The sequence below is a fragment of the Eptesicus fuscus genome, chromosome 5 (genome assembly GCF_027574615.1).
Source record: "Eptesicus fuscus isolate TK198812 chromosome 5, DD_ASM_mEF_20220401, whole genome shotgun sequence".
Lineage (NCBI taxonomy): Eukaryota > Metazoa > Chordata > Mammalia > Chiroptera > Vespertilionidae > Eptesicus > Eptesicus fuscus.
The window spans coordinates 90,377,869-90,954,584 of NC_072477.1; the positions used below are offsets into that span (position 1 = coordinate 90,377,869).

The following is a 576,716-nucleotide window of genomic DNA, read 5'->3' on the forward strand; positions in this document are numbered from 1 at the left end:
AGAGTGGGCTTTGGCCCTGGACGGTTTGGCTCAGTGGACAGAGCATAGGCCTGAGGACTGAAGGGTCCGGGTTCGATTCTGATCAAGGGCATATGCCTAGGTTGTGGGCTTGATCCCGAGTAGGGGCCGTGCAGGAGGCAGCAAATCAATGATTCTCTCTCATCATTGATGTTTCTCTCTCTCTCTCTCTCCCCTCTCCCTTCCTCTCTGAAATCAATAAAAATATATTTTTTAAAAGTGAGCTTTTTAGACACACCTGGATTAGAAACTTGATCTCACCTATTTCTCCCTTAGCCCCTTAAAGTTTTGGAAAAAGGTAGTGTTGATACCTACATAGCTCACATGATGATGTGAACGCTGAATTAGTTAGTACCTGTAAGCCTCCCGGCCCATAACAGGTATTCAAAAATGTTTGTTTTCTTCCTTCTTCCTTTTTCCAGTCACACTCACACAGCCACTGGACAAAATAGAAACCATTCAGATCCAATATTTGCAGGTCCCATTCTGCAGGTCTCTTTTCACAGTTTGGTCTATTATTTTTCTTATAAAAATTAGGGGTTGTTGTTTCTTCAATTATTTTTTCATAAAAATGAATAAAGGGTATTTTGTAACTTTGTGTTTAACACAGCTAAAATTCAGTACAGCAACCTAAATAAAACTAATTTTTCCTTTTTTAATTGACTTTATTGGGGTGACATTGATTAGTAAAGTTATTTAGATATCATGTGTACAAATCTATAATACATCATCTGTATATTGCATGCGTGTTCACCACCCCAAGTCAAATCTCCCTCACCATCTCCTTCACCATCACCATTTATGCCCCCCTTTATCATCTTCTATCTTTTCCTATCCCCTTTTCCCTGTGTCTATGAGGTGTTTTTTTGTTTGTTTTTGTTGTTCTGCTTAAACTTTCACCTTTTATATCCAGCCCCTTAACCCCCCTCCGCTCTGACAGCTGTCAGTCTGTTCTCTGTATCTGTAAGTCTGTTCTATATTGTTTGTTAGTTTACTTTGTTCATTAGAGTCCACATATAAATGAAATCATATGGTACTTGTCTTTCTCTGACTGGCTTATTTCACTTAGCATAATTCTCTCCAAGGCCATCCACGCTGTTGCAAAAGGTAAGATTTCCTTATTTTTTATGGCCCAGTAGTATTCCATTGTGTAACTCTACCACAGCTTTTTAAAAAAATTATTAATTGATTTTAGAGACAGAGAGGAAGGGGGAGAAAAAGAGAGAGGGAGAGAATGAGGGAGAGAGAAGAGAGAATTTGTTGTTCTACTCCTTTTTAAAAATATATTGTTTTATTGACTTCAGACAGGAAGGGAGAGGGAGAGAGAGAAACATCCATGATAAGAGAGAATCATTGATCAGCTGCCTCCTGCATGCCCCACACTGGGGATCGAGCATGCAACCTGGGCATGTGCCCTGACCTGAAATCAAACCAGGACCCCCTAGTTCATAAGTTAATGCTCAACTACTGAGCCACACCAGATGGGCATGCTCATTTATTTCAATTTATCTTTATTGTTGAAAGTATTATAGATGTCCCCTTTTTTCCCTTCTAATCCACACCTGCCCCCCACCCCAGACCTTCACCAAACTATTATTGTCTGTGTCCATGGGTTATGCATACAGTATATGCATACAAGATCTTTGGTTGATATCTTCCCACCCACCCTCCCCTGCTTTCCCTCTGTGATTCAACAGTCTGTTCCATGCTTCTATGTCCCTAGATCTATTTTGTTCATCAGTTTATTTTGTTACTTAGATTCCACATATGAGTGAGATCATGTGATACTTGTTTTTCTCTGACTGGCTTATTTTGCTTAGCATAACACTCTCCAGGTCCCTCCATGCTGTCTCAAATGGTGAGAGATTCTTCTTTTGTACTGCTGCATAGTCTTCCATGGTGTAAATGTAAGCTTTTTCATCCACTCATCTACTGATGGGCACTTGTGCTGTTTCCAGATCTTAGCTACTGGTATTTTTTAAATGGATTGTTTGTTTTTTTTAGTGTTGAGTTATATGAGTTCTTTATAAATTTTGGATATTAACTCCTTATCAGATGTATCATTGGTGAATATGTTCTCTCGTGAAGTGGATTGTCTTTCTCATTTTGCTGATGGTTTGTATATTCTGAGAGTAAGAGGTATAATAGAATGGGATCAATTCTTTCAGCCCATACAGTACTATTAAATTAATTCACGAAGTTGTTTATTCAGTCAGAAAGTATTAAGAGCTCACCAGGTGTCAGGCACTAATACACTAGGGCATGTGCAACTGCATCTAGGTACTTCTGGATTTGATTTACAATGCAGTATCTGAAACACATTCCTAGTTTTATCTAAAGAGTACTACTCACCACAATTAGTCTTCTTCTTAACTATAACAACAACATATGCTAAGTGCTTATAATACCAAGTGCTTATACCATTTACTCTTCACAACACTCATATAAGGCAGAGATTGTTATAATCCCCATTTTATAAAAAAGGAAAGAGATGTGAAAGAATACTTGACTGTCCACGGCCACCCAGTTGGTAACCAAAAAAAAAAAAAAAAAAAAAAAAACCACCTCTGAAATACAAACCAAGTCTCTGAAGTCTAAATCAGTGCTGTTCAAAGTCTTGTCCTCCATGGGTGGCAGTATCAGCAGCACCTGGGAGCTTGTTAGAAATACACTTGGGAGCTTATCATAATTTCAGGGAGTGTGGCTTAGCCATGTGTTTAACAAGCCCTCTATGCGATCTTACACATGCTAAAGTTTGATAAGCACTTCTCTAAACCACTACACTATACATACTATTCAGCTTCCCTAGTTCACAAATTACTAATGGTGTTGGGTTATATTATTGCTCTCTTGCATTTAAGAATTTTTAGCTTTCATCACAGTTGTCCTTTTGGGTTGGATTCTGTGGGTAGTGAAATCTAACTCTATGCCATATCCTTTAAGCAGCGTGACTATTCATCCTAATTCTCCAGGGATAGTCCCATTAAAGCTGTTGTCTTGCTGCAATTAACTGTAGCCTTTCACTCTCAGAAGTGCCATAGTTTGAACTATAAATCATATGGTGGCCCTACCGATAAGCCACTACTTGCTCTGGCTGCCACTCACTCCAACCTCATATTTTACCATTCACCTGTCACTTCTATGTGCTGGCTACAAAAAAGGTTTTCTTTTAGTTCCTTAAATTTTCAAACTCACTTGTAATGAAAGGGCTTAACATTTCTGTGCCCTCTTCCTGGGAGGCTCTTGCTCTAGGTCTCAGAATGATTTGCTCCTCCTCGGTGGCCTTCCAAAGGTGGAATGATAAAAGCAGTCCACCCTGTGGACAGGTAATTTAGAGAATTTTATAACAGTAGTAAAACTAGCTAAAACACAGTCATCAGCAATTCGAAACAACATTAGTTAAAAAACACTGCTCCCCACCCAAATATATATATATATTATTTGTCCTTTAATAAACATTGTAGTCTACATGGAAGTTGATTCTGAGAGCTCCCAGGTATATAGGTGGCCCTCAGACAAACACTGGCATAAATAATTGCATTTATCCCAAAAGTAAATTACTAAAATAGATTTGGAATAGTTACAGTTTATTTTAGGTAGTTTGTGCCTCCAACCTCTGTGTTACCACATTCCTCAGTTTAAACAATAGATTTAAAATAAATTGTGGTAGAACATTGATTGAAAAGATGAGGAAACAGAACTTGAGTTACTTTAGTTTTGTCATGTTATTTCACTTCTTGGGATTTTTATTTGTATTCAAGATTTAAAACAGGGAATTCCAAGGGAGCCAGAATAGCCTAAATAGTCTTCAAAAAGAACGAAGTTGAAGAATTCACACTTCTCAATTTCAAAAATTACTGCAAAGCTACAGTAATCAAGAAAATGTGGTACTGGCCTAAGGACTGTCACATATGTCATTGAAATAAAGTTGAGAGTCCAGAAATAAATGTTCACATTTACACTCAATTAATTTTTGACAAAAGTGCCAAAACAATCCAATGGGGGAAAGTCTTCAACTCATGGTGCTGGAACAACTGGAAATCCACATTCAAAAGAATAAAGTTGAACCCTCAAATCAACTCAAAATGGACCAAAAACCAAGATGCAAGAACTAAAATTATAAAACTTTTTAAAAAGAACATAGGTGGCCGAAACCAGTTTGGCTCAGTGGATAGAGCATCGGCCTGCAGACTCAAGGGTCCCAGGTTCCATTCCGGTCAAGGGCATGTACCTTGGTTGCAGGCACATCCCCGGTAGGGGGTGTGCAAGAGGCAGCTGATCAATGTTTCTCTCTCATCGATGTTTCTAACTCTCTATCCCTCTCTCTTCCTCTCTGTAAAAAATCAATAAAAAATATTTTTTTTTAAAAGAACATAGGTGTACATTTAGGTTGCTTATATATCTTGGCTATTGTAAATAATACTTCAAAGAACACAGAGAGGCATATATCTTTTCAAACTAGTGTTTAATTAAAATATATAAAAATTAAAATGGAAAATTTATTAAATATAAGTAAATAATAAAAGAACATAGGTGTGAATCTTTATAATTTTGGATTAGGCCATAGTTTCTTAGATATGACACCAATAGCACAAAGAACAAAGGAAAAAAATTGGATTTCATCAAAATTAAAAACTTTTGCCTTGAAAGGACACTATAAAAAAAAATAAAAGACAATAGAATGAGAGAAAATATTTGCAAATTATATACTATACAATAAGGGACTTATATCTAAAATATATACATATTCCTTACAACTCAATTAATAAAAATACAAATAATGCAATTAAAAGTAGACAAAGAAGATATACAAATTGACAGTAAGAAAATGAAAAGATGCTCAACATCATTAGCCATCAGGGAAATGCAAATCAAAATCATAACAAACTACCACTTCACACCCACTAGGATGGATAGAAACAAAATGGCAGATAATTACAGGTGTGGACAAGGAGGTGAAAAAGTTAGAACCCTCATACATTGCTGGTGGAAATGTAAAATGGTGTATCATCCAGTTTGGAAAACATCTGTCAGTTCCTCAAAAGATTTAACATAGAGTTTCCATATGACCTGGCAATTCCACTCTAGGTATACAGCCTCCACAAATACAAACATGTGTTCACATAAAAACTTGTACATTTGTATTCATAATAGATTTAAGTATACATAATAGCAAAACTGGAAACAATCCAAATGCCCACCAACTGATGAGTGGATAAATAAAATATGGTATAACCATACAATGGAATATTATTCAGCAAGAAAAAGAATGAAGTACTGATACATGCTACAATAGAGACGAACATTACAAACATGATGCTAAGTGAAAGATACTGATCACAATTGAGAGCATATTTATGACTGCATTTATTTGAAACATCCAAAATAAGTAAACCTATAGATCCAGAAAGTGGTTTCCCAGGGCTGTGAGGAAGGGAAGTGGTGGTATGGGGAAACAATTGGGGTTATAAAATATTCTAAAATTGTGATAATAATTGCATAACTCTATCTGTATACTAAAAAAAATTGCATTATACAATTTAAACAGGTAAATTATATATAGTATGTTTATCTCAATAAAGCTGTTTCCACCAAAAAAGATTTAAGATAGTGAAACATGGTGCAAACTGCATACTATGTAAGGTATGTTATTTTTCTCCTTTTATAAAAAATACAATGATGTACAACCTGGCTAGTGTGGCTCAGTTGGTTGGAGTGTCGTCCTGCCAGACACCAAAAGGTCGAAGGTTCGATTCCTGGTCTGGGCACATACCCAAGTTGTGGAACGACCAACTGGGGGTGTACGGGAGGCAACCAATAGATGTTTCTCTCTCTCTCTCTCTCTCCCTCTCCCTTTCTTTCAAATCATTTTTTAAAAATATAATGATGTAATTAAAAATACTAATCCATTACTCTTTTACAATGTTTATTTTATTTAAATTAATTTACTGGCATGATAATATATGAAGTTCAATAACTGTTTTCATTATGTTTTTTTCTAGCCATTATATTATTATTTTTAATTTCTTTATTGATTAAGTTATTACATACGTGTGCTCATCCCCCCATTAGCCCCCCCACCCCACCCCCACTCATGCCCTCACCCCCCTGTTGTCTGTGTCCATTGGTTAGGCCTATATTATTATTACTAAAAATAGTTTTTTCTAAAGGGGAGAGGAATGTTAAAAAATTATTTATCCTAGGTGATAAATATTCTAGAAATGCCACTGTAGCTTTTTATTATTATTTAGTTTTGCTCACATATCAGCATCTCAAGAGAAGCATTTCCTAACCACTTTATTTAGAGTAGATACCACTCCATGCCCCCAAATGATATCACTTTCTATCCCTTTACTTGGCTTAACTCTCTTCATAACTTTTATGATTAGCTAATATTTCTTGGTTTATTTTTGTCTCCTTCACTAGAATGTTAGCTCATTAAAGGGTTGTCTGCCTTGCTCACTCCAGTAGCCTCAATGTATAGTACACATTCAACCAATTTGGGGTGAATAAATAAACACTAAAAATTATATCTACTGCTTACATTTCTTCACAAGAAAGATTTAAAAAGTTTTATCTTCGTGCACAATTTCTGTCTTACATTGAGATGAAAACATTGATTCTCACCCTTCTCATCAAGGGTATGTGGACATCATATTCTGATAGATACTTCAAAAATATACGGATAATCAACACCCATTTGTCTAAGAATTTGAAATTTAAAAAAATTATATATTGAATTTTATACCTTTGCATTCATTATCTTCAATGAGGTTTAGGAGCTGTAATCCACTCAACTCTGCAATGTCTCTTTCTTAAAGTTACAAAAATAAAATAATTTTTAAGGTTAATCAGCTTAGATTATCCCAGAATTCATTACTCCAAGCTAGTGATAAAAACCAGCCTCCTTTATTGAACCTAAATATTTCTGGACTTTGTTAAACAGACTTCAAAACACTTACTTTTGAAAACTTGACAAATTTTTATAGAAACTACTTCTTGGAGTCTAGATTTTCTCTTTATTATTGTTGCTTTATCTCCTTTTCAAAATAATAGTTGTATTTTTAAAACAAAGCAGAACTCTGTTATAATATGGCTCAATATTCCAACTGTTTGGGTAGGCCGTAGGTCAAATCCTGTCCTTCCCCAAATGGGACAACCACACATAGTACAAACTTGATCACACTGCCAGCCCATAACCCTTTAGTTAGTCATGAGCTGGGATATGACAGTTAAGAAAAAAGGATATTACCATGTGTATAGTTGTGTTAACATAATATTCCTTCTGGAAAAGGAATATTCCTCCTATTTTTAAAGCACTGTTCCAAAATGTCTTTTTAATAATAAATTTGGTGGACTTGGATGATTGTGTGTAGATTCTCAGCTACTTAACCAAACGAAAGGCTGCATTACACAATGGTTAAGATGTGAAGTTGGAATGCCTATGGTCCAATCTCCAATCTACCATTTACTGGTTGTATCATGTTGTCCAACTAACTTATCCTTACTATATCTCAGTTTTATAACATTTAAGGTGAAGATAATAATAGTACCCACCTCAAGAGGTTGTGATGATTAAATAAATTAATTCATGTGGAATACTTAAAACAATGCTTATTACATAGGGCACTATCAACATGTGCTAGTCTTTGTTTTCAGGCTGAAAGGAAAAAGACATTTAAAATTAAAGTCTTAGTTACCACTAATACATCAATTAAAAATAAAAAGATACAATTTCACACATTTTAATATAAAATTAGTGGGAGGACTTAATTTTAGCTTCAAGCTTCCCATGTGTAATTATATTTTATTTGTGCAGCTAAAGTAATGACTTTCTGAAGTGAAAATTTATACAGAAGCCTAAAAGATGCAAGATTATTTTCTTATACTGTTGCAGCCTAGTAGAAAAAAGGATCCATGGCCCTCCTGCTAAGTTTAGACTAGACGCGTTTCTTAAACAGTCACATATTTCTTCATTAAACTGTTTTTTAATGGCCCTTTTGATGACTGCCAGTTTCCTCCACAATAAAAGAAGTTTTGACCTGTGAATTCATTTTTTTTAAATCTAGTAATAGCTTTGAATACATTAACTGAACATCGTGGACCAAATAAGGAGCCAATTAGTTAAGTTTTCCATCATCTGAATGGAATAAAAATGAATCAACTTCATCACTAAACTTAAAAGGTTGTCTTCATTGGCAAAGAAGTCTAAACATTGTTCTGCTAATTCAAGTTCCTTTTAGAAAGTAAGGAAAGTTGAATTATCTGTGACCTGAAAACAACTGAGTTTCATTTTCCCTTTCCCGCTAGTCAAGTGACTTGGTACCATTGTACAGAAGCACTTCCCATAAAATTACTTTAAGAATTCATTACTTAGAAGGCTGTCTATCAATTATGACCCAGCACAGTATTCATTTTCACAAATAGAGGCTACTTATTTTTCCTTCCTCATTCATGCTTTATTTTCCTTTCTCACTCATCTAGATACTGGGATGATGTGATGAATGCCTCTACTCATCAAGCGACCATCTTTGTTAAATAGGCCTTACAGGTAATCAACTCATCAACTAGTTATAACAAGTAAGAAATGAGAACCATGAGTGAGTCTGGAATCTCAATGCAAACACTCTCCAACCATGTTTGCTTTTTGTAAAAGCACATCCTTTCTCCTCAAGCCCTTAGTTTTTGTAGATAACCGCAAAAAAAAATGTTTTTTTAGAACACGCATCAAACACAGTATCACTATTTTATGCCTTTCCAGATAGTCTGTGAGAGTTACATCAAGCCTAACAGGAAATATGGTTTGTCTCACCATATTGGAAAAGATCCTCATTTTCAGGTGCACTTTATTTGGGGTTTCAAAAGAGAAAGCTAAATATCAGTTTTAACATTAAATATGTCACCACAGCTTTGGGGATTTTCATTTTACAGAACTAAAAACATAATTGGGACTTACTGATAATTCACAACTGAATGTTGTATATAAGCATTTCCTCTCTTGAAAATGTATCTTTAGCTTCAGATGGCCTTTCATGGTCCTAATTATTTCCTAATTATTTGCTTAAATTGTTGTTAAAATATCATAATACTTACAAGCTCTAATTTAAATACTCTAATTTGAAAATATTTCTGCAGCTGTTGCTTTTGTAGAATTCCCTTCTTATTAAAAGTTGAGGAATAATGAAGCTAACGATATAAAGTAAAGATAATAAACAATTTTATGTTTAAAATCAATTGAAACTGGGCAACTAACTAAAGAGAGTACAAAAAAACACCTTACTTTTAATAATCAGGAGTTCTTGTTGTGAATATACATTCTGTCGCATACCTTTCTGTCAAAGTCTCTGAGTTGAGAATGGGCCCCTGCCAAGTCTCTGAAAATCGCTTGTTCAAAAATCTTAATTATAAGAAAGTAAACAAAGAGCGGGTTGAGGTAGTGCAGAGTTCTAATGAGTTAATATAACAGAACTCAAGAAAAGTCAACTCTCTTCAAAGCCAGCAGCTCAGCTCTGACAGTCATCCATCAAACTGAAGGTCTCCTTAATAAATGCCAATTATAGGGCATATATGCACAAACGTGGCTAGCATAAGCCATGGGATCATTTTCTTCTGAGAAAACTAGTGACCAAAAAAACACCCAGGCAGTGCAAGGGACCAGCCCACCCGACAGTGAGGCTTGCTTCTGATCGGAATACTAACTAGCATTATCGCTCTCCCTCTTTTTTCAACTTTGGAAAAGTTCAGAACCACACAGAATTTTGTTTGGGGTTACACAAATTCCTTCACAATTTGTATAGAAGTCTAACATAACTTTTTAAAAGCCATGACATGCCCATAATGTATACAGAGTCTCTGACTTCCGCCGTGAGCGAGGCTTTTTCCTAACTTAATCATACTCAAATTTCACCCCTTTTAAAGATCCTGATTCAAAAATGTTCACTCATTCTCCACAGTCCACAAATTTATACCATCTCTTCCTGTGGTATTTTATGTGCATAAATTAAAAAAGAATGGCCTCCAATGAGGATTAAAAGGTTGAAAAATATCAGAGACTTTCTAAATTTAGTTTCATTTTTCTTATTTTAATTCTCAAAATGTGTGTTAACAGCATATATATATTGATATAGATTTTTTTCCTACATTCTTATAAAATAATCCATTCATGTTAACCTTATTATCTAGAGGAAATGCTGGCTCAACTCAGACAGGAAGTTACCTCATAGGCTTCTTATCATATCACCATGTAACCCTGCATATATGACAAATAAACACATGACGACTCTGGAGAAATAACTAAAATATGCCCTACTGGTACCACTGCTCTTATTGTGGAATTCAATAAGAATTCATACTCAACTTTCAAAAATGTTCCTCTGCTGCCTTTTTTATTATCTACCTAGCCAGGTGCTGAGCCCATCCTCAAGTGGTGTCTGATGACATCAGGGGGAGGGGAGGGAACTTTCTTAGAAAATATGGCCACAGATATTGGCCAAATTTTATACCACAACATTACTTCTTTAATGCGGATTGGTGGGTTTTCAGAAAGAAGGGCTATATTCTTCTATGATGACAGAGATAATTAATAGGGTAAATGAAAACATTCATGTTTGATATTTTTATGCAAATGGATTAGAATAGTCTGCTTTAGCCCCAAGTTGATGTCTTATCTAATTGCCCTACAAAGTGACATCTTCCATCACACATGTGGACCCGTGCTAAATTCATTTATTTCCATCTTGCCTGATATGATGAATGGTCTGAGCTCCATTCAATTATTTAAAATGTGCAAAGAAACAGAAACAATGAGACTGGCAAAGCCCTCTACATTCTTAGGAACAATTTAGGCTAATTAGCATCAACTTCTCCCCCATTCATCATACCCCTTTAGAAATATAAACAAACTGTCAGCTCTAACCTAACAAACAGATCACTGAGCTACTTAACACAAATTATTCTTACATGAAAAGCTCCTTCTCAGGCAATATTCTCCTTTAGGGCATCTGGGAAGCTGAGCTATTAAAATTGAAGACATATGTTCCAGTCAAACTCAACTCCTGGATTGTAATGATCGCTGTTGTGACAGTTTTCAGTCAGCATACTTGCTGCTGGCAACACAGCCCTAAGCCTGAGTAAAACACAAGTCAAATGGAATGATGCAAGCAGAGCCCCAGGTACAGAAGACACCTCTCCACACTACCTACCACGATTTAGTTAGTGGGGCTCACTCATGATCTTCTATTGCAGCTCAAAGTTTGACTGCATTTCATTTAGGGTACTAGGGTGAGGAAGGTAACAAATGTGGTCTGTGACAAGACTGTGAGAATTTCATCCTGTGTTATTTTTAATTACATCCTCTGAGGCTGATGCTACTTAACTTTCAATATTCACTTGAAGCCTTTAAGTCCTGGCCTATCATTTCAGAGAAGCTGGAGAGGGTATGGTTGGAAGGGTCCAGATGGAGAGAAAGGTAGCTTGCGGATAGATTGGGGATGGCCCTCAAAAGGGACAACTTAGAAACTGAACTCCTTCCTTTCAACTAACAGGAATAAAAATGAGTAATTTACACCTTTACATACCAGAACTTTGTAATTAAATCCTTTCCTGAATATTGGACCCAGATACTATTTTCTTCATTTGTTTAAGTGCAGCCACATATGCACCATCAATTCTCATTATTTGCCTGAGTTATGCTCTATAAAGTCACCGTTAACACTGAATTAGCGAATTCTGAACCCATTGCTCCTAGGGGAAATGCAGGGTTAAGTTCCTGCAAGCCTCTGGCCACAACCTTTTCATCAACTGATCAGTATGCAACCTTATTTTACATGGGTTTCTGTTGAAAGACACCTTATTTGATACATATTGTTGACTTATTAGCATTGACCTCACAACCAACAGCACTATGACTGATGCCTGAATAAAGCTTATCAAACACAAGACACATCACAGACTTCTTGTGTTTAGCAACACCAGGCAACACTATGTTTGGGGACCATGTGAAACAGTGAAACTGCCAACCAAGAAAGCACAAAAATGTGAAAAACACGGGACTAAGTAGACCAGGAAAGGGACGCCTGTTTACAGTATGAGAGCTAAATAGGAAGGCAGAACGTCATCTTGCTCAATCTCAGCTGGAAGCATGCACTTCAGATGTTGAGTTTTCACCACTCTGCACATGTCTTCTGCACATGTTTCACTGACCGTGAAAGCACCACAAGTATTGATTTTGAGGTTACAAATAAATGTTGGCAAGTAGGCAAGTTCACAAGTACTAAATCTGCAAGTGAGCATCGACTGTATATACATTCATACATAAATACTCCCCTCAGATTTCCCTCTGAGTTGTTTCTCTAAGTAAGGGAGGGTCATAGTCTGAAAATCAAGCAAAGCCTTCACAAGCTAACTGATAAATTCTGATGGCCACACGTTCTAGTAACATGGTAAATCATAAAACCCTTCCAATATATTCCTACTAGAGGCCCAGTGCACAAAATTTGTGCAGGGGTAGGGTCCCTAGGCCTGGCCGGCTATCAGGGCCCATCTGTGGGGCGACCAGCAGGGTGACCAGGGCCCCCACTTGCACACTCCTTGGCTGGCCTGGCAGTGCCTTCTCGCTGGCCCTGCCCCCCACCACCGCTGCTGCTGGTTGGGGCCTGTGGGCTGGGGCAGCTCCTGCATTGAACGTTTGGCCCCTGATGGTCAGTGCACGTCATAGCGACCAGTCGTTCTGCCGTTTAGTCAATTTGCATATTAGGGTTTTATATAGATAGATTCTTTAGTATACTAGGAATGTGAACACTGATGGCACTATAACTACTGCGATAATAGTGTCAATCCATACCCAACCCACCATGTAATACTGTCTCTACCTTGCTGCAGTATTTGGATTACTACTATTTGTTGTAGTGGGTAGTTGTTGCTAGCATCCATCTCCCTCCACCCCGACCAACCTAGGTCTCAGATTTCCCATCCACACTGTTTAGGCAGGGTTGTCTCTAGAAGTGGGCTATTGGCCTTTAAGCCAATTAGTGCGTGCCATCACTTTAGCTACAGTAATTCCTTTAGGATGGGCACACAACTCAGTCTGGGCTAAAGACACTCCAGGAGGTATTTTCTGAGCACTTCTTGGAAAAATGGTTTCTCTCTGAGAGTCATGGCAGGAACCAGCCTAAGGAGGAAGCAGGCACTACACGAAGCAGAGCAGAGACATGTAAATAAACTGGGTCCTCGGTGATAGTGTTAAGCTACTGGCCAGAGGCTTACATTTATTACACCATATTTTAAAATTATTCCATAACTAATAAATAAATACCCTTCATTGCTTAAGGTAATTTGAGTGAGGTTCTATTTTTCTTGTACTGAAGAGAATTCTGACTTATTTACATGCTAGTTTTTACCTGTCTGTTCCTAACACACACACACACACACACATACACCACACACACGGAAACATTAATTACCTGAATTATCTTTGCTCATCTTTTTATAGACTCTTTCCTTCCTAGAAGCATGACTGATAATAGAATCCATTGATAAATACATTTAATTTAATTAGTAGAATGGAGAATACCTTCCATGGATGGAATCATAAACAGTATACCAGATTAACCATAGGATGGCTAATCAAGGTGGCTGCTATCCACACTGCTGCTCACCCATGAGAACAAAGTTCTTGATATAATTACCTTAAATATAAAGTGGCTCATTTTATATTATACACATTTGCACTACAGAAAACTAAAATATTAATATAACTAATCAATATTCATTTTTAGTTTATCAAGTAAAATTACAAAGGTAACATGACTTGTCTCCTGCACCCCTTAAAGTAAGATAACTTTAAAATACTTTTACTTCAGCATCCCAGCCTCCAGTTTCTCTGGGTTGGGATAATAAGAATAGAGCTGAATGTTACCCAAGCTTCATTTATAAATGTAAAGCAATATCCCAACTTTGTAAAACTTCTGCCTAGTCTTTTTTTCTCTATGGGTGGTTTTAACAGCCATAGTTATTTGTGGATGCAAAACTGTGTCTATAATAAACTGCAACTGCAATTGACCAACCTCAGAAGGTCTGACAAGTGACTAATTACTCCCACAGGTGGCCAACTGCTTTGGCAATTAGCCCATTGTAGGAAAAATTCATAGTGTATAAGAAAGAGGCTTCCTTTTCAAAATATCCATACCTCCTTTTTGGAGAATGAATGCAGGGGAGAGGACTTACAGGAAAAATGGGGGGGGGGGGCGGTGAGATGAAGGCATAAGGGGTAAATGCAAAAATTAATGGTTTCTTCAACAAACAAACCATTTAATCTGATTTTTTTCCTCCCAAGGTGGAGGAATTCCACCTAAACCCCCCCACCCCGACCACCCACCACCCACCACCACCACCACCAAATAAACCTCAGTAATAACCTTAAAGAGAGATCAGGCCATCTAGCTAACCAGTTTTAATAATTCTAAGGTCATCTGCCATAAACAATTTTTTTCTCTTTAGTTTTATATATGTTTCAGAAATGATTGAGTGGATATTCTAGCAATTTTGGAGACTTTATTAACACCTTCTTCATATCACACAGCAAATAACATAAGAGTTGTGTCTACATGTACATTTTTCAATTATTTATTTATAATTATACTAGAAACCTGATGCACGAAGATTCATGCTAGAATGGGCTTTCCTTTCCCTGGATGCTGGCACCACCTTTCCACTCCAGCCCAGCCTCTTTCCACTCAGGCCCTGGAGCTGCCTCTTTCTGCTTCGGCCCCACCTTCCCACGCTGACCAGAGGCCCTGAGAGACTGGGGGTGGGGCAGAATGCCTGCGTCCCGCCCCCATCACTCGGCACCTGTGTATGCAAATTAACCACCATCTTTGTTGGGTTGATTTGCATATCACTCCTGATTGGCTTGTGGCATAGCAGAGGTATGGTCAATTTACATGTTTGTCTATTATTAGGTAAGACTATTGCATGAGCTTCCTACTAAAATGTCTTTATGCTCTAGATAACACTCCTATATCATAGCAATGTGGTCAAGTGTAGAATTAAATTTTAAAGATTTCTTTCCATAACAGACTTCAATCTAGAATTAGGTGTTAAATGCTCATCCTACCCAAAATGATCTACAGATTCAATGCAATTCCTATCAAAATTCCAATGGCCTTTTTTACAGAAGTAGAAAAATAAATCCTAACATTCATATGGGGCCATAACAAAACCACAGTAACCAAAGCAATCTTGAGCAAGAAGATCAAAGCTGGAGGCATCACATCACCTGATTTCAAAATATTTTACAAAGTTATAGTAATAATGACAGTATGGTACTAGCATAAAAATCCTAATACATAAAAAGCCAGGGGCCCTCATGACTGAAACAACCGGATAGACAACCGAACAGCAGGCTGCGTGGGGCGACCAGGCCGGCAGGGGGGTTAGTGAGGGACGACCAAATGACTGAACAGCAGCCTGTGTGGGGCGACCAGGCTGGCAGGGGGGTTAGTGAGGGATGAACAAATGACTGAACAGCAGCCTGCGTGGGGCGACCAGACCAGCAGGGGGGGAAGTTGGGGGTGACCAGGCTGGTGGGGGGGGGGACAGTTGGGGGTGAGCAGGCCAGCAAGGGGGCATTTGGGGGTGACCAGGCTGGTGGGGGGGAAGACAGTTGGGGTTGATCAGGCCAGCAGGTGAGCAGTTGGGGGCAACCAGGCTGGCAGGGGAGACAGTGAGGGGCGACCAGGCTGGCAGAGGGGGGCAGTTGGGAGTGAACAGGCTGGCAGGGGAAGTGGTAAGGGGTGACTAGGCTGGCAGGGGGGCAGTGGGGGGCAACCAGGCCAGCAAGTGGGGGCAGGAAGGGCTAAACAGGCTGGCGGGGGGCATAGTAAGGGGCAACCAGGCCATCAGAGGGGGTAAGTTGGGGGTGGCCAGGCCAGCAGGGGGGACAGTAAGGGGTTACCAGGCCAGCGGTGGGGGCAGGTAGGGGTGACCAGGCCAGTGGAGGGCAGTTAGGGGTGACCAGGCCGGTGGGGGGGCAGTTAGAGGCAACAAGGCTGGCGGGATGGAGGCAGTTGGGGTGACCAGGCCAGAAGGGGGCATAGTAAGGGGCAACCAGGCCAGCGGGGGGGCCAGTTAGGGGCAACCAGGCTGGCGGCGGGGGCCAGTTGGGGATGATCAGGCCAGCAGAGGGGGGCAGTTGAGGGTGACCAGGCCAGCAGGGGGGGCAATAAGGGCTGACAAGGCTGGCGGAGGGGGGGGGAGTTAGGGGTGACCAGGCCAGTGGGATGGGGGCAGTGGAGGTGACCAGGCCGGCGGGGGGGGGGGGGCAGTTGGGGGCGATCAGGCCAGCAGGCAGAGGCTGTTAGGAGTGATCAAGCTGGCGGGGATGGGGGAGAGCAGTTAGGGGCGATCAGGCAGGTGAGCAATTGGCAACCAGCAGTCCCTGATTGTGAAAGGGATGTCTGACTGCTGGTTTAGGCCCTATCCAACTGGCAATCAGACATCCCCTGAGGGGTCCCAGTTTGGAGAGGGTGTAGGCTGGGCTGAGGGGACCCCCACACACACACACCCCATGCACGAATTTCATACACTGGGCCACTAGTCCTATCTAATAAAAGAGTAATATGCAAATTGACCATACCTCCGCTACACCCACAAGCCACGCCCACCAGCCATGCCCACCAGCCAATCAGGAGCAAATATGCAAATAAACCCAACCAAGATGGCTACAGCAACAGAGAGCAGGAGGGAGGCTTGGGTTTCCGTGGCAATGGAGGAAGCCAAGCTTTCTGCCTGCCCTTGCCAGCCCAGGCCTCTACTCAATGCTACAAAGTTTCAATGATAGAAGATAAATAAATCCCAACAAAAATGGCAGCAGCCACATAGCTGGAGAGAGCAGGAGGCTAGGGTTGTCCCCGGAGATGGAGGAAGCCAAGCTTTCCACCTGCCCTGGCTGGCCCAGGCCTCTGCTTAAGGCTACAAAGTTTCAATTATAGAAGATAAATAAATCCCAACAGAAATGGCTGCCGCCACAGAGCAAGCAGAAGTCTTGGCTCCTCTCCAGGCTACAAAGTTTCAATTGTAGAAGATAAATAAATCCCAGATACCAAGGCCTCCGCTTGGGTTGCCGGGGGGCGTGGCCAGCCTGCAAACTACCACAGGCCCCTAGCCCAGGCCACCCCACACCCCAAGGGACACCCTTCAGGGCAAACCAGCCGGCCCCCACCTGTGCACCAGGCCTCTATCCTATCTAATAAAAGAGTAATATGCAGATTGACCATCACTACAACACACAAGATGGCTGCCCCCATGTATCAAAGATCCTGCCCCCATGTGGACACAAGATGGCCAGCAGGGGAGCGCAGTTGGGAGGGACCAGGCCTGCAAGGGAGGGCAGTTAGGGGCAAACCGGCTAGCAGGGGAGCAGTTAGGCTTCAATCAGGCTGTGTGGTTAGGGGGTGATCAAGCTGGTAGGCAGAAGCGGTTAGGGGCAATCAGGAAGGCAGGCAGGCAAGCAGTTGGGAGCCAGCAGTCCTGGATTGTGAGAGGGATGTCCGACTGCCCATTTAGGCCCGATCCTACCGGGATCACACACAAAGGGGAAAAGACAGTCTCTTCACTAAATGGTGTTGAGAAAACTGGATAATCATATGCAAAAAATTTAAACTGGACCCTTATCTCAAACCATATACAAACATCAATTCAAAATGGGTTAAAGACTTAAACATAAAACCTGAAACTAAAGCTACTAGGAGAAAACAGGAAAAAAGCCTCTTGACATTGGTCTGGGCAATGATTTTTGGGGGTAAAACCCAAAAGCAAAGGCAGCAAAAGCAAAAGTAGACAAATAGGGCTGCACCAAACTAAAAAGCTTTTGCACAGCAATGGAAACAATCAACAGAGCGAAGCGACAATCTACAGAATGGAAGAAAATTATTTCAAATCGTCTGATAAAGAGTTAATATGAGGAACTCAACTCAATAGCAAGAAAACAAGTAGCCCAATTTAAAAAACAGACAGAGGACATGAGTAGACATTTCTCAAGAGAAGATAACAGGTATATGAAAAAAAGTACTCAACACTACTAATCATCAGAGAAATGCAAATCAAAACCACAATGAAATACCACCTCACACCTAATATGAATCCACCTAAGTATTCATCATTTGCAACAACAAAGATGAACCTGGAGGACACTATGCTAAGTGAAATAAAGCAGGTATACAAAGACAAATACTGCATGTTCTCATTCATATGTGGAATCTAAAAAAGTTGAACTCTTAGGAGCAGAGAGCAGAATGGTGATTACCAGGGGCGGCAGGGTGGGGGAAACGAGGAATTATTATTGGTCAAAGGGTACAAGGCTTCAGATAGGTAGGATGAACAAGTTCTGGAGACCTAATGCACAGCATGGTAGCTGCTGTCAACAATATTGCACTGTAGACTTGAATTTGCTGAGAGTAGATCTAAATTAGTCTTACATTCACAACAAAAAGGTAACTGTGTGAGGTGATGGACATGGTAATTAGCTTACTGTGTTAACCATTTTACAATGTATACATGTATCAGAACATTACATGGTACATCTTAAAAACATACACTGTAATTTTTATTTGTCAGTTATATTTCATTAGGCTAGAAAAAGAAAACTTAGGCAATTTTTCTGAAGTAGCCACCCTGTGATCAGTCTCTGTCCCCCAGATGCAGGTCTCTTTGAGGACAAGACTCATAGCACTGCAATAAACAGGCACTTTATACACCAGACTAGGAAGAGGTTGGACTTTTCAGGGGGAAAAAAATCGATGGATGGATGGACAGACATAGCTACAGAGAACAAATGATAAAGCATTTGGGGCAAAATATCAACAGCGATGAATCTGGATAAAATATTTTTTTTCTAAATTCTTGCAACTTTTTTGTAAGTTTGAGCTTTTTGCCAAAAACTTTTCTAAAAGACACACACACACATACATACACACACACACACACACACACGCAGGCACACAGGCACAGTTTCTGGAACTAAATACCAAAAAATGTTCACAGTATTTACAACCTGGGAATGGGAATACAGGGATTTGGGGGGTAGGGGTGGGTATAGGATTATTGAGAGGGAGGGGGACTCTTAGCTTTCGTTTTCTATCCTTCTATGCTGTCATAATTTAACATTAGCTACCTGTGCAATAAGATGACGTCTAATTAATTTTAAAGCAGCATTGTGGAGTCATAGAGTGTGGCTGAAAGGCATTGACTGAAATCCCACCAGTGCCCACTTTGCTCAGAGTATGGCCTTGACCAAGAGAAGTAATTTTTTTTAATGTGAAATTCCTTAGATGACCTAAATTTCTATTCCCAGCTCTGTCACAAAGTCACTGGAGAATGTTAGGCAGGTCATTTCACCTCCCTAGGCCTCAAGTTTCTTGTCTATAAAATGAGAGGATGCAACCATGACTCATTTTCAAGTCCATTTTTGTAGCAAAAGAAGTTTGCTTTTCCAGGCTATTATCTCTTTTGACAGAAAGAGTTCTTCTGAATTTTGTCATTCACATGAAGAAAAGATAATCTACCATTTTGGGGGGCCAATGACTGTTACCTAATATCCTCATACAACTTTAAATGGTTTTTATTTATTTTCTTTTTATTGTATCTACATTAGAAGATGGATGTTAGCCAAACCTATTGTAGTAATCATTTTACAATCTATATAAATCAAACCATCATGTTGTGTATCTTAAAAGTGTACAGTGATGTGTGTTAATTATTTCTCAATAAAACTCGGGGGGGGGGGAGAGAAACTAAATTTTTTTAAGTAAATGTTTTTTAAGCCTTTGGAGATGAGCCCACATTGATTTGTAATAATTTGGACTTCCCCACATTTGAACTAAGGGTATGATATTCTTTCCCTGCTCCTTCTTTTCCCTACCTTCCCCTTCAACCATTTCTCTGCGTCTGCTTAAAACCCTCCTGGGGCAAACATCAGGGACTTCTAACCCAGTGGGACTGTTCTCCTGTCACTTTCCCCTTAACGTGTAAGCCTGTGCATTGCTGAAAGGAAATTTAATCCATATGCTTCTGAGTCGTTTACACTTCACACTTCAAAATATTCTGTTGTAATGGTCATTTTTGTCATAAGAATCCTCCTGAGTCTTTTCAAGGCCTTTTATTCTTAGCAGTCTCAGTTTAGCAGTCATAAATGGAATCTGAACTCCAGAAGGATAGTTCTTTATCTTTATTATTCCTCACTTATTTGGTAGACCTTGCCAGGCTTTTTCTACCCTGAGGTAAGAAAGCCTTTGTTCTAAGACACTATTTTATGTTCTTTTTCCTATATAATCAGGATGTTAATAATTACTATTTGCTGGGCATAAACAATGACATGCTCTGTACTAAGAACTTTTCTGTATCTTTAATCTTCAAAATTGGATAAGTATAAATTTTTCCCTACTTTTCAGAACCCAAAGCTCTGAGAGATAATTTGTCTAAAATCACCTAGCTGATAAGAACCAAGGTGAGACTATCTCCAAATACAGCACTGCACTCTTTTCAATTAAATTAAAACCAAACAACCTGTGATGCTTCAACTTCCATAGCTAGAGGCATTGTTAGCAGGCCCTCCTCACCCTGTCTTTCTGGCAAACTTTATTCATCCCAATTCAAATGGCATCTCCTCTGGAAGGTTTCCCTCTTCTTTGCTGTCTTATACATCCTTCTTTGTCACACCACAATGTAATATAATCATATTTTTCATATCCATTTTCCTTTTAGACTATGAGCTTCTTGAGTTCAGGATTATATCTTTTTTCTCTTTGTTTTCCCAGAGCCCAACCCAGAGTAGACACTTAATAGGTATCTATTGAACTGAATATCTCCTAGTTAAGACTGAGGTGCAAATGTCATTCATTTGTTCATTATCTCTTCCAGGCATTGGAGATAAGGCAAGAAAACACAATCAGATCACCTCCTCTACTCAACACCACTCAGGTAGGGGCCCTACTTCTTCACTCCCTATGGAGTGTATCTGTTTATTCTCTTTGGAGCACAGATCAGTGGAGTCTAGTTTGCATTGGAGACACTATAAAACTGCAGGCCAATGACTGGACTATGGCGTCAGCCCACCTGACTTTGAACCTCAGTTTCCACATGAATGAAATGAGGAAAATACCTACCTGTTTGGGTGGTTGCAGAACATGATCTATATTGTAGACATTACATGTAGAATTAGAATAGTGCCTGAAATATAGAGTTCAATAAATATTAGCTATTATTATCATTCTTTGTCTCACCCAGTCCATTGGTTTCTCTTTCACTGCTAACCAACTTAATTAACCTATTATAAACTTAAGAAATTTAGTGAAATGATCTAATATGATTGTTTCACATACTATGAAAGGCTTTTGTGTATTGTGAAGTAATGTATTAATGCTCTCTAAAAAGGCCTACACCAAACACGTCTAGGATGTTGAGAAATTTCATACAAAGCACAATTATTAACTGATCAGATGCTTTCTCACTTTCTCTCAACACAGATATATTTTTCCACCTCTAAAGTTTCTACTACTTAAACTACACTTTTATTTTTATTTATTTCCTTTCTTATTTCTTCTAAGTCTGCTTGTCTAACCCTGTGTGAACACATAAATGTTGATGAGGTCAAAGTCATAAACTCACTCCTCTTGCAAGTAGATTGTTCACTGTTAATGGACGCAGAATATACCCCGAATCTTGGCCAATGCTGCTCATGAAAATCGTTTATCACAAGAGATGTCAATGGGTGAGAAACCAACCTATGCTTTAAAAACTTTCAATATCTGTAAAACATAATAACTAGGCAAATGGAAACTTTTCACATGTAAAGCCATTCATCATAATGTTATTTTTAATTATTAAACATTTTTAAAGTAAATGTTCAATAATAAGAGGATGGTCTAATAAACTTTATAGTTGTGCAATGCAATTTAAATAATGGTTTGCAAAGATTTTTAAGTGACATTACAATATTATAATTTTAAAAAGCAGAATATAGAAATGCTCTTAATTTTGTTAAATTGTGCATTTAAATAAGTTTATACAAACACCCATATCTGTATAAAAAAAGCAAAATTAGAAAATGCACTACAATGTTAACAGTGGTAATATTTGAGTAGTAAAATGAATAATGGGTGATTTTTATTTTCTTTATTATTAATAGTATCAGTTTTTAATTTTATTGACTGTGTTAAATGACTTATGTGAATTCTCTCACATTTCAGTTTCCTCATCTGTAAAATAAGGACAATGAGAATATCTGTTTTGCACGTATAATGTATCAGATGAGCTAACATAAAAATAATTGACAAATTTTAAAAGTAATGTTTAAATGTTAAATTATTAGGAAACAGTATGACTTTATTATATGTATGAATTACAGCAGTTAGGACTGGCAATTTTACTTTGTTTAGAAATGTTAACGAAAATGTATTACATATGTGGTTCTTTTTTCTGGGACTTTGCCCAGTTCCTTAGGATTTCCTGCTCCTTTACCTCTCCTAGCTATGGCATTGTTATCACTGGGAAGGCTGGGGAAATATTAAGAAGGGTGGTAGCTTATTGACAGGAGATAGAAAAGAGATCAAATAAAAAAATTTAGAACTGTATGCCATTTCAGCCACATAATGGACAGGAAAGCCAAACTCTGAAGCACAGGAAAATGAGATCTAGAATCATTCAGGCGCCAAATAAAATAGATAACCAACATCTCAGTGTAAAGGACAGCAAATCAACAATGGCTTTAGGCAGAGGTGGCGTGACTGAAAAGGTGCATGCCAGAAGGGCTCAAAGGGAATTGGGTGTCTAATCATGAATACAAAACAGAAGCCCTCGGGGCGCAGTGGGGCCAAATCACCACAGTGCAAACTGCAGGGCAAATGCCTTTCTTCATGTTTCCCATCTGAGACTGTACTTTATTATTTCATTTTCAATTTTCAGAAAGAAAGAGGAGAGTCGGTGTGGGGATAAGCCAAGGCTATCTATTCCAGAAGGAAGAACCAGATATCCTAAGTTATTAAAATGAAGAAACTGCGTAATCACAAGTGTAACAGATATGGATCATAAAGACATAAAGGTCTATTATTAAAACATTATAGAATTAATAAAGTTCTATTAGTAGAATTCACAAAATTGTAGACTATTATGAAGTTTCATTTCATCAAAATTCAAAACACTCCAAGATGCGAATTAGCTTGCTACTGCTGTCTTACATGTATATGTTAATAATGCTCCATACTAAAACAACAATAAGGTTGTATCACCCAACAGCATTGGAACAGACATTAGTAATTTTCGGTATAGACTTTCAAAGTAAAAAGTGGACAGTATTCCAAGAATTGATTCAGAAATGTACTCTGGAAATATAACAAATGTCCTTAGCTAAATAGCTTCTAAGTTTTTCTATTAAAAAGTAGTTACCAAGCCCTAGCCAGTTTGGCTCACCAGCTAGACCCTTGGCCCATGGACTGAAGGATCCCGGGTTGGATTCCAGTCAAGGGTACTTGATCCCCGGGCTGGTTGGGGCTTGTGTGGGAGGCAACCAATGGATGTTTCTCTCTCACATCAATGTTTCTCTCTGTGTGTCTCTCCTCCTCCCTTCCATTCTCTCTAAAAATCAATGGAAAAATATTCTCGGGTGAGGATTAACAACACCAGCAAAAAAGAGTAGTTACCAAGGTCAATGTTCTTATTTTTATTTATCAAATACCTAGAGTGCTAGGCACTACTACTTCAAGAATTTTGCTCATTCATTCATATAACATCCCTATAATATAAGCATACTATCATCCCCATTTCACTGAGCAAAAAAGGGAAGCAGAGAGGTTAAGGTGATTAATGTGTGCTCAAGAACTCACAGACAATAAGTGAAGTTTCCAGGATTGAAACCAAGCTATTTCTCTCTTATAACCATTATATGCATTTGCACATACTTGCATATTCAACACAAGTGAGGTCTGAGAACCACAGAGAAATGGAAATCCATTGTAGATAAAGTAACAACAGGTCTCAGTTCATTGTGATAATCCAACTTCATATATATTGTCCCATTATAATTAATAATACTAGCCCTTGTCACTCTCAATAGTGTCCAAGTTCAGGCAAAACATACAGAGTGTACCTGTCAGAAAGGCTCTGTTCCACTACCGTGGGAGAGCTTCTTAAGCTTTGTTATCCATAACTTCCCTGGACATAAACAGGGAATGCTAATGTTTGTTCACTTCCTGCTTCTCAAGATGAGACTATGGTGGTATGATCCAGAAGAATATACATAAATGTAAGATATTTTGAATTTTTATAAATGTCTGATAGCTGTATTGGAAACGTCTATAACTGCTGAGCTCCCATCATGTGCAGAGTATGAACAGACATGCTTTAAATGTATTAGTGGACTCATTGCCCATGAGTACATAATGCCTTTTTTATTCGTATACAACAAATATTTGTGATAGAAACAGTGGTGTCAGGATAGAGTACAAACAAATTATTAAATCACTCTTAACCATTATTACTGAACCAGAAACTTACTTGAAAAGAAAGCTTTGTAAATTTTATTATATAATATCCACTTTATGGTTGACTCATTATTTCCACATAAGCAAAAAAAAAAAAACAAAAAAAAAAACGGCAGAATTAAACAATAAACTGTTTTATTTAAGATAGAGTTTAAGAGGCTAGTGCCAGTAGGTAATCCATCAGAAAGAAAAGATATAGATTCATTTTACAAAAGAAAAAGGATATTGAGACTTTGTTGCTATAGCAATGAGTCAAAATTCAGAAAATCACCTACAAAAGTGGGTAAAAGACTTAAATGTAAGTTGTGAAACCATAAAAATCCTAGAAGAAACCATAGGCACCAAAATCTCAGACATCTCTCCTGGCAATATGTTTACCAATACATCTCCTAAGGAAAAGGAAACTAAGGAGAAAATAAACAAATGGGACTACATCAAAATAAAAAGCTTCTGCACAGCAAAAGAAACCATCAACAAAATGAAAAGAGAGCCCACTGTATGGGAGAACCTATTTGGCAATGATACATTCGATAAAGGGTTAATATCCAAAATATATAAGGAACTCATACAACTTAACAAAAGGAAGACAAACAATCCAATTTAAAAATGGACAAAGGACCTAAATAGACACTTCTCCAAAGAGGACATACAGATGGCCAAGAGACACATGAAAAACCGCTCAAAGTCACTGATCATCAGAGAGATGCAAAATTAAGTGACAATGAGGTATCACCTCATATCTCTCAGAATGGCTACCATCAAAAAATCAACAAATGACAAGTGCTGGTGAAGATATAGAGAAAAGGGAACCCTAGTACACTGCTGGTGGGAATGCAAACTGGTGCAACCATTATGGAAAATAGTATGGCGTTTCCTCAAAAAATTAAATATGGAACTGCCATTTCACCCAGTGATCCCACTTCTAGGAATATATCCTAAGAATCTGAGGCACAAATCAGAAAGAATATATGCACCCCTATATTCATAGCAGCACAATTTACAATAGCTAAGATCTGGAAACAGCCTAAGTGCCCATCAGTAAATGAGTGGATAAAAAAAGCTGTGGTACATTTACACCATGGAATACTATGCAGCAGCAGTACAAAAGAAGAATCTCTTACCCTTTGAGACAGCATGGAGGGACCTGGAGAGTATCATGATAAGTGAAATAAGTCAGTCAGAGAAAGATAAGTATCACATGAACACACTCATATGTGGAATCTAAGTAACAAAATAAACTGATCTCTGGAGTGGATCCAGAGACATGGAAGCATGGAATAGAGTGTGGAATCTCAGAGGGAAGTCAGGGGAGGGTGGGAGGTAATCAACCAAAGACCTTGTATGCATATATGCATAACCCATGGACACAGACAATAGAGTGCTGAAGGCCTGGGGCAGCAGGGGGTGCAGAGGAGGGGGGTGGGGAGTGCAGGGATGGGCTGGAGGGTGTGAATGGGGGCAAAAAAGGGACATATGTAATACTTTCAACAATAAAGAATTTAAAAAAAATATACAGAACATCAACAGAGAGTATAAAATATTATTTATATACATACAAAAAACCATATGTATTATATTTTATGCTGATCTATGACAAAATAATGATACTGGCTTATAAATCCTATTTTCTATGACAATGACATCCAAGTATTGACTTATGAGACTCTCTACATAGTTTGTGTATATAGAGTTTATATTTAGTAAATAAAAATTAGTAAGTTTTTTCTGAGAAATATGTCATTACTTTCATCAAGATGAGCTGTTTCTTGTACTGAGTGGGGAAAGGTAAAAAATTTTATACTCTAAGTGGCTCACAGATTAAATAAGGCTAAGAGCCAGTACCAGTTAAATTGATTATGCAATCATAATATGGACACATCTGTGAATTTATTTATTATCAGAAACTTATATAGCACATGATTTTTCATTTAAAGAGAAGCAGAGCCTGCTAATGTGGCTCAGTGGTTAATTCCCAGTCAGGGCACATGCCCAAGTTGAAGACTCTATCCTCAGTAGGGGGCGTGCAGGAGGCAACTGATCAATGATTCTCATCATTGATGTTTCTATCTCTCTCCCTCTCTCCCTTCCCCTCTGAAATCAATAAAAATATATTCTTTTAAAAAGAAAAAGAAAATCACCTACATATAGGGAATTAAAAGGTGTGAGCTTGCTCCTAGCTGGTTTGGCTCAGTGGATAGAGCGTTGGCCTGCGAACTGAAAGGTCCCAGGTTTGATTCCGGTCAAGGGCACATGCCCAGGGTTATGGGCTCGATCCCCAGTGGGGGACTTGCAGGAGGCAGCCGATCCACCATGATTCTCTCTCATCATGGATGTTTCTATCTCTCTCTCCCTCTTCCTTCCTCTCTGAAAACAATAAAATATATATATTTTTAATTACTTTATTGATTAAGGTATCACATATTTGTCATCAACCCCCCCCCATTCCCATCCCAAACCCCACCACACGCATGCCCCCATCCCCCTGTTGTCCGTGATCACTAGTTAGGCTCATATGCAAGCGCTTTATCATAGTGTATGTTTGTATGTTTGTGTGTGTGTGTGTGTGTGTGTGTGTGTGTGTGTGAGTCCCTGTGTATTCTCACTTTTTTATCTGTAAATCTGCAATAATAGAAAGAACATCTAAAATGGATAACAGTATTACATCCTCAGTGTTCAACTTTTTGTTCCTTGTCTCCATCCATTCTACTCCCCATACCCTAATTTAAATGGACATATTGACCATTTCATCATAGTCTATCACTTGCTTTACTCCTTTTTAATTTATCATCTCACTAAATGTACTCATCTCCTTGATTGAAAATAAGAGAAGAAATCTAAATATATACACTGTTATTATTATTTTATTAAATTTGTCGCACTTTGCAGAAGCATAGTTTGGGTCACAGTTTCCTTACCTATAAATTAAGAAGTTTCAATCAGTTGAGCCCTATGAAATTCACAGCTTTGTGTATCATAATGTATCATGTGAATGGGGGGACCTTTATAAATGCTTCAGACTGAGACAGGGATGAAAATATGATGGTGTGAATTATTCTAACTTGCTTTGGGGAAAATTACCATAACAACTAATTCTGCTTCAGTTAAGCAATAAATCTCTGATCAAAAAGAAAAAGAAAGTATCTGAAAATATTAGTGTCAGATTTGAGACATTCCCTAATTTCTTGCTCCAGTGAAATGTGATCTATTTGTCATTAGAATGTGATAAAGAGTGATTATGAAAGTAAGTGATGTCGTACAGTCAGCAGACTCTTGTGCTAGCCTTAGCTCTACTTCTAATTACCTGTCCAACAGCAAGCAAGTCACTTGTTCTTTATAGAGCTAGATTTGGTCTAGTTCCTGAGGCTTTTCTCAGAATGGGAGATAATGGTAGGGATTATACCCTCAGTCCTTCACAACTATTCATATTGCAAAACTGCCATATAGTTGACTGATCCTTTTTTATTGATAAGCAGGGGTCTTTATGAAATAAAATCAAAACAGAAAGTTAATGAATAATATTTTGTCAGTTAGATTTCTTGCAGAGATGTGAACATTATTAATACTGCATGTCTAAAATGAACATAGCTTAACTCCATATCATGAAAGTAAATGATTATATTATTAAAAATACTTTATGAATATTTTTTACAACTTCATAGTATTCCAAGAACCAACACTTCTGACTTTAAGTTGACCTGTGCTTTCTATGAATAATGTTTCAATACTTGTGGAAAAAAACCTATATAATTGCTGTAAAACAATAGCTTGTGAACATTAGTTCAGACTTTCTAACCATGCTCTTGGGAATCCAAGAGCTCATTTCCTGTGAACTTCTATTACTTATGTTTTATGTTAAGAGGTTTGCAAAGGCATTAGTTAGCCAGAAAACTAGTCCCTGGAGAACTTGCTTCATTATTAAAAGCAAAATAAGACACTAAGTAGCAGGAGGAAGGCAACTTTCCCACTTACCAAAATTACCTAATAGTCTTACAGAGAACAGGTGATGATCATCCCATTCTGGAGTATTAAGCACCTCCTCTTGAAACAGAGCATACATAGGCTCTTCTAAGCATGAAGGAATATTCATCTTTTATTTTAAGAACCCCAAACATACCATGTACAAACCCAAGTTATGATAAAGATAAGGAAGGCACCACCTGGTTGGGTTGAAAAGCAGAGGAAAAGAGGGTGATGACATCACTTCTAACCCCCTTCTCTCCAGGCCAGCCCTGTGATTACTCAGGCAGGGTCAACTCCACCCATGCCACCTACCCAGCACCATGATTCAGTTATTTAAAGGACGCACCATATTGTGCTCGATCACTGTCAGTTAAATCTATGGCAATGAAATATTTCACTCCCAAACAGCTGATAATTGTAATTGATAATATTCACAATGGAGCAATAATCTGTTTGAAGCAAGATATATCATACATGTTACATGGTTTTTAGAGACAACTGGAAGAGCCTGGATTCCTATTTTATGCCAAACCTCACTATACAATTCCAGAAAAAGAGGACTGCTCAATTTTTCCAACAATGGTGAGTCGCGGATATAAGGAGGCTTTGGAGCCAGTGCGTGTACTGTATGGTGGAAAGATATCCAGCCTTATCAAGGGAGAGATTAACAGCAATACAATCATAGTAGGAGACTATAATACCCCACTATCACCATTGGACAAATCCTCTAAACAAAAAATCAGCAAAGAAACATAAATCCTATATGACTCACTAGACCAGATGGAATTAATTGACATCTTCAGAACATTTCACCCCAAAGCCACAGAATGTACATTCTTCTCAAGTGAACATGGATCATTTTCAAAGATAGACCATATATTGGGTCACAGGCAAAGTCTCTACAAATTCAAAAAGATAGAAATCATATCAAGCATCTTCTCAGACCACAATAGCATAAAACTGGAAATCAACTATAATAAAAACAATCCAACGAAATCAAACACATGGAGACTAAACAGCATGCTATTAAACAATGACTGGGTTACCAGAGAGATCAAGGAGGAAATAAAAAACATTATGGCAACAAATGACAATGAAAACACAACAATCCAAAATCTACGGGACACAGCGAAAGCAGTCTTGAGAGGAAAGTTCATAGCTCTACAAGCCTACTGCAAAAAACAAGAAACAATGGTAATAAATTACCTAACCCTACAACTCAAAGAGTTAGAAAAAGAGCAACAAGAAAAGCCCAGTGTAAGCAGAAGGAAGGAAATAATAAAGATCAGAGTGGAGATAAACGACAAAGAGACCAAAGAAAAAATACAAAGGATCAACAAAACCAAAAGCTGGTTCTTTGAAAGGATAAACAAGATTGATGAACCTCTAGCCAGGCTCACCAAGAAGCAAAGAGAGAGGACCCAAATAAACAAAATCAGAAATGAAAGAGGAGAAATAACAACAGACCCCGCCGAAATACAAAGAATTATTAAAAAATACTATGAACATCCCTATTCCAACAAACTGGACAACCTGGAGGAAATAAACATATTCCTAGAAAAATATAACCTTCCAATACTCAATCAGGAAGAATCTAAACAGCTTAATAGGCCAGTAACTATGGAAGAAATTGAAGCAATCATCAAAAAGCTTCCGGCAAACAAAAGCCCAGGGCCAGACAGCTTCACAGGAGAGTTTTACCAAACATTCAAGGAAGAACTAAAACCTATCCTCCTCAGACTATTCCAAAAAATTCAAGAGGAAGGAACACTTCCAAGCTCCTATGAAGCCAGCATCACCCTAATACCAAAACCAGATAAAGACAACACAATGAAAGAAAATTACAGGCCAATATCCCTCATGAACATAGATGCCAAAATCCTCAACAAAATTCTAACAAATCGGATCCAGCACGACATCAGAAAGATCATACACCATGACCAAGTAGGATATATCCCAGGAATGCAAGGATGGTACAATATCTGCAAATCAATAAACGTGATACATCACATAAACAAATTGAGAGATAAAAATCACAGAGTCATATCAATTGATGCAGAAAAAGCATTTGACAAAATCCAACACCCTTTCTTGATAAAAACTCTCAACAAGGTGGGAATAGAAGGATCATACCTCAACATAATAAAAGCTATATATGATAAACCCACAGCTAACATCATACTCAATGGGCAAAAACTAAAACCATTTCCCCTAAGAACAGGAACAAGACAAGGATGCCCACTCTCACCATTCCTGTTTCACATAGTACTGGAAGTATTAGCCATTGCAATTAGACAAGAAGAAAAAATAAAAGGCATACAAATTGGAAAAGAAGTAAAGCTGTCCTTATTTGCAGATGACATGATATTGTACATAAAAAATCCGAAAGACTCCATCAAAAAACTAGTAGACTTAATAAATGAATTCAGCAATGTAGCAGGATACAAAATTAATGCCAAGAAATCTATGGCATTTCTATACACCAATAGTGAACTTACAGAAAGAGACTAAAAAAAGCAATCCCATTTACCATCGCACCAAAAAGAATTAAGATACCTAGGAATAAACTTAACTAAGGAGGTAAAAGATCTCTACTCGGAAAACTACAGGACACTGAAAAAAGAGATAGAGGAAGACATATCAGATGGAAGAACATACCATGTTCATGGATTGGTAGAATCAACATCATTAAAATGTCCATACTACCCAAAGCAATCTGCAGATTCAATGCACTCCCCATTAAAATACCAACGGCATATTTCACAGACCTAGAAAGAACTCTCCAAAAATTCATCTGGAATAAAAAAGACCCCGAATAGCCACAGCAATCCTGAGAAAGAAGAATAAAGTAGGAGGGATCTCAATACCAGATTTCAAGCTATATTACAAAGCCACTGTCCTCAAAACAGCCTGTTACTGGCACAAGAACAGACATATAGATCAATGGAAAAGAATAGAGAATCCAGATATCAACCCAAACCACTATGTTCAATTAATATTTGACAAAGGAGGCATGAACATACAATGGAATCAAGACAGTCTCTTCAATAAATGGTGTTGGGAAAGTTGGACAGATACATGCAAAAAAATGAAACTAGACCACAAACTTACACCATACACAAAAATGAACTCAAAATGGATACAGGACTTAAACATAAGACAGGAAACCATAAAAATACTAGAGGAATCCACAGGCAGCAAAATCTCAGACATATGCTAAAATAACTTCTTTACTGATACTGCTCTTAGGGCAATGGAAGCTGAAGAGAAAATAAACAAATGGGACTACATCAAAATAAAAAACTTTTTCACAGCAAAAAAAAACCATCAACAAAACAACAAGAAAGCCCACTGTATGGGAGAACATATTTGCAAATGTTATCACTGATAAAAGTTTAATCTCCAACATATACAGGCAGCTTATACAACTTAATAAAAGGAAGATAAATGATCCAATAAAAAAAATGGGCAACGGACCTAAATAGAATCTTTTCGAAAGAAGACAGAAGGAAGGCCAAGAGACACATGAAAACATGCTCAAAGTCACTAATTATCCAAAAGATGCAAATCAAAATGACAATGTGGTACCATCTCACACCTGTCAGAATGGCTATCATCAACAAATCAACAAAGGACAAGTGTTGGCGAGGATGCAGAGAAAAAGGAACCCTCGTACACTGCTGGTGGGAATGCAGACTTGTTGCAGCCACTGTGGAGAATAGTATGGAGTTTCCTCAAAAAACTGAAAATGGAACTCCCATTTGACCCAGTAATCTCACTCTTAGGAATATATCCTAAGAAACTAGAAACACCAATCAGAAAGGATATATGCACCCCTATGTTCATAGTAGCACAATTTACAATAGCTAAGATTTGAAAACAGCCTAAGTGCCCATCAGCAGATGAGTGGATTAAAAACTGTGGTACATCTACACAATGGAATACTACGCTGTGGTAAAAAAGAAGGAGTTCCTACCATTTGCAACAACATGGATGGAGATGGAGAGCATTATGCTAAGCGAAATAAGCCAGGCAGAGAAAGATAAATATCATATGATCTCACTCATTTGTGTAATATAATGAACGGCATAGACTGATGAACAAGAACAGATTCAGAGACTGAGAAACTTCGATCAGAACATCATACCTTAGGGAAGAATAAACTGGTGAATATAATAGAATCAGGGGCATAGAATGGGAGTGGACTGACAATCTTCAGGGGGAAAGGGGTGTGGGGGTACAGGAAGAGTCTGGACAAAAATCATACACCTATGGATGAGGACAGTGGAGGGGAGGTAAGGGCAGAGGGTGGGGTGGGAACTGGGTGGAGGGGAGCTATGGGGGAAAAAATGAGAAACAATTGTAATAATCTGAATAAAGATTTATTAAATTTAAAAAAACAAAGAATGTTTGGCAGTCAAAAAAAAGAAATGTTAAAAATAATAATAAATAAATAAAAATAATAAAAAAATAAAAGAGAAAAGAAAAAATGTTAGTGTCTTAAAAGATTAAAAAAAAAGTGAAGTAGTGAAGTTCATTCATTTCAGCTGAGTATTTAATGTTCCATGGGGGCTGGTCTAAGACCCCTCTCCACTGCTCTGTCTGCCACATCTCAGCTTTCTGCTAGATAGTCAGCACCGTGTTGAAGCTCCCAGCAATCCACTGCTCCTCTGTGTCAATCACCACAGCCTTGGTTTCAGCCAGGCGGGACCAATCTGCACACTTTATTTTTCTGCCTGCTTTCAGTTGTATTTACACAGCATCTATTTCTGACACAGCTTCTAGGTGGCGGTATTTCTGTATTAGTTTCCAGGGCCAAATGGCCCCTCAACCCAGTTTTCTGGGGATATTTCGGATCCTTGTTTCCTTGTTTCCCTGTCGAGCTCAAGGCTGGGTGCGGCTGCACTGTTAGAAGGGGCCTGGTCTTCAGTATTAAAATGTCTGTTCAGAGTTGGAGGGATGGAACTGTCCCAGAGCTGGCTTCCTGATCATCTCTCCCTATTTTGTTCCCCAGCTTCCACAAAATCTCCTTCCTCTGCATTGCTGCCTCAGTGAGTATTGGTAATTGAAAGATCCTATGCAGTGGGTTTAGCGAGTAAAAGCAAGGAAATTATAAAGACAGAACAACCGTGCCACTGGGTGTCTCTCTCCCCTGGGCACTATGTGGCCTGTGCAGAACTTCAGGCTGCCTTTCTGGGTGCAGCCCCCCATGGCTGTGGGCTTAGATCTAGAGTCCCCCGTTGCCAGCAGCCTTGTGGACACCCTTCCACAGTCTAGCACTACATGTGTTCCCAAGGGATGCAGTGTTGGTGCAACACAATCCTGGCTATGGGCATTTCTCCCTTCAGCCCAGAGCCCCGACCCCACCAGTCTTCCAGCTACCTCTGACCTTTCTGTCCATGGATTGCCTCACTAGCTGTGTTTAATTCACCAATTCCAGGTGGATGTTATTCAATTCAGCTTTCTTCTTTCTGTTCCATAAGAAGGCACAGGACCCAACCGCCTATTCGGCCACCACATTGTCTAGCCCTGGACAAATTTTTTAGGCACCCGTGGCCAGGGAGGTTGGAGTCTCTGTGTTCATGGGTTCACAGCTGAGGCAGCTGGTCCCTGGCCAGTGTGGCTGTAGGGTCCTGGGTGGTGTCCGAGGTCTCCCCGGCTCTTCCCTTCTCACAGCCGCTCTTCCCTTCAAGATGGCATGGTCTCTGCAGCAGAGGCAGCCGCTCCTGGAGACATTTCAGCAGTAGTAGAGGCTGCCCAGCTAGGGGAGCCTGGTCCGCCAGTCCCCAACAGTCCTGCAGAATATAACTGTCCCTCACTCACAAATACAGACACTTCCCAAACATCCACACACTCCCCTTTCACTCTCTCACTCACACTCTCTTCCTCACTGCTGTCCCGTTGGCCACCATCTTAGATCTCCTCGGTAATAGAGCTTTTACTATGCATATGGGAATCATATTCTAGGGAAATAATCAGGGGAAATTAAAACAACCTACATCCCTTGACCTTATGGAACAGAAACTCCTCTATGCATTCTTTATTTTTTGAGTAACTGTATTTTAGATTCTCTTTATTATGGCAGCTTAGATTATACTCTAACACAAGTTTCTTCCACCTTATTAATTGTAAAAAATGGAAACAAAAATATAGGGATAGATGCAAAGAGACAACACCCAATAAGCACCTCTGCCTTGGTGCTTAAAGGGCTAAGATCCCAAGGGAGTCTTAATTCTAGCTCAGTTCTCAGTGTCAAGTCACACTAAGAAAGCTCCATCAAGTAATTCTGAAGGCTTCCACACACACCTCAGACAGGTCAGATTTCAACAGGCCAAAAGAAATTTCAGCAGGAGGCTGAAATCATTCACCATACCCAAATAGTAGCTATGGCCGTCTACTAGTCTCTATTACATGGCGCTTAAAAATACACCTTTATTTCCTACCACACAAACATTTCTACCTTGTCATTTTCTTTAGAAGGATGGACTTGATGTGGAATTAATTAACTATTTCTAGTCTCTTCACTCTTTAATTCCATTCCTCATGATAATAAAATAGTGATAGAGTAGATTACAAAGACTGTGTATACAAACTGGGCGAATACAGACACAAAATATAGTTTATATGTAGGCCCAAACCAATTATATTTTATCATTGAGATTGCCTTCTTTCCTTAGAATCTTTTCTCTAGTTATTTGGAGAATAACATATATAATTATTAGGTCTTATGCTTTGAACTAATAATGCTAAACTTCTCTCTTACATTCATTATATTTTCTACCAGCTTGTATTTTGCTACTAAAGTAAAAGCTATTTATGAGTAAAACATGAACAATACATGTATATATATTTTAATAATCCAGGTAATTAAGCATCAAAAGTGGTAGAGAAAAAGAAAGATTAAACATGGTGATGTAATAAAAACGTTTAGCATGTCTCGACATTCCATTATTCTTCAGACTTTTGTTTGCTTTCCCCTCCCCCCAGTACCATAATAAAACATAGAGTTACAATCAACGTGTGATGACAAATAGTCTCAGGGTTGGGCTTGAATTCTTCTAAATATATTGGCATTTGTAAGCTGGAAAAGATAGAGGTAATCAACCACCCTCAGACAAAAGTAGAATGACTATTTTGGCAAAATGTTCAAACCACATTAAGCCCTAATTTGAAATGATGTTTGAAAGAAAGTAATGCAACTAGGACCAATTTATTTGTACAGCAAATAAAAACCGAACTTACTAGACATATTTAAGAGATGGAAACAATTAAATGCATTTGTTTTCTAAATAGACCAAGTATATTAGAAACTTCGAAGGTAAAAAAAAACCCACAATTTTACTAGACACTATTATTGGTTGCTGTGTAATACTTAAATCATTTTTCTAATGGCCTTCTGAGGTTGTTCTAATAAAACATGCTAGATTGTTTAAATCTGTTTAATTTCACATTATCAATATATCATAGAGTTTCATTCTAATTAGCATATGGAACAACTTAAATAGAATGTCATTTTATTGGAAAGGTGTTATTGTTTTCATTTTGTTTTTCAGAAAATTTATTTTGATGCTTTCTCCTTTGTACTGAAATCAAGTTTCTATGGTATTCTGGGAAAATTATGTTAAGTGATTTCTTTTGGATACATATCTAGACACTATACGCACTTCAACTGAAGGTAACAATTGTTTTGGCTCCAAAAGGATTGAAATAATGACATTTTTATCCAGAATAATATCCTGCCCCAAATGTGGGATGGCCAGATACCAGCATATCATCAAGTCTTTGGCTAATATGTATACCATGACCACTCAATCAAGGAGAGTTTCTTTAAGACCAAGTGTCCTAGACTCTTTGGCGTCTTTTCCCAGGGCCATATCCTGACAAGCCTGGCTAAGAAAGGTGGCTATTCACACACCATAATGAAGCACAGGTCCCAGAGGGCAGCACTTCCAAGGCCCAATGAAGTTGGCCAAGAATTGATGCTACAGAGCATTGAAAACAGGACAGTGTCCTTCTCAGTTTTCCTCCTCCGCATCACTGGTTTATAGAAAAGTGTGAGGAACATATGAATGAATAAACATCAAAAGGAATATTTCTTTCCATTAGGATCACACATCACTAGCAAAAGTATCAAGGCCTTCCCTTGCATGGAAGACACAGGAAGGACTGGTAGGAAAAGGAGAAAACTCACTGATTTTTAAATCTCATTATTGCATAACTCTAAAGTACTCAAAGGTTCTTCTCAGGGTTTATTTACTTTATGTAGAAACACTAGCAATTCAAGTACGCAACATATTCCTAGCGCTAGTTGCTCCTTCTAGAAATTCATTTAGGATTAGAAGATTATATTTGACTTTGATATCATGCCTATTCAATTTGCAGACAAAAGAGTTAAGGAAATTCTGCTGATAACTGCACTCAGCCTCAAGATATTTCAGAGACTAAAATATTGGTGAGACAACTAAAGTATGATTGAAACACCCAGTCTAATGAATTGCTTCATTCTATACCAGTATAAGATTTCATATGTAGCAAGTCTAAAGCATATTTTAATTGGGCTAAAAACTAATTAATGCTTCAGATACTATAATTGTAATTATTCAGTATTTCAACTAAAACACTTAAAGATTCCAAGTATTTCCTCTACTGAAATGTACATTAAGAATTAAAATATATTCCCCTAAGAACAGGAACAAGACAGGGATGTCCACTTTCACCACTCTTATTCAACATAGTACTGGAAGTCCTAGCCACAGCTATCAGACAAGAAGCAGAAATAAAAGGCATCCAAATTGAAAAAGTGGAAGTAAAACTCTGATTATTCACAGATGACACAATATTGTACATAGGAAACCCTAAAGACTCCACAAAAATAGCCACTAGATTTAAAAAATGAATTTGGCAATGTAGCAGTATACAAAATCAACACCCAAAAATTGATGGCTTTTTTATACATTAACTAGAGGCCAGGTGCATGAAATTCGTGCACTGGAGGGGTGTCCCTCAGCCCAGTCTACACCCTCTCCAATCTGGGACCCACCAGGATCCGGCATAAACTGGCAGTCAGACATCCCTCTCACAATCCAAGACTGCTGGCTCCTAACCACTCGCCTGCCTGCCTGCCTGATTGCCCTAACCGCTTCTGCCTGCCAGCCTGATTGCCCCCAAACCGCTCCTCTGCTGGCCTGATTGACACCTAACTGCTCCCCTGCCAGCCCAATCACCTCCAACTGCCCTCCCCTGCCGGCCATCTTGTAGTAGCCATCTTGTGATGATGTGGGGTGGCCATCTTGTGACAACATGGGGGCGGCCATCTTGTGATGACGTGAGGGCGTCGCACAAGGGCACGAGGGCCAACTAGGCTTTTATTAGTATAGATAATGAATCTCAAAAAGAGAAACTAAACAAACAATACCATTTACCATTACAACAACAAAATTAAAATACTTAGGAATAAACTTAACCAAGTAGGCAAAAGACCTATACTCTGAAAACTACAGGATGTTGAAAAAAGAGATAGAAGAAGACATAAACAAATGGAAGAATATACCATGTTCATCGATTACTAGAATCAACATCATTAAAATGTCCATACTACCCAAGGCAATCTACAGATTCAATGCAATCCCTATTAAAATACCAATCGCATATTTCACCGAGTGAGAACAAAGACTCCCAAAATTTATATGAAATCACAAAAGAACACGAATAGCTGCAGCAATTTTGAGGAAGAAAAACAAAGTTGGAGGAATCACAATACTAGATTTCAAGTTATACTACAAAGCCACTGTAATCAAAACAATCTGATACTAGCACAAGAACAGGCATATAGACCAATGAAACAGAACAGAGATCCCAGAAATCGACCCAAGGCATTACACTCAAGTAATTTTTGACAAAGGAGGCAAGAGCATACAATGGAGTCAAAGTAGTCTTTTCAATAAATGGTGTTCGAAAAATTGGACAGATACATACAAAAAATGAACCTAGACCACCAACTTATATTATACACAAGAATAAACCCAAAATGGATAAAAGATTTAAATGTAAGTCATGAAACCACAAATATCCTAGAAAAAAACCATAGGCACAAAATCTCAGACATCTCTCCTACCAATATGTTTACCAATACATCTCCTAAGGAAAAGGAAACTAAGGAGAAAATAAACAAATGGGCCTACATAAAAATAAAAAGCTTCTGCACAGCAAAAGAAACCATCAACAAAATGAAAAGAGAGCCCACTGTGTGGGAGAACATATTTGGCAATGATACATCCGATAAAGGGTTAATATCCAAAATATATAAGGAACTCATACAACTTAACAAAAGGAAGACAAACAATCCAATTTAAAAATGGGCAAAGGACCTAAATAGATACTTCTCCAAAGAGGACATACAGATGGCCAAGAGACATATGAAAAAATGCTCGAAGTCACTGATCATCAGAGAGATGCAAATTAAAATGACAATGAGGTATCACCTCATATCTCTCAGAATGGCTACCATCAACAAATCAACAAATGACAAGTGCTGGTGAAGATGTGGAGAAAAGGGAACCCTAGTATACTGCTGGTGGGAATGCAAACTGGTGCAACCATTATGGAAAATAGTATGGAGTTTCCTCAAAAAATTAAATATGGAACTGCCATTTCACCCAGTGATCCCACTTCTAGGAATATATCCTAAGAATCTGAGGCACAAATCAGAAAGAATATATGCACCCCTATATTCATAGCAGCACAATTTACAATAGCTAAGATCTGGAAACAGCCTAAGTGCCCATCAGTAAATGAGTGGATAAAAAAAGCTGTGGTACATTTACACCATGGAATACTATGCAGCAGCAGTACAAAAGAAGAATCTCTTACCCTTTGAGACAGCATGGAGGGACCTGGAGAGTATCATGATAAGTGAAATAAGTCAGTCAGAGAAAGATAAGTATCACATGAACACACTCATATGTGGAATCTAAGTAACAAAATAAACTGATCTCTGGAGTGGATCCAGAGACATGGAAGCATGGAATAGAGTGTGGAATCTCAGAGGGAAGGAGGGGGAGGGTGGTTGGGTGGGAGGTAATCAACCAAAAACCTTATATGCATATATGCATAACCCATGGACACAGACAACAGTGTGCTGAAGGCCTGGGGAAGGGTGGTGGGGGAGGTTGTGGTGGGGGGCAGGCTGGAAGAGGTCAATGGTGGGGGAAGGGGACACATGTAATACTTTCAATAATAAAGAATTATTTAAAAATAAAATAAAATTTAAAAATAAAATAAAATGAAAAAGAAAAAAAAAAATTAAAATATAAAAATACATAAAATAAAAATACATTTCAACTTATTTATGTAAAATAGAACTTGTCCAAAAGAACAATTCTATAACATACAGAATAAGAAAGTTGAAATTTTTTTTTAAATGAACTCTTTAAAAGACAGTTGAAATTATTGAGCAAGTTAGTTGTAAAACTTACATCAGCCAGGAAACATCAAGTGAGCAAATGTTATATGTAAGACACTGTGTTTCAAGTATCATGGCAAACAACATACAACCTCTCACTTCTATCCACCTCACAGGATGAGCTTGGTACTGAATGTACAGACCTATATCCTAGCCAGAGTAAGCTAATCTTTAAGTAGCCTACTTTTAGTTAGAGTTTTGAGAGTAAAAGAACTGTCTTACCATGCCTATACATTCGTCTCTTGTGCATCTTACAACACACAAGGTACACTCGTCCTAAAGGCTATGTTACATTCTCTAACTTTAGCATTACATTTTTTAAGTCCTTAGACACACTATTGGAAGCCCTTACTAGACAGGCCTTTCCAAACTAACCAGAACATATCCTTTTAATAAAAAATAATAGCTATGTTCTCATTTTCAAAGTTTGCGATTAAAACCTACAGTGAAAGAATCCAGCTGAGAAGAAATTTCCTTTTGGTTCAAAAACAAATGTCATTAAATTTGTCGGAACAATATGAAATGAAGATGTTGTTGTTGGGTCCTTCCCTTATAATGGAAACCAAATAGGCTTGCTGGCTTAGTTAAATCCATAAATTATTCGTCACGTAACATTTCAACAATAATTTTAAACATATAAAAATTAAGGTACAAAAGGAAATCCCACACTCAATGATAATCAAACTAAGCAATTACACATCTTTTTGCATGTGATTTAATTGCCCAGATTTCAAAGAAAACCGCATAATCTTCACATATTGCGCTTACATATTTTAGGCATGGCAGGATAGTGTTTCAAAACATCACTTGTAGTATTGGGTGCCATTCCAACTGCCGTTTCAGATCCTTTGACATGGCAGATTAGTTTGCTAATCTTGGCTTATACTTTTAAAAACAACTTACTACAACTATTCTTGATAGCATTCTACCCTTCTCATAGTTTATAACCTAAAAAATGCACTGTTAAATTGCTTTTTATATTGACAAAGGGCACTGTTACTTATTTTATTTTTCAACATGGAGCTAACAGGTACATGAATCATCCTTTTGAAACTTGGAATGCAGGCACAACAGTGGATGTGAATGGAGACTAAGTAAATAATTCCTCTCATCATCTAGACTTTTTATCAGGGCATCAGCCCAGGAAAAAAGTCACTTGCTTAGCAATAGCCTATTGTCCTAAAAAAAGAAATGGTGAAAAACTTATTCCCAGAGAGCAGTTCATTTACCATAAGATGTGGCTCAGTGAGGTGTTTTGTGTCCTGGAAATGTAACGTTAATTCTCCTGTCAAAGCCTTGGGAGAACAGGCACATCGTAAACATAGTTTTGCATTTTAGAGCTGGCCCTCGTTTTATCTTAGAAAGGGGTTGTTTCTATGTGTCCCACAAATCGGCATTCTTAGATGTGCAGAAATGAGAATAAGTAATTTAATAGTATCTTTGTATGACAGATCTAATATAACATATATCAGAGCACTCTTTCATTCTCCATATGGAATTACACAGGGAAGGAGGGTAGAAAATGAATTCCCAGGAGATGAAATTGAATTTAGCTAAAGTGATACTTCTTTATGAAGAATTTTGAGCTCCTTCAAAGTGTCAAGTCAGCCCAGGCTCAATACTGCCATCTCCTTCTTAAGTGCTGAAATGCAAGAAACAGTATCAGGGAAAAAATACAGAATAACAAAGCAAAAGGAAGTAGCTACTGGACACCTAAAATTCACCAAACACATAATTCCTATGTCAATTTTGAAAGCAAGTCCAATCACTAAGATAGTATATATGCTCTATTAAATTAACAAGTATTTAAACTACAAAATGACTACTATTTTTTGTGCATTCCCCCTTCCCCAATAAAGGTAAAATATACAGCTTACTCATGTTATTATTGATAAAAGTCCAAGCTATTTTTCTTATCTATAATAATAAAAGGATAATATGCTAACTAGACTGGACGTCATTCCAGATGTCCTTCCTGACCAAGCCGGGGCCTAAGGGAACCAGCCCAGGTCCCAGGTGCCTGCGTGCGGCCCAGGGGAAGCCAGCCTGGGTCCTGGGTGCTGGAGGGAAGCCGGTGCCAGCGGCTGGGGGAAGGAAGGCCTACTCTTGCACAAATTTTCGTGCATCAGGCCTCTAGTTTTGAAGATATTTAAGGATTGAGACAACTACCAAGGTAGTCAATAAAGTCAGCCTTAAATTCAGGCAGAGTAATTGGCTGAACCAGGGGTCCTCAAACTTTTTAAACAGGGGGCCAGTTCACTGTCCCTCAGACCGTTGGAGGGCTGTACTATAGTTTAAAAAAAACTATGAACAAATTCCTATGCACACTGCACGTATCTTATTTTGAAGTAAAAAAACAAAACGGCAAAAACATCCGCATGTGGCCCGCGGGCCGTAGTTTGAGGACGCCTGTGACCATATGTTAGGGCTCTTCATTCTTTGACTCTAATGGTTTCCTTACCTAGTATTTGATACCTGAAAATCCATCACTGCAATGTGTGTGTTGTTTTGTGTTTTTTTTTAAACTTAAAGCTTTAAGCTCTATTAAAATGCAAACAGAAGTGAATTTGTAATGTATTGTCAACTACATAGATCTCACTGTGCATTGTTCTATTTTAGGGTGACAGTAAATTCCTGGACAGTGCCAGCTGATGCCTCTCCTCCACTTTATGGACCTTGATAAATAAAATGATTTCCCAGTGTTAGGTCCTTCTTGAGGGTATGATTTAGCAGAGGAGAGGAGACCATTGTGGAAAACAGGGAGCAAGTACCAAAACAGGGAGCTTCTCAGGAATTATTCCAGTGTTACATTTATAGGATTTAAGGGGCAAAACCCCTGTAGCTTTTGACATGCAACACAATCTCAGTTGACGATTGTAAAACTATAGTTAGCTGAAATAAATGCTAAAGAACTGGATTTGTTAAAGCACTAACTTTTTGAGCAATTTATTTTTTTCAAAAGAACAAATATACTAATTTGGAATCCCCTGTTCCCAAACTGGATAGACTACTGTAGCCATTTCCCAGATGCAGAGCAAAGAGGAATGAATAGATTGTGCATCAGCCTGAGAGAATCAGAGGCTGGGGGAGGCACTGTTGCACCATTTGCACTCTCACCCAGTTTAGCAGAACACCTGTTCTCCCTCTGGTATATTGAGATCAGTGAGAGAAGCCTAGGGAGGAACCAGAAAAGTTACCTCCTCGTTAACTGTTGGACAGGTTACTCACTGACAGAACAGCACTGTTGACCTGACTAATACACAAAAGCCCATGTCTTTAGAGGTGGGGTTCAAACTCAAAAGGGCCACTGACCCAAGGGGGGAAAAGAGGATATGCTCACTCTCACACAGTAGTCATAAAGGACCAATGCTCTAACAACATAAGTGGTCGAAGGAGATGCAGTGTTCAGACTTTAGAAATAGAAAATAAGATAGGAACATTTCTGTGAATCTATCAAAGGAATAACACACTTCACATAGGCTACAAAATTATATTAAAGTTTAATCCCAAAATGTAATAACACTAGAGGCCCAGTGCACAAAATTCATGCATGGGGGGTGTCCCTCAACCCGGCCTGTACCCTTTCCAATCTGAGACCCCTTGGGGGATGTCCAACTGCAGTCGGACATCCCTCTCACAATCCGGGTCCACTGGCCCCTAACCACTCGCCTGCCTGCCTGCCTGATTGCCCCTAACTGCTTCTGCCTGCCAGCCTGATCACCCCCTAACTGCTCCCCTGCTAGCCTGATTGACGCCTAACTGCTCCCCTGCTGGCCTGATCGCCCCCAACTGCCCTCCCTTGCCAGCCTGATCGCCCCCAACTGCCCTCCCCTGCCAGCCTGATCACCCACAACTGCCCTCCCCTGCCAGCCTAAACACCCACAACTGTCCTCCCCTGCCAGCCTGATGGCCCCCAACTGCCCTCCCCTGCCGGCCTGATGGCCTCCAACTGCCCTCTCCTGCCAGCTTGATTGCCCACAACTGCCCTCCCCTGCCATGACCCACCTCCTTCACCGGGACCTGCCTCCTCCACGCAAGGTGGTGGAGACGCCAGGACTTGCCTCCTCTGCGCCACGCAGAGCTGTGGGACCCCCAGGCCTCACTGTGCAGAGCAGCCACCGGGCCCCGCCTCTGCTGTGCGTGGCCATCTTGTGGTGGCCATCTTGTGGTGGCCATCTTGTGATGGCGTCACGCAAGGGCATTGCACGAGGGCATGACACCACCTAGGCTTTTATTATATAGGATAATAACATTTTATACCTTCTAAATTCAGTAATTCAAAACTTAAGAAAGTTTTTCTTTAAATAAACTGACTATGAAATAAATCAGACTTAAGAGAAGTTTCACCTTTCTCTAATAACTAGGAATTTTTATATAAAAGTTATTGGAGCAAATTATCTCACCTACCACTTCCAAATTTAACCTGTGTTTTAAGTATTTGTGTTTTAGACCTTTTGATGAGAAAGATATATTTTACATGCATTTAATGTCATTTGAACAAACATGTCTTGGAAACTTATCATAAATGTATTACAGAAAGTAAAAATGACACGTTTTTAAATGAGCAAAGGGGACTTGCTTACTATTTATCAATGCTGCCTTTAGTTCTCTGAGAAAGCATTGTCTATTTTAAGTCCTCTCCGGAGTTCATCCAGAGTTAGAAACAAGAACACCAGGCACAGTGGCCGCAGTGTAGTGCAGAGCACACAGGTGAGGCTGCTGGTGCCACAAGAGGAGCCCAGGTCTGAGGACTTCACCTTGGTCCCCTGAATAAAACAATGCCGCAAGACTACAATGTCTTCCATTCCTCAAGTTTCATTACCAAGCATATTGGCTCAATTATGAGGGGAAAACTAAACTAGTCAAGGGAAAGCATTTAGAGCTGGGCTATTTTATCTGGTGCCCTCTTCTCATTGTTAGTAAATGGCAGCATTCTCATTGGCAAACCCAGCAGTAATAATAAGAGAACTCAATACAGATGTTTCTCCATATATAAACCCACTAGAGGCCCGGTGCATGACATTCGTGCACTGGGGGGTGTCCCTCAGCCCGGTCTGCGCCCTCTCACAGTCCAGGACACCTCAGGGGATGTCCGCCTGCTGGCTGGCCCGATCCCCTAAGCTGGCAGTCAGACATCCCTCTTGCAGTCCAGGGCTCTTGCAGTCCGGGATCCCTTGCTCCTTACCACCTGCCTGCAGCACTCACCACCGCTGCTGTGCCACCAGCCGCTGTGCTCGCCAGCAGTGAGCCCAGCCTCTGGCTGAGCAGTGCTCCCCCTGTGGGAGCGCACTGACCACCAGGGGAAAGCTCCTGCATTGAGCGTCTGCCCCTTGGTAGTCAGTGCGCATCATAGCAACCAGTTGTTCTGCCATTCGGTTTATTTGCATATTAGGGTTTTATTATATAGGATAGAAAAAATTTGATGTGACACCCTGAAGAGTAAAATTGTCCTAACCGGTATAAGTGCTGTCAGCCTCATCCTTCTATTATTCCCTCTTGTAAGGGGAAATTGAAAGAGCTATGTGGGTGTTATAGAACTCAGGTCCCTTGCTAAATGTTATAGAACTCAGGTCCCCCAGGACAGTCTGAAACTAATAAAAGGGCCAAATAAACATTTCTTTGCAAAATGTATCATGGCCAAGGCCTTTTAATCTTCATGACTTCAGGAAATGCTGCAAGGGAGTACTGAGAGTGACCATGCACCTTTTAAAAGTAACTTTTAAACTTTTTAGAACTCCAGACCACTTGTGCTGGGCAAAAAGTTTAATGAACACACTTGCTCCTAGATGCAGCTCATGAAAATTATTATAAAGAGTAGCCCTGATTTTCATGATACCCTATTGGAGTGACCATGTCTTTGGCTATTTGGTCCTTCCTTTTGGCTGATTACATCCTAGGGCATGATCTTTACCCTGCAGTAAATTGAATTAACATGAGCTCAATTCATTTAAAGTTCCTAATCTCACTGACCTATTGGGTAGGAATAAAATTGCCTATAAATGCAAATAAGTAGAGGGAAATGTAAAAACAATAAGAGAGACACATAATTTATAATATGTGGATGCCAGCATGTAATCCATTTTAAATTTAAAAAGTGGCCTGGGCACTCAGTGGATAGAGCATGGGCCTGTGGACTGAAGGGTCCCAGGTTCAATTCCTGTCAAGGGCACGTGCCTCTTTGCAGGTTCAATCCCATCCCTGGTCAGGCAACCAATTGATGTGTCTCTCACATTGATGTTTCTCTCTCTCTCCCCTCCCCTCCTTTCCACTTTCTCTAAAAATCCATGGAAAAATATCCTTAGGTGAGGATTAACCCATAATATAATAATCTATACTAATAAAAGGGTAATATGCTAATTAGACTGGGAGACCTTCCGGACTTCCTTCCGGACAAATCCATGGTGGTGGGGCCAAGGCAGAGGTGAAAATCAGGCCAGCAAGGGAGGGCAGTTGGGGGTGAGCAGGCCAGCAGGGGGGGCAGTTGGGGGTGAGCAGGCCAGAGGCAGGGGGCAGTTGGGGACAAGCAAGCCAGCAGGGGGGAAGATGGGGGCAAGCAGGCCAGCAGGTGATGGCTGGTGGGGGCGAGCAGGCTGGCAGTGGGGGCAGTTGGGGGCGAGCTGGCCAGCAGGGAATGGCAGTTGGGGGTGAGCAGGCCGGCGGGGGGGCAGTTGGAGGGGAAGCAAGCCAGAGGCGGGGGCAGTTGGGGGCAATCAGGCTGGCAGGCAGAGTGGTTAGGGGTGATCAGGCAGGCAGGCAGGTGAGCGGTTAGGAGCCAGCAGTCCCAGATTGCGAGAGGGATGTCCAACTGCCGGTTTAGGGATCGGGCCTAAACCGGCAGTTGGACATCCCCCGAGGGGTTCCAGATTGGAGTGGGTGCAGGCGGGCTGAGGGACACCCCCCCCACCCCGTGCACAAATTTCATGCACCGGGCCTCTAGTGTTGAATAAGAGTGATGAAAGCAGACATCACTGTCTTGTTCATAATCTTAAGGAAAACACTTGTAGTTTTTGCCCATTGAGTATGCTGTTGGCTGTTGGCCTTTATTACATAGAGGTATGTTCCCTCTATTCCCACTTTGCTGAGTTTTTATCATAAATGGAAGCTGGATTTTATCAAATGCTGCTTCTGCACCTATTTATATGATCATGTGGTTTTTAATCCTTCATTTTTTAATGTGGTGCATCACATTTATTATTTGTGGATATTGTACCAACCTTGCATCCCAGAATAAATGCCTGTTGATTATAGTGTTTGATCTTTTTAATGTATTGCTGGATCCTACTTGCTATTATTTTGTTGACGATTTTTGCATCTATAATCATCAGGGATATTGCCTATAATTTTTCTTTCTTTGTATTTTCTTTATCTGGTTTTGAAATTGGGATCATGTTAGCCTCATAAAATGGGCTTAGGAGTCTTCCCTCCTCTTGAAATTATTGAAATAGTTTGAGAAACATAAGTGTTGATTCTTCTTTGAATGTTTGGTAAAATTTGCCTGTATATAGCATTTAGTATAGGACTTTTGTTTGCTAGGAGTTTTTTATTATTACTACATCAATTTTACTCAACACCAAAAAAAAAAAATACAATTGAAAATGGGAAAAGGACTTGAATAGGCACTTCTCTAAAGAGGACATACAGATGGTCAGTAGACATATGAAAAGATGCTCAACATCACTAATCATCAGAGAAATGCACATTGAAACCACAATGAGATATCACCTCACACCTGTCAAAATGGCTATCTAAATAAATCAACAAACTCATGTTGGTGAGGATGTTGAGAAAAGGGAGCCCTCCTGTACTATTGATGGAGAATTCAGATTGGTACAGCCACTGTGGAAAGCAGTATGGAGTTACCTTAAAAAAATTAAAAATGGAATGCCTTTTGACCCAGCAATTCCACTTCTGGGGATATGTTAAAAACAAAACAAAACAAAAAAAAAAACTTGATACACTAAAGCATTATTCATTGTAGCATTATTTAAAATAGCCAAGATTTGGAAGCAGCCCAAGTGTCCATCAGTAGATGAGCAGAAAAAAAAGCTGTGGTACATTTACACAATGGAATACTACTAAGCAATAAAAAAACAAGGAAATCTTACCTTTTTTGACAGCATGAATGGACCTGGAAAACATTATGATAAGTGAAATAAGCCAGTCATAGAAAGACTACTCATATTGGAATCTAATTTCACTCATATTGGAATCTAATGAACAAAATACACTAACAAGCAATATAGAGACTGACTCATAGAGAGCTATCTGACAGCTGTGTGGGGGTGCAGGCGGCGGGGGAGAGGGAGTTGAGTGGGAATGGAGGGATTGAACAAAAAAGAAAAAAGGAGAAAAAACTTGTGGACACAGGCAACAGTGTGGTGAATGCCAGAGGAGAGAGAGATGTTGGGGGAGGGGGAGGAGGGTAAAGGGGGATAAATGGTGATGGGCGGAGATTTGACTTGGGGTGGTGAACACACAATACAGTGTACATACTATGTGCTGTGGAATTGTATACATGAAACCTGTATAATTTTGTTAACCAGTGTCACCCAAATAAATTCAATAAAAAGGGAAATAACCATGTGTCCTATAAACCCTTATGGCCCATATTCATAGATAATGGACAATTATCCTATATAATAAAGAGCTAATAAGCGAATTACACCAGACAGCAAAACGACCTTCCAGAACAACCTTCCAGGAACAACTTTCCAGAAGGGGCAGGGGGCGGGGCCACAGGGCCGAGAGGCAGCTGGGGCCGCAAAGGCCTATTCTTGCACGTATTTTGTGCATCAGGCCTCTAGTTTATATAATATTATGAGTGAGAATAATATTTTAAAAATATAAATTGGTTGTTTTCTAAAGCATTTTAATATCTGAAAAAAATCATCATTTGGAAAAGAAGAGACTTCAAAATTATTGCAAAATGCCCTAAATGACATCTTGGACTAATTTAATCTGGTGGCTGAGAAGAAGGAGGGAAAAGGGAGTCATGCTGAAATGGAGCCAGGCTTAGTGAGTCTGCGTTGGACTAATTGTCCTTCCAACTCCTCAACTGCAGTCAACAACTAAATGAAAACAAATATGTATAACTAACAAGATCAGAAGGTTCAGGTTTACAGAAAGTAATGAATGTGATTTTCTTGTTATAGAGAAATTTTTATAATTAAAAGATACCCCCTCCCCAAAATACTGCAAACCAGCATGCCACCTAATTCTCTTTGGCCCACCAGACACTTCCTCTGACTAGGTTCTCAAAATCTCCCACATAATGAGGTGGTGATGTAAATAGTGAAAACTGGAAAGAAAAATATATCCAACAATAGGAGACAGGTTAAATGCATTGTGGAATACCTTCATTAAAAAGTGGTGTTTACACTCATAATATAAAATGACCGAAATATCCTTATTTAAAAATATAAAATTTTATGAACTGTATCATGAGAAACCTATAAATACATTTATAAACAAACAAACTAAAGACTAGAAAAAATATATCAAAATAACTTTGATTATCACTGACTGGGTAGTACAGTTATTGGTTATTTTAATTTTCTTCATTATGTATTTTTATTTATTTCAAATTCCCCAAATTAACTTGTATTTGTTTTTAAAAAAAGAAAAAAATAATATTCTCTTTAAGGTACCTCCTTCTCCTTTTATTTTTCCTCCATGGGTCACTGGTTTAGGACCTTGAATAATAACAAAATTTTCTAATTCATATCATCTTTGTCCAAGGACATCTGTCAATCTTCCTATAAAGAGAGGATTCAGCTTAAAGAACAGACCTGAGATTAATATTTAGGGTTATACCACAGGGAATAAACACTAAGCAGGTTTTCCCAGTATATTATTATTACCTGTAGCAAAGATAAAAATCTATTCCTGAGTATATGGCTGTGCTATAAAGACTTCTTCCTTAAGCTAGAGGATTTGATTTCCATGATTGAAAATATCAATAAGACCTCTTTGAGGCACTTTTTACATACAGATGTTGTTTTCATGCAAAGATAGGGTAAACTCTGAATGGGATCTAAATACATGGCCATCCAAGAGAAGGAGCTCTGCACTCGGTAATGGTCAGGCCACCAAGGCTCCAGTCCTGGCTATACCACTAAAAATTGGTGTGACCTTGGACAAGTGACCACTTCTTAGAGTGCCGGTTTACACGTGTGTGAAATTAGGGAATTAGACAATTTATTTGTCCATAGAAGGATTCACTTAAAAGAGGGCTGCAAATGCATAAATATGACAGAGTACTTACAGAACGGGGTGATACTTAGGTCAATATGAACAGCTATTAAAAGGTTATCTAAGGGTCTAGAATCTATACTCAACAAGTCCCTGGTATGCCACAAGCTAGCTGCATGTTTTTCTGAAAATCATTTTATTTCCTTAGGCCACTGTAAAACAAGGTGGGTAGACTAGATGATTTCTAAGTTCCATTCTACCTCTAAATTCCATGATTTGGAATTCAAATGAGTCTAGAGAGGGAAAGGGGAAACAAGGTAAAAAGGATTAAAATGAACATAAAATTCTCTGACTTCCTTGTTTTTACACTGGGTTAGATTTTCTTTAATTGTGTTATTTGGTGGAGGGATAAGTGAGGGTAACTCCTGCATTCCAGTTGATGGTAAGATTGCAATTATTTTTTTAAAAACCACACATAACAATTATAATTTGGTTAAGAGGAAGAAAATCATTTATCCAAATGCTAACTATTACTTTGTATATAATAATCACCTCCAGAAGGCATACCCATCTAGCACTTTTTGGCAACTAGAAAGCACTTAATAAATATTTAATTTCTGAGTTATAATTACTATTGTTCTTTCTATTTGAATGAGGATGATTAGGAGTACACAGTCTTCAGTGGAGAATTCTAGTGTTTAGAAATCCCTTCTCTTTGGTGTTTCAAAAGACTACAAGTCTATGAACCCATTAAACATCCATTATGTTTTTATGGTCTAGCATAGTGAGGAGGAGTCTACTGGGATACACACTACTTCAGTTAGTTTGAAGGCTGTCCAAATCTGTGGCAAGATCTCATTGTATTGTGCAAGTGTCAAAAGGAACTCAAGGAACCTAACATTTTAAGTATATATATATATATATATATATATATATATATATATATATATATCATATATATATACTATAAGCAATTATGTTTTTGACCTATAGTCTCACAGATAACATAATTTTTAAAAATATGGGCAAGCCCTGGCTGGGTGGCTCAGTTGGTTGGAGTATCATCCAGTACACTCAATTCCTGGTCAAGTTCAATCCCTGGTTCTGGAGGCAACCAATTGATATTTCTCTCTCTCTCTCTCCTCTCTCTCTCTCCCCTCTCTCCCTGCCTCCCTCCCTCCCTCCCTCCTTCCTTCCTCTTTCTATTTCTCTCCCATCCTCTTTCTCTAAGATCAGTAAACATATCCTCCAGTGAGGATTAGATCCAGAGACATGGAAGCATGGAACAGAATGATGAATCTCAGTGGGCAGAAAGAGATTAACCAAAGAACTTAAATGCATACCCCATGGACACAGACAATAATACTGTGAAGACCTGGGATGGGGGGAGGGGTCAATGTGGGGAAAAAGGGAAGACATCTGTATTTTTCAACAATAAAGATAAGTTTTTAAAATATATTTTTAAAACCTGGGTAATATTTAAAGAAGTGGTTCCAAGGTCTTTCATCACATCCTTTTTTATCCTACACACAACTTAAGTTAAAAAATACTATCTACATTTTCATTTTAGTCATAAGTCAGGGCATCGCTCCACTGTGGCCTAACTGATGGCTTTCCTCCCTGCTATATATATATATATATATATATATATATATATATATATATATATATATTATAATCAGGAGTTCTACAGCTTTGTCATTACTAAGGGCTGGAATGAGCATTAGTTGTACTGACTATCACAAAAGTGGCCGTTAACTAACATTGGATCAATAGGACATCATTATAAAACTATCAATCAAAGCTAGATAGCACTGGTGCTTTCCTGGGGCTACTGAAATAGAATTTGACCAATGTGAATGCCCTTATCATTATATACCTAAATCAAGGGAGAAAACTCATTTGTGGAATTTAATTATACATCTAGTATTTATCCTTCACTCTCTGTTTGTGATGCCTCATTTAACATTGCAACTGTACATTTCACATTACAAGCTACTGAGGCATTGAAAAGAATTTGTACAAGAAAGAATGCACATGTGTACCACATACAATATCTGAAATGCAATACAAAAATAAGAGGCTATTTGTTCCCACATTAATTTCCATGTACAGTTCAATTACAGCAAAAAAAACTTATATGAACAATTCAATCTGATGCAATTTAACAAGCATTTACAAAGTGGCTGCTAGATACAGGGCACAAAGGGACATTCAGGATGTGTTAATCACCTCCCTACCCTCAAGGAGCTTACAAGGACATTTTAGTTTCCTTTATAAAGAAAATCCTAAAAATCAATGGTTCTTTCATTTTTTTCCTTTAATGGAGTTCCCAGAAAGAGGTTCTGCTAGAAGTTAATAAATTATATTTTTGCTATAGGCCTGTATTTGGGAAGAGGACCGTGGAATTAAATCTGGTTTGAAAGAACATAGCCAGGGTTCACAGGAAACTACTGAAACACATGTTTCGGTAACACTAATATTAATGGGATTATGCTTGTCCAGCCTGGTTCTGAGAACACTGGGTTCCACTAAAAACAAAAGAGAAAAGCAAGCAAGTGATAGAGGCAGCACTTGCTATAACAATACAGCCCTAGATTAGGCAGGATAATAATAATAATAACCCTTTTTTGTTCGATTTCCCTTCTGAGAGTTCATTATTGGTGTATAAAAATGCCAGAGATTTCTGGGTATTAATTTTATATCCTGCTATGTTGCCAAATTCATTTATTAAGTCTAGTAGTTTTTTGATGGAGTCTTTAGGGTTTTCTATGTACAGTAATATCATGTTATCTGCAAATAGTGACAGTTTTACTTCCTCCTTTCCAATTTGGGTGCCTTTTATTTCTTCTTGTCTGATCGCAATAGCTAGCACTTCTAGTACTATATAGAACAGGAGTGGTGAGAGTGGGCATCCTTGTCTTGTTCCTGTTCTTATGGGAAATGGTTGTAACTACCCCTTTTTAAATACAAACCAGGTCCAAAGCACATTACAAACATTATCCTATTCACCATGAAGAGTTGGCATTTAAAAAGTATTTTTTTTATTGATTTTGAGAGAGAGAGAGAGAGAGAGAGAGAGAGAGAGAGAGAGAGAGAGAAACATTGCTGTGAGAATGAAACATCCAACAAGGTCCCTCCTGCACACGCCCTACCAGGGGTTGAGCCTACAACCCGGGCATGTGCCCTGACCGTGAACCAAACTGTCAACCTTTCAGTGCCCAAGACAAAGCCCAACAAACTGAGCCACACCGGCCAGGGCAAAAGTGGGCATTTGTACCCTCATTTTACAAATGAAGAAACTGAGGCTCAGATGGCTTAGGAAATTTGCCTGAGGACACACAGCTATGAGAGGCAGAACCAGGATTCTAATCCAAAATGTCTCACTGCAAACACCAGTACTTTCTGCTCATTAGTTGCCTCCCCAGAGAGATACCTCTATGGATACCTATGTGGATACCTACCATTTAGCTAACACAAATTTCTTTGACTTGAACTTTAATGCTGCATTAGGCATTTCCAGCACCCTTTCAGGTCTTACTTCCTCTGTAACTGAATCCTTGTCTTTAACTTGTAGTGATTTTCTTGCCTTTTTTCCCCCTCAAAGGCAAAAGCTGGAAAGAGTGTGTGGCAATTACTGACTGTTGGCACAGAGTCAGAGTGGGTTTCTACTGATTTTTTTTACATGTATAAAACTAAAATCCAATATTTTCATTGATTGAGTGAAAAGTAAAGTTTCAAAAGCATAAAGACCAGTTTTCTCTAGCTGACTGCTACATTCAATTGTCCTGTCTCAAGTAATAAACATTGGCACATGGAAAACTCAAAACTAAAAATCTGGTCAGGAAGCCGGAAGTGGACAAAAACTAATGTAATTTTGTATGCCAGTTTTGAATAGTTGTGGAATTATTTTGGTAAAGATGGGCTAGACTGACACTCAGTAAGGCCCATATCAAGTTGTCATAAGAAGAGGCTATTAACTTTTTTAAGGACTAGGAGAAACCAAATATTTTACTCTCAGCCAAAAAGTAATGAGAATGCAATTCTAAGATAAGAGAACTCAGACTTCAATAAGCAAACTTACCAAAAGAAAAATTATGTTACAATCTATATTTAATTGTTGGAAGATTATTTTCTTGTCTAGTGGGTGCCAAATACAAGCATTCCTATAAAAAAAGAAATGCCCATCCTGTCTCTTCTTACTCTCAGGTCAGTCGTGATTTCTCTTTAAGAAGGACCCATACTACAATGGTTTTAAAATATTATGGTGTTTAAGCCAAAAAATGACTAGCATTATCAGCAACTACTAGAAGCCAGGGGAGGCATGGAACAGATTCTCCCTCAGTGCCTCCAGAAGGAAGAGTCCTGTCAACACATTGTTTTTAGACTTCTAGTCTCTAGAACTGAGACAATAAATATTTGTTGTTTTAAACACCCCCCAAATTATGTTGTTTAGCAAGAATTTTATCTCTTAAAATGAAGCATGAGTTAGATTGAATTACATTATTTTGATGTGTAATACAAAGGAATGCCCCAGTCCAAAGTACACCTACAAGTTGATGTGGTCCATCATTTTACATTTTAAACAGTATTTCATGCTTTTCACAAATGCGCAGTCTAAATGGTGCTGTCCAATACAGTAGCTACTAGCTACATGTGGCTATCTGAATTAATTATAATGAAATAAAATTAAAAATTAATTTCCTCTATCTCACTGGCCATATTTTAAATGTTCAGTAGCCACAGGTGGCTAGTAACTATATAATGGGCAGTACAGACATACAGCACTTCCAACAATGCAAATAGATCTACTGGAAAGTGCAGGTCTAGAAAGATGAGACAGAGTAGAGAATCACTGCTACAACTCAGCTTCTATTTAAAGAAATCCCTGGCTTCTCCTACAACACTGACTTCATAACACTCATAAAATGACAGCTATACTCCACAGTCCCATAAATATCACTTTCTTGGATTGACAATCTAGAGAAACCTAACAACTGATGCTTTATTATGCACAGTGTCAGATCATCCCCTAGTTTGGAGATGCTATCGTCCTGACCTTTCTGTTGGCAAGAGTTATCTGGTGCAGCTCCATTTGTCTGGATTAGAACACAGTTGGGGTGAGGAAATGGAAAACATGATGCTCCCCCTTCAGCAATGACCCAGACTTACCCAGGGTTCCTTTCGGGATTACTCCTAAGTGACTAAGAACCACTTTTTACACCAGCAACAATGCTGAACTTTTAAAAAATCATAGTAAGCCCTCAAGATAATAAAAGGATTTGGTCCTGAATAGAGGAAAGCTATGCATTTCCTCAGTTCCCATAGTCTGTCATTGAGATAGAAACACTGTATTAAATATATTTTAAATGAGTGCTCAAAACAGTCCACCCAGAAGTCAGACAGTCAATATTCCACAGTGTGCCTATAGCTCTCAAAACAAGTTTAGAGACTTTTAATTATATTATTAGGTTTCAAAGTTCTCATAAATTAAGGAATATATTTTTTTTTCTTGCCTGAATTAAAGTCTCCAAATATATTTGCAAATTATTTTAATAACTAGAGGCCCGGTGCACGAATTCATGCATGGGTGGGGTCTAGCCAGCCTGCCCCGATTGGGGCCTACTGGGGCTGGGCCGGCTGGGGGTAGGGGCCACGGGAGGTTGGCTGCCGGCCCTGCCCCCGATTGGGGCCTGGCTGGCTGGGCGGGGGAGGGGGAGCTGTGGGAGGTCAGCAGGCTGGGGGTGGGGGTGGGGCAATTGGGGGCAGGGCTTGCCAGGGGGAGGGTCCACAGGCAGTTGGCTGGCAGGCCCTGCCCCCAAATGGGATGGGGGGGCCGGTCAGAGCCACAGTGCACTTCAAAGCAACCGCTCGTTCCAGCGTTCCAGTCGCTTGGCTTTTATATATATATATGGAGAGATTTTTCTCAAGACCAATGTTTTGGCACTTATCAAAAACTTTTAAAAGACTTTTTTTCTAAATAAGGGCTCAATATCCATAGTATCCTGTAAGAATGACAAAAAATAAAAATTAAGCCGTGTCCTGCTATTAAAGCAGCCTGGATCCAGTTTGTAATAGATTGTCCCCACTAAATGAAAGCAATGGCCCACATGAGTCCAGATATGTCATGCCATAAATCCTTGAGAAGCAGTAAAACACGTTGGCTCTGCATTAACATGAGAACTTTGATAATTTTTAGCTTTTCTACTTATAACAAGTTTATGCAACATGTTATGCTTAAAGCATAAATCTAAAGAAAAACAATATTGTATTAGTACAATTACAAATATAACAGGAACTCTGACCTAAGCAAAAATTAAAGGAAATTCTTTCTTAAAATTCACAAAAGCTTGTGCGTATGGCATGGCTCTTTTGAGAAACACTGGCTCCAAGAGAGACTTGTAGCCAAAGAAGATTTGGTGGTTTCTCACTAAGCCCCTGGCAGTGACCACTTCAGAAAATTAAGTAGTTTATGGAGCACATACTCTCGAGACATTCCCTTGCTTGATTAGATGAGGCAACAATACAATGTGGATGTGAATTCTAAACAGATGGGGAAAATAATCATAGAAAAGGAGCTGCTGGCTTTGGCCAGATTGTAAAAGGGTTCTCCTAATGGGCAAGCAAAATACACCTCATCGACAAAGAGGTTTGAGGAGATCTGGCCCCTAAAAAGAAAGAGCAAAGTTAAATGTCCGACCGCTGGGGAAGAGAAAGAAGGTAATGATAGGAGGGAGGGACAATGCGGGGCTTCTGGGTTGCCAGTAATATTCTATTTCTTGACTGGACTAATGGCTACACAAATTTGTAAACTAGGAATAATTTTCAAGCTCTGTACTTAAAATTTGTGAAATTTTGTATGTATATGTCACACAACTTTTTTTAAACACCCCCTTCCTCAACAAAGAGTCATACAGACTAAGCTCAGAATCTTTGTGGGTTTCTATGAAAAAAGCAACAAAAATGAATTCGTCTAGTGTAACAGTAGGCCAAGTCATTGAGTCAGACACTTTGTTATGGTGACATTTCATCTTACGAGGTCCCTTTGTGAACATCCTGGTGCTGTGAGTCCCAGCTCATTGCTGCATACTAAACAAGATGTTTTATGTTTGGTACTTACCAATGCAGCTGTCGGTCAGCAGACATACCTAGAGGACCTCGTGGGTGCAGAGTATTGTCTGCACTGCCCAGTGTGCGAGAGAAGTATTCTGCCCACAATGAAATAAAAATGACGTGTGGTGTTTTTTTTCCCATAAGCAACTTATCAGAAAGTGTAAAATAGTACAATTCACATGAATCAAGTTTTATATTCTATGTCTCTTCCACAATTCATTCCTTTTTGTCCCTCAGCAAATTCACTCAACACCATTTTTATTGGATCTCCTCCATCACACTTGCAAGTCTTCTCTAAACTTGAATCCTATGGCACCCTCTTCATTGATCCAAACACTAAACTCTCTCTGCAGATAATTTAGTTGAATCAGCAAAACCGTCAAGCTTTTGATTTTGAGGGAGGACGCTACAGCCAGACTATCTGGGATTGAATTATTTAAAACTTTCTTATTGTTTATGTCAAATGTGTGAATATATTAGGCTGAAATATAAGTAAATAAGAAAACCTCTTTTAGTGGCTCTTAAATGCATCCTCATTTGTGCCAGCTGCTTGATTTGTATACATTGCTACATTATAGGATCATGAGTTAAGCCAAAAGAATGGGATGATGTGATATAAGCCATCACAATTGTGTATTCTGCCTCATCAAGGAAGTGGCAATTATCTCTGCTATTCTCAAAAGCAAAGGATACATCATCAAAGGAGCCATAAGGCATCAACCTGTCTTTAAAATTTATAGTGTACTACAATTTTGCATGTCTGTATGTCAGTGAATTAATATTACAAGTGTTCTTTAACTACTGACACTCAATGGACTATGTAGAAAACAATTCAAGTATGTTAAAGGTGGATCATCCATTAAGGACACATTTATCAATATCAATAAAATAATATTCCAATTTAATGTGTTTGTACTTATGTTGCTTGCATTCATTCCTAGATTCTATTTGTCTTCATTTTGCCCAAAAATTTGTTTCTGAAAATATTTGCACATATTCCCTTTGCTTCTCTCTTAAGTGATTATCAACCACTTAGGAAGTTAACAGTCACTTTATTATAGTGACAACAGAACCAAATTAATATTCCACCCCCAAAACGGAATTTATTCAGATGATTTTTTATACTACAGAAACATGATCACATTTTCAGAAAATTACGACAAGGAGAAAGACAGTAGAAGAGATAAAGAAAAATAAAAGAAACTAACAAAGAATAGAAGGGTGTTTTTTTGTTTTGTTTTTTTAATCTTCACCAGAGGATATACCTTTAAAAAAAATGATTTCAGAGAGAGAGGGAGGGAGAGAGGAAGAGAAAGAGTGAGAGAAACATCAATGTGAGAGAGAAATATTGATTAGTTGCCTCCTGTATACTCCCTAACCAGAGATCTAACCTGCCACCTAGGTATGTGCCCTGACCAGGAATGGAACCCCAGACCTTTTGGTGTACGGGATGACACTCCAAACAACTGAGCCACCCAGCCAGGGCCTCCTAGAATTTTTAAGTCATGAGCAAACAAAAGTAGATTATGTACTTTAGTATTCAATAGAGTCATATTCAAAATTCATAAAGCCTTTAAATCTTATTTATTTTTATGTAAACCTCTTTCAAAATAAATAATTCTTAATAACTTTACAATTTCAGAGAAAATGTTAAGGTTTTCATTGCACCAGGTTTTTTAAATTAAATTTCCATAGTAATGTGATTTGCAGTATAACATTCTAGCTGCTGCTGAAAATGACAATATGCTGATACCTATATAGCTCTGCCCTACACACATTTGTCATATATATTTATTGTCCTTAAACAATATCTCTTTTGTCCATTTCACTTAATTGCCTACACATTTCTAATAGCTCCATTTGCTAATTTCTCTTTATTGAAATGTTAAATATTGTTTATGAGGTCCTTAAAAAGCCTTCCCAAAATATTAACTACATATTATAGTCATACTGATTTTCATAAGGGAAAATCAGTGTTTGAAAAGAGAAAAAGTATTTTAAATGTTTACATTATATCCTATGAAACAGTCTTGAACAGAATTTTTTTTGGTAAACCATGTTGCAGTCTTTACCAATGTTCTCTGGTTTGGTATAAATGATATGGTACATTTGCATTCAAATTCATGGAACTTTTCAAATCTGTTTCCCATTTAGCTGGCCAGCCAAAAACAATATTTTCATTTGTAAACAGCTGTTTCATAATCAGCTCTTTTGTACTATGTGGAATTCCATAAAAGATAGAAAATTTTATTTAAAATATAGGAATTGCATTAATCCACTGCAAATCATTGATTAGTTTTTGTATACTACCACACAGTTTAACTTATAAGGAAAGATTTTAAGGAAAATTTAATCTTGTGTCCAAATATAACATTACTTTAAACATGAGGTCATCTAAACATCTGTCTCCAATATATCACTGGGGATTTAAATCAAAAGTCTGCTAAACATGTACAATCATTTTGAAAATAAATAACAGGACAAATTTTGTCTTGATTATGATTATCATGCATTTTAAAAGGAAACATTTATTCTAATAAGAAAAGTCTGAACTAATTTAAACTTTATTGACATTAAGTTAAAATAGTTTCATACAAGAAGAAGATATTTCATTTATTTGCTGCTTAACAATATTTATATTTTAACATTTCAACATTATGCCCTATTCCTTTATTTATTTATATATTTTTAATTGCAAAATATTTAAGGAAAATTTTCAAGACATAAAATGTTTCCACTCAGTAACTGAAAAACTAATAATATTCTTTCTGAACTTTCCTTCCTTTAGGGAAAATATGAATCCTCAACAAGAACTAAAACAGTTCTATCCAGTTAATTTAATCTTGCTTTATGCTTTAAAATAAAGTAAATATGGCTAATTTTCAAAGACAGTTAAGGCAATAACTTCATTCCAAGGCTTTACAATAAGCAAAAAATCAATGTATTTTTAAGAGAATTTAATTAAACTTAAACCCTACACCTTACTGTAGAATTTCATTTGTGTCTAGTAAGTTATAATATTTTAATTCAGCAATAGGATTACTTCAAAAACCAGTTAATATGTAAGATGAATTAGCATTAAAAATAAACCGAAATGCTTAATCTTTAAAACAGTTTCCAAAAGTAAGCAAACATTAGCAGTTGAAAAGCTGGAGAAAAACAAATTAAAACATCACTGAATAATACATTCTAAAAAAACACACCATAGCTTTCCCTAATGTGACAGACATCACCAAAAATCCAGCTGAAAAGGATATTAGTGTCCAGGCTGATAAAATTGTCACAAACTATAACTGTAAAAGGTGGTAGTTATGGGTTTCTGAACAACCTCAGTTCTTTTCTTCTTCCTGCCTATGTTTGGATCAGTTGATAGCATGGGCCATGGGAATTTCAGGTCATGTATTCTGCCTTGGTAAGAGAATCACGCTAAGAACTTTCCGGCACTATGTATGGAACAACTTAAAGGCAAGAAGTGTGTCTTCCTCATCTTGGATGCCCATTGCCTAGAACTGCAGCTGGCACATATCTGCAGGTTGGTAATGAGTGGTCAATGCATAAATGAGTTAATGAAAGGAACGTCTAACTAAAAACCAAGAAATTTTGCCCTGGTTCAGTTTAAACTATCTACTAATAAACTGCCTTAGTTTTCCCACCTATAAAATGAGGCTAATTTTTGACCTCCACCCTCACTGAAGTTTTACGAGAAATGAATAAAAACGTATGTGCAAAATATCTGGAAAACTCCCAGGAGTAAACAAGTGTAATTATTATGATGATTAGCAGCAATACATTGTGGGACAAAAGCAGGTTTACAGTTGTGAGTAGGTGAAATCGAGGTAATTCCTGTAATATTATTTATTAATTATTGCATTATTTTCCATAAGAAAAACTATAAAACTACTTTTGCCCCACTCTGTATATGTAGGTTAAAATTATATATGCATAGAAACTGAATATATATGCATAGAAACTGAATATTTTTAAAAATTATGTTGCAAAAGCTTAAAATTGAATTAACTTGCTCACCAAAATAATGTAACATGTTAAAATATAGACAAATTCACTTTGGAAATAAAGAACTGGGCGCTAAGAAATCCTTTCGGAAATGTTATCTTGTGGTATCATTGTTTTAAACTTTATAAGATTTTGAGAACTTGATAACTAATGTCTTTGTGGATTACCAGGAAGAAACTCAAATGTTCTTATATAGTTAATACAACTGAGTTTATCCCAGATATTAGCTTTCCCATTCCAAAAATTTAATAATATACTGGATGGCTAAAGATGCCTACTCAGCATAAGCAACATAAAAAGCATCTATTCTTATGTTGCCAGTGGTTTTCTCCAAAACTTAAACAAGCACAGATATGATCTAAGTGGGAAATGTTTGAAGTTATACTGATCTATGTGTTAAAATAGCACAGATTTATCTCTATTATTATTTCTGTCAATTAATTAACTCAAAACTTTTTTTAAAAAACACTAAAATGTAAAAAAAAATAATTTGGCTTTGGTATAGTTTCCATTTTTATAACTTTCTCTGCACTTTGGTATCAGCTGGTATCCCTCCCCCCAAAGATGCTGGTTTAGTTGATCTGGGGTGTGGCCCGGGCATCAGGATTTTTAAAGTTACTCAGGTGATTCTGAGATGCCATCAAGGCTGAGAACCACTGCCTTGGAACATTACTGTCTTGGAGGAAAGAATACTAATAATAACAATAAACTGCCCATTTAGGGGTACATACTTGTGCCAAGTAGCTGGCTAAGCACTTCACAACAATTTTATGGGAAAAGATTGCTACTAATTCCTACTTTATGAATAAGGACTTGACAGTTAGAAGGGGTAAGAAACTCTCCCAAGGTCCTGCCGCTGTCCCTGGGCTGAGAGAGAACTGCAGGGCAGTGGGAACTGTGTCACTGACTGTCACCACGGTAGGAGCTATGCCTTAAACCAGATTCTATTTAAGGGAAAGTCAGAGTGCCAGTGAACCAAAGTGATGGCAGAATTACCTTCGGGGATATAAAGACACTAAAGTTAGCCAGATATTAGAAATGCCCATTTTTCTCCTTAGCCTGACTGTCAGAATAAATTGCAAACTTTCTCAAAATAGTAATGTTTGAGGCAAAGAACACTCCCAGGCAGTGTTCTGGTCTAGCTGCATACCTCTCAGTCGTCATGGACACAGGATGGAACAATGAAATCATTATTTGACTATTATTTTTTAGTTGCTAGTCAGCATAGGGTTCTGTCTGCAAACTGTATCTCCGCATTCCCTTTGGATCAGGGGAGCTGTCCCTCCTGGTAGTGACAGAATAACCACAAACAACACGAGCCCTTCTCAGGGGACAGTCATCTTTATCTGTCAATATTAGTCAGTTGAGAAACACAGATGCAGGCAGCTGAAAAAACAGTCCGACTGTTTTAAGTTTACAGGTGGCCTTCTAATGGAAAGTTTTACACACTGAAATTCCTTTTTCAAGTTGAAAACGTTTGGGCAAAAAGGGACAGAATTTGGCAGTATTTTAATGCAATGTGTCTAACCAGCTTGCGAAAACAAAATATCAGATTTTAGCGAAGCTTGGTGAACCAAGCACCAGCCTCTGGCAAGCAGACTCAGCTAACTGTTACCACCCTTCCTATGCTACACATTCCTCACGGTTACAATCAGATCAGCCACACGTACCTGCTATCACAGGGCCTGGTATACACAGCACACTTAAGAAATGTTTTCTGAATGAGTTCATGGACATTGGGGAGAACTAATTCAAAAAATATTTCTGAAAATCAAATTCTGTACACAGTAACATAATAATGTCAGCATGTAAATAATAGGTCAGCAGCTTAAAGCCCAGCTAGAAAGTATTTTGATATGTATGTTTATTTTTGCTCATGCATCTGAGTGTGGGTGTGTGTTGTTTGCTTGGGAGAAACCAGAATGAAAACACCAAAAGGCATTAGACTGACAATTCTATAACCACTAGCAGCAAGGATCAGATACTTGGGGTTCCACGAAAGATACCTGTTGTGCTTTCCGCAACATTTGGGGCAATGAAGCAGACAGGGCCAGTTTATTTGGCTGGTGGCTCAAAACCTTTTTCCTGATTGGCCTATCATAACTTAAACTTTTTGTGGGGAAAGGCACTGCTTGGAGCCTATCCCAAGGAATAAAGTACAATTCATTAAATTGATCAATTTAGCTACTACAATAAAATTTTCCTACAATAAAATCAGGGTTTTAAAAAATCAGATTAGACAGCTATTTACAAAAGTCAGAAGAGTGTGGGGTGCCATGATGGATAGCCCTGGACAGTCCCTGAGGGAGAACATTGAATGTTGGGGTTGAGGGATTGGAAAAAAAAAATACAGAAACTAATGAGAAAAGGAGAGACAGTTAATTATAGGTTTGGCTAATAATTTTGCCTTCAAATCTTGGGAAAAGGGCTGACAGACCCTAGTAAATCTATAAATCAGCAGTTGTCCATCAGGTGGTCTCTCTATCACTGGGTGGGATATTGAAATAGCTAAATTAAGAACAAGGTCTTTATTGCTTGTCTTGGTTAATAATGCTTGATAAAATTTGCTCCAAATAATACCCTGCAATTTTAAGATCCCAAAATTACTATGAATGATGAATATAATTGAATACCTACAAAAATATAAATGCCTTTTTCTTTTAAAGAAAGTAGGTCTTGGGGGAAGGGAGCGCCTCAAGCTATTTGATAGGGTGACCTGTGAGATGTGAATTGAGAATCACTCCTATAGACCCTCTATGAAATATTGAAAAGGAAATTTCCAGAAGCAACCTAGTGACTCTATTTTGGGAATAGAAAGACCACTACATCTGGTGAAAACTAAGATTATATTAATGATATCCAGGTTTGAGAACAAAACAAAACTCTACCACCCCAAATTAGAATTGAGCAAAAATAAGATTAAGTTTCTAGAAGGTAAACACAAAAATACAGTTTACATTATAAATTGTAGAACAGAATTATAGTTAGCATATGCTCACTATATAGTGTGTCACTCGTCTATGAATATATTTTTAAATGTTTGGAATATGCCTAAATACTTCTATGTGTTTCCCTGTTTCCCTCTCCATTAATAACTCTTACTGAGTGCTGGGCACAATTATAAGCATTTTTCATGTATCAACCCAAATGATCCTTCCAACAACCTTATGAAGTACATTGCATTGTATCTCTATTTTATGGATGAAGCATGGAAATTTTAAACTGCCTGCCCAAGGAAACACATCTAGTGAGTGTTAGAGTCAGAATCTGATGCCAGGTAAAGCATCCGAATCCCCTCAGGCCACCACCTCCCTGCATTGCCTCTACTCATTCTATAAGGTAAAGTTCACTATTAAATTTTCCTCTTTGTTGATTGATCTCATTTGTACCTATTTCATTGCTTAGTTCCCATAATTGTACTCAAAAAGTTTGCCATCTATGTAACTATTTTTGGAAAGCTATGTAATTTCCAAAACAAAGATCTGAGAACAAAAATGAGGTAGATCAATGTTTTCATATATAGTATACTAGTAGCCCATTTGTACGAAGATTCGTGCAATAGACCTTCATTCACCTGGCTGCCTGCACCAGTTTTCTGCCGGCACCGGGGACCCAGGCCTTGGCTGTGGCCACCGCCTTCTGCCTTCTTTCAGGGTCGGGGCTTGGCCCCGGGTGGTGGCCTTAGGCTCGGCCGCACCCAACATCCCTGCTAAGGATCGCAGGAGCCGACCCCCAGTGGTTTTCTGCGATCCGTGCAGGCTCCCCGCTGCTGCCCAAGGCCGGGAAAGCCTCCACCTGAGGCTTTCCCACCCTTGGGCTCGGCCGCACCCAGCGTCCCTCCTACCGATCGCAGGAGCCGACCCCCAGTGGTTTCCTGCGATCAGGGCAGGCTCCCTGCTGGTGCTTAAGGGTAATATGCAAGCCTCGGGCTGAGGCTTTCCTGGCCTTGGGCTCCGCCACACCCCAATGTCCCTGCAACGGTTTCCTGGTGGGCGTGGCTTGGTTGGTGGGCGTGGCTTTGGCGTGGCTAAGGTGCGGTCAATTTGCATATTTGTCTATTATAAGGTAAGATATATTTCACACACACACACACATACACACGTGCGTGCGTGCACACATGCGGATGAGTTAAATAGCTCCTTGGGATAGCAGAGTAGGAATTTAGTAGATAAGAAGAGAAAATTAAGATTAGGTTGACCCCACTGAAGAAGTGCCCTGTCATGTGACTACATGTTTCTCTATGTTTCTGCAACACATGTGGAAATGACTCAGCTGTTCCTGAGGGGGTGTGGGGCAAGTAGAGAGATTGACTTAAAAAAACACAACTAACTCAGTGGCCTTTGAACTTGAGAAAAAATACCTACTTCCAAACAGCAAGCAACTTAACCATCAGTCTATACTTCTTATTATCATCCCTAGGAAACCAGGTGTTGAGAAGAAAGAAGGCCACATTCATGTGTAGTCAAGATCCAGGAAGACATGTATTCAGGCTTGCAGAATCAATGGGAATTTAAGTACCTAGAATTAAAGTACCTCCAAGATTGACTTCCACTTAGAGCAATCAGAGCAAAAAAAATAAGACCCTTTGGATTTCCATTTTCTCCCTTTGCAGCTATCCCATATAATAAAAGGGTAATATGCAAATTGACCCTAACAGTGGAACGACTGGGAACAATCGATCATAACATGTACTGACCACCAGGGGGCAGATGCTCAGTGCAGGAGCTGCCCCCTGGTGGTCAGTGCGCTTCCACAGGGGGAGCGCCGCTCAGCCAGAAACTGGCTCATGACTGGCCAGCGCACTGGCGGTGGAGGGAGCCTCTAAGGATGTCCAACTAATGGCTTAGGCCTGCTCCCTGCTAGTTAGACATCCCCCAAGGGCTCCCGGGCTGCCAGAGGAATGTCTGACTGCCAGCTTAGGCCCGATCTCCCAGGGAGTGGGCCTAAGCCACCAGTTGGACATCCCTTGAGGGGCCCCGGACTGCGAGAGGGCGCAGGCAGGGCTGAGGGACCCCACTCCCCACCAAGTGCACAAATTTTCATGCACTGGGCTCTAGTTAAGAATAAAAGGAATAGTAGGCAGTTGTGGTTTCTGGGGTAATGTCTAAATTTGGTGGCAGGTGAGCAGCAATGATTCTCCTCACCACTAATGACATGCATTAGGCATGGAGGGAATTGCACCAGCTCCTTCAGATCATTTAAGAAACAATGTATGCTCTAGTACCTTCATGAAAGGTTTAAAGTTTTTTAAATTAACACTCAAAATTGAGAACCAAAATAAACTGGCATTCATTTAGTCATCTATATATTCATTCAACAAATGTTTATTGAGTACCTATCCTGTGCCAGGTTCTGTTTTAGGCACTGAGGATATAGCAGGGTACCAAACAGACCATGATAGTTATTCTCAGGAAGCTTAATGTTTACTGATAGAAATATGAAGACCATGTCTTAATGTTATTATTGTACATCAAGTTTTTTTGATAATTAATATTATTCATTTTTACATTTAAATAAACATGTCAGTGTCACAGCTCAACCAGAAGGTTGCTGGTTCAATTCCTGGTCAGGGCACATGCCCAGGTTGCAGGTTCAATCGCCAGTGGGGGGGCGTGCAGGAGGCAACTGATGTATGGTGCGCTCTCACATCAATACTTCACTCTCACATTGATGTTTCTCTCTCCTCCTCCTTCTCTCTATCTCAAAATCAATAAAAATGTATTTTTTAAAAGTGTGACTGCCCTCATGTTTATTCAAATAAAGAATACATAAATTCATGTAAACTGCACAAATCATAACCCAAAAACAGACATTTTCCAATGCAGAAATCGTTAATTTGCTTACAACCTACACCTACTAATGACCCCTGCAACCCCCATTTTCTCTGACCTTGAAGCCCCTTTATTACGCAGTTCTTTGGTTCCCACTTCCCTTTCGGTCCTCTTCTGCTGTCTGACTATTCAACCTTCATACATACATCCACTCGTCCATCTGCACACATATGTGCCAGGAACAAATATGTGGAGTGAGAACCTCTGGAATCCATTTACCCTTGTCCCTTAGGACCAGAGTCTCTCTGAGGTTGAAAGAGACCTAAGATGCTTCTACTCATTAAGACTCTCAATGTGCAAAAAAGTAAAGAACTGCCAACCTAAAAGGCTTATCAAAATGTAGTTTATTTTAGGTACCTACATTTTACATATTAATGCATTTAACACACACAATTGCAATGAGAAAAGCAATAACTTTATGTCTAGTTTTATTAGAAATAAATGTCAAAAGTTTAAATTTATGAGGTCCTCTGTGAACGTAAGGCCCCATTCAAATGGCCCTCCTGGTCCTGCTCGCACCCTTTTCCTCTCAGCTTCTAGCACATCCCTCTCATTGCCAAAGAAAAGACACCAGGCTATCTGCACAATCTCATTCCCTACTGCTAGCATCCCCAGAAATCTCCAGGGAAGTAAACCTCACAAGATCACAGGTCCCTAGACTTAGTCTTAACCCTTTGCACTCGCTTGCTTTTTTCTCGATTCCTTTATTCTAATGCTAACCGTGTCGAGTCACACTCGACATCCGACATCCGACATCCGAGTGCAAAAGGTTAAGGGTCCTATATGCCCTGGGGTTCAGGGCTCCTATTAGTGGTATTTCACACTTAGTACAAGTTATAAAAAATAAGATTTCTGTGGCTCCCCCACAAATTAAATAACATGATGTTCTAGGGGGAAATGCACCCTGATTGCAAATCCCTAACCTAAAACTACAGATTCCTGGAACATGACTTACACATTTATGGCATTACATGAAACTATATTTTTTCTCATCCATGGTAACTGCATTTCTTTTATTTTTCTTATATATGTGTCTTATATGTTTTTCCTATACATGGTAACTGTGAGTCTTTTTTTAAAAATTTAGCTTGCTCACAAAAAAACTTGCCATCAATTTCTTACATAAATCATGGAAAGTAACAGACTTCCTTTTTGAATTTACAATATAAAATATTTCTGTATATAGTTATACACAAGAAGCAACTATGCATCTTATATTGGTTATATGTCCTATATTCCATTCTAGAAAGCAAATCATACTGTTTAGCATAGGACCATTTGCATTGAGATATACCTTAGGTCAAAAAATAAAAGTTTTATTTTTAATGCTGCTCTGTGAAACTACCACTTCTACAAGGAATATCCCCTCTACAATTGGCAAAATAAGATACTACAAAAGAGTTCAAAGTACTTGGCTTCTAAACTAGAAGATATTTTCTTTACCTTTGCTACATTTATGGCACATAAGCAAAATAGGTCTCAATAGAAGTGTATTGCTTTGTGGTAAATGCAATTTAAATAAAAACAGATTTATTGAGTGGCTATTATAGTCTAAACACTATGCTAGACCTGGAGATTAAAAATTAAATAAAGATTTGGTCTTTACCTAATGAGGGCTCACTCTTCGCAAGACTTAAAAAACAAGAAATAGATCCAGTATAATCTTTTAAATTAATCACACAAAAAAACTAAAGTAATTGTGAAAAGCATCCATGTAGAGTGAAACATAATACTATGAAGTATGTAAGCATACCAGTGAAAACACTTTTAATACATATAATAATGGATAATGGCTATTTAAATACCTGCTATTGAGTGGGCAGATAATACATTTTTAAACTATGGAATATATAAATCCAGCAAGGGTCACACAGACATTATTACCATTGCTTTTTAAAAATAGTAATAATAACTTGGGTGCTAGTATCTCTACTTTTCTTTCTTTCTTTCCCCTTCTTTGTTTTTCTGTTGACCTTCTAATGTCCAGCATGTGTGCTCAAAAGAACAAGGTATAGGCCAATGCAGATCTCCATGAAAACATGAAGGAAACAGTAGAAAAAAAGACTCTCATTTCTTGATATTCAAGCAGGCAAACATAAAACTATATTGCTCTGTAAAAGAAAGATGCTGATATGTCTTACAATTTTTATATGACATTCCTACTTTCAACTTAATATAAAGTAAATATTTCCTTAGTATAATTAAAATTGCTCAATGAAAAAAAAATACTAAAGAGGCTTAGTATTTCTTATAGTAAGTAGTTTCAATATTCACCTTCTTTATAACTTTCCTAAAATGTCATAGCTGTATAGATTTCTCATTAAAAGAGAAAAAATAATTTGTTTAACTTCATAAACATTTAAAAACTTAAAAAAATACATGGGAAAGTTACTAGTATACTACCATCTTGTGGTTAAAAGTTCATTTACAGGAGCAAGGACTTCTGGTAGTTCTCATTAATTAACTCCACAGTACAGTATGTATTAATCTAAAATTAAAAAAATCATGTTTGAAACTTATGTTCAAGAAAAATATATTTTCATATATCTCACTCACTTTCTTATGTTAAAGTCCAGTGGATTAAAACAAGAAATGACATTATGAGTGGCTACCTCAGAATTGTACACTTAGCACTCTAGGTCCTGCTCACAGAACCTTATAATTTACTATGAGAGTAATATACACTCTAACACTGAAACTTTAGGAAACAAAATTATGTACTCTAGGAGTTTCATTTTCACAAGGTAATCTCCAAGACCTACAAGCAAGCAATATGACATTTTTGCTAAGCTTATTAACAATTTTTCTTTTATTCCAGAACTCTACTTTAATTAAGAAAGCAAGACCACCACAGAGAAAATAAATATTATAGCAACATTGTGTCTTCCATATCTCTTAGATAAATAAACCTATTTTTCCATAAACTAAGAATAATAATTAAATTTAAAAATTAATTTAAAAGTTCAGTCCTCTATATTTTTCAGATGTATAATTCTCTACAATCTATGCAAGGCACCTGTTCCAAATGTTTTACAACAGTGGTATCTAATTAGAAGTTAACACACTTCTCCATCTGTCTGCAGAAAAGCCTTTCCTTTTTAGCATATTGCCAAAATTATAGGAAGACAGCGCCATCTAAAGGTATGTACAAGTACTGAATGGAGTTCTTAGTTTGCCCACTGCGATAAAGGAGCCAAGCAGATGTATTGCCCTAGCCCTGCTCATTCTTGCATCTTTGGAGAAGTACTTGTAATTTAATTTAATTCAAATTGTTTTAATCTATCTCTATAATGATTCTACAAAATAATTATAATAACAACAGCCACAGCCACAATAATAAAAACTAATGTTTCCCATAATTGTATTACTCTGATTTTGGTACACTTGATGACGCATAAATATCGATAACTTTTCCAAAGAAATAGCATTATGGCATGTCTCACCTCTCTCTTTCTCAATATCTTTCCCTCTCCCTCTCCCTCTCCTTCTCCCTCTCCATCTCCCTCTCCCTCTCCCTCTCTCTGTAAAACTTTTAGCCATAATTCTATTTTAGGTGTCATTCAATTCTATTGAAACATATATTTTATTATTCTTTCTCCAGAGTTATATCTTCCTCCTACAATAGTCCATTCTAGTTTTTCCGGACAGTCAACTAAACTCACCCTTGCTATCAGATTCATGCAAACAAAAAGGCTCAAGATACCTATTTAATGCAACCTAAATTCCCTCATTTATCACAGACAGGTTTGTTTGTTCAATCTGCTTTGGGGCTGTTCTCACTCCAGTGAGTCATTCTGGTGTCTAGCTACATACGGGTTCAATTACCAATCACCTGAGAATTGAGACTCAGTTCATTCCTAATCAATTGCCTGTAGGAACTGGAAGAAAAGGGGTCACCCATTGATGCGGACAGACCCCCTACTGGTTAATATGGAGGATTTCATACTTGTGCTATGGCTGATATTTAAAGATCTAGCTAAAGCAAGAAATGGCCTGTTTCACCAAGGGCAAACCCTGTTTGTTCATCAATATTCGGGTCCCAGAGCAGCTACAATATTTAACCCAACCAGAAGGACAAGAGGCCTTATGAAGGTAATACTCTGTATGCGGCTGCCAACCTGATTTCTCATTCTGCACACTATGGGGTAGTGGGTAGCAGCACAAGCTTTGAAAGCAAAGAGAACATAGTTTGAGTCCATGCTCTGTCACTGGCCTTGAGCAAGTTATTTAATTTCTCTGAGCTTCACTTCCCTCATCTTCAAGAAATTATAAATTAATATAAATGATTTAAGCAAAGGAAGGTGCTTTGCACTTAGTAATTATTCAATAAAAGTTAGTACTTAAAATTTATCTTGCAGTTTCCCATTTGTCTTATTAAAATTATTGACTAGATAATTAGGTAGGATCCACCTAACCCAAACAAACAACCAGAGAAATTCATTTGTGACTTCTTAAGACAGCAAAAAGAATGAATGAGAAAGACTCAACTCAAAATAAGGATGAGTGCAACTATATAAAAAGAGAAAATGGTACTTGAGGGTCTAATATCAGTTTTCAAAATTTAGCTCGGAAACAGTTTTGAAAATCATTAGAGTCCACGTGACTCCTGATTCCATGTTATTTTTTTCTGTTAGAAATTGTCTGCAGGGCACAAAGGAGTTGAATATATAGACCCACCAGTATCTGCAAATGGATAAGGAAGCCAGAAAGCAGATGGGCTTGTTCAGGGAGATAACAGAGGGCGTAGGACAGAGAACTTTAGAACCCTGAAGAATGCAATTTTTTTTAATTACAGTTTATGTACAATATTAGATTATTTCAGGTGTAGAACCCATTGATTAGACATTTATATAACTTAGGAAGTCTTTACCTCACCAAAACTATTACCCATCTGATACCATATATAGTTATTACAATAATATTGACTAAATTCCCTATGCTGTACTTTGCATCCCCATGACTATTCTGTAACTGCCAATTTGTACTTAATCTCCTCACCTTTTTCACCCATCCTCCCAAACACTCAACCATCTGACAACTGTCAAAATGTTCTCTGTATTTATGAGTCTGTTTCTGTTTTGCTTGTTCATTTACTTTGTTTCTTAGATTCCACATATAAGTGAAATCATATAGCATTTATCTTTCTCTGTCTGACTTATTTCATTCAGCACAATACCCTCTAAGTCCATCCATGTTGTTGCAGATGGCAAGATTCCATTCTTTTTTGTGGCTGAATCATATTCTGTTGTATTTAAGCACCACTTCTTTTTTTTTTTTTAATCCTCATCTGAGGATATTTTTTCCATTGACTTTTTTTAGAGAGAGTGGAAGGGAGGGAGGAGGGAGAGAGAAAGAGACATCAACATAAGAGAGACACATGGATTAGTTGCCTCCCACTCGAGCCCTGACCGGGGCTGGGGATGGAACCTGCAACTAAGGTACATGCCCTTGACCGAGAATTGAACCTGTGACCCTTAGGTCCAAGGGCCAACACTCTAACCATTGAGCCAAACCAGCCAGAGCCATTTCTTCTTTATTAATTTCTTGATGAACACTTAAGTTGCTTCCATATCTTTGCTATCTATAATAATAAAAGCATAATATGCTAATTAGAGTGGACATCCTTCCAGATGACCTTCCAGACAAAGCTGGGGCTGTGAGGGAAGCCCAGGTCCCCAGTGTCAGAGGGAAGCCGGTGCCAGCAGCGGGGGAAGAGAAGCCTACTCTTGCATGAATTTCGTGCATCGGGCCTCTAGTTGTAAATAATGTTGCAATGAACATATGGGTTCATATGTCTTTTTGATTTAGTATTTTGGGTTTCTTCAGATAAATAGCTAGAAGTGGAATTGCTAAGTCCTTCTTTGTCTTTGTTATAGCCTTTGTCTGGTATAAGTATTGCTACCCAGCATTTTCTTTGTTTGTTTCCCTTTTCATGAAATACCTTTTTATATTGTTTTTACTTTCAGTCAGTGTGTGTCCTTGGACCTGAAATGAATCTCTTATAGACAGCATAAGTAAGACAGCAAGTTGAGTAGGGCGGGGTCTCAGGGAATCATCAGGGTGGGGCTAACAGTGGTAGGTTGATGGAGACTCAGATAAGGCCAGGCCTGTGCCTGCAGAGGGAGGGCTCAGCAAAGAAACAATGACCTCAGCCAGCATGTCTGTCTGGAAGAAAGCTGCCTCTCCAGCCCTCACCCCAAAGCTAGACACTTCAGTTCCTCCTCATATGTCTCTGGTGACTTTGAGCTGCTGCTCCCGTGCTGGAGCTCAGAGCCAGTGAGTTTAAATAAGTCCATGTGTGGGCCCTTTAAGAGGAATGCCTGGGAGTTCAGCAGCCCTCAGTCTCACTCAGCCACCATCTCAGCCTCCTTGGTTTTCACAGCTACAAGTTATGGGGAATTCTCTTCCTTACACTGGAACCCTGGGCTGGGGGGCTCGGTGGGGAATGAGATCCCTGGCTCCTCAGGGGGGCACCTGCACAGCCAAGATAATCCTCCCAATTTTTATCTGCCACATGTGGGTGTGGGACCAGCCCATTAGTCTTCACCCCTCCTACCAGACTCAATGTGGCTTTTTCTTTATATCCTTAGTTGTAGGATTCTGTTCAGCTACATTTCAGGCAATTCTGAATGATGATTGTTCTGTAGTTTAGTTGTAAGTTTGATGTGGTCATGGGAGGAGGTAAGCACAGTGTTTACCTACTTCACCATCTTGAACATCAATTTTTGAGGAAAGGGAAAGGAGACAATAAAAAAGTGATGAGATAGAAAAAGGGGGTAAGAGTCAATAGCAGAGACAACTTTAAAAAGACAAATTGGTCAGAGATGTGAAATTCCACAAACATTAAGTAAAATTAGGAATGAAAACCAGTAGTTAACAGTTTCAGCAGAAAGGTAAAGTCAGATATGCCAATTGCATTGGGTTGAAAACTGAGTGAGAAACTTTCCACAAAGTTTTACATTGAAAGGAAAAGAAACACAGGACCATAGCTTGAGATATGTGATGTGAATATGAGAAACACAATATGAAAAGAAAAATACAATTGAGTTGTGTCCCCCAAAAAGATGTTCAAGTCCTAACCTCTGGTATCTACGAATGTGACCTTATCTGGAAATAGGGTCTCTGCAGAAGTAATCAGGTTAAGATGAGCTAATAGTGGATTACTAGAGTGGGCCCTAATCCGATGAGTGGTGTCCTCATAAGAAGAAGGTAATTAGGATACAGAGACAGAGACAAATAGCGAGAGAAAGCCATATGACAACAGCCAAAGAACAAGAGGATTGTTGGCAACTGCTGCAAGCCAGAGAGGCATGGAACACATTCTCCCTCAGTGCCTCCAGAAGGAACCAGCCCTGCCCATACTTTGATTTCAGACCCGTAGTCTCCAGAACTGTGAGACAATAAAGTTCTCGCATTATAAGCCACCCAGTTTGTGGAACATTGTTCGAACAGCCCTGGTAAACGCATGCAAGGACTACTGATAACAAGCAAAAGATACAGACCTAACTGAATGCTTACAATAAGCATAAAGCATGATCACAATAAAGTATGGAAACAACTGACACAAACACAAAGAAATTTAAAAGGAAAAGACAATTGCTGAGAAAAAATCAAGAGTAATTATAAGAAATCCTGTTTCATTCGTTGCCATGTTAAGATACCACCTACTTTAATCATAATGACATTTGAAAATAATTTGTATATCTCTTTTCATTTCGGGGTCATGGAATGAAAAATGATGCATAAATTTAAAAAAAATTTATCATGGGCCTCTCTCAGAATATGGCAGAGATTTTAGACCTGAAGGTAATTTTTTTTTCACTTTGCTTATTGAACGATTACAATGAAAGAAAATATTGTTGAAAGAAAGCATGTTGCAAGTATCGGTTGTCTGATGAACCCTAAAAATAATATTCTGTAGCTTGTGCTTCTGATATTTATGCATTTATATAGTCAACAAATGTTTCTGAGTACCTACTGTGGTGTACCTAAAACACCAGGTTCTTGTTGCTCTGAGATATCGTAGTCAAGAACAGGGTGGGAGAGTGCAGCAGGGGGTAGGTGAGAAAGGGCTGCTTTAATAAGGTTTTCCTAAAATGTGTAGAAGTTGTTTCATGTCAACTGAATAATGTACCCACTTACTATACTTATATATTTAATATGTCATTCAATTAAGGACAGTAAAATAAGAAATCATTTGAAATGTGGTTATGCAATTCTTATTTTATTTGTTCTTAAGTTCACATTTTTGAGATCTTTCTTTAAAAAAGATAAGACTACATTTTACTTAAAACACATCCCTTAAAGGTATTTTATAATTAATTTGAGCAGTAGAGTTGCTTCCTCCTATGTGGTTGAAATAAGGGGAATTTTTCCTCCCTAATTACCCAGATAATGGGTTCCAGCCTCCCTTTGATGTGTCATAAAGGCTCACCTGTTTCACTACAACCTGCTATTTATTATCAAACAATTGCAGTTTCCCAAATCCCAAATTTCCAAAGGTGCCATTTATCCAAATCACATGTGTGTCCCCTTTGCACCCATTCTAAAAAAGAAATTTCCTTGATCAAAATTTTAACCTTGATTACCCCCCGGTGCATCAGCCCTTTTATTACCTAGTCCAAATTAAAATCTACTAGTATGCATACTGCCTGTTAAGGCATTTCTTTTAACTGCATTTTAACTATCATGGGTTTGGGTAAGAAAAGATAGAAATCTTGTGAAAATGAAGATATATAAGATCAGGAGTTTAAAAAATAAGTTTTAAAATTACCCTATGCCTTTTACAGTGACCTTTTTAGGTTGAAAGCCTGGAATTCTCCCATCAGTACAATGTACATTTCACATGTACTCTCAAGAGCTATTCTCCCAGAAGCCTATCCACGAAGCCCACAGTTCCCTCCCCTCAAACAGGTCTTTCACTTCACTTTCTCGTTTGACCCCTTGAAAGTGATTAAGGAGATAAACTGTACAAAGTACTTGGAGCTGTGTCTAATGCAAAATTGGAAAACTTGCTTGCACAATATAGAGAGAGTGATTGAAGACGCACTGGGGTGTGTACATACAAGATACAGGGAGCGAGGGGAGGCTGGAGAGGAGGAAACAGTAGCCTGTACATTGTGAAAAATAAATCAGTGTCCTGTCAGCACAGTGATCATGTAAATGACATATGGAGGGAGAATGTTCTAGAAAACATTCTGAATGGAACTTACAGACTTCGAGAAATCCCATATAATAAAAGCCTAATATGCTAAGTGTCCAGTTGTCCAGTGACAGTTCAACTGTTCAACCAATCAAAGCATAATATGCTAATGATATGCTAAGGCCTCTCAACCACTTATTATGACATGTACTGACCACCAAGGGGCAGTTGACTGGCCAACCAGTCACTATGACATGCACTGACCACCAGGGGGCAGACAGTCGACTGGTTGACCAGTCGCTATAATGTGCACTGACCACCAGGGGGAAGACGCTCCAACCACTAGGTTAGCTTGCTGCTGGAGTCCAGCCAATCGGGACTGAGCGAGATGGGCCAGACACGCCCTGGAGCCCTCCCACGGCCCCTCCTCGGCTGGCCAACCTCCTGCGTCCCTCCCCACCCCGATTGTGCACTGGTGGGGTCCCTCAGCCTGGCCTGCACCCTCTCGCAATCTGGGATCCCTCGGGGGATGTCGGAGAGCTGGTTTCAGCCCAATCCTACAGGCAACTCCCCTTGGGAGGGCATCAGACGCAGGACTCACCCAGAGGGGCCTCACCCATGCACAAATTCGTGCACCAGGCCTCTAGTATGAGTATAAGATTCTGGGAGGCAAGAGGAGAAGGGTCCTAGAAATGCCACTGTGGAAGGGGACTCAGTGTGGACAGGGCCTGGCATTCCTGCAGGAAGGAGACTGACAACTCCTGGTAAGAGCAGGTGTCTCAGAGGTTTGAGGGGATTTCAGCAAAGACCCTAGGAGACTCTGAAGTTGGGTGCAAAAGCCTTATGACATCTGAATGAGCCTAAAAGGATCCTACATGACATGAGATAAGAACCCCATGAGCTTTGGAAACACATGGAAGAGCCCAAACTGGTCATTAGGGACCATGGGAGGGACTGAGGGGAGCCATGTTCCTGGCTCCAAGGAAGAGTCATGCATAAAAGAAAACCTTCTGGAGCCCTGCTGATGAGCAGACAGTGTAATGGTGTGGGGTCTGAGAGGGGAGGGGGTTTGAGGCTCAGGGACCTTGGAAGCTCTAGTAAATTTGGGTAAATTCAGTCAGTGTTGCTGTCAGGTTTGCTGCCAATCCATTTGGGGTCTTTGTGAGAAACAGAAGAAGGTGTGTGTCCCCCTGCCGAGCAGGTAGATACATCTCTGCTCTGGTTTACACGGATGATGAATCAGAGCATGGGCTGGATTTCAGTTCCCACTTGCTCCAGTGGCCAGAGTCCTTTTGCAGGCAACCATCTATCTGCTCAACTGCACATAGAGGCCCTGGATGGATTGAGAATTTTCTTTTGGCTGAAAGCTAATTTGTGCCCACACACATGAAACTATTTGGACAGAGCAAGATGCTATTTAGCAGGAAGACTATAAGGATTGCATTTGTAGATAAAAGTTCTCCTAAGGGATGCAAACTAATAGGAGATACCAAGATAATAAGGGATAGCATACTTGACTTGATCTCTCCAACTTGTAAAAATGTCTGTCAATAGGAATAATATTCTCCTAGTCCCTCTCCTATCCTGATTTTCTACAGAAACAGTTGCATAGTTATGCAACCATACATAGGCAAGTTAATTAGACCCTCAGTACATTGGTTTCTTCATCCTGGAGCTGAGGTAAGGATTAAAAAATGTTAATACATGTAAAGCTTAGAACTGGGTCTGGCATTTACTATTAACACAATAAATGTTAGCCATTTTTTATTATTTGCACCATTCACATGTTAATGAGAATGTTAAAGCTGGATGGGGCTGCAGAGGCCATCTGGGAAACATTTATGCAGAAAATAGTTTTCTAGCTAAGCCTTGGAAAATGGATAGGATTTCAATAGGTAGAGAAAACAAGGGGAAGACATTTCCAGGCATTGGGAATAAAGGTGGAATATTCAAGTATGGTTAGCAGATATATTTAGCAGAAACCAAATGGAATGTGTAGGAAAGGGGTAGAAAATAAACCCAAAAGCTAAATTGAGGGCACGCAATAAGGCATCCAGAATTCATTCTACTCTCTCTGGTCAGCAATAAAAAATCAAGAAATTTAACTTGAGACCCTCTGCAATCTGACTCCCACCCTGTGGGCTTCTTTTCTCAAAGGTCTTCTAATGCAGTGCTTCTAAAACTTGGAAATAAAAACCAATAACTTGGGGACCTTTCTAAAATGCAGATTCTGATATGGTAGGTCTTAAGTGAGGCCTGAGACCCTACATTTTTTAACAAGTTTTCAGGGGTTACCATGCCCTGATGCTTATCTCAGGACCACACTGGGTACCAGGGTCTAATCCAGCGGCCCCTTCTCATTTTCATCCTTAACCCCTCTACACTGTTAGGCCTTGGTGATCTTCCTGAAACTCTCATCATTGGCTTACGATTCAGATGCTACTACTTGAAGCTGAGAATGCAGACTAGAAGCCTATAAAACTCCAATGCATATTGACTTATCTTGAGCACACCTTTTATCCTATAAAACAAAGTTGCCATTGGTAACAATATCTGGGTATAATAGCTAGATACTCAAGGCCAGTCTTTAGATGCATATTGTCCAAGCAACTGTCAGTACATCAATCTCTTTGGTCTTTTCATTACAAATATTACAAACCGTCTTTTAATAAAACATAAGCTTATATATCATTATAAAAGACACCTACTGCACATCTCATGATGTGTGTAGCTTCTCTGGAAAATAATTTCCCTCAGATCTCATCCCACCCCCACCCCAACCATCCACATGGGCATTGGCTATATTTGATTGGTGCAGAGGAGGGTCCCAGACCAATACTGGGTTATTTTGAGTCTTTCCTCAAGATTTTACACTAGACCTGAAAAATGGAAAACCAGTCTCTTGCTCTCTCTACAGAAATCAAGAGCATGTAAGCTCAGGAGCTATTGGGGAACACCTTGTGCCACATGGATTGGGGAGCAGACAACAGCAGGAAAAAGACTGATGAGAACACCGGAAGCCCAGGGAAATAGCTCCACAGCATGGCACGTGGACAACCTTGCACCTCTCCACACGGACCATGTAGGCAAGGGCTTACACAGTCGCCGTCAGACCCGAGTCTTGGCAGAATGCCCCGGGACTTCTTCTAGCTGGAGGGAGGAGTAGCCTGCTGAGGAGCTGCTGAGGCTGTTTCTCCCATTGTCTTGTGGAAGGCTGCCACAAGGCCATTTCTCATAGATCTCCCTAATTTCAGTTGAGCACAAGAATTTCCACCACCTCACTCCCACTTAGAATAAAGCTACAGACTTCAGTGTAAGTCTATAAAACTGCATGGCTGTGGTTCTGAGGGACCCACTGCTCATACAGCCTATCACCTGGCCAGTTCACTCTGGTGTTATCTGTGGAATAAGGGACACAGGGAACTGACACCATAATGACTTGCTTTTGCTGTCTGTGTAAGTAATTCACTGTCTGGATCCATTTGGGCACGTTTACTCCTCACTGGGCAAATCTACGGAAGCACAGCAAGTCGTCCCAACAGCTGTAGTAATAGTGCGTGTGACCCTATTATTAGCCACCACCTTGCTGCCATTTGACAAAGAGAAAAAGGAAGAGATGGCAAGAATTCATTCACTTTCTCAGTTCCCCTCAGTGGCCCAGCTCCTCATTCCAATCTGTTCCAGGAATGCATCCCAGACCTGAATGCCATGAGGTACGCTGGTATTTCTCTAATAAACCTCCCCAGCTACTTTTTCTTTCCCCTTAAGAAATCCAATCTCAGTGGAACCTTAAGCTTTGCCCAGCTGGTGTGGCTCAGTGGTTGAGTGTTGACTCATGAACCAAGAGGTTGCCAGTTCGATTCCCTCGAACCAGTTCCGCGTTGTGGGTTCAATCCCCAGTGGGGGCATGCAGAAGGCAGCCAATTGATGTTTCTTGCTATCTCTCTTATCCCTCTCCCTTCCTCTCTCTCTAAAATCAATAAAGAACATATTTTTTTTAAATAAGAAATCCAGAATGCATTTTTAGCCTTTACCATCAAAAGATAACATAATACACATACACACACACACACACACACACACACACACACAAAGGTGTTGCATTTGATGACAGTTTCAGTAATCAGAACTCCAGTGCTAGAGATTCACATGCATTTCCTGTATTTTTTTTTTAATTCTAACTCTCTAGTATATTAATTTATTTTTGGCCCTCGACCTAGTATATGTAATATGATTAGCCTACACTTATTAAAGTCCAATAAATATAAAATTTCATGAAAAAAATTTAATTAAAATGTTATTGGCCAAGTAGAAGAAACTGTGACTCTTTTTTTGCTGTGATGAAAGTGTAAATTACTCCCACCATTTATCAATAATTCCATAGCACTAAATGTATAATCAACTATGATATGTTTGATTTATCTTATAAATGTATTAATTTTCATTAATATTAGTTACAATTGTAAGAACATGGTGGAATCACATGTTATACTTGTGCCAAATATTTATCATCCAACAAAACAAATTAAGTAGGATTAGAGTTTGATCTACATTTAACATCCCTTGAGTTTAGCTGTGTCTAATACATAGTATGATCATCTAAGCCAATATACAGATGATTGTGAATAATTAGTCATAATTTAGTACGTTTACCAATTAACCTCACTTTCCTATTTGGCCAGCTGAGTTGTTTTTGTTTTGTTTTGTTTGTTTGTTTTTGGGCAGGATCATGGTCTCTGAATCAAGTGAGTCAGGGGCAGCTGCTAGAGTCTTGAATATTGTGGAATTTGACCAAAATGGTGAATAAGTTGGTGCAAATTCACCATCACTACAGAAAAATAACAAAAAAGCAGACAGTGGAGCCACTGACACCATAAGAATGGACAGGCATAACAGTTACAAATAATAAACTCATGTCCTGATTGCCATATTAATGAAATATCATCTTTATGAAATGTACAGATTGTAAGTGATACATCTGGCTGCTTGTGGTACCTCTGAGGTGCAAGTAGCTCATAACATAATGAAAACTGGTCATAATTTGTAGTGGTTCCTTATAAAAAGTCCAAATTCATTTGAAAATAAATTTTACTAGTGAAAGGTCATTGCTTTAATATGATTTATTAGAGTTACTATAATATAATTTATTAAGAGAATATCTACCTTTATATAAATGTTTTATGGTGATGAATGAATTATAGTAATTATTTTTACATTTATAATAAAATGCACCACAATATGTAAGACTAATTTTCAATCAACTCATAATTTATACTTAAAATATGTTCCTATAACCTAATTTCATGGGTAACTTTCACTAGCCACTCTTAGCAATTATTTCCATGATTAGTATCACAATTTTTTTCTAAATGGTTTTTTGCACACAGCATAACTCTCCATAAATTAATGTGAGCCCAATCTATCAAAGGTGTTTATATGTGTTAACATATGCGTTTAATTTTAATATGCCTATGTAAGGCACGAATAGCCCCAAGCAAGCACAGTATGCAATAAGAAGACCTGTGGAGTCCTGAGGTACACATTTTAATGAGGGAGGTCGGAGTTATGCAAGACCTGAATTAACTCTGTAGAAAGAGGCGACAACTGAGAGCAAACCGAAGTCTGACAGAAACTGTATCGTTTCAACTAAAACAGGCAGCTAGGCAAAAAGGCCTCCTCCGAGCTGCAGGCCTTGCGGCTGCCAACCTTGCTTTTCAGCCTAGGAACCAAGGAGGCGGGGAACCGCCGAGCGGCCGCGCGAGCGCCGGGGCGACTTGACCCCGGGGCACCCGCCCGCTCCCGGCCTCCTTTGCTCTCACTCCGCCGGCTCGGGCGGTCGCGGCAGCGCGGCACTGAGAGGAGGAAGGCAAAACTTGGAGACCTGTCTGAAGGCAGAACTTGGAAACTTGTCTGAGAAACGTTTGGGGACACGCAAAGACAAAACAGCGACCAGCCTCCGGTGGGGCGGCCTTACCTGCGGAACCACCGGCCAGGATCTGCCGAGAAGCCTCCTTCGCGAAGCCGGCCTCGGCCTTGGCTGACATCTCCGCGGGCCGAGGGGAAGGGCGAGCTCGGCGGCCTGAGTGCGGGGCCTCCTGACCGAGAGAGCCCGGGCCGGGCCGGGCCGGTCCTGGGCCGACAGGCGCCGTGTGAGGCGGCTCCGGGCGCAGACTCGCTGCGGGATCGCCGCGGGTCCCGACCTGCCCGCCGCGCTTTCCCAAGGGCTCCTTCCCCGCTGGGCTCCCCGGCTCCACGAGGAACCCTGGAGGAGGAGAGGCTCCCGGATGGGGTTGGGGTGGCCGGCCGCAGCGGGTCGGGTTGGTCTCCTGGTGTGGCGCCCACACGCTTCCCTATCAGGAGCCTCCTGCAGTTCGTGGAGCCGGACGCGCTGCCTCTGATAATGCCAGTGAAGTGACCTGGCCAGGAGTTGCCGCCGCAGAGCTGGGCGACCCTTGCTCCTCCCGGCAAGCCAGGGCACAGTGCAGTTCTAAGTAGGGGACAGGTGGATAAATTCCTTGCAGTTAGTTGTCCTGAAATTGTTAGCAACTAACTCAAAGCAAATCCAGTTTGCAATTATCTTACAATTGAGCTAATGCAGTACTATACCAAAAAAAAAAAAAAAAAAATGGTTTGGGCTTAAGGGAATTTATCTTATACCTCATCAATATGAGCTTTCTTTACTGAAAGATCAAAAAAGAAGAGGCCTTATTACAAATACTTCTCTTCGGTACCCCCAACGGCCAGTGGTTCTCAAAGTATGATCTTAGGACCCCGCAATAGCCACGTAATGTGGGAGTTTGTTAGACAAATTCATGGCTCCACCCGGACCTGCTGCACCAGAATCTCTGGATATAAGACTCAGAAACCTGTGTTTTAGTAACCTGTGTTTTCCAGTGATTGTTATGAACACTAAAGTTTGTGAACTACTGACCTAAATAATCAAAGAACATTAAGGAACTACCAGTTATTCTTCATAACAAGTTTAATTATTCATACTAACCCTGTAGGATACTTGACAAAAAAAAAGAAATACTAAATTACTAAAACCACAACTTGCAAATGCTACGCAGGAGAAAAACAGACTCTAAAATTTTAATGGACTTAAAGGGTATTATGCTCAGTGAAATAAGTTAGTCAGAGAAAGACAAATACCATGTGATTTTACTCATTGGTGAAATTTAAAGAACAAAATAAACAAACAAAATTGAAACACACAGAGAGAGAACTGGTGGTTGCCAGAGTGGACTAGGTGAAAGAGGTGAAGGGACTAGAAGCACAAATTGGTAGTTACAAAACCAATACAAAATAAAATTAAAATAAAAAATAAAATTTTAGAAAAATATCAGGCGGGAGATGATACAAGTAAAAGGAAAACAAGAAACTTTGGTACCCCTATTGTTATATTTCTTAAACACAGTATATAATACTAAATATATTTAGTTTGAACCATATAAAATTGCCATTTCTGAAGGCCAAAACCGTTGAATATCAGTAATATAGTGTGGTTCAATTTCATATAAATGATTTCTAAATAAAGGCACAAAATACAAAAACTTGTTCATACATTGTTTTTCTTTCTTGGGCTGAACTGTTAAAAGCTGTTAATCATGATATCTAACTGTCAAATTTAAAGTGATAAATTGGAAAGACTTGTTGCTTCTGTGGTTACATATGCAAAAATAAAGTTTCTCATATTTGCTTATATTTTTTATTAAAATTACTAAGCTTGAAATGTTTACCAAGAAATTGTTTTCAGATATGTGTCCTTTCTAGATGAAGTAAAGCTTTTGAGCAATATATTAGTCTTTTACTAATTAAATAGGTCTTGAGTGTAATATAGAATCACTTATTCAATAAATATTGAGATCCTCTTATAAGTCCTAAAATCAAAAATTCAGAACTCATAGAAAACATAGTCCTTATGTTCCAATGAGAAAATGAATTTCCCAAGATCACAATGAATTAATAGTACAGCTAGAATTCAATTCCAGGATTCTCTCTTCTAATAGCAATTGGATTGTATATTTAAATATTAACAACAGGCCAAACTACATTCTGTCACACAGAAACCTAAAATAATTAAATTCCGCCAAATTAACTTTACTTATTCATATATAAGTAGGGAATATTTTAAGTTAAAAAAATTTGTCACAACTATTAAACCCCCAGGCACACACTGAATCAAATTATACATTCAATTAATTGGAAGCTTACTAAATTTCAGCACTTTCCTATATGCTGGTAATATAGCAATGTAATAATTAAAATCCCTCATAGACCCCAACCAGCGGTGGTTGACTGTTGACCTATGAACCAGGTGGTCACAGTTCCATTCCTGGTCAGGGCACATGCCCAGGTTTGGATTTCAGGCTCAATCCCCAGTGGGGGGCATGCAGAAGGCAGGCAGTCAATGATTGTCATCATTGATGTTTATCTCTCTTCCTCTCATCCTGTCATCATTGATGTTTATCTCTGAAAAACACAGGTTACTAAAACACAGGTTTCTGAGTCTTATAAAATCAATAAAAAATACATTTTTTAAAAAAATTCCTCATGGAGCATATAATGTAATGGAGGAGATCCAACCACATTGCAATGTAAGTAAAATTTTACCTTCCCTAGATTGTTTCATGAAATATAATAATACTCCCAGGTCAAGATTTAAACTCAGCCTTTTGACATTATCTATTATTTCCATGAGTACCTTAATCTCTGAATTTTATCCTGAGGAGGTAGATGCATGCTTGTGATCTCACTAAGCCCTCAATCTCTCAAGACGGCTATGAATTCATTCAGGAGATCTTCTCAGACATCCTTCCAAATACCCTGTAAGAAAATAGCTACCTCTTTTTAACCTCTGACTAGAACAAACTTTTTAAGTTAAAAAAGCAAGGCTGGGTATCATATAATTTAGATCTACATCTCTAGAATAGTTGAGGAGATAGAGTCTAGGTATAAGAACATTCTAGAGCTTGTAAATCAGCCAGTGCCAATCCAAAGTCAACAAATAACCAATGTGCTAAGAGCTCTGATTATAGGATATAATTTATTTTTAGCCAAATTTGGCCATGGCTAATATTGGAATACTGGGAGGTTTAGCACTGAGGAAAAAATGATAAAATGTACTTGACCTACTATTTCAGTTTCCCTACATTCAATCCAATCTATCACATTACTATTTTATTATTATTACTAGAGGCCTGGTGCACGAAATTCGTGCATGGGGGCGGGGGGTGTCCCTCAGCCCAGCCTGCACCCTCTCCAATCGGACATACCTCTCACAATCCAGGACTGCTGGCTCCCAACTGCTCACCTGCCTGCCTTCCTGATTACCCCTAACCGCTTCTGCCTGCCAGCCTGATCACCCCCTAACCACTCCCATGCCAGCCTGATTGATGTGTAACTGTTCCCCTGCCAGCCTGTTTGCCCCCAACTTCCCTCCTCTGCCGGCCTGGTCACCCCTAACTGCCCTCCCCTGCAGGGTTGGTCGCCTCCAACTGCCCTCCCTTGCAGGCCTAGTGCCTCCCAACTGCCCGCCCCTGCTGGCCATCTTGTGGTGGCCATCTTGTGTCCACATGGGGGCAGAATCTTGGACCACATGGGGGCAGCCATCTTGTGTATTGGAGTGATGGTCAATCTGCATATTACTCTTTTATTAGATAGGATAGAGGCCTGGTGCATGGGTGGGGGCCAGCTGGTTTGCCCTGAAGAGTGTCCCGGATCAGGGTGGGGGTTCCCTTGGGGCATGGGGCGGCCTGAGCGAGGGGCCTGTGGTGGTTTGCAGGCCAGCCATGCCCCCTGGTGACCCAAGTGGAGGCCCTGGTATCTGGAATTTATTTACCTTCTACAATTGAAACTTTGTAGCCTGGAGCGGAGCCAAGCCTCCTGCTCACTCTGTGGCCGGCAGCCATTTCTTTTGGGGTTTGTGTATATCTTCTATAATTGAAACTTTGTAGCCTTAAGCAGAGGCCTGGGCCGGACAGGGTGTGTGGAAAGCTTTGCTTCTTCCATTGCCGGGGGCAACCCTAGCCTCCTGCTCTTTCCAGCTCCGTGGTTGCCGCCATTTCTGTTTGGATTTGTTTACCTTCTATAATTGAAACTTTGTAGCTTTGAGTGGAGGCTTAGGCCAGCAAGGGCAGGCGGAAAGCTTGGCTTCCTCTGTTGCCTGGGAAACCCAAGCCTCCCTCCTGCTCTCTGTTGCTGTAGCCATCTTGGCTGGGTTTATTTGCATACTCGCTCTGATTGGCTGGTGGACATGGCTGGTGGGCGTGGCTTGTGGGTGTAGTGGAGTGATGGTTAATTTGCATATTGCTCTTTTATTAGGTAGGATTTTATATAATAATAATTTTATTTAATATGTAATATCCTGATATTAATGAAAAATGCTGAAGTATAAAATTTATTTTTTATTAAATTTATTGGGGTGAATCCTATATAATAAAAGGCTAATATGCAAATTGACCGAACGGTGGAACAACTGGTCGCTATGGCATGCACTGACCACCAGGGGGCAGATGCTCAATGCAGGAGCTGCCCCCTGGTGGTCAGTGTGCTCCCACAGGGGGAGTGTGGCTCAGCCAGAAGCCCTGAGCAGGCTCATGGCTGGCGAGTGCAGCGGTGGTGGCGGGAGCCTCTCCTGCCTCCATGGCAGTGCTAAGGATGTCCGACTGCCAGCTTAGGCCTGCTCCCCCAAGGGCTCCTGGACTGTGAGAGGGCACAGGCAGGGCTGAGGGACCGCCCGCCTTCCCCCTCCTCCGAGTGCACAAATTTTGTGCACCGGGCCTCTAGTTGGTTAATAAAATTACACAGGTTTCAAGTAAACAATTCTACAATACATCATCTGTATACTGTATTGTGTGTTTACCTCACCAAGTCAAGTCTCTTTCCAGCATCATTTATCCCCCCTTTATCTTATATTATAACCCCACACTCCCTTCCCTCTGGTCAACCTTATATTTTTTAAATTATTGATTTATTTAGGTGATCTTGGTTGAGAACTATATAATTAAATTATTGATTTATCAGTTTGCAGAGTGGCTGAAAATTAAACCTTCAGGAACCTCAATATACTACTGAACTTAAATATCTGACAATTTCTTCAATAAAGTTTTAGTATTGGGCCACTAGATTGGCTATTGTTCAATACCAAAATAATAGGGCTGACACAAGATAGAAATGTATTTTCCCCCTCATGTAATAATGCAATTGTAAGCCACCAATAAGGATCCATCCAGCAGAAGAAGAAAGGTAAAAAGGATAAAGAAAGTCCTGGAAATTACACAAATCTCATTGGTCAGAACATGGCCATTAGGGCTATACCTAGGTTGGGGTAGGTACTATTTTGCTGGGTGGCAATGTATGCAGAAAACATGCTCCCAGGAACAAACTGGAGTTACAACTAAAATACAGAAAAACTTCCTGAATAATCAACAGCAAACTCGTAGAAGCGAACCCTGATACCCAAAGACCAAAAGTGGAGTCTGCATAGAGACTGGTAGGAGGGGCGGAGGCACAAAAGGGCTGACCGGATGCCAACAGACAGCAACTGAAATCCTGGAGAGGTGTCTGAGCTGTGAGGGGTTGCCATTGAGAACTCTGGGATCTAATCCCCAAACTGGGCCCTCCAGCAGAGAGCACCAACACTGAGAAGGGTACCCACATAACATCTGGCTGTGAAAAGCAGCGGGGCGCTGTCTGCCAGGGAGTGACAGCTGAAAATTCAGGCACCCTTTTAAAGGGCCAACACACAAAATTCCCTGTGGAGCCACACACCCTGTGGTTTGGCAGAGGGAGGGTGAAGTGGACTGGAGCTGTGAGAGCAGAAGCCAGGACTGGGGACTCAGGCAATAGAGCTCAGAAGGCAGACATCCCAAGTTTCCTGAGCTGAGTCATTCCCTCACACAACCGAAGACATCTTTCCCATATAGACATCTGCCTTGCCTGGGGAGAAGACAGGCCACTTAAGAGATTAAAAATAACAATTAGCCTCCAGGCAGAAGCAACTGCCCCCAACTGTTGAAAAAAACTATCGTCACACCTAAGGACAATTGCCTGGGGGGCAATTCAAGTCAGAATCTGATCCATCTGAAGGCAGAAGCAGTCTTTGGAGGCTTTGAGTCTTTGCCTGATCTAATTAACTAGAAACAGCCTTAAACACTGTCCTGCATTAGAGATTGAGAGGTGTAGAGGATCTATCTACATACAGTCACAAACCCAGACAGCCAAAATGAGGAAACAAAGAAACAACGCCCAGATGGAAGAAGTAGAGAATTCTCTAGAAGAAGAGATAAATGAAGCAGATATAAGAAATTTATCTGAAACAGAGTTCAGAGTAATGATGGTAAAGATGCTCAACAGCATGAAAAAAGATATAGTAACTATGAAAAAGAATAGTCTGAGATAAAGAATGACATAACAAAAATAAAAAGCACATCCAAAGGAATACACAGCAGATTAGGGGAAGCTAAGGATTGAATCAGTGAATTAAAAGACAGGGTTCACTCAATCAGAGAACCAAAAAGAAAAAAAACAATAAAAAAACAGGACAGCTTAAGGGAACTGTGCAGCAACATGAAATGTAACAATATTAGAATAGCAGGTGTGCCAGAAGAAGCAGAAAGGGAGAAAGAAATAGAGAACGTGTATGAAGAAATAATGGCAGAAAACTTCCCTAACCTGGTAAAGGAAAAAGTCACACAAGTTCAGGAGACACAGAGAACCCCAAGCAAGAAGAAACCAAACAGGACCATGCACAGACACATCATAATTAAAAAGCCAAATTTTAAAGACAAAGAGAGAATCTTAAAGGCAGCAATAGAAAAGAAAACTGTTACCTACAAAGGAGTTCCCATAAGGCTGGCACCTGATTTCTCATCAGAAACTCTACAGGTCAAAAGGGAATCACATGAAGTACTCAAGGTAATGGAAAGCGAGGATCTGAGACCAAGATTACTCTATCCAGCAAGGCTATCATTCAGAATAGACAGTCAAATAAAGAGCTTCCCAGACAAAAAAAAAAAAAGGCTAAAAGAGTACATCACCATCAAGCCAGCATTACAAGATATGCTAAAGGGACTGCTATAATGAGAAGAATCAGAGAGAGAAAACTAGTCATACAGAATTAAAATGGCAATAAATAAGTACCTATCAATAATAACCCTAAATGTAAATGGATTAAATGATCCAATTAAAAGGTGTAGGGCAGCTGAATGTATACAAAAAGATGACCCAACTATATGCTGTCTATAAGAGACCCACCTCAAAACAAAAGATACACAGAGGATGAGAGTGAAGGGATGGGAAAAAATTTTCACTGCAAATGGGAAAGAAAAAAAAAAAGCTGGAGTAGCGATACTCATATCTGACAAAATAGACTTTAAAATGAAGGCCATCACAACAGACAACAAAGGTTACTACATAATACTAAAGGGCTCGATCCAACAAAAGGATATATAACCCTGGTAAACATATGCACCCAGAATAGGAACATCTAAATATATTTTAAAAAACCTCTAGAGGACTTTAATGAAGAGATCAACAACAATACAGTCATAGCAGGAGACTTTAACTCCTCTCTGACTTCACTGGATAGATCTTCCAGAGAAAAACTTAACAAAGAAACAGAGACTCTAAAGAACACACTGGATCAGCTGGATTTAATTGACATTTGTAAAACGTATCAACCCAACACAGCAGAATATACATTCTTCTCAAGTGCACATGCATCATTCACAAAGATAGACCACATGTTAGGACACAAAACAAGTCTCTACAAGTTCAAGAAGACTGCAATCATATCAAGCATCTTCTCAGATCACAGTGGAATGAAATTAGAAATCAACTACAGTAAAAACACCCAAAAACATTCAAACGCATGGAGGCTACATAGAATGTTATTAAACAATGAATGGGTTACCAACGAGATCAAGAAAGAAATCAAAAACTTCCTGGAAACAAATGAAAATGAACACACAACAACCCAAAATCTCTAGTGTAGAGGGCCACCTGGGAAGGCACATGGGCATTTCTTTAATTATCATCAGCTGAACTCAGGGCGATAGGCAGAGCCATGCCCTGGGAACATGCTTCCCCAATGAGGCTGGACATGTTATCAGCTTGGCCTTCATATCAGCCCAGGTGTTGGCAGGGGCGGGTCTAGATATGTAAATCCAGTCACTCACTAGGAATGCTAGGGCTTACTCAAGAATGAAAATAAGCTCCTTTGATCCTAAGTTTTGGTGTTACTTCCTGGTATTGGGGGGTATAAATAAATGTGCTGCGAGGCTCAGGGTCATCGTCTTCCTGCCTCTCCATCAGAGAGGATGGCATCCCACCCAGCTCCCAGCTTTTAAATCTATTTCTGCATCTTGCTCTCTTTCTTTCTTTTATTTCTTGATCCCCAGCTCCTCCACTCAGGAACTGGACTCGTTCCTTTTCCATGCTGGACGTGGAAAAGAGAGAAACACCTCCACACTCTAGGACAAAACAAAAGCAGTTCTGAGAGGGAAATTTATAGCACTACAGACATACCTTAAAAAATAAGAAAAATCAGCAATAAACTATATAACCCTACAACTTAAAGAACTAGAAAGAGAACAACAAGAAAAGCCCAGAGTAAGTAGAAGGAAGGAGATAATAAAGATTAGAGCAGAAATAAATAACATGCAGCCTAAAAAATAATACAAAAATCAATGAAACCAAGAGCTGGTTCTTTAAAAGGATAAACAAAATTGATAAACCATTAGCCAGACTCATCAAGAAACAAAGAGAGAGGACACAAATAAATAAAATCAGGAACAAAAGTGGAGAAGTAACCACCGAACCACAGAAATACCAAGGATTGTAAGAAAATACTATGAACAGCTATATGCAACAAGCTGGGCAATGGGGATGAAATAGACAAATTCCTAGAAAAATATAATCTACCAAAACTGATTCAGAAAGAATCAGAAAAATTCAATAGGCTAATAACAACTGATGAAATAGAAGCAGCAATCAAAAAACTCCCAACAAACAAAAGCCCAGGTCCAGATGGCTTCACAGTGAAGTTTTATAAAACATTCAAAGAAGAACTAACACCTATTCTCCTCAAACAATTTCATAAAATCCAAGAGGAAGGAAACCTTGCAAACTCTTTTTTATGGGGCTAGAAGTACCCTAATCCCAAAACCAGATAAAGACACTACAAAGAAAGAGAAATACAGGCCAGTATCCCTGGTGAACATAGATGCTAAAATCCTCAGTAAAATATTATCAAATTGCATCCAGCAATATAATAAAAATATCATACACCATGATCAAGTGAGATTTATTCCAGGGATGCAAGACTTGTACAATATTCGCAAATCAATGAACATGATACATCACATAAACCAAGTGAAAGACAAAAATCACATCATATATCAATAGATGCAGAGAAAGCATTTGACAAAACCCAACACCCATTTTTGATAAAAACTCTCAGCAAAGTGAGAATAGAGGGAGCATATCTCAACATGATAAAGGCCATATTTGACAAACCTATAGCTAACATCATACTCAATGGACAAAAACTAAAACCATTTCCCCTAAGAACAGGAACAAGATAGGCATTCTCACTTTCATCACTCCTGTTTGACATAGTACTGGAAGTGCTAGCCATAGCGATCACACAAGAAGAAATAAAACGCATTCAAGTTGGAAAAGAAGTAAAACTGTCCTTATTCGCAGATGACATGATACTATACGTAGAAAACCACAAAGACTCCATCAAAAAACTACTAGACCTAATAAATGAGTTCGGCAATGTAGCAGGATACAAAATTAACACTCAGATATCTATGGCTTTTTTTATACACCAATAATGAACTCACAGAAAGAGAAACTAAAAAAAAAAAAATTCCATTTATCATTGCACCAAAAAATGTAAGATACCTAGGAATAAACTAAGGAGGTAAAAGACCTGTACTCAGAAAAACTACAGGACATTGAAAAAAGAGATAGAAGAAGACATAAACAAACGGAAGAACATACCATGTTCATGGATTGGTAGAATCAACATCATTAAAATGTCCATACTACCCAAAGCAATCTATAGATTCAATGCACTCCCTATTAAAATACCAACGGCATATTTCACAGACCTAGAACAAACTCTCCAAAAATTCATATGGAATAAAAAAAGACCCTGAATAGCTGCAGCAATCCTGAGAAAGAAGACCACAGTTGGAGGGATCACAATATTAAGTATCAAGCTATATTACAAAGCCACTGTTCTCAAAACTTCCTGGTACTGGCATAAGAACAGACATATAGACCAAGGGAACAGAACAGAGAACCCAGAAATTGACCAAAGCCATTATGTTCAATTAACATTTTGCACTCGGATGTCGAGTGTGACTCGACACGGTTAGCATCGGTAGCAGCTCGAGAAAAAAGCAAGCGAGTGCAAAGGGTTAATATTTGACAAAGGTGGCAAAAGCATACAATGGAGTCAAGACAGTCTCTTCATTAAATGGAGTTGGGAATATTGGACAGATACATGCAAACAAATGAAACTAGACCACCAACTTACACCATACATAAAAATAAACTCAAAATGGATAAAGGTCTTAAACATAAGACAGGAAATCATAAAAATCTTAGAAGAATCCATAGGCAGCAAAATAGCAGACATATGTCGTAGCAATATTTTTACTGATACAGCTCCTAGGGCAATGGAAACTAAGGAGAAAATAAACAAATGGGACTACATCAAAATAAAAAGCTTCTGCACAGCAAAAGAAACCATCAACAAAACAACAAGAAAGCCCACTGAGAACATATTTGCCAATGTTATCTCCGATAAGGGTTTAATCTCCAAAATTTACAGGGAACTCATACAACTTACCAAAAGGAAGAAAAACAATCCAATCAAAAAATGGGCAAAGGCCTAAATAGACACTTTTCGAAAGAGGACATACAGAAGGCCAAGAGACATATGAAAACATGCTCAAAGTCACTAATCATCGAGAGATGCAAATCAAATCAACAATGAGGTACAATCTCACACCTGTCAGAATGGCTGCCATCAAGAAATCAACGAACAACAAGTGCTGGCGAGGATGTGGAGAAAAAGGAACCCTCGTGCACTGCTAGTGGGAATGCAGACTGGTGCAGCCACAGTGGAAAATAGTATGGAGTTTCCTCAAAAAATTAAAAATGGTTCTCATTTGACCTAGTAATCACACTTCTAGGAACATATCCCAAGAAATCAGAAACACCAATCAGAAAGTATATATGCATTCCTACAACTTTTGTGATATTATACTATGTTAGTACAGTTTTGGTAATATTATTATATTTAAAATATTTTTTCTTGAAATATTAATGTTTATTGCATGTAAGTGGCTAATTATTTTGTAACTGAAAACAAACAAACAAACACACACAAAAAACCAAAAAAACTATGAAAGAAGGGAAAGGAGAAACATAGTGAGAAACAACCAGCAGCATCTGCCACAGTTTGGGGAAAAGTTTAGAAATGAAGAAGTATACTTTAACATGATAGTATTTGCTCATGTTGAATGATTTTGCTCTCCTCAAGTCTAAAGTTATCCTCATCAGTGCCTAACTAGAAAATGCAATATAATCTCATAGTATTCAACATACTATGATTGGAAATCCATTTTAAAATACCATTCACTGAAAGATACATAACTGTTGTAAGCCCAGAGATTCTTTAGTTGTCTAAACACACTATACACACATACCAGGTGTACCGGTTAATAATGTGGATTTTGTAATCAAAGAAAACACTATAATTTCAAGAGAAATATCAAAAGTGCTTTATCAAAGTAATGTCCATTGCTAGCTACACATTTCCCCCATCTTTCAGGTAATTTGTGGATACCATCCCAATAGAACATTTCTTGTATTGAGGCAGACCATGCAGAGACCCAATTTTCCACTTCTTTGTACGTTTTGAAGTGCTGCTCAGAAAGTGTGTGTGCCATTGATAGGAACAAGTGGTAATCTGAAGGAGCAAGGTCTGGTGAATAGGAGAGTGAGTTAATACTTCCCAGACAAGATCTTTTAACGTGTCTTTAACTGGTTTTGAAGTGTGTGATGGTGTGTTATCATGAAGCAAAATTACTTTGCCATGTCTTCTGGCCCATTCTGGTCGTTTCACGATCAAAGTGTGGTTCAAATGGATTATTTGTTGTCAGTAGCGATCAGTATTAACTGTTTCACCTGGTTTTAGAAGCTCATAATACACCAGACCTTCCTGATCCCACCAAACGCAGAGCATTGTCTTTTTTCCAAAGTGATTTGGCCTTGCAGTCAATGTTGATGGTTGACCCATGATTTTGTGCATTTGGGATTCTCAAAATAAATCCACTTTTCATCGCCAGTCACAATTCGATGCAAAAAAGACTTTCTTTTGTGCGTTGAAGCAACATTTTACTGATGACTTTTCGGTTTTCCATTTGTCTTTTGTTCAGTTGATGTGGCACCCATTTTCCTTCCTTTAAAATCTTTCCCATTGCTTGTAAATGATCGGAAATTGTTTGCTGAGCAACCTTTAATCTTTCTGCAAGTTGTTTTTGAGTTTGACACACATCTTCATCCAATAATGCTTGTAATTGTTGGTCTTCAAACTTTTTCAGTTGAACCTGGATGTTCTTTGTCTTTCACATTGAAATCATCACTTTTAACCTGCGTTCACTAGTGTCTTGAGATGGAGCATGTTCACCATAAGTTTCCCGAAGTATATGATAACTTTCAGCAGCACTTTTCTTCAAAATAAAGTAATAAATTAAAACTTCCTGCAAATGCTCTTTTTTTTTTGGCATGAAATTCGACATTTTTAAGCGTAAAAATATCTATGATGTTAACACCTTCAGAAAATTTGACATGAAGTTTTGAAGTTTGCTGTTAACACAACAAAATAGCAAAGATATCAAATCGCATATATATCAACATATGTGTAACTCCATCTATTGAAAAAAATTCACATTATTAACCGGTACACCCGGTAGATACACAAATACAGAATTTGCCTTACAAGGAGTCCTACCCTGTAGAAGAGATTATAACTCTTGAACCATTCAAAAGATCTATTATTGTATTTTATTTTATGCAAAAGTATTTAAAAATGCTTTAAATACTTTGCAAATGAAAGACTCTATGTGCTTTAAAATCTGTGGCTCTGAACATTGAGGATTGAGGTTGGGAACAGCCCTCTCCCACTAGCTCAGGGGGCTGTCCTGTCCAGTAACACCTCTCTGGTGTTGGTGAGAGGAGCCTATAACACTTTTTTTCAATATTTCATTGTGATATGATAGGAACAACACTTGGAGATCATTTATATAGGATGAGCAAAAGTAGGTTTACAGTTACATGAAAAATGTAATAATACAAGAATAAACTGTTTTGAGTACTCACAACTGTAAATCTACTTTTGCCAACCCATGTATGACAGAGTTCTGTTATTGGGACATAGCTGGGAATCTAGGAGTTAAAGCCTCTGAGCACTCAACATGCAGAAATCCATGCACTTTCTTGCCAGGAGCTTCCCAGGCCTTCGCTTAGAACTAATTTTAGACACAATTCTTAAAAGGTTGGAAGAGTGGATATTTAATATCTTGGTTCATAAATTAGAAGGACAAATTAAAAGAGATTAAGGGAGGGGAAATTCAGAGAGATTCTAGAAAAGCAAAGAGCAACCTGCAACCTCCAGGCCACATTCAGCCTACCAAGCAAATTGTAATAATTACACCTTTCATTTAATGTTTACCTTATGCCATGCACTGGACTGTGCATTTTGTAATCTATTATCTTAGTCGCAATATCCCTGTGACATAGACATTCTTATCTTCATCTTACAGATAAAGAAACTCTGGTACAGGGGTTAAGTAACTTGCCTAAAGTCACATTGAGTATGTGATGTATTGTTTGAACCCACGTATGTATAATTTAAGAGGCCCCTTTCTGAATAACTAGCTGCTGTTATTATGATCTAATTTTAATTTCAGCTTTTTATCCATACAGAAAAGAATCAAGATGCAAAATTATTCAGAGCAAAAAAGCTTGTGTCATTCTTGACCTTGATAAAACAATGAATTGATAGCTGGATCAGGAACTTTATATATAGAGAAAAATACTAACTTAAGTGCCCTAAGTGTAAATCATGTGAATTTTCTCTTTATTAAGTCAGGGTTTCTCAACAAAAGCAACATTGATATTTTGGAACAGTTAATTCTTTGTAGTGAGAGGCTGTCCTGTGCAATGCAGGATATTTAGCAGTATCGCTAGCCTCTACCCACTGGCTGCCAATAGTAAGTCACTCCCCAGTTGTTACAATCAAAAAATGTCTCCAGATACTGCCAAATGTCCCCTGCGAGGCAAAATGTCCTTAGTTAAGAATCACTGGTTAAGTAAAAGAACTAATGTAATAATGAAGTCTACTTTAACTTTCTAGAATCATAAAAAGATAGACCTGGAAGAGACTTTAATTATTTCCTTACATGATAGATGAAGAGACTGAGATATGATGAGATCAGGCCCTCACCTAAATTGCCAAGCTACTTAGGAGAAGAGTTGAGTGGGTAAGCCAGACATTTCCTGATTTTAAAACTGGTAATGTAGTACCAATTGATTGATTTCTGGGATACTTCCCATAAATTGGATTGAATACTGTGGTTATAGTACCCAGAGTGATCCTTTTAAAGCATATTTCAGATATTTCTCACCTGTTCTAAGTGGGGGTTCCTGTCATCCTTAAAATGGAATCCAAAGTCCTAGCCATAGCCCAAAAGATCCTACATAACTTGGCTTCTGGCTATCTCTCCAGACTCACTTCCTAACACTCCTTTCACCCTGATCTTGTCACACTGATTTTCTTGGCATTCCTTTGAACACTCCCAATCATGGTTCCTATCTTTGCATTCCAGGAATGTTGTTTTCCTAGACATTTCCATGACTTGTTTCTTCACTTCCTTCAGGCATCTGCACAAATTTTACTTTAACAGGTAGGTTCTATCTGTCTAAAATTACACTTCTCCTCAACCTTTTCACTCTTTATCTAGCCTGATTTACTTATCTTCATTACAATTTTCAACACTTAGACATATTCTGTATTGTTTATTCTTAGTCTTTTCCTCCTTTTGAATACAAAGTCCATGCAAAAGTAACTGAAATACTGCCTGGAACATAGTAGGCACATAATAAATATTAATTCAGTGAATGAATCACAGTCACCCCAGAAAAACACCTCATACCCTTTAAGTAATCACCCTTCATTTACCCTTGGCAACCACTAATATGATCTCTGTCTCAATAAATTTGCCTATTCTGAATATCCTATATAATAAAAGGCTAATATGCAAATTGACCGAACAGCAGAACCACTGGTTGCTATGACACACACTGACCACCAGGAGGCAGACACTCAATACAGGAGTTGCCCCCTAGTGGTCAGTGTGCTCCCACAGGGGGAGCGCCGCTCAGACAGAAGCTAGGCTCATGGCTAGCGAGTGCAGTGGCAGAGGTGGGAGCCTCTCCCGCCTCCATAGCAGCACTAAGGATGTCCGACTGCCAAGGGCTCCTGGACTGCACAGGGCACAGGCCGGGCTGAGGGATCCCCCAAGGGCATGAATTTCATGCACTGGGCCTCTAGTTTCATATATTAATCTACAGCTATACATTTTCCTTTTAGCACTGTTTTTGCTGCATTCTGTAACTTTGACATGTTGTAGTTCCATTTTCTTGTTTCTTAAGATATTGTTATGGGTTGAACTGTGTTCCCCCAAAAAGTTGTGTTTAAGTCCTAACCCCAGGAACCTCAGAGTTTGACCTTAGTGGGGAATAGGGTCTTTACAGAGTAATAAAATCAAAACAAGAGCATTAGGGTGACCTTAATCCAATATGATTGTATCCCTTTTTAAAAAAAAATATTTTATTGATTTTTTTACAGAGAGGAAGGGAGAAGGAGAGAGAGTTAGAAACATTGATGAGAGAGAAACATCCATCAGCTGCCTCCTGCATAGCCCCTACTGAGGATGTGCCCGCAACCAAGGCACATGCCCTTGACTGGAATAGAACCTGGGACACTTCAGTCCCCAGGCAGATGCTCTATCCACTGAGCCAAACCAGCCAGGGCTGATTGTATCCTTTTAAAAGGAGGAAATTTGGACACAGAGGCAGATATCCACAGAAGGAAATCTACATGAAGAGTCACTCAAAATACCTTTGTTTACTGTTGTCTGTAGTATGTTTTAAAATCAGGAAGTATGAGGCCTTAATTTATTCTTCTTTCTCATGATTGTTTTGGCTCTTTGGGATCGTTTGTGTTTCCAAGTGCATTTTAGGATTTCTTTTTTCTTCTATTTCTGCAACACATGCCATTGAGATTTTGATAGGGATTGAGTTGAATCTGTAGATGGCTTTGGGTAATATGAACATTCTAACAATATTGTCTTCCAATTCACAAGCACAGATGTTGTTCCATTTATTTGTATCTTCATTGATTTCTTTTAGCAATGTTTTATAGTTTTCAGTGTACAAGTCTTTTACTTCCTCAGTTAAGTTTATTGCTAAGTATTTTATCCTTTTTGGTGCTATGGTGAGATTTTTTTTTTAAGTATGTTTTTATTGATTTTAGAGAGGAAGGGAGAGGGAGAGAAAGATAGAAACATTGAGAATCATCACACCCCCTAGTGGAGATTGAGCCCACAACCTGGGCATGTGCCCTGACTGGTAATCAAACGCTGACCTCTTGCCTCATGGGTCGACACTAAACTACTGAATCACACCAGCTGGACAAGAGACTGTTTTCTCAATTTCCCTTTCAGATTGCTCATTATTAGTGTACTAAAGGCCTGGTGCACAAAATTCGTGCACTTTGGGGGGGAGGGCCCTCAGCCCAGCCTGCACCCTCTCCAATCTGGGACCCCTCGGGGGATGTCCGACATACCTCTCACAATCCAGGACTACTGGCTCCTAATCACTCACCTGCCTGCCTGCCTGATTGCCCCTAACCACTCCTGCCTGCCAGCCTGATTGACCCCTAACCACTCCCCTGCTGGCATGATTGATGCCTAACCACTCCCCTGCCAGCATGATTGATACCTAACTGCTCCCCTGCTGGCCTGATCGCCCCCAACTGCCCTCCCCTACTGGCCTGATCTCACACCAAGCTGCCCACCTCTGCTGGCCTGATTGCCCCTAACTGCCTCTGCCTCGGCCCCCACCACCATGGCTTTGTCCAGAAGGAAGTCAGACGTCCAGAAGATGGTCGGTCGACCCGGTCTAATTAGCATATTACCCTTTTAGTAGTATAGATAGATTATCTAGGATAGGATTGCTTAAATGGGGGGAAAAGCCTTTTTCATCAGGAGGAGATGCTCTTGGCAGACAAAAATACATAATCCCTATATCGGGACTGATAGCCAGCCATATGCACTATACTGCCAAACTGGTCATTAAAAAATTGAACTGCTTTATTACACCTTACCCCAAACAGCTGTTGCCCTTAAAAACCCTCCTCAGCCCCTACCTTAGGTTCTGCCTTCGCAGTTCACCCAGAGTAGGTTCTGATTGGTCAGTATCCATGCCAGTCAGCATAATAAGCTCCACCTCCTAGGCAGCCATTGGCTCCTCGCAGTTCACCCAGATTTGGTTCTGATTGGTTGGTTTCTATGCCAGTCAGTGTCTCCGGGTCTATCTCCAGGCCTGATCATAGAGGCGGGGCTGATCAGCAGCCGCCCCAGGCTGCTGGCGAGTGGGCTGAACTGCTTACCTCTGGGAGAGAGAGAGAGGTTTGGCTGCTAGCAAGGCCAGGAGAGAGAAGCAGGGTTTGACCACCCTGCTTCTCTTCCTGGCCTCACCGGCAGTCACTGCCACTGCTGATCAGCCCCGACTCTCTCCAAGAGGTCAGCAGTTCATCCCACTCGCCTGCTGCATGCGCAGCCTGGCATTTGGTCCAGGCTGCTGGCAAGTGGGCTGAACTGCTGACCTCTCAGAAAGAGAGAGAGAGAGGCTTGGCTGCTGGCAAGGCCCGGAGAGAAAAGCAGGGTGGGATCACCCTGCTTCTCTCTCCAGGCCTCGCCAGCAGCCACTGCAGTTGCTGATCAGCCCCACCTCTCTCTCTCCAAGAGGTCAGCAGTTCAGCCCACTCGCAGCCTGGTGTTAGGTCGAGCCTCCGGTCATTGTGGATGTTATGACCCTGGCTCTTCATATATAGAGATAATGCTATTCTTTATCCTTTGTGACAGTTTCTGACACAGACATGGCCACTCCTGCTCTCTTTAGGTTCTTGTTTGCATGAAATATCTTTTTCCATCTTTCACTTTTAGCCTATGTTTCCTTAGATCTAAAGTGAGTCTCTTGTAGTTAGATCTTGTTTTCTCATCCACTCAGCCAATTGATGTATTTTAAATGAGGCATTTAATACATTTACATTTAAAGTAATTACTGATAGGAAGGAATTACTATTGCCATTTTGTTAATGTCTTTGTTTCTCATGTAGCTTTTTCCCCCATTCTTTCCTTTGTTGCCATCATTTTTTGTGTTTTATTGATTTTTTTTTATAGTGACAGGTTTTGATTCCTTTCTCATTTCCCATTGTACATATTCTATATATTTTTTCCTTGTGGTTATCATTACAACGACATAAAATATCTTAGAATTTTAACATCATATTTTAACCTGATAACTTAAAATTCAATTACATATAAAAACTCTACTTCTTTACATCTCTGATCTACCCTTTATGTTATTGATGACAGAAATTGCTTCTTTTTCATGTTGCATATACATTACTTTTATGTTTTGTTTAAAAGTCATTTATGCTCCTACATTACAATACTAAGCATTCTATATTTGTCTTTATACTTACCTTTACCAGGGAGGTTTATATTTTCACACTAGAGGCCCAGTGCACGAAATTCGTGCACAGGGGGCAGGGGAGGGTCCCCTTGGCCCAGCCTGCACCCTCTCCAATCTGGGACCCCTCAGGGGATGTCCGACTGCCGGTTTAGGCCCAATCCCAAGGACTACTGACTCCTAACTGCTCACCTGCCTGCCTGCCTGATTGCCCCTAACTGCCGCCCCTCCCCTCCCCCCTGCCAACCTGAATGTCCCCAACTGCGTCCTCCCACTGCCCACTGGCTTGGTCGCCCCCAACTGCTCCCCGCCCCCCTGGCGTAGTCACCCCACACAGTCTGCTGTTCAGTCATTTGGTCGTCCCTCACTAAGCCCCCCCACCCCCTGCCAGCCTGATCGCCCCACGCAGCCTGCTGGTTGTTACTGTTACTGTGATGGTGTCCTGGACAATTTGCATATTCCTCTATTATTAGATAGATGGTTTTGAGGTGCTGCTTATCATCCTATTGTTTCAACTTGAAAGGTTCTCGTCAGCATTTCTTATAGTGTAGGTCTAGTAGTGATAAACTACTTCAGTTTTTAGTTCTCTGGGAAAATCTTAATTTCTTCTTCATGACTGAAGGACAGTTTTGCAGAATATAATATTTTTTATTAACAGGGTTTTTATTTAATTTCAGCATTTTTAATATATCATTCCAGTCCCTTGTAGCCTGCAAGGTTTCAGCTGAGAAATCTGCTGATTATCTCATAGAAGCTCCTTTGTACATGACTTTCTCCTGCTGCTTTCAAGATTCTCTTGTCTGTGACTTTTGATGGTTTGGTTATTTACGTGTCTCATTATAGGTCTGTCTCTACATTTATTCTAGGAAGAGTGTCTGAGTCTCTGGCATTTGTCCATTTCTCTCCTGAAATTTGGTGAGTTTGAGGTAGGTCATTAATTCTTCAAGTAGGCTCTTTGCCTCTCTTTATCTTCCTCTTCTAGGATTCCCATAATGCATACATTGTTCAACATGGTGTTGTCCCATAAGTCTTTTAACCTCTCTTAATTTTTCTTCTTTTTTTCTTTTTGCTTCTCTGCCTTGGTAATTTTGAAAGTCCTATCTTCGAGTTTGATAATTCTTTGTTCTGTCTGTTCAAGTCTGATGTTGAATTTGTCTAGTGAATTTTGTTAATTCCATTATTGTGTTCTTTAGTTTCAGAATTCCTGTTTGGGCATTTTCTATAGTGTCTCTCTCTTTGCTAATGTTCTCATTTGTTTTTGTTAGTTGTCTATCTGTGCTCTCTTTTAATTCATTAAGGATCCATATGATGGTTATTTTGAATTCTTTGTTAATCCATATATCTGTTTCTTTAACTTGGTATCAAAAGATTAATTTGTTCTTTTCAATGGGCCATGTTTCCTTGTTTCTTTGCATGTCTTACCTTGTGTCAGGATTTGAAAAATCAGCCGCCTCTCCCAGGTTTTCTGGTCTGGTTTTATAGGGAGGACTTTCTCTAATCATTCTTTCTAGAGAGTCTGGAAACCTCTTAAGCCTTATTCAGGGAATATGACCTCTTTGGGCTTGTGTATGTAATCTAATAACTCAAGGGGTTTTCCAGTTTCTAGTCAGGATCTCCCATGGCATCTGTCTCAATACTGAGGCCTCGGTGATTGTGTAGTAAACTGTGGTACTGGACCTACACCGAGCTCCTGTCTATGATACTGTGGACTCTGGTGCATATTGATTACCTTTCTTCTCAACAGCTCCCAAACTGGCCACTCATTCCTGGCAGTGCTTAAATTCAGGTAAGATAGAAACCAATTCCTCAGCCAACTCCCAGAGAAATCAGAACACTGGACACACATTTCACTCCTTTCTCTCCTGAGGGAGAAATTGGGAGTTGATGGTTTCTTTCCAAATCACATCAGGCTGGGCAGTAAGACACTTACGAGTGAGTGCTATGAATTTTCCTATTGGGTTTTGATACAGTTGATTTCACACTTGTTTTGGGTGCAGGAACCATTTGACTGGGATCTACTAGGTTTCTCACAAACATAAATGGTCCATTTATTGTTAAATTTGTGTCTTCATAGGAGGAGGGTCTGGAGCTGACTATTCTACCATCATGCTGATGTCACTCCTGATTTGAATCCTTTTAAGTGAGTTTGTTTTATGGTCTGGACCCGTGGTTGGCAAACTGTGGCTTGCGAGCCACATACGGCTCTTTGGCCCCTTGAGTGTGGCTCTTCCACAAAATACCATGGCCTAGGCGAGTCTATTTTGAAGAACTGGCGTAAGAAGAAGTTTAAGTTGAAAAAATTTGGCTCTCAAAAGAAATTTCAATCGTTGTACTGTTGATATTTGGCTCTGTTGACTAATGAGTTTGCCGACCACTGGTCTAGACTATGGTCTGTCTTGGTAAATATTTCATGCAGACCTAAATGTGTATTATGCTGTTAAAAGATGGTGTTCCATAAATATAAACTGGATAAATAGGTTGATAGTGTTGTTCAAATCTTATATACCTTTATTATCTGTCTACTGATTAACTTTATCTGTACATTCAATGCAATTCCCATCAAAACTTCCAATCAAGGAAGTTTTTTTGTGGCTACTGATAAAATGTTCCTAAAGTTTTTATGGAGAGGCAAAATACCCAGAATATCCAATACAATATTGGAGGAGAAAAACAAAGAAGATTAATACTATCCACCTTTAAGACTACTATACAACTATAATAATCAAGACAGTGTGCTATTCGTGATAAAAAAGATAAATAGGTCGACTGAACCGAACAGAAAGCCCAGAAATAGACAAAAAAAAAAAAAAATAGAGACAAGTGATTTTTGACAAAAAAATAAAAGTAATTCAATGGAGAAAGGATAGTCTTTTCAACGGAGGGTGGTGTAACAACTGGACATCCACATACAAAAAATAAATCTAGGTACAGAATGTATACCTTTCATAAAAATTAACCCAAAATGGATCATAGCCGAAACCGGTTTGGCTCAGTGGATAGAGCGTCAGCCTGCGGACTGAAAGGTCCCAGGTTCGATTCCGGTCAAGGGCATGTACCTTGGTTGCGGGCACATCCCCAGTAGGGGTTGTGCAAGAGGCAGCTGATCGATGTTTCTCTATCATCGATGTTTCTAACTCTCTATCCCTCTCTCTTCCTCTGTGTAAAAAATCAATAAAATATATTATTTAAAAAATGGATCATAGATCTAAATGTACAATCCAAAGTTATTAATCTTCTAGAATATAACCAGATGGAAGTCTAGGTGACCTTGGGTTTGGTGATCACTTTTTACTTTATTATTATTATTATTATTATTTTATTGATTAAAGTATTACATATGTCTCCTTTTTCCCCGATTGACACCCCCCCCCCCCGGCCACTCCCACCCCCCAGGACAACCCCCCTACTTTATTATTTTTCAAAAAATACTTTTATTTATTGTTAGAGAGAGAGGGGAAAGGAGAGATAGAGAGAGAGAGAGAGAGAGAGAGAGAGAGAGAGAGATGTGAGAGCAAAACATAGATTGGCCCCTTACCAGGGATGGAGCCTGCAACCTGGGCAAGCGCCCTGATTGGGAATCAAACAGGCAACCTTTCAGTGCACCGGACAATGTCCAACCAACCGAGCCATATGGATGCACAACTGAGTGAGCCACACCAGCCAGGGCAGTGATCACTTTTTAAATGCATCAAAAGTACAACCCATAAAATGAAAAATTAGGAAGTTGGACTTCATTAAAATTAAAATATTCTGCTCTGTTAAATATACTATTAAGAAAATGAGAGTAGCTACAGCCTGGGAGACTATTTGCAACACACATACAAGACAAAGAATATGTATCCAAAATATGCAAAGAAATCTTAAAACTCAGTAATAAGAACACAACACAATTATGGGACAAACAATAAAAAATAGGCAAAATATCTGAACATACACCTCAGTAATGAAGATATACAGATGGCAAATAAACATGAAAAAATGCTCAACAACAAGTCATCAGGGAATTGCAAATTAAAATTATACTCTTTACAATAAAAATCTCTGTGTATTTATGTATGTGTGTGTACATGTGTTGTTGTTTCTGTTTCTGTAGACAACCCTGATTAATATACAAGGGGTTATTAGCTACTTATAGGCATTTTTATCCAAATTTTTTCATATTCCGAACGGATTGAAGTGCTTGGCACATTTTCAGAGGCTGGTGATATTTATGGACTTTAGAGTATTTACCATCTGATCTTCATTTGTTCCCTGTAATGAAAGAGGGGTTAATTTTCTTTTCCCCCTCATCTTTATCCATATTTCTGCAAAAGCCCTACTTGTAGGAGGATTGAAGGCATAGACATCTTTGATAATTAGTTTGAGAAGCAGAAAGTTCTAATTGGGCTCTTTCATTTCTTGTAGACTAGCAACTGTTAGCAGGATGGAGAATACGAAATGCATATTGTGAGTGAAGGTGGTGGTGGAAGAGGGTTGGGAAAAAATGAGCTTTTTTTGTGAAAAGTTCAGAAAAAGAGCAATAAAGAGTTACCTCAGGTAGTTGGAGGAAGGACTAGGGAGAAAAGGCCTAATGTTTGAACTCATTGAATAAAAAAGGCAGAAGGAAAAAACAGGCCACTAAAAGGAAAGAAAAACATGGGTTTTCTCTCTACCCAGATAATAAGCTTTAAAATACTAGGATTAATAATGCACCTTTACCCAAAGAAAAATAGTATAATCAGTTTCTCTAAATTTAACCTATACATTCATTTGAATTTTCTTAATGTTGTGGTCACTATTCCCACTTATTTCTTGTTATTCCTTAGCTAGGAAAAGCAACTTTCCCTCCTTTTTTTTTTTTTTTTTCCTTTTTTAACACATAATTTGAGTTGGTCCTAAACCTTTTTATAAGTCATTGTTCCAGATTGGAGTGCCTTTCCCATGTACTCTGACAAATTATCCCAGTCCTCTTTTGGTTTTATATATTATTACTAGAGGCCCAGTGCATAAAAATTCATGCACTGAAGTGGGGGGGTCCCTCAGCCCGGCCTGCCCCCTCTCACAGTCCAGGAGCCCTCAGGGGCGGGAGGCGATCCGGCGATCAGGGGAAGGAGACACCCCCATCACACCTCTGCTGCTGCCACTGCTAGCAGTGCAAGCCTCGGCTGGCCCTGGTTACCTGAGCCCCTGGCAGCCCTGGGCGGCTGGGCAGCTGCCATCAGAGGCTTGCCTGCACCTCGGGCTGGCCCTGGGCAGCTGGGGGGCTGAAGGGACTGGGGGACTCCGGAGGCAGGCAGGGCTGAGGGTACTGGGTGCCGCCATCTTGTGGCTGTGGGCGCTGCCATCTTTGAGGGTGAGGCAGTCAGTTAGCATATTCCCTCCTTATTGGCTCTGGGCGCCACCATCTTTGTGAGGGCATGATGGTTAATTAGCATATTCCCTCCTTATTAGATAGGATAGTACTTGGTGTCCATAAATACCTAATTCAAACCTTGACTAAATTAAAGAAAAAATGCATTTCAAAGTTTATTCTGTATCAAACCTCTTCAGAACAATATCCATTCGTTACAATATAACAGTTTGTGAATTTTATAACCTATTATGTTCCAACTAATTTACATACATTTTTTCATGTTTTATTTATTCACTCCCATTTTTACACATTCTAAAGTTTAAGTTTCTTTCATTAACTTTAACCACTAATTTGGGAAACTGCCTACACTTCACATTATGCGCATTATCTGTAGAAATTATTATTGCTTATTATCCAACACCCAGATGCCGGAAACAAATCAGTTTCACTAAAAGAGATGTTGACAGGAAGCCAGGAAGGCTGGTCAACAACATTAATTGCTCTAACCACTCACCCTATAGTTGAGGCATTGTTAGTTGAAGCAGCCTCCACCTCTGTTTATCTTGTGTATATTTCTGTTTATCTTGCCTAAGATGTTTTTCCCCAAAGCCTCAATAAAAGGGATGGCAGGGCCAGAGCAGGGAGTAGTTCTCCCACTAGAGTTGGACTACCGCCTGGCCCCCCAATTCGCCAAATTGAATTTCTTCAAGTCTCCTTTCATTTGTGTGCGGCCCTTCTCCAGAACTCGAACCCTGAACCGGAACCCTGGACCACGCGGGACGTGGAAAGGGATTCCTACACCCAGAACCTGGCACTTTGTATGTGCTCAATAAATACTTGATGTCTGAATGAATAAAATAAAATATTTGGCGTCTGAAGGAGTTAACATGACATTTACAAACACAATGCTAATCTGGAGAACAAGAGAACCATATTTGAATTACTAACAGCTAATTAATGATGCCAAGCATTCCTGGTTTCAACACGGAGGTACACGAATTGAAGTCTTTTTTTTAATTTGTTTAATTCTGGAAGGTTCAACATTTTGTCTTAAGGAATCCACATAATGAACGTCAGCATCCAGAGCTCTTTCTAGTACGTGAGTCAAAAAGGTTACACCAACTTTTGGTCGAAACTCTTGGACCGCTTCCGCTCACCCAACTGGAGCCCACTTTGGCCCTTTTCTTCCAACTTTCAACTCGCCACACGCCCCTCTCTCGTCCCGGCGTCGCAATGGCCCTCTCCCCTCACCTCCACCCACAGACAACCACAGGAAACCCCATCGCACCGGCTCCCGTGGAGACCAGGCGACGCTCCCGGAGGCCACAGGACGCGTTTTTAGCCTCGCGGTTGTCCTCCTCTAACCGATGGGGTTTAGTGCAGACAGTACGTCCAACATTTTGCTTTCGCAGATCGCGCCGGTGGCCTGGGCCCGGACCATCGCAGCCCCGGGGGGAGCGGCCCTGGAAGACACTAGGACCGCCTCCTTCGGTCTCCAAACTCCTGGGAGGACTGGCCCTGCCCGCTCCCTCTTCTCCCGGGAGACCCCGCCCCGCGGCACCGGCGCGCGGCACGCGCATGCCCGGTGCGCACCGCCTGCCCCACTGGGAGCGCCTTCGGCTCGGTTCCCCGAGGGGCCCCCGCGCGCTGTGCGCTACCTCCCTCCGCCGCGCCCCGCCGCGCCCCGCCCCGCGGTTTGCGGGTGCGCGCACCTCCTCGCGCGGGAGAGCCCGGCCGGTGAGCCGCGATTGGCTGGCGGGCGGCGGTGTGTGAGGCCCCAGAAACTCTGGGCGAGCGCCCCGAGTCTGCTCGGGGCGGGTACGGTCTCCTCTCAGGTAAACGGGTTTGCGGGGAGGGCGGGGCGCTCGGGGCGGAAGGGTGGGCTTAGAACCGCCCTGCAGACCCCGCCGCGGATCTGCACCCCGGGAATGTCGGCCCCGGGCGGCGGCCGGAGTGAAGGGGCCCCCTGGAAGGTCAGCCTCGTGGGGGTCCGCAGGTCGTCTTTCTGGGTATGATCTCGGCATCTGCACTCATTCCCCGTCAGAAGAGGTAGCATGTTGTCCAAGGGTGCAGGTTCTCGTTATTTCCCTTAAGTGGCAGCGAGTTGGAGGGTGGAGTCCTGGTAGACCCTGTGCCCTTGAGAGTCACTTCATCGTTTTGTGTTTCATTTCTGACACCGGTAACTTTCGGCAAAGAATGCGGTGCTTCTTGAGGTACACCGAGCTGTGCTTTGGAAAAGTACTGTGTGCATGTTTTTTGAATCACAATGTTTCTTGGCCCAAATTTCTCTTAACTGGACGATGACATCACCCAACAGAAGTTGTGAAGGACTTTAAGCTCCATGGATGGAAGGAACCGGATAAACACAGGACAACAGCACGAGTAGACAGGAAAGCAGAAAGGAAAACTTGCCACAAGAACCGACTTTTTGAAAAGCTCGTTTGAACATTTTGTGGAAATTAAATCATCGTAATTTGTAGGCAAAGGTAAACCAAAACCAAGGGCCAAACAAAATTACATTTCAAGGAGGCTTCCCTTTCTTCCCCAGATAATTTTAATATACCATCACAAGGTGTTGGCTTGTCAAAGTTTCTCCTTGGGATCTAGTGTGAAACTAAGGTACATTTTCATTTGGGAATTTTATGCAACAGTATACCAAGAATATTAATGAAAACAAAGCTGACTTCTGCATTAGGTAACAGGAATTAAAGATATCACATTGGTGAGAGATGATGGCAAGTCAGAAAAGTGAATGGGAGATGTACACAAGTGTCCTTCAAATACAGAGTTTATACAATTTTTTTTTGTGTGTAAATTTTTAAAGCAATAGACCTCCAGAAAAGTGCATGAATCGTAAGTGTACAGCTCGCTGAATTTTCACAAAGTATATCCAGTACCTGGATCAAGAAAAAGCATTACTTGCCTCCTGGAAGGCCCACTTTGTGCCCCTTTCCAAAGATAACCATTACCTTGAATTTTTAACACCATCTATGAATTTATTATTTACTTTATGTAAATGGAATCATACAGTATATAGTCCTTTGTGTCTCACTTTGCCCATATTTATTTGTGAGATTTATACAGTTATATAGCGGTAGTTTGTTTTTCTTAGGCTGTATGGTATTCTACCCAGTTGCTATGGGCATTTTTATAAGTATTTTGGTGAACGTAAGTAGACATTAACATGTAATGAATTTTGGAGATTAACACACTGGCTAAATGGCTGTATTATAGGATATGCAGGTATGTATTTTTCAAATTAATTGTGTTAAGGAACACTACTTTTTAGCAATGTTTGAGAATTCTGGCTTCTCCAAAAGCTTACAATCCTTAGTATTATCTTATTTATTTTAGCCATTTTGGTAGGTATAGTGATATCACTTTGGGGTTTTCCCCTGACTTCCCTAATGACTAATAATATTTAACACCTCTTCATATGTTTATTGGCCATTTGGATATCCTTTATTGAAGAGGTCATCACATTTTATGTAAAGAGCCAGAGAGTAAATATAGGCAGTCTTTGTTTTGAAGAGTTTCAGTTAAAGCCTGCCTGTTTCCCTCCCTCCTTTCTTGTTTCATAGTTTTCTAACCCTTGCTATGTGGAAAAATGTTCAGAAACGATTCTTTAATCTTTTCATCGATGGTGGTGAAATCATTAGCTGAGATAGATTGTATTGGAAAAGTATAAATACATAAATAGTATTAAGTAATGTGTGCTGTAGTATTTTAGGGCTAAAATTTAAATCCCTGAACATCCTTTCTTTGCTTTTTACCAGTTTTACCTCAAGACTAATTAGAGACCGATTTGAGACTTCTTTAAATTGTTCTTATTGCTCCTTTCATTTCTCCCATCCCTTGAAAACTGGCGAGGAACAAAAGACAGGTAAGAAGTGAGAAAAGAAAGGAGACATAGCCTTTTTTGATATTGCATAAAAGGCTAGGGAAAGGGTAACTATCCAGACAATTCTGGATAAAAAGTTTTAAAAAGCATAAAGTACTATTAAAATACTTTGAGATGGATATTGTCTTTTGAGCTGTTCCATCTTGGGATGGCTTGATTGAAAAGTATATCTACCGATTGAGTATGTATATTTGTAATATGGGAAATAATAGCCAGTGGATTGGGCCATGAAACTCAGCCGTGGCAGCCCTGCCCAGGATGAAGGTCTCTCGTCCTGAAGTGCCCCATTGGGCCGTCCAGGTCATCTTCTCTTACTCTGGGCTCCCTGCCTTTCACTCTGTACCAAAAGTATCAACAAACTTTCAAAAGTATCACTTTCTTTGAATACTATCTCAGCCTATATTAACATTTTAAGCTAACACTTTCTTTTTTTTTTAGGTGGTTTATAGAAATGAATTTAGGTGTGTATTTAGATATATACTAAAACTAATGAGAAGCTTGCAGGTAATCTCCATCAATGTAATTTTTCTTTTATATGGATAATTGAATTTTTTCACTTTGACTTGATTGTTATACAAACACAGATTTAAGATAAACCACTAGACATTGGCTTCTACCATCAACAACCCACTGCTATCCTTAAGCCTTTCTTAAACAGAAATTCTGGACACAATTGTGCATTTATATATTCATATACATATATGCATACACACATAATTTGACTAGTATATTTGGTAAATACCTCTGCTTTATAATTGCCACACAAAACAATTGTACTTATATGCAATGTTTTTACTGCACTTCTTGAGCCAGAGTTGGAGTTATTACAAATTATTATGGCCCTAGCCAGTTTGGATAGAATGTCGGCCTGCGGACTGAAGGGTCCCAGGTTCGATTCTGGCCAAGGGCACATGTCTGGGTTGCGGGCTCGATCCCCAGGAGGCAGCCGATCAATGATTCTCTCTCATCATTTATGTTTCTATCTCTCTCTCCCTCTTCCTTCCTCTCTGAAATCAATAAAGAAATATATTAAAAAAGAACACACACCCAAAAACAAAAAACAACAACGAATTACTATCGCTGGTTAAAGGGTATGTGCTGAAGAGGGGATTTTCTAACAAGTGAATTTCCCCTGCCCTCTTGGCTTCTGGCTGCATATAGGAACAAAGAGGGTATTTATGTAGTATAAAAGTTGAGTGGTACTAGACCCTGATTGATGCGTCTGTATGAATAAGGATATATCTGGCCGTCCAGTCACTGTCATTAGCTTCCTAGAGTACCTACTCCCTAAACATTGCCTGCATCACAATGGGGAACAAAATTTGCCTTTCCTGATTGCAGTTTCTATTTTTAGATACTTCATATAGGTTTACTTTGTTTAAAGTCTTTCTCTACTATTATCTATTATTTGTTGCTTTTATGCTTTACTTCCAGCAAATAATGTTATTACTAAAACTAGAGGCCCAGTGCATGAAATTCGTGCACGGGGGTGGGGGTGTGTGTGTCCCTCAGCCCGGCCTGCACCTTCTCCAATCTGGGATCCCTCGAAGGATGTCCTACTGCCGGTTTACAGGGATCGGGCCTAAACTGGCAGTTGGACATCCCTCTCGCAATCTGGGACTGCTGGCTCCTAACCGCTCACCTGCCTGCTTGATTGCCCCTAACCACTCTGCCTGCCGGCCTGCTTGCCCCTAACTGTCCCCCGCCGCTGGCCTGCTCGCCCCCAAATGCCCCCCCCCCGCCAGCCTGATCACCCCCAACTGCCCCCCGTGCCAGTGTGCTCACCCCCAGCTGCCCCCTCTGCTGGCCTGCTCGCCTCCTCCTTCCCTCCCCACTGGCCTGCTCGCCCCCAACTGCCCCCCTGCTGGCCTGCTCACTCCAAACTGCCCCCCCTCACTGTCCTGATCACCTCCAATTGACCCCCACTGACGTCCTGCTTGCCCCCAACTGGCCCCCCTGCTGGTCTGCTTATCCCCAATGGCCCCACCCCCCACCAGCCTGACCACCCACAACTGCCCTCCCCTCTTGGCCTCTAACCACCTCTGCCTCGGCCCCGCCACCATGGCTTTGTCCAGAAGAACGTCCAGAAGGTCTCCCAGTCTAATTAGCATATTACCCTCTTATTAGTATAGATGTCCAGATCCCTGTGACTGGGATGGGCAGAGGATAGCTCATTTTCTTCTCACATGCCACCTACAGAGATAGCTTTAGGGTTGATGAGAGAAAAAGAGATAACGAACAACATCAATCAATTCTTATTGCTTGTTAGTACTGTATTATCCTCTCTTCCTTTTTAATTTAATGGATTTTTAAGACTTGAGAGGATAGTGTTGTTTTAGGGCATTCATTGCAAAAGCAGTGGATTATAGTGAATGGGCACTAGGCATAAGGGCAGAATAAGTATGGCTTACTATCTCTTTGTGTTAACCTTTCTTGGACCTGCCTTTCTTTTGTAAAATGAGGCATTTTGGCCAACTGTCTCTAATAATAATCCTTTCCTAAAGACACAATAGGGAAGCACAAAATTTAGAACTTAGAATTTAAATGACCTTGGAGGTCATTCTGGCTACCCTCAGTTTTTTTTATTTTTTTCAGTAAAAACACTGATGCCTTGAGATGTTGTATTTAGTCACAGCTTCCCTAAAATCCGGTTCTCCTAACTTGTATCCCAGTTGCTTTTTCCATTATACTACTTGTGATAGGCAGCCTTCGAAGATAATCCTGGTATTCACATTCTTATGTAATCCTTTCCCCTGAAGGTAGACTGGATCTAGAGGCTCACTTCTAAAAGAATATGGCAAAAATCGTCAGTGTCACTTAAGAGATTAGATTATAAAAGACTGCAACTTCTTTTTCGCTGGCACTCTTGCTTGCTCACTTCGATGAAGCCAGCTATCCTGTTATGAGTTTACCTGGTTAGAGACCCCCCTGTCAAAGACTTGAGGAGGGTTGGCCCTTTGTGAAAATCTCTTCCCTTACAGATTTATGTGTGGGTAATTGATTGACAATTATTGACAATTTACTGTGTGTTAAATTTCCCTGTATAATTGTGAATTCTGTACCCTCTTGTAGTTCTGTTAAATTATTTATTTATTTATTATAATAAATATAATAATGTTATTACTAAAACTAGAGGCCCAGTGCATGAAATTCGTGCATGGGGGTGGGGGAAGTGTGTCTATATATTAGAAGCATATAGCTTTGTAATTGGTCTGTCTTCCAATGAATTGAACCATTTTCCCCAATTAATAAGTACCTTTTTTTAATCTCTAGTAATGCTTTTTGTTTTAAAGTTCAGTCTGATTTTTTAAATAAACTTTCATTTCAAAGTAATTTTAGACATACCAAAATGTTGCAAAAATAGTACAGAAAGTTCCTGTAAACCCTTCACCCTAGTTCTGATGTTAATGCATAATCATAGTACAATGATCAAAACCAAGAAGTTAATATTGTTATAATACTATTCACTAAATTATATGCTTTATCCAGATATCGCTAGTTTTGCCATTAGTGTTCTTTTTCTGTTCTGGGACCCAGTCCAGGTTTCATGTTGTATTTAGTTGTCATGTTTCCTGAGTCTTCTCCAAGCTGTGACCTCTTTCTGATTTTGATATAGCTTTGTCAGCCTTCTTTTGGTTAATGTGTGCATAGAATTGGATTTTTAAAAATCAGCAGGACATCTTTGTTTTACAATTGGAACATTTAATATTTGGATCATTTAATCCATTCCTATTTTGCATTATTCTATTTTTACCCTCTGTTTCTTTGGAAATTATACATTTACTTTTCTTTTAGTGGTTGTTGTAGAGACTTTTGCATCCTGGAATGTATCTTTACAGATCTTGCATTTTCTTTCATGTGTATATGTATCTAAACATATAGTTTTGTATGCTTTTTTATTTTCTTAATATAATAATGATTATGTTTTATTAGTTTATAACTATCCCTTTTTGTTTAATCACTAAAGGCCCGGTGCACAAAATTCATGCACTCGGGGGGGTCCCTCAGCCCAGTCTGTGCCCTCTCGCAGTCCAGGAGCCCTCGGGAGATGTCCGACTGACGGATTAAGGGAGCGGGCCTGAGCCGTCAGTTGGACATCCTTAGCACTGCTGCGGAGGCAGGAGAGGCTCCCGCCACCACCGCTGCGCTTGCCAGCTGTGAGCCTGGCTTCTGACTGAGTGGCACACCCTCTGTGGGAGTGTACTGATCACCAGGGGGCAGCTCCTGCATTGAACATCTGCTCCCTGGTGGTCAGTGCGCGTCATAGCAACTGGTCATTCTGCCATTTGGTCAATTTGCATATTAGCCTTTTATTATATACTAGAGGCCCAATGCATGAAATTTGTGCAAGAGTAGGCCTTCCTTCCCCCAGCTGCTGGCACCGGCTTCCCTCTGGCACCCAGAACCTGGGCTTCCCACCGGCTGCTGGCAGGCACCCAGGACCCGGGCTTCCCTCGCAGCCCTGGTTCCATCTGGAAGGTCATCCAGAAGGATGTCTGGTCTAATTAGCATATTATGCTTTTATTATTATAGAGGATAGTTTATACATGTTTCTGTGTCAATATACACATGCATAGAGTTTATAGTATTTATGTACTATAGTGTGTTTAACCAGGCCCTAATTGGTAGGTGTTTGTGCTATTTATAATTCTTAATATAAACAGCACCACAGTTTATATTCTTGTATGTATATGTTTGTACCCTTTGCTAGAACATAGGTTTCTAGAATTAGAAGGATAAAATCAAAGTTTGTATGTTTATTTATTTAGTTAAAATTGTGGGCCATTCTTTTTATTTTCTACTAGTGGCCCGGTGCATAAAATTTGTGCATGGGCAGGGGTGTTCCCTCAGCCCAGCCTGCACCCTCTCCAATCGGGGGCCCTTGGGGGATGTCTCACTGCCGGTTTAGGCCCGATATCACAGGCAGTCGGACATCCCTCTCGCAATCTGGGACTACTGGGTCCTAACTGCTCACCTGCCTGCCGGCCTGATTGCCCCAACTTCCCTCCCCTGCCGGCCTGATCTAGCCCCCAACTGCTTCCCCTGCCGACCTGGTTGCCCCCAACTGCCCTCCCCTGCTGGCCTGATTGCCCCTAACCCTCTGCTGGCCTGATCTCGCCCCTAACTGCCCACCCCTGCCAGTCTGATCGTCCCTAACTGCCTCTGCCTCAGCCCCCACCACTATGGCTTTGTCTGGAAGGAAGTCAGACGTCCGGAAGATGGCCGATCAACCCGGTCTAATTAGCATATTACCATTTTATTAGTATAGATAGATTATATAGGATAGGATTGCTTAAATCGGGGCGGGGGGGAGCTTTTTTCAGCAGGAGGAGATGCTCTTGGCAGACAAAAATACCTAATCCCTATATCGGGACCGATAACCAGCCATATGCACTATACTGCCAAACTGGTCATTAAAAAATTGAACCCCCCCCAAAAAAATTGAACCGCTTTCTTACACCTTACACCAAACAGCTCTTGCCCTTAAAACCCCTTCTCAGTCCCCACCTTATGTTCTGCCTTCGCAGTTCACCCAGATTAGGTTCTGATTGGTCAGTTTCTATTCCAGTCAGCGTCAAAAGCTCTTCCTTCTAAGCAGCCATTGGCTCCTCCCAGTTCACCGAGATTTGGTTCTGATTAGTCGGTTTCTATGCCAGTCAGCATCAAAAGCCCCACCTCCTAGGTAGCCATTGGCTCCTCTCAGTTCACCCAGATTTGGTTCTGTTTGGTTGGTTTCTATGCCAGTTAGCGTCTCCGGGCCTACCTCCGGGCCTTATCAGAAAGGTGAGGCTGATCAGGCAGGCTGAACTGCTGACCTCTTGGAGAGAGAGAGAGGCAAGGGCTGATCAGTAGTTGCCATGGAGGCTGCAGATCAGACCCTGCTTCTCTCTCTGGGCCTCTCCAGCAGCCACGGCAGCTGCTGATCAGCCCTGCCTCTCTCTCCGAGAGGTCACAGTTCAGCCCACTCACCAGTCCCTGCCTACCCGAGCCTGCTGCATGTGCAGCCTGGTGTTCAGTCATCCCTTTGGTCATTTTGGATGTTATGGACCCTGGCTCTTTATATATATAGATGGCATAGTTATTTAAAATATATATATATATATGTTCATTATGAACTCTTTCAAGCAATATCTATAATAATAAAAGCATAATATGCTAATTAGACTGGACGTCCTTCCAGATGAAGCCGGGGCTGCTAGGGAAGCCCAGGTCCCACGTGCCTGCCTGCGGCTAGAGGGAAGCCCAGGTCTCGGGTGCCTGCCTGAGCTGGAGGGAAGCCCGGGTCCCAGGTGCCAGAGGGAAGCCGGTGCCAGCAGCTGGGGGAAGGAAGGCCTACTCTTGCATGAATTTTGTGCATCAGGCCTCTAGTAAATAAATAAAAAGGTGACAGCAAAACATTATCCTAAGTTCTATAACCCCAACCAAAACAACCATAATTAAACACCAGATGCATAGCATTCTATGTTTTTGATTCAGTATTAAAACAAAACGATATAAAACAAAACAGAAAGGTACCTGTACATTTTTGTAAAATTAAACAACACCAAGAATGGAGAAAAAAAGTCTGAACGTTTCCAGAAAGAAAACAAAAATAGGCTACCTAAATAAAATAATTAAATGAATATACTAGCATCTGCTTTCTTGACCAGCATTATCATCTGGTAGAAGAGTGTTGCAGTTATTTCAAAGCTTTAAAGAATAATCCTTTTTTTTTTTTTAAGATTTTTAAAAATTATTATTTTAGAGAGAGGGAGAAAGAGAAACATCTATGTGAGAGTGAGACAATAATCAGCTGCCTCCTGCATGGTGGGGATTGAACCTGAAACCTGGGCATGTGCCCTGTCTAGGAATCCAACTGGCAACTGTTTGGTACACAGGATGACGCCCAACCAAGAGAGCCACACCTGCCAGGGCTGAACCTTAGGTTATTTAGAAGTGTTTGAGGATTTTCGAGATACCTTTCTGTTACCAATTTCTAGTTTGTTTCTGTTGTAGTAAAAGAACATAATTTGTAAAATTTCAGTCTTTATAAATATGTTGAGGTTTGTTTTATGGACCAGAATAGAGTCATTTCTAGTAAATGTGCCATGTGCACTTGAAAAAATTGTGTATTCTGCCATGTTAGGTTTTCTATAAATGTAGGTCAAATTGATTGATATACTGAGTCTTCTATATCTTTGCTGATTTTTCTGGTTGCTTATTCTCCTGATTGCAGAGAGAGATATAGTGAAGTTTCCAACTATAATTAGGGATTTGTCTGATGATTTTTCATCATATGATTTTGAGACTTGTTAAGTACTTATATATTAGCATTGTTTATGTCTTGTTAGAGAAAAAAACACTTTAATGTACTTCTTTAGTCTTGGTAATATTTTTTGTTTTATTTTGTTTGATATTAATATAACTACATTCTTTTGATTAGTACTTGTATGCTTTTTTTCACTGTGCTCTATTATACTAAACTAGAGGCCCAGTGCACGAAATTCGTACACTGGGAGGGAGGGTCACTTAGCCTAGCCTGCACCCTCTCGCAGTCCGGGACCCCTTGGGGGATGTAGCAGTGTGCCAAATGGCAGGTGGCCAGGGAGGAGCTCAAATTGGGGCTGAGCACCACTCACGCTCATCCCGGTCCACTGTGCCTGCTGCTGTGGAGTTGGGAGAGGATCCCGGCTTTTGGCTGAGTGGCGCTCCCCCTGTGGGAGCGCACTGATCACCAGGGGGCAGCTCCTGCATTAAGCGTCTGCCCCCTGGTGGTCAGTGTGCATCATAGAGACCAGTTGTTCCAATCATTCTGCTGTAAAGGTCGCTTAAGCTCTTATTATATAGGCTAGAGGCCTGGTGCACAAATTTGTGCACCAGTGGGGTCCCTCAGCCTGGCCTGCGGGATCAGGCCGAAACTGGCTCTCTGATATACCTTGAGGGGTCCCAGATTATGAGAGGGTGCAGGCTAGGCTGAGGGACCCCACCAGTGCATGATCAGGGCCAGGGGGTAATGCAACAGGTTGGCCAGCAGGAGAGGGACTGCAGGAGGGCTCCAGGGTGTGTCCAACCCATCACGCTCAGTGCCGATTAGCCGGACCCCAGCAGCAAGCTAACCTACCAGTTGGAGCATCTGCCCCCTGGTGGTCAGTTCACGTCATAGCGAGCAGTTGAGCAGCCTTAGCATATCATTAGCATATTACACTTTGATTGGTTGAATGGCCGACCAGTTGACCAGACACTTAGCATATTAGACTTTTGTTATATAGGATAATACATAATGAAGAAAGGGTAATTTGTAGGATTTTTTTCATTTTGTGTTGATAGCATTCAGAACATGTACACAAGGTGATAGAACGTTTTAGGTTGAAGAAATTTGAGAAATGACAAATGCAAGGAAGGCTCTCTAGCCTCCCTCTTCTCCCTGAAGCACTTCATATATGACCCTCACATGAGAGTTGCCCTCCGTGTACCCAGAGGGAAGGAGCATCCTCATCTCCAAAGACAGAGATAAGGATCCTTAGAGGAACTCAAAAGAAACAGGCCTTGCTATGTTTCCCCCAGTTTACTGCTCTTGGCTCCTATATCCTTTGTCCTATCACGTTTTCCAGGACTTTCCACTTTTCATCAGACATAGTATAAAAAGGCTCAGGCTTACCCATTTCTTGGGTCTTTATTTCCTTGTGAAGGCTCCTTTGTCACATTAAACTTACATTAAATAAATATTTATGCTTTTCTCCTGTTAATCTTTGTTGTCAGTTTAATATTCAGGGTCCAGCCAGGGATTTTAAGAGGATTGAGAAAAAGTTTTCTCTCCCCTATGGTGTGTATTTAATTTATGTATTCATTTATTTTAAATAATGTTTTGATCTTAGGAGGTATGTCTTATAAAGTATGACCTGAGATCATGTAATTTTATGTTAAGGTATAATGATAAAAGTGTTTCTCACATAATTAGAAAACTTTTGCATTATTATTCTACTTGGGTGATATTTGAATGGTTAATTTCTATAGATGCTGTTTGTATTGGAGTGTTGAAATGCTGTTTTGCATTAAGTTTCAACCATATACATGTAACCTGAAATTTTTTCAAATGTTTAAATTCCTTATTTTTAATGAAATATTTTCTGAAGTATGACTTCTTCAAGCAGCATGTCTTGAAACTAATTAGTACTTTAATTATCTTTTAAATTGAATGTAAATTGAAGCCATTTCCTTAATTTATGTCAAATAGCTTATTACCAGCATGGGAGCTGCAGATATTCTGTGATATAGCTTATGATAACCCAAAGTAGAACATTTTATTCAGTGGCATGAGCTGGCACAGTGGGCAAGATTATTCTAATTCATTTGGGTAAGGGAACTGTAGCTTAGGAAGTTCATATACAAAAACTCACTGTCTGAGTTTCTTTGTCATTCTTCCCTGGTAAGGAACTCAATTTAGGGTTTCACTGGCTTAATTTCTATTGTCTTTATTTCATGCAAATGATTAATTTGTCTCCATTTAAATTAAAATCTAAGTTTACACCTTTAAATGCCTATGTTTTTGTTTGTTAACCATCTTAGAATTAAAATCTCATTTAGAACATTTTGCCACATGATTACTTACTAGTGGGTTTGGAAGCACCTGTTTGGTCTATGTGTAATGCACCTTAAATATTAGAAAAATTACTTTCAATAAAATTTTTCAAAATAGTTGATCTTCTAAAATATGTTCTTAATTTTAGGTAGTACTTTATGGAAAACAAAAGACCATATTATTTGCTTATTAGTAGATAAAAATTTAGACTAGTTTTTAACATTGTCACAGTTCATGTTAATGGGATTTTAAAAAGCTGCCATAAAGATGTTCCTTCCAGTGCTATTCATAACAGAAAACTATAATATTGTCATCAATGGAATATTAAACTACTATTAAAGTGGTTCAAAAAATGTTTATGATATAATAGTACAAAAAATCAAGTACTTGTAGTCTTTATATTACACCTATGTATATCTTCCTAATATATAAAGAGCCAGGGTCCATCACAACCTAAATGTCTGGATGGACGACCAAACACCAGGCTAGGGACCAGGCTGGCATGACGCAAGTCAGTTCTGGGTCCTGGCGGCCCATGGCAGGAGTCAGTCCTGGGTCCTGGCCTCCCATGGCAGGAATCACGCCCGTGGCGTGGCAGCAGGAGGGAGCTGTGGGCCCTGGCCACCCGCGGCACGGCAACGGGAGGGAGTTGTGGGAACGGAGCCATGCTGCCATCAGACTGGCCTCTGGGTCCCTCTCCCCACCTGCAGGCTCCAGGGAACCAGAGCCATGCTGCCATTGGACTGGCCTCTTGGTCCCTAACCCTGGCCCGCAGGCTCTGGGAACTGGATCCATGCTGCATTGGGACTGGTCCCTACCCGAGGGGTCTTGGATTGTGAAAGCATGCAGGCTGGGCTGAGAAACCCCCACAAGTGCATGAATTTTCATGCACCAGGCCTCTAGTATATAATAAAAGCCTAGGTGGCATCACGCCCTAATGCGACATCATCACAATATGGCCACTACAAGATGGCTGGCAGGGGAGGGCAGTTGTGGGCAATCAGTTGGGGGTGAACAGGCCAGCAGGGGAGGGCAGTTGGGTGTGATTGGGCCGGCAGGGGAGGTCAGTTGGGTGCGACCAGGCTGGCAGGGGAGGGCATTTGGGGGTGAGATCAGGCCAGCAGGGGAAGGCAGTTGGGGGCGACCAGGCCTGAAGGGGAGGGCAGTTGGGGGCGATCAGGCCAGAAGGGGAGGGCAGTTGGGGGCGATCGGGCTGGCAGGGGAGGGCAGTTGGGGGTGATCAGGCCGGCAGGGGAGGGCATTTGGGGGCGATTGGGCCAGCAGGGGAGGGCAGTTGGGGGCAATTGGGCCAGCAGGGGAGGGCAGTTGGGGATGATCAGGCTGGCAGGGGAGCAGTTAGGTGTCGATCAAGCTGGCATGGGAGCAGTTAGGGGGCGATTGGGGCATCTGGGGAGGGCAATTGCGGGCGATTGGGCTGGCAGGGGAGGGCAGTTGAGGGCGATGGGGCTGGCAGGGGAGCAGGTAAGCATCAATCAGGCCAGCAGGGGAGCGGTTAGGGGGCAAACTGGCTGGCAGGCAGAAGCGGTTAGGGGCAATCAGGCAGGCAGGCAGGCCACAGGGATCGGGCCTAAACTGGCAGTCGGACATCCCCCATGGGGTCCCAAATTGGAGAGGGTGCAGGCCGGGCTGAGGGACAACCCCCCATGCACGAATTTCATGCCCTGGGCCTCTAGTAATATATAAAGCCTAAGCAACCAGCCGACTGGCCAGTAGCTATGACACACAATGAACATTAGGGGGCAGACGCTCCAACTGCTAGCTATGATGCGCACTGACCACCATGGGGCAGATGCTCAACGCAGGAGCTGCCAAGCTGTGGTGACTTGGCAGCTGTGGTTCTCCAGTGGTGCACCCGGAACCAGAGAGGAGGGAGCCCGATTTTGGGGTGTGTCACTCTAAAACTGCCTTGTCGCAATCTGGGACCCCTTGGGGGATGTCAGAGAGCCGGTTTTTGCCCGATCCCCACAGGCCAGGCTGAGGGACCCAACTGGTGCACGAATCCGTGCACCGGTCCTCTAGTATAAATATGTAAAACAAAAATGACAAAGCTACCACACTAAGATTTTAAGAATATTTTATGTTTTGGTAGTGAGTGTAAGAGGTAATCTTTTTCTTCTCTTCTTTCTACTTTTGTTTTAGTGTATTCTGGACTATTTTCCATAGGATATGGTTATTTGGACAGTGCTTAGAATTATCTCTCTCTTTTTTTTCTTTCAATAGTAATGTCTACAAATTCAAGAATTCAGTATTGTTTAATGTTAATATTGGATCAGCTCTAACTTCTAGTGCTTATTGTAGTCAGAGTATAACCAGTGTGTTTGTTTTAAAGGAAATAATAATTTTAAGCCCTTTCTGATCTTCTAAATGAGTTGTCCAAAGATTGGAAAGTAAGTAATTATATAGAAACTAGAGGACCGATGCATGAAATTTGTTCAAGGGCCTTGGCCCTCATAGCCCTGGCTGCTTCGGCTGGCCCTCACAGCCCCTTCCAGCCCTCACAGCCCCTCACAGCCTCTCACAGCCTCGGCCGGCCCTCGCAGCCTCTCGCAGCCTCAGCCGGCCCTTGCAGCCCCTCACAGCCCCTTCCAGCCCTCGCAGCCCCTCACAGCCCCTCACAGCCTTGGGTAGCCCTTGCAAGCCCTCACAGCCTCAGCCAGCCCTCGCAGCCCCTCTCAGCCCAGGCTGCCTTGACTGGCCCTTGCAGCCCAGGCTTCATCCAGAAGGTCATCCGGAAGGATCTCCAGACGGTTGTTTTGCTGTTCGGTATAATTAGCATATTAGCTCTTTATTATATAGGGTATGTTTCCTGTTATTTTTAAAGAGTTAAAAATAGTTACTTTCTAAGATTTGACAATGAAGTGTGTGTGTGTGTGTGTGTGTGTGTGTGTGTGTGTGTGTGTGAGAGAGAGAGAGAGAGAGAGAGAGAGAGAGAGAGAGAGAGGGAGAGAGAGAGAGAGAGAGAGAATGAATATATCCATATTTTTGGAAGAGGGAAGCGGGGGATTGGATGAGCTTAGAGTTAAGCACCACAGGATCACCACTGACATTTGTTGTTATAAGGAACTCCTCTAGGTTAGAATTGGAGTTGGGAAAGTGGCAGTCTCTAAGTTGTGTACTAGGATCAGAAAGGCTGTGTTGCCCTAATAACGCCCAACTTGAGATTTAAAACAACACAAGTTTATTTCTCACCCATACAGAATTTGGTTTACCGATCAGAGTTCCTTCTATCTTCTGATGCCACTGTTTAAAGTATGATTTTCAAGGTTGTTGCAGGAGGGGAAGAGGGCTATAGGATCTCATAGGATACCTGTAAGGTGAGTCTTGAGATTGGCATATTGGTGTGTCACTTCTGTCCACAGTAGTTTTGCTACGACTCTATCACATGACTCAAATATAAAGAAAGTGTAGTTTTCCTGTACATTCAGGAGTAGGAACTGCTGTGGTTGTAAGCCAGCCAGTTTAGGGTTTGGAAGGGGAAAAGGTAGAAGAGTAAATAATGGTTAGATCTTGTTACGAACCAAACTAGAGGCCCAGTGCATGAAATTCGTGCATGGATATAGTCCCTAGCAGCTGCTGGCTGTTGGCCCGGGCCTCTCTTCCCCGGCTGCCAGCTTCCAGCTGGGGCCACCCTTCATTCCATGCCTCCCGTTGGTGGTCAGCGCACGTCATAGCGAGTGATCGAACTCCCAGTCGGTCAAACTCCTGAGGGGACACTTTGCATATTAGGCTTTTATCTATATAGACTAGGGGCCCAGTGCACAAATTTGTGCACCTTGAAAGGAACTGTGGGCTGTGAGGCTGTGGTAGGCATAGGGGTGGGTCTCGGCCCATCTTCCGCACCCCTGCCTGGCCCCTCCTGCCGTGGCCCCTGATCTCCTGTCTGCTTGCAGCCCCGCTCCCGCTGCCACTGCTCCTATGCACTGACGGCACCGGCCCCACTCGCACCCGCTGATGGCATGGAGCGATTGGGGCTGGCGCCAGCAGCGGGTACAAGCATGGCCAGCGCCGTGAGCAGGTACAAGTGGTGGCTGCTGCCCCAATCGCCCCTAAGGAGCAGGGGGATGTGGAGAAGCCCTCAGGGGCGATCGGGGCCGGCAGCCAGTGCTCGCACCCGCTGATGGCGCTGAGTGTCAGAACCGGCGCTGGGCACCAGCAGTGGGTGTGAGCAGTGGCACCCGCTGTGGGTGCGAGCGGCAGCTCCGGCACAAGCAGTGGATGCGAGCAGGGCCGGCGCCGGCAGTAGGTGCGAGCGCTGGGTGGGACCGTGGCGCGGGAGCAAAGAATTTTCAGTAACCATCAGAGGCTTGCCCTGATGACAGCAACCCGCATCCCACCTTGGTCTGGCACCCCCGCTCACCTGCTCCACCATCCCGCCGCAGTCAACGCCCACCATGTCTCGCACACGCCCCCTGGTGATCAGTGCATGTCATAGCAACCTGTTGTTCTGGTTGTTCCGCCGTTTGGTCTCTTCGCATATTAGCCTTTTATTATATAGGATGTTCGTGCCCCCATTCATATGTTGAAACCATAACCCCTGATGTGATATTAGGATGTGGAGCCTTTGGGAGATAATTTGGATGTGATACGATCAGGAGGGTAGAGCCTTATGAATGAGATTAGTGCCCTTGTTTAGAGTCATAAGAGAGCTTGCTTCCCCTCGCTGCTCTCTACCATCTGGGAATTCCATGGGAAGTGGGCCATTTGAACCTAGAAGATGACTCTTACCAGAACTCAGCCAGCTGACATCCTGATCTCAGACTTTCAGGCTCTAGAACTATGAGAAGTAAATTTCTGTTGTTGATAAACCATTCAGTCTGTGGCATTTGTATTAAAGCAGCCCACACTTTCTAAGACAAGTCTCATGTTTCAATACCCCAGTGGAATTGTTGCCCTCCCTTGCCATTACCCTCAGGGCACTTGCAGCTTCGGTTTTTGGTCATTGGTGGGGCAGACACAAATTGTCGTAGGCAACCTGAGGGAGATGGGAGCCACACAAATACTTCTCTAACTTAATCTTTCAGCATGTGTCTGTTTTCCTTCACTCAGGACTATAGTCCTCCTCTCCCTCAAGCTTCCTTCAAGATAGCTGATGCTTACATGGATTTCTTCAAGTTTTTGGTTGGTTCCTTGGGTCTGTGATGCCTCTCTCATTTTTAGTTTTTCTAGGTTGATTTTTGGGGAGAGAACGAGCAATCTTTGAGTTCACTCGCTGTCTTAAGGCTTCCTAATTTCTGAATAATTGGAAGCCTTCCTAATTTTTGAACAAAATTCCTGTAGGAAAATACTCCAACCTTGTCTTAACTGAAAAGGAAACAGTTTTATTTCTTATTTTCCTTTAAACAGAATACATGGTTTATTACTAGGGTCTGGGTGTGATGGTAATTTTAATGAAGCAGGAACTTTGAGTACCTAACAGTTACCAAGGATAGCAGAAAACTTGTGTTGGGTTACCTGTGGGATATGATTCAGTTCAAAAGTTTGCAATAATATATTAAAAAATAGTTTATTAAAGCAAGTACATGACTTCAAATTTTTAGCCTCTCATGGAATTGAAAAGGAAGAAAAATTGAAGACAATTAGATTTGATAAAATAAGCACCCTAAACAAAGAAAAGTTAAGTTGAAAATGTTAGTTTCCAAAATAAGCCAGCATCCTTGTCAAAAATTTTTACAATCAATAAAGAAATTAAAAAAAAATTTTTTTTACATTGGATTGTTCATTTAAAACATACTTTTTTTGTTAAGGTACTGTGTTCAACAGGGACTAGATATATTAATTAGAGTAGTATTAAATCCTTAGACATTATTAAAATACTAGTGGCCCAGTGCACAAAATTCATGCACATTAAAAGGGTATTAATTAGAGGAAATATTTTAATATTAGAGGCCGGGTGCATGAAATTCGTGCAATGGTACGGTCCCTAGGGCTGGCCTGTGATCAGTGCCATCTTCCCCAGCTGCCGGCAGCCGGCTCCACTCCCCACCACCACCCACCCCCGGTTCCCCATTCACCATCGGGCGATCGGAGCCTGCCGGCTTGTGGGGGAGGGAAGGACCAAAAGGTTGGCATCCTGCCTGCTCACCGGCCCTGGCCCCTGCCACTGGTTGCCCTCTGTGTGTGGGGTGACCGGCAGGGTGGGGGCCTTGGCCTGGTGCCACCCGTGTTCGCCGCCACCCACCCCCAGTTCCCCATTTGCCATTGGGTGATCGGAGTCTGCCCACCAGGGGGAGAGACCGAGAGGTTGGCTGTTCCACCCGCTCGCTGGCCCCACCCCCCACTGCCACCCACCCCTGGTTCCCCGTTTGCCAGCGGGTGATTGGAGCCTGCCCGCTGGGGGAAGGGACCAAGAGGTTGGCCGGCAGGCCCCGATCAGGCAATCGGGGCCTGCGGGCTAGGGGAAGCTCCTGTGTTGAGCATATGCCCCCTGGTGGTCAGTGTGTGCCCTACAACTGCTCGTTCCGCCATTCAATCGATTTACATATTACCCTTTTATTATATAGGATTGCTATTTGCCCTTTCTCTATAATAGAAGTGTCAGAGATGAAAGAAAATTAGTAAAATGTATATGATAATCTCCCTCCTATCAGAGTCTGGGGCACACTGCAGGACCTAGAGTCAAGTCCCCACCCGCCACCCTCACGTGCTTCGAAAACGCAGGAGACCCAGACCCGACCGGCCCCACCCCCATCAAGTCCCTCTGGGCGGAGGGCGCAGCCTCAGGTCCCCCAGCCCAGTGCTGGGTGGGGTGGCACAGTCTTAGGTCTCCCATCAAGCCCTGCTGGGTGGGGGGTGCAGCCTCAGGTCCTCCGGCCTGGCGCCGGGGTTGGGGGTCATGGCCTGAGGTCCCCTGTCAAGCACTGCTGGGTGGGGGGCACAGCCTGAGGTCCCCCGTCAAGCCCCTCGGGTGAGATGCATGGCCTGAGGTCCCCTGTCCAGTATTGCTGGGTGGGGGGCACAGCCTGAGGTCCCTCGTCCCGGCCAGGCGCCATGCAGCCTCAGGTCCCTGCTGTTCTGTCGTGACATTATGGCATCCTGGCTAATTTGCATATTCCTCTATTATATAGATAGATTAACTTAAATAGTCTTATTATTCATGTGAATTGACATTACAGACTAGTGGATTAAGTAACATTGATTTTACTTAAATCAACAACATAAAGAGAAATGTACTTAAATTATGTATTGAATTTAAGCAGAGATACAGAAGTAAGAAAAATATTAAGAGGAAAAATCTTTTATGTTACTATTGATTGTTATTCTTTGTGCTGGTGCCTTTTTCTAATGGGCTTTTAAAAATATATATTTTTATTGATTTCAGAGAGGCAGGGAGAGGGAGAGACAGAGAAACATCAATGATGAGAGAGAATCACCCATCAGCTGCCTCCTGCTGTTCTCAAGTGCAGGGAATTAGGGATTAGAATGTTTTTACAATTTTTTAAGAGTTATAGATATTTAAAAGTAGTTTTCAAAGAGCGAAATTTTAATAGTCTTTAAGTCTTTATAACATTAAAATTTTTCAACCAACTTTTTAAATGCAAAAATTTTTATTTATGTCTTTTGTTATTGGGGAAAGGTTTACAACATGTTTAGAAATCCTGCTTATGTTCTTTGTCTATGTCTCCCTAGCTGTTTGTTATTATGACCACAGGAACTTTGAAGAGAATTTTACATTGGCATTTGCTTGCAGGATATTGCTCCATTTTGTTCCATGCTTGTAAACTTGTGTCATGAGTTTTGTGTTTTTTATTCTCTTTAAAGGAATAAGGTGAATACTGAGTTTTTCCTTTGTAGAATGAACTGCCACTATTCTTTTTCCTATGGAAAAATTTGTTAGAAGATAAAGAATTCCTGAGTGTTCAGAAATATTACTGATCAAATGGAAAATGTTTGTTAACATACTGATTAAGAGAAATGTTGTAATTACCTGTTATGAGTGAAAAGCTGGCCTTTTTAAAAGTCAGTTTTTTTAGTTTACTGTAAAAGACTGAAACATAAGCTCTGGAAATGTTGGTTTATTTCTCCACTAGATGGAGCTATATACTAATGTTGTTGTACAGCAAGCACAAGGTCAAGTGCAGTTATCTGATGAGATACCTGCATACCTCATTTTATTACTCTTTACTTTATCCCACTTTGCAGATACTTAGTTTTTAAAAAAAATTATGACTTGTTGAGGCTCAGATGACAGCATTTTTTAGCAATAAAGTATTTTTTAATTAAGGTATGTACATTTTTTTAAGACACAAATGCTATTGCACACTTGATAGACTACAGTACAGTGTAAACATAACTTTCCTATGCACTTGGAAATAAAAAAAAACTTAATGTAACTTACCTTTTGTGGTAGTCTAGAACCAAACCTACAGTATGTCCAAAGTATGTCTGTTTTACTAAGGATAAACTTAAGTAACTTGTATATTCATACAATTAAGTAATTTGTCTATTTGTTGTATAACTATAGGTAAAATAGAATTTTATCCCTTAATTACATAAAACTATTACGTACACTAGTCATCTGTGGGGAATGTGTACAAGGGGTTTTTTATTGGTAGAGTTGCTAAGTTCCTCTTAGTCTGTCCTTATACTTTGTCAGTACCCTCATGGCCAAAAATATTTTTAAATATTCAGTATACTGTTGAAAGTATAATAAATGGCTTCTACTTCACGGTTTACCAGAATAACTAAAGTTCTGCATTTCCTTGGTACTGATTGATGCCTATGATATACTTAATGCCCAGGCTAGTGCACTTATCTCTTGCAGATGCTTCTGCCCCTGCTGGTTCTATTTATTTATATAGTTACCAAAAGTTACTTGTGTTTGTCCCAAGACCTGTCTATACCAGTTATATCTGTGATAATTAATTATATAATTTAATTAAATATATATAAGCTAATGGAAATATATAAAAGGTTTTCTTCCTATGAAAACTTAGGTGAATGTTTTAGAACAATAAATAAAAGGTGAATTGCTGCCCTGGCCGGTGTTGCTAAATGGTTAGATTGCCAGCCTGTGGATTCCCAGTCAAGAGCAGGTACCTGGTTAAAGGTTTGATCCCTGGCCCAGGTCAGGGTGTGTGTAGGAGGCAACCAATCAATGTGTCTCTCTCACATCGATGTTTTTCTCTTTCTCTCCTCCTTCCCTCTCTCTAAATATCAATGGAAAAAATATCCTCATTGAGGATTAGCAACAACAAATGAAAAAGGTGAATTGCTAAAAAAATTACTATCATACATTAGGTAGGCGTGAGAAAGCCGTAGAAAAAAACTAGATTTCTAACTTTTTTGTGGGTCAGAAAATGCTTGGAATTCTGTAAGTTCTGTATAAAATGTGCTTTTATATGACAGTGTGATTACAAATGTACAGGTTTCGCATTTTGATGCTTATAATTGAGAACTGTCTAGAAAAATTTTACATGAAAATGCCAAGTGTCCTAAATTGAGTTATTTTAAAGTTTAAGAATTTACTTAAGTGCTTAGTAGTTTTAACATTTGTTTCTCTCACTATTGTTATTTTGTTCTAGCTTTATATGCTTGTTTTAACTGATATTATTTAGAAGACATCAAAATGAAAAGTATTAAACTAGCAAGACATTGTCTTCCTCTAGATACACAAGACTGGCAATTTTGGTTCAGTAGTGAGTTTTCTGCAGTAGGAGGTTCCCCTTTTCCCTCTATAATATTATGAAGGTAATTTCATTACTAAGCAAAGGTAGAAGTCTTTTTTCTAAATTTATGGAAAGAACACTGCAATAGGATTCAGAAGGTCTAAATTTTATTCCTAGACTCTAGGACCCAAAACAATAAGTATTTGTTAAATAAATAAATTGAATAGCTTTGCTTCTTCTTATTCGTAAGATTATAACCTGGTCAATGAACATCTCTTATAGCCTTATCTATAAAGTGAGATTTTATTCATTCACCATACATTTCTTGAGTGTCATGAGGCAGAAACAACAATGAGATATATAAGCCTCTTTCAATCAGATTGCTTAATTGGGAGAGACAGATAAGTAAATAATTAATATACAATGTGACAAGTGCTCTCATGAAGGTATATAGATAGGGTATGTGGGTAGCCCTTTTCAACCTGCAAATATTGGTCAAATATTTATTTAGTAGGGGTAGGGAGAAATAAATTTTATGATCATAAAATTACACAGAAACAGATTAAAACACTAATTTTCTCTCACTAGTTGAAGGAAACATATTTGAAAAAGATTTTGCAAAATGTTTTTCAGTTTTCTGTAGTTCTTGTTTTCACTTCTGAACCAATTTCTTGGGAAGCATATTTATGACTTCAAAAATAAGATAATATATTCCCAGAAAACTGCCATGGATTGCTTTCTGAATTAGTAGATGTTACTGAAGAATGTGTTTAAATTTCCAGTCAGTTAAAGAATAACATATGGAAACTCTGTGCTATCAGCGAGTGCGAGCAGGGCCAGCACCGTCAGCATATGGGAGCGGTGGTGGCGGGAGCAGGGCTGTGGGCAGACAGGGGACTGGGAGCTACGGCTGGAGGGGCCTGGCAGGGGTGCAGGATGGGCTGAGACCTGCCACTGTGCTTACCACAGCCTCGTGGCCCATAGTTCCTTTCAAGGTGCACGAATTCATGCACTGGGCCCCTAGTCCTATATAAGAAAAGGCTAATCTGCAAATTGACTGAAAGGCAGAATGCCTGGTCGCTATGATGCGCACTGACCACCAGGGGACTGACACTTGAAGCAGGAGCTGCCCCCTGGTGGTCAGTGCACTCCCACAGAGGGAGCGCTGCTCAGCCAGAAGCCAGACTCACACCTGATGAGCACAGTGGTAGTGGCAGGAGCCTCTCCCACCTCTGCGGCAGTGCTAAGGTTGTCTGACTGCCAGCTTAGGCTGTGGGGAGCAGGCCTAAGCCATTAGTCGGACATCCCCTGAGGGCTTCCAGACTGCGAGAGGGTGCAGGCTGGGCTGAGGGGACCCCCGCCCCAGAGTGCACAAATTTCATGCACTGGGCCTCTAGTCAATAATAACCTTAAACGTAAATGGACTAAATGTTCCAATCAAAAGACAGAGTGGCTGAATGAATAAGAAAACATGACACATATATATTCTGTCTACAAGAAACCCACCTCAGAACAAGGGACTCACACAGACTGAAAGTGAAGGGATGGAAACATATTTCTCAGGCAAATGGAAATGAAAATAAAAAAATGCTGTGGTAGCCATACTTACATCTGACAAAATAGACCTCAAAGCAAAGGCCATAACAAGAGGTACGAAAGGCCACTTCATAATACTAATGTGATTGATACAACAAGAGGATAACTCTGGTAAGCATATAGACACCCAATACAGGAGCACACAAATGCATAAAAAATTTTCTGGAAGATATCAAGGGAGAGATTGACAACAATACAATGATAGTAGGGGACTTGAATGCCCCATTGACATCACTGGATGAATCCTCAAAAAAAAAAAAAAATCAGCAAAGAAACAGCAATCCTAAATGACTCAATATGTCAGATAGAGTTAATCGACATCTTCAGAACATTCCACCCCAAAGCTACAGAATATACATTATTTTCAAGTGTACATGGGTCATTCTCAAAGATAGAACCCATATTGGGAGACAGGCAAAGTCTCTTCAAATTCAAGAAGATTAAAGTCTTATCAAGCATCTTCTCAGATCACAATGGCATAATATTAGAAATAAATTACAATAAAAACAATCACAAAAATTCAAACACATGGAGGCTAAATAGCATGTTATTAAACAATGATTGGCTTACCAATGAGATCAAAGAAGAAATAAAAAACATCCTGGAAACAAATGATAATGTAAACACAACAATCCAAAATCTGTGGGACACAATGAAAGCAATCCTGAGAGGGAAGTTCATAGCTCTACAGGCCTACCTCAAAAAATAAGAAAAAATCGTAATAAATTGTCTAACCCTACAACTTAAAGAATTAGAAAGAGAGTAACAAGAAACGCTCAGAGTAATCAGGAAGAAGGAAATAATAGAGATCAGAGTGGAAATAAATGACAAAACAAAACAAAACAATACAAAAGATCAATGAAACAATACAAAAGATCAATGAAACCAAGAGCTGGTTCTTTGAAAGTATAAACAAGATTGATGAACCTCTTGCCTGGCTCACCAAGAAGCAAAGAGGAGCCAAATAAAGTCAGAAATGAAAGAGGCAGAATAACAACAGACCCCACAAAAATACGAAGGATTGTAAAAATATACTATGATCAACTCTATTCCAACAAACTTGTCAACCTAGAAGAAATGGACATATTCCTAGAAAAATGTGACCTTCCAAAACTCAATCAGGAAGAATGAAAAAATCTGAATAGGCTGATAACTATGGAGGAAATTGAAGGAGTAATCAAAAAACTTCTAGCAAACAAAAACCCTGGCCCAGATGGTTTTACAGGGGAGTTTTATCAACCAAAGAATGACTAAAACCTATCCTCAGACTATTCCAAAAAATTCAAGAGGAACATTTCCAAGCTCTTTTTATAAAACCAGCATTACCCTAATCACCAAAACAGAAAAAGAACTACAAAGAAAGAGAATTATAGGCCAATGTCTCTGATAAATATAGATGCTAAAATCCTCAACAAAATCATAGCAAATTGCATCCAGCATTATGCTAGGAAGATCACACACTATGACAAGTGTGATTTATTTTGGGGATGCAAGGATGGTACAATATCTGCAAATCAATAAACATGATACATCACATAAACAAATTGAGAGTGAAAACCATATAATCATATAAATTAATGCAGAAAAAGCATTTGTAAAAATTGACACCCATTCTTTTTTTAAAAATATATATTTTATTGATTTTTTAGAGGAAGAGAAAAAGATAGAGAGTTAGAAACATTGATGAGAGAGAAACATCGATCAGTTGCCTCCTGCACACCTTCCACTGGGGATGTGCCCACAACCAAGGTACATGCCTTTGACTGGAGTCGAACCTGGGACTCTTCAGTCCACAGGCCAGTGCTCTATCCACTGAGCCAAACTGGTTAGGGCTCCAACACCCACTCTTGATAAAAACTCTCAGCAAGGTGGGAATAGAGGGGTCTTACCTCAACGTAATAAAAGCCATATATGACAAACCTACAGCCAACATCATACTCAATGGACAAAGACTAAATGCATTTCCCCTAAAAACAGGAAAAAGACAAAGAAAAGAAGAAATAAAAAGCATCCAAATTGGAAAAGAAGTAAAAGTGTCATTATACACATATGGCATGATGTTGTACATAGAAAACCCTAAAGACTCCATAAAAAAATTACTAGATTTAATATATGAATTTGGCAATGTAGCAGGATAAAAATTAACACCCAGAAATCTATGGCTTTTTTATATACCAAAAATGAACTCATTCAAAGAAAAACAAACAAACAAAAAAAAAAACAATCCCATTTACCATTGCATCAAAAAAAAATTAAGGTACTTAGAAATAAACTAAGGAGGTAAAAGACCTGTACTCAGAAAACTACAGGACACTGAAAAATGAGATTGAGGAAGATACAAACAAATGGAAGAATATATCATGTTCATGGATTGGTAAAATCAGCATCATTAAAATATCCATACTACCCAAAGCAATCTATAGATTTAATGCAATCCCCATTAAAATACTAAAAGCATATTTCACAGACCTAGAGCAAATGCTCCAAAAATTCATCTGGAATAAAAAAGACCCTGAATAGCCACAGCAATCTTGAAAAAGAAAAAAAAAAGTTGGAGGATCACATTACCAGATATCAAGCTATATTACAAAACCACTGTTTTCAAAACTGCCTGGTACAAGCACAAGAACAGACATATAGACCAATGGAACAGAACAGAGAACCCAGAAATCGACCGAAGCCGTTATGCTCAATTAATACTTGACAAAGGAGGCAAGAGACCACAATGGAGTCGAGACAGTCTCTTCAATATATGGTGTTAGGAAAATTAGACAGATACTTGCAAAAAAATGAAACTAGATCACCAATTCACACCATACACAAAAATAAACTCAAAATGGATAAAGGACTTAAATGTAAGATGGGAAACCATAAAAATCTTAGAAGAATCCATAGGCAGCAATATAGCAGACATATGTCATAGTGATATCTTTACCAATACATCTCCTCGGGCAATGGAAACTAAGGAGAAAATAAACACATGGTACTACATCAAATTATAAAGCTTCTGCACAGCAAAAGAAACCATCAACAAAACAACAAGAAAGCCCACTGCATGGGAGAACATATTTGCCTATGTTATGTCCAATAAGGGCCTAATTTCCAAAATTTATAGGGAACACATACATCTTAACAAAAAAGAAGATAAATAATCCAATCAAAAAAAGGGCAAAGGACCTAAATAAACATTTTTTGAAAGAGGACATACAGAAGGCCAAGAGACATATGAAAACATGCTCAAAGTCACTAATCATCCAAGAGATGCTAATCAAAATGACAATTCGATACTATCTCACACCTGTCAGAATGGCTATCATCAACAAATCAACAAACGACAAGTGCTGGGCAGGATATGGAGAAAAAGGAATCCTTGTGCACTGCTGGTGGGAATGCAGACTGGTGCAGCTGCTGTGGAAAACAGTAGGGAGTTTCTTTAAAAATTTAAAACTGGAATTCCCATTTGACCCAGTAATCCCACTTCTAGGAATATACCCCAAGAAACCAAAACCACCAGTGAGAAAGGACATAAACACTCCTATGTTCATAGCAGAACAATTTACAATAGCTAAGATTTGGAAACAGCCTAATTGACCATCAGCAGATGAGTGGATGAAAATAGTGGTACATCTACACAATGGAATACTACGCTGCTGTAAAAAAAGGAATTCTTACCATTTGCCACATCATGGATGGACCTGGAGAGCATTATGCTAAGTGAAATAAGCCATTTGATCTCACTTATGGAATATAATGTACAACATAAACTGATGAACAAACATAGATACAGAGACAGAGAAGCATCGGACAGACTGTCAAACTTCAGAGGGAAGGCAGGTGAGAGAGTTGTGGTGGAGTAAGAGATCAATCAAAGGACTTGTATGCATGCATATAAGCATAACCAATGGACACAGACACTAGAGGGGTGAGGGCTTATGCTCCGTGGTGGCAGTGGCCAGGGAGAGGTCAATGGGGGAAAGAGGAGACATATCCTACCTAATAAAATGGTAATATGTAAATTACCATCACTCCGCTACACCCACGATTGGGCCAGAGGGAGGCGCAGGTGGCGGGACTCGGGGTGGCCGGGGTAGCTGATTGGGCTGGCAGGACATTGAGCTCAGCGTCTGTGCCATGGCTGTGCTGCGGAACAGAAGGGGCCTCTGGGGCAGCGAGCTCACGTCCCGCCGTGCGGACCATCAAAAGCGGGGGAGCTGCGTGCCTGTCTGCTCCTCACCAGGCCTTTCGGAAGCCTCCACCGTGCTGGAAGCTTCTGAAAGGCCTGGTGCACCAGTGGACAGGCACCCAGCTCCACCGCGATCGAAAGCGAAAGTGTGTAGGGGACCCTACACGTGCATGATTCAATCATGCACTGGGCCTCTAGTGTAATACTATATGTAATACTTTAAACAATAAAGAATTAAAAAAAATACAGCCTCGTTACAGTGAATTATTGATTTTTCCTATATTGCTAGTTTCTGTTTGGTAATATTAAGTTTATGAATTTTATTCCTGTATTTATTAATGAAATTCACTTATTTTATTTTTTTATACTATTCTTTGGTATCAATGTTTTTTTTTATCCTCATACAGATTTTGCTGTTAATCTTGTACTCTGAAAATTTTTAAGATAGGAATAGTTCCAAATAATATTAGAATAATAATAATTTCAGAACATGCTACTATCCAGGAATATTTTCAACTTCTGATTAATTTCCTTGAAAGTTACAGGATTATCAAGTTTTCTATAGCTATTAGGTTATTTTTCCTGGGAATTTGTGTATCACATATAAGTTTTCAAATTTATTGTCACAACGATGCTAATAGTATTCTCTTATTATTCTTGATATTGATTATTTGTATACTCTCTCTGTTCTTCTTGATCAGTTTTCACAGAGTTTTCAGTTTATCTTTTCAGAGAACGGTTTTAGGCTTTGTTAATCCTCTCAGTGTTATGTTTATTTCCTATTTAATCAATTTCTGCTCTTTTTCCCCCTCTAAATTCTTTGGGCTTATTTTTCTGTAGTTCTAATTTCTTATGATGGATGCTTAGTTCATTTATATATGTATTTAAGGATATAAACTTGCCTGCAAGTAGTACTTGAGCTGCATTCACAAGTTTTACTTTGTGGAATTTGTTATTGTAGAGTTAAAAATATTGTCTAAATGTCATGGTTTTTTGTATTGAATTACTAGAGGCCCAGCGCACACAAAATCGTGTGCGAGTAGCTCGCTTCCGCTTGCCTCAGCTGGCCACCCCACCCTCCGCTGCTGCTCGTAGCTCTCTGCCACTGGTAGCTTGTGCCCCGCCCTCTGCCACTCATAGCTCTCCACCACTAGTAGCTCGAATTCCACCCTCTGCCGCATGTAGCTCTCCGCTGCTCATAGCTCTCTGCTGCTCGTAGCTCTCCGCTGTGAGTAGCTCGTGTCCTCCCCCACCCTGCCCACAGGGAGAGCTGCTGCTCGTTTGGTCATGACACCGTTATGGCATCACGACCATAGGTCTTTTATGATATAGATTTCTTCATTTGTAAACAAAAGGTAACTTCATTAATTTTTTAATATATGGGAATTTTAATTTCTAAACAAGTAAGGATCTTCTTCTTGTTACCAGTTGCTAACATCACGTTGTGGTTAGAGAAGCTTCTCTATCAACTTTTAACTTGAAATGTGATTCTACTTGCTTTTCATCCCAGAATACAGTCAATATTGTAATATTGCATGTGCTTAGCAAGTATGTGTATTCTGGATATTGGGTAAAGCATTAATTTATGTTTAGATTTGTTAGGTCAAGTTTGTTAATGACATTGTGTAAATATTTTATATTCTGAATTTTTTGTCTTGATCCAAATTGTGGATTTATCTACTTTCATCTCACAGGTCTATGAGTTTCTGCTTTACATATGTAAAGACTATGTTATTATGTTCATATACACTTAGATTTTTTGTATTTTCCTTGTAAATTGAAACTTTCATCATTATGAAATTATGCTCTTTCTACCTTAAATTCTATTTTGCCTCATATTAGTATAACTTAAAGTCTTTTGCTTAATATTTGCATGGTATACAGTCCTTTTTGTTTACCTTTCCTGATCCCTTTCATTTTTGATGTGTCTATTATAAACATGTAGATGGGTTTTTAAAAATCCAGTCTGGCCCTAGCCAGTTTGGCTTAGTGGATTGAGCATTGGCCTGCATAGTGGAGGGTCCCGGGTTTGATTCCAGTCAAGGGCACATGCCTGGGTTGCAGGCTCAATCCCCAGTGGGGGTGTGCAGGAAGCAGCCAATCAATGATTCTCTCTTATCATTGGTGTTTCTATTTCCCTTTCCCTTCTTCTCTGAAGTCAATAAAAATATATTTTAAAAAATAATAAAAATAAAAATCCAGCCTGACAGTTTATTTTTAATTTTACATTTTAATTTATCATGTAAATTGATTTCTTTTTTATTTGTTTATTCCTATGAATTTTTTTATTTTGGTAAAATGTATGTAACAAATTTTTACTACTGTATTTTAACCATTTTAAGTGTACAATTTAGTGGCATTACATATAGTCACATTGTTGGGCATCTTTATCCCTATCCATGTCTATAACTGTTTAATCATTCCAAGCAGAAACTTCGTACTCATAAACAATAACTCCTTTATTCTTTCTTTCACAGTCCCTGGTAAGAAATGTTTGACTTTCATTAGAATTTGACTATTCTAGGTATCTTATGTAAGTGGAATCATAAAATGTTTGTTGTTTTGTATCTGGCTTATTCTACTTGGCTTAATATTTTTAAGGTTCTTCTATGTTGTACCATGTATCAGAATTTTGTTTCTTTTTAAGATTAAGTAATATTTCATTGCATCTACGTATGACATCTTATTTATCTATTTATCTCTTGATGGACAATAGGGTTGTCTCCATTTTTTGCCTGTTATGAGTAATGCTGCCATGAACTTTGGTTTACCGTCCTATGAATTTTAACACATGTAAATATTCATTAGCCACCACTACAATAAGAATACATAGCAATTCTGTCACCTCAGAAAATACCCTGGTGCTCTCCTTTATAATCACTCCTTCCCTTCACCTATTCTCCTTGGGAAGCACTACTCTGTTTTCCATGACTGTAGTCACATAACTCCAACAAGGTTATATAAATGGGATCATTAAGTGTAACTTTTGAAGCTGGCTTTTATTCAGCTTAATGTCTTTGAGATTTACTGAATTTATTGCGTGGATCAAGTTTTTTCTTTTTGTTACTGAGCAGTATGCCATTCACTGTATATATATATATATATATATATATATATATATATATATATGAACAACAGTGTGTTTATTCACATGTTGAAAGACAAAGCAGTTGTTTTGACCTTTTTGCTATAGATTTTTGGGAGGACATGAGTTTTGATTTTTAGGGTAAATACCCAGCAGTAAGCTTGCTAGGTCAGGTGTTCAGTACATGTTTAACTTTGTAAGAATTGGCAAATCATTTCCCCCATTGGCTGTAGCATTTTGTATTTGCACCAGCAATGTGTGAAAACTCTGGTTGCTCTTCATCCACCCTGGATATTGTCAGTATTTTTTATTCAGTCTTTCGCGTGTGAATTGCAGTGTCTCATCATGTTTTAATTAATATTCTCTAATTACTACTTATATTGAGTACAATATACTTGCATATGCCATCTTTATAACCTCTTTGGACAAGTGTTTATTCAAGTCCTTTGATTATAGTTTTTCATTGTTGAGTTTTGACAGTTCTTTATATATTCTGGATACATAATATCACATATGCCTTTGTCAGATACATAACCTGCACATATTTTTCCCTCTCTGTAACTTGTCTTTTAATAATCTTGGCAGTTCTTTTTGACAGAACAAATGTTTTAGATTTTGATAGGTGAATTTATCATTTTTTCCGTTATAGATGGTGTTTTTTGTGTCATTTCTAAGAATTATGCCTAATGAAGATTTTCTTTTTTAAAATTTGTAGATTTGCTATTTTTATTTGCATTTATGACCCATTTCAAAAAAAGTTAATACTTTTTTGAGAAATTTTAGGTTTATAGGATTGGAAGTTATAGAGAATTTTCATATACCCACTTACTCCCCTCCCCCAATTCCCCTATTATTAACATCTTGTATTAGTGTTGTATATTTGTTACAATTGATGAGCCAATATTGATACACTAGAGGCCCGGTGCATGAAATTCGTGCCCGGGGGGGGGCGGTGTCCCTCAGCCCAGCCTGCACCCTCTCCAATGTGGGACCCTGGTAGGATCGGGTCTAAACGGGCAGTCGGACCTCCCTCTCACAATCCAGGACTGCTGGCTCCCAACTGCTCGCCTGCCTGCCTTCCTGATTGCTCCTAACCGCTTCTGCCTGTCAGCCTGATCACCCCCTAACCACTCTGGTGCCAGCCTGATTGATGCCTAACTGCTCCCCTGCCAGCCTGATTGCCCCTAACTGCTCTCCCCTGCAGGCCTGGTCCCCCCCAACTGCTCTCCCCTGCAGGCCTGGGTCCCCCCCAACTGCCCTTCCCTGCAGGCCTGGTCATCCCCAACTTCCCTCCTCTGCCAGCCTGTTCACCCCTAACTGCCCTCCCCTGCAGGCTTGATTGCCCCCAACTTTCCTCCCTTTAAGGCCTGGTCCCTCCCTACTGCCCTCACCTGCTGGCCATCTTGTGGCGGCCATGTTGTGCCCACATGGGGGCAGCCATCTTGTGTGTTGGAGTGACGATCAGTTTGCATATTACTCTTTTATTAGATAGGATAGAGGCCTGGTGCATGGGTGCGGGCCAGCTGGTTTGCCCTGAAGGGTGTCCCGGATCAGGGTGGGGGTTCCTTTGGGGAGTGGGGTGGCCTGGGCGAGGGGCCTGTGGTGGTTTGCAGGCCAGCCACGCCCCATGGTGACCTAAGCGGAGGCCCTGGTATCTGGAATTTATTTATCTTCTATAATTGAAACTTTGTAGCCTTGAGTGGAGGCCAGGGTGTGCGGAAAGCTTGGCTTCCTCCATCGCTGGGGAAACCCAAGCCCTCCTGCTCACTCTATGGCCGCAGCCATTTTTGTTGGTATTTATTTATCTTCTATAATTGAAACTTTGTAGCCTTGAGCAGAGGCCAAGGCAGGCCAGGAAGCATGGCTTCCTCCATCGCCAGGGGCAACCCAAGCCTCCTGCTCTCTCCAGCTCTGTTTTATTTATCTTCTATAATTGAAGCTTTGTAGCCTTGAGTGGAGTCCAGGGCTGGCCAGGGTGTGCCGGAAGCTTGGCTTCCTCCATTGCTGGGGAAACCCAAGCCTCCTGCTCGCTCCGTGGCCGCAGCCATCTTGGTTGGGTTAATTTGCATACTTGCTCCTGATTGGTTGCTGGGTGTGGCTTGTGGGTGTAGCGGAGGTACAGTCAATTTGCATATTCCTCTTTTATTAGATAGGATTATTATTAACTAAAGTTCATTTTCTTTTTTTTTTTAATATATTTTATTGATTTTTTACAGAGAGGAAGGGAGAGGGACAGAAAGCCAGAAACATCGATGAGAGAGAAACATCGATCAGCTGCCTCTTGCACACCCCCCACTGGGGATGTGCCCGCAACCAAGGTACATGCCCTTGACCGGAATCGAACCTGGGACCCTTCAGTCCGCAGGCCGACGCTCTATCCACTGAGCCAAACCGGTTTCGGCTAAAGTTCATTTTCAAATTGGGATTCACTTCTTTGTGTTGTACATTCTGTGGATTTTGGAAAATGTGTGGTGACATGTATTCACCATTACAATATTGTACAGAATAGTTTTACTGCCTTAAAAGTTCCTTGTACTCTACTTAGTATTCATCCCTCCCCTCCACGCTCCCATCCCCACTCCCCCAGCCTCTGGCAACCACCGATTATTTACTATTGCCATAGTTTGGCCTTTTTCAAAACATGATATGGTTGTAATCCCATAGTATATACCCTTTTCATATTGTCTTCTTTCACTTAGAAATATGCATTTAAAGTTCCTCCATGTCTTTTCATGGCTAGATAGAGCATTTTTTTATTGCCAAATAACATTCCATTGTATGGGTGTGCCACAATGTGTTTATCCATTCATCAATTGAAGGGCATCTTGGTTGCATCCAGATTTTGGTAATTATTAATAAAGCTGCTATTAATAATTTCTTATAGATGCTTGTGTGGACATATGTTAACTCATTTGGGTAAATATCAAGGAGTGCGATTGATATCAGGGATTGAGGTTGCTGGGTAATATGGTAAGAGTATGTTTAGTTTTGTAGGAAACTTCCAAACTGTCTTCCCAAGTGGCTGTACCATTTATATTTGCACCAGTAGTGAATAAGTGTTCTTGTTGCTGCACATCATTGCCAGCATTTGGTGTCATCAGTGTTTTGGGTTTCAGCCATTCTAATAGTGTGTAGCAGTATCTCCTTGTTTTAATTCACAATTACCTAATGACTTATGATGTTCAGCATCCCTTCATATACTTACTTGTCATCTGTTTTTCTTCTTGGTGAGGTTTATAATCATATCTTTTGCCCATTTTCAAACTGGATTGTTTGCTTTGTTATTTTTGAGATTTAAAAGTTATTTACATATTTTAAATATTAGTTTTTTGTCAGATGTGTGTTTTGCAAATATTTTATCCAAGTCTGTGGTTTATTATTTTATTCTCTTAACAGTGTCTTTCACAGAACAGAAGTTTTTAATTTTAATGTCCAGTTTACCTATTTTTCTCTCTCATGAATTATGCTTTTGATGTTGTATCTAAAAAGTAATTGCTAAATCCAAGACTGCTTAGATATTCATATATGTAAAGTATTCTAGGAGTTTTATCACTTTGTGTTTTACATTTATGACAGTGATCCATTTTGAGTTATTTTGTGTAAAAGGTGTACAGTTAGTGCCTAGATTTTTTTTTTTTTTTTATTTTTTTGCATGTGGATATCCAGTTGTTCCAGCACTGTATTGAAAACTATCCTTTTTCTATTGAATTGCCTTTGCTCCTCTGTCAAAGATCACTTAACTCTACTTGTGTGGGTTTACTTCTGGGCTCTCTACTCTGTTTCATTGCCCTATTTGTCTATTTATTCACTAATGCCACACTGTCTTAATTATAATAGCTTTTATAGTAAGTCTTGAAGTTGAGTAGTGTCAGTCTTCTGACTTCATTCTTCTTCACTACTAGTATTGTATTGACCTATTCTGGGTCTTTTGTCTCTCCATATAAACTTTAAAACTAATTTATCAGTAGTCACAAAACAGTTTGCTTGGGTTTTGATTAGGATTGCACTGAATCTATACTTTAAGTTGGACACAACTGATATTTTGATAATATTGAATCTTCCTTTGCATGTACATGTAATATCTCATTATTTATTTAGATCTTCAATTTATTTATATCAGAGTTTTTAAATTTTTATCATTATGTATTTTCTAAAAGTTTTATAGATTTGCTTCTTTCATTTAGATATCTGACCCATTTCATTTTACCCACATATGGTGTAAAGTTTAGTTCATGGTTAATATTTTTTGTTTATAAACTGATATTTCAACAATTATTTGTTGGAAAATGAGCCTTTTATCACTGAATTGTTTTTGCACCTTTGTTAGAGATTAAATGGCCATATTTACTTGGGATTATTTCTGGACTCCTTGATTTGTTTCTTTGACTTCGGTGTCTTTTCTTTTGCCAATACTATGCTGTCATGATTACTGTTGCTTTATAGTAAATATTTGGGTAGTGTGCTTTTTCTAAATTTGTTCTTCATTTAAGAATTATTTTAGCAATTTTTGTTCCTTTGAATTTTATTTTTTAGAATCACTTTGTCTATATCTATAAAATATGATTCTGTGATTTTAATTGATGTTGTATTAAATATATTGATTACTTTGTGGGAGAACTGGCATGTTTACTTGTTGAATCTTCCTTCATGAACATGGTATGCCTCCATTTATTTAGATCTTGATATCTTTCATCACTTTTTTTTTTTTTAGCACACAGAATGATTCATGTAGTTACGACTCCAACAAATGATAAACTTGGTTACTTATATTGCAAGTCAGAAGGATTAGCTAACCAGGATGTTGCTTAGGGTGTAGCAGATGGTCTTATCTAAGTAGCTTGAAGAGGAAAATATTTGCTAAAGGTGACAAAGTGTACCTAACCTATTTCCCATATGCACTAGGTTATTGTCAACATAAGGTCTTAGCTTCAGGAAGTTGCCAAATTTAAGGTCAAGGAATAATTCCAAAGCATTTTAATAAATAAAGTACATATCCCTCAGCTGATATTTTCTCTTCAGTTCCTACATACTAAGATGAAATTTGTAGGCATTTCTCTAGATGGCATGCAGTATAGAATTCATGTGAGGAGTTTGTGTATATATTTTTATGAAAGATGTTGTGCAGTATTTGTTGCATGATTATATTGTGTGTGTATGTGCATGTGTGTATGTGTCATATCAGTCATGCATGAGATTGATGGCATTTTCATAACATTCTAATACAAAATGAAATTCAAAATGAAATATGAGTATTTCATATGAAAATACCATCAATCTCGGGAGGTGGCGGTGGCAACCAACAGCCTCTCTGAAAGATTATTTGATGGCTTTTACTACATGGTAAATAATGCTGTATATTCTTTTTTTTATAACAATATTATTTAAACTACTTATTATGGAAAATTATAAGCATTCAAGAATAGAGAAACAGAATAATACACCCCTATGTACTCATTACCCACCTTCAACAGTTATCCTTCAGGGTTCATGTTAGTTAATCTTCTTTCATCTACACCCTCATATTCTGCCTGACCTATGAATCCTACTCATCCACCCCTTTCTCTATGCCCGACTCCCACCCAGCATAATATTTATTAGTGTCATGTTTGATTGCTGTTTTATAATATTTTAGTATTTATGAGAGGGTAAGGTTCATTTTTTGTTTCTCTTAATTTTTTCACAGTATATAAAAGGTTTTTTACATTATTAGTATTGTACAATGTCAACTTATTCATAAAGCGATTTTGTAGTAATTGTGATTATTTATTATAAATCAACACATCATAGAGATAGAATTTTCTTAAAAGAAATAAAATTCTTTTAAAATGAAAGGTCAGTGTTTTAAAAAATGTATTTTATGAAATAGATTTTTAGTGAACATACACTTTTTAGGTCCTAAGAAGCTCTGTAGTGTGATGAACAGAAGAGAGAATACAATACATATCCTATATAATAAAAGCGTAATATGCAAATCGACCGAACAGCAGAATGACAGGTCAGCAGGGGGCGGGGCTGGCGAGCAGGAGGCACCAGGCCTGCCAAGGCACATGCCAGTGGGCAGAGGGAAGGGACAGCGATCGGGAGGGCGGTGGCGACCAACAGCGGCAATCAGGGGATGGGGGCAGGTCCGACCACTTGCTGGCCAGTGCCCGCAGAGTGAGGCCACCAGTGGCGGCAGCAAAGCGATGGGGGATAGCTGGCCGGCGCCCTCCCCTGATTGGCCCACCAGGTTGCCTCCCGCAGAGGGAGGCCAGACTACGGCTTAGGCCCGCTTCCCAGAGGGAGCGGGCCTAAACCGTCAGTCAGACATCCCCTGAGGGCTCCAGCACTGCTAGAGGGCACAGGCCAGGCTGAGGGACCCCCTCCCGAGTGCACGAATTTTCATGCACAGGGCCTCTAGTAATTTATAATTGAAATTGTAATTTTAAATGCAAGAAGAATAAAAGTTTATTGAAGGAAATTTATATATATGTATATGTATACATATTATATACATATGCTTCAAATATCTTTTCTTTATATTGTCATTTTATTTTATTTTTATCTTATTGTTTAAAGTATTACAAATAGTAGTACGTATGTCTTCTTTTTTTCTCCATTGACCTTCCCCCAGTCTCCCCTATCCCCCGGCACATTCCCTTACCCCCCACCCCAGTGTCTTGTGTCCATTGGTTATGCTTATATGCATGCATACAAGTCCTTCAGTTGATCTCTTACCCCCCCAACCCTCCCCAGCCTTCCTGTTGTAGTTTGACAGTCTGTTCGATGTTTCTTTGCCTCTGTATCTATTTTCTGTTCATCAGTTTATAATGCTCTTTATATTCCACAAATGAGTGAGATCATGTGGTATTTATCTTTCACTGACTGGCTTATTTCACTTAGCATAATGCTCTCTAGGTCCATCCATGCTGTTGCAAATGGTAAGAATTCCTTCTTTTTCACAGCAGCGTAGTATTCCATTGTGTAGATGTCCATAGTTTTCTAATCCACTCATCTGCTGATGGGCATTTAGGCTGTTTCCAAATCTTAGCTATTGTAAATTGTGCTGCTATGAAAATAGGGGTGCATATATCTTTTCTGATTGGTGTTTCTAGTTTCTTAAGATATATTCCTAGAAGTGGTATCACTGGGTCAAATGGGAGTTTCATTTTTAGTTTTTTGAGGAAACTCCATACTGTTTCCACAGAGGCTGCACCAGTCTGCATTTCCACCACCACGTTTTTCTCTGCATCCTCTCCAGCACTTGTTGTTTGTTGATTTGTTGATGATAGCCATTCTGACAGGTGTGAGATGGTACCTCATTGTTGTTTTGATTTTCATCTCTCGGATGATTAGTGACTTTGAGCATATTTTCATATGTCTTTTAGCTTTCTGTATGTCCTCTTTCGAAAAATGTCTATTTAGGTCCTTTGCCCATTTTTTTTTTTTATTGGATTGTTTATCTTTCTTTTGTTAAGTTGTATGAGTTCCCTGTAAATGTTGGAGATTAAACCCTTATCGGAGATAACATTGGCAAATATGTTCTCCCATGCAGTGGGCTTTCTTGTTGTTTTGTTGATGGTTTCTTTTGCTGTGCAGAAGATTTTTATTTTGATGTAGTCCCATTTGCTTATTTTCTCCTTAGTTTCCATTGCCCTAGGAGCTGTGTTGGTAAAGATATTGCTACGACAAATGTCTGCTATTTTGGTGCCTATGGCTTCTTCTAAGATATTTATTGTTTCCCATCTTATGTTTAAGTCCTTTATCCATTTTTGAGTTTATTTTTGTGTATGGTGTAAGTTGGTGGTCTAGTTTCATTTTTTTTGCAAGTATCTGTCCAATTTTCCCAGCACCATTTATTTAAGAGACTGTCTTAACTCCATTGCCTCCTTTGTCAAATATTAATTGAGTATAATGGCTTGGGTCGATTTCTGGGTTCTCTGCTCTGTTCCCCTGGTCTATATGTCTGTCTTGTGCCAGTACCAGGCAGTTTTGAGAACCATGGCTTTGTAGTTTAGCTTGATATCTGGTATTGTGATCCCTCCAACATTGTTCTTCTTTCTCAAGATTGCTGCAGCTATTCTGGGTCTTTTTTTATTCCAGATAAATTTTTGGAGAGTTTCTTCTAGGTCTTTGAAGTATGCCATTGGTATTTTAATGGGGATTGCATTGAATTTATAGATTGCTTTGGGTAGCATGGACATTTTAATGATATTGATTCTACCAATTCATGAACATGGTGTATTCTCCCATTTGTTCATGTCTTCTTCTACCTCTTTTTTCAGCATCCTGAAATTTTCTGAGTACAAATCCTTTATCTCCTTGGTTAAATTTATTTGTAGGTATCTTAATTTTTTTGTTGCAATGGTAAATGGGATTGCTTTTTTAGTTTCTCTTTCTGTGAGTTCATTATTGGTGTATAGAAAAGCCATAGAATTTTTTGTATCCTGCTACATTGCCGAAATCATTTATTAATTCTAGTAGTTTTTTGATGGAGTCTTTGGGGTTTTCTATGTACAATATCATATCATCTGCGAATAAGGACAGTTTTACTTCTTTTCCAATTTTGATGCCTTTTATTTTTTCTTCTTGTCTGATTGCAATGGTTAGTACTTCCAGTACTATGTTGAAGAGGAGTGGTGAGAGTGGGCATCCCTGTCTTATTCCTGTTCTTAGGGTAAATGGTTTTAGTTTTTGCCCATTGAGTATGATGTTGGCTGTGGGTTTGTCATATATGGCTTTTATCATTTTGAGGTATGATCCTTCTATTCCCACCTTGCTGATAGTTTTTATGAAGAAAGGGTGTTGGATTTTGTCAAATGATTTTTCTGCATCAATAAATATGATTATATGGTTTTTATCTCTCAGTTTGTTTATGTGGTGTATCACGTTTAATTATTTGCGGATATTGTACCATCCTTGCATCCCAGGAATAAATCTCACTTGATCATGGTGTATGATCTTTCTAATGTAATGCTGGATTCGATTTGCTAGAATTTTGTTGAGAATTTTGGCGTCTATGTTCATGAGGGTTATTGGCCTGTAATTCTCTTTCTTTGTATTGTTTTTATCTGGTTTTGGGATTAGGGTAATGCTGGCTTTGTAGAAAGAGCCTGGAAGTGTTCCTTCCTCTTGAATTTTTTGGAATAGTCTGATGAAGATAGGTTTTATTTTTTCTTTGAATGTTTGCTAAAACTCTGCTGTGAAGCCGTCTAGTCCAGGGCTTTTGTTTGTTGTAAGTTTTTTAAATTATTGCTTCAATTTCCTTCATAGATATCGGCCTATTCATATTTTTTTTTATTCCTGCTGGTTGAGTTCTGGAAGGTCGTATTTTTCTAGGAATATGTCCATTTTCTAGGTTGACCAGTTTGTTCGAATGGAGTTGCTCATAATATTTTTTTACGATTCTTTGTTTTTCTGTGGGCTCTGTTGTTATTTTGCCTCTTTTGTTTCTGATTTTGTTTATTTGGGTCCCCTCTCTTTGCTTCTTGGTGAGCCTGGCTAGAGGTCCATCAATCTTGTTTATCCTTTCAAAGTACCAGCTCTTGGTTTCATTGATCTTTTTTATTGTTGTTTTTTTTTTTGTTTTTTGTTTTTTTTGTCTCTATGTCATTTATTTCCGCTCTGATCTTTATTATTTCCTTCCTTCGATCACACTGGGCTTTTCTTGTTGCTCTCTTTCTAGTCCTTCAAGTCGCAGAGTTAGATGTTTTATTACCAGTTTTTCTTGTTTTTTTTTTGAGGTAGGCCTGTAATGCTATGAACTTCTCTCTCAGGACTGCTTTCACTGTGTCCCAAATATTTTGGATTGTTGTGTTTTCATTGTCATTTGTTTTCAGGATGTTTTTTATTTCTTCTCTGATCTCTTTGGTAACCCACTCATTGTTTAATAGTATGCTATTCAGCCTTCAAGTGTTTGAATTTTTGTGATTGTTTTTATTGTAGTTGATTTCTAATTTTATGCCATTGTGGTCTGAGAAGATGCTTGATATGATTTCAATCTTCTTGAATTTGAAGAGTCTTTACCTGTGTCCCAATATGTGGTCTATGTTTGAAAATGTCCCATGTGTGCTTGAGAAGAACGTATATTCTGTAGTTTTGGGGTGGAATGTTCTAAGGATGTCGATTAAGTCCATCTGATCTAGTGAGTCATTTAGGATTGCTGTTTCTTTGCTAATTTTTTTGTTTAGAGGATTTATCCAGTAATGTTAATAAGGTATTAAAGTCTCCTACTATGATTGCATTGCTGTCTATCTCTCCCCTGATATCTTCCAGAATTTTTTTATATATTTGTGTGCTCCTGCATTGGGTGCATATATGTTTACCAGAGTTATATCCTCTTGTTGTATTGATCCCATTAGCATTATGAAGTGGCCTTCCTTGTCTCTTGTTATGGTCTTCACTTTGAGGTCTGTTTTGTCAGATATAAGTATTGCTACCCCAGCTTTTTTATTTTTTATTTTTTTTCCATTTGCCTGATAGGTATTTTTCCATCCCTTCACTTTCAGTTTGTATGTGTCCCTTGTTCTGAGGTGAGTCTCCTGTAGACAGCATATATATGGGTCATGTTTTCTTATCCATTTTGTTTGGAGCATTTAATCCATTTACATTTAATGTAATTTTTGACTAGTGGACGTGTGCACAAAATTAGTGTACATTAAAAGGGAATTAATTAGAAGAAATATTTTAATATTGCTATTTGCCCATTCTTTATAATAAAAGTGTCAGAGATGGGAGAAAATTAGTAAAATGTATATAAAATCTTCCTCCTGTCAGAGTCTGGGGCATAGTGCGGGACCTAGAGTCAAGTCCCCGCCCACCATCTGAACGCACTTCGAAAACACATGAGACCCAGACCTGGCAGGCCCCAACCCCATTGGGTGAGACCCAGATCAGGCCGGCTCCACCCCCGTCAAGCCCCTCTGGGTAGGGGTGCAGCCTCAGGTCCCCCAGCCCAGCGCTGGTCAGGGGGCTCAGCCTCTGGTCCCCCAGCCCGGCGCCAGGGTGTGGAGTGCGGCCTGAGGTCCCCTGGGCAGGGAACACAGCCTGAGGTTCTCCGGCCTTGCGCTGGGGCAGGGGGCGCAACATGAGGTCTCCCAGCCCAGCACCAGGGCGGGGGGCACGGCCTGAGTTCCCCTGTCAAGCCCAGCCTGAGGTCTCCCATCAAGCCACGCATAGCAGGGGACACGGCCTGAGGTCCCCTGTCAAACCCTGCGGGGTGAGGAGTGTGGCCTGAGGTCTCCCGGCCCGGTGCCAGGGTGGGGGTCGCAGCCTGAGGTCTCTCAGAGCTGGGGCGGGGGGCAAGGCCTGAGGTCCCCCGTCAAGCCCCGCTAGGTGAGGTGCGTGGCCTGAGGTCCCCTTTCAATCCCAGCCCCGCTGCTGCGTCACGTCAGCGCTGAACGGGGATGTACACAGGCATTTTCATGTCCCTATCTGAGGATGCAGGCAGGCAGCTTCACCTCAGTGCTGGGTAGGGATGCACGGAGGCAGTGTGATGTTAGTGCTGGGGGCGGAAGTCCCCCCATCCCCGCCCATAGCCTGGTCGTGACTGGGACACCGTAACGTAGATATTAGCATTTTACCTCTTTATATGTATAGATAGGTACTTGTTTGTAGTCATTTCTGTGCTTTATGCCTGTGTTCTTTCCTTTCTATTTCTTCTTTTTACAGCATTCCCTTTAGCATTTCTTGCATTGCTTGCTTGGAGGTGATAAACTCCCTTAGCATTTGTTTTGTCTGTGAAGCTCCTGATTTCCCCTTCAATTTTGATTGTTAGTCTTGCTGGATAGAGTATTCTTGGATTCAGTCCTTTGCTTTGCAGCACTTTGTATACTTTATTCCATTCCCTTCTAGCTTGGTGTTTTTATGTTGAGAAATCATTTGATAATCTGATGAGGGATCCTTTGTAGGTAACTCTCTGTCTCTCTCTTGCAGCCTTTAAGATTCTCTCTTTGTCATTAACATTTGCTATTGTAATTATGACATGTCTTGTTGTGGGTCTTTTGAGATTCATCTTGCTTGGAACTCTTCTGTGCTTGTGTGACTTTTTTCTTCCCTATATCAGGGAAGTTTTCTGTCATTATTTCTTAAAATAGATTCTCTAATCCTTGCCACTCTTCTTGTCCTTCTGGCAGCCCTATTATACATATGTTACTTTGTTTCATGTTGTCCCAAATCTCCCTTGCGCTCTCTTCCTGCTTTTTAACTTTTTTCTCCAGTTGGTGTTCAGATTGGGCTTGTTTCTCTACCTTAGTTTCTAACTCACTAATTCGGTCCTCTGCTTCTTCTAGTCTACTGTTGAGACCTTCCATAGTGTTTTTGATTGTAGCTATATCACTTTTGATTTCTTCCTGATTTTTGCATAAGTTGTTGATTTTCTCGTCCATGTGGTTTATGAACTGTATGATCATTACGCTGAATTCTTTTTCTGTCATATTGCATGCCACTGTTTCACTTATTTCCTTTCTTGGTGATTCCTCTTTTTCTTTCCTCTGGGATTGTTTTGTTGTCTCCCAATTCTAACTATCACCAGAAGGTCCAAATGCTGAGTTGTGGGGGCCTGAGTCATGTGCAGTGGGAGCTCCGTCATTGAAGAGCTCCGACACTGAGACGTGTGGCTGCTGTGGTTCAGTGGGAGCCAAGCACACTGAGAATCAGAGTCACCAGCACTCAGCTTGGCCTCATGCACACACCTAGAATCAGGGACCCTATATGCACTGCGCTGAAAAAAGTACCTACAGGCGTACGTCGAATATCAGAGTCCCCTACTGCATGCCTGGAATCAGAGACCCCTTGTGCACGCGCCAAGAATCGAGTATTGTAGTTTCTGTCACTTTGTGCAGCCTTGTGCTGTGAATCAGGGTCCCTGTGTGCGCATGCACCGAGAATTAGAGTCACAGGTACTCAGTGTGCGTGCGCTGAGAATCAGGATCCCGTGCGCGCATGGTAAGAAACAGAGTCCCCCATGTGCACACCGAGAGTCAAGTCACTGGTGCTCAGTGCGCCTCTCGCACAGAGAATCAGGATCCCTGGTCTGCTTGAGGGGGCAGGTTGCACAGCCACCCTGTGTAGGAGGGAGACCTACTCCTGCGCCGTGGGAAACAGACTCCCAGTGTCCACACGCCCAGAGTCAAATGTTAAGTCGCATATCCGCCCTTTGGCGGCAGGAAGCCTGCTGGCGTGGCCTGGCAGGTCCCATGCCACTGCAGTGGGCTGTCGGGGTGGGGGGTGGGCTTTGTGACTCACAGTAATCTGTGGCCGGGATGTCTGGAGTCTTGGTGTCCGTGGGTCTGCTGGTCTTTGTCCCAAGTAGTTGTAAGGTCCCGGCTAGTGGCTTGCGTCAGAGACGAGATTGGGTGGTGGTGAGGCTAGGATCCTAGTCGCAAGCAGTCCTGTTCTTCAAGATGGCATCTATATTGTACTTTTAATCTACCTTAATTATAAAACATCTACTTTAGGACCATATTATTTTCAAATACTTTCCATGAATGAAAACATTTATGAAGAATGATTCTTAAGAAATTACAAGCTGTTGTAGTTCCTCAGATAACTAAGAATGAAAACTTGACTTTCTTTATATTGAACTAGAGGCCCGGTGAATAAAATTCGTGCACGGGGTGTGTGTGTGTCCCTCAGCCCAGCCTGCACCCTCTCCAATCTGGGACCCCTCGAGGGATGTCCGACTGCCCATTTAGGCCCGATCCCAGTGGACAGTCGGACATCCCTCTCACAATCCAGGACTGCCAGCTCCCAACCTCTCGCCTGCCTGCCTGATTGCCCCTAACCACTTCTGCCTGCCAACCTGATCACCCCCAAACCCAGTGATGGCGAACCTATGACACGCGTGTCAGCACTGACATGTGTAGCCATTTCTGATGACATGCGGCCGCTGAGGCGGCCGCATGCCGAGGATGAAACATTTGCTTCTCCTGAGGATGAAACATTTGCGAAATAATGTTTTTTCCTCAAAGTGACACACTACCCGAGTTATGCTCAGTTTTTTGGCAAAGTTTGACACACCAAGCTCAAAAGGTTGCCCATCACTGCCCTAACCACTCCCTGCCAGTCTGATCGATGCCTAACTGCTCCCCTTCACACCCAATTGCCGCCAGCTGACCTCCCCTGCTGGCCTGGTCACCCCTAACTGCCTTCCCCTGCCGAACTGGTTGCCCCCAACTGCCCTCCTCTGCAGGCCTGGGTCCCCCACAACTGACCTCCCTTGCAGGCTTGGTCCCTACCAACTGCCTTCTCCTGCTGGCCTGATCGCCCACAACTGCCCTCCCCTGCCGGCCATCTTGTGGCGGCCATCTTGTGTCCACATGGGGGTGGCCATCTTGTGTCCACATGGGGGCGGCCATCTTGTGTGTTGGAGTGATGGTCAATTTGCATATTACTCTTTTTTTAATTTATTTTTTATATATATATTTTATTGATTTTTACAGAGAGGAAGGGAGAGGGATAGAGAGTTAGAAACATTGATGAGAGAGAAACATTGATCAGTTGCCTCCTGCACACACCCCTTACTGGGGATGTGCCCGCAACCAAGGTACATGCCCTTGACTGGAATCGAACCTGGGACCCTTCATTCTGCAGGCCGACACTCTATCCACTGAGCCAAACTGGTCAGGGCGCATATTACTCTTTTATTAGATAGGATAAGAAATTAGAGTTTTAAACCTAACATTTATTTAACTCACAAACATTTTGTTTTTAGTAATTATATTTTATAAACAATTGTTTTTAACATTATATTTTAAAAAGTACAATGCATACTTAGCATGCAGCACTGTCCACTAGGAATGATTAGATATTATAAATTTTGGGAAATTACATAAACATTGCATTAATTACATAATGTATGAATTGCTATCAAATGTTCAAAATGAGAAATATAACTGGTTATTAGAGTATATTGATTCTCATATATATGCTTTTTTTTACTTTTTAAAGAATATATTTTTATTCATTTCAGAGAGTAAGAGAGAGGAAGAGAGAGATAGGAACATCAGTGATGAGAGAAAATCATTGATCGGCTGCCTCCTGCATGCCCCCCCCCCCCCCCCCCACTACTGGGGATCAAGCCAGCAACCTAGGCATGGGCCCTGACTGGGAATTGAACTGTGACTTCTGGTTCATAGGTCAACACTCAACCTCTGAGCCACACCAGGGGGATATATATATATATATATATATATATATATATATATATATATATATATATATGCAAGAGGCCCAGTGCACAAAATTCGTGCATGGGAGGGGGGGTGTCCCTCAGCCCAGCCAGCACCCTCTCCAATCTGGAACCCCTTGAGGGATCGGGCCTAAATGGGCAGTCAGACATCCCTCTCACAATCCAGGACTGCTGGCTCCCAACTGCTCGCCTGCCTGCCTTCCTCATTGCCCCTAACTGCTTCTGCCTGCCAGCCTGATCACCCCCTAACCACTCCACTGCCAGCCTGATTGATGCCTAAGTGCTCCCCTGCCATCCTGTTTGCCCCTAACTGCCATCCCTGCAGGCCCGGTCACCCCCAACTTTCCTCCTCTGCTGGCCTGGTCACCCCTAACTGCCCTCCCCTGCAGGCCTGGTCCCCCACCAACTGCTTTCCACTGCAGGCCTGGGTCCTCCCCATCTGCCCTTCCCTGCAGGCCTGGTCACCTCTCAACTGCCCTCCCTTGCAGGCCGGGTCCCTCCCCTGCTGGCGATCTTGTGGTGGCCATCTTGTGTCCACATGGGGGCAGGATCTTTGACCACATGGGGGCAGCAATATTGTGTGTTGGAGTGATGATCAATCTGCATAGTACTCTTTTATTAGATATGAGATATATATATATATATGACTTTTGATAAAAATTTGTTAGTGTGCATTATAATGTATGAATTAAGACCATGTATGATTATTTTTACTTTATTTTAGAAAGACATTTTCTAATAGCTGTTGTCTGATTGTTTCAAATGGTTGCTCATATCAGGTGTCATTATATATCAATTTAACTTGCTCTAATACTTTTTTACTTTTAATTTGCCAAGAACTTCAGTTGGTTGTCTGGAAATTAAAGCCTTTGCGTGAAAGTGTCATTGCATCAGAACTTGGCACTCACAGGAATCTAAAAAACAGGCTGTTCATTCCCTACAGAGAGTCAGAGTATTCTATAACCTGACTTTGTCTTTATAATTAGGTCTGTGCTACATTAAGTGATTTAGTTTAATTTGGCCTAGGGTAAAATGTTGTAGGACATTTTAGAAAATCCTGTACATGATTAACTCTCTGAAAAGAATACTAGTTTTAAAATTTTACTTTTTAAAAATAGGCCATCTTCATTCTCAAAGTGTTGTTTGTAACTGGCACTGAAACTATTGCAGTATTCCAAATGGTATATTGTTTTGCCCTTGAAGTTTTGAAAGTGTAAAAGCCATGAATTTTAAACACCAAATATTTATTTCATCTTAATTTGATGGGAAGGAATTCATTTTTTAAAATAATTTCTTCATTACTACAGCATATAACACAGGAGAACTATTTGCGAAAAACATAAAATAGTGTTATAATGTAAAAGAACTTACTTTATTATAAACTAGAGGCCTGGTGCATGAAATTCGAACTCAGGGGGGTATCCCTCAGACCAGCCTGCACCCTGTCCAATCTGGGACCCCTCGAGGGATGTCCGACTGTCCGTTTAGGTGGAATCAGGTCTGAACGGGCAGTCGAACATCCCTCTCATAATCCAGGACTGCTGGCTCCCAACTGCTCGCCTGCCTGCCTTCCTGATTGCCCCTAACCACTTCTGCCTGCCAGCCTGATCACCACCTAACCACTCCCCTGCCAACCTGATCGACACCTAACTGCTCCCCTGCAGGCCTTGTCACCCCCAACCCCCCTCCCCTGCTGGCCCAGTCATCCCTAACTGCCCTACCCTGCCAGCCTGGTCTCCCCCAACTGCCCTTCCCTGCAGGCCTGGTCCCCCCACCCCAACTGCCCTCCCCTGCAGGCTTGGTCACCCCCAACTGCCTTCCCTTGCAGGCCTGGTCACCCTCCAACTGCCCTTCCCTGCAGGCCTGGTCGCCCCCAACTGCCCTACCCTGCAGGCCTGGTTGCCCCCAACTGCCTTCCCCTGCAGGCCTGGTCCCCTCCAACTGCCCTTCTATGCAAGCCCAATCACCCCTAACTGCCCTCCCCTGCAGGCCTGATCACCCCCAACTGCCCTTCCTTGCAGAACTTGTCCCTCCCAACTACCCTTCCCTGCAGGCCTGGTCCCCCCCCCCTCCCCAAACTTCCCTCCCCTGCTGGCCTGGGTCCCCCCCAACTGTCATCCCCTGCAGGCCTGGTTGCCCCCAATTGCCCTTCTCTGCTGGCCCAGTCATCCCCAACTGCCCTCCCCTGCAGGCCTGGTCGCCCCCAACTGCCCTCTGCTGACCCAGTCATCCCCAACTGCCCTCCCCTGCAGGCCTGGTCACCCCCAACTGCCCTCCCTTGCAGGCCTGGTCCCTCCCAACTGCCCTCCCCTGCTGGCCTGATCGCCCACAACTGCCCTCCCTTGCTGGCCATCTTGTGGCGGCCATCTTGTGTGTTGGAGTAATGGTCAATTTGCATATTACCTCTTTATTATGTAGGATTTTTAAACTTTAGAATCCTAAGTAGTAAGACTATTGTAAATAACCCCAAATTGAAAAAGAAATGTGATTGTCTTAAGTATTTACTTAATTCTCAGGAAACTCACTAATTTTTAACTTTTTTATTCTGAATATTCTTGCCACTTATTAGTTAGATTTGAACTTTTAACTGTACTTAAAGCAAACAAGCAAGCAAGAAAACAGCCATACAAAGTTTAACTATAAAGGTTAATTAGGAAATAATAATTTTTTTCAGAGTTTCAAGGGAATCATAGATTACTTCCTTTTGTTCATTTTGGATCTCTCAGATGTAATGTGGCTTACTTCACAGTTTCCTGTTCAGTTCCAAAGTTATTAATAAAGATTTAGTTATTAAAAATAACTGCTCATCGTAAAAACAGTGAAATTATACAGATAGATATAAAATGAAATAGAAATATTGCTTCTCTTCATTCTCTCACTTTCTCCTCCTCATCTCTTAGGCTGTTTCTTCATAGTTACTGCTGGTAGTTTCCTATGTATTTTTCTTGATAAAAATACTGTTCAATCATGTACGCACCTGTGAGTATAATTTTACTTTTCCCCGTTTTTTATTTACCCATGTTCCGTGCCTATATTGTTTAGGCTCAAGACATATTTTGGGCAGGAAATTCATTTGTCTTATTCACCATTTTATATCTAACTCCTAGAATAGTTCCTGACCCATAATATATTGGTACTTAACAAATACTTGAAGAAAGAATCTTCCACACAGTGCATATTTCTTTTTTTTCTTTTTTCTTTTATTTTCCTATCTAATAAAGAGGAAATATGTGAATTGACCATCACTCCGTCACAAAGATGGCTGCACTCACAGCTGAGGCCAAGTTCCCATAAGGAGCCTTATCGAGCAATCAGCAGGGACCTGAGGCTACGCCCTTCCCTGCCCAGGTGGGGCTTGACAGGGGACCTCAGGCCGTCCCCCACCTAGCAGGGCTTGACAGGGAACCTCAGACTGCGCCCCCCCACCTGGCAGGGCTTGACAGGGGACCTCAGGCCACGCCCCCCGCCCTGACGTCAGGCTGGGGGACCTCAGGCAGCATCCCCCACCCCAGTGCCAGGCCAGGGGATCTGAGGCCACACCCCCTGCCCGGTGGGGATAGACGGGGGACCTCAAGGTGCGCTTCCCGTCCTGGTGCTGGGCTAGGGGACCTCAGGCTGCTCCCCTAGCCCCAGTGCCAGGCTGGGGGACCTCAGACCACACCCCCCACCTGGCAGGGCTTGACAGGGGTTCTCAGGCCATGCCCCCCGCCCCAGCACCAGGCCAGGGGACCTGAGGCTGCTCCCCCCTGCCTGGCTGGGCTTGACAGGGGACCTCAGGCGGTGCCCCCCACCCAGCGGGGCTTGACGGGGGTCCTCAAGGTGCGACCCCCAGTGCTGGGTTGGGGGAACTCAGGCCACACCCCCTCTTGCTCTCTCTCTTCTTCTGGCACCCCCATAATTCGGATGTTGGTACGCTTGAAGTTGTCCCAGAGGCTCCTTATACTATCTTTATATTTTTGGATTCTTTTTGCTTTTTGCTTTTCTGGTTGGGTGTTTTTTGCTTCTTTGTATTTCAAATCTTTGACTTGATTCTTGCGATCTTCTAGTCTGCTGTTGGATCTCTGTATATTATTTTTTATTTCAGTCAGTGTATGCTTAATTTCTAGTTGGTCCTTTTTCATATCATCGAGGGTCTCACTAAATTTATTGGCCTTTTCTAGAAAATTCTTGAAAAACCTAATAACCGTGGTTTTGAACTCTACATCCAGTAGTTTTCTTTCCTCCATTTCTCTCATTTGTGACCTAATTCTTTGTCTCCGCATTTTGGCTGCTTCCCTGTGTTGATAGAGTGGCTTTGTGTGCTAGGTGTCCTATAGGGCCCAGTGGCTCAGCCTCCCCGGTTACCTGAGGTGGACACTCTTGTTGCATCCCTTTGTGGGCTGTGTGCACAGTCTTGTTGTAATGAAGCCTTGATTGTTGTTGGTATCACTGGGAGGAATTGACCTCCAGGCCAATTGGCTGTGAGGATCAGAACTTCTGTGCTGGAGACACCCTTATGAGGCAAGACTTGCTTCAGTGGGGCTTTGGTGCTCGCTGAGTCTGCCCCCTGAGTGTGTCCCTTACGGATCTGAGGAGTTGTAATCTGGATGGTCCTACTCGGACCTCTGGGTACACTGGCTCTTGGATCTTCAAGGAGGTGCTAATTTAGCCTCTGCCTGAGGCCACCCAGCAGGAGCTACGGAGAGATCTGCAGATTCCTCCTCTTTGTTTGGGTTTTGGAGGTGCCCAGATGATGCCCAGCTGTGAAGCAATGCAAGCTGCTGTGGGGCCTTGGGCCTTCTTTTGGATGTTCTGGGTCTCTTTGACTCAGCTGCAGTTTGTTAGGTAAGTTTAGATTTCAAAGGACGAGGCCATTCATATGCAAAAGCCTCTGTGCACACCTTGGATGGGGCGGAGTCTCAGGGTGGAGCAAACGGCAATGGCTTCCCGTCAGCCCTGCCCTAAGAGGCCCCTGGGTCTCAGTGTCCCCCGGTAATCGCTGCAAGCACCTCTGAGAGAAAGCCACCCTCGAGTTCCGTTCCTGATGCCAGACAGTCCAGTTTTTCCCCGTATGAGTCTGGGTCCCCAGAGTCTCGCCCAGAACTGGAGTTCAGAGCAGTCGGGAGCTTGTGTCTCTCTCCGGATTGAAAAAGCCAGCTGCGTACTCAGTTGCCAGCCCTCTCCACGCGCGCACCTCCGTACCTCTGCACTTTACTTCCGCACCTCCTCTGAGTCTCAAGGTGCTTTTCTCTTTCCTTCTAGTTGTAGAATTTCCACTCAGCCAGCCTTCCTGTGGTTCTGGATGATGTCCGTTTTGTCTTTTAGTTGTAGTTTTGAAGTTGGTGTGCGAGGCAGCAAGTTCAGGTGTTTACCTATGCCGCCATCTTGGTTTCTCCACAGTGCATATTTCTTGCCCTTTTTACTTGTGTTATGGTTTTCCTTTTCATCCTCACCTGAAGATATCTTTTTATTAATTTTAGAGAGAGAGAAACATCAATGTGAGAGAGAAACATTGACCTGTTGCCTCCCATACGCACCCAGACAGGGATCGAACCCTTAATCCCTTGGTGTAAGGGGCGACACTCCAACCGACTGAGCCACCTGGCAAGGGCTACCAGTATTCTATCGATAAACGTTCATTTATGTTAGGTCTGTTTTTCTGCTAGTCATCTGTCCATCCGTCCATCTACCTGTCTACCCAATACACACATACTAAGTAGTATGAAATACAATGAAGTAAACCCCAAACAAATTATTTCCCTGAAGGCAGTAGCATAGATAATGTTATGTTTCTACTTTAATAGGGTAACCAGGCAAAACCTTTTTGAAGAGTTGACTTTTGAGCAGTGTCTAAAATGAGAAAAATGGTCTAGAAATCTAGAAAAAAGGATTCTGGGCAGAGGAGATATAGTAAATATAAACGTTCTGAGGCAAGAACAACTTGGTGAGTTCAGTGAACAGAAAAAAGTACAGTGTGACGAGAGCATGAGTAGTTTCTCTCATGTAAATACTGCTTTAATATATGTTAAATGTTTTACACATTTTTCTAAATACTGTTAGGAGTGGAAGTGAGGGGTCCAATAGTATCTGCAGTTTTAAATTTTGAGAGCTGAGGTGTGGGGCCACTTTCATTCATATTCTTTCTCCCTGAACCTCTTCTTGCTTCCCCTGGCTCTGAGATACTTGGGTTGTCTGGAGCTTGGTAGGGAGGGAGTGGGCTGGGATGTGAGGCACGGTGAGTGAAATTCTGTTGGGGAGAGATGTGACAGGGACTGTGGTTGTTTCAGAGACTTTTGTCTATTAAAGATGAAGATCCAGCAATAGAGCATATTCATATGTTGTACATGTTGAGTTATGTGATAAAATATTTGGCTCTCCTTTGGCCTATTAATGAAATCATTTCAATGCAGAAATTATCAACATTTCTCAATCTAGGAAAACAAAATTTGGGTGTTTTTTTTTATAGTTAGATATGAGGCCATATTACAAGTGATTCCTAATTTGGCACTATTGGATTCAGTTTACACAATATATGATTAAAATAAAGAGGCATTAGAAAAAAATGTCATTAATCAGAGTCAGCCAAAAACCTTTGCTATAATGTGGCTTTCGTGGAGGAAAGTAGGACGGGCAACTCATATTTAAAATAAGTTTTAAAAAATCCTGGGTGTTGTTACATTGGGGAATGAAATCCCTTTTCTGAATGCCTTGATATCAGAAAGGCATTTCATTTTATAAGATAAATGTCAGAATCACCTGTAATTTTTTAGGCAGATTAGAAATTTTAGACTGGTTAAAGAACACAATTTCTTTCACTGGTATTTTACTGCTGAGTAGGCTAGGAGAGACAAGTCATGTTTGCAGAGAGAGGCTTGTTTAAAAATTTGCAATTTACATTTTTTGGTAAGGTGAAGTTATGAAATTTTGGCAGGTATAGTCAGATTCCCATGTACCTATAGAAAGAAGGGAGTATGTAGCTTCCTTAATTATTATTTTTTCTTTCTTCTACATATCAAGACTCACTTCCTTTGAGAATTAAAAACAATTTGGAATGAGGTTAGAAATCTGTGATGGAGAATATTTTAATTTAACAGATGCTAATAATATAGCATGTTCTGTCTATTGATTAAAATTTTTCTTTTTCTTTTTTAACATGGGTAATTTTTTTCAGCACAACTTATAAATAAACTTTAGTGGGAAATCAGTTTTATTTTGCTACTTGAACCTGGTATACATTAATAGTGGTAAGGTAATTAACTTATATTTTGTCTGTGTTTTAATAAGTAGCTTTTTGGTTAAGAAGCCTAATTTATCTGATCTCTAGTATAAAATCACCCCACTAGTTTTAACGTGAATATGTAATTTTTGATCAAAACAACTTATTGATATAAAATCTTTAAGGTGAGTTTAAGAAAACAAATTAGTATTTTATTAGTCTTTTTTTTAAATATATTTTATTGATTTTTATACAGAGAGGAAGGGAGAAGGATAGAGATTTAGAAACATTGATGGGAGAGAAACATCAATCAGCTGCCTCTTGCACACCTCCTACTGGGGATGTGCCCGCAACCAAGGTACATGCCCTCGACCAGAATCAAACCTGGGACCTTTCAGTCCGCAGGCCGATGCTCTATCCACTGAGCCAAACCAGTTAGGGCAGTATTTTATTAGTCTTGATCCTTTGTCCTAAAATGATCGAAGTGTAAAATATGTTGCATATTTACAAAAATCTTTTATTCCTGTTACAGTATGTAGATACATAAGTTGTAATTAACTTGCTTCATTAGAACATCTAATTTTTGCTTGACATTATGCAAATGTATGGTTAAATCTGTTTTTTAAGATTTTTCCAGTTTAATGTTAGAATCCAAATTCATAAAGAGTTGGAAAAATGAGATGTCTGAGCTATAGGATTCACAAGGATTTCATATGAAGCCTATTTAATCAGGATAACACTGTTATTAATATTCATAATGTCAGCTGGAACACAAATGACAGACTATGGGGCCTAAAAATTTTACTTGGTGAATTTATTAAAAGTATCTTAAAAAATTAATGGAATTTAAGTAAAGTTAGTGAATATGAAAATCTTGTGTTAGCACAAAAAAAATCTCTATTAGAACTTTCTTTGTGATAATTTTACATTGATGTCTTTTGACAGATTTCATTGGTACTTAAAGAAGAAAGATGCACGAATGGTCATTTAAGAGGATTTAAACACATTGGCACATTAATTTTTACATGAATAATAAGTACTTTCCAAAAGCAATTAACTTACAGTGTACAGGATATGAATTGAAAAATAAGACTGTGACATCAAGGGCAAAGCAAATGTGCTGTACATTTTAAACTTAGTGGTAGGACTTTTTAATATTTTGATTTATTTTATTTGTATAGTTTGCATATGACTTAGAATATGGTTATATATGGTTATTATAGTGCGTTTGAAAGCATATTAGAAGGGCAATAATACTCTTGTCTTACCCCCAAATATTGGTGGTGTTAAAACATCATTCTCTTCTAGTATCATTTACATTTATTGGAGACTTAAACATTTGCTGTGTTATTGGTAATATTTGAGAATATGTTCAATTTTGCAGAAAGTCTTAGGGTGATTCTGATTTGGATTTAGTGCTTCAAATACATGTGTTAACACAGACTTATTGATTATAGCATAACTTAAATGTATAATAAAAAAACTTCTTGAAGTTTAGTGTGAGAAGTTTAGTTAAGAACCATCTTAGTTGGGTACAAGTAAATTTGTTCTCTATTTTAGCCTAAGAAAGTAAAAAGTTAGGGATGGCTTAAGTAAAACTGAGATGCATTTTATTTTTTATACTACCTGTTATTTATGTTTTTTAATATGCTTATAATGACATTATGCCAGTGTTACAGTTTTTATTTTTGTATTTTAGTTCATTTAAAAAATTAATTTTAGACCATTATGTATAGTCGGAATAATGAATATTTTGTTTAATACTTTCCAGAGATTTTTTGTGTGTGAATTTTAGTATTTATAAAAGCATAGTTTAGTTATTTCCTGTAACAGTCCACTCAGGGTTCACCTATAAGAGCATATAGTCATTGGCCTGGCAGTCCAGATGGGTACTAGAAGTTTCACTTGCAGTCTGTCAAAGTTACAATGAATGATTTAGTTTCACTAGACTTGTAGGTGTAGCCTGGTATGTTTGGGAACTCACATTCAGAGTTTGATTGGAAAAAGCATTAATTACCAGGGCGTGTAGAAATTATCACAATATAATGCATACATTAAAATTTTTGTATAAAGAGTAAAATCAAATTGCTATATTGGCTATTATGATTTTTTCTAGTGGCTTTTTAAAAGTTAGGTTTTGGATGGGGATGCTTTTGTTTTTAGATCTGACATATTCATTTATATGCCCAGCAGAGGGCAGCATTTTACTATGTCAGCATCATGAAAGAATTAGCCCTGCTTAGACTGTCAATGTTTCTTGTAATTACTCCCAGTATATTTGTTGCTTGCTTATGAATTAACTTGCATTTATGGAACTAAATCATTCCAATCATTTAATTACACCTGAGGAGCTGAACTATAATTGCTTGCTTCCAACTAGGATCTGATATGGCTTGAGCAGTATTAATTTGGTGTTTACTTTTCTGAGTGCTAAAAGCATTAAAATGATTGTGCAATGGGATTACATTTTACTAATTGCTGGCATTCATTAACTGGGAAAATGATGAGGAAGAGTGACTGTATATTACAGAGGGATAAAATTATGGTTTTAAATAGTATATTACTAAGCACATTAAGGCCTGTAAGACATGTTTTAAAATACTCCAGAGGTTATTAAAGACTGTATTTTCTACATGTCTTGCTATATGAATCTCTTATTAAAAGACTGCAATTATTATTAACCTTTTTGGGCAATATGTAGGGAAATGGCTTCATTGACTAGAACATATTTCTTTGATATTAATAACTTCCTATATTTTCAGCTAATCCAAAAGTAAATGAGGAACTTAGAAAAAGATTGCCAACTCCAGATCAACATATTTAGAGAAAATTGGAAAAAGAGAAGCTTACTTCAGCTTTATTTGAGGACTTTTTAAAGAATGCAGAGTTCTAGCTGTGAGGTAAATCTAATTTTATTCTCCTTAACAGCATGCACACAAAAACTTGCAGAGCTTTTGTCATGTTTATTATGAAATCAAGTTTAAGAGCAAAATACGAATAATTCCACAAATTAATGATAGTCTTTACGTTTTTTTTTTTTTAAATTGGAAAAGCGTTTTTAAATGACTTTTACAGGTAGAACATATTTTATATGAAAATATATATTGTAAATTCAAATAAAAATTTGAAATTTTTGGTATAAAGTTTATGACAAATAGACTAGAAATTTTATTCTTGTTAAATAGTTGAAGTTATAATTGGAAAAGACTAAATAAATTAAATGATTCTCTAACCAAAGGAGCAAGAATATCTAGAAGCTTAACCTGAACTGTATTTACTAAAATATAAGTGTAAAGGAAAGAACCTGTTTCTGAGAAAAATGATTTAATTTCATCTGTTGAATGCACAGTTAATTGTCCCATTACAAATGTTTTAGAAAATCATTTATCCTGTAAATTCTCTGTTAAACAAAGGTAAGGCTTAAGTGTGTTCTGATATATTGTTTTAAGTTTATTTATCTAGAGATGGCTTTATTTTAGCTTCAAATCCTGGAGCAAAAACCAGAGACATTGCCAGAGCAAACAAGAACAGAAGTACAAATGGAGGACTGGTCAAAAGGTAAGGACTTTTAAGGTATTAATACCAAACCCCAGGTGTTGTGCTAGTTCAAGGCACTGAATGAAGTGTGTTTGTTTTAACCTGTTAGACAGAGGCAGACAAGTACACACACACACATGCACCCCCCCACACAAAGGAGCAGGCACCCATAAAGAGACCCACATACTGCAAAAGGGACACAAAGACTGACACACAAAGACAGGCACATGCAGAGAAAGAGACACACACAGAGGAGGAGCTATTGAGAGAAAAAGAGGGGCCAGGCACAAGGGAGAGAAAGAAAAATAGACACACAAGTCATGAAGACTGAGAGAATAGCTGGGAGAGGGATGCATAAAGAGAGGGACACTCAAAGAAAGAAACACAAGCAGAAAGAGATGCATAACAGTAAGGGAGATCCTATACTCAAGTAGCGAGACACAGAGAAAGACACGTGTATAGATGTACATATGAAGACATAGGCACGCCTGGACTCCGAGCAATCAAAGTAAGAGAAACACAGTGAGAGAGAGATAGAGACATAAAATGAGAGAGAGAGAGAAAAAGAGAGAGAGAGAGAGAGAGAGAGAGAGAGAGAGAGAGAGAGAGAGAGAGAGAGAGAAGACACAGAGAAGACACTGAGATGGATAGAGGCATAGGCATACACACAGATACACCCACAGAGAGAGGGTGTCAGAGGGGGCCAGAGAGAGTCAGAGCAACAAAGATGTGCAGATGGAGACAGAGAAAGACACTCCAAGACAGAGACAGGAGAGAGAGAAAGATGCACACGTATGTACAAGCAGAGGGACAGAACAGTCAGGACCGAAACACAATTTGAAAGACATACTGAGAGATGGCCTATAGGGAGAGATAAAGAGATAAAAAGGGCACATCTGACTATCAATAGAGCCATAAAGAGGGAGGTTTTAAAAAAACGTTAGATTTTTAATTGAAGTCTCTTACAGTAAAATGTTGCAAATCTGGAATCCTTGGGAAATGGACTATTATGACTATAGTATCACATATAATTGAAAGCTTAAATATTATGTCCATCATTTTTATTTTCTTTAACAATTTTGTAATTTAAAAATAGGGTTATTACCAACACAGTACACATCTCTCTCTCTTTTTGGGATTCCACTTCCCCAACAGGGCTCCTTTTTCACCATGTGTCAACTTACCTTTTTCAGAAGGTTAAAGGCCATTTAGGGCGATTGTTCTATCATCGTTTTACTAAATAAGTTAATAGCTACACAGTTATTTTCAGGAATAGAATGGTCTGTGCTTTCTGAGTATCCCTTTTCCTGACTTCTGCATTTGTTTTTGACTTACATACTGTTATAAATTTTCCTCTTGTTTCTGCCTACCATTAGCAACTTTTCTCTTATTTGTGATTTTAGGCTGCTTGTTAAGAGTTTAGAATCCAAATAACTGAATTGTGCATAAAGTCATATCAAATAGGATAGTTAAAGGTTTTCAATATAAAGTTTAAATGTTTTAGTGTATGAACTTTGTGACAATTTTGATCTACTCTTTTTATGTAAGTTTGTGTTAACGACACATAGCTCTGGACCTGGAAACTAATGTTTTATAGCTGTTTTTATTCATTTATGCAAATAAACAAGCAAACAGCCTTCTTTTAAAGAGCTCAAAGCAGTTTTACTCGATTTATGTACAAAATAAGAAAAGAGGAAGTAAATCATGATGCCCCTGTTACTTATGTTTCCCATTCAGAGGTCACATTTCTGTGACAAGTATGTTGTGTAAATTATAGACAAACAAATCTTTAAGCCAAAGGAATTATATTTAATATACCTAAAGAGCTGGACGCTATGGAGGAAATTCCTCTCATAAATGTGGAATGGCCAGAGTGGCTCAGTGGTTGCATCGACCTATGAACCAGGGCACATGCCCAGGTTGCGGGCTCGATCCCCGGTGTGGGGCGTGCAGGAGGCAGACAATCAATGATTCTCTCTCATCATTGATGTTTCTATCTCTCTATCCCACTCCCTTCCTCTCTGAAATCAATAATAATAAATGTGGAACAAGCAGGAAAGATGCAGAGGAATGGAGCTGCTGAAGTTCTAGGATGCTCATGAAAAGGAAGGTTTTAGGGCTAAAGACATGGCTGCATAGTTTGCAGGAAACAGACTACAATAGTTGTGACTAAAACAGTATTAAGAAAATTTGCATTTTTACAGGCATGCTTTTGACATTGGAAATAGGAATTAGACAATTATATATTTTATAAAGGGCCTATTAATGAAACATTATTAAGAAATAAAATTAAACAGGTAAATATAATATATTTTGAGTTTAGTGATAACTGATATATTTAAACCAGTGAAGTCTACATAGTCATTTCTTTGATATCATGGTTCATGGGATTTATCATAAAGCATAGATTACTTCAAAACTCTCCTACACAAATGTTCATAGTGTACTCTCATAAATACTAGTAGTTATTTCATTTAATGTTATTTTACTTATTTTTTTAAATTGAGCTAATTAACAACTTGAATTATGCAAATTTACTTTTGTGTCATTTTACAGATTCATTATGAGAAGTGCTAAAGTGGTTACTCTTTTCCTAGCTTTATTGCAGAAACATTGCTGAATATTTAAGTCAAAGAATGTATGAAATATACAATATTAATAGATATAACTATTTACATTTTTCTTTGTCATTATAGGTAGTTTGGAAAATGTAAAGCTAAGGTTGGTAGGTGGAAGGGGTGATGACATCTACAAAATGTGCCCAGGTTTCTTTAAGTAGTTTAAAAGATCAAACCTGAATGAAAGAAATTTTCAGCTGATGGAAGCAATACGTGAGGGAATAAATGTGTGTTGCCCAGTGAGCATTAGTAACATCTTCCGGCTTCTTAAGAAGTAAATGGTGTTTTACCCTTTCACAAAAACTTTTTTTTTTTTTCCAAGATTCCTTTTTTTTTTTTTTTTTTTGCTTTTTAAGAAAACACACACACACACATCATAATCAAAGTATGTATGTAAAGTCAGCCTTCAGAAAGAATGATTTGTTATGTCATTGGTTAACTCTTTTTAGCATTTACTTATTATTTACTTAACTATATAAGGAAAAAGACATGGTGTCAAAATCTCCTATGAGTAATTAATTGGAAAAGTATAAAAAATTTCTGGATATTTTTTATACTCAATTTTGGTGGTTTTTATTAAATTAGCAGAAACATAATTTAGTTGTTTTGTAATACACAGCAGTCCATTGGAAATAGCTTTCATATTATTTATGAATAAGTGTGTGTCATATCTATACATACCTACACTAATATAGGTAAAAATGAGGTCTGGGTGCCTGTTAAATTTAGAATATTGTAAAACATATTTAAGTTTAGAACCTTTAGGGGTCAGTGTTCCCTAAGAAAGATTAAAAAAGATTACTGTGCCTACTCAAATATTAAGACTGCTCTATTTTAAATATTTCTTACCAATTGATGGTAAGAATCACAGAGCTTGAGGAAGCTTTAGACAAACACCTTTCAATGTTATGGTTTCTTCAATATTATTTTCAGTTTTATTATTTTCGGAAATTATATTTAATGTATATTTATGTACAAAGTGGTTTTTTTTCATTTAGGTTTTATCTCAATTTAAATGTGAATTGTTTTAAAACTATTTTTTGTTAAGCTTAAAAAGTAAGCATGATTCTAAATCATGAAACTCATCTGAAATTTGAGATGAAAAACTACTTCTAGAACTGCTTATATTAATTGAATCTTTACATGTAGTTTATTGGAGGCTAGCAAATATTTTAAAAATCTTTTGCTGAATTTCAGTGAAAAGCAAACGTCCTCTTTATTTTTGAATTGAATTAGCTATTACCTCTTGTAGCCATGATTCTTACGGTTTTTCTAGCAAACCTAGCAAAAGCTAACTTGTAAGTGGTTTATTAGTTTCTAGTCAGAATACTACTTACTTTTGTTTGGCATTTGGAACCTGTGTGCCACCATCAATCTCTCTTATTATTGGTTCATTTATCTTTCTGTCTTTTCACAAAGTATATATTCTTTTTACCTTCTGTCCATCTGTTGTTCTGTAATTGAATTATACCTAAAACTATTGCATGACTTGCAAGCATTTTATAAAAGTAGACATCTATAGAAAAACATCTAGGATGTGTCTTTGATCATTGTAACTAAAATATGATTGTAGAATCTCATATCATTTAAAGAAATTATTTTCTTTTTAAGCAGAGGGGAAAGAAATGGCAAGTTGCATAGATGGACTTCCATTTCTACCAACAAAGTTGTTGGTAGAAAAAAATGATTTCCTAAGCATCGAGAAATTCAAGGTTTCGAAAATACCTAGATAATTAATCATTTTGTGTTAAATAATAGGACTTGAATTGTATTTAATAATTGGCTTTCTAGTAAGTAATGGTGTATTTTCCTTAAATGAGTAATGTAATTTGCTTTTGGTTGTTTTAAAGTAGAAGGTAAATTACCACTGGAGAACCAATGCATTTAATAATTTCACTAAAAAGTTATAGAAGAAAGAACGCAGGTTTGGAGCTAGATAGACCCGTGTTTCAATTTTGTTAATACTTCACTTCTTATGTTAGTTACCTGGACTTGGGTGCAAGTTTCATAATTATTTTGAAGCCTGAGTTTTCTTTTTTATGGAAGAGGAGATAATCCCTTTAGGACTGTTTTTGAAAGTTAGGGATTGTGTATGAAAGTCCTACTACAATACCTGAAACAGGAAATGAGTTTATTTAATATGTATTTTATATACCAGAGTGATTATTTTTAGTAGTGTGGTGGTGATAATGATTTTTTTACAGATGGAAATAAAAAGATTGTTGACATATTTTACAGGGTCTAAATAAATGGTGGTGGTGGTTGTCATTGTATGCCATTCAGTTGTGAAAGTAGGTATATAAAAAATATCTGAAGGTATTAGGAAACAAATAACAATTTGAAATTATTAATTTTATAAGAAACTTCAAAAATGATGTTCATACAATATTATTAGAAACTTGATTTTTTTCAAAGTAGTATAGCTTATATTTAGTATACTTATATTTGATAAAATAGAATATAAAGTCAATAATATTCACTTAGGGTAAACCTAATTTTGTCCGTATTGAAATCCCAGTTGCGATAAAAATCTTCAGACTGTTGGCATCATACAATGTGCTTTTTCCTTTTAGCAAGTATGAATTTAAGAATGCGTTTTTTATTTTTCATATTCCATAGAGTGGTTAAAGAAGACATTTCTGAGGAAAGATTAAATTTATTATTCATCTCCATAGTACCTAACTTAATAGAACGCTGGTAGCTTCTTACACATGACCATCTAGAATTTTTGAGAGAGTGGTTTTAGGATTACTGGCAGCTGGCCCGCAAGGATTGATTTATTTTCAGAGGAAATGCCAAGGCAACTCTTAAGCACGTGATTGAGGATATACTATTCTATTTTAAAAATTACCTGCTTTTAAATAAGTGTTAAAGTAAGTGGGATTCTGGTGTTTTTATTTTTAAGCTTGATATGAATGCTTCTGTTACTACTCTTGGCCTTGGTAGGAAAGAGGAATGAAAACAAAAAATTTTACACGGGCAATTTCGTTTTCTAAAAGGTTATAAAGTTTGTTATGTACTGTATTTTGAAATTCATCTATTTCTGATACAAATAATTCACATTTGTTAATTTATGCCAAAATTATGCATTTTTGCAGTTCTTTAAATAGACTTTACTTGTAGAGCAGTTTTAGGTTCACAGCAAAATTAAGCGAAAAGTACAGCGCTCCCATTATACAGGGTACTCCCTAACCCTACACAACCTCCCCGCTATCAGCATCCGCCCTACAGTGGGACATTTGCTCCATTTGATGAACCTACCCATAAATTCTTAACAATGGAATAGTTTGTGAGATGATAGGAATCTTTGTCTTTTTACTAAATTTAGAGTGTTTTAAATTAGATTAATCTTGTACTCTTGGAATTCTTACTATACCTTTGGTGCTTCATTTTATAAAAATAATAATCACTAAGGAGAATAAGCATGAAAATGGTAAATTTCTTTTTTGAATAGGACCACTTCTCCCCCATTTTGATATATTTATATGATCTTCTCTTTGTACAACTTGTGACTATTTCTTTTATTTACAGAAATCCAATTCTACTTTTATTATCCAAGCTCTTTTAAATTTATTTGTGGCCATGAAAATATGAATGTTTTTTTGAAATAGAAAAACGACTAGAATTATTTAAAGTGTTTGCTTTGTTTTAGATTCTGATAAACCTGCTCATTCATTTCTAGTTATGGCTCTTTCATGCCAGAGCACTTCCTGGAACACATATTTGTAATACAAATCTTAATATATTAAATTTTTAATTTTCTAGAAGTTAGAATTTCAGTCTGTCATATTTAAGATGATCGTTGTGCTCTCCATAGTGACTATATTTGTCACTTTTAGTATGATTACTATAAAGTCCTGAGAGTACATTGGCATTTTGTTGATTTTACAGATCTGAATCAATATACATTGGTGTATAAACCAAATTAATGCCATTTACACAGTTGTCCAGGTTGACTGGCTGTGGAGTAGGACTGATGTGACTACATTTACTGCATTTATTCACTACTTTTGGTTATAAATAAATTTGATAATTGAATAAAACACTTTTGGGGAGTTACCAAATACTCCAATTGTGTGTGTGTGTGTGTGTGTGTGTGTACATGTGCACACATGAGTCAAAACTTGCCGGTAGGACATTTTTAAATTCATTTTGGAGAAGTTTGAGGTAGAATTTTTCTTTGTTTTGTTTTTCATGCTTTTGTTTCTTTTTGAGGAATATGAAAAAGCAAACAGAACAATTCAGACTACATTATTTTGAAATTGGTTGCATAGATTATTTCATAGTCTAAATGAAATATTCTAATCTATAGCTTTTGGGTAAAATTGATAATCCTTTGATAAATGATAAAGCTGTGCTGACGATGTATGGTAAAAAGTAATTATTTTACAAAATTTTATTTTTACTTTAATTTTTATTTTTTAAGTGATTCTAGCCTTCACATATCAAACCTTGTTGGTACTTTAAATTCAGGATGCTAGTAGGTAAAAAGTTAAAAGTAATCAGTTAATATTGATAAAATTATTCTTGTAGAGTTGGTGAATATGTTAGCTTTTGCAAATTTAATATTTTTTAAATTAAAAACTAAATTCACCTCCTTAATCATTTCACTGGCTATTCCTGAGATAATTTGATGTATTCTAAGGCATAATAATATTTATTGATTTTGAGCATTTTTAATATAGAAATATAATCAAAGTTAAGAACAAGATATCCTTATTTCCTTCTTCAATTAATGTCTTATTTTTTTTCTATTTTCCCCCCAGTGTTCAAGAATTTCAGACTAATATTGAATCCTAACAAATTGGGATAGGTAGGGTTTATTCAGCATTAGTTTACTTGAACCAACACATGTTTTGGAGGAAATATGATAGGAAATAGAACAAATACGAAGTTCTTAAGAATTTAGGCTCTTATATAAATTCTAACATTTGGGTATGGAGTATAGAGTATACTCTATCCTTTTCCCAGATTAATGTAAAGAATTTTCAGTTTAAATAAATTTTTATTTTAAGTAGATTAGATGGTTTTTGAATCTTTATTAAAAAAACAGATGGTATAAAAATTTGGAGTCACTGAAACTTTTTACTTAACTGCTTGTAAGAGTTTAAAGTTAAAAAAATAATGATTTCAATTCAACAGATATGATTGTTTCCTTTCAGAAACATTCATTGCCCATATTTTATAATCAACCAGTATGGAGTTTAAGACCAGAACAGGCTGTATTAGTCCAGGTAAGAAGAGTGAAGACAAAACAAAAATATCCATTAAAAAGCCGTCCTTGGTCTCCTGAGGACTTAGTAGAGACCAGCATCAGAGACTTCCTCTGCATTTGTATAGGTCATTTGCTCTCTAAGATGTTCTATATTGCTCCTTTATTACCTTTTTCTTTTTTAAAAGTCTCTGCCCCTCTGTGAAGTCATTTGAAATAAACACATTATTTAAAAATTCAAATTTACTTTTCTCAGGCCTTTTTTTTTTGTCTCAGGTATTTAATGCTTTTCTAAAAAAAGTGAAACTTTAAGAAGGAGGTGATGATGCTATAGCCTGTAACTGACTAATATGACACTAGTATAGTAGACGCACTTGATCAATGAAATGGGAATCTATACCTTTTATGCTTCTGTTTTGTTTTGTGTGTGTTTTTTCTGGAGAAACAAATGGTAAATTTGAATAAAACGTATATCATTTGCATAGAAAGTCAGGTAATGATGCCATATAGAGTATAATGATTTCCTAAAATCTTGTACTTAAAGTAACTGAATTACAATGAGAGATAAACAGAATATTTACCCATCCCTTATGAGCTGCTGCTGATATGTAAATTTATTCTTCTACTTTGCACAAATATACTTTTGAGCTACTGCTTAAACACTTTGATGTTCTTAGTCAAACAGTTTTAATGATGCCTCCAATATTGTGAAAGTGTGACATTTGATGAATGTCTCATATAGTTTTGATATTTGGGCACATGTCAACAAAAAAAATGAACATTGGTTTGTCATGCAACACCTAGATAATTTATAATTTTACTGTTTATATTCATCTTGACATTTTTTATCTGCCAAAGGCAGGTTTCATTTGGAATCTTAATCTGAGATTTATTTGGTGGATCTGGAAATCATAGCTAGGGTTCCCACAGGAAATGGTCCATCTACCAACAGATTAAATGGCAGTCCCGCAGTTGTTAGGGGAGCTCTGCATTTAACACACATGCATACTCATTCAGGCTGCACTGTGGAGAAAAATTAAAGTAGTAACCCAGGTTTAGGAACAATGTAGCTAAAAAGTCCCATATTTGCTGAATGACAAAGGGTTATATAGCAGCATTTCATTTTATTATTCGTGCTTGCATTTCTTGTTTGCTCTGTTGAGTCTGCTGACGAATACTAATAAATGCCTGCAACAATCCAGACGAGAGATGCCTGGCAACAAAGCTATGCGGTGGACCTCCCTGATCTTCTCCAGTTCACAACCTGACCTTTTGAAAAATTGGCTGGGCTAAGCTGCAGAATTTGGGTGTAATGGTTATTGTTAACTCCAGCTTTAGGATTTATTAATTTGTGTGATCAAGACTTACCTATACTTCAAAGTTTCAAAAGACCAAACACAATCATCCATCCATTAGAATTAACATTGTGTTTCAGTGCTTTCCACTTAATATCTGACTGGTGATTCTTCTGTTTTGTTTTCCAAACCTAAAAATACTCCTAAGTAAAATGAAAGGCACATATAAAGAAAACCTTTTTTTCTCTCTTTATACTTGTTATTGAAAAGTTGCCTTCTATAAATGATCTATGAAATTGTTGAATATATGGACAATCAGTATGTATTCATACTTAAAATATATATAATTATGAAATCTATTTTACTTGAAGGTGTAGAAATTTAAGATTTACCTAAGTCATTTACATTTTAATTGCTTTATACAAAGTATTATTATAATAAGAAAAACTGAGCAAGGTTAGGAATATACAGTGAGTAGCCAAATGGTTCATATCACTGGAGGACAAAAAGAATAAAGATAGGATAGTTTTCACAATCATTTCAGACTAAGTAATATTTATAATGGTTTAAATAGGGTAATAAAAGTTTTACAAAGCTTTATTTTATGTGATATGTTCATAAGTTAATTAGGTAGCCTAAGCTTTAGGAGATTATACTATTATACTTTGTTCACAGCCTTCTAGTATAAGAAACGATGTTAGAATTTAAAAGCTGAAACCTTATGATAGAACGTAGTTTTTATACAGAATTCTTACCTTTTTACCCTATAGAATGAACATTGATGTATTCATGACTATTTGAGACTTACGGAAACAAACAAACACTTTAAAAAATTTGGTACAGTTTCACCATTTTAAATAGCTTTCGTATAATAAAATAAGTAACAAAATTTCAGTAATTTCCATGACTATGCAGTGGAGAAGTTGTAACATGATATACGAAGTCATTGAATTGTCTTAAAGATGAAATAACTCATCACCACTTCATTTTGACATGTTTATCTAGATATATAACTATGTATAGGAATGTAAAGGATGTAGTTTATTTTGAATGTCTAACCCTCATATCCAAGTGGTTAAATTATGTCATATTGACAGATTTCACGATTTTTTAGCTTTATAAACATTTATAAAACCTTCAGTATCTTACAGCTACATCCAGCCCTTCCCACATGTTTTTTACTTCCTCTCTCTCTTTACACACACACACACACACACACACACACACACACACATACACACCTTATTAGAACTATATAAGACTCTGTATTTCTGCTCTCCAACATGGTAGCCAATGGCTACATGTAGCTTTGAGTACTTGAAATGTGGGCAGTGAGTATGCAAACTTACAATGGAAGTTATAGTTCTTTTTCTTCTTCTTCTTCTTATGGCTGGTCAAGCCAAAAACAAAACAAAACAAACTAAACAAACAAACAAACAAACAAAAAAACCCTGAGAGAATATACAGAATACACAGTATCTAAGTAGCAAGTTTGCATTTTTTTAAGTCAAAGATCCAAAAGTTACCAAATTTCCTGTGACTCCCAAATTAGAATCTGTGAGTGATAAGCACCTGTGACCTACTAACCATGATTGTTATTACAGCTAATATAACGTGCCATTGTAGTGAGTGCTAAAATTATGTTACAGAACATGCCATTTGCATTTCTTATTTTCTGAAATGGATTGAATTTACAGAATTATACTATTAATTTTATTTGTGTGGAATTGAATTTTCTTTCAGGATCTTTTGTCAAGATTTCTAAAATTTGAGGTCCTATTATTTCTGTAATTAATTTGTTTTATAATCTGATACAAACTTTATTAAACCATTAGTTATTAATTACAAGTGTTAACCACATTAAGTATTTCTATTATGTTTCTCTCATTGAATAAGGTAGCTTTTTATTTTCCAGGTCCATGTCTTCTTATTTTTTTAATAAGAATTTTTCTTATATGTTATTTATTTTTATTATATTTTAATAAGTAAATATTTTTCTTTCAGCAAAACAAATTTTCACAGATAATAATAGCTAATATTTATCGAGTGTGAATTTTGTGCTGACACTTTTCTAAGAGATTATATAATTTAAATAATTTTATTCTCAAAATTTTTTGAAGTGGTTGCTATTATTATGTACTTTTCATTGATAAGAAGTTGGTGAGAGGTTAAGTAATTTGCTGAAAGTCATACAGTTGTGTGGTAGAGCCAACGTTAAAACCCTGAAGCCCATCTTAAGAGCGCATGCACTGATTCTGCTTGGCAGATCTAAATGCACCGGTGTTCTAGTTGGAAGGTCTGCACTTTTCTCTTGTACACACATCTATTAGGTAGGACACTGTGATGTGGAAGAAGTTTCTGATGTCTTTTTCTTTTATGTTTGGGGGAAAAACCATAGATGCAAATATGTGAAAAAACCTCCCTTCCCTCCCCCACAAAAGGAAACATAGTCAGAAATAATTTAGTAGAGGAAATAAGCAGTATCTGTATACACATAAAACTCTAGGAATTGGTAGAAGTTATTGGGAGCCACTAACTGATACTGTTACTCTGATTTTGTTGAAACTAATACTCATTTAGAAAAATCTTTAACTGTTGAGAAAAAGATAACATCTTTTGTTTAAAATGTGGGGTTACTGTAGTAATCCTATTATCACATCAAATTTATACCTACTTAATAGTAAAAAATATTTTATATCATTTTGATCTTACATAATGTGGTGATAGACAATATATAAAAGAAACAATAAACATGAGGTTTTTATTCTTTTAATACTTATGAAATCAGATGCTACAGTATAAGTAATAACCTTTCAGAGGAAAAAAAAAAAGAGTTAAGGAAGTGGTGACCAGTTGTGTTAGCAAGTGTCAGAAAGCACATTAACAAATTACCTCCGTTATAGTTCATTTTAGATACAAATTTCCCTGATAGCACCAACATCTGAAGGAGCAGGATATCTATGTATTTGAATGTACTTGCCCATAGTACCTCTTTGACCCTTTCTTTTTTTGCCAGTGAGCTCTCAAGGTAGCTGCGATGTCGCTGTGCTGAGAAACCCCAGTAGATCCTTAGAGACAATTCTAACTCAACCACCCTGAAGAAACAGCTCAGTAAACAGCATTGACCCCCCAAGGGACCATCAAATCCGTTTACACAGATACCAGTTGTCACAAACTATTTACAAAGCCAGACAGAACAGAATTTCCCAGCCTCTAAGAATCCCTATTTGATTCTAGCCGCCTCCTCACTTCTGTATAGTAGTTGTGAAATAAGTTACCTTTGGCCATGAGTCATGATTTCTTGTGTAGCATCAATTCAGCTGAGTATATTAAACATTGACTAATGTATTATTGTCTGGAGACTTGAACTCAAAGGGGGTTCTAAAGCTTTCGTTCCTAAAATGGGAAATAGTGTAATGCTGTTAATTTTCTGGACTTAGGAATTGAGAATTTAATAACAAGGTTACCATTAAGACAGTTGGCAATACTAGTATCTCTAGAAGTAAAGAGAGAATTTGTTATATTGTGAAAATGATCCATTGGAAACATCATGAAAGTCACTAAAGAGATACAGGATTTTCAAAGCAGCCCGCCTAGGCACATTAAGTATTAAGTATTAAGATTCCAAAAAATATCTTCACTAAATCCGCCCATTTTGACCAAGTGAATATCTCTAGCAAAAGCTGTAAGTGCCATGTGAGGAATATCTAGTAGTAATCTTCCATAACATCATTTTCAAATGGTTACAGGATACTAGTAAGTTTATATGGCAGTGGCAGCATTAGATAGTAATAGCAAAAATTGGGGAATGTATTTGAAGTAATCAAATTCTTACATCCAAATAATACAGTGTGCCCATAGAAGAGCAAATAAATAAAGGGACTGATAGTCGTCATGAAAATATTTCCAGTTGTTTAACTCTAAGGAAAGAAAGACCTCAGAGGCTTATGAATTATGAAGAAGAGATTGATAATTTATTCTCTAAGTCCATTTGGAGAAATAAATTTGAAGAGTAATAGTCTTAATGGTGAAATAATTAACAACAACATTGATTAAACACTGAAGCAAATTACTAAAGGAGGTTATAGAGTTTCCATTTTAAAACGTGTGGGAGAGAAGAATCAATAGTCTTAGCTTTAAGCATTCGTCTGCCTGCATATGAGAGTTTTAATCAAAATGAAAGTGTTCATTTAAACATTTATCTAATTGACTGGTTTGTAAAACAGAGCCATAACTTCACTTTTTGTTGTATTTTATTGATTTATATTTCCATATGTAATGCCTTTTCAGGTGATGGGCGATACCAACAGCTCAACTAAAACTTTTAAAAATATATATTTTTATTAATTTCAGAGAGGAAGGGAGAGGGAGAGAGAGATAAAAACATCAATGATGACAGAGTCATTGATCAGCTGCCTCCTGGATGCCCCACACTGGGGGATGGAGCCTGCAACCTGGACATGTGCCCTGACCTGGAATTGAACCCTTACCGCCTGGTTCATAGGTCAGCACTCAACCACTGAGCCACGCCCGCCGGGCTCAACTAAAACTTGAATAGCTTCATCCCATTATCATCTTACCTTATAATAGACAAATATGCAAATTGACTGCACCTTCGCTACGCCCAAGCCACCCCCACCAGCCACGCCCACCAGGAAACTGTTGCAGGGATGTTGGGGTGTGGCGGAGCCCAAGGCTTTCCCGGCCTTGGGCACCAGCCACCAGCAGGGAGCCTGCACGGATCGCAGGCAACGACCAGGGGGTCGGCTCCTAAGATCCGTAGCAGGGACGCTGGGTGCACCGAGCCCACGGCTGGAAAAGCCTCAGGCAGAGGCTTTCCCGGCCTTGGGCACCAGCGGGGAGCCTGCACGGATCGCAGGAAACCACTGGGGGTCGGCTCCTACGATCCTTAGCAGGGATGTTGGGTGCGTCCGAGCCCAAGGCCACCGCCCGGGGCCAAGCCCCGACCCTGAAAGAAGGCAGAAGGCGGTGGCCACAGCCAAGGCCTGGGTCCCCGGTCCCGGCAGAAAACTGGTGCAGGCAGCCAGGTGAATGAAGGTCTATTGCACGAATCTTCATGCAAACGGGCTACTAGTACCTAATAAAATGGTAATATGCAAATTACCATCACTCCGCTACGCCCACGATTGGGCCGGCTGGAGGCGCGGGGGGCGGGACTCAGGGTGGCCGATTGCGTGGCTGCTGGCACCAGTTTTCCGCCAGCAGCAGTTTTCCTCTGGCCACCCGCCCGATCGGAGCACCTCCTGATCGGAGTTCCTCTTGGGGTGGCCGATCGTGCTGGCAGGAGGCGCTCTGATCGGCGGGGGGCCAGAGGAAAACAGCTGCTGGCGGATAACTGATGCCGGCAGCCAGGTGAAGGAAAAGTCTATTGCACGAAACTTCGTGCAACGGGCTTCTAGTCACTTCATAAAGACCTTTATCCTGGGTTGGAGAGTTCAGGAAAAATAATTGAAGATTGAATTAGAGTCTCTAAGTGCTATTTTTTTCTCTTGGTTGGAGAAGGTACTAACTCAGAAATTGAATTTCAGTTGGGCTTGGAATAAGGTGATGAAAATTTGGCAAGGTGCAACAGGAGAGAGTAGTGTCTTAAAATCTGACTTGAAAAGTCAAAGTGCAACTTACTCTCAAATGTTTCAGAAAAATTATAAATGTGTAGGTAGGCAGATAGATACAGAGAGAACGGATAATAAAGCAAGTATAGGAAAATGTTAACATTTGGGGAATATGGATGAAGGGTATACAGAAATTATTTGTACTATTTTTGCAACTTTTTATAAGGCTAAAATTATTTCCAAAGGAAATGACTGTTACCCACAATCATTTCTTGTTACCTTTCTCATCTCTGTCCTAGCGTGTTTATGCAGTCTGTGAAGTATTTTGTATTTGACTCTGATTTCTCTTCTCAGTTTCTTGCCATTTTCCTGGATGACTTTAGTGTCTTCAGAGTTAAGCTTTTTATTACCCTGAGTCCTTGATTTCCTCCTCTCCAGGTACCTTCACTATCAGTCTATTTCATCAACCCATTCCCAGTTAAATCACATATTGGACTTTGTTTTTACATGTTGCTCATTTTAGAAATTTTCACCTTCTGACTACACCATCTTGTTATATCCATGTAAGAAATGACTGTTTTTTCCCCCTAAATTTATTCCTTTTGTTCTGAGCCTGTTCTTACTGTTCTCTTCTTATTCTTATAGTCTGTTACTTTTTCTTTATTTCTCCAAGCTCAAATCCTTTGGCAGTTCATTAGTTTTCATATTCCTACTTTTTTGTTGTGTGTTTTTTTTGTAACAAATGCCTTTGTGAAATCTTCCCAGAGTTTACAGTTGAGCATCGGTATATTTAGCCATTGTATTTGGTCTCTATATCCCTAGCGGAATCCTTCCTTATCACATTGTATTCAAATTATTAGATCAGTTTGCTTTCTTCAATGTATTATAGAGTCCTTGATGGGGAGGGGTGTGTGTGTCTGTTTCTTACTTGTATTTTTGTATGTTTTTTTTTATTTTTTTTTAAATTTCTTTATTGATTAAGGTGTCACATATTTGTCCTCATCCCCCCATTCCCATCCCACACCCCTCCCCACAGATGCCCCCACCCCCCTGTTGTCCTTAACCATTGGTTAGGCTCGTATGCATGCACACAAGTCCTTTGGTTGATCTATTTTTATTGATTTCAGAGAGGAAGGGAGAGGAAGAGAGAGATAGAAGCATCAGTGATGAGAGGGAATCATTGACTGGCTGCCTCCTGCATGTTGGACCGAGCCCGCAACCCAGGCATGTGCCCTTAACCGGAATCGAACCTGGGACTCTTCGGTCCGCAGGCTGATGCTCTATCCACTGAGCCCAACCGGCTAGGGCTTGTTTTTGTTTTTCTAGTACTTGTCACAGGACATATCACACTATAGGTTTTCCATGAATTATTAAATTAATGAATAAATAGAGGAGTCAAACTTTCTATACAAATGGTTGAATTCTGATATAGAATAATGCAATATGGCAGAGTAGGAAAGCACTGAGAGCATTCAAAGAATTTAAGCAATATTTGCTAAAATAGTAAAAAAAAAAAAAGAAAAAAAAGAAAAAAAAGGCAGACAGAAAGGGAAATTTTATAAATCAGCCTTGTTTTCTCTGAAGTAAAATCCAAGTCTCCATAGAAGAGTATGGATAGTCTGATTTGCAGAGCAGACTCCAAATGTCTTATGAACAGTTATAGTTAGGAATCTAAAATGCTGAGCAAGAGTAGAAACATCAAGAATTAATCAGAGCCAAATCACACAGTACAGGGTTCTTAAAAAATATTAAACACTTAGAATTGAAATCCAGAAGTGGGTTAGGACTTGTTGAGTTCATTTTAATAATAGTAAAAAGGGTTCTATGCAGGAGGGACCAGCAAGGAGTCCTCTTATTGGGAAGCTCCCACCTCTCCTCTGAATTTGGAGGTGATAGCCGTCACAGGTGTAGAGGCAGTGAGTTACCAAGAAATCAACATATCACAAATTTGACATTAGGTAAGCTGAAGTAAAGTTATAATTGTAGTAAGCAAATAGCAAGCATAGATATAAAGGATGGGGTAAACTAAACAGTAGAAAGTTAGGAATAAAAAACTGAAAGGAGAAAGATGCTAAATTAGACATAAAAATACAGAGGCAAAAATATGGGACAATTTGTAGATAAAGTTTGGTACCAAAATCAGGTCAGAGAGTTAAGACTTAAGATTCTGAAGCAGTTGGTATGGTGTTGGCATAAGCAACTGGGAGCGATTTATAGCTGGCACATCCTTTTACTTTTTGATGAATCTTTGTGCCTCATAAACTGGAGCATAGTAAAAGCCCTAATAGTTATTTTTTGATATGTTCCTAGGGACACTTTTTGTTATTTGATATTGCTTGCAGTAACTACTTATAATTTCCTTTCATTTGAATTACAAGATCTCTGTGAGTGTTGAAAAGCATGGTTTGTTAATGATATAGTGGTATTCCTGAGAGCCCATTTATAAAATTCTCGTTTCAGATTTTGGGGGCTACATGCGACCAATACCAGCCTTTTCTAGAAAAACAGCATGATGAACATCTAAAGCCAACCAAATACATGTTTTGAAATGTCAAGAAGCAACAAATTATCTCCAGAAACCTATAATTGTTATATTTTAAACCAAAATAGAATATAGTGTTGAAATTTTATAGATAATCTTATAGTATGTAATTATGATAGTACATTTTCCCAATTCATTCCCTCAAATAAAGTGAAATCAAGAGTAATTTACTAAAATGATTTCTAATCTAGCTTCAAGCCACCAAAAAGACAATGTCCACGACATGGAGTTTATAACTGGCTCTATATATACAGGCAAAACATTTCCTCTTAAAGAAAGAATACTTTGTGAGAAGTACCTTATCTATAAATGCCCCATTTTGTTTTTATTTTAAAACTACTCTCTCTGCCTCAAAAGAATTTTAAATTTGGCTGCTTGCAGATGGCATCACCAAGAAGCAGATGATACTTACCTTCTTTTTACAGTTTTGCTTTTTTTATTTTATTTTTTAATTTCTTTATTGATTAAGGTATCACATATTTGTCCTCATCCCCCCCATCCCCATCCCACACCCCTCCCCACACATGCCCCCACCCCCCTGTTGTCCTTAACCGCTGGTTAGGCTCATATGCTTGCACACACGTCCTTTGGTTGATCTCTCCCCTTTACCCCCACCCTCCCTTACCCTCCCTCTGAGGCCCGACAGTCTGATCCATGCCTCCTTGTTTCTGGGTCTGTTCTTGTTCATCAGTCTATGTTGTTCATTATTTCCTCTAGATGAGTGAGATCATGTGCTATTAGAAATACAATTATAAGAACCGAAAATGAGACAAGCAATAATGGTTATGCTGACAGGCAAATGAATCGGTCTGTAGTGAGTTTCTTTCTGGGCCAACAGTTCTTTTTAGACCCAATTTCAATGTCCAACAGTTCCTTCTGTGTACATGTCAGCACTGACATTACAGTTCTGGATGGTGGACAAATGGTGGTAATGCAGGTCCGACTCTCTCTGGTTTGGTCCTGGGCAACCTGCAGTGATGCACAACTGCTACCTGCTAGTATGGGAAGGCCACGTCAGCGTCTTCCATCTCTGGACTGCTTCTCTTCTGTCTTCATGGCTGGAGTAGTCCTGTCAATTCCTCTCTGTTGCTGGAATCCACATGGTCTCGGAGTTGTTTTCTGAAAATATACAAACATATTCTCTACCAAAAGTTAATAAAGGAATATTTTCTATAAATTTTACTTGGGATCCTATTGCATTTTTTGCCCAAATAATTTTCCTCTGGCTTGTTTTGACAACTTGTGTGTTTTTCATGGGTGTCTTGCTTTTAGCCTTACAATTAATTTTCTAAAGTATTAATTTTCTAGATGTAATTTACTTACAGGATATTTTTCCTTACATGATATTCTTCTACTATACCCTCCTTTTTTGATTTAAATGTTAGGAGGCTTTTGAAAATTTTATAATGTAGTCTTGATGGCTTTTAAATTTTAATTTTTTGCACTATAATATTACTGTTTTAGGTTCATTACATGGTGTACAATTTTATCATGAGATGAAGTACCAATAAAAATTTTAGTTAACACTTTAGGAACACCTTTTTGTCCAGTACAATTAATTTTTCTAGAATATTCGCTTGTTTCAACTAGCCAATTTAAATGTGCCTGAAAACTTGACTACTATTTTACTGTCAAATTTATTACTCTAACAACAATCTTATTTTACCCTGTAAATATTAGTGGAAGGGATTATTTGCCTTCTTGAGTAGGTCCTGAGCATTCCTGGTGGTAGGCTGGATTTAGATATCGTAAACCCACTTCCCCACACCATGGGTACACGACAACTCAAACAATTCTTGTTGGAGTGAGAGGGCAGCTGCTGTTGGCCAAGTCTCTGTCGGTCACCTGGGTACTGATCTGAGCTGGGCATGGGAAGCATGAAGCAGCCATTGGGGCAGGAGACCTCCCTCAGAAGGGGCTAGGGTTCAGGCCCCTGCAATGTTGGGGGGGGTGAGGGTCTGTGCCCCACCTCTGTTGATCCCAAAATTCTCTCCTGATGGCCCCTCTGCGACTGTGCCTGTCTTAGGTTGTTCCTTCCTTGAGGAATCTTACCCGTCTCTGGCTAACCAGCCATCCTCTGGGGCCAAGCAGGGTGACGTGAGGTTCAGTTTTGTCTCCTTGGTAGCCTATGCCCCCCAGTTTTGCTTTTTAATGTTTCTGGTAGATATAATAAAGTTCTACTTACAATCAGTGTTTGTGCCTATTGATCTAATTTACTGGTGAAAAAAATTTTTTTGTGTGCACTTGTGTTTGTGTCATTTTCTTCCCCCCAAAATAAGATATACATTATTCTTTTGAAGTAGCTATCATTTACTAGTTACAGCTTAAAATAATTTTTATGAGATAGCAAGGCATTACAAAACAGATCCTCTAATGTATAACACATATCTGATAAAATGGGAGTTAAAATAATTCTAATATTCATTTTATAATATGATGACGGTTACAAAAATAATAGCTAACACTTATTGATGTTCCAGACACTAGGCGAAGTTTTTTGCATGTATTAACTCAGTTAATCCTCACAACAACTGAGGTAACTTATTATGTTCCCATTTTAAAAACGAGACTGAGGTGTGGGTGTGCTTTCTTGCCCGAAGTTATGCACTTGGCAAAGCTGGAATTCTGATCCAGGCAGTCTGATATTAAGAGTTCCATGCACAATATCACTTCACTATAATCACTAACTTATTGCAACCTAGTTTTCAAAGTTTAGGAAGAAAAAGTAATCTGAAAATAATACCTCTAAATCAATGCTTTTCAAGTTTGATTGCGTGCTGGAGTCATCTGATCACTCCCAGATATTTTGATTTCATTAATATAAGATGGGTCTGGGCTATTGGATTTCTAGAAACTCCTCAGGTTATTCCAACCCGAATCCAATGTTTAAACCACTGTCCTAAATGCTGTCTTACTGTGGGAATGGAAATATCCATGGCAGAATCACACTGTTCATGCTTATGTGATCACAATAGGAGTAAGACTAGTAAGTACATGTTTAAAGCTCTGAGAGCATTTATTTCCACAAAAATATTCATTTGAATGATTTAATATGTAGCTATGGTGTTTCTTATATTATGTGTGTTTTTATTTTAAATAGCCCAAAGTTATATTGAACATGAGACTACAGGGAGAAATAAAAGTACACAGCCAGAGGAACAACTGACGGAGAATTCTAAGGGAAGCAAGCATCAGACATGCAATGAATTAGTTCACGAAGCCACATGTGAGGACACACAACTGCCAGAGCAGAAGTCGAGGAATTTTCCTCATCCAGGTGGTGAGGCACCTCACTGCGTTACTGGGAAACCCAAGTGAGTGCCAGCAGCCTTAGACCCAGAGAGTGAGAGTGGGAGAACTCCTTTCGTCTTCCTCACGTCATTCTCCCTTCCTTCTTTATGGTGTGAGCTGAGTTTGATGTATCGTTAACATATTAAAATTTGGGGAATCTACCAGAGTTTTCTACTGTTTTTCATTACATCAATATGATGTATCTAGATCAGCGATTTTCAACCTTTTTCTTCTCATGGCACACACAAACTAATTACTAAAATTCTGTGACTCACAAAAAAAATGTATTTTTGACAACATGACAAAAAAGGTGTAATTGTGATTCATTCATATTGGACAACTATTGTTGTGTTGGTTGTTGTCATTTTTTTAATTTGACATATTTTAAAAATTCTTGTGGCACACTGATTGAAAATCGCTGGTCTAGATTGCCAAGTGAAAAAGCACAAGATGAGTTTGAATAAAGGCCATGAGGTCTTATTCTTTTTAGTTAAATATTTTCTGTGATCTTTTATTATGGATCTGGAAATAACTGTTGAGTTGATATTAATGGGATTTTCTTTTTAATCAGAGCCCAAACCTACTAGCTCCAGAACAAAATAAGCCCAGAGATGTGGTTTTGGTTACCATTATTTTTTATTTAAATGAATTTGAATGCTTTTAGAAAGGCCTTGTACACTTTCATTTACCTTTATTATTTTACAGTCTGCAGCTTTTACTTATTTACCTTCCCTACCTATCCATGAAGGGATTTGAACTTGTGACATCTGTCACTTTTACCTATCCTATGGGATTAAGGTACTTTCATAATTAGTCATGTATTATGAAAATACTACTATATTAGAAAATTTCAGTGACTGATATATTTTCAGTTCAGACAAAATTTTCTTTTATAAAATATCTATAATAATAAAAGCATAATATGCTAATTAGACTGGACAGATGAAAGACCTTCTAGAAGTCCTTCCTGATGACCTTCCAGACAAAGCTGGGGCTGTAAGGGCCAAGGCAAGCTGCTGTGCCTGCGAGGGCCGAGTCCCTTGAATTTCGTGCATCAGACCTCTTAATATTTTCATAATTTTACTCAGGAAACAGCTATTTCTATTTACTTTAAAATTATTCAGTAGATATATTAGGTGTACCAGTTAATAATGTGGATTTTTCAATAGATGGAGTTACACATATGTTGATATATATGCGATTTGATATGTATGCCATTTTGTTGTATTGACAACAAGCTTCAAAACTTCATGTCAAATTTGCTGAAGGTGTTAACATCATAGATATTTTTACGCTTAAAAATGTCAAATTTTGTGCCAAAAAAGGAGCATTTGTGGGAAGTTTTAATTCATTACTTTATTTTGAAGAAAAAGTTATCATATACTTCGGGAAGCTTATGGTGAACATGCTCCATCTCAAGATACTTGTGAACGCTGGTTTAAATGCTTTAAAAGTGATGATTTCGATGTGAAAGACAAAGAACGTCCAGGTCAACTGAAAAAGTTTGAAGACCAACAATTACAAGTATTATTGGATGAAGATGTGTGTCAAACTCAAAAACAACTTGCAGAAAGATTAAACGTTGCTCAGCAAACAATTTCCGATCATTAACAAGCAATGGGAAAGATTTTAAAGGAAGGAAAATGGGTGCCACATCAACTGAACGAAAGACAAATGGAAAACCGAAAAGTCATCAGTAAAATGTTGCTTCAGCTTTGCAGACGCCGCCACTCCGAAGCCGCCCGTGACCAACCATGGTGAACCCCACCGTGTTCTTCGATGGCGAGCCCTTGGGCCACGTCTCCTTCGAGCTGTTTGCAGACAAAGTTCCAAAGCAGAAAACTTCCGTGCTCTGAGCACTGGGGAGAAAGGATTTGGTTACAAAGGTTCCTGCTTTCACAGAATTATTCCAGGATTTATGTGCCAGGGCGGTGATATCACACGCCATAATGGCACAGGCGGCCAGTCCATCTATGGGGAGAAATTTGAGGATGAGAACTTCATCCTGAAACATACAGGTCCTGGCATCTTGTCCTCAGCAAAAGCTGGACCTAACACAAATAGTTCCGTTTTTTATCTGCACTGCCAAGGCTGAGTGGTTGGATGGCAAGCATGTGGTCTTCGGCCAGGTGAAAGCAGGCATGGATATTGTGACAGCCATGGAGCGCTTTGGGTCCAGGAATGGCAAGACCAGCAAGAAGATCACCACTGCTGACAGTGGACATCTCTAATAAATTTGACTTGTGTTTTATCTTCACCACCAGACCATTCCTTCTGTAGCTCAGGAGAGCACCCCTGCACCCCAGTTTACTTGGAATGTTCTATAATCTTTGTGCTCTTGCCAGTTTATTGGATTCCATAATTTCCTTACCCCTTCCCAGTCTAGCTGGATTGCAGAGTTAAGTTTCTGATTATAAAATAAAAACTAAACAGTTGTCTGTAAAAAAAAAAATGTTGCTTCAATGGCACGAAAGAAAGTCTTTTTTGTATCGAATTGTGACTGGCGATGAAAAGTGGATTTATTTTGAGAATCCCAAATGCACAAAATCATGAGTTGATCCAGGTCAACCATCAACATCAACTGCAAGGCCAAATCGCTTCAGAAAGAAGACAATGCTCTGCGTTTGGTGGGATCAGGAAGGTGTGGTGTATTATGAGCTTCTAAAACCAGGTGAAACCATTAATACTGATTGCTACCGACAACAAATAATCAATTTGAACCACGTTTTGATTATAAGACAACCAGAATGGGCCAGAAGACATGGCAAAGTAATTTTGCTTCATGATGACGCACCATCACACATTTTAAAACCAGTTAAAGACATGTTAAAAGATCTTGCCTGGGAAGTATTAACTAACCTGCTGAATTCACCAGACCTTGCTCCTTCAGATTACCACTTGTTCTGATCAATGGCACACACACTTTCTGAGCAGCACTTCAAAACATATGAAGAAGTGGAAAATTGGGTCTCTGAATGGTTTGCCTCAAAACAAGAAACGTTCTATTGGAACAGTATCCACAAATTACCTGAAAGATGGGGAAATGTGTAGCTAGCGATGGACATTACTTTGAATAAAGCACTTTTGATATTTCTCTTGAAATTATCGTGTTTTCTTTGATTACAAAATCCGCATTATTAACTGGTACACCTAGTATTAATATGTTTGTGCCACTTAGCAATGAGTTATATTCTTACAGAAGTACAGATTAGAGCACATTTTGGGGGAGTAGGGGTGAGTGAAGAGGTGACAAACATTTTATAACCACATGAGAAAAATAAATATTAGAGGTTGGGCTAAAGCCAGAATGTGAGAGATCTAGGACAATTTCAACAGAAGATGCACATGGTAAGTAGAGCTGCACCTACTGTCCTAGGCCTCACTGCTTTCTTTCTTCTGAGACTCTAAGATATACCTCTGCTTACAAATATAATGCCATCAAAAAACTGCCCATTGCTTTTCCCTTCCCTTGCTTTATACTACCTGCTAATAAATTGACATCTTCTCAAATAGCAGGCAAAATGTCAAAAAAAGATGTTTTGCTTACTGTTAAATATTACAGGAAAAAGTTTTCATATTTAATATGTTTTAAATTTAATAATGAAAATATTATACTGTCAACCAAATTGAAAGAAAATTCTGATTACTGTTCTCATTTTCAGGAAAGTGAAAAAAGTATCTAGTCCTGACCAAAAGTACAAATTAAATTAATATTCACAGCCCCTAAAACCTGAATTCTTTAAGTACACAAAACCATGAGTCTCTATAGATGTTACTAAATGCTTTCCACAGATTTACCTCTCTCTGTTGACAGAGTAACATCTCTATGAAATTGATATATTTATTCTTTTCATCCATAGGATTTTCTTAGTGCATAAAAAGAGAAATTTAAAACTAAGTAACTTTATATATTTCTTCTTAAAATTAAATTTGTCCCTCCCCATTTGAAGGGTAAAACTTATAGGTCCTGTATAGTAGAAATTATGTTTATGTTGTTAATAAATAGTTTTCTTTATTACAGCAGTATGGAGCATACAAATAATGATTTGCATTATGAATGTATGATACCTTGTCAAGTTACTTCAGACTTAAATAAAGAGAAGACTATTACATTTCTTCAAACAGAATTGGACATTCTCAGAGCAAGCCATAAAAAGGTACCTTATAGAAAAACCTAGTAATTGTACAGTGTTTTAGCTGTTGACTTTCTAAACTTGCTTTGCTATCCATCACAGTTCAGTTTTACTGTGTATTTTTATCCTTTAACAGTAGCTTTAGGTTGTTGCCATATCATGCCATCAGGGTATGATTGAGTTGAGAGATTGTCTACAAACAGCAATTCTTTGGTTGTCTGCCTTTGCTGGCCTGTGGTATCACTTCCTTTTTCATAAATCTATGATACTTCAAGTAGATACATGAAAAAAAAAGATCAATTCAGGTTTTACTGCAGTAAAACTTTATTTCAGTATTTTGGAGAATGAGGAATTTAATGCACTACTTTTCTGTTTTTTTGGGATATATATATATATAATTATTTTTATATTATATATTTTTTTTTTACAGAGAGGAAGGGAAAGGGATAGAGTTAGAAACATTGATGAGAGAGAAACATCAATCAGCTGCCTCCTGTACACGCCGTACTGGGGATGTGCCCGCACCCAAGGTACATGCCCTTGACCGGAATCGAACCTGGGACCCTTCAGTCCGCAGGCCAATGCTCTGTCCACTGAGCCAAACCAGTTAGGGCAACGGCGACTTTTCTGTTTTTATTAATGTCTTTGCCCTATATTTCACCTCAAAAATATATGTAATTAAACTTTAAAGTACCAGGGTTTGGCAATATCTTAATTTACCTTATCATATACTGCTATATTTTGTCCAATTCAATTTGTTATGTCACGTTTTACCTTTTCTGACTCTGTTTTTAAGTTACATTCCTTTGAACATTAAATAACGTTATTAAATAACTAGAGGCCGGTGCATGAAATTTGTGCACTCGGGGGGGTGGGGCCCCTCAGCTTGGCCTGCACCCTCTCGCAGTCCGGGAGCCCTCAGGGGATGTCCAACTGATGGCTCAGGCCCTCTCCTCCCCCCCCTCCCCCCCGCTTGGGGAGTGGGCCTGAGCCATCAGTTGGACATCCTTAGTGCTGCCACAGAGGTGGGAGAGGCTCCCGCCACCACCGCTGTGCTCGCCAGCTATGAGCCCAACTTCAGGCTGAGCAGCGCTCCCCCTGTGGGAGTGCACTGACCACCTGGGCGCAGCTCCTGCATTGAGCGTCTGTCCCCTGGTGGTCAGTGCGTGTCATAGTGACCGGTCATTCCCAAGTTCAGTCAGTTTGCATATTAGCCTTTTATTATATAGGATGTTCACTTTTGTATGCCTTCTGTTTTTTTTTAACCTCTTCATACTTGTCTGATTTTAATATTTCAATATTTTAGTTGTTGTCCTAATCAAACTGAAGCATGATATTAGGAATGTTGCTCATATGTGATGGAAAACAGCACAAATGACAAAATCTGAGGGAGGAATGTAAAAGAAAAAAACATTTGGAGGGATTCTATATGAGAGCTGTAGATATTTTCTGTACTTTCATTTAGCAGTTATTTATTACATGCCAGTATGAATCAGGTGCCAGTGCCAATCTCCATGGATTATGGTGGGCTAGCATTCTCCAAGGGAGATCAGTTTCAGATACTAAGATTATTATCTAATTAATTTTGTTTCAAAATATTAAAAATACTAAGAAGCTGAAAAGCTGTGCTGTCCATTATTTATTTAGGATAGTCCCTCCCAAGTCTTTGCCTTTAAGACAATGGAATTGATGATTGCTTTTTGCTGTATTTATTTTTAATAATTGTGTTTTCCCTCTTTAATTTTATTTGCCTGAAAACACACACACACACACACACACACACACACACACACACACACACACACAAATAAAATGTATATTATAATGTTTTTATAGTTTTTATGTCATTACAGGTAATTACTTATAAAATACCTTCAAACCTTAAATATTGTGTGTTTTTTTTTTTCTCCCTGGAGTTATGTATTTAGGCAGTTAAATGTAACATATTTATATTAGAAAAAACAGAATTTTACTTTGGGATTAATTATATTTGTGGAAGAAATTTGTCAGATAAGAATCTGTGTTTTTTTCAATATGTTTAAGCTTCAAGAAAAACTATCTAAAGAAGATAAAGAACAGAGAAAACTAAAGCTTAAGTTGGAACTCTATGAGAAAGCAACAGAAGCTCAAATTGCTGAGAAGACAGCAGGTATGGTAGATGAATTGTAACGTATAGCCTTAAGAAATATGCACAAGGTTATTGTATTATGTGGCTTGGTGAATACTAGCATACTAGCTATTTGCCAAAGGAGGGAAGCTCTGTCCTTTTTTTTTTTTGGCTGCTTAGAAAATAGGTGGCTTTAACATCCTGGCTCTGGTATTAGTGAGAGCTTTACCTGTATTCATACTGATTTGGGCATTAAATGCATTGTTAACACCATGTCAATCCAATCACAAAAAGGTTGTTTGTTTTGTTGGAAGGGCCTGAACAAACAAGGGGAAATAATGATTACCAGTGGCTCTACCTTTCAACCAGCAGTTCAGATACCACTTATTGTTTTAGCTCTTTGAGAGGAAATACTTCTCCTTTGTATGAAGATAGTCATATATTCATTGCCAGTGGAAACCTACATTTCATTTAAAAATCTATTTTGTGCAATTAATAAATTTTTATCTGATAATGTGGATGATGATAGAGGTAATGTTTTCTCTGAGATTAAAGTGAAAGGTTGCCAATGTTTAAGATTATAAATGACTCCCTTAAATATATTTTGTAGTCTATCTTTATTTACAGGTCTTTGTGAGGAGAACATTTTTAAATATGTTTGTGGTATATTACAAATATGATCAGATGATTGTCAATAATTATGATCTCTCATCTATATACACATATATACTTCTGTGACTCTATCTCACACTGTTCTAGTGTATTAAGGAAAGAGAAATTTCATAGAATGATAGCAATTAACATGCAGAGGCATTTTAGAGATTTTTAAATATTTTTTGCATCAATTTAGAATGATCTTAAGGAATAATTATTTTGTGACTAATTTGAAGTTATAATCATACTTTATAAGCCACTTAACCTTAGTTGCGTATATGAAAAAATTATGATCAGAAACATTAGCAGATACAGTCTGTCTTTAAAATATTACTGTACAAAGCTGAATTAAATATCACTATGAAAATATAGGCAAAATGACTATAAATAAATACTCCAGCTAAATACCAGATGATTGTTTTTCTGTTAAACTACCATGATTTTTTAGGGTGGGGAAAATAAGGGAGTAATGTATTTTAAGGAAAATTAACAGTATATTAAAAACAAATGATGGGGGGGGGGACAATGGTAAGATATGTACACATATAAAACCTTAATAAAAAAAATGTTGCATATATAAATTCAGAACAATTTGAAAGTTTCTTGGCTGTTTACTAGGAAGATATTACAAGAAGTAATTTGCATAATAATTAACTTTGTATGTGTCTTAGAGAAGATATTTAATAAGATTTAGGCCATTGTGACCAAAAATTATGAATTAATATGTCTGCATAGCTCTTGGAGGGGAAGAGTCATAAAGCAAAATTACTTACTCTTTAAACTTTTGTATAATGTAGCTAATCATATACTTCAAATATTTATTTATTGGTATATATTTAAGGGTTCCCTTTGACTAAATTATGAATCATATATGCATTAAATGGGAAGAATTTGATTGCTTTATGATTCTTATTAATCAAATATTTATCATTAATGATATTTTTTAAGTAAATGTTAAAGTTTAGAAACATGTTTAGTATGTTTTCATAGCCTCCTAAATTGATGAAAATAATAATGCCATATAGTTTCTCTGGACAAAGCAATCTAGTTTTAAAAAAAGATGACCAGTCACTTAGTTTTTAAAGTATAAATTTTTAGAATGTATCTTTACTCTTTAATGTTTCAGTTCTATTTTATTGAAAAAAGGTTAAAGATACTTTACTTGTCACATTAGAGGGAATTATTATTGTAATATGTGAAAATAAAAAATCTGAATTGCTCAAGAAATTCTTTGGTTTGAAGCTACAAGAAATTTATTAACTGACCCTTGGTAGACTCATGAACTTTTTCATATTTTCTCATATATACTGTTGTAAATAGCTTATCTTCTACCTATGAGAGGTCAGAAGGCAAAACAACATAACAAAAACAACTATGTCAGTACCTGAACAGAAAGGGGAGCATTATAAGACTATAGTTACATGTTTTATTAGTGTCATATGAAAGAATAAATAATCAATGGATGTTTGTTTCTATCACTGCTCATTTTCATATTTGAAATAAAAAGTGTGTTTGCTAAAGTATATTACAAATATGCACATACATTTAAGTATTATAATATATTTAAGCAAGATGTAAATATCTTAAAAGTCAAGATATTTCACATTAAAAAAATAAGTGCAGAAACATCCTGAACTACACATTGGAAATTGCAACTGGGACACAAATATAAATATATGTCAATAGGCATTTCAAATAAAATGTTAATAAAATGCAGGTACTCAAGGAAATAGGAGTTTTTCATTTGAATATATAAAGTATAAAGATTTATATATAAAGATATTCACATATGAGTGTTATTACAGCAAGAGAATCAAAATCAATCTAATAAAAAGGGAATGGTTAAATAAATGAAGGGGCATTTATGTGAGACATGCAGTAATTAAAATAATTTCTGAGGAATGTTTGATGAGAAGAGAAAATGTTTATGACAATATTAAGAAAAAGAAGTAGGAGAAGACTGTATTTATCATATAATCAAAAAAATATATATATATATGAACAGGGTGTCCCAAAAAATTGCTAGCTCAATTTTGATAATGGAATGTATTTTAATAAATACTGCCTTTATAATTATTCAAAGTGTGTGCATACATTTTTGGGGACACCCTGTATATACGTGTATATTTTATAAAACAAGAGGCAGCCCTGACCAGTGTGCCTTAGTTGGTTGGGCGTCATTCCACACGTGGAAAGGTTGCCAGTTCAATTCCCAGCTTCAGGGCACATGCCTTGGTTGCAGGCTTGATCCCCGGTAGGGGGCATGCAAGAGGCAGCAGATCTAGTATCACTCTCACTTGATGTTTCTCTCTCCTCTCTTCCTTTCTCTCTCTCTCTCTCTCTCTCTCTCTCTCTCTCTCTCTCTCTCATAAAAAATGAACAAATAAAAAATAAAATCAATAAAAAAGAGGCAAATTTTGGTAGTATTAATGGATGCATTAATGTTTCAATCAACAGGTTTTCTCCAGTGAGCATGGATTAGATTTTGTATTAGAAAGAGTAAATGTTATTTTTAAAAGATGTGATTTTTTTAAAAAGTTACTTGCTTTCTAATCTTAAAATAATTCCTGTGGATAAGTTTAACACATAAAGAAGACATAAAGCAAACTTTTATGAAATTCATATGATGCCTGTGATCAAATTTTGCCATCCTACCCATGCCATTTTTCTTTCGTTTCAGATTTGCCTTTTATTTATCTTTGTGTCTTTATGTGTAACTTACGTACATATTAATCATCTTATCTTCCCAGCTGATTGTATAATTTCTAAGAATAAGAACTTGTATAGTCAGAACTACATAAAACAAAAGGTGCCCAGTTCTGTGTGAGGCAGAATGAAGTAATGGAAAGACCAAAAGCCTTGGAATCAGATTGACCCAAGTTTTGATCACAGCTTTGACTTAATAAGGGTTGACTTTGGAAAAGTTATTATATTCTCTCTGGAATTTATTTTCTTCCATGTAAAATGTGAATACTAACTAATTTCCCAGATTATTTTAAGGATTAGAGAGAATGTATAAAAATACCTAGTATATACTCAGTAAATTATAGCTAATATTAATATTTGATTATTTTTATCTTTATGACATTCTTAAACTTTTGATAATGTAAAAAGTTTTGAAAATATTTTTTTTATTTAGCTTTTAATTATAATTAATGGTTCACTGTTTATTAATGGAAAAGTGAAATAAAAAAATTGGAAATAAAAGATTAGATGATGAGAATAATTACTGTTGAGATATATGTATTTATTAGCACTAGTGCATATTACTTACATGTGAATCTGAAATAAAATAGATGGGATACAGATAATTTGGGATTTAATCTAAGGTGTACCTACGATAAACCTTCATGTAGACTGTTGTAATAGCAGGAAGCCTGTTTCCTTTGCTTCCCTGATGGTTTTTACATGATGTGAATTCTGTCATTCAAATGTGATCTCCTGAGAGTTTGAAACAGTTGTGTCCTTTATGATAAAATCTCAAATGGTTGCCCTAACTGGTTTGGCTCAGTCAATAGAGCATCAGCCTGCGGACTGAAGGGTCCCTGGTTCGATTCTGGCCAAGAGCACATGCCCAGGTTGTGGGTTCGATCCCCAGTACGGGGCGTGCAGGAGGCAGCTGATTGATAATTCTCTCTCATTATTGATGTTTTATCTCTCTCCCTCTCTCTTCCTCTCTGAAATCAATAAAGAAATATATTAAGAAAAAAAAATCTCAAATGGTTGACCCTTTTACCTTCCCCTTCTTTACTGACATCACCATCATCATTGACTGTTTTTATTAGGCACTGTATAGGAACTGTGCTAACTTTTTAAAAATTCAAACAAGAAATATTTATTGAGGGGTCGTTATGTACTAGGCACTGCGTTAGACAATGAATGTACATCAGCAAATGGACAGATGTGTAATTTCAAACATTCTTTTGTGTGCAGTCACTTCTTACTCATAATACAGCATTACAAGTAGGTGCAGTTCAATGCTCACACTTCCGATTCAGACCTTTGTTTTATTATTATTGTTTTTAGCTCTTATCTCGTGTAAGTTACAGCCTTCCTAAACACTACTTTATAGGTTGCTGAGACGTTTAAGTGAGATAATGTTTTTGAATGCTTAACCCATTGAAGGCACTCAATAAGTGGAAATTATGATGATAAGGTGATGATATCACTATCTTATTTTCTCAAGATTTCTTGATCTTAGAGGTGCATATTCAAAGTGTAGCTAATATAAGTAACTGTACCACAGCTATTTATGTACATTTTGTTTATGAAAAAATTGATATGTATTTCTTTTAAAAAATAATATAAAAGTATTTTTATTTTATTTATTCTCTGCAGTTTTTAGTTTTCCTTGATTTTCAGATTTAATTTTATTTGGAAAGTTTGAAAATATGAAAATCATGTTTTTAATTTCTACAAAAAAAGAAAATAAGAGACAAATATATAATAAGTCGGTCTTCTTTACTTAACAAAAGCTGAAATGACAAGCTCGTTTCCTATTTGTTAGCATTGGGCAAAAATGTATTTCATTGTAGCTGTTTAGGACTTTTTACTATGTTTTAACCCATTAAATTATATGTGGATCATATTATTTGAAATTTGTTAGTATATATGACCTTCAAATACTAGAGGATATTTTGGAGAAGCATAGCAGAAACATTAACTCTCTGTTTTTTAGGTAAGCATGTCTTCTCATTTAAATAAAATGATTAAACCACAAACACTTCAAAATTTGCTTTACGTAAATTGAATTTGATAGTGAGAGAGTATTGTGTGGCTTGATTTGCATCCACTCATTTACTTTTAGGACAGTGATGTAGTCACAACTTTTAAAAATTGTTCAATTAAACCTTTCATTTTTTTCTAAACAGTCTCAGGGGGCATTGTCTAATGTTTAATGTCTCTTAATTTTTATTCCTCTATTACATTAACAGTATACAGATGCTGTTTAAATTTTACACAAAAGACTATTTCTTTAAATAGTTTTGATAAATTATTTTGTGATATTTAAAATATTTATGTTTCTTTAAAAGCCTTATTTTTCTTTTTAAATGCTCACATTAGAGTCTCTGCTTTATATGTTAGTTATTTTTCTTTCTTGCATGTCATCCATTAAAGATTAGCTGTGGAAGGTTGGAGCATGGAGAGATTATGAATGACAGAACAACTCCTGTAGAATAATAATCAGTTTTTAGTATTTAATGCTGTTTGACTTTTGCAGACACATTTCTTATTAACCTTTGGTACAAAGATAAATCCAGGTTCCTGATATCTCATGGAGAAGATGAATTTGAGATCCTCTTCCAATTAAACTGAAATAAGGCCAATATTGGGTTTTAGCCAAAAGAACTCCTTAGTTCCTAAGTCTGATGTTTAAAAATCTATCTATCTATCTATCTATCTATCTATCTATCTATCTATCTATCTATCTATCTATGTTACATTTTACATGTAATTCAGTGGTTACATAATTTGTTTAACTTACATTATTGTTTATGCAAGCATTTAATCTGCTTTTAAAAAATAGATTTTCTCTGTGCTCAAATTTAGAGTGATATTTTATAAATAGAAAAATACCGCCAAGCTCTTCTTATTACACAGAATGTAATAGCTTAAGTTTTTCTATCTAGGTTAACATGTAAATGTTAACAGTATAGATAGCTAATCTACCATTATATAAAATATATTCAGATACCCCAACTAATTAACATGGAAAAATAAGTATTGTTGTGTAATAGAAAATATTTACATTGTTCTCTTGTAAAAAATTTGTTTACCTATACCATATCTCAGATGTTGATGATCTAATGATTAAGAAGAACAAAAATTAATTAGTTCTGTATATCAAGAGAATAGAAAATAACATAATATGTACTTCTAAGAAATAACACATTGGAATGTCATTTTTCTGAGTATATAATGGGCATAAGTAAAATGTGGAAACCATTAATCTTACACTTAAATGCCTTAACAATATTAAATTATAATGGACCATTATATATACATTTATATATCTGCATGTTTATTTTGGAAGGAAAAAGGATTTCAAGAATATGACAGTCATTTCAGATAAAAACAAAAAGGCCCATTCTCTTTGAAATACACTTAGTTAGAAATATTGATAGGTAGAGGTTGATTATATTATCCTTGGCTGCAGAATCCCAGGGTATGAATCAGGATTAATTACAATGAGTGCCAGGTCAAATAATACTTGGAAGTAGATTATGGCCAATGTTGTAACCTCTCCCTAGAAGAGTTTGTGTTTTCTGGAGGAAACAAAACAAGCATGGAGGAAACAGAAACCAGTATGCATAACAATAACCATCAATTGGCAATATTTTATTATGTATGGCATACTGGAATTTAGAATGAAAGCATTTTAGAGCATATCAAATAATTAGGGTATTTAAAACAGAAAGTAACAGAAAACTTTCAGATAATATTTTCTTAAGCCTTTTTCTATATATTTAATTAATTCTAAAAAGTTTAGGTAGCAATTATATTTCACAGAATTTTCATATCGGTATCTACTTAAAGTAAATAGTATATATAGAAAGAAATTTAAATATTTCTTAAAATTGTATTTCAAAAGTGTATAAAATAATACTAATTATAATAATTCAGGGATAAGGTTCTTTCACATTAAAATTGTAGTTTTATCTTTATTGTTGAAAGTATTACAGATTGTAGTTCCGAGATGTATTAAATAGCATATTTAAACATAAATAGCATATTTTTAGAAAGTGTTCTTATATAGTCTTTAGTTATATGTACTAAATACTTGTATGTAGTAATTGGGGATTTTGCAAAAAACAAAACAAAAACACGATCTTATAGTTTTTCTACTTAAACATGTTTTGTGTAATTTTCTAATTAATCTTTATCAATTCCTAAACCATTGGTAATTATAGCAGGTCCTTGATAACATTTTGCTACACCATTGATGAGCTGTCACAGGAACGTAACTCTTGTTTATATCAGTTAACTTATGATAAAATTTCTGTTCTTATCCATCATTTTTTCTTGAAGTCACAGAACCTATCAATAATAAGTGAGGACTTATAAATTTATAGCAACTTCACAGAAGAAAAATTTAAAGCATATATTAGGAGCTAAAATGCCAACTTTTAAGGTAGTAGTCATACTTCTAGAAATTTTCCTAGGTGATTAGCTAAAGTTCATACATAAGGATTTATGTTCAAAGATGTTCCTTACAGTGTTGTTTATATAGTGAAATAACTGAGAACAGTGTAAAATCTTATATTAGGAGCATCTTAGTTTAATTAAATATGGTATGTCCAAATGATAAAATTTCATGTACAGTATAAAATAGTTTATATTTTTGAAGAATACTGAAGAATATAGGAACATATCCTGTTTATTTTAAATATATACAGAATGTTACAAACTATGTAAAATATTTCTGTCTCTGCATTTATACAATGAGCCTGTATGACTCTTTAATCAGAAAAGGTTATTTATGAAATAATCATATAAAATATTGAACATTCTAATTCAGTTTTAGAAAAACATAATAGTTTCTTCTTTAAAAGAAGCTCTGAAGTAAAAAGTTGAATCCAGCATTGTAATGCAAAAAAAAAAAATAAAAATGGAAGCATCAAGCTATGTGGAGTAGGTTGGTTAATTTTCTACTGATGTGGGGCATTTACCATCTGTCTTTAAATTTATGTTATCCAATATATACATAGAGAGAGACAATACAACTTTTAAGAAAATTAAAAAACTTGGTGTAATATTTATGGTTCTGGAATATATAGTGGTGGTTTCATAAAACACTATCATATTTGCAAGGAATCCACTTAACATCATGCAAAGGTAGTAATGGTTAGCTGTTCAGTGACATTCTTTCATGTATAGTAAACGTGACATTCTTTCATGTTTAGTAAAGACCTGTCTTTTACAAAGCTATCATCTATGCTATATTTGTTCTTAGAATTTTGGAACACGAATTGTAATTGATGATTATTTTATATGTCTCAAATTCAAATCCTAATGATTTCTTTTCCCCTCTCTTTATGTTCAGCCTTTTCTGTTTACATAACTACTTTGAGGATGTTAACAAACAGATTCTTTTTCCTGGGCAATGTCTATCGTCCAAATTATGTTATTTAGGGGATCATGATCCAATGTTTAAACTAGAATGTTTTCCAATATACTGTCTCTTACTGTATTTTAAAAGTAGTTTGAGAAGTGTACAATATGGGTTTGTCAATAGACTTGGGTTCTACTAAGAAAATATGTACTTTGTCTTGACTCAATAAACTCATACTTAGTATGGTTTAGCTTCTTCATATTTACTTTTGCCCATATTAGAAAACAATTAGCTTACTAAACAAATTTGAGAATTTGGTGCTGGGGGGGAAGGTGATCCTCTCGATGAGTCTTTTTTGAATTTGACTAAGAATTATACAATATTTGATAACCATGTTTAAAAATGGAGATATCCAAATATTATTGTAAACACCAGTGATTTGCTTTACCTACAATATAAGTATTTTACTTGGTTGGCTTACATAGTAGCTAATAATATTTGTTAATGTGATTTAACTGCTGTGAACCTTTACTGAACAAATATTGAAATTTATTCAAGTCAAAGAAAGAGAATCTCTAATGACTTTTGTTAAGGCTTCTATTTAATAGTTAAGGACAAAAGTTTGTATGACATACGAGATGCAATTAACAGTAGATTTTACATTTAATAAAAAGAAAGAAGCATGCGTATTTGCTTTATTCATTCCATCATAATTTGCAGTAGAGCTGTGGGTGTTTAATGAGCAAATTCCAACTAAAATGCTATATTGATTTTCTAGTGAACTTTGTAATAGTCATCCACCTTGGAAAAGCTCAGTGTTTACAATTAAGTTTTCTTTACTAAAAATGTTTGAGAGTTGCATATTGATTCTTTGAAAGTACTGAATTCTAGAAAGAATCATATTTTTCATAATAAAATTTTACATAAAAGCTAATAGATGTTAAAATTATCATTCAATAATACTTTAATTTTGGAAAAATTTCTTAGCATTTATAAAATATCTATGAGTGGAATAGCTGAATCTTATGGTCATAGCTGTATGTTTAATTTTTTAAAAAGAAATTGACAAACTGCTTAGTCTAATCCCCATCTGTGAAAATACTCTCTTACAAACCTTTACTTTCCTTGAAAGCCTTTACTACCATCTGTTATGTCTATCTATGTATCTATCTATCTATCTATCTATCTACCCTCTGACTTTGGTGTTTATTGTTTCCATGCTTGTTTTAATATTTTTACTAATTGTGTCTATCCATAAATAATAGGTGGAGTTGTCTTACTTTACAACTTGCTGTTTTTGCCAAAATTTCATTTTTGAGATTTGCCCATAGTTAATACATTTTAAATGCTGGATAACATTCCATTTTGAATGTAAAGTGAGTTACTTATTCCCTCTCCTGTTGTTGGACATTTGAGTTATTTCTTGTTTTGCTGTTATATAATGCTACGATAAGCATTTTTATACATGTTTCCTTGTGCATATGTGCAAGAATTTCTATAGGATACATACCAAAGAGGAAATTTGACAGATTATAAGCTACAAACATCTTCAACTGTAATAAATATTGTCAAATTCTTCTTAACAATTGCAAAAATATATGTGAGAATTTTCTTTATTTCACAAGCTCACAATATTTGTTATTATTTGACCTTTTAATTTTTTATTTTTTGGGTGTGAAATGGTAACTCAGTTTTACAGTAGCTTTTAAAAATAAATTTTGTCAAGTGATTAATTGATACCAATTTAGGTGAATAAAAGAAAATTATTTTTGTTAAAAGTATGCATTTCTCCTTTATTTTCTCTGATTAATTTTGGATGATATATTTTGGTAGCTCTGGTTGAAGAGGTGTATTTTGCACAGAGGGAACGTGATGAAGCTATTATGTCTCGACTACAAATAGCCAACGAGGAGAGAGATGAAGCAGTTGCACGAGCCAACCATATGGAAATGTCTCTAAAACTGTATGTACACATTTAAATCTATATGACATTAGAGGCATTTATAAAGTGTATGCATTATGTAGTGATTACATATTCAGAAATGTTACTGATTCTTTTGTGTTATGGTTATAAATTCCATATCCCCATAGTCTTTCTCAGACTTCTGGGATGCTGTAGGAGTTTGCATGTCAGGAATAGCAGCTACCACACACACACACACACACACACACACACACACACACACACACACACACACAAAAGAAGAAGAAAAAAAGAAATGCACAACACTGAGTACACTTACTTTCTTGACTTCTTCATAGTTTTGTTGTCGATGTCCTTATTCTTGTCTTCTTTTGTAACTTCTATTTTCTTCCCGCTTTCTTATCTCTTTCTTGATTTCTTTCAGCAATCTGGGTTCTTTCACTGCTCTTACTTAATATGCTTGTTCCTATTCTTAACTGCATTTTATTTCTGTTAGCTGAGTGACACCTAAACTAGAATGGAGCCTGGGAATCTACATTTTTAACAAGCAACCCAGGTAATTCTAATATAGGTGAACAATGGATCACAATTAGAGAAAATAATTGCCCTAGAAATAGTACTTCACCAATGTTAATGTGCATTCTACTCACTTAAAATTCAGGCTCTTGAAGAGCCTGATAGTCTGCCTTTTTTAAAGCTCCCAGCTGATGCAAATGACACTATTATAAAGAGTCACTTTTGGTAGAAAGACCCTACCACATCTAGAAATATGTTACTTGTCAGATAGATGCACAACATAATATAATGTTTTATGATCCATTAATATACTTATTGCAATAATATAATGTTTTATGATCCATTAATATACTTATTGCAATAATATAATGTTTTATGATCCATTAATATACTTATTGTGTGTTTGCTCAACATTGTGCTAGGCTCTGTGGCTCATTAGGGAGAACAAGTCATTAAATAATTAACAGGACAGTATTCAAGTTGTGATTAGGTAATGTGAGTTGTTTTTTGTTTAGATTAATGACTACTTCTTCTTTTTTTTTTGGAAGACTGATAAAGAAAATACAAATAAAGGAACAAAAATATTTAAACACTATTATCTGGAAGAATGGATAGTTGTGAGTCGGTTGGTTTTTTTCTGAGCAGGATGCAAGGGTGGTTTCTTTCCCAGGTTCTTGTCCAGGTGGATTCAAAGAATCAAGCCATGGACAAAAGGTGGCAGATGAGAAGGGTAGAAATTTAATTGGAAACAAGTACAGACTCCCACATAGGGAGGGGCTCCCAAAGGTCCCCCAACCTGCTATGCCTCCCTCCCCCATGGGCTCCCTAATTCCTAAAACTCCCTAAACCTGCCTGTTTTACCCCCTAAGACTCCTTTCAGGTGGTGGTAGAATGGATGCATACATAGGATGTGTGTGGTAAAAATAAAGTCATTCTCTACGTGCTGTTTTATTTGAGAGACATTATAGTATAGAAGTTAGGAGCACAGATTCCAGAATTAGACACCTGTCTTTGAACCTTGGCTCTGTTGCTTCCTAGTTGTACAGCCATGGAAAGATTAGACTCTGGGATTTAGTCTTTTTGTCTACAATATGGATAAGTAGTGCCTGTTTTTATAGAAGTTATGAGGACTGAATTAAAAAGTACCTGGCTTGTAGCAAGGGCTTGATGAGAATTTAGTAGTATTAATTAATTGAAGCGAAACTAGAAATTTTTGAACTTCCTGCCATGTTTTCTCTCAATAAGATATAATTCCCTAAAGAGCCATCTAAGTTTAAGAAAAGAGATTGAAAAACATTCAGGTTCTGGAATTGTCTAATTTTTTCAATTTTTGGAAACATGCAGTGTTTCAATTAAATAATATTTGACTCTCAGCTATGAAATAAATAACCAATTTTAAACTTTTTCTGTTTCTTTATAAATTCTACTTCTAAACTATTTGTAAAAGTTGTATTAGATTCTATAGTCAAAGTGTCCCTTGTTTTTAATCGTAATGTTTAAAAGGATTGAATAATCAACACTGGCACCTTCATCATAAGTAGAATTTTTGTTCAACTTTTTTTTTTTTTAATTCACATTCTTCTAAAATGCCTGGTAGGAAATTTTTCTTCTTTCCCTTGATTTTGTTACCTTTCATGTTAACTCTTTATCTCCTTTGCATGTTGTTTTGTCATGTGTTTGTGGTATATTCATAGTGAACATGTCATTTCTCTTCATCTTGCTCATGTCTAAATTGTCAGGAACTTTTCTTGGTTTTATATGGTACAGGTGAATTTTTCGTGATAAATATTCTACATTATTTGAAACCTATTTGCCTTCTCCTTTAAGCTGCAGTTTCTTGGATCGGTATTGCTTTTTGGCCACCTTTCTATTGAGCAAATGGAATGGGTAGGGAGATTGGAATGACCTCCCCGAGGCTGTTTGCCCCTTCTGTTGTCGATTCTGTTCTCTCCTTATGGGTTTTCGCTTGTTGTCTTGCACTGCACTCAGGATTCCTTTATCTGTGTATACCCTAACTCCTTAGAATATTACTTTGGGACTTTTTTTTTTTTTAAATATATATATTTTATTGATTTTTTTTAGAGAGGAAGGGAGAAGGATAGAGAGTTAGAAACATCGATGAGAGAGAAACATCCATCAGCTGCCTCCTGCACACTCCCCACTGGGGATGTGCCCGCAACCAAGGCACATGCCCTTGACCGGAATCGAACCTGGGACCCTTCAGTACGCAAGCCGACGCTCTATCCACTGAGCCAAACCGGCCAGGGCACTTTGGGACTTTTATTTGTTCTACCAGTGTAGTAGAAAATGGCCAGCCCTGATGATTCTTGCTTCTTCTGTGAGGGTTCTTCAACAGTGCAAGCTTCTACTCGGGAAGGACTTCCTTTACTTTTCTTTTGGCTCTCTACTCAACTCATTGGTCTCTCAGGCTATTTCCAAGCTGTGTGGTATTAGTGAAAAATATTCAGGATTTGGTGAGTTCTCTTTTCTAATACCTGTTATGTATAAAAGGGAAAGTTAGGTAGGTGAACCTGGCCAAAATCATCATTTCTCCACCCTCTATCCTGGGCCTGCTTAAAGAAATTATTACATGATGGCTTACTTCCTTTGCTGTTTTATTTTTACCCATTGTTCATGTGGTTATATAATGGGATACATAGGTTTCTATGGTTATATCTCACTCTTCCCCCTCTACTTGGACTTTTTTTCCCCAATAAATTTTTTTTTAAAGAATACTTTTAGATTTACAGAAAACTTCCAGAGATAGTACAGAGTTCCCACATAACCCTCACCAGTTTCCCTTATTGTTATTTTACCTACTATGGTACAGGTCACGGGGGAGAAAGCAACATCGTTACATAAACTCCATCCTTTATTCAGATCTCACTAATTTTTCTCATATGTCCTTTTGTTTTTTATTGATTTCAGAGAGGAAGGGAGAGGGAGAGAAATATAGACATATCAATAATGAGAGAGAATCATTGATCAGCTGCCTCCTTCATGCCCTCCACTGGGGATCGAGCCCGCAAGCCCAGTATGTGCCCTGACCAGGAATTGAAAGGTGACCTCCTGGTTCATAGGTCAATGCTCAACCACTGAGCCTTGCTGGCCGGACTCTCTTATGTCCTTTTTATGTTCCAGGATCCTATCCAGGATTCCATGTACATTCAGTTGCCATGTCTCCTTTTCTTTCTCTGGTCTGTGACATTTTCTCAGAATTCCTTTGTTTTTGATAATCTTGACAGTTTTCAGTTGTACTGGTCAGCTGTTTTATAAAATGTCTCAATTAGGGTTTTTCTGAAGTTTTTTTTTTCATTATATTGAGGTTTGGGTTTTATAGGACAAAGAGTACAGGAGTGAGGTGCAATTCTCATCAGATTATTTCATGGTTATATATTATCAACATTACTTATAACTATAATGATGCTAATGTTGATCACCTGGTCAAGGTAATGCTTGCCATGTTTCTCCACTATTAAGTTACTCACATTTCTTTTTTATACTTAGCTCTTTGAAGCAAATCCTTTTAAGTGCAATCCATATTCAAGGAAGGAGGAGAAAGGAGGTTAATAGAGTTCTATTTCTCCCAGGACCGTGGTCAGCAAACTGCGGCTCGCGAGCCACATGCAGCTCTTTGGCCCCTTGAGTTTGGCTCTTCCACAAAATACCATGGCCTGGGCGAGTCTATTTTGAAGAAGTGGCATTAGAAGAAGTTTAAGTTTAAAAAATTTGGCTCTCAAAAGAAATTTCAATCGTTGTACTGTTGATATTTGGCTCTGTTGACTAATGAGTTTGCCAACCACTGCCCTAGGAGAATGTCTATATAAATTATTTGTAATTCTCTTCTCCTTCATTAACTTATTTATGTCAGTATGGTATTATTGATATTCCTTTATAACCTAACTAGAGGCCAGGTGCATGAATTTGTGCACCAGTGGGGTCCCTTGGCCTGGCCTGCGGGACTGGGCCAAAACCATCTCTCTGACATCCCCCGAGGGGTCTTGGGTTACGAGAGGGTGCAGGCCAGGCTGAGGGACCACTACTGGTGCACAATTGAGGCCAGGGAGGGATGCGGGAGGTTGGCAAGGCGGGGAGGGACCACAGGAGGGTTCCAGGGCATGTCTGGCCTGTCTCGCTCAGGCCTGATCTACTGGACTCAAGCAGCAAGCTAACCTACCAATAGGAGCATCTGCCCCTGGTGGTCGACTGCTCCCTGGTGGTCAGTGCATGTCATAACAAGTGGTTGAGTGGCCTTAGCATATCATTAGCATATTATGCTTTGATTGGTTGAATGGCTGACTGGCCGACCAGACACTTAGCATATTAGACTTTTATTATATAGGATACTATGTTATTTTTTTATTGATTTTCAGAGAGAGAAAGGGAGAGAAGGAGAAGGGAGAGAAACACACACACACACACACACACACACACACACACACACACAGACATCAATGTAGAGAGAAATATCAATGGTTTGCCTCCCACACACACCCAACCAGCGATCAAACCCACAACCTGGATATGTGCCTGGACTGGTAATCGAACTTTCCCTTTCTGTAGAGGAAGATGCACCAACCAACTGAGTCACACCAGCCAGGGCATGTTATTTGTTTTGTTACTTGGACCATTCGGTCTTTGGCTTCTGGAAACTCTCGATTGGTTTCTGTATCCCTTTGACATATCCTCATCGTTTTCATTTTTGAGTACTTTCATACTTTCTGGCACTTCAAGATGCTTCAGATCTACAAATGTGCCACACCCACCCTGGAATCAGCCACTCCTCAAAGGAACCCTGATTTCTTTTATTGGAAAGTGGTATTAGAAACCAAGATCTGGATGCCAGATGTGCTCATTGTTGCTGGGTGTGACTACTTCTAGGCCCAATCAGAAGAAAGAGCTAAGAAATGTAGGGTGGGGCAAAAGTAGGTTTACAGTTGTGAGTATGCAAAACACAGAGTTTATTCTTGTATTAATATTTATTAATTACTAGAGGCCCAGTGCATGAAATTCGTGAACCGGGGGCTGGAGAGGTTCCTCAGCCTGGCCTGCACCCTCTTCAATTTGGGATCACTGGCTCCTAACCGCTCACCTGCTTGCTTGCCTGATCACCCCTAACCACTCTGCCTGCCTGCCTGATGCTCCTAACTGCTCTCCCCTGCTGGCCAGATCACCCCTAACTGCTCCCCTACCGGCTTGATCGCCCCCTAACTTCTCCCCTGCCCTCCTGATTGCCCCCTAACTGCTCCCTTGCCAGCCTGATCACCCCTAATTGCCTCTGCCTCGGCCCCTGCCACCGTGGCTTTGTCCGGAAGGATATCCAGAAGAACGTACAGAAGACGTCTGGTCTAATTAGCATATTACCCTTTCATTAGTATAGATTGTATTATTTTCCATTTAAACAACTATAATCTTACTTTTGCCCCACCGTGTATATTTTTTATAGTTTTTATTATAATATATTAAAATTAGGATACCTTAAGGCTGAGTCTTTTTTATTTTGTTCTTGTAGCATTCATAATAAGGGAGTAGTGGGTAAAGGAGAAAAGGAGAAAACTCAATCCTAAGCCTATTTTTCAAGTTAATTAATCTATTTAATAAATATTTACCAAATATATACTATGTGTCAGGTTCAGTTCTGTTTGCTCAGTGCATAGCAGTATAGTCCCAGTTTAGGAAGAAGACATTAAGTAAATAATTACATAAATACTTAAAATAATATTAACTAATATGAAGAATTATTGCTTCCTAGGATCAGTGTATACTAATCTCTTAATGAATTATAATCTAGGAGTACATGTGTGTGTGTGGGGGGGGAGGGGCGGTTTTAGGAGAAACCATAAATAAGAAGGAAGAACAACAACAAAGGCTAATACTAGTATATCAGCACAGTTTTAAATGGCACTGTATAGGTTCCTTTCTGCTTAGCTGAAGCCTGTAGGTTCTGAACGTTCAATAGTGCATTTAAATGAAATCCTTCTTAAGATAGAACCAGTTTTTAACTGAGCTTTGCTTTACGGAAGCACCTTTGGAGGAATTGAGTATAGGTTGAAATGATAAATTATTTCACATCTCTTTTTTAATTCCCTATTTTTTGCTTCCTATAATCTTTAAATTCCTTCTGTTGTCTTTTTTCTCTTCTCCTTATCACTTCTGATCACTGTATCTTTAATGTCAAATGTGTTTTGTTTTATTATTCTGCCACTTCTCTGCCTTTCCTTACCCCTTGAATGTTCAGTGCTTTTTTCATTTTTACTTTTATCTAAAAATAGGAAAAAACATGTTTGCATACGTATATTGCAACTTTTGAGATTATGGTATGTTGTGTCAGTCTCTTTGTTATTGTTGGTGTATTCTTTATTAAGAGTGGTACTGTGTAAAATGAGACTGATAAAAAACAATTCAGAATTTCCTTGTTCGTTCTTTTAGCATGTGAGGTCAAAGTTTAGTTTCTTTCCATTGAACAAGGAGAATGACTATAGGTTCAGAAAGGAAAGACATAAAAGACATAATATTGAGTGATTTAGGGATAAATCAAGAAATGTGACATTTCCTGCATGGGTCTTTTCACTTAGAGTGCAAGGTTGTCAGTCAGAATTTGCATGGTATAGGAAATCAATTGAAACTTGAGCCCATGGACATTTACTTCAGCAAAATTCTTACTAATTATCATGTCTATGTCTAGTTAGAATGTTGTAGGCATAATTTAGAGTTTACAGAAGGTTGAGATTCTTGTATGCAATTGTAAACCTCATAATAATGATTTATAATTTATAGTTTCTCAGCTATACTTCATATAACACTATTATTTTAAGTCTTTATTAAACCAGTAAAGCTTTATGTTTTGTACAAGCTGCTAGTAAGCCTTAAACTTCAATAGACATTTTATATAGAAAAGTGAAGCCATATATAGCTGTTATATAGTTTTTTTTCCCCTAGCTGTTTTTTTTTGTCTAATTTTTATGTTTTCTTTTAACTGATAAAGTAAGTTATATACTTATTGTAGGACTGAATTTAACTTTCTGAAACCACTTTTTTTGATGATTAATCTTTAACTAGACATTGAACGATCCAGCTCAAAAAAAAAAAAGTCAAATATACTGAATTGGCACTTAAAGTGTATTAACCTAAAAACCTGGCCTCGTTTTTCAGTCCTCTGTGTCAGGGGTCAGCACCGTAAGGACCTGTGGTGCACGTTCAGCTTCCACCTGATTTTGTAAATGAAATTAGTATATTAGCTGTTTTTGTGTTACAAAGGCAGGTTAGTAGCTGTGACCGAGAACACAAGGCAAAGCCTAAAATGCTATCTCACCCCTTACAGAGAAAGGTTGCTGTCCTTGCTCTATATAATCTAGTGGAGACTAAATTATAATGTAGTTGATCTTTGCTACCTGTGACAAGTATTTCTGAGACTTTTAAATGAATACAGATAGAAAAATGCAAGTATTGGCTTTTTCTCTTTCCAAATTTATGTTTATATTGCACATTACTTTGTTTCTATGTAAACTTTCGAATCCCAAATTATCATTTGTTTATTTTTATTAAAGTTTTATTTTTCTCCAAATGACCATTTATTAATGACTTCAATTTTAAAGTATAATTTAGCAAAGCAAAATTGAGATGTAAGTGCTAAGTGGTTGACTTGGCTCACTCTTGACCTGCATGTCAGACCCAGCATACTTACGAAACATGATTCCAGTTTCTTCATCAGCAAAATGATCAGTCACTAGATATTATGTACTTTTAAGGATAATCACATAAATTAGTTATAGTCTGAATGCTAAATTCATGTGCCAAGGATTTAGTATAAACATTTGATACGAGAACTTAATTTTAAAAATTCTAGTTGTTGGTACAGAATTTTAATATTAGCCTGCATACAATTATCTTAACCATATCCTGTTGAAATATGTTAATTTAGAACATTGAAACCCTCTGGTAAAGTAATAATTTCTCACATTGCAGTGCCTGGAAAAAACTTACAAGTATTACATAGGCATTCCATATACTTTTTGTTATGTTTATTATTTATGATATATATATTAGGTAGCCTACCTATGCTGTTCTTTTCTTCCTGAATATATGTAATTCTTTGAAACAGAAAAGGGAGATTTATAACCTGTGGAACTAATTTTTTTTTTACAAACGTTGCCAGTGGTCTGCTAATCTAAATGTTCGAATGTAGCTTTTTACATTTTAAATTATCAAGTTGAATAAATTGTGAAGTTTAAAATTTTAAGTTGAGTTTTGTTTGACAATTGCCATAATAAACTCTTAGTCTGATTTCATTGAAAAATAACAACATTAAGGTAAATATTTCTCACTACATATGGCTTCCCTTTTATTTTTTTGAAAAATATTTTTATTGATTTCAGAGAGGAAGGTGGAAGGAGAGTGAGATAGAAACATCAATGATGAGAGAGAATCATTGATTGGCTACCTCCTACACACCCCACACTGGGGATGGAGTCCGCAACCCGGGCATGTGCCCTGACCCGGAATCAAACCATGACCTCTAGTTCATAAGCAGACACTCACCACTGAGCCATGCCCACCAGGCTATGGCTTCCTTTTTTAAAATCTTATTTATCCAACCAGTAACTGATGGTTGCATGCCACCATTCTTCAAATGCCTTCACATGTTCATAAATTAGCTGTAAGAATTTTATCTTATACTTTTTCACTAAGCTTTTTAAGTGATTGAAAAATAAGTGGAAGTCTTCACAGTTCTTGTAGAACAAGCTTTTATGAAGCAGTATATTTGGAAACTGTTGATTTATTTTGGGAGAGAAAAGATGAGAATGTTTGCCCTTGTTGAAATGTGGCAAATTCAAGAAGACATTAGTAGTTTAAGAAACAATAAGTTTATATATTTCAAAATTACTTTCCTGTTAACTTATACTGCTTAAGTATGTGTAGAAAATTCTTTATATATTTCTTCCTGTTAAGATGCATTGTTCTAAAATTTATACTTTACATCAAAGTAGCTATTTTATTGAATTATAGAGTTTGGGACAATTTTGTAACAAATTTATTGTGTCTTCTATTATTTTTTCCTAGTATTCTTTTTTTGTGGTAAGTGTTAAATCATAGGAACACAGAAATTGGGTGGCGGGGGGGAGGGGGCGCCCTGAATATCTAAACTTGGATATCTAAACTTTTTAGTACAATTTTAAAATAACTGAGGGCATTTAAAAAATCTACCTCATTTTACTATTACAGATTTTCATTTAATTTACCCAATTTAGTGGTTGCCTAGATCCGTGGTTGGCAAACTGTGGCTCGCGAGCCACATGCGGCTCTTCGGCCCCTTGAGTGTGGCTCTTCCACAAAATACCACGGCCTGGGCGAGTCTATTTTGAAGAAGTGGCGTTAGAAGAAGTTTAAGTTTAAAAAATTTGGCTCTCAAAAGAAATTTCAATTGTTGTACTGTTGATATTTGACTCTGTTGACTAATGAGTTTGCCGACCACGGGACTAGATTATAAATATTTTCTAAGATACATCGTTTAAATTTTTTCCCTTTACTGCATTTCTTCAATTCCCAAAATCAATAGTCACTTCTATAAGCACTGTGACTCTTACAAGACAAAGTGAATTTTTGAGGGGACCCAATTTGCTTTCTTTGTCTCTAATTGAATAATTCTATATTTGTAATGAGAAAGAGAAAATAACATTAGTCTTCTAAAAGTATGGTTCCGTTTTAGTCAGCCTTTCTGAATAGTATATTTGTTTTAATAAATAGGTAGCAGAGGGAGATTGTCAAGTCAAATTTAGAGGTAATTATTTGTCATTGCTTTCGAGGTAACATAGGTCAAATTTATAATAAAAAAAAAAACTCGCCTTGTTTTATTTCTAATCATGTCCAAAAAACAGAGGAATTATAGTTTCAGGTAAGAATTGAAAGTCCAGGAATAAATATAATGATGAGAGTGAGTGCTCCTATCGCTGGGGAACTTTCTTCATCTGAGCACATATGAACAATTGATCCTTGTAGTCATATATAGCAGTAAACATTAATAACTTAACAGTCTGAAGTCAGTGCAGGAGATATGGAGCATTATTGAAAGATGGAGTCGAGCAGGTGGCACTTTAATATGTTCAGTGTCATGGTTGACTCTAAAGACTAGTCGAATGAAATTACTTGAGGTTCTAAAGATTTAAAAAGCGAACTCATTTTGCTGCACTAAGGAAATGCTACTGATCAGGCTTTCTGTGTCCCTTTTTTCTAGGCTAGAAAATATTAACCCTGAAGAAAATGACATGGTAAGCCATTCTCTGAGGAGATTTCTTGATGTCAGTCTTATATCTTAGAGGCTTAAGTTCAATTGAGTGGGTTTCAAGAACTAAGATGTGGGAAAAAGGAGAATTGACACACTAATAATGTACATCTTTGCTGCAATATGAAAATTCAATAACTTCACTCAGTCAATTTACAATTCACATGTGCCTATTAATTAAAACCCTATATTAAATAAAATATATTAAAACTTCATGTCTGACTAACATATAATGGTGTTGGTAGACATTACAGGAATTACTGAACAGAATAAACAATGCAGACACAGGGATGGCTATTGAGAAGAATGGAGCTATAATTGTGGATAGGATCTACAAGACCAAGGCATGTGAAAAGAGAATAACTGCAGAAGAAATGAACGCAGTGATAGAAGAACGCGATGCTGCTTTGTCTCAGGTAACTGCATGTATCTGCAAAAGCATCTACCTACTGTTTCCCCGTCCTTTACCATTAAAAAATGACTTTTCCCACATATTCTTAATTCAACTCAGTTATTCCATATAATTAATATCACAATGGTAGATATATTAAAATAATCACATCTTTTGTTATATCAGTCTTCAAATACATACATCCTCATTTCTGTTAGCTTGTTATAAAAATACTAGAGGCCTGGTGCACAAAATTCGTGCACTGGGGAGGGGGTTGTCCCTCAGCCCAGCCTGTACCCTTTACAATCTGGGACCCCTTGGGGATGTCCCAACTGCCAGTTCGGGCCTAAACTGGTAGTCGGACGTCCCTCTCACAATCCGGGACTGCTGGCTCCTAACCACTTGCCTCATTTTGCTGCACTAAGGAAATGCTACCTGATTGCCCCTAACCCGCTTCTGCCTGCCAGCCTGATTACCCGCTAACTGCTCCCCTGCTGGCCTGATTGACACCTAACTGCTCCCCTGCCAGCCCGATCGCCCCCAACTGCCCTTCCCTGCCAGCCCAATCGCCCCCAACTGTCCTCCTCTGCAGGCCTGGTTTCCCCCAACTGCCCTCCCCTGCAGGCCTGGTCGCCCCCAACTGCCCTCCCCTGCCAGCCATCATGTGACAATGTGGGGGTGGCCATCTTGTGGTGGCCATCTTGTGATGACGTGGGGGCAGCCATCTTGTGATGACATGGGGTGGCCATCTTGTGAGAGCATGAGGGTCAATTTACATGTTACCTCTTTATTATATAGGATAATTATGTTCTTTAATGTAATCACTCAAACATGAAATTGACTTCTTATTTGAGTCGCAGTTTTGTGAGGGCTGAGATTATATCTTTACTAGAGGCCTAATGCATGAATTCTTGCATGGGTGGGGTCCTGCCGGCCCGGCTTCAATTGGGGTGGATTGGGGCCAGGCCTGTCAAGAGGAGGAGACAGCAGAGGTTGGTTGTCTGGCCCTCCCAGATCGGGGCCCAGGCAGGGCCAAGCCGGCTGGGGTGAGGGGCTGCAGGTGATTGGCTGGTGGGCCCTGCCCTGATTGGGTGGGGGGGCCGATTGGAGATGGGGCCGGACATGGGGAGGGGCTGTGGGTGGTGGGCTGGCCAGCCCCTTCCTCAAGTGGGCTGATGGGGGCTGATCAGGGGCCAGCGGCCTGGGGGAGGGTTCATGAGTGGTTGGCTGGCCAGCCCTGCCCCTGATCAGAGTGGGAGGGGCTATTGGGGGCAGAGCTGGCTGGGGGGAGGGGCTGTGGGCCGATTGGGGTGGTGGGGGCCTTGGAAGTGGGGCCTGCTGGGGGAGGGGTTGCAGGTGGTTGATTGGCCAACCCTGCCCCTGATTGGGTTGGGGGGGCCGATCTGGGGTGGGGCCTGGCGGGAGGAGGGGCTGCAGGAGGTTGGCCGGCCGGCCCCGCTCCCTATTGGGGTAGGAGGGAGATCAGGGGCAGGCCAGCCAGGGGGAGGGGCTGTGGGCTAATTGGGGTGGGAGAGTTCAATCGGGCAGGGCCGGCCAGGGGGAGGGGCCGTGGGAAGTTGGCTGCTGGCCCGCCCCACATCAGGCCATTTCGCTGGTTGTAAGAAAAGTAGCATATATATATATAAAGCCAGCGACTGGTTGTTCTGGTCATTATGGCGTTCTGGTTGCTGGCTTTATATATATATAGATTACTCTTTTATTCCCAGTGCCTAATTCAGTGCCTTTTAGTAAATATTGATAAATGAATCAAATTATTCCTGTATTCTTTTCTGAACATCACTTTCACCTTCCTACTCTACCCAAAACCTGATTGCCTCCCTGCGGCTCCTGCTCCTGCTGCAGGCCTGTCAGGCAATGGTGGTATTTCCTCCTGCAGTTATTCCAGTGGTGCGGAGGCTGGTTCCTCTACTCATTCGTGTTTTTAGATCATTGTTTTGTTTTCCTCTCTAAACACCTCCAGCTCTGAAGCTCATGCATCAGATTGTACCACCCATACATACTCCTGTTGAACTCATGTGCATACTCCTATGTCTCTTCATTTCCTAAAAATTTAGGATGTCTTTTACTGTTTCTTCATAATTCTTGTCATAATTCTTGATGATTTAACTTCCTATGTAGATGATTTTTTTAATATCCCAGACTCGCATCTTGAATTTCTCTTCTCCAGTCATCATGTCTTCTGCACTACTTCTGCCATCCCCCCTACGGTCACATCCTATCCCTGGTCATCACCCATCTCCATTGCAAGCCTCCCACTCTCTGACCACCCCTTATATATTTCCAGCTCACTTACTCTGCAACTCTGACTCTAGAAACTTTTCAACTGGCACCTATTCCTATTACCCTACATATTTTCCTATCCCTCAAGCTTCTTATGTCCTCACTTCCCTCTTTATCTAGCTTATATTTCATGGCTCACCATAATTATCACCAACTTGAATATAACATGAGCTTAGTTCTCTTGGCCCTCTCTTCCTTTGTCCTACTCACCCAGCAAAGCTTAAGCCTTAAACGTTTAACTTTCTGCCTGTTCTATGCCTTCAAGGATTTATATGGCAGGACAATATCACATAAATTTGCAAACTGAACTTACCTTAAATTTATGACCACTGTCTTCAAGTAGACCCTGATGTTACCTGACACTCTTCTTGCTTTTTTGTTAGTCCATTCAATCTTCCCTCTAGAGACTATTTTATCTCTTCTTTCTTCTCAGGTATCTCCCTCTCCTTCCAAATGGGAAAAGGACTCCTCTTGTCGCCATTTCACCCACCAGCCTACCTGCATTTGCACTCCTAGCTCTGACTTTTCTTCTTTCTTTCTTTCTTTCTTTTTTTTTTTTTACATGCATCCATTTAAGGAAATCTCTATTTCTGCATTAGTTCACATCTTTTCTTGCCTGCTTAAGGTTATCACCTAACCAACCAGTTGTCCCTTTTCTCTCCTACTTTATACAATATTTTCTATTAGTTCATGTCTATCACTATCTAAAGTGCTCTAGTATCTTCCTTGGATACTTCCATGGTGATGTTTTGGTAAGTCTTGGTCTACTTGAGGTCTGCCCTAGCACTTCTTTCCTTCCAAACTGAGAGCTGTGTATCCACTAGTCCTAGCAGATCCTGTGTTCCAGTGTTTGTCTCCTCAGCATTGTAAAACTGTGGGACACTCCATTGCTCTTTTCCGGGGTTTTAGGACTTAGCTGTAACTTCAAGCCCTATGCAGGTTTGGGATTTTGCAAATTATTTGAAGTGGATACAATTCTCAAATCTCCAATTTTGCCACTTCAGTCCAATATGACTGCCAAAAACTTAGAATTTCTCTCTCCTCCCACAGGAGTCCTCTGTGTGGCCAAAGCCTGCTTTCTCTGCCCTTGCCCATGTCTCAGTCTTTAAAACTCAGCTGGGAAATTACTGCAGATCTTCAAATCACCTCTCTCCAGTTAGCCCCTCCTCAGAGCTTAGTCACTTGGTCATTGTTACAGCAGCAGCCTTCAGATGATTTTTTAATTTATCTGGCTTATTCTTGGTTAGAGCATTGTTCTGCCACAAATTATTTCATCCTATCTAGATGCGGAGATATGACATTTATCTTTAGATTAGAATCAGAAAAGTCCTTAAACTTTTAAGACAGGCAAATGTTTTTACCATTGTTCTCTACCAAGTGTGTTCAATCTAGGATCATTCAATATATTGTTGAAGAGTTAGCCAAAACTAGTTTAATGTGCTTGGAAATAATTATAGTATAAAGTAAAACATTTGATTTTTTTTAATCACTTATTTTTTAATCTTTATTGTTGAAAGTATCATATATATATATCCCCCTGTTTTTTCCTGATTGCCCTCCTCTACCCAGTTCCTGACCTGCCCAAGCCTTCACCACCCTATTGTCTGTGGCCATGGGCAATGCATATATACATATAAGTTCTTTGGTTAATCTATTGCAGCCCCCGCCCCCTTCTCTCTGAGATTCCTCAGTCTGTTCCATGTTTCCATGCCGCTACTTCTATTTTATTCATCAGTTTATTTTGTTCATTAGATTTCACATATGGGTGAGATCATGTTATACTTGTCTTTCTCTGACTGATGTATTTTGCTCAGCATAATAATCTCTAGGCCCCTCCATGCTGTCTGAAAGGGTAAGAGATCCTTCTTTTCTTTTCTTTCTTTCTTTCTTTCTTTCTTTTTTTTTTTATAGCTGCATAGAATTCCGTTGTGTAAATGTACCACAGTTTGTTAATCCACTCATCTACTGATGGGCACTTAGGCTGTTTCCAGATCTTAGCTATTGTAAATAATACTGCTATGAACATAGGGATGTATATATTCTTTCTGGTAGGTGTTTCAGGATAGGATGTTGAAAAAAGAGATAGAGAAAGATATAAACAAGTGGAAGCATATACTGTGTTCATGGATTAGAAGAATTAACATCATTAAAATATCCATACTACCCAAAGCAATGTATAGATTCAATTCAATCCCTAGTAAAATACATATTTCGGCATATTTCACAGATCTGGGACAAATACTCCAAAAGTTTATATGGAACCAAAAAGACCCAGAATAGTTGCAGCAATCTTGAGAAAGAACAAAGTAGGAGGGATCACAATACCGGATATCAAGTTATACTAGCAAAGCCACTGTAACCAAAATAGCCTGGTACTAGAATAAGAGCAGGCATATAGGCCAATGGAAAAGAACAGAGAACCCAGAAATCAACCCAGGTCTTTACACTCAATTAATATTAGCTAGAGATTTTGAGCTTTCAGAAGGAATATCACAGAAATTTAACCTTAATATTAAAATTTATTTAGCACCAGGTATTTTCTAACTATATCTTCTGTATCGTGCCAGGATCACTTTAGTAGTCCCATTCTATGTAGCTACTGGAAATCTTCAAATTCTGTGATAACTTTTTGATTTTGATACATTTACTATATTTTTTCAAATCATGTTAAAATCATTTAGTTACTTGAACTGGCCTTATTAAAATCTTATCTTTTTCAAATTAACCCTTATAGTCTTATTTATTCAAATTCTCTTGTATCTTTTTCTGTTCCATATGGAGACTTGAAAGCCTTAAGATCTTTCATAGGATGAATTAAAATTTTTATAATTAGCACTTGTTTGGTTGAGGAATTGTCTTATTATCTCACATTTGTTTTCTTCTTTATCATTTTTCTTGGCTTACTAAAGCTAGCATATTCTACTTCAAATTTTTGAAATATCTATAATTAGAGGATAAAGCTAGAAACTCCTTCCCCCCCGCCCCCCACTAATTTTTTCTGGGATCTTAAGTTTCATAGGACCCAGAAGCTATCTATTTAATCTACCCACTAAATTGAGGAATTGTATCTGTGACTAATTTTCAATTTAACCAAATATTCATTTCCTCTTAATGTCTAGCCATTAGTACAGGCATTGGTTTCAGAGCATTTGACTGATAAATTATATTGTTTCAAATATATATTCAAACATCTATGTGACCATTAATATCCTAAGTCATACAGGCTAGTCTTAAAGACACAATTGGATCCAGGTCAGACATCAGGATTGGCAATTGATTAGCTTTTAGGGTTGACCTTATTGTGAGCTATAGTACTTCAGATAGCCATTTATGTGATTATGGAGGCTGTGAAGTCCAAAATCTGCAGTGGGCAAGTTGGATACTCAAGAGAGCCAATGCTGTATTTCCATTCTGAGCCTGAAGGGCTGAGAACCAGAAGAGCAGTTGATGTAAGTTCTAGTCAAAGTCTAAAGTCAAGAGTAGATCCAATATCCCAGTTTAAACAATGTCAGAGAGTATAAATTATTTCTTGCTCAGCCATTTATTCTATTTGGGCCTCCAATGGATTGGATGAGACCCACCCACATTGGGGAGAGAAATCTATTTTACTCAAGTCTACTGATTCCATTGTAATCTCATCCAGAAACTTTGTCACAGACACACCCAGAAATGGTGTGTAATCAAATATCTGGGCATCCCCTGGCCCAGTCAGGTTTTCATATAAAATTCGCCATTTCACCATTTCTAGGAGTTCTGACTAACTAGGCTAGTTTTGATTTGCAAGGATATGCATAGATGGGCAAGGCCTAGCAGCAGGAGGCTTTGGACTTCATTGATCCTTGTGGTTGGTGGTATAGTATAGAGTTGTCATTGATTTGACCCCAGCTAGTATCTGGTGCATAGGTGAGGGGCCCAGCCCTTGAGAACTGAATAAATTATGCATGAGAATAAGGTTGGGATATGGACTTTAGCCAAATGGGCCAAGCGAATTGTTAAAAAAAAAAAATGTTTGAAACACTAAAGCAAAGACTTGCAATACAGCAGGAAGGAAGGAAGGAAGTGGTAACTTTGGTGTGTACATGGGTATTTGGAATCTACTCCAGGCATAATGAATAATATGCTCATGGCTTTGAATTAATTTCATTCCCACCAACTGATAAGGATGGGACTTGGATTGTATTTCTAGGCTTGATCATGATCAGTTTGTGAACTACATGAAAGGAGCTTGCAAGGTAAAAACTTTTAGGATCAGAGCAAAGGCAGGCAAGAGCAGAAACTAGCACTATTTTCTTTCCCAGGTTAAACACCTCTGCATCCTTCAGTCTTTTCCTGGGTTTCGTTTTACTTTGTTGTCTTGTAGATGTTAATTTTCCTTCATTGATCTATCAAAGCTGAATTAATGATTATAAATTTCTATTACATGAGCATCATGCAGAGAAACTTCACTCACTGCGATTTTTGGAAATGAGTCATTCTAAATACCAAATTTTACTATAAAACCCTTTTAATTTATGCACTTTTGTTTATTTGTTGTTGACATATTTCTCCAACATTTAAATGCCTTCTTTATATATATATAAAAGTCTAAGTGACTGACCGTCCGTCCATCCAACCAACTGGCTGGTACTTGTGACATGCACTGGCAATCTATTCTAATTAAAGGGTAATATGCTAATTAGACCGGACATCTTCCGGACAAAGCCATGGTGGCAGGGCCAAGGCGGAGGTTGTTAGGGGCAATCAGGCTGGCAGGGGAGAGTAGTTAGGGCAGGGGTCCTCAAACTTTTTAAACAAGAGGCCAGTTCACTGTCCCTCAGACCATTGGAGGGCCGGACTATAGTTTAAAAAAAACTATGAACAAATTCCTATGCACACTGCACATATCTTATTTTGAAGTAAAATAACAAAATGGCAAAAACACCCACTTGTGGCCCGTGGGCTGTAGTTTGAGGATGCCTGAGTTAGGGGAATCAAGCCGGCAGGGGAGAGAAGTTAGAGGGATCAGGCCGGCAGGGGAGAGCAGTTAGGGGGTCAGGCTGGCAGGCCGGTGAGCGGTTAGGAGCTAGCGGTCTCAGGTTGCGAGAGGGATATCCCAGATTCGAGAGGATGCAGGCCAGGCTGAGGGACCCCCGTGCATGAATTTCATGACCCGGGCCTCTACTTTAAAAATAAACATTGACTGGTGCATGCATGATACATACAAAAGTTCCCATCGAATTTCTTAATAGTATTACTCCTTGGGGAATGCCATGTCATAGATTAAAATTGAAAGAAGGTGCAATCATCATGCTACTGAGAAATCTTAATAGTAAATGGGATCTTTGTAATGGTACTAGATTTATTATCAAAAGATTGTGACCTAACATAATCGAAGCTAAAGTATTAACAAGATCTGTGGAAGGAGAGGTTGTTCTGATTGGAAGAATTGATTTGTTCCCTTCTGACACTGGCCTCCTATTTAAATTGATTCGAAGACAGTTTCCCATGATGCCAGCATTTGCGATGACTATTAATAAATCACAAGGACAAACTCTAGACAGAGTAAGAATATTCCTGCTTGAACCCGTTTTCGGACATGGTCAGTTATATGTTGCTTTCTCTTGAGTTTGAAGAGCGCGACATTAAAATTGAAGTTGTAAATACTTCATCACAAGGGAAATTAGTCAAGCACTCTGAAAGTGTTTTTACTCTTAATGTGGTATACAGGAAGATATTAGGGTAAGTTTAATCAATTTATCAGTCATTGTTTTTATCAGTGTTGTTTTTATATCATGTTTTTGTTGTTTTTATATCATGTTTTTGTTGTTTTATGTCATGTCTTTGTTGCTGTTATATCATGTTGTTATTGTTTATTTATTAATCAATTTACATATTATTTTCATATACATTTTACTAATTTTCTTTCATCTTTGACACTTCTGTTATAGAGAAAGGGCGAATAGCAATATTAAAATATTTCTTCTAATTAATTTCCTTTCAGTGTACACGAATCTGTGCAGTGGGCCACGAGTCAAAATATAATTAGCACACATATTTTTGATCATTTAAGTTACTTTGTTTTTGTCAAATGCTATAATGAAAACTCTAGATCCTAAGGTCCTTCAGGTATAGTATTGACAAATATAAAAAGAATGGGAGGAGCAAGGGTTAATCATCATGGAAATTAAAGAAATTCAGCTAAATGTTTCACTAGTTAGGTTCCTTCTTCCCTATAGTGTGCAAGCTATAACAAGTATTAAGCTCCAGTTGCAGCAATAGGAAACATAAACCAAAAACAAGGAAACAGAAATCCAGTCCAGTAATATAATGAAGAAAATTCTATGAAGTCAGCTGAGCAATGTACAGAAAGTACAATTTGTGTGTTGCTTTATGACAAACAAATGGATAAAGGTAATGATGTGATGAAAATTATAAGGTAGCTATAATTGGTAGTTGGGTTGTCATTTTAAATAGGCAGACCTCTTTGTCAATGTGAATGCTTGAAATGGACTTGAAAGAGGAGGAGGATCCAGCCATGCAAAGAACTATGGAAAAGATCAACAATGCCATGAGAGGGAACATGCTTACTGTTTTGAAAGCACTGATAAAAATGTATCAAGCTTAAAGGTGCTTGAAGTGTACTGAGCAAGGAAGATAGTAGCAAGTGATGAAGGAGATGAGGTAGCCAGCAGACAAAACTGTATGGTGGGGAGTACAATTACAACTAAATGCAGAAGATATTGAAGGAGAAAGGCTATTGTAGTTGTCCAAGCAAAATATGAAGCTGACAGTGGCTCTGGGGAGCAAGTGACGATTTACAGAAGTAGGCAGATTTGGGACGTATTTCTATTATGCAGTGGGCGGGCCTTGAAGACAGATTGGATTTGGGCATAAACAAGGGGGAAGAATTAAGGTTGACTCCTATATTTGGGGCTTGAACACTTGTAATATTTGTTTCATATATTGTGATGGCCAAGTGTTGTTGTTTTTTTGGGGGGGGCGGCGATCAACATTTTTGGAGGGAAATTACATTCTTTCTTGGATATGGTATATTTGAGATAATTCTTAAAAATTCAAGTGGAGCCCTAGCCAGTTTGGCTCAGGGGACAGAGCGTCAGCCTGTGGACTGAAGGGTCCTGGGTTCGATTCTGGTCAAGGGCACATGCCTGGGTTGAGGGCACAGTCCCCAGTAGGGGCCTGCAGGAGGCAGCCAATCAATGATTCTCTCTCATCATTGATGTTTCTATCTCTTTCTCCCTCTCCCTTCCTCTCTGAAATCAATAAAAATACATTTTAAAAAAATTCAAGTGGAAATATTGAGCAGGTGCTTGGTTATTGCAGCCATCAACATACAGATAATTACATCTGTGGGAATAGATAAAACTAAGGAAAGATCATTGAGAAAAAAGCTTCTAGGACCAAGTTTTGTGATCTACCAACATTTAGCAGTTGGGCAAAGTGGGAGAGTTCCACCCAGGAGATTGGAAAGGATGGCAAATGAGGTAGGAGGACACTGAAGACAGTGTGGTGGTGTCTTTGAAGGCAAGGACAAAAGGTGTTTGCAAGATGAAAGTGATCAGTTCCCTTGAATGGTGTTGAGAGGTCAAGCAAGGTGAAGATGGAATACAGTTAGTTGGCCATGTGTATCCACTGGTTCCTCACCAGTGGGTTCAACAAACTGGACTGAAAAATATTTGGGGGGTGGGAGGGAAGTTACATTGTTGCTGATGTATATTATGTACTTAGGCCTGTGATGATTGGGTCTGCACGGGCAGTGAGGGAAGGAGGAGGCAGAGAGGCTGGGAGGCAGGGAACCTGATCAGTCCTGACCACTGTCCAGGCCTATGGACCCTACCTGTGCACTAATTTCATGCATTGGGCCTCTAGTTTTATATAAGAGACTTGAGCATCTGAGGACTTTGGTATCTACAGATCTCCTGCAGATTCTTTTAGGTTTGATCACATGGAAGATGTTGAGGGCCTTGACAAGAGTATTGTCTAGGATAGAGGCCACATTGGAGTAACTTGTACAAAGCACATGAATGAAGTCTGAGAAGATAAATATAGTAACATATTTTGAGATCCAGCATTCTATTTAGAACATTTTTGATCTGATTATGAATTTCTCACTTGATGTTCTATATAACCAAAGGTCACTGAAAAAGCAGATTAGAAAGTGTAACATACACTAACAAATCCACTTGAAGAGCAAACCCAAAATCTTGGCCAATGTTGTAACCATCAAAGTTAAACTTCTGATTTAACAAAAGGAAAAGATAACCTAGTTTCTTCTTCTCTTCGTTGTTAGTAGCATTGCTTTACTGTGTATCCCTTATCATTTGCATAGTGCCTACCATACAATAGATGCAAGGTATTAGAAGTTTGACAAAAAGCTCGTACTTGAAAATAAAATAAATCATAACATGTAGAGTTTAATTTTTCAGGAAAAATAGGAAGCATGTTTAACATGCTTTATTATAGTGATTGTAAAATTTGTATTAATATTTTCCTTGTCAATTTGCTTTTCTATCAATTAATTATTTGTCTGTGAATGATTTTCATCTTGCTAAAGATATTGTTGATATTTGATCTATTCTAATAACTTTTCATTTTCTTATTAAAAAAATTTTTACTACTTTTTAAAACAACAGATAAGTTTGTAAAGTACAGATAAACAACAAGATGGGAAAATTTGCTCATAAACTCATGTCCTATAAATAATAATATAAAGATTCTTTGTCTTTTTCTCAATACATGTTATATCATGCATACTACTTCGTAATCTGATTTCTCACTTTGATTTTCTATTTTGTCAGATATTCTTATAATTTATAATGTGGATATATTAAGATTTGTTGAACTTATCTGCTATTTGAGAGGGTGTTTATTTCTATTTTTTTTATAGTTCTGAACATCTTATAGCTACATTTTTATGTATATCCATGTTTATTTCCTTAGGAAATAATCCTAGAACAGAAAAACTGGATCAAAGAATGTAAACATTTTTAAATAAGTAAACTTTTAAATTGCCTTCTTAGATAATTGTAGCATAAAAGCATCCTTATTCTAAAGATAGGACTTTTTAAAGGAAACTGACGTTTTGTAGTAGCATTCCAGAAAACTACTTAATATTTTGTTGTATAAACTGTTATTTGGGCACAAAAATTCAAATTGCTATTTTTTTTTAACACATCTCTGATTTCTCAAGGAAAATTTTCAGTTAACATTATATTGGATTATATTTATCCTAAATTTTATCTTCAAAACAAAAATACATGCAACAAAATAGCTAGTAAACTTATACACCATATTTATACAAAGATTTCAGGAGGAATGCAAAGATATTTGCATATATTGTTCATGGAAGATTATTTGTCCTTAGGCCAAAGTGTCAGGACCATTAACATAAAGCTTGCATTTTCAGCATAGTATATCAAGGCCTTCACTCTTCTTTTGAAAATGATTCTGTAGCTGTGCTTGAACATTTGCATGCAGGTTTGTTTGACTAATTGCTACTTGACTCATCTATCATAATACTAAGCTCTGGGATCTCAAAAGATCAGATTTTCAAACCACTTCCTCGAATTAATTTAAATATTAATGTTGATGTCTTGAAAAGATTCAGGGGAAGGGAGTTTTTATTGTTACTAGTAGTCTGTTTCAATATTATAATCCCTTGGGAAAAAATCCAAAGTTATATATTTACTCACATTAATGTTAATCCTGTTATGGTAAAAAAAATTGTGATCTATAGTAATAAAAGGGTAATATGCTAATCAGACCGGACATCTTCCTGACGTCCTTCTGGACAAAGCCACAGTGGTGGGGGCCAAGGCAGAGGCAGTTAGGGACAATTAGGCCTGCAGGGGAGAGCAGTTTGGGGCATAAGGCCGGCAGGCAGAGGCAGTTAGAGGCGATCAGGCTGGCAGGGGAGGGCAGTTAAGGGGCGATCAGGCTGGCAGGGGAGCAGTTAGGGGCATCAGGCTGGCAGGCAGAGGCAGTTAGGGGCAATCAGGAAGGCAGGCAGGCAAGCTGTTAGGAGCCAGCGGTCCCGGATTACGAGAGGGATGTTTGACTACCGCAGGGATTGGGCCTAAACCGGCAGTTGGACATCCCCCAAGGGGTCTGGATTGGAGAGGGTGCAGGCCAGGCTGAGGAAACCCCCATACATGAATTTCGTGCACCCGACCTCTAGTAATACTATAAGTAGGTTAAATATGTAATCAAATGTGCTTTTAAATTACAACTTTTGGGGGAAGCATCTTCAAGAAATATAATTATAAATTTTAAGTGTGTTACAGATTATCATGAGTATGTCTTTTGGCTTAGTGATCATTATACATTGAGTTTTTCACTGTTAATATGTTTACATTTTATCTGTTCACAATTGTTATTTCAGATAAAATTTACACACAAAAAATATGTAAATATGAAATCAGCAATTTAATGAGTTTTGACAAATACCTATACCCATGTGGCCACATCTTTAGAACATTTTAATAACTAATTCAGAAAGTCTCCCTATTTATTTCCCTTCCCTTCCAATTATCCTGCTTTACCCAAACAATTTTTCTGATGTTTTTAGCCATAGATTTATTCTGCTTTTTCTAGAACTTCATATTAATGGAATCATACAGTAACAGCAAAATATTTGTGATATTCATCCATGTTGTTCTTTGTATAAGTAGTTTGTTCCTTTTGTTGATAAGTAATATTTCATTGTATAATATTACATTTATTATTTATTCTCTTGATGGACATTTGGAGCTGTCCAATTTTTGTCTATTATGATTAAGACTACTGTGAGAATTCTGTCTTTTTGTGGACATACATTTTCATTCTTTCTTAAGTACCTAAAAGTGGAATTGCTGAGTTATACAGTTCGTTAAGTATTTATTTTTAAAATAAATTAACAAATTATTGGTTGAAGTTGCTGTATCATTTTACACTCTCATCAGAGATTTGGGAGTTTTGATTGCTTCATATACTCACCAACAATTGGTGGTGTCATTATTTTTCATTGTAGTGATTTTAATGGGTTTATAATGGTATATTATTGTTGTTTTAATTTGCATATCCCAGTAACTAAAGATGTTGAATATGTTTTAATGTGCTTCTTGGCCAATATGAAGATCTATCTATTCAGGTCTTTTACCTATCTTTTAATTGGGTGATTTAGCCTTTTAGTATTGATTTTTAAAAGTTCTCTTCTGAGGTCTATTGTCAGATATATGTATTTAAGAATATTTTCTCCGTATTTATTTTCTTAATTCTATGTGTTGATGTGCACAAGTTTTTAATTTCAGTGGTCTAATAAATCAATTTTAATGTATTTTGTCTAAGAAATATTTTCTCACCCCATGATTGCAGAGATACTATCCTATGTTTTTTTCTATAAGCTTTATTTAGTTTTTACTTTTAATATGTGATTAACTTTGCGTTAATTATTGTGTATGGTATAAGATCAAGCTTGGTGTTTATTTTCTTAACAGGTTAATATTCAATTCTAGCACTATTTGTTGAAAATGTGGGTTTTTTCCCCCCTTTGAATGGCTTTGGTGACATTTTTTTAAATAACATGATCATATAAGTGTGTGTCTGTTTTTAGATATGTTATTTTATTGTAATGATCCATTTGTCTATCCTTATTCCAATGCTATACTGCATTGGTTGCAGTGAATTCTGCTGTCAATGCCTGAGGTATTGATAGTCCTCCAACTTTGTTGTTTCTTATGGTTGTTTTATTTGTTACTAGAGGCCCAGTGCACGAAATTCATGCACAGAGGGGGTTGTCCCTCAGCCCAGCCTGCACCCTCTCCAATCTGGGACCCCTAGAGGGCAGTCGGACATCCCTCTCACAATCCAGGACTGCTGGCTCCCAACTGCTCACCTGCCTGCCTTCCTGATTGCCCCTAACCGCTTTTGCCTGCCAGCCTGATCACCCCCTAACCACTCCCCTGTCAGCCTGATTGATGCCTAACTGCTCCCCTGCCAGCCTGTTTGCCCCCACCTTTCCTCCTCTGCCGGCCTGGTCACCCCTAACTGCCCTCCCCTGCTGGCTTGATCACCCCCAACTGCCCTCCCTTGCAGGTCTGGTGCCTCCCAACTGCCCTCCCCTGCTGGCCATCTTGTGCCAGCCATCTTGTGTCCACATGGGGGCAGGATCTTTGACCACATGGGGGCAGCCATATTGTGTGTTGGAGTGATGGTCAATCTGCATATTACTCTTTTATTAGATAGGATAGAGGCCTGGTGCAGTGGTGGGGGCCAGCTGGTTTGCCCTGAAAGGGGTCCCAGATCAAGGTGGGGGTTCCCTTGGGGTGTAGGGCAGCCTGAGCAAGGGGCCTGTGGTGGTTTGCAGGCCAGCCACGCCCCCTGGCGACCCAAGCGGAGGCCCTGGTATCTGGAATTTATTTACCTTCTACAATTGAAACTTTGTATCCTGGAGCGGAGCCAAGCCTCCTGCTTGCTCCGTGGCTGGCAGCCATTTTTGTTGGGATTAATTCACCTTCCATGATTGAAACTTTGTAGCCTGGAGTGGAGGCCTAGGCCGGCCAGGGCTGCAGAAGCTTTGCTTCCTCTGTTGCCGGGGACAACCCTGGCCTGCTCTTTCCAGCTCTGTGGCTGCTGCCATTTCTGTTTCGATTTGTTTACCTTCTATAATTGAAACTTTGTAGCTTGAGTGGAGGCTTAGGCCAGGCAAGGGCAGGTGGAAAGCTTGGCTTCCTCTGTTGCCTGGGAAACCTTGCTCTCTGTGGCTGTAGCCATCTTGGTTGGGTTTATTTGCATACTCGCTCTGATTGGCTGGTGGGTGTGGCTGGTGGGTGTAGCGAAGGTATGGTCAATTTGCATATTACTCTATTCTTAGGTAGGATTATTAGGTTGGATAGGTTCTTTGTATTTTCCTATAAATGTTAAAATCAGATTCCCAATTTGCATAAAAAGCCTGTTGGGATATGATTGGATCTCTAGATCAACAGAGTGAAGGGGAATTTACATGTTAATTTTTTGTTTTTCAATCTATGGTATTTCTTACAATGTTCTTAATATTAATAAATGCACCACATGGTTAAGTTGTAAGAATCTTAAAATAGTCTAATTTAATTTGCCTTCATTCTTTAGATATAGTGATATATATTTTAATATTTATTTTGATTCAAATAATAAATTGTCTTTCAAGGAAATTATGAGAAGTAAAAATATACTCTTCTATGTTTATACATTTATCATTTTAGGTACTTTTTATTTCTTCATGTTAGAATGAATTTTAATTTTGTGTTATTTTCCTTAATTTAAATAACATCTTTTAACATTTCTTTCTTCCTTTTTTCCTTCTTTCCTCTCTTTTTGTCATTCCCTTCTCTTTTTCTCTTTTCTAATACACATCTGCTGTTGTTGAGTTCAGTTCTCATTGAGATGAATATAGCTTCATTTCAGCCTCATTTGTTAATGACATATTCACTAGATATAGATGGATATACTGTATAAGCCAGATATAAGATGCCCTAAGTCTTCTGTACTCCAGATATAGTCTTTCTTGCCCCCATTGTATAGTTAATAGCAGTCTAATTTCCTTGGTAGTCAGGATCAGTTATCCCAACCAGTTCAGTGACCTCCTTTTTTACATATTGACTCAGAGGTATGAGAAACCCTAAGCAACCACATGACAGTTTCAACTTCCAGTTCAACAGAATGTTTGTCTCTAGGTGGAAGTTTTTCTCTCCTTGGAGCTAAGACCACTATATTAGCAGGACCTGTTTGTAGAAATGTAAAACAAAAGTTTTGCTAGTGTATCACTATGGGTAATAGTGAATGAAGCCATTCATAGTTCTATCACTCTTTTCCCGGACCCATGAATTCTGTCGATGGATAAAAAGCACCACACATCGTTCTCTGACTTAGAGCATATGTATTGCCATGTAGAACCTTACCCTCGCCTCTCAAGGTACTGCCACCTAATTAGCACTATAACCAAGTCTTCAGAAATTCATTTCACAGTTTTATCAAGCCAGATGCATCAAGATAGTGGGAACATGGAAAGATCAGCAAATTTCATGAGCATGGGCCCATTGTCATGCTTCATTTGCTATGCAGTGAGTTCCTTGATGAGAACAATGCTGTGTGGAATCCCATGGTAGTACAGGTAGTCTGTGAGTCTGTGAATGGTTGTTTTTGCATAAGCATTGCATCTAGGGAAGCAAATCCATATCCAGAGGAATTGTTTATTTCAGTAATAACAGTAAAGAGCTGTTTTAGTAAGAAGGTAGAATAGAATGTTGGGACCCAAGAGTAGAGTTTCACAGTTAAGGATTAAAGAGAACTAAGAATAAGACACTGGTTGTGGGTATTGTTTGAAGATACATTTTATTAGAATAAATGAGTCAAGAAATTGTGAAAAAGTCTTGCTTTGTCTAGAATATTGGCAAGAAATTTTCTTTTTAAAATGTAGGAAAGTAACCTTGCTTGTTAGATCACAGTAGCACAGATGAGAAGCAAGTTATCCAAATCAGTGTTTCTCAAACTATATGGGTGAAGGAACAGTTCTTTAAAAATAGTTTTCCAGTGCTTTATGGGCTGCAGCTTTTATAACATATGAAAATGAATTAACAAAAAATGAAAGGAAAATGTATATAAATATGCAAAAGTCAAGCGTCCATTTTTTTTTAAACTGGGTTCAATAGCCATAAATTTGCTCTGTGACATTCCTCTAATGTTTAATTGCTTCCTCTGCATTTTAGTACTAGCTTCATCACAGTATTACTTTCGGACCAGTGCTAGCTCCTGGACCACACACTCTAAATGCACCAGAGAAACTTGGAAAGTGAAAGGGTTGTTAACGAATGATAGTGGACTGGCAATGACAGCTGGGAACCAGGACAATGCAAGTTCTTATTCCTACCTCTGAAGAAGCAGCATGTGAAAGAGGAGTTATGCTCTTCTAGAAGGGTTCAGAGAAAGTGTCACAGGAAGTGAGGTGGTTTTTCTATTGAGATAATAAATAAAGGGTATTAAGCTTAAGAATATATGAAAGTATATTAGCAATGAAATAGTGCTTCCAACGACCACAGACGGCAAAAGTACAAGTAAGGTAGGTAAGAGAAAGCTAAGCCAGAAGAAAATGAGAGTTTTAGTTGACTCAAAGGAGTTAAATATGATGTAAACTATTTTTCACTGAGATTGCTCTTAAATTCACCTCTGCTGAGTGGTTTAGATGATGTTCCTGGCCTTACATATAAACATCAATAAAAAAACTTGAAGAACATTTTTAAAAATTTGAAAAGTGTAATCGATTGCCTTTATTGAAAAACTAGGTAGGGTCCTGAGACCTGTACCAAGATTCCAAAGCCACAGTAGTCAACAAATCAGCCCACAAGTATTTACTCATTTCCCATGGAGAACACTAGTTATCCTATTTGCATATTCAAGATAATTAGAGTCTTATCTGAAAGAGAATAACTTTTCTATAATATTGAAGTTGTGATACTTTGATTTGTCATACAACTTTTTAGTTTTTCTCCTGTTGTAATCTTAGAAGTTGGAGTGGCTTCTGTTAGGATTTAACAATGTTTGGGCAATACTCATTATACAACAAGAAAATGAAGAACGAGCACTTAAGTAATTGACAGCTCTATTGAGATTACAACATTTATAATAGCAAACAAAGTTTGCACACCAAGAGGAGGCATCTGTGATCCCAGGAATACAATAGCTGAGAAACAGCTTAGTAAACTATTAAACTGTGGCTAGCATCCAGGGAGTACTAACTAATACCATTTCCTGAACTGTGCTTTGTGTTTTTATAATAGTACAAGAAGCATCTCTATCTGTTTGTGCAATAACTGCCAACTTAACATTTAGGTTATACTGTTGTTTGTTTATGGATTTTTAGAAAATCCATTGAAGTTTACTTAAGAACCAACTCATTACAATGGTATTATTTACTGAATTTTGTTTTCCTGAACATTAGCTAACTACAGTGTTCAGCATTCCGAGGTTCTAACTGTACAAAAAGGATCAAAATACCACATCCTAGTAGTGGCATTGCCAGAGAAGCAAAGTAATCATCTTAGAAGTAAATGCCTTGCAGCACTGAAGAGATAATACAAATGAACAAGCTATATCGGACCTTTTTCCTGTGGTAATCTTATAATTATGTTTATTTTAATTATTTCAATTAAAAACATAGTTATACATCTTAATTAATTTTGGTCATTCATATTAATAATTACCAAAATGCAATATGTTTCTGATAGAATTTATATAAAAATTCAAAAAAGTTCTAGAATTTTTATTATTGAAATTAAAGAGGAAGAGTTGTTAATGAACTGCAACATTTAATGAAAATATTAGAATTGTAATCTCAAATCTGTTTGAGATTTTAGATGACCATCTTAAACATCTGGAAACTACCAGCCAAGTATTATTAAATTCTGTACAAACATATTCATAATTATGAATCCATATAGCTAGTAATTACTAATATAGCTAACCAGTCATACATTAGATGTGAGATAGACCAGGTGTACCGGTTAATAATGTGGATTTTGTATCAAAGAAAACAAGATAACTTCAAGAGAAACATCAAAAGTTCTTTATTCAAAGTAATGTCCATCGCTAGCTATACACATTTCCCCCATCATTCAGGAAATTTGTGGATACCGTCCCGATAGAACTTTTCTTGTTTTGAGGCAAACCATTCAGAGACCCAATTTTCCACTTCTTTGTACATTTTCAAGTGCTGCTCAGAAAGTGTGTGTGCCATCGATCGGAACAAGTGGTAATCTGAAGGAGCAAGGTCTGGTGAATACGGCGGGTGGGTTAATACTTCCCAGGCAAGATCTTTTAACGTGTCTTTAACTGGTTTTGAAGTGTGTGATAGTGCATTATCATGAAGCAAAATTACTTTGCCTTGTCTTCTGGCCCATTCTGGTCGTTTCACGATCAAAGCGTGGTTTAAATGGATTATTTGTTGTCGGTAGCGATCAGTATTATTAACGGTTTCACCTGGTTGTAGAATCTCATAATACACCACACCTTCCTGATCCCACCAAACGCAGAACATTGTCTTCTTTACGAAGCGATTTGGCCTTGCAGTCGATGTTGATGGTTGACCTGGATCAACCCATGATTTTGTGCATTTGGGATTCTCAAAATAAATCCACTTTTCATCGCCAGTCACAATTCGATACAAAAAAGTCTTCCTTTCGTGCCATTGAAGCAACATTTTACTGATGACTTTTCCATTTTTCATTTGTCTTTCATTCAGTTGATGTGGCACCCATTTTCCTTCCTTTAAAATATTTCCCATTGCTTGTAAATAATCAGAAATTGTTTGCTGAGCAACGTTTAATCTTTCTGCAAGTTGCTTTTGAGTTTGACATGCATCTTCATCCAATAATGCTTGTAATTGTTGGTCTTCAAACTTTTTTAGTTGACCTGGACATTCTTAGTCTTTCACATCAAAATCATCACTTTTAAAGCGTTTAAACCAGCGTTCACAAGTATCTTGAGATGGAGCATGTTCACCATAAGCTTCCTGAAGTATACGATAACTCTTTCTTCAAAATAAAGTAATGGATTAAAACTTCCCGTAAATGCTCTTTTTCTTTGGCATGAAATTCGACATTTTTAAGCGTAAAAATATCTATGATGTTAACACCTTCAGAAAATTTGACATATGAAGTTTTGAAGCTTGTTGTCAATACAACAAAATAGCGTACATATCAAATCGCATAGATATCAACATATGTATAACTCCATCTATTGAAAAAAAATCCGCATTATTAACCAGTACACCTGGTAATAGCCTTGCCACTTTTTTCTTGTTATACCTAAAGGCTACCCCAGCAGATTGAGATCCTGGGAAGCTGTGGGTAGAAAGGGTGCCTCTTCTCAGTACAGCAAATACTACTGAAATCAAGGGACTGCGTGGCTTTTATTTATGCCCTCCATTATTTTCACAACCTCTTCAGATTACTTCCTTGGAATTACCATCCTACCCTTCCCTTCTTTTACCCCTAGAACAAGGTGTCATAGTACACTGCTAATTAGAATACATGGGCAGAGAATTAGGGTTCTAGGGACGTGAGATGAGAAGGGGGTAGGTTGAACAGACTATTAATAAATTAGTTTTGACTGGCTAACACTTCAGGCAAGTGTTGGTTGCATTTAAAGAGCTAAAATGGAGTGTATATCTGGGGTTTAATGAAATTCTTAATCTCTTTTAGTTCCTTATGTTATTACCAGCTCTAATTAAAATTCAGAAAAGGTGATTTTATAACTCTCTACTTTGTTATCCAGTGACCACATTTGGTAGCTTAGTAGTCTCCAGTTATTAGATGCTAAATAGATAAAGACTATTATTAACTTTTAATGTACTCAAATTTTAGTCATTATTATCGTTTACATATTATAAACCTGGGGAGAAATTTTACTGCTAAGGAAGTATTTAGGAATTTGTATACTTAACCTTATTTCCCATTAAGTGTTGTAGAAAATTATCAACTTTACTGATACTAGAAAAAGATACCTTGAAAGTTATAGGAAATAGGGAGGGGAAAAGTTTCTACTGGGTGTTCAGTTTGAAACAAATGAAAATATCACTCACTCAGTTTCTGTACTGCAGGAACCTTTTCCTGAATAGGAGAAATTGCTTTTGGACCCTTGAAAAACAATAGCGGCTTCTTGCCATGGCTGAGTAATTATTACCAATCTTGCCACACCTCAAAAAGAAATTATGGAAATGGAAAAAATGCAGGGTGGGAGTACACGGAGATGAGCTGGATGACTCCCTGGCATTATTCCTGGAGGCACTCTTGCTGACTCATTAAAGGAGAGTCCAGGCCGAGCTATGGTTTTGCTGCACTAAAGATGAAGAAATTTAAGTCTAGGTATTTGAAGGAGCTGGAATTTGCAGATGATATTAAATGTGAGGGAACTGTCTGCATCTTATGCATCTATTTGGAAGGGGCTTAGGGGGAACACCAGTTATCTCTTTGCTAATTCACCTTCAGTTCTTTCTGAGGGGTACTCTATGCACATGGTGTACATGCATGTGGTTTAGAAGCACTGCCGCTGTGCTAAGAGTTAAGTGAGAAGTTGGAGTTCAGGTCTAACTAGAGTAGAGAGACCTTACTGAGCACCTTGGGCATTCACTTGATTCTTTCTTAGGGTAAGGACTATGCCTGGATGCAGTGCTATTTAGTAGAACATTCTATAATATGGAAATGTCAGCATTGTTCAGTTTAGTAAGCATGCACTGTGGTGTCTGAAATTAGAACGACTGACAAGTATTGGTGAGATGTATATCACTTAAAACAATGATCTATTGCTAATGGGAGTGTAAAATGGTACAACCAGTTTTGAAAACTGCTTGGCAGTTTCTTATACAATGGAAGAATATCTATTCTGACATAGCACTTGCATTTCTAGGTGCTTATCCAAGGAAAACAAAAACATGCATGCTGTGAGACTTTAGAAGAATGTTTATAGGAGATTATTTATACTATCCAGGTACTGAAAACAGTTCTTGTCACTTCATTAACAGTAAAACAGACAAATTATGTTATATTCATGCAATGAAATGTTATTTTGCATGAAAAGAATTACTCATGCACACAGAAACATATATGAATATCTACTATATATGTTGATTGAAAGAAGATGAAGATTACAGATTTAAAGGCATTATTGTTTTTTATGAAGTTAAGGAACCGGTGAAATGATCCATGGCATTACAAAGAGAACAATGATAGTGATAGCTACGGGTGCAAATTGGATGGAAGAGAGAATACCAAGACCATTCTGGTGTGACAGAAATATTCTATATGATGATCAGAGTAATTACCTAAATACATAAATGTGTCAAAAGTCAATCGATTGGCCCTGACCAGTGTGGCTCAGTTGGTTGGAGCGTCATCCCATACACCAAAAGGTGGCGGGTTTGATTCCTGGTCAGGGCACATACCCAGGTTGTGGGTTCAGTCAGACATGTGTGGGAGGGAACAGATTGATGTTTCTCTCTCTCACTTCCTTCTTCTCTGAAATTCAATTTAAAAAAAAAGAAAGAAAAAGAAAATCATCAATTGTACGATCAGAATCTACATTTACTCTATATAAATTTTATCTAAAACTGTTACAGAACAATGGTTTGGCGTATGAGGTATGTTGGGGTGTGTGTGTGTGTTTGTTTTAAGTTCCCCATTTATCTTGATACTTTTTTTTCTCTACTTCCAAGTCTTTCCTCTTGTTTTGGGCCCTATTTTTCCTAACTGGAATCTTGGTGTCTCACTCTTTTTTTTTTTTTTTGTAGTTACGGTCCCACTTGCATCACCACATTGCTGCTGTACCCCAAGCTTTTAAATTTTTATACTTAATGCTTCTTATTTTGGAGTCAATTAAAAAGCATGGCATTAAATAGTCATTGTTTATACTCATATATTTTTTATCTTAGGAAACATAACACTTTGCACATTTTTATATTTTAGAAATTCCTTATTTTCATCTAATTTGTCAGATTTTTATATTATGCTGTATTTATGTTTATAAGTTAGTGATTGTCTAAATACTGTCTAGTGGCATATTCCTTTAATTTTAGCAGGAAATGAGTATGGAAAAAAATAAGATTTCTGAAAATGAAAATAACGTAATTTATTTAATAAACATGCATTAGATAGCTTCAATGAACCAGGTCTTTGGTTTGGCCCTGGGATTGGAAGTGGATGTGAGGGAGAATGCCACGCAGATGGTTACCATGAGAATATGTAGGAGGAAGGTCAGTGAATCAATAGAAGCAAGGAGGACATGGTATTCCTCAGGAGGGCTTCCCAGTGAGAAGGGGTCTGGTGCTGTATAGAAGAATCAGATATATGTAAAAACTTGCACAAAGGCAAGAAAGTTGTAACAAATGTTCATATTTTTGGAACTGTGGATAATTTAGCATAAACTGTGTCTGAAGTAAGGAAAAGTGCAATTGAAAGAGAATCAGAAAATATGTAGTGGTTCTGACCAGTTCATGAAATGCCACTATTATTCTCCATAACTTGTTTTTTAATTCTGCAAGCTATGGAAGAGCCAATGAAGGAATCCAAGAGAGAGCAGGTGGGAGTTGGTGTGATCAGGGTTGTATTTTAGACATAGCTGTCTGGAATATTTATTAGCTCTGAGATGCAACCACAAACTATGTGCACCCACATACACACACACTTTTAAAAAAATCAAATGAATTTAGTATATTACATTATTTTTTAAATTATATACATTTATTGGGGTGACATTGGTTAATAAAATTATATAGGTTTCAAATATACAATTCTGTAGTACATCATCTGTATGTTGCATTGTGTGTTCACCATCCAAAGTCAAATCTCCTTCCATGACCGTGTATTTGACTCCCTTTATGTTCCCCCATCCTACTTCCCTCTGGTAACCACCCTAACTGTTGTCTGTGTCTATGAATTTTTATTTGTTTTTCTTGTTTATTCCTTTTTTGCTTTCTGTTTTCTATCCCACATATGAGTGAAATCATATGCTTCTTGACTTTTTCTGTCTCTTATTTCACTTACCATGATATTCTGAAGATCCATCCATCTTATTGCAAAGTAGAGGTCCAGTGCACGAATTCGTGCATGGGTGGGGTCCCTCAGGCGATCGGGGCTGATCTGGGCCATGGGAGGTTGGCCAGGGGGAGGGGCCCCGGGAGGTTGGCCAGCCAGCTGGGGGGAGGGGCTGTGAGAGGTTGGCCGGCCAGCCAGGGGTGCAGGGGGGTGGGGGGACACGGGAGGTTGGATGGCCAGCCCAATAGGGGCCAATCAGGGCCAGCCAGGTGTGGGGGTGCCATGGGAGGTTCTGATCGGGGCCATAGGGGCTGGCTGGCCGGGCGGAGGGGCTGCGGGAGGTGTGCTGGCCATGGGAGTTTGGCTGTGGGACCACACTGACCACCAGGGGGCAGCTCCTGCATTGAGCATCTGCCCTCTGGTAGTCAGTGAACATCATATCAACCATTCATTCACTTGCTTAAGCTTTTATATATATACACTGAGTGGCCAGATTATTATGATCTCTGAAAGCATAATAATCTGGCCCCTCAGTGTGTGTGTGTGTGTGTATATATATATATATATATATATATATATATATATATATATATATATATTAGAGGCCCGGCCTGGTGCATGAATTCGTGCATGGGTAGGGTCCAGCCAGCCTGGCCGGGGGGGTGGACATGGGCGGTTGGCCTGCCTGCCTGCTGGTCGAACTCCTGGTCGAGGGGACAATTTGCATATTAGCCTTTTATTATATGGGATATACACCGAGTGGCCAGATTATTATGCGTTCAGAGATCATAATAATCTGGCCACTCAGTGTACATGGTAGTATTCATCTTTTCTTGTGGCTGACTAGTATTCCATTGTATATACAGGGTGTTACAAAAATGTATATACACACTTTGAATAATTATAAAAGGCAGTATTTATTAAAATACATTTCATTTTCATTTAACAGCTACCAGCTGTTAAAGTGTATATACATTTTTTGGGACACCCTATATATACAACCTCTTTTTTATCTAATCATTTAGCGAAGGACGCTTTGGTTGTTTCCATGTCTTGGCCACTGTTGAATAATGCAGCAATAATCATAGGGGTGCATATATATCTGCAAATAAATGTGTTCAAGTTTTTTAGGTAGATGTCCAGAAGAGGGGTTGCGGGGCCATATGATGATACTTTTTTGAAGAACCTTCATATGATTTTCTGTATTGGTTTTACAAATTTACATTTCCACCAGCATACATGAGGTTTTTTATCTGCAACCTCTTCAATACTTGTTATTACTTGTCTTGTTAATAATAGCCATTCTAAAAGGTGTGAAGTGGTATCTCTTTGTAGTTTTCATTTGCATTTCCCTAATAGATAGTGAAGTTGAGCTTTTTTTAATACATCTGTTGGCCATTTGTATTGTCTTCTTGGAAAAGTGTATGTTCAGGTCCTCTGTTCAGTTTTGAATTGGATTGTTTGTTTTTGTTGTTAAGTTGTATGAGTTCTTTATATATTTTAGATATTAACTTCTTATCAGGAGTGTTTGCAAGTATCTCCTTCCATTTGTTTGGTTACCTTTTTGTTTTGTTTTTATGGTTTCTTTCGCTGTGCAGAAGTTTTTTAGTTTATTTAGTCCCATTCCTTTATTTTTGCTTTTACTTCCCTTACCTTAAGGTCCAATTCATAAAATCATCTCTACTAAGTAACACAAAGGTCCATAAGTTTACTATCTATGTTTTTTTTTCTATGTATTTTATTGTTTCATTTTGAGTTGATTTTTGTGTATGGTGACAAATAGTAGTCTAGTTTGATTCTTTTTGAAACTGCCCTGGTAATTTTTATTTGCAGCCAGCTTTGAGAACTGCTAGACTAGAGAATAGTTTGGAAGGGTTTGAGACTGAGGGCCTGGCACTTGCCAGTTAGTGATAAACTTAGAGGCCGAATGAAAGGTATGACAGTAGGGATAGAGAATAAAACATGTTGAAGGAATAGAACTTGGTCCAATTTTAGGGTAAAGATAAGCAGGAGTTTAGGATGATTTTCAAATTTAGTAGGAATGATTAAGTAAATGCCATTTATAAACAGGAATACAGTAAAATAATAAATACATATTTAATACCACCTATGTTTTAGGTCCCTTGCTTACTGTTTGTCAATGAACATAGACACTTGACTTTACCTTCTTGGAGTTTACCATTTATACAAAGGGGAAATAGATATTTGGGGATTTTTCATGTGAAAACCTAATCATTTTATTTTTATACAAAGGGTGTGTTTTTGTATATGCATACATAATATATATGTTAATATACTAACATGAGTATATAAATGTGTATACATATATGTACACATATACATGTAGCTTTTATAAGACCTTCATTTAAAAGAAAACACTTCCAATATAATAAAAAAATAGCAACTTCTTGTTTTATAACCCTAAAAAGCGCGTTGTGATTTTAGATTCTAAGTGACCCTTAAGATGTGTAATTAAAAGGTAAGAAATAATTGCCTAAGTTCTTTTTATTATTATTAATTTAACATAGACTCTGTTGGGTATGAATGAACTGAGTTAAAAGGCATTCTGTATATTGGCTAGTCCATATTTCATTTTTATGTCTGTTGACTATTTCCTAGTATCAGATCAATGTACTACTTAAAAGTTATCTGTATCTCTACTTGCTCAAAGTACAAATTTTACAGTTTATTATTAACTGTTTTTGTAGTTCCATTTCTGTTCTACTTGCTATTGTACATATGTGCGTATATTATATATTTTGTTGAGAAACTACATAACACTGCCTAAATTTGAATACTGTTTCTTATTAGTTGCATACTCTCTGCTTCTGCTTCCTTCTGTATAAAATAGGTTCATATCTGACCCATCTCAGAACTAAGACTCACACATAATGAAAGTGAAGGGATGGAAAAAATATTCCCTGCAAATGGAAATGAAAATAAAAGCTGGAGCCCTAGCCAGTTTGGCTCAGTGGATAGAGCATCAGCCCATTGACTGAAGGGTCCTGGGCTCAATTCTGGTCCAGGGCACATACCTTGGTTGCAGGCTCGATCCCTGGCCTTGGTGGGAGCGTATATGGGAGGAAGCAATTGGTGTCTCTTGCACATCAATGTCTCTCCCCTGCTTTTCTAATCTCTCTAAAAATCAATGGAAAAATATCCACTGGTGAGAATTAACAAGTGAAGGGGAGGGGAGAGGAGGGAAGGGGAGGAGGGAAGGGGAGAGGAGGGGAAGGAGAGGAGGGGAAGGAAAGATTTCAGGCCAGAAGGTAATGGCATGAAGTATACAAGTTAATAAAAACCGAGTGACAGAACCCAAGACTACTCTATTCAGCAAGCTATCATTCAAAATCAAAGGTGAAATAAAGAGCCTGCAGACCACAAAAAAAGGTGAAAGGAGTTTATTACCACCAAACCAGCACTGCAAAAAATGCTAATAAGACTGTTGTAAGAAGAAGAAATGGAGGAGAAGAATACAGGCATAAAGAATAAGAATGGCAACAATTAAGTACCTATCAATAATAACCTTAAATGTAAGGACATATATGGCAGACTTATAGCCAACATCATATTCAATGGGCAAGAAATAAAAATGTTTCTCTTAAGATCAGGGATGTTAGCATTCATCACCCTTATTCAACATAGTTCTGGAAGTCCTATCCACAGTGATCAGACAAGAAGCAGAAATAAAGGCATCCAAACTGAAACAGAGGAAGTAAATCTGTCATTATTAGCAGATGACATGATATTGTACATAGAAAGCCCTAAAGACTCGACCAAAACACTACTAGGTTTAATAAATGAATTTGACAATGTAGCAGAATACAATATTAACATCCAGAAATCAATGGAATTTTTATATACCAATAATGAACTCTCAGAAAGAGAAACTAAAAAAAAATAATAAAAAAAAAAAATTCCATTTACCATTGCAACAACAACAAAAATAAGGTACCTAGGAATAAACTTAACCACATAGATAAAAGACCTGTACTCAGTTCTAACTATAGAACATTGAAGAAAGAAATAGAGGAAGATACAAACAAATGGAATCATATATCATGTTCATGGATTAGAAGAATTAACATCATTAACCCTTTGCACTCGCTTGCTTTTTTCTCGATTCCTTTATTCTACTCGGGATTTAATTTTTTAAATACCCCAGATTTTACAAAGCGTGGCAGTAGAATAAAAAACTAGAGTTTCTTTTCATACAAACTTATTTATTTGGATTTTTTTATATTTCAAATTATTGATACATTCAAAGAGTAATTTTAATCTCTGTAATTTTTCATGGTGTGACATTTTTTGAAACATTCAACATACGAGCTGCTACCAATGCTAACCGTGTCAAGTCACACTTGACATCTGAGTGCAAAAGGTTAAAATGTCCATGCTACCTAAAGCAATCAATAGATTCAATGCAGCCCAGCCAGCAATAGCTCAGTGGTTGAGCACTGACCTATGAAGTAGGCAGGAGGTCACGGTCACAGCACATAGCAGTAATTTTGCTGATATATCTCCTAGGGCAAGGGAAACAAAGGAAATAAAAAACAAAAGGGACTGCATCAAACTAAAAAGCTTCTGCACAGCAAAATAAACCATCAAAATGAAAAGGGAACCCTCTCTATGGGAGAACATATTCACCAATGGTACATCTGATAAGGGGTTAATTTCTAAAATATGTAAACAACTTACAACTTAACACCAGGAGGAAACAATCTAATTTAAAAATGGCCAAAGGACCTGAATAGACACTTCTCCAAAGAGGACATACAATACAAATAGTCAATGGACACATAAAATAATGTTCAATATCAATAATCATCAGAGAGGCAAATTAAAAGTAAAATGAGATATCACCTTATACCTGCCAGAATGGCTACCATCAATAAATCAACAAACAAGTGCTGGTGAGGATATGGAGAAAAGGGAACCCTCATTCACTGCTGGTCGAAATTCAGACTGGTGCAACTACTATAGAAAACAGTATGGAGTTTCCTCAAGAAATTAAAAATGGAACTTTCATTTGATCCAGATATTCTACTTCTGGATATATATCCTAAGAATCCCAGAACACCAATCAGAAATAATATATGCACCCCTATGTTCATAGTAGCATTATTTTCAATAACTAAGATATGGAAGTAGCCCAAGTGCCCATCAGTAGATGAACGGATAAAATTTGGTATTTCTACACAGTGGAATACTATGTGGCTGTAAAAAAGAAGGAACTCTTATCTTTTGCAAGAGTGGACCTGGAGAGTATTATGGTAAGAGAAATAAGCCAGTCAGAGAAAGACAAATATCACATGATCTCACTTCTATATGGATTCTAAAAAACAAAATAAACTGATGAACAAATTAGGATCAGAGGCATGAATGCATGGAACAGACTGACAGATCTTAGAGAGGAGAGGGTGTGGGGGGAACTGGAAGAGTTTAACCAAAAAACATATATGCATAACCCATGGAAAGACAATAATGGGGTTGAAAGCCTGGGATGTGTTTGGGGCTGGGTGGACAGGGACAGACCGGGTGGGGGAAATGGGGAACATCTGTAATACTGTCAACAATAAAAATAAATAAAAAATAAAAGTAAAATGGAATAATAGCAAGATCCACGTGAAGATTTGCTGACTTGATGCTTGTAAAGTGCTTAGAGTAAGGTCTAGCACATACTAATTTCTCATTAAGAGTTGATTGATGATATGTGTTAACCTTTATGAAATAGACACAAACCACAATTTTTCAAATGAATAGCTTTTCACGAATATAGCTAACAAACTTAAACAGCATTACAGAAATGCTATTTTAATACCATAGTATCCTAATATATAAAAACCCAGGGTCCGTAATGACCGAAGGCTGGACCAACCCAAAGTCAGTCCTGCAGTCAGTGCTGGGTTGCTGTGGTGACCCAGCACTGACTGCCACCGCTGCAGGCACGGCGACCCAGCAATGACTGCCGAGGGGGCTGTGGATCAGGCCCGGAGAGAGGCCTGGACAGAGAAGCAGGGTCTGATCTGTAGCCTCCGTGGCAGCTGTTGATCAGCCCTTGCCTTTCTCTTTCTCTCTGGGCCAGGCCAGCAGCCATGCCTCTCTTTCTCGCTGGGCCTCCGCAGGGGCTACTGATCAGCCCCGCCTCTCTGATCAGGCCTGGAGATAGGCCTGGAGACGCTGACTGGCATAGAAACCAACCAATCAGAACCAAATCTGGATGAATTGTGAGGAGCCAATGGCTGCCTGAGTGGTGGAGCTTTTGACGCCGACTGGCATAGAAACTGACCATTCAGAACCAAATCTGGGTGAAGTGCGAGGAGCCAATGGCTGCCTAGGAGGCGGAGCCTTTGACGCTGACTGACATAGAAACCGACCAATGAGAACTGAATCTGGTTAAACTGCAAAGGCAGAACCTAAGGTGAGGAGGGGTTTTAAGGGCAACAGCTGTTTGGTGTAAGGTGTAAGAAAGCGGTTCAATTTTTTAATGACCAGTTTGGCAGTATAGTGCATATGACTGGCTATCAGTACAGATATAGGGATTTTGTACTTTTGTCTGCCAAGAGCATCTCCTCCTGCTGGAAAAGCCACCCCCCCCACCCCCCGATTTAAGCAATCCTATCCTATATAATCTATACTAATAAAAGGGTAATATGCTAATTAGATTGGGTCGACCAGCCAGCTTCTGGATGTCCGACTTCCTTCTGGACAAAGCCATGGTGGTGGGGGACGAGGCAGAGAGGGCAGTTGGGGGTGAGATCAGGCCTGCAGGGGAGGGCAGTTAGGAGCAATCAGGCAGCCAGAGGCAGTTAGGGGCAACCAGGCCAGCAGGGGAGGGCAGTTAGGGTGATCAGGCTGGCAGGGGAGGGCATAGGGGTGATCAGGCAGGCAGGGGCAGTTGGGGGCGTGATCAGGCCGGCACGGGAGGGCAGTTAGGGGCAATCAGGCAGGCAGGCAGAGAGGTTAGGAGTAATCATGCAGGCAGGCAAGAGGGGTTAGGGGTGATCAGGCAGGCAGGCAGGTGAGTGGTTAGAAGCCAGATTGTGAGAGGGATGTCTGACTGTGGGATCTGGCCTAAACTGGCAGTTGGACATTTCCCAAAGGGTCTCCAATTGGAGAGGGTGCAGACTGGGCTAAGGGAACCCCCCCCTACTATGCACGAATTTCATGCACCTGGCCACTAGTACTAAATAAATACCTATATACATGTTTATATCCTCTAAAATAATCGTTACTAATCCTTTTGATTTATGATTTAAAATGTTTCTTTAAATTGGTCTTTTTGAATAATTTATATGGTATTTTTGAAATGTTTATATGTAATTAAGGTATATATATATATATATATATATAAAAAACCAGTGACTGTAATGCCATAACGACCAGAATGACCAGTCGCTATGACTCCCACTGCAGCCAGCGAACCGGCCAACCTCCCGCGGCCCCTCCCCCTGGCCAGCCCACCCCTGATGGGCCCCCACCACCCTGATCGGTCTGCAGCCCCTCCCCCCACCCAGCCCCACTCCAGATCAGCCCCCCCACCTTGATCAGGGCAGGGCAAGCGGGCCAACCACCTGTGGCCCCTCCCCCTGGCCCCAATCGACCCCCGCACTCCAAATGGGAGCAGGGCCCCCTGGACAATTGCCCCAGGCCCCTCCCCCAAGCTGGCCTGGCCCTGATCAGGCCCTGATCAGGGGCAGGCCACCGGCCAACCTCCCACCGTCTCCTCCTCCTGTCAGGCCCAGCCCTGACTTGCCGATTGGTGCCAGGCTGGCTGGACCCCACCCATGCATAAATTCGTGCACTGGGCCTCTAGTATATATATAAATATGTAGAAACATATTATTGCCTGGCATATTGCCTCTTGGGTGCTGGTATATGGCCTAATGGATGGATGCTCAATGCATATTTACTGAATAATTCATGTTTTATATGCACACACACACTCACATCATCTGCATCATAAGTGATTTCAGGGACTTATTCTCATAATTATTTTCTTTTTTAATCTTTGATATTTTTAATCCTCTAAGTATTGTATAAACATTCACTTAAACCAAGTTGTTCATATTTTTCCAAGGCCTGTGAAGAGACAAGTTACCTTTTTGACCTTGAAAACTCTTTATTCCAAGTTACTGTAATGTGAGAAAAGCATTCTAGTTATTTTAACCCTAAAATAAAGTAGTTTTTAAATTTTTTTCTAAGTGAAGAGAAATAAAAACGTATTTATATAATCCTAAGTACTTCCAAACATCTGCAGTTTAAAGTACATAATTCACATTGACACCAAAGTTTGTTTCTGTTTTGACTGGAAGAGTCTAGTATTATTTTTTTGTCTGGAAAGTAAAGAGTTGAATAGCATCCAAGTGGGAAAATGTTTGTGATTCAATCAAAATGATCTGTGACTGAAAGCAGATTGTAGAGGAGAAGAAACAGCAGCTGTTAAACACTTAGATAATATTAGAGAACTTGATGTTATAAACTTAAGGCATGTTATCTTTCAGATAGTAAACATAAAGTAAAACAGAATTGTAATGTATTATCTACCTGATATAATTCTTAAGAATTCACGATGAATAAAAGGAAATCCCTGCTGAAAACAGATTTTGTAATAATTATGGGCTGAATTTATTTTATAAAAATTTGCCATGGATTTTTGTTTTTTTTATGTTTAACTAGAGGCCTGGTGCACGAAATTCATACACAGGTGTGGTCCCTAAGCCTGGCCGCAATCGAAGTGCGAGCATCTGGCATGGAAGTGCAGGTCCCAGCTGACCTCTGGGCCCTGGGCAGCACCTGGGCCCTCAGGCCCCCTTGTACCCCCTCTGCCTGAGTCATGGCGCCCGAGTCCCCACACGTAGATGCGGTGAAGGCAGCCAGACGCCACAGGCCGGGGTTGCAGCATGGGCCTCTGGACTGCCCAGCGGCATCACACGGAAGCTGGGCGGGTAGTGCACTCTCTCCCAGCCGGCCTCACAGATCAGCTCCTGTGCGAACCCATGGGGAGCCCGACCGGCCCCTGCAAAAGGCTGCATGGGTGCAGGGCGGGCTCTTCACGGGCACCTGGCCCTGGCATCCCAGGGGAGAGTAGCAGGGGGAGTGAGAGCGAGCTTGCGAACACCCCACATCCTCACTGCACCTCCGTCCTCGTCGCCCCTGCCCCCAGGTAGCCGGTGATAGGTTGCAGTGCATCGCTGATGCCCGCCATGTTCCACTCCACCCCCTGGTGGTCAGTGCACGTCATAGCGAGCAGTCGAACTCCCAGTCTCTAGGTCAAACAACCGCCTGAGGGGACAATTTGCATATTAGGCTTTTACTGTCATGTTGTAAAATTAGTTGTGTTTGTTTACAGAGGCAAATTTAGTATTCTTTTTGTCAGCAAGCTTAGCACAGTCATGAACCGAGATAACTTACTCTGCTACAATTACTTTTTTTTTAAATCTATATTGCCCCACTTATTGACTCCTTCTCATATTATTTTGTTGGAAATCACAGACAAAATATCCTTTTTATATGTGTCTTCTGTTGTATATTCTTAAAAGATATGGACTATTGTTTAAAACATAACCACAATACCATTATCAACCCAAAAATATGAACAATGATTCTTTAATATTATGAAACATCTAATTGGTTTTCAAATTCAAATGAACTATTAAATGTCACATCTTTTTCTCTTTATTTTGAATCTGTATGCAAATAAGAATCATACATTGCAAGTTATTGAATTGACTATTAATACATTGTAGATTCCCCTTATATCTCTTTTTTCTTTTGGAATTTATTTTTTTAAACAAACAATTTTCTTTTAGAGTTTCCTAATTTATTCGTTGTATCTCTATAGTGTTATTTAATGTTTCAGTCTTCTCTCTTCTTCTATAGCTATGGCAATTTAATATAGAAACTTGATCATATCTAAATTAGTTTTTATTAGCAAGACTACTTTACAGGTAGTTTTGTGTTGTTTCATCTGGAAACACATGTTAAGTTGTGAAAGAACTGTTATTAGCAGATCTCAGAGTCTAGATGTCTTTGTATATTAATGATTTCAAAAGTGTGATATTCTAACATTCCCTTTCTCTTTATTACCTAGAATATTTTTATAGTCATCATCTTATCTATTGTTTTATTACCTAGTGGTAAAGTTCATATAGGAAAGAGTGGATAAATTCTTGGCTTAGTATATATTTAGTTTAATTACATTGACAATTCACCCAACAATGATAAATTAGTTTTTTCAATGTTTTATTGTCATTATAAACTCAATAAATTAAGCCTATTTTATGTACCAATATATTGAAGTTACTACCCTTTGTGATGTTCAAATTATCTTATCTTAAGGTACTGGGAGCTTTTCAAGTTAGCTCCTGAGTCCTTTCTGAGTCTCTTTGATAGTTACTCAATTTTGATCGTTAATACAAAACTGCCAAGAACAGATGTTCCTGCATTATATTGTGTATTTCTTGTCTAAGACCTGGAATCAGCCATATATCCATGGAGTTCTTAATTTTAGTCAGAAATGGTACTTGGAACCCACAGTCTAGGTAGTAGCTAGGTAGTAGGGGTACTCATTGCTGCTGGGTTTGCTATTGTTCCTAGCCTTTTTCAATGGACAAAACTAGGAGACACACACACACACACTTTTTAAAGATAAAACTCATTGGATCTTCCTACTGATTCTTCTAATTCAAATTCTCGATTAAAGGAATTTTAATTAACTTATTAATCATTCATCTATGTCTTTTGCCTCTTGTGGTGAGAATCCAGGTTCTCAAGGACACTGTGGCAAGATATAGATAGCATTTACTTAAGTTTAATTTGAGTATTAACATTTTTAAAGTATAAAATATATAAGAAAACTTCTAGGTCAAATTTATGCATTAGAACTGTTAAGAATATTAATATTTAGCAGAATATGAACAGGGAAGATACTATGTTATTTTAATTGTGTCAGTTCAAAAGGAAACTGTTTAAAACTATTATTTATTACTTGATTTAGGGATATCTTCTCAAGCATTTTTCATTCATTAAAGTAGGGGGATCATTAAACATCTGAAAGTGTAGCCCTTTGGGACACTTGCCACTTTGGTCCCTGGGCCTTATCTTCTCTCCTTATACTGCCTGACTCTGGAAACTGAGCCCAAGAACACAATGTGGATAAACGCCCTCAGTGCAAAAATCACTTTATTATTCTTAAGCTTTACCTATCACTTTGCTTACAGTATTTTTAAAAATTGGCCTGGAATTGCCTTCCACCCATCTTTTCAGAAAGAATGAAAGAACATCAAATGAAGAAATAATATAGGGTTGAATAAATCTAAATAAATCTTAAGTATAGTTAAATATAAATCCAAAGTGTATTTGATGAGAGCATTTATGTATGTTTTTATTCAGTTCAAAGTTATTGTTGGCTTACCACAGTTTGATTCCTAGGTCAATGTTGAATTTAAACCTCATAAAGAAATTAAATTAAATTAAACATTTCTCGAGCTAGAGTGAGTGAATTCTTTTTGTGCATCTTGTAGATAGGAAAGAAGTCTCTATCCTTGGACCATTTCTAATTTACATGGGAATACAAAAAATAGGTGGTCAGACAACTTGTAACTATGGTTTCTAACTTTCACCAGATATTTCTACTTTCATTCTTTCCTCCCTCTTTCACCTCTTTCTGCTTCTGAAATCACATACCCCAAATAAGCTCAACTTGGATGGAATCTGTTCCATGAAACATTCCTTTACCCCCATAGCCAAATCTATCTACCCCATCTTTGTAACTTCATAGTTCATATTTAGTCATTTTGTTTCAATACTCAATCATATATATATAAAAGGCTAATATGCAAATAGACCAAATGGTGCAACAACCAAACAACCGAACAACCAGTTGCTATGACGTGCGATGACCACCAGGTGGCACGTGCGGGCATGGTGGGCGTTGGCAGCAGGCAGCAGAGTGCGAAACATGGCAGGCATCAGCCCCGGAGGGATGGTGGAGCAGGTGAGCGGGGGTGCCAGACCAAGGCGGGGTGCCGGTCTCTGTCATTGGGGTGAGCCTCTGGTGGTTACTGAAAATTCTTTGCTCCCGCATGCCGCAGTCCCACCAGGTGCTTGCACCTGCTGCCAGCGCCTGGCGCCGGCCCCAATTGCCCCTCAGGGCTCCTTCACCTTCCCCTGCTCCTGAGGGGCGATCAGGGCCTGCAGCCGCCTTTCGCCTCCACTGCCAGCGCCAGATCCGCTGCTCGCACCCACTGCTGGTGCCGGCCCCACTTGCACCCGCAGCCAGTGCTGGAGCCGCTGCTGGCACCTGCTGCTGGCACCAGCCCTGCTCGCACCCGGTGCTGGCGCTGGCCCCGCTTGCACCTGCAGCTGGCGCTGGAGCTGCCGCTCGCACCCACTGCCAGCGCCTGGCACTGGTCCAGATCGCTCGGCGCCGTCAGCGGGTACGAGCGGCAGCTGCCAGCCCCTATCACCCTTCAGGGCTTCTCCACCTCCCCTTGCTCCTAAGGGGCGATCGGGGCAGCAGCCGCCACTCGCACCTGCTGACAGCGCCGGCTCTGCTCGCACCCACTGCTGGCGCCGGCCCTAATCGGCCCTAATCGCTTCGCGCCGTCAGCGAGTGTGAGCGGGGCTGGCACCATCAGAGTGTGGGAGCAGCAGCGGTGGTGGGAGCGGGGCTGCGGGCAGACAGGGGACCGGGGCCATGGCGGGAGAGGTTGGGTGGGGGTGCGGAGGATGGGCTGAGTGAGACCCGACCCTGTGCCCGCCGCAGCCTCACTGCCCACAGTTCCTTTCAAGGTGCACGAATTCATGCCCTGGGCCCCCAGTGCAGAATAATTTTGTACTAAGATTATTTGAAAATGTAGAGAATAATTGTAGTAGAGAATATTTTCTACTAGATCGTGATGCTTACTGTTATGTCTTACTTATTTTCATGCCTCATGATTTGTGTTTTCACTAAACACATTTGAACTTTGATTGCATTGCAACCAAATATTTTGTTACAGCTAAAAAGGGACAGATACACAGTTTAATTTGTAAGTCATGTGTTCCCTCCACACAAAAGCCAAATGATGTCATGTCACAAAGATTTTACTCATATCTTTTTTTAAAATATGATAGGTCAGTTAAGTTATCACATAACACATGGTGAAATAGACATGGCAATGTGAAAACATCCACCACTTTATATTATATTTGCAGAACTTAGTTTCAGCAAAAACTGTCTACTTCGTTAATACAGATTTTAAACATTTTGATTTTGTGATTATTATTTAATTTAATTTATAAATGTGTTTTGGTTTCATAATTGTATTAATATGCTGAGGCATGTATGTCCCAATTTGTATTTGTATATAAACATATTATATAATTTAAGTCAATATTAAGAGTCTGATATTCTTTTTTTGAAAAGGATTTTTATATTATCTTAGGAAATAATAATTCAGACTGCAGAATATTATAGAGATCAGAGGCAGAAGGAATCAATGTTAGAGTAGTAAGAAATGCCAGTTTGGATTATGACAGCATCTTGATTATAGCATAATAATAATTTTTAATTCATTATGACAACTAGCCATTTGTCAAATAATTTAGAAGTAGCTTTGCCTAGGTCTTGCATCAATATGTATAATTACTTACTGGTTGTTAATTATAAATATCCTAATTTTACAATAGATAAAGAGTGATTTATAACTTTTTCCTGAAAGCTGGATTTAGTACTTTTATTTCTTTAGCCAATTTCCCCATGTATGTTCATATGGTCCTGATTTGAAGCATATCAGTATACATCCTGCACAATTATTGTGTGAAATGTTTGATATATTCAATTTAAGATCTTGTATGCAATGACATGATATTTCAATGATTTTTTAACAAATACTTCTGTTAGCCCATTTATGCTTTTATTCATAATTTCTTTTTTTTTTACTCATATCTCATATGTTTCCAGGGGGTAAGAATGTCATTTCTCATGTTTGTTATCACTGGATTTACTTAAAAATAGGGTGTAGTCAAAATAGAAATTAAGAACACTTGTTTCCTTAACACTTCCAAGTCTTAAAAGCACTCTGTGGTTGTCACCTTTTCCCCCTGCACAATTGTTTCTTTAAATATTTATAAAAATCTGAAAAATCTTAATTTTTTTTTTTTAAATTACTTGATTGATTAAGGTATCACATATTTGTCCTCAACCCCCTCCCCCCGTTCCCTTCCCATTCCCCCCCACACACAAGCCCCCCTCCCCCTGTTGTCCGTGATCATTGGTTAGGCTCATATGCAAGCACCAAGTCCTTTGGTTGATCTATCTCCCTTGTCCCCACCCTCCCCTACTTTCCCTCTGAGGTCTGACAGTCTGATGGATGCTGTTCTTGTTCTTCAGTCTATGTTGTTCATCTTTTCCCCTAGATGAGTGAGCTCATGTGATACTAGGAATACACTTATAGGAACTGAAAATGAGACAAGCAATAATGGTTATGCTGAGAGGCAAATGAATCAGTCTGTAGTGAGTTTCTTTCTGGGCCAACAGTTCTTTTGAGTCCCGGTTTCTATGTCCAACAGTTGTTAATGTGTTCATAACAGCAATGATACTTCAGTTCTGGATGGTGGACAAACGGCGGTATTGCAGGTCCGACCCTCTCCGGTTTGGTCCTGGGCAATCTGCAGTGACGCACATCTGCTGACTGCTAGTATGGCAAGGCATCGTCAGTGTCTTCCATCTCTGGACTGTCTCTCCCCTGACTTCATGGCTGGAGCACTCCTGTCAATTCCCCTCTATCGCAGGAATCCACATGTCTCGGAGCTGTTCTCTGAAAACATACAAACACACTCTCGACCAAAAGTTAATAAAGGAACATTTTCTATGAATTTGATTTGCGATCCTTTTTCATTTTTTTGCCCAAATGATTTTCCTTTGGCTTGTTTTGACACCATGTATGTTTTACCTGGGTGACTTGCTGTTAGCATTACAAATGAAAGTTAATTTTCTAAAGTAAAAATTTTCTAGATGTAATTTATTTGCAGGATATTTTTCCTTACATGATATTCTTCTACTATCCCCCCTTTTTTGGTTTAAATATTGGGTGGCTTTTGGAAATTTTATGCTGTAATCTTGATAGCTTTTAAATTTTACTTTTTTGCACTAAAATGTGACTGCTTTAGGTTCATTATATGTTATGCAATTTTACCATGAGATGAACTACCAATAAAAATTTTAGTTAACACTTTAGTAACAGCTTTTTTGTCCAGTACAATTGATTTTTCTAGAGTATTTGCTTATTTTGGTTGGCCAATTTAAATTAGTCTGAAAACTTGACTACTATTTTACTGTCAAATTTAATATTCTAACAACCATCTTGTTTTACCCTGTAATTATTAGTGGAGAGGATTATTTGCCTTCTTGAGTAGGCCCTGAGCATTCCTGGTGCTAGGCTGGATTTAGATATCCTAGACCCCAGTTCCCCGGATCATGGGTGCAAGACATCTCCATCAAGTCTTGTTGCGGTGAGAGGGCATCTGCTGTCGGCCAAGTCTCTGTTACCTGGGTCCCGATTTGAGCTGGGCATGTGAAGCTGAGCAGCCATGGGGGCAGGAGATTTATTTTTTTATATATTTTTTCTTTTTAAAAGTTAAATAAAAAATTCAAAGCAGAATACCACAGTTTATTTATAATCCAATATGATTTTTAGAAGCATCATTATATTCAGCCAGTAGATATATAATGAAAACCATTTAGTTAATGAAAAAATTTTTTAATGTAGTTTTATCTTAACTTTATAAAAATAATTATGATTTTCTAACTTGTATGGTAATGTTTAGATTAGTAAAAAAACAAACTGAAAGTTGCAGTTGAATAGCAGAGTACTATAAACAGTATTTTATTCATATTCAACATTACTGTTAACTTACTATTCTCTTTGCAAAAGATTCCTTTTCTTTAAGAATACAGTGGCATTAATTCATGTGACTTGATGAAAAAAATACTACAACTCCTTTACTTAATGGGATTCTTCCCCTGTGGCAGTGCAAACGGCTGGAGCAAGAGCTTCATCATCTGAAAGAGCAGAACCAGACTTCAGCAAACAACATGAGACATCTGACTGCTGAAAACAACCAAGAACGTGCTCTGAAGGTAAATCTCTGTTCCTTCTTGCAGGCAAATTAAGGTTGTAAGCCCTTGGTGCCAGCTCTCTGTGCTGCATATATCAGTTGTGTACATTTCAGCAGAAGTGAGCTGTGGTGTTTGCCAACAACCCCTTCTTTAAACACAGATACAGCACCCTTCTGCCGTGGTATTATCTTACCTCATGTATGTGTACATGAAAACAACATATTTTCTGGATTTTGAGTGATATCTATTAATATTTTTTGGTACATGTTCATTCTGTTTCAGATTTTTATAATACATTGTTTCCTTTTGTGGTTAATAAAAAGTGGCCACACTAAGAGAAAAAATTAAATCATGGACTTTTCTTCCCATAATATTTATTACACTAATTTTTTTAATGACTTTAAATATTAGTTACCCACAGAACTGACACCCCTTGAAAGGAATGTAAATATGTTTGGGAATTGAAATAGTAATATAAAATGTTGCTTATTACCAAAAAAGGAAAATATATTCTACTAGAATTTGAGACAAGTGAAGTGAACATTTCATGACAAAAAGTTCTGTTTCTTGTAATATAGATCCAATAATTATGAAAAAGGACATTATTTTAATTCTACTTACAGTATTTTTTTTTCCTTATGACTTTCCATTCTCCCTTTTTAACTTTTCCCCAGTTCCTAGCATAGTGCCTGAGACCTAGTAATGGTTCCTGCCCTCAAGGTGCTAACATTCTCATGAACAGGTTAAAAGTAAAAGCAAAAACATACCCCTGGGAAACATAAAAAAAATCCCTCACTGTTGATACTGTGCAGTAAAAAAAGATGTGCTGTCTGGGAGATTATTTAGTACTTTGTTGTCTTGAATTCATTCGTTGTTTCAGATTACAGAAATTAGCACTGTAACTCACTAAGCCTGAATTATCTATTAAAATCAAGAAAGTATTGGTATTTTGATGTGGAAAATATTTTTAATGTGTCTAAAAAGTATGAGATTTGGTGAAAATCAGACTTTTCCTACAAAATGTATTTAGCTTCATTTTGAAACTCTCAGTGGTGGGTTTTGTTTTTATTATTTAACTAGAGGCCTGGTGCATGAAATTCGTGCACAGGGTTGGGGGTCCCTCAGCCTGACCTGCACCCTCTCTAATCCGGGAGCCCTCAGGGGATGTCCAAACTGGCAGTTGGACATCCCTCTTGCAACCCGGGACCTCTGGTTCCTAACCACTCATCTGCCTGCCTGCCCTAACCATTCTGCCTGCCTGCCTGATCCCCCTAACCGCCCTCCCCTGCCGGCCTGATTGCCCTAACTGCCCTCCCCTGCCAGCCTGATCTCCCTAACTGCCCTCCCCTGCCAACCTGGTCACCCCTAACTGCCCTCCCCTGCCGGCCTGATAGCCCCTATTAACTTTTTTTTTTTTTAATCTTTTCCCCTTCACACACAATTGTATTTGACTTCCTTATTGGCTTCTCCCTCTCACACAATTTTTCTCTCTCCTTTATGTAACACTTTTTCCTACTGACTCATCATTTATAAACTTTTCTTTCTTCCTTATTTCCTACTTCTGTTCCATCATCCTTCTTCCCATATTTCTCCTACCCTCCCTCCCTCCCCACATTCCTTCTTTCCTTTATCTTTACCCCTGCCCTCCCTCTCCTTTTCCTTCCTTCCCACCTTAATTCTTTCTCCACTTCCTCCCTCGGACCTGCTTTGCTCCCTCCCCCATTTCTTCCTTCTTCCCATTCTCCTTTTAAGCTCTACCGGCTCCCCGTTAAAACTTTCTTCCCTCCTTCTTTCTCTCTCATCCTACCTTTCCCATACATTCTTCTCTACTTCCACTGTTTTAATATCTATCCACCTGCCTAATTATTCGCTATCATTTATCTTTTTCTTTTCTGACTCCTACTTTTAAAATCTGTCCCCAGTGCACAAGTATACTGATTTTCATGATAGCTCCTACAGTTCACTCACACGTCCTCTTTCCTTCTTTAACGCTGCTCTCTACTGGCTCCTCCTTTATAAGCTTCTTCCCTCCCTCCCTCCCTTCTTAAAGCTTTCGTCCTGCTCCCATTCCCTGCCTGGGACACCTGGCTCAGTGAGGGTGGCCGAGGCCCACGTATCCGGGCGCTATTGCTGCCGAGAAGCAGGAGCGCCTCCACCCAGAAGGCCTCGGACCGTCCACCACTTCATCCTGGACCCGTGGGCACCTCCCGCCAACGGCCCACACCGGGGGCCACCACCCCTCCTGCATCTGGGTGGGGGTCCCGCCCCATCCCTCGCTGGGCGCACCTGCTTCCCCCGCCCCCGCCCGCGGTCACCACCCCCTCCTGCGTGCAGCCCCGCGTTTCCTTCCCTTTTCCATTTCTGTGTCTTTTTCTTGATCTCTTTCTGTATTTCTGTTTCTCCTCTCAGCATGTCTGCATGCAGGCCTGCCTTCCTCTTCCTCTCCTTTCTTATTCCCTCCTTTGTATCCTATCCTACCCCAGGCCTTGCAGCTGCCTGAGCACAGGGTGGGGATGCAACCTGCTGATCAGGTCATGACATGATGCTGTAACAGATAATTTGCATATTTATCTATTATTAATAGAGATGCACTTTTTCTTCTTTTCTTTAGAATTTATGGGTAGATCAGAACAATAAATGGAAAATAAAAGACTTGTAGATTTCTGTGATTATTAACCCTTTGCACTCGCTTGCTTTTTTCTTGAGCTGCTACCGATGCTAACCTTGTCGAGTCACACTTGACATCCGAGTGCAAAAGGTTAATTAATTATCCCAAGAAATTGATTCTTGTATGAGTAAAATTTTGTATAGTAAATTTTAAATATTTGCAAATTGAGAGTAACATTGTTTTTTTGAAACTTTATTGATATTTTTGGCAAAATTACAGATATCCTTATTTTTCTACACCTTGCCCACCTCCTTCCAGCCCCCGTGCCCCGTTTTCTCTGGCCATAAACAACTGTGTGTGTGTCTATGTGTCAAGTATAATGTTCTTTGACTAGTCCCTTCACCTTCTTTCATCCAGTTCCCCAATACCCCAACACCTTTCTCTCTTCTGACAGCTGTCAGACTGTTCCATGTACCCATGCCTCTGTTTCTATTTTGTTCATCAATTTACTTTGTTCATTATATCCCACATGTAAGTGAGATCAATGTTGGCTATTGTAAATGATGCTGTAATGAACATAGGGGTGCATATATTCTTTTGAATTAGTGTTTCAAGATTCTTAGGCTATATTCCCAAAAGTGAGATCACTGGGTCAAAAGGCAGTTCCATTTTTAATTTTTTAAGGAAGCTCCATACTGTTTTTCACAGTGGCTTCATTCTCACCAACAGTCTGCATTCCCACCAACACTGCAGAAGGGTTCCCTTTAATCCACATCTTCACCAGCACTTGTTTGTTGATTTTTGATGATAGCCATTCTGACAGGTATGAGGTGATATCTCATTGTGGTTTTGATTTGCATCTCTCTGATGGTTAGTGATGTTGATCTTTTTTTCACATGTTTGTTGCCATCTGTATGTCCTCTTTGGAAAGAGTCTATTCGGGTCCTTTGCCCATTTTTTAATTGGATTGTTTGTCTCCCTGGTGTTGAATTGTATAAGTTCTTCATATAATTTGGAAATTAACCCCTTATTATATGTATCATTGGCAAATACTTTCTCCCTTGCAGTGGGTTCCAAAACAGAGAACCCAGAAATAAACCCATGCCTTTATGGTCAATTAATATTTGAGAAAGGAGGCAAGAACATACAATGGAGTAAATAAAGACAGTCTCTTCAATAAATGGTGCTGGGAAAGTTGAACAGGTACATGGAAATAAAAAGAAACTAGACTACCAACTTATACCAATACATAAGAATAAACTCAAAATGGATAAAAGACTTAAATGTAAGTCATGAAACCATGAAAATCCTAGAAGAAAACATAGGCAGTAAAATTTCAGATAATTCTTGTAGGAATATTTTTGCTGATATATATCGTAGAGCAGGGGAAACAAATGGTAAATTAAACAAATGGGACTACATCAAACTAAAAAGCTTCTGCACAGAAAAAGAAAGTTAAATTGTTTTAAAGGCAGGCTCTGTAATCTTGTGTTAATTTATTATCAGCATTAGGGGACAGATTTCATAGCTCTATGTGATCTCACTATTCCCATTTAAAACAGGCCCTAAAATGGAAATTCTAGTTTGTGAAATGCATAATTGCATAGTCTTTACTCTGGCATTTTTTATTGTGTGTTTGTGTTAAACTGAAATAAATGGCAGCTGCTATTAATGGAGAGAAATACATGCACATTTCTAAGAAGTTATTAGAATTAGAAGGCAAGGTGTAGACCAAAAGAAACCTGGAAGTTAAAACGAAACAAAACCAAAACCCTATAAAATAGAAATCCTTGTAAACCATAGACTATATAATTTAAAGTAATATATAAACAAAACTACAGTTTTACTCCTGAGAAATATATTACATTAAAATCTTTTCTAGTGGCTTATTTTTTTTTTTTTTGCAAAAGTCTCAAAATTTTTCTGTTGTGTTTTAGTCCTTCATAACTTTATCCATTAACTAAGCCAACTTAAAATTTTTGTAGAATAAAGATGGAAGAATTCATATTTTAAAAATCATAAATTTAATCTTTTTAAAGCCCCTGTGCTCATTTTAGCTCTTTAAAAAATGTCTTGTATAAAACATTTTTTTTAGTTATTTTATGCCATATTTCCTCCTGTGAAATCTAAAATTTATTACGAAAATTAGGTCATTTATAAGACATCAGCTGTATTCTAAATCAATTTTTAATTTTTTATTTTGTCCTTATTTAGTTTTCTGTTATTGCATTCTGTATCATCAAGTTGCCTATATAAGTTAGGAATAATAAGTTTATTAACAAGCTACCTGATGAATTAATTGTCCGTCTCCTTTCTGAGTAATAATTCTATCTTTTACAATTTACTTACAACTATCATTTCTTTTGTTTGCTAACTTGTTTAACATTCAGATAGTATCCAAATGAGCTTTAGGAAGACTTTTTAAAAAGAGTTATTTTCTCTGGAAGCTTTAAATCTGCCAAAAATACTTCTAGTATTTTATCATAAGTGGTACTATTGTTAATTTCACTAATAAAAGTAAACTTGAAGAGTGAGGGCTAAAAATTCATGTTTTATTTCATTGTGTTACATTGGAATTCCTAAAGGAAACAGTCCTAGAGTTATGTTTAGGAAAAGTCTTAAGTTAATGGTCAAGCCTTACATAGAACTTTCCAGTTGATAATTTTGACAAATACACAATTATACAAGGAAATACTTTTTAATAATCTTACGCTTTTAAATAACAATGTGTTTATTCTAATAACCAGAAAATTATTTCTAAATTTTTTTGTGGTAAAGCATAAAATTGGATTTTTGGTGATCATTTATACATTATTTTTGAAAAGTAGCATGGAATTATACTATTATAGTAGCTAAATTGCTAGCATGACACTGTTTCCCTACTTTTATAATATTTGCAATTTTCCCAAATAACACAATGCTACATATAGAATATGAGACTGAGAGTTAACATGAGAAAACACACACACACACACACACACACACACACACACACACACACACACAAATTATTTTATTTCTTTAAAGTTTGTCCACTTATGTTAAGAAATTGGTTTCTTGAAGAACACAGTTTTGGTCATTTAATGTTTTTAAAATAAATTTAGATTAGCCATAAATACACAGACATCAGACTTAAGAAATTTTTTGTATATGCTAATTTTTCCTCTTTTATTTGTTTACCTTTCTTATCACACATCTTTAACTTCCTACAATTGGACTTCTCCACTGTAATTCCATTGGAACCCATTCTTTCTGAGATTATAAGTGATCTCTGATGATTAAACCTGTGAAACTTACCATTCCTTATCTTACTCAATATCCCAGTAAACCTAACTAGAACATATTTCAATCTTTTTGGGTTCTCCCTCTTGAAATAATTTTTTTGTAGTTCTCTGTTACTATATCCTCATTTTTTCTTGATTGCTGTTCTTTAGCTGTTTTCTCTTTTTCTGTGTATTTATAAAGTATAAATGATCATCTGGGATATGTGGTTAGGCCCTTATTTTTCTTTATTTAAAAAAATCTATTTTTTAGAGGAGTTTTAGGTTCACAGCAAAATTGAGCACAACATGGAGTTCCAACATATCCTTTTGCCCTAATACATGCACATGCCAGTAGCATCCAGCAAAAGGGTGGTACATTTGCTATTATCCATGAACCTACCTCTGTGTAACTCAAAGTCCATATTTACATTAGGGTTCACTCTTAGGGTTGTATATTCTTGACAGATGTAAAGACATGTATCTACGATAGTGGTATAATGCACAAGAGTTTTACTTTGAAAATCTTCTGTGCCCTACCTATTTATTCCTCCCTCCCCCAAGACCTGCCAGCCATTAATCTTTTCACCATCCCCATAGTCCTGCCTTTTCCAGAATGTCATGGTGTTAGAATTAGTAGAGCATGTAGCCTTTTCAGATAGGCTTCTTTCACTTAGGAATATGCAATTAAAGTACCAACATATTTTTTCATGGCATCATAGGTCATTTCTTTTTAGTGCTTAATAATATTCCATTTTCAGGATGTACCATAGGTTATTTATCCACTCACCTACTAAAGGATATCTTGATTGTTTCCAGATTTTAACAATTATGAATAAAGCTGCTGTAGATATCCATGTGTAGGTTTTGTGTGCTCATAAGTTTTTCAACTCATTTGGATAAATGCCAAGGACTGCAATTGCTGCATTGTGTTTAATAATATGTTTAGTTTTATAAAAATTGCCAAACTGTTTTCCAGTGTGGTCATACTATATTTCACTCCCACCAGCAATAAATGAGTTTCTCTTGCTCCATATTCTCGCCAGCATTTGTTTGTTTGTTTGTTTTTATTGTGGGCTTGTCTCTTCAAATTTCATCCATTTCTATATCACTTATTATTTATATCCTAATGACTGCCTTGTATGCCTTCCACTTGGATGTCTTAATGTCTCCTTAACCTTACCAAGTTTGAAACCAAATCCCTAATTTGACTCCCTCACCCTTCTCTTCTCCTTAGGAAGAAGTCAGAACCTGGTCAAACACTATTGACTAAATAATTGAAAATTTATTCCCAATTCTGTTTTTCTTTATTTGCTTTTATTGTAGAAGCTATTGAAGGTTCTCAGCCTTTCTTTTTGCCAATGAGGCATAAGAGGAATTCTAGTAGGAGGGGGAAGAAGTTGGAGTGTCTCTGAAAAGTCTCAGGCACCATTCCTTCCTTCATTTCTCCTGGAGCACTTATGCGCTGCCTGGAACTGCAGCATCTATTTTATAGCCATGAAAAAAAAAAATGCCATCATTGAGCCCCTTAGTGAGTGGACCACTTCGAGAACATTAGCACCTATACCTGACTTATTTTTCTGGTGACAGAAATAGTGCCTATATTTTAAATCACTCTTTATAGTTTTTTATTATGTACTTCCAAATTGATCAATTAATATGTTAAGGGCTCAGACTGTTTTGTCTTCCAGATGGAAAGTATAGTGTCAGTCACTGGTGACTGACTGGGTGCTTAACGTGTTAATATCTGTTAATTAATGGTACTACCATTCTCCCAGACATAAGCTAATACAATTAACATAATCTTCATATCCTTTCAAGCTCTCAGTTATAGTTTGTCAATCCTGCAATAGTGATTTCTTCCCTACTTTTTTCTTAATTATCCTACTTCTATCCTCTGTCAAGTTCATGATCTAGACAGTAATGATACCCTTCTAACTTAACTTTTCTGTCCCCAGTTTCTCACCTCTTTAATCAGTTGTCACACTTCCATTAGCTATCATTACAAAATAGATAACACTTTTCTACTGAAAACACTTCACTAAGTCTTGCTTTTTAAGCAATGTAAGAAAATAGAGATATCCTGAATGACCCTCCTGATAAAAACAATTAATAAGGACAGTATCTATACTAATAAAAGCCTAGGTGGCCCTCACGACCTCACATCATCACAAGATGGCCACCCCCATGTCGTCACAAGATGGCTACCCCCATGTTGTCACAAGATGGCCGCCACAAGATGGCCGGCAGGGGAGGGCAGTTGTGAGTGATCAGGCCGGCAGGGGAGGGCAGTTGGGGGCGAACAGGCTAGCAGGGGAGGGCAGTTTGGGGCGATCAGGCTGGCAGGGGAGCAGATAGGTATCAACCAGGCTGGCAGGGGAGTGGTTAGGCTGGCAGGCAGAAGCAGTTAGGGACAATCAGCAGGCAGGCAGGCAGGCTAGTGGTTAGGAGCCAGCAGTCCCGGATTGTGAGAGGGACATCTGACTGCCGGTTTAGGCCCGAACTGGCAGTTGGACATCCCCTGAGGGGTCCCAGATTGTAGAGGGTGCAGGCTGGGCTGAGGGACCCCCCCCCCCCCCCAGTGCACGAATTTCGTGCACCAGGCCTTTAGTGTATATTTAGATATATATATATATATCTTCACCCAAGGATATTTTTCCATTGATTTTTACAGTGGAAGGGTGGGGGATAGACAGAGAGAAACATCAATTTGAGAGAGACACATCAATTAGTTGCCTCCCTCATGTGCCCTGACTGGAACTGGGGATCAAGCCTACAACTGAGGTACATACCCTTGACAGGTATCAAACCTGGGACCCTTCAGTCTAAGGGCCTAAGCTCTATCCACTGAGCAAAACCGGCTAGGGCAAAATTTATATTTTAAGAATATTTTACAGCAACATTACTCAGAAGGTAAGAAGATCAGGAATTTGAAAAGGCCCTAAACAAAGTGGAAATGGGACACACACACACACACACACACACACACACACACACAGAAAATAAGTGATTGCCTGAAGTGGTCTTTTATCTTGAGTGCATTCGTCAAACCTGGGTAAATTTGAATTCCATTTTAATGGCTTCAAGGGGGAGACAGACGGGAGAGAGAGTCCAGAGCCTGTGTAAGCCGGAGTGTAACGAGGTATGCTCTCCTGAAGCTGGTATCCTAGATAGCCACAGCCTTAATGTCAGGTAGAGTCAAGCCCTTTATACAAAATAAGAGAGCAAGTTAACTTGACTTTCTTGACTGTGGAGGGGGAAGCAGCACTGAGAATATATGATCTGCAGTTCCTTTTCAGGCAGGTTAAGAACCACACAGGTTGCCTGAATTGTTGTTGTCTGTATGATCCTAAAAGCTGAAGATTTCGTTTAAAGTATTCCTACCCTGAAGGGGCCCATAGACAACAGATAAAAGAAAATTACCTTCACCTTAGACCTTTAATCTTCCTATAAAGTTTCAAAGTTCCTGAGCTATCCAAAAAACATGTAAGAGAAAAAGGCACTTCTAATGAACTTCAGCAAACACACAAGGCAGTAGAATCATGTATTTCAACAAATGGAATACAAGTGTTTAAGTAAGATCTTTCAAAAGAGGTGCTTGAGCCCAGCTGGTGGGGCTTAGTGGTTGAGCATTGACTCATGAACCAAGAGGTCACTGGTTCGATTTTCGGTCAGGGCACATGCATGGGTTTCAGGCTCAATCCACAGTAGGGGGCATATAGGAGGCAGCCGATGGATGATTCTCATCATTGATATTTCTATCTCTCCTTCTCCCTTCCTCTCTCTGAAATCAATAAAAACGTATAAAAAAGAAGTGCTTGAGCAAGGAAAATGACTAAAAATGATCAAAGGAATTTGGGTAAAAACTAGATGAAACTTACAGAAATTAAAATAATTAAAATTAAACAGCAAATAGGTTGAACAGCAGATTTCAGAGTTTAAGAAACTGTTAGTGAACTGGAAGATAGAGTTGAACAAGTATGGCAATGGAAGTCAGAGAGACAGAGGAGTAAAAAATATAAAAGGGATACTAAAAGACACGAAAGATAGAGTGAAAATATCTAAAATCTATTTGGAGTTCTAGAGGAGATAATATAGGGAACAGTGAAAAGGCAAAATCCAAAGCAATAATGACTGATAATTTTCCAGAATTATCAAATGATACAAACCTCAGATCTAGGAATACCAAACGAATTCTAAGTATGAAGAAATTGCAGAACATCAGATTTAAAGACAAACTGTTAAAAATAACCATTAGAAAAGACATATTTATAAAGGAATGGCAGTTATATTCACTGACTTATCAATAGTAATAATGAAATAATATCTTAAATACACTGAGAGCAACAAGGGGAATAATTTTTTAAACATACACAAAGAAAGTAACTTCAAGAGGGAGAGTAAAATAATGGTTAGATAGATTTAAAAAATTAGTTGCTTTCTATTTTCTGAAAAATGTAATCTAAATCTAAGGATGAAATTTAGGATTCCACACTAGTTTTAGCTTGGTTTTTCTTTTCTCCTTTTTTTAATCTTTCTTTAGTATTGATAAATCCCAACCATCCCCCACTACTTAGAGCAGTGGTTCTCAACCTTTCTAATGCCGTGACCCTTTAATAGAGTTCCTCATGTTGTGGTGACCCCCAACCATAAAATTATTTTCGTTGCTACTTCATAACTGTAATTTTGCTACTGTTATGAATCGTAATGTAAATATCTGTGTTTTCCCATGGTCTTAGGCGACCCTGCTAGCGGTTCTCAACCTGTGCCTATATTCCATTGGGTGTGGTGGTAGAAAGAACATTGGTGTAGATGTCAGACACCTGTTTTCTTGTCCTTGCTCTGCCATTAACAAACTATATCATCTTTGTCAAATTATTTTATATGTTCAAAATGAGGAGGTTGAAGCTGACGCAAAATGTAAGGACATATATACTCTAATTACATGTTTGTACTCAGGCATTTTAAATTCTATTTAATTTTTTAAGAACAAATGATGGGATTGCTTTTTTAGTCTCTCTTTCTATAAGTTCACTATTGGTGTATAGAAATGCCATAGATTTCTTGGCGTTAATTTTGTATCCTGCTACATTGCCAAATTCATTTATTAAGTCTAATAATTTTTTGATGGAATCTTTAGGGTTTTCTATGTACAGTATCATGTCATCTGCAAATAGGGACAGTTTTACTTCTTCTTTTCCAATTTGGATGCCTTTTATTTCTTCTTCTTGTCTAATTGCAATGACTAGTACTTCCAGTACTATGTCTAACAGGAGTGGTGAGAGTGGGCATCCCTGTCTTATTCCTGTTCTTAGGGGAAATGGTTTTAGTTTTTGCCTATTGAGTATGATGTTGGCTGTGGGTTTGTCATACATGGCTTTTATTTTGTTGAGGTATGATCCTTCTATTCCTACCTTGCTGAGAGTTTTTATCAAGAAAGGGTGTTAGATTTTGTCCAATGCCTTTTCTACATCAATTGATATGACTATGTGATATTTATCTCTCAATTTGTTTATGTGATGTATCACGTTTATTGATTTGTAAATATTGTACCATCCTTGCATCCCCGGGATAAATCCTACTTGGTCATGGTGTATAGATTCAATGCATTCCCCATTAAAATACCAATGGCATATTTCACAGACCTAGAACAAACTTTCCAAAAATTCATCTGGAATAAAAAAAGACCCCAAATAGCTGCTGCAATCCTGAGAAAGAAGAACAAAGTAGGTGGGATCTCAATACCAGAAATCAAGTTGTAATACAAAACCACTGTTCTCAAAACAGCCTGGTACTGGCACAAGAACAGACATATAGATCAATAAAATAGAATAGAGAACCCAGAAATTGACCCAAACCACTATGCTCAATTAATATTTGACAAAGGAAGGCAAGAGCATACAATGGAGTCAAGACAGTCTCTTCAATAAATGGTGTTGGGAAAATTGGACAGATACATGCAAAAAAATGAAACTAGACCACTAACTTACACCATGCAAAAAAATAAACTCAAAATGGATAAAGGACTTAAACATAAGACGGGAAACCATAAAAATACTAGAGGAATCCACAGACAGCAAAATCTCAGACATATGCCGAAGCAATTTCTTCACTGATACCGCTCCTAGGGCAATGGAAACTAAAGAGAAAATAAACAAATGGGACTACATCAAAATAAAAAGCTTTTGCACAGCAAGAGAAACCATCAACAAAACAACAAGAAAGTCCCCATAATGGGAGAACATATTGGCCAGTGTTATCACTGATAAGGGTCTAATCTCCAACATTTACAGGGAACTTATACAACTTAACAAAAGGAAGATAAACAACCCAATAAAAAAATGGGTAATGGACCTAAATAGATATTTTTCGAAAGAAGACAGAAGGAAGGCCAAGAGACATATGAAAACATGCTCAAAGTCACTAATTATCCGAGAGATGCAGATCAAAACGACAATGCAGTACCATCTCACACCTGTCAGAATGGCTATCATCAACAAATCAACAGACTACAAGTGCTGGCGAGGATGCGGAGAAAAAGGAACCCTTGTGCACTGCTGGTGGGAATGCAGACTGGTGCAGCCACTGTGGAGAACAGTATGGAGTTTCCTCAAAAAACTAAAAATGGAACTCCCATTTGACCCAGTGATCTTACTTCTAGGAATATATCCCAAGAAACTAGAAACACCAATCAGAAAGGATATGTGTACCCCTATGTTCATAGCAGCACAATTCACCATAGCTAAGATTTGGAAACAGTCTAAGTGCCCATCAGCAGACAAGTGGATTAAAAAACAGTGGTACATCATTCTACACAATGGAATATTACACTGCAGTAAAAAAGAAGGAATTCCTACCATTTGCAATAGCATGGATGGAACTGGAGAACATTATTCTAAGCAAAATAAGCCAGTCAGAGAAAGAGAAATATCACATGATCTCACTCATTTATGGAATATAATGTACAACATAAACTGATGAACAAAAACAGATTCAGAGACAGAGAAGCATCCATCAGACCGTCAAACCTCAGAGGGAAGGTAGGGGAGGGTGGGGGTAAGGGGGAGACTTGTATGCATGCATATAAGCCTAACCAATGGATACAGACAACTAGGGGGTGAGGGCATGAGTGGGGAGTTGGGGGGGAGGCGGGCAATGGAGGGATAAGGATACATATGTAATACCTTAATCAATAAAGAAATTAAAATAAAAAAAGAACAAATGATGGTAGTGGCTCTCTAAATTAACCAAGTTGGGTGACAATTCTCCCATGGGTTTTTAGTATTTCTATATGACCTATATTATATGGCCAGGGCAAAAGTAGGTTTACAGTTGTTCATATGGAAAATAATACAGTAATCCATACTAATAAAAGGGTAATATGCAAATTGGTGAGGACGCCTGCATGGGGCAACCAGGCCATCGGGGGGGCAGTGAGGAGCGACCAAATGACCGAACAGCAGGCTGTTTAGGGCCACCAGGCAGGCGGGGGGGGCAGTGAGGAGCGACCAAACGACCAAACAGCAGGCTGCGTGGGTGACCGGGGGGGTCAGTGAGGAGCGAACAGGCTGGCAGGGTGTGGCAGTGAGGGGCCGACCAGGCTGGCAGAGGGGGGCAGTGAGGGGCAACCAGGCCACCAGGGTGGGCAGTGAGGGATGACAAAGCTGGCAGGGAGGGCAGTTGGGAGTGACCAGGCCGGCACAGGGGGGCAGTGGGGGGCAACCAGGCTGGCAGAGGGGGGCAGTTGGGGGCAACCAGGCTGGCAGGGGTGGGCAGTTACAGGTGATCAGGCAGGCAGACAGAGGCTGTTAGGGGTGATCAGGTAGGCAGGTCAGTGGTTAGGAGCCAGCAGTCCTGGATTGTGAGAGGAATGTCCCAGATTGGAGAGGGTGCAGGCTGGGCTGAGGGTAGCACAAATTTCATGCACCGGGCCTCTAGTTAATAAATAATAATATAAGAATAAACTCTGTGTTTCTCGTACTCACAACTGTAAACCTTCTTTTGTCCCACCCTGTATATTTAGCATTTCTAACGTTCTTTGTTCTGAACTATGTTCTAAGATATATTTGTTTATCAGCCTTGGAAGATATCGTATCTTTCTCTAAAGCAGAGTATTGCTTACTACTCAATACAATAAAAACAGTATATCCCTCCCAGTCAGGCAGGTTGGCTGCAGCATATTGTGACAGATCAGGCTTCCTTCAGCTTAGAGTTATTTAACTGTGATGCAGCCCCACTGTGTGTGCATATCTACCTGGTCCCCCCTAGTTGTCCCCATGGGAGTTGGGAGACAAAGACAACCTTTACAAGCATGGAGCTTATCTGTTTGTGCTGTGCCTGAATAAACCAAAGTTCTTTGTCTGTGACCCAGAGTGTCTTCTGCCAGTATGCACAACACTGACAGGCTAATTGTTAGCTTGCAAGTAGCATACAAATGTCAGCCCCTTCACAGTTATTTAAAAAACATTTTATTCTTTCTCAATGTTTTCTCTTCCTCAGAATTATAGTCTGGATTTTCAGTTCCTATACTGTGTATCTATCACAAGTACATCTGTATACTCTCTTAACCCTTTGCACTCGCTTGCTTTTTTCTCGATTCCTGCTACCGATGCTAACCGTGTCGAGTCACACTCGACATCCAAGTGCAAAAGGTTAATACATAGATATATAAATCTCTTAATACATTCAAGTATATCAGGTGACCTAAAAATTTTGCATTATTATTATTATTATTATTATTATTATTATTATTTTAGGATCTGAACTGATTGCTCTGTGGGACATTACCAGTCCTGGAACCTACTTTAAATGTTGTTTGATGCATTCTTTTAGTTTCTCCTATGTTGAGTCACCTGTTTCCTGGATCCCATTTTTCTTCTACTTGATTTATGCTTTCATTTTGATAGAGCATATCCTATATAATAAAGAGGTAATATGCAGATTGACCATCATGCCCTCACAAGATGGTTGCCTATGACCAGGCCAGCAGGGGGGTTAGTGAGGGACAACCACACAACTGAACAAGCAGGCTGTGTAGGGCGACCAGGCAGGCAGGGGGGTTAGTGAGGGACGACCAAATGACTGAACAGCAGGCTGCATGGGGTGACCAGGCCAGCAGGGGGGCCGTGAGGGGCAACCAAGCTGGCATGGGGAGCAGTAAGAGGCAACCAGGCCAGTAGGAGGGGGCAGTTAGGGGCGACCAGGCTGGCGAGGGGGTAAAGTTGGGGGTGACCAGGCTGGCAGGGGAGGCAGTTGGGGGTGATTAGGCTGGCAGAGGGGTCAGTTGGGGGCAACCAGGCTGGCAAGGGAGGGCAGTTGGGGGCAACCTGGCCAGCAGCGGGGGGGCGGTTAAGGGCAGCCAGGCTGGCAGGGGAGGCAGTTAGGGACAATCAGGCCAGCATGCAGAGGCAGTGAGGGGTGATCAGGTCGGCGGGGGTGGGGGGAGCAATTAGGGGCGACCAGGCAGGCAGGCAGGTGAGTGATTAGGAGCCAGCCGTCCAGGATTGTGAGAAGGATGTCCCGGATTGGAGAGGGTGCAGGCAGGGCTGAGGGGACCCCCGCCCCCATGCACGAATTTCGTATACCAGGCCTCTAGTTATCTAATAGTTTCCTAAGAAAGGATACATGAGAGTTAAATTTTTAAAGACTGTAAGTTATTTTTTCAGGCTAGTTTCCAGAAGCAGAGTACTTGAATAAACAGTATGGACATTTAAATTCAGATTCCTGACCTTGATTTCAGAATTACTGAAGCAGAATATTTGACAAAAGAACCCAGAAATCTTGCATTTTAATTTTTTATTATTTTAAAAAAATTTTAAAAAGTAAATATCTGTTTTAAAATTTATATGTTCAGCCAAGGCCGGTTTGGCTCAGTGGATAGAGCATCAGCCTGCGGACTGGAAGGTCCCAGGTTCGATTCCGGTCAAGGTCATGTACATTGGTTGCGGGCACATCCCCCGGTGGGGGGTGTGCAGGAGGCAGCTGGTCGATGTCTCTCTCTCATCGATGTTTCTAGCTCTCTATCCCTCTCCCTTCCTCTCTGTGAAAAATCAATAAAATGTATTAAAAAAAATAAAAAATAAATAAATAAAATAAAATTTATATGTTCATTAAAACAACAGTGAGCTACATCACACCTATTGGAATGGCTAGAAACATACACTGAGTGGCCAGATTATTATGATCTCTGAATGCATAATAATCTGGCCACTCAGTATATATATATATATATAGATATATATATATATTAGAGGCCCGGTGCATGAATAAAGGCCTGGTGTATGAATTCGTGCATGGGTGGGGTCCAGCCAGCCTGGCCAGGGGGAGGGGACATGGGCGGTTGGCCAGCCTACCTGCTGGTCGAGGGACAATTTGCATATTAGCCTTTTATTATTTAGGATATACACTGAGTGGCCAGATTATTATGCATTCAGAGATCATAATAATCTGGCCACTCAGCGTATACTCTTAATACCAAATGTTGATGGGATGTAGAGAAACTGAATCTCTCATACTCAGCTGGTGAAATGTAAAGTGATGCAGCCACTCTGTGAAGCAGTTTGCCAGTTTCTTATAAACATGTACTATCATACAATCCAGCTATTGCATTGTTGGGTCTTATCCCAAAGAAAATGTATGTTGACAAAAATCATATACAGATATATTCATAGCAGCTTTTACTTGCAATTGCCCCAAACTAGAAAGAAGCCAGATACCCTTCAGTGGATCAACATACACACAATGAATGATTACTACTCAGCAATGCAAAGGAGCAATTGATTGATATATACAACCTAGATGCTTCACATGGGCACTATGCTGGATGAGAAACATAAATTTCAAAGGGTTGTATCTATATGATTCAATTTATATAAAAGTCCCAAAGTGGTAAAATCATTATGATGGAGAAAAGATCATTGGTTTTTTAGAGTTAGGGTGAAGACCAAGGTATGACAGTTAAAGGGTAACAGGAGGTTTCTTTGTAGTGTGGTAACACTTCTATATTTCAATTTTGTAATTTTAAAATGTCATAGAATTGTATATCAGTAAGGGAGGACAGGAGGGAAAATGTAAAAACAGATGAAATTCAAATAAGGTCAATATCTGACATTGTACCAATGTCAGTTTCCTGGTTTTGACAATATGCTCTGGTACATTTTGATATCATCACTGGGAGAAGTTAAATGAAGGCTACACAGGAACACTTTCTCCAAGTTCTTGTGGGTCTTAATTGTTTCAAAACTAGAGGCCCAGTGCACGAAAATTCGTACACTCAGGGGGGTCCCTCAGCCCAGCCTGTGCCCTCTCGCAGTCCAGGACCCCTCAGGGGATGTCCACCTGCTGGTTTAGGCCCACTCCCTGGGGGATCAGGCCTAAGCTGGCAGTCAGACATCCCTCTGGCAGCCCAGGAGCCCTCGGGAGATATCCATTAATGGGGGGAGTGGGCCTAAGCCGTTAGTCAGATATCCTTAGCACTGCCAAGGAGGCGGGAGAGGTTCCCGCCACCCCGTTGCACTCGCAGCCTTCAGCCTGGCTTGTGGCTGAGCAGAGCTCCCTCTGTGGAAACGCACTGACCACCAGGGGGCAGCTCCTGCATTAAGCATCTGCCCCCTGGTGGTCAGTGCGCATCATAGCGACTGGTTGTTCCTGGTCGTTCTGCTGTTAAGGTCAATTTACACATTACCCTTTTATTATATAGGATAAGAAGTTACTTAAAAAGTATGCATGTTGCCCAGCTGGTGTGGCTCCGTGGTTAAGCATTGACCCATTATCCAAGAGGCCGCTGGTTCAATTCCCAGTCAGGGCACATGCCCAGGTTCCGAGCTTGATCCCCAGTGTGGAGTGTGCAGGAGGCAGCCGGTCAGTGATACTCTCTCATCATTGATGTTTCTATCTCTTTCTTCCTCTCCCTTCCTCTCTGAAATCAATACAAATAATATTTTTAAGATGTTCACCATACCAAGTGAAAATAGTGCTAAGATATGTAAAGAAAACTAATAATGTCCACCTTTCTCCTCCCACAGTTCATAGACCTGCCCAATTAATCTAGACTAGGAATTATAATAGTGGATATCCCTATTTCTCACATAATTTTAGTAAGAATGGATTTTACATTGCACAAAATACTTTGGCATTTACCATGAGACTCTGTTGTCCTTAATAATTTAAAGTCAGAGTTTGATAGTGCCAATATGTAGGTCATCTCTGAGTCTGGTTTTATGATTGCTTTGTCATTTGACAGGTGTTTTGTTTTGTTTTGTTGCTTTTGCTTTTTTCATGTGTCTCAATTTTTTATCGAATGATGGACATTGTGAATAAACCAGTGGTTCTCCTTTTAGGCCCGTAGTGTGAGCATTGAGTTGAACCACGCAGGAGTTGAGCTGGATCTGGGTTTTGTTATAGCTGTGGTTGCTGCCCGTGCATCATAGGTTTCACGTTGTTCTAGTCATAGGTTGCTGTTGCCTTATGCTCAGATGGAAGCCTAGGCGCTGGAGAGTTTTTCTGTGTTCATGCTTCACCCTCAGTTTGCAGTTGACTCTATGTGCTTGAACTTCAGAGGATGCAGATGTTGCATTCTTGCCCTTCTTCCAGCAGGAGAATTCTGTTTTACAGTCTGGTGTTGGAGGACTAGGAGTTCTCTGCCTCAATCTTAAGACAGTCTCTGTGCTTTGGGGTGGGGCTTCTCAGAGTTCTTTCCCTGGCAGCCAGACTCTCACTTGCATCTGTGGCCCGTGTTACATAGGACAGTGTCCTGCCCCTCTCCCACTTACAGGAGCTACCTAATAGTATTGGCGCAGGATCTTGGACCCAGGTCTATACCCTGCTCTTACCCACAGATAGAGGGAGTTCTTGTTTCTCTGGTTCCCAGTGTGGTTTTCTTGTGCCCTGAGGGTTTTGCTGCCCCTGTTCAGCTACACATGGCTTTTGCTGTATTCACAGAAGGGTCTGCCAGGGGGAGGGGAGAGGATTTTTCTCCTTCCATAGCAGCAGCCAGTCCTCTCCGCCATACACGCCGCATGTATGCATCCAGGAGGAAAGCTATCTCTGATCTCCTACCCTGCCCTCGATATTTCTCATGAGCACCTAGTGGAGATGTGTGGGAAAGAGCCTACCAGTAAATGCAAATCTCCATTTCTCCTTGAAGTCTTATCCTTCCTTGAAATTAAGACTGTTTTGTTTTCCTATGAGCTTAGCTCTCTAATGAGCTTGAGAAAAGTTATGACCTTGTGCTTTATTCAGCTTTTCATATTGGTAACATGCAGTTGTTGAGGCTTTTTGCATCCTAGGCATAGGCATTACATCTACTGTTGGATTTTGATAAATGTTGTTTGGTCATATTTAAGTAGTTTATTTCTAGAAATATTTTTTAAGTTTTTATTAATGGGTATAAAAATTTTATTGAGTTCTTGATGTTGAACAATTCCTTTAATAAACTGTTGGGTTTGATTTGTCACTGTTTTCTTGTCACTAATTTTTATTTTTTTTAATTTAAATTATATTTATTATAGAATACCTTCAGATAGCACTTACTGAATGCCAGACACAGTTGTAATGCTTTATATAGATATCAGTATTTAAATCTCAAAGTGACTCTAATAGGTGGCACAATTATTCCTAATTTTATGGGTGATGAAACTGAGGAACATGGGTTAACTAACTTAACGTTGTTATGGACATAATAATTGGTCGGATCTGAACCGACGCAGTCTGTCTCCAGAGTTCACATTCTTAATATAAATGAAATTAACCTAGAGTTTGTTTTTTTGGTACTGTATCAGGATTTGTTGTTGCTATTTTTAATATTTCTCTAATTAAGCTGAGTTTGAATTTTTTTCATATGTTCAGGATGTATGTGTGTGTGTGTGTGTGTGTGTGTGTGTGTGTGAATTTAAATAAATATATATAGTGCTCGCTTCGGCAGCACACATACTAAAATTGGAACAATACAGAGAAGATTAGCATGGCCCCTGCGCAAGGATGACACACAAATTCACATAGCGTTCCATATTTTAAAAAATATGTATATATATACACTCAGTGGCCAGATTATTATGATCTCTGAATGCATAATAATCTGGCCACTCAATGTATATCCTATATAATAAAAGGCTAATATGCAAATTGTCCCCTCGACCACGAGTTCCACCAGCAGGCAGGCCGGCCAACTGCCCATGTCCCCTCCCTCTGGCCAGGCTGGCCGGACCCCACCCATGCATGAATTCATGCACCGGGCCACTCTATATATATTAGAGATCATAATAATCTGGCCACTCAGTGTATATATATTTGTTCATATTTTCCCTCATATTTTTTATTTATTTTTATTTGCTTTTTCTTGGTCCTTTGTTTCTCAATAATTTTTGGCATTTTACAGCTTTATTAATACATATTTATATACCATAAAATTCATTTATTTAAAGTGTACCATTTCAGTATATTTACAGTGTTTTCAACCATCACTACAATCTAATTTTAGAACATTTTCATACCCACCTGAAATATCCTATACACATTCCCCCAACTATCCATCTCTCAATCTCAATCAACCACTAATCTACTTTCTACAGATTTACCTATTCTGAATATTTCATATAAATGAAGTCATACAACATATGGTCCTTCATGGCTATCTCCTTTCACTGGGCATATGGAAATTTCAAGGCTCATTCTTGTTATAACATATATCAGTACTTAATTCCTTTTTATTGATATATAATATGTATGTGTGTGTGTGTGTGTGTGTGTGTGTATATGTATGTATAATCTCCTGTATTCTGTTTATCAGTTCATTAGTTGATGAACATTTAGATTGTTTCTACTTTTTGGCTATTATAAATAATGCTGCTATGAACATTTATGTACAATTTTTTATTTGAACATATGTTTTCATTTCCCTTAGTTTTACATATCTAAGAGTGGAGTTGCTAGTTCATATGGTAACTCTATGTTTAGCATTTTGAAAAATTGACATACTGTTTTCCAAAATGGCTGCACCATTTTACATTCCCACCAGCCATGTATAAAGGTCAAAATTTTCCACATTCTTGCCAACACTGTCTGTTGTTTTTTTTATAGCCAGCCTAGTGGGTGTGAGGTGGTGTCTTACTAAGGTTTTGGTTTGCATTTCCCTAATGACTAATCTTGACCATCTTTTCATGCATTTATTGACCATTTGTGCATCTTCTTTGGAGAAATGTCCATTCAGGTCTTTTTCTCATTTATAAATTGTGTTATTTGTCTTTTCACTCTTAACTTCAAAAATTGCTTTTTATATTCTGTATATAAGTCCCTTATTAGATATAAGATTATCAAATAATTTTCCCATTCTGTCATTGTCTTCACTTTTTTAATGGTGTTCTTTAATGGCATGCTTTTGGTGCTGATCTGAGAAGGCTTTGCCTAACTCAGAGTTACAAAGATTTACATGTATGTTTTCTTCTAGAAGTTTCATGGTTTTAGCTCTAATATTTATATCATAACCAATTTTGTATTAATTGGAGGATATTGTGTAACGCATGGGTCAAAATGCCTTTTTTTTTTTTTTACATTTGGATAACCAAAAACAGTTGTCTCTAGACCATTTGTTGAAAAGACTATTCTTTCCTCATTGAATTGTCTTGATATCCTTCTCAAAAGTCAACTGACTATAAATATAAGACTTTATTTATGGACTCTCAGTTCTATTCCATTGATCTAGTATGTGTATCCTTAAGCAGGTACCACACTATATTGATTACTGTAACTTTGTAGTAGGTATGGCATCAAGACTTATGCATCCTTGTTCTTGTTTTTTATTAATTGAGTTTATTGGGGTTACGTTGGTTAATAAAATTATATAGGTTTAAGGCATACAGTTCTATAGTATATCATCTGTATATTGTATTATGTGTTCACCACCCAGTTATGTCTCTTTCCATCACCATTTATCTCCTCTTTACCCTTTCCTGCCTCCCCCTGCACCCTCTTTTCCTGCAAAGATGATGGGATTATATAATGAGCAGTTTTGATGCTAATGTTACTAGCTTAATAAATGACATAAATTTCTAACTTTAACTATGGTCTTGAAGAGTTTAAATTGAATTGGAATGATCTTATTGAAGTTAGAATCCAGTTTTAAAATCATATATTTGGTGCCTTTTTATAATATGAATTTTTAAAGACCTTTCATTTGTTTCAATATGTGTATCTAGTTTTTCTATTTCTTAACTCAGTTTTGGTGTTCTGTATATTTTGTTAGGAAAGCTTCCTATTTCCTCTAATACAAGATTTCCAAGATACTAGATTTGGTATCACAGGATTGTAGATAATTCTCTTACTATTTAAATCTCTTCTATTTTCTATATAGTACTATTTCATCTATATTATGACATATATTTACTTCCCCTCTTTTTCCTTATTCAGTCTTTACTGGGGTTTAACTATTTTATTGTCTTTTAGTAATAAGTTTTTTATTTTATTTATCCTTCTAACTTATTAAATTTTTCATTCCTGTTTACTTTTTATACTCTTTATTCTCCTTGTTCTAATTTTTACAAGTTAATTAGCTCACCGTAGTCTTTTTTAATAATGAAATTGTAAGGCTACACATTTTACTGTGACTACAATTCCAATTGTGTCTCATAGTTTTGAGGGGAATCAAATGTTCACTTTTTCCCTATATAGTTTGTTTTGATTTTTTTTTTGAACCAGGGTAATTTAAATTTCTATATTTTAAAATGTATTAATGTTTTCTTTCTTGCCAAGTAAATAATCCCATTTGAAAGATTTTGTTGACTAAATAAACAAATTACTATCTCTGTTCACAGAGCATGAGGTTCAATATATAGTCATTGAATTCAGTTCTCACATTATTCAAGTATCCTATATCTAAGCTTCTTGTCATAATTACATTTTTGTAATTTTCTCATTTCTAACAATGTCTTGCTTTATACATTTTTGCTCTAGTCTTTATTATATAGATGTTTATGACTATTATCTCTTTGTGGGCTATTCCTAAACATTCCATCATTATTCCTCTTTGGACTGCTTAAAGCTTCATATCTTTAACTACTTTTTTTGATATATTTATCAGTACTATTATCTGGTTTGTTCGACTGCTATAGCAAAATACCAGACTGGGTGGCTTATAAGCAGCAAAAATTTTCACAGTTTTGGAGATTGGGAAGTCCTAGATCAAGGCATCAGTATAGTGATGTTCTGATAAGGGCCCTCTCCCTGTTTCACAGGCAGCACCTTCTTAATGTGTCCTCAGATGGTGGAAGAGGCTAAAGGATCTCTGTGGGGGCTGTAGGACACTAAAACTATTCCTGAGGCCTCCACTTTCATGACCTAAGCACCCCCCAATGGCCCACCTCCTAATCCCATCATCTTTGCAGGTTAAGATTTTAACATATGAATTTTTGGGTGATACAAACATCCTATCTAATAAAAGGGTAATATGCAAGTTGACCATCACTCCAACACACAAGATGGCCACCACAAGATGGCTGGCAGGAGAGGGCAGTTGTGGGCGATCAGGCCAGCAGGGGAGGGCATTTGGGGGGGACCAGGCCTGCAGGGGAGGGCAGCTGGGGGCGACCAGGCCAGCAGAGGAGGGCAGTTAGGGGGGACCAGGCCAGCAGGGGAGGGCAGTTAGGGGTGACCAGGCCTGCAGGGGAGGGCAGTTGTGGGGGACCAGGCCTGAAGGGAAGGGCAGTTAGGGGGGACCAGGCCAGCATGGGAGGGCAGTTAGGGGTGACCAGGCCTGAAGGGGAGGGCAGTTAGGGGTGACCAGGCCTGAAGGGAAGGGCAGTTGCTGGGGATCGAGCCAGCAGGGGAGGGCAGTTGGGGGTGACCATGCCTGTGGGGGGGGGGCAGGTAGGGGGGACCAGGCCTTCATGGGAGGGCAGTTGGGGGGACCAGGCCCGAAGGGGAGGGCAGTTGGGGGTGACCAGTCCGGCAGCGGAGGGCAGTTAGGGACGACCAGGCTGTCAAGGGAGTGCAGTTAGGGGTGACCGGGCCAGTAGGGGAGGGCAGTTGGGGGCAATCAAGCGATCAGGAGAGCAGTTAGGCATCGATTAGGCTGGCTGGGGAGTGGTTAGGGGGTGATCAGGCTGGCAGGTAGAAGCAGTTAGGGGCAATCAGGCAGGCAGGCGAGCAGTTGGGAGCCAGCAGTCCTGGATTGTGAAAGGGATGTCCGACTGCCTGTTTAGGCCCGATCCTGATGGTGCATGAAATTCCAACTGCCTGTTTAGGCCCGATCCTGATGGTGCATGATGGGATCGGGCCTAAACAGGCAGTCAGAAATCCCTCGAGGGGTCCCAGATTGGAGAGGGTGCAGGCTGGGCTGAGGGACAACCCCCCCTGCCGGTGCACGAATTTCATGCACCGGGCCTCAAGTTCTAATATGTTTCTTAGTGAATATTATCATATGGTGGGAAGTATAGTGGCAGGAAATTAGTTTGAGAAGGGAAGGAATTATACCAGATCTTATACCAGGTTGTAGTTCAATTCATTAAAATGTATGGGAATATTTAGAGGTCAATTTGGGAGAAGAGAAATAAATGGAACAATAGTAATTTCTAACATTTTACTATTAGTCAAAAAAGTAAGTGGTTCACAAAGTAGACTAAGAAGGAATCGTCAGAAAGATAAGAGGAATAACCAAGAGACTGTGTTACCATAGAAGTTAGAATAGAATAAAGTTCCATTAAGGGAGTGGTTCACAGTTTCAAATGCTACAGAGAAGTAAAATAAAATCAAAGTGTCCATTTGATTTGTCAATTAGGAGAGCAGTGGTAGCTTTGTCTTTGCAGTTTTAGTCAAGGGGTTGTGATGGTAGCCTTGAATCTAGTAAACTTCAGAGTAAATGGAAAGTTTTAAAGTAGAAAAATGTAGATTTTAAAAAATACTTTTTTATCGATTTTTAGAGAGAGGGAGAGGGAGAGAGAAACATTGATGTGAAGGCAAACATCGATCAGCTGTTTCCTGCATGCTCCCTATGGACGATCGAGCCCACAACCCAGGCTTGTGCCCCGACCAGGAATCAAACTGGCAACCTTTCAGTGCACAGGACGATGCCCAACCAACTGAGCCACACTGACCAGGGCATGTAGGTTATTGTTTGAGGAGCTTAGTTACGAAGTAATAGTGCAAAGGGTTAGAGTATAATGTGAATGTAACATTGAGGATTACTTATTTTAAAGAATGGAGATTATAGCAAACATTTTCTCAACCATTCTTTTTTAAATTAATTTTATTGGGGTGACATTGGTTAATTATATAGGTTTCAAGTGTACAGTTCTATGATACATCATCTATATATTGCATTATGTGCCCGCCACCCAGAGTCAAATCCTCCATCGACCATTCTCATTTTATAAGAAAGCTGATGTGTGGCCGTCTAACCCAAAGCTATCTAGTGACGACCTCTATGTCCTGGTTCAAAGAAATTGGTAAGTCAGTTAATAATTTAATAGTCTGGATTGGGAAACTAGGAAGGTATGGGCCAGTAAGCTTTGAATGCTGAGCAAAAATAAGGTAGGCTTAGGGCCAGGTAGTGTGCTACAGGCCATGTGCAGTCTGAAATTATGAAGGAGCCAGTAAGGAAATGTTGGAGTCAATGGATTAAAAAACACGAATTTTCAACATGAGAAATGGAGATTCTGCCCTTGTTCCTAACAGCTTTCTGTTCCCATGCCAGACTTCATTTTCTAGACAATAAATTTTTTTCTTGACAGAGTCTTTCTTTACAAGCAAGACTCTCAGTTTGACCAGGTTTATAGTCTCTGCATACCAAATGGGGAATTGCTATGACAGCATTCATTATAGGCTCTCTGAAATGAACAATTAATTACATTGAAGGGTGGCTCTGTAGATTATCGCACCAGGTATAGCCAAATAATCAAAGCCTGTTTAAGTTCAAGTCCATCAAGACACATTAAAAACTGATGAGGTTCAGATGAAACAACTGTGAACTATAACTTCTTAAACGGAAGGAATACTGAATTACTGTGGGAAACTTTTGTAGAGATTATCAGTGGCAAACCACAAATGTAATACTTGTAAATACTTACATTTAATTTCTCTTAACATTAGTTGCTAACATTTTTCTGATTTTTAATTTCATAGTATTATTTTAGGAAGTTGGGTTTTTAGTTTGATACATAATGATAGAAATATAAAGTTACATTACATTCTTTCCTGTCTTATACATTTTTTAATATGCCCAAAAATTAATCAAAATGAATACTTGAACTAAGGCATAAACTTTCAGTAGGAGACTGAATTTTAAGCACACCAGGCAGATATATCTTTCTGTGAGCTGGATTTAGACAGATTCTGGAACCTTTTCTCAAGTCTTTTGTATCACCTTATCTTCGGACCTGGTATCTCCTCTGACTAAAATGCTCTACATAACCTATTGCCCTACTTCCTTTGCCCATATAATACCTGTCTTCAGTTTGACCACAGTCAATAGGACTCTTGTCTGGTGAGGGATTTGGGTGGAAGAATGAAATTGTTTGAATAACAAAATTAGCACTGAATTGAAAAGAAATGGAATATGTGAGCAATTCTCAGTGCTCCCAGGACTTCCTCCCACATCTTTCCCATTTCTGCTCACACCAACAGTACTTTCCCCCTGGCTTTCAGCTCTCATTTCAGTATCTCCTCCCCTTTTTTCCTGACCTGTTGATTTTTGGTATTACAGCCACCAAGATGTAGAAGAGCAGATAGTCATGATACATTGTTGAAAAAGATACTCTGAATACTTTTAAAAGGAATAAAGGCCCACTTGATTGATTGTGGGTAATGAGTATAGGTTATTGATTCTTAACAGAGGCACATATTAGAATCATCAAAAGATGTTTTCAAAATAATAAACCTAAGCCTGACCAAAGCCAACTGAATTAGACTATGTTATACTGAATTTGAAAACTTGCTGACATAGACATGGTATTTGGAAATAAAAGAGGAAAAAATACTTCCCTAACCTTTTATGCCTATGGGTTTTTTGTTTCTGAAAATAACTTGCTTTTTTACTAATTGTGCTTTCTAATTTTAGTTCTGGTTAAATATTTACTTGATTTCTGTGTTGGGCTGGTGTCAGTATTTTGGTGGGTTATCAGTTTTATGTCATTTTAAAAGTGATTTCTTGGTACTTTGGGGGTAAGCTGAATGGGGCTTCAGAGAGAATGCTGGCCAAATGAAATTTTTCTCTTTCATTTTTAACATTTACAGTAACCAAATTCTACACAAGGCTATGGTGATTTGGAGTGATACACTAAATTCTCTCATGAATTGCAGTGTATTAATACTGTGAAAAATCCAGATCATTATTTAAAATACTATGAAACTTAATTTGATGGACTTTAAAAATTTACATGTTATCTCTAAACTAAAAATATATATATTTTAGAAAACAAACTTTAGATTATCAAATTAAATTAATTTAGTTTGACTACTAAGCAAAAATATTTCTGATTTGAGACGTGACAACGGGAAACAGTTAAGTCCTTCATTAGAGATTACATAAAATTCCCAATAAAAGTAACTATGTTTAACAATGTAGTTTTCTGTACCAAGCAATATTCTAGTAGCATTTTTGACACGAGTGTGTGTTTTTCAGACATACAGTTTTTAGTAATGCATCTACAGAACTTTAGCATGTACATTTATTTATTTATTTTAAAGCTAACATTCACAAATTTACATAGTTATACTATGCCCTCTACACCAAAATGACTTTATTGTGTTGTTCAGTGTTGGTTAGTTTTCTGTTATGTTGATGCATTAAAACATATTAAATTTTATCATTAATTCAGCGCCTGGTCTCTCATCAAATCCCCTTAATTACAAATTGACTCCAAGGATTAGACAGCATGGATTTTAATTTTAACTGAAACAAAAATAGGCATCTTGAAAAGTCATTCTTGCCTGGTGACTCATAGGCACATTTTAAAACATGCTATGATTTATTGCTTAATATTTAAAGTTCAGTACAAAAAAAGCATATCACCAATATTTTTATTCTCGTGTATTTATATTAAATATGTATTTTAGAATATATTTCAAAGTCTTGAAAATTCTTTGAGCATTTTCAGAAATAAATAGCAGCCTCAGGAGTTTTACTAACTTGTAACCCTTTCTTTAGAAAATATTAACTTAAAATCTTGCACAACCACAATTATATCTGAATGGTACTTATATTATCTTGTATTTCTATGTCATAATTTCACAGAATTATACTGTGTAGTTTTATATATTTCATAGAAGCATTTCCAATCCAGTATCTTGTTTCCAATATTATTTGTAGTTTAGGACCATTTAGTTAAATCTTTATTTCCTTTTCATCCTTGCTATTTGAAATCCAGAATCATTTTTATGTATTTTACTCTGAAAATATATGAGCAATTCTGTCCTTCTTTCCAAAAGTTCCAATTTTTAAAATTGAATGATATCACATAAATTATTTTTTAAATACTAGAATGACTGTTATTACTAGAATAAGAGGATAGTGAAATTAAGTCATGATCACAGTGACCAAAATGTACATTTGTCCACTATACTTTTGCTCCCTCACATGATGATCAGCTTTTAACTCTGGAGTGCCTCTTCAAAAATTCACTTTTTAATCTAAATAGTTGTTTCAGTCTAACTTTTGCTAGTTATTTATATTGTTTGTTTTTTTAAAATCTAGATCCATATGTTTTTTAGGTAATTTTTAGAAAGACCAAGAAAGAACCAAGAAAGAATTACTAATAAGCCCTAGAAATGCTAAGGCCAACCATTTATTGTTTAATAAATTATGTTCTTAATTACCTTCACTTTTTGAAAGGTTGTAAAATATATGTAATAGTGTTCTTTCCAGTTAAGTAAATATTGTATAATCTCCTATTTTTTGCAAATTAAATTTTTAAATGGCATTCTCTAATGGGCTCTTGTTGCTGTGGTTGTTAAACTGGATTTTTATATGCTGAAAGAAACTTAGCATCCAAACAAACTCAGCTCATCATGTTAGAGGAAAAACTAAATTGCCTAGAAACGGGTTGTTTACGTAATATTAGATGGTAATATAAACCAACAAAAGCAAGGAAATTAACATCAAAGGCTGACACACTGCCCTTTCCTTGCTCCTTTGTGCCTGTAGGTATCGTGGATGTGTTGTAATATCAAAGTACAGTGGACTCAGTTAAGAACTGTCAAACTTAATTCTAAATTTCTTTCCTTTGTTGGCTTATGTCACAACTTAACATTATTATTTTAGCTTTTAATGCCATATAATGTCCTTCACATGTTAGATGAAGCAATGCATGGGTGGATCTGAACAAGATGGAAAAATTTATTTGCTTTTCTCTCATTTACAGTTGATTGCCTCTGATTAGCTAAATATCATGCAGCTCCGATATTAGTTTTTTAGTTTGAAAAAAGGTAATACTAGAGCAAATTATAAAATATCTGAGGAAATTTTTGAAGAACTGTAGATATTAATATAAAAATGTTATTTACTCATAATTTTTATACCTGATGATTAATTAGTTTTTTCATTTTGAAAGGCAAATATCTCTCTTTATAAAAAGAAAACTTAGAGCAATGAGAAACTACTGATTTTTTATTATGAATAATCAAATACACACATGATTTCACAGAGCAGTTCTTATAGGAATTGTACAAAGGAATATATGTGGAGTTCTGAGGGTCGGATTAAACACCCCAAAATAACCTCCACGATTAATTTGGGAACTGGTAGATACTTGGCCATTCTCTAAACAGCACCCGTTTCTTGATGATTATGGTAAAATGTAAAAAATTCATTCACTTTGGTTTTTATATTCACTAGTTAGTTAATGAATCAGTTGTTAATGAATGTTATCCATGCCTTGGTGGGGGTGCTATTATATACAACTATAGGAACTAAATGATTTCAATATTAGAAAGTATATTCCATTTATGAATATGAGTTCCATATCTAGAGCAGTTTGGAAATCATTTTGCTTTTTCCCCCCTGTAAACAATTTCTACCTCTATTTAAGTATCCATTAAGAGAATTGCATATTTTTAAGTTTTGAATTTTTCTAAGTCTAAATCTTTCCTTGAATGGTAACCAAAGTTTTTGACTACTTTTTAAAAAAATTCTTGTTTATTTCTAATTTGTATGTTAAAACTTAGGGGGGTGGTAAGCATCAATGGGGGAATAAAAGGAGACATCTGTAAAACTTGCAACAATAAAAGTAAATTTTAAAAATACTTACAGGAACAAATCAGATACTTTCTGTAGAAGCTCCGTGACAGAATAAACAATCTCATTGTGGATAAACAAAATATTTTGCTCTAGGAAATTAAAGAAAAGGCTAAAAAATACAGTGGAATGGGGGATATAAATTTGGAGCTGGTGGTAATCCTTTCAGAAATTCAACTTTTTATTTTATGCAATTAATACTTAATTGGCCTCATTTAAAAGTAGCGGGAAAAATTACCTATTTTCTGGAGATTTGCAAAACAATACTTTAAGCTCTTACTTATTTTGAGGTGTTGAAAGGTGAAACATTTGACATTTTCTTTCTTGGGCGTTGCTTTAACACACAGAGGGCAGGAAAGAGGCGTTGCCGCTTGGAGGTGAGGGTGTTTGTGGTTGTCCCTGACAGCAGCTCCAGGTTTAAAACACCTGTGTTTACTTTCCAGCTTTTCAGACTCGGCCTGAAAGTGGCCTGAGAATGGCACAAGCCTTCACCATGGCTGGGTTTTTATAATACAGAAAAAGAACCAAACTTTACACTTCAGTTTTCTGTTGCAAGCATGTATTTTTACTTCTTATACATTTTATCTCTTCATAGACTTACATGTGTGCATAAGATTATGCACAATTTTTATAATCTGTGGATTATAATATAACAAATCCATACATATATGTGTGTGTGTGTGTGTGTGTGTGTTTCTTTTTATTCACTAACTAGAAAAAACTGGTGAAAATGTTTTATTGTACAAATGTATTTTAATTCATAATTTAAAGAAGTTTGTAAAAAAAATGAAAGGGAAAATTTAAATACCTTTTTGGAGAAAAATGAACCTGACCTGCCATTTATTATATTATTTTGTTAATTTATTATCCTCTAGTAGGAATTTCTAAATCCTTTTCATATTTATATTTTTTGTTTTATAGAGATTTTTAAAGCATTTTTATAAATCTACAAATGTAATTTTTCCTTAAGGCTAATATATGTAAGTGCGGATATAGGTTGATGTTTCAGTTTACCTATCCTTGCTTAGTAGTCACTGTTTCCAATTTATAGACATGTACTTTTGAAATAATTATTTTCTACATTTCTTATTATTTTATAATATTCAAGTGAAACCTACATACTAATTAAACTTCATTATTGTTAAAATTGAGCTATTCCTCACTATGACACTTTCGTTTAATAAAATTTAGTTTTTTAATTTGTTTTAATTTTTTTGTTTCTTAATTTTTTTGTTTTTCTTAATTTAAGACCTCTTAATTTTTTATTAGAGACAGAAGCCAGTTATCTTATATTCTGTGATGTGTTTCTTTTATAGCCAAATTCTTGACTATAGAGTAAGTCATTTCCGTGAGATTACACTTAATTTCAAGCCTAGTTGATGTGTAAAAGAAATAATTCTCTTTTGATAAGAGATTGGTGTTCTTTATTTCTCCATATAACTGGTTTTTAACACTTTGTGTTTTGAAACCCTTTTGAGAAACCAATGTAAATTTTTAAATTTCTCCCTAGAAGAACACATATACACAGAAATTTGCATATAGTTTCAAGAAGTTTATTCCCCTCCCAAGTCCATCCATGTGCCACAGATTAAGAACCCTTATTCTAGGTTTTATTTTCTTTAGATGTTAATGCTTTAAATAGTTGTTCAGATAGTTGTTAATCTAATATATCACAGAATCAGTACTAATCACAGTTAGTACTAATTACCATTTTAGGTATTGAACAAAAAGCAATCATTGATTTTACCATCTTTAAATATGAAAACTATTTTAACAGTATACTTCATAGTATATGATGGCTACACATATGTCATTGTCCTGAACAATGACACCTCAGTAGACTTGAAATGCAAGCTATAATTATCTCATTTGTCTAGACAGAAGCAATTTACAATATACCTACTATATTATTTTTGAAAATAAATTCAACTAATATCTCTATCCTATCTAATAAAAGAGAAACATGCAAATTGACCCTGTCTCCACTACTCCCACAAGCCACACCCACCAGCCAATCAGGAGCAAGTATGCAAATTAATCCAACCAAGATGGTGGTTAATTTGCATATCCAGGTGCAGAGCAAAGACTAAAGATAGTGTAGAAGGAAGCCAAATGCTGCAGAAGGGAGCAAAGCTGTGGAGAAGCAAGCAAGCGGGGCGGCAGAGAAGGGAGGGAAGCAGGCGGGCCAGCGGAGACCACAGCAGGAAGCCTAATTCTTGCAGGAATCTTCCTGCAACAGGCCTCTAGTATATATATAAAAAGCCAGCGACTGGAACGCCATAACGACCAGAACCATCGGTCGCTATGATGCCTGATTAGGGAGGTGGGGCTGGCTGGCCAACCTCCTGAGGCCCCTCCCATGGCCCCATTTGGGGGTGGGGCCCACTGACCCACCACCCCTCTCCACGGCTGGCCCCATCCCCAATCGCTCCCCCACCCCAATTGGGGGCGGGGCCCACCGGCCAATTACCCATGGCCCCTCCCCCCAGCCAGCCCAGCCCTGATCATGGCCAAGGCTACGAGGGGCTGCGAGGGCCGAGCCCCTGGCACAAATTTCGTGCATCAGGCCTCTAGTGATATATAATAATAATGTATATCACCTGGAAGATAATTAAAACTTGAGAAAAATATATCAGGTTGAAACTTGATGTAGTGCATATTTGCCAAGATATTCCTACGGCTCATTTGTTAAAACATGTGATGACTTATACCAGTAATTGCTTTTGTTGTGATAGTTGTGTGGACTTTGTGTCTGTTCTGGATGTTCCATTTCTCTCCAGCTACACTGAAGCTCCTGGAGGGCAGGGCTGTGGCTCACTGCTCAGTGAGTCTCCAATACCCATAAAACGTGGCCGTAATATGTGTGCCGGTGATGGTGTTGCTGCTTACAGAGGGCTGATATTGTGAGCTGAAGCAGAAATAAGTTTTTGCCTTTTGGGACTATTAAGTTCTTTAAAAAAGATTGCAGCTCTCTCAGGCTTGAGTGTTATTTGCCCTATTTGTATATGTGTGTGTGTGTGTGTTTTAATAAAATTGATTTAAAATTTTTTAAAAAGTAAGTGTTTTCAACATAGGAAATGCAGTAGAATTATTTTAAGTGGCATAGTTGTATCACAACTAAAATAGTTTAATAAGGATTTGTAATATTACTGTATTGTGTATAGTTTAACATAAATCAGAAGAACCATTTTGATCAGATGAAACTACTGAGAAAAAGAATAATTTTGTTTAAAGTCTTCAATTTTCATTCCTTTCTGTGACTGCTGATGAGGAAGTAAGAGGGAAAAAACATTCTCTTAGGTCTGTTAGTCCATTTGTTTCGAGAAACTCTAATTGCTTACCTTAAATCATGAAATGTGATATAGGATTTCTATTGGGTGTGTCAATTTTGTCCTAGTAGTAATTCTCATTAGTGAATAGTATATGTCTCTTAACCTCAGCTTCTGCATAATTCATGTATAGTCACTTTATTGTGTTATATAAGCTTTATAATTCCTTTACAAAAAGTCAATGTATGTGTCTCAATCACACTTTCATCTTCTCTAGTATATCTGTATACACATATGGCAGATTTTCTGAATCTTGAACTGTTAGGTGTTTAAATTTCTTACTTCTCATACTGGTGGCTATTGCTCAGTGTTTAGAGCATCACCCACACACCAGAGTGCCTCGGGTTCCATTCCTAGTCAAGGACATATACTTGGGTTGCAGGTTTATTCCTCAGCCTGGGTGGGGTGGGGTGGGTGCAGGAGGCAACCAATCCATGTATCTCTCTCACATAGATGTTCCTCCTTCCTTCCCTCCCTTCTACTCTCTCTAAAAATCAATGGAAAAAATATCCTCGGGTAAGGATTAAAAAAAAAATAAATAAATTTCATATTTCTCTAAAGCTTATATTTTCACATCCTAGCTAATAAAAGGGCAATATGCAAATTAACTATCACTCCATCACAAAGATAGTGGTGCCCATAGCCACAAGATGGCGGCACCCAGTCCTCTCAGCCCCACTGGAGTCCCCCAGTCCCGGGGGGGATGAGTGGGGGAGCGGGTGGCTGCTGAGAGCGGGCAGCGTGAGTGGCCTGGTGGAATGCTTGCTTCGTCTCCGCAGTGACGAGGCAAGTGTTCCACACCTGTCCGAGGATGGGCCTCTGGGCCACAGAGAGAGCCTCTGGGCCGTGGGCGCAGAGCAGCCAGTTCCCTCAGAGAGCTACTGGTGCATGGATTCATGTGCAGGGCTACTAGTATAATTATAAAGGGGTATGGAAAAACTTTAAGATCCAAAATATGTTCTAAAAATTAAATGAGTTAAGATTGAAATTAAGACACTTGAACCAAGAAGAGAGGAAGCCAAAGATGTGGCTTATAACTATGCAAATGAATAATATTATTTAGAGAATTGTATGTATATTATTTCATGCTTAGTCCTAATGAATGATCAGGAGAATCACTAAGTAATAGTTCCTAAACAATGTAATAGCTTTATTTATTTTTTAATATATTTTTTTATTGATTTCAGAGAGAAAGGGAGAGGGAGAGAGAAATAGAAACATCAATGATAAGAGAGATTCATTGATCAGCTGCCTCCTGCATACCCCCTACTGGGGATGGAGTCGAAACCCAGGCATGTGCCCTTGACTGGAATTGAACCTGAGACCCTTCAGTCTGCAGGCCGACGCTCTACCCACTGAGCAAAACTGGCTAGGGCAACAATGTAATAGCTGTGGAAACATTGTTGGACTGTTTTCCTAGAAAAGATTAAAAATAAAACTTGAATTAATCAGCATTATTGGAAAATCATGTTTTTTGTTTAAAAGAAAGCTATCATTAATCATCTGTAAGCCTTTTTATTCAACCGTTATTGACTATCTTTCTAAAATGTATTAGTACTTTTGATTACCATAGTAAGTTTTGTGAACCTAATGTAATTGTCTCAGATAGGGTTTGTTTGTCTCAATGGTCAGAAAACCATACTCAAAATTGCCAAAGCAAATATAAAACATATTCACACATATAAAAGGTCAAGGATAGGGCTAACTCCCAGAGATTACTTTTTGTTCATTTGTTAACTTTTATTTCAGTCAACTTTATTGAGGTATAATTTAGATACAATAATATACCCATCATAGGTATACAGTTTAATTCATTTTAACAGATGTGTCCCCATAATAAAGACAGCATTTTAATCACCCCACCAAAAGATTGTCCTGCTTTCCAACTGTTCATCCCTCCACCAGGTAACCCCTGATCTGCTTTTTGTTAGTATAAGTTTATAGTGAATGTTAATGGAATCATATAGTATATATTCTTTTCTATCTGGCTTTTTTCAGCACTTTGATTTTGAGGTAAATCCATTTTGTGTGTGGCAGTAGTTCATTTCTTTTTAACTTTAAGAGAGTTTTGTTTAGAACTCAAAAGGTTTTTGTTCTATTTTAGGATTTTATTTGTTTTCCTCTGTGCATTTGCTTAATTTTTAGGTTATATGGAGGTAGAAGTTTTCTAGTTGAAGTCTTGAAGAAAAAACAAATTATCAAAGACAGAAATAATGGATTGGGTCTTGTTAAATTGGATTAAATTACTAGGGGTTATGTGCTTATTTATCTCTGAAATCATTGCTGTGGCCAAATTTAATTACTCTAAATTGGATAAATACTTAAATGTGAGACTCAAAACCATAAAACTCCTAGAAGAAAACAGAGATAGTAAAATCTTAGATGTTTCTTGTAGCAATCTTTTCTCTAATGTATCTCCTAGTACAAGGGAAATAAAATAAAAATATTTTAAAATGGGACCATGTCAATCTAAAAAGCTTTTGCACAGCAAAGGAAACCAACAAAATGAAAAGACAGCCCACTGAAGGGGAGAACATATTCGTCAATGATACATCTGATCAGGGGTTAATATCCAAAATATATAAAGAACTGATACAACTCAACACCAAAACAAACAAACAATCCAATTTAAAAATGGACAAAGGATCTGAATAGACACGTCACCAAAGAGGAAATACAGATGGTCAACTGACATGTGTAAAGATGCTCAACATCACTAATTTTCAGAGAAATGCAAATTAAAGCCACAATGAGATTTCATCTCACACCTGTGAGAATGGCTGTCATCAATAAATCAATAAACAAGTATTGGTGAGGATGTGGAGAAAAGGGAACCTTTGTGCACTGTTGATGGGAATGCAGATTGATGCAATCATTGTAGAAACAGTATGGAGGTTTCTCAAAATATTAAAAATGGAATTGCCTTAGGACTCAGCAGTTCCACTTGTGAGAATATATCTGAAGAAACCTGGAACACTAATTCAAAAGATTATGTGCACCCCTATGTTCATTGCAGCATTATATACAACAGCCAAGATTTGGAAGCAACCCAAGTGCCCATCAGTAGATGAGTGGATAAAAAAGCTGTGGTACATTTACACAGTGGAATACTACTTGTCCATAAAAAAGAAGGAAAATCTCCCCTTTTGGCACAGCGTGGATGGACCTTGAGAGTATTATGCTAAGTGAAAAAAGCCAGTCAGAGGAAGATAAATGCCAAGTGATTGTACTTGAATATAATGAACAAAATAAACTAACAAACCAAATAGAAACAGACTCATAAATGGAGAACAGAGGAGAGTGGAGTTGGGGAGCTAGGTCTAAAAGGTAAAGGGATTAAGCAAAAAAAAAAAAAGGAAAACTCATAGACACAGACAACAGGATACTGATTCTCAGAGGAAAAGGAGTGGTGGTGGCAAATGGAAGAGGGCAAAAAGGGCATAAATGGTAGTGGACAGAGACTTAATTTTGGGTGATGAACACAATACGTATACAGATGATGTATGATAGAATTGTATACTTGAAATCTATGTAATTTTATTAAGCAATATCACCCAGTAAATTCAATTAAAAAAAAAAGAAATGTAGTGATTGCCTTAGGACAATCTAGATCTGTCCCTAAATTTAAAGTGTGAGTGGGGAGGGATGGTGTTATGGTTAATTTTATGTGTCAATTTGGCTAAGTCACAAGGCTTCCAGATATTTGACTGGATGTGTCTGTGAGTGCTTCCAGATGAGATCAACATATGAACCTGTGAATTCAGTAAAGCAGATTGCCCTCTTCAATATGGGTGAGCATCATCCAACCCATTGAGGGTCTGAATGGAACATAAGGCAGAGAAAGAATGAATTAGTTTCTTCTCTATTTGTATGAACTAGGACATTGGTCTTCTCTTGCACTTAGACTGGGATTTACTCTATCAGCTCCCTTATTTCTTAGACCTATGGACTCAGGCTGGGATAACAGTGACTCTCCTGGTTCTCAGGCTTTCAGACTCGGTCTGAACTACACCATCACCTTTCATGGGTCTCCAACTTGCGGATGGTGGATCATAGGACTTCTTAGAACTCTATTTGTTGTGTTTCTCTGAAGAATTCTGAATAACACAAACTCTTTCCAAAAGAAATTTTGGAAAAACAGAAGAACTAAAGAAGAATGAATGATGGTAAAACAAAACAAAAACCTATTTCCAATATAATAATATATGACTAAAAATATGTATTTATGCTGGATATAGTAAAACAGAATTTAGATTCTATTCCTTACTTTTTCAACTCTTAAAGATAATCACAAGTTTAACATATATGTGTGTGTGTGAATACATCGATATATTTATGTAGCTACACATATATTATGGCTAAATCATATGGTCTGCATGGGGTATATCTGTGTGGTTTTTAAACTGGATTCATTTACTCTCTCAATCTAGTTCCTTCTTTATTCTATTTCCATCTATTTATATGGTATATATTCTACATCCTGTTTTCTAAGCCTTGATTTTTTTTATTCTTTAGAATCCTTTATTCACACACACACACAAAAAAAATCTGTCTTTTTAAATATTTTTTGAGAGTAACAGTGATATGTTGTTCCACATATGTATGCATTCATTTATTGATCATTGTATGTATCCTAACCAGGGGTTGAACCCGAAACCTTACTGTATCAAGACGACACTCTAACCAACTGAGCTACCTGGCTAGGGCAAAATCTTTTGTTGTTGTTGTTTTAAATACAAGACTCTAGCTTCTGCTTCTAAATGGGATAGAGTGGTTTACAGTACTCCAGCACTACTTTTGAGAATGACAAATTAAGATCATTTGTTGAAGACAACAGAGAGCTCTTAGAGAAATGAGAGCTAGAGTAGCCAAGACAGTGGAAGAAGTGCTGATTTTTGCAGCCACTTTTACCTGTAGGCATTTGTTAATTATCTATAGGCAAAAATGTTAAAATTCTAGCTTTATACTCATACTAGAGGCCCAGCGCACGAAATTCGTGCCTGGGTACGGTCCCTAGGCCGGGCCTGCCATCAGGGCCATCTTCCCCAGCTGCCCACAGCTGTTCCCTCCCCCCACCCCCACTCACCCCTGGTTCCCTATTCGCCATCTGGTGATTGGTGCCTGATGGCCAGGGGAAGGGACCGAGACATGGTCAGTGCACCTCATAGTGACTGGCCCAGTGGTCGTTCTGGTTGTTCTGCTGTTAGGGTCAATTTGCATATTATATTACATAGGATAGAGGCCTGGTGCACGGGTGGGGGCCCTGCTGGTCTGCCCTGAAGGGGGCTCCAGATTGAAGTGGGGGGTCCCCGCTGGGGGACGGGGCCAGCTGGGGTAAGGGACCACAGGGTTTTCAGGCCAGCCCCATGCCCAATCAGTGTGGGGGTCACCACTGGGGCGTGGGGCCGGCCTGGGTGAAGGGCTGTGAGCAGTTTGCAGGCCGGCCACATCCCCAGCTTTGTCAGGAAGGATGTCTGGAATGATGTCCAGAAGATACCTAGTCTATCCAGTCTAATTAGCATATTACACTTTTATTAGTATAGATAAGATCTCTTCTGGGATACAGAAAAACCAGCATTGGGTGATGATGTTGAAGGGAAGGGGCACCAAGCACACATCTAATAGCATTTTCAGGACATAGGGAGCTATACAGGTTAGGAGATTTAAAACAAACTGAAATTCTCTGATAAGCAGAGTAGACTTTACAACTCCTTTATATGACCCAGAGGCTACAAACTGGCAACTACACTCAACACTTCTTGTTTAAATTAAACAATCAGCCCCCTTTTCCCTCTATAAGGCATAGACAAGGCTGCCACTCTTTAAATAAGTAATATCTTGAATTTCTATCATTATTTTACACACAATGGAAGGCATTGTGTAAATTACAAGGCACACAAAAAGATAAGAGCACATGATCAAAATAAAGAGAAATGTATATTATATAAACCAACTCAAAATTGATCCAAATGTTGGAGTTAGATGGACAAGGACTTTGTAATAGTTATGATAAAATATATAAAAATAGAGAAAACGAATAATCACATTAAGCATTTCACCAGAAAATTGGGACCTCTATAAAAGAATCAAATAAAAATTCTAGAAGCAAAGAACAAGATATATGAACTTACCAACTCATTAAATGGATTTACCAATAGAAAAAAGGATTAGTAAACTAGGTAACAGTTTGACAATAAATTTTAAAATTGAATCATAGGCATAGAAAGGAATTTGTGGGAAGTAAAATATAGCTGAAGAGACAGGTGGGATTTAGACAGCCCAATATATGTGTAGTTGGAATCCCTGAAGGAAATGAATTCAGGGGGACAGAAGCAAAAATTGAAGGATGATAAGCCTGGATTTTACTAAAGCTGATGGTAGACGTTCAAAACACAAATTCATGAAGTTCTAAGAACTCCAAACAGGATAAATAAATGAAAATCACACATAGTCACAATATAGTAAAGTTATTAACTTTAGACATAGAGAGAAAAATCTTAAGAGCAGGCTAAGGGAAAAGGTTGTCAAAGAAAAACAATAAGATTGACTGCCACATTCTCAATAGAAATAATGGAAGCCAGAATAGAATAGAATGCTATCATTAAAGCTCTGGGAAATTTGCCAATGTAGAATTCTATACCCAGATTAATACCCTTCAAAGTGTAAAGTGAAATATAAACATATTCCAGACAAAAACTGAATAATAAGTCACTTGCAGATGTGCATTGGAAAAAATATTAAACAGCGTCCTTCAGGGAAATGAAAAATAATACGACATTAACACAAAAATGTAGGAAGGAATGAAGAGAAACTAGAAGACATAAATATATTGGCAAATATTAACATATTAAATTAAGGTAGTCTATTTGTAGCAATAATAATAATGATGTCTTCTAAGGCTTAAAGTGTATATATAAAAGAACAAAGTTGGAGGGATCACAATATCAGATATCAAGTTGTACTACAAAGTAACAGTAATCAAAAGAGCCTGGTATTGGCATAAAAACTGGGGTAGCATTACTCATGTCTGACAAAATAGACTTCCAAATGAAAGCCATCACAAAAGATAATAAAGGTCACCACATAGATTGATCCAACAAGAGGCTATAACCCTGGTAAACATATATGCACCCATTATAGGAGCACCTAAATATATTTTAAAACTTCTAAAGGACTCTACGAGAGAGATTTACAGTAATACAGTCATAGTAGAGGACTTTAGCACCCCCACTGACTTCACTGACAAAAAATTAACAGGGAAACAGCAACTCTAATTGACACACTGGACCAGATAGATTTAATTGATATTTATAGAATATTTCACCCCAAAGCTGCAGAATATACATTGTTCTCAAGTGCACATGGGTCATTATCAAAGACTAGAGGCCCAATGCATGAAGATTTGTGCAAGAATGTGCCTTCCTTCCCCTGGCTGTGGGCATCACCTTTGCTCCTGCTGGAGCCGCCTTTCTGCCTTCCCATGCTGCCCAGAGGCCCAGAGCTGCTGTGGGGGGGGAGGCAGGGGGGTGCAGAATGCATGCGTCATCACCATGGCGACAACGGAAACATCCCACCCCACCCCTGGCCGCTGCATATGCAAATTAATCCGCCATATTTGTTGGGTTAATTTACATACTCACTCCTGATTGGCTGGTGGGCATTGCAAAGGTACGGTCAATTTGCATCTTTTTCTTTTATTAGTGTAGATAGACCACATGTTAGTATGCAAAACAAGTCTCTACAAGAAGATTGAAATAGTATCAGGCATCTTCTCAGACCACAGTGGAATTAAATTAGAGATGACAGTAAAACCACTCTAGAACATTGAAACACATGGAGGCTAAACAGTATGTTATTAAACAATGAATGGGCTACCAACAAGATCAAGAAAGAAATCAACAACTTGTTGAAAACAAATAAAAATAACACACAACAATCCAAAATCTATGAGACACTGTGAAAGCAGTCCTGAGAGCGAAGTTCATAGCACTACAGGCCTACCTCAAATAACAAGAAAAATTAATAATAAACTATTGAATCCTACAACTTAAAGAATTAGAAAGAGAACAACAAGAAAAACCCAGAGTAGGTAGAAGGAAGGAAATAATAAAGATTAGACCAGAAATACATGAGATAGAGGCTAAAAACAAACAAACAAACAAAAAACAATATATCAATCACACCAACAGCTGGTTCTTTGAAAATATAAACAAGATTGATGAACTATTAGCCAGACTCATCAAGAAACAAAGAGAGAGGACCCAAATAAATAGAATCAGAAACAAAAGTGGTGAAGCAACAACTAACACCACAGAAATACAAAGAATTGTAAGAAAATACTATGAATAACTATATGCCAACTAACTTGACATCCTGCGCAAAATGGACAAATTCCTAAAAAAATACAGTCTTACAAAACTGAATCAGGAAAAATCAGACAGCCTGAATTGGCCAATAACAACTGATGAAATAGAAGCAGTAATAAAAAATAAAAAAAAAAAAAAAAACTCCCAGCAATAAAAAAGTCCTGGCCTGAATGGCTTCTCAGGGGAGTTTTAGCAAACCTTCAAAGACCAACTAACATGTATCCTCCTCAAACTATTTCAAAAAATTCATCACATAAACAAATGCCCATGCTACCTAAAGAAACACTTCCAACTTATTTTTATCATGCCAGCATTATTCTAATTTCAAAACCAGATAAAAACACCACAAAGAGAATTACAGGACAATATCTCTGATGAACATAGATGCTAAAATCCTCAATAAAATATTAGCAAATTGGATCTAACAGTATATTAAAAAGATTACGCACCATGACTAAGTGGGATTTATTCCAGAAATGCAAGGCTGGTACAATATTCACAAATCAATAAACATGATACATCACATAAACAAATTGAAAGATAAAAATCACATGACTATATCAATAGAAACAGAAAAAGCATTCAACAAAATCCAAAACCCATTTTTTTATAAAAACTCTCAGCAAAGTGGGAATAGAAGGAGCATATCTCAACATGATAAAGGCCATATATAACAAACCTACAGCCAACATCATATTCAATGGGCAAAAACTAAAAACTTTTCCCCTAAGAAAAGAAACAAGACAGGGATGTCCACTTTTGCCACTCTTATTCAACATAGTGCTGGAAGTCCTAGCCACAGTGATCACACAAGAAGAAGAAATAAAAGGCATCCAAATTGGAAAGGAGGAAGTAAAACACTCATTATTCTCAGATGACATAATACTGTACATAGAAAACCCTAAAGACTCCACCAAAAAAAACACTAGATTTAATAAATGAAGTTGGCAATGTAGCAGGATACAAAATCAACACCCAAAAATTGATGGCTTTTTTTATACACTAATAATGGATTCCCAGAAAGAGAAATAGAACAAACAATCCCATTTACCATTGCAACAACAACAAAAAAGATACTTAGGAATAAACTTAACCAAGGAGGCAAAAGACCTGTACTCAGAAAACTACAGGATGTTGAAAAAAGAGATAGAAGAAAATATAAAAATGTGGAAGAATACACCGTGTTCATGGATTGGTAGGATCAACATCATTAAAATATTTATACTACCCATGGCAATCCCTATTAAAATACCAACAGCATATTTCACAGAGCTAGAACAAATACTCCAAAATTTATATGGAATAAAAAAGTCCCCAAATAGCTGCAGCAATTTTAAGAAAGAAAAACAAAGTTGGAGGAATCACAATACCGGATTTCAAGTTATACTACAAAGCCACCATAATCAAAATAGCCTGATACTGGCATAAGAACAGGCATGTAGATCAATGGAACAGAACAGAGAACCCAGAAATCAACCCAAGCCATTACATTCAATTAATATTTGACAAAGAAGGCAAGAGCATACAATGGAGTCAAGACAGTCTCTTCGATGAATGGTGTTAGGAAAATTGGACAGATACATGCAAAAAAATGAAACTAATCCACCAACTTATACCATACACAAGAATAAGCTCAAAATGAATAAAAGGCTTAAATGTAAGTCGGGAAACCATAAAAATCCTAGAAAAAAACCATAAGCAACAAAATCTCAGACATTTCTCCTAGTAATATGTTTACAGATACATCACCTAAGGCAAAGGAAATGAAGGAGAAAATAAACAAATGGGACTACATCAAAATAAAAGGCTTCTGCACATCAAAAGAAACCATCAACAAAATGAAAAGGGAGCCCATTGTATGGGAGAACGTATTTGGCAATGATACATCTGCTAAAGGGTTAATATCCAAAATACATAAGGAACTCATACAACTTAACAAAAGGAAGACAAACAATCCAATTAAAAATTGGGCAAAGGACCTAAATAGGCACGTCTCCAAAGTGGACATACAGAAGGCCAAGAGACATGTGAAAAAATGCTCAAAGTCACTAATCATCCTAGAGATGCAAATCAAAACTATAATGAGGTACCTTCTCACACTTGTCAGAGTGGCTACCATCAACAAATGACAAGTACTGGCAAGGATGTGGAGAAAAGGGAACCCTAGTGCTCGTGGGAATGCTGAATGGTGCAACCATTATGGAAAACAGTATGGAGTTTCCTTGTTTTTTAACATTTATATTCATTGAAAATATTTCATAAGCGCTTATATACTTTATGTTGGGAATACAAAAAGGAAAATATATGTGCTATCTTTGGGGAAGGTAAATGTATAAAAATACAGGTAGAATTAAATGAATGCTATTACAGATATCCTACCCAAGGTGAAGTGCAGCATAGAAAAAAGGACAGTCTTTGGGGAGATGTGAAAGACCTGAGGAGAGGAATTTTACGTGTCTGACAATGAGCAAGGTGGGAAAGACATGCTGAACTGTGAGACACACATTATAGTGAAAAAATGCAGGTGTTTCTCCCAGGTTATGCAATCACACAATAAAATTCTTTAATTGAAATTGGTGTGAAAATTAGATATCTCAAGTGTCCCCTGTGGAGAGCAGCTCTGAATACTTTAGTACTGTTCTCAGCTACGTGTAGGTATTTTTAGTTAAAAAAAAAAAGTCGGTTTTAGGGGAATTAAGTACAGCAACCAGTTGTTCACTACAAATGGCCATTATTTTATTTTATTTTTTATTATTTATTTATTATTATTATTTTTTGCAGAGGAGAAAGGATATAAATCTCTTGGCTTATTTTTAAACAGCAATGAGCTTAGGAATCCTGGCCTCAGAATGGGTTTCTCTTCTGCCTGCCCGTTTGGTCACAGAGGCTACAATGAGAGGACAGTCCTCTAGCTTCAGGAGGAGCCGTAGCTGTGCTACTTGGTTTATGAAATGTGGAGGGCTTGTTAGATGGCCACCACAGCCTGTTGGTTTCCACAGAAAAGAGAGAAGCATGATCAGCTGCTTTATCATTTGCATACTTTTCCAAGTCTTACATATTGCAGAGGGCAAGGAGCGCTGCTCTGGGGTCAAGACAGAGGATATTTGCTCTTACTGCTACTGTGCTGAGAAACGTGGTCTTTTCTTCCAGTTGAGAAATCACAGAGTAAATTCTATGGCCTAATTAAGATTTTGAAACTTAAAAGCTAAGGGTTTGTTCCTCTACTTACTCGTTTTGCTAGCATCTATATATCCGGAGATTCCCTGTGAATTACAGAATTTTAAATATTACAAATTCTCATGGGAAGCTGGTTTTATTGAAAAGGATAATCTTTTTTTGTTTATGTGCTTATCTCTCAGTTGTAATTATGTAAATTCGGAAATTCCTATTTTGGGATCCATAATTACATGGAATGTGGTAAGCCAGTTTCCTAGCAAATACTTTTCATATTGGAAAGCATAGTGCCCAGTGGCAACCTAAATAATATTGCTTTAGAAAGTTTTTGTTCATTATGTTTTTATTACAAACTTTTTGCTATAGTGATTTTTTTTTTTACCTGCTATTTAGAGTTTCCATCCCCATGAATTGTCCTGATGCCTAACTGAGGTGTTGAGAACTGATAATCGGTGGGCTTTTCTATTTAATGCTGGAAGAACAAGCTGCTTATGATGACCCAACAGAGACGTGAAGAAGGCTTGTGAAAAGGGTGTATTCATCCAGCTCTAATCCTGTTTTCAGAAAGGCAGTGTCTCTAAGTGTTCCCTAATTAGCTAAGAGATATGGTTGTAGATGCTTGTAGACACCTCTTTTGTAGGACAGAGATGGATGCCTGGCTTATTTAAATCTTTGTTTTACATTTAAGTGAAATTTTAATATGAACATTTAGCAATAAGAAATAGGAACAGTGATTATTTTAAACATATAATGATTGCTGTTTTATCAGTGTGCTCCATTATATTGCTTTTTTAACATCATCATAGAAAGTTTAATATTATGTGTAAGATAGTGTCTACAAAATAAAAGATGGTTTTATTTTTTGTTTTCCTGCTTGCTTGTTTGTTCTGCTGATCTCTTGGTATACATAAAATAATGTTTACTGCTATGAAATAAATTCTTTGGGGTTTGGTAAAATTGCTTCTACTAGTCACCTAGGAAATGTAAGCTAGGGAATAAGACACTGATATTTAGGCATAGCAAGAGGAAATATATTGCTTCAGTGAACTGAATATAAAACATGATCAGTGAAAACACCTGGAAATCAAAAAGAACAGATTTTAGTTATGCTTCTCTTTTTCAAAGAACTTAAGTGCTTAGCTATTATTGTTAGTACTAGAGAAGTAAGTTGGCAGTGACATTTGAAATATGATAAATAAAAGCGTACAGAATGTCTGATTCTACTTTTAGCACTTGTCTGACTCCTTCTCCAGAAATTGCGTAATGGAAACTACCATAGAGTTAATGCGACTCTAATATACAACCTTCCTTGTTGTAATAAATGTATTCTCTATTACTGTGTAATCATGAAGCCATAGTTATTGAAACCGCCAAAGTTATTGAAACAGAGGGATAGGAGCTTTTGCCTTTATCACCTGTATTATTAATTGGAGATAATTACTGCAGAGCAGCTGGCTGTTGGTTTTAGGGAGCACCAATTGTTCTTCTCACCCAGCTGTTGACTAATAAGGATAGTCAACACATCTGTTTCAACAGCTGGTAATTAACAAAAGCCTAATTGCTGCAACTCTTTTAACATCCAATCTGTGAAAAAGAAGGGATGTGGAAGAATATTATTTACTTTGTGCTTTGCGCTTTCTAAGACTGGTTTCTCTTTTTTCTTTCTCCCTCCACTTTTTTTCCCTTACTTTGAACACCACTGCCTTTGTATGGAGCATTGAATGGCAGGAGAACACAATATGGTAATCCAGAGCTTAACTTTTTCAGATCTTTGTTGGTGTTTCTTATTGCAACATTTCTTTGCTAACTTGCAAGATAAAATGGATCAAAAGCATTTTGAGTAGTTCCATACAACAGTTAAAATCCGCAGCAGTGTGCCCTAGGCTGGGTTGCTGTTGTCTGCAGCATCCAAAAGGAAACAGGGAAATCTCTTTTCTTATGCTTTTCACATGCCTAGACACAACTTGCAAGTAATTTCAACATTCATCTACACAACTTTTGTTTAAATTACTATATATATTAAAAGAAATGAAGTCAGGTTTAGAAATTCCTCTTCCTTTGGTTGAAAACTTAACTGTCATCTCTTAAAACTTTGCTTTTTTAACGCTTATATGTCTTTAGAGTATGCAAGAAAACTTTTATTTATGAAATTTTGCTTGATCTGCTTTTCTTTAAAATGTGTTTTTGCCTTTTTTTAAAAAATGCCTTTGATTCAGGTAACTTCAATTATGTCTTACTAATTGTTGTAATAAATGAATAGAAAATTTACTGTCTTAGGCTTGGATATCTGAATAAAAGTTTTACAAATGAGAGAGCTATAAATTAACATTTTTATTTGGATTCTTTCAGCATCCTATTTAATTATGAACTATTTTTAGTAAAATATCTTTCATAAAGCATTGGTGGTAAAACTTTATATTTATGTGTTTATAATTTTAAGTTTTTACTAGTCATATATTAATGTTTACATATTTAAAACACATAATTTTCTGATTGACATAGCTGACTTGTCAGTAGCCCTTTCCATAATCTTTTACACTGTCTTTATAGCCTGTATGTATAAAAATGTTTTAATGAATGAAAAATCTATTTTTATTAATTAAAAATCACATAACTGATTTTCCTGCTAATACATTCATAAAATTTTTCATTAATGTTAAGGTTATTTTGATAGAAAACCATTATTGTACTTATTTAATTTGTATATCTGACAAGCCCTTAGCTAAACAGTTAGTCAAGTTCACTTGATTAAACTCGCTTCACTAACTTTTCAGTTGGCAATATTTCTCTGCAGGCAGTTCTTTAATTGTCGTTAGGTATGTTGAAAGGTATAGGAGAAATTCTACCCAAGTGCTTTGCATGGACTGAATTGCAGATTGCATAATTTTAAAATTTTTTTCTGGCAAGACAAGTTTAGTTCAGCAGGTGTTCAGGTATGAAGTGTATTATAGATGTCGTGAAAAAACATACACGATCCTGAACAAATAAACAAAATACTGCTGACTGAAGTTCTAACTAAATAGAAGGGCACTGGCATGTTTGCAACTCAAGTGGAAAGGAGGGGAATATTGTCATTTTGGGAAATGTTTGCTTCTTGAGTTTAAATAAGAATTTAATTTTCTCTGTGTGCTCATGTTCTTAGGTAGTACCAAAGAAAGCAAGCTTAGTGAAAGGAATGTATTGTGCCATGAGAAAGGAGAATGGACTTTTGGGGGGAACTCACTTTCCCCCTGATGCTTTCTGTGTTTTCTTGCATATAATTTTTTTTCTTGAGGAAATGACCTCATGAACAAGTGGTATGGTAGACAGAAACTCAGTAATTTTATAGGTGTTTTCTGAGGACTTTTTGTAAATACTACATTATTAACCTGTTTTCTAGATGTTAAAACGGCAAATATCACTAAATGATTGGTACGTTATTAGTGAAGCCAGTGAGGTGATCAGTGATTTTGTACATATCAGTATGAATCACTTTGAGAGGTATAGTCAAGAAGTCTCAGAGGCCAAACATCTAACTAACAACAAACTTAAGGTCATGGTAAGCATTTCCTGAGAATAGGGTTCATTCGATGAAAAGATAAAGCTTCCACAGTCTGAATTAATGCACAAAGAACTGGTTCAAAACAAATATGTTAAATTACTTGTGACTGAAAATGTAAATGATATCCAAATATTTTATGACATCATAAAAATAATAAATGCAGAGAGAAGGTTTGAAAGTAAATGACAGTGAATTGGAAGAAAACCTAGAAATTGGAGTAGACGGTATCAACCCTGGAGTTATCGCAGTGGGATGTATGGCATGTTTAAATTTGGGGAAGCAGTGGATTATATGGAAGACTCGGGATTATTTACTGAGCTGTTTGTCTAGAGTTCTGAGTTCAGATTCTGGTTCTGATACTCTTATTTATAACCTGAAAAACTTAGAGGATTTAAGTAAATCATTTCCTAACAAGTGGTTCTTCCACCCTGTTTTATTCCTCCTGATGGGTTCACACTATTAAAGACAGTTATGGAGAATGTTTCAGTTTCTACTTTTCAGCATTTTATCAATTAAAGAATTGAATATCTTCTCCCTTTTAAAAAAGTGATACCATGAAACCTCTATATGTTCAATTAGAATACGTGGCAGTTATTGGAGAGCAGACACATGATAAGCTTGTGACAGAGTCAGTGCTTGCTGCTGTGGTGGTTCTGATCATTAAACTATTTAAAATGGTTTTAATTCTTCATTTATATTGTATTTAGTGTAGAGCAAGAGAGACTGTTGTTTCAAGCCAGGAATCAAAAGAAATATTAATGTTGTCACACAAGTTAATACAAACCTTAAAAGTGATGATATTGGAAATTTATCTCATGATGCTCTTAAAATCTGATCAAAATTCTTATGTAGCCAACCTTTATACATCGATACTTCCATAAAACAGAAAAAAGTATTGTTAGGTTGACTATATCCAAATTTTTACTTGCTTTTCATATATTTGAGTTTTAGCCCCACAGTGGGTTGTTTCAGAGAAGGGCTTGCAAATGGCAATCTGGCCCAGCCAGCATGGCTCAGTGGTTGAGCATTGACCTATGAGCCAGGGGGTCATGGTTCGATTCCAGGTCAGAGCATGTGCCTGGGTTGCAGGCTCAATCCCCAGTGGGGGGTGTGCAGGAGACAGCCAATCAATGAGTCTCTGTCATCATTGATGTTTCTATCTCTCTCTTCCTCTCTGAAATTAAAAAAAAAAAAAAAAAAGGCAATCTGAAACCTTTTTTATTTAAAAAAAAAATTCAGGAAAATTATTAGAATAAATAAGCCCAAATAATGTATCAAATGTAAAAATTCTAAACCTTATATTATAAAGAAAGTTTGGTCTATTTTTGATGGTGTAAATGTGTTAAATTTCATTATAGACATCTCCTTCCTACAGTGTGGTGAAAAGACACTGTAGGGACCCTTCTGCTGATAATCTGCCAGGTCCTGGACAAAAAGTAAATTTCATGCATCACTAGACTCAGAAAGAAATAGAGGAAATCTTCTAAAAGATTTTACTTTAAAAAAAAAAAAAAAGGAGTGGGGAGAGTTGAACCAGGGATACTCCCTTACTATAAAATAAACAAACAGATGGTCCACAATTGCACTAAGGAAAAACACCTATAGAAGTACAGTCAAACCTCATTTCTCGAAAGTCTCTTATCTCAAACTGTTCGGTTTTTGACCAAGTTGTTCACTGGGGGGCGGGGTTGGGGGAGGAACAATGTCTCGGTTGTTGAACAAAACTTTGGTTCATGACCTGCCAACCCTTTCATGCTGATACCTGTATGATCAGTCACAAGTCTCTCAGGCAACATACATAAGAGAGACTGTGAGTGTGAGTTTACCACTAAATCTCACATTGTTTAGATCTCAGGAAATTGTGCTGTGAATATTTTCATGTTTATGTTGCTGCTCATTATTGTTAAAAATGTGCAATAAGTCACCCTGGGTCCTAAAAAGGTTAGTGATAGAAGCAAAGTGAAAAGTTGTGAGAACGATAGAGCTTAGACATGTACTACATATAAGAAAGGTTAAAACAGGGAATCATTTGGGGGTCTGGAATGGAATAATTCAATTTACATTATTTCTAGTGGGGAAAAATGATTCGTGTTTTGTTTTGTTTTGTTTTTAACAAATTGCTTCTCGAATAATCTTCTGGAAAGAATTAAGTTTGAGCACTGAGGTTCCACTGTACTTCGATTTTCAGTTAGGACCCTAATCCTTGGACTAGCAACAAGAGTAAGAAGTTGAACCAGAAACACACCAGCATTAATCTAGGCTTCTTAAACTTTCTTTTTAGAGAGAAAGAAGAAGGAGAAGAGAGAGAGAGAGAGAGAGAGAGAGAGAGAGAGAGAGAGAGAGAAACATCAATGTCAGAGAGAAACATTGACTGGTTTTTCCCCATATGTGTCCTGACCAGAGTTGGAACCTGCAACCTGAGTGAGTATATGCCCTGACCGGGAATTGAACCCACGACCATTTGATGCATGGGTCAACACTCCAACCAACTGAGCCACACTGTCTGGAGCCTTCTTAAACTTTATAAAAGAATTGTCTCCCCTGGTTCCTTGATGAAGTAGACACAAACTCTTTGTAGCGAAAGGCATCCCCAATTTTAGTCCAACAGGATTCTCATAGATGATAATCAGGAAAATACAAACTCGCAACAAAAGATCAATTGAGAACATAAGGAAGAAAACCATCATGAATGAAAGTCAACAGACAGAACAAACCCAGAAGAGCATACGCGCGTGCATGCATACACACTAAAACAATAAAGTTGTCTAAAGAATAGATATTATGAAAAGCTTTAAGGAATATTTAAATAAATAGAATATGAGCCTGGCCAGTGTGGCTCAGTTGGTTGAGCCATGTCCCATGCACTGGGATCTCACTGGTTTGATTCCTGGTCAGGACACATGCCCTGGTTACAGGTGCATGCCCTGGTTACAGGGCATGTGGAAGGCAGCCAATTGATGGTTCTCTCTCATCAATGTTCCTATCTTTCCCTCTTCCTTCTTCTCTCTGAAATCAATAAAAACATATTTTTTTAATAATAGAAGATATATCATAACTTTGTGTAAACAAATGTTTTCTAAGAAATACCAGGCACACCTGAAAAGGAATCACATCAAAATAAAACATTATTTGAAGTGAAACACTCTAGAAGTTAACATCAGTTTACTCACAACTGAAGAAAGAATTAGTGAACTGGAATATATCTGAAAAATTACCCATACTATAACACTGATAGATGAAACAAAGTTAGGAAATTTAGAGTAAGATAGTGCAACAAACATTTAATTGTGGTCCCAAAAGGAGAGAATATAGACAATCTAGTAAAAGTCTTATAAGTACAGAAAATGACTGAGATTTTTCTGAAACTAATGGAAGATTCATCCACAGGATAAAAAAGAGATACACACCTAATCACATCATACTGATCATAATGAAATAAAAGAATTCTTATATCAAAGAGAAAATCAGTAAATATCCAGTCAAGGAAAGAGACAGTTTACCTTTGAATGATCAACATTTAGGCTTTTATAGATATCTTCCGAACAGAGTAATGGAAGTAAAGACACATTATAATAATACTTTCAATGTGCTGAAAGGAAATAACTGGCAATTTAGAGTTAAATACCCAGCATGGATATCCTCTAAAAACGAATCCTATATAATAAAAGCCTAATATGCAAATCAACCGAACAGTAGAATGACCGGTCTCTATGCTCACTGACCACCAGGGGGCAGATGCTCAACGCAGGAGCTGTCTCCAGTCTGCAGGCCGCAGGCGAGCCAAGGCGAGTGCCAGCGGGGGCCCCCCTGATCGCCCCACCGGTTGCCCTGCAGAGGGAGGCGACAGGCGTTGGTTGGGGGCGGGGCCCAATCCCCCTCCCCCATCAGCCCTGATTGCCGGCCAGGCTTAGGGACCCTACCCCTGCATGAATTTCATGCACCGGACCTCTAGTATAAAATAAACATTTTCAGACAACTGAAACTTGAGTAGATTGTCTTCAGCTTTGTATTAAAGAAATTTTTAAGAGCTGTTGTTTAAAATTAGGAACATGATTCTACAAGGAGCCTCCCAACTGGAAGTAATGAAGCATAAAAGATAAGTGACAAATATACATACACATTGTCATAACAAAATAATATTCTTTGAGATTTAAACCTAAATTAAATGAATAAAAATACATGTTTTAAAGTACCAAATAAATAGGGAGGGGACTAAATAGAGTTAAAGGGTTTCAGGTTCCTCTGATTGTCCAGGACTCTTAATATTAGATTTTTTAGTTCAGTTTTATATTTTGTGATGTGTGAGAGAACCACTAAAAGAATGTAAAGTAATATATAACATTAAAAATCAAAGGGGAGGGATGCCCGGACTGGTGTAACTTGATTGGGTGTTGTCCCATGCACCTGGAGGTTACCGGTACAATGTCAGTTAGGGCACCTGCCAGGTTTCAGGCTCAATTCCCAGTAGGGGGCATGCAAAAGGCAGTCAATCCATGTTTCTCTCTCATCAATGTTTCTCTCTCTCCCTCTCCCTTTCTCTCTCTCTCTAAAAAAATTCAATAAAATATGTATTTTAAAAAAAATTAAAGAGAGGGAAATGGGATGACAGTAATATAGTTGATCCAAAAAATAGCAATAAAACATGACTTAAAAAGAAAAAAGTAATGGAACTAGCCCAGCCATTGTGGCTCAGTGCTTGATCATTGACCTATGAACCAGGAATTCACAGTTCTATTCCTAATCAGGGCATATGCCCGGGTTTGGGGTTCAATCCCCAGCAGGAGGCAGCCGATTGATGAATCTCATCATTGATGTATCTATCTCCCTATCCCTTCCTCTCTCTGAAACCAATTAAAAAAACATACTTAAAAAAAAAGTCATGGCACTAGTGGTATAAATAGAAACCACATCCAATTAGATATTTAATACCAAATTTAAGTTTAAGTGATTACATTAAACTTAAAAGGATCAAGTGTTCCAGTTAAAAAATAAAGAATGTTAGACTGGAGTCAGAAAAAGACAAATACCATATGATTTCACTTATATGTGGAATTTAATGAACAAAATGAACAAACTAACAAAACAATATAGAAACAGACTCATAGATATAGAGAACAGACTGACAGCTGTCAGAGGGGTAAGGGGTCGGCGGCTAGGTGAAAAATGTGAAGGGAGTAAGAAAAAAAATGGACACAGACAACAGCAGGGTGATTGCTAGAGGGAAAGGGTGGAGGGAGATAGTGGAAGAAGTCAAAGGAGAGATAAATGGTGGCAGAAGGAGACTTGACTTTGGGTGGGGAGTACATGATGCAGTATACAGATGATGTGTTAATAGAGTTGTACATTTAAAAGTTATATGGTTTTATGAATTAACTAGAGGCCCATTGCACGATATTCGTGCAAGAATAGGCCTTCCTTCCCCTGGCTTCGCTCCTGGCTGCCCAGGAGCCTGCAAGTCCCCACTCCCGGGCCACCCAGGAGCCAGCAAGGCCTTGCTCCTGGCCGGAGCACCACTCCTGTAGCTCCCTCCACACCCCACAACTCCCCCTCCTAGCAGGCATCCCACCCCGCCCTGCCGCTCTGTGCCTGTATATGCAAATTAACCCACCATCTTTGTTGGGTTAATTTGCATACTCATTCCTGATTGGCTGTGGCCGTAGCGGAGGTACAGTCAATTTACATGTTTGTCTATTATTAGGTAAGACTAGAGGACTGGTGCACAACATTCATGCACCGGCGCGGGGGGGGGGGTGTCCCTCAGCCAGGCCTGCACCCTCTCACAGTTCTGGACCCCTCAGGAGATGTCCACCAAGGAGTCCTTAGCACACGGAAGCGGGAGAGGCTCCTGCCACTACCGCTGCACTCACCAGCTGTGAGCCCAGTTTCTGGCTGAGCCGTGCTCCCCCTGTGGAAGTGTACTGACCACCAGGGGGCAGCTCCTGCATTGAGCGTCTGCCCCCTGGTGGTCAGTGCATGTTATAGTGACTGGTCGTTCCTCCTTTTGGTCAATTTGCATATTAGTCTTTTATTATATAGGATGTCACCCTAATAAATTCAGTTTTAAAAAGTGTGAGACTGGGAAAAATACTATGCACTATCCTATATAATAAAAGTCCAGTGACCGTTACGGCATAACGACCAGAACAACCAACAGCCAGACGCCCAGCAGGTAGCTATGACGAGCACTGACCCAGACCTTGCTGTGCACACCCTGACAGCCCCAAATCCCATTCACCCACACCCCAGACCCTGACAGGAGGGAGGAAGGAGCCGGATACCCACACCCCGGACCCTGACAGCAGGTAGTGGGAATTCCTCATGGAATTGACTGTTGGTCTGCTTGCTGTCGGCGCCCTGACAGCACAGGTTCCCATTCACCCACACCGCAGACCCTGACAGGAGGGAGGAAGGAATGTGTCTAAAGACCAACTATTGGCACAAAGTACCTCTGAAGCCGAAAGAAGCCAGTGTTGGCGACAGAACGTATCTGAAAACCAACTATTGGCACAAGGTATCTCTGCAGCCGAAAGAAAGTGGCGTCATCAACAGAATATGTCTGAATACCAAGGATTGGCACAACGTGCCTCTGCCGCCAAAAGAAAGCAGCAGCATCAACAGAATATGTCTGAGGACCAACTGTTGGCACAACGTACCTGGGAAGCCAAAAGAAGTCGGCATCGGTGACAGAATGTATCTGAAGACCAACTATTGGCACAATGTGCCTCTGAAGCCTAAAGAAAGTACCGTCGTCGACAGAATATGTCTAGAGAACAGTCATCAACAAGTACTACCAATACTGGTAGGAACTGCCTTCTCAGCAAAAATGGAGTAAATGAGGATGCAATTATCAAACATAGTTGTGGTGCAATGACTATTACATGTCAGTTTTGCCTATCACTAAATTTCTCTGATGAAAAACCATCTGATGGAAAATTTACTTGATGTTGTAGCAAAGGTAAAGTTTGTCCAAATGATATGCATTTTCCAGAATACCCGGCATATTTTTAAAAATTAATGATAAATGAAGATTCTGACAGTAAAAATTTCATGGAAAATATTCATTCAATAAATAGTTATTTTGCTTTTGCTTCCATGGGTGCAAATATTGCATCGCCATCAGGATATGGACCATACTGTTTTAGAATACCCAGACAAGTTTATCACCATACTGGAACTTTACATCCTTCAGATGGTGTTTCTCGGAAGTTTGTTCAACTCTATATTTTAGATACGGCTGAAGCTACGAGTAAAAGATTAGCAATGCCAGAAAACCAAAGTTTCTCAGAAAGACTCATGATCAACATCAACAACCTCATGCATGAAATAAATGAATTAACAAAATCATACAAGATGCTACATGAGGTAGAAAAGGAAGCCTAATCTGAAGCAGCAGCGAAAGGTATGGCTCCCACAGAAGGAACAATGGTGATTAAATATGATCGTAACAGTGATCCAGGTAGATATAATTATCCCCGTGTAACCTAAGTTGCCATCATATTCAGAAACGAAGATGGAGAAACTCATTTTTAAAGGGACTTGCTCATTCATTGTAAACCAGATCCCAATAATCTGAATGCCACGAAAATGAAACAAATCAGTATCCTGTTTCCTACATTAGATGCAATGAAATATCCTATTCTTTTTCCACATGGTGAAAAGGCTGGGGAATGGATATTGCATTAAGACTCAGAGATGACAGAGTAATCTACAATAATACTAGACAAAATGTGAGGACACGAGTCACACAAATGCAGTATTATGGATTTCATCTCTCTGTCTGGGACACGTTCAATCCTATTTCAAATGCAGGAAAATTAACTCAACAGGTTATTGTCGATTCATATTCAAAAATGGAAGCCAATCAGATAAATTTTATTAAAGCAAACCAATCTAAGTTGAGAGTTGAAAAATATAGTGGTTTGATGGATTATCTCACATCTAGATCTGAAAATGACAATGTGCCAATTGGTAAAATGATAATACTTCTGTTGTCTTTTGAGGGTAGTCCCAGAAATATGCAGCAGTGATATCAGGATGCTATGGCAATTGTAACGAAGTATGGCAAACCTGATTTATTCATAACCATGATGTGCAACCCAAAATGGGCAGATATTACAATGCTGGCAAAAAGTTGGAAAAATATCTGACTTGGTAGCCAGGGTTTTTAATATTAAGCTGAATGCTCTTTTAAATGATATATGTAAATTCGATTTATTTCACAAAGTTACAGCTAAAATTCATGTCATTGAATTTCAGAAACGCCGATTGCCTCACGCTCACATATTATTGATATTAGATAGTGATTCCAAATTATGAACAGAAGATGACATTGACCGTATAGTTAAGGCAGAAATTCCAGATGAAGACCAGTGTCCTCGGCTTTTTCAAATTGTAAAATCAAATATGGTACATGGACCATGTGGAATACAAAATCAAAATAGTCCATGTATGGAAAATGGGAAATGCTCAAAAGGATATCGAAAAGAATTTCAAAATGCGACCATTGGAAATATTGATGGATATCCCAAATATAAACGAAGATCTGGTAGTACCATGTCGATTGGAAATAAAGTTGTCAATAACACTTGGATTGTCCCTTATAACCCATATTTGTGCCTTAAATATAACTGTCATATAAACATTGAAGTCTGCACATCGATTAAGAGTGTCAAATACTTATTTAAATCTATACTAATAATAGACTAGGGCCGTCATGACCAGACAGAGGACAAATCCAGTGGGGAGCTCTGTGCAGGTGCACTGGGCCCACCACCAGGCACGGGAAAGCAGAGTCCGAGTGGGAGTGGCGCAAATGCGTGTGGCCGGGCGGCCTCAGGGGCCATGCAGATGGATGGACTGAGCTGGACAGACAACGCTGGATGGTGCCGGCAGGCTGCGTGGAGGGCCGCCGAGGTACGGAACTGTTAGGGCAGTAGCCCCCAGGGTCAGCGAGAATGGGGTTCCAGGTAGGCCCCAGGTCCTCGGGCGCCACTGGGGGAGTGTGGCTGTCCAGAGTGGGAGAAAAAGCCCTTCTTTCCGGAAGAAGGCGGATGGTTTAAACATGCGTAGAGAAACTGTGGCGGTAATGACATGGCTATGTCGTTCCCCGAGCCGCCTGTCGGTGCCCGACCACAGGCTTCACTGTGGGGTGTAGGCCCGGACATGGCCTTGGCAGCCGGACTCACCCCCAGTATTGCCTCAGCGTCACGACTTCACGACGTCACCCGCAAGTGGCCATCGCTGCTGGTCTGTGGGCCCCGGTGAGCGGCACCGTGCGTGCTCGGGGCAGCACTCTCTGTTTCCGTGGAAAGGACACCGTATGTGATGGTGCTGTTGATTCTTCAAGGTTGCAATGGGGCAGCCTGAACTTGCTTACGATGCGATCTTTTCTCCGTATTTTACTGCACAGTCTTCTCGGGCTCAGGGAACCGACAGCCACTGGAGCGCCAGCTTGGCCATCCCACACAGCCAGACGCCACAGGAAGCACAGAAATGCCAAAGCCCCAATGGAACCCATCGTGAAACAGACCCCAGTTCACATACTGGAGCGGAAACACGAAAACAGTGGCACCTGTTGGACCTCAGCTGGGACTGTGCCCGCGGGTCTGTCAGCAGGGTTCCTGCACCCTGGCCATGGCCCAGGGGCCGAGGAAGCTCTGCAAGTCTTGGTTCTGGAGTTACGGATCTTAGCAAGCAGGCAGGTGCACAAAGGTGGAGTCGAAAATAGCAAGGTTAGACTGTGTGTGAGTGTGTGCATTTATACACATATCTGCCCATTTCCCCCAGTCTTTTTCCGAGCTGTTTGAGAGCATGCTCTACACATGACAGGATGCCCGGATACTGGAGAGGGTACAGGCCGGGCTGAGGGACACCCTCCCCCACCCCCCAACGTGTACGAATTTCGTGCTCCGGGCCACTAGTATGCCTATAAAGAGCACGATCGTGCAAATATCCAAAATTCTGAAAAAAATATTATCGATCATGACGAAGTACAGGACTTCATTGACTCCAGGTATGTGAGAGCTCCTAAGGCTGTTTGGAGACTTTTTGCAATGCGAATGCATGACCAAACTCATGAAATAATAAGATTAGCTATTCATTTTCCAAATGATCAGAATTTGTATTTTCATAGTGATTATTTTGCTGAAGTTATAGATAGGGCTAAAAGGCATAATTCAACTTTGATGGCTTGGTTTTTATTGAATAGAGAAGATTCTGACACACGTAATTATTATTATTGGGAGATTCCACAACATTATTTGTTTAATAATTCTTTGTGGAGAAAACGCCAAAAGGACAGGAATACAGTATTAGGTAGACTGCTCACTGTGAGCTTTAGAGAACCAGAATGATATTACCTTAGACTTTTGCTTCTGCATATAAAAGGTGCGATAAGTTTTGCTGATCTGTGAACTGTAGGAGATGTAATTTATGATACATTTCGTGAAGCTGCTAAACATAGAGGATTATTAATCGACGACCCTATCTGGAAAGATACGATTGATGATGCAATCATCCTTATTATGCCCAAACAACTATGGCAACTTTTTGCATACATATGTGTTTGGATGTCCTTCTGATGCAGACAAATTATGGGATGAGAATAAATCTCACTTTATTGAAGATTTTTGTTGGAAATTACACCGAACAGAAGGAGCCTGTGTGAACTGTGAAATGCATCCCCTTAATGAAATTCAAGAAGTATTCACATTGCATGGAATTAAATGTTCGCTTTTCAAACTTCCAGACTCCTTTATTAATGAATACAACTACATGTGATAAATCACACGAGCGACAACAGGCAGAGGTTTTGATCAATTCTCTGGACGATGAACAGTTTGCAGCCTTTCAGACTATAACTTCCGCCATCAAAGATCAAACTGTACACCCCAAATGCTTTTTCTTGGATGGTCCAGGCAGTAGTGGACAAACATCTTTGTAAAGTTTTAATACATTATATTAGAGGTCATGGTGGTACTGTTTTACCCACAGCATCTACAGGAATTGCTGCAAATTTACTTCTTGGTGGAAGAACCTTTCATTCCCAATATAAATTACCAATTCCATTAAATGAAACTTCAATTTCTAGACTCGATATAAAGAGTGAAGTTGCTAAAACCATTAAAAAGGCCCAACTTCTCATTATTGATGAATGCACCATGGCATCCAGTCATGCTATAAACGCTATGGACAGATTACTAAGAGAAGTTATGAATTTGAATGTTGCATTTGGTGGGAAAGTTCTTCTCAGAGGGGATTTTCGACAATGTCTCAGTGTTGTGCTACATGCTATGCGATCAGCCATAGTACAGACGAGTTTAAAGTACTGTAGTGTTTGGGTATGTTTCAGAAAGTTGTCTCTTAAAACAAATATGAGATCAGAGGATTCTGCTTATAGTGAATGGTTAGTAAAACTTGGAGATGGTAAACTTGATAGCATTTAGGAATGGATGTTATTGAAATCCCCCGTGAAATTATTTGTAATGGATCTATTATTGAAGCTACCTTTGGAAATAGTATATCTACAGATAATATTAAAAATATATCTAAACATGCAATTCTTTGTCCTAAAAATGAGCACGTTCATAAATTAAATGAAGAAATTTTGGATATACTCGATGGAGATTTTCACACCTATTTGAGTGATGATTCTATCAATTCAATAGATGATGCCAAAAAGGAAAATCTTCCCATCGGATTTCTTAATAGTATTGCTCCTTCGGGAATGCCATGTCATAAATTAAAATTGAAAGTAAGTGCAATTATTATGTTCCTGAGAAATCTTAATAGTAAATGGGGTCTTTGTAATGGTACTAGATTTATTATCAAAAGATTGCGACCTAACATAATCGAATCTGAAGTATTAACAGGATCTGCAGAAGGAGAGGTTGTTCTGATTCCAAGAATTGATTTGTCCCTGTCTGACACTGGCCTCCCATTTAAATTAATTTGATGACAGTTTCCTGTGATGCCAGCATTTGCATTGACTATTAATAAATCACAAGGACAAATTCTAGACAGAGTAGGAATATTCCTACCTGAACCCGTTTTCAGACATGGTCAGTTATTTGTTGCTTTCTCTGGAGTTCGAAGAGTGTGTAACATTAAAGTTAAAGTTGTAAATACTTCATCACAAGGGAAATTAGTCCAACACTCTGAAAGTGTTTTTACTCTTATTGTGGTATACTGGGAGATATTAGAATAAGTTTAATCAATTTATCGGTCATTGTTTGTATCAATGTAGTTTTTATATCATGTTTTTGTTGTTTTTATACCATGTCTTTGTTGCTGTTAGATCATGTTGTTATTGTTTACTTATTAATAAATTTATATATTACTTTCATATACATTTTTCTAATTTTTTTAATCTCTGACACTTCTATTATAGAAAAAGGGCAAATAGCGATATTAAAATATTCCTTCTAATTAATTCCCTTTCAGTGTGCACAAATTCATGCACCAGGCCACTAGTTTATAAAAATCATATCTAAACATCAATATATATAAAACCCTAACATGCAAATAGACCGAACGGTGGAACAACTGAACAACCAGTCACTATGACGTGCACTGACCACCAGGGGGCGCACACAGCAGAGCATGGAACATGGCGGGCATCAGCCGTGGTGGGATGGTGGAGCAGGTGAGCAGGAGTGCCAGACCAAGGGCGCCAGTCGCTGTCATCAGGGCGAGCCTCTGGTGGTTACTGAATATTCTTTGTTCCTGCGTGCATGGTCCTGCCCTGTGCTTGCACCTATTGCCAGTGCCAGCCCCGCTCACACCAGCTGCTGGCACTGGAGCCACTGCTCGCACCTGCTGCCGGCACCTGGTGCCAGTCCCGATCGCTCAGCACCATCAGCGGGTGCGAGCAGTGGCTGCCGGCCCCGATTGCCCCTCAGGGCTTCTCTCCCCCTGCTCCTAAGGGGCGATCGGGGCCGGCGCCGTCAGTGTGTGGGAGCAGTGGCAGCAGGAGAGGGGCTGCCAGCAGACAAGGGACCGGGGGCCGCAGCAGGAGGGGCTGAGCAGGGGAACAGAGGATGGGCTGAGACCCGCCCCTTTGCCCACAGTAGCCTTTTGGCCCACAGTTCCTTTCAAGATGCATGAATTCATGCACTGGACCCCTAGTAGGCATATAAAAGTGATGAAAATAAAAAAGATATGTAAAAGTTATGCCATGCAAATACTAATAAAAATAATTTTGTTGAAACTATATTAACCTCAGATTAACTAAAACTAAATAATTTAAAGCTACAGGGTTTTTAAAAATTTTTTTTCTTTGTATATAATAGATGAAAGCACACCTCCCTGGCAAGATGGTTTCCTGTCACAATGCAATGCTACCATGCCGCCACAATTAACGCTTTTTCCTTCCTGTCACTATATGTCCTGAAGAAACTGTTCTAGAACAGTGTGAATTTGTTGCATTACCTTCAGAAGCATGTTCATTTTATTTTTTTATTTTTTATTTTTTTAAATATATTTTATTGATTTTTTACAGAGAGGAAGGGAGAGAGAGATTTAGAAACATCGATGAGAGAGAAATATCGATCAGCTGCTTCCTGCACAACCCCCACTGGGGATGTGCCCACAACCAAGGTACGTGCCCTGACCGGAATCAAACCCGGGACCCTTCAGTCCGCAGGCCGACGCTCTATCCACTGATCCAAACCGGTTTCGGCAGCATGTTCATTTTAGATAGAACAAGTGTATTGAAGATATGGTCAGCATTTCCATTTTTCACTTTTTCAGGTACCTAACAACTTAACCAAAATTTATAAAGACCAACAGAGGTATTCTGGGCTTTATGCAAATCTGTAGTCTCTGATATTCTAGATCCATAGTCTGCAAACTATGGACTCTGGGCCAGTTTTTGTAAATAATGTTTTATTGGCACACAGTTATGCCTATTCACTTACATATGGATGCTTTTATCTACAACAGTTGATAGTTGCAATAGAGACTATAGCTCACAAGTCTAAAATATTTACTATCTGGACTTTAATGACCCTGCTGTAGACTACCACTTGGTTTGAATTTGCACTTTAAGCCTAATCTTCTACCTTATTAACCTGTCACGTGGTACATTACTATTCCTTACTGACATCAGTTTCCACAGTAGCAACACAAAAAGTTCAATGGTGTCTATTACATGGTTTACATATTTGTTCGCTTTGATGCGCCTATATTGTAACTCATCTCATTTTATCCTTGCATAAAAATCCTGTGAGATGGGTATCATCACCCCCATCTGACCAATGAGAAAATTAAGTTCAGAGGTCCTAATTCAGAGTTATAGTTGCAATTGCTGGTAGCCAAACCCAAGTTTGCTTTTACTAGTAATCATTGTGCTGTTTCTTTCTGGCGTACTTCTCTCAACTTTCCCTTTCTCTGTTTTACTCTTCTTACTGCCCATGGATCATTTTCTGCCTATGAATGATTTAATCTCTGTTTCTATTACAAACTGTTTTCTTCCCTTTTTCATGTCACTAAATCACTATACAGTGCATCTGTGACTTTCGAGTCAGGAATGTGCTCATCCCTCTCTGGGAGGCATGAGATGAGGACAAAAACATTCCCTGTACGGAATCACCTTTAAAGACCAATACAATACACTTTGGTAACATACTGTGGTAAACTATCCAAGTCTTTCTGTCAAGGGGAGGGGTATAATTGAAATCTAGTTATTTTCATTCCTCTGATATTAACTTTTAATTTTTTTAGATATCCTTTTGTAAAATATTTAGTTATGTTTCTTTACTAGGTTCTTAACCTCTTTCTGAGGAGACAAATACTAGGATGGTAATAGATATGTTTGAGCAATTGTCTAATTAGGCCTATTTTTTAAAATATTCAATTAGATATCTTAGAGATATGTTTAATGCAGTCTACATATTTACAGTTATGCTATAAAAACAGTTGTGTTAGCCCTAACCGGTTTGGCTCAGTGGATAGAGCATCGGCCTGCAGACTCAAGTGTCCCAGGTTCGATTCTGGTCAAGGGCATGTACCTTGGTTGCAGGCACATCCCCAGTGGGGAGTGTGCAGGAGGCAGCTGATAGATGTTTCTAACTCTCTATCCCTCTCCCTTCCTCTCTGTAAAAAATCAATAAAATATATTTTAAAAAAGCAGTTGTGTTAAGACAACTAACATACATATTAAATTATACCATTGAAATGCCATATCATATAGTAGAATAAGCAGTGGTTTTTGGATACTTGTATTCTAGTTCCCACTTTCCTTTGTAATCAGCTGTGAAACCTTGGACAATTTCCAAATGTTTCTCTAAATAAGTTGTATTAGCAACAATTTTCTCACCTATAAAAATAGGGGACTTTGTTACCTCTAAGATCCTTTTCAGGTCTAAAATTATTTGGTTCTGTGATTTAATTTGTACTGTATGTTTCTTTATTTAGCAGATATCATGCATAAGATCAAATGCTTCTGTTCTCTGATAAAAACAGAGTTCCATTAATGGTCTTGGAGTTACCAAAGGAAGGCTTAACTATATAAAACTATTACCATTAAAAACACATTCAAACCAAACATAACAAGATTTTAAAGTAAGATAAAATTGGTTTCTCAACAAAATCCAAAACAAATAGTGTTCAGTGATATGAACAGTGTAGTCTTTTCTTTGTCTATCTTTCTAAATTACTAGAAAAAACTTGAAGGAAACAGTTTATTTCTAATTCAGCGGCACTACAAATGGATGGCACTGTTTAAGATATGTAGTTTAAGAATAATGAGACATTTAATTATATGACTAACCTAACATTAGTTAACCAACCTTATTTTTCAGTCACTTAAAGTAAATAAGTTCTGGAGATGTGATGTACAGAATGGTAACTAAAGTTAACAGTACAGTATCATATATTTGAAAGTTCCCAAGAGAATAAATCTTAACATCACAAGAAAAAAGAATTATATGTGAGGTAATGAATGTTAACTAAACTTACTGTGGTCATCATTCTTCAATATACACATACATTAAATCTAGCCCTCTGCTCCTGCACTGGAGAGATGAGTCCCAAGACATTTGGCTTTGAAACCACACTCACACGCAGGAGAAACACAGGACTGTAGGGAACAAGGATTCCACTCTTAACTAGCTTGTGCATAGACCCACTTGCCCCAGGACACAGCACAAAAGAACAACAACAGTTCACCAGCTAGAATTGAAGCATCTGCCGGAGGGGCAGGAATCTGTTGGGGTTCCCCCTGGGAATGGTGCACTGGCAGATACCATCTTTGCCAGCTCCCTCTGCCTTGGTGGCATCAGTACAGGTGGGTACCATTTTGTACCCCCATTTTAACCTGCTAACAGAGGCAGGAAAACAGCACTGCCCCTACCCCATGTCACTCATACAACCTGACAGATATGGCTCCAGCCTCCCACACAGCATGCTAGACCCTGCCAGAGCCAATGGCACAAAAAGAGACCGCAGGGGAAGCCCATTGAGCACCAGGACCGGACACCATAGGTCTGAAACAATCAGAGCAAGAGCTTGAGAGACAACCAAGAGCTAGAGCAAGGTTATATGGTAAGATGCATGTCCTACATAGAGCTGTTCCTTCTAGACATGTCAGAGCTATTTAGCATAATACACAGAAACAAACACAGAAAGGCACGCAAAATGAGTAAACAAAGGAACATGTTCCAAATGAAGGAACAGGTAAAACCTAGAAAGAAACCTCAGTGAAACAAAGACAAGTATTTTACCTGATAAAGAGTTCAAAGTAGGGCATAAAAATGCTCACCGAATTAGGAGGAAGAATGGATGAACACATTGAAAACTTCAACAAAGAGAAAATATAAGAAAGTACCAAACAGTACTTGCAGAGATGAAAATGCAATAACTGAACAGAAAAATACACAAGTGGGAATCTATAGCAGACTAGAGGAAACAGAATGGATCAGTGACCTGGAACACATAGAAGTGGAAATTACCCAAACACGGTAGAACAACAAATATTTTTAGGTGAGGATAGCTTAAGGAACCTGTGGGACAACATCAAGCATATAGACATTCCCATTATAGGGATCTCAGAGGCAGAAGACAAAGAGAAAAGGGCAGAAAACTTCTTTGAAGAAATAATTTGAAAACTTGCCTATATTCTAGGGAAGGAAATAAATATCCTTATCCAGGAAGCACAGAGTCCCAAACAAGATGAGCCCAAAGATATCTACATCAAGACACATTATAATTTAAAGTATAAAGTGAAAGATAAAGAATCTCTAGCCCTGCCTGCATGGCTCAGTTATTAAGCGTTGACCTATGAACCAGGAGGTCACGGTTCGATTCCTGGTCTGGGCATATGCCTGGGTTGTAGGCTCAATTCCCAGTAAGAGGCATGCAGGAGGCAGCCGATCAATGATTCTCATCGTTAATGTTTCTATCTCTCTCCCTCTCCCTTCCTCTCTGAAATCAATTAAAAAATTTTTTAAAAAGAATCTTTAAAAGCAGGAATAAAATAACAACTAGTTCCATATAAGGGCAACCTCAAAAGACTGTTAGCTCATTTTTCAGTAGAAACTATGCAAGCCAGAGGGATTGGCATGATATATTCAAAATACAGAAAGGAAAAAACTCCAACTAAGAATACCCAGTAAGGGTATCATTCAGAATTGAAGGAGAAAGTGTCTAAGACAAGCAAAAGCTAAAGGAGTTCATCACCACTAAACTGGCTTTACAAAAAAATGTTCAAGTGGCTTTATTACGCTAAAAAAAGCTATAACTAGAAATGAAGTATATGAAGGAAGGAAATTCTACCATGTAAAGGCAAATACATAGAAAAGGTAGCAGATCAACTATATATAAATACTAGAATGAAGGTAAAAGGACAAAAGTAGTCAAATTAACTATAACTATGATTAGTTAAGGGATACACAAAATAAAAAGATGTAAAATTTGACATCTAAAATGAGGGAGTAGAAATATAGGGTTGATAATAGATACACAAACAGTAACTACCTTATGGTCCAGCGATTTCACTTCTAGATATATACTAGTATATGAGGAAAATGAAAACACTAATTATATATATATATATATATATATATATATATATATACACACACACACACACACACACACCCTTATCCTCATTGCAGCATTACTTACAATAACCAAGATATATATGGGACAACCTAAGTGTCCATCAATAGGTGAATGAGGAAAAACATGTGTTGTACATACACAGTGAAATATTACTCAACCATAAAGGAGTGAAATCTTGCCATTTACAACAAATTGGATGCACTTTGAGAGTATTATGCTAGGTGAAATAAGTCAGAAAGAGAAAGACAAATACCATATGATTTAACTTATACGTGGAATCTATGAGAAAAAAAAACCCCACAAGAAACAAAAACCAATTTTATAGACACAGAGAACAGATGGTTGCCAGGGTACTCAGGGGTAGGCAAAATGGGTGAAAGGAACCAAAAGATACAAACTTCTAGTTATAAGATCAACAAGTCATGAAATGGAACATACAGCAGGGAGTACAGATAATATTTTACCAACTTCGTATGGAGACAAATGGCCAACAGACTTATTGTGACAATTTCATAATGTATATGTCAAATTACTATATTGTACACCTGAAACTAATAGAATATTGTATTTTAGTTATATCTCAATATAAATAAGTAAATAAATAGGTGGCATACTCAAGAGTATCTGGGATATCTCTGCTTGTCCTTTTCCCTGCCAGTGTGGCTGTGACGGTTATAAATTAACCAAGTTCTTGTCAACCCACACATTTGTTTTGTGTTTCAAATTATTGAATAATATTTTTCTTGTCTGTCATGTTCTTGAGAATATAGATTGATTTAAAATAAATATACAGATGTTTATATATATGTATGTGGTTGTATGTATGTGTGTACATACAACCACATACGTATATGTGTGTACATAGTGTGTGTGTGTGTGTCTGTGTGTGTGTAAAGGGAAAATACAATGTATTTGGACCAGACAGGCCTGAATTTGTATTTCAGTTGTATTAGTCACTAGCTGTGTTATATTTACACGTGATTTAATGTCTATGAGTCTCATTTTATCACCGGTAAAATAGGAATGATAGGAATTATCTCATAGTGAGGATAAACTATATAATGTATTTCAAACACTTGGTACAGTGCCCGACCTCCTTTAGTAGGCATTTAACAAGTGGCATTGCTAGTAGTTAAGCATAGATTCTTGAAAGTTATATAAATTTAGGCAACAAGTTTGGCAGTTTATAATCTACAAAACTCTATAAAGTACATATATATTATATATAGACAGTATATCTACACTAATAAAAGAGAAAGATGCAAATTGACCATACCTCCACGATGCCCACCAGCCAATCAGGAGTGAGTATGCAAATTAATCTGACAAAGGTGGCAGCGGCCCCACCCCTCAGCCACTCTGGGCCTATGGAAGTCGGAGAAGTCGGGGGAGACGGAGAAGTCGAGCGCCAGTGCCTGAAGCTGGCTGCAGTTCAGGAAACGAAGAAGCCGCCTGCCCCGTGATCTCAGGCCGCAGCCAGCTGCAGAAGCCACCCACCTCACATCCGCCCCCTCCCCCCACATCCTGGGGGAGACAGAGAAACCGGGTGCCAGTGCCTGAGGCTGGCTGCAGCCCAGGAGATGAAGAAGCCACCTGCCCCGTGATCCCAGGCCACAGCCAGCCGGAGAAGCCGCCCACACTGCATCCCAGGGAAGATGGAGAAGCCGCCTACCTGCGGTCCGGGCGCCAGTGCTTGCAGCACCTGCGGCTGGCTAAGGCCTGGTAGACGGAGAAGCTGCCCACCCCGCAGTCCCGGGTGCCAGTGCTTGCAGCTGCAGCCCAGGCAAAGCCACCTGCCCACCATCCCCTGCGGCTGCAGCCAGCCCGAGTGAAGCTGGCCCGGGTCCCGGGTGTCTATGGCTGACCACAGAGAGGGAAGCCCGGATCCCGGATGCCTGTGGCTGGCTGGAGGAGAGAATCCTGGGTCCTGGGTGCAGGGCCGAGGAAGAGGTAGTTAGGGGCAATCAAGCCAGCAGGGGAGCAGTTAGGGATGATCAGGCTGGCAGGTAGAAGCAGTTAGGTGCAATCAGGCAGGAAGGTGAGCGGTTCGGAGCCAGCAGTTCTGGATTGTGAGAGGGATGTCCAACTGTCGGTTATCCCCCGAGGAGTCCCAGATTGAAGAGGGTGCAGGCTGGGCTGAGGGACACCCCTCCCCGTGCACAAATTTCATGCACTGGGCCACTAGTGTATTATATATGCACATGTACCATAGAAGTCAGTAATTCCACTCCTTGGTATTTATTTAGGAGAAATGAAGGTATATTTCCACAAAATTACCTATATGCAGATGTTTATAGCAGCTTTTTAAATAATTCCAAAAGCTAGAAACAACCCAAATGTCCATCAACTGATGAGTGGATATACAGATTATGTTATATCCATACACTGGAGTACTACTCAGTGATATAAAGGAATGAACTGATACATGTAGTAATATGAACAAATCTCAAAAGCATTAAGTGAAAGAAGTCAAATTCAAAAGGCTATCTACCCTGTGAATCCATTTATCTGACATTCTAGAAAAGGCAAAACTATAGGGATAAAAATCACATATGTGGTTGACAGGGGTTGGTTGTAACATGAGGGCATTGACTATAATGGTGCCCAGGGGAACATTGTATAAGGATAAGTATTATCAGAATGGATTCTTGTATTAATAAGAATAATAGAAGTATAATATAGACCAAAAAAGCAATTGTGAAATATCTAGAGTATCTTTATATAATGTTTAAAGACCTGTAAACAGTGAGATATATTATCAGTAAGTACATAACTATGTATTTGAAAATGATGAACCCAAATTCATGCAAGTGTTTCACTTTAGGGATGGGATGGAATGGAGGGAATGTGACCAGTCAGTGTGATGCATGTGTTGGGATGGAGGAATTTTTTAAGGAGGCAAAATAAGATTTATAATTGTAAAGAATGTCATCAGTATTATAAATAGGAATATTTAGTTGAAAATAAACATATATGTGTACACTATCTCTGGAAGGATATACAACACACAGGTAACTAATAATATCAGGGAGGATTTGTAGTTCTGAGAGTTGGAGATGGCAGAAAGATTTACTTTACATTGTATCTTTTTTATACTTTTTGTATTTTGTTTTTTTACATGTATTTTTATGTGAGTATAAACATAAGTGAATGCATGTAGTTTTTATAAAAATAATTGCCAAAGATTTTGGGAAATATAATGGCACAAAACCAGGGAAAATATCTGATTTGTTAAATTTCTTAATGTTGGTGATATGAAATTTATTTTTGACGTGTACTATTAATGAAATTATGTACTATTAATGAAATTGGAAAATGCAATAGAAACAGCACATTTAAATTAGATTTTTTGTAGTTTTATTTTCTTACATTACATATAACATAAATCCAAGTCAAACTAGCATAAACCCAAAGAAAAAAAGGGTTACTGTACCCAGGAAGTCCAAGAAATGGGTAAGAATTTGTTTGGTCCTTGGGGACCTGGGGGCACAAATGATGTCATCAGGATTATTTTCTCCTTAGGCCTAATGGTAGAGCAATCTGGATCATATCTACCTGAGTTCATCCTATCCCCCAGGACTGAACAAGGTCACTGTGGCATAGGCTAAGGGCATTTCCCTCCCAAAAAGATGTGCTGGCCAGATAAAAACATATCTGATAGAGGAAGGAGGTTGTAAAGCCACAAAGTTTATCATAGCTTTGAAGGCAGTCTCCAGTGCCTCTGCAGAAGATTAGATGTTTGGAATTGATAAATTAAGTTTATTGCTGTGACACACCACCAAATCTTTATAACCAACTAAATGTGGAAAGTGAAATGTTCAATATTACCCAAAACTTAGGAATTTAAATAAAGTTTTCATGATTCTATTTTTACGGCAGAGCTTTCTTAAGCAGAATCTTCATTGTGGCATTTTCCTGCTAGAACATGGGTTTATATTTTTGGGTTGTGTGGGTTGTTTTTTTTTTCCCTAGAAGTACCAGGTAAAAAAACATCAGAATAATCAATTAAGGTAACATTTATTTAGCAAATTGTCTGTTACCTGTCTAATATTGATATTCCTTAAATACATGTAAATTTAATATGATATGTGCTTTTTTGTGTGAATATTTTTTACTTGCCACTGACACAGTGGGTATCTGTGTCTCCCAAGCTACTATTTCAGTCACATTTTGTAATATACTGAAAGTTGACAAAGTTGTTCATTATTGGCATCAAGAATCAGGCACCTATTTTTATTTTAAATGCTTTTTAATAATTGATGAGGATGTTTCATCTATGATTCTAGAATGTGACATAAAACAAGTGCTAATTTAATTTTTTAATTAAATTGATTGGGGTGACATTGGTCAGTAGGATCATACAGGTTTCAGGTGTGGATTTGTATGTTACAAGATCTGTATATTTCACTGTGCGCCCACCACCCAAAGTCAAGTGATCTTCCTTCACCTCATATTAGATCCCTCCACTCCCCATCTCCCTTCCCTGTGGCAGCCACCACTCTGCTGTCTGTGTCTATGAGTTTCAGTCTTCTAGCCCACATACGAGTGAAATCATATGGTTCTTAGCTTTTTCTGCATGACTTATTTCACTTAGCATAATGTTCTCAAGGTCCATCTATGTTGTCACAAATGGCAGTATTTCATATTTTCTTATGGCTGAGTAGTATTCTATTGTATAAGGTTAACTGTTAGAATTTGCTAGCCCAGCTAGAGAAAAATTAATTAATTTAGTGCCTAAATGTATACACAAAGGTACAAACTGCTGCATGTTTTTATAATTCTCCATTATTAAAATAGAAAAGTGGCATTGTTTAGTGATCACTTATATTACACTATGATCTGGATTTCACAATTTGTCTTATGACTTCATCCTTATGTAAGAAAATAATTCCAGTAAATCATATGAGTTCAGCAAAATTAGTGAATTTCTGCCTCTATTGCCATTAGTATAGTTTGTGAGATGTGTGATTATAATTTGCTCTGTATTATCTATCAAGCATCATTTAAAGTGAAAGACATTGTTTTCATGCAAATTAAACTCCAAGTAAACAAAACTGAAACCTGATTTTTCAGTACCGTATTTTAAAAGTTAAGAACATTTTGGCTATGCCTGAAATCCAGTGGGAATGATGATTGGAAGGTGGCAATTCTTTTAAATTTACTAGTTTGAACCCTATAGAAATACTGATTGCAGAACCTTTAGTTTGAATTTTATAGGCAGAGAGGAACAATAGCATTTCTTTTATAAAGTATCTCTAATATTCAGGATTGCTCCCATTCTCCCTTTAAAGACTTTTTTTTTCCTGCAGAAAAGGAACAGAAAAGGTTAAATCATATCTGTAGGAATCAGTCTTGTGTGTGTGTGTGTTTTTAATGTTAAATATCAAAGATGGCTTAACAACATATTTAGAATTTTCTGAGTTTTACTATTAATAAAGTTAAAAGAAAATCTAGTCTGATCGGGCAGTGGAGCCACATTAAATTTGTATCTGAAACACCCAGTGTGCTTATCTCAACTCTTGATATTGCTCTGAACCCCTGTTCCACATGCTGGATTCTGTGTTAAAGTTAAACATTGCAGAAGGGCATATATCTGATGATACAGATGAATAAGGTTGAAGTTTAGGAATGAGCAAAGTTGGTATATTTAATAGGTTCAAGTCTACAGTATTTCTGTTATTGACATAATTGGATTATTTTGTGGAAACTTATTAGACATTCCTAAAAATACTGATAGGTTTAAAACTATCATAAATTTAAGACTCCTATTCATACTATAGTACTGTATTTTAACATATCAAACTAATTTTAAATTTCTTAAAATATTTGATTGCTTGCAGGCAAAGTTGTTAGCCATGCAACAAGCCAGAGAAACTGCAGTTCAACAGTACAAAAAACTGGAGGAAGAAATCCAGACCCTTCGAGTTTATTACAGGTAAAATTCTTTTTAGTCTGGTCATAAGTGAGTGTTGGTTTGGGAAATGCTTGTACCCAATTTTACAGTGGTGAATGAGGAAATACCTCAATGAAATTAAACATCATGTACTTAAAGCATTTTTTGTAATTTACCTCTTTTCCTTCCTGCATTTGGTAAGGTTTAAGTTTAGACTCCCATCAGATTTATAGAACTTATATAACTCATAACCAGTTGTCTAAATGGAGCCTGGTCAGCTGTTGAACTATTGACTCACCTAAATGCCACCTCTAAAATGACAACATGTATTTTCAAAGTGGTACATGAATATCAGTAATAACAGCCTTTCACCTATTACAATATAACTAGAGACCCGATGCACGAATTCATGCATGGGTGGGGTTCCTAGGGGTGGCCTGTGGGGATCTGGGATCAGGCCCCAGCTCACGCCCCCAGGCTCACAGCCCCAGTTCATGCCCCCAGGTTAGCAACCCCAGCTCGCACCCCCCAGCCCCACAGCCCCTCCTTGCACCCCGCTGTAGCCTGGCGCCCGCCCCCTCACCTGCTCCACCATCCCGCCTGCGGCGATCGATTGGGCCGGGCGCCCCTGCCTGGCTTCCTCAGTGCCTGTGAGCCGGGTGGCGGCACTGCCTCCCGCTGCTGCTGCTGGTCACAGTCTGTGTGGCGATGGATTGGCAGGGCGATGGGGCCCCGCTCGTACCCGCCTTGGCCTGGTGCCACCCGCTCACCTGCTCCACCATCCTGCCCCGGTCCCGCTCTCCTTGGGGCCCATCAGGGCCGGCAGCGCCTCCACTGCCCCCGCTGCCAGTGCTGCATCGCCCACGCCCGCCATTTTTGCACCCCCCTCTCATGGTCAGCACACGTCATGGTGAGCGATGGAACTCCCAGTCTCCCAGTCAGACTCTAGGTCGAACAACCGCCTGAGGGGACAATTTGCATATTAGGCTTTTATTATATAGGATGCTACAAGAGTAGTTGTAAAATTAATTCAGTAGATCACACTGGCATTTTTAATGGAAAAAAATAAAATATAAATGGCAGAGTGCATCTCTTGTAGGAAGGGTAAATACTGTTTTGTGATACTTTTGTTTCAGTTTTGTGTTGCATGAGAGAGAAAGAGAGAGTGCTAAGATTATGTCTGGGGCTATGTATAAAATATATAACCTCATAGTGGATCATGATTTTAAAAAAGATGTGAAAAATGATGTACAAATTTCTATATTTGCTTTGGTACTTACTGAGATTGAGAAAAAGAAAAAAACCTCAAGTCTGAAATGCAAGAACTCACTAACTGGGGCTGTAGATTATTGATAGATTTTTAGAATTTTGACCTTCCTTTCAGAATTAATGTTAAGTGCAATAAATCAAAATCGGTTTTACTGAAATACAAATATGAAAGTATTATCTCATGGTATTTAGTATATACATAAGTCATTATTAATACATTAAATCCCTGACTAGATATAACAGTAAGTCTATGAACAACTGTAATTTCAAAGTAATGAAGACTGTGAATGGTATTTTGGGGATAACTGAAAGTACTGAAATGTGACATGAAAATACCAATAGTGTCTATGGGTACAAATTCTTAAGAACCACCAGTACCACTGGTGTAGTTTGTCACCTGTATTCATAATTGTAGGAAACGCTGTATTTACCTGAGAGCTACTGAAAAGTAGATGAGATTTTTCCCCATCCCCAAACTATGTCTGCTGTGGAACAGTGTTACTGACATATACAGTAGTTGGTTAGTGTTGTGAGATGAATTGTGTCCCTCAAAAAAGATATGTTGAAGTCCTAACCTCTAGTACCTAAGAATTTGATCTTATTTGAAAATAGGGTCTTTACAGAGGTAATCAAATGAAGCCATTAGCATGGAAATTTGGACACAGAGACACGTGCATAGAAGGAAGACTATAATGAAGACACAGGGAGACGATAACCTTGTCCCTGGAGTGATGCATCTACAAACCAAGGAACACCCATGATTGGCAGAAAACACCGAAAGTTAGAGGAGATGTGGAATAATTCTCTTATAGCTTAGCAGACATCTGGATGTTTAGCTTCCAGAACTGTGAGGCAATAAATTTCAGTTGTTTTAAGCCCCCCAGTTTGTGGCACTTTGTTACAGCAGCCCTAGGAAACTAATACAGTATGTTTGGTTGATGACTGTCTGTGGGAAATCATGTGCTTGCAGTTAGAGGCAGCGTTTATATGTGGCCATAAGTAGCCAGAACCCTGATAGTAGATGAAGACATACCATCCAATCACCCTTTTATTGAAACTATAGAGTGAATATGACAGTCTTCCCTCTATCCTATACTAGAGGCCCAGTGCATGAAAATTCATGCACTGGAGCGGGGGTTCCCTCAGCCTGGCCTGCCCCCTCTCACAGTCCAGGAGCCCTCAGGGGCAGGAGGCGACCTGGCAATCAGGGGAAGGCAACGCCCCATCACACCTCGGCTGCTGCCACTGCTGGCAGCGCAAGCCTCAGCCAGCCCTGGTTACCTGAGCCTCAGGCAGCCCTGGGCAGCTGGGCAGCTGCCATCTGAGGCTTGCCTGTGCCTCTGGCATTGGCTGGGCAGCCACCAATCAAGGCTTGCCTGTGCCTCAGGCTGGCCCTGGGCGGCTGGGGTCTGAGAGGACTGGGGGACTCTGGAGGCAGGCAGGGCTGAGGGGACTGGGAGCTGCCATCTTGTGGCTGTGGGCACCGCCATCTTTGAGGGCAGGGCAACAATTAGCATTTCCCTCTTTATTGGCTGTGGGCGCTGCCATCTTTGAGGGCAGGGAAGTCAATTAGCATATTCCCTCCTTATTGGCTGTGTGCACTGCCATCTTTGAGGGCGGGACAGTCAATTAGCATATTCCCTCCTTATTGGCTGTGTGTGCTGCCATCTTTGAGGGTGGGACAGTCAATTAGCATATTCCTTCCTTATTGGCTGTGGGAGCCACCATCTTTGAGGGCGGGGCAGTCAATTAGCATATTCCCTCTTTATTGGCTGTGGGCGCTGCCATCTTTGAGGGCGGGGCAGTCAATTAGCCTATTCCCTTCTTATTGGCTGTGAGCACTGCCATCTTTGTGATGACGTGAGGGTCAATTAGCATATTCCCTCTTTATTAGATAGGATAATAAAAGACTAATATGCTAAGTGTCTGGTCATCTGGTTGGCCGCTCAACCAATCAAAGTGTAATCCTATCTAATAAAAGAGTAATATGCAAATTGACCATCACTCCAACACACAAGATGGCTGCCCCCATGTGGTCAGAAGATGGCTGCCCCATGTGGACAGAAGATGGCTGGCAGGGGAGGGCAGTTGTGGGCAATCAGGCCAGCAGGGGAGGGCAGTTGTGGGGGACCAGGCCTGCAGGAGAGGGCAGTTGGGGGAGACCAGGCCTGCAGGGGAGGGCAGTTGGAGGGGACCAGGCCTACAGGGGAGGGCAGTTAGGGGTGACCAGGCTGGCAAGGGAGGGCAGTAAGGGGTGACCAGGCCATCAGGGGAGAGCAGTTGGGGGCGACCAGGCCTTCAGGGGAGGACAGTTAGGGACAACCAGGCCAGCAGGGGAGGGCAGTTAGGGGCAATCAGGCCAGCAGGGGAGCAGTTCCACATCGATCAGGCTGGCAGGGGAGTGGTCAGTGGGTGATCAGGCTGGCAGGCAGAAGCAGTTAGAGGCAATCAGGCAGGCAGGCAGGCGAGCGGTTGGGAGCCAGCAGTCCCAGATTGTGAGAGGGCAGTCAAACATCCCTCGAGGGGTCCCTGATTGGAGAGGGTGCAGGCTGGGCTGAAGGACACACACAACCCCCCACCCCCCTGTGCATGAATTTCATGCACCAGGCCTCTAGTATGCTAATAATATGCTAAGGCTGCTCAACTGCTCGCAATGACCACCAGGAGGCAAACTGTCAATGGGTCGACCAGTTTCTATGACATGCACTGACCACCAGGGGGCAGACGCTCCAACCTGTAGGTTAGCTTGCTGCTGAGGTCCAGCTGATTGGGACTGAACAAGACAGGCTGGCCATGCCCTGGAGCCCTCCCATGGTCCCTCCCTGGCTGGCCAACCTCCCACATCCCACTGGCCCCAATCATGCACCGGTGGGATCCCTCAGCCTGGCCAGCACCCTCTCGCAATCTGGGACCCCTCGGGAGATGTTGGAGAGCCAGTTTTGCCGGAATGACCGGTTGCTATGATGTGCACTGACCACCAGGGGGCAGATGCTCAACGGAAGAGCTGCCTCCTGGTGGTCAGTGTGCTCCCACAGGGGGCGTGCTGCTCAGCCAAAAGCCAAGCTCATGGCTAGTGAGCGCAGTGGCGGTGGCAGGAGAGGCTCTGTGGCAGCGCTAAGAACGTCCGACGGCTCCCGGAGTGTGAGAAGGTGCAATCCAGGCTGAGGGACCCTCCCAAGTTCATGAATTTCATGCACCAGGCCTCTAGTATTTTATAACAGTGGATTCTCAACTGTAGTTGGGCATTAAAATCATCTGATGACCCTCTAAAAATACTCATCCCTATCCCATCTCAGACCAATTATATCCAAGTCTCTTGAGGTAGGACTCGGCTACCTGTGTGTTTTAAAGCTCCCTAGAAATTCCCATGTGGGGCCAAGTTTGGGGGCCACACATTTAAGTTACCTACATTAAATTAGGGTCTCTTCTTGGTAGAATAATAGAAGCATATCTTAAGCCCTTTAGTAAGACTTATGAAAACTGTGTGATTTGTGCCTGGACCTTACAGTAGCCTCACCACATAGAAAGGAGAATTTTTATGGAAACTTCTTCTGCCATCCTTGTAGATAGGACAGCCAATGCTCAGTCAATAAAGGAACAGTGTCCATGAATTCCAAGAAGCATATGATATTTTTTCATGAACGGACATTACTTTTTTAAAGTATGTTTTTATTTATTTTAGAGAGAGGAGGTGAGAGGGAGAGAGATATAGAAACATCAATGATGAGAGAGAATCATTGATTGGCTGCATCCTACACACCCCCTACTGGGGATCGAGCCCAAAACCTAGGCAGGTGCCCTGCTGGGAATTGAACTTGTGACCTCCTGGTTTATGGGTCGATGCTCAACACTGAGCCACACTGGGCAGGCCTGGCATTATTATTTTTTTAAATATTTTTATTGATTTCAGAGAAGAAGGGAGAGGGAGAGAGAGATAGAAACACCAATGATGACAGAGAATCATTGATTGGCTGCCTCTTGCACGGCCCCTACTGAAGATTGAGCCCACAACCCGGGCATGTGCCCTTGACCGGAATCGAACCCGGGACTCTTCAGTCCACAGGCTGATGCTCTATCCACTGAGTCAAACCAGCTAAGGCATGGCATTACTTTTTGAAAAAAGATACCTTGATGCCAAATCTTGTCACTCTTCTTTGATAAATTGCAGAAGATTATTGAAAGATTTTGGAAAATAAAAACTTAAGTAGTTGTTTTCAAATACTTTTTGTAATCTACATGAATTTAACAGAGTTAAATGATCTTTTCTAAATAGTTAAGTTCTTGGCTCAAAGGTATGCTTTACCAGTATCCCTCTCACTGTTACTTTTTAACAATTGCTGGCAGTAAAGTAAGTCTGTGATTTGCTGTCGGACATCCCTGCCTCCTGTGACCTTGCATAGAGGAGCCTCACCAAGACCACCTTCTTTTTATAAAATGAGAATTACAGTTCGTACCTAATAGAGTTGTTTTAAGTGTATACAGATCTTAGCACATATTTGGCTTATTTTTAGTGCTCCACTAATGTTAAGATAAATTTCTTTTTATAACAAGAAGTCAGTGAGATAGGAGTAAAATAAAAAACTATACTTTCACTGAAGCTAAGGAAGGAGATTTAAAAAATCAAATATTGCTAATGGTTAAGTAAAATAAGGACTAAAAGTATCTATTTTGTTTGAAATTAGGTCATCATTAATGACCTCCTCCACAGTGGTTTTAATAAAGTATTAGATATAGAAGCCAATTTTCTGTGAGTTGAGAAGTGATTAGAAGTAAAGAAGCATAGCAGTTTGGACAATAGAGTGGTCCTTGAAGAAACATGAATAAACAGCCCTTGGCCTGTGTAGCTTGATTGGTTGGACGTCATCCAGTGCACCAAAAGGTTGCCGGTTTGATTCCCAGTCAGGGCACAAGCCCTTTATCTCTCTCTAAAAATCAATAAAAATATTTTTATAAAAAATATGAATAAGGAAGATGTTAATGACAGTTGAGATGAAAGGAAGGTAGGTTAAGGATTTAGAGTTTTGGTTTTGAAAAATGGCAGATACTTGAGCATGTGTATGACTAATTGGAAGGAGCCAATAGAGAGAATTTTTATGAAACAGAATTTCTAAAGTAGGATGCGATAGAATCTGCCAAATGCAGAAGAGTTTGCCTTGAACAGAAAGGTGATCACCTTGTGCTCATAGACAGGAGTGAAGGACATGTGAAGAGCTGTGAATGTAAAGTTCAGTTCACAATTAATAATTTTTCTGTGAAATAAGGGTCAATAAGGGCTTCTGAAGTGAGAAGGCAGGCAGCTTTGAAAGGAATACTGAAAGTAATGGGAGAAAATAACTGAATAAAGAAAAGAACAAAGTTAAGCAATCTTGAAGACTGATCTGGGAACGAATGCCATAAATTTGTATGAGTTCCAGTTTGTACAGTTGTGTAATTTAGCACAATTAACTGTCCTTCTATGGCAGCACCGAAGGCAAAGGATCAAAATGGTTCAAGATTATGAATTTGTAAGACTAAAATTATGGAGAGAAGAGTGATTGCACACTAGCAGAAGAGTTGTTGAAATGTTGAGTGATAGTCTAAGCTCAATAGGGCAAGAAATAAAATTGAAAGGACATGTATGCTGAGAGAAAAAGGAGGAATCAAGAAATCACAAATCTTGAGGAGATCATAGAATAAATGTAGAGGTAATACAAAAATTTAAGAGCTGAAAGGATTGGAAGTCACAGTCAGAAAGTGGAGCTATTTAAGATATGAGATGAAGCACTCGATCTGAGCAGTGACAATGTTTGAGGCATTGCCTTAGAAATGGGTGGTTGGAATTGAGAGAAGGTGAGAGTCACTAGCTATGAAGTGAAAGATTTATGACACTAAAATATAAAATGCCCGTTTGGATATTGTCTCTGAAAATATTGGCACAGGTTGGGGTACTGTGTAAATGTAATAATAGAAGGTGACCTAGCAATTGGTAGATAAAAGCTACATGTTGAAATGAAGAGTGATGTATAGTTAGATGTATCAAAAGAAGAAAACCGTCCAGTATGGGATGCATGAAAAAATGTGTTGTATCCCCTCAAGAAAAATAGGAAAGTTGAATCCTTCGGGGAGATCCATGTTTGTGTGAAAAATAAAAGGTACAGAGAACTTTTGTGCATTGCTCATGGGAATATAAAATGCTACATCTGCTGTGGAAAATGGTTTGGTGGTTCTTCAAAAAGTTACACACAGAAGTCCCATTTGATCCAGCAATTCCCCACCTACCTATATAACCCAAAATAATTGAAAGCAATGGCTCAAACCAGATACTTGTACACCAGTGTTCATAACAGCATTTTTCACATTATCCAAAAAGGATGAAACAACCCTAGTGTCCCTCAGCTGATACATGAATAAAGAAAATGTGTGTTACATATACCTACAATGGAATATTGTTAGCCATTAAAAGGAATGACATTCTGATGCATGTTACAACATGGATGACTCTTAAAAACATAATGTTAATTGAAATAAGGCAGACAGAAAAGACAAATATAAGATTCCCCTTCTATGAGGTACATAGAATAGGCTAATTCATAGAAACAGAAAGCAGAATAGAGATTACCAAGGCCTAGGGAAGTGAGGAATGATGGTTGCCAGGAACTTGGGGAAAGACAGGAGAGTTATTGTTTAATGGGTACAGAGTTTTGGGGAAAAGTTCTGAAAATGGGTAGTGGTGATGGTTATGAAATATTGTCAGTGTACTTCATGTCACTGAATTTTACACTTAAAATGGTTAAAATGGTGAGTTTTATGTTATTTTTTACCACATTTTTTAAAGGTACAGAAAATGTTCTCTGAGGGTGTACAGAAATGGTAAGGTCCCTGAGATACAAAACTCTAGGAAGAAAGAGACAATTGCTGTAAACAACAAAGCTTAAATTTCCTGGAAGTTTACATTCAGGTTCAAGTTGATTTAAATGAAAATCCCCATTATTTCCTTACACCCTAAATAGATGGTGCCTATGAATCAATACATGAAACACAACTATTTCATAGAGATATTAGTTTTTTCCTCAGAGTTTCCTGTTACAGAGGAAATAATAATCTTTATTGTTGAGAGTATTATAGATGTCCCCCATTTTCCTCCCATTGCTACCCCACCCCAGGTGATCACTAAAAGTTCCATCCTATATAATAAAGAAGTAATATGCAAATTGACTGTCACACCCTCACAAGATAGCTGACTACGACCAGGCCATCAGGGGGTTTAGTGAGGGATGACCAAACGACTGAACAGCAGGCTGCGTGGGGTGACCAGGCCAGCAGGGGGGGTTAGTGAGGGACAACCAAACGACTGAACTGAAGGCTGCGTGGGACAACCAGGCTGGCAGGGGAGGCCAGTTGAGGGCAACCAGGCTGGCAGGGGGGACAGTTGGGGTCAATTAGGCTGGCAGGGGGGCAGTGAGTGGCGACTAGGCCAGTGGAGGAGGCAGTTGGAGGCAACCAGGCCGGCGGGGGGCCAGTTAGGGGCGACCACATGGGCAGGCAGGTGAGTGATTAGGAGCCAGCGGTCCAGTATTGTGAGAGGGATGTCCAACTGCCGATTTAGGCCCAATCCTAAATCGGCAGTTGGACATCCCCCAAGGGGTCCTGGATTGGAGAGGGTGCAGGCTGGGCTGAGGGGACACCCCCCCCCCCTGCCTGCACGAATTTCATGCACTGGGCCTCTAGTTTCTATATAAAGAAAAGTAAGGCTAATTCTGTCATTTTCATGTGTACATGTGTATGAAGAATTCATATTGGATTTCATTTAGCAAAGTTTAAGAAAAAATACATTTTCCATATTTCAAATTTTATACTTCCGCATATATATGTCGCTGGATCCTAGAGCGAGTCACTATCAGCTTGCATGTAGACCATGAAACCAAATGAATATGAGAATAAGCCTCAAGAATAAGTCTGGCCATGGTCAGGGCACACATCAATCTCTCTCTCTCAAATCAATCAATAAATTTAAAGAATAAGTCTGGCTCTCAACTTTGCAACAGCCAAAACAGTGGAAGATATTTAGTCTTAAGGGCAGATTAAAATTGCTGGGTACTTTCATTTTCCCTTGCCTTTAATTCTACCAATTAGTGATATTGACCTTTTTATTCCTCAAAAAAAAATTATATTTTGCTGGATTATGCTAAGAGCTACTATTACTTAAGCACTGCATTTCCCTGTATGGAAGTAAGGAATATCTTCTATATATATAAAAGCCTAAGTGACCGTTATGACGGGTCACTACAATGCACTGACCACCAGGGGGCAGACGCTCAATGCAGGAGCTGCCCCTTGGTGGTCAGGGCACTCCCACAGCCAACCTCCTACAGCCAGCCAGGGACTGGGCGAGATGGCCTCGATCGCCCTGATCACTGGCCAAGCCAAATTTGTGCACTGGGCCTCTAGTGGTAATATATTTTTCTGAGTTTCTCTATTCTGTTCATTTCCTCTGAGTTGTAGAAGACTTTGGGGTACTAAGAAAAGGAAATGTTGGCCTTTGTTTCTGTTGGTGGAGTTAGAGAAGAGGCAAGTGAGGTGCATCAGTGAGGATACTAAACTTATAACTGATAGCTCTTTCGCATTAAGCAGAAGGGATAGTGGGAGAGGAATAACAATATTTTATTTTATTTTATTTTATTTTATTTATTTTATTTTATTTTATTTTATTTTAGAGAGAGAGAGAAGGAGGGAGGAAGAGAGGGAGGGAGGGAATGGGGAGGAAGAGAGAGAGAGTGAAACATCATGTGAGAGAGACACATCGACTGGTTGCCTCCTGCATGCACTCCGAGGAGCGAACCTGCAACCTAGGTATGTGCCCTCAACCGGGAATTGAACCTGCGACCCTTTGGTGCACAGGCCAACCTCTAACCATTGAGCACACTGGCCATGGCAACAATATATTAATTAAAATAAATTTCCTTTATTACAAAAGTGCTAAGAAGTATTAGTACTTCCTTGTTGCTGTGCTGAATGTTGAATTCTTTGCAATCGTTTTGTTACTGTAAATCTAAAACAGTTCCAACAGGGAAGTGTCTTAAACTGGTAAGGGTTAGATTTGTATTTGGTAATGACTTTTTCCTGTTGTTATAAACCTGTAGTGCTGCATTCCTAAGTTCAGGAGGCATAATAATAACAAACTCATTTCTAATCAAGAGACTGCCTTAGTTTCAATGTTGGCTGATTTTATAGTGCTTCCTTATATTTTCTTTTGCTTAAAGAGTGTGAATTCAATGTGTATATAAGAATGAGATCCTGTTGTTTGGTGCCAATGACTAGGATTTAATATACTTACTTATAATAACAGCAGTTTATATTTTAAAACTTCATTATGTGTAATTGCATGTAGAAAGTTGTAATGCCTTTTAAAACATGGTAAATTTCATTTTTGACCAACTATTGAATAGAATGCTCAATATTTTAAGATAGTAAGTTTCCTATGAATGTGCTAGTATTTTTTAAATAAGTAAATAGAATACTTACATAATGAAAACTATACTAAACATAAACTCTATTCACTGCGTCCGTTATGTACATTTCAAAGTCATAGGAGCCATAAAGATAGAGCCAGTAAAAGAAATATACTCAAAAAGAGAGTGAAATTCTTAATTTTCCTCTATGTTCTTTTTATAAATTTTATTTAGTATGGATCTTTGACTTTTTACATACACTCTTTGCCTGAATGTATGCAAATCTTAGGAATCAAAAATATTACTGTCACTAGGATCTGGTCAGGGTTTTTATGGTGGTGATAGTTTCTCGTTGAGCCAGATGTTCTCTCAGTCAGAACTATACACTGATAAGGTAGCACGCAAGCCCCAGCCATGAGCAACTGTGTTCTCACAACAAATCCCTCATCAAAAGCAGTTGAACACTGGATCCTGACCTCACTGGTTCTGAGTTGTAATCATTTGTGCTAATTGGGCTACCCTGCAACATAAACATTTTGTCACATATTTATTTTCCACAGGCATTAACTGTCGTGGATCTGTGTTGTGGTTCCATACTGCTAAACTAGTATTAAAAAGAACAACAACAAAAAAATGTAGGCAAGCTCCGAATTTTCTAGGTTTCAGTTTTGACATGTAAGGCTTTTTCTAATTCTAACCTATTGTGAAATTTTTGTCACCCTTTCATATGAGGTAGATTAAATTTTTGTTGAGTTATATTTAGAATCAAAAGCTATAAGAAAACATGTCTTCTTTACTATTAAGATGTACCAATTTTCAAGGCCTTTGTAATGTATAGCTTGCTTCACCTTTACTGTTTAGGTCACCATATGTATTTATTGGTAACTCTAAAATGCCCAACAACAAAAAATTAAAGTGAAGTTTCAAAAACAAAACCTTAAAGTTTTTATTTTTTACCAGTCCAGTGATTTGAAATATAAGTATTAGAGATTCTTTCTTTCCTCCTCTCAACATTATAGAATGTGGCATTTAATAAGTTACTTAACTTCTGAATGTCAGTTTCTTTACCTCTAACAGAGATCATATCTGACCTGCTTATTATGAAAATCAATGAGATGATATATATGTATGTTTTCGAAACTGAAAAGCACTATACAAAGGAAATATGTTAATAGTATTTTTGATAAAATTACTTTAAGAGTTTTACTTTATTGCCCTACCGGGTTAGGCTCAGTGGAAAGAACATCGGCCTGCAGACTGAAGGGTCCTGGGTTTGATTCCGGTCAAGGGCATGCACCACCTCGGTTGCAGGCTCAATCCCTGGCCCTGGTCGGGGTGTGTGCAAAGACAACCAATCGATGTGTCTCTCTCCTAAAAATCAGTGGAAAAATATCCTCTCTCTCTAAAAATCAATGGAAAAATATCCTCAGGTGAGGATTACAAAGAGGCTATTCCTACTGAACTATTTTATATCTTCTATGACTGCATCCAGAGGACATTTTTGCATTATTGGATTTCACTATTTTCTGTTTTATACCAACAGTAAGTTACAAGAATAAGACTAAAATTCATTATTAGATCTCAACTGTTATATGTTATTTTATAAAATGATCCAGCCTTCTCTTTTTAGATCAGTTTATAAAATATCTTGCCATTTAATAATTGTGGCTTTCAAAAGGCCCAGAGTTAGAATGGCCTTGCCAAGTATAGGTCCTGAAGTTTGCTATCTGTTAACATTATTTCTATCACCTGGAGAAAATTTAATTTTGTATTAATTAGATAAAAAAAGTAAAGTGTCTCCCTTAGTCTTGGCTCTTAGAATCATGGTTAATATAATTCCACAGATGCCAGTTGCCTTCTACTTAGGTAATCTTTGATTTGTTCTTTTTCACAAATTTAATCAGTAACCAAATTTTGCTAAATTTTTTTCTTGCATTGTCTATTATTTTCACCATCTTATTTTTCAAAGTTCCTACCTTAGACCAGACTTATATAATCCCACGCCCAGGCTTTCCGTGCTACTTTATCTACTTGTCTCTATTCCTTACTTCTCTTAAGATTGCTGAAACATAACATTTTTATCCTCTCACTCAACCATTAGCAGTATTTAATGATATCACCTTACCTGTATAATAAATCCAAACTTTTTAACCTAGCATTCATGAACACTTGATTTTGCTGCCAACTCTCTTTCTGATTTAATGTTTCACCAACTGTCTTTTTACCTTCCAATTTCATTCACATTTGTGTCACTGATGCAGTACACTGCCTCACACATAGTAGGTACTCAAAAATGTTGGTTGTAGTGCACTCGCCATTATTTGCACTTCCAAAATGAGTCATTCATTATTCCCTAGACATACCCGAAATTTCCCACTTCAGTGCTTTCCCTTATGTCACCTATGGTTCCTGGAGTACTTCATCTGTCCATCAGATTCTTATTGAGCCTTCAGAACACAACTTATATATTAACTATGCCATTAATCTCTTTCTGATCTTCTCAACTAGAAGTGATTTAATCCTACCTAAAACTATCACAGTTATCCACAGTGGCTCTCTCACATATTTGTTTGGTAAATATTTGCCAACCAAAGTAATAAACAATCAAATTTTACACTAGATTGAAAGTTTCTTTAGATTAAAAGTTTATTCTGCAGAGCAGTAGTCTGTGCAATGCATATAATGATAGTTTGATGATGAATGAAATGATTGGACGTAACATGGACCTAGTCCAGCGTATTAGATGATCATTTGCAGATGTGTGGGACAAAACGAGGTGTATCATCTGCCAGCAAAGTTTATTTTATCCAGGACAACGGTGTTCATATTTGAAAACCATTATCAGAAACATTTGTTTGGATTTTACCTTTGTTGAAATTTAGAATAAATAAAAAAATGTAGGAAACGATATAATTATCTCATGTTCATTGTAGTATTGTTTCTTACAGTGAAAAAAATAAATTAGAATCTTTTCAAAGGGTGTTTTCTTTAGTCAGTACATGTTTAAAAATATTAAGTTAATTGTCAAAATAAAAACTGGAATACCTGCCAACATGACACCCTTAGGATTATGGTATGTGCCTCAGTCAAGGTCCTTCAGAGAAACCAAAGCAATGAACTGGGTATATACAGGGAAGAGGTTTATTTCAAGAAACTGCCTCATCTAGTTGTGGAGGCTAGCAAGTCCAAAATGTTCAGGGCAAGCCCGCTGGTTGGAGAACCTGGGAGAGTTGATGTTGCAGTCCAGAGCCCCAAGATGCAGAATTCCTTCTGCCTGGGGGGAAATCTCAGTCTTTCTCTTAAAGCCTTCAACAGATTGGCTGAGGCCCACCCAGATTGTGGAGAGTAATCTGCTTTCCTCAAAGTCTACAGATATAAATAGGCATATGCATTGGCCCGTGGATATCTCTCTAACCTCATTTCTTAACATGTTTCTACTCTTGCTTCACTCCAGCCTCATTAGCTGCCTTATTACCTCAGACATTCTAAGACTGCTTCCAACTCAAGGCCCTGGCTCCTTTTTTTCTCTTTCTGGAGTGATCTGCCCCGCAAAGGGCACAAGTCTGCTCCCTCACTTTGTTCAACTATCTGCTTAAATATCCTGACCACACTATCTAAAATAGCCTACCCACTCACTACATCACTCTATTTGTTACCCTCCTTTATTTTCCTTCATAGTAGACGTGCCTGCACAGCACTATACTATATTTGTGGATTGTCCTCTAGAGATTAAATTCTGCAAGGACAGGGATTTTGTTTGTTTTCCACTGTATCTTACACCTGAATCGGTGCTCAGCTCCTCTTTAATGGTCATTAAAATTTTTCTGAATGTAAGAATATATGCTTAAACATTGTGATACCTCAGCAATTTAGCAGCAGGTTTTCTGGGGAGTGGGACTGACTCTAGCTGTTAGATGTATTGTACTAGTATGTGTGCTGAGTGAGAGGAGAGGAAATTCTAACTTGCATTTTATACCCTATAAAGTGTTTGCCTTTTTTTTTATGAAGTTCATTTTCTTTAGTAGATTAGTGTTGTGTTTTACAAAAAAAGATGAGATATATAAGGGAATGACAGTCTAAAGTAGATTCACCTACTTTATTAGTTAGGTCTCTATAAATAATAACCTCACTTAGGCTTTTCGTTTGCCAAATATTTTACACTATTTTTAAAGTACTTCCACTTCATAAATTCAAGTACTTTTAAAAAATAATATGTTAAGAAAAATATTACCAACTTTAAAAGAAGTATTAACCTTAACATTCTTACTATGGTCGAAGCAGGGGCCCCTGACAGGTGAGTGAGGAAAAGGAAGCCTTTGTGAAAAACCTGAATCCTGTGAACATTAGCTATGATCAGAAATGACTTGGAAGGAGAGAATTCCTTCATATTTCAAGAGACTGCACTCAGTAAGCTATGTAGCATTTTTGAATTATAAATGTTTTCTCTTTGCTTTCTGTACATGACATATACACATAATTAAATGCATTAAAGTTTCATTGAATCTGAATGACTTTAAAATATTTGACAAATGGAAATAATAGTTAATAATTGAAGACCTTTGTTCAGAAACATTCTGATCCATTAATTGCAAAAACAATAAATAACAATGTTAACATACAGAACAAGATATAATAAATGGAGATCTTTGAGCTACTGTTGATTTCTATAAACTTTCTAATGCCACTGCCATCCCAAAGAGCTTAGCAAATATTGACTGAGGATGACAGTGATGATCCAGAGGCATTTTTAAGACTTGGTGGCACTGGCAGTACAGTCAGTATCCGGGACCTAACGTTGTCATTTTGCCTCAGGGCCCTTTCACCTGGGCCTCTCCCAAAAGGACAAATATTTACCTGCCGTTAGGCATTTAAATGTGTAAATATTCCAGTCCCAATTATATGCGAAATAGCTAGCGTTTTCACTCTTTAAATCTTGCAGTAGTTGTTCTCAGAAGTTTAAATTGATGTTTCAAAAGTTTGAAAAGGTAAAAATAGTCTAATTAAATGTGTTTCCAATAATTCCAAACAAAAATTTGTTTCATGAACTTAGTCAATATAAAAATACTTTATTCCTTTCACTATTTTAAACACAAGATATTTATGAAACTTCTGAGTTTATCAGGGTTTAATTTGCTATTCTGTTTAGTTGTTAAGTTTTAAATGTTGTTTAGTATACCTTGTTCCCTTTGGGCTTATAAGGGCTTTATGACTATCAGTATTCTATTCATATAGCTGCAGTTATTTTCCCAAATAACTGGTTCTGATTAAATTAGAAATAAACAATATCCAGTTGCTATACAAAACAATCAAGAAATTCAAAAGCCTAGGGATTGGTTAGTTAAGTTTTATTAGACAGTATTGATCTGATAACTATTTCAATTCACTTTAATTCATGCAAAGTTTAGTTGACCTGTCAAGCTCGGTTAGCTGTTCTGAACTGTAAAAAATGAAAATTTTCTAAAACATCAATTTGTTCTAGAAAGTTGGGCACACGTTGATTCTGTTTGGTTTGGTTTCATTTGGTTTGAATATTTGTTTTGTTTTGTTGTATATGATTCAAGATTGAAATAACCACTTTTTTACTTATTCTTCTTTTACCTGAAAACTAAGATGAAATTAAAAGTCAAGTATCAGGAGGCCCGGGAGCTATGGGCAAGGATGCAGGCCTTGGCCAGGCTGGCCAGATGCTGACACAATGATAAACTAGATAATCCACACAGACAATGGTGCGTCTCAAGGGTGGGGGCCCAAACCCAGCTCTGCTTCCTGGCTCCCCCACCTAACCTAGGCCCTCCCCTCCCAGACCTGATTCTCCACTGGCAACCCGAAACGCCAAGACTGGGCCCCAATCGCCTGGGCAAGCAACTGGCCTGTTCCCTACCTATACCGCCCCCCCCCACACACACACACACTCCCCAGGAGAAAGGCATCGGAGCCTCTCTGCAGCTTTGAAGCCCTCATCAGTATCTTCCTCTTCATCACCCTTTCCTACCCCCACCCCCACCCCCCAGCCCCACTTCCGCCTGAGTGGTCGGTCAACTGGCTGGCTGGTGGGTGGGGAGGGGTGGGGCGTCCTGAGCCCTGTTCCCACCGGCTCTTAGTGTTACCTCCCAGATGGCTAAGGGGGCTGGGGATGGATAGTGTTGCCCTCAGCGACCTTCCGGTCAGCGCTGGTGTTCCTGGTGTTCCGCGTCTTCTTTGTGGAGTTGGTGGCGGCGTTTGACAGCAGGCAGCACAGTCTCCTGCGTCGCCTCCGTAGGAATCCTGGTGCAGCAGTTCGGGAGCCCAGTGGGCAGTGCCCTGAGCACAGAGATCGTGGTGATGGCTGGGGGCATCATGGCCCCCGAGGGATGCTGCTCGCCTTCTCTGCTACCTCCTTGACCCATCTGTACCTGGGAACTGGGCTGCTCCTAGGAGCTGGGTGGACCTGACCTTCACTCCACACAGGCCTGCTATCTCATTACTTCTCTCCCCGCACTGACTGATGTGAGCCTCTCCTGCTTTGCCTTTGCCCCACTCTTCCAATGGCGGCTCAGCCACTATGCCTGGTGGGGCCCCCCTACTGCTGGTGTCTGTCCTCCCCTCCACCTGGTGGCCTGTGGTGCTCTCCTCTTCCCACCCTCCGGAACTGAGGACCCTGCCATGAGTGGTCCTGGGGCTCAACTCGCCTCCCTCCTCCATCATGGCCCTTTCCTCCATCATCACACTGTTGCCCTCACCCTAATCAACCCTAGCCACTTCATTCCCTATGTGCACCCGGTGGCCCATCTCCAGGACCTGGATTAGGATCCACTGCTGCTGCCTTCCTACTCCGGTGATTGCTATTTCTGACCTCCTGGGGCCTGTGGTGTCTGGGTGGCTGGGGAATGCAGGCCCAGGGCCTGTGGCACGACTGCTGATGCTCTGGACCACCCTGACTGGGTGTCACTGGCCCTGCTCCCTGTGGCTCATGCTCCCACAGCCCTGGTGGCTCTAGCTGTGGCCTGTGGGTTTACATCAGGGGCCCTGACCCCAGTGGCCTTCTCCATGCTGCCTGAACTGGTGGGAACTGGAAGGATATACTGTGGCCTAGGGCTGGTGCAGATGGTAGAAAGCATCGGGGGACTGTTGGGGGCTCCTCTGTCAGGCTAGCTCCACGATGTGACAGGCAACACTCAGCTGCTTTTGTGGTGGCTGGGGCCTTATTACAGGGAGTGGAGTTCTCATCACTGTCCCACTTCTTCTGCTTCTCAGCTCCTACCTCCAAACCCCAGGGCCTAGTCACAGAGGCACTGGGTACCAAAGTCCCCCTGGCCACAGAAGCGCTGGGAGAAGACTGAACTCCAAAAAGACCAGGAAGCCAGAGATTGGCAGCTCCAGTCTTCTCCTCCTGCCCCATATTGGTGCCCATAGAACCACAGTTCCATAAGCATCTTGATCTCTCTTCCACCACAGGAGGCCTGGGGCTCCTGCCATGCGCGTTCCAACCCTTTGTATTTTGTTGAGGACTCCTATCTCTTCTTTGCTTCCACAGCCTTTTCTGCAGGATCCAAGAGAGCCTCCTCCACTGAGCCATGAACCAATTGTGAAAATCAAAGGCCAAGAGTCTTATTAAGTTTTGCAAGTGATCTTTAGTGTTGCTTACTAAGTTTCTTCTCTGAAGACAGATGTTTGGGAAAGAGAGATGCCCCTTTGAGATAAAACTGAATAAGAAAACAATAATAATCAGAACCTCAAAAAAAAAGTCTAGTATTAATCTTTAGTGTCCTAACTTGATTTTTTAATAGGTATTTCTTTTTGGTTTTTAATTAGTAGCATGATTAAAAGATGACATAAAAAAAGACTTAAATTATAATTTGCATAAAGAAAACATTATTTCTAAATCTGACTTGATTGGGCCTTTGTTGATCTTTTTATTGTAAAATTTTCATTTTGCATTCATTATTTTGGTACAATAGTGTTTTATTTCAGAACTAACACCACACGAAGACAGATGGTGTAGATCAGTGGTCGGCAAACTGCGGCGCATGAGCCACATGCAGCTCTTTGGCCCCTTGAGTGTGGCTCTTCCACAAAATACCACAGCCTAGACAAGTCTATTTTGAAGAAGTGGTGTTAGAAGAAGTTTAAGTTTAAAAAATTTGACTTTCAAAAGAAATTTCAGTCGTTGTACTGTTGATATTAGGCTCTGTTGACTAATGAGTTTGCTGACCACTAGTGTAGATTCTAGTATCTATTATTAGGACCACTTTAAGCCTCAATTTTCTGACCTGTAAAATTGGAATTGTAATGATACCTGCCTCATATTATTTTTGAGAAAAAATAAAATGAAATAATGCATGTCAAAAGCAATACCCAGGTACAGACTTAGATATTTAATAAATGTCAACTTTGTTATTATAATTCCTCTGCTGAGTTTATACTGACTTGTCATTCACTTTTTCTTTGAGATTCTGTCAATACATCCCAATTTATTTTTTATTTATTTATTTTAGCATTTTGGCTCAAAATACAATATTGTGATTGCAATGTGGAATTATTTGGTTTTTCATTGGTATATTTTTACTGGAATTAGAGGTGCGTTTTTTTTCTTGTTATAGGACATTTTGAAAAAATATTGAGTCCAGATGATGTGCTTGAACTTAGATTTGACCATTTTTTGACAACCAGTTATTTTCAGGAGTTGTTTAGCCACTCGGGAATATTTTAATGTTCAGAAATGTGAGAATTAGAAAATTAATATTTTCATTTTTCTTTTACTCTTTTAAAAACATATATTTATAGAGTACTAATTCATAATATACCATTTCTCACAATGCTTTCTGTTATAAATGTACCCCAAAAAGTAATAAGGATGTAATTTTAAAGCTGTGTTTCTAATTCTTTCTATCTTGTGTCTTGGATTTCCATATACATACTTTATCTTCTTTAATCCCTTTAACATCTTTAGGAGGTATTATCCCTCTTTACAGTTGAGGAAACTGAAATACAGAGCTTTGAACTAACTTGCCCTAGGACACAGCAGGGCCATAACAGAAGTCTAAATTACCTAACCCATCTGCTACTTGGGCCTTTAACTCTATGTACTAGACAGCTTCCCCTAACCCTGCCTCTCTCAGAATTACTGCTGAGGCAAAACTGGTACTTCAGTATTATTTCCTGATTTGGATATACTTGATATGTTTATCACATAAAACTCACCTCTGAGACCAAGTTAAAGACATGTTAAAATGATAATAGAATCTGACCTGCTTTGGAGTTTAACAGTCTTTGTCTGTGTTCAACCAAACTATACAGATTACAACCACAGCCAATGTCTGGATTTATAAATAGACCACTTCTGAATTTCTTTTAGAACCTTTAAGCTTTAGTATTATATCATATGTCAGACTACAAAAGATAAATACTGTGCCGGAAAGTAATTTACCCACACAATCATTATTTTTACTTGTATGTTATAGTGTTGATATTGTTGTTTTATCAGCACAATCACTAATAGAACATTAGCCATATTTAGAAGTAATCATTAAAAAAAATAGCCATTTTCAGTTCTATATAAATTTATTAAGAGTGTACTTTCTACTATACACTATGCAGTCTCCTGTTGAAAATAGAGTAACAAAGATAAGATGCAAATGCTACCCTCAAATAAATTGGAATTAAGTAGAAAGAAAAAATGTACTTAAAATGAGCAAATAAGATTATATACTATTAAATAAAATAATTTGATATTACCATGGAAAGTCACAGAAGGGAAAAATTATTGTAAATTGAAATAAAAGAAGTTTTATGGAATGCTTGGGAATTGGGGTATAAGCCAATGGGATTCTGTTAGAGAGGAGGAGGAAGAAGGGCATTCTAGACTAGAACAGTATAAGGAAAAGTGAAGAAGTTGTAATGAGCATATTGTGTTACATTATGGGATTGAAAGAAAGTTGCAGAAATTTGAATGCTAACATGCATGTAATTTTGAATCTGTATTTCCTGGGGATACTGAGCCTTGGCAATATGCAAATTTTTATTTAAAACATTAAAAATTAAATTTTAAATTGGCAAACCCCTAGTTAGACTCACTAAGGAAAAAAAGGAAAAGACCGATATAAGCAAGATCAGAAATGAGAGAGGAGAAGTCATATCACTATAAAATGACTGGGTCAAAGAAGAAATAAAAGATGAGATCAAAAGATATGTAGAGACAAATGAGAATGACAATACAACATATCAACACCTTTGGGATGCAGCAAAAGCAGTGATAAGGGGGAAGTTTATATCATTACAGGCGTATCTCAAGAAACAAGAGAAATACCAAGTGAACAACCTAACAACACATCTTAAAGAACTAGAAAAAGAACAAAAGCAACAAAAAGCAGAATAAAGGAAATAATAAAAATTAGAGTAGAATTGACAACAAAACAAAGAGCTGGTTCTTTGAAAAGATTAATGAAATTGATAAACCCCTGACTAGACTCAGTAAGGGAAAAGACCCATATAAACAAAATAAAAAATGAGAGAGAAGTCACCACAGACATCACAGATATACAAGGATCATACTAGAATATTATGAAAGACTATATGCCACCAAATTCAATAACCTAGAAGAAATGGTAAGTTCCTAGAAACATATAACCTTCCTAGACTAAATCATGAAGCCTTGGAAAATCTAAATAGACTGATCAGCAGTGAGGAAATTGGAACAATCATAAAAAACCTCCCCCAAAATAAAAGTCCACCAGTGAATTCTACAAAACATTCAAAGAATATTTAAAACCTATCCTTCACAAACTCTTCCAAAAAAAATTGAAAAAGAGGAGATACTTCCTAACACATTTTATGGGGCCAATATAACCCTGAAACCAAAACCTGGCAAAGATATCACAAAAAAAGAAAACTACAGACCAGTATCTCTGATGGATGCAGATGCGAAAACCTAAACAAAATACTAGCAAACTGAATACAACAGTACATCAAAAAAATAATACATCATGATCAAGTGGGGTTCATTCCAGGGGCACGAGGGTGGTTCAACATACCCAAGTCAATCACTGTAATACACCACATTAACAAAATTACCAGTCCAGTTTTGGGTTTGATCCCTGGTCAGGACACAACTGATTGATGTTTTTTCTCCCCCTTCCTCTCTCTCTAAAATCAATAAACATGTCCTCATGTGAGGATTAATAATAATGATAATAATAATAATAATAATGATGATGCAACTATTTTGCTCAAAGAAGTTAAAAGATTTTGGTACCTATCTTTTCAATATATGGGTGGATAGACAGTGATTAATGATTAATGATTAACTAAAGGGGTAAGTTGACTTGACCATTGACACAAAAGAGCAAGATTTGGAGGCAAAGTTCAGGGTTCCTAATGGCTGATTTTATAAAACAATTAGAGGCCTGGTGCACAAAATTCGTGCACTCAGGGGAGGGGGGGTCCCTCAGTCTGGCCTGCGCCCTCTCGCAGTCTGGGAGCTCTCAGGGGATGTCTGACTGCAGGCTTAGCACTGCTGCAGAGGCGGGAGAGGCTCCCTCCACCACCTCTGCTGCGCTCGCCAGCCTTGAGCCTGGTTTCTGGCTGAGCGGCGCTCCCCCTGTGGGAGCGTACTGACCACCAGGGGGCAGCTCCTGCATTAAGCGTCTGCCCCCTGGTGGTCAGTGCCCATCATAGTGACTGGTCGTTCTGCCATTAGGTCAATTTGCATATTAATCTTCTACACTAAAAGAGAAATATGCAAATTGACCATACCTTCGCAACACCCACCAGCCAGTCAGGAGTGAGTATGCAAATTAACCCAACAAAGATGGTGGGTTAATTTGCATATGCAGGCGCTGAGTGGCCAGGGCAGCGTGGGAAGGTGGAAAGGCGGCTCCGGGCCAGAGTAAAGGCAGAAAGGCGGCTCTGGCCAGAGTGAAGGTGGAAAGGCGGCTCCGGCCAGAGCAAAGGCGGTGCCGGCAGCCAGGGGAAGGGAGGCCCATTCTTTCATGAATCTTCGTGCATTGGGCCTCTAGTTTATTATATTGGATTAGAGGCCCGGTGCACAAATTTGTGCATGGGTGGGGTCCGGCTGGCCTGCCCCAATGAGGGCTATCAGGACCAAGCTGGCAGTTGGCCGGCTGTCCCCTCCCTCAATCAGGCAGGCAGTTGTGGGGGGAAGCCAGGGTTTGGGGCCACGGGCAGTTGGCCGGTCGGCCCCACCCATGATCAGTGTGGGGTGGGCTGATTGGGGGCGAGGCCAGCTAAGGGGAGGGGCTGCTGGTGGTTGGCCAGCTGGCTCTGCCCCCAATCAGGGTGTGGGGGGCCAGCTGGGGGCCAGACCAGCCAGGGGGATGGGCTGCAGGAGGTTGACTGGCCCACCCTGCCCCAATCTGCCCAGGGCCGGCCGGGGAGAGGCTGCCCCCCAATCAGGCCAATTGGCTGGCCACAGTGCACCTCATAGCGACCAGTCTTCCTGCTCGTTCGGTGGTTCCAGTCATTCCAGCATTCCAGTCGCTTGGATTTTATATATATAGATTCTTTAAAGAAATAGGCTATATTATAGAACACCTCCCTCATCACATGGTTGCGAAATGGACATGTTCTTAAATTAAAAAGAAAACAAAAAAGTCTGTCAGAAAACAAAGTGCTTCTCTTAAAGCTGTGTTTTATGTTATTCAATTACTACAACAGAAAGAAAATCCCAGTTAGGTCCAGTAGCCCTTTATAATTCTTCCATACTTGCTCCCCTTCCTTTGAAGGGGGACAGCCTTTACCATAGCAATAGCAGCTGTAGCCAGTGTGGGCTGATGTAGGACTGGAGAAGTATTGCAGAGGGCAACACATACTCTGAAAGAAGAATGTGAATCAGGGTGTCTTGTTTATGCTGCTTAGTTTGACACTGATTTTTCTAAGTTCTAGTATCATGTTGTTTATTTATAAAGTGCCTACTGAATCACTGGCAGGAAATTACATTAGTTTTAATTGATGTTATCTATACTAATAAAAGGGTAATGTGCTAATTAGACCAGACATTTGGACAACCTTCCGGACGTCCTTCTGGACAAAGCCATGGTGGCGGGGCTGAGGCAGAGGCTGTTAGGGGCGACCAGGCAGCAGGGGAGAGCAGTTAGGGGGATCAGGCCAGCAGGGGAGAGCAGTTAGGGGGATCAGGCCAGCAGGGGAGAGCAGTTAGGGGAATCAGGCTGGCAGGGGAGAGCAGTTAGGGGGATCAGGCCAGCAGGGGAGAGCAGTTAGGGGGATCAGGCCAGCAGGGAGAGCAGTTAGGGGGATCTAGGCCAGCAGGGGAGAGCAGTTAGGGGCATCAGGCTGGCAGGCAGAGATGGTTAGGGAGATCAGGCCGGCAGGCAGGTGAGCGGTTAGGAGCCAGTGGTCCCGGATTGTGAGAGGGATGTCCAACTGCTGGTTTAGGCCCGATCCCTGGGGGCAGTCAGACATCCCCGAGGGGTCCCAGATTGGAGAGGGTGCAGGCTGGGCTGAGGGACCTCCCCCCCCATGCACAAATTTTGTGCACCAGGCCTCTAGTTATAAATAAGTTCCAATATGTAGGAAAATTCTTTTAATTTGACTAAACTATTGACTTTTTTCTTAAATGATTGTATGATTTACCAATAAATACATGTTAATAACAACTAGCAAAATCATTAACACCTTTCAGTCTCAATAGTTCACTTTCTTCCTTACATATTAAATAGACTTAAAAACTTTACAAGGAAGTTAATATTGTTTATTGTGCTGTTGCCTTTTAAAATCAGTAGGGTATGGTTAAACAAGGGTATAAAACTTCCTAAAGGGATCTTAGAGAACTAAAAGTCTTCCTTTACACTATTAATTATACTAAAAGAATAACAGGATCTCAAATTTCAAAATCAGTATTCTTTCACATGTATGAAGATCACTCATAGTTTTTGCCTTAGTATTTGTTAAGAAATATATATACTGTGTTCAAATTCCATGGCAGACACGGTCCTTTATATCTTCAAGTTTAAGTTCTTCGGGTATTTATATTTACCTAACTTCAACATTTTCTAACTCATATATGACATTCTCAAAGATCAGTATAAAATAATTTCTGTTGGTTTATGCCAATAAAGAAAGGAATAGCAGCGAGATCACATTCTTTCTTCTGTCACCTGAGGAGTATTTTTTTTTACATTCCATATATTAGTACTTGATCAGACAGGTTGCTGACATTTTTGCCATTTCTAAGAATCAATAGCTCTATTCCATTTTCTTTTCATCTCGATTGATATTATCAATTTTAGAAATGGAAAACAATCTTTGACAAAGATAATCCACCAACACTTGTCACAACACTCAAATAAGCCTACATACACTTAGGTTATATTTTAAGTAATTATGTGTGTCATATAAGCTCTGACAAAATGCAGACTTCTGGAAAACACTGAAATAGCAAAACAGATTATTTAAAGAACTCTTATTGTTGTAAAAAGTATTCAGCAAGTTGAATGAAAGTAGAGAATTTGAATTTTATTTTCTCTTTTCTCTACCTGTCCTTCAGTGGAATTAGTAATGAAATTTTTATGCTTAGTATGCATGTTGATGTTAAGAATTAAAAATTTTCTCTTTGAAAAATAGGAAGCAACATTATTGACCATGCTGGCCATGTGGTATTCAAGATTTATAGTTCTTTTTTTCGGATTGAGTTTGTCAGTCCCTGTGCCAAAGAGAATGTTTTTTGGATTGAGACAAAAGGATTTTTTTCTCCATCAAATACTTGCAGTCATACCATATTTTGTCTTTCTTATTTGAGCCATGACTTTCTTGTACAGTTGTTTCATCCTGTCTGAAATTTCTAATTACCTTTCTTTTTCTTGGATCGGGTGCTTTATTATTTCAGCTTTTCCCATCTTGTCACTCTTATTTTCTGTTTTATGTCGTTCCCTTTTGCGCCACAGCCTTCTATACCAGTCCTCCTGCCGTCATCTGGACCCATTGCTGCTCTCTAGGCTGCTGCAGAGCTGTCATCCAGGATTTCTCTCTACCGCTCTACTGCGTTGGTTTCACTGTTTCTCAGATTTTTTCGTCTTTATTCCCTGTTCAAGTAACTACCCTCCAACACGAAAAAAAAAAAGGGTAGATGGTAGAGTTTTCTGAATATATAAATCAAATGTAAAACATTCATCTCTTCAAAACTTTTAAGGCATTACTCTTTTCTTTTTCTGCTTCCATTATCTGATTCCAGAATGATTCAAATCAGTGTTCCTTTGTAGACTCTTCTCATAAAAGATTTTAAATGCTCTCCAGCATGGCATTCTTAAATCTAATAGGGAGGTGTCAGAGAGTGGATCTTCTTTCATTTATTGTGTTCTATACTTATAGGTGCTTTCAGTTTGAAGATTCTTGTCTTTCACCTCTGAGAAATGCTTCTTAAGATTATTTGATAGTTTTCTCCTCTACTTTTTTCTTTCTGATCTCTTTCTGGTTTTCTAATTTCCAGATGTTGTACCTTCTGAATTGATTCTTTCCTATTTTTCTTTATGTTTTCTAAATCTTTAATTTTCTGATAAATGATTTTAGAAATCTCAACTTTATGTAAAGTTTGGTTTGTTTTTTTTTTGGGGGGGGGTTCGTAGATTTGAAACATATATTTGTGTAAATATAAAAAAGCATTCTACTGCCTCATTGTTTTTAAGTAGCTTTTCATTTCCAAGAATAACAATAAGTTGATACAAAATTTTCACCACAACTATCCGTTAAGAAGCGCTTTTGGGGTAAATATTTTCCTATTAGCAAGTTGCATAAAAGTTTACACTTTTTTATTGTAGTAAAAATGTATATAACAAAATTTACCATTTTAACCATTTTTGAGTGTGCAGTTCAGTGGCATTAAGTACATTCACATTGTTGTGCATAGGATTGTTTAATGAGAGGAAAAAAAATATATGTATATACTAGAAAAAGAATTGACATTCAACTGATTTTAAAAATCAAAGCATGACTTAAAGCAAAGGATTGTTTTTAAGGGGGAAACTATATAAAATAAATGTTCTGCTTAGTTGTATTTGTCAAAGCATATCAAACAAATCATTGTGAACCTTAAAATTCTTTTGTCTGTTCTCTTTGCCTAGCACTTGACCACCAAGGGCTTGAGATGAAAAGAAAGAGATATGGCTACTCAACAGTCTCTCTTTTCAATGCAGTTGGAATAACAAAGTATGAAATCTGGAACACAGCCAAGTGTTACTTATTAATATCTTAAAATGATTTTAATGTAGATTTGCATTTATTAAAATTTGATATGGTAGAAAAGCATGAATTACAGAAATAGTCTCATGAATATGAACAGCAAATTGATTAAAGGTGGCCATATCAAGCATTCCTCACTTGAAGTATCCTGCCAGCTCCTGAGTAATGCTTTGATTTGGTTTGAACCTTTTGTGTGTAGCATTTTTTAGAGCAAGTTACTACAGTTCTTTCTGGATAATACAGGTCATGAGAAGTTCATTTGTAGGTGGGGCAGCTGTACTACTTTGGGGGACTGTCTTAATAGATCCATTTCATTAATTGTCATGAATTTTTTATTAACAAAACCAGTACATCAGGTTTAGCCAGCTAAAACTGTTCTCATAGTTGTTATCTTTATTGTCAGAAATAATATTACAAAAATAGGGAATTACTGCACATGCTTTAACTCTTGATTAAGCAGAGGAATGGCACTATCCATGAACAATAACTTAGGGGCATATTATCAAGTTGACATACGGCGTTTGGTTGTGCAACTCCCATTAACTTTAAAGCCCTAAGCTTTAATTTCAGTGTCTTCCAGTTAGGAGTAATGCCATAACTGTCTGTTAGGTACTCTGAGTTAATGTGATTAATGTCAAGTAGCAGGATGTTCATTCTTTCTTCCTTAAGCTTTGTTCCTTAGGTATTTTTGGTTAAACGGCCTTTTAAGGAATTGCCTTTCAGAAACCAGGCAGAGGTATTAAGAAGCAGCAATAATGGACTGAAAAATGAATTATATTAGCATGTGTATTTTATTTACCTATGGAAGATTTTTTTTAATTTTAAGAAATTCCAAAAGCTTTCTTAGACATATGATAGGCAATTATAATATTACTAGAGGCCCAGTGCATGAATTCATGCACCAGTGGGGTCCCTTGGCCTGGCCTGCGGTATTGGACTGAAACTGGCTCTCCGACATGCCCCAAGGGGTCCCGGATTGTGAGAGGGCACAGGCCAGGCCGAGGGACCCCACTGGTGCACGATTGGGGCTGGGGAGAGACGCGGGAGGTTGGCTAGCTGGGGAGGGACCATGGGAGTGTTCCAGGGCGTCTGGCCCATCTCGCTCAGTCCCAATCAGCCGACCCCAGCAGCAAGCTAACCACCAGTCATCTACCCCCTGGTGGTCAGTGCACATCATAGTGAGCGGTTGAGCAGCCTTAGCATATCATTAGCATATTACGCTTTGATTGGTTGAATAGCCAACCGGTCGACTGGACACTTAGCATTTAGGCTTTTATTATATAGGATTATTCCTGTGTTTTCCATATCAAGTTCATAAGCACTTTTTATTTTCCACCTCTTGTGAGATAATTGAAAGGATGAGTTATTATCTTTATAAAAATAGTTTAAAAAGTGAAACAGGAAGAGGGTTAGTGGTTTTCTTAGGTTTCCCCCATTAATCCTTGATATACTACATAATAGAATTTGTCACATGTACTGATTGTATTTGATTAAACATAATCTTAAAAAATCTTACAGCTGAAAGAGTCCAGAAAAAAATTTATTTTAATAAACAAAAATGACATAATTTTGGAAGAAGGCATATCATGATTGGAATTCTGGCTCAGCCATTTGCTTGGTTGGGTAAATTAGCCTCTTTGGCCACCATTTTTTTTTTATGAAAATGATAACTACCTTTCAGGGTCCTTGCACATAATGTGTATAATGCATAGTCAGTATCCACATGAGCACACAAAATATTGAAAGCACTCAATAAAACAGTAGGCATCATTTTTGTTATTATCTTCAAACCTAGAAGTTAAACAGGATCTGTTGAGGTAATATATCTTGTTAGTGGTGAGGATAGAATTAGAACCAATGTGTCCTAACCAAATTCATTGTTCTTTGTATATGCAATGTTATCTCTTCATTATTGAAATTGTCTAGGCTATTTAGTCAGAATAATTCATTGGTGAAAACTCACATTACTCAATAATACAATTATTTTCTTTATCTGTCCCCACACTTTAAAATTTGAATGTCTGTCAATTAGGCCAGAATGCCATTTTTTTCCCATGATGTGTGTAAAGTATCCTGTTCTTTTTTAAGAGATATTATTAAACTATTATAATCAAGAGAGGTTCTCCAATAGCCATTTATCTGAATCTGCAAGGTGGATCTGGTTAGCTATGACCTAGAAGAAGTAACATAGGACATTTCCACTCTAGGTCGAACAGTTGCTCCACTGTGAAGACCTGCCAATCCGTAGAACCTGGTGTTCTGTCTAGTGGCTCTGTGCATGGCTCTGCATGCTCTCTGACCTGAACTGTGCTCATAGCACCAGATCCCTTATTTCTGCTGGATTACAAGCTTCTGGGTCTACCTGAGTTTGGCCTTCTCTGGGGCTAGTTCCAACCTTCACTTCTCATGCTGTCTTGGTAGTCCACCTCAGAAGGGATAGTGAGGGTGTTAGCTAATACTTACCTAGAGCTTTACTTTTGGCAGAGTTCTTTCATAATCATAATCTAAGTTGATCCTCTAACAGCTGTGTGAAGTAAGCAGTATTATCTGCCTTACAATTGAGGAATCTAAAATTCAGTTAAGTAATTTGCCCAAAGTCAGACAGATAAATGGAAGAGCCCAGGTCCTGTGACCACAAACCTCATGCTTTTTTTCACCTCTCAATCACTGCTCAAGATCCTGTTGCTGACAAGTGATAACAAAGTGTAAAAAAAAAAAAAATGAATGAAAATATAAAGTTCTATGTTGTAATGTGGGAGCTATGTAGAAAAGGCATCTCTATATATATACGTCCATGTGAGAAATAAAGTATTGCCAAAGTGTTAACTAGGAAGTAAGGCTTACTCTCAGTTCTATCAATACTGAGCACATGGGAGCTAGATTGTCTCTTCTAGGGAAAATGAAATCTTACTGTGATTTTATTATAACTATCGCTTAGCAATTTCTCGTTGTTTGTGATCATAATTTTTCTTAAAGTCTTTTCCCTGCACCCCCTCCATTTATCCCTCTGGTTTTAACCCTTACCATATGCTAATGACTTGTAAATGCAGATATGCAGCCCAGACCTTTCTCTTTAGTTTCAGTTTTTATATGAAAATTATCTCTGGACATTTCCAGATGCTATTTCATGGGCACCCCAACTCAGAATGTCTAAAACCCAAGGCAGTAACTTCCTTTAAAAAACATTCCTCTGAATGCCTGAGTCAATGACATCCATCTAGTTCACTTCTTAAATATTTCTTGAATCTGTCTTCTCATTTCTGTAGTGACTCCCAGTACCCCATTCAGACCCTAATTCTATCTCACTTGAAGTACTGAAATAGCCTCCTAAGTAACTTCTCTACAGCTTATTCTCTTCAGATCCAGCCCCCCTCCTGACTACCATTTCCCTTTTTAAAACCTTTCAATAATAGTCCTCCATTTCCACAAGATAATGTCATGGTTTTTAAGACTCAGTGATCTACCCCATGGCTGCCTCTTCAGCTTCACCTTTGCCTTTTTCTGCCAGTATCTTGAGGCTCCATACACACACACCATACTGCTTATAGTTGCCCATATGCTGTTCTTTTTCTTGCCACTATGCCTTTATTTTATGCAGTTCCATGCTTTTTTTCAGGAATTGTTCTCTTCTAAATAACATATCGCCTCACTCACTTCCCATTCATCAGCCAAATTAGATGTACCTCCTCCCTGTTTATGTTATAACTAGAGGCCTGGTGCATGAGATTCATGAACTGGGTGGGTGGGGGGGAAGGGGGTTTTCCCTCAGCCTGGCCTGTGCCCTCTCGCAGTCTGGGACCCCTCGGGGGATGTCTGCCTGCCAGCTTAGCCAGCAGTCAGACATCCCTCTCACAGTCCAGGGCTCTCACAGTCTTGGAATCCTTACTGCCCACCTGCAGCAGAGGCAGGAGAGGTTCCCGCCACTGCTGCTGGGCTCGCCAGCCATGAGCCTGGCTTCTAGCTGAGCAGTGCTCCCTCTGTGGGAGTACACTGACCACCAGGGGACAGCTCCTGCATTGAGAATCTGCCCCCTGGTGGTCAGTGCGTGTCATAACAACTGGTCGTTCTGCCATTTGGTCGATTTGCATATTAGCCTTTTATTATATAGGACTAGAGGCCTGGTGCAAGAAATTCGTTTTCGGGGGTCGGGGGAAGTGTCCCTCAACCCAGCCTGCACCCTCTCCAATCTGGGACCCCTCGAGGGATGTCTGACTGCACGTTTAGGCCCGATCCCAGTGTGATCGGGCCTAAATGAGCAGTCGGACATCCCTCTCACAATCCATGACTGCTGGCTCCCAACTGCTTGCCTGCTTGCCTTCCTGGTTGCCCCTAACCGCTTCTGCCTGCCAGCCTGATAACCCCCTAACCACTCCCTGCCAGCCTGATTGATGCCTAACTGCTCCCCTGCCAGCCTGATTGCCCCTAACTGCCCTCCCCTGCAAGCCTGGTCACCCCTAACTGCCATCCCCTGTAGGCCTGGTCACCCCTAACTTCCCTCCCCTGCAGGCCTGGTCCCCCACAACTGCTCTCCACTGCAGGCCTGGGTCCCCCCCAACTGCCCTTCCCTGCAGGCCTGGTCACCCCCAACTTCCCTCCTCTGCTGGCCTGGTGACCCCTAACTGCCCTCCCCTGCAGGCCTGGTCCCCCCCAACTGCTCTCCACTGCAGGCCTGGGTCCCCCCCATCTGCCCTTCCCTGCATGCCCAGTCACCCCCAACTTCCCTCCTCTGCCAGTCTGGTCCCTCCCAACTGCCCTCCCCTGCTGGCCATCTTGTGGTGGCCATCTTGTGTCCACATGGGGTCAGGATCTTTGACCACATGGGGGCAGACATATTGTGTGTTGGAGTGATGGTCAATCTGCATATTACTCTTTTATTAAATAGGATAGAGGCCTGGTGCACGCATGGGGGCCGGCTGGTTTGCCCTGAAGGATGTCCCGGATCAGGGTGGGACGTGGGGCAGCCTGGGCGAGGGGCCTGTGGTGGTTTGAAGGCCAGCCACGCCCCCTGGTGACCCAAGTGGAGGTCCTGGTATCTGGGGTTTATTTATCTTCTACAATTGAAACTTTGTAGCCTGGAGCAGAGCCAAGCCTTCTGCTGGCTCCGTGGTTGCAGCCATTTCTGTTGGGACTTATGTATCTTCTATAATTGAAACTTTGTAGCCTTAAGCAGAGGCCTGGGCAGGCCAGGGTGTGCGGAAAGCTTGGCTTCCTTCATTGCCGGGGGCAACCCTAGCCTCCCACTCTTTCCAGCTCTGTGGCTGCCACCATTTCTGTTTGGATTTGTTTACCTTCTATAATTGAAACTTTGTAGCCTTGAGTGGAGGCCTAGGCCAGCAAGGGCAGGTGGAAAGCTTGGCTTCCTCCGTTGTCTGGGAAACCCAAGCCTCCCTCCTGCTCTCTGTGGCTGTAGCCATCTTGGTTGGGTTTATTTGCATATTTGCTCCTGATTGGCTAGTGGGTGTGGCTTGTGGGCGTGGCTTATGGGTGCAGCGGAGTGGTGGTTAATTTGCATATTACTCTTTTATTAGATAGGATTATTGGTCTTCTCAAATGCACTCTGAATTTCTTAAGCAGGGCTGCTTTTATTCAGTTTATAGCACTAGGGCTAGTTGGTACATTATAGACAGATATTTTTGAAATGCACACACATTTAGAAATTGTTTTATTCATGAAAACTACATTTTTAATTTTTCAATTTTATTTCATTGTAATATGAATGATCTCCTTTATAGCTCAAATTTGGAAAATCCATGTTTACTAAATTGGATTTATTTCATTTGTATGTCATTTCCTCATTAAAATAAATATTCAGTTGCTATTGTATTCTGTTTTGCAAGGTGCTTCAATGAATTACAAAAAAAGAGTATATGCTAAAATGTTATTGCCAATGCCCTGTCGCATTAATATCATGTAGATGAAAATATAGGTTTATTATACATTATATTAATATTGGCAGCTTTTAATTTTTGTATTCATCATCCCCATAGCAGGAACAAACAGAATAAATTAAAGGTCAACTTTCAATTCTTAACCATCAAATAAGTGTTCCTTTATATTTTTTCCTAGTTGAATCTATCTTTCAATTAGCAGATATTTTCTTTTTTTTTTTATTAATAATTGTATGACCTTTATTCATCATCATAAGAACTTTGTGGAATTTTTTTTAATAAATCTTTATTGTTCAGCTTATTACAGTTGTTCCTCTTTTTTCTCCCCATAGCTCCCCTCCACCCAGTTCCCACCCCAACCCCTGCCCTTACTCCTGCCCCTGCCACTATCTTCGTCCATAGATGTATGATTTTTGTCCAGTCTCTTCCCACACTCCCCACACCCCCTTCCTCTGGAGAATTGTCAGTATTATATCCACCAGTTTATTCTGTTCGTCAGATTTTTTATTCACTTGATTTTTAGATTCACTTGTTGATAGATATATATTTGTTGTCACTTTGTTGTTCATCATTTTTATCTTTACCTTTTTCTTCTTATTTCTCTTCTTAAAGAATATCCTTTGGCATTCCATATAATACTTGTGTGGCAGTGATGAGCTCCTCTAGCTTTTTCTTATCTGTGAAGCTCTTTATCTGACCTTCAATTCTAAATGATAGCTTTGCTGGGTAGATTAATTTTGGTTGTAGGTGCTTGCTATTCATCACTTTGAATATTTCTTGACACTCCCTTCTGGCCTGCATAGTTTCTGTTGAGAAATCAGCTGACAGTCGAAGGGTAATCCCTTGTAAGTAACTAACTGTTTTTCTCTTGCTGCTTTTAATATTTTCTCTTTGTCTTTTGTCCTTGGCATTTTAATTACGATGTGTCTTGGTGTGGTCCTCTTTGGATTCCTCTTGTTTGGGGTTCTCTGCACTTCCTGGACTTATAAGTCTGTTTCTTTCACCAGGTTGGGAAGTTTTCTGTCATTATTTCTTCAAATAGGTTTTCAATATCTTGCTCTCTCTCTTCTTCTAGCATCCCTATAATTCAGATGTTGGTACACTTGAAGTTGTCCCAGAGGCTCCTTGCACTATCTTTTTTTTTTTTTAAACTCATGATTCTTTTTTATATATATATATTATTGGTTTTTTTTACAGAGAGGAAGAGAGGGATAGAGAGTTAGGAAACATCGATGAGAGAGAAACATCGATCAGCTGCCTCTTGCTCACCCCCTACTGGGGATATGCCCGCAACCAAGGTACATGCTCTTGACCGGAATCGAACTTGGGACCCTTGAGTCTGCAGGCCGATGCTCTATCCACTGAGCCAAACCGGTTTCGGCTATCTTTATATTTTTGGGTTCTTTTTGCTTTTTGCTTTTCTGGTTGGGTGTTTTTTGCTTCTTCATATTTCAAATCTTTGACTTGATTCTTGGGATCCTCTAGTCTGGTGTTGGATCTCTGTATATTATTCTTTATTTCAGTCAGTGTATGCTTAATTTCTAATTGGTCCTTTTTTATATCCTTGAGGGTCTCACTATATTTCTCAGAGGTTTCTAGAAGATTCTTGAGTAACCTTATAACCATGGTTTTGAACTCTATATCCAGTAGTTTGCTTTCCTCCATTTCTTTCATTTGTGACCTGTTTCTTTGTCTCCACATTTTGGCTGCTTCCCTGTGTTGATAGAGTGGCTTTGTGTGCTAGGTGTCCTATAGGGTCCAGTGGCTCAGCCTCCCCAATTACCTGAGGTGAACACTCTTGGTGCACCCCTTTGTGAGCTGTGTGCACAGTCTTGTTGTAGTTAAGCCTTGATTGCTGTTGGTATCACTGGGAGGAATTGACCTCCAGGCCAATTGGCTGTGAGGACCAGTTGTATCTACAATGGGAGAACTTCTGTGCTGGAGACACCCTTATGGGGCAGAACTTGCTTCAGTGGGGCTTTGGTGCTCACTGAGTCTGCCCCTGAGTGTGTCTCTTATGGATGTGAAGAGTTGTAATCTGGATGGTTTCACTCTGACCCCTGGGTACACTGGCTCTTGGACCTCCAATCCAAGGAGGTGCAAAGTCAGCCACTGCCTGAGGCCACCCAGCAGGAGCTACAGAGAGATCTGCAGATTCCTCCTCTTTGTTTGGGGTTTGGAGGTGCCCAGATGAGACCCAGCTGTGAAGCAATGCAAGCTGCTATGGAGCCTTGGGTCTTCTTTTGGAAGCTCTGGGGCTCTCCGACCCAGCTGCAGTTTGTTAGATTGCAAAAGGCCAAACCATTCATATGCAAAAGCCTCTGCATACAGCTTGGGTGGGGTTGTAAATTGGGTTGGGGTGGGGTCTCAGGGAATCACCAGGGTGGAGCAAACAGCAATGGCTGCCCATTAGCCCTGCCCTGAAGAGGCCCCTGGGTCTCTGTGTCCCACGGCACCATGCAGGAACAATGATAGTTGCAAGCACCTCTGAGAGAAAGCCACCCTCATGTTCTGGCCCGATGCCAGACAGTCCAGTTTCTCTCCGTATGATGTATGAGTCTGGGTCCCCAGAATCTCACCTGGAACTGGAGTTCAGAGGAGTTGGGAGCTTGTATCTCCCTCCTGATTGAAAAAGACAACAGCGTACCCAGTTGCCAGCTCCTTTCACGCGCCTCCGTACCTCCACACTTCCACACCTCCGCACCTCCTACCGGACTCAATGCACTTTTCTCTTTCCTTCTAGTTGTAGAACTTCCACTCAGCCAGCCTTCCTGTGCTTCTGGATGATATTCGTTTTGTCTTATAGTTGTAGTTTTGATGTGGTTGTGTGTGGCAGCAAGTTCAGGTGTTTACCTATGCTGCCATCTTGGTTGTCTCCAGCAGATATTTTCTTAAGTAGTGAACAAAATCAGATGTATATTCTCCAACTTAAATAAATATAGCTACATGATATTTGTTTATAGAATATTCTCAAAGTAAAGAACAAGTTATAGTTGGAACCATATTTATACTTGTATTATGGATAAGTTCAATATGTACCTAAAATAGAAACTTTTAAAATAAAAAACATGCATGTTATAGCTATGATTTTTTCAGCTAAAGGAAGTATAATCTTGCTTATTGGAAGGAGCCTGACATTATATATATATATATATATATTTATTGATTTCAGAGAGGAAGGGAGAGGGAGGGAGAGAGAGATAGAAACATCAATAATGAGAGAGAATCATTCAATGGCTGTCTCCTGCACAACCCCTACTGGGATTGAGCCCGCAACCAGGCATGTGCCCTTGACTGGAATCGAACCTGGGACCCTTCAGTCTGCAGGCCAACGCTCTATCCACTGAGGCAAACCAGCTAGGGCCTAACATTCTTTGTTACAGAAAGCTCAGCAGCAGTGTTTTCTTGCCCTAATCCACTATTTCAATCTAAAACTAGTAAATATTCACCTTTATGAACAACAACAAAAAAGTACAACATTCTTGCTATATCATTTAGCTGTTGGTTTGTTAGATTGTTTTGTTTGTTTTGATAATTTACTTGCTTCAAAGAGATGTATTAGGTGTATTTGCCACTCCTAAAAGTAATTACCGGAATATAGATAGAGATATTGAAGTATTATGAAATCTAGTATTTAGTATTTCAGACCTTTTTGGAGTATCAATTAGTTCAGTTCATCCTAATTTTTTTCTCATAAGAATACATCTTTTGGAAAATAAGCATAAATATGTGAAAACTCACTTTACAGGCTACCTTGAAGGAGTGGTTTTACAATTGTGTAGTTCTCAAAAATTGTAACTAATATTACTTTTGGTATTTGCATAATATTCTGATATATGTTTACTATTAAAAGGAGCATATTATAGCAATATATACTAGTACTTTGTTCAAAGCAAATTTATTTTAGAGATACATGTAATTAAAAAGAGGGCTCATCATGAAAATATAAAATTTGAAATAAAGCATTAGTTATAAAAAACAACCAATTGATATCTGGGAATCTTGTTATAGAGGGTGGAGTTGAAAATAGATGAGAGGTTAGGACCTCTTGGACTAGGCTGTAGGTGAGGTCTCCGGGAAGGGACCTCACGTGCCAGGTGGGCGTTTACTAAAGCTGGATACACTTCATTCTCAGTTTCACAAGAGTAGAGAAAGTGGTCTATTTTATTCATTGCTCTATCCCTGGTGCCCAGCACAAAGTAGATGTTCTGTAAATATTTGGTGAATGAATAAATGATATCAGTGAAAATGAGCATGTCCTCAACCAGACCGAGGAGTGTCCACACATTGGCCTCCCAGCAGACAGAACACCAGCCATTCTCTCTCTTGGTTTCAGAGATTACTGGAAAGTAGGAGAATACTCTTTCCCTCTTAAGATAATTTCTCCCTCCCCCCACTTATACATATGTGAAGGTTTCCATATTTGTAAGTGCATAATTAGTTATATATTTTCTGCCAAATTTTTCTCATACCACCATGCTGATACACACAACCTTCTTTAGCTGGAATACCCTTTATTTATCTTTGTTTGATTGAGCAATTCCTACTTGTTTATTGAGACTCAGCTTAGACATCATGTGTTCTAAGAATCCCTACTCCCCCCATCCCTCAATTTGGGTTAGGTCTCCTATTGTGTACTCGCATAGCTTTGTCTGCTTGTGTTTTAAAATTTTCCAAGCTAGGTAGTTTCTGAAGAAATGAAGTAAGTACTTTAGAACTAAATTACCGATGGCATCACATCATATATTATTTGGTCTCAGAAATTAGCTGGCTGTAAAATGTAGTTGATGTGATTTGTCATTGTACATTATAATATACAATTGTTTATCAGAGCCAGAAAAAAAATGGTTTTAAATTCCCAAATTGAGGTACCTATCTAGTTCAGCAGGAGTACACCGAATGTACATTTTTCCCACTTACATCAGTAATTGATTACCTGTGCAACATAAGTTAACGAGCACCATATTTTTAATTTATTCCAGTGAGGTTTTTGTGACCATTTTAAATTGAGGCCTCAGACCTGTACCTACTGACATGCCCCTAGTTTTGATCTGACCTGGGTAGTGACCAAAATTTGAGAAGTAGTGAAATATCATTATAACACTTTAGAGATCAAACTCAAGGTAGACATGTCTTCAAGAGATGAAACCAGAAAACTAATTTAAAAACATATTCTCTGTTTATGCTGTTTATTATATTCAACAAATTAGTGAGATCATGTGATATTTATATGTTTCTTTGACTGGCTTATTTCGCTTAGCATAATGCTTTCCAGGTCCATCCATGCTGTTGCAAATGGTAAGAGTTCCTTCTTTTTTACAGCAGCGTAGTATTCCATTGTGTAAATGTACCACCGTTTTTTGATCCACTCATGTGCTGATGGGCACTTAGGCTGTTTCCAAATCTTAGCTATGGTAAATTGTGCTGCTGTGAACATAGGGGTGCATATATCCTTTCTGATTGGTGTTTCTGATTTCTTGGGATATAGTCCTAGAAGTGGGATCACTGGGTCAAATGGGAGTTCCATCTTTAGTTTTTTGAGGAAACTCCATACTGTTCTCCACAGTGGCTGCACCAGTCTGCATTCTCACCAGCAGTGCATGAGGGTTCCTTTTTCTCTGCATCCTCGCCATCACTTGTCGTTTGTTGATTTGTTGATGATAGAAATTCTGACAGGTGTGAGATGGTACCACATTGTTGTTTTGATTTGCATCTCTCAGATGATTAGTGACTTTGAACATGTTTTCATATGTCTCTTGTCCTTCTGTATGTCCTCTTTTGAAAAGTGTCTAAGTCCTTTGCCCATTTTTTTTATTGGATTGTTTTTCTTCCTTTTGTTAAGATGTACGAGTTCCCTATAAATTTTGGAGATTAGACCTTTATCGGATATAACATTGACAAATATGTTCTCCCATGCAGTGGGCTTTCTTGTTGTTTTGTTGATGGTTTTTGTCTTGTTTTTGTTTTTGTGTGGGGGGAGGGGGTTGGCTGTGCAGAAGCTTTTTATGTTGATGTAGTACCATTTGTTTATTTTCTTTTTAGTTTCCATTGCCCTAGGAGCTGTATCGGTGAAGATATTGCTACGACATACGTCTGATATTTTGCTGCCTATGGATTCTTCTAAGATTTTTATGGTTTCCCATCTTATGTTTAAGTCCTTTATCCATTTTGAATTTAGATCCAGAGATAGAGAAGCACTGAACAGACTGTCAAACTTCAGAGGGAAGGAAGGGGAGGGGAGGGATGGTAAGAGATCAACCAAAGGACTTGTATACATGCATATAAGCATAACCAATGGACACAGACACTAGGGGGCTGAGGGCATGTGCAGGGAGGTAGGGGTGGCTGGGGAGAGGTCAATGGGGGGAAAAAAGACATATGTAATACTATAGGTAATACTTTAAACAATAAAGAATTAAAAAATAAATAAATTAGTAAAACGAGAAAAAACACACATATTCTCTGTGGTACATTTACACAATGGAATACTATACAGCTGTAAAAAATAAGGATCTCTCTGCCTGGCCATGATGGCTCAGTGGTCGACCTATGAACCAGGAGGTCGGTTCGATTCCCGGTCAGGGCATATGTCCAGGTTGCAGGCTCAATCAATGATTCTCTGTCATCATGGATGTTTCTATCTCTCTCCCTCTCCCTTCTTCTGTGAAATCAATAAATATATATTAAAAAATAAATAAAAAGAAGGATCTCTTACCCTTTGAAACAACATGGAGGGACCTAGAAATTATTATGCTAAGCAAAATAAGCCAGGCAGAGTAAGGCAATTATCACATGATCTCACTTATATGTGGAATCTAATGAACAAAATAAACTGGCAGGAAGAGATGAACCAAAGGACTTGTATGCATATATGCATAACCCATGGACACAGACAATAGCACAGTGAAGGTTTGGAGAGGAGGGTCAATGGAGGGAGGGGAGGAAGGGGGTCATCTGTAATACTTTCAAAAATAAAGATACGCCGAGACCGGTTTGGCTCAGTGGATAGAGCGTCGGCCTGCGGACTGAAAGGTCCCAGGTTCGATTCTGGTCAAGGGCATGTACCTTGGTTGCGGGCGCATCCCCAGTGGGGGGTGTGCAGGAGGCAGCTGATCGATGTTTCTCTCCCGTCGATGTTTCTGGCTCTCTATCCCTCTCTCTTCCTCTCTGTAGAAAATCAATAAAATATATTTAAAAAATAAAAATAAAAAAAATAAAGATACATTTAAAAAAATAAAAACATATTCTATACCACCTTTCCAAACTTTGACACACTGAGGTCAGCAATGTGAAAAATGAAACTTCTTTTAAAGTTGGAGCATGGCACCTTGCTCTCTCAAAGTATACAACACCATACTATTAATTAACTTTTAGTATTTTAGGAAAAATTCAGAAACCTTGCCTTCAGAGCAATTGGATCATCAGTAATAATATCCTAAAGATTAACTTCATATGACACTGATAGCAGGAGGCTATTTCTCTTCCATCCACCAGCCATGTGAGGCAAAAAATATATATAAACAAAGTAAAATAAACAGATCATCCCAATATTGCAAAATCCAGAGTTTCCACCTCGAATCTGGCACATTTGTAATCTCTTTTCATGCTGAAAACTTAATTTTAACCTCTTTACTCTCATACTTTTTTAAAAAATTTAACCCTTTTGACGTAGGATGTATCTTGAAGAAACATTAATACAGTAGAATGCTTTGAGTCAGCAGCTCTTATTTGATACTTGGGAAATAATTTATGACTTTCTGAAGTGAGGCTATTATCTTCATAAGTCAGTCAGCATTAGTATTAAATTTAGTATTAAATTTTTAGACAGATATATGCCAGAATTAAAAAAAAATGTGTTAAGTTTCTTTAAAATGTGTAAGAAATGAGCCTCTTTTAGAAAGATCCTAAGCAATTATCAAGTATTCTCATAACACTTTAGTCTGAGATATTTCTTCCTTATTAAAAAAAAAAAAACACACACCCCAAACTGTCATTTTTTTCTTGCCTAGTTAGGAGTTAGATTAAGTAAAACAAGGAAGCCTAAAACTCAATAGATAATTTAACAGGTCAAGATGTAAATAAAACCCAACCTTTACTATGTTGAACAAAGAGCAAAAATCGGAATGTCTTCTGATTTTTGCAGAGCATGTGGCCAGTCTCTAGCCACAGAAACTGCAGCCTTTCTTACAACAGCAGCTGCGAAGCGGGTGTAAGCAAGTCTGGTGTGGGGTTTAGTAAAGAGAAAGGGCCTACGCTGTTTTGATTTGACTTTTCACCAAGGAGAGAAGTTTGGTGGTAGTTTGTTTTCCCTCTCCTTTTTAGGTGACATAGTACTGATTGAAATGAGCATTTTAAAAAATATGAATTCTTCTTTGGTCTTTTTCCGAACAAGATACTTAAGAAAATGAAATCCAAATGCTTTTATACCTACACACTATATTGCTGAGCAGATTTTTTTATGGAAGAGAAGGCAAGATAAAGTTGCTTTTAAGAGTCCTTTAATATATCAGTTTGATAACTAGCAAAACACCTTTACTGCCATTAAATATTTACCAAGACTTGGCTTTGGGCAGGGGGGCAGTTTAGTGCAACACATTTAACTCTGTGCAATGCCATTGATTAGCTATCAGAAGGACATAGTTAATAAGTAACTTGAGGTATTACAGAGCACTCTACATTCTTGTCAAATCTTTTCTCTGAAGATGACCTAAAAAAAAATCCAGTTACAGCCAACATTCACCCCAGCAATGATTACACAAGCACGGCTATGGAAGAAATAAAGGCCAGGCAGATCAGTTGAGCAGTACTTGGGCAATCTTTCCTAGTGACTGTTGTCATTGCTGCTGGACTTTAGAACTGAACATGTTTACATTTAATTAGAAAGGACACACAGTTTACAGCACAGTAGCTATCAATATCGGATCAGAATTGATTTCCGCTTTCTCCCCAGTGATTGCTTCCTTCAAGCTAATTAAAAAAGGCATATAACCAAAATGACTCACATAAATTTTAAAGCAAAGTAAACAATATTCCCTGGAGACCAAAACAAAAGTAAATGACATTCATCCTGATTATTAGGTACATTTTTTTTAAAGAATTCTGATGTCTATAAATGTGATATGAGGCATGTTTTAGTGTTATCAGACTGCTGATAAACCAAGCATTCCCTTTTGAAGAAACCTGAATGAATGCTTTATTGAGTAGTTAGTGCTCAAAGAAACAATAACCTTACTTTTATCTTTATAATCCCTAAAGCATGTAGATAAATCAGTCTGAGAGAAGCTGGGGCTGATTTTATTCAAGTCTTCATTTTTCACATAAGGTACAGAGAAACAGCTAAAAAAAAACAAACAAAATAAATAACAAATTGATTTCCTTTTAAATACGGTGATTAGAGCACATGTGAAATTTGCTAAAGTTAAGTAATTATCCTAGTGTGTGAATAGCATTTCTTTATAATTGCCACAGCCAAAAGCAAGTTATGATGAAAGATATTTTCTTATAACTCTACTCACTATAAAGAGACCTGCTTTTTTCAAACAGACTGTCAAACCTCAGAGGGAAGGTAGGAGAGGATGGAAGGGGGTGGGGGTAAGAGATCAACCAAAGGACTTGTATGCACGCATGTAAGCATAACCAATGGACACAGATAGTAGGGGGGTGAGGGCCTGTGCTGGGCAGGGAGAGGTCAATGGGGTGAAAAGGAGACATATGTAATACTTTCAACAATATAGAATTTTTAAAAAAGAGAGACATGCTTTGAATTTCATAAGCTAATATTTATTGGCAATTACACTAAATTATGGTAAAAAAATTATTTTAAAATCAGAGAAATAAGGAAAATCTGAAAGATGTGGAAGTTACCTCCAGAAGAATTATGTCACAGCTCTCCTTCCTTATCTACGGACCGGCCATGCAATGCCACATCTAAAATGGAAAGCTCTCAAGATGTAAGGAAATTCAGAATGATTCAATTAGCAGCTGCCCTTAAGACACATTCATTCATTAATTCACAAGTATTTGGTAAGCAATTCTTTTAGTCATTTAAGATACAATGATGAGCAAAAAAAATCAGACATTTTTATTTGCCTTTGTTACTGTTGTATCCCCAAGTATTTACTATGTACTTGGCACTAAATATATAGTTGCTCAATAAATATTTATTGAATGAATGACCCCTTTCAAGGATTATTTTACTGCAAACAGTTGTTCACTCAGCCACCAGGGGTCCTCCAGTAGCACTTGTTTCTAGTAGTATTCCAGGAAAACTACTGAAATTCACAATGATGCTATAGCAATGAGAGTCTATCTATCTATCTATCTATCTATCTATCTATCTATCTACCTATTTATTATTTATTTGTAATTTAAATTCTTTTTTGTTCAAAGTATTATATATGTCTCTTTTTTCCCCATTGAATGAGAGTTTATTTAAATCCCCTTCCAGAATAGAATAACTTACAGAAGTTATTTTTGCTTACTTTTATTTCTTTCTTTTCTTTTTAATATTAAGCTTTTTATTACTCTTACTGCCCACAAGCAATCAATCTGTAAGCCTTATTGATTAACTACAGACCAGTATTAGACATCCATAGCTTATATTCTCTGCAGGGCTCACAACAATCACAAAGATTCTAGTCAGCCATGGGACATAAAAAAATTAAGAACTACATGATGCAGAACTAAGGAACCAGTAATAATCAATCAATCCCATAAATATTTATTAAAAACTTTTCTAAGCTCTGGATATCAAATGAGGGGAGGGGGAGAAGCAATTGTTTGATATCTATCCAGTTCAAAGGTTAGAGTACCTTAGGAACACATGAGAGGATCACCTAATCTGGACAACAGGTCATATTTCTTGGAAAAACTCAAATCCAAGCTGAGAGCTGAAGGATGAGTAGGAACTAGTTAAGTAAAGGTGGATAGAGTTAGTGTTCTAGGGGATGTTCATCTTGGCTGGAGTATAGAGGCAAATCTATACTAATGAAAGGGTAATATGCTAATTAGACTGGGAGACCTTCCGGATGTCCTTCCAGACAAAGCCATGGTGGTGGGGCTGAGGCAGAGGCGGTTAGGGGTGAGCAGGCCAGCGTGGGGGAGGCAGTGGGGGCAAGCAGGCTGGCAGGCAGAGTGGTTAGGGGCGATTAGGCAGGCAGGCAGGTGAGCAGTTAGGAGCCAGCAGTCCCAGGTTGTGAGAGGGATGTCCCACAGGGATCGGACCTAAACTGGCAGTCAGACATCCCCTGAGGGGTCCCAGATTGGAGAGGGTGCAGGCCAGGCTGAGGGACACCCCCCCCCCCATGCATGAATTTTGTGCACCGGGTCACTAGTAGGTGAATAATGAGAAATGAGCTGGAAGGCAAAGCATGAAGAGCACTGTAAATGATGTCTACAGATTTTGTGTTTATTTTTATTTTTAATTTACTTTTTTTTTTTAACCATCACCATTTATCACCCTTATACCCTCAACCAGCTCCACTCATGCCCCTGCCGCTGCCTAAGGAATTTGGAATTTATTCTGGGAACAGTGAGGAGTCTTTGAAGAATTTTGTTCCAGGTAGTGATGGCTTCCTAGTTGTGCTTTAGAAAATTCATTCAAGGCTAAGAACAAGGGAAAGACTATGCAGTAATCCACCTAAGGAAATAATAGCAGGCACTCTAAATTAAGATAATGGTAATGGGGCTAATAATAAACAAAAGATCCAAGGGAGATTTAAGTTTCAATCAAAAGGATTCATTAAATTGTGTGATGAGAAATACTAGTAGATGTCAAAGATGATGAACAGGTTTGGGGCTTAAACACTGATGGTGCCCGGAGAGAGGGGAGGAAGAGTAAAGGGCTGATTTGGAGAGGAGAATAAAACGAGATCATGAATTCAGTTTTAGGCACATTGGATTGTAGATATTTGCAGAATGGTCAAGTGCAGATGTCTACTAGATGGTTATGTATATCTGGTGCTCATTATAGAAAACTGAGCTGAGGAGAAATACTTCCGAGTTAAGAGTCATTGCTATATAGATGAGTAAAGGCATGGGAGTGGGTTGAAATCAAGTGAGAGTGGGTAGGATGAGAGGTGAAGACACAACACCAATAATTAAGGGTTGGATAGAGGAAAAGAAGCCCCAAAAGGGGATTGAGAAGCATTAAGAAATACTTTTGACAAAACAGAAAGCCAGAAGTGTGTTTTCATTAAAAGCAGGGAAAGAATGCTTTTCCATGAAGAATTGGCTTTAGATTGGTCAAATCAGATAAAGATAAAATGTCTATTATATTTAGCAACCAGATCATTGGACAGAGCAGATTTGAGAGCTGTGAATAGAATTTGAGAAGGTGAAGACAGCAAGCACAATTTGATTCGAAAGGAGGTGATCCCAAACTAGGTCCAAGAGAAATCCCATCTTTGAGACCATACTGGAATATCTTTAGAACTTAGTGAGTCAGAATCCCTAGCAGAAAACAAACAAACAAAAATCTTCATAAGTAGTGTATATGGCCCAAGTAGCTAAAAGGTGAGTTCTGGAACTTTAATATATTTCCTAAATTTGGGCCTCAGTATAGTTCCATGTTTTCTTGAAATTCCAGTGCTATCACACTCAGAGAAGGAACAAGAAAAGTCTTACCAGTTAGAGGCTCTTTGTTCTATCAGGTAATAGAGATACACAGAATAACCCCAGCCAGAGCAGATTTTTTAGAAGACAAATCTTGTTATCCTCTTTAAAATCCTTCAGTAGCTACTCGTTTGCCTTAAGACATAGACCAACACACTTCTTATGTTCCAAAAAGTCCCTATGTGACCTAAGCCCCATCACCACTTTTTCACTGGTCTCTTAACACTAACACTAGCTAACTGGGCTTCGTTTACCTCCTGGGCCATCCTTTCTCTTATTATAGGCCTTTGCCCATGCTCTTCCCTATGCCTAAATCTTCCTCTACCCTTTCTCTAATTATACCTACTCTTATCTTTAAATCTCAACTGAAATATCACATCCTTTTTTGTATAGCATTTATAATCTGAAATGTGTGTTTAGTGACCACACTAGCTCTAGCTCCAGCAAAGTGCCCATCATCTGTTGTCATTCATGTGAGGAAGGGAATCAGGTCTTGAGGTATCAATGCAGCCACCCAGTTCCAAGTAAAACAAAGCACACGCTTCCACTATGCATGTACTGACTGACCCCTTTATTCAACAAGTCAGTAATCAACTGGCTATTCAGCAAAGCCATGTATCAGACACGTTGCACTTGTAATGGTCTCATAAAATGAATGAGAGTTTCTGTTGTTCCATATCCTCCCCTGAATTAGGTATTGTTACTTTTTTTATTTGGTCATTCTAATAGGCATATAGTGATATCTCATTGTTATAATTTCTAATTCCTTGATGATATATGATGTTAAGTATCTTTTCATATGTTTATTTGTGATCTGTATTTCTTCTTTGTTCATTTTTTGAGTAGTTTGTTTTCTTATTCTAAAGTTTTAAGTTCTTTGTATATTTTGCATACTTTTCCTTTATGAGATACTAGAGGCCCTGTGCATGAAAATTCATGCACTGGACGGGGGGGTCCCTCAGCCCGGCCTGCCCCCTCTCACAGTCCGGGAGCCCTCAGGAGTGGGAGGCGACCTGGCGATCAGGGGAAGGCAATGCCCCATCACACCTCTGCTGCTGCCACTGCCAGCAGCACAAGCCTCAGCCAGCCCTGGTTACCTGAGCCTGGGGTGGCCCTGGGCTCCTGGGCAGCTGCCATCTGAGGCTTGCCTGCACCTTGGGCATTGGCTGGACAGCAGCCATCCGAGGCTTGCCTGTACCTTGGGCTGGCCCTGGGCGGCTATGAGGCTGAGAGGACTGGGGGACTCCGGAGGCAGGCGCGCAGCGGGGCTGAGGGGACTGGGTGCCGCCATCTTGTGGCTGTGGGCACCGCCATCTTTGAGGGCAGGGCAGTCAATTAGCATATTATCTCCTTATTGGCTGTGGGCGCTGCCATCTTTGAGGGCGGGCAGTCAATTAGCATATTCCCTCTTTATTAGATAGGATGTGTTTTGCAAAGATTTTCTTTTAGACTGTAAATTGTCTTTTCATTCTGTTAACAGTGTGTCTTACAATAGAAAAATAAATGTTTTTCATTTTAAAGTCTAATATATATATTTTATAGATTATGTAATGCCAGGGTGATATTCAGCATCTAGAATGGTTCAGGAATCTGGAGAAGGTGCTGCGGCGTAAATTAATAAAGAGACTAGAAATATAATATAAATTTGTAATTCATGAAAAGCCAGAGGAGGGCTTAGCTTCAGTAACCAAGTTCTCAGAGTCTCTGGACCCCTCTCTCTCAATTAACACAAATTGCCCTAAAGCAAAGCAGATATACATATCAAAGGTTAAGGTTTAGTATACAGTAGGCATTGTCAGTTTGGGGGGAACTGCCTTTGGCTGTTCAGGTGTTTGGCTAGCACGAGGCAATAACATGCAGATTAAAATGCCCTCAGCTGTCTGGCAGCAAGCAATCATTTATGTAAATTCAGGTTTGGGGAAATGCTTTTTTTTTTTTTTTTTATGAAACTTCTTTCAGTTATGACAGTGGTCGGCAAACTCATTAGTCAACAGAGCCAAATATCAACAGTACAACGATTGAAATTTCTTTTGAGAGCCAAATTTTTTAAACTTAAACTTCTAACACCACTTCTTCAAAATAGACTCGCCCAGGCCATGGTATTTTGTGGAAGAGCCACACTCAAGTGGCCAAAGAGCCACAGTTTGCAGACCACGGAGTTATGACATGCTAGAATTAGCCTCCAGCAATTATGCTTTGTTATATCTAAAACTCATTACAAACGCAAGGTCACCTCAGTTTTCTCCTGTTATCTTCAACAAGTTATATAGTTTTTCATTTTACTCTTCAGGCCCATGATCCATTTTTAGTTATATTTGTTAAAGGTGTAAGTTCTCTGTCTAGATTTCTTTTCTTTTTTTTCTCATATGGATGTCAAGTTGGTCCAGCACAGTTTGTTTAAAAAAAGCTAGCCCTTGTTCATTGAATTGCCTTTCCTCTTTTGTCAAAGACCAGTTGACCATATTGGTATGGATCTATTTGAGGGATCTCTGTTCTCTTCAGTTGATCTATCTGTCTATTTTTTTCACCAATGTAATGTTATCTTGATTTCTTTACCTTCATAATAAGTCTTGAAGTTGGGTGGTGTCAGTCCTCTGATTTTGTTATCCTTCACTTGAGTTGGCTATTCTGGACCTTTTGCCTCTCCATATAAATTTTAAAATCAGTTGTCAATATCTAAAAATAATTTTCTTGGATTTTGGTTGGAATTGCATTGAATCCATTGATCAAGTTTGGAAGAATTAACATCTTAACAATAGCCATGCACATGGAATATCTCTCCATTTATTTAGGCTTTCTTTGATTTGTTTCATCAGAGTTTTCATCATATATATTCTTTACATATTTTGTTAGATATAGATCTAAATGTTTCATTTTGGGGGGTGACAGTAAGTGGTTTTGTGTTTTAATTTTAAATTGCAATTGTTCACTGCTGCTACATGGGAAAGCAGTTGACTTTATATTAACCTTATATTCTGCAACCTTGCTATCTTCGCTTATTAGTTTTAGGAGTTTTTTTGTTTTGTGTTTTGTTTTGTTTTTGTTGAGTCTTTGAGATTATCTACATAGATAATCTTGTCATCTGTGAACAAAGTTTTATTTTATCCTTCCTAATCTGTATACCTTTATTTCCTCTTCTTGTCTTATTGCATTAGCTAGGATTTACAGTACTGTGTTGAATAGGAGTGGTGGGAGGAGACATCCTGATCTTTTGGAAAAGGTATTTATTTTCTCACCATTAGGTATTATGTTAGCTTCGGGGTTTTGGTTTTTTTTTTGTAAATGTTTAATATCAAGTTGAGAAAACTCTTCTCTATTTCTAGTTTGCTGAAAGTTTTAAAAATCATGAATGGGTGTTGGATTTTTGTCAAATGCTTTTTCTATATTTTTTGGTATGATCAAATTATTTTTCCCCTTTATACTGTTTGGTGGTGGATTACTTTAATTGATTTTGAATGTTGAACCAGCCTTGCATATCTGGAATAAATCCCAGGTGGTCATAGTGCATAACTCCTTTATCTGTGTTGTTGTTTAGATTTGCTAATATTTTGCTGAGGATTTTTGCATCTATAGTCACAAGAGGTATTATTATGTAAGTTTTCCTTTCTTGTAATGTCTTTATCTGGTTTGGTATTAGGGTAATGCTGATCTCACAGATTGAGTTTAGGAAGTGTTTTCTCTGTTTCTACTTTCTGTAAGAGATTGTAGAGCATTGGTATTACTTCTTCCTTAAATATTTGATGAATCCATCTGGGACTGGTGCTTTCTTTTTTAGAATATAATTGATTATCTAAAATTCAATTTCTCTTATTGATAAAGATTTATTTGGATTAGTTATTTCTCCCTTTATAAAATTTAATAGCTTGTATCATGCAAGGAATTTGGTCCATTTTATCTAAGTTATTAAATTTGTGGACATAGAGTTGTTCATAAAATTCTTTAATTAGACTTTTTTAAAATTCTTTATTGTTGAAAGTATTACACATGTCCTCTTTTTCCTCCATTGACCTCTTCTAGCCCGCCCCTGCCTCTGCCCTAGGCCTTTGCCACCCTGTTATCTGTGTCCATGGGTTATGCAAATATGCATATAAGTTCTCTGGTTGATCCTTTCCCATCCAACCACTCTCCCCCACCTTCCCTCTGAGATTCTATGCTTCTATGTATCTGGATCTATTTTTATTCATCAGTTTATTTTGTTCATTAGATTCCACATGTAAGTGAGATTATGTGATACTTGTCTTTCTCTGACTGGCTTATTTCGCTTAGCATAATCTCCAGTCCCACCATGCTGTCTCAAAGGGTAAAAGATCCTTCCTATTGATTGCTGTATAGTATTCCATGAAGTACATGTACCGTAGCTTTTTTATCCACTCGTCTACTGATGGGCACTTGGGCTATTTCTAGATATTTGCTATTGTAAGTTGTACTGCTGTGAACATAGGGGTGCATACATTTTTTCTAATTGGTGTTTCAGGTTTCTTAGGATATATTCCTAGAAGTGGAATCACTGGGTCAAATAGCAGTTCCACATTTAATTTTTTGAGGAAACTCCATACTGTTTTCCATAATGGCTGCACCAGTCTGCATTCCCACCAGCAATGTACTAGGGTTCCCTTTTCTCCACATCTTTGCCAGCACTTGTCATTTGTTGATTTGTTGATGGTAACCATTCTGACAGGTGTGAGATGGTGCCTCATTGTAGTTTTGATTTGCATCTCTCAGATGATTAGTGACTTTGAGCATTTTTTCATTGGCCATCCCTGTCTGTCCTCTTTGGAGACGTCTATTTCGATCCTTTGCCCATTTTTTTACTGGGTCGTTTGTCTTCCTTTTAAGTTGTTTTAGTTCCTCATAATTTTGGAGATTAACCCTTTATCAGATGTATCATTGCCAAATATGTTCTCCTGTACAGTGGTTTTATTACCATTTTAATGTCGCTGGCATCAGTAGTGATGACCTCTCATTTCTGACCCTAGTAATTAGTGTCTTCTCTCTTTTTTTTCTTGGTTAGCCTGGCCAGAGGTTTATCAGTGTTATGGACTGTAGTAAGCCAAATATGGTCCCCCAAGCACATCCACATTAAATCACTGGACCCTTAGAGCGTTGCCTAACTGGCAAAAGGTTTTATTAAGTTGGAGTTTTCACACTACCTGATATCAAACTGTACGATAAGGTCCTAGTAATTAAAACTGCATGATACTGTCATAAAAAGTAAACATAGAGATAAATGGAATAGAATAGAGTGCCCCAAAATAAACCCACGCTTTTATGGCCCATTAATATTGACAAATACCATTTGATCACATATATATAGAATCTAATGAACAAAAACAAAATAGCAACAAACTCATAAATACAGAAAACAAACTGACGAAGGAGGCAAGAACTTACAATGTGGTAAAGACTGTCTATTCAATCAATAGTATTGGGAAAATTGGATAGGTACATGCAAAAAAAAAAAAAAGAAAAAAAAAAGAAACTAGACTAACTCCTAACACCATACACAAGAATAAACTCAAAATGGATTAAAGACTTAAATGTAAAACTTGAAACTATAAAAATCATAGAAGAAAACATAGGATTAAGTAAAATAGACATTTTCTGTAGCAATATTTTTTCTGACATATCTCTTTGTGCAAGGGAAAATAAATATATAAATAAATGGGACTACAAAAAGTGTATTTTACAAATATTTTCCAAAGATGTAATGGAATGGAATGTGGTGAGAGAAAGCAGTGGAGCATGTAGGGCTCACATTAAGATAAGGAGATGTCCAGTCGGTGTGGCTCAGGGGTTCAGCGTCAACCTATGAAGCAGGAGGTCATGATTCAATTCCCAGTCAGGGCACATGCTCGGGTTGTGGGTTTGATCCCCAATAGGGGGCGTGCAGGAGGCAGCTGATCAATGATTCTCTCTCATCATTGATGTTTCTCTCTCTCTCTCTCTCCCTCTCCCTTCCTCTCTGAAGTCAATAAAAATAATTTTTAAAAGATAAGGAGAAAGAGAAGAGAAATAAAATAGATGTGACTCTTTTGTAATACTAGAGCCCACTTTTTCAAATGGAGCATTTAAGCATCACTGTTCCTTACATACTTTTTATATGCTTCCTATAGAGAAGCCACTGTGTTAGGCCTTAGAACAAAACAAAGAAGAGTAAAACATGGTCCCTTCCTTCAATAGTATTAGACTCTAGCAGGGAAGATAAAACAAGTATACAGTAGCTATAGAGCAGTGGTCGGCAAACTCATTAGTCAACAGAGCCAAGTATCAACAGTACAACAATTGAAATTTCTTTTGAGAGCCAAATTTTTTAAACTTAAACTTCTTCTAACGCCACTTCTTCAAAATAGACTCGCCCAGGCCGTGGTATTTTGTGGAAGAGCCACACTCAAGGGGCCAAAGAGCCACATGTGGCTCGCGAGCCGCGGTTTGCCGACCACTGCTATAGAGGATAGTATAAACAATGAATATATTTAAGGGATATGGAAATGGTATGGAAGCTTAGAGGAAGGAGTGTCAGGGTGGAAGCTTTGGTCAGGTAGTGGAGTGTGCCTGATGATAGTTGTGCAGTTCACATGGATCTTGTGTAGTGACACAGGAGAGACAGGGAAAGAGCATTCAGCTGGAGGGAACAGTGTGAGCAGTAATCCAAACTGAAAAGTGTGAGGGCATCTTCAAAGAACAGCTTATATTTCCATTTGGATAGAATGAATTTTTTTCTAGGGCAGGAAGGAAGACGTCTGAAAAGAAAAGGAGACCAGAATTTTGGAGCACCTTGAGTGTCAGGCTAACACTTGGGACATCACACTAGAATTTTATATCCAATGAATTTATCCTGCAAAAGTGAAGGAGAAATAAAGACTTTCTCTAACAAACAGAAACTGAGGGAATTTGACGTCAGTATACCTTCCTTTCAATAAATGTTAAAAGAAGTTCTTCAAAGAGAAGGTAAATCACATAGGTCAAAAACTCAGATCAAACTAATTGATACGGTAAACGAGGAAATAAAAACAGACACTGTCCTCAGAAAATGTACACTTAGGACAAGGCAGCACATACTTTTGCCTTTCATACTTGCTTTATCTTTATTTATTTTAATTCAGTAAAAACAAGCCAAACCTGCCTCTTTTTTCCCCTTCAGAAAGATTGAAGAATGCTATCAGTTAAGTGATAAAGGTTAGAAAAACTAGTTTACCTCTCCCAATTCATAAAAACCTGTAGAAACAGGCAACAGTTTTTCATCCAAGTATTTATAACATGTCTGAGTATTGTATAAGATTTTATAAAAAGTTAATTATTTCTTTTTAAAATCATACATGTATGAATGCACTAGATACTTTCACATGGATAGATCACCTAATTTTGTTCTCATATTACCTCCATGGGATTTTTCTCATCGTTTTAGATTTGAGAAGATTAGTCCTCAAATGGATATTTTTCTCAAGGTCATGCAGAGTGATGGCAGAACTAAAATGTGAATCTACTTCTTCAAAGTCCAACCCAGAATCTTTCCATCTACACCACGTTTGGCATTGTTGACCCATTAGAGTGGACAGTTCTTTGCTGTGGGGTGTGTCCTCCACTTTCAGGATGTTTAACAGTATCTCTGGCTTCTCCCACGAAATGCTAACAGCATCCCCACCACCATATGTGACAACCAAAATGTCTCCAGATGTTTTAAAATATTCCCTGAGGGAAAAAATACTCCTAGTTAAGAACTATTGATCTATACTGGCAATTTTCAACCAGTGTGCCGCTTAGATTGCCAAATAAAAATTTTAAAATGGCAGCAGCCAACACAACAGTAGCCATCTGGTGTGAATGAATCAAAACTACACCTTTTATTTTTGTCAGGCAAAATATGTATTTTTGGTATGCCACAGAATTTTAGTAACTTATGTGTGCACTGAGTTAAAGGTTGAAAATCGCTGGTCTGTACTGTGGTACCTTACCTCTAAATTTTTAATCCAAAAATATCCATTCCATTTTTAAAAGCAGTATATATGGGCACATTTCTGATTGTGCAATTACTGTAAATAAATGAAGCAAAGGCAGAATAGGTGCTCATTGTGGGATGGTGAGTAGAGTGATCTCATACAAGGACTTGAGTACTACCTGATGGAGATAAGAGAGGAAGCCAGGAAAAGTAATGTCAAAACTTGATATAAATGGAAAAGTACTAGTTACAAGAATAAGCTGAATTGATGCGTGACATTACAATTGAGAGAGGGTGTTCCACAGCCGGTTAACAGACAAGCTGAGGAGAACATAAATAAATATCTGCAAGCAAATATGAAAGTGGGTCATAAGCCCAAAAATTCCAAGATGTTTTAAGGAGTCAGGGACCAGGGAAATAGTTAGGACCACAGACATGGGGGAAAAGATCCGGAGGCACTGAAATGATTAGATCTAATGCGGCAGGCAGAACAGGAGATGGTGTGCTGTCTCATTTGCTGTGGATTGGAACTATGATAACATGAAAGTACTAAGTAAAAACAGTTTTAAAGTCTTATTTTCTAGTCAAAACATTAAATTTATTCAGAGTCACATAACTTTAAAACTAGAAGAGTGAATTGAAACTTTATGATATTATCTCATTTCTTTCATGATAATCAGGTAGTTACCATCCTATGGCAATTTTTGTGAGCCATGCTATTGGTTACATGCTTTGAAGATTCTGAGAGATTTAATGGCTATTCTGTTGTTGTTTTATCATTACTATATATCATCTACACTAATAAAAGAGAAATATGCAAATTGACCGTACCATCGTGATGCCCACCAGCCAATCAGGAATGAGTATGCAAATTAACCCAACAAAGTTGGTGGGTTAATTTGCATACACAGGCACCGAGCGGATGGGGGCAGGATGCTTGCATCATCGCCATGGCGACGACGCAGGGGTTCCACACTGCCCCAGCCGCTCTGGGTCTCTGGGCAGCATGGGAAGTCGGAGAGGCGGCTCCAGCCGGAGCGAAGGCGGTGCTGGCAGCCAGGGAAGGAAGGCCCATTCTTGCACGAATCTTCATGCATTGGGCCTCTAGTATACTATAACTTAAAATATTCCCTATACAATATCATCTAAGTGCCAATAAATTAAATGCTGTTCTCATGCTGAAAATGCATCTGATGATCAACAACTTTAACAAGAAGTTAAATGTGAGTTACTCTGTGAGAAAAAAACTAAACAATGTGGCCATGTTTCAGTTTAGGAAAGGGAACTCTGAGGGGGAAAACAGCACTAAAACAAAAACATGCTTCAAAGACTATCTATATATATAAAAGACTAATATGCTAAGTGTCTGTCTGACTGGTAGCTATGACACGCACTGACCACCAGGGAGCAGACACTCAACGCAGGAGCTGCCAAGCTTCAGTGACTTGGCAGCAACAGTTCTCAGGTGACACACCCCAAAACCAGAAAGGAGGGAGCCTGATTCTTTGCGGGCCGTGCGATTCCACCTTTGGCTGTGGGTTATGTTGTTGCTGGGGCACTGTCACCCCAAATCTGGTTCACTGCACACTTGTGTTTGCGTTCCACACCCTGTACGACAGCAACTTTGCAGAGTGCCCTCTAGCACTCCGGGACCCCTCCGTGAATGTCTGAGAGCCAGTTTGGGCCCAATCCCTACAGGCCAGGCTGAGGGACCCCACCTGACGGAGGGACCCCACTCACTCTGCAGATGCCCTTTGAGCCATGGTGCCACCCCAGGTGCAGCCCGCTGGGAAGGGACCACGGGAGGTTGGCTTCAGGGCATGTCTGGCCCATCTTGCCCAGTCCCGCCCCACTGGCCATCTTCTAATTAATTTCCTTTCAGTGTGCACAAATCCGTGCACCAGGTCACTAGTAGATTTATATATGCTGGGAATGTAGCTCCTGTACTTCACCTTGTTCCTACAAGAAAATTATAAACATTTTGATTTTTTGAAGTTCTTAAGGAACAAGTTTTTTCCATAAAATAAAATTGCTCTGTGTAAATGGAACATTACTATGTTAGAATTGGGAAATAAATCACAAGCTGAAACTGAAAAAACTACAAATTGTTGTGAGTTCTAAGAAGGAAAAGGTTAGGGTTAATGAGATCATAACAAAGAAAGAACATAGGAGTTTAGATGGAAGAGTCATAAAAAAGGTTTAGCTGAGAAAGCAGGATTTGTGCTGAGACCTGGTTTGTCAGGTAGTGGAAGGAAAGGCACTCGGTACAGATGCCTCAAGAGGAAAAAGCATGGTGTACTTCAGAAGCTAATGTCTGCCAAAACGGGAAAGAGGTGCGGGTGCTACAGGGCCCTGTAGCTCATGGCAAGTAGCGAGGAGTGGTCTGGCCCAGGGATAAAGGCTGTGGGTTCAGATTCTGGCTCTTCTAGGCGTGTGGGGTTAATTAAATTACTTGCCTCTGTTTCAACTTGTCATCAGTAAAAAAAAAATAATTTGTACAGGACTTCTCATAGGTTATGAGGTTTAGCGAGTTAAAATACTAATTGTTTTCATTTATAGAGATTTATCCTGAGTGCAATACGATGCTATTGCAGAATTTTAAGTGGCATTATCTAATTTATCTTTTAAAAGCTTACTTCAGCAACTACTTCTGTTTGTGAAAGTCTGGATGGGAATTTAAAGATTTCCAAGGAATTTTGAATAAAGAGTAGCTTTTTGAGCATTAAAGTCACAGGTTCATCTGAGAGCAAAATCAGGTATAAATTTGCCAAAAAAAAAAAAAAAAAAAGATTAAATGATAGAAGAGTAGGAGTGGATGAATAATTAGGGAATTAAGTTGGGACACCATGATCCTAATGATGAGATTTTGAAAACTGAATTATGGATTCTTAATATTTAATTAGTTAGAGTATATTGAATAATGATTTAGATACCATACACAAATGCAGAATTCCCTAAGACAGCCCACTGTGAGCTCTAAGTGAGATCATGTATGTAACATTAAAATATAAAGGAATGGAGTAGGCTAAGATTTTTAAAATAGGACACAAGAAGCACTGCCAGTAAAGAAACAATTTTAAATTGGACTTCAGTAAATTCAGAATTTACATTCATCAAAAGACAACATTAAGAGAATGAAATATCATTGCAGCCCTATTAGAATAGCTGAAGTTAAAAGGACTGCAATCCCACGCTAAGGGAGCATGTTTGGACAACCGGAACTTCTACTTCGCCGAGAAGAGTGTAAACTGCTACGACCACTTTGGGAAACTGTATGTAGCATCTACTAAATCTAAACGTACCTACACACCCTATGGATACATTCTTTTCCAGAAATGAGTACTGATATCAGTTATATCTCAATAAAGCTGGCGTTGGGGGCGGCGGGGAATGAGTACTTAGGTCCATCAAAAGACATGTACATGAATGTTAATAGCAACAATAGTGAAATCATTAAGTAAATTGTTGAATATTTATAGAACAGAATAATTCACAGCAGTAAAAAATAAACTACATTCAACTAAGGAGGAATCTCATAAAACGTGTGTTAAGCAAAAAAAAAAAAAAAGGACAGACAAAAAGTTCAGAAACAGGCAATACTAATCTTAATAGAGGTTGGACTGGTGATTACACTGGGGGAGGGGAATCTGCTGGGAGGGAACACTGGGAGCCAGCCTTCTTGTGTTTTGTTGTGTGTTTTGTTCTTTACATTTTGTCAAGCTGAATACTTTAAATTTGTCCACTTTATGTAATTTAAAATATAATTAACAATTAAAATATAAGTGACAATGTTTTAAACGTTAAAATAAAACGTAAACAGACTTGTCCTTTTAAAGATTTTTGTTTTGTTTGTTTTTAGTTTCTATCTTGGGTCTTTCTAATTGACAAAGACGGTGGGCTGACGGAAATTGAAGCTGGAATAGGAAGGATGCAGAAAGTGTGAAAGGGCATAGAATAGGAAAATGGACAGGAGACTGGTGTCTTTAGACATGTGTGATGATAGAACTGAGAAGAAATGAAATAAGAGAGAAATAAGGTGAAATCTAGAAAGATCGTTTTTTACATCACCATTCTTACTTTATATGTAGTAATCAGTTGACCACAGTTTAGCAGCAATCTTTCCTCCTAACAACTAATTTGAATCCTGAAATGATTTCTTTTAGATGTTAACTGTCCCTGTTTCAAGTCCTTCTGACACCTTCTCCAAAGTGAGCACGCTGGAAAGGCTTATAGGTTACTTAAACGAAAGGAAGAAGTTTGTAATTACTTTAGTTTGAACAGTTTTCAACAAAGTATCATACGAGGTATTCGGCCAGTGCCGAAAGTTCCCTGACTAGCTTTTTGCAGCAGCAAGAATTATATTACTTTCTTTCACATTATCAATCTGTAATATATAGTTAGGTTGTTTAACTTTAAGTCTTCCATTGACATTTCTTTTATATGCATATAATGAAATGATTTTATTTCATAAAAAAGAACATCTCCTGTGTGGATTTTAAATTTTCCTTATTAAATATTTATATTTTCAAAATGTCCTTATTTAATTGAGTGAGGTGCTTGGTGCCATTTCAAAATAACCTCAGGTGGTAGGTGTAATGACATATCAAAAATTTGACCTTTAGCATTTTAGGGTTCTATTTTTGTCTGCATTTTCTTCTGCATTCAGTCTTAATTTATATGCTATTTCTCTGTAACTTAATGAATGGATATACTTGGCATAAGATTCATTAATGAAAAGAAAATGTATTGGAATACATATTATTTCTGTGCAGTCTAATGATTTTAACTTCATTCATATCTCAACTATGACAAGTAGAAAATTCTTTGTGTGAGGCTGGTTGGTATTTGTATAAATCTCATTCATTCTCAGTAAATGCTCAGCCCAATAGACCCTGCATCTACTAAACTGATGAAGCCCTCTCTCTTACCTCTCACTTATTTGCAGTCAGATTATTATACGATTTTATTAACCTAGAGATTCTTTATTTTTTTAATTTTCTGCTTTTCCTTTTAAAGAAAATTGAATGTAATATTTACAGGGATATAATTCAGTTAACATCTTGTAGCATCTTTTTGTATGCCTTGGTAGCATAGATAATTATTTGTCTGGGTAGCTTTCAGCCTAGATGCAGAGAAATGGAATAATTATCATGTATAATATTCTGATATAAAAATTATTTTCACTTACTCATCTAAGTATGTCTTTATTGATTTTTAGAAATGTGTATTTCTCACTAGGGATTTTTTTTAGATGGTTTTTGGTCGGTCAGCCTACATATTTATGCTTAAATTATTTATTTTTGTATTTTCTCAGTTTACACAAATCTTTATCCCAAGAAGAAAATCTGAAGGATCAGTTTAACCATACCCTTAGTATCTATGAAGAAGCTTTAAAGAACAGAGAGAACATTGTTTCCATCACTCAGCAACAAAATGAGGAACTGGCTGCCCAACTGCAGCAAGCCCTGGCAGACCGCGTGAACCTGGAATCAGAGCTTCGGCTCGCCGTGGAGGCCTCCCAGGCAGCCCATGACAAGGTTCAGAAGTGAGTAAAATGATCTTGCACTATTGCAAAAGCATGAAACAAAACAAAAACACTCTTTTTTAGCAACTAAATAATATATTATTTATTACTCATCCTACTAATACTTGAAGACAAAAGTTTATTGAGCCAAATAAACTCTTTTTGACTATCATATCCATATTTGGGATCAAAAACCATTTACTTGGGAATCATAGTTACTGTTTAGGGCAAACCATTTTTATTTGATATCTGATCTTCATCAGTTCATGGAGGCTATACTATTAAAATCATTTCATAGATAATAGATAAAGTTATTAGCAAGGGGAAGAGGCAAATTTCCAACTTGACTCATTTAGCTTCAAGATAATCCTGCTTGAATCCAGATCATCTGTGACCTAGTAATCTGAGACCTCTAGTCACATAGAATAGGGTACAGTGTAATTAATTTTCAATATTGTTCTTCTGAAGTATTCAGTACAGCTTTTTACAGTGCATAATTGTATTTGTTTATTTTCAATGATCTTTGCATTTTTTATTAAAATTTAAATAAAGCTACATAATAAGTCAGTCTTTATGATAGCCAGCAAAATGTTAATAAATAATTTACCAGACAAGGAAGTCACTTGTCAACCTATGGGACTTGAACATTGTAGCAGAGTTTCCTAAGGTAGCTTTAATGTAATGGAACTTGTCTTTTAACTGAGCCCTTCTTTATGGATTGTTAACAGCATTACATTGTTCACATACCTAACCACCTTTAATTTCTAATGCATACATTTTTCCTTAACAACTTTATTATTTTAGTTTCACAGTATGAAGAATTAATGCTAATTTCAAAGTTTCTTATTTCTCACCACTTTTTATTTGAAAATAAGTCATCTCAACCATTTCCCCAACACTCCTGAAATTATGTTTTATAGCCCAAGGTCAGGTAAATCTGTAGTCAAGACCATTTTAAAACAGATTAGGAATTATGCATATTAATCTGTGCTATCAGTGTGCCTTAAACTTGTGATTTATGGTATTCTATTTTTTATAGGTTTAAAGATTCGGTTTATATTCAGTCAGAAACTGTACCAGTTATTCACAATGTACAATATCATTCTAAGAATACCAAGATATATATGTAGATCTTACTTCATTGTGAAATATAAATCAGTATCTTTTGACAGGACCTGATTTAGCTCTGTTTGTTTAAAGTCTACAAATAATTACAAATTTCAAGTGTAATTATTTTTAAATTTTATGTAATTCTTTATATGTAATCTTTTAATTTCTATAGATAGCTAAAATTCCCCTACAAGTGTTTCCCAGAGAACAATTAGATTTCTAAAAAAAAAAAAAAAATCTTTGGAAATGTTATCATACCAACCTTTTATTTTTTAGATCTCATCAAATATTGTAACTTTTTAAAGAAATAACTTTGTACAACAAGAAGTAGAAATAACATCATCTCAGATAATGCTTTAAATTGAATAAGTTTAATCTTTTGAAAAAGTATTGCCCTTATTCCTCACCTTTAACTACAATAGATTAAAAAAATTTAGTGGAATGGTGTCAATTCATTAACAGTTTAAGTGCAACAGTTATGTCATTTATAAGAATTAAATGATAAATTCTAATTTAAATGTTTAATCTTTTATTTTTATTTCCAGCAATAAGACCTAGATGAAATTTTGTCAGGCTTTCCTTTTCATATTCAATCCATTTTATTTCACTTTTAATTACCCTCAATTGGGCAGTGTATCTTCCCTGCAGTTAATGTGCACATCAGTCTAGTTTATTGGATTTAAGAGGATAACCTTCCAGGAAACCAATTTATATGAGTTTTTTAGATGGTATTAGTATTCTCTATCCAATCTTAAATTTATATTATTAGAAATTATTTATGAAGGCCCTTTGTAAACATGCCAGTATTCCAGGCAATAATTACAATGTAAGCTAAGATGTTCATGTTTCCACCTTCTCCCGTCAAAACGAAATTTCTTGAATAACTGATCTATATTCACTACCTTGAATTTTTCAGTTCCCACTTACTCCTATGCTACTCAATGCACGATGGCTAGTTCCTCTACTGGAATTGTTGTTCTTAAGATTACCAGTAATTTCCTAACTGTTAAATGCAATGGGCCACTTCTAATTATATTTTTATTATAAAACTAATATGTGATCATGGTAAAAAATAAGAAAAGATGGTCATATATCTTCAGCAATATCACATAGTGGTTTAAAAGCTCAGGCTCTGATTCAGAATGCATAGGTGTGTGAACTTGTACATTTTATTTTAAAACACTATTCTGATGTAGACATTAATAGTCCTACCTCATAATAAATGGTGATAAGTGGAGATTTGACTTTGGATGGTGAACACACTACAGATGATGTGTATGGAATTGTGCATCTGAAACCTTTAAAATTTTGTTAACCAGTGTCACTGCAATAAATTCAATAAAAAGGAAATATAATAATAATTCTAAAACGAGAAAAAAATTAGATAAGATTATTCCTGTAATACTTTTAGAACAATGCTTGTTACATAGACCCTCCTTCTCTTCCCATTTTACTCCACAGTGAACTCTCTCCTTCTGCAGAAGGGCTCTGCCTTCTCAAGACTGAAAGCCTTTGTACATGTTGGTCCCTCTGCTTGGAGCCTTTTGCTCTCCCCCCTCCCCCCACCATGAGAAACTTACTCATTCTGTGAAAGTCAGTGCAACATAGAGGACAGCGACAGGCTTTGCAGTCTAGTCAGACAGACCTGTGTTTGAATTCCTGTTTTTTCTACTTATTTCCTGGGAGATTGGGGGCAAGTTACTTAACCCTAGAAGCAAAAGTTCCTCAGTTAAAAGATTCAGACAGTAATACTGGCCTCACAGGCAGGATTAATGTGAGAATAAACTGGATAGCATATAAATGCCTAGTTCAATACCAGTTATTTTATTATAAAAACTAGGGGCCCAGTGCATGAATTCATGTACCTTGAAAGGAACTGTGGGCTGCGAGGCTGTGGTGGGCACAGGGGCGGGTCTCGGCCCATTCTCCACGCCCCTACTCAGCCCCTCTCGTGGCAGCCCCTGGTCTCTTATCTGCTGGCAGCCCCGCTCCTGCCACAACCACTCCCACACACCGATGGCGCCGGCCCCACTCGCATCCGCTGATGGTACAGAGCGATTGGGGCCGTCAGCGGGTGAGAGTGGCGTCTGCTGCCCTGATCGCCCCTCAGGAGCAGTGGGAGGTGGAGAAGCCCTCAGGGACGATCAGGCCAGCAGCCGCTGCTCACACCCGCTGATGGCACCAAGTGATCAGGACCAGCCTGACACCAGCAGTAGGTGCGAGCGGGGCCAGTGCTGGCAGCAGGTGAGAGCGCCAGGCGGGACCGTGGCACATGGGAGCAAAGAATTTTCAGTAACCACCAGAGGCTCGCCCCGATGACAGAGACCGGCACCCTGCCTTGGTCTGGTGCCCCCACTCCCCCACTCCCCCATCCCACCACAGCCAACACCCACCATGTTCCGCACATGACCCCTGGTGGTCAGTGCATGTCATAGCAACCGGTTGTTCGGTTGTTTGGTTGTTCCACCATTCAGTCTATTTGCATATTAGCCTTTTATTATATAGGATTCTATAAGTTATATTATTAGTATCATCATATTCATCAAACTAGCAAAACTAGTTCAGTTTTCTCTGCAAAGTCACTCTCTTCTGTGTGCTTTCCTAGTATTTTTGTTGAAAATTACTCCCTAGAAAATCAAGCCTTCTCCTATATTTCCCTCCTCACGTAATGGTTTTCAGCAATTTCAGCTCTGTCCTTGTTCCCTCACTCTTTCTTACCATTTGCATTCACTTTGCCATCAATCTCTGTTTTGTCTTTTGTCTTTTTTTTTCCCCAAGCTCTGTTCTGTCTACTGCTTAAGCATCTCCCGATTCTCTTCACCCCATCCTCACACATTAATTGCATTAATTTAGGCCCTCATCATCACTCATCCAGACTATCATAAAACTAGTTTACCTGCCTGTAGTTCTCTCAAGTTTATCTTCCTCACTGCCACCAGAGGTGATTTTTCTAAAACATAAACCAGGTTATATTACTTTCTTATTTAAGACTAGAGGCCCGATGCATTAAATTAGTGCAACAGTAGGCTTCCTTCCCCTGGCTGCTAGCACCGGCTTCCCTCCGGCACCTGGGACCCAGGTTTCCCACTGGCCACCAGCAGGCACCCGGCTTCATCCGGAAGGTCACCTGGAAGGATGTCTGGTCTAATTAGCATATTATGCTTTTCTTGTTATAGATTTTCAGGGGCTCTTTCTCGCCTACAAGTTAAAGTATAAACAACCTAGCATGACACATGAGGCCTATCAGTAGCCTTCTTCCATTTGTCTTGTATAATTTCCTCCCACGACCACTACCACAATATCTCTGCATGTGCTATTTCTTCTTCTTAGAACATGTCCCCCACTTTTAGTACCTAGCCAAGTTTTTGTTACTCATTAAAGTCCAGTCTAAATGTTACCCCTAAAAATGTTTCTTTAGATTTTCATTCTTTCTTGTGGTCATAGTACTTAATCCATATCTATATTCAAGGTCTTAGTCATCTATGTGTAATAATCATTTTGTATATCTGTTTCCTCTCTGTTTCACTTTCTGCAAATTTACCCGTTGTTGAGCGTTCCCAAGACATGGATAGTTTCCTATTCATATTTTTATTCCAATCTCCTCCAAATACTCACACAGATGCCTGCTGTAAAGTAAGCACTTATAAACAAATGAACTAGAACAATTTAATAGTGTGCTAGAATGATGGAGCAAAGTAAAAGCAGGTTGTGTCAGGAATACACATGAAAATTTCAGATGTGGTGTGATCTGCTTTAAGCCCTAGATTAAATTATTTTATTCCAACCCAGTACCTGATTTCAATGAGCTTACCAATTTCATTGAAAACTCTGACCCTTTGTGTCTGCCTCCCTCCCCTCACTGGCACCTCCATTCCTTACACTCTCCTCAGAGTTGGGATGTCTTACTTCCTAGTGATCAGCTTTTAACTCTTGTTCTAACCACCAACTTCCGTTAAGTTTAATTACATTTAAAAAAGACCTGAAATCGCCCTAGCTGGTTTGGCTCAGTGGATAGAGCGTCAGCCTGCAGACTGAGGAGTCCCAAGTTCAGTTCCAGCCAAGGCCACATGCCCGGGTTGTGGGCTTGATCCCCAGTGGGGGCCGTGCAGGAGGCAGCCGATCAATGATTCTCTCTCATCATTGATGTGTCTATCTCTCCCTCTCCCTTCCTCTCTGAAATCAATAAAGAAATATATTTTACATAAATAAATAAATAATCTGAAATCTTCAGTAATAGTGGAGAGAGACTATATACTATCTCTAATAATAGTAGAATTTTAAGTTCATATTTTATTTTCTTTCAGAGTCAACAAAATTCTTAAATTAATCTATGGGAGTATTCCTGGAAAGGAAAATTGTGCACAATTAGCATCCATAAGTCAACCAATATTTATAAACAGTCACAGAGTAAAAAATTATGAATCCCAGACTACATTATCCAAAAATAGCTTCTTGGCCCAGGTGTCATGCCTAAAGTTTCACCAGCAAAAATCCATTCCCTTGGTTTATTCTCCTTATGTATATCTCTTTTAAAAAATGTATCTGCCTATGAGAGAAGAGCACATTGTGATTCCGCTTTAGATTGCTCTTTTGCTGATCCTGGATGCACTGGGTTTGGGAAAATTATGTGGAGGTAAGGGAACTAAAGAGTTGGTTGAGGGCACAGGAACTTTGTAAGAAAAGCTTTTAGTTTTTCCAAGGATCACATCCTCATTTATTAAAGAGGACACTGATACACCAATTCATTAATTGATGTTTTTATCATCACAAGAGATTTAAAACTCTATGGTTCATTATACTGTACTTTGTTTTCTTACTGTGCTTCGGTCTACAGATAGGCTTCCTATGGACCTACAACAAAAGTTTTCTAAAGGGTTTTTAAAATATATTTTACTATACTTAACATGCCTAGGCTACACATGATTACTTAAGATAATAGTATTTACAGCGAGGCTTATAAGGTCAGAATATCTACCAAAGATCTAGGTTTTACAATAAAAAAATTTTTCTCACATATCATCTTTACTATGAGCCAGATTTACACTGATACGATTAAAATTTTCTCATAAATTATAACTGCATAATAAATATATAGGACAAAAATATGTAGGGAAAAAATCGTACACTTTTAAACAAATTTTCAAGAAAAAATATATTCATTCTACATTTTTTTCAATTTTTTCTTTTAAAAAATTTGTTACTTAAGATTTGCATGTATTCTGTTCATTTCTAACTGCATAATTAAAATATCAAAGATTATTATAAAACATTTTATTTTCAAACTTGTGGCATACAGTATCTTTTGAGTGGTATTGATAGAAAAAAAATGAACACCTAAAGCTAACAAAAGTCTTTCCTATCTTTTGGCCAAATACTCGGTTCTATGAAGAAGTTGAGGTTACAAAGAAATTGTGAATTCTCAGTCTGGTTTCCCTGCTGATGAGCAAGAACTGTCTGTAGTTCTCTTCGAGGTGTCAGGGGACTCACCATAGTGTCACACAAGGGTTCTTAGCGTCGAGCAAACATACTTTCCACAAACTCAGCTGCTTAATCTGTTTGCAGGTTGAATTATAGAACAGGGTAGATGACTCCGGGTGCAGGGAAGGGAACAGAGCATTTCCACAGTTTCTTGATTTAAAAAAGAAAAAAAAAAAAGAAAGCCTGCTATTCTTATTTAAAAAAAAGAAAAGCCTACAATTGTCATCAAGAGACATCACCAAACTTTTTTTTAGTTTTGTTGCTGGTTCCAGAATCTGATTTTAACCATGATTAAAAATAATTGTGCTAAAGAATCTTACATACTTTAATATGAAAGCTATCAGTGAATTTTTATAATTGCATTGTCTTTTCATTAAAATTATTCTGCTTCTTGCCAACTTTACCTGTGATATTTTTCCTATAAATTCTTGGTTGGACTATAAGTTGCAAGGCAATATTAGACATGTCTGAACATTTTGTAAATACTTGTTGATTGATTCAAAGAATAAGTGTCATAAATTCTCAACTCAGCATAAGATTTAAATCAATATTTAATATAATGTTGAAAGTTGATTTTGAGTTATTGGTATTACTAATAAATTGGAGGATTTAAACTCTTCTTAAATTGCTCTTCAAAAAATTATTGTGTTTGAGATTTAAAAGCTCTGAAATATGAAATATACATCAGCAAATAATAAGTCAAATAGTTAATTTATTTGTGATAATTTATGTACAATTGCACATCCCAATCAACTTTGAAAGATGAATTCTAAATCCATATCTAATTAGATTTAGCTTTATTATCATTCATATATGGAAGATAGACTCAGATGACTCTTAAGCAATCATTTTAAGATGTACAACATCTAATATGCTTAATTTTTATTCTTGAACAATGATATCCTTTTAAGATTCTAATATTCTAGATTTCTAAATCATAACACATCTTTAAATTAAATACATATTTAACTTAGGAAATATAAGTCTTGTACTCCAGCAAATTAGTATGTATTTTATTAAAAATTTAATTCCACTACATATTTGTATAGTGGATCACATTTCTTATCCATTGAGTATATAAAGTGGGTCTCTAGAGCTACTTTTATTACATACTAGAGGCCCGGTGCATGAAATTTGTGCACAGGAGGGTGGGGGTCCCTCAGCCTGACCTGCACCCTCTTCAATCTGGGACCCCTTGGGGGCAGTCGGACATCCCTCTCACAATCTGGCACTGCTGGCTCCTAACTGCTCACCTGCCTGCCTGTCTGATCACCCCCTAACCACTCCCCTGCTGGCCTGATTGATGCCTAACTACTCCTCTGCCAGCCCAATCGCCCCCAACTGCCCTCCCCTACTGGCCCGATCACTCCCAAATGCCCTCTCCTGCCGGCCCGATTGCCCCCAACTCCCCTCCTCTGCTGGCCCAATCGCCCCCAACTGCCCTCCCCTGCTGGCCTGATCGCCCCCAACTGCCCTGCCCTGCAGGCCTGGTCACCCCCAACTGCCCTCCCCTGCTGGACTGATCTCACCCCTAATGCCCTCACCTGTCAGCCTGATGGCCCCCAACTGCCCTCTCCTGCCAGCCTGATCTCATCCCCAACTGCCCTGCCCTGCAGGCCTGGTCGCCCCCAACTGTCCTCCCCTGCAGGCCTGGTTGCACCCAACTGACCTCCCCTGCAGGCCTGCTTGCCTCCAACTGTCCTCCCCTGCCGACCTGTTCACCCCCAACTGCCCTCCCCTGCTGTCCTGATTGCACACAATTGCCCTCCCCTGCCGGCCATCTCGTGGTGATCATCTTGTGGCAACCATCTTCTGTCAGCCATCTTGTGCTGGCCATCTTGTGATAATGTGGGGGTGGCCATCTTGTGATGGCCATGTTGTGACGACATGGGGGTGGCCATTTTATGACGGCCATTTGTGACAATGTCACGCGATGCCACCTAGGCTTTTATTATATAGGATTTGATAGATATATATATAATTATAGTCATGTCTTTATAAAAACTAAAGAATTTTGGCTTACACTTTCAGGGAATATCTCACTTCCTAGCTCATTCCTTTTACCAAGGAAGGATTAATGTGGGATTACTAAAATTGGAACCTAACCAGAATTTGAGAAATGGCAATGCAATGGAAAGTGAAGGATCCAGGCTACAGAAGAGAAGGGATTCTCTAGACCTAAGAATCAGCGCTTTCCCTGATAAGTTCCCTTTTGTAGCTAACTTTATGGAATGAATCACAAATTGCATGAAAGTAGGGACTAAATGTTAAATTACCACAGGGCTTCTCACATTTGACCTGCTTCTTCATCAGAAACTTCCAATGGATGATCTAGAGATGGGCTAGTATATGTGTCTGCCTACTAATGTAGATGAAACATGTTTCAGATGAGCACCATGGAGAGGAATAGAGAAAAAGAACAAAAGACTAAAATATGAGAGAGATCCATACTATTTAGGTTTACAACTAAATAAAATGCAGGAACTTTTATTGTTTTTTTAATCCCAGTGTTACAGTAATTAAAAGTCAGAAATGGAATTCCTATTATTTTTAGGGAAATTATAGGACCCACCTAATGATTATCATGTACATTTTAACTAGAACTTGACAAGCTAAAAAAATAACAACAGGAGTTATTATCTAGTATACCTCAGAGATGGGATTTTCACGCACATATATGAAATGTAAGTGTCTTCGAGTGGCTATATAATAACCTAACAAGTATCCTTTTCTTTGGTTCTGTTCTTAGCTCCAGTTAAAAGCCTTCTTACTGTTTAACCTTTGACAGGCTACATAGCTTCTGGTTACTTCTGTGAATATAGGCGAACTCATCCATCTTACCTGAGAGTAGTTTTTAAATTGATAAAAATAAGATATAGGTGATTTGAACTTCCTAGGATATGTAACAATAGCACTAACCACTAGTATACTTAAGAATACTTTTGTTGTAGTAAGGTGGGAAAAGGAAGCTATCGTAGAAATTCGATTTTTAGAAGTTTCCATCATTCTTGCTTGGATGTTGCTTAGCCGCGTTGTACTTGAGAACTCACTCAGAGCTTCCTTCTTTGTTTTCTCTATTAAATACATAGAAGATCAAATGTACTGTGCCTATCTGCTAATGTAGAAAATGTCTACATTTTCACATAAGTCAGGGTCTTCTTTTCATTTAATAAATCCTCAGTGTACTCATCTAAAATCTGATGGATACTTCCTTACAAGGTACAGGTTTTTCTTTCAAAATATAATTGGGGGAGGGGGGTTAAATTATACCCCAGAGCAAGTAGAAATATAAATTTCACTTAGAGTCTAAGACTCCATGTTTATTTCTCCCCACGTGGTCAGAGGATTGCTCATGTGCACATTTGGCCATAGCTGCCTCCTGCACGCCCCTTGCTGGGATCAAGCCGCAACTGGGCATGTGCCCTGACTAGGACTCAAACCTGTGACCTCCTGGTTCATAGGTCGACACTCAGCCGTTGTGCCACACCGGCCGGGCCATAAACATCATTCTTGACCATTTACATTAAAGGAGAAAAAATCATTCGAAGACCATGTATTTTATAGTAGCAGGTGAAATGCATCTTCTTCCTTTATATATAGGGGTGGGTAAAAGTAGGTTTATAGTTGTGAGTATGCGAAACACAGTTTCTTGTATTATCATTAATTATTGTATTATTTATTTGTATTACAACTGTAAACCTGTGTTTACCACCTCTGTATTCTTGAACACCTCTGTATTCTTGAACAACTCAACAGAAATAGTTTTTTTCTTCAGTTCTTAACCTAAGTATAAATTTTAAAAGGACTTATACTACTGAAAATTACATTATTAGGTGTTCCTGTAGAAAGACTGACTGAAAGTGAAAAATGAGACTCCAAATATTACATAATAAACAATATTTTGGAACTTACTAAACATTAATTTTTTATTGCTTTAGCATATATACCACTTAAACTAATAGTTCTTCAAATATCATCATCATTTGACTTTTTCCTTTGCCACATTTAACAATATTCTGAAAGCATATGTTATTTCTCTTTATGTTACTATATGCCATTTGACAAGCTACATAATGGTAAAAATAACAGATAAACATTTAAAATCTTGAAACATCTTCTTCCTTAAATTAAACTAGTCTGCCTTTCGAGTTATGTGTGTTTTGCATTAGTCTTCAATAAGTTCTCTACTACTGACTGAAATGGAGGGCCTAATCTTTCCCGGGATGATGGAAATAGCACAGTTCAAGAACAAGAATGAATCTCTGTATAATCACACCACAATGCGAGGTGACCCTAAGACAGAGCACTGACCAGATACACATATGGGTTTTAGAAGACTTTCTGATGCTCTTTTTTAACACAGCTGTGAGAAGAATGTGGCTAAGACCTCATAGTCATTCTTGAGTAGAGCTGGCAAAGGAAGCCATGAGGAGAAGAGAATTTAACACAGGGGTGTAAGAGAGTGCAGCTTCATTGATGGGATCTGAGGGGAATGCCTAATGACTGGGAGAATCAAACTTGGCAATGAAAACACAAAGCTCTTTTCATCAATTCAAACGCAGACTCTAAAGCTGCAGATGGTCACCTCCAGCCTTGTCTATTCAGTGTGAGGTTTTATAAAATGGCACTTTGGTGAATACTAATAGATCAAAACAAAGATTTAATAACATAAAGATGTGGTGTTCGTTTTTAAATGAGTATACAGGTCAATGTCTCTAAAAAGGATAAAAAGAATACTCTTTGCATGTGGGTCTAAAGTCTTTTTGTTATTTTTCAATTTGAAAAATAAACAACATTTATCTTCAAAAATAAATGACAAAGGTACAGATTGTGTTTAATGGAAAACAGTTTACATTGTGAAAAGAGACCTAAATTAGGGTTTATAGTTACTACTGTTAACTTTATTGCTTCTGTTTGAGGATTCTCAATTTATAATATTTGTTTATGTTATCCTAATATTTTCTTGAAGTTCACATGATAGGATAAGTATCTGTTGTCATTCTCAAGTATGAATCAATCTAATTAAAAATGTAGGCCAAAATATTTTGTACTTAGAAGATAACTTTTTTCCTCATCTCTCCAGAGAATGCAGAGACATTATTTAGTACAAAGGAAGCCTCTAAACTTTAAACCAATATTGAAATTACATTTTTGTTACTTTGCATTTGATTTTCTAAGATTTTTTTAAGTTCATAATTATTTATATATTAAAATGTATTTCACTGTATTCAACTTGAGACTTAGTATGCTTACATAACTGGTGTATTTTTCAACAATAGATTTTATTAGACTTGGTTAGCATTTTATAGTTTGAAAGATTCTTGAGCTAAACCCAAACAAATTAAGTTTAATTATACAAAGTAAGTTTAAAATATGAACTTAACTAAAATACATCATTCATATTTCTAGTATTTGTGAAGCAAATATAATGAGTAAGTATATATTCCAAGTAATTTTAGCTAGTGACACTATTATATAATAAATTAAAAGACTAGGATTGAAAGTTAAAAGGGAGGCAACTTAGTATCCCAGACATCTTTACAGCAGTATCTTAGTATTACAGTAGAAATATCTGTAAACTAACAGGCCCCTTGACTGTCAAGAACTGGGTCTGTACAGGTCATTAAATTGTGTTTCTTCGCAGTTTCCTCATCTGGAAGGTAGAGCTGACATTCTTGCACTATCTACTGCAAAACATGACTGCAAAGATCAAATAAAATGCATGTGTGTAAAAATACTTTGCAAAGTGTAATGTGCTCTATAAAAGCAAGCTTTGGCTGAAGAATATCTTCTACTTATACATTTAAATAAAAAGTTATAGTCACCTCATCAGAACCAGAAATAGTAAATGAGAAAAATAATACTTTAGCCTCAGAGACATAATGTAAATAGCATGTAATTTTGGGAAAAGAGAGTATTCACATAGATCTTAGAAACTGGAATTAAAGAGGATTCTGTATGTTTTCATACATTACTGGTGAGAATGCAAAATGATAAAAAAAAAAAAAAACAATGGAGGACAATTTGATGGTATCTAACAAAATTATCTATCCCATATAATAAAAGGCTAATATACAAATCAACCGAACGGTGGAAGGACCAGTCGCTATGACGCACACTGGCCACCAAGGGGCAGACACTCAACCCAGGAGCTGCCCCCTGGTGGTCAGTGCGCACCCACAGGGGGAGCGCTGCTCAGCCAGATGCCGGGCTCAAGGCTGGCGAGCACAGTGGTGGTGGCAGGAGCCTCTCCGGCCTCTGCGGCAGCACTAAGGATGTCCGACTGCTGACTTAGGCCCACTCCCCTAAGCCATCAGTTGAACATCCTCTGAGGGCTCCTGGACTGCGAGAGGGCACAGGCCGGGCTGAGGGACCCCGCCCCCCTGAGTGCACAAATTTCATGCACCGGGCCTCTAGTATATATATAAAAGCCAAGTGACTGGAACGACTGGAATGACCGGTACTATGACGTGCACTGCGGCAGCCAGCCGGCCCGATCGGGGCCTCGATCGCCACCACCTACCCTGATCATAGGCAGGGCTAACCAGCCAACCTCCTGCATACCCTCCCCCCCCACCACCACCAGCCCGGCCCCGATCAGCCCCCGTCGGGGTGGGCCAGCCAGACCCCACCCATGCACAAATGCATGCACTGGGCCTCTAGTATATACATATATTCCTAGGTCAAATGGCAGTTCCATATTTAATTTATTGAGAAAACTCCATACTATTTTCCATAATGGCTGCACCAGTCTATATTCCCACCAGCAGTGTACTAGGGTTCCTTTTTCTCCACATCCTCACCAGCACTTGTCATTTGTTGATTTGTTGATGGTAGCCATTCTGACAGGTGTGAGGTGATAATTCATTGTTGTTTTAATTTGTATCTCTCTGATGTTCAGTGACTTTGAGGATTTTTTCATGTCTCTTGGCCATCTGCATGTCCATTTTGGAGAAGTGGCTATTTAGGTCCTTTGCCCATTTTGGGGGGGGGGGGTGGGGGGGAGATTGTTTGTCTTCCTTTTGTTAAGTTGGATGAGTTCCTTATATATTTTGGATATTAACCCTTTATCATATGTATCATTGCCAAATATGTTCTCCCATACAGTGAACTCCCTATTTGTCTTGTTGATGGTTTCCTTTGCTGTGCAGAAGCTTTTTATTTTGATGTAGTCCCGTTTGTTTATTTTCTCCTTAGTTTCCTTTGCCCTAGGAGATGTATCCTTAAACATATTTCTACAAGAGACATCTGAGATTTTGCTGCCTATGGTTTCTTCTAGGATTTTTATTGTTTCATGACTTACTTTTAAGTCTTTTATCCATTTTGAGTTTATTCTTATTTATGGTACAAGTTGCTAGTCTAGTTTCATTTTTTTGCACTCATCTGTCCAATTTTCCCAACACCATGTCCTGACTTCATTATATGTCCTTGCTTCTTTTGTCAAATATTAATTGAGTATTATGGCTTGGGTCGACTTTTGGGGTCTCTGTTCTGTTCCATTGATCTATATGCCTGTTCTTGTGCCAATACCAGGCTGTTTTGATTACGGTGGCTTGGTAATATAACTTGATATCTGGTATTATGGTTCTTCCAATTTTGTTCTTCTTTCTCAAGATCACTGCACCTATTCGGAATCTTTTTTTATTCCATATGAATTTTTGGAGTATTTGTTCTAGATCTGTGAAATATGCTGTTGGTATTTTAATAAGGATTGTGTTGAATCTGTAGGTTGCCTTGGGTAGTATGGACATTTTAATGATGTTGATTCTACCAGTCCATGAACAACGGTATATTATTCCACTTGTTTATGTCTTCTTCTATCTCTTTTTTCAACATCCTGTAGTTTTCCAAGTACATGTTTTTTTACCTGCTTGGTTAAGTTTATTCCTAAGTATCTTAAATTTTTTTATTGCAATAGTAAATGGGATTGTTTGTTTAGTTTCTCTTTCTGGGAATTCAGTATTGGTGTATAAAAGAACAATCAATTTTTAGGTGTTGATTTTGTATCCTGCTACATTGCCAAATTCATTTATTAAATCTAGTGGTTTTTTGGTGGAGTCTTTAGGGTTTTCATTATACAATATCATGTCATCTGCAAATAATGAGAGTTTTACTTCCTCCTTTCCAATTTGGATACCCTTTATCCCTTCTTCTGGTCTGATTGCTATGGCTAGGACTTCCAGTACTATGTTGAATAAGAGTAGTGAAAGCAGACATCCCTGTCTTGCTCCTTTTCTTAGGGAAAATGGTTTTAGTTTTTGCCCATTGAGTATGATGTTGGCTATAGGCTTGTTATATACTATGGCCTTTATCATGTTGCGATATGCTCCTTCTATTCCCACCTTGCTGAGAATTTTTATCAAAAATGGGTGTTGGATTTTGTAGAACGCTTCTTCTGCATCTATTGATATGACCATGTGATTTTTTTTTTTTATTTTTTTTTTTTAATTTGGAACTTTATTTGTCCACATTAACAGTCTGCAGATTTTTGAAAGTGGTGACAGGTACATAGGTGACCAATGTATACAGCTTGTTTGGTGAATCTTCATCCTCATTATGTTTTCTGGACAAACATACCCGAATATGATATGGGACATTCCTTATTCCTTTGACCCAGACAGCTTTGTTCAGCCTGGTGTCAGAGTGCACGTCTGGAGTCCCCGTCTCCTTCATGCCAAATTTCCGGATCTCTGAGTGCCCGAGGGGCACGCTTCTTGCTTCTTGAAACCCATGCCATGAATGCAGTTGGAATGTTGATGGTATACTTCCTGGTCACCACCTCGTTCATGGCGGAGCGGCCCTTCTTCTCGCGACCCTTGTTTGCGGGAGCCATCGTGCCCAGGAAGTTGGAAAGAAAGAGCGGGTATTATGGGAGAGGGAACGCAAGGTTGCAGGTACAACTTCCAGGATGCCTGGAGAAGGCTGTTTAATAAATCACATTTATTGATTTGTGAATATTGTACCAGCCTTGCAGCCCTGGAATAAATCCTACTTGGTCATGGTGTATTACTTTTTAATATATTGCTGGATCCAATTTGCTAATATTTTGTTGAGGATTTTAGCATCTATGTTTGTCAGGGATATTAGCCTATAATTCTCTTTCCTTGTAGAGTCTTTATCTGGTTTTGGCATTAGGATAATGCTGGCCTCATAAAAGAGCTTGGAAGTGTTCCTTCCTCTTGGATTTTTTGGAATAGTTTGAGGAGGATAGGTATTAGTTCTTCTTTGAATGTTTGGTAAAACTCCCCTGTGAAGCCATCTGGACCAGGCTTTTGTTTTCTGAGAGTTTTTTTATTACTGCTTCTATTTCCTCAGTTGTTATTGGCCTATTCATGTTTTCTGATATTTCCTGAATCCAACTTGGGAGATGGTATTTTCCTAGGAATTTGTCCATTTCATCCACATTGTCCAGCTTATTGCCATGTAGTTGTTCATAGTATTTCCTTACAATCCTTTGTATTTTTGTGGTGTTGGTAGTTACTTCTCTGCTTTCATTTCTGATTTTATTTATTTGGATCCTCTCTCTTTGTTTCTTGTTGAGTCTGGCTAATGGTTCATCTATCTTGTTTATCTTTTCACAGAACCAACTCTTGGTTTCATTTATTTTTTTGTTTTTTGTTGTTTTTTTTTAGTCTATATGTCATTTTTTTCTGGTGTAATCTTCATTATTTCTTTCCTTCTACTTACTCTGGGATTTTTTTTGTTGTTATCTTTCTAGTTCTAGGGTTAAATAGTTTATTATTAATTTTTCTTGCTTTGTGAGGTTGGCCAGTAGTGCTATGAACTCCCCTCTCAGGACTGCTTTTGCTGTGTCCCAGAAATTTGGGGTTGTTGTGTGTTCATTTTCATTTGTTTCCAGGAAGTTTTTTATTTCTTTCTTGATATCATTGGTAACCCATTCATTGTTTAATAACATGTGTTTGAATGTTTTGGGGTGTTTTTACTGTAGTTGATTTCTAATTTCATTCCATTGTGATCTGAGAATATGCTTGGTATGATTTCAGTCTTCTTGAACTTGTAGAGACTTGTTTTGTGTCCTAACATGTAGTCTATCTTTGAATGACCCATGTGTACTTGAGAAGAATGTATATTCTGCTGCTTTGGGTTGAAATGCTCTATAAATGTCAATTAAATCTATCTGATAAAGTGTGTTCTTTAGGGCCACTGTTTCCTTGTTAATTTTTTGTCTGGAAGATCTATCCAGTGAAGTCAGCAGGGTGTTAAAGTCCTCTACTATGACTATATTCTTGTTGATCTCTCCTTTAAAGTCCTCTAGAAGTTTTTTTTATATATATTTAGGTACTCCTATATTGGGTGCATATATGCTTACCAGGGTTATATCCTGTTCTTAGGTCAAACCCTTTAGTATTATGTAGTGACCTTTGTTGTCTTTGTGATGCCCTTCATTTTTAAGTCTATTTTGTCAGATATGAGTATTGCTACCTCAACTTTTTTTTTCTTTTCCATTTGCATGGAAAGTATTTTCCCATCCCTTCACTCTCATCCTGTGTGTGTCTTGTTTTGAGGTGGGTCTCTTGTAGACAACATATAGTTGGATCATGTTTTTGTATCCATTCAGCTATCCTCTGCCTTTTGATTGGAGCATTTAATCCATTTACATTTAAGGTTATTATCCATTTACATTTAATCCATTTACATTTAAGGTTATTATGATAGGTTCTTATTTATTGCCATTTTATTTTTGTATGCCTAGATTTCTCTCTTCTTCTCATTACAGCAGTCCCTTAGAATTTCTTGTAATGCTGGCTTGGTGGTGATGAACTCCTTTAGCCTTTTTTTTGTCTGGGAAGCTCTTTATTTCACAGTCTATTTTGAATGATAGCCTTGCTGGATATAATAATCTTGATTTCAGATCCTTGCTTTCCATTATCTTGAGTACTGCATGCCATTCCCTTCTGGCCTGTAGAGTTTCTGATGAGAAATCAGGTGTCAGCCTGTGGGAGCTCCTTTATAGGTAACAGTTTGCTTTTCTCCTGCTGCCTTTAAGATTCTCTCTTTTCCTTTAATTTTTGGCATTTTAATCATGATGTGTCTCTGCATGGGCCTTTTTGGGTTCTTCTTGCTTGGGACTCTCTGTGCCTCCTGAACTTATGTGACTTTTTTCTTCACCGGATGTGGAAACCATGCCAGATCTCTGTATAGTCAAGGCCGGTGGGAGTATAGAGGCCTTATTATCCATACACCAGAATGGCCAAAGGCCACTCTGGGCATGAGCCTAATTGGGATGTCCAAGGACTCAGCCTGAGAATCCTAATCAGTTCAAGATACTATGCGTGGGTGCAAGGACACATATACACTGTGCCCTTCAGTAGCCAATATAATTGATGTAACTATTGGCATGAAGCATTCTTTGTCTAAATAGTATAAAGGTAGGTTACTGACCAGCTAGTTGGCTGGAGTCAGCTAAGGCTGGAATAAGAAGAAGTCTTCTGGAGTATGGAGAGAGAGCAGCTAAGATGGAGTGTGTGAAGAAGTCTACTAGAGGGAGCAGCTGGGCAGGAGAGACAGGAGAAGCTGCTGAGCCAGAGCGTTCAGGTGCTGCTACGGTGTGAGGCAGTGAGTCTAGGAGGCAGCGTGTGGCTGCTCAGATAATAGCTGTGGGTACAGAGACTGATGCTGTTTTATGGGAAAGATATATGTTCACCATCCGGTGTCCAGCTGCCTGTCTGTGTGGACTTTGCTGTGAGTGCTGTTCTGTCTGATGGCAATATGGCCACTGGTTTCAGCAATAAAGGTTCATTCTTATACACCTGCAACTTCTCCGTCTCCCAAGACCCTCTACCAAGCTCTTCCCAGACTCAGAACAGCTGTGCCCTTGGGCAGTACTGTAACACTGGGTTAGGGAAGTTTTCTGCCATTATATCTTCAAACACCTTCTCTATCCCTTTCTGCCTCTTCTGGCACACCTGCTATGCCAATATTGTTATGTTTCATGTTGTCCCACAGCTCTCTTAAGCTATCTTCTTGTTTTTTAATGTGTTTTTTTTCTTTTTGGTTCTCTGATTTTTTTTCAACCCTGTCTTCTAATTCACTGATCCAATCCTTGGCTTCCCCTAATCTGCTGTTTATTCCTTCCAATGTGTTGTGCTATGTCATTCTTTGTTTCTCTTTTCATAGTTACTATGTCTTTTCTCATGCTGTTGATCATCTTTACCATCATTATTCTGAACTCTATATCAGATAATTTTCTTATCTCCATTTCATTTATCTCTTCTGGAGAATTCTCTTGTCTTTCATTTGGGGGTTGTTTCTTTGTCTCCTCATTTTGGCTGTCTGTTTGGATGTGTAAGTGTGTATTAGATCAATCTATGCCTCTCAATCTCTAGTACAGGGTAGTGTCAAATGCTGTTTCTGTCTAATTAGATCAGGCAAAGATTCATAGCTTCCAGAGACTGCCTGCAGACTGATTGGATTTAGTCTTGAAACCCTCAGACAATAGTCCACAGGTGTGGCCAAAGTTCTTCCTAACTGAGTAGGGTGATTGCTTCTGCCTGGAGGCTAATTGTTATTCTCAGTCTCCTGATGGGCCTCAGCAACTCCACACCATGGGGCAATATGTTTTCCAATAGAGTGGGTCAGCTGTCTTCCCCCAGGAAAAATCACTTAGATAGCAGTCGTCTGCATGGGAAAGATGACCTCTGAGTGTGAGGGAATGACTCAGCACAGGAATCCTGGTGTCTGTCTTCTGAGATCTAACCCAAGAGCCCCCAACCATGGCTTCTGTTTGCACAGTTCCAGTCCACTCTTCCCTCCTTCTGCCACAGCATAAGGTTAGTGGCTGTACAGGGAATTTTGTGCATTGGCCCTTTAAGAGGGTGCCTACATTTCCAGCCGTCTCTCCCTGGCAGACAACAACCCCGCTGCTTTTCACAGCCAGATGTTATGTTGGTATCTTTCTCGGTTCATGTGTTCTCTGCTGGGGAACCAGCTTGGGGATTAGACCCTAGAGTTCTCAGTGGCAAACCCCCGCAGTTGAGATATCTCTCCGGAACTTCAGCTGCTGTCTGTGGGAGCACAGCCAGCCCTTTCATACCTCTGTCCCTCCTACCAGTCTCTATGCAGTCTCCACTTTCCATTCTTGGTTATTAAGGTTCTCCCCAGCAAGTCTTCAGTTGATTATTCAGGAAGTTTTTCTGCATTTTAGTTGTAATTCCAGTTTGGTTCTAGGAGTGTGTCCATGCAGCATCCACTTACTCCACTGCCATTTTTAGGTTGCTGGTTCTATTCCCAGCTAGGGCACATGCCCAGGTTTCAGGTTGGATCGCCAGCAGGGGGTGTGCAGGAGGCAGCCAATCAATGTTCTCTAAAGTATTATTTTTAATAGCACACAGAAACAACCCAAATAAATAGAGTAGTTGAATAAACTATGGCACATTCATATAGTAGAATACCATGCAACCATTATAAAAAGACTGCCCTGGCCAGTGTGGCTTTGTTGGGTCATCCTTCCATACACTGAAAGGTGGGGGGTTCTATTCCCAGTCAGGACACATACCCAGCTTTCAGGTTCAATCCTCTGTCGGGGTGTTTAGGGGGAGGCCGATTGATGTTTCTCTCTCACATCCATGTCTCTCTCTCTCTCTCTCTCTCTCTCTCCAAAAAAAAAAAAAAAATCAGTTAAAAGAAAACTAAAGAAGATGTCTATACACAGACAACAGTATAGTGGTTACTAGAGTGAAGGGGGTGGAGGATAGTAAAGGGTGAAAGGGGTCAAATATATGATGACAGAAAAAGCTTTGATTTTAGGTGGTGAGCACATAATGCAATATACAGGTGATGTATCATAGAATTGTACACTTGAAACCTATATAATTACATTAACTAATGTCACCCCAATAAATTTAATTCAAAGGGAAACAGATGCCTATAAACTAATATTGAATGATCTCTGGGACATCTTGTAAACTGAAAAAAAACTAGTACTTATAATATGCTGTTTTTTATGTGAGAAATAAGAATAAAAGAAACAGGAAGAATAAACCAGAAACTAATAAAAAATGTTACCTTTGGTGGTGGATGAGAAATAGATGCAGACATAGGGTAGGAATGCAACTTTTCTGATTATGAAATTGTGTATAGCTTTGACTTTTCAATCATGTATATATTTTAAATATTCAGAAATAAAGTAAAATAAAGTATAAGAATAAACAGTGATAAAGAATACAAATAAACATAAATGTACCTTACTGTATATTAAATTGATAAGATACTTATAAAGAGAAAATAATTCCAGTATCTTTTGATACTTGAATAGTTAAGTAGACTTGGACTATACATTCTCAGTGGCATATATTCTAAGGACAAAAAGAAATGCAAAAGAGATCTTAAACTTTGCTCATTGTGTTCATACTCAGTTGCACTGATGCTTATTTAGATTTTGAAACTATCTTATGCACATTATTGGATTGAGCAATCAAGTAAATAAATAATATTGGCAGCAAAGTTTTTTACTGTAAAGTAAGCAGTATTAGGAAAAAGAAATTGTAATGTTAAATTTGAGTTGAAACTATCAATATGTATTCATGATTTAAAAATTATGTATTTTTTTTAGCTCTCTCCACTGAAAAGGCTTTAGAAGCAATGGACACACCTAACACCCAGATTTTAGTTTTTAAATGCATTACCCATTAAAGAGCTCCCATTTGTGTAGCAGCAAAGTGCAGAAAGTCTAGAAGATAGTTTTGTGCCAGAAAGCATGAAGTACTCAAGTTTATGTTGAAAGGACATGGGAACCCACTTGAAAAGGTTCGTATTGACCAAATTTGGGGTAATTTATGCATCAAAAAAAGAACTGTATTGTATTATGGAATATTTAATTGCTACATCTTAGAGCCGATAAAGATACTAAATAAAGATGGAGAATGGAAAGGAAGAAGCTCTTTTGTATAGAAAAATCGCAGTTGCCCTGGCCAGTGTGGCTCAGTTAGTTGGGTGTCATCCTGTGCACCAAAATGTTGCTGGTTCAATTCCCAATCAGGGCAGGGACCTGGGTTGTGGGCTTTGGGGAGGGTGCAGGGGGCAACCTATCAATGATCTCATGTTGATATTTCTCTCTCCCTCTCCCTTCCTCTCTCTCTAAAAGTCAATAAAATATTTTTTAAAAAAGAAAAATGGGACAGGGAGGAGAAAAGATGGCGGCGGAGGTGAAAGGCTAATCTGTTGCCTCGCATGGCAGTTTCAGAAATACAACTGAAACATGGACTGGTGAGGGTGGCGACTGCTGCTCGCGTCTCCCCAGACCGGGCAGCTGCTCCTCTCAGTCAGCACCGCAGCCGGGGCCATGGACTCGTGGGCGCCGCGGCAGCTGCTCTGGCGGCGGCCGCGGACTCGGCGCAGCGGCTCTCGGTGAAGGAAGAGACCATCTTTCTACAGGAGGGGCTCACCCGCGCCACCGACCTGGCCGAGCTGTGCACTGAGATCCTCGGGGCCCCGGACGCCGCCAACACCGATTTGGAGGATTCTTAGGAGTTCTCATCTTACATTCAAGTCCTCTAGCCATTTTGACGGAGGAGAATCAAGAGGACGGCTGGGCTAAACAAAGGAATTGCGAACGGCGCCGCGCGCAGCGGTTTCAGGGGCGCGACTGGAGGACGGAGCATCTGCAGCCCAGAACTACAGGAGAGATGGCTGAATGGCAGATTTACAGCTAAGAGGGAAGAGGAAACCAGCGAAATCAGAGGGGACGAGGTGCGGAGGCGCGTGGGTCGGGCTGGTGGCGGGGGAAAGGGGCTTTTGTTCCAAACCTAGGGGAGATTAGCTCTCCATCACCCTGAAATCCAGCTTCTGGGGACCCGCAGGAGACCCAGATGCATGCGGGGAGAGGCGGGACTCTTGCGGAGGTGCGCCCAGCAATCAGTGTTTGCTGCGCTAGAGCGCGGAACGAGGGGACTTAGAAACTTGGAAGGCAGAAGGAGCAGACTTGCAGACATTGCGGCTCGCCGCACCATGGCCTGTTGGCGCCCTGAGACCCCGCTCCACCCTGGGACCCGCCCCGCCCTGAGACCCGCCCCGCCCTGGGACCCGCCCCGCACGTATTGAAGACCCGCCCCGCAAGTCTTGCAGGCGCACCTACTCTCCAAGCAACGGCTTATGCATGTGGGTGGCCTGCCCTCTGGCAGCGGACCAGATGAACTGCTGTTCTAGTCGGACTGCTCCAGGGCCACTCAGACAGGAGGAGGAAACTACAGTTTTTGCTGTAATCCCTGCTGAGTGCCTAAGGCAGTGGCTGATCTATGCCCCATTGGGGACCCAGAAACGAGGGCATCTGGTGGTCTGTGGGAAATGACACCAGACTTCAACCACGCGCATAAGGGACACATCCAACAGGCAGATTCAGTGAGCGCCAAAGCCTTGCTGCACCAAGACCCGGCCCATAGGAGTGTGTCCTGCACAGCAACTCTTCCTTTATAGACAAAGAGAGCCCTTCCGGTGGCACCAGCAACAATCAAGACTTAACTATACAAGGGAGGACTGGGATGGAGGCATAGGGCGGAGGCCTCGATGTTGCCTGCCACAACAATTTTGAGGCTGCGACGGGAGAGCGGAGCAGACACCACCCAAGACCACCATAGGGCTGGCAGAGTGGATGCTCTGCAGCTAGAATAAAAGAGGGGTATGCGGGATGATGCTGATGCAGATGACCCAAGGACCACACTTTGGGAACTGCGGCTCGGGCGACGCAGTGACGACCTGGAGCGTGCTCGACGCGGTCCCCCCGGCGGTCTCCGGCTGAGGGGGCGGCTCCACTGGCTGCCGAGCAAGGACAGACGGGCCCCTGTGAGACGTGGAGTGGGGGACTCCGCGCTTGCTGGCCTCCGAGTCCTTCAGGAATCTCGGTGCCCCGGGGGCGGCCGGGTCCGCATGCTCGGCGACCAGCTGCTGCTGCGGACCCAGGGGCCGGCACGGCGACGCCGGACCGGCCCGCCGCCACGCACCGGGCGCACCGGAGCTTCGCCGAGCAGCCACCCGGCGAGTTCTGCGGCGGCCGTCCTGGAGCTCTGGCAGGATGGCCGGGGGGGTTGCTGGGGGGGGTTGACCGGCGGGAATTGGGATCGGGAGGAGGGGCCCCGCTGGGACCCGGGTGCAGGCGGGGTTGCGCGCCTCTGGGCTCGGGAGTGGTCGCGCGCCTCCGGGTATGGGTGGGGCCTCGCATCCCTGGGTCTGGGTGGGGCCACGTGCCCCTGGGTCCAGGTGAGGCCGGATTCCGGGTCTGGGTGAGGCCAAGTGCCCCTGGACCCGGATGACGCTGAGTCCCGTGCCCGGGTGAGGCCAACCACCCCTGGGTCTGGGAGAGGCCAAGCGCCCCTGGGTCCGGGTGAGACCATGCGTCCCTGGATCCGGGGGAGGCCTCGTGCACCTAGGTCCAGGTGAGGCCACGTGCCCCTGGGCCTGGGAGAGGCCACGCACCCCTGGGTCCGGGCAAGACCATGTGTCCCTGGATCCGGGTGGGGCCTCGTGCACCTAGGCCCGGGTGGGGCCTTGTACCCTGGGTCTGGGGGAGGCCAGGCGTCCCTGGGTCCGGGTGAAACCGTGTGTCCCTGGATCCGGGTGGGCCTCGTGCACCTAGGCCCGGGTGAGGCCACATGCCCCTGGGCCTGGGAGAGGCCACGCACCCCTGGGTCCGGGCGAGACCACGTGTCCCTGGATCCGGGTGGGGCCTCGTGCACCTAGGCCTGGGTGGGGCCGTGTACCCCTGGGTCTGGGGGAGGCCAGGCGTCCCTGGGTCCGGGTGAGACCGTGTGTCCCTGGATCTGGGTGAGGCCTCGTGCGCCTAGACCCGGGTGAGGACACATGCCCCTGGGTCTGGGAGAGGCCAGGCGTCCCTGGATCTGGGTGAGACCATGTGTCCCTGGATCCGGGTGAGGCCTCGTGCACCTAGGCCCGGGTGAGGCCACGTGCCCCTGGGTCTGGGAGAGGCCAAGCGTCCATGGCTCCGGGTGAGACCATGTGTCCCTGGACCTGGGTGAGGCCTCGTGTACCTAGGCCCGGGTGAGGCCACGTGCCCATGGGTCTGGGAGAGGCCAAGCGTCCCTGGGTCCGGGCGAGACTATGTGTCCCTGGATCCGGGTGAGGCCTCGTGCACCTAGGCCCGGGTGAGGCCACGTGCCCCTGGGTCTGGGAGAGGCCAAGCGCCCCTGGCTCCGGGTGAGACCATGTGTCCCTGGATCCGGGTGAGGCCTCGTGCACCTAGGCCCGGGTGAGGCCACGTGCCCCTGGGTCTGGGAGAGGCCAAGCGTCCCTGGCTCCGGGTGAGACCATGTGTCCCTGGATCCGGGTGAGTCCTCATGCACCTAGGCCCGGGTGAGGCCACGTGCCCCTGGGTCTGGGGGAAGCCAAGCGCGCCTGGGTCCAGGTGAGACCATGTGTCCCTGGATCCGGGTGAGGCCTCGTGCACCTAGGTCCAGGTGAGGCCACGTGCCCCTGGGTCTGAGAGAGGCCACGCACCCCTGGGTCCGGGCGAGACCATGTGTCCCTGGATCAGGGTGAGGCCTCGTACACCTAGGCCCGGATGAGGCCATGTGCCCCTGGGTCTTGGAGAGGCCAAGCGTCCCTGGGTCCGGGTGAGACCATGTGTCCCTGGATCCGGGTGAGGCCTCATGCGCCTAGGCCCGGGTGAGGCCACGTGCCCCTGGGTCTGGGAGAGGCCACGCACCCCTGGGTCCGGGTGAGACCATGTGTCCCTGGATCCGGGTGAGGCCTCGTCCACCTAGGCCCGGGTGAGGCCACGTGCCCCTGGGGCTGAGAGAGGCCAAGCGTCCCTGGGTCCGGGTGAGACCATGTGTCCCTGGATCTGGGTGAGCCCTTGTGCACCTAGGCCCGGGTGAGGCCACGTGCCCCTGGGTCTGGAAGAGGCCAAGCGTCCCTGGGTCCGGGTGAGACCATATGTCCCTGGATCCGGGTGAGGCCTCATGCACCTAGGCCCGGGTGAGGCCACGTGCCCCTGGGTCTGGGGGAGGCCAAGCGCACCTGGGTCCGGGTGAGACCATGTGTCCCTGGATCCGGGTGAGGCCTCGTGCACCTAGGTCCAGGTGAGGCCACGTGCACCTGGGTCTGAGAGAGGCCACGCACCCCTGGGTTCGGGCGAGACCATGTGTCCCTGGATCCGGGTGAGGCCTCGTGCACCTAGGCCCGGGTGAGGCCACGTGCCCCTGGGGCTGGGAGAGGCCAAGCGTCCCTGGGTCCGGGTGAGACCATGTGTCCCTGGATCTGGGTGAGGCCTTGTGCACCTAGGCCCGGGTGAGGCCACGTGCCCCTGGGTCTGGGAGAGGCCAAGCGTCACCTGGGTCCGGGTGAGACCATGTGTCCCTAGATCCGGGTAAGGCCTCATGCACCTAGGCCCGGGTGAGGCCACGTGCCCCTGGGTCTGGGGGAGGCCAAGCGCACCTGGGTCCGGGTGAGACCATGTGTCCCTGGATCCGGGTGACGCCTCGTGCACCTAGGTCCAGGTGAGGCCACGTGCCCCTGGGTCTGAGAGAGGCCACGCACCCCTGGGTCCGGGCGAGACCATGTGTCCCTGGATCAGGATGAGGCCTCGTGCACCTAGGCCCGGGTGAGGCCACGTGCCCCTGGGTCTGGGAGAGGCCAAGCGTCCCTGGGTCCGGGTGAGACCATGTGTCCCTGGATCTGGGTGAGGCCTCGTACACCTAGGCCCGGATGAGGCCACGTGCCCCTGGGTCTGGGAGAGCCCAAACGTCCCTGGGTCTGGGTGAGACCATGTGTCCCTAGATCCGGGTGAGGCCACGTGCCCCTTAGTCCGGGTGAAGCCGTGCCCTGGGTCCGGCCGAGACCAAACCAGAGGGAGTCGGACCTCCGTTACCACCATTTGTCCACCATCCAGAGCTGAGGGGTCAGTGCTGACATGTACACATAAGGAACTGGTGGACATTGAAATTCGGTCCCAAAAGAACTGTTGGTCCAGAAAGAAACTCACTTCAGACTGATCCATCTGCCTGTCAACATAACTATTATTGCTCGTCTCACATTCAGTTCTCATAAGTATATATCTAGTGACATATGATCTCGCTCATCTAGGGGAAATGATGAACAACATAGACTGAGGAACAAGAACAGAACCAGAAGCAAGGAGGCATCGATCGGACTATCGGGCCTCAGAGGGAAGATAGGGGAGGGTGGGGGGAGAGGGAGAGTTCAACCAAAGGACTTGTGTGTATGCATATGAGCCTATCCAACGGTTAAGTTCAACAGGGGGTTGGGGCATGCGTGGGGAGGGGGGGCGATGGGAATGGGGGGATGAGGACAAATATGTGACACCTTAATCAATAAAGAAATTAAAAAAAAAAAAGGAAAAAAAAATGGCAGTTTATATATGTAGCTAGAATGATAGATTTAGAAAATCACCACCTTACAATCCCCAGTGTAATTAATTCAAGCAAAAACCATCCGTCTGCCATATAATGAGTTAAAAGAAGCTACTTTGGCACTAGAATCAGTCAGTCTAGTTTATGAAAACTTACTTAGCATGTACCAAGGAATTTAAAGTTTAAAAATCAGAGAGAGCTTAGATATGGGGATTTAGGATGTCAAGTACCTTCGAACAATATTTAGGGATTTATTATTAAATTAGGGGCCCGGTGAACAAAATTTGTGCACTGGGGGTGGGGGTCCCTCAGCTCAACCTGCCCCCTCTCACATACTAGGAGCCCTCAGGTGATGTCCTACTGACGGCTTAGGCCCGCCCCCCAAGGGGAGCGGGCCTAAGCCACAGTCTGGCCTCCCTTTGTGGGAGGCAACCGGGCTGGTCAGGGGAAGGCACCAGCCCCATCACCCCGCTGCTGCAGCCACTGCCAGTCACCACAGCCACCAAGATGTTTTCATCAACACGACCCCAGTCCCTTCACCAAGAAAAAATGACAACTTTCTTTAGGCATTTTTAAGATGTGTCTTTCATAGGATATGACATTTCTTTCTTTATTTTTCTCTTTATCCTCACCTGAGGATATGTTTCCATTGACTTTTAGAGAATGTGGAAGAGAAAGGGAAAGACAGAGAGAAACATCAAAGTGAGAGGAACACTTTGATTGGTTGCCTCCTGCGTGAGCCCTGATCTGGGCCCCGGCCAGGGAGGAGCCTGCAACCTAGGTACATGTCCTTGATCAGAATTGAACCCAGACCCTGTGGTCGGCAGGCCGAGGCATTATCCACTGAGTCAAACCGGCTAGGGCAGGATATGACATTTCTTAGCCCTCCAGCAGTGGACCTTCGTTTTTTTCTCCAGAAGTGTGGTGGAAAAACCCTAGATCACCTTTTTGATTCTTATTACCCAAGTTACTAAGAATATTACCAGTGGCATACAGGAAGCTCAGCCAATGTGCAGTCAGAAAAGGTGTTTCCTCTATACTTCACACCAATCGCCAGCTGGGCCTTGACCAGGCCTAAAGCTTCCGGCCGAAGCTTTAGGCCTGGGCAGGGGCCCTTCAGCTCGCTCTGATCACCGGCTCCGCCCCTGCCCAGGCCTGCCCAGGCTGAAAGCCTCTGGCAGAGGCTTTTGGCAGAGGCTTTCGGCCTTGGGCAGGGCACCCCCAGCTCCCTGTGATCGCAGGCTCCGCCCCTTGGGCAGGGGACCCCCAGCTCCCTGCAATCCATAGCATGCTCCGCTCCTACCCAAGGCCGAAAGCCTCCGGAAGTGGCTTTCAGCCTTAGGCAGGAGTGGACCCCCAGCTCCCTGCCATCCATCACAGGAGCGGACCCCCAGCTCCCTGCAATCCATCGCAGGAGCTGACCCCCAGCTCTATGCGATCGATAGCAGGAGCGGACCCCCAGCTCCCTGTGATCGATCGCAGGCTCCGCTCCTGCCCCCTCATTCTGATTACAGGCTTGGCCCTGCCCAGGAGCCCCCTGGCTCAGGCCCTTCCCAGGCTGCTCTGGGCCCACGCAGCCTTACCTCACAGTGACCTGGGTGCCAGGATATTCCTGGGACACAGGCGCTGGGCGCCTATGTATGCAAATTAACCGCCATCTTCTTTTGGGTTAATTTGCATACTCACTCTGATTGGCTATGGGCGTAGCGAAGGTACGGTCAATTTACATGTTTGTCTATTATTAGGTAAGACTAGAGGCCCAGTGCACGAATTCATGCACAGGTGGGGTCCCTCTGGGTGGCCTGCAGAGATCGGGCCAAAACTTGCAGTCCAATGCTGCCTGCAGCTCCTACCTGCTGCTCCCGCTCATACTGGCCCCACTGTGCCTGCCATGGGCTCATGCCCAATCAGTCCATTCAGGAGAGGCTCGCATCTGGTGCCATTCCAAGGGGAGTGGCCTGTAGGATAAGACTGAAACCGGCTCTCCGACATCCCCCAAGGGGTCCCAGATTGCAAGAGGGTGCAGGCCAGGCTGAGGGACCCCACCGGTGCACAATCAGGCCGGGGAGACTGCTGGAGGGCTCCAGAGCATGTCTGGCCTGTCTTCCTCAGTCCTGATTGGCCATCGACCAGACCCCAGCAGCAAGCTAACCTACCAGTTGGAGCATCTGCCCCCTGGTGGTCAGTGCACATCATAGTGAGCGGTTAAGCAGCTTAAGCATATCATTAGCATATTACGCTTTGATTGGTTGTTTGGTTGTTCTGCCACTTGGTCTATTTGCATATTACTCTTTTATTATATAGGATTTACTTTTTTTTTTTAATAGACCCAATTTCTTTTTTTTTTTTATTTTATTTTATTTATTTATTTTTTAAAGAATGTAGATATTTTAAACTGGAATCTGTTTCTAAGCCTCTCTGTTGCTACAATTTTAAAACTTATTTTTCTTCCATTAGGGTTGTGCTTATGTAAATGATAGCAGGTAGACCTAAACCATTGAACCTTTTATCAAAATTCATCTTTTAAAAAAACTCCCTACAATGTAAAGAAGTTTTGCCTGAGATTTTATCAATTTTCGACAAGGTACTGATCCTTTATTTAAATTTTAATATTTTGTGTTTCAGGGTTTTTTTGTTAATTTGTGTTTTTAAATATTATATTAAAACATTATTTATCTTGGTTGATGAAGGGCTTTTTACATCTCCTTAAATTTTTTATCTAAATTTAGTGCCTAATTCACCTCACCTTACTGCTATCCTCAATATTCTATAAAAGATGAAAAAGACACTAATGGAGAAAAAAGCACTTCGACTTTACTCTTATTCAAGAAGTAATAACAATGAAAAATAACCCTGACTGCATGATTTCTTCTGAAGGGTGTTTCATGTTCAGACATGACAGTGATATAATGGAGTTGAACAAAGGTGTTTCTTCCCACCCTGTGGAATTGGGCCAGGTTTTTACTTACATTCTGTCCAGAAAGCCTGAATTTCTGACTGAATGTCTATTTCTTACCTCATAGTTATTACCTGCACTTGTGTCAACTGTAGCTTTGTCTTTAATTCCAACATTTGTGTAGATCAGTCATTATATCTATCAACAGTAGGGTTGTAATTGTATATATTCATATATTCTAGACCCTAATTGTTTATTTCAATTTGAGAATATATGGTTTTTTAAAGAATCAAAGATAAATCAGGTAGAGAAAATTGCTGTGACAATGCCAGCTTAATAAATTGAATATTACTTTTACTTTGTAGTTTCCCTGGCTTAGTCTGAAGTTTGAAGGTGCACTGATATATTATCTCTACTGGTCTCCCAAAGGATGTTGCCTGTCTTTTGAATTAATCTTGAATAAGGTTGATTTGTATTCCCTGTTAATCAAAACTTGAAATGTTGACATTAGAAAATTTCATTCAGTGCTAATTATATAGAACTTTTATGAAAGTTAGGAAGGAAAGAATCCTACATTTGAAAGTTTAGTATCAGCCTAAAGCCATATGAAAACAATAGTGAGTAGCTTAATAAGCCATTTTAATAAGATGCCTTAATAAAACTAACCAGCTGTTCGAGCCTGCTGCATTTCACTTGGCAGTATGAAAGTCAGTGACTCACTTCCTCTATCCTTAATTGAAATTTTTCTGGGTTTAAAATGATCAAAAACCTCAGCAATGTTACAGCAACGTTTCCCAACCTTTCTTTACTCTTGAATCCCTTTCATAGTAATACACATTCTCTAGGTAGAGTTGTAAGCATATTTTTTGCAGTGGTATAAGATAAAATTAATTTGCATTGATTGCTTTATAAATTTTATTTAAAACAATCTTTAATATTAATAATATGTAATATCACATAGTGTTTGCTTTAACTTGTAATAGAAAAACCATAATGTATTAAGTTTTATAATGGTATATTAAGTTTGCTGTAGGGACTAAATACATATAAGAAAGTAGATTTAAATGTAATAGTATGTTATGACATTAAATAACTGCTTGTAAAATGATATTTAGAATTCTTAACATTTTACTTTTAAAATGAAATAATAGTGGTTTTCAGCCTCCATTTGCTAAAATATTTCCACAAATAGCACATTATGGCCCAGCCAGCGTGGCTCAGTGGTTGAACATCAATCTAGGAACCAGGAGGTCAGGGTTCGATTCTCGGTCAGGGCACATGCTTGAGTTTCGGGCTCGATCCCCAGTGTGGGGCATGCAGGAGGCAGACAATCAATGGTTCTCTCTCATTACTAATGTTTCTATCTCTCTCTCTCTCTCTTTTTCCTTTCCTCTCTGAAATCAATAAAAATATATTTTAAAAATAAATAGCACATTATGGGTATTTAGGGTTTTACTTCAATATATGTAAAACTAAATTTAACACATATTACTCCTATTCCAATGATTTTTCTCTTTAATTTTTCTTTAAGTAGCAGCTACTAAATTGGCGATGTGAGTTGTTTGATCAAATGAACACGACTTAGAGATCTGGTGAAGCGAATCTTGAGGTGAATTTGCTTTTTATGCCCCTCATTAATTTGTTTTCCAACATCATTGTACTTTCTGCTTACTCTAAGTATTCAGTGGTCCAATAGGGGTGGGAATTAAACAGCTTACAACTGAGAAAGAAAAAAATTATGCTCAAAAACAGCATGTTCACCATCTGTGTGCAGCTGAATGATAAATCAACAGAGAAAAAGTCATGGACATGCTATGCGGACCTTCGCTTCACCGCCTCTGCTCATTAACACACACTCAAGTCCTTAAACTATTCCATCTTAAAGGTTTGAATAAAGAAATAAAATAAAGGCAAAAAATGTTTAATGCTAATTTTATGCTTTAGTTTCAAAAGTAGAACTCAGAACAGACATTACCACCTTTGGCTGTATGATCTGTGCATTTTTAAATTACAAAATGAAAAAGTGATGCTTGAGAGAATTTCAATATATAGTTTTGCACACCCGTTTTACTTTTTGTAGATTTAAACACATACAGTTTTAAAAAAAAACATTTATTTTGCCCTGCTGGCATGGCTCAGTGTTTGAGCATCGACCTATGAACCAGGAGTTCAGAGTATGATTCCAATTCTCAGTCATGGCACATGCCTGGCTTGTGGGCTTGATCCCCAGTAGGGAATGTGCAGGAGGCAGCCGAGCATTGATTCTCTCTCATCATTGATGTTTCTATCTCTCTCTCCCTCCCCTTTCCTCTCTGAAATCAATAAAAAATACTTTTAAAAGTCCACATATTTATTTCCTCAAAAACATATTTTAAAATATGTTATTAACTGGTTCCCCAAATACACATTAAAGTCAAACCAATTACCTGAATTAGTTAAATTAGGAAATGTTATTGAAAGAAAGGAATCACTTGCTAGAAAAAGTATGCATCAGCATATTAAAGAAATGTTAGTGGATTCTTTACAACATCCTCAAATAAGAGAACATTTTTAAATGAAAATTTAATAGTTTATTATAGAATAATTGATTGTATCCTTTAAAATACTAAGTATTTTTCTCATCATGATCAATGTGTACAACTCTAAGACCTTATTTGTTTGTGTTAGTGAACTTGCCAAATATTGGTTTCTGCTAGTCCAGTTTATACTATTTATTTTTCCTATGCCAACACTCTGATTTTGCTCTGAAGTACTCTACAACTTGCTGTTACATGACACTAGCTACAGAGCTAGCTTTTCCAGTTTACTGAGTATAAATCAGAAAAACCTTTTTGTAATGTACAGGTTCCTATCACTACGAAGCAGTTATTAGCAAACTGTAAGTGAACACGAGTCCAAAAAAGGTATGTTGTGATTATACTGACTCTGAAAATATTTGACTTTCATAGAATGCATCGTTTATTACATGGCATAAATTGGTTGTAGCATTGTTCATAATTTTGTGAATAATAAATCCAGTAAATAGTAAAACAATAAAAATGTTTATACCCTAGGAATATATTTTAAGTAATTATTCTGAAGAGCTACATGTTAGTGGTATCTTTCAGCAAATTAATAAATATGAGTCATATTTCTTGGTTAGGGAATGAAACTAGGACCTGTTAATAAAAATTATATTCTTAGTAACTGATTTTTTATTTGTTTCCTACATTTTCTATGTCATATTTATGATAGCAAAAGTGCATTAAAACTTTTAAATAACATTTAAGCAACAATTTAAACACAGTAAACTCTGCATTGATTAAATAAATGTGTTTAGAAGGGAATAAAATGAATGCATCAAAGAATTTACTTAGCAGTCATGCCATCTTGTTCATTTTTTAAATAATTCCTGCTTAATGTAATATTTCATTACTCATTAAATTTGACCAAGTCTTTATTTTTATAATGTTTTGCACAGGCATATTATTTTTCCTTTTTTATTATATGTATTGGGGTAACATTTGTTAATAAGATTACATAGGCTTCAAGTGTACAATTCTATGACATATCATCTGTATATTATATTGTGTGCCTACCACCCAAAGTCAAAGACCCATGTTTGACTCCCTTTATCTTTTACTACCCCCTCCCCTCAAAATTTGATTAAGTCTTAAATAGCTAACTCATCTGTCTGCCTAGTTCTTTACTGAGACTCTACTCCTATGATATACTAGTAACATCGCTTTAATACTGTTTTCCTGATATATTTTATTGCTTTCAAAATAACCCTTTTGACTACTAGAAAGTGGTGTTTGTATTTATAATTGGTTGATGTAGCTGTGTTATTACTTATTATAAAGTGAAGAACTAAGTACAAATCATGACCATTGAATTGATTGAGGAAATAGATGAGTTATAATAGCCATGCCAGATACCTCAAAAAACAAATGTATTTTATTTTAAATTAAAAAGATGAAAAAGAAAATTCCTATTGAATGAAAGGCCACGATTTAACTATTTTTCCAATTATGATTACAGTAAACAGGATCTTGAATGATTTATACATGTATTTATTCAACAAATATTTTTTAAATATATACTATGCAATGAACTATCAAACAAAATAGAGAAAGACCCATAAACAGGGAGCAGACTGACAGCTGTTGCGGGGAGGGTTGAGGGGCTGAGTTGCGGGGGAGGGATTAAAGAAAAAAGAGAGAAAAAAAACTAATGGACACAGACAACAGTATGGGGATTGCCAGGGGAGGCGGGTGGGAGGAAGTAGAGGAAGGTATAGGGAGAATAAATGGTGATGGAAGGAGACCTGACTTGCGGTGGTGAACACACAATACAGTGTACAAATGATGTGTTGTGGAATTGTGTACCTGAAATCTGTATAATATTGTTAACCAGTGTCATCCCAATAAATTAAATTAAAAGGAAAAATATGTTCTATGTGTTAGGACTATGTCAGGCATTGGTGAGCAAAATCATACTGTTCCTTGACTTCATCAAGCAGGACTTCCAGGAGAGATAAGTATTAAATATTCATACAAATGAGTATAAAACTATAAATTGTGTTTAATGCAATAAGGAAAAATTCTCATGAGCTAAAAGAGAATATAACAGGGAGATCTAATTTAGATTTGTGTTAGGGAAAGACATTTTCTTCTAACTATAAATAGGAGTTAGCCAAAAGGGAAAACCTTCCATGTGGAAGCCAAAGCAAAGAATGCAGCACATTGGAGAAACCGAAGGAAGATCTTTGGGGTCAGAGCGTGCAGCATGGAACACAAAAGGAGGATAGTATAGAATGCAGAGTCAGGTCTTGAACAACCTGGTAACCCTTGTTAAGGTTTCTGTCTGTTTTTATTTTTTAACCTCATCATACAAGTGGTAGAAGTAATTTATAGATTTTAATCAGGAAACATTGTTCTGATTTGCATTTTTAAAAGGTTAACTCTGGCTGCTGTGGAGGATAAATTGGAATGGGACAAGAGTAGAAGTAGAAAGACTCTTAAAGAAGGAATAGCACTTCAATAAAAAAGAAAGACAGAAAGAGAGAGAGAGAGAGAGAGAGAGAGAGAGAGAGAGAGAGAGAGAGAGAGAGAGAAGGGAAGGAAGGAAAAAAAGGAAGGAAGGAAGGAAGGAAGGAAGGAAGGAAGGAAGGAAGGAAGGAAGGAAGGAAGGAAGGAAGGAAGGAAGGAAGGAAGGAAAGGAAAGAAGGAAAGAAGGAATAGCACTTGTGAGAAATTGTAATGACTTGGACCAGGGCTGTTTCATTGGAGATGAAGGTAAGTCATGGGACTTGAAATCCCCATGGCGTCCAGACAGTAAACTTCCTACATGGGATGCGGGGTATTAAGGAGAACTCCCAAACTTTTGTCTTGAGCAACCTGATAGATGGAAATACCATGTACTGAGATTGGGAAGACTAAGGGAGGAACAGAGGTGACATGGAAAGACATTTTTAATGAATAAAATTTGAGTAGTATACAAAACACTTAAATAGATGTCCTTGATATCTTAGTTTCTGAAAGATTTACACTTATAACAGGTAATCCTTCAGAATTGTTAATAGGTACATTAAAGAAAACATTTGGGATTTACATCTTATATTTATTGTAAAAAAAAATTAATGAAGCGAGGAGAACCTGCAGTTCTCTCACATGATAACCTTATCATTCTGCTATGAGGAGGCCTGATGCCCTAACCGGTTTGGCTCAGTGGATAGAGCGTCGGCCTGTGGACTGAAGTGTCCCGGGTTCAATTCCGGTCAAGGGCATGTACCTTGGTTGTGGGCACATCCCCTGTGCGAGGTGTGCAGGAGGCAGCTTATCTATGTTTCTCTCTCATCGATGTTTCTAACTCTCTATCCCTCTCCCTTCCTCTCTGTAAAAAAATAATAAAATATATTAAAAGAAAAAAAAAAGAGGCCTGATAGCATCCCATAATGTTTGATGTCTACAATACCAGGCATAATGTAACAATACTACTTAGGTAGTATATTTTTTCATCCAATAGAATAGGTCATTTTTATCTAAACATTTTCATTGAACCATCTTGCCAAGAATCAGTTTAGGTTTTAAAACCGTAATTCACATATATGGGTCAATGTTTTGTGCCACTATTCTTCTTTGCAGGGAATTAGTATTCCCTGCTAATAATGAACTCATATCATATCAAAAGATATAATGGATTCATATTAACCAGACAAGTATATCATTTGAAACCATAATTTTATGTTACATTTTGTTTTAGGACCAAAAAGAATGTTTTGCTTTGGAGGTTTATATTAGTTTAGTTATGTACTGATGTATAACAAATTACCCCAACATCGAGTGGCTTAAAACAGCTACGATTATTTCACAGTTGCTGTGGGTCTGGAATTTCAGCGTGGCTTAGCTGTGTCCTCTGGCTCTGGGTCTCTCATAAGGATGCCATCATCTCAAGGCCTGACTGGGAAGAGTCTGCTTTTAGATAACTCACATGGTTGTTGTCAGGATGCAGTTCTCACAGGTCCTTAGACTAAAGTTGCATTTCCTCTCACAATCAAGGCCTTTTTCTTCTGTGCAGGTTCTCCACATAGCATCTTCCAACATGGCAGGTGGCTTCACTGGAGTGAGCGAGAGCGAGCAGAATGGAAGTCAGAGAGAAAGAGAGAGCTAGCAGAATGGAAGTCACAACCTCTTGTAACCTAATCATAAAAGTGACATCCCATCACTTTTGCCATGTTATATTCATTAGAAGCAAGTCACTATGTCCAGTCCATACCAGTGGGGAGGGGATTACACAATGGTGTGAATACCAGGAGGCACAGATCATTGAGAGCCATGTTAGAATTAGAAGCTGCCTCCCACAAAGTTTTTTAAAGCTGTTATTTTTATTGGGCCTTGGGTAGCTGAAAATTGGTGGTCTGTAAGACATTCAGTTAATTATATTGCTTCATGAGCAGTGACAATTGTGGGAAAACAGACAACCACAATCTGACCTTCAGATACTATCACAATCCTCTGAAAACATAGAAGATTCTGTCTAAAGAAAGCAGAGGTCATGGCAGGGTCAAAACTTCTAAAGGAACCAAAGCCTGAGCCAAAATTAAGTACCAAGATTCATGCATATTCAGAAACTAATGATCATGAACAGGCCAGTAAGCAGGACCTGTCTGTGTTGCCCACAGTTCTGGCCAGCGTTCTACTTATAAATTTGAATTGTAAAATTCAAAGTCCCTCTAGCTAGTGTAAGAAACAAGGAAGGAGGAATTGGATTTTTAACTCTTTCAAATCAAGGTGAATGCAGAGAACCTGACTCAAGATTCAAATTATTCCTACTAGTGAAAATGGCAAAAACAAAATAATGAGGGATGGAATGGGGCAGTGCTCAGCTGAGGTGAATGTCGAAAGCCAATCAATATTATTTGAATATATGCTGAAGTATAGCGGTTTTATTGGTACTTCAAATCTCTTTGTTGTTGATATTGATGCTATTAATAACGATAAGCATAGTTTTTAAACAAAATTTCAATAGCAATGAAAATTCAGCAAAAAAAGTTATCAAATATAAATATTTAAAAACCAATGCTTTTTTAAAAAAAGAATAAATAATTGTCATCCTTAACCAAAAAGATAGGCAAAAAAATAAGTCAAAATAATAATAAACGTGATTATTGCCACTATAGAAATGTCAGTGAATGGACAGCTATTAAAATAGTGTAGTAAAAAAGACTAAAAAGAGCTTTAATTAATGAAAAGATTAAAGTTGAATGAGAGTAGTCCTTTACTAAATACCCTGAATTACTTGAAAGCACTTGGAAAAATCTTTGAAACTTGTATCTTCTGCTCTCCAATTCAATTATTTCCACCATGGACTATTACAACGCATTGAGTTAGACACTGGGAATCACGAGTAAATAAAATTAAAGAGGCAGCACCTGCCATCACTGAGCTTACAATCTAGCAAGGGATACTGACTGTTATAGGGGAAGTGCATGGCACTATGGGAGCACTTAGGAAGAATACAAATTTCAGACTTCCGTCAATAAGGGGAGGTTTCATAGTTGTGAAAAGTATGTATGTTCCCTTAACTCTGTGGGTTGTGTTGCTAGGAATCTTGTCCACCTGTTAGAGCAAGCCATAACAACTTGTCTAAAATTAAAGATTTAGGGTCCTCACTCTTTTTTTCTTGATGAGGCTGGTTAAAGACTTGTCAATCTTCTCTATCTTTTCAAAGAACCAGCTCTAAGTTTCATTTATCTTTTTTTTATTGCAGAAGGCCCCCTTGTTTTGTATTTTTTTTTTTAGTTTCTTTCATTTATTTCTGTTATAATTTTTTTTTAATCCTCACCTGAAGACATGCTTTTTTAATTGATTTGAGAAAGAGAGGAGGGAAAAAGAAAAACACATTGATATGACAGAAACATCAATCGGTTGCCTCCTATACTTGCCCGAATCAGGGATCGAAGCCGCAACCTGTTGGTGTACAGGACTACGCTCCAACCACCAGAGCCACTGGAGGGGCTGCTCTAATCTGTATTATTTCCTTCTTTCTACTTACTCTGGGCTCTGCTTCCTGTGTGTGGGGGGGGGGGGGGGGGGGGGGAGGTTCTGCTAGTTCTTTTATTTGTAATTTTTTGAGATTTTTCTTGCTTTTTGAGGTAGGCCTATATTGCTATAAATTTCTATAGATTCTAAGCATTCCTATCAAAGGACCAAAGGCATATTTCACAGAACTAGAAGAAATAATCCAAAAATTTATATGGAATCATAAAAGACCTTAAATAGCCTCAGCGACAATTTTGAGAAAGAACAAACTTGTGGGTATCACCTGATATCAAACTATACTACAAGACATACTAATCAAAACAGCATGGTACTGGCATAAAAACAGACATATAGATCAATGGAACAGAGAGAGCAGAAATAAATCTATGCATTATGGTCAATTAATATTTGACAAAGGAGGCAAGAACATACAGTAGGATAGAGATAGTCTATTCAATAAATGGTGTTGGAAAAATTTAACAGATGCAGTACATGCAAAAAATGAAACTAAACCACCTCCTTACAATATACATAAGAATAAACTCAAAATGGACTAAAGACTTAAATGTAAGACTTGAAACCATGAAAATCCTAGAAAAAACAAACATAGGCAGTAAAATCTCAGACATTTCTCAGCAATATTTTTTCTTATATATCTTCTTATGGAAGGGAAACTAAAAATAAACAAACAAACAAAAGCAAACGGGACTACGTCAAAATGAAAAGTTTTTGCACAGCAAAGGAAACCAACAACAAAAGGAAAAGTCAACCCACTGAATGAGATAACATATTTGCCAATGATGCATCTGATAAGGGATTAATATTTATAAAGAACTCAAACAACTCAACACCAAAAAGAAAAAACTCCAATTTAAAAATGGGCAAAGGATCTAAATAAACACTTCTCCAAAGTGGACATACAGATGGCCAAGAAACATATGAAAAGATGCTCAGCGTCACTAATCATTAGAAAAGTGCAAATTAAAACCACAATGAGATTAAAACCTCACACCTGTCAGAATGGCTATCATCAATAAATCAACAAACAACAAGTGCTGGCGAGGATGTGAAGAGAAGGGAACCTTTGTGCACTGTTGGTGGGAATGCAGACTGGTGCCACTGTGGAAAACAATATGGAGTTTCCTAAAAAAATTGAAAATGTAACTGCCTTTGATTCCACCTCTGGGCATATATCTGAGGAAACCCAAGAAAACACAATTCGAAAGAATATATGCACCCCCTATTTCATTGCAGCATTCTTTATATAATAGCCAAGATCTGGAGTAGCCCAAGTGCCCATCCTATATAATAAAAGGCTAATATGCAAATTGACCAAATGACGGAATGACCAGTCACTATGACGCGCACTGACCACCAGGGGGCAGACACTCAATGCAGGAGTTGCCCCCTAATGGTCAGTGCATTCCCACAGAGGGAGCACTGCTCAGCCAGAAGCCAGGCTCCCAGCTGGCGAGCACAGCGGTGGTGGCCAGTGTTGGGAGCCTCTCCCACCTCCTCAGCTGCGCTAAGGATGTCCGACTGATGCCTTAGGTCCACTACTGTAGGGAGCAGGCCTAAGCCATCAGTCGGACATCCCCTGAGGGCTCCCAGACTGTGAGAAGGTGCAAACTGGGCTGAGAGACACCCCCCGCTCCAGTGCATGAATTTTCTTACACCGGGCCTCTAGTATAGGATAGAGGGAAGACTGACATATTCACTCTATAGTTTTTAAAAAAGGGTGAGTGGATGGTATTTCTAGTGCTTATATAACTTAAATCATGAATACAATTAAGCAATTTTTTATATTTTTACTAGAGGCCCAGTACAAGAAATTTGTGTACTGGGGGAGTGTCCCTCAGTCCAGCCTGTACCCTCTCCTATCTGGGACCCATCGGGGGATGTCCAACTGCTGGTTTAGGCCTGATCCCGCAGGGGACATCCCTCTCACAATCTGGGACTGCTGGCTCCTAACCGCTCACCTGCCTGCCTGCCTGATTGCCCCTAACTGCTTATGCCTGCCAACCTGATTACCCCCTAACCACTGCCCTGCTGGCCTGATTGATGCCTAACTGCTCCCCTGCCAGCCTGATCACCCACAACTGCCCTCCCCTGCTGGCCCAGTCACCCCCAACTGCCCTCCCCTGCTGGCCTGACCTCCCTCAACTGCCCTCCCCTGCTGGCCTGATCTCACCCCCAACTGCCCTCCCCTGCAGGCCCGGTCTCCCCCAATTGCCCTCCCCTGCTGGCCTGATCTCCCACAACTGTCCTCCCCTGCCTGCCATCTTGTGGTGGCCATCTGGTGGCAGACATCTTGAGACGACGTGGGGGTGGCCATCTTGTGATGATGCGAGGGTGAGATGCCACTTAGGCTTTTATTAGTATAGATTGGCAATATATTTTTCTTTTTCTTTTTAAATATATATTTTATTGATTTTTTTACAGAGAGGAAGGGAGAGAGATAGAGAGTTAGAAACATCGATGAGAGAGAAACATCAATCACCTGCCTCCTGCACACCCTCTAATGGGGATGTGCCCACAACCAAGGTATATGCCCTTGACCGGAATCGAACCTGGGACCCTTCAGTTCGCAGGCCGACACTCTATCCACTGAGCCAAACCAGCTAGGGCAATATATTTTTCTTTTTATGTGAACTGCCTATTCATGACCTTTTCCTATTTTTGTATTGGATTGTTAATTTTTATTAATTAATATAAATTTGGATAGTAAATAAATTAGCTTTTTATTATATGTACTACACTGAGTGGCCAGATTATTATGATCTCTGAACACATAATAATCTGGCCACTATATCTATATCTATATCTATATATATATACTAGAGGCCCAGTGCATGAAATTTGTGCACGGGGCTGGGGGTGGGGAGGGGTGTCCCTCAGCCTAGCCTGCACCCTCTGCAATCTGGGACCCCTCGAGGGATGTCCGACTGTCCGTTTAGGCCCGATTCCAGTAGGATCGGGCCTAAATGGGCAGTCGGACATCCCTTTCACAATCCAGGACTGCTGGTTCCCAACTGCTTGTCTGCCTGCCTTCCTGATTGCCCCTAACCGCTTCTGCCTGCCAGCCTGATCACGACCTAACCACTCCCCTGCCAGCCTGATTGATGCTTAACTGCTCCCCTGCCACCCTGATTGCCCCTAACTGCCCTCCCCTTCAGGCCTGGTCACCCATAACTGCCCTCCCCTGCAGACCTGGTCTCCACCAACTGCTCTCCCCTGCAGGCCTGGGTCCCCCCCAACTCCCCTTCCCTGCAGGCCCGGTCGCCCCCAACTTCCCTCCTCTGATGGCCTGGTCACCCCTAACTGCCCTCTCCTGTAGGCTTGATCACCCCCAACTGCCTCCCTTGCAAGCCTGGTCCCTCCCAACTGCCCTCCCCTGCTGACCATCTTGTGGCAGCCATCTTGTGTCCACATGGAGGCAGGATCTTTGACCATAAAGGGGCAGCCATCTTGTGTTTTAGAGTGATGGTCAATTTGCTTGCATATTACTTTTTTATTAGATAGGATAGAGGCCTGGTGCATGGGTGGGGGCCAGCTGATTTTCCCTGAAGGGTGTCCTGGATCAGGGTGGGGGTTCCCTTGGGGTGTGGGGAGACCTGGGCAAGGGGCCTGTGGTGGTTTGCAGACCGGCCATACTCCCTAGCGACCCAAGTGGAGGCCCTGGTATCTGGGATTTATTTATCTTCTACAATTGAAACTTTGTAGCCTTCAGTGGAGGCCAGGGCCGGCCAGGAAGTTTGGCTTCCTCCATTGCCGGGAAAACCCAAGCCTCCTGCTCGCTCCGTGGCCGCAGCCATTTTGGTTGGGTTAATTTGCATACTCACTCCTGATTGGTTGGTGGGTGTGGCTTGTGGGTGTAGTGGAGTGATGGTTAATTTGCATGTTTCTCTTTTATAAGTGTAGATATTTTAGAGGCCTGGTGCATGAATTTGTGCATGGGTGGGGTCCGGCCAGCCTGTCCAGGGGGAGGGGACATGGGTGGTTGGCCGGCCTGCCTGCTGGTCGAACTCCTGGTAGAGGGGACAATTTGCATATTAGCCTTTTATTATATAGGATATACACTGAGTGGCCAGATTATTATGTATTCAGAGATCATAATAATCTGGCCACTCAGTGTATAAACGTTTTTCCCCACTTAAAGCATTGCTTATGTTAACAGAGTTTTTTGTTTTTTACATTGTCAGGTTTATTTGTTAAATTGTGGTGTTTTATGATAACTAAGGCAGCTTGCCTTCTCTTGAGTTGCCTACTGGAGATTATTTATAATTAAGTGCCTAGAACAAGAATGAGAGCTATTTATAAACTTAGTCTTGTTGTGCTTTTTTTTTTTCTTTTAAATAAAAGGTTGTTTTTATTAATTAATAGCTCATGGATAATAGTTTTTCTACCTAATTCGGGGTGGTTTATCTTAGCAAATAAGCTATTTAGTCATAGTTCTTCAGCCATAAATCTCCTGTTCCAAAGCAAATATCCTGCAAGGATAGAACAAACAGGATCAAAACACAGTAAGAGTTTTGAACTCTTATATGCTGGATTGGCCTCAATGGGTGTGGGAGATTAAAGGAAAGTACCTGAGGTAGCTTTGACTGTATAAGGAAATGTGTCTTTTAGTTCAAATAATTTTTTTTATTTGTAAATACTTAATTAGCAAAATTGTACAGCCTTTATTCATGATGTTAAAAAACAATGAAATAAATAGTTCTTTCATCTTTGTGTACCATATGTCCCCTTAATTTATTTTTTCTAGTAAAATTATAGCCATTAACTAAAATTGTAAAACCTGTATAATAAGCTTACCAAATATAAATACTTTAAAGCCATCTGTAACTCTTAAGCCTCGTGCTTTCTGTCAGCCCAGTAGAATCCCCAAATCTGTGAAGGGTTCAACAAAACCAAATGAGATGGGAAGAGAAAGAGATTGCATTTTTCTCTTTCAAGTGCCCTGTGATTCACTTTAGTGGTTAAGTACATATTCATCTTTATTGAGATAAATATTAAATAATATCGTTTTTATACTCCAAACATTTTAAAAATGCTTTTTAACCACAATATGTATTTTTGTAAATTACTAAAGCAATATACATTAATTTTAGAATAAAATGTAAATATTGCTAAGCAACTTGGCATTGTTGCAAAAACTTTTTTATAGAACACATATAGTATAACCTGATTCACTTAATGTTATGAGTAGCTTTCCATGTCATTATACATACTATTTTACTAAATAAATTACTTTAAATCTATTGTATAGTGTACCATAATTTAACTAATTTATTATTGTTACTACTTAGTTGTTTTTAAAATACTGCTGTAATGAACATAATTACAGCTAAATATTTGCCCATATCTGTAATATTGCAGGGGACAAAAATTTCTGGAAGTGGAATTGTTGAATTAAAAACTATTTAGAATTGTTAGAAAAGGTTTCTGTTAATTAGAAAAACAATTGGGTTCTTTATGAAGATGCAATTGAAAAACTACAGATTTTAAATCTCTTCAGGTATATGGGAAAGAGAGAAATATAGTGCTAAGATTTTTATAGTATATGGATTAACATTTCATCTTGCCTTTCAATTATAAAACACATTATAATAAATACTTTATGTGATAAGAACAATCTAAATTATAAGCACTGTATATATAAAGATATATAGTGATAGCTAGAATTTAATTCAGATGTACTTATGTTTCAAGGACTAAGAATTTTATTCAAAATTTCTATACTTTTTTAATATGGCTTATTTTATACTCTTCAAAGACACTGGCACATAATAGAGCAGAATGATGTAAAGTTGGAAAAGGCAGAGTGTATGTCCCATCAAAGAGTTGCCCTATAGTAGAGTTCAGATTGAGAAAGTTTAGACAGGAGTTAATAGCTTGCTTTGAGGAGAGCAAGTCATGCTCTATTTTCACAAGTATATCAAAATAGTGGACCGGCACTTTGACAGGTTAATATGAATGACTTAAGTCTGTGGGTGTGTGTGCATAGCTTTAGAAGCACACTGCCTATGGGAGCTTTTTGGCAAAAAGGTAACAACTATGAATAAGATTACCTCTTTTAACTTGTTCCATTACACCTGGCAGGATCTCTTCTAGCTATTTCACTGTAAACATTAATACAAAAAGTTTCTTGTTAGTCTTACTACTTACTATATAGAAGTAAAATTTAGAAAGATATGGAATTTTAGTGAGAAATAAAGATCAGTATGGGGGGAAGCAATAAATTAATATTATGTTTTCATCTCTGTTACTATTATTATAAAACATAAAGACAACTCATAAAAAAGTATATACTTAGCTCTCTGTTAAATTTGGTGGAATCAATAAAAGGTATGCTATATGTATGGCTCTTGCCCACAAGAAGTTTAAAGCATTGATATTCAGTTATTCCCAAATACTACTTCATTGTATATAGTTTTAGCTAAATATTTAGAGAAAGCTCCTTATTGGCATTTTATAGAATAGAATGGTACTGAATAACCTGTTAATTGTTCAGTGCAGGTAACACAGAGAAAAGGAAGCCTCAAGGAAATTGAACTTGGCCCTGTAGAGTGGGTGGGATACGAATAAGCAGAGAGGGAAGAAGAGAGGGTAACGAAGAAAGGAAGAGCATAAATGAAGCAGAGGTGCTGAGAGGGGACAGTACAAAGGTCAGCTGGCAGGAGCCAAGGTTCCTGTGATGACATCAGGTCATCTAGACTAGGCTTAGTTACTGAATGCCTTCAAGAGTATGCACAGGCATTTAGATTTCATGTGACAGGGAATAAGAAGCCATCGTAGCGTTTTGTAAGCAGCAAAGGTTACTTGATGGAAATAGCATTTTAGGAACATCAGTCTCACTTAGTATTGTGGAAGATTAACTGAAGCAGGCTCGTGTTAGAGGACAAACTACTAGCTAAGAAGCCATCACAATAATATAGTATAGACAGCTGGTGTGCTGATGTCGGCTGGAAGGAAGGGATTCGTATCAGAAACACTATAGAGAAAAACAGTATGATCTGTGACTAAAGAGATGTGAGGAGTAAAGAAGTAGTTAGTATTTAAGATTTTTCTGCCTAAGACGTAGGCACAACACAATGCCATTAGTAGAATGTCTTTAGTTCAGTGCTAAAAACTAATTTCATTTTCTTTTTGTGTAACCCTAACTTATAAACTTATGAGAAAAAATATTAACTTGAGTTTGAGAACAGTACTGTGTGATGGCAGATATAAAACTCATCAAAATTGGCTTCTAGAAACTGAAGAGCAAAAGAAGGGAAGGGCTTGAAAGGCTTCTTCCCTGAGAATAATGAAAATACCCATGAGAATGTCTTTGGAATGACAGTAATTTTTATTACATAACCCTATTTCCCACATAATTAAATTCTTTCTGTAGAGTTTAGTGCTGGAAGTTAGAATGGCCAAAGTTATTCTGAATGATAAAGATTATTCTTCAGAGCTGTATTTCAAGCCATTCAAAGACAGGCCAATGTCAAGGCTGTGGTTTGAACTGTCATTCATAACTCCTCTACTGGGCAAACAGAGGCTCAGTTCCTGGGATGATATCACCGGGAAGAACTATCTAAACCAGACTAGTGGTTGGATGTCTAAAAGTCCAGATTTAAGCAGGTGAAAGCAGCATGGAGAAAGAATTTTTATAGCTTTTTTGTTTAAAAAGACATATGATAAGAATGGGCTATTAGCAAAGATTTACAGCAATTGTTATTAATATCATCTAGGTTATTTACTCAAAAGAAGTATCTCTACCAATTTAGGTAGCAAAACATATATCAGAAGACATAAACACCACTGTATTGACCAAACCTACAATAATCTAAGGAAAAATAATAAGTTATAACTCTTATGTATTATGCTTTATAGAACAGTAGAGGCCCGGTGCACAATATCTGTGCACTTGGGGGGGGGGGGTCCCTCAGTCTGGCCTACACCCTCTCGCAGTCCAGGAGCCCTCAGGGGATGTCTGCCTGACTGCTGAGAGGTCCTTAGTGCTGCCACATGGAGGCAAGTGTGCTTGCCAGCCATGAGGCCACCTGGCTTCTGGCTGAGCGGCGCTCCCCCTGTGGTCAGTGCGCATCATAGCAACTGGTGGTTTTGCCATTTGGTTGATTTGCATATTAGCCTTTTATTATATAGGATTTGAAAAGCCTTTAGGATTTTATCAATGTTTTCAAGAGGCAGGTATGAGGTTCTGTTCTGCATACCCAGATGGGAATGCCTGACCAATTAAAATTTAAAAGTAGTTTTCATTAGAAACCAAGATGGCGGCATAGATAAACACCTGAACTGCTGCCTCGCACAACAATTTCAAAACTACAACTAAAAGATAAAACGGACATCATCCAGAACCACAGGAAGGCTGGCTGAGTGGAAATTCTACAATTAGAAGGAAAGAGAAAAGCACACTGAGACTCAGAGAGGTTGCGGAAGTAAAGGCAGAGGTACAGAGGTGCGCACGCAGAAAGGGCTGGCAACTGAGTACACGGCTGGCTTTCTCAATCAGGAGGGAGACAAAAGCTTCCCACTGCTCTGAACTCCAGTTCCGGGCGAGACTCTGGGGACCCAGACTCATATAGGGAGAAACTGGACTGTCTGGCAGTGGATGAAACTCGAGGGCAGCTTTCTCTCAGAGGTGCTTGCAGTGATTACCGTGGGACACAGAGACCCAGGGGCCTCTTAGGTCAGGGCTGATGGGAAGCCAATGCTGTTTGCTCCGCCCTGAGACTCCGCCCCATCCAAGCTGAGTGCAGAGGCTTTTGCATATGAATGGTCTGGTCCTTTGAATTCTAAACTTACCTAACAAACTGCAGCTGAGTCAGAAACACCCAGAACATCCAAAAGAAAACCCAAGGCCCCACAGCAGCTTGCATTTCTTCATAGCTGGGCCTCATCTGGGCAACTCCAAAACCCAAACAAAGAAGAGGAATCTGCAGATCTATCCATACCTCCTGCTGGGTGGCCTCAGGCAGAGGCTAAATTAGCATCTCCTTGGAGATCCAAGAGCCAGTGTACCCAGGGGTCAAGGAGGACCATCCAGATTACAACTCCTCAGATCCATAAGGGACACACTCAGGGGGCAGACTCAGCGAACACCAAAGCCCCACTGAAGCAAGTCTTGTCTCATAAGGGTGTCTCCAGCACAGAAGTTCTACCAGCGTAGACACAGCTGATCCTCAGCCAATTGGCCTGGAGGTCAATTCCTCCCAGTGATACCAATAACAATCAAGGCTTAACTACAACAAGACTGTGCACACAGCCCACTAAGGGGTGCTCCAAGAGTGTCCACCTCAGGAAACTGGGGAGGCTGAGCCACTGAGCCCTATAGGACACCTAGCACACAAAGCCACTCTATCAACTCAGGGAAGCAGCCAAAATGTGGAGACAAAGAAACAGGTCACAAATGAAAGGAATGGAGGAAAGCAAATGACTGGATATAGAGTTCAAAACCATGGTTATAAGGTTTTTCAAGAATTTTCTAGAAAAAGCCGATAAATTTAGTGAGACCCTCTAGGATATGAAAAAGGACCAATCAGAAATTAAGCATACACTGACTGAAATAAAGAATAATATACAGAGATCCAACAGCAGACTAGAGGATTGCAAGAATCAAGTCAAAGATTTGAAATACAAAGAAGCAAAAAACACTCAACTGGAAAAGCAAAAAGAATCCAAAAAGAAAAAAGAATCCAAAAATATGAAGATAGTGTAAGGAGCCTCTGGGACAACTTCAAGCATACCAACATCTGAATTATGGAGGTGCCAGAAGAAGAGAGCGAGAGCAAGATACTGAAAACCTACTTGAAGAAATAATGACAGAAAACTTCCCTCACCTGGTGAAAGAAATAGACTTACAAGTCCAGGAAGAGCACAGAACCCCAAACAAAAGGAATCCAAAGAGGACCACAACAAGATACATCATAATTAAAATGCCAAAAGCAAAAGACAAAGAGAGAATCTTAAAAGCAGCAAGAGAAAAACAGTTAGTTACCTACAAGGGAGGACCCATACGATTGTCAGCTGATTTCTCAACAGAAAATATGCAGGCCAGATGGGAGTGGCAAGAAATATTCAAAGTGATGAATAGCAAGAACCTACAACCAAGATTACTCTACCCAGCAAAGCTATCGTTCAGAATTGAAGGGCAGATAAAGAGCTTTACAGATAAGAAAAAGCTCAAGGAGTTCATCACTGCCAAACCAGTATTATATGAAATGCTGAAAGGTATTCTTTAAGAAGAGGAAGAAGAAGAAAAAAGGTAAAGATAAAAATTATGAACAACAAATACATAGCTATCAACAAGTGAATCTAAAAATCAAATGAATAAAAAATGTGATGAACAGAATAAACTGGTGAATATAATAGAATCAGGGGCATAGAAAGGGAGTGGACTGACAATTCTCAGGGGAAAGGGGTGTCGGGGGGTGCGGGAAGAGACTGGACAAAAATCGTACACCTATGGATGAGGACAGTGTGGGGGGAGGTAAGAGCAGAGGGTGGGGTGGGAACCAGGTGGAGGGGAGCTATGGGGGGAAGAAAGAGGAACAATTGTAATAATTGAACAATAAAGATTTATTTAAAAATAAAAATAAAATAAAATCTGAGATTAGGCACTGACGACATGAGAAGAAAAAAAAAAAGAAGAAGAAAGTGCCAAACAGCTTTTTGTAGTGGTGGCACCATTTATATTCCCATTAGTATTGTATGAGAGTCCCAGCTCCTCCACATCCTTGTCATCACATATTATTGTCAGTCTTTCTAATTTTATTCCTTTAGGTCTGTCATAGTATCTCACTGTGATTTTAATTTGAATTTCCCTGATGAATAATGATTTTGAGGGCTCTTTCATATGTTGTATAGACTTTCAGTTATCTTCTTTTGTGAAGTGCAAGTCTGTTGCTGTTTTTCAATGGAATTGTTTGTCATTTTAGTATTGGTGTGTGTGTATATATATATATATACACACACACATATATATATGTGTGTGTGTGTGTGTGTGTGTGTGTGTGTATATATATCTACACACACAACACATATATATATATATATATATATATATATATATATATATATATATATATATTCATTCTGGATATAAGACCTTTGTAAGATATGTATACTACAACTATTTTCTCCAAGTCTACATCTTTTTTACATTCTTGATGTCTTTTGATGAGCAGAGGTTTTCAATTTTGATGAAGTCTAATATTCAATTTTGTCTTCTAGACTTTTTGTGTCTTGTCAAAGAAATCTTTGCCTACCCAAAAGTCATAAAAATATTTCTCTGTAGTTTCTTCTAGAAGCTTTATAATATTAGTCTTCATATTTAGATCTATGATTTTTTTAATCAGGGAGAAAATAAAGTAAAAAAAAAGTAGTTTTCATTAGCCTTATAAAATGCCATTTAGTACTTTGTAAATCATCCTATATAATAAAAGGCTAATATGCAAATCGACCAAACAGCTGAATGACTGGTTGCTGTAATGCGTACTGACCACCAGGGGGCAGACGCTCAAGGCAGGGGGAGCACCGCTGAGCCAGAAGCTGGGCTCACAGCTGGTGAGAGCAGCGGCAGTGGCGGGAGCCTCCCCTGCCTCCGCAGCAGTCGGACATCCCCCGAGGGCTCCCAGACTGTGAGAGGGCACAGGCCAGGCTGAGGGACACCCCCACCCCAAGTGCACGAATTTCGTGCACCAGGCCTCTAGTCTACCTAATAAAAGAGTAACATGCTAATTGACCGTACCTTCACGACGTCCACCAGCCTATCAGGAGTGAGTATGCAAATTAACCCAACAAAGATGGCTGGTTAATTTGCATATGCAGGCGCCGGCGACCAGGGGCAGGGCGGGACCCTTGTGTCATTGCCATGGCGACAACACAGGTGTTCCACACCACCCCAGCTGCTCTGGGCCTCTGGGTAGTGTGGGAAGGCAGAAAGGCGGCTCTGGGCCAGAGCTGAAAGGCAGTGCCGGCAGCCAGGGGAAGGAAGGCCCATTCTTTCATGAATCTTCATGCATTGGGCTTCTAATAATTATTATAAATAAATGAGGTCTTATTTATTATCTTTGATGCCAAATTTAAGTAGTTTCTAGAATATGAAAATCTGTATTGTTAATAGTTTAAATACTGTAAGTCTAAAGGAAATCACATGAAAAAAACATCTCAGTAAATAAATTACCTACTGTAAATAAATTTGAACAGAGGTATAATTCACATTTAAGATCACTGTAACCCAGTCCTCTAAGGCAATTTAGTAAATAGTGTCCTGTCAGCTCAAAAGAGTTAATGTGTTCCTATGTCACTAACTTAACACCAATGAATAACCTAATCTAGATACTGAGACTAAAGCCCATTAAGCCTTAATACTAACACTTTAACACATAAAAGAAAGAAGTATGTGATTTAATTTCAAGTCTTCTATAGTGCTTGAAAAGTATTAACTGTGAAGTGAATGGATATTAAAAAAATGGAAATTGCATTTACAAGTGGCATATAAAAATGAGAAATGAGAAAGAAATGAAATTCAGTCAGAAATGCTTGTCTTTCTATGCACCCATAATTTCTTATGTATAAAATGCAAAACAAAAGAAACCATCAACAAAATGAAAAGGGAACTCACTGTATGGGAGAATATATTTGCCAATGATACATCTGATAAGGGATTGATTTCCAAAATATATAAAGAACTTATAGAACTAAACCCCAGGAAGACAAACAACCCAGTTAAAAAAAAATGAGCAAAGGACCTGAATAACGCTTCTCCAAAGAGGACATACAGATGGCCAATAAACATATGAAAAAATGATCGATGTCACTAACCATCAGAGAGATGCAACTTAAAACCACAATGACATATCACCTCACACCTGTCAGAATGGCTACCATCAATAAATCAACAAACAACCAGTGCTGGCAAGGATATGGAGAAAAGAGAACCCTAGTACACTGCTGGTGAGAATGTAGACTGGTGCAACCGCTGTGGTAAACAGTATGGAGTTTCCTCATAGAAAAAAATAAAAATGGAACTTTTGACCCAGCCATCCCACTTCTAGGAATATATCCAAAGAAACCCAAAACACCCATTTAAAAGACTATTTGCACCCCTATGCTCACTGCAGTGTTACCTACAATAGCTAAGATCTGGAAACAGCCCAAATGACCAATAGTAGATGAGTGGATAAAAAAAACTGTGGTACATTTACAAAAGCAGCAACAATTGATTTCAGAGAGGAAGGGAGAGGAAGACAGAGATAGAGACATCAATGATGAGAGAGAATCATTGGTCGGCTGCCTCCTGCACACCCAGTGGGGATCGAGCCTGAAACCCAGGCATGTGCCCTGACCTGGAATTGAACTGTGACCTCTGGTTCATAGTTCAGTGCTCAATCACTGAGACACACTGGCCACGCTCTTTATTTTTGAAACCTACTTTTAGGATTCATCACCAAAATTTCATTCCATTACTTTAGAATTGAAACTATAAATGAAATTATTCCTAGTTCCCAATGCGTGTATGTGTGATATTTATTCATACATAAATAAACAATATACCATTGGTTTCCCAGAGCCTGTTCTGCTACTAACCAAGAATACAGTGATGAACAAAATACGCATGTCCAATATAATTGAGCCTCATGGGCTTGTTACTGGTGTTGAGTTTTCTTGAGAATCTTACATGATTTAAATATCCTCTGATAGACAAAGTGAAAGAACCCAATAAATTGTCTCTTGACCTGAATTCATCCTATTATCTCAATCACTTTCTGGTGTTAAGTGAGGGGCATAAACAAAATAACTCCATTATCTTAGGTAAGCACTTTCCTAAAAGTATTATCCATTGCAGACTATGGAATAGTCAGACTATCTAGACATCTGATTCACTAACCAAGTCTTAATTAATCCCTGGATAAATTATATATCAAAGTTATTATTTTAAAATCTAAAACTTAGAGATATATGCAGAAGGAAATACAGTTTTAATCCTTTTCCATGTTCTAATTTTTAAATGGAATAAAACTAAAGTATAAAATGCCAAGTTTACATATTTTTTGTTCTATGTCTAATTCTTATGTTTATTAGTCATGTAAATTGATACTGATTGACATTAGGATTTATTGGTGAGCCTAATTTTTCAAGGTTACATAGAAGAGAACAAATGTTAGTCTGTTTAAAATATAGTGCCTTGTCTATCTTAGGTATTAGTGACATTGAATAAGGAATGTCATATTTCTTTGTGGGAGGTGCTTAAAACAACATAAATTTATTATCTTAACAGTTCTGGAGATCAGAGATCCAAAATCATTTCCTTTTTCTTTTTTAGTTTTTATTGTTGAGAGTATTACAGATGTTACCCTTTTCCCCCCTATTGTCCTCCTCCACCCAGTTCCCGCCCCACCCCAGGCCTTCATCACCCTACTGTCTGTGTCCATAGGCAAGATCTTTGGTTGATCTCTTCCTGCTCCCCTCTACCCGCTTCTCTCTGAGATTGGTCAGTCTGTTCCATGCTTCCATGACACTGATTCTATTTCATTTACCAGTTTACTTTGTCCATTAGATTTCTTGTTCATTTTTATTTTTAGATTCAATTATTGATATGTATTGACATTTTAATGTTCATATTTTTTATCTCTTCTTCTTCCTCCTCTTCTTAAAGAATACCTTTTGCCCTAGCTGGTTTGGCTCAGTGGATAGAGCATCAGCCTGTGGACGGAAAGGTCCCAGATTCAATTCAGGTCAAGGGCACATGCCTGGGTTGTGAGCTTGCCCCCAGTAGGGGGCGCACAGAAGGCAGCCGGTCAATGGTTCTTTCTCATCATTGATGTTTCTATCTCTCTTTTCCTCTCCCTTCCTCTCTGAAATCAATAAAATATATATTTTTAAAAGTTACATTTTAAAAAAAAAAAAGAATACCCTTCAACATTTCATGTAATACTGGTTTGGGGGTGATGAACTCCTTTAGCTTTTTCTTGTTTGTGAAGCTCTTTATCGGCCTTTCAATTCTAAATGAGAGCTTTGCCAGGTAAAGTAATCTTGGTTGTAGGTCCTTACTATTCATCACTTTAAATATTTCTTTCCACTCCCTTCTAGCCTGCAAAGTTTCTGTTGACAAATCAGCTGACAGTCATATGGGTGCACCTTTGTAGATAACTAACTGCTTTTCTTTAGCTGCTTTTAAGATTCTTTCTTTGTCTTTAACCCTTGGCACTTTAATTATAATGTGTCTTGTTATGGGCCTCTTTGAGTTCCTCTTGATTGGGACTCTCTTTGCTTCCTGGACTTGTAAGTCTATTTCTTTCACCAGGTAGGGGATGTTTTCTGTCATTATTTCTTCAAATAGATTTTCAATATCTTGCTCTCTCTCTTCTCCCTTTGGCATCCCCATTATACAAATGTTGGTATGCTTGAAGTTGTCCCAGAAGCTCCTTATACTATCTTCATATTTTTGGATTTTTCTTTTCTTTTCGCTCTTCTGATTGGGTGCTTTTTGCATCCTCATATTCCAAATCGTTGATTTGATTCTTGGAATCCTTTACTCTACTATTGAATCCCTTTAAAGTATTCTTTATTTCAGTTAGTATGCTTAATTTCTGACTGGTCCTTTTTCATGTCTTTTACTTTGTCACTAAGTTCCTTGAAAATCTTTGAAGATCCTTGAGTAACCTTATAACCATGGATTTTGAACTCTGTATTCAGTAGTTTGCTTGCTTCTATTTCTTTCATTTGTGACTTTTTTTTTTTTGTCTCTGCATTTTGGCTGCTTCCCTGTGTTTGTTTCTATGTGTTAGGTAGAGCTGCTATGTTACCTGGAATTGGTAAAGTGGCCTTGCATAGCAGGTGTCCTATAGGGTCCAGTGGCTCAGTCTCCTCAGTCACCTGAGCTGGGCACTCTAGGTGTGCCCTGTGTCGGCTGTGTACACAGTCTTGTAATTGAGCCTTGATTGCTGTTGGCATCACTGGGAGGAGTTGACCTCCAGGCCAGTTGGCTGTGGGGACCAGCTGCAACTACAGTGGGAGAGTTGCTGTGCAGGAAACACCCCTATGGAGCAGGACTTGCTTCAGTGGGGCTTTGGTGTTCACTGAGTCTAACTCTTAAGTGTGTCACTTGTGGATGTGTAGAGTTGTAATCTGCTATGGTCTGAAGCTGTCCACCAGGTACACTGGCTCTAGGGCCTCCAGGGAGGTGCAAAGTCAGCCACTGCCTGGGGCCACATGGCAGGAGCTACAGAAGGCTCTGCAGATGGCTGCTACTTGCTATTTGTATTGGGTTGAAGATGCCCAGGCAAGGCCCAGCTATGAAGTAAAGCAGGCTGGTGGCTAGCGGCAGGTTTTAGGCCTTTTATTGATTGGTTTGGGGCATGCTGACACTATCTGCAGCTTGTTTTAGAGATTTTAGCAAAGTCTGAAGCCTGAGCCAGGACAGACCATTAGTATGAAAAAGCTGCTGCAAACAGCTTGGGTGTGGCTGCAAATTGGATGGGGTGGGGTCTCAGGGAATCCCTAGGGCAGAGCTAACAGTGTGCTCCAGGCTGATAGAGACTCAAATACGGCTACCAGTGAGCCCTGCGACAGGTGAGATCCCAGCACAGGTACAATGACTCCTGCGAGCACCCTGATCTGGGAGAAAGCTGCCCCTGAGTTCCTGCCCTGATGCCAGACAATCCAGTTCCTCCCCATATGTGTTTGGGTCCCCCAGAGCAACCCGGTGCTGGGAATCTGAGTAAGTTCATGTGCCAGCCCTTTAAATGGAATAACTGGGTCTCTAGCAGCCTCCCTGTGACTCAGCCACAATTCCTGCTGGCTTTTACAGCCCGTAATTGTGGGGACTTCTCTTCCTCGTCTGGAACCCTGGGCTGGGGGTCTACTGTGGGGCTGGGACCCCTTGCTCCTCATGGGTGGCCTCCACAGAGATGATCTCCCCCCTGATTAAAAAAAAAAACAGCACATGTGTGTGTCGGACCAGCCTAATCCACCCCTCCACCCCTCCTACCAGTCTCCGTGTGCTTTCTTCTTTATTTCTCTAGTTGTCGGACTTCCATTCAGCTCGCTTTCACACAGTTCTGAATGATGGTTGTTCTGTATTTTAGTTGTAATTTTGATGTAGTTGTGGGAGGTGGCGAGTACAGGCGTTTACCTACGCTGCCATCTTGGTTTCAAGCCAAAATCATTTTCACTGGGCTAAGATCAGGGAGTTTGCAGGCTGCATTCATCTTGGAGGTTCTCTGTAATCTATTTTTCGAGGCCACCTGCATGCTTGCCTTGTGGGGCTGCTTATCTTCAAAGCCAGCCAAACACAGCATTCTTCCTCTCTCTCTCTCTCTCTCTCTCTCTCTCTCTCTCTCTCTCTCTCCCTCTCCCTCTCTCTCTCTTTCTCTCTTTCTTTCTCTCTCTCTCCCTCTGACACTGTCCCCATGGTCACATCTTCTCTCTCAGGAACATCATACTTCAATCTAAGCACATTTAAATAGGCATGTACTAACTTTTTCTTTGTTTTATTTTATCTCAAAGATAAATCCGTTTTTTGCTTAATTTCAAGGTGGGAAACAATTGCGTGGTGTTAATATAAATCTAAAAGTAAAGCTAAGCAAAGCATGGTAAATAAAATGACCCAGGAGTTGTGATGCCTGAGTACAGCATACGCCCACTTTCCCATTATCTCCCTGTGTAGCACACCCTCTTCTTCACAATATTTAAAACTGTAGAACTATTTTTCAAAGGTATAACCTAGAGCTCACTATATTATAACTTGCTATAGCTGAGAGGTGTTTTTTTTTTTACAGTCCATCTTTATTTACAGAGGATCTCGTATTTGTAAAAAGACTTTGTGTGACATATATCTACAGTAGACACACCTAAAAACATTGTAGGACACAACTGTTCAGAAGGTGGCAGTTACAGAATAAGTACTCAAGACATATTTCTGAAAGAATAATAGTGCTTGATATAGTGACTAAATTAATCTGTCCCTATTATTTCTTTGTATCATTTATTTTAACAACTCAAAATATCTTTTTATAAAGCAAAATATTTTGGGGAAAGGATTGAATTAGGTTTATTAATGTGAAAATTATAGTAGAAATTAACAAAATAATTAGTAAATGTTAGTAATGATGCTTTAAAACTAAATATTTTTTACTGAATGTACTCAATTTTTGCTGTTTTTCCTTTCTTCTTTTATTAATAAATGTAGAACTAGTCACAAAGACCAGTTGACAACAAAGAAAAACAATCTTATATGTAGACAAAGATGATAATCACATCCTTGATATTACATAAGAGATAATGCAATTCCCAAAATATATCTATTGTGATGCTGAAATTCCTCCATGAGATTCACATGTTTGGGTTAAAGCTTTATATTATAATAAAATGCACATAGATATGCTTGGTAGCCTTTTTTTCAATCACATAATATTATTTTTTAAATTAACATTTTTAAAGGCTAGTATTTAGAGTCAATGGGAGGAGAAAATGAGGAGACTAGGTTCTTGCTAAGAAGTCAGAAAGTAGCTTTGGATAAATTTCTGCTCAGCAGTTTGGTTTTGTTTTTTGGTTTGGGTTTGGGTTTGGGTTTTGGTTTCTCTCTGTCCCTCTAGATTTCTTTATTGCTGTTGGAATTCCATTTTAATAATTATAATTATCAAATTATTTTAGGCATAGCTCAATAGGAAATAAAGAAACTTTTCCACTTTCACAGTTCTGCCCTATGACTGTCCAAAACAAAGCAAATGTTATGGGACCATTTTATATGAAGTATAGGGAAGAATGGCCCAAAATCATTTCAAGAATCATAATAATTTTGTAAGCTTTATTGCCTGAGTATCACCTTGTGTTTGGGATGGTAGAGGTTGTGGGAACTATATAAACCTAATTTACAGTGTTGGTTTGAAAGTTTTCATATCTGAACATACACTTTGCTTCAGCTTACATAGTCTGTAAGTTTACCAACATTCAGTACTGATGGAAATTCTCAAATCTCATGGCAACCATAAAATATTGGAGAGACCTGAATGAAGTGGATCAGATAGTAAAAGAGCCTTTTGAAATACATCCTTTGATTTCTACTTAATCTCAAAGATCCTGATATAAGGATTAACAGGGAGATTGAATGTTTGATTCTAATTGATATAGCATATCCATGTAAATTCATCTGTGACATTAACTAGGCTACAATTTAAAAGACTTGATAGCTGTTAGAGGGGAGAGGTACTGGGAGGCTGAGTGAAATCGGTGAAGGAATTAACACACACACACACACACACCCACACCCACACACACACACACAGCAAAACTCAGACTCGGACAACAGTATGGTGATTACCAGAGGGAAAGGGGTTAGGGCTGGTAGAAATGGTGGCAGAAGGAGACTAGCCTTTGGTGGTGAACATCCAGTGACTATGTACAGATGTGTTCTAGAATTGTACACTTGAAACCTATGTAAGTTCATTAACCAATGTAACCCCAATAAATTTAATGTTTAAAATCTCTTTTTTAGATAACCCCCAAAATAAATAATTGATTTAAAAATAAATAAAAATGTCCCTAGCCATTTGCACTTATAACCTGTTTTCTAATAAAAATCTTAAAAGTAATGTTCATTTATAGTCCCTATTTATTTTTGTGGCATTCTTTTCTAAATTTTTATAGGAATTTATATAGTAAATAATTGTCCTATATTATCTTTTTCCTTCAGTGAATTGATCTTGTGATAATGACTTTGGCTTTCTATATCTCTGATTATAATTTCTTTCCTCATTTTCTCTAGTATAATTACAGTTGAAATCATATTTAACTATTATTATTATTATTATATAAATTCTAGGTAAATAAGTGATTCCCATATCCAAATCAGCCACAATTCATTATTAACTTCCTGACAAGAATACAAAAAAAAATGTTTAGGCTTAAAGTTTTATAAAAATGAGATCTATTTGTAAGTTCTTATCTGTTTAGTAGTGAAGTCTTTCAATTTTTAAAAATGTCTCTTTGGGTAAGGTAAAATCCACAGTACCATCATAGTACTGTTAAATTGGTAATATTTTGGAATTTGTTATTTGGTTTTGATAAAGAATGAGTCATGAACTTTAGTGAATATATCTTGAATGTTGAAACAGAACAATCATTAAATTTTAATTTAAAAATAGAGTAAGTGCTATGGGTGGTGAACCATATAAGTCATGACATCAGCAAGCAGTGCTCTACAAACAAATCATATTTGCTAATTATCATCACAGACTAGAAACTCTTGTTTTCATGCCACACATGATCCGATTAGAACATCCAGCTTTATCACCCTCTGTCTCTCCACTTCAGTGGTATCCACTAATCAGTGCCATTCCTTTAATGTGAGTTTCAGGCACCTGATTTAGTGTCTCCCCCTCTCTTCCCCAACTTCTACATTCATGCTAAGTAAAGTCAGTATCATTGTCAGTCTGTCCTACTTTTTGCCTCCTGAGTGCTAATGACTTTTACCTCTTCTCCACTTCAGCTACAGTGGACATTTACATCACTCAGAACCTTTCTGCATCTGAAATCCTAAGATCACAGTTGCTTCTTTGACAATAGACACAGCTTTATTCCCACTACTATTGCTGTTTAGCTTCAGCACAAATCAAGACAACATCTAGTCCCTTGCTCCCTCCATTTTTCCTAAACTACCAGCCCCTTATAGACTTGCTTTCTTCTCCACCCAAGCTGGATTCTAAGTTTAATCACTCTCTCCCTAGGACACAGTCTTCTTATATCCTGTCTTTCTCAGTCCACTTGCCCTATCCTATCTAATAAAAGAGTAATATGCAAATTGACCATCACTCCAACACACAAAATGGCTGCCCCCATGTGGACACAAGATGGCCGCCACAAGATGGCCAGCAGGGAAGGGCAGTTGGGGGGGACCCAGGCCTGCAGGGGAGGGCAGTTGGGGGGGACCAGGCCTGCAGGGGAGAGCAGTTGGGGGGACCAGGCCCTCAGGGGAGGGCAGTTAGGGGTGACCAGGCCTGCAAGGGAGGGCAGTTAGGCATCAATCAGGCTGGCAGGGGAGTGGTTAGGGGGTGATCAGGCTGTCAGGAAAAAGTGGTTAGGGGCAATCAGGAAGGCAGGCAGGCAAGCAGTTGGGAGCCAGCAGTCCTGGATTGTGAAAGGGATGTCCAACTGCCCGTTGGGATGTCCAACCTGGATCGGGCCTAAATGGGTAGTCGGACATCCCTCAAGGGGTCCCAGATTGGAGAGGGTACAGGCTGAGCTGAGGGAAACCCCGCCCCCCATGCACAAAAGTTGCCCAGTCCTATTTCCCATGATTATACTTTAAGTCATGCTTACAATCCTATCTTCTGAGAACCTACTTTAAAATGTATCATCTTCAAGATGGCAGCTGGCAGGACGGCAGAGAGGAAGAGAGTGTGAGAGTGTGAGGGAGCGGAAGGGGAGTGTGGATGTGTGGTGTGTGTGTGTGTGTGTGTATGAGAGAGAGAGAGAGAGAGAGCGAGAGAGAGAGAGAGAGAGAGAGAGAGAGAGAGAGAGAGAGAGAGAGTTAGATCCTGCAAGACTTTCTGGGGCTGGTGGACCAGGCTCTCATAGATGGGGACCCCCCACTACCACTGCAAGCACTCCCCTGTGGCGGCGCTGGCAGAGAAACCATGCTATCTTGAAGGGCAGAGCAGCTGTGACTAGGAGCCCAGCCTCACCACCACCCAGACTGGCCTCAAACAAAAACCAGGCCCCTGCAGCCACTCTGGACAAAGACCTACTACCACAGCTGCAGACCCGTGGACACTGAGACTCAAGCCACCCCGGCCTCAGGCTCCTGTGAGTCCCGGAGGGCGTTCCCCTGCCTCCTACGGCATAGGTCCCACACATCCCAAGCCACCCCTGAAGGTCAACGCGCATGGATCCTACCGGACGTGCCTCCCTGGCACCCGGGCCAGCCCCTGACTATCTGCACGTGTGGCTCCTGCTGGCGGCATCTCCCAGACACCCCAGCCAGCCCCTGACTGTCAGTGTGTGGCTACTGCCAGACTGCAGCAGCCGCTCATCTACCAGGCACCATAGCTAACCCCTGACTGTGCACACAGCTCCTGCTGGACTGCGGCAGCCCCCCATCTCCCTAATCATCCAAAAGATGCAAATCAAAATGACAATGAGGTACCATCTCACACATGTCAGAATGGCTACCATCAACAAAGGACAAGTGCTGACTATTTTGCTGCCTATGGCTTCTTCTAAGTGCAAAAGGAACCCTCTTGCACTGCTGGTGGCAATGCAGACTGGTGCAGCCACTGTGGAGAACAGTATGGAGTTTCCTCAAAAAATTAAAAATGGGACTTCCATTTAACCCAGTAATCCCATTTCTAGGACTATATCCCAAAAACAGAAAGACCAGTCAGAAAGGATATATGCACCCCTATGTTCATAGCAGCACAATTTACAATAGCTAAGATTTGAAAACAGCCTAAGTGCCCACCAGCAGATGAGTGGATTAGAAAATTGTGGTACATCTACACAAGGGAATACTACACACTGCTGTAAAAAAAAAAAAAAAAGAAGAAGAAGAAGAAGAAGAAGGAATTCTTACCATTTGCAACAGCATGGATGGACCTGGAGAGCATTATGCTAAGTGAAATAAGCCAGTCAGAGAAAGGTAAATATCACATGATCTCACTCATTTGTGGAATTTAATGAACAACATAAACTGATGAACAAAAATAGAACCAGAGTCATAGAAGCATTGAACAGACTATCCACCCTATGAGAGAAGGCAGGGGGTGAGGGGAGTGAAGGGGTAAGAGATCAACCAAAGAACTTGTATGCATGCATATGAGCATAACCAATGGACACGACGGGGGGAGGATGGGGGGGAGGGCATATGCTGGGGTGTGGGGGCCATCGGGCAGAGGTCAATGGGTGAAAAGGCAGACTTATGTAATACTTTAAACAATAAAGAATTTAAATTTTAAAAAAGGTATCATGTTCATCCCTTGTACTTTAGTGTCTTCCTATAGTCTTCCCTCCCATAACCCATAAACATATTCCTGTGCCATCCATTTCTTTAAAAACTTCCTCAGCCTAACACCCCCCTACAACTGCAATCTTCTTTACTTTCTAACCAAGCTCTTATAAAACAGCCTTTAGTTAGTCTTCACTTCTTCACATTCCATTCAGGCTTCCTCCTACTTCCATCCTGCTATTAAAACTGCCCTGAAAAGGTTGTCATTCCCTAATCAAATGCACTTTTCACTTTGATCTGGTTTAAGTATTTAACCCTGTTGATCACGCCCTTCTTGAAATTCTCTTCTCTAGATTCTGTTACAGCACCTACTCTTTTACTTTCCTGTTTTCTCAAATTCTCATGTCAACCTCTTTACTTTAAATATTTGTTTTCACTTTGGTTCTGTCCTCTTCCCATCTCACTTCTTTATTTCTCTCTTTAAGCATTTCCATCCACATCAATGGCTTCAGTTGCAAATTAGAGCAAAACCTAGTCCTGGCCCACCAGCCTCATTTCAGCTATTCCCCGCCTCCTCTACTTCATGATCCTGAGAAACCGTACAGCTGGCAGGACTTGACACATCATGCTTTCCTTCCTCTGTGCCTTCACACACATTATTGTTTCTTCCTGGAATGCCTGCCTTACCCCTCTCCATACCACCCTTCTCAATGTGACTCTTTCCTTCTTATCCTTCAATACTTAACTCACGCATTATCAGGAAGCATCTACAGACTCCTTTCCCGACTCTTTCTGCCCCTTTCCATTTAATACTTGTGCTTATCCTGTTATGATGGCATTTACCAGTAACTTATTGAAGTTATCCATATAAAGATCTACGTTCCCTCCTTGTTTCTCTTACAAGCAGGGCCCATGTCCTGTTTTTTGAACAATCGGTGCTAGAACAATAACTGGTACATAGTAATTACAGAACAAGTGCTTATTGGTTGAACTGAAATCTGTGTCACAAACCTAGAATTCTTTCTTTAACATACACTCTTATATACTAGTACATTGCCTACTTAGCGTCCCTACTTATTGTTCCACCAACATGTCAAATTTGAACGTGCCAAGCCGAATTCATCCTCCACACACACATACTCCCCAACAAAATGTTCTGCTCTTCCTCTCCACTGTGTTGGTCAGCAGAAGGCTACTAGTATCTGTCTCTTCACCAAAGCCAGACACCTGAGAGCCATCCTTCTTGACCACCTCATCGCACTTGACCTATTCTCAAAAGTCACAAGGTCCTTTTGATTCCATATTCTAGATGTCTTTCAAATTCATCCCCTGTTTTCCATCTGCATGGCTGCAGCTCTGATTCAAATCTTCATAACATAAAATTAGCCATTTTAACTATTTTTAAGTGTACAGTTTCGTGGTCTTAAGTACAGTCACATTGTTGTGCTTACTAGAATAATTTTAATGAAAACTGTCTGGACTTCCTACTTATAGGCTAACTGCCTCCATCCCAGTGTTATCGTTCTAAAATAAAAATAATGGCACTAGATGAATTAAAACCCTTTCATTGCCTCCTACTGTCTACATTAGTGGTTTTAGTACAAAGTTTTCACAGGTTTGAACTGAAGTAAGAAAATATATATACGTGTGTGTGTGTGTGTGTGTGTGTGTATATGTGTGTAATGTATCACGTTCCTTCCTCTAGATTTTTTCAGCTTAGAGGTTGAGTGAATTAATAAATGGCAATATTAATCAAGATAAGAAATACTGAAACACACAGAGGAGGTAAGGAAAGTTTTGTTTTAGATCAGAAGCAAGAGGAGGTGACTTGAGGGCAGTTGCATATGTGAATCCAAAACTCAGAAAAGAGTTGAGATGGAGATCTGTATTTGGAAGTCCTAGTATTTAAGTGGAATAAAGGAAGCAAATAACATCTCTTAAGGAATTCATGAAAAGTATAAAGAAAAATTAATAAAATAAAAAGATCAGAGAAAGAACAGCCTCCATAGCTAAAGAAAAAAAAAAAACATTTCAAGTCTCCTCACCCTGCCGCCATGGTTGAAGGAGGGCTAGGCCTTATAAACTAATGGAAAACTCGAAGGGCAGCACTTTTCAAGGCTTTTCTGTCTCCTCTGCTGGAAGATGATGGTTATCCATCTCTCTTGAATTTCCCTGGTTCTTTCTCTTTGAAAAAAAAAATAATAATTTTAAGGCAACTATGTTTGATGGGGTAACCTCATTGCCTAAAGAATAGGAATGGTTTTTCTGGAGAAAATTGTCTAGCCAGTAAGAATGCTACTCTCACATTGACAAGTACAAAATTACTCTCAAAATGAGGAATTTGTTGTTTTTACTCCTTTCAGTAACTTTGCAACAAAATTATCAAGTCAATAAGAGTAATTCAAGCCCACAACAATTTAAAAATGAACGTTCAAAGTCACAGTACTTTTGAAAGAGGTATAGCAAAGGAGAGATGAGAGATGATAATTAACCTAGCTTGCATCTGGAATTCACTAGCAGTGTAGCACTGATCTAATTACTTTTGGTTTTGTCATGGAGTTATAATAAAAATTAAATATGTGCATAAATTACTTCTCATAGTCCCTGGTACACAGTACCCATTAAGTATTACTTGCCTTTTTTAATATATCACAATATTCTGTAAAAGTAAAAATTAGAAGTAAATCAATTAGGAAAATTGTAAATAACTTACGGTTCATCGACTTGATGGAAAGCCATGTATTTCCATAGACACAGGCAACAGTGTGGTGAGAGCCAGAGGGAAAGGGGGGTGGAGGTAGGTGGATGTGAGCAATGGTGACATAAAGTCACTTTGCTTGGGGCAATGGGTACATGACACAGTGTACAGATGATGTTTTATTGAGTTGTACACTTGAAACCTTTACAGTTTTGTGAACCAATATCACCCCATTAAATGCAATTTAATAAAGTAAAATAAAAATAAAACTATGTATTTTGTTGTATTACATACATATTACACAGATACATAGAAAATATAAAAATAACTAGAGACCTGGTGCATGAAATTCGTGCACAGGTAGGGTCCATAGGCCAGACCAGCGATCAGGGCCAATGGGGGCCTTCCGGCTGCCAGCCAGGGCCTTCCTTCCAGCTGCCAGCCAGGGTCTCCCTTCCCCAGCTGCTGGCTGCTGGCCAGGGCCTTCCTTTGTTCTGTGCCACCCCCTGGTGGTCAGCACACATCATAGCAAGTGATCAAACTCCCGGTCTCCTGAGGGGACACTTTGCATATTAGCCTTTTATATATATGGATGTTCACTGCAAAAATAAGTTTTCTATCTAGAATATAGCTAACTATATTTTTTAAATTTATATAGAAACTAGAAGCCCGGTGCACAAAATTCATGCATGGGTGGGGTGTCCCTCAGCCCAGCCTGCACCCTCTCCAATCTGAAAACCCTCAAGGGATGTCCGACTGCCCATTTAGGCCCGCTCCCAACTGCTCACCTGCCTGCCTTCCTGATTGCCCCTAACTGCTTCTGCCTGCCAGCCTGGTCACACCCTAACCACTCCCCTGCCAGCCTGATTGATGCCTAACTGCTCCCCTGCCAGCCTGATTTCCCCTAACTGCCCTCCCCTGAAGGCCTGGTCACCCCTAACTTCCCTCCCCTGCAAGCCTAGTCCCCCGCAACTGTCCTTCCCTGCAGGCCCGGTCACCCCCAACTGCCCTCTCTTGCAGGCCTGGTCCCTCCCAACGGCCCTCCCCTGCTGGCCATCTTGTGGTGGCCATCTTTGACCACATGGGGGCAGCCATTTGTGTGTTGGAATGATAGTCAATTTGCATATTACTCTTTTATTAGATAGAATAGAGGCCTGGTGCACGGCAGCGGGCCAGCTGGTTTGCCATGAAGGGTGTCCCAGATCAGGGTGGGGGTTCCCTTGGGGCATGGAGTGGCCTGGGCGAGGGGCCTATGGTGGTTTGCAGGCCAACCACCACCTCCCCCCCGGTGACCCAAGCAGAGGCTCTGGTATCTGGGATTTATTTATCTTCTATAATTGAATCTTTGTAGCCTTGAATGGAGGCCAGGGCCAGCCAGAGTGGGCAGGAAGCTTGGCTTCCTCCATTGCCAGGGAAACCCAAGCCTCCTGCTCACTCCATGGCCGCAGCCATCTTGATTCGGTTAATTTGCATACTCACTCCTGATTGGCTGGTGGGCGTGGCTTGTGGGCGTAGTGGATGTACGGTCAATTTGCATGTTTCTCTTTTATTAGTGTAGATTATATTATGGCAAAAATAGATTGTAACTACTAAATCCTATTTATGTATAATATCATCAGCTTACTTTTCTATAATGCGTTACTAAAATAATAGATGAAAGACACCAACAAACGTGTTCCCAATTTGACTTAAGTAAGAATTTGAGGGGAAATTTTAGTGAAGCTATTATGACAAATAATTCACTTACCTATAATCTGAAATGTATAGTTCTCCAGCAACCCAAACCCTGGTGGAAATAGCTCTGGACTAAGAGCAAGAAAACCAGGCCCAGATTTGTCATTGTCTTACCCACAACCTTGCATAAGGGTTTACTTGTCTGTGCTTCAGTGTCTTCATATTTAAAATAAGGAAATCCTAATCTTAGCTCTAACCTTTTTCCTATTTCAAGAAGCCCTGGGGAAACTAGTGTTGAGTAAAATGTAAAGTAGTTGGAGCCTCTTCTAGTAACCGACATAATTTTTAAAAAGATATTATTGATTTGGACAGTAAAGAATAGCCTGCAGGCAAATCCTGCAAGGCGCTTCAACAGACATGCACACCTATCTTCCTGTTGGCACAGCCCACGTTTGGCAGGTCTATCCCATTCCTTACAGGAAGGAATAGGTTCTTCATTGTGTTTCCGAAGTCAGTAAGCTTTTACAAAAGTAAGTAATTGACATTTTTCTCATTTCTGGGATCAAATTTTCATAAATCATTCAACCTGGATAAACTGAGAATGTGGTTGATCTAGTAATTGTTGAAACATAGTAAAGACATTGCAAAACATGATATTTAAGTATTTCCTCCTAACCTCTTCCCTTAGCAATTTGTACTAGTTCGAAATGGGAAAAGTCCTAATGTGTGAAAAGGAAACAGAAGTAAGAGGAGCCTGTCGGTAAAGGAGAAGCCAGAAGAACCACACACGGGTTCATCTCAGTAATTTGTGATTCCGCCGATTCAGAATTTGTAGTGATAATAATAACTATGCAGAATAGAGCTTACTTTTATATTACAAGGAAGTTTTTTAATATTGCAGATGATTTTGTGGAGGAGGTACACATTTAACCAACTTGGAAGTAATGATTTCCTGACTTTTTACAATATATGCGGAGATATGCTCTTAACGTCTTCTCAAGATTCCTACTGGCAGCTATTTGTCAACAGTTAATTCAAGTTCTGTCATCTCTTAACAATGCACTTCAAATTCCATACTGACATTTCCCCCTCCTCCACAATTCAAGTTAGTGAAACTTTGTCTGAATTAAAGGATTTATGTAATTCTCTGACCCATAATATTCAGAGTATGTAGGATAGCACTAGTTTTGGTCAGTAGTCCAACTTATACAAACTGGTCTGTGAATAGAGTGAGTTGTCCAGTGAATCTTCTAGTTCAAGTATTTGCACCAATAGGCTGTGAATGTATAAAACTTACGTATAGCTTATATTTGAGAAATTTGTAGTAACAAATGTAGGACAGATTTGCATTTTCACTCTAAGATCATTACTACATTTCTCATAGCAGAGATTTTTGATGCATCAAATTCTTTCATTTCATATTTGTGTTTTCTAACAGGACTCGATATATGCAGAATCATCCAAAACCTTGAGCTAGTTTTCAGTGTTGGATGCAGCTGACAAGTCTCTGAACCAGTGTGTACGACACTAAGAATGCCCTCATTCCTTTAGTGTCTAGCTCTGTACTGGGTTTATTTGCAAAGAACCCTCATGCATGGGTCCATATAAATGAGGCATGCTGCTCCCATATAAATGAGGCAAGCTGGAGCAGATTAGACTATGTTGCTCAGCAGTCTCTGAGAAAAGAAGATAGTGTATATACGTATGGGCATGATTCTCACTTTTAATGAAGACTTCTCTGTATATAACAACAAGCAAGTTTTTAGTTAATGTTTTATACTTTCAATAAAGAAAATAAAAGAAAAAAAGCAATTAATGGTCTGATTCCATCATCTTTTGTCAAGCAAAACTCTCACTGACCCACAGGAATGTGCTCTCTCTCCCCCAGAGTAGCCTAAAAACACCACAGAATGGGCTTCTGAACTTTACCCTCTATTTTCCGTATAATGGGCAAGGTTTTAATCAACTGAAAATCACCTACCTTGGACTGAAAAGCATATTTAGTCATTTCTAGCCTATTTATACTTCTCAGGAATAGAAAGTTTTCAAATGTAGTGCAGAAAGTCTGTTTTTATCACCATCAAATCATTTGTATATATTTAAATTATTTTCATGCCACTGAGACATGAAGTTTTTCCCACTAGCCCCCTAATTCCTGGCTGTATTAGCTAACTCTATGAAAAAGAAATGTAATGCATAAGAATCGTACAGTATACCCATGTGTCACTTATTTAGCTAAGTAACAGGTGTAAGATTGCTAACATTTCTATACTGAAATAAGGTAAATCAGTTTGAAACTGCTCTCCGTTTAATATGTCGTGCTGTCGTTACATAGCAATCATTGATTCACAACCTTAACACAAATAGGTAAATGTATTGAAATGAGTACCTTATATTTTTCATGTAGCATCGAATGCTCACATAATCTGAAGGTCTGGTTAAAGTTTGTGTTGTTGCTGGTTTTTTTTTTTTAACCTCAAATACTTGGCACTTGGCACCAGTGTCTCTTGCTTACAGTAATGCTTTATTTCTTAACATGACTACCAGGATTGCTTGGTCACAGGCAGACCTGTGCTTTTTCGGCCAAAACATTCCTGTCAATAACTGCACTTTCTGCGTTCATTTTTCCCTTCCCGCCCCTTTGCTCCTGACAGGTTGGAGAGGCTGGTGGACGTCCTGAGGAAGAAGGTTGGAGCAGGGCCCGTGAGGACGGTGATCTGACTGAAAGCCGCAGCCTGGGAAGCAGTCACATCTGGTGACCAGGCTGATTCATCCAACGCTGTGTCAACACTAAAGCCTTAACTTAGCAAACAGTTGTTAGAAGTGGGACACTCCAACCACATTCCAAGCTGAGATAAAATCAAATCACGAATGTTTAACCACTTTGTTGCTGACTTGAGTTATTTATCCAAATGTATTAACTACGGACTTTTACCAATGGATAGCTATCAAGTTGTAGTTTATTTTGTAACTATTTTCTGCCTCACTATATTTAACATAACCCTTTTTACTGGGAGACCATTATAGAAACATTGTGAAGTTGGTCAGGATTATATCTTCACATATGGCCCTTTCTGAATCAAAATGCAGCAAAGTAAATATTGTCTGAACCTTAATCCACTGTGTTAGGTCAAAACTTCAAATACACGCATTTTTCAATATAGAGTTTATTTCTTACCTGATGAGAGAAGCTCAGACATAAGAGTTAATAGTCTTCCTTCAATGCATGCATGTAATCTTTGTTAGTATTCAAGAATATTAAGTATGGATACTAAGAATTAAATGTATAATTCCTTTTAATAAGAGTTTGGAACATTAAAATTATCATGATTTTTGTTTCAATAAAAACAATATAGACTACAATGAAAAGAGGATATTGTTACTGTGTACTTGTAAATTCAATATTTTCAATGCTTTGATGAGTAATTATCTAAACTTTATTTAAGCTGTAGAAATTGCCAAGTTTATCTAATAGACTGGGACACTTTGGCTTGAAAATCTGTCTGTGCCGCATGCAGAGTCCATCCAACATGTTGCACATGCTTTTTGATGATCTTAGATTACCATTTGAATTTTTGTTGTGGAGGAAGAGAATTCGATATGTAACTTACAATAAAATTATGATGTAAAAACATATGGTCTTAGAAAAGAGAAAACCTACAATTTGGTTCAGGTTACATACTGTTTTTCATTTAAGAGATAACTTAAAATAGTTACAGCATAGTCACTTCTAACCATATGAAATTATTAATAAAACTAAGATTTGTAGATATGGCTGTAGGAAAAACGTGTTCTTTTTTAGATTGAATAGATGAGAGGCCAATAGAAAATGACTATGTCTAGAATTGGGTGAAAAAGACAAGTAGAGAATAAATTCATGAAATTTTTTAGGCAAGTGAAAATTTTTCTAAATTCATACACTTCTTTAATTCATCTTTAAGATTGAGGTAAATTATCTGTCATTGCCTATTTTCAAGACAAGTACAGAGTAATTTATGCACCATTCCTTCATACACCATTGGAGATTATCTGTTTGAATTCTTTTTTTCACTCTGCGGGAAAATGTAAGGTACTTTATCACAGAGTAATGAACGGACCATAATGCTAACATCAGTTTCTTCCTTATTTTATCCATTAAATTAACTGAGAGTTAGACTCATGCCATTGAATTTAAATTTAGAATTTTCTCACATTGTCTGCTTTTACTATGAGAGTTAGAAAATAAAGAACAACAGGGGCTGAAATTAAGCTACCTGGATCTACTCTATAGTTCTAAAGAGAATTACAGCCTCTCATAGGCCAGCGACTATGGAAATAGAGAAATTTTAAATAATTGGGTCATGCATAGAGTCTTGTCCCGAAGCTCTAATCGAAACATGTAATAGCTTAATGTGTGAAGGAATCAGTCATGGAGGTAAGTAAAGAGGAAAAATTTTTGTCACAAAATTGTCCATTCCTGAATCCTCTTCAGATGAATCACAAGGAAACTTGAATTTTCAATTTAGTCCTAAAGAATAGACAAGTCTTTCTTGAATTATTTTGCTTGGGGTTTTCTAAAACACAAAGTGTAGCACAAAGACATTTTACAATTTTCAAACATTTCTTTCTATACCTAAATGATCAGATTAGAACAAGCAATTCCTGTAATCAGTATTCAGAACTTTTATAGAATTTGATATTATAAATTTGAATTTACAAAACAATTCAAACATCTACTATTGTTCAATGTAGGTAATCACCCCAAAATATCACACATCCCCTTGAAAATGAATTGTCTACAAAATTACACATGCTAAGTATTATAGCCAAATATTATCATTAATTGATTTCTTGCACTTAAAAAATGTTCACCAACAATATTTCAAATTGTCTATTTTTTTATGAAGGAATGACCTTGTTCACTGAAGATCAGTTCTCTACATATTCAATAAACCCTGAGATGTTTCTTTGAGTTTGCTTTAAATATCAAGTCTAATCCCTACAGTAACATGATAAATTATTTCTTAGAAAAATAAGTAGTTCAGAAGAAAATCAGGAAAGATAACACAAACATGCATAACACTTGATTTGTATTTTTTGCATTTATATTTTTATTCTTTCAACCAAATAATAACAATAATAATAATAAATTATATGTATGAGCCACATAATAATGCTGCTGCTGATGGTTTTAGTATTATTGTTATTATTATTACATGCGTTTTACAGATGAAGAAACAGACCCAGAGAGGCTAGGAACTTGCCAACTGAGGTCTTATAACTAAAACTCCATGCAAACCATAGGTCGCCAAACCCTTCAAAATTAAAAAAGATTTAAAATCTTACAATCTCTGTTATTGTGCCATTTCTTTTATACACTTATGTATGAATTCTCTAAAAATCAAGATTGTATGCATTTTTGTGTGTGTGTTAATCCACACTGAGAATATTTTTCCACTGATTTTTAGAGAGAATGGAATGGTGTGGGGGAGGCGGGTGGTGGTGGTATGGAGACAGGGAGAGAGACATATGGAATGGTTGCCTCCCAAATGCGCTAGAGATTGAGCCTGCAACCAAGGTACGTGCCCTTGACCGGAATCAAACCCAAGATCCTTCAGTCCTTGGGCTGGTACCCTATCCACTGAGGCAAACTGGCTGGGGCTGTATGCATTTCTTTCAATGAAGAACAAAAATGTGAATTGAACTGCACGTGTATATAGATAGCATCATAGCATTGCTGCCTCTCATAGGGTTATAGCAGTGGTTGGCAAACTGCGGCTCGCGAGCCACATGCGGCTCTTTGGCCCCTTGAGTGTGGCTCTTGCACAAAATACCACGGCCTGGGCGAGTCTATTTTGAAGAAGTGGAGTTAGAAGAAGTTTAAGTTTAAAAAATTTGGCTCTCAAAAGAAACTTCAATCGTTGTACTGTTGATATTTGGCTCTGTTGACTAATGAGTTTGCCGACCACTGGGTTATAGTAGCAGCATGCTTTGGCTTAGTCTTCACTAATTAGGAATATTGTGACAATTCATTATTAATAAAAAATAACCTTGAGTTGCTTTTTACTATTTTAATTTGGCCTATGCTAAAACCTGACAGTGTAGTTTTATCAAAAGGAAGTCTAAACTTCAAGGCTTACTCTACCTACCTGAGCAACTGGCAAAGATAAAACCAGTTATAGGTGAATTGTTAGCAAGGTTATTGGTTATAAGCAAGGTAAAAGCAGTTATAGTGGAGTCAATTTTTATATGAGAAAATTTAATTCTACTTTTATAAATAAGCCTTATGTTAGAATTATTTAAAATATTTTACCTAATAAAATATTCCCCTTTCTCAGTAAGAAAATTCCTTATTTAAATAAACTGAAGAATCTTCTTATTAGATCACTTACTGACAGGATTAGGTTGTTTTGAAGGGGTTTTCTTTCACACAAAAACAGGTTGGAATATTAAAAATTTGTTGTTTTTATATTAGATTTAGTTGCATAGAAAAGCATTTTTATGTGTAGTATTTTTAAAGATCATAATTATTTTTAAAGTTTCTATTTTGTTAAAATGTTCATGATTAATGACTCATATGTAATAAAATAGCCATGGCTTACACATTTTCTCTACTCATATACGTTTTGTATGGAACACAAATTTTTCATAAGACAATATTATATTGTTGATAACTATTTTGACAACTAGAGGCCCGATGCATGAAATTCGTGCAAGAATAGGCCTTCCTTCACCTGGCTGCCAGCACCAGCTTCCCTCTGGCACCCGGGACCCGGGCTTCCCTCTGGCCCCAGCTTCGTCCGGAAGGATGTCTGGAATGATATCTGGTCTAATTAGCATATTACGCTTTTATTATTATAGATTAAACTGTCTATTCATATCTATATACATATGTAAGATGTATCTTTATACATAGACATATACCACATGTATACATCTATATACACCAGTATATACACACAGACACATACAGAAAAGTACATTTGCCTTTTATAAATATTGATTTGCAAGACAACTGTTAGGCTCCAGTGATTTCAGTATTTTGTCCATGTTTTATTAGAAATGCACATGGTTTCTGAAGTTTTTAAACAAATACATGGGATGGTTGAAAGATTTGTATTGCTTGTGCTTAGCTAAATATGTCATCTCTAGAAAAGATGGAGTTTATTTTGGCTCTGTTTTAAAAACTCAAATATTTTAAACATTTGTTAAGTTGGAGCTTGCACATTTGAACTAGTAGCATAGGTTCCAGAATAGCATCTCAAGTTACCAAACTTGTAATCCTTTTGCTAGAATACTCTTTATGAAAAACTATTTTTCTCTTTTATGTACTTTAAATTATATTTATAAAGGTGAAAGTTATTATTTTAATGTAAAATTTCATAAATAGAAGTTGACAATGATAGATGTACTTTTGAGAATGATTAAAATATTGTATATTACTGATATTTCTTTGCAGAAATCCAATACATGTATTTATTGTTTTTTTCTGTTTTCTAAATATAGTTTTAGAATATGCTAGCACTTTGGAAGACACCAGTTTCTCAACTATCTAATTATTATCACAGGTGCATTTTAATGCTGAAACTCAAATATCTAAAATATATATTTACTTTTTATTTACATAAAATCCCCTATTGTAAATTCTACATATTTCAGTGCAGTTCTTATATATTGATCTTAATCAAATTTATAAGTGTACAATCCTGAAGACAGGATATTCACTATAAAATATACTGCAGTAAGACAACAGATTAAGTTCACTCTGAAACTGTCTGACTTCCTTAACCATTTTAATAAAGATAAAAGTCAATATGAACAAATTTGTTAGGTACCTTAGGAACCTTTCTAAATTATACTATATAATAAAAGGCTAATACACAAATTGTTCCCTTGACTGGGAGTTCCACCAGCAGTTCAACTGGGAGTTTGACCAGGGGACGGGACTGGCCAGCCAACCGCTCGCAGCCCCTCCACCCAGCCAGCCCCACCCCTTATTGACCCCTTCCACCCCGATCAGGAGCAGGGCTGATCAGCCAACCTCCCATGTCCCTTCCCCCTAGCCAGCCTGGCCTGATTGGCCCCCATCGGGGCAGGCCGGCCAGACCCCACCCGTGCACGAATTTGTGCACCAGACCTCTAGTTTAGATATAAACTAAAATTATAGTAATAAGATATTTTTTAAAAAAACACATTATTTTGGGCAAAATGGTTAGAAAAACCCTAAGGTAAGAGATCAAATTCTAATTAAAAAAATAATAGACTGAGTCAAGTCTACTAAAAGTACCTCTACTAATTGTGAAATGTGTAAGTGGAACCAACAGCTGAAATCTAAAAATGCTTCTTCTGTTGGGTTTGATTACTCAATCATGACAAGAGAAATATAAACAGACTATAACAGTCTATCACCTGTAGTGAACTTAGAATTTAAAGCTTAGGGCACATGGCTAAAAGAGGACCAGGGTAGGGGTGGGACATAGAAGTCTTCAGGGCAAAGATTCTATAAATTGGTAATATCTAAATTGCAATTACTGTGTATTAAAATAATGATGTCTTGCCTTGGACAGTGTGGCTCAGTTGGTTGGCCGTTGTGCACCAAGAGGTCGCAGGTTCGATTCCTGGTAGTTGCAGTCTCGATCCCAGGTAGAGGGCGTGCAGGAGGCAGCCGATCGATGTTTCTCATCGATGTTTCTCTCTCTCCCTCTCCCTTCCTTTCTCCCTAAATATATGCATAAGCTATGGACACAGACAATAGTGTGGTGAAGGCCTGGGGAGGGATGCAGGGTGAAGAGTGTCAATGGGGAAAAGGGGAACATATGTAATACTTTCAACAATAACAAAAAACATGTTGTCTCACCATGTATGGCCTTTGTGATCTTATTGCCATACATTTTACTTCTACATATGTGCACAGTAATAACAATGTTATTTTTCCTTTAAGCAGCCAAATATTTTCAGGAATTAAAAAATCGGAACATTATTATATATTTACTACATATTTACCATTTTCAGTGCTTTTCTTTGTGTAGATCTAAACTTCCATCAGTTATCATTTACCTTATTCCACAAGTACTTATCATTTATACTAATACTAGAGGGGGATCCCTAGGCTGGCCTGCACCCTCTCGCAGTCTGGGAGCCCTTGGGGGATGTCTGACTTGCCACGGAGGCAAGAGAGGCTCCCGCCACTGCCTTTGCGCTTGCCAGCCGTGAGCCCAGGTTCTGCTGAGCGGCTCTCCCCCTGTGGGATCAGGCTGAAACTGGCTCTCTGACATCCCCCGAGTGGTCCCAGATTGCGAGAGGGCACAGGCCAGGCCGAGGGACCCAACCAGTGCACGATCGATCGGAGAAACGCAGGAGGTTGGCCAGCCAGGGAGGAACTGTGGGAGGGCTCCAGGGTGTGTCCGGACCATCTCGCTCAGTCCTGATGGGCCAGACCCCAGCAGCAAGCTAACCAACCAGTCGGAGCATCTGCCCCCTGGTGGTCAGTGCACATCATAGCAAGCAGGTGAGTGGCCTTAGCCTATCATTAGCATATTACACTTTGATTGGTTGAAAGGCTGACCAGTGGACCAGACACTTAGCATATTAGGCTTTTATTATATATGACAAGGCTATGGGCCATGAATTCTTTCATCTTTTGTATGTCTGAAAATCATATCTCTCTCTGAAAATCTAATCTCTCTCTCTCTCATACTTTCATTTTGTAAAAAACAGTTTTTGTGGGATATAGAAATTTAGATTAACCTTTTTTCCCTTAGTATTTTCAAGATGTTGCTTTATTGTCTCTGGCTTGCTTTATTCCTGCTGTTATTCTTATTTTTGTTCCCTGTATATAATATGTCCTCTGACTGCTTTAAAGGTTTTTCCATTTGTCCTCCTATAATTCTTTTAAAATGTCAATCTCTTGGAATCTAGTTTTCCTCTTTCCTGTTAAGAAATCAGCTGTCAATCTTAACCTTTTGCACTCGGATGTCGAGTGTGACTCAACACGGTTAGCATCGGTAGCAGCTCGTATGTCAAATTGTATTGAATGTATCAATAATTTGAAATATTAAAAAATCCAAATAAATAAGTTTGTATGAAAAGAAACTCCAGTTTTTTATTCTACTGCCGCGCTTTGTAAAATCTGGCGTATTTAAAAAATTAAATCCCGAGTAGAATAAAGGAATCAAGAAAAAAGCAAGCTAGTGCAAAAGGTTAATGTTCTTCTCCTGAAGTAAAGTCTCTGTTTTCTCTGATTGGTTTTTTATACTTTTTCTGTTTCTTTGTTTTGGCACTTTTATGGTGTGCATAGATGTGGTCTTTGTATATTTCTTGTTTGAGTTCATAGACATTATTAAATCTCTGACTTATTATATTTTGTCAATTTTAGGAAATCTTTGGTCAATACCTCTTCCCCTCCTTGTGAGACTCCAATTATATATGTATTTTTTCACCCTGTTCACATATATTATTTCCACTCTCTCTGTGTTGCCCTTTTTTGCTCTATGTGCATTATAGAGTAAATTTGAATTTTCAAAATTACCTGTCTTTCATTTCACCAATCCTGTCTTCTGCTGTCAAAGTCATCTATTCAATTTTAAATTTCAAATTCGGTATTTTTCAATTCTACAGTTTCCTCCTGATTTTTTTTATCTTTTTTTTGGTACATCCCAATTCTCAGGTGAAATATTCATTTTTCTAATTATACTGTCTCCCTATTTTGCCTCTGTTTTCTTGAACATATTGGTCACAGTTATTTAAAAGTCTATGTCTCCTAACTCCAATATCTGAATCACCTACAGGTCTTTCTCTACTGTCCGTTTTGTTTCTTGATTTCTAGATGCATGGTCCTGTCTCTTGGCATGCCTCTTAACTGTTGATTGAATGTAAGACATCCTGAACCTTCAGATGATTTTTTTCTTCCTCCAGTGAGGGCTTAGCCTTTCCTCTGTTGGGAAATTTGAGTGGAAGCTAATCATTTTACTCCAGTCAGTTATTGTGCTGAGTAGGGCACATTTTGAATAAGACTCAGTTTTATCTGGTGTGCCTCTCTTCCTATGGCATAGTTCACTAAGGCTTTCAAAGGTGAAAGTAATATCATCATTGGAGCCCTTTTAGACATTCTCATCTGAGTTTTTTCTTATCCTCCCACTTGGGACAGCTCAGAATTTGCCACATATTTTGAAAGGGAAACGAGGCATGTGTTTCAGGCCCTTCGGCTCTCCATATCTGTCACTCTAGCCTTGCAAGATTGCCAAAATGCTGCTGGTTCTTCTGTCCCTAGCAACTGTCTTCTGCCAGGACAAAGCCCAGCTTACCATCCTGTCACCTTCTCCCAGAACCAGCAAAAATGTCTCTGGGAAGAGCAGCTGCATGTCACCAGTTTACCTCTCTGTTCTCTGGAATCTTCATCCCTCCAGCTGCCTTTATTTCAACCTCTCTATAATACTTTTAAGCAAACATATTTTGTATTTGATCCAGCGTTTCTAGTTGTTCTTGGCAGGAGCATTGGTCTGCCACAAACTACTCTGTTGTGTCTGGAAGCAGAATTCCAGTGAGTTTTGCATTTCTATCATATTTTTCATCTTTGGAGGTTATATTCTGTTCACCCCCAAATCTATTTGGTAATTTTTATGGTTTCTTGTTCCCATCTCATTTTCAATACCTTCTTAATTTTCTTAGGCATTTTAAACCTGCTTATTCTATACTTAATTTCTGATTATTTTAATTTCTCACGTATTTAATGCTTCAATTTTGCTTTCTATTATTTCTGCTAGCACATTTATGTTGCCTAATTTATTTGAATGTTTGATGCTTCATAAATGTAAGTTTCTATTTCTTAGAATTTTCCTTAGTGGGACTTTTCCAGGCCTGGGTATGAGTGGGTTCCTCCACAGAGGTTTTGCATGTGCTTCTGCCAGTCACCTGGGAACATGTGCAGGCTTTTGAATAGTTTAAAATATTAATTTGAATTCTACTGGGCAACTTAAGTAATGATAATTTGGGTTGAAAACCGAGATGAGGGCTAGCTTATGGTTATAAAATTAATAGTGAATCCCACTTTCATGGAATGAGATAATTAATATTGCTAAAATGGACATACTATAGAAAGCCATCTATAGATTTGATACAATCCCTATCAAGATTTCAATAGCATTTTTATAGAAGTGGAAAAAAAACAATTTTAAAATTTATGTGGAACCACAAAAGACCCACAAATAGCCAAAGCAATCCTGGGGGGGGGGGGGAAGCGGGAGGCATCACACTTCCTGATTTTAAGCTATACTATAAAGCTATAGTAACCCAAACAGTATGTCACTAACATGAAAACAGACAAATAGATCATTACAGCAGAATTGAGAGCCCAGAAATAAAACTAAACACATATAGTCAACTAATAATTGACAAGAATACTCAATGGAGAAAAGGCAGTTTTTTCAATAGATGGTGCTGAGAAAATTGGGTATTCACATGTAAAAGAATGAAACTAAATCCTTATCTTACATCACTCACAAAAATCAACTCAAAATGGATTAAAGACTAAAATGTAAGACATGAAACCATAAAACTCCTAGAAGTAAACATAGGGGTTAATATCCAAAATATATAAAGAACTTATACAACTCAATAGCAGTAATAATAATAATAATCTAATTTTAAAATGGGCAAAAGACCTGAATAGACTTTTTTTATAAAGAAGATATAATAGTATGAAAGACCAACAAGTACATAAAAAGATGCTCAGCATCACTAGTCATTAGGGAAATGCAAATCAAAACCTCAATAAGATATCACCTCACACCTGTTAAGATTGGCATCATCAAAAAGACAAGAGATAAAATAAATGCTGGTGAGGATGTGGAGAAAAGGGAATACTTGTACACTGTTGGTGTGATTGTAAACTGATATAGTTACTGTGGAAAGCAGTATGGCGGATCCTCAAAAAATTAAAAGTAGAAATCATATGGTCCAGCAACTCTACTTCTGGGAATATTTCTAAAGGAAACAAAATCACTAACTCAAAAAGGTATCTGCACCCCCATGTTCATTGCAGCCTTATTAACAATAGCCAAGACATGGAAACAACCTAGTGTCCATCATCATATGGATGCATAAAGAAGCTGTCATTATATATATATACTAGAGGCCCGGTGCACAAAATTCATGCGGGGGGATATGGTCCCTCAACAGAGCCTGCAACCTCTCCAACCAAGCCTGCACCCTCTCCAACCCAGCCTGCACCTTTGAGGGATGTCCGACTCCCCGTTTAAGCCCGATCCCCTAAACGGGAAGTCGGACATCCCTCTCACAATCCAGGACTGCTGGCTCCTAACCACTCACCTGCCTGCCTCTCTGATTGCCCCTAACCACTTCTGCCTGCCAGCCTGATCACCCCTAACCACTCCCCTGCCAGCCTGATCGACGCCTAACTGCTTCCCTGCCAGCCCGATTGCCCCTAACTGCCCTCCCCTGCTGGCCTGGTCACCCCTGTTCTCCTTTGCAGGCCTGGTTGCCCCCAACTGCCCTCTCCTGCTGGCATGGTCACCCCTAACTGCCCTCCCTTGCCAGCCTGTTTGCCCCTAACTGTCCTCCTCTGCCGGCCCGGTCACCCCTAACTGCCCTCCCCTGCAGGCCTGATTGCCCCCAACTGCCCTCCCTTTCAGGCCTGGTCCCTCCCAACTACCTTCCCCTGCTGGCCAGGTCACCAACAACTGCCCTCCCCTGCAGGCCTGGGTCCCCCCAACTGTCCTCCCCTGCTGGCCTGGTCACCCCCAACTGCCCTTCCCTGCAGGCCTGGGTCCCCCCCCAAACTACCCTCCCCTGCTGGCCATCTTGTGGTGACCATCTTGTGTCCACATGGGGGCGGCCATCTTTGACCACATGGGGGTGACCATCTTGTGTGTTGGAGTGATGGTCAATTTGCATATTACCTCTTTATTATATAGGATAATTGAAACTTTGTATTCTTGAGTGGAGGCCTGGGCCCGCCAGGGTGTGTGGAAAGCTTGGCTTCCTCTATTGCTGGGGAAACCCAAGCCTCCTTCCTGCTCTCTGTGGCAGCAGCCATCTTGGTTGGGGTTAATTTGCATACTCGCACTGATTGGCTGGTGGGTGTGGTTTGTGGGTATAGCAGAGTGATGGTTAATTTTCATATTACTCTTTCATTAGGTAGGATATATATATATATATATACACATACACATACACACACACACACACATATATATATATATATATATATATACTAGAGGCCCAGTGCACAAAATCCGTGCATGGGAGGAGGGAATCCTTCAGCCCAGCCTGCATTCTCTCGCAATCCAAGACCCCTCGGGGGATGTCGGTCCTAAATGAACAGTCCAACATCCCTCTCGCAATCCAGGATGCTGCATGCACCAGTGACCATACTTTTTATACAGGTGAAAGGCATCTTGCTGTTATATGGGCAGCTACATTTTTTTGCTCTGATTATAAAAGGTAGTACATAACATGATCCTTCTGAGGCAGTAATACCATTTTTCCCATCTTATGGGTGGAAAAACTGAAGCAGAGAGAAGTTAAGTAATTGGCTTTGTCACACAGTTATAAGTGTCAGAATCAGGGCTGACCACAAAATGTGCAAGCCAGAGTCCATGCATGCCATCGCTGCATCATCCTGTTTTTTTCAGTGTTAGAGTAGCCTTGCCAGGTTTTAATTTTTAAATCTAAGGGACTGTTCCCAATATATAGGGTAGGGGGTCCCTAGGCCTGGCCGGTGATCAGGACCGATCTGTGGGGTGACCGGCAGGTGGGGCAATCGGGGGCCCCCCACTGGCATTACCTTGGCTGGCAGCCTGGTGCCACCCACTGGCCAGCTCCGCCCCCTGATGGCCGCTGTCGGTTGCCTCCCTCTCAGGGAGGGTGTAGACACTCAACGCAGGTCAGGGGCAGCTCCTGCGTTGAGTGTCTGTCCCCTGGTGGTTAGTGCACGTCATAGTGATGGGTCATTCCGACGTTCAGTCAATTTGCATATTAGGGTTTTATTATATAGGATAAATTCTGCCATAAAAAAAAAAAGAAAATCCTGCCATTTGCAACAATATAGATGGACCTTGAGGGCATTATGCTAAGTGAAATAAGACAGAGAAAGACAAATACTATATGATCTCATATGTGGAATCTTAAAAAAATCATAGGGAAATTTTTTTATTGATAGCCTGAGTTCAAGATTTCTCTCTTTGGGTGGACCCTGAACTTTAGCCTTATCCCTTGCTCCACTAGAAGGTTATGGTTATCACCTCTATCATAAGGCAAATGCTTTCAAGGTAAAAAAAAAAAAAAAAAGCAAGCCCTAACCGGTTTGGCTCAGTGGATAGAGTGTCGGCCTGCGGACTGAAAGGTCCCAGATTCGATTCCGGTCAAGGGCATGTACCTTGGTTGCGGGCACATTCCCGGTAGGGGGTGTGCAGGAGGCAGCTGGTCGATGTTTCTCTCTCATCGATGTTTCTGGCTCTCTATCCCCTTCCCTTTCTCTCTGTAAAAATTCAATAAAATATATTTAAAAAAAAAAAAAAGAACTGCCTTTTGTGCTTCACTTACCATTAAGAGTTCAAGATTTTACTTCGGGTTTGGCCTCTCAATACCAACCTATCAACTTGCCGACATTTTGATGCATTTGAGAAGATGTTTGTCATTTCCTACCCAGCGTTTTTAGCTGCTTAATGAGAGGCTCCAGGTTCATCAGAGCAGGAAACAGTAGTCAGGGTTGAACGTTACTAAATTCACACACACACACATTGGTACTGCTAATAAAATGTTCTGAATTTAGTTCCACATTTAGTATCACTTAAATACCTGATGAAAATGAGTAGGTAATAAATTTATCTTCCAAGATCCATAATAGCAACTCTTTGTCCCCACCAGTAACTACAAGCAGTTTTTCATTGGAGAAAAGAATTATGATCGAATAATCCAAATCAGCCTGGACAAGAAAACTGACAGCTGCCTACAGTGAAATGTTTGCGTTATGAGCCATGCGCCACTTTGGTTTGTCTGCAGCTAAAACGTTCAGGACCCTTATTCAGTTAACCGCGTTGCTGGGGAGGCCTGGCCGCCCCGCCTGAGCGCTGCCTGGTGATGAGTAAGGGACCCGTGACACACAAGTTCAGACCTTGCAACTCTGTTTTGTTTGAACTTTCTTCTCCGTTGTAGCTAGGGATCCGTCGTGGAATTTAAACACTTGTGTGGTAACTCCATTCCTTCAGCCATTGTGTTCCTTAAGCTCTAGCTAATGAACTTTTAACACTGGCTCCACGTGAAGCAAGACCTAGAAAACGGCAGCAACCAACATTACTGGTTTGTGGGGTTTTTTTTCTTCATTAAAATGTATAATTTATGACTTCAGGCAAATAGATGATGCTCTTGCCTGTTTGGTCCAAAGGCTCCCCAAAAAGCAGCCTTCATACTATGTACAAAAAAAAAAAAAAAAAATTAACCAAAGTGCACCTCAGAACATTCAAATTAAGAAGTGACTCTCATTTCAAAAGACACACCTATTGTAACAGAAACTCCAAAATGCGTGCCTGCTGTAAAACTCAGGAACTTTGCCTAAAACAGAGGAACCAAAATTACATAATATTTGAAAAGGCGAGAGCTGCCAAATGCACCGGTAAAGCATACTTTGTCTCACGTGGCCTTTCCTTTCAAGCCAACAGCTCCGGTTGCTCAGGGAGATCCTCCAGATAATGTCACAGAGAAGGTTTCTCAGACCCGTATGGATTAGGTACACACTGGGCTTGCTGGAGGCAAGTTTTGACTTTAAATCTCTCAGCTCATTTTGCTTCTAAAGATATTGTTTTGGAACCAAAACCAGGTGACTAAAAAGAAAAGAGAATGAATTTCTTCTCCAAGTCATAAACCAGTTCTGAAGATAATTCTGGAGGAGAAAAATGCAAATACAGTTTTAACAATGCTATAATAATTTGACATAAAATGTCTCTGCTACTCCTCTGAAGAGCTACTCTTTACTTAACTGTGTGCATTGATTGCTAATGTTTTATATCAGTGTCTTATCACTTTGCAAAATTATATTAGCTTTTTGTATCTTCTTTTCTTAACCTGTGGTTATATTATAAAGAGCAATTGTATACTTCTATTTTGGTGACAGAGAGGAATGTGAATACGTAGTGTTGTTTATCAAGTACAAGTGAGAAAAAAATTTGAAATCAGAAGTTTCCTTTCACGTCCTGAGTCATACCAAAATCATTACTTTATTTCTGCTTTTATAAAAATTGCAACAACTTTTTCAAGAAATATAGCTATATTGTGGACTGAAAGTTGAAATATTTCAGGTATTATCTTTAAGTTGCAGTAAGACAAACTGTGGCTTCATCGGCTCTAGAATCAAAGAATGATGTATACTTTTAATTTTTTAGATTTTAGGAAGATTTTTCTGGGCCCATATTGAATTTTTTTTTTTTTTTTTGAAGAACCAGTTGTCCAGATCACACATTGAAGTTCTGACACATTATGTTGTTTCCATATGAATGGCAAGAAAGTTACTAAACGTGACTTTCATCCTTACTAATACCTTGGAACCTAGCGCTTCAAGCATACACTACATTTCAGTTCTTAGCCTTGTACTTTATTTAATTCATTTGCCATATGTAATGCCCTACTCTGTCAATCCACCTTCATGGGTTTAAATCCAATTCAGTTTTCAAGAATGCTTATATGCCACCCCTGCATGAAGCTTTCCCTAATTCCCCACCAAGTCACAGCTAATCTCTCTTCTCTGTGCCTTGCAGCCCTTTCTTCCTCTCAGTTAGAGCAGTTAGGTTTCCTCTCCCCTCAGTTTCCCCGTACTGTCTCCCGTTAGGAGGCAGCCTCTGGAGGTCAGAGATTCAGTCGCATTCATATTTTTTCTTCCTGATAAATACTTGACTAATAATCATTCTGGCTGATAATGAAACCTAAGTTTTCAGAATTTACTTTTGTTTTATAAACACTGTGTGATCCAGCTTCCTAAAAAATATATGATATTAGAAGATTCAGATTTGAATACCTTTTCCTAAAATAATGGTATTAAAATACACAATTATGTCAAATTATCTAGCACCTGCCACATCACCACGTAAAACACTGTGCTCACCTGGAGACTTTAACTTTTAACCATGTCAATTTACAGTGAAAAGTTTTGGAGTTTTTGGTTGGTTTCTGTTTGTTGGTTTGTTTGTTTTGATTTAGTTTGGTTTGTTGTTGTTTTATCAGAATTTCTGTGTAGCTATTAAATTTTGGTCCCATACAGGCCAAAATTGGAAATTTCACTCTATGATGAAATGAAGACATGGTTTCATTGTCTTGGAAAGTTTATACAAAATCTCCAGCCCACAAAATTGGCCACATAAATCTTTATGAACAACGGTTATAACCAAATTGCTTTCTGAAACTAAGTGTTCCAAAACTCAGGCAAAGATAGACTTCAGGCAACTGATATATAAACCAATGTGGGGTGTTTTCCCTCTGATGTTGCTTCAATGTGCTTTAAATCGTAACTTGGCAATACCTCATTTCCTAAAAGTAACTAAAGTTTTCTGAATTTTGATTATTGTAATAAATTTTCTTGAGAATTTTACTTTTTGGTTACATATTATTTTTTCAATACCTGAACCATATTTTAAGATATTTGAAAGCAAAAATAATTTGTGCATGAACATTACCCAACAAGCTACAATTTCAAAAATTAATATTTAGTTACTAATTTTATCTCATCTCTACTTTAGTCTCCACCAATTTTCATCGTGTTACTTGTTGAATGAAAATCCGAAAGCTTAATAAAATGCATACATTCTTCAATAAATAGGTCAGTTATAGCAAAGGCTTTGAAACACTCAAGCATAGAATATTCACTGCATTTTACTTGTATGACCATGACATTCACACACAGAAACCTTTAAGAGTGTCTTCTCATTAATCTGTCTTGGCTGCGTCTAATCAAGTTACGTTTTCCAGGATAGTGTGTCCTTCTCTGAAACGGTTTCCAGCACGCACCTCTTCACTATCTTGTTACACTTGATCGCCAGCAGACGGACTCACTTCCAATAAAGGTATTCGTAATTTTCTAGGAAATACAGTTTCTTTACTCACCAAGCAACAGTAAATCAAAACTACCGACATTGTTTAAATTAAAATCATCTTGATGAATAGCGCTCAAATGCTACACATGGCCCAATGAATCATCTCTGTCTGAGTAGCAAAAAGGTGAAGATACTACCTATGTTGAGATTTATTTTTCCTCCAAATATATCAGACAAGAAATGAAAATGCCATAGAGTCTTAGCTTTTGTCTTGAACACCTGAAGTCCTCTTCGCTACTAAGTTGTACTGAGAATTAGGTCTTTAATCCAAGGATCTCTTATTCTTTTGGAACCAGTCAATTAAAACAATAGTCACCATATGGAACGTTCATATTTGGGTAAAATGAGAACAAAGGAATTGAATAACTTTCATATGTGACATAAGCAGGCATATTCGGAGCTAGAAGTACAAATGTGCATCCATTCCTCAGCTCCTGCTCCCCTGTTTCTTTTAAGAGCTGAAATCTGTGCCATCATGGTTAATGTTTTGACAGATTTTATCATAAACCTTGCTGTTGTAAATTTGCCTTGAGCCAAAATTTAACATGTTGTAAGCTCAGAAACAGTTTTTACTGTTAGTGACCAGAAAAGGAAATAAATCAATTATGTTCCTTTGAATGATAAGAGTATAGAGTTTAACTCTTTAAAAGTTACACATTCTGCCCTAACCAGTTTGGCTCAGTGGATAGAGCGTCAGCCTGCGGACTCAAGGGTCCCGGATTCGATTCCGGTCAAGGGCATGTACCTTGGTTGTGGGCACATCCCCAGTAGGGGGTGTGCAGGAGGCAGCTGATTGATGTTTCTCTCTCATCGATGTTTCTAACTCTCTATCCCTCTCCCTTCCTCTCTGTAAAAAATCAATAAAATATATATTTTTTAAAAAGTTACACATTACTTGAAATTTGGAAGAAATTCTTATTTTATATGTACAAGACCTCTCAACTGTCAATAAAATATACATAAACACTTTTGTGAGTATTACAAGAAAGAATGTACCAAAGGAAATGTTATGGGGCTTAAATATGCTCATTAAATTTTATAGCCAAAATATTATCCCTATTTTTTTAAATAATAAAGCCCTTTGCCTTAGTATATGGAGTCAAAAATTTAAGCCCTCAACATGTGATTGATTCAAAACTATGGAGTAGCCACTTTGTTTCCAAATAACTTATCAGCAGGCTCTTCAGTTAGGCCCTATTTTGATGGTGGTTGTCATCTACTATTTTATCACTACTTGGAATATTTCATTAACATACTCCTAGCCCTGGCTGGTGGCTCCGTCAGTTGGAGTGTCCTCTCATACACCAAAAAGATGTGGGTTCGATTCCTGGTCAGGGCACATACCGAGGTGGCTGTTTCAATCCCTGGTCGGGGAGCAGTCGGGAGGCAACCAATCGATGTTTCTCTCTCTCTCCCCCGCCCTTCCTCTTTCTCTAAAATGAATAAAAACATATCCTGGGGTAAGGACTTTAAAAAAAAAAATACTCCCAATCACTGCTATTCCTAACAAGCAGCCTGCAGATTCAGATTTTTTTTCCTCTAATATATTTTCAATGACCATGACCAATAATATTTACCCATAAATGCATTTACACACAGGCTCACCCATAGCACATCAGTAAAGAAAAAAAGAGTTGTTACTCAGTTCTTTATTCTAGAATAAATCAAATCAACAAATATTTATTGAATGTCTACTATATGCAAATACTGGTCAGCTTTTAAAAGCCATCCAACTTTTCACATTGAAAAATCAAAGCATTATCATTTCAAGCATTGCGGAAGCTACCTCTGTGTCCTTTAGGTGAGAAAGCCTGTGGGGACCCTACAGTTACGTGGGATAAAGGAAGACAAGGAAGAGAAAGTTCACTCACAGGCTGAAAGAAGAAAAAGAATAACCTAAAATAGCCCCACCGATGGATTGCATCAAGTATGTATGTGTGTGTATGTATATACGTGTGCATGAGTGTATAGTATGTATGTGTGTATATATTTGTATATACACATATACACACAAAAAGAAGAATGAATGATTTTGAGAAAAATGGATTGCTATGGTGACATAATAATGGACATTTATATTTAAATCCAGGGGTTTGCTTTTAAAGGGAGCTTCCTGGTTCGGCTAGTGTTAAGTCCTATGGTATCATGAAACCAACATATGTCATGTATAACAGAAAGATACTCAACTTGGCACCCCAATTCTAAAACCTAAGTTGCTCTAAAGTGTATTAAGAAATGACCTCATCAAGCAATAGATTTATAATAGCAGAAATTGTATGGAGGCCTAAATAAGAATTTAATTTTATCATAAATAAGAGGAGCTACTTAAAAGTTCATTTTAAAGATTCTAATTGTTATTAGAAACTAAATAAACACTACCAGTAAGAAACAAAACTTGTATACTTAAGTATACTATATTATATAATACTATTCTATTATACTATATTATTTTTACTGTATATAATACTATATAACACCATATTATTATACTGTAATAGTCTACATATTTCATTTATTAATCTATAAAAGATAAAATAATATACTATCTACCACATCAAGTAATTAAATGTGTTTCCTTAGTGAGATATAAAAGGGAGGCTGGGGCTAATTTCCAGCTTCACCAAATAAAATTAATCCTGACTACTTGGAATAAAAAGTAGGCATCGGTTGGCCATTGAAGATACTATCATTGACAGTCTCCTGTGAGATGTCTGGTATCTATTTTAAAATACTTGTTTAGGAGAAGTAATTTTTAATAGCAATTTTTGCCTCCTAATGGGTAGGTTAAGTTTAAATTCTAATAAAAATCAAAGCAGACCCTTTAAATAACCTTTTTAAGCAGTAGCTTTTGTCTCTCCTGAAATGCCTAAAATTAATTTCTCAATTTTTGTGTGTGGGGGGAAAAACTGCTATAGTATAGCTCTATTATTCAAAGTTTATACTTCTGCTGTGAAATTGTTGGTTATTAAGATCACAAATATTTAAAAAAAAAGATCACAAATATTTTCTTAATTATTTACTTATAATTTATTTTCAAAGAATACTCTAGTTCATCTGTAGTAAATTTTGAATTTCTTCTCAACAACAGTCTTTCTCTTCTTCACAAAACCATACTATTGGCCTTAGCAAATATAGTAAGCTGTTCCAATGTGTGACTACATTGGTTTGATGTCTTTCATTTATTTTCTTGGTATACTGCAATTAATGTCTTTGGATATAGTCTAAATAAAATTTCACTTGGATGAGCCAGATCTAATGCTTCTGTTCATGAAGAAATATCATCTTTAGAGTTGTTTCTAATTTTCATTTCATCTTTCCCCTTTTTTGACCAGAATTCCCAGTGATGAGACCCTTCACCTAGGACCTAGCCTGGATTCACCTGCCCCCTTGTGGTGTTCCTCTCTGAATAGTTAATTGATTTCTGAATTTTGAATTTGTTATTAAATAGCCTGAGAAGAGAAATCTCATCACTCTTGTTCAGCAGTTTAAGGCCAGGAAAGTTTATTCTGTTAGTCACTGACTAACAGATGGATGTGTGTGTGTGTGGTTGTGTGTGTGTTGTGTGTGTGTGTGTGTGTGTGTGTGTGTGTGTGTGTGTGTGTGTTTTAATTTATTTCAGAGCACAGTAAGGAAATTAGGTCTATAAAGAAATTAGTATCTTGGAATAAATAATGATGTTTTATCTAGAATCAATATTAGTGACCTGCAGACTGATAAACTGAAGAAATGTTTAGGAAAGTCTCATAAACTTAAAATCAAGTTTCTTCTATGTCATTGTTTCCTTTTTCAGTCAGTGGAGGAGGAGGGGTGAATGCTGCTCTGTTTTATTTAAATTTTAAATATATTTTCTATTTCCTTCCTTTCATAAAGAATTAATCCATAAATATAAAAAATAAATTAAACTATATATTCTGTGTGGTCAGATACGTCTGACACGATGGATACAAACAGGTTTTTGTTTCCCTCTCTTACAAAAGGAACTCCCTCACCTGCCGCAGGACTAACTTGCATCTTCAGGTGGAGCCCATAGGATTTGCATATGGAAAAGGAATGTGTATGTTCAATGAGCTCATTACCTGGCCACCAATTCAGGGACATTTCGCAAGAATAAGGAATTAAGAATGTGGCCTCTAGTTAACAAAGATAAAAGAAAGAAAAAAGGGGAGAAAGCACTATTTATATAAATAATTTTTTTTTTCTGAGAAGGAAGAGATAGATGAATAAATTATTAACTGAGTCTAAGTAAAATTTTAAAGATACTTTTTCTAACTGTAAAGTAAATATTTCTAGTGGAAAGGATGTCTCTTTCTATGCTGTTCCACCTCCCATCCCTACCCTCCCCCAAAGCCGGATTTGATTGAGTAATAGTGATCCTCTGTGGCATCTTAAACATCATGCCACCGCACTTGAGGGCTAGAAGAAGAAAAAGCAGTATGCAGGCTTTAATAAGGCTATGTGTAGTCCAACTCCCAAATTTCAGGCACTGACCGTTCCTTTGCAGCTTCTCACACATTTGTAACAGTTGACCTACTAACAGGTTCCCAGAAACCCAGGTTCAAACTTTGGCAGGCTTACCTCACCTCTTTGTCCTTCCAAAGTACATAAAGGCTAAGCTGTGTTCACAGTGAGGAAGAGAGAATCATTCCAATGAGACTTTTAAAACCAAGACCCTTTCTGGCCCCTACCAAGTTACTGCCATCCTCGCCAAAGGAATAAAGTTTTGTCAGCGTGCCCTCGGCATAATTTCTTCAGCCTGGATTAAACACAGGTGACTGGGAGTCTACCTTATCTCCACAGGGCATTAGTCACTCTATAAAAGTGAAATTTATTATGAAATGCTTTGTTTGTGTTAACATATATCTTCTCTGGGAAGTTGGAAACAAAGGCATGTCCTTTAAGACTCCATATGGGGAAAACACATCCTCCTGTGGAATTTAACCTTAATTTGAACCAAGATCTGTGAAAGAAAAGCACTTTAGTGTATTGTTCCCTTGCTCCACCCATCTATCCCCTTATCTAAATGGGGTTACTGTTGCTTCGTGTTGTTTAACTCTTCTCTTTCCAAACCTTGCTTTCCTGAGTTAAAAATTTATCTTAGAAGGGAAGTATATTTTAAAAATGTGGCAAACAATTATGCTTTGCTTTTAAGGATACGTGGTTTTGTGCAATATATGAATTCTGATATCTTTAAAATTAAATAAATGTACAGTCAGGTTATACTCATATATCTTATTGTTAATTTTGTTCATTGCTTTTATCTTTATTAACTAGAGGTCTGATTCTTAATTTCTTAACAAATGATACATTGTAAAGAATATTTTATTTTCTAAAAATTGTATTTCTTGAAAATTGTCTCTAAGATTCTCTTCATAGCAAACATTGTCATGTATGCATAGTTTATACTTTAGTAGAAGTAAAAATAATTAGAAGAAAATTTTACATTAAGAATGTTGATGAGGCATGTTTGAAAATCCAATTTTCAACCTTTTCTCCTTCAGTCTGTTGCAGTCTTTATAATGTCTTTAATGTACCTGGATCTATAGATGCACCACACTTCTTTTTAAAACCAAAACCAAAACCCCATTGCTGCTACTCCATCATAACAGAGCAAGGAAACTATTTCCAAAAACAATTTTTAAAGTGACATTTTAAAAACACTGCTTATATGAGTGCTTATATTTTCTTTACTAGCATCTACTAACAAACTTGTAATTATCCAGATGATTTTTCTTCATTGACTTTGTTACATTAAGGAAAAAAAATCACAAACTAAATTTTAATATAAGCTTAGATATTCATTTATTCTAAAAACTATGTATGAACATCATTTTAAATAGATATGTCTTCAAATCCTCTACTCAATAACATCTTCAGTATTATTAAATTGAACATGTCTTAACAAAACAAAACACCATAGCAATACATTTACAGATTCCTTTGGTCACATATTTCATTATCACATAGTATATTTCATTTAAGCTATAATATTTAAGTTAGTTTGATAAAAATGTCTTTTAGAAATATGGGATATATACATAATACATTTAGGATATTAGGACATTTCTTAAAAGTAATATCAAATTAGGGCATCATTGTTCTCCTCAGCCCCACCTATACTTGGTTCTGCACTAACCAATCTTCATGTGAAAATCATTGAAGCTTAGTTCTGTCACTTGTGAACACTTGTCAAAGAAAAGAATTAAAAGTGTGAACTTTGTAGATAATGGAAAGAAACAATTTGGCAAAAACTGGAAAAAAGGAGCAAAGGTAATTCCAAACTATCACAAATATGGATTCTGGTAATTCTCAAAGTATTTGTAAAATTGGATAAAAGAGGGTTGGGGCGTCAGCCTGCGGACTGAATGGTCCCGGGCTGGATGCCAAATAGGGGGCTTGCAGGAGGCAGCCAATCAATGATTCTCTCTCATCATTGATGTTTCTATCTTTCTCTCCCTCTATAACATCTATAACATCTCCCTCTATAGGAACATCTTCAGAGACCATGAGCTATAGTACTAGATAAAACTGTGTTAGATTAAATTTTTAAAAATAAATTATAGCATAAATTACATGGAAGGTATTAATTTACATTAATTCTTATCTTTGAATCTTCAGCACTAACTAGAACATATAAGCATAAGAAGCACTTAGAAATATTTAGCTAAATCAAAATAGTCCTTACCCAGTGAAATCACAACACAGTAGAGTCACAAGAAGTGTGGATAATAGTCTATGGCAATGTGTGAGGGTTAGGGGACAAGAGAATCCGTTGTAAAATATCTGCACTTTATTAATATACTAATCACTTAATGACTTACAATATTTACCCTACAAGTGAAGGTGAAAGTAGTGTTCTCAGAGGAAATGTTTCTATTCTCATATATTTGGAAGTCTTCAGTATTTTTCTAAAAGTATATCTATATATCTATATGAGAGAATTGACAGAGATAATAGAGGGGGTTTTATTGTTGTATTTCTCAATAATTTAGACAACACCATACAAGGTGCTGGAGATATAAAGTTGAATAAGACACAGCATCTGCTGTCATGAAAATCACAGTCCAGAGGGAAGATATAATTGCAGATCATTATAATACAGTATGGTAGGTACTGTAACAGAATCGGGCTCAGGATGCTTTAGCGGAATAGGTAAAAGGGTATCTTGCCCTTTCTCTGAGATTAAGGAAGGCTTCCCAGAGGAGATGGCGTTTGAGCTAACTGCCATTGGGACTGGCAATTACGAGTCCATGGTGGTTTCAATGAAAGCAGTTTCTACTGTAATGAGAGAAAAAAATCCAGATTGCAGGGAATTAAGAAGTGAATGAAAAATGTAAAAATGGAGAGAGTCAATATAGACTACTTTCCCCAGGAAATTGTCTGCTAACTCTTCTTACTTGCTACCTCTGGAAAAAAAAATAAGGAATATCACATTACATAGCATAAGTAAGTCTAGTGATAGTAATGGTTTTTTTCTAAGTGTTAGTGAATAAATTGCATTCCAGTTGTACAAGCTCAATAACATGAACCCTTTCAGCTAGAGCTTTAGCACCTGAAGGAGGGTTATACCTACACCTTTGCATTATGTATATCTTTGATTCTGAATTCTTCCATTTTCCCTTTTTATTCTGGCGCTCCACAGTCTCAGTTGCCAAGTGTACCCCAACGAAACTTTCTCTTTCCTTCCACTCTCATCTTTTTCATAATTCTCTCTGTACTTCTAACAATATATCCTCAAATGATTCAAATACTTTATTATCCATACCTTATCTTTCTAATGCTAAATATTACCTACTGAATAAATTCCAAACTCCTTAGACCATGCAAGACCATCCAGATTTTTGTAAGTTTTCCAACTTACTTTACCAGCTTTTTCTTCCTGTAGCCTCCTCTTTCATGCCTCAACTGCACTTTTCCCTCTATGCACCCTGAACTTCCTGGCTTCCATTTCCTGATACTGTTGCCTTCACCTTCAATCTCATATCTAGATGTATCTGACATTCATGGTCTTACTCAGTTGTCATATTCTGCATACAAACCTTTCTTGACCTTCCTACATACAACTTTTTTCTCAACCCAGTATTTATATGGGCCTCTCTGAGACCTTCATTCATTCATTTATTTATTCATTCATTCATTCAACAAACCTTTGTTGAGTACCTACTATGTGCCAGAAACTGAAATTGGCATTTTCTACTTTTTTCCCATAGTTGTCTGTTTCATCAGTCCTATCCGATTATAAATTCTTAGAGATCAAAAATCATCTAATATAACTCTAGAAGTATATTTTATGTTTTACATAGGATAATTGTTCAACAAATGTGTTTATTATGTTAATAAATAAATTAATCTCAAATGATGATTTGTCCCTGAAATTCATTGAGACAAAGCTAGCAGCCAAATCTTTTAGTCTCCTTGCCATGAAGTTCCCTCCTACTATTATCTGCAAGAATATTTGTCACTGCCTCCACTTAACTGTCTGAAAATAGATTTTAAAAGTAAATAAATGATATTTGACTTCATTGTATTTATTCTTTTAGACTTTTTCCTGTTTCAGCTCCATCAATTCCACTGAAAGATTCCACAAGTTATAGTATTAATCAAATTCTTCCAGTTGACCTCCATTACTGCCTCACTTAGCTGTTAACCATATTTTAATGTCCTTCTTAAAAGGGTCACTCAACTCTAGTCACTTCCTTCTTTCAATCCATCCTACACGAGTTAGCTTTGAATATAAATTCAGATTATATTCCTTTATAAATATTTCTTTAGACATTATAAAACTATTTAATACTAACACACTTCCTTTCCAACTTCTTGCTACTTTCCAACAATTTTTAGTTTAAAATGCTCTTCACCTCCAGAACATTCTACCTCTTCACTTCCAACAGCAGAATTTACTGTCACTCCAGCTATTGAGAACGCAGCTTAAAATCTATTTTCAAGGGAGTTTTTTTATTAACTTAGCTTCATGTATCCCTGTACTCATTTTCTACATATTGTTCAACTACTGTATTAATTTTAATCAAATATGCATTTATGAAACTTGCTTCTCTATGAGACTCCTTCCTCTGTTAAAGAAATTATCTAATCCAAACAGTGTAAACTCCAATACAAATTCAGTACATTTATCTGTATCCTAAGTTAATGGTTTGCTCTTCATAAAGGTTACTCTGTAGTTTTCTGTCCTTTAGGTAAGACAAACATATTAAATAGTACCAAAATATTCAACTCTTCTAGAATTATGATATATAACCAGGTGATCTTTTTTGACTAATCATCCAAAATTTACAGAAAAATAAATGCTACCAATAACGTGACCTCAAATATGAATAAGAGAGTAAATTTGAAAGTTGAATATCAATTCTACTGTTCTGTTATGCACAATATCTGGCATTTAATTTTTAAAAGAAAGGAAAAAGATCTATGTGAAAAGTTAATATAATCAATAGAGCCAGACCCAGAGATGTTAGAATTATCAGAGACTTTAAAAAGAGAGAAATGAATAAAAATACATAAATTTCAAAATAGTAACAATAAGACTGTCGGTTAACTTCTCAGAGAAACAGAGATCAGAATAAAATGAAATACCATCTTTAAAGTGCTGAAAGTAAAAAAACAAACAAACAAAAAAACACACCAAACCTAGAATTAAAGCTTAGCAAGAGAGAGAGAGAGAGAGAGAGAGAGAGAGAGAGAGAGAGAGAGAGAGACTATCACAAAACAAATCCACTAAAAGAAATCCTTAAGGGAGGTGATTAAGCAAATGGAAAGAGACATAGATGGAATCGTGGTATTATAAGAAAGAATGAGAGCAGCAGAAATGGCAAATGTGCAAAATAAGATAAATGAATATTAAATATTTAAATAAAGCATGAACTAGAGAGAAATATTGACCTGAGTGGTCATCTAGTTTACTTGAATGTTCAAGGTTGATAAGCTTACTATTTCCTGAGGTACCCTACTCTATCTATAACCATGCTACAAATGTCTTTATAATGAGTTGTAATCTGTAATCCTCTCAAATGTCTACCTTCTGGCCTCATTCTGTTGCAATAAATAATCTAATTTCTCTAACACATACTTTAAATAACTACAGAATCCTCCAATGTAACAGAAATTGTTAATTCTTTGGCCAAACATCCTCAGCATAAACCGTTCACCACAAGGCATGCTCCAGTTCTTCTCTAATCCAGAATATTCTAAATGCCCCTCTCTTTCTCTGTATTTCTCAATGAGCAGATCCCAACACATAAAACACAATCTTATGGTGACCAAAGCATTCTTGCTTCCTACATTCCATGTGTGCAGCAATGGCATTTATCTCTTCTGGGGGGGGACAAATTATGCAATTTATTACTATATAACTCCTAATTTAACCTTTGCAAAAAGGCTAGCCTCAAGAAGGTAGGACTTATTTGTGTTCACTCAAAGCTATTGTTCAGGAATATTAGGCTAGAAATGGTGCACAGACAAGAATTGGCTAAAGAGATTGTAGAGGCTATTTCAACAGATAGTGGACAGTATGGACTAAAGTTGTGACCTTTGGCATGTCAAGGAAGGAAAGCTTGGAGAAATGGGGTATTGATAGGGTGTATTAATTAAGTGAAGATGTGTGGAGAATAGAAGGGATAAGTCAATGATGAACATGACTTTTCAAGCCTGAGTAATAAAGAGAATGAGAAAAAATATGGATGTCAGGAAGCATGCCTTGTAGTTTGGAGACATGTTTTGCTATAATTTAAATGTATTGCATATTCATGGAATAGCTTTTATGCAAGTATAGAAATAAGATGAGAGCTTTTGTTAGAGGATAAGGATGCTTTTACTTTGCTATATGGTAGCTCAAGCCATGGAACCAGGGAACAAAGGGCCTATCACTGTCCTCTAGCCAAAGACATTCAGGGACATACCTCAGTAGAACAAGTTAGATTAACTGCTTGTTGCAGATAAGGGAGACAGCATACTATAGAGAACTGTGTGGCATTTCAGTTAGAGGGTGTGAGAAAGGACTTACAAGATTGGGCTTCTGATTTCGGGGAGGGTTCAAGAAAGTGGGACTTGGAATTGGATGCTCTGAGGGTAATTCTATGATTGGGCATCTTAAGAAGTCTTAGCTAGGAGGGAAGGCAAGAACAAAACTAAAGTTGTAATTTGTAAAAAAAAAAAAAAAACAACAACAACAGTTATCAGTGTTAGTTAGCTAGGATGGGGAACTTTCTACTATTTTTGTGGTTTGCAATGACTTTGGTTTTATTTGTGCTTGGACAAAATTACCAAGTGGTCTTCTTTTTGTCTCATTTCTCTGTGCTTATAGAGTGGCCTTGTCTATCGCTGGAGTTCAGTGACATTGTTTACACTTGACAAGAGGACGTTTAGGTCTAACTATGAGTGCCAGGTGAACTCCTAAAGACACCAGGGCCTTGCTGGAAGTGTCCAGCCAGTTCACAAGTGCGAGGGACTGTTTTTCCTCTCGCAGGCCATGGACTTAGCCTTGGAGAGCTACCGTGGAGGTTGGAGGAGGCAGAGCAGACAGTTACAGAGATTGAGAAGCAGTCAAGAGGAGATGGGAAATGATGATAGGTGGGTGCCAAGGAGTCTTTGGTGGAAGAGTGTTCAACATTGCTAAGAATATTCAAAATTATTAAGATAGCTTGAAACTCAGAGGGGGAAAAAAAAGAGTAAAAACACCATGGAATCAAGACATCACTGGTGATCTTTAGGAAAGATGTTTATGGGGCCACAGGTCAGATTGCAAGGCGGTGGAGAAGTGGAAACTATGGGTGGAGACCACTCATTTAAAAGGTTTGCAGTGTAAAGGAGAGCAAGGGAATGTTAACTGGAAGATTTTGTGAAACCAATTTCAGGAGGTTTTTTCTCTCTCCCTAAAACAGAGATTACCATTATGTGTTTGAAGCTGAGGAGAAGAAGCCATTGGAAATACAAACAGTAAAGATGCTAGCAGAGCAGTGAAAACCAGAGAATTAAAAGTCTGAAACCGAGAACATCAGTGGATGTGTTTGTCCTGGCGAGGGATGGGAGTCCTTGTCCTCCTGCACCGAGCAGAGGAGGCATTGGTACAGACGGAGAAATCTTGAGTTGGAATGCAGGGCAGATGGAGGAATGGATGACAGGTAAAGTCTTCTCTTTTTTATTCTTTTGCAGTGAAGTTAGAAACAAGATCACCGGCCAGGTTTGGGAGAAAGGAGACGAAAGAGCCCGGAGAAGGTGTGAGTCATCTGTTGAGAAGTTGTCTAGTGAATCAACAAAAGATGCTGTTTTCTATAAAGTCCTCCATTTTATAAAAGAAAAATTGCAACTGTTGCTGTATATAGTGGATTTGTGGAGGATTTAGTGGTGAGAACCCATTTATTCTCTAAAATTAATGGGATGGCACAAACAAGCCTTTTCTTGGGGTACTCATGCTAGATTAAATATTATTTGATACAAATAATTTGTAACTTCTCATTTGGCTTTTGGACTGTGTCTCCTAAAAAGGAGAAACATCTTGCTATTTTTAAAAACTAAATAGAACATCAACCAGGGACAACAGCCATCCAGCAGGATGAGTTCCACAGTTCCTGGAGCAAAGAAAGTTAACATTAACACTTCCACTTCGTCATAAAATGGACCCCCACCCACACTTGAATTCTGTTTCTGTGTATCTACATAACTAGCCGCCTCCTCATTCCTGGTATTAGGTGTGATTGAGAGATAACTTACTCAGAGGCCGCAGTAGCCCATGCTCTTGTGAGCATCAAAAGGAGATGAAGCCTGATTAACCATTTTGAAATCTATCGGATGAGGAGAAGTCCGTACAAAACAACTTTTATACGCTTTAATTAAAAACGTGTTCCGGCAGCTCAGAGCTGAATGGGCTTCAGGGGGAGCAGGGCTGAGCGCGTTGCTATGACGACACCAAATCTTTTCACGCCTGGCCCTGCCTCTGAGCACACTGTCTAGCTCTCTCCAGCCACTAATTGCCTCCGTCCCATCCCTCACTCCCTCAATCTCTTGGTCTGTGAGTCTATATAAGAACCGATCCTTTCTGCTTTTTCCACTGTGGTACCTCTCTTGCCCTCCCTCCCTCTCATCTTTTCATCCCTAACATTTCCCCGGCAATCTCTAGTTTCTTGTCTCTCTTGAAAACAAGTTTATTCCCTGAGTTGAAAACACAGAAACACACACACAAAGTCACAGCATGGTAATCATTAGTTATTACCCCTCAAGATGAAACGATAAATATATTTGTAGGGGCCTTGACTGTAGTCAAGAATGATCTATGTTCTACATTTTTTATTTTTTCAGGTTGAACACTGACCACTACCCCACCCTTTCTGTTGCTGAAGACAAGGCTAAAATAAAAAGGGCTATGTTTTACTCTATTAAAGGTAATTTATGCTAATTATTAAAGTCACAGATTATTCCACAGACAGTATCATCTGGGAACAATTGCAAGTCTATATTAAAATATGTCCCCAAAAATGCAGCCTTAATTTTATTTAAGAAGGCTCTTTGAATATTGTCAAAGTTCTACTCATCCAAGGATTTAAACAAAACCCAACACTTTCACTTACTATACCATATGAAACAAGAATTGGTAGAAATTGCCCATCTCAGAACCCAACCACCAACTTGTTAGGAGCTGATATCTTTGCAATTTTGTTTTCATTGCATTTACATGGAGTATAATATTATTACACACCTTCTTAATGTTACTCTTTGAGTCATCAGAGGCCTTACAATCTTTCGTTTTGATTACAATTTCCCTTTTCCCTTTCACCTATTATATTTTCTGAGATGAGGTAGGTGAGTGGAATGCAGTGGAAATCATTTCTCATTTGCTCTCCCTACTTAACTCACAATCTGTTCCTACTGTGATTATACTTCCAAAATAAAATAGTTGTCAGATTGTTAAGCATTTCCTCTAATGGCCTGACTCAGTCAAGATGTTGTAACTTAAGATATGGGTGTGGTCTGGAGTGTTACTTCTTGCCATAGCATGGCCCAATGGTCACCATGCAGAAGAGGGGTGAGTCCTTGGGAGCCCAGAGTCTGGTTTTGAGTCTCAGGCTCCAAATTATAAGGCAACTTTGAAGCCTCGGCTTCTGCACCTCTGAGATTGAAATGTGAAAGTTTAGCTTTTCTTCAGAAGTTTTATAATGAACTTCCTTGGTCTCTTTACTATATTATATTCCAACAGATTTCTGATAAGCCACATGTAAATCTGTGAGGCACAAGTTAACAAATACTCTAAACTCTCTCCAGTATGAGAAAGAGAATTTTTTCTAAATGATCCAACCCCTAGGTTGGTTTCTAGATCCTGTTCTTATGATAAGAACTTAGCATATTTTAAGAAGCTGAGGTCCTTTGACTTCTTACAATAGTCATATTCAAAGGTGAGGAAGTTGCCCTGGCCGGTTAGCTCAGTTGGTTAAAGTCTCATCCCAATATACCAAGTTGCCGGTTCAATCCCTGGTCAGGGCACATACAAAAATCAACCAAATAAATGCATAAACAAGTGGAACAATAAACAAATGTTTCTCTCTCCTCATCCTCCTCCTCCACCTCCTCCTCCTCCTTCCTCTCTCTCTCTCTCTCTCTCTCTCTCAAATCAATCAATAAATAAGTTTAAAAGGTGAGGAAGTTGCATGATGTAACTCTTAATATTTGGGTGACATTGCACAACACAAATGGACCAAGCCCCCTGTTTATAATGCTGGTGTGATTAAAAGAAAATATTAAGGTTTAATTTTATTTTTCCTTCTCAGTATTAAGGATATAAAGCCAAATGCTTATACCTGGGGCACTGTATTTGGATCAATCTTAGGTGGTAACTAAGGAAAGTAAATGTGTATAGATTGGCTAAATAAGTAGTTAGAGGGGCGGGCATTCAGGTATCTGAAGCAGGTTTGAGACCTAATGAAAATGAATCTTCAAAGAGGCATACAGTAAATGTAAGTGGATTTTATATAAATATCAGAGAAAATATTCCATTGGCAAAATGTTTTGCCCTGTGAACATAGTGCTTCTCCATTATATTGATAAACACGGAAAATGGGAGTCCGTCAATTCTTGACATTTAAATCTATTCTGGACCTGGCTTGGGAAAACTCTGAGGGGAGTAATCTTGCAGGTGGGTGGACTAGACAACATAAGTATTTTCCATCACTATATTCTATGGCCCCATGATCCAGTTAATCTCAAGGCTCAAGGGGTTGCACCTTTAATAACATTGAATTCTCATTTCTACTGAAATGTTTTGTCCCTAATTTTGTTTCTTGGCAAAAGACATGAAAATTGTGGTATCTTTTGTTTAGTAATTCATCCATCCTGTGGTGCCCAACTCATCAGAAGTCTTCATCTTTCATGTGTGCTCTGGCACTAGACAAATGGTTTATGTGATAAACCACAGTACTGTCCTGTGGCTTCTGTGGTCTATTGGATAGGTCAGAATTAAAGCTTTTTTGGTGGCTGTTTTGAACATATTGTTATTCGTGGAATAGTTCTTACACTGAGTCCAGAATGTGGTTACTCTGAAGTCTTCAAAATAATCATAAAAATTAATTCCCAAATAGCTATACCTACATAGAACTTATTCTGGGCATACATGTTGTGTTAAACTATTCAAATTGTTAATCTTTGAAAATCTAAATCACTGCTACTTTTATCCTGTGTAAATGCCTGTCCCTCCCCAGTATTTCTAAACATGTGACAATGAAAAGGCAAAGGGAAGCACAGCAGCCTGCCAGGTGTAGAATGTTGTGTCACAACTAAGGACAAAGATTAAGCCTCCGTTTGATGGTACAGAAGAGATTTTATAAAAGGTGACTGAGGTGACACCACACTGTACATGTGCTGGTCACCAAGATTCAAACCTATTCTTTAATAAGTCCATAACCATTGGGGGAAGGGTCCGGAAGATAAGTCACTCATTCTTTGATAACTTGTAATAAATATTTGGAGTTTAATAGCTCGTGTAAGAATAGCATTACTCATAGATTTCTTTACTAGAGACTCAGAATATCTTCAAGGTAAATGTTTTATGTTTTTTATGTAAATGAAAGCCATAAAGATCTCACAAAAGTAAATATGTAATGTTTTAATGTAAGTTACATTCAGGATGCTCTTCGTCTATAAGACAAGAAGGGGGAAGGGAAAGGAGAAAGAACTGCAATATTCTCTTTAGTCTTACCTATCACAAGGGGATTTTTCTCCTCTCCCTTCCCCAAGAGCCTAGGCCCAAAAATTGAAGGGATTGGTCAGAGTTCCATGGGCTGGATTTGTACATTTTGATCTACTGAAGGGACTTAAATAACTAAATTCCTATTACCTCCTAGCAGAAAGTCTTAAATGTTTTTTCTTGGTTTACCCTGAAGCAGCATAACAATTTATAACAATGTATTGTTTTCCTGCTTTGGGGACAGTTTGGTGGACACACACACACACACACACACACACACACACACCCCTCCTATGCTCGTGTTTGCTCTGATTCCCCAAGAGAAAGCTGAAGAGCAATGGATCGCTGGAAGACTGGGAGAGTCATGATTAATGGCCAGGAACGGATCCCTGGGTACTACCGTTGCGCATTCCATAAGTGTTCTTGAGAAAGAAAAAGCACTTTAAATTCTGCCATTATTATTCCTGATCTGACTGCAATAAAGCTGCAGTGCATACTTTCCTCGGTAATGGGTGAGAACACAGGGCTGTGTAGGAAGTAGCCCGGTAATTCATTCTCTCTCTCTCTCTCTCTCTCTCTCTCTCTCTCTCTCTCTCTCACACACACACACACACACACACACACACACACACACACACACACGCCGAGGCCCAGGCACGTGACAGAGCTGGTTTCGCCTCTGTGCACTCCGAGAGCAGAGAAGCGGGGCTGAGAGGGCAAGGATGGCAGTGGGTCCCCGGCCGTGTCCACCGAGGAAGGGCAGGGTGCGGCACTGCCCGGAGCCCGGAGCCGGGAGCCCGGAGCCCGGAGCCGGGAACCGGGTTCCGGGGCCAGACGTGGCGCGCCGACCGCCGCGGCCCAGGCTCCCGGAGCGCCGTTGGGACCAGAGCCGGCGGGTGGCGTGAAAGCCAGGGGCCGGGCCGGGCGGTGAAAACCCGCCTCTGCGCCGGCGGCGGGCGAAGCTGCCTCCGAGCCCCGGGCGCCGGGCGGGGCGGGCGGCGGCTGTTACGAGTCCTTCCCGCTCCGCAGGGGCGTCGCGGGCCGTCGCGCCCCTCGGGCTCGGGGTCCCGGGACAGCTCGGCAGCCGGAGGCCGGCACGGACGAGCGTAAACGCCCATCCCTCGGGGAATGGTGGCAAAGGGAGACGCGAAACAGAAATCCACCCGGAGGGCCGCCCCGCCCCCGCCCCCGCCCCGCGCGGCTCCTGCCGGCCGCGTCGCCGGCCTCGCAGCCTCGACGGGGACCCGCACCCCCCGCGCCCCCGGGACCGAGGCGGCGGCCTCTCAGGCCGGGCCGGCCCAGACCGAGCCCCGGAGCGGGTCCCCGGAGCCCGCTCGCCCTCCCGCCAGCCCCGCCCGGCCGGGCCCCTCGGGCGGGATAGAGGCCCGCTTTGCTCTTTTCGTCGGCCGAGCACAATTGTGTTATTGGAGATAATGAATTCAATCCCCATCAAAGGGCATTAGGCTCGCCCGGGCCCTGGAGTTGCTGATGCCTTAAAAAAAAAAAAAAAAAAAAAAAAGCAACCAGGAATGAAAGGCTGAAAAGGCAAAAAAAAAAAAAAAAAATCTCTGGGGGAGCCTTCCCCTGATCGCCCCTTTGAAGTGAAGGGGCCCGGGCATTGTTGTTCACCTCGCGGCCCACACGGCTGGAGAAAGCCCGGCTTTTCCTGGGCTGAGAGCCGCCTCGCAAGGACCGCCACGTCGGGCCGCGCGGGCACCGGCGGGAGGGGGCGCAGGCCCGGCGGGCGGGGGCGCAGAGGGACGCGGAAAGGCCGGCACCGGCGGCCGCGTTCCCGGGGCCCCAGGCCTCCCCCCGGGTCGTGGCGGCCTAGTGCAGGGGCTCCGTCTGCGGTTGGTCAGCGGAGACCTGGGGCTGGGAGGTCGGACTGTCCTTGGAAGACGAGGGCGGAGAAGGCAGGGGGCTCGCGGGGTGCCAGTGGCCAGGGTGCCTGGAAGTCTGTTTCCAGCCGCTGGGACCCAGCATCTAGGGAGCTTGGCTCAGCGGGAGCTTGATGGGTCTCGGAAGGTGCACCCCGCGGAGAGGGGCTCCGCACAGTTGGAATGGACACCTGTGACCCCCACAGCGCCGCGCAGCCCGGCCCTCGGGCGGGGGCGGGGGGCGCAGCGAGAGGGAAGACGGACACTCAGCCCGCAGGGAGGTGTCTCCAGCGTCCGCGGCGTCTGGCCTCGCAGTTCTGAACCCAGGAAAGCACATTAGCATCAGATAACATTTAAAAAAAAAAAAAAAAGACTTGTTGCCGGCATTTCAGTTTGTTTTTAGTGCTTGCAACGTGAACTTTCCTCACCTCCATTCCCACGCGCTCCTCAGCCCCAGCCCCGCCCGCCTCTAAACTCCTTTGGCCCAAGGGTCAGAGACCAGAGCTAGCTATTCGGTTCCCTTCCCGCCCGGCCTGGTCTCCAACCCCCGCCGTCTCTCCTCAAAGGCTCCGGTTATCCGCCCCATTGGTATGTCAGCCAGGCAGAACACCGGGAAGCGTGTCAGCAGAAGGCCGAACCGGGTCTGCGCCCGGCGCTGCAGCACGGCTCACCGCCGTCGGAGCCTGCGAATGGGCCTCCACCCAGGAGAAAGCGGCGGAGAGCGCTTGGGGAAGGTGCTCAGGACTGAGCAGCTGTTGGGTTAGGCGTTTGTAGCTGGGCTGTGGGGATCAAGCCCAAGGCTCCCAGGTGGGACCCAGAACCAGGGAAATATTACAAAAGCGCCCCACTCACCTGAATGAGGCAAAAAAGCCTCTTTCCTCCTTCTTGCATAATGGGTCCTTAAAAGTAAATATGTAACCGATACAAACCACCACAAAGCCCCTTCCATACATGTCATTAAATTGTTTGTGTTTGCAAATAACGAGAGAGAGAGAGAGAGAGAGAGAGAGAGAGAGAGAGAGAGAGAGAATTGACCTGGGACCTGATTAAACAAGCACTAAAATTTCATGGGAGGAGGCAAAAACTAAGGAGGTTTCCAGTTGAAGGTTTTGTTTCCAATTTCCAGGCAATGCTTTGGGGGGGGGGGGGCGTATTTTCAGGTTGTTTTTCCTGGTGGCTGGAATCTTTAAAAATTTATCTAAAAGCCCCTAATGTATAATCTCGAAGAGCAGTTGAAGGGAGAAGTAGGAAGTCAACCCAAAGCAACCCCACACTTAGAGCTCGGAGTCAGGCCTGCCATGGCCCTGGCCAGGTTCTGAAATGGACTTGACCAGCATCCCACCCGAACCCTTAGGTCCTCGAGCACGTATTCTAAGCCCTTTCCTTACCGGATGTGGAGGGAGAGGGTTCTGCTTTCATACTCTGACTAGAACACAGAAAACCCCACAATATCATGCAGTGGCATCTAGACAGAGTGATGCGCCTCACCTTCCAGGGCTGCAGAGGGGAGCGCAGGCTCCCCAGGGGCTTTGCTGTTACACTGTGTGGTTACAGCTGACATAACTGGAGCCATGAGGAAGTTAGAAAGTGAAAGGCAGCGAGTGAGGATTTCCCCCTGGTCAGAGTTTTACACATACAGTAGGAAAATGTGTGCATTTTCAAGTTAAAATTGAACTGCCTAGGTATTTTCCACCCCCATCCCTCTTATTGCTCGCTGGATTGCTGGCTGGAGGAAAACAAAAAAACAAACAAGGTGAAGGCTGCAGCGGGAGCTGTCCAAAGGTCAGTGAACCAAGCTGGCCTGGGAGCTAAAAGGAGAAACACCCGTGGAACCACTGTGACCTCGAACTGAACCATCTGGAAGGAGAAAAAACAATGTTTAAAGTAATCTAGTATTAAATGTTATTTGAATAGAACAAATAGAATCATCAGTAGAAAATAAAATTTGCATAAATGGCTACTTTAAGGAAAACTTGTATCTCCTCAAATGTATTCTATTTCTAAATAGGAAGATTGTAATATCTTACAAGTTGTTTAATTTTATTACAGTCTTACTCTCGTGAGTTTCCATTGATGCTAATGATTCTTACCATGTGGGGAAAAAAAACTTATTTCTAAATTTCAGCATAATGTAGTTACATATTCAGCCCAAGATAGCCTACAAATAATCACCTTTCTCCACATAATTATCTTGAAGTAATTAAACATTATCTTAACTACTTTTAGTTACAAAACACATTTTACTACAATTCAATAAACAATTAAAATTTAATTATGAAGGTAAAATAGTTTGTTACAAATTTAGTAGGCATCTAATGAATAACTTTTATCTTTTCAACAAATTTTTCCTCTTGACATATTGAGGTATCACATTAAAATACATTATGGCTAAATGTTCTACAGTATTACTTCTAAATCAACAGAAAACCAATTGATCCTGAGGAAAGGTTAATTAATTTAGGCTACAGGTCTCCTACTTTAGTCTGCATTGAATGGAATTTGTATCGATTGGAGACGTTTTTTATAAAGAAATTTAATAAGCATTTTTGTGGAATTGAGACCAACTTTTTAAAAGTGCCAAAACAACGAGGTAAAATTCTGTCACTCCAAAATTACTTTTGTGCTATGGTTCATTCAAATCTGTTCGAGTCCTGTAAAAACGCCATGTTTTTCTACTTTCAGTGAAATCAGTTGGGTATCTGGCCGGCAGAAAATGAAAACAGAAGTTAAGAACTTTAATAGGATTTTGTTTGTTTAATCCTTCCTCCCATAATAATTCTCAGCAGTCCGTTCTGCTATGAGGGGACCGTGTAGGACCATGTGAGTTAAATTGCATCCTTGATTTAAACACTGTATTTGCCATAATGTGGAAAACAGACCGAGCTGCCTTCTACTTGGGAACACTTCTAAGTTGTGTAGTTTCTGCTGAATAGAACTGGTGAGCTTTTCTTTTTCCTTGTCTATAATAGTTAGTTGTCTTTTCGTTTGTATCAACTTAAAAAAATGTTTCAGGCCTGGAACAAGGTGAAAGTAACATGTGAAGTTTCCTTCCAGGCACTATACTCACTCCTAAAACGTTTTTCTTTTTTTTTCTCTAAGTGTTTGCTCCGCAGCGTTGTCAGCGGATCTGAGGGCCTCCGGAGCTTTCTGCACTTGGGTGTGTGGCAAGGTTTTCCCTTCTCCCTCGCTCCCACCTCCCTCCTCCCCCGGGGACCCCTCCCCCACCTCGGGCGAAATTCCTAAATAAAGCCAGCCCGGGGCCTCGCAGCTGAGCGGTGCGCACCCCCTTTCCGGCCCTGGTCTGCGGGAGCATCCTCGGTGCAGAAACACAGAAGCTCCACGGAAAAGGGGGTGTAGCGGGGGAGCGGGTCTCGGGAAGGCGGTGCGCTCGAGGAGGGTCCCAGCACTCCCCCTCGGAGCCACAGCTGTTCCCCTGGCCCCGGGCCGGCGCCCCGGCCCCGGGCGCAGCGGCGGTGGTGTGTCTGGGCTTCCGAGGAGAGGATTACGCAGCGGGGGCCGCCGCGGCGACGCGGGCGCTGGGGCCGCCAGAGCCTTCGCGACGGGCCTGGCCTTCTTTGTTGACTTTTAAGTCTGGGGCTCAACAGATTTTATTCGCTAGGAGGGGAAAATGCCCACACAATGAGGAGCTAACTGCGCTTGTCACCTCGGGATGCTTGTGGTCCAGCTCGGCCCTCCTTCCCCGGCAACCGGCCGCCCCGGCCCGGCCCGCGCGGGGACCGCAGGGACGCGCCCAGAGGTGGCGGGGCGGGCGGAAGATGCCCGGCGGGGTCTCCCTTCCCAGAGGCGGCCGAAAACCGAGGGAAAAGCCCGAGATCCGCCGCCCCAGCACCAGGCAGTTCTCCAAAGTGGCCGTGAGCCTGAAGCCCAGGCTTCTCGCCCCGAAAGCCCAGAAGAAGTTTCCGCCTCGTTAGGGAGCGAGAGCCCAGGCCACGGACCGCCGGCGGGTGCGGGCGAAACTCAGATGCTGGACCACAGAGAGAGGGGAGGGAACCAGGCGGAGGGGCGCGCTCGCAAAAACGCTTTAGAGTCCGTGTGTCCGGATAAAATCCCGAGGCCCAAGCTCACGCCTTATACTACAATTGGAATTCAGATTTGCCAACGCCTGTTTACCCGCTATCCAAATATAAATAACTGTTGGGATTGGAAAGCTTTATCCTCTTTGGACCTTTAGTGTCCTTCCCAGGCCTCCAAATTGGGTTTTTGAAATTACTCAAACCCAGTCATTTCCCTCTCCTCCTTTCATTAGCGGAGGTGAGAGCGGGGGTTTGGGGATTTCTGGATTTTTCTCAAGTGCTACATGGCACCCCTTCTCTCATCTGGGGAGGCAATTACTCGACAATTAAGGGACTCACACGGCTCTTTTTATCTTGTCCTCTGTGTGGAGTGGGGCGATCAAAGTAAAAGCTGTCCAAGTTCAAGCCCTGGCCACGATGGGGTTCACACAGGGCCTCAGGCAGGCCGGCCTCGGCTCGGGCTGGTGTTGTTATTGTCGATGTCAATCCTAACAAGACTTACAAAGAAATAGGTGGACTGGAAAGTGAGCCTACTATCAAAGGAGATTAATGATTTTGTGATCTCAAGCAACTGTAGGGGTGTGAAGTTGCATTTTAAAGCTTCTTAGAAGGCAAAGAAATCATCCGCTTTAACTTCTCTGGAACAATATTTTTAGAAACAATATTTTAAAAATATCTTCACGCAACACAAAATAGCAGCGAGTGAAATGGCCTGGTGGCACAAAGCTTCCCCTGCAGGAGTGAATTAACTGGCCTTTCTTGTCCCCTGCAAAGCTACCGTGATGGTTAAGTTTTGCTTCTCTTTTTAATGTAAAGAGGATTCGGGGTTCTCTGTTGCAGACAACTTAATTTTAACAGCCACACCTGATATTTTATTCAAATACTTCCCAGATAAAGGAAAACGGTATATTGGGAAAGAGGGAAGGATAGTTAAATTAATTGTATTTATTTCATTGTGTATTTAATTTCAAAGAGGTCCATGATCCACCGGTAGATCTCAAAGGAAACATAGTAGGTTTAAGCCCATGTCAAAAATTGAAGTAAACATTACTGAAAATAAGGAATCTTAATCTCAATTCTTGGGATATTAAATCAGTTTATCTATTCAGTTTTATTGAATTTCTTTAACCTTTTTTTTTTTTTTTACTAACTACATGTTCCTATAACAAACATAAACAAAACAAGTTTTAGATTATTTTCCTTTTTGTCATTTATATTCAGTGCCAGACTTTGAAAAATATCATATTCAGATTATCTATTTTGGATTCAATTCAGGAAAATAACAAAAATACTTTTTTTGTTAACATTTGATTTATTTAAAGTCCTTAACTGCAAGTGATCAAGAACATGTTCCACGGCTTAAAATTTATTTTCATTATTTAAATCAAAATATTTTAATTACAATCACATTGATAAAAATTAACATTTTAATTTGTATTTTTAACCATCATTTAAAGCAATTTCAACTGTAAAGAAAAAAAGAATAAACCATGCAATAAATTAACATTGAGAAAGCAAAAAGGAATAATAATGAAACCCGTCTGACTATACTAACACCATGTCCAACTGTGAAAAGTGCATTAACACTGAATGAACACGCACACGATGACAGAATTAAAATTACCACAATCAACTGGATTTTGGAATCTTGAACCAAGTGTTGAAATATGGCTCCCTATAACATCTCTCCTCAAACATTGTAATATTCCCTTTTTTTTTTCTGGAGAAAAATATTCTTTAAATGGTATAGATACATAGAAGCTAATTTTATACATGTTATCTGACCTCAGAATGACATGACCACGGCACTCTGCAAAGTAAGGAGCAGAGTTACTGAGAGGGGCAATTTTTGGGGAATTGATTCCCAGGGCTATCTGTGGGTAGACAGGACAAGGAAGGGGGGGGGGTGTTTGTAATTTCTTGGTCAGGCAACTCTTGAAAATGTAGCATGTATACCACCTACCTATTACCTCTCTGAATTATGTAAATACACGGAGGATGTCTACATATCTGGGCATGTGCATAAATGTCAGTACATAATACATATGTATTTCATTTTAAGAGAGCTGCTATCTGAATGGATCAGAAATGTAAGCTGAGAAACAAATGGCTCTGATGTTTATAACCTGTTTATGTTTTGCTACATAATAGCAGTATTGTCCTTCAATACCTTTAACAGCCCATAGTGTCTACTTGTTTTTTGAGTTCTCATGGTGAAGAGTATTGCCATAGACCTGTAAACTTGTGGGGGGGGGGTGGGGAGGGGAGAAGAGGGTCAGGTGAAGAGGGGGGAAAAAAGTACAAACCAATATTTTACAAGCTTGACCATCTTTCTTCTTCTTTTTAAATAAAGCCTGCACACACTAGAATGTGTCTGGACGGGGCAAGAGGAAAGAAAGGGATAAGGAAGTAGGAACCTTTGATATATACACTTGTGGATCATTAAACTTCGCAGGGAAAACGTATGTTGGCTTGGGGTCGGTTTTCTTCCTACTGATATGCACAGGCATTTGAATAACAACAAGGTAACAGTCCTTTGCACTGGGAAAAAGAGTGTGCGCACACACACACCAAGAAATTAAAATAGTTGGTACTTTATTATGCTGTCTGTCGCCAGCTTGGTATGTGTGTTTTTGTTTGCTGTTGTTTCCCCCCCCTCTCCTGCAACAAACGAACCCCTGGTCTAGGACAGCTAGGAAGTGTTTAGGACGGGTCTGGAATACACACCTTGGTAGTAGGCCGGCTCCAGGGCTGAGGGCTCAATGGGGCTCCTGGTGGCCACCGAGGCGCTGCCCAGCGGCAGGCTGGCAGGCAACGAGGCGCTGTAGGGCGAGTACTGGATTGCCTGCTCGTACGCCTTGAAGTCCAGCTTGTGCTGCTGATCCGAGGACATGAGGTTGTTGATGGAGAAGGGGTGGTTGAAGGAGTAGTGGGGGTCCCCTTTCAGGTGGAGCTGGGACTCGTGGGGTGCCAGACCGTGCACTGGGTGGGAGGGGGGCACCGACACCAGAGCCCCAGGCCCGGAGCTGATTGGGGGCGCAGCCGAGGAGGCTGGAGTCTTCAGCTCCGAGGCGCCCCCTGTCGCCGTCGCCCCGCTGTGGTCCAGAGTCTGGGGGCTGGCGGTGGGCCCCGGGGCCGGGGCGCCCTCTAGCTGGCCGGCCTTCCCGTGAACCCCTCGATGCAGGGGTGAGTCGCCGCCGCCGCCGCCGCCGCCGGCGGAGGCCGAGGGGTCCTTTCGGCTCTCGGGGCCGCCCTTGGCGCCCCCGCCGCCCCCGCCCCCGCCCCCGGCCCCCGGCTGCTTCTCGCACTTGAAGCGCTTCTGGCGGCGCAAGTAGCAGCCGTTCTCGAACATGTTGCCGGAGTCGGGGTGCAGCGTCCAGTAGGAGCCCTTGCCCGGCTTGTCGGGGGAGCGCGCCACCTTGACGAAGCAGTCGTTGAAGGACAGCGAGTGGCGGATGGAGTTCTGCCAGCGCTGCTGGTTCTGCCGGTAGTAGGGGAAGAGGTCCATGATCCACTGGTAGATCTCGCTCAGCGTCAGCATCTTGCTGGGCGCCTGCTGGATGGCCATGGTGATGAGCGAGATGTAGGAGTAGGGCGGCTTGGCGTGCGGGTAGCTGCGCTTGAACGTCTTGGCGTCGCCCCCGCCCCCGGCGGCGCGGCTGCGGCCCAGGCCGGCCGGCGCGTAGGCCATGGGGCTCACGCAGGGGTTCATGGCGGCGGCGGCGGCGTAGGGGCCCAGGCCGTTCATGGAGGCCGCAGGCTGCGCGCCCATGGCGCCCATGCCCCCTGGGCTCAGCGCAGTCCCCATGGCCGTCACCCCCGCCGCTGCCATGCTGTTCATGGCGCCCGCGGAGCCCCCGGGCATGCCGGCCGCCACCGCGCCGGGGCTCAGGCCGGCGCCCAGGCCTGGGTTCGCGTAGGACATGTTGAAGGAAGCCGGGGTCATGTTGCCGCTCGTGGTCATGGTGTTCATGGACATGTAGGTGTTCATGGAATTCATGGAGCCCAGGCCCGAGTTCATGTTGCTGACCGGGACCGAGGAGTAGGCCTGGAGGGGAGAAAGCGGGCGGAGAGGCCCCCGAAGGGCAGAGTTAGCCGTGCGCGGGCCCCAAGGCAGGAGGAGAGCATAGGACACCCCTTACCCAGGGCCAACCGGCAGGCGCGCCCCCCAGAAGGAGCGATGCCTTGCCCGGTGGGGGAAAAATCCTAGGTGACAGGCATGGAAGACAAGCTCCCAGCAGACGTCCCCAGGAACATGTGCGATCCCCTTACACCCCAGACTCCGGGGCTGGCGTCTGGGGTCTCTCCCTCTCCTCTTCCTTCCGGCCAGGAGGCCTCCGCAGAGAAAGTGCCCTTTGGTTAAAGGGAGTCAAAACTCCGAAAACAGAATTAATCTCCGACCCTCCGATTATTCACTCCACCGTTAGAGGGCCGCGGGTGGGCAACGGGGCGACCACTCAGCACCCATCTCACGGGCACCTGCCAGGCTGGCTGGCCAAATAGCAGCCGTGTATCTGTGGGGTGGCTATTAATTAAACTCTCTTGATAGAATAAAGCGTTCAGAGCCATATGACTATCCATTTCTCAACTGGCTTTACCGTCTTAGCAGTTTTTGTCAAATGGCGACTTTCCGTTTATTATATTTAGAAACAGTATTTTCCATCTACCTGTAGCAACTGTAATATTGAGAGAAACTTGCAGGTTAAATAGGTTTTGGAAAAACAATATAAAATAGACCTACACTAGGAGGAGGGTCCGGAAGGGTTGCATGATAATAGCAATGCAGTTAACTGTAACATGACTACATATACACTTCTTTAAGCCATTCAAAAATGTGCACTAATTTCATTACGTATTTCCAGCCCCCTAAGAAAATGTTGTGACACGATTTGTTGAAATAATCATCTTTTTTTTTTTTCACATATTGACATGGTTGCTGCTGATGATTTTAAACCCTGGCGAATAGTTTTCAAATACTTTAAAATTCCAAAATCAAAGTCTACTTATTTTTTACTTCCCAAATCTCAGCTTTAACCTGTAAGGAACCCCCTTTTCCACAGAGGGCTTAATTAACGAGTGGGTTGAGATGACTGCATCTGAATTAAACCCGGGGAAAGAGTTCTGAGCTCCTTTTAAAATCACCAGTAGGAGAAAACCCTTATCCACAGAAATTTTGGAATGCAATAGATATGTTAAAAATATAGAGTCCAGACATGTAACAGCTACTTCTCTGATAATTTAATAAAAATAATGATATTCTTAAATTTGTTTTCATCAGGAAATATGACTTTATTTAAAAACAAAAGGTGAACAGATTTAACAGGGCACACTCTGCTATGGTATATGCAAATAAACTCAAGTTAAGTTTGTGAAGATATAAATACACAAATCTAAATCAATTAATTACCATGACAATATTTCCTGATGCCATATTTTTCTGTCTGTCTTAAACTATGTTTCACTTTTTTTTTTCTTTTCCTCTCCCCGAAATTGTCCAAGGCAGTTTCAACAATGATAAACTTTTTGAGAGGCAATCACCACTTGTTTCCAGAGAAATTTATTGGTGGTGGCCCTGCCAGTACCTGGTTTTCCTCGCAGTCCCTTTGTGCACACCGTAAAATAAACTCTATGAGCGTGCCACCATGGGGACAATGAAGAGAAACAGGTTCCCCTGGAGGAAAAGCCAGCTTGCACCAGCGCCACCCAGCGGTTCTAGAGAAGAACGAACACGCTTCTCAAACAGAGCTTCGAAGAAGTTTTATACAATTTTGGAATCGGTTCCTTATTAAGTCGCTCAACTTGGCGGCAACGAGCTTTCATCAGAACACCTCTGCGGATTCACCTGCGGGAGGAAGAGGCCGCCCCTGTGGGCAGATTACGGCTTTGTCAGGGTGGCCTCCAGCTCCTGCCAGCGCCCACCCGCCCGCCCGCCCGCGGCACCCCACCCCGGGCCGGCTCCGGCGCGGGCTCTCCACGCGGAAGTGGAAAACGCTTCCAGGGCGGGTGCTTTCAAAGCCCAGAATACCCTGGAATCCTCTCGCCCGTTCCCAGCGCCGAGCGCCGCGTCCCGGACCCCCCTCGCGGGGCGGCGGGTTCGGCACCGAGGCCCGGCCAAGGTCGGGCCGGGGCCCCCCCGGGTGGGCGGGCAGCGGTGGCACAGAGGCGGCGTCCCCAGCCCGCCGGCCACCCGGCCCGGCCCGGCCCGGCGTCCCGGCCGCCTCGCCCGGCCTACCCCGGCACGGGCCCCCGGATTGTCCCGCCGGCTGCCCGCCTCTCACCTCCTGCGTGTCCGCGTAGTAGCTGTTCCAGTCGCTGCTCTCATGCCCTTCCATCTTCACAGTCCCTAACATCCTGGAGTCACCCGCCCCGATGCGACCATGCAGCCCCGTGCAAAGCGACAGGCGGCCGCGAGGGGCGAGGCGGGGAGCGGGCAGCCGAGCGGTGGCAGTCACCCGAGCGCCCGCGCCGGTCCAACGCCGCCCTGGCGGGGAGGAAGCCCGGCGCTGCGGGGCGCGGCGTGCGCGGCGGCGGCGGCGGCGCGGCGGGCGGGGGCGGGAGGCAGCCGCGGAGCGCGGCGCCCGGGAGCGCCTCCGCGGGAAGTGAGCGGGCGGCCTCTGTGGGACGAGTGCAGTTGAGCTGATGTGGATCTTACGTCGCTCGAGTGCCCACCTCCTCGTCCTCTCCCCATTTGTCCGCCGCACAAAGACGCTCGCACCTACAAAGCCCGAGGTGCACCTGCGAGGAGGCAGCCGCCCGCCAGGCCGGCCGCCGCGCCTCCCGCCCAGCGGCGCGGCCGCCGCGCGCGCGCCCCCGGAGCCCCCTCCCGCCCGGCCCCCTCCCCCAAACCCGGCCCTCACTTTGTTTGCCAAGCGGCGTAATTGGTTTAAGCCCGGAGGCTGGGGGAAGAGGGAAGTGGGGTGGGGGTGGGGGGTGACCCCCTTTGGAAGCGGAAAAAAGAAAAATAGCCTGGGCGGGCGGGCGGGCGGGCCAGCGAGCGAGGATTCCCGCTCGGACCCGCGCGGCCGGAGAGGAGCGGGGGCAGCGGCGCTGGAGCCCGGACTCGAGGGGCGGTGCTGGCTCAGTGACCCGGGGCCTCTCCCCAGGGACCTGCCACCTCCTGGATGGCCGGACAGCACCCCGTCCCGCGCCCCTCCTGCTCCGCTGCCCGCTTCCAGCCCCCACCCTCCTGATTCCCGACCTAAAGTACAACCTCACTCCCGCCCCTCCGGACTTGGGGCTCGAAAAAGAAAAAAGAAAAAGTCCCACTTTTGCCCGGTCCCTAGAAACTCGGCCATCTGAGTCAGCCGCGCCCAGGGACGTTAGGCCGACCCGGGCTCCCGGCTGGCCGGCCGAGTGGAGACGCTGCCACGAGAGCCAGCCGTACCTGCGGCTAAGAGCGGGTGAGTCACAGCACCGTTTTATACCTTTATGACATAACTTTTTTTTTTTCCTCCCCCCCTGCCTCGGTCCTCTCTACTCCCCTTGTCATCTGTAGCAGTCAGAAAGAGGAAGAAACTGAGAACAGAGGTCTGCGTGATAGGGCAGGCGGACCTGAGTCGGGCTGTCCTCCCTCGGCCCGGCTCCTCCTCCCACCCCCCTTCCGCAGCCCTGGGGACTGGGGTGGAGGCGACCGTCCGGTTTCCGACAGGGAAAGGTCAGGGGGAGGGGACGGCGCCCTCATTACGCGCCTTTAGCTGGGAGAGCCTGGGCGCCGGCGGCGCGGGAACGCAGCTCCTCGGCTAGGAAGGTGCCGGGCCCCGGAGCCGGCGGCGGTCCGCAGCTGCGCCCGCTCCAACCTCTGGCTTGGAGGGGCCGGGCTAGGGCCGTAGGCTCTCCCTGGGCTCCTCATCGGTCCGGACGTCTGTGGGAAGCTCTCTCCGGAGCAAAGGCTCCTGACTCCTATGAGGCCCCGGGTAGTGGGTTGCCCGCAAGTCCCGAGGAGTCCCGACTAAAGTGACTTGGAAGTAGGCGCTCAGTTGGGGATAGGTTTGCGTGACGGTGCGTGTGTGAGTTTGTGAGTGTGTGTGTGTTTTAAATGTGACCGCGTGTGTGTCTGAGCGTGTCGTGCCCTCTGTAGAAGCACTAGGTTTCTTTAAGAAGCCATAAAATGACCAAGAACCCACAAAATATTCCAGTTTGGAAAAGTTTTAAAAATGCTATAATCTCATTTTGAAAGAAGTGTGTTTTAACTTGTCTTCCAAGCCGATACCTACCCCCGCCCCGCTTTGTTCTTTTAAATCTTTCTTCCTTGAAATCTGGCATCAGAATCACATTAAATCCCTGAACCAAACAAATCTCTTAAATCAGCAGGGGAGCAGGAGAGGGTGAAGATGTGCAGTTAAGGAAATAAAAAAAAAGATAAAAGCATTGGATTACAATTCCCCCTTTTTTTAACCAAAAAAAAAAAGGGGGGGGGGTACCTCACATTGTAAGAAAGGAATGAGAGTGAAATTAAATGCACCTGGAAATGAGAAGAGCGGGAGCCCTCCCTAAATGCAGCCTGCGCAAGTCAGGCCCATCGATGTGTGTGTTTAGAACGGCGGGGTCTGCACATCTGTCCCATCGGCAGCAGGACCTTACTTAGTTCCACTTGGAAAGAACACGGATGCTTCGCTTCCTCGGCCTGATTGGAGCGTGTGGGTGCAGGGGGGGCGGGGGAGGGGGGACGGAGGGGAGGGCTTTCAGTGCTAATGAGCTTCCTTGTTCCTTCCGAGGTGATACTCCGACGCCCTCCTGGCACGACCAGGGCATTTTTCTATGGGTAGTGACAGCTTAGTAACCGCTTTCCTGGTGCCCAAGAAGCTGGTGCTTTAAGGGGGCAAAACTGCTTTCACTTTAAAGGGGGTCCATGAAAGCAAGTGTTTGTCCTCTTTTAGCCTACATTTGCCAGACCTACTAGGCCTCATCTCAAAAAAAAAGAAAAGGAAAAGTCAACCTAAGAAAGAGAATAAAGCCCCTTGTTCCCAGCGGGATGGCCATAGGGAAGTTTCTCCTGCGCTTCCTCAAAGACCAGGACCTGGGGTAACGAGTGGGCTCTGCCAGCCTCAGAGCCTTGATCCCCTTGGGGGGTTCCGCGATCCGCAGACCCGCAGACCCGAGGCGTGGCCGCATCACAGCGCCGCCTGTCGTGGGGCGGGAGCGCTGAGTCCTTCCGCCCGCGCCCCTAGCGAGCTGCCCCCGGGGGGACTGGAACCTCGCACGCCTCCCTCGGCCGGAGGTTTTGGTTCACACAGCCGGCCGCCCAAGGCCTAGGGAGGGAAGGTGGCACCTCGGTTAGCTCCCGGTCTCTCCATCTCGGTGGGCGGTGTTCCAAGACACCTGGTACATTTTGGAGGTGAAGGTTTAGTGTACCCAGATCCCGCCCGTCATCTCCCCAAGGTTTAAAAGAGAACCATCTGGGCCATGCCGGATCTTGGACTTGGAAAATAAACAACCAATAAATAAAGCTGCTGCCTCCGGTGGCTGGCCAGTGGGCAGCCGGGTGGCACGCCCGGCGGCTGCATCTCGGCGGTTTCCAACCTCTTCTCCCAAATGGGCCCCGTGTGTGCGCCCTGCAGAAGCCTGCTGCTGCGCTTTCCGGGGAGCTAGAACCGTTTTCAGTTGGGGAGCCTCGAGGGCAGCCACATGGCGGCTCCCGGGGAGGCCCGGGCCACACCTGGGCGAGCACGGGTCTGCGCGAGCCTGGGACGCCCCAGGTACCGGGGCAGGCAGGCCCCTGGGGCAGAGAAGCCGGGGGCGGTCGGACAGTGGGTTGCGGGGTTACTCCTGGGGCCCCAGGGGAGAGGAAGCGGCTCCGCCCTTCCCTGAAGCTGAGCCTTCTACGCCCTTGGGGTCCGCTCCGGACACCCCCTCGCAGTGGGAGCAGGCGGCACGCGGCCCAGCGGCCCAACCCGGCACCTCCGCTCCCCTTTCCCAGCATTGCCTGGCTGGAGCCCCCTCCCCAGATCTTCACCGAGGCCGGGAGAAGCGGAGGGTGACCGCGGCCAGAGATGAATGAGAGGCGGGGGCAGGCGCCCCGGGTCCTTCCAGTCAGTGGGACCGCGAGCGCGCGGAAAGCAGGACCCGAGGCGGCAGCTCTGCGGGGCCCATGGGCCGTTCGAGGACTTTTTGCTCCGGTGTCCCCTGGCCTGTCCCCTTTCCGCCGACCCTCTCCCCGACGGGGTGTGCGGGCAGGTCTCGGCCGCCGCGCTCTGCAGGGCGGTCCGCGCTCCCCCGCAGGCCCCGCTCGCAGAGGGAATCGGAGGCCCAGAAGCGGAGGCCCGTGGCCCGCAGTTGGGGACGGAGGGAGGCCTGGGCGCTGGCGCAACCGCGTGCCCTCGCGTGTGCCCGGCCTGCGGGGACCGCCGCGTGCGCGGGAGCTGGGAAGGGGCGCGGGCGCCGTGAGCGGGCGGACCCCGCGCCTGCCCGCAGCCCCCGCCCCGCACCCGGGGAGGCGCGGCCCAGCCCTCGGACCCCCACGGCCCGGCCCAGCCTGAGGCTCGGGGCGAGGACAGAAGCTCGGAGCGACGGTTCCTTCGGCCCTTCGCTGCCTCTTTTCATTTCCGTTCCTTTTCTTCTTCACACTTGCCTTTCTTGGACCTTCCTCCTTTCATTAAATAATTAATGAAGAAATTGATTCGCCGCTCACAAGGCGCCCGCCCTCAGGAGGTCGGGGCCCTGGGCCCCTCCCTGGCCGGGTCCTGGCTCCGTGCGGAGAAGTCAAGTTCCCGGCCATGTAGGTGTGTGTGGACCAATACGTACACACACGGAGGGCTTCAACTTTACTAAAAAAAAAAAAAAAAATCAAGGTAACATTTCAATCCCCGTTCTTGACCACCGCTGTGCCTTCCCCTGCTGCTGCCGGAGGCGCCCTCGGGTCTCGGAGCTGCGCGGGCGCGGGCCCGGTCGCCCGCTGCCGGATGTCGGAGCCGGAGCTGCCCCTCACCCCTGGCCTCACCCTCGAGCGACAAAACGGTCCCTCTGGCTGCGAAAGAGCATCGCCTTGCCAAAGTCAACTTGCATTTTCATGCATTCAAATGAGGAGGATTGGGAAGGACGGCGTGCCCTCCTGGGCGATCGCGAGCCTTGGGAGGAAGGAGGGAGTGCCCCCTGGGTCTGCGCAGCCAGGGAGCACCTCCAGGCACCAGTGTTCCCGAGTTACCTAGTCACAGGGTCAGCGCCAGCCCGAGGAGGTGCCGGGTCCCAGAGAGGGTCTCCCCACCTACCCCTGCCCAGCGGTGCCCACACTCTCCTCTGGCTACTTGGAAACCGCGGGGGTGGGGTCCGAGGGGAGGGACGGAAACGCACACCTCAGATACAGAGCTGGAAAGTTAGGGGGAAACGTGACAAGTTTTAGGTCTGGTAGCAGGAATGGTCTAGAGGAGCAGAGGCCGACTGTGTGTCTGGGTGAGGGTAGATCAGAACTCTACTCCTCCCCACGTAGAAGCCCCAGATAATGGGGAGCTGTGATGGAAACCGAGGGCTCCAGAAAACTCACTGAATGCCATCTCTTGCCTCCAGGCTGCCCGCGTAAACTTAAATTCTTCCAGAACAGTCTAGGAGTATTTAGCTTCTCAGGCACTGACACCGCCACCACCCACCCACCCCTTCAATCCACCGTGCCCACCCCACACATATACCCAGGAGCTTTCCCAGGGCCTCTTGATCGGACCTAGTGGTCCAACTTTGGCTATTCAAATGTGATGATCCTCAAATTTACATAGTTCTATTTAACAAAGCTTTTGTAACAATAAAAAAAACTCACCCATATCTAATATATAGGGAAGGGGGGTAAAAATTCACTCTAGCCAGGCATCCTGGTTCTCTCCTAATTTTAAAATTGTGTTTTGGACTGACAAAAGACTAATTTCTTGGCATGGCTGGAAGGTGGTTACATTCATTATCTAAAATTAAAATTCGATCGGAGGACACTGTTCAGAGCGGCTTCTGAGACTTCCAGCAGTTATTTCAAAACGAACACCAGAAGGAAGTTTTATTTTAAAAATCATGTCCTATGGGCCGTGCAGAGCAAACCCCAGTACCAGGCTCACATTGCAGTGACTTTGCTTCTAAACAGAAACACTAGGAAGAAAGCCCTTTGGCAGCATTCCCTTTTGCGGGGGGGGGGGGGGGGGGGGGGACCAGCAAGAGTTGCAGGCAGTTTGACCACTCTGAACGCTCCAGTCCTGATTGCCTGCTGTAAACGGACCAAAGTAAGAAATGCAGCTGCCAACACTTATCATTATCTGTTGTGGCAAGTCCAGCACAGCCTCCCTGGGTCTGTGATGAGGACTTTGCAGACCTTTCCAACCAAATCAAATGAGTCTCTCTCTCTCTCTCTCTCTCTCTCTCTCTCTCTCTCTCTCTCTCTTGCTGTCGTTAATCCTCACCAGAGGATATTTTCTCCATTGCTTTTTAGAGAGAGTGGAAGGGAGCGGGAGAGACACACAGAGAGAAACATGGATGTGAGAGGGACACACGATTGGGAGACACATTGATTGGTTGCCTCCTGCATGCATCCGGACCAGGAGCAGATATCCAGTCTGCAATCGAGGTATGTGCCCTTGACCAGAATCGAACCCCGGACCCTTCAGTCCAGGGGCCCACACTCTATCCACTGAGCCAAACCGGCTAGGGCTGAGTTCTTCTCTTTTTCCATCCACACCTTGTTCCAGATTCCTGCCAGGCTTTTATTACTCTCCTAAAGCAAACTCCATTTGTGTTTTATTTATTTATTTATTTATTTATTTATTTATTTTTCATTTTACTTGTCATCTGGACTAGAAGCTCTGGGGAGCTGGGAGAAGCACAGTGTTCCCTGCTGCCAGAGCAGAGCCTGGAACATAGTAGGCTCTCAGTAAAGATTTGTTTACTCAATCAATGAACTAATTACCCCAATCCAGACCCTGGACATGCTGGTGTCGGGTGGGAAAGGATGCTGGAGTCTAGAAACCATAGGTACCCACGCCAAAGCCTCCAAGGGAGAGTACACCAGAGACGGTCTCAGCCCCGTGGGCTTGTGGAATGAATGGACCAAGAGAGGAATGAACGAATGGAGGCAGGCACTGCCGGCCAGGGTCTCAGAGTCCTGGCATCCCTGGTCAGTTTTAAGCAACGTTATCAGGTTGACATGATCAAATCAGAAATGCCCTCACTTCACCGGTGCCAGGACTTGGCAGAATCAATGCCCCCTCGAGGGCCATCAACGTGTGGCTCAAGGCAATTATTTATACCCCCCCCCCGCCCGCCCCAAAGGCAGCAGCCACGCCTTTCAATCGCAGATATTGATTAAAAGTTAAAGAGCCACATCAACTTTCCATCAAGCAAAATATTTCACTTGTTGCTGTAAAGGAAACGTCCATGTTTAAAGAGTGTGTTTAAATTGGCAAACAAATGGAGCCGAGCCCAGGCAGTGAGAAGTTTGAGAAGCCTTGCAGCAGAACTCCCTGGTTGTGCTCTTGGGTTTCTAGGGTGTGGTCTGCCGCCTTCCCACCCCAAAGCCGGGGGGTGGCTGGGGCAGGCCCCGCCAGAGTTGGGTTTGCGCAGTGAGAATTACTGGTATCCGCCTTGGGTGCCAGGCTCTCGGCTGCCTTGGCGATGGCAGCGCGGTTGAAGTCACCAGGCTTTTACCTTCTTTCCCTCCCTGTCTTTAGGATCCAAACCATTTTTATCCCACACACCTTACCTGTGTGGCGTAATGATTTTCTTAAAGGACCACACCCTCTGAACCTGCCTTGTTGCAAAGTATTAGCTGGAGACCCCTCCTGAAGTTTCATTTGCAGGGAAAGCATGCGTTGAGAGAGGAAGCACGCGTGTCTCCTTTTCTTCGGGACTGCTGTCCCTGGGGAAGCCCCCTGGCAGCGTGGTGCCCCAGCCACCTCTGGTGTTCTGATGTCCCCTACCTTCCACGGGGTGGTGTGGGGCTCCTGCAAGTTTGTTTTCTTTCAAATGCTTTCAGTGATGCATTCAATCTGGGTGGGTCTCACTCTCCTCACCCCACCGGCCTCCTCCTGCCAAATACCTTCCATTGTGAATCGCTGGTCTCCTCTGACCTCCTCCTGACCCTCCCCTCACACTCCACCAAAAGAAGTGGTTTCAATAAATAAAGTGCGCAGTCCTCGGGTTGAAGGTCAGTTTACACTGGGGCAGAAGCTTCTAAAACTCCTGCAGGTGCTGGAATGAGAATAAACCAGGTCATTGTCCCAAGAGATGGGAGAGGGAGGAAGCGAGGACTAGAGGGGATCTGAGGAGACGCAGAGAGGGTGCTGGAGAGGGTGGGGAGCTTGGCCGTGGTCCAACTGAAGTAGAATTTTCTGTGGAACCTGGGGAGACCCTTTGGGTCTCAGTTCCTTCTTTTCCAAATGAGGGGCTTGGCCTCCCAGTTCCAGCTATTGTGAGGTACAGGAACAAAGCCTGGAGTAGCTGGGGTGACTGTGAGGCCCGATGACCCCACCCAGGCGAACCAGGACCTGTGTGCATCTAGGGAGGGTTGGTGCGGGGGGTGAGGCACAGTGTCTCTGCGGAAGGGGCGGGAGACTCTGGGAGAACAGGCACCAGGAAGAAGAGCTCCCTCCCTTTTGCTCTAGTTTCTTCTTTTTTTTAATTCTTTATTGTTTAAAGTATTGCATATAGTATTACATATGTCTCCTTTTCCCCCACTGACCTCTCTCTGGCCACCCCACCCCCCAGCACATGCCCTCACCCCCCTACTGTCTGTGTCCATTGGTTAGGCTTATATGCATGCATACAAGTCCTTTGGTTGATCTCTCTCCCTTACTCCCACCCTCCCCTACCTTCCCTCTGAGGTTTGATGGTCCATTCGATGCTTCTCTGTCTCTGGATCTGTTTTTGTTCATCAGTTTATGTTGTGTTTATTATATTCCACAAATGAGTGAGGTCATGTGATATTTATCTTTCTCCGACTGGCTTATTTTGCTTAGCATAATACTCTCCATGTCCATCCATGCTGCTGCGAATGGTAAGAGTTCTTTCTCTTTTACAGTAGCGTAGTATTCCATTGTGTAGACGTACCACCGTTTTTTTGTTTGTTTTCTACCACTGTTTTTTAATCCATTCATCTGTTGATGGGCACTTAGGCTGTTTCCAAATCTTAGCTATTGTAAGCTGTGCTGCTATGAACATAGGGGTGCATATATCCTTTCTGATTGGTGTTTCTAGTTTCTTGGGATATATTCCTAGAAATGGGATTACTGGGTCAAATGGGAGTTACATTTTTAATTTTTTGAGGAAACTTCATACTGTTCTCCACAGTGGCTGCACCAGTCTGCATTCCCACCAGCAGGGTTCCTTTTTCTCCACATCCTCTCCAGCACTTGTCCTTTGTTGATTTGTTGATGATAGCCATTCTGACAGGTGTGAGATGATATCTCATTGTCATTTTGATTTGTATCTCTTGATGATTAGTGACTTTGAGCATGTTTTCATATCTTTCGCTCTAGTTTTGTGGTCAATATTCATGGTAAATTTTGGGCAAAAATCTTTCCTTTTTCACTTCCAAGCATCTCTAAAGACAGGAAATAGCAGGAGGGAGGGAGGAAGAGGGGGGGGGGAGAGAGAGAGAGAGAGGAGAGAGAGAGAGAGAGAGAGAGAGAGAGAGAGAGACTTGTCTCCAATTTCCAGGCACAGGCAAGGTCTCCTCAGCTAATAGGAGGCATGGAGCTGGGCACGCTCCCCTGGCAGGGCTGGCTTCTCTGAGGCTGAGGTCTCTGTCGTTACACAAGCTCCATCTTGACTTGTCCATGCAATTGACAGGGATAATAGGGTTTGTGTTTAAAGGCATGGGGTTTGGAATCCCATCTGAGTTCTAACCTGTACTCTGCAGGAGACTTGCTCTCTCCGAGCTTTGTTTTCTCAGCCTTCAAAGGGGTGCGCATATTAATACCTGCCTCACACAATTGTGTGCAGAGCAAGTGCACTAAATGACAACAACAATAAAGAGCCTTCTACTCTGGGTGCTTGGGTGGTGCTGGATGCTGAATGCGCGGTGGCAGGGACTGCAGACCTGCAATCCGGGCACGCTCGCCCTTCCTCTTTACAGGTCTTTTACAGGTGACCAGCCTGGCTCCCTGGAAATCGCGGCCCCTCCTGGCTACAGTCTGAGAGGAAAGGGGAGCTCCCATGTGGGGAGTGAGGTCCTGGTGTCTAGCCAGACCCACCTCTCAGCGCCCATCAGGACCCTGCCTAGAATCCCTTCCCAGTTTCCCCGAGAAAAGCGACACCTGAAGAGGATTCAGACACTGCAAGAGGCACAGGTTAAGGACCTTCAGGGGGGAGGAGGCTCAAGGCGGAAGAGATGAGAGATCTTGGCTATGGGGAACTCAGGCAAGACCTAGGCCTGGGTCCAGGAAGCATCCCTATAGGAAAGGTGAAGGAAGTGCGTCTTGGCTTCTAGGAGGCTGTTCCACCCTTAGCACCTGAACTTGGGGAGTACTGAAATGAGAAATCAGGACCCCTAATTTACCCAGACACTTTCTGCTTTCTCCCTCATACCCTCTTCTCATGGACAGAGTTAGCAGGAACCACGTAACACTCATTAGGAGAAGTATCACTTAAGTCATTTTCTAAAATCCTCAAAACCCAAGATATTACTGCAAAGAAGCTTTAGTTGCTGTCTTTGAGAATTATTTGATACAGATTCCCTTAAAAAGTTTCTTCCTGGGAGTCTAAGTGCATCTGAAATGAAGCAAGCATGCTAAGCTTATCATGGATACTTCAAATATTAAAGACCCTAAATATTACCTTGCATGTGCAAGGAAGCTTAGTGGGGTGCCAAGGCTTAATTGTGACAACAATATACTATATGAAAAGACAACACCACAAAAGGATTTCAACAGCTATAGATCCATCTGCTGAGGTGAAGATTCATGAGTTGGAAGAGCTGGCGTTTTGGGGTGAATTCCTGGGCTCAATGAACAATGACCCACAAATTTTAGACAGGGCTTCAATGGGCTCTGTTTACCAGGCTCTGATCGTTTGTGAATTCTGCTTTACTTCGTAATCAGAACCAGGTGGATAGAAAAAATATTTCCTTCACTGGAGAACAGAAAACAATACATCTTCAGAGCTTATTATTTTCCCATGGATTGGTACTGGGGGAGGTGCGTTTGGGAAAAGTGGACTGGTGCGCAGAGGTCTCAGGCAGCAAGCGGTCTCCAGCTAAATGCAGCTTCTGTTTTTACAGCTTACTTAGGGAGAGCTGTTAGTTTTTCTAAGGATAAACCAGGCATTGGTTCTCTAAGCTCAATGTTTAGGCTACAAAGCACATCCAACAGTCTTACATGTCTACCTTTAGAAAAGGAATGGTTTTGACCTCAAACTCAGTAAAATCTCTAGTGCATTACGAATCTTGGCGAACACCTAAGCAAACCCTTTTGAAAGTGTAAAGTGTAACTGGAATGCTAAATACCAGCCACTATCCAAGAAAAATAAACCCTTCATTCTCAGCCGGGTATACCTGCTTTGCACCCAGGTTGTTGGTGTTATTTGTAGTTTTTTCTTTTCAAATTGATAATTTTATTCACAGAGTTTTCTTTCTGCTCAGTGCTTGCTATTTTTATCTAATTTTAAACACCCTGAGATCAAGCTGGGTGGCCAGACTTCTGAGGCTCCCCAGGGAAGGGGGAAGGCTGACTTTTTAGGGGTCCATTCCTAAACTCCATTTGCTAATCAGGTCACCAGGGGTGAAATAGGGTGAGCAGGCTGGGGGTGAGCAATGCCAGGGAGGACCCTCAGGCAGGGAAGCGGTTCCGTACATTAGTTTGTGTGGATTAAAGCAGTACAGGCAAATTGGGGTAGTGGGCTTTGCTGGTTCTTCTCTATTATTCTTCTGAGCTCCTTCCTCTGCTCTGTTGTTCTCTGCCCCAGAAGCCAATCTCTATGGACTTCCAACTGGGTTTGGCCAATGTGGGGCAATAATGCAGGAATGGAGGCCAGGAAGATAGAGCAACAGGTGTACTTATTCCTTCTGCTTTCTCCCTACATCACTGTGACTTTGTCCTTTAATGTCTCTCTGTGTCCACAGCTCCTGCCAGGTGGCCCCTCTTCCCAGCTTCAGCTCTCACCAGGCTCTGCTAACACCTCTTTTCACCCTTGCCCCTTCATATCAAATGTGCCAATACCCCCTGTTGTTGCTAAACATTGAATGTTAGTTCTCTCAATTCTCTCTGCTCCCTGAGCCCTGCTAAATCCTTTTGAGCATGCCACCTGTTTCCTGTGGTGACCTAACTGATGAGGAAAGGAATGAAGACTCATGGAAGTGCAATATGATGTCTTCCATTCTTTCCAGCGCCACCCTCACACTGTCACTCATCAAAAGGCTCTACTCCTCCCTCATCCCCATGTTGGAGTGCAGCTATAAAGGCTCCAGCGTTTCTGTGGTGGCTGCTGTCCGCAGGTGAGACTGCCTTTGAGTCTAGCAGGGAAGCAAACTCTGAGTATATTTGCTTTCTGTTCACGACTTTAACTTCTAATTTGCATTTTATATCACCGTTAAAGTAATTTATGTCAAAACCAAATATTGATAGTATCCAAGGTTGTTGTTGTTGTTTTACCTTTGAATAACCGACCTTTGCTAAAAACCACGGACTGAGGCTTTTGCTAGTGGTGAATTGTATTAATATAACCGGGCAGTGAAGTAGGTCCAGTGATCAAGGGGCTCATGGGTAATGTTCATGTACATTCCCCAAGGCCTGAGCATCTTTGGCTTCACATCTCTATAGTGATAAGTCTGTGTTCCGGCAACAGCTCAGTCTCAACTAATGCTAAATCGGTGACATTATTTAGATGTGTCAATCAGTGAGCACTCTCCATGTGCCAGGCATTGTGCTAGGCACTGAGGATACTAAATTTAAGCCAGGATTCATGCCTTCCAGTGATTAAAACAATGCTTCAATCATTATTGTTAAATTTACATGCCTCTGTGGTTAGAAAAAGTTAATAAAAGTGGAATCTCTAGGACAAAAGACATGCACGTTTTTAAGGCTTTTGAGACATTTTACTATATGACATCTAGCAAAATGAAAACAGAAATCTATGACTGATCCTATTTTCTCACTCACATGCATGTATTCTGGTACTGAACTTTAAATTTGATTGGCAAAAAATTGCATACCATTGTTTAATTTTACATTTCTGAGATTACTACTGAAGTTGAATATTTTTATATTTCTATTGGCCATAAATACTTCTTTTGGGAACAGCCAATTCATGTCTTTGTTATTCAATTAAAAATTTTGACTGCTTGTCTATTTTTCATCCAAAGAATATTAATTCCATGTCTGCCATAAATGTGAGTTTTTCACCAGGCTTTTATTTGCATTATGATTTTATTTTTAAATGCATGGATGTTTTAAAAATACCCATTAATATTTTTATTTATAGTTTCTGCCTTTTATGGTTTAACTAGAGGCCCAGTGCACAAAATTCGTGCACAGGTAGGTTCCCTAGGCCTGGCTGGCAATCAGGGCCAATTTGGGCCTTCTGGCTGCCAGCTGGGGCCTTCCTTTGCTTCCTGCCGCCCCCTGGTAGTCAGCACACATCATAGTGAGCGATTGAACTCCTGGTCTCCCAGTCAAACTCCTGAGGGACACTTTGCACATTAGCCATATATATGTTTACAAGTCTTATCTACATCTGCTACTCTTATGTACAATAAAATTTTTCATCCAGTTGGAATTTATTTTGATGCATAATATGAAGTGAAGATCTAATTTTAATTATTTATTTTCTAAATAGTTTGATCTTTGGCAGGCCCTAGTTATGAGGGGCCTTGAATTCTCTTTGGAGAACTTTGTTTGGAATTTGTTCTGTGAGGATTCTGTGGAGCTGTGGAAGCTGAATATTACATTGGATCTTCCTCTACTTGCTATATAGTGAAGCAATAGGGGGCTCCAAGACTAGATGACAAGAGGAGTGGTAAGTGGTGGCTTGAGAGTGACAAAAACTAGATGATATCATAGTGTTTCAATGATTGCCTGAGTTATTTTTATGCTGCTCTTTTAAGACGGCACCAAAAGTATTAACATTTTCATATGAAGGCATTACAATGAATTTGAAATGCCTTTAGATCATAACTATGTTTTTAAAAATATATATTTTATTGATTTTTTACAGAGAGGAAGGGAGAGGGATAGAGAGTTAGAAACATCGATGAGGGAGAAACATCGATCAACTGCCTCCTGCACACCCCCTACTGGGGATGTGCCCGCAACCAAGATACATGCCCTTGACTGGAATCAAACCTGGGACTCTTCAGTTTGCAGGCTGATGATCTATCCACTCAGCCAAACTGGTCAGGGCTAGATCATAACTATTATTATTATTCATCCTCTGCCCCTCCTTCTTTTCTTTCTCTCTTTCCTTCTCTGTTCCTTTCTCCCCTTTTCTCATTCACTCCCTTTCTCCTTCCTTTCTTCCTCCTCCCTCCTTTTCTCTGTTTGTTTCTTTCAGTGAAAGTAGACCTAGAATAGAGTTCCTAGCACCGGATTGATTACTAGCTAGGGGACCTAAGGTAAATCCTTAATGTCTTTGAACATAGTACCTTAGCTATAAAATGAAGCTAATGCTATCTACCTCATGGGTGGTATAATATTATATGATACTAGAAGCCTTGTGGATGAATTCATGCACCAGTGGGGTCCTTTGATCTGGCCTGCGGGATTGGGCCGAAACCGGCTCTCTGACATCCCCTGAGGGGTCCCAGATTGCTAGAGGGTGCTGGCCAGGCTGAGGGACCCCACTGTTGCATGATCGGGGCCAGGGAGGGATGAATAATGTGGGAAATTGGCCAGCAGGGGAGGCCTTGCGGGATAGCTCCAGGGTATGTCTGGCCCATCTCGCTTAGTCCCAATTGGCCAGACCTCAGCAGCAAGCTAACCTACGGGTTGGAGCGTTTGCCCCCTAGTGGTCAGTACACATCATAGTGAGCGTTGGAGTGGCCTTAGCATATCATTAGCATATTATGCTTTGATTGGTTGAACCACTGACCGGATAACAAGACACTTAGCATATTAAGTTTTATTATATAGCATTGTTATCTGAATACTTACCATTTTTTATTATAAAAAGTATTAATGAAAAATATTTATTTATCATTTAAATCATTTCAAAGTTACACTAATTTTCACATGTTTCCAATTTAGGAACATGCCTATATATTATTTTTATGCAGGATCTAGGATGGTAGCAAGAACAATGAGTCACTTCCTAAGCACTTGGCTTATTTGCACATAATTTTAATTAGCACAGAAAAGTAATTTACTTATTGTCTGGAGGGGTTGCTGCCACACTTAGAAGTTGCCCACATGGCGCCCCCACAGGGCAGTGGGATGTGATGTGGGAGCCAGGAAACCTCAGGGATGGCAGGTTTTTCTCTTTCCTGATCTCATTGATTAGTTGCCCGAGTGTTTGTAGAGAGAAGGAGAGTTTGAGAGAGAGTAGAGGGATATAAAATAACTGTTTGAGGGCCTGCTACGTGCCAGGCACTGAGCAAAGAACTACCTACACTATTTCTTCTAACCGGGTTTTCTTTTTCTTTCTTTCTTTCTTTTTTTTTGGTGCAATATAACACAGGAAAATGAACACAACGGAAAATAATGGTTTATCACAAATAAAAAAAAACTCAAGCAGTCATCATCAAAGTTAAAAAATAGAAAACCCCTAGCACAGGAGGACTCCTATACTGCCCTCCCACTCACCATCACTTTCCTCCCTCTCACGAAGACTACCTTAGCTATTACGATTATTACTTTCTTGCATTTATTTGTAATACATCGACTGAGCACACATCCACAAGTTCTAGTTTTTGCTGACTTGGGTTTTTAACCTTTATGTGAACAGAATGGTATAGAACAGTGGTCGGCAAACTGCGGCTCACAAGCCACATGCGGCTCTTTGGCCCCTTGAGTGTGGCTCTTCCACAAAATACCACGTGCGGGCACGCATGTACAGTGCGATTGAAACTTCGTGGCCCATGCGCAGAAGTCAGTTTTCAGCTCTCAAAAGAAATTTCAATCGTTGTACTGTTGATGTTTGGCTCTGTTGACTAATGAGTTTGCCGACCACTGGTATAGAATGTACTCCCTTGTGTCTGGCTTAATAGCTGGATATTACATATTTGAAAGATTCATCTATGTTGTTACTCACAGAGAAGTTTATTCATTTCCTTCATGCATACCACTGCATTTTATACCACAATCAATTTATGCATCCTACTTCTGATGGACATTTGGATTGTTTCTGGTTATTAGCTATTGTGAATGAAGCTACTGTGAGTAGTGGTGTACATGTTTATTGGTGCATATGTGAGTGCCTTTCTATTGGGAGTGGAATGCTGGCTCATAGAATATGTGTATATTCAACTTTGATAGATAATGCCAACTATTGCTTGGTATAACCTTTCTTCTCTTGGACATCAGAAACTCTGAATATGTCCGAACCCGGTATTTGAATAGAAACTCTCCTGAATCTCATGCCTTTGATTTCAAGATTCTCTTTAGGAGTTGGGTTCTAGGTGGAAAGCATGGACCTCCAAAACACCCCCCCACCCCCCCCAAAAAAAATGTACCCTTAACTGGCATATAATACAGACATATAACGTTGTCTTTTTTTGTTTTTTAAGAAAAGCTTTAAGTTTCGTGGCCCCGCATTAGTCATTAAATGTGCTAGTAGGAGGAACAAGAGTGCCAAGAAAGCAGTCGGCTTAGCCGGGCAAAATCGGCCCATTTGGGGCCTTCAGTTCAGAGGCTCTTTGGGACCAGTGTCGTCGGAGAGGGGAGGCTGCTCAACGTGGGTTTGGGTTTCTAGTCCCAGGACGCCCTGGAGCTGGTTCCGCGGGGCAGAAACTCACGGGGTGGCCGTCCACAGCACGGAGGCCCCGGGCCAGGGGCAGAGGGCGGGCGGGGGAGGGCGCGCGGCTTGTTGCTGGGCGACCGAGCGCGTTCATCCTCCTCCAGCGGTGCGAGCCCACCCGACCGCTGGGCCCCGCAGGCCGGTTGGATGCTCGGCCGGCCGGGCGGCGGCGGTGCCAACCTTCCCGCACCCGCGGGGAGCTGAGGCGTCCCGGGAGGCGGGTGCGCTAAGGACGTGGCCTGGGGCGCGGGTGACTTGCCTGGGAGGCTGTGGGAAGGACGGGCTGCGGGACTTGGGCGGAGCTTTGGTCTCCAGTGTCCCCCCTCTCTAATCCGCTCTCATTTTAGGGGCAAATCCCGGGCAGAAAACAGGACGGAGCTACTGTGGGGACTGGGGCTGGAGAGCAGCGGTTGGGGAGGAACTGGGGGCAGCGGACACCTGGTGGAAGGGAAGAATAGGTAGATGTGACTACCAGGCTGTGGGGAAAGGAAAAGGGGTTTGTGAGGCCAAGAGGGATAGGAGTCAGAGGGCCTGTGGGAGGGTGAGAGGTCTCAGTGGAGGGGATTTAAGTCCCAATTCCCTGACTTTATCTGCTATCCCTTGACAGGGGCTGGCTGTCTCAGGCAAACCTTAAACCTCATTACCGAACGTTTCCCTCCAGCACTGAGCTCAATGTGCCCGCTGTTGGAATAGGGAGCTGTTTCCTGAGTGTGGCCCTAAAACTCTGATGGGCAGAGGGGCCCTGTAGGCTTAATGCAAGGGTTATTTGGCATTGAAGGAGTTGAAAGGAGTTTCATGGTTCTTTTATTTTTTAACATGCAAATATAAAAGTTTAGCAAATTGTTCTCTTCCTACTTACAACCTGACAGAGGTATAATTTATATTCAATAAACTGTGCAGAATGTACGATTTGTATCATGTACAGGTGTACAATTTGATGAGTGTTGACAGATGTATACAACTTTGAAACAGTTACTGTAACCAAGGTAACTGAACTTTTCCATTCTTCTGCCCTGTTTGTTCTCTACCCCTGTTCTCACCCCCTCCTACCACCCAACCAACCACCGATCTGCTGTGTGACACCATAGAATAGACAGCACTTTCTAGAAGTTTATGTAAGTGGAAACATACAAGATATACTTTTTTGTGTGTCTGGCTTCCTTTATTCAGCATAATGATTTGCCAGGACCTTTGCCTGGGTTACTGTAGATTTATAGTAAGTTTTGAAATTGTAAGTCCTCTAGCTGTTTCTTCTTAAAAATCACTTTTAAAAGTCATTTGAATTTGTATATGCATTTTATAATCATCTTATAATTTCTATTAAAAAGCCTGCTGGAATTTTGATTGGGATTGCATGGAATCTATAGCTCTCTTTGGAGGGGGATTGCCATTTTAACAATGTTGATTCTTCCAAACATGGTTTGGGAATTTTTGTAGGCCTTTAATTTCTCTTAGAAATGTTTTGTAATTTTTAGTGTGCGGATTTTGGACATCTTTTGTTAGGTTAATTTCAAAGTATTTAATTTGGAGGGGGGCATTATTTTCCAAAAGTTTGGTACTAGCATATAAAAATACAGTTGACTTTGTGTGTTAACCTTGTATTGTACAACTTTGAAAATTTACTCATTAGCAGTTTTGTTGATTCACTGGGATTTTTTTTTTCCAGAGAGAGGAAGAGAAAGAGAGAGAGAGAGAGAGAGAGAGAGAGAGAGAGAGAGAGAGAGGAACATCAATATGAGAGAGAAACATCGACTGGGTTGCCTCTAGTACGTGCCCCAACCAGGACCAAACCCAAAACTTACATAAGTGCCCTGACCAGGAATTGAACCCACAACCTTTTAGTGTACAGAGTGACACTTCAACCATCTGAGCTACCGGGCCAGGGCAATTCACTGGGACTTTTAACCTAAAAATCATGTCACCTGCAAATAGGGACAGTTTTCCTTTTCAACCTTTATTCCTTTTTTTCTTTTCCTTGCCATATTCTAATAGCTTAGGGCCTCCAGTACATTGTTGACTAGATGTAGTTAGAGTCAAGGCATCTTTCCTGTTTTTCAATTTTTTGGGGAAAGCAAAAATATAATGTTAGCTCTTCGTTTTATTTTTTTGTTTTATTTATTTATTTTTTGTTGTAAATTCTCTTAATCAGATTGAGGAGTTTAACTCATCTAGTCATGTTCTCTATGATTCATAGCTTGCTTAGAATTATTTACTTATTTTTTATTTTAAACTAGAGGCCCGGTGCATGAAAATTCATGCCCTGGAGGGGTGGGTCCCTCAGCCCGACCTGCCCCCTCTCACAGTCTGGGAGCCCTCAGGGGCAGGAGGCAACCTGGAAAACAGGGGGAGGCGACACTCCATCACACCTGTGCTGCTGCCACTGCCAGCAGTGCAAGACTCGGCCGGCCCTGGGAGGCTGGGCAGCTGCTATCCCAGGCTTGCCTGGGCCTCAGGCCAGCCCTGGGCAGCTGGGGGACCGAGTGGACTGGGGGACTCTGGAGGCAGGCGTGCGGCCTTGCCGCATGCCTGCCGCCCTGGCCGGGCTGATGGGACTGGGCGCCGCCATCTTGTGGCTGTGGGCGCCACCATCTTTGAGGGCATGGCATTCAATTAGCATATTCCCTCCTTATTGGCTGTGGGTGCTGTCATATTTGAGGGCGGGACAATCAATTAGCATATTACTTCCTTATTGGCTGTGGGCGCCACCTTCTTTGTGACAGTGTGAGGGTCAATTAGCATACTCCCTCTTTATTAGATAGGATGGGTATTGAATTTTGTTAAATGATTGCCCACTATCTATTGAAGTGATCATTTTTTATCTTCTTGTATTCTGTTATTATTATCAGTTATATTGACTTTCAAATTTTCAATCAAATTTTCAACTGTGGGATAAACTCTATATGATTAAGATATATTATGCTTTTAAAAAATATAGTTTTGGCCCTGGCTGTGTTGCTAAGTGGTTAGAGTGTTGACCCACACATTGAAGGGTCATGGGTTTGATTCCCAGTCAAGGCACATGCCTGGGTTTCTGGTTTGCTCCCCAGCCTTGGTCAGGGCAGGTGTGGGAGGCAACCAGTTGATGGGTCTTTCTCACATTGATATTTTTTCTCTCCCCACCCCCCTTCTCTTCCTTCCACTCTCTTTAAAAAAAGCAATGGAAAAAATATGTTCATGTGCATTTTAACAACAACAACAAAATATGTGTGTGTGTGTGTGTGTGTGTGTGTGTGTGTGTATGTTTTGATATGATAATATTAAAGATTTTTGCATCTATGTTCATGAGGGATATTGGTATGTACTTCTTTCTTCCTTTCTTTCTTTTTTAAATGCCCTTCTCAGGTTTGGTATTAGGGTTATGCAAGTGTCAGAAAATAAGTTCCTTTCTCCTCTATTTTCTGAAAATATTTGTCTAAGATTGGTGTTATTTCTTTCTTGAGTGCTTGAGAGAACCACATGGCCCTGGAACTTCCTTTGTTGTAAGATTTTTGGCAATGAATAAGTTTATTTGTCATAGGACTATTCAGGTTTTCTTTTTTATGTTAATTTTGATAAGTTGAAATTCTCAGAAATTTGCCCATTTTATCTAAATTGTTGAATTTGTTGGCATAAAGTTATATTCTCTTATTATCATTTACTATTTTAGGATCTGTAATGAAAATCTAAAGTTATATTCTCTTATTATCATTTACTATTTTAGGATCTGTAATGAAAATCTCTTATTATCATTTACTATTTTAGGATCTGTAGTGAAAATCTCTTTTCATTCCTGATGTAGATGAGTTTTGCTCTCTCACTTTAGTTCTTGAACAATCTAGCTAGGGGCTTTAAATATTTTGTTGATAGTTTTGAAAGAACCAGCTCTTGGCTTTGTTGATGTTCTCAATTATTTTTCTGTTTTCTATTTTGATTGATTTATATCCTCACTAGAGGCCTGGTGCACGAAATTCGTGCACGGGGGTGTGTGTGTCCCTCAGCCCAGCCTGCACCCTCTCCAATCTGGGACCCCTCGAGGGATGTCCGACTGCCCGTTTAGGCCCAATCCTACCTGGGCAGTCGGACATCCCTCTCACAATCCAAGACTGCTGGCTCCCAACTGCTCACCTGCCTGCCTTCCTGATTGCCCCTAACCGCTTCTGCCTGCCAGCCTGATCACCCCCTAACCACTTCCCTGCCAGCCTGATTGATGCCTAACTGCTCCCCTGCCAGCCTGTTTTCCCCTAACTGCCCTCCCCTGCAGGCCTGCTCACCCCTAACTGCCCTCCCCTGCAAGCCTGGTCACCCCCAACTGCTCTCCCCTGCACGCCTGGGTCCCCCCCAACTGCCCTTCCCTGCAGGCCCGGTTGCCCCCAACTTCCCTGCTCTGCCAGCCTGGTCACCCCTAACTGCCCGCCCCTGCAAGCTTGATTGCCACCAACTGCCTTCCCTTGCAGGCCTGGTCCCTCCCAACTTCCCTCCCCTGCTGGCCTGATCGCCCACAACTATCCTCCCCTGCAGGCCTGATCCCTCCCAAATGCCCTCCCCTGCTGGCCATCTTGTGGTGGCTATCTTGTGTTCACATGGGGGCAACCATCTTTGACCACATGGGGGCAGCCATCTTGTGTGTTGGAGTGACAATCAATTTGCATATTACTCTTTTATTAGATAGGATAGAGGCCTGGTGCATGGGTGGAGGCCAGCTGGTTTGCCCTGAAGGGTGTCCTGGATTAGGGTGGGGGTTCCCTTGTGGTATGGGGCGGCCTGGGTGAGGGGCCTGTGGTGGTTTGCAGGCTGGCCACGCCCCCCCGGCGACCCAAGCAGAGGCCCTGGGATCTGGGATTTATTTATCTTCTATAATTGAAACTTTGTAGCCTTGAGTGGAGGACTCGGCTGGCCAGGGCAAGCGGAAAGCTTGGCTTCCTCCATTGCTGGGGAAACCCAAGCTTCCTGCTCTCTCTGTGGCCGAAGCCATCTTGGTTGGGTTAATTTGCATACTCACTCCTGATTGGCAGGTGGGCATGGCTTGTGGGTGTAGCGGAGGTACGGTCACTTTGCATATTACTCTTTTATTAAATAGGATACTTATATCTTTCTTTTTACTTTGGGTATCTTTTACTCGTCTTTTTCTAGATTCTTGAGGTGGAATTCTAGGTTATTGATTTTAGACCTTTCTTTTAGATTTAAGCATTTAAGCTGTACTGTTCCATCTAAGCACACCCTGACATTCTGATTTGTTGTATTTTCATTATTATTTACTCTAAAATATCTTCTAAGATTTAATAATACCTTTGTATTTTTTTTATTATCTATTGACTTGTTAGTTATACTGCTTTGTATTACTTTAAAAAATTATTTCTCTAGGAATTACAATATACATCCTTAACATTTCACAGTCTAGAGTTAATATTGAACTAGTTTGCAGAAACTTTCAACCATAGTTCTCTTACCCACCCTCATCCCAGGCTTTTTGATTGTTATACATTATGTCTGCATATACAAACACCCACAATACGACATTGTAATTTTCCATACAATTTTTTTAAAAACAAGATTAATAAATGGCCTTTAAAATTTACCCAAATAGTTGCCATTTCTGATTCTTCATTTCTTTCTTTCTTTTTTAAATATGTTTTTATTGATTTCAGAGAGGAAGGGAGAGGGAGAGAGAAATAGAAATATCAATGATGAGAGAGAACCATGGACCAGCTGCTTCCTGCATGCCCCCTACTGGGGAGCGAGCCTGCAACCCAGGCATATGCCCTGACCGGGAATCAAACCAGTGACCATAGGTCGATGCTCAACCACTGAGCCACACTGGCCAGGCTCATTTCTGAAGATTCAGTTTTCCTCTCATAAAATTTCTCTTCAGCCTGAAAACCTTTATCTTTAGCATTTTTTGTAGTTCAAGTCTGCTGGTAAATAACCCCCTTAGTTTTCCTGTATCTGAATGTCTTCATTTTGCTGTCATTTTTTAAAGAATGTTTATTAGATATATAATTCTGGGTTGACTTTTTGTGTGTGTGTCTTTTAGCATGTAATAAATCCTATTTCACTGTCTTTTGGTCTCAGTCATGTTTGGTCATAGTCATTTTGGTTATATCCTGGACACTGTAAATGTTTTCCCTATAAATAATGTGTTGTTTTCTCTGTCTGCTTTCAGTATTTTATCTTTGTGTTTGGTTTCCAGCAGTTCACATGTGGTTTTCTTTTACTTTAACCTACTTGGAATGTAATGAGCTTCTTGACTCTATAAATGTATGTATTTCTCCAAATTTGGGATATTCTCAGACATCATTTCTTCAAAAATATTTTTTCCACCCCTTTCTGCCCTCCCCTTTGGGATGTGGATTACCCATATGTCAAAGCTTTTGATAATATCTTATAGAGCTCTGAGGGTTCTTTTTTAAAGTTTTTCTTTCTCTTTTTAAAATACTGAATAATTTCTGTTGATTTATCTTCCAATTCACTGACTCATCTGACATTTCCAAATATCATTATTTTCCAGGTATAATATTTATATTTTTAATTTTAATTTTTTTGTTAAGATTTTCTATCTTTTTAGTCATCTTTAGCACATTTCCTTTACTTCATGGAGCATAATTATAATAGCTGCCTTAAAGTCCTTGTTTAATAATTGCAACACCTGGGTTATCTCTGGACTGACATCTTAAGTATCTTTGCCCTTGAAAATGGGTCAGATTTTTCTAGATTTTTTTTTTTTTTTTTAGATCTTTTTATGTCAAGTATTTTTTAGTTATATCCTGGACATGGTGAATGTTTTGTTGTGTAGACTCTGACTTCTGTTATATTCCTCTGAAGAATGTTGATGATGGGGTTTTTTTGTTTGTTTGTTTGTTTTGCAGGCAATTCACCAGATTAGATTCATTGTAAACTCTATCTCATTCTCAACAGTTGGAGGTTACATTCAGCTAAATCTCATTTCAGCTCTTAAGCCATTGCTGTGTTGCTTTGAATTTGTCCCACATACGCACTGTTCAGAGGTCAGTCTAGACTTGTGTGGTGTTTAGACAGAATTTGGAAGGTCCTGTTTCTGGCTCTCTCCTCTAGGATTTCTCTCTCATTCCTCCATAGTGGTGGTTGCCTGGAAGCTTTTCTCTGATTCTTCTGGCCAGAATCATAAAGGGCTTTTATTGAAAATTCTGTGGACTTCTGAATAGTTTTAGAAAAGTTATTTTCTGAGTTGGTAACAACTTTTCTCTATATTCTATATCACTTTAATCCAGCATCATATATGTTGTTTACTATTAGTATTATTGATATTATTAGGATTAAAGGTGGAAAAAACAGTATTATAGAAAGTGTGGAAAAATAGAAAAAAAATGTATCCCATTTTCTTAGCAAAATTGTTAAAATGTTTATATATTTCCTTTTAGACTTCTTCATAAATTATCATCAGTACACAAAGAGATCTTGTTTCTGCCACTGATATTTCAAAAGCAAATATTGTTTTCAGAATATATCTATTTTTTCTGCAATGCTGATGATTTTATTAGATGAAATAAGCTGTCTTTGGCTTAAATGTTTCTTTTGGAACTGTAGTGCTGTGCATTGGAAGTTGATGTTTATGTGAAATTTAGGAAGTGAATTGAGAAGATATTGGCAATGGATCCAGAGAACCTAAATCTTATTCTTAGTGGTTCACCCTCCCCACTGAGTGGAGGAGGTCAGGGTGAAGTAACCCATATAACCATCTGCGGCTTTGACTCCATTCCCAATGTCTGACTCTGCTAACCCTTTTCCAGTGTACTACTCAAATCAACCAGCTTACTGTATGAGGACTCATTTCCCTAATGTGAAGTGTTCATGTAACTTGCAGCCAAGTCATCTGGTGGTCTGCTCTACTTATTTCTACCTTAGTTAGAGTCTAGAATAGAGTTTTGTATCTTCTGTTCTAATAGGAGGAACAGCTACACCTGCAATAACCAGAGAGCAACCTGTTCCAGAGTCTAGAGCATTCACACAGGTAGCCCATCCTGACTTTTAGCCATTTTTGGCCAGTGAGCTTCCTCCTTATGTCTGACCAGACCTTGTGAGATAGGACAGAGGTCTGGCTATTGACCTTTCTGACTACCTCATTGCTTAGACATTGGCCCTCCTGGTAGAGCAGGAAGGAAAAGGCACAGAATTCTAATCATTAGGAAAAAAGAGGAGAGTGAAATTACCGCACAGGTTGCAAAGATTTCAAGCACACTCTTTCCCATTTTAAAATACAGCATAAACTTAATCAACCTGGATTATGACCAGCATGCTTGATACCTATGTAGATTAATACTTTCTTTTTTGTGATGGTTACATTATTTTTCCTTGAGTATCTCCAAATCACACCTAGTCTCTTTCGTTTTAATAATTTACTACCAAGAAAAAGAGAACACATTATTTTCCCATAATATTGGATGTTTAAAAAGGATTTTACATGTTTTGCAGAATTGAGGGGGTGGGGTGGGGCTATAAAGGCACCAAGCTTTGATGGACTGGCCCATTTAGCATTGGGATACCACCTAGTTTGAAAACATAATAGAAGTTCCTGTCAAATTTAGTTCTATTTCCTGGTTTATTTTTTACATATAAAGAGCAACTTTCTTATGAAGAACTCAAGAGAATGTAATGAGAAATGTTGAACAATAACCACTTGTTAAACGTCAACAACAAACCATAAGCCAGGAGAAGTTGGGAAGGGAATACAAAGCAGGAACTAAGAAAAAAAAGGGAAGTGCAGTTGACAGAGTCAAGTCAAATTCTCATAATGTATTAATGTATTTCTGGTCTGTGTTCTGTTCCAGGCACTACCTTTTAGTCTTTTGTAGAAAGAAATGCAGATGGTGTCAGTATAGACCTATTACCACCTGCGCAAACAATAATTGTCAAAACACTATAAGAAAGATTCTACAGCATTTTTAAAATAAGGAAACTTCCTTAAGAGCTCTAGAAATAATTTCTAATGTTCATGTATTATGGCTTGAAGTAGAGACAAAAGATTACTATTTTCAATTTTTAATATGATAGAATTGAATCATCTAAGGTCTGGCCAGCGGTGGAGCTGCATAGAGAAAGAAAGCCTACTGATTCACAGATGAGAGCTCTGCGTAGGAGGGTCCTGGGTTTGAGAGCCAGCAATGGACATTTTGGAGATTAAAAGTAATATGACTATATTTAAAGGCTGATAAATAGGATGTTTTCTTCATATTTCACATACCACATGACAAATGAAGAAATCTAATAGGAATTGATATAAAGAAATTCAACCAAGAAATGTGGATAGCTGCTAAGCAAAGACATGCCAATTTAAAAAGAACATAATTTCATGTCTAAGTCTTAAATCCATTGTATTTTGAAGCATGCCATAATTGAAGTGTAATTTCCCTTTCTACCCCCATACTATATTCAACCATTTGCCTTAGCATAATTTATTAATATTTCTTCTTTTATCACCAATTTAATACTGCATTTATAACATAAGCCATATTATTCTTAATTCTTTTGCTCAGTCTATAAGTTGATTCTAGCATCAGTGTATCAGTTTTAATGCTTGTATCTGTATAAGTTTTTTAAAATATACTTTTATTGATTTCAGAGAGGAAGGGAGGAGAGAGATAGAAACATCAAAGATGAGAGAGAATCATTGATTGGTTGCCTCCTGCCTGCCCCACCCTGGGGATTGAGCCTGAAACCCTGGGCATGTGCCCTGACTGGGAATCAAACCATGACCTCCTGGTTCATAGGTTGATGCTCAACCACTGAGCCATGCTGGCCGGGCTATGTAAGTTTTAATTATCTTGTTGGACAAGTGCTTACTCATTTCCCTTTTCAAAATTTGGCTAATCTACTGTTTATTATTTCAAATGAAATCAGAATTACTCTTCAAAGTTTAAAATACCATTTTTAGATTTTGATTATGATAGCATTAAACCAATACAGTATTTTGGAAAGATCTGATATAATTAAAATATTTGGTCTTCTCACCAAGGAACATTAACTTTTTATTTAGTTGAGTCTATTTTATGTACTTCAGAAAAATTTAAAAAAGTAATTCATGCAGTTTTAGGACTTTTTTGTTCTGTTATTCCTAAGATACTTTTAAAATAAATTATAAATTTTATATAATAGAATTTTGACATTTTGCTTTTGAAGGTATCATTTTGACTTAAATGAACTTATTTAAAAATTTAAATGCCTTGTAAAACTCTATTATAATACTAATTAGCTTTTAGTGCTTAGGTTTTGTAGGTAGATAATCATATTTGGAAACAATGATGACATTCCAGAAGTGTTTCTGCTTTATTGTTTTATTTATTTTCAAAGAACCTTGGCCTTGGGTTTTCTAAAAAATAAATAAGTTTTTCTAATTCATTATTTTCTGCTTTTATTTTCATTGTTTTACCTTTATTCTTTTTAAAAAAATATGTTTTTATTGATTTTAGAGAGAAAGGATGGGAGATGAAGAGAGAGAACACTGATTGGCTGCCTCCTGAACACCCCCTCTCAGGAACCGGTGACCTCTGGGTAACCAGTGACCTTTCAGTGCATGGGGTGACACTCAACCGAGTCACATCTGCCAGGGTTCTTTTATACTTACTCTCAAAACTCTTCTCTTCTTGGCTTCTGTGGAACTCAGTTCTCATTTCCTAACTCACTTTTTCTCTCTCATCCATCCTACCTGCCACAGGTGATATTGCCAAACAATCTGTCATTGACCCTTTTCTATTTATAGTTCCTGTCCTGTTTTCGGTAGTGACTTCAGAGCTCTTAAGATCTCGAAATCCACTTACGATCATAGATAACTTGCCCTGCTGAATAGCAGAAGTGTTTTTCTTTAATTGTGCTAATACACATAACATAAAATTTACCATCTTAACCATTTTTAAGTGTACAGTGCAGTGAATAGCAGAAGGTTTATTATGCATTTGGTTATGACCAAGACGTTATGAAGGTGATTCTAAGTTCCTGTTTTATGAAGGAGCTTTAATTGCTCCCCCTTATTCCTCGTCATTGGCCAGATCCTATCAGTTTTACCTTGTTGGGTCTCTGTTTTCAGTGTGCTAGGTTACCAAGGCCAGGCCTAAGGCTCAAGCTATGGATACTCTTATTTGCTCTCCCTCCCTTTATTGTTTCTCCCACTCAAAATTAATATCCCTCTAGCACTAGATGGTATCAAATCACTTTTCTATTAAAAAGTTTTCAAATGGTTTCTAGTAGTTCACAGGGAAAGTTCAGTCAACCGGCCTGCGGCCTCATGATGTCACTGCAGCCTACCTCGTGGCTGCTGGGGCTCAGGGGGCACATGGCGGGAAGTGGGTAAGGAATGGGGACACCCAGGACCAGCTGGAGGAGGAGGTGGAAAGTGCTATCCTGCCAGACTGCTTGAGATTTCCTGTGCCTGTGTGCACTATGGAAGTGGGACACTACATCCTATATAATAAAAGGCTAATATGCAAATTGTCCCCTCAACTGGAAGTTCAGGAGTTCGACCAGGGGGCAGGGCCAGCCCGCCAACTGCCCATGGCCCCTCCCCCTGGCCAACACCACCCCCGATTGCCCCAATTGGGGGGGGGGGTGGGCTGGCTGGCCGGACCCCACCCATGTACGAATTCGTGCACCGGGCCTCTAGTTATAGTCTAAAAGGCTAATATGCAAATCGACCCAACAGGGGAACGACCAGTCGCTATGACACTCACTGACCAGCAGGGGGCAGACGCTCAATGCAGGAGCTGCCCCCTGGTGGTCAGTGAGCTCCCACAGGGGGAGCCCTGCTCAGCCAGAAGCCAGGCTCTGGGGTGAGCCTCTCCCACCTCAGCCCTAAGGATGTCCCACTGCTGGCTTAGGCCCAACATCCCCTGAGGGCTCCTGGACTTTGAGAGGGCTTAGCCGGACTGAGGGACACCCCCCACCCCCCAGTGCAGAATTTAGTGCACGGGGCCTCTAGTGTTACAATAAATCCAACAGGGGTTTCAGAAACACCCACTGTAAGAGGCTTTAAAGGTTTTCATGGTTCCTGTGAAAAGGTCAGTAGTTGGTTTTAAAATGATATAAAGTACTACTACCCACTGGTGTCTCAGGGAGCACAGGGAGCGGTCTGCGATGATAAGCTTTTTGAGTTGGGATTTTGTCAACAGAACTTTGTTATATGTTAATATATTGTTATTTCGCAGGACAAGCTGGTCAAGATGTCCACGATTTCGAAGCACTTTGGACTGAGCTATAGAGAGGAATCGTACCTCTTTAAAGAACTTGAGAAGGTTCGCAGAAAGACCAAAAAGGATTTTCTCCGATTCAAGCAGAAGTTGGCCTCCAAGACCATAGTGGATGGAGTCCCCGTCTGTGGCCTCGGGGCCCCTGGCCGGGCCAGGTCTGGGGAGAAGGGGGGCGTTTCCTGCGCTCGACCCCGGGAGCCGTCAGGGTTCCCTTGGGCCAAGGGCCCCTTGACCCCCGAGGCAGCCCTCCTGCAGCGGGCGCTCCGGGGCGCAGGGCCCTGGGGCCCCCGAGAGGAGGCCGCGCCCTGGAGGCCCCGGCGGTTTCGCCCCCGGGACTTCTACCTGCGGAGCTCCGCGTTCCTCCGGCACCGGCCCCCGAAAGAGCCGCCGGTCATCGCCACCGGAGCCGGCACTTCCAGACCCGTAGTCCTGAGGCCACCCCCTGCGTCCAGGAGGAAGCCCGGGGAGCGCCCCGGCCTCTGGAGCCCTCGGGCCGCAGAGGCCCAGCCCGAGCTCGACTCGGCCCCGGCCCCGGCCCCCGCCCCGGCCCCGACCCCGGCCCCGGCCCCGGCTCCAGCCCCGGCCCCGGCTCGGGCTCCAGCCCCGGCCCCGGCCCTGGCGCAGAGCTCGAAGCTGCAGGCGGCTCCGCCCGCAGAGGCCTCGGCCGCCCAAGAGATCAAGAGCCGCTCGACTTCCAGCGAGGAGGGCGAGGCGGAGGCGGCCACCCAGCGCAGGAGAGTGAGGATTCGCTCCCAGGTCCTGAGCGAGAGCGCGCCCGCGCCCGCCACGCCGCGGGAAGCGCCCGGTTCCTTTTCCAAAACCAGCGCGGATCTTCTCCCGGCGAGCGACGGGCTGGGGGCCGCCGCGCACACCCCGCTGCCCGCGCGCGTGATCCCCACGTCCATAGAGGAGATCATCGCCTCGCTGCAGTCCGAGGCCCAGCTGGCCTCTGACCAGACTATCAAAGAGCTCATACAGAGTGTCCTCGGCCAGAACTACGACATTAACATGGAAGTAGGTGCAAAAGAAGGGGGGTGGTAGTTCTCCTGGGCAAATGCAGCCTTAGGACGCATACGTACATAAAATGTGACAGTGCGGACGGTGTGTTCCCAGTTAGGCGGCAAGCTACATAAAGCGTTGCAGTGTTAGTCAAGGTTTTGCATTTTGCATTCGAATTTTTAAGTTTTTCCACCCAAGGAGGGTATCCTGTTTTCAAAGGGGAAAAAACTGAGAGGTTATTTCAAAAACTGGTTCTAACAACAGTTATAGGCCTGAGTAGCACATCACTGGTCACGCTTCCTTTCAAAAGTCTCTGCGATTATTTAGTATTGAAATAACAGAGCAGATGTTTCATAGGGAAAACTCAAGTCTTTTCCCATTACAGCTTAGTATTATTTAGCAGTGAATTTATATCCTAAGAAGATCAATATATTACTATTAAGAAATTGAATTTGTAAGAGTTCTGTAACATTTTCAGTGAAAACCGTTCTTTTAACATGTTTCTTTAATTGAGTTTATTGGGATGGCATTGATTCACAAAACCATACAGGTTTCAAGTGTACAACTCAATAAAAACACCATTTGTACACTGCATCATGTGCCCATCAACCAAAGCAAAGTCTCTTTCCATCTCCATTTATCTCCCCTTTGCTCACCTCCACCTACCCCCACTCCCCTAGCACCACACTGTTCTCTCTCTCTCTCTCTCTCTCTCTCTCTCTCTCTCTCTCTCTCTTCTTTCTCTCTCTAAGAATCGAACCTGTAACCTCTTGGTTTTCTAAGTTGATGCTCAGCCACTGAATCACATGGACCCTGCAGTACCACTGTTTTTTTATCTACTACCTACTGATGAGCTCTTGGGCTGTTTCCAGATCTTGGCTATTTTAAATAACACTGCAGTGACCTTAGGGGTGCATATATTCTTTTGAATTAGTGTTTTGGGTTTCTTCAGATATATTCCCCAAAGTGGGATCACTGGATAAAAAGGCAATTCAATTTTTAATTTTTTGAGGAAACACCGTTCTGTTCTCCACAATGGCTGCATTCCCATCAACAGGGCACAAGGGTTCCCTTTTCTCCACATCCTCACCAGCAGATGTTGTTTGTTTGTTTATTGATGACTAGTGACCTGGTGCACTAATTCATGCACATTGAAAGGGAATTAATTAGAAGAAATATTTTAATATCGCTATTTGCCCTTTCTCTATAATAGAAGTGTCAGAGATGAAAGAAAATTAGTAAAATGTATATGAAAATAATATATAAATTTATTAATAAATAAATAATAACAACATGATATAACAACAACAAAGACATGATATAAAAACAACAAAAACATGATATAAAAACAACAAAAGCATGATATAAAAACATTGATACAAATAATGACTGATAAATTGATTAGACTTACTGTAATATCTCCCTGTATGCCAAATTAAGAGTAAAAACACATTCAGAGTGCTTGACTGATTTCCCTTGTGATGAAGTATTTACAACTTTAACTTTAACGTCACATGCTCTTTGCACTCGAGAGAAAGCAACATGTAACTGACCATATCTGAAAACGGGTTCAGGTAGGAATATTCCTACTCTGTGTAGAGCATGTCCTTGTGATTTATTAATTGTCATCGCAAATGCTGGCATCACGGGAAACTGTCTTCGAATTAATTTAAATGGAAGACCAGTGTCAGACAGGGACAAATCAATTCTTGGAATCAGAACAACCTCTCCTTCTGCAGATCCTGTTAATAACCTGCTGTCAGGGTCCAGGGTGCGGGTGAATGGGAATATGGGTTGTCAAGATGCGTACAGCAAGCTGACCAATGGCCGATTCCGCGAGGAATGGGGCTTCCACCTCCATGCTGTCAGGGTCCCGGTGCGGGTATCCAGCTCCCTCCTCCTTCCTGTCAGGGTCCTGGGTGTGGGTGAATAGGATTCAGGGCTGTCAGGCCACTGACAACAAGGTCTGGGTAAGTGCTCATCATATCTACTGGCTGGTCGTCTGGTCCTTGGTTGTTCTGGTTGTTATGCCGTAACAGTCGCTTGGCTTTTATTATATAGGATAGCCATTCTGACAGGTGTGAGGTGATAACTCATTGTGGTTTTAATTTGCACATCTCTGATAATTAGTGATATTGAGTATTTTTTCATATACTCTATTGATCATCTGTATGTCCTCTTGGAGAAGTGTCTGTCTAGGCCCTTTGCCCATTTATTTTTTATTTATTTTATTTTTAAATTATTTATTGTTTAAAGTATTACATAAGTCTTCTTTTCCCCCCATTGACCTCTCCCCTTCCACTCCTACTGCCCAGCACATGCCCTCACCTGCCAACTGTCTGTGTCCATTGATTATGTTCATATGCATGCATACAAGTCCTTTGGTTGATCTCTTACCCGCCCCCCCCACCCCCTCTCCTGCCTTCCCTCATAGAGTGGACAGTCTGTTCGATGCTTCTATGACTCTGGCTCTATTTTTGTACATCAGTTTATGTTGTTCATTATATTCCACTAATAAGTGAGATCATGTGATATTTATCTTTCTCTGACTGGCTTATTTCACTTAGCGTAATGCTCTCCAGTTCCATCCATGCTGTTGCAAATGGTAAGAGTTTCTTCCTTTTTACAGGAGTGTAGTACTCCATTGTATAGATGTACCACTGTTTTTTAATCCACTCATCTGCTGATGGGCTCGTAGGCTATTTCCAAATCTTAGCTATTATAAATTGTGCTGCTATGAACATAGGGGTGCATATATCCTTTCTGATTGGTGTTTCTGATTTCTTGGGGTATATTCCTAGAAGTGGTATTACTGTGTCAAATGGGAGTTCCATTTTTAATTTTTTGAGGAAACTCCATACTGTTTCCTACAGTGTCTACACCAGTCTGCATTCCCACCAAGAGTGCACGCGAGTTCCTTTTTTCCACATCCTCACCAGCATTTGTTGTTTGTTGATTTGTTGATGATAGCGATTCTGACAGGTCCATTGCCCATTTCTTAATTGGGTTGTTTGTCTTCTTGGTGTTGAGTTGTATAAGTTCTTTGAAATTAATCCATTATCAGATGTATCTTTGGCAAATATGTTCTCCCATTCAGTGGGTTACCTTTTTGTTTTGTTGATGTTGGTTTGTATTTTCTGTGCAAAAGCTTTTTAGTTTCATGTAGTCCCATTTGTTTATTTTTCCTTTGTTTTTCTTGCCTGAGCAGATACGTTGACAAAAATATTGCTATGAGACATGTCTGAGATTTTACTGTCTATGTTTTTTTTCTCTAGGATTTTTATGGTTTTGTGACTTACATTAAGTGTTCAATGCACTTTGAGTTTATTCTTGTGTATGGTATAAGTTTCATTTTCTTGTATGTATCCAGTTTTCCCAGCAACATTTATTGAAGAGACTGTCTTTACCCCATTTTATGTTCTTGCCTACTTTGTCAAATATGAATTGACCATAAAGGTGTGGGTTTACTTCTGTGATCTCTATTCTGTTCCATAGATCTATATGCCAGTTCTTGTGCCAATACCATACTGTTTCGATTACTATGGCTTTGAAATATAATTTGATATCAGGTAGTATGATACCTCCAATTTTGTTCTTTCTCAAGATTGCTGAGGCTAATTGGGGTTTCTTATGGTTCCTTATAAATTTTTGGAATATTTGTTCTTGTTCTGTAAAATATGCCATTGGTATCATGACAGGAATTGAGTTGAATCTGTAGATTGCTTTAGATAGTATGGGCATTTTAGTGATGTTAATTTTTCCTATCTATGAATACTGTATATGCTTTCACTTATTTGTAGCTTCTTCAATTACTTTCTTCAGTATCCTAGAATTTTCTGAGTATAGGTCTTTTATCTCCATGGTTAAATTTATTCCTAGGTACCTTATTTGTTGTTGTTGTTGTTGTTGTTGTAGTTGCAGTAATAAGTGGGATTGTTTTCAAAATTTCTCTTTCTGATAGTTCATTATCTCTATATATAAAGAGCCAGGTCATAACATCCAAAATGACCGAAGGCTCGACCGAACGCCAGGCTGTGCATGCAGCAGAGTGGGCTGAACTGCTGACCTCTTGGAGAGAGAGAGAGAGAGGCAGGGCTGATCAGCAGTGACCTTGCCAGAAGCCAAGCCTCTCTCTCTCCCAGAGGTAAGTAGTTTAGCCCGCTTGCCAGCAGCCTGGGATGGCTGCTGATCAGTCCTGCCTCTATGATCAGGTCCAGAGATAGGCCCAGAGATGCTGACTGGCATAGAAACCAACCAATCAGAACCAAATCTGTGTGAATTGCAAGGAGCCAATGGCTGCCTATGAGTCAGAGCTTTTGACACTGACTGGCATAGAAATTGACCAATCAGAACCAAATCTGGGTGAACTGTAAAGGCAGAACCTAAGGTGGGAGCTGAGGAGGGGTTTTAAGGGCAACAGCTGTTTGGTGTAAGGTGTAAGAAAATGATTCAATTTTTTAATGACCAGTTTGGCAGTATAGTGTATATGGCTGGCTATCAGTCCAGATATAGGTATTATGTATTTTTGTCTGCCAAGAGCATCTCCTCCTGCTGAAAAAGGCCCCCCGCCCATTTAAGCAATCTTATCCTATATAATCTATCTATACTAATAAAAGGGTAACACGCTAATTAGACCGGGTCTACTGGCCATCTTCCAGATGTCCGACGTCCTTCTGGACAAAGCCATGGTGGTGGGGGCCAAGGCAGAGGCAGTTAGCAGGGATCAGGCTGGCAGGGGAGGGCAGTTGGGGGCGAGATCAGGCCGGCAGGGGAGGGCAGTTGGGGGTGAGATCAGGCCTGCAGGGGAGGGCAGTTGGGGATCAGATCAGGCTGGCAGGGGAAGGCAGTTGCAGGTGAGGTCAGGCCGGCAGGGGAGGGCAGTTAGGGGTGATCAGGCAGGCAGAAGAAGTTAGGGGCGATCAGGCTGACGGGGGGCAAGGTAGGGGCAATCAGGCAGGCAGGCAGGTGAGTGCTTATAAGCCAGTCGTCCCGGATTGTGAGAGGGATCCTAGATTGGAGAGAGTGCAAGCCAGGCTGAGGAACCCCCCTCCATGTACGAATTTCGTACACTGGGCCTCTAGTTAATGTATAAAAATGCCACGATTAATTTCTGAATATTAATTTTTTATACTGCTACTTTACTGAATTCATTTATTAGATGTAGTAGTTTTTGGTGCTGTCTTTAGAGTTTTGTATATACAATATCATGCCATCTAATGATAGTTTTACTTCCTTCTTTCCAATTAGGATGTCTTTTATTTTTTCTTCTTGTCTGATTGCTATGGCTAGGCCTTCCAATAATATGTTGAATATGCGTGGGAAAGCAGATATCCCTGTCTTGTTTCCGGTTTTGAGGGAAACCCTTGTAGTTTCTGCCCATTGAGTATGATGTTGGCTGTGGGTTCATCATATATGACCTTTATTATGTTGAGGTGTGATTCTTCTATTCCCACTTTGCTGAGGCTTTTTATCATAAATGGGTGCTGAATTTTATCAAATGCTTTTTCTGAATCTACTGATCTGATTATGCGGCTTTTATCCTTCATTTTGTTTCTGTGATGTATCATGTTTATTAATTTACAAATATTGTACTAACCTTGCATATCCATAAAAAATCCCACTTGATAATGGTGTGTGATCTTTTTAATGTATTGCTGGATCTGGTTTGCTAACATTTTGCTGAGGATTTTAATATCTATGTTCATCAGGAATATTGGCCTGTAATTTTCTTTCTTTGTGGTGTCTTTATCTGGTTTTGGAATTATGATAATGTTGGCTTCATAAATAGAGCTTGGAAGTCTTCTCTCCTCTTGAATGTCTTTTTTATTTATTTTATTTTTTGTTAATCCTCACCTGAGGATATTTTTCCATTGATTTTTAGAGAGAGTGGAAGGGAAGGGAAGAGACAGAGAGAAACATCAATGTGAGAGGGACACCTTGATTGGTTGCCTCCCACACACACCCTGACCAGGGCCGGGGTTTGAGCCTGCAACTGAGATATGTGCTCTTGACTGGACTCGAACCCAGGACCCTTCAGTCTGCGGGCTGACGCTCTGTCCACTGAGCCAAACCAGCTAGGGCCCTCCTCTTGAATTTTATGGAATAGTTTGAGAAGGATAGGTGCTAGTTCTTTGAATGTTTGGTAAAATTCACCTGTGAAGCCATCCAGTCCAGGACTTTCCTTTTCTGGGAATTTTTAAAATTTTATTACTGCTCTGATTTCATTAGTTGTAATTGGTCTATTCAGATTTTCTGATTCTTCTTGATTCAGTTTTGGAAGATTGTATTTTTCTAGGAATTTGTCCAATTCCTCCAAGTTTTCCAATTTTTTGGCCTATAGTTGTCCATAGTATTTTCTTACAATCCTTTGTATTTCTGTGGTATCAGTTTAAAATTGCTATTGCCTTGTTGATCTTTTTGTTGGAAGATCTATTCATTGATGTCAGTGGAGTGTTAAAATTCTTTACTATGACTGTATTGCTGTTGATCTTGTTCTTAATGTTCACTAATATTTTATTTACCTATTTAGGTGCTCCTATGCTGGATGCATATTTATTTACAAGGTTTATATCATCCTGTTGGATCGATCTTATTAGTATTATGTAGTGAACTTCTCTGTCTCCTTTATGGCCTTTGTTGTGAAGTCTGTTTTATCTGATATAAATATTGCTACTCCAGCTTTTATTCATTTCCATTTGTATGGAATATTTTTTCCATGGAACATTTTTTTCCATACTTTCAGTCTGTGTGTATTTTTTTATTCTGAGGTAGGTTTCTTGTAGTTAGCATATATATGGGTCATATTTTTTAATCCATTCAGTTCCCCTATATATTTTAATTGGAGCATTTAATTCATTTGTATTTAAGGTTATTATTGATAAGTTCTTATTTATTACCATTTTATTTTTTATACCTATATTTCTCTCTCTGTTTCTTCTTCTTCTTAAAGCACATCATTTAACATTTCTTGCAATACTGGTTTGGTAGTAATGCACTCCTTTAGCTTTTTTTTTTTTCCCCCCCCCTGGGAAGCTCCTTGTTTCACCTTTAATTTTAAATGATAGCCTTTACTGGACTGAGCCTGCAGAAAGGGGCCAAGCACTTCCTCCAGGTCTCAGACAATAGCATCCAAGAGATACACACCCCGAATGTCCCAACTCCTAGCAGCACTCCCTTCACCCCTGCAGAGTTGAGCTCACCAGAGTGGGGCCAACTGGACTTGGGAGGGCAGATCCAAACAGTCTCCCATTGCGGGTAGTGCCGGCAAGCCTGGGAGAAGAGGCAGGCGTCTACCCCTTTCTGGGCAAAAGCCTCCCATGTGCACTGAAGGTCCCAGCTCCAAGTGGCTCTTGGACTGAGCTCAGCAGAGTAGAACCCTGGCTGCCAGGAAGGCAGGTTAAATGAATTTCCTATTGATGGAATAACTTGGATTGAGCTTGCAAGGGGGATAGGAGTGCCCGCCACCCTCACCTCCCGCCAAACTGTGATGTAGCCACACAACCCAGCTCCTGCCTGATTCCTGGACAAAAGCCTTCTTGGGAGATGTGCTTGAAAATCCCAGCCCTGTGCAAATCCCAGCTCTGTGTGGCTCTCTGATTCCTCGGTGGAACAGAACTCAGCAGGGCAGGGCAATAGGAGTGGAAGGGCGAGCCAGTGATTCAACGGGGAGGAAGCGCTGGCTGTGCACTTGAGGTGGGGAAGAATGGTCCCCTTTCCAAAGCTGCACAGTTCCCATCACTGTCTGAGTCTCTGCCAAGAGCTTCTCCCAAATAAGAGCTCTTCAGAGGTCCATGCTGGGTGCAGCCAGCAGACCCCACTGCAGGACGGAGCACAGCAGAGTGGTGTTGCCAGTAGCTAGAGGACCACGCAGTGCACTCCCCAGGCTGGTGCTATAACAATAGGAGTGCTTGACCCTGGGAAGGTGGGGTCTGTCTCTCTAGCAGACTCTTCTCTCCAGGTGGACTGAATCCCTACTGATTTTCACCATTAGGTGCTATTCGAGTTCCTCTTCCCATCTCTGTTGCCCTGGATTGGGGATCCCTGCATAAAGTTGAGACCCCGTGCTCCTGGACATATCCCTCCAGCTTCTCACCCATCAGGTGCGGGGGGCCAGCACTTTCTGTGTCTCTGCCCTTCTTACCAGTCTCTAAGTGGCTTCTTCTGTAAATCTTTGGCTATAATATTTCAGTTCAGCTAGCCTTCAGTTGGTTATTCAGGTTGGTTGCTCTATAATTTAGCTGTAAATCAGGTTTGGTGCTGGAAGCAGGTGAGTGTAGCTTCCACCTATTCTGCAGCCGCCTTGCAGTCCTCTCTTAAATGTTTTTAAAAATTTACTCTTCCCAGTTATAGAGATTATAAATGATTCTTATGTGCCAAGCACTATGGGACACAGTGTGTGCGCATTTTTGTCCCAACAATAACTCCCTTAGGTGGATACTAGTAAGAGTCTCATTTTACACAGGAGGCTTCCTAGCAACTAATGCATGGTGGAGCTGGGATTCCATCCTAGGCAATCACACTCCAGAGACTGGACTGGAACCATGCCAGGGCTGTCCATTTGTTGATTGTGATGTGTCCCTGGCAGGGAGCAAAGCTAGATAGGGTCATGGTTTAAGATATTTTGCCCCTTATATAGATTTTGCTCTGGCAAGGACATTCAAAACAAAAATAATGACAAGAGAGTCTGAGTCCTACAGGGAAAGTGGGGGCTGTGGTGGTGGAGAGGAAGAGAACAAAAGAGGCAGTCATTTTTTAGAATGGCAATGAGAATGACAGTAAGAGGAAAGATATATTCCTATTCTTGGCTGCAGCTCCAAACCTCTTGTTAGTACACAGAATATTGCTGCCACATTGTCTTTAAAATAAATTCAGGTCCAGAATACACTCTTGGCTGTGACTTAAAGAATGTGATCATAAAGCCCATTACGGAAACAAAAACATGTAAGGACAAGACTCCCCAGTGTTTTCTTTGACCTAATGTTTGTCAGCAGAGTAGGACAAACATTTTCAATTAAGTCCCATACCTCCCTACCAGTTACTGAACAAGATCAGGGTGACTGATTGGGCCATTTCAAAATGGATATTTCTAATAAGGTTTTCTGTGGCTCTAACACAAAAAGGAATTGGGGAATTGAATTGAAAGACTTAAGGGAGAGAACAAAGGCCTTGGTGCCAGCCCCTGTGAGAAGGAACTCTATGACATAGTCAAGGTACTTGACATGAAGAGGGGCCTCAGAGGTCGTGTATAGTTGGGGAAGGTTACACTTTCAGAACAAGGACCCTTGAGAGAGAGTATATTTTGAAGGGTTCAAGTAAAACAGAATACAAGAAGGGAGAGTATCAAATGGCAAATGAACACCAGATAGTGAATTCTGTTCTTTCTGTTATTCCATTTCTCATATGTATCCATTATTGATACTTCAGTTTCCTGAATTGTTTTATGTAGGAGAATGGCCTCTAGCAGTAGAGTCAGAAGCCAAGGCAAAGCCATATATTATAAGACTTGGCCAGTCTGAAATGGCTCAGTCCCATCTCTGCCTTCCATTATATTCATTTTTAGTGCAGCTTCAATTTAATTCTTGCTATTTCAATCTCCCTTTCCCTGGCCCCAACAATTCCAGACAATGAAACTTTGCATAATCTGTTTATATAAAAGCCTAAGTGACCGTTCGACCATTCAACCATTCAACCGTTTGACCATTCGACCAGTAGCTATGATGCACACTGACCACCAGGGGGTAGATGCTCAACACACAGGCATGAAAACATGGAACAGACTGATGAATCCCAGAGGGAAGGGGGGCAGGGGGAGGGCAGGAAGAGATTAACCAAAGATCTTATATGTATACAAGAGGCCAGGTGCACGGGTTCGTGCACTGGTGGGGTCCTTCGGCCTGGCCTGCGGGGATCGGGCCAAAACTGGCTCTCCGATATCCCCCAAGGGGTTCTGAATTGTGAGAGGGCACAGGCCAGGCCAAGGGACTCCACTGGTGCACAAATCCATGCACCCAGCCTCTAGTTTTGAATAAAAGTGGTTTCACAAAATTTTTTTTAGGGTGATAAAGGAACAATGTGGAATTTGTTGAAATGGCTGTGGCTGGGTGGGTGAGAGATAGTAATAAAAATATAAGTATAAAAGTGGTCTAAATTATGATTTAAAAATTCTTAATATTAGAATAAGGATATTTGTTTTAATCATTTAGAGTTTTTTTATATTTTTATTGATTTCAGAGAGGAAGAGAGAGGGAGAGAGAGATAGAAACATCAATGATGAGAGAGAATCATTGATTGGCTGCCTCCTGCACAGCCCCCACTGGGGGACTGAGCCCACAACCTGGGCATGTGCCCTGATCAGGAATCGAACCCTGACCTCCTGGTTCATAGATCGATGCTCAACCACTGAACCACACTGACTGGGCCATTTGGAGTTTATATAAACAACATTCTGTCCAGGATAAGCAAAGAATATGGTTCTTAAGTTTAAACATGTTTAACTTGGAGCCACAGAGCAATCCCTAGAGGGAAAGGCAAAAGATAAGACAATTTAAGCAGGGGGTATTGTCTTTGTTTAGAGCTTGGATATGGCCCCTCCATACCTAGTGTTCAGAGTTCCATAAATAATTACATTGTCCAATAGGTACACAGAATAACTGAAGATTAAATTTAGCTATCAAATGTAGGTCAAACATCTAAACCAAGGTTTCTCAACCTTGGCCCTACTGACATTTTGGATTGGATAATACTTCATTGTGGGTGGTTGTCTTTAGAACTACAGAATGTTTAAAATTATTCTTGGCCTCTACCCACTAGATGCCAGTAGCATAATCCTCTGCCCTTCTCCCCCAAAGTCATAACAATAAAATACCTCTAGATATTGCCAAATGAGACCCTGAGGGAAAGGACAAAATCATTTCCCCATTCCTCCACCCAGTTGAGACTCACTGGCCTAAACAGTGTGCATATACTGTAGCAGGAGCTATTAGAAATGTTATAAGATCTTATGTTTGTTTTACAGGGGAGTTCACAATTATCACTCACAAAACACATTCTAATTATATAAGACTGGAGTTTAGGGACTACCTTTCAGATATTAATAAAGGATGCAGGAGCCATCCCATCCTTGCTTTTTCATGTGTAGTTATTTTTGGTCAGACCACTCAAACAAAAATGGCTTAACATGACCTAGGTAAGAGGAAATTCATGTTTCAAGGTCTCTTATAAACAAACTAGAGGCCCGGTGCATGACATTCGTGCACTGGGGGTGGGGTAGGGTGGGAGTCCCTCAGCCCAGCCTGCACCCTCTCGCAGTTCGGGACCTGTTAGCCTGCTGGTGGGGAGTGGGCCGAAGCTGGCAGGTGAGCATCCCCCGCGGGTCCTTAGCGCTACAAAGAGGCAGGAGAGGCTCCCGCCAGCACTGCTGCACTCACCAGCTCTGAGCCTGGCTTCTGGCTGAGAGAAACTCCCCCTGTGGGAATGCACTGACCACCAGGGGGCAGCTCTTGCATTGAGCATCTGCCCCCTGGTGGTGAGTGTGCATCATAGCGACCAATTGTTCTGCCGTTCGGTCGACTTGCATATTAGGGTTTTATTTTATAGGATAATGTATACTTCATAGGAAAATGTTATATGATAAAACTTATTCTACTTCCACTTCAGGGAAGATGAAATAAATGTACTTTTCCCTAGTCTTCCTGCTAAGTACAACTAACTAAGTACTAACTCTGGACATTATGTGTGACTAACGTGAGAAGACTCACCAAGTTGGAGAGGAGGAGACAGACTGGCCAGGGACCTTAGAATTCAAAGAATTACATAGTGATGTGTTCTCAGGTTTTCTTTTTGCCACATATATCCCAGACTTGGAGCTAAAGAAGCTGGCAACCTAGAATGCTACTGGATACAGACAGAAGATCCCCATTTCCCCCAAAAGCCTGCTCTCTTTAGACAAAGGATTAAGAAAGGGCAGCCTAGCAAGACAAAACTTAGATAAAAACTGTGCTATTCTAGTGAAACACCACAGAAAAACCTGTGGCCTTATCCCCAACCCCACCAGGCAGGGCTGAGTGGGGAGTCTAGACTTTTAAAATTACTAGGTTGTAACAAGGTACTCCAATCCTCTCCCCAGGTCAGTGGAGAGTCAATGATGTTGTCTGCCGGGGATGACCAGTAGCCCCTGAATGACGGATGAGCAGATTACTCTGACACAGATTCACTGTGAAAGAGAGGGCTAAGGGATGGCCTGGCTATAGCAACCAGCCAGCCCCGATTGCCTGCCTCACTAGGCTTTTATTACAGTGTGAGATAAAGTTTATCTTTTAGATACAATCAATAGGGTGAGTAATCTTGGGAGGACATATATGTTTACATTGTCCTCTAGGCAAGGGCATCCAGGGATTAAGCATGAGGATTCCAGTAAACACCCGGGGGTCTGCTCGTGTACAGACTTGGTTGGAAAGGCCAAGGAATAATTAGGAGCTCTGCCTTCGACACTCCCCTAAGTCTCCCCTAAGTTGGAATTCTGATAAACAGGGCAGGTGGCCTTCCACACACTTCCCTTTTCTCAGAAGGTCCTCCTCACAACTTTCCAACCAAGTTTCATGTGCTCCCCAACAGTGTCAGTGGAGAGTCAAGACTTTCAACACTGCTTAACAATAAAGATGCTACTTTCTCTCTCCCCCTTTGTGTCTCTAGTGGCCATATGGGGGACAGTAATGAGTCATCCCTATGCCTCCTAAACAGAATGGGATCAATGGAGGCTTAGTGGGAGCCAGAATTCCTACTCCTTCCCAGCAATAACAAGGAGGCCCCCATCCTTGTTGTCAACGAAGTTGGGAACCTGGATACTACCCCTACCTGGCAGTGATGATGCAGCTTGTGCCCTTTCCTGACTGCCTCTGCTAAAGCAGTGTCAAAGGAAGCCAGCTAAAACAGAAAGTTTAAATAAGGTTTTATAACATAATACCCAAAATGTTAATGTTTTAATATAAAATTACCTGACATGCTAAAAACCAGGAACATTTTGACTTGACAGAAAAAAAGTTAATAGATGCTGATTTTCAGATGACAGAGATGTTAGAATTATTTGACAAAGATTTTAAAGTGGACTTAAAAAATGCTTCAATAGCAATTTACACTTGAAACAATGAAAAAAAAATAGAAAGTCTTAGCAGAGAAATAGATTCAGTAAAGAAATAGAAGATATAAAGCCTTAGCCGGTTTGGCTCAGTGGATAGAGCTTTGGCCTGCAGATGGAAGGGCCCTGGGTTTGATTCTGGTCAAGGGCACGTACCTTGGTTGCAGGTTCCCTGGCCCTGGTTAGGGTGCATGCAGGAGGCAACCAATCGATGTGCCTCCCTCACATTGATGCGTCTCTCTGTCTCCTTCTCTCCCTTCCACTCTCTCTAAAAATTAATGGAAAAATATCCTCCAGTGAGGATTAAAAAAGAAAAAAGAAATCCTATATAATAAAGAGCTAATATGCAAATAACCATCACATTCTCATGCCCTAATGCTGTAATGGCTCAGACACTCAACATTGGGGAGAGAGGAATGGGGACCAGCCAGGCACAAATGAGCTCGTGAGAGAGGAATGGACTGCGACCTGGGAGAGGGACAAGCTCCCTGTCCCATGGTCCCTGGCGTGCGTGGCTACGCCTGCGGCCCAGCCCAGGAGAGAGACAAGCTGCATGCCCTGCGGTCCTGGGCGCCAGTGGCTGGGGCTGCAGCCCTGGAGAGGGACAAGCCGCCCACCTCGCGGTCCCGGGCACCAGCTTGTATTACTTAACTAAAAACTAGAAACAACTCAGATGCCCTTCAAGGAACAAATGGATATATTATTCAGCAATAAAAAGAAGTGCAGTACTTATATCTTCAACAACGGGATGAATCTTCAGAAAATTATGCTGAGGCAAAACGCCAATCTTGTTAGACACTGTATAACTCCACTTATATACATTCTTTTATTTTTATTTTAAATATATATATTTTTATTTTTTCCATCACCATTTATCTACCCTATACCCCCTTCACCTCCATCCACACTCCTTTCCCCACAATCACTACACTGTTGTCTGTGTCCATGAGTTCTTTCTTTTTTCCCCTCTTTTAAAAAAATATATTTTTATTGATTTAAGAGAGGAAGGGAAAGAGGAGAGAGAGATAGAAACATCAATGATGACAGAGAATCATTGATTGGCTGCCTCCTGCACGCCCCTACTGGGGATTGAGCCCACAACCTGGGCATGTGCCCTTGACTGGAATTGAACCTGGGACCCCTCAGTCCACAGGCTGATGCTCTATCCACTGAGCCAAACCATCAAGGGCTCCTCTCTTTTTTGCTCAATCCATTCAACCCAAAAGCTCCCCTGAACTCTCAGCCTGCTCTCCATCTTTGAGTCTGTCTCTATTATGCTTGTTAGTTCTGTTTGTTCATTAGATTCCACATATCAGTGAAATCATATAGTACTTATCTTTCTCTGACTGGCTTATTTCACTTAGCATAATGTTCTCCAGGTCCATCCGTGCTGTTGCAAAGGGTAAAATTTCCTTCCCTTACCCTTTCCCTTTCCCTTCCCTTTCCTCTTTTTCTTTTTCTTCAAGTTCAATGATTCTTTCCTCTGTCCTCTCTTATGAAGCTGTTGAGCCATTCATTGAGCTTTTAGTTCAATTATTATATTTTTCTGTTCTAAAATTTTCCTTTGGTTCCTCTTTATATCTTCTATTAGAGGCCTGGTGCATGAAATTTGTGCACAGGGGAGTGGGGGTTCCCTCAGCCCAGCCTGCACCCTCTCCAATCCAGGACCCCTCAGGGGATGTCTGACTGACTCTTGCAATCTGGGACCACTGGTTCCTAACTGCTTGCCTGCCTGCCTGATTGCCCCTAACCACTTCTGCCTGCCTGATCACCCCTAACCACCTCTACCTGCCTGCCTGATCACCCCTAACTGTTCCCCTGCTGGCCTGATCGCCCCTAACCACCTCTGCCTCTCCCCACACCCGGGACCCAGGATTCCCTCCTCTGGCTGGTCACAGGCACCTGGAACCCAGGTCTGTGTGAGTCCTTTGTTCAGAGGTAGGTCTCTTATAGACAGTGTATATCTATCTATCTATCTATCTATCTATCTATCTATCTATCTATCCTATAAAATAAAGAGGCAATATGCAAATTGACCATCACTCCAACACACAAATGGCCGCCCCCATGTGGTCAAAGATGGCTGCCCCCATGTGGACACAAGATGGCTGTCACAAGATGGCCAGCAGGGGAGGACAGTTAGGGGTGACCAGGCCGGCAGAGAAGGGCAGTCGGACATCCCTTGAGGGGTCCCAGATTGAAGAGGGTGCAGACTGGGCTGAGGGACACCCCCGCCCCCCCAGTGCAGGAATTTCATGCACTGGGCCTCTAATATATACATAATGTTTTCTTATCCATTCAGCCAACCTATGTCTTTTGATTGGAGCATTTAATCCATTTACATTTAAGGTTATTATTGATAGGTACTTGTTTGTTGCCATTTTAATTCTTTATGCCTGTGTTCTTTGTTCCCTTTCTACTACTTCTTTTTATAACAGTCCCTTTAGCATTTCTTGCATTGCTGACTTGGTGGTAATAAACTCAGCCTTTTTTCAATCTGCTAACCTCCTGATTTCCCCTTCGATTTTTAATGATAGCCTTGCTGGATAGAGTATTCTTGGATTCATCCCTTGCTTTTCATCAGTTTGTATACTTCATTCCATTCTCTTCTGGCTTGATGTGTTTCCGTTGAGAAATCAGTTGATAGTCTAATAGGAGATCCCTTGTGGGTGACTTTCTGTATCTCTCTGGCAGCCTTTAAGATTCTTACTTTGTTGTTGATGTTTGCCAATTTAATTACTATGTGAGTTGGTGTCAGTCTTTTTGGGTTCATCTTGTCTGGGACTCTTTGTGCTTCCTGGACTTGTGTGATTCTTTTTCCCCCCAAAGTCAGGGAAGGTTTCTGTCATTATTTCTTCAAACAAGTTTTCTATTCCTTGCTCAGTGTTCTCTCCTTCTGGCACCCCTATTATGCAGATGTTGTACCAAACCTCTCCTAGACTCTCCTCCTGCTTTTTAAGGTTTGTTTGTTTGTTTTCCAGTTGCTTCTCTCCTTGGGTATTTTTCTACTTTGTCTTCTACCTTGTTAATTTGGTCCTCAGCTGCTTCTAGTCTACTGTTAAAACCTTCCATTGTGTTCTGTATTGTAGCTATGCCATTCTTCATTTCCTCTTGATTCTTACACATGTTGGTGAATTTCCCATCCAGCCATTTGAGCATCCTTATAACTATTACTCTGAATTTTTTTCTCTGACAAATTGCTTGCTTCATTTCATTTATTTCCTTTTCTGGTGATGCCTCCTTTTCTTTCATATGGGGGTTGTTTTTTGTCTCCCCATTTTTGCTGTTCCTTTGTAATTGTTTCTATGTATTAAACTGCCATGCCACCCAGATTTTTTGGTCTTATGTAGTAATTGTTCTGTGGGACCCAGTGGTGCAGTCTCTCGAGTCTTCTGGGTTGGGTGTTCTAGGGAGGTTCCCTACTTGAGATTTTTGTGTTCTCTAGGTGTAGTTGGGTCTTGAATGTTATTGTTCCATTCGTAGGTGGATTCTTCTCCTGTTATGTGGCTCACTCTCTACCACATCATGCCAGCCATTGTGGAGGTGCTGAATGAACAGCAAAAAATACAACAGGACAAGACACGACACAGAAGGAACAGAACACGAACGTATACAAGACACATATAACCCCAATAAAAGTGACCACCAGAGAAAAGAGAATTAGGAAAGAGAAAAGAGAACAAAAATTATATTGAGAAAAGAAAACTAATAAAGAATATAGGGAGAAAGCATAACAAAGTAAACAAATAAATAGAAAAGCACAAACAAAAAGCACCCAGAAAAAAGGTGGGGGTCGGGGGTGGGGGGTGGGACAGAATATGTAGAGGCAGAGTTTAAACACAGAAAATAAGGTTAAGGAATTGGATGAATAGGGGAAGAACCATGGTTTAGTATAGAGGAGGGAAAAAGAGAATGATTGGACAAGAACAAAAAAAGTGTTTGTTTGTTTATTTATTTATTTATTTATTTATTTATTTATTTATGAAAAGGAGAATAGAGAAGAGAACAGATAGGTCTGAATTTAGGAAGTGAAACCAATTGAAAAATTAGGAAAAGAAAAAAGCAAGAGTGGAGAGAAAAAAAAAGTTGAGTAGTGAAGATAAAGAAAAGAGAAGAGGAAATGGAGTAGGAATAGGGAATATGAAATTAGATATGTGACTAAGCCAACAGAGATTACAAAAATAATAACATCAATAAAGCAGGTAAAGAAGATGAATTTTTAAAAAGGGGTAAAAAGAAAGGAGAAGAAAAACTAAAATGGGGAAAGGAGAAGAAAAACAGGATGAATAAAGGAGAAACAAGGAAGAAAAAGGTGAACATAAAAAATAAAATAACAATAAAAAATAAAACTAATAAAATTTTAAAAAATAAAATAAAATTTAAAAAGTGAAGTGTCCTTCGCTTCAGCTCAGTTTTGATGCCTCATGGGAGCTGCTTTAGGACCCCTCTCTTCTGTTCTGTCTGCCAATTCTGAGCTTCCTGTTAGGTAGTTAGGTGCTGACCATTGTCAGGCCCTGTCTTTTGGCTTTTAGCTCCCTGTTGAAGCTCCAAGAGGGAGCTTGTGTCTGTCTCCACAGGACTTGGTTGCAAGCAGTTGGGGCCAATCTGTCCACTTTGCCTGTCTACCAGCTGTCAGTCTTAACCACTGACAGGGCTGTAGGTCTGTGTGGTGCTGCTTTGCTTTCCAGGAATCAGATGGATGTTTTTTCTCTGACCTAGAGCTACTTCTCTGAGAGTGGCCCAAAATATTACTCTGGCCTTGGTTGGTCAGAGATCTTTGTAGGGAGACCAATGGGGTTGGCTGGCAACCTGGAGTTTTTATCAGTCTGGTTCCTAGAACAGTGGGGCAGACTGGCCCCTCTTCCAGTCCAGTCACTGAGGGCTCTTTGGGCCTGTTCAGACCTCTGCCTTTGTTTCCTCTGTATAGTTCAGAATGCAGGCAGGGTGTGGCGGGCTGTATTACTTGCCTTGAGACCACTGGGAGGGGCTAGCTCTTCAGGGGAGAAATGGCTTCTAAGTTTTGGAAGCTTTAAGAATGTCCCAATGCTGTAATACTGGCCACATCTCCTGCCCTGCTTCCCTCCCCAGCCTCTCCTCAGGCACCTCGAGTCTGTGCCTCTCTCCCTGCTCCAAAGCCTCGGGTGAGTCTTTGCAATTGAAAAGTCCTATGTTCTGGGTTTAGAGAATAAAAGCAAAGATGAAATAAAACCAAAGCAACCACAAAACTGCAGGTTTTTCTACCCCCAGCGCTGCACTGCTCAGGCCGCCTCAGCCTTTTGCGGCTGTGGTCTTATGTCCAGATTCCCCGGCCAGCAGCAGCCCTGTGGCTTTGCTTTCCACAGTTGGATGTTACGCCTGTTGCCATGGGACGTGGCTTTGGTAATCCACAGCTTCCTCCTCACCATCTAGGCCCGCTGACCGGGTGTCCCTCTCCAACCCAGATCCCCATTGCTACCAATCTCCAGGTGTCCTCTGTCCTTCCTTGTTGTGAATTGTCTCCTCAGCGGTGTCTAATTTGTTAATTCTGGGTGGATGTTCTCTGATTTAGTTGCTTTTCCAGTCTGGCCCTGGGACAAGGTGCATGACATGTCTGCCTATTTGGTCGCCATTTTCTATTTGTACACATTGTTGACTTATTGTACATGGGAAGCTGTTTACTTTTTATTATTGAAAAATACACTATTTGGTTGTGATTTAAGTCCGTCATTCAACTGTAAACAGCCTGAATCTAGGCAACTGTGTTTTTTACAATGCTTATTTTAAAGCATAATAGGTAAGCAAGGGTAGATAAACTGTTTTGACAGTAAAATCAAAATCTTGAGAACTAGCCAAGCACAATCGTGTTTAAGTTTATCTCATAGACTGTGTAGCACATTACTGAGTTGTGCTTATTATATGTATTTAATTTTTGGAGGGATATTTTTTTGAAAGTACCTGGTTTCCTTTGTTCACTGCAAAGTGTTCTAAACCCTGGTCTCACCATAGAAGAGAAAGATGGCTTGATAAAATCAGCCATATTTATTATCTTTATGCATTTTTTTCAAGCATAGTAGTTAAAATATTAAATTCTTAGTCTATTGCATTGAAACTAAAAATAATACATTCTTGTTTAATAAAATTTTTGACATATTTTACTTTGTTTTCTTATTATATGGGAAATAACTGAGTCTTGGTGATAACTTTCCCATAGTGTTCCCTTACCTTCATTTTTTTCATTAAAATAGTATCTGGAGCTGGAAGGTAACCTAATTCTATATAATAAAAGCCTAATATGCTAAGTGTCCGGTCGTCCATTCAGCCATTCAACCAATCAAAGTGCAATATGCTAATGTTATGCTGTGGCCGCTCAACTGCTCACTATTATGTGCTCTGACGACCAGGGGGCAGACAGTCAACTGGTTGACCATTCGCTATGACATGCACTGACCACCAGGGGGCAGATGCTCCAACAGGTAGGTTAGCTTGCTGCTGGGGTCCAGCCAATTGGGACTGAGCGAGACAGGTTGGGCATGCCCTAGAGCCCATCAGTGGTCCCTCCCTGGCTGGCCAACCTCCTGCGTCCCTCCCCCACCCTGATTGTGCACCAGTGAGGTCCCTTGGCCTGGCCTGCACCCTCTCGCAATCTGGGACCCCTTGTGGGATGTTGGAGAGCCGGTTTCAGCCCAATGGCAGAACAACCAGTCGCTATGATGTTCACTGACCACCAGGGGGCAGATGCTCAATGCAGGAGCTGCCCCCTGTAGTCAGTGTGCTCTCACAGGGGTAGTGCTGCTCAGCCTGAAGCCAGGCTCACAGCTGGCAAGCGCAGCGGCAGTGGCGGGAGCCTCTCCCCCCTCCACAGCATTTGGACATCCCCCGAGGGCTCCTGGACTGCGAGGGGGTGCAGGCCCCGCTGAAGGATCCATCCCACTCCAGTGCATGAATTTCATGCACCGGGCCTCTAGTTAACTTTATATTAGAGATTACAAAACTGAGACTCAATGAGAAAAAGTGATTTTTGCAAGGCCATACAGCTAATTAGATAGTTTGGACAAGAACTTATTTAGTTCTGATAGCCAGACCAGGATTGTTTTTATTCTTATGTCATGCTGATGGCACTTCCTTTCTCTTCGCTCCCATCTTCCCTCCTTTTTTTCCCCTCATTGTCTTAAGACCTAGACTCCAGCTACCAGAATTATTTCTTACTGTGTGTTCTCCTCTCTCATTTCTCTCTGATGACTCTGTGTTAGTGTGAGGTTCATCATACTCTCCTCTCCTGGGATGACCACTGTAGCCTCTTGCTGGTGACTTCCAAGCCCAGCACACTCAAGCCTTGGGAAGGTCAGCAAGAAGCAAGGATTTACTGCTCACAAAGCCCTGTAGTGATGATAGAGATGGTGGGTGTGGGATGGGACTCAGGCTGGGCACATAACATACTATATTGTGTCATAAGGGGAAAGGGTATAGGTGAGATGAATTACAGGTAGTAATGACATAAATTGCTGGTTACATGATCACTAACTAGTGCATTCAAGTCAAGTACCACTGTTTCTGCCAACTTAGGTTGCTATTAATATGAATAAAACACAAAATCTCCATTATCTGCCATCTCTCATGTCACATAAAGAGAGGGTAACTTCTACTTCATCTTATTAGCTTTATTCTATTTTGAAATCTTTGAGCTATGCTCATAGTGAAGAACTACCCACAAGTACTTTTTATTTTTAGCCCAGTTTGTAGAAGACCTACTTTTGACATACTTGAAATCTTATTATCTGTAGTAGGTTGGGTCTATTGAGATCCCTTAACTTGAAAGAATGGAGTGTTGGGTCAGTGGCCTTTCTAGGAATTCCCAAAAGCCTGGAGGGAGAGCCAATGTTTTGGACATTATCTAAGTAATGCTACAAGATTGCTGTTATCACATGGTTAACTGGTAATTGTCCTATTGGCCATCAGATTTGATGAGTTTTGATAATAAGTAAAATATTCTGCACCCTTTACCCTTTCCCCCACTTTTTAAAATAGTAGTCTGTCTTCTCTCTAGATCTCACAGATAATACAGTAAATAAAATTCCTGTCCTTTGCTTGGATTACTACAAATTTATTAGGCACACAGGCAGAGATTATAATAAAGCCAGACCTCATCATTTCAGCCAGATTTCCTCTCAATAACATTTCAGTCTCAAGCTCTTCATCTCTTAATCATTGGCAATAGGGTTATGAAGAAATGAAAGATTGAGACAGCTGAGACACTTTTCATTGTTCTGATTTCATTATACTATTGAGACCTGTCTAGATGTACTGCCTTTGACAATCAATTATTACTCTGGAAAGTGATTATTAAGCAGTTCACTGAATTATGGATTTTTATGCATTACTATGTTCTATTGCTTTTTAGGGTTAAGTGAAAAAGCTTACTAAGTATCCATTTACAATAGAATCTTTGAAAATGCTAAGTGGAATGCATAATTCATATAGGCTGTCATGAGTACAATGCCAAATCAGTTTAGCCAAATATCAAGTAACAGGAAATGGGAGTCCTAATAGAACTAGTTCTGGGCAGCTAATGGGTGCCGGTAATCAGAAAATCCAAAATAATAGTGATTTAGACAAGATGCAAGTTCATTTCTTTCTTGTAAAAGGTCATGTAAACAGAAATGTAGGACCTTTATAGAGTTAGGGAAGCCAGTGTCCTGATGTCTTATTGCTTCATTAACTGTGACCCTCATTAAAAAGGTCATCTCTAGGTTCATCTCTGGCTATCACATCTGCATTCCAGCCAGTAGGAAGGTTTTAAACAAGAAAACTGTGTGTCTAAAGTTGCCTGCTACTTCTGCTTATATTCTGTTACCCAAACTTAACCACAAGACCACATTAGCTACAAAAGAGAAGTAAATGAAGTCACTGTTGTGGGTAACTGTGTGCCAATATTCACATTCTATTATTTTGAAAGAGGGTAAAAGAGATATTGGGGCAGTTTTTGTCATAGTCTGTATGAGTCATACACCATCTATGGAGACTTTTGTGGCTTCCCTTTTCCAAAGGTTTATGGAGCAGCTGCAATGTTTTGCATTGTACTAGGCACTAAGAATTGAAAGATTTTATATGGCACATTTTTTATTTATTTTATTTTTAAAAAATATATCTTTATTGATTTCAGAGAGGAAGGGAGAGAGAGATAGAAACATCAATGATGAAAGAGAATCTTTGATTGGCTGCCTCTTGCATGTGCCACACTGGAACCCAGGCATGTGTCCTGCCCCGGAATCAAACCATGACCTCCTGGTTCATAGGTTGACTTCATCAAGTCAACGCACCAGCCAGAGGATGTGACACAATTTTTAGTGTTAAGGAGTTCGGTAGCGAAACAAGAGAAGTAGCTGACATGGAAAAATGGTGGAGAAAGCCCTGGGATGCAGTTTAATGACCTAGAAAGTATCTTTGATTTGTAACTTATTTGTTCCTTAAAATTATTGGTGCCTCAGTTTTCTCATCTGTGCAATACAGTCAATAATACCTTGTAATACTATGAGAGTAAAGTGATCTTAAGTAAAACAACACGTTTAAAAGACTGCATTTTTAAAAGATTCTTTGTACATTGTCTTCCAGTAAAGTTGAACCATCTATATTCCTACAAATAGCAAGTACCTATCTGTTTCCCTATATCCTTACTAGCATTGTGCATTACTATGCTTTTGAGTCTGCTAATTTAAAGCCCAATGGCTTTTCAATACTTTTCAGGTTTGGAAACCTTTCTTCAAATGAAATATTAAATGAATATTCAAATTCCAAACATTTAATGGCATGGCAACAGTGTTTCTATTGGGAACAAGGGACCTGGAATCCAGCTACTTGGATTCAGGCTCTTACCAGCATACTAGTAGGCTTTTGAAACATTCATCTATCCATCCAGTTTTTTTAAAAAATTAAAGTGTACTTGGCATGCAGTATATTAATTTCAGGTGTACAATATAGTGATGTGACATCTATACCTTGCAATGTGATCACTACACTAAGTCTAGTAACCATCTGTCACCATGCAAAGTTATGATGATATTAATGACTTATATCCCCTTCACCTTTTCCACCCATCTCCACATTCCCTCCTCTCTGGCGATCATCAATTTATTATCTATTTGTATGAGTCTGTTTTTGTTTTGTTTTGTTTGTTTGCTTTGGATTCCACATATAAGTAAAATCATGTGATATTTTTCTTTCTCTGACTTATTACACTTAGCCTGATACCCTCTAGATCCATCCATGTTGTTGCAAATGGCAAGAATTCATTTCTTTTTTATGGCTGAGCAATATTCCATTGTGTATGTGTGTGTGTGTGTGTGTGTGTGTGTGTGTGTTTTTGTATGTACAGGGTGTCCCAAAAATGTATACACACTTTGAATGATTATAAATTCAGTATTTATTAATATACAGTTTATTTTAAAAATTTACAAGAATCTACAGGAATGGATAAATTTTTTGTCAATGCCTATTTTTATACTGATGACCATTCTGGCCCAGGCACTGCTAATAATGTGAAGCAATAGAATCGCAAACATCAAGAATCATTTCGTTCAGTATTTTTGTGCCTTCAATTTGTCAGCTGTTGCTGGTTTTGTACCATAAACTGTATCTTTTATGCATCCCCATAAAAAAGTCTAATGGATACATTTTCTTTGTTCAAGGCTTAGTCTGGCTTCACCCATTATTTCAAATCAGTTAAACCTGAAAAGGAATGAAAATTAAGTGTTATCAGCTGTTAAAGTGTGTATACATTTTGGGGAGTCACAGAATAATGGTAGAGGCAGTGTTTGTACTTCACCTGTGTTTTCAAGCTTCCAGCAGTATTTTAGGATGAATTTTCTTTGTTCAAAGCTTAGTCTGCTGAAAAAAAAAAAGAAACATCAATTGAGCTATCAGCTGTTAAAGTGTGTATACATATTTTTGGGACACATCCATTTATCCATTCATCTATCAGTGGAGACTTAGGTTGCTTCCACATCTTGGCTATTGTAAACAATTCTTCAATGCACATAGGTGTGCATATGCCTTTTCAACTTAGTGTTTTCATTTCCTTTGAATGAATACCCAGAAGTGGAATTGCTGGGTCATATGGTAGTTCTATTTTTAGTTTTTAAGGAATCTCCATATTGTTTTCCATTAACGGGTCCACCAATTTACAGTCCCACTCAACATGGCATGAGGGTTTCCTTTTCTCTACATCCTCACCAACACTTGTTATTTGTTGGCTCTTTGACAATGGCCATTATGACAGGTGTAAGGTATCCGTTCAGTTGAATAGGTGCCTATTATGGCACTTTACAAAACACTGGGAAACAGCAATGAACAAATGAAGTCCCTGCTTTCTTGGGGCTTACACGGGAGGCAGAGAGTAAACAAACCAGTAACGCCTCTTAGGTGGTAATAAGTGACATAAAAAAGAGTAGTGCAGGCTAAGAAAGATGAAGCATGGTGGGGCGGGGCGATATTTAAATCAGGCGGTCAGGAAAGGACTGTCAGAGCACATGGCATTTGAGCAGAGGTCTGAAGGAAGTAATGGAGCAGTATTGCATATGTGGGGTTTCTTCCCTCTGGGCGGAGGGAAGGAACACTGCAAGCCTCCAAGGCTGGAGTTTCCTGTGGTGTTTGAGGAATAGCAGGGCGGGGGCTTTGGGCAGATGTATGCTGGGAGATAAAGTTAGAGAGAGCGAGGTCAGCCGGGACAGTGGTTCTCAATACTGTCAGACTCAGCCCTCCTGTCTTACTGCATATACTTTGCATATATTTTGCCCTTTTACTTCCCTGAAGTAAAATGAATAGGTAATTATCACCTACCTACCCATGTAATCTCTAAAATTAATATAGTGCCCTATTTGTGATGAAAAGGAAAAATGAGAGTAATTTATAATTATAAGTGACTACACTGGAAGACAAAGTGACAAAGTATATACAAAAAACAACAACTCATATTTTCCAACTTGTAATTTCAACATATGTCCGGACACATTTAGTCTCTGGAACTTAAAAAGATCTTGGAAGCCATACCTTTTAATAGATGATGAAACTAAATGATAGACTGGAAAAAAAAAAAGAGTTAATTCAAGAAAACATGGAGAAATAGACCTCCATGGGAGTTTGGGAATAGAACAAAAACAATAGGTCATTCAAAATTAAATATATAACTTCAGTGTGTAATTGCATGACAAATTTATTATCATTTTGTGAAAAGTATTTTAAAATTACACAGATTGACAATAACATATCTTTAAAACTTTAAAAAATTAATTAAATATCTATTATTCCTGTGTTTTACATGTCTCTGCTAAATTAATTATGTTTGGTTCTAAGTTCACAAAATGAACTTCATCTATCATCTGTACATATTTGTATGCAGCTGCTACCAATGCAGAATGGAACTGGTGTGTTTTGGTGAATAAACTACTACTAACAGAGTTGCCTTTGGCTAGGCTGTTCTGTAAGGAACTCCTGTAGAAGTTCCCAAGAAAACAAAGTACAATTTTCTTTTAATTTACACAGTAGTTGCATTTCTGGAAAATACAATGTGGGCTAAATAAGGGAATATTCCATGCTTAAATATAGAAAATGGAGTAAGATTCTGGTCTAGGTATTTCTAAATGATTTTTACCCCCAGGGAAGCCTTTCCAGACATTTGAAATTAATGCAGGATGTGGGCCATTTCTTCATTTTGTGGGGCTGACCTGTGACCTGCAGGATGTCTAGCAGAGCTGTGGTCTCATCCTGCCCACTAAATGCCAGTAGCACTTTCCTATTGTAATAAATAACCTTATTGCTTCCACTCTTCAGGCAATTTATACATGCTTCCTAGGGAGCAGGATCCTTCCTGCTGAAGGTCACTGAGGTATCTATATAATAAAGAGCCAGGGTCATAACAACTGTGACGACCGAAGGCTTGACCAGACCGGAAGTCAGTACTGGGTTGTCATGGTGACCCAGCACTGACTGGGGCCGCTGTCAGCACCCTGACCCAGCACTGATTGCCTAGAGGGCTTCGGATCAGGCCCAGAGAGAGGCCTGCAGAAAGAGAAGCAGGGTCTGATCCGTAGCCTCTGTGGCAACCATTGATCAGAACTTGCCTTTCTTTCTCTCCCGGCCTAGCCAACAGCCACGCCTCCATTTCTCTCCAGGCCTCCACCTGGGCTGCTGATCAGCCCTTCCTTTCTAATCAGGTCCTGTTGATAGGCTCAGAGATGCTGACTGGCATAGAAACTGACCAATCAGAACCAAATCTGGGTGAATGTAAGGAGCCAATGGCTGCCTAGGAGGCGGAGCTTTTGATGCTGACTGGCATAGAAACTGACCAATAAGAACCAAATTGGCTGGCAGAGGAGGGCAGTTAGGGGTGATCAGGCAGGCAGAGGCAGTTAGGGGCGATCAGGTCACCAGGGAAGAGCAGTTAGGGGCGAGATCAGGCTGGCAGGGGAGGGCACTTGGGAGCAACCAGGCTGGCAGGGGAGGGCAGTTGGAGGCGAGATCAGGCCAGCAAGGGTGGGCAGTTAGGGGTGATCAGGCAGGCAGAGGCTGTTGGGGGTGAGATCAGGCCGGCAGGGGAGAGCAGTTGGGGACTTGATCAGGCCAGCAGGGGAGGGCAGTTAGGGGCAATCAGGCAGGCAGGCAGAGGCAGTTAGGGGTGATCAGGCAGGCAGGCAGAGGGGTTAGGGGCAATCAGACAGGCAGGCAGGTGAGTGGTTAGGAGCCAGCGGTCCCAGATTGTGAGAGGGGTGTCTGATTGCCAGTGGTCAGACATCCCCTGAGGAGTCCCCAATTGGAGTGGGTGCAGGCTGGGCTGAGGGAACTACCCCTTCCATGCACGAATTTCATGCACCGGGCCTCTAGTAGTCTTATAAGCCATGGTAAGAATTTTGGATTTCACTCGGAGTGACATTGGAAGCCATTGGGAGGTTTTGAGCAGAGGCATGACATGATCTGACCTTTTTTGAAAATGATCATCTGAGCCTGGCAGGTGTGGCTCAGTTGGTGGGAGCATCATCCAGTACACAGAAAGATCTCACAGGTTTGATTCCCAGTTGGGCACAAACCTAGGTTGTGGGTTTGATCCCCGACCCTGGTTGGGTGCGTGTGGGAAACAACTGATTGATGTTTCTCTTTCACGTCAATGTTTCTCTCATATATATTTTTTTCTCTCTCTCCCCCCCTTCCTTCCTACCTTCCTCTCTCTCTCATACACACATCAGTGTTTCTCTCTCTCCCCCAACCCCCTTTTCCCAGCTCTCTAAAAATCAATGAATATGTCCTTGGGTGAGGATTTAAAAACATATATTACCTGACTATTTACTTTTTGGGAAATAGAGTATACAGGGAGGAATGGTGGAGGAAGGAAGACCAGTTAGCCAGTTAGGTGCCCAGTTGCAATAATTCAGGTGAGAGAGATGGTGCTTGGGCCAACAATGGTGATAGTGGTGAAAAGAGATAAGAAATGGTCTACTTTAGCATGCATTCTGAAGACTGCTTTTATAGGTTGAATGTGTGGAGAGAGAAGTCAAGGGTGACTCCATGATTTTTGATGAGTAAAGCTAACTGGTAGCATATCGTTTTTATTTTCTGAGACTTTGAAGACCAAAGGTGAGCCAGGTTGTGGGGTTGATTTAGGACATATTAAGTTTGCGGTGACCAATTTAGTTCTAAGTAGAGATTTCCAATAGGCAGTTGGTTATAATTCTAGGACAGTGGTCAGCAAACTCATTAGTCAACAGAGCCAAATATCAACAGTACAACGACTGAAATTTCTTTTGAGAGCCAAAGTTTTTAAACTTAAACTTCTTCTAATGCCACTTCTTCAAAATAGACTCACCCAGGCCGTGGTATTTTGTGGAAGAGCCACACTCAAGGGGCCAAAGAGCCGCATGTGGCTTGCGAACCGCAGTTTGCTGACCACAGTTCTAGGGCTTTGGAAGGTTAGGGGTAAAAAGATTGGGAATCATTAGTGATTAGATGGTATTTGAAATTATTAATCTAGAAGAGCTGACCAAGAAGAAGAATGTAGCTGGACTAAAAGCCTAGGGGCACACCATTGTTTAGAGGCAGACAGAAGAAGCAGAATGATCAGAAGAAACTGAGAAGAGGAGCCAGGTGTGGGAGGGAAACCAGGAGAAAGTGTGTGGTGTCTTGTAAATCAAGTGAATAAAGTATTTCCAAAAGGATGCAATAACTGTGTCAAATCCTACAAAGTCAAGTAAGATGAGGACTGTAAGGTTCAACTATAACATTATAACTGTAACATTTAACTATACACACACACACACACACACACACACACACACACACACACATACCTATCTTGAAGTTTTAAAAAAAATTACGTTTATTGGGGTGACATTGGTTGGCATGATCATATAGGTTTCAGGAGGGGGTTTCTATATTATGAGATCAGTATATTGCACTGTGTGCCCAGCACCCAAAGTCAGATCCTCTCCTTTCACCATATATTAGGATCCCCTTTACCCCTTACCCCCTTCCCTCTGGCAACCACCACACTGCTGTTTGTGTTGACCAGTTTCAGTTTTATATCCCACACTAGAGGCCCAGCGCACGAAATTCATGCGCGGGTATGGTCCCTAGGCCTGGCCTGCGATCAGGGCCATCTTTCTTGGCTGCCCACAGCTGCCCCGCCCCCCGCTGCCCCCGACTCTGGTTCCCCATTCACCATTGGGCGATCAGAGCCTGATGGCCAGGGGAAGGGACTGAGCGGTTGGCCGTTCCCGCCCATTCACTGGCCCACCCCTGCTGTGGGTTGCCCTCTGTGTGTGGGGTGACCAGCACGGCAGAGGCCTTGGCCTGGTGCCACCCATGTCCCCTGCCACCCACCCCTGGTTCCCTGTTTGTCATTGGGTGATTGGAGCCTGCTGGCCAGAGAAAGGGACCAAGAGGTGGTCAGTGCGCCTCATGGTGACTGATCAAGCAGTTGTTCTGGTTGTCCTGCCTTTAGGGTCAATTTGCATATTACCCTTTTATTATATAGGATATGAGTGAAATCATATGGTTCTTAGCTTTTTATGACTTATTTCACTTAGTAAAATATTTTCAAGGTCTATCCATGTTGTTGCAAATGGCACTATTTCATCCTTTCTTACGGCTGAGTAGTATTCCATTGTGTATATGTATCACATCTTCTTTATGCAGTCCTCTATAGCCGGACTCTTTGGTTGTTTCCACGTCTTGGCAGCCGTGAATAATGATGCAATGAACATAGGGGTGCATATACCCAAGAAAAGGACTTCTGAATCATATGGTAGTTCTATTCTTAATTTTTTTTTTATGCCTGCAACCGAGGTACCTGACCAGAATCAAACCTGGCACACTTCAGTCTAAGGGCTGACGCTCTATTCACTGAGCCAAGGGCTAGGGCTTTTCTTAATTTTTTGAGGACTCACTAGACTGCTTTCCATAGTGGTTTTACCAATCTACAATCTCACCTGCAGTGAAGGAGGGTTCCTTTTTTTTCTACAAAGTCTCCAACACTTGTTATTGCTTGTCTTGTTCATAATGGCCACTCTAACAGGTATGAGGTGGTATCTCATTGTAGTTTTGATTTGCATTTTCCTAATTGCCAGTGAAGTTGAACATGTTTTCATATATCTATTGGCTGTTCATATATCTTCTTGGTAGAGGTGTATTTTCAGGTCCTCTGCCCACTTTTTGATTGGGTTGTATGTTTGTTTGGTGTTGAGTCATATGAGTTCTTTATATATTTTGGAAATTAAACCTTTGTCGGAGCTTTGCGAACATCAGCTCCCATCTGGTTAGCTGCCTCTGTTTTGTTGTCAGTTTTTCTTGCTGTGCAGAAGCTTTTTAGTTTGATAGAGTCCCATTCATTTATTTTTTCCTTTACTTCCCTTGCCTTTGGTGTCAAGTTCATAAAATGTTCTCTATGACTAAGGTCCATAAGTTTGGTACCTATATTTTCTTCTATGTAACTTGTTTTGGGCCTTATATTTAGGTTTTTGATCCATTGTGGCTTAATTTTTGTACATGGGGACAAACTGTAATCCAGTCTCATTCATTTACATGTGGCTTTCCAGTTTTCTCAGCACCATTTATTGAAGAGACTATCTTTACTCCATTATGTGTTTCTGGCTCCTTTGTTAAAAAATTATCTGTCCATATACATGTGATTTTATAGCTGGGCTCTGAACTCTGTTCCATTGATCTGTGTGTCTATTTCTCTGCCAACAACATGCTGTTTTGATTATTGTAGCTCTGTAGTATAATTTGAAGTCAGGTAGCATGATACCTCCAACTTGGTTCTTTTTTCTCAGGATTGTTTTGGCTATTTGGGGGTCTTTGTAGTTCCATACAAATCTGATGATTTCTTGTTCTATTTCTTGAAAAAATGGCATTGGGGTTTTGATGGGGATTGCATTAAATCTGTACATTGCTTTGGATAATATGGCCATTTTAACTATGTTGATTCATCCAATCCATGGACATGGGACTTTTTTCCATTTTGTTGTGTCTTTTTCAATCTCTTTTAATAATGCTTTATAATTTTCAGTATAAAGGTCTTTCACATTCTTTGTTAAGTTTTTTCCTATGTATTTTATTCTTTTGGTTGAAATTGCAAAAGGAATTGTTTTGGGTTTTTTCCCATTTCTTTTTCTGAAGTTTTAAAAAAAAATTTATTGTTTAAGGCAGTGGTTGGCAAACTCATTAGTCAACAGAGCCAAATATCAGCAGTACAACGATTGAAATTTCTTTTGAGAGCCAAATATTTTAAACTTAAACTTCTTCTAATGCCACTTCTTCAAAATAGACTTGCCCAGGCCGTGGTATTTTGTGGAAGAGCCACACTCAAAGGGCCAAAGAGCCGCATGTGGCTCGCGAGCCGCAGTTTGCCGACCATGGGTTTAAGGTATTACAAATAGTAGTACATATGTTTCTCTTTGTTTTTTTTCCCCACTAACCCCCCCGCCCCCCAGCTTCCCCTACCTCTGGCACTTGCCCTCGTCCCCTCGCCCCCAGTGTCTTGCATCTGTTGGTTGTGCTTATATGCATGCATACAAGTCCTTTGGTTTATCTCTTATCTCCCTAACCCTCCCCTACCTTCCTTCTGTAGTTTGACAGTCTGTTCGATGCTTCTTTGCCTCTGTCTATTTTTGTTCAACAGTTTATAATGTTCTTTATTATCCATAAATGAGTGAGATCATGTGGTATTTATCTTTCACTGACTGGCTTATTTCACTTAGCATAATGCTCTCCAGATCCATCCATGCTGTTGCAAATGGTACAGGAAGGCAGTGGATTTTTGCACATTGATTTTGTATCCTGCTACTTGACTGTATTTGTTTATTATTTCTAATAGTTTTTTGGTGGAGTCTTTAGGGTCTTCTATATACAGAATCATGTCATCCACAAACAGTGACAGTTTGAGTTCTTCCTTCCCTATTTGGATTTGGATGCCCTTTATTTCTTTCTCTTACACTATTGCTCTAGCTAGGACTTCCAGCATTATGCTATATAATAAAAGGGTAATATGCAAATCAATCAAACGGCAGAATGACTGGAACACCTGTGGCCCCTTGCCCCAGCAGTCCCATCCCGGAGCGGGCACCCCCACCCCAATGGGGGGCAAGGCCAGCCGGCAAACCACCTGTGGCCCCTCACCCCAGCTGACCAGCCCCCAATGGTCCCCATTGGGGTGGGCCAGCTGGACCCCACCAGTGCACGAATTCGTATTCTGGGCCTCTAGTGTTGAATAAGAGTGATGAAAGTGGACATTCTTGTCTTGTTCCTGATCTTAGAGGAAAAGCTTTCAGTTTTTCACCATTGAGTATGATATTATCTGAGGATTTATCATATATGGCCTTTGTTATGTTGAGGTACCTTCCTTCTATTCCTATTTTATTGAGTGTTTTAATTATAACACAATGTTGTATCTTATCAAATGCTTTTTCTGCACCTATTGTTAATGTCATATGATTTTTATCCTTTCTTTTGTTAATGTGCTATATTACATTGATTGATTTGTGTATGTTGAACCATCCTTGTGCCCCTGGACTGGAACCCATTTGATCATGATGTATTATATTTTTGATGTACTGTTGTATTCGATTTGCTAGTATTTTGTTTAGGATTTTTGCATCTGTATTCACCAGAGATATTGGTCTATAGTTTTCTTGTTTTGTGATATCTTTGCTAGGTATTGCTATCAGGGTTATGTTGGCCTCATAAAATGTGTTAGGAAATATTGCCTCTTCTTCAATTTTTTGGAAGAGTTTGAGAGGGATAGATTTTAAATCTTTGAATAATTGGTAAAATTCACTGGGGAAATCATCTGGTCCTGGAAATAATTTTATTTGTTTATTTATTTATAAATATATTTTTACTGATTTCAGAGAGGAAGGGAGAGGGAGAGAGAGATAGAAACATCAATGATGAGAAAGAATCACTGGCTGGCTGCCTCCTGCATGCCTCACAGTGGGGATTGAGCCTACAACCCGGGCATGTTCCCTGACAGGGAATCTAACCCTGACTTCCTGGTTCATAAGTCATTGCTCAACCACTGAGCCATGCTGGCCAGGCTGGACTTCTTTTTTGGAAGGTTATTGATGCTTTCTTCAATTTCCCCACTGCTGATTGGTCTATTTAGATTTTCCAATTCTTCATGATTTAGTCTAGGAAGGTTATATATTTATAGGAACTTAACCATTTCTTCTAGGTTATTGAATTTGGTGGCATTTAGTCTTTCGTAATATTCTAGCATGTTCCTTTGTATATCTGTTATGTTTGTGGTAACTTCTCTCTCATTTATGATTTTGTTTACATGGGTCTTTTCCCTTTTTTTCTTAGTGAGTCTAGTCAGAGGTTTATCAATTTTATTAATCTTTTCAAAGAACCAGCTCTTTGTTTTATTAATTTTTTGTATAGTATTTTTATTCTTTATTTTATTCAATTTTGCTCTAATTTATTTTTTTAAATATATTTTACTGATTTTATAGAGAGGAAGGGAGAGGGATAGAGTTAGAAACATCATTGAGAGAGAAACATCAATCAGCTGCCTCCTGCATGCCTCCTACTGGGGATGTGCCCGCAACCAAGGTACATGCCCTTGACTGGAATCGAACCTGGGTCCCTTCAGTCTGTAAGCCAATGCTCTATCCACTGAGCCAAACCGGTTAGGGCTGCTCTAATTTTTATTATTTCCTTTCTTCTACTGACTTTTTGTTGCTTTTGTTCTTTTTCTAGTTCTTTAAGATGTGTTGTTAGGTTGTTCACTTGGTATTTCTCTTGTTTCTTGAGATGTGCCTGTAATGATATAAACTTCCCTCTTATCACCGCTTTAGTTGTATCCCAAAAATTTTGATATGTTGTATTGTCATTATCACTTGTCTCTACACCTCTTCTAATCTCATCTTTTGTTTTTTTCTTTGATCCAGTCATTTTATAGTAGTACTAGAGGCCCAGTGCATGAAATTCATGCATGGGTGGGGGTCCCCTCAACCCAGCCTGCATCCTCTCCAATCCGAGAACCCTCGGGGGATGTCCGACTGCCGGGATCGGGCCTAAATCGGCAGTCGGACATCCCTCTCACAATCCAGGACTGCTGGCTCCTAACTGCTCACCTGCCTACCTGCCTGATTGCCCCTAACTGCCCCCCACTGCTGGCCTGGTTGCCCCCAACTGTCCCCCCTGCCAGCCTAATCACCCCAACTGACACCCTGACGGCCTGGTTGCCCCCAACTGCACCCCCTCCGCCGGCCTGGGTGCCCCTAACTGCCCCCCCCCACTGACCTGGTCGCCCCTAACTTACCCCCTGCTGGCCTGGTCACCTCTTACTGGCCCCCTGTCAGCTTGGTCACCCCAAACTGCCCCCCTCTGTTGGCCTGGTTGGCCCTAACTTCCCCCCCCTCCCCACCAGCCTGGTTGTCCCCAACTGCCCTCCCCCCCCCCGCCAGCCTGATCACCCCACACAGCCTGCTTGTTCAGTTGTTTGGTCATCCCTCAATAAGCCCCTTGCCATCCTGGTCACCACATGCAACCTGCTGTTGAATCATTTGGTCATCCCTCACTAACCCCCTGCCAGCCTTGTCACCCTATGCAGCCTGCTGTTCAGTTGTCCATTTGGTTGTTTTGGTCATGATGGCTCCTGGCTTTTTATATAATAGGACTAGAGGCCCGGTGCACAAAATTCGTGCACGGAGGGGGGTTGTCCCTCAGCCCAGCCTGTACCCTCTCCAATATGGGACCCCTTGAGGGATGTCTGACTGCCTGTTTAGGCCCGATCCTGGTGGGCAGTCGGATCCCTAAACGGGCAGTTGGACATCCCTCTCACAATCCAGGACTGCTGGCTCCCAACTGCTTGCCTGCCTGCCTTCCTGATTGCCCCTAACTGCTTCTGCCTGCCAGCCTGATCACCCCCTAACCACTCTGCTGCCAGCCTGTTTGCCCCCAACTTCCCTCCTCTGCCAGCCTGGTCACCCCTAACTGCCCTCTCCTGCAGGGTTGATTACCTCCAACTGCCCTCCCTTGCAGGTTTGGTCCCTCTCAACTGCCCTCCCTTGCAGGCCGGGTGCCTCCCAACTGCTCTCTCCTGCTGGCCATCTTGTGGTGGCCATCTTGTGTCCACATGGGGGCAGGATCTTTGACCACATGGGGGCAGCTATATTGTGTGTTGCAGTGATGATCAATCTGCATATTACTCTTTTATTAGATAGGATAGAGGCCTGGTACAGGGGTGGGGACCAGCTGGTTTGCCCTGAAGGGCGTCCCAGATCAGGTGGGGGTTCCCTTGGGGTGTGGGGCGGCCTGTGCGAGGGGCCTGTGGTGGTTTGCAGGCCAGCCACACCCCCTGGCAACCAAAGTGGAGGCCCTGGTATCTGGAATTTATTTTCCTTCTACAATTGAAACTTTGTAGCCTGGAGCGGAGCCAAGCTTGGGGCTCCCTCTGAGGCCAGCAGCCATTTGTGTTGGGGTTGTAATTGAAACTTTGTTGCCTTAAGCGGGTGGGCCTGGCCAGGGTGTGCGGAAAGCTTTGCTTCCCCTGTTGCTGCCGGCAACCCAGACCTGCTCTCTCAAACTCCATTCTGCCGCCATTTGTTTGAATTTGTTTACCTTCTATAATTGAAACTTTGTAGCTTGAGTGGAGGCTTAGGCCTGGCAAGGGCAGGCGGAAAGCTTGGTTTCCTCTGTTACCTAGGAAACCTTGCTCTCTGTGGCTGTAGCCATCTTGGTTTGGGTTAATTTGCATACTCGCTCTAATTGGATGGTGGGGGTGGCTTGTGGGCATGGCTTGTGGGTGTGTCAGAGGTATGGTCAATTTGCATATTTGTCTATTATTAGATAGGATGTTTAATCTCCACGTATTTGTGGGTTTCTTTACTTATTTTTTGTACTTGATTTTTAATTTCAATGCATAATGGTCAGAGACTATACTTAGTATAACTTCAATCTTCTTGAATTTGTTGATGCTAGTTTTGTGACCAACATATGGTCTATCCTTGAGAAAGTTCCATGTGCACTGGAGGAGAATGTATAATGTGATGTTCTGGGATGAAAGGTTCTGTAAATGTCAATTATGTCCATTTGGTCTAGTGTCTCATTTAAGGCTGATGTTGCTTTATAGATTTTCTGTTTGGTTGATCTGTCTAGAGCTGTCAGTGGAGTATTAAGGTTCCCAACTATGATGTGTTTTGATCTGTTTTTCCCTTTAGTTCTGTGAGTAGTTTTTTTAAAATATATTTTGGTGTTTCCTGGTTGGGTGCATATATATTAAGAAGTGTTATGTTGATGTAGTGACCCCTTTATCATTATAAAGTGTACATGTTTGTCTCTTATTATCTCAAAATCTATTTTGTCAGATATAAGTATGGCTACAACTGCTTTTCTGTGGATGTTATTTACTTGGAGAATCATTTTCAATCCTTTTACTTTGAATCTACCTTTGTATTTGCTGCTTAGATGTGTTTATTGTTGGCAACATGTTTTGGTTTTGTTTTTTGATCCACTCTGCTACTCTATACTTCTTTACTGGTGAATTCAGACCATTTACATTTAGGGTACCTATTGATGTATAATGATTTCCTATAGCAATTTTTCCCTCCTCTGGTAAACTTTGTGCCTCCATTGGTTCTTTTTCTTTGTGTTTCTATCTGTTGTTTTTGTTTGGTGGAATTCCACACTTTTTTTCTTTGTTTCCTTTTTCTTTTAAGCTATGTGACCTGGTTTGGGGATTTTTGTGTGTAGTTACCATTAGGTTTATAAAAAAAAATAAAGTTGCATATATACTGAATTTTTTTCTTTTGAGTGTATCTGACCTTCATTCTCCTTTGCCACTTCAGACTTTTACCACCTCCTTTTTTATGTTTTTGTTGTCACAAAGTGTCCCTGTTTATGCCGTAAGTTTTTTTGTGTGATCTTACTTGCAGTGTTGTGACCTTATGTTCTTTGTTTGAGGTAGAATGACTCCCTTGAGTATTTCCTACAATGGAGGTTTTCTGATGATAAAGTTCCTCAGCTTCTGTATGTGTGGGAATGTCTTTGTTTCTCCTTCATATTTAAAGGATAATTTTTCTGAATATATTATTCATGGCTAGTAATTTCTCTCTTTCAGACATTTGAATACTTGGTTCCACTCTCTTCTGGCTTGTAGAGTTTCTGCTGAGAAGTCAGATGAAATTCTGATGGGTTTTCCTTTGTAGGTCACTTCCTTCCTTGGCTTCTTTGAGAAATTTTCTTTATCATTAATTTTTGACAGTTTTAATACAAAGTGCCTTGGAGAGGGTCTCGTTGGATTGAGGTAACTAGGTGTTTTGATTGCTTCTTGGATTCAGGGATCTAGTTCTTTCCATAAGTTTATAAAGTTCTCATCCACTATTTGTTTGAATAGACTTTTCATTCCCTGCTTCCTCCTCTGGGATGCCTGTTATTCTAATACTAGTAGCCCGTTGCAGGAAGATTCCTGCAATAGGGCTTCCTGCTGCGCTCTCCCCCGCCCCACCTGCTTCCCTTCCTTCTTCCCCTGGCCCTGCCTGCTTTCCTCCCTTCTCTTCTTGTCCCACCTGCTTTCCTCCCTTCTCTGCCAGCCCCGCCTGCTTTCCTCCCTTCTTCCCTGGCCCCGCCTGCTTTCCTCCCTGCTCCCCCGGCCCGCCTGCTTTCCTCCCTTCTTCCCCTGGCCCCACCTGCTTTCCTCCCTTTTCCCCCGGCCCATCTGCTTTCCTCCCTTCTCCCCCGGCCCTGCCAGCTTTCCTCCCTTCTCTCGCCGGCCCCGCCTGCTTTCCTCCCTTCTCCTCACCCTGCCTGCTTGCTTCTCTGCAGTTTTGCTCCCTTCTGCAGCGCTTGGCTTCTTTCTATGCTGTCTTGATATGCAAATTAACCGTCATCTTAGTTGGGTTAATTTGCATACCCACCCTGATTGGCTGGTGGGCGTGGCTCATGCATAGTGGAGGTGCGGTCAATTTGCATATTACTCTTTTATTAGGTAGGATTGTTTTTTTTTCTGATAGAGTGTGATAGTTTTTATGGAGCTCTTTCATTTTTCTTTATGCTTGGATTTCTCTTTTCTTCCCTCTGTGTCATTTCTAGATTTCTACTTCGATATCACTAATTCTTTTCTCCATCTGGTTGACTCTGTTTTCTATGCTCAGTGTTTTACTCTTAATCTCCTTAATTGCTTCATTTCCAGGATTTCTGATTGGTTCTTTTTTACAATTTCAATCTTTTTAATAAAGTACTCATTTTGTTCATTGATTTACTTTCTGAGTGCATTGAATTGCCTGTTTGTATTTTGTCACATCTCATTGAATAGTTTCAGAACTGCAATCTTGAAATCTCTGTCATTTATATCGCATATTTCCATGTGTTCCATCCTTCTTTCTGGAGATTTTTCATTTTCTTTTTGATCATCCTCATTACCATGATTATTCATGGTATTTGCTGTTCTCCTTTGCCTAGGCATTTGTATCTGTACATATTAATGGCTGACAACAGTTTCCTCTGAAGAGGTCTTTCTACTATTTTTCAGTAGATGGTGCTGAATTGAAAGCTTTTTACCTCTGTGATCTCTCAGTCTTGACTTCCAGACTTCTGTCAGACAGTACAGCTGTGTTCTTGGGGATAGGGGTTGTTTTGACCTCCATGTGCTCCTGCCACCCCAAGCACCGCTCCTGGGGATCAGTCACAGAGGGAAATAGTGGTTCTACTGTAACAGCTCTTGGTTTACAAATAATATGCTCCTGGACTTGATTCCAAGGGCAATGGGAGGTGAGTTTTGGGAGTCCAAGGGGTGGCAAGGCTCTGTGTTCTATTTCTTTGTCTGAACCACCACTGCCTGGCATAACAGTGGAAAGCCACATTGCAGAACCCTGTGCTCTATCAGGTGTCTGCTCACTCAGACACTGCTCCCCTACCACTCACCCTGCTGGGCTGCCCACCCACAGTTCTCTGTTTCCCCCAGCCAATGGAAGCACCTGCTACTTATGGCTTCCTTTCTTCTCCAGGCCGAGTCATGAGCTCCTGGCTGCAGGGTTGTGTCTGCGCTTTCCTCTCTTCTTGTTTCCCCATTTGTTCCTGGCTGCCCACCTTTAGAAGTTTCAATGTGCAGGTTTCTCAGGCGTGCCTCTGTGTTGATTCGGAAATTCTGTGTTGAATTAAAGTGAGTTAGCTTGTTGAAACTTTCAGGGGGAGAAGCCAAGGGGGCTCTCTCACACCACCTGCCATTCCTCTGATGTCACCTGTCTTTAAGATTTTTATTGATCTTTTGAATGGGATGCTTCTATTTACAGTTAAAATTTTTTTTAACCATATTTGTTTTAATATGTTTAACATGTATCCCATAGCCTCTCTGAACTCTCTTACTTGTGTGAATACGTTGCTTGTAGAATCCATATATATAAAGAGCCAGGGGCGATCACATCCAAAACAACCGAATGGATGACCGAACAGGCTGAGCGGGGCGACCAGGTCAGCAGGGGGGGCAGTGAAGGGCGACCAGGTCGGCAGGGGGGTGGCAGTTAGGGGCGACCAAGTCGGCAGAGGGGGGCTGTTGGGGGTGACCAGGTCGGCAGGGGGGGCAGTAAGGGGCAACCATGCTGGTGGGTGGGGCATTTAGGGGCGACCAGGTTGGCGGGGGGGAGGCAGTTAGGGGCGACCAGGCCAGCAGGGGGTGCAGTTAGGGGCAATCAGGTCATCAGGCAGAGTAGTTAGGGGTGATCAGGCTGGCAGGGGGGCCAGTTAGGGGCAATCAGGCAGGCAGGCAGGTGAGCAGTTAGGAGCCAGTGGTCCTGGATTGTGAGAGGGATGTCCGATTGCTGGTTTAGCCCGATCCTCAGGATCAGGCTAAACCAGTAGTCGGACATCACCCAAGGGGTCCTGGATTAGAGAGGGTGCAGGCTGGGCTGAGGGGACCCCTCCCATGCATGAATTTCATGCACTGGGTCTCTAGTCTATATATATAAAAGCCCAGTGACAATTACGGTGGAACGACCAGAATGACCAGTTGCTATGATGCACACTGACCACCAGGGGGCAGATGCTCAATGCAGGAGCTGCCCCCTGGTGGTCAGTGTGCTCCAACAGTGGGAGTGCTGCTCAGCCAGAAGCCGGGCTCATGGCTGGCAAGTGCGGCTGCGGCATGTGAGGCTCTCCCAACTCCAGAAGGTGCAATCTTCAGCAAACAGACTGCATTCCTGACACCTGGGTGATTGGGGTGTAGACAGAATGACCATGGATCAGCTGCCGCCAACCCCTGAAACTCTCCCTTCGGACCCTGCAGCTGCACCGCACCCCTTACCTATCATCCACTGGGTCTCCGGATATGAGCTTGGGAAAAACACAGAGGCACTTTATACACATACTGCCTGGGCCAGCCCCCATCTTGAGAGTGAGCGCTGGTGAAGTCCAGCCCAATGACTGACACACACGTGTCCACGGGCAAGCCCTTCGCAACTTCCACCTACCACCCAGCCCCGCGTGCTGGCACCGAATACCCACTCCTGGATCCCTGCAGAGTTCTGGTCAGCTCCGGTGGGTGGAGGGGCAGCAGCAGGTTCAGGCAGCCCCACACTTGGGCCGGGAGTTGCATAGAAAAATCACCCCCTATACCCTGCAACTACAATCTACTGCAAACAAATGCAGTGTGGAACGTTCGCGTGTGACCAGGACAACCCTGATACTGTCGTTGCCCCCCTTGAACTCCCCCTCAGGCATCAGGGCCATATTCCACCCCTTAGCTATTGCCATGTTCCTTCGGATATGGAACTGAAATATTAAGAACGCGCCTTACCCGGACGGCAATCGGCCTCTCCCTCCTTCCCAACTGCCACTTCCAAGCAGGACCAGCCCCTACCTCCAGAGAGAGTCCCAGAAAAAGTGAGAAAATCCCAATCCAATGAGTGGGTCTCCCACACATGTCCACAGCCGAGCCCATCGTGCCCTTCCTGGGCCTGGTCAGCATCTGGGCTCCCACATTCCCTGCAGGACCCTGGTGGCTCCTATAGATGGACCCCCTGGCGGTGCTGATACCCAGCCCTGAGGATGCCCACAGCTCAGCCAGAACTTGCTGTGAGGCACATACCCCATAAGCCTACAGGTACAATCTCCGGGGAACAGATGAAGTGTGGACACTCAGAGTAACCAGGACGAGCCTGATATCGCCTCTGGGCTTCTGGAACTCTGCCTCGGGCATTGAGATCAAATCTCATCCCTTACCAATTGCTCCCCAAGCTACAGAGGAAGGCAGCAATATAAAAATGGCCACAAGGTGGCGACTGACAATCGGGGTAAAAGTCAGAGAGATGGATCTGAAGGGTGGGGGCATGGGCGAGAGAGTACCCCTACCCTCCAAGACTCCCAACTTTGTATTGTTCACCTCAGAGCGTCTCTTATCCAGCTCTGAGTGGTGGATAGCGTCCAGCACAGCCCAAGGTGTCCATTGGGGACCTCCTGGCTGACTAGGTGCGACCCTGGCCACAGAAGGGACATTTGGAAATATTTTTTCAGGAAGCTTTGGAGGAGGACAGACTCTCCATGCAACTTTCTGGTGGCTCACTGGGACATGGAAACTCCCCAGGCACGTGGGCGTGGGCTCCCGATTTCCTTTCAATGTGCACTAATCCATGCACCAGGCCACTAGTCTATATATATAAAAGCCTAAGTGACCGTTACGACTAGCCGGTAGCTATGATGTACACTGACCACCAGGGGGCAGACACTCAACGCAGGAGCTGCACCCTGGTGGTCAGTGCACTCCCACAGCCAACCTCCCGCAGTTGGTCAACCTCCCGCTGTCCCTCCCCCTGGCCGGCCGGCCCCTATTGGGGCAGCCAGCCAACCTCCCGCGGTCCCTCCCCCCAGCCGGCCCCTATCGGCCCCAATCGCTGGCCAGGCTGAGGGACTCCACCCGTGCATGAATTCGTGCACCAGGCCTCTAGTTTCTTAATAAAATTGGTGTTTAATAATAATGGTGGTAATGTGCACTCCTGTTTTATTCCTGACTTTAAAACAAAGCCTTGGTTCTTAGTGTCACCACTAAGTATGATGTTCTATAGCTTTTTGATAGATATTCTTTATGTTCGCTTCCTTTCTCAGCTTGTTAAGAATTTTTATTATGAATGAGTGTTGAATTTTGTTGAATATTTTTTTCTGCTTCCATTGGGATAATCATACTTTTCCTCCTTAATCTATTATTGTGATATATTAGTCCATCTAAATTCTCTTTGTGTTCTAGAAAAGCATTCTTGGTTCTGTTATAGTTTGTTTTTATATACTGAGAATTTTTATTAGGGTTTTTGCATTTGTGTTCATATGTGAGATTGGTGTACATTTTTTATTGTACTATTTTTGTCCATTTTGGGTATCAGAACTGTACCAGCTGCATAGGTTAGGCTTTTCTATCTTTTTCTATTCTCTAAACGCAGTTTGTATAAGAGAGTGATTATTAATTTATTCAGGCTTTTAATTCCCACCTCCACCCTTAGTCAATTGTGTGACATGTATTTCTAGAAAATAATTTTTTAATCTAAGTTTCTCCATACTTATTGGCATGAAGTTATTCATAGATTATTTCTTCTTATTCTGTGGCTTGGTCTTTTGATTTTATAGCTGCGGAGTCTGTCTCAGCATGTAGTGGGTGTGAATCTCACTCTCCAAGCACAGATGTGCAAGAAATGTTTATTTCTCTAAAACACAATTTAGTCTTTATATGAATTTTCCATGCCACGAGGACCACGGAAACTTGGTCTAGGCCAGCGGTCGCCAACCTTTCAGACCTCACGGACCACCAGGGTCCGCGGACCACCGGTTGGCGACGGCTGGCGTAGGCAATTTGGAAACTCAGTCCCCATCCCTGGGTTATTTACAGAGCTCCTTAAGGTAATGTGCCATGCTGACCTCTGCTGACACTTCATACTTTCATTCTGGCGGTCCACTTAGGTCTCATTGGGAAAAGGGAGTCCTGAGCATGCGGTCTTTTTATCCCTACTTGTCTCATAAGAATGGGCCTTGGGCCTGGAACCCTTTCTTACCAAGAGATAGAGTCCTCATAACTTGTGCTGGGCTTTAACCTTGTGTGGGGATGTCTTTTCTTAGACTCAATGTATGCCTCTTTGTCCTAGTTAAGTGTATGCCTTATGGCACCTGACCAGCCAGCTACTGTATCTGTCTCCTATGGGGAGGGGGCAGGTTTCTCTGTTCTGCAGCACAAGAGGGGTGTGTGAAGGCCTGTGGTTTTGTATCGGCTCCCGGGAGGGCCCTGCTAGCCATGGCAGACTGATGGCCACTACGAAAGCTGGTCTTGCTCTGTCTCTATGTAACATTTTTTCCACCAGTGCTTGACTGTGTTGTGCTTTTTTATGGCAGCTCTAATACCAAGATGTGGTGGGCAGAAGTATTTGGACTTCTACTCCTGGTGATAGGCATCTGAAGCCATTTGCTGGACAGATCTTCCCTCCATTGTCAGTCCACACAGGTCTCTGCTGAGTTGACCCCTGTTCACATGTCTAAGGCTCCTTCAGTTTCCCCAAGATCACCCATCTGTGTTTGCAACTCTCGGGCACCCAGAAGTCATTTTGCTGTTCTCAAGCCATGCTGGGGCCAGGAAAACTCTGCGAGATCATGTAAAACTCCATTTGCCTCAACACTCCCACACAGCCGTTTCTTCTCTTGGATCTTGCTGCTTCCTGGCTTCTCCATAGGAAGTGTTCTCCGATCTTGTATCCTTTGGCCTTCGCTTTGGGGTGCTGAGTGTGAGCCCCTATCATCACTTCCCTGCCAACTTCCTCTGACCCAAGAATTCCATTGCTTTCTAGCTGCAGAGAGAGGAATTATTACTGAAAAAAACTCATCTTGTTTTCTCTCAAATTGATTGTCATCATCCTATGTTCTTTTGTTCCACAGGCTCCCTCGATTTTTGAAACCTGAAAGCCAGGGAAAGACCCTTGTTTTTATTTTATGTTATGCAATAACACCTTTCAGTTGAGGTTTTGGGCCCAGAAGGGCCAGGTTGGGTAAAGGGAGAAGGATATTGGGTATGTGAAGTGATCTCTTCAGACCCTTCATTTAACAGGTGAAGAGACAGAATCTCAGAGAAGGAACTGATTTTCCACAGCTACAGACACTTAGTGGTGGAACAGAGACCAAACTCTGGATAACCTAACTACTACCCTTCTGTTCTTTGTTGTTAAATATTGTCTAACAGTTATTTGAAACATGGATTTTAGGTTTTACAACCCAATACATATTTTACCTAGATTTTTAAATACATTGCAACTGCCAGCATGAGGGTTCTTGGCAAATGGATAATTTTAATTGCTGAAATTTCTTAATAATTATGGGTTCAGTCCTTTAAGGTCAAATATGCCCTTTCTAATGTTTACTTTTTCAGTGGAAACATTGTCTAGAATCTGTTATGCTTTTTCCCTTTGTAAAAACAGGTGTAACTTGTTTGTCCTTCCATACGCATCCCCGGGCTTAGGTATGTCCTCGTGGAGGTGCTACGTTGATCCTTTGCTTGGGGACAAAGGGCACCATTTTGGATGTTGGTTCCGTGTACTGTGCTATGGTGTAGTGATGCTCGAGGTCTTACTGGGTGAATGAAGTGTTTGCCTCACACCCTATATTCAGCTGTGCTCTGACTTCTTTTGTTTCCTTTTTATATTTTTTGTTTCCTCCTTCCCACTAGGCTGACTTGCCCCCGTTTTGCAGTCAGTATTTACTAGTAAGTACACTGTCAGGTGCTCCTCTTCCACAGCTCTCTTTCTAATATCTTATTTGTATTCTGCCTTAGGTTTCGAAACTAGATGAACAAGCCTGGTAATGTTGTTTGTCAAGTGAGAGTAAACAGTCTCTGAGCGAGGGCCTCAGCAGCTTTCCTATGGGAAAGTCCGTGAGCTTCCTCTGCACAGGCCGTTGCTGACATCGCTTTTGCCTGCTCTCAGGCCCTGTTGGCTTACATCCTGCATCCTGTCTCTGCTAGATCCGGGAGGTTGCAGGATGTGAGCAGGTGAGGAATAACTGCTTTCCTCTTTTTTTGTTTTTTGTGTTTTGGTTGATTCAGAGATACTGTAAAATATTTTGCATTAGAATAAGCTATATTCTTAGCATAGAACTATTAACTAGGCATGTTGCAAATCAGAATTAAAAAAAAAAATAACTGTAGAACCGCAGAATACCTTTGGGCAATCTGATCATTTACGATGCAAACTATACCGCTGACCGTGGGGGATTTTTGAACATAGCTGTCCGTTTAAACAAAACTCCAAACCTAATGAAACTTTTTGTTGGAGAGGGTGCTAGTTTGAGAACTGGTTGGACAGCTTTTGAAAATGTAATTATGCACTTCTTCCCCAGAAAACAAGTGGAAGTACTGATACCTACTGCATATATTCTTTAGGCTAACCATAAGGTCTTCGTTTTATCACTGTTTGGAGACTGGAGAACAGTTTCCTGCACACAGAGAGGGCCTCAGCAGCTTTCCTACGGGAAAGTGTGTGAGCTTCCTCACAAACATTAATGGTAATGTTTACAAATGTTCTCCACTTACTTGTTACAATGTAATGTTGAATGAAGCTCTTTTTTTTTCCAGACCCTCCCCTTTTCACACTGCTGTTTTCTCATTCTTTCCTCTCTCCCCTCTTCCCAATACAATTAAGAAGTTCTTAGTTTCCTGTCAGTATGTATTTGAATATTTAAGCAAACATAATCCACCTTTTCAATATTCACTTGGCTCTCAGAAGAAATTGAATGTTTATATTTTTTTCCATCATGATTCCCTTTTGGGTCATTTATGAAAACACTAAATTTTCCTTTCATAAATATTTACCAAGTGCCTTCAAGGTGCAAAATATTAGAGTTATATAATTAAATATATCATGTATCTAGTTCCATATTCATATACTGGAGGCCCAGTGCACGAAATGCGTGCATGGGTAGGGTCCCTAGGCCTGGCCACGTTCAGGCGTTCAGGCCGGGGCCTTCCTTCCCTGGCTGCTGGCTGCTGGCCGGGGCCTTCCTTTGTTCAGCGCCGCCCCTGGTGGTCAGCACACGTCATAGCGAGTGATCGAACTCCCGATCTGGTGGAGCTCCAGAGGAGACACTTTATGATCATATGTGGAACATTTCTGAATGTGAATTGTTTCATCTGACTCAGGTATAGAGTGCAAGGTTGAGGTCAAGCAGGGGGTGGGTGCAGAGACTGAAGGGAGATGAAGCTGGGAAGGCAGGCAGTGGCCAGTTGTGGCCATGGGGAGGAGTGTAAGTTTGATTCTGATGGCATCGAGATACTGCTGTAGGGTTTTAAGCAGGGGAGTGACGTGATACAATGAATGTCTTAGAAGTACTATTCTGGTTGCAGTGCCAACATGGACTAGTGGGAAGCAAGAGTTAGGAGACCGAAGCCTTAGTCCAAAAAGAAATGAAGAGTGCCGGAGTTAAGGCAGGGCAGGTGGCTGGACAGCAGGGCACAATGAAACAGACAGCAAGAGATATTCCAGTGACAGGCTCCAAATTTGATAGTGGTGATGACAGAAAGCCATTAGTTTTAAACACATGGAATGGCTGTTTTTATACGTAAAAAATGACCAGATCAGCAATTTAATATGGTTCAACTTAATCCATTGCAGCAGATTGAGGAGTGATGGTGAGGACCTGAGTAGAGAATAATTTGCAGTAAGATTGTCTGTGACAGAAAGAAAAGAAATTGGACAATAGCTGTAAGAAGTTATATAGGATTTTCTTTTAAAGGATGTTTATATGCTGAGGGGAAAAACATGGGGGGCGGGAGAGAGAGATTGAAGGTACAAGAAATGGATTTAAGGTTGTTGTTTATTTTTTGTTTTATTTTAAATTTATTGTTATCTTGGTGTAAGTAATGCATAAACACAGTTTAAAAAGTCATATAGTAGTACTAGGCTTATAACAACAGTTTCTTGTCAAACCTTTTCATGCCTCCCATTCCTACTCCCTATAGACAACAATTTTCCAACTTTTTAGCTATTTCATCTTATATATATATACCTTTGTAGTTCTGAATCATTTTTTAATGCTGATTTTTCTCCATAGTAGATAGCATCTATTGCTTTCCTATTGTGGAATATGATGATTCAATTTAGTGCTTTCACTACCACTTACCCCACCGATGTTGCATACACTCTCCTATCTTCTCAATATAATCATAATTTTTGGATTTTGAAATATTATATTTAGGAAAATATCACAGGTGACATTTCCTTTCTTGAGTAAGTGTTTGTTCCTACAGTTGATGATTGTAAAGATATTTCCCCCCTCCTCAAATACTTTGTTTTCTATTTATATGTCACTAATTTATCCCTAAGCTCTTTGTTTGCTACAACTGTTAATGCCCCCTGAACGCATTCAGAATCTCTCATATTCTTTTTGAAATATATATATTTTTATTTATTTCAGAGAGGAAGAGAGAGGGAGAGAGAGATGCAAACATCTATGATGAGATAAAATTGTTGATTGGCTTCTTCCTGCACACCCCACATTGGGGATTGAGCCCACACACTGGGCAAATGGCCTGACTGAGAGTTGAACTGTGACCTCCTGGTTCATAGGTCAATGCTCAACCACTGAGTCATGCCGGCCGGGCCTCTTGTGTTCTTTTTTAAAGACGTTCCTCTTGCCAAAACCGGTTTGGCTCAGTGGATGGAGCGTTGGTCTGTGGACTGGAGGGTCACGGGTTCGATTCCGGTCAAGGGCATGTGCATTGGCTGCGGGCACGTCCCTGGTAGGGGGGTGTGCAGGAGGCAGCTGGTCGATGATTCTCTCTCATCGATGTTTCTAGCTCTCTGTCCCTCTCCCTTCCTCTCTGTGAAAATTCAATAAAATATATTAAAAAAAAAAAAAGACGTTCCTCTTGGAGCTCTTTGATTTCCTGGTACAATCAAATTTCAGTGTTCTCTGGGCTACTACTTATCTGTGGCCCTGGCATTTGCCTTCATCTGTTGATGGATCCCAAATTTTCCTCTTTCTTGATTTACTAACTACCAGGAAAGGATACATGAGAAATATATATATATATATTTTTTAAGATCTCAACTCTGAAAATTTTGTTATTTTATCTTCACTTAAAAAATAAGTTGGCTGGTCATAGAATGCTAGGTTGGAAATCATGTATTCAGAATTTTGGAACCATTTACGCCATCATCTTCTAACATCTGTGGTTGCAAGTGAGAAATCTAATGATGTTCTTGTTTATGTTCTTTTTTAATGACCTTTTCTCCTACTCGAAAAACTTTTCACCTTAGTTTTCTGGGATTTCCCAATGACATGACTTGATATGGTCCCTTATTTATTTATTTGTGGGGGCCCCCTTTCCTTCTGTTTTTTAAACAATTTATTTAAACAAAAAAAGAAAAAAGAAAAAAACAGTTCACACATTTTTTTTTTTACCCCCCAATACCCTCTCTGGCAACCACCAATCTGTTCCCTGTATCTATAAGCTTGTTTTATGTTTTGTTTTTTAGATTCTACATGTAAGAGAGATCAAATTATATTTGTCTTTCTCTGCCTTATTTCATTTAGCAAAATCCCCTTGAGGTCCATCCATATTATTCCAAATAGCAAGATTTCATTCTTTTTTTTTAAGGCTGAATATATATCTCACAATTTCTTTGTATATTTAATCATAGATAGACACTTAAGTTGTTTTCATATCTTGGCTATTGTGAATAATGTTGTAGTGAACATGGAGGTGCATATATCTTTTTGAGGCAGTGTTTTTGTTTTCTTTGGATAAATATCCAGAAGTAGAATTGTGATCACATAGTAGTTCTATCTTTGATTTTTTGATGAACCTCCACACTATTTTTCATAGTGGCTACATTAATTTACATTTCCAAAAAGAATGCACAGTGTTCCCCTTTCTCCACATCCTTGCCAACACTTGCTATTATTATTTTTTATAATATCCATTCTAATGTGAAGCAATGAAACAATGTTGAGCATCCTTTCATGTACCTCTTGGCCATCTGTATGTCTTCTTTTGAAAAATGTCTGTTCATATCTTCTGCCCATTTAAAAAAATATATGTTCTTATTGATTTTAGAGCAAGGAAGGGAGAGCGATAGAGAGATAGAAACATCAATGAGAGAGAAACATTGATCGGCTGCCTCCTGCACCCTCCTTCCCTCCGTGCAACTAGGGATCAAGCCTGCAACCCAGGCATGTGCTGTGAGCTAGAATCAAACTGGTGACCTCTTGATTCATGGGTTGATGCTCAGCCACCGAGCTACACTGGCTGGGCCTGCTCATTTTTTAAAAATAACTTAAAAATTTTAATTACAGTTGACAGATGATATTTTATTAGTTTCAGGTGTACAAGATAGTGATTAGACATTTATATAACTTACTAGAGGCCCAGTGCATGACATTCATGCACTCGGAGCGGGGGGCGGGGGAGAAGGTCCCCTCAGCCTGGCCTGTCTGGGAGCCCTTGGGGGATGTCCCACTGATGGCTTAGGCCTGCTCCCTGCTAAACCGCAGTCGGACATCCTTAGTGCTACTGTGGAGGCGGGAGAGGCTCCAACCACCACCACTGTGCTCGCCAGCTGTGAGCCCGACTTGTGGCTGAGCGGTGCTCCCTCTGTGGGAGTGCACTGACCACCAGGGGCAGCTCCTGCATTGAGTGTCTGCCCCTGGTGGTCAGTGCGTATCATAGTGACCTGTTGTTCCGCCGTTTGGTCGATTTGCATATTAGCCTATTATTATATAGGATAATGCAATCACTTTGTAAGTCTAGTACCTGACACCATGCATAGTTATTACAATATTATTGATTATATTCTTTATGCTGTACTTTACATCCCATGACTGCTTTTATAATGGGAAATTTGTAATCATAATCGTAATCCTTTCCACTTTTTCACCCATCTCCCCAACTTCTGCCTACTTTTTAAATGGATTGATGTGTTGTTATTGTTTTTTTGTTTGTTTGTTTGTTTTGCTATTGAGTTGCATGAGTTCTTTTTTTTAAATATATTTTATTGATTTTTTACAGAGAGGAAGGAAGAGGGATAGAGAGTTAGAAACATCGATCAGCTGCCTCCTGCACACCCCCTACTGGGGATGTGCCCGCAACCAAGGTACATGCCCTTGACCGGAATCGAACCTGGGACCTTTCAGTCCGC

The 576,716-nt window shown here is 40.0% G+C and overlaps 2 protein-coding genes, 1 long non-coding RNA gene, 1 other non-coding gene and 3 pseudogenes across 5 annotated transcripts; 5 read left to right on the forward strand and 2 right to left on the reverse strand.

Annotated features, from left to right (window-relative positions):
- The first annotated feature begins 108,205 nt into the window (after window positions 1-108,205).
- On the forward strand, window positions 108,206-453,182 carry MIPOL1 (mirror-image polydactyly 1). Its single transcript, XM_054716560.1, has 13 exons — window positions 108,206-108,270; window positions 163,512-163,649; window positions 164,229-164,307; window positions 184,627-184,840; window positions 188,839-188,974; window positions 190,994-191,099; window positions 201,598-201,727; window positions 212,436-212,469; window positions 212,729-212,899; window positions 252,727-252,834; window positions 325,209-325,303; window positions 383,897-384,127; window positions 452,429-453,182. The coding sequence occupies exons 2-13, from the start codon at window positions 163,629-163,631 to the stop codon at window positions 452,493-452,495; spliced, it is 1,392 nt and encodes a 463-aa protein (XP_054572535.1). The 5' UTR covers window positions 108,206-108,270; window positions 163,512-163,628; the 3' UTR covers window positions 452,496-453,182.
- Window positions 186,572-187,116, forward strand: LOC103305023 (peptidyl-prolyl cis-trans isomerase A-like; annotated as a pseudogene).
- Window positions 272,587-272,693, forward strand: LOC114234765 (U6 spliceosomal RNA). The gene has a single exon (XR_003620947.2). It is a non-coding gene; the product is annotated as a U6 spliceosomal RNA (small nuclear RNA).
- On the forward strand, window positions 338,679-343,277 carry LOC129148928 (monocarboxylate transporter 13-like; annotated as a pseudogene).
- LOC114234749 (60S ribosomal protein L31-like) lies at window positions 399,152-399,536 on the reverse strand (annotated as a pseudogene).
- A 17,427-nt stretch (window positions 453,183-470,609) lies between the features above and the next one.
- On the forward strand, window positions 470,610-482,572 carry LOC129149025 (uncharacterized). Of its 2 annotated transcripts, XR_008556006.1 has the most exons (5): window positions 470,610-470,777; window positions 472,828-472,904; window positions 480,742-480,924; window positions 481,013-481,204; window positions 482,156-482,572. It is a non-coding gene; the product is annotated as an uncharacterized LOC129149025 (long non-coding RNA). The 2 variants fall into 2 exon arrangements; XR_008556007.1 differs by lacking the exon at window positions 481,013-481,204 and having other exon boundaries at window positions 480,742-480,981.
- A 9,719-nt stretch (window positions 482,573-492,291) lies between these two features.
- FOXA1 (forkhead box A1) lies at window positions 492,292-497,411 on the reverse strand. Its single transcript, XM_054715615.1, has 2 exons — window positions 497,220-497,411; window positions 492,292-494,989 (listed from the first exon to the last, which is right to left on the reverse strand). The coding sequence occupies exons 1-2, from the start codon at window positions 497,289-497,291 to the stop codon at window positions 493,634-493,636; spliced, it is 1,428 nt and encodes a 475-aa protein (XP_054571590.1). The 5' UTR covers window positions 497,292-497,411; the 3' UTR covers window positions 492,292-493,633.
- Window positions 497,412-576,716: the final 79,305 nt, after the last annotated feature.

What these genes read in the sequence shown, in the direction of transcription:
- MIPOL1 (XM_054716560.1), top strand. Translation starts at nt 163,629, where the DNA reads ATGCAGAGTTCTAGCTGTGAG. An exon ending in AATTGCTGAGAAGACAGCAG is followed by an intron (nt 191,100 to 201,597) that starts GTATGGTAGATG and finishes ATATTTTGGTAG; the next exon opens with CTCTGGTTGAAGAGGTGTAT. An exon ending in ACCCTTCGAGTTTATTACAG is followed by an intron (nt 325,304 to 383,896) that starts GTAAAATTCTTT and finishes GTATTTTCTCAG; the next exon opens with TTTACACAAATCTTTATCCC.
- FOXA1 (XM_054715615.1), bottom strand. Translation starts at nt 497,291, where the DNA reads ATGTTAGGGACTGTGAAGATGGAAGGGCATGAGAGCAGCGACTGGAAC. An exon ending in ACTACGCGGACACGCAGGAG is followed by an intron (nt 494,990 to 497,219) that starts GTGAGAGGCGGG and finishes TCTCCCCTCCAG; the next exon opens with GCCTACTCCTCGGTCCCGGT.